Genomic DNA, 576,716 nt, shown 5'->3' on the forward strand with positions numbered 1-576,716 from the left:
CTGTGGCTTATCTTTAAATACAGTGAAGACAGAATATATAGTGGCATGGCTTAGGGCCACTATGAATTGAAGAGTGGAAGCAGAGTTTTAGAATAAAATCTATTACAGAACATTAACACCTATAAAAAATTCTCTTTCAATGAGACAGTAACCCGTAGAAAGAGGACATGCCATAGAATGTATAAATGTACAGAGACCCAAATAAGCTCCTTTTGGAAATGTGGACACCAATATAGTCAGTTCACCTTAAAATGTAAGTAGATAGTTATCAACTTAAAGAACTTGTATTACAAGAAAATTATATTTAAATTACATAACTAACAACCTCTCAGATTACTATAGCCTCTTACTATGTAAATTAGTTTTACTACTAATCTTTATTTTTGTTATGACTTACACAAAGTCCCTGACACTATTAGTTATGGCAGACTGACTTTTATGCTGAGTCCTTAATACTTCAGTTAATACAAAGCAATCAGTATTTTGCTAGGAAACAGTTACAGTCAAACATTTTTATTTACTCTAAAGCAACTGCTTTCACAGATTTTTTTTTAAAGTTAATCTTTTTCCAAACAGAAATTACTCTTCCAGGCTATCATTCTGAAAGTTCATTTTTTCACAGCTCGAATTTGGGGCCGTATCTCTGGTGGTATTATACTTTGTGACTGAAAGTGCTACTTTGTGACTATTTTCTTCCACAAAGTGTCTCCACAAAGGAGGGAGCTACTACAAAACCTCCAGAGGAACCCGCCGGGGAGGCTCCAACCCCACTGCACAAGCGGCCAGTGGGTTCCCACAGTGGATTTCACATTCGAGGTGGAAAAAGAAGCCTTAATAAAACAAAATAAAAATAAATAAATTTAAAAAAAAAAATTAAAAAAAGGCAAACCCTCCAACTTTTCTCCTCATCAAGTGGACCTTTCTCTCACCGAAGTTTTTCTGACAGCTACGAACAATCGGCCGTGTTTGAAAGCTTTGCCACTAAGGCTTTTGTTCAAGTTTGCGGACCAAGGCTTCCAGCTGGAGCGCCAAGGTCTGGGAGCAGCCAGATCATCTCCGAGAAAAAAAAAAGAAAACAAAACCAAAAATTCGCCTTTGGGGCTTAGAACAGGGCTGAAGTTCGCCCCCAGGGGAGCCAGCTCCCGAGTCAATCCTCAAGTGGCTGCGGAGCTCGGGCCGGACCCTGAGGGCGGGAAGGGGCCGGGCCCGGGGCCGGTCGGGGCGCGGAGGGAGCGGGCGGGGCCGGGCGTGTGTCAGCATCTTCCCCGCCGCCCCGGGGGCGGGAGGGAAAGAGAGAGAGAGAGAGAGAGAGGAGAAGGGAGAGACAGAGAGAGGAGAAGGGAGGGAGGGCAGGAAGGCGCGGCGGTCGGGGGCGGTGGGCGGTGCGGCCTGCCCCGCCTGCCCTCGCTGCTGGCGGCCCCGGGGGCAGCGGCCGACGCGGCGGCGGAGCCGAGCGGAGCGGAACGGAGCGGGCAGCGGGAGCGCCGGGCCGGCGGGGCCGGGCGGCCGCGGTGCGCACCCGCAGGTACCGGGGCACTCTCAGGGCCGGCCGTGCACAGCGGGAGGGAAGGAGGGAGGGAGGGAATGCGGAGGGAAGGAGGGAGCCGCGGGGCGGGGAGCGCGGCCGCTCCCGCCCTCTCCGCGCCGGGTCTGGCGGCCGGCGAGGAGGAGATGCTGCTCCGCGCTCCCTGCGCGGCCGCTCGGGGCGAAGCTCCGCGCTGCTCGCCTCCATCGCGGCTCTAGAGCGGCGGTAGGTGCGCGGCTCCCAGCGGAGCAGCGATGCCGCGGCGGCCTCCGCCGAGCGGGGCTCTCCCGGAGGGATGGGGACTCTCCCGCAGGGATGGCCGCCGGTGGGCGTGTGAGCGCCCGGCTTCGCTTCTCGGCCAGTGTGGGAGAGGTGAAGAAAGGCCGGGGGATGTTGGAGCTCCCCCCGGGACTTGCAGCCCGGGTCCCGCGGGGTCGGGCTGGGCGCTCGGCAGCAGCGGGACACGCTCTGCCGGCCGAGGAGGGCTTGGGTTTGCCTGCGCTAGCCAAACAAAGCAGCCCCCGCAGCCCTCGGACTTGTTAACAGAGAGGAAACTTTTTCCTCATTAACGTTTTTGGAGGAGCAGGAACGAAGGATAAATCTGTTGGCCGGTGATGAGAAATAGCGTAGGTTTCATTGGCTTTTTATCTCCTAGCAATCGACACCTCCGCAGACCGCAGGATAATCTCTCTCATATTCTAGATTGTGTCATTCTCTTTAAATTGCATGTTTAAAACAACAAAGGCAGTGACTTCATAGGGAACCGCCAGGAGCTGTTCTGTACCCCTCCTGTTTACTGGGGAAACATTTGGGAACCGGTTTGGTTTTGTAGGTAGGATCAGAAGTAAATGTAGGACATGGAAACTGTAAGGTTGGTTGCAGGTAATCTGTGTCTAGCCATCTTATTAAGGTGTGAGTTTTGGAGAAGGGAATATGAAAGTCTTTGCATGTGGAACTAGCTGGGGCAGTAACCTTGATCAGTTCCTGAAACCTTTTCAGGGAAGAGGACGTGTTCTGTGAAACTGCAGCGAAACTGGGTCAGAACACACAGGTATTTTCCTGAGGGTTGAACCTCATGTGAGAAAGCTGTCATTGAATATATATATATATATATTCCGAGGTGTCATGACTCCCAGGTCGTTTGTTTGGGCTCAGGTTGGTGAAGTGACGACATTTAGTGCCCATTCCGGAGCAGGACTGCTGTTGGTATTCACATCAGGCCTCTGACTGAGCGTCACCATTGCAAGTCTGTCTTTGGATGGCCAGAAATAGGTTCTAAAGAGATTTCTGCAAGAGTTAGAATCAGCCACGATAGAGGTACAAATGAGAAAACAAACAGTTTGGGTCTTGTGCAAGAAATACTGATGAGGAAAGAGTAAATCTAGTCAGAGGATCTTTCAGTAGTGCAGTTACAACAGAGTTTGCTACCACTCCTAGTGGTATCAATCAGACATATCTGTTCAGCTTTCACATACAGCAGATGTGTTTCACTTGGAATGTCTTTTTTTTAAATCTGCCAACAAGCATGTCTTTCCATGAACAGTTCTAGAATTAAAGCAGTAATTTAAAGAAAGAAGGACAGCAAGAGAGAGAAAAATATACAATTTAACTTTTAAAGGTACTTTATTCCTCATTTTTAACCGAGCAACCCTGTTTGGTGCATGGAAAGGCACATAATGTATTCTATCCATAATGGGACTTCTTTTTCTTTTCTTTTGCTGTGCATGATGAAAAAATGAACCTTATTTAGATTAGGGTTTTCGTTTTGTTTTTTTCCTAATCAGAGTGTTTGTGTTTTTTTAAATTGACGGTGCAGTAAAAATAAATATAAAGCTTGAATATACCAGATGTGAAAGGAGACAGGCTGTATCACAAGGTGTTGTTCTAACAGCTTAATTAAAAAAAAAAATCTCTTAATACCAAGACTGTTGTTGAGTGGAATTTAGGGCTGTGAGAGCCATAGTCTCAAAGACATTTGAGTGGATGGAAGAGCAAGAAAGTATCTGTGTGAAAAGGCTGGACAGAATGTTAAAGCATAAGTGAGTACAGTGCGTGTATTTTCACCAGGATAACAGAGCCTGGTGAAAGGATGTGACCCAATAGTCTATTTACAGCTTCATAGGCCTTTGAAAATAAAAATGGACAGTGTGAATGAGTGGTAAATAACCACTGTGACTGGTCATCGTGAGCCTGTGATAACTTGTGCATAGCATTGTAACTTGTGCATAGCACTGTCGTTTTCAATGCCTTGAAGGGAGGTAGTGAAGAAGCCTAGGAAAGGGAGGAGATTATATTCCTGAGAGTAGGAAGCTACCAGAGTGCAAATGTTACCTGTTCTGGTGGCAGGAAATTGTAGTGTCTTGGCTTTTTTTTTTTCTTTCATGGTGGGATTTTTTCAGCCACATGTCTCATACAGACTGACTATCACAGAGAAGGCCTGAAACTAAAAATGCAGTCTTTTAGCTGTTCACTTTTTAAAGAGCACAGCAGGGCAAATATTTTTATATTTACATGTGGAACAGAAATTATTTGGCACATAGCTATTTTTCTCCCAACCAAATGGAGGTATGAACAATAATAATTAGTGGTTGTATGGTACAATAAACCTTCAAAGTGCCTTCAAATCTTAATCAGCAAACCTTAATAGCATGCTATTCCTGCAAGGGAGGTAAGTAATTAGATAAAATGAGACTGGGCAGACTCTTAAATGGAGTTTATTGTTGAAGTGCCTGTCAGTTTCACAAAGCTCTTCTTTATCACTGAGGTCTCTGAATGCTGCTGTACTTAAATGGCTTCAAATATGTATATGTTGAAATACACAACATCACGGCCCAGAGGGCCTTGTTAATATTGACATTGTCTTGTTCAAAGTTCTTCACAGTGAAGGAAACCTTGCACTCAAGAGCCTCTGTAGTGGTTGTTCCAGAGCACCTGTGAAGACTTATTAACCTGAACAAGAGTAAGGTCAGCTCTCTAAGGGGAATGATTTCTTTGGGAAGAGCTTTCCAGTTTGCTTGTGTGACAAGCCTAGAACCTTTAGTCCACCGATGGTAAAACTCAAAGTGATTTTGCTAGTAGTTCATTAAACTTAAGAACATTAAGTATTGCTGCATTTTTGGAAGGTGTATTGGTTGTCAGCTCAACAGTCTGTCACTTTTTTTTCCTCTGCTTACAGAAAAAATTGACTGGAATTTTACTGTTTCAAAGTGAGCTAGTCAGTGAGACTAAAAGATTGAAAAGCAGGTCTTGTTGTAGGGTGTCATGGTGCAGAAAATATTTGTAAGCAGTTGCCCCCAGCTGTTGCTTACCGTGGGACAAGCATGGATGGAAGGAAAGCTGTGAATACCAGGGTAAGTTAATGTTGTATGTCGCCAGTTAACTATTAATGAAATCTGTGCATCTGTAAAGAAGGGTGGAACTTCTGAAAGAAGTGTTTCCCAGCCCCACCTCCTCCTGAAGTACAGAGAAGGAAGCTGGGATTTACAGATGGGAAGGGCACAAGGCGACTCTTTGGTGCCGTTTTTATTTCATCTGGGCTTCTCCTTCTCCTGTGCCACTTAAGTACCTGGTGAGGAACCAGGCATGTTCTTTGTGCATCATTATCTATTAAAATGCTTTCATAAAAGGCAATTAATTGAGTAGGTTGCCTTGGGACAATGATATGCCCTGTGAATTTGAAATCCAATTGGTTAGGATAGAGATCTGCTCCAGTTGTGACACTCTGTAGAAAGAATAACAGACATGGGAAGGCTTTGTTCTCAGGGTTTCAGCTCTCCTTTATCTTTTATGTGTAAATTTAATATGCCACAGAAATGCCTGCAAATAATATGTCAAGAATTAAAGGAGACCTAGTATTAAAACTGCTGATTTTTGATTGCTGGTATTTGTAGGGAATACTGTAGTTTGCAGGATGTTGAGTATTATTAAGGATTTGCAGGTGGTGGGGTAATTAATGTCAGATTTAGGACTAGGTGGTGTGTTAGCTCCTGGTTCCTGCTTCAAACAACAGGTCATTAAATTAAGTGAGATGGGGCACTTGCAAAAGAGGAAAGCTTTATCTCCTGTTTTGCAGCTGAAATTAAAGCTCAGGGAGAAGAACTTACTGACCTAAAAATGAAGAAAATGCAAGTGTACAAGTTTGGAACAGAACACAAACCTCGGCATGAACTAATCTGATGCTGTCAAAAACATCACATTTTTTTAGTAGACTTTGAGACTTAATTTCTGTATATTTCTACCTTGTCAGAGGAATGCCATGGTTTTCTGGGGTTTCATGGTTTCTTTATCCAGCTCTGGCTAAAATATTTTCGTATGTGTGTTTCTTGGACGCTGTCTTCCTAAAGAGCTTTTGTCTGTATCTGTGGGAGAAATATGGGCAGGAACATTGTATAGAGCTGGCTGAAATTTTTGAAAGTGAATCTGAAAATGGCTTTCATGTGGTGTTGACATCTTCTCTGAGTATTTGTGTGTAGTGTGGGCTTCAGGCATGTGCAGGGAGGTACATTGGAAATGGTGTATCTGGTTCATTTAGAAAAGTCGATCTGGAAGTGTTTATGGGTGACTTTTTTTGAGCAATGCTGTTGCAGATGACTTATATTTGTGCTGTAAGCTTGAAATTGATGCTGAGTTTGTTAGGAAACACTCCTATTTATTTCTCAAGTAAAAGAACTTAGGAAGAGTCTTTTTCCTATCAGACTTTTCCTTGAAAGCCAGTTTTGTTTGTTGAGGGGAGAAGGCTGTTAGAGCATACAAATTCCTAAATTTTTGATGTGCTTTTCATCATAATGACAGCTGGATAAACCAATGGGAATACCAGGTTCTCATGTGTTTCGTATCCAGTTTCACAACAGCTGTTAAAGCTTTTTTGGCTGCATCTGTATGTGTATATAGGTGCAGCTGATGTTCTCTAGCAGGCAGATGTCAGTAATCTTCCAGGCACACTCCAGGATATCCTTGTGTGTTGGAATCTTAGCACCATGCTCTGTGCTGTACGAAACTGACAATAAATACTAGTTCATTGCAGTAGCGTAGTTATGCCAATGTTGTTGAAATTGTTGCATTTTTTGTTGACTAAAGTGCTATTTCAGAATTGGCAGTGAAAGGCATAGAGATTTGTTAGTATAAATCATTTTTGTGGTAAAATTGCATGCTTGGAGATGGAAGCTTCTCTGAGTCTCATGTTCCTTGTACAGTCTGTCTTTGCTTTTATTCATGTAACAGCCAGTGTTCTGCTCATGTACTGGGCAGGCCCTCAAAACCTGTTACAGAAAAAACCCAAGAAACTGAGTGCAAATGTTTTCTAAGTTATTGCTGAGTACAGATAGAACATGTTTTATCTCATAATCTCTGGGGGTATGAACACTCTCATTTGCAGTTCCTTGTTTGCACAGGGGAATTAGTTCCCAGTGATTAATTTTATGTTTCAGATGAGGATATTTCTCTTTTTTAATATTAATTTCTTCAGCATCTCAATAGCATGTGCATATTGCTCTGTGTTTTTTCCAGTTTTCAGATAGATATGAATGGCTACATGGAGGGCATAAAACCCCACCCCAATAAACCTGTTATGCACGTGGTTCCAGGGCTTTCTTAGGGTCGCCAGGGAAGGGTAATGGGACTTGACTCATAAAAATGTGCCTGTTTTACCCTGTAGAGCATTGCTGTTGAAACATTAACTACAGGATTTCAAGCTTGTAAGTAACCTTATTTGATGTTGAATGTGTTTCATCTTTCTTGATGGGACTGTTGACTTTTCTTGCTAACCACTCTGTATATTGTTATTTTAAAAGATGAAATGGACTAAAAAGAGAGCTGAATTAAAGTCTGAAACTTGAGCTGTTGGAAATAGTTGTGCTTCATGGCAAAGCCATGCCTGGTTTAAATGATGATAGATCTGGACTTAGGTATTGCCTTAAGCAATAGGGGGGTGAAAAAATGAAGCATGTGGCTATTTAACCATGTCATACATAGATAGTCTAACTTTTCTACCTAGTTTACTCATCAGGGTGTCAATGCTGTAAAATATTTTGCTGATTTTTTTCTCTAACCACAATTCATCAAGGGTCGGCATTAAGTTATTACTGATTTTACCCATTTCTCTTGTCACAGAATGTAGTGTTTCAACAGAGAAAAGTTAGAGAAGGAAAATGGAGCAGAAGTTTTGCCTTTTAGTGCCTTTACTATAAAATCAGTAGGTGGAAAATCCCCTCCTAGTGCTTAGGATTATAACCAGTGGAATAATACCTCTCTTTTCTCAAGTCAATGCAAAAGCTGTATTTGCTTTTAATGAACTAACTTGGAAGTTTGAATCCTAGGCAAGCAAATGGTCGATATGATGATCCAAGTGCTGCTTTTATGCTTTAAATGTCAGTGAAGAACTGCACACATGCTGCTTGTAGTATGTGTCACTGACTGGACAATTGTGTGGTTAGGTTTATGTGGAGCTATCCTTCCAGCAGCCTAATTAAAGACTCTGTGTAACTTCCTTAAATGAGGTGCTTCAACAGGTGATAAGTACTGGTTTCTCCTTCAGAGGATTTGTTATGGATGTCTTTCAAGTGCCTTAGTGTGTTTTAACTATTTTTGAGTGATTGAGGTGCATTTTCTGTTTGTTCTTCTGAAGCCAGTTTGCTTTCAACATCTGTAAGTCTCAAAATTGAACTTCTTCACATTAATTTGACATACAGGAAATAAGAGATGCCTGCATGCATTATGTAGAGATTTGTTTGTTAATAATTTCCCTATGCACTTTTTGCTAAAGGATTTATCTTGGATAGGTTTCTAGGAGGAAAGAGATTCTGTCCAGCCTTCATAGACTCTGTATTTTTAGCATTTTCATGTATCTTCAATCATCTTTTCTGTTCTTAGACCAGTGCCTTGAACCTGAAGGACTTTCCACTTAACCATTAGAGACAGAGCTTCAGAAACACTTGCACAAACATTCAAAGTATTAATTAGTGTTAGAAAACTGTACAGAAAGTGGGAGCAAAAAAAAAAGTAGCACATCTAATGAATCCACTGAAATAATATTTTTTTAAATTGCTGTGTAGGGAAAACTTAAATTTTGATGATATTTTATATTTATTTATAAAAATAACTTTGACCTTTATGGCTGGCATGTGAATTGATACATCCTGAAGAACAATGAGGCTCTCCCTACTAACTTCACTGGAAATTTGAGTGGGCTAAAAGTGGAATGCAAATGCTATTGACATCCTTATTGATACATAGCATTGCAGTAGACAATGCAGTGTGTGTCTGTATGTCTGTAAATTAAGTGTTATGTGCAAGAATAGCAGTTGTGGCCTGTTAAATGTCTTGAATCTGAAAACGGAAGAAATAATTTTACAAGATAGCAAAAATACTTATATAGCACCTGGAAAATTTTGCATTAGAATGTCTAGCTTGTGAAAACTGTTAGAAAACCAGTATTTTTCAGAGGAGCACACAGTCTGGAACAAAAGAAAGGTGGGGTAAAGAAGTGAGGGGAGAAAGAAAGAGTTGAGCTCATTCAAGATGTGCTGGGATGCTTTCAGTTCCCTCTAGTTCAGTTTATGGGCTTTGCAAGAATGTCCTTATCTCGTGTGCTGCTGGTGGAGGCTTCTGTGAGCTGAGGTTTCTTCCTCATAAAGATTGGGATGCGTTTTCAGACCTTCACAGCTGCAAGCACTTTTGGTGTTCCCAGCTTAGTGGTTATGTTTAAGGTCTTCAAGGGTTAATAATTATCTGTTTTCTGTCTTGTGGCTTTTTATTTGTTTTCTTGGTTTTTTGGTAGGTTTTTTAGAACTATTTGTCTTCTTACCCCTTTTTATTTGTAAGGTTGTTCAGACTCTGAAAATCAGAAGTTTGTCTGGGAAGTCTCGTTATAGTGATCTATAATAAGATTTGCAATAAATAGTCACTATAAGTTTTTGAGGAACACCAGAACTTTAGACTTAGATTTCCTGAAAGAGGTTTATTCTGATGCTATAATCTGACAATGCTTAGCAAAACAAGCTAATAGTCAAGAACTTTAAATTTTGAACAGCTTTTTTTTCAGGATACCCTGTCATTGAATCCCTTGAATGCCTTAATAAAGAATTTAAAGATTATCTGATTATAAAAGATTTGCTAGCTGGCAGTACTGAAAGTTTATTTCATCAGAAATATAGACTCATTTATCGAGTGGCTTTGCAGTTAGGTTATCACATGTGTGGAACAGCCAAATCAGCCTGGAGCTTTAAGCACATGGGCTAACACGTACAACTGAATTACTGAAATAGCTGTGTAAAGCTCCTTTATGTCAATTTAAAATGTGCCTGCTCACCATGATTGGCACAAGACTTGGGTGTGTCAGAAGTGTGATACATTATCGAAATTGTCTTTTTGTAAAATTAATCTTGTTTTTAGAGGTTTTCTGATACCATTGTATCACATTAGTTTGCTTAAATCTTTTGGCAAACAGCTTTGATGAGTAATTTTTCTGTTTTTCCTTGATCTCTGATCCAGTTCTATCCTCTCTGTATTTGAGGTGTGTAAAAGAAGAAAACGGTAAGCCGAGTTTTTGTCATTTGTCACAAAATAACACGGAAAATCCTGAAAATGGTTTTATAATAATTTTAGATGTTATATCCATGCATTGCCTTAAACAGAGAAGATATTTAGTATGCTGGAAAATTGCTTTTGTTGGAAGAAACAATTTTCTGTTATTTTCGGTAGCTGCAAACATTTAGTGGTGTTTAGTAAAAGTCAGGCAACTTTGAGGCGTGACTGGGTCCTTCAAGACCTTTAGCATGTTCTTTTCGAGTGAAATTTGAGAAGTTAAGTTGCTGTCTTACAGCAAATAGAAGAAAATGCTCTTTGGGAACTGCTTAATTGCAGCTGTGTTACTGGAACAAAATGTCATGTGGAGTGAAAGTGTAAATGTACTCAGAAGGGGATTAGAGAAGTTAACAGAACAGAGACCATTAGTGACTATTAGATTTGAGCTCAGGAACTCAATAAACCGGTGATTGCCAGGAAAGGGGATGGGGGAGCTGGCCTGATCCAGTTTAGTACTTCTTGTATTAAACATTGCTTAAGTTTCTGAACCCATAGAAATGGGAAGCTCTTCCAAACTGACAGCTTCTTTAAAACCTTTAATAGAAAAACAAACCCAAAAGCTTAATAAGAATTCTTTTGTGATCTGCTTCTGAAGCTCATGTGTGTTCACATGGGCTTGACTTGATGTTCAGAGAAGAACAGCTGCAATTCCTTCCTGGTTTTTTTTCATCCTTTGTGCCCTAGAATCTGTATTCCCTTTTGTTCAGATTGCTTATGGAGTGATTAAATGATGAAGGGTCAAGTTATCAGGGGAATTAATTTTTATGCATATGAGTCTAGAGTAAAAATAGCTGCTCAGGAAGAGAGGAGAAAAAGACAGGAACACTTTGGTGATACCACAGTTTAGGTTGTAGTTTTAGTTGTTGAATAGGAAAGTAAAAATATACTACTAGGTAAAATGGTAAAATATGTAAGTAAACTGTCATTTTCAATGGCGTCACCTGAAAAGTACAACAAAAACCAACTTATGGAGACATAAATAATTGGATTCCTTTTACAGATGAGAAACATATTAAGAAAGGAAAGACATTCTGTATATTAAGAGGCATTCTTTTTGTTCTTGCTTCCCTCAACACCAGATTCTTGTGCTCGGTTGATACTACCATGTGTGCTGTGTGTGCTCTTTGGCCTTGCACAGAATAGTTGAAAAGAGCATTTTTCAATACAAGCCCTTAGTTTTATAATATTGTCAGACGCTGAAGGAATTTGTCTTCAACTACTCAGTATTAGTGAGCAGAATAGAATCAGCAAATTGAATTTAATGTGGTATGTGGAAATTTCCCTGGTGCTTGCACAGTGTAGAATGTAACTTGCCATGTTATAGAAAATATTTTTGTGCTTGACATTGACTGAACCCTTTGATATACACATTAATTATTGCCGATTCTGTCCCACCCATTGCCTTTGCTTTGAGAATATTAAAGAGCTAAAGATCACAGAATTTAACTTTTCACCCTAATATGAACTGCTGGCTGGGAAGTCTGCTGCTGATGCAAAATCTGTTTGTTCTGCTTCCCTCTTCAGTGGTTTTGCAGAAATGGAAGAGAAACTATTGCCTGTCTAGACTTTAATAGGTTTTATATATATATATTTACTTTTTATGTAGACAACATTTATTTCAAGGCTTATGATGTATTTTCAGTGATAGGCTATAAATGCCAGTTAAAAAACACTAGCAACAAACAACACAAAGTTTGTGCCAAGAAGTAATATGCATCTAAAAAGAATGATTGCTTTTTACAATAGTTTTGGAACCTCAAAGGATAAAGTCTTCCAACTCTTTTCAAAGAATTTGTGGAATTCAGATTTTGCTGTGTGAAAAAAGCTCTACTTAGTCACCAGCTGGCGCCTGGGTATATAGAGCAAATGTAAATTGTCTGACTTCTGAGTCAGGAAAATTTGGGGTTCCTTCACCTTCCTTTTTTCCCCACTCCCATCTGCCAGTGAGAAACTGGGGGAGAAAATGGGGGTTTTTATTACCTGTTTGTAGACTGATGATGTAAAATCAAGGGTGAAGTCTTACAGCAACTTCTATACAAGTAATTATTGTAAAAGATCCCTAGAAAATGGGAGAAGTCACTCATCAGCATGGTAGGAAGCAAAATCTAGGTTAATTAATCTAGGTCATCTTCAGTTACATTTTTTGCCAAAGTTCAAAATGTTAATCTATACCTTTTAAAGTGCAGGCTGTGAATGGTTCTATACCTTTATTCCCCCCAGAATAACTGGGTTAACGTTCAGCATCTAGGTACATGGATGAAAATGGGTCAGTAGTGTAAAACCAAGTGGCAAAACAATTTTTTGAGGAAAAATTACTTTTCTTCTGGAATTCACTGGTGATAGTCCACTGAATCCCTTAATTTTACCAGCAAGGCTTGGTATCTATAATGATTTTTAAATTTATTTTTCTTGTGTGAAAATTTCTAATGTTCCTGAGTGCTGCTTTGTCTGTAAGCTGGGTATTTCTTCCTTGGCTAAAACAGCCCGTGTGTGTCTCAGTGCAGGCAACACTCTCTGTGCTTCTGTCTCAACTCTCTGATGAAGTTTTGGTTCCAGCTTTTGTGCACAGTGAGGAATCTATGCATAACTTCCCACTGTGGACTAAAAAGATAATACATTTTCCTGTCTCTGAGATTTCCATCTCAATGTAAAATTTTGTTCCTTCCTTCCTTTTTTTTTTCCCCTCCTTGCCTCTTTACATTAATACCAGATTGGGTATTTCTGTAGGTGGTGAACACTTGATGCTTCTCACTGATTGCTGCTGCTACTTTTTCTCAGGTTAAGTGTGTATGCAACTTGAGGTAAACCAGTACAACTGGTCCAGTTTGATAAACTCTCATTCAAATTCAGTATTTTGTAAGCAAAGTTTATGGGAGGATGTTTTAAAACTGCTGGCAAAACATTTGAAAGTTTTGAAATCTGTTTCAGACTACTCTCCAAGTGGTGTTTTTTAAGTGTTACATTTATGAATTTTCTCTGTGCTGTATCAATGAATAAACTCCAAAGTGTTTAGTTAGCAATGAAAGATAAAAATGGGAGCTGAAGAGGCTCAGCCCATGTTTTTTTTTCACACATTTGTGAAAATTTTTTCATAAAAGCTGAATTTTCTCCTAGGAGTTAATGCCATTTGTATACTGAAAATGTAAATAATACTTTTTAAATAACATGCCCGTTTTCTTAAGTTTGCAAGGACAAAAATGAAATACTAAATTCAGGACTGGAAGACAATTTGGATTGCTATCCAAGTTCTAGACATATGTGGAAAGGTTAAAAGTTGGTGTATTGTATGCAGACTAGATTATATAACACTTGAGCTCTCATGTTTTGAAGGAGTGGGGTTTTTTTTTTTTTTTTTTTTTTTTTTTTTTTTTTTTGTTTTTTGTTTTTTGTTTTTTTTGTTTGTTTGTTTGTTTTTGTTTTTGTTTTTTTTTTCAGTATCAGGTGTTTCTCTTTATTTTAGGCAGTTTTAGTTACTGTTTTCTTGGGTCTCCATGCAGTAGCAGTTACAGAGTTAAGGTTTTTTTTATACAGTATCATCAAATTGATTGTGAAGGCAACAAAATTTGATGCATTTTTTAACTGGTCTAACTCCCATTTGGTCCAGCTGTATGAAAAAAGGTTCGAGTGCTGTTATATTATCCTTTTATTCTCCTTTCACTTAATCCCTCACTGGGCAGTGGCTTCAGAGATTAATGGGACCTTCTGCTTGGTTCTGTTCCAATAGAGCAAATATAATTTGTACATGGGCAGTACCTGTGTATGTCTTCAGACTAGCTTTCCATTACTGTCCGTAGGAATGTCCTTCAAAGAAAAGGAAAGAAGGATGATGTTGTGAATCACTTCCCTCTCAGTTTCCAGGCCTGTAGAGGAAAAGTTTCTGGTAGTTTGCCTTTGTTATGCAGCCCAAGGGTGTAATATGGCTTTTTGTCCTTATAATATGAATTTATCATCCAGACAAAGCAAAGCTTCCCAGAACTCTAGGGTTTTTTTGGTGATAGGAGGCTCGGTATTATATCATGGGAGGAGGTGCTGCTGTCTTGTTTTTCCTGTTTTTTTGGCAATGCCATCTTCTGCAGCTTGTTCTGTCCTGTAACCTCTCCAAGTACCAAAACGTTATGGAGTGCAGATTGTGATCAGATGGAGTTCTTTGTCCATTCTGGTGTGTGAAGCTAAATCAAATCTGTTACATCACTGACTACCTATTTGTCTTTGCTGTAGATCAGGCAGTCTGTTTTGTGTGGAACGTCTGCTGAGGAGTTGTAGAAATCACTCTTGCAGTGTTTTCATGCTGCTGTCAAGTGATACTGAAGCTTCTATTCTTTGTGGTGAGGGTCTTTCTTTACACTCCAAATCCTATTCACTTTCTTGGCTCAGAAACCGTAAGCTTGATAAGCATTTGAAGCTGGGCAGAAATAACAAGTAGATCAATCTCTTGTGAAAGAAAAATGCCAAATTTTCCCACCTAACAGGAAAAGGACTGATAATCTCACCACTTTTGAGGGCAGTTAAGCTATGAAGAATATCGTGGCTGTAGGACTGAATAAATCATGCATAACCGCTGAATTTAAGATGAATCATAAATTGGGTGTGTGTTAGAAATTTGTTCAAGGGGCAATATAGTCAATTTAACAATTGTTGAGTTGTAAACACATACTGAATCATGCAGTATATAATTATATATTTTTCTGAAGTGTGGGGAGCAGAGTGGCAGGCTGAGGGACTCAACTGGTCAGGTTCTGATTAACTGGTGTGATTCTGGCACAAAGCCGTATGTGCTGTGTCAACTCATGTTTTGAAGGAAGATCATGATTTCCTAACCATAGGCATTCCAAGTGGCTATGTCTACTAATTAATCTGGAGCTAAAACCTCCTAATTGCAGGATTTAAACTAGACAGTATAAGCTGCCCGGGAAGGTTTTGGCCTCCATAAAGAGGTCGTTTGAAAAGCAAGCTTCCATGACCAAAAATCTTCATGTTTAATGTGGAATTTTTGAATTGATGGCTGTCTCTAGACATGCTGCTAAATAGCTGTCACACAGACCATACTGTTCTCAATGCTTTGTGTATGCCACATCTAAAGAGTTGAGTGGGCAAAAAATAGGTAAATTTTGATGTACGCTATTAGTTGCAGGAAATGGATCACCTATAGATGGTTGGATAAAGAAAATCTGCCTTTAAAATCCATTGTTTTTCAGTATTTGCAACATGGTGGTGGGTAATGTGCTTAAAGACCCTGCTAATAATAGATTTATCAGAGAAGTTGAAGAACTTGGGAAATACTGAAATATGAAAACACTTGCAGCAGATAATTCAGAATTCAAGGAAATCCTATAATGAGCCCATGGGTTGTAATGTCCTTCATATAAAGCTTGTCTTCCATTTTCTGGGCAGTGGGTCTGTTTCCCAGCATGGAAGAGTACACAGCATATCTTCTGCTCGCTCTCAGATTTCTTAGTGCCCTGCAAATTGGTTACTGGTTGGGAGTATATATGCAGAGAATAAGCACAGCTTTAGTCTTAAATTCATTTCTGTATGCTTGAGTATGGAAGGAAGTGGAGAAAGAAGGGATCAGCAGTATGAGAGGACAGATGATCACCTTGTGATGTGGAAACAGTTTCTGTTTCCACAAGCAGGTGTTAGGCAGAAGAAATCTCCACATTTACACTGTGTGCATTTAATTCAGAGGTCTGGTATCTTCTATATCATGCTTTAACCAAATGCTGTTTCATATAGGGCGTGTTGGACCTTATTGGTAGGTCACCTAAATTACATAACATAGACAGATTCTCAGTTACTGGGGGGAAAACTGAGATGTATCCTGTTCAAGGACAATTGGAAAATATCTTTCCTATCACTTGGACAGCAATTAAGTGCTTCCAAGAAATAGCAGTTGAATATGTTATTTTTTCTCTGGAAAATTAATTGCTTATGGAGAAAAAGAAGTGCTGTGAAGTCTCTTATGAGGACAGGGTTTTTTTAACATGGTGGATACTTTTGAAGTTCTTTGTAGGAAATGGTTCTATCCTGTAAGACTTACTGATGCTGCACTTCCATACCCTGTGTGTATAGAGTGAAGAGCTGGTTTCTGGACAGATGGAGGTCTCTTATTAGAGTTGCAGCCCATCTGCTGGCATCAAATCTGTTTTTCCAAATGCTTACAGAATCTTATTTAAATCTGCCTTGGCCAAAACCTTTAATAGGCTTTAGGGACCCTCTAACAAGGCTTTCAGGTAGTTCATGTTGACTTCTCAAAATAGAGCAGAGTTCCTGCCCATTTGTAACGCTCTTTGTCATTCAGGGTTTTTCTCTTGTCCTTCAGCAGAAAACCTAAACCAAAAGTGAAATATTTGGTCTATATGGAGTATATGCATGCACCCACACATTTTATATAGTTAGTGGGTAACACATGCAGATGTGGGGACATGCACACTCTTTCTCAACATGAGTGGGCACTGTAAAAAGCACATCCTTCCTGAAGGCTGACAGACATAAAGTGCAGAGAGACAGGTATGTAATGGCACTTGCCAGTGCTCCTCATTTCCTTAGGATCAGCTTGCCTTCATTTGAGGCAGCATGGACAAGTCGAATCCAGCCAGCTGCCTGTTCACTTCTCTGCCGTTCCCTTGGAGTGTTTCATGTTTCCTGATGAGGCATCAGGGTATTGTCAGTTATGCTTCTCAATTGGAAGTGTAAGAAGTTGCTTTATAAGATTAGTCACTGATTCCCCCTGCTTAAGTCTTTGTAAAGGTTTTCACACCTAATAGGAGGATAATATATCACTGACATTTTAAATTGTGGTTTTGTGCATATAAAAAAATATTAATCTCATGCCTTGTACTACCATGTCTGAATAGAGAGGCTCTCTGTCTTAGAGTAAAATTACATTTTTTCTTCTGTTACAGAAGAGTGAAGAAAATGCAGTACTCTGAATAGAACTTGATATTCGTTATTGTGCTTGAATTAGCATTTATTTCAACTTACAGGAAAACAGAGCAAGAATCTCTCAGCTTATGCTTTGGTCCTAGAAACACAGATTTTCTTGTGTGTACAGTTCTCAACAGCTGAAATATAGGCCTCTGTTCCATCTTGTCTGTTTTTCAGACTAGAAATTCAGACTTTCACAATAATTAGTCATCACTTGTGTGAATAATAGCTTTACTCCCAGACAGGTGAGTTCACAGATAAGATATCCATGGTGTCATCTATTTGCAGACCTTGTAATGTTCTGTTCTTTATGCCATATCTCTCTTCTTTTTTTCTTTTTTTTTTTCCAAGAAATGAACCTAAGAAATCATAACTGTCTGAGAAGGCAACACTTTTTTTTTTTCTGCTACAACTCCTGGGTGTCTGCAGTATTGCCTGTGTTGTAGAGCATATGTAATTGCTTAAGGAAATCTAAATTTTCCAGGAGTTGGGAATATTACTTTTCTGAGCATCAAAGACTGAAGACTTTGTGCATAATAGACCCTCCAGATGATCTTTGTCCATCAGTAATTATTTGGACTCATCAACTATTTTCACCAAATCACTGACAGAAAAAATTGTGTGAGGATGTAGTTCAGCTTAGGGCACTGGGTAAGAAAGCCATTGGAGTATTTGTAAGAACTGAGTAGCTGCAGAGGATGCTGGCTGGGTAGTAACTTTTAAATTGGTTGGATTATTTTTTATTTTTTTTTAATTTTCAAAGCAAAACCCACACAAACATGCAAGTGCAGTTTAGTAGAAATATGGTAACTGGGGTGATCCGTGTGGGGGTTTGTTAGCTCTCAAATTAAATGTGTGCTTAAACAAAAAAATCCTGATGGTGTAGCAGTGTAGCTTCTTTACCCGTTTACATCTGTGGTAAAGCACTGCTGGAGGAATCAGATGCAGGTACATGTCATTCAAACTTGATTCTGTTATTCAGCCAGTTTTATCTCCATTATTGAATATCATTTCCTTTCCAGGCAGGACAAGAGATAGCTGTTAGTATAAACTGTCCTCTGAATAGCAGGATTTTTTTCTGGTTGAGTACACAAGTCAGCAGCTCTTTCGTCTCGTGAGTGTGTAAGGATGCTGCTTTCAAATGAAAAACACAAACCTTATTTCTGAATCCAGTGCATTTTTCACAGGTACCATATATGAGGTAATTTTTAACTATGGAAAAACTGCTTTGGTATGCCATTGTGGCATATCTTTTATGCTAATTTCTTTTTCCAAGATGTCTGATAGTCAAATATATGAGGCTGACAAAGATTGTTTTGCTCAGATCCACCTTTTTCCCACGAAAGGAAGAAATCTCAAAACGCAACTGAACCATGCAGTTTGGTCACCTTAACAGCCTGAAAAACCATTTGTGGAAGGATTGGATGTAAATATATAGGATTAAGGTCAGGCTTTGAAATAACATATGGTAGGGTCAGTCTTTATGCTTCTAAACAATATGTTGATTTCTACGTTATTTACAAATATACTGCAAACCTAGCAATTTTCTTTATGACTAATGTTGGTGGGTGCTAATGATTCCCTTCTCCCCCCCCCCCCCCCCCAGTGTTGTAGCACATTAACTTATTTTTTTTGTACTATCTGAAGGACTTTTGAGTGCCACATCCAAGAAAATAGAGAACTCTTAGTCACTTGGCTTAATTTTTTGCTGATCCAGTTGTACTGCCTTAGTGTCACTGATTATTGCATTACTGCAAGGGGACTGCCTTACCAAGAAGAGGCATTTTTAAAGGAAGATACCATTCTCTGTTACCGAGACTGAAAGGGTTCTGACAGAATGCGGGCCCTTTGCCACTGAGAATTTGTCCGATGTAGTAAAAGTTATCACTTCATTACCATGGAGAGGCTTTGAGCTAAGCTTTTAAAAATCTACTCTAATGTAAGTTGATCCATTAGTGAGACTTACTAGAGTCAACGAATTTCTAGTCTGTGGCACTTTATATCTTGGTGTTAAATATTTGAGCATTACTCAAACATTGGGAACTGATTATGAATAATAATATAATTATAAAATAAGGTACTGAAGGAAAAAGCAGTTACTGTACTAAGTAATTATCATTGCTTCCTTCACTTGCTCACCAGAGCCCCAGTTTTGTATTTGTAGATAGCTTTAGAATGTCACAGATGGTGGGAAGCAGTACTTACTGACTTAGAATAATGCTTTCTAGTGGCTCCATGACATTTAAATCAGGTGCCTGCTACTATTTCTGCTCCCCTGACAAAAGCTTTCATTCCCTCTTTAGCTGTGCTGAGAGCTGTGAGTGAGTAAGGACAGACTTCAGTCATGACCTCTTCACAGTATGTGAGGAATGCGTGGCTCTGGCATGCAACAATGGAATAACTGCTGGACTAAAGCTGGAGGTGCCGTTCTCAGTGCCTTTTGTCTGATAGACAGCACATCATCACTCCATCCCGTAGTAAGATGCCTTCTTGCTTCTGGTTATTTCAGGTCATTAGAAAGGTTTAATTTGTTATGTGTGAATGAGGGTGTTCCTGGCTCATGTGCTGTTTAAAAAGTGTCACTATTGCCAAGCTACTTTGTAGTCCTGAAATTTCTTTTTTTTTTCTGAAGCTTGCCTTAGTCACAGGTCTTCTGCTACTACTTAGCAATTAAAATGAAAGTTGCAAGTATGAGAAATGCATCAGGAGACGTGCCCTCTCCGAGGTGGAGCAGATCAACAGCAAAATAAGGGAGTTGCCCAAGAATCTTACACTGACAATTAAACAAAAAGAGGGATTCATGCTACGATTTATGTGGATTAAGCTTACTTTGTAGTGATAATTATATACTCTTCTGAATAAAATTTTAATATCAAATGTGAAACATCAGCTACCCTCATGTATAAAAAAGCATTCTGCAGTTGCCTAGAAAACATGACTTTCATGATCATTATATACAATTTGGACTGGCTTTACTAGTTTGCCTAATACAAAGCTTCAGATAAACAAGTTTATCTGGTTCTGGTGATGGAGACAGAAGAGCAAAGGAGGGAGTCAACACTAACCCTTGCTTGTCTTCCATTGTGTGTTCAGGCCAATGCCAAAAGTTGTTTTCTTTCCACCTTCCAGGAAAGAAAGCAAGAACTTTTTGAGTAAAATAAACGCTGCTTGTCCTGGAGGCATGAGCCAAGATTATCAGTATGTCACATTCTTCTGTCTTCCAGATATGGGAATATAATACTGATTTAAGGCTTGGGGAGGAGAAATGCCAGCATCTCATCTGTTCATCTGTGTATGTTCAAATAAAAGGCCAAGATTTATACTTCTGGGAGTGTTTTCATGTTGTGTTTTCCCACAAATTTGAGCTAGTTTTTGTTCCTTACTTAGGAGGTCTGAGCTCAAGCAGCAAGTTATCAGTTTGAAGAGGAAATGCAGTTTCAAAGAAATTTTCTTGGTATAGGTTGAGGATTTGCCGAGGAGCATGAGATTTTTGTTTTGCTGGCATTTCATCCTGTCTGCCTGTGGGGGAGAAAGAAAACATGCGAGTGGAAGAAGCTAATCTATTATTCCATAGCGGGAGGAGGGGAGAAATACTTGGGTGGTAATACTAATCTCTGCTGACCTCTCGAAAATGAAAGAGAAGAAATAGTGCTAAGGTAATATTATTATCAGGTCACCGGTTGAATGAAAAATGCTGTGAGAGTGTGGGTTTTTTTCACAAATATTTTGGTTTACCTGCTTTCCAGCAGCTCTTTAAATACTTTAAAAAGGAGGGGGGAAATGGTAATTGGATCTTGTGGGACTGTGTCCCTCCTCTGTAGGAGAAATGAAAACAGCGGATGTGACACAAGGGTTTGTTTCCTTGTCCTTCAAGACAATAATTGAGAATAATGTTCAGTAATTAACTTGAGAGCAGGACTCTAAAAGAAAGAGATTCTTTAAGCACAGTTGACTTGATTAGCTTGTGTACTTGACTTGATTGCATGCTTGGCTTGGCTATTTGCAAATAATGCCTTATTTTCTGGATACTCTATGCAAATTGGACCTGCAGCTATAGGAAAACGACATTTTATGTGTGGATTTGAAAATAAGGTTTCAAAAACTACTGAAGTGCAAGCTTTATAACTCGGTTCCAGGGTTCTGCACTTCAGCCTAGTTTCAGCAACAGTACTACTGGGGACAAATTAATTGGTATGTGCAGTCCAGATCTTGTTCGGGGGTGTCAGATGTGGGCCAATGTAAATAAATAGGATAGATGCCAGGATTCTGAAATTACAGGGCATGGTAATGGCTTAAGGTGCTCGGGTTCTGAAATGGGAGAGACCAGACTTTGAAACTGTCCAGGTCTAGCCCCAGTTCAGTGTCACTGAGACTTGTGCCTGTCGAGTGCTTTTAGAAAGCTCTTCATGCTCAGTGAGTGCTGAATGAAGGTGTCAGTGTTTTATTCTCAGGCAGCTAATCATGGCATAAGAAGGGTGAATTTTAAGTGGTTCTCTTGGATAGAATTGCCTTGTTAAATGTACTTCTGCCTCCAGGCATTTGTATCTCCAGAGGAAGGGCCAAGAAGGGGCTCTTGGCTCATCTGCTGAGAGAAAAGTCTCCTCAGAATCTGCCACCTTTTGCCTAAGTGTCCCTGTGGAGCAAGGGGGCAATACTGCTCATATTCAGGGCAGTTAAGGTCAGCTAACAGTGTTTTATACAGGACAAATAAGGTGGGATTTTTCTCCACCGAAAGTATTTTGTATGTATATAGAGCCTTCTTGCTCTCTCTTCTTTGTTTTAAAATTTGTCAAAGATTAAAAATTAATATCAGAGTATTTTAGGTGACTATTGAGAAATTCTAACAGTGTTTGGTATTCTAGATATTTTTGCTGTTTCTTGCACATTCAAAAACACTTGCAGAGTGTATGCCTAGAGCAGCTGCTTTTCGTGTTTCTTGGCATCATATTCCTGTGAAATATCAAGTGTGAGGTAGTGCAGGCATTTCAGTTAGCTGATGTTAAAGCACAACTTTTGACTAAAAGTTTTTGTTGTGAAGTTAAAACATTGGGGAAAATTGTTGATGCAGAAGGTAAGGAAAAAAGCAAGGGATATGTTACAAAAACCAAAACACCAAGTTGTCAAGCATCAGTTAAGTTGAAGAAATTTAGCCTTTTGACTTTTAGTCTGTTTTTAGGAACTTTTGGACAAAAATTACTGTATTACAGTCTTTAATAATCTCAGTTATGGCAATAGCTTATTTTGAACAGAGTTGAATAACAAATTATTTTGGCAAAAGGTCAATAAAATTTGGAAAGAATAGGCCTTTAAAATTTTATGAATTCTTCATTGCTGTTGGCGACCTTCAATTTCAAATTTAAAATTTAAAACGTGTGAGGGAAAACGGTTGGGGAAAATGAGAATTCTGAGCATTTAACTTCTACATACATAAGCGATTAAAAAATGAGGTGGTGTGAAGAGTTTGTAAGTGGTAGGGAAAAAAAGTATATACCTAGCAAACAGTTGTGTTGACAGAATTACTTGGTGTGAAGGGCTGCTCCTGTTGTGCTTTCCATCTTACTTGGGACAGAGCAAGTGCAAGGCTGCCTCGTGGGGTTGGCATTGTCTGGATGTTCCATAGGTGGTGTGCTTTTAGCATGCATTGCTGGCACTTTAAAATGAGACTTTTTAAAGCCAGGAGGTCAGTGAGCTTGTTTTCAGGCAAGAGGCAGAGCCCCATCCCACTCATTGGGGAGTGTGTGAGCTGTCTGTCTAGAGGGAGGAGCTGGCAGCTGGTCCTCATGAGGTAGACAGGCTCTTTTCAAAATGTGCCTGAAATATAGGAGAGGCTTCTGGCTTAGGCAACATTTTCCCCCGTGACTGTGCTGCCTGCATGGCTTAGGGCTGAATGGTGCCGAGAAATTGCACTCAGAGCCTGTTAATACAAATGATTTACACCTGAATTTGCTCTCTTGTCCTGGAGCATAAAAGTTGCCTCCATACATGCAACTCCCTTCCTGTGGAAATAGTATTCCTGTGTGGTCTGGGAGTAAATTCTGCCCCAGAACAAGCAGCCTGTCAGGTTCATGTCTATGCACCTCCAGTACTAACTACTTTAATTTGTCCTGCCTTCCTGCATTGTGTTGTGCTCTCTGCTGTGCAAATCTCCCTGTTTGGATGTGCTGTGGCTGTGATCTCCTGTGAATTTTGGGTGTATGGGTAATCCATGCCATAGCAGTTCTTGTGGAGTTCATACCACCTAACACTGCGAATTGCCTACCCTAATCCCATCTCTGTGTGGCCTCATATTAAGATGTCATCATAACTCTGTCCCAAGGAAAGGGGACGTGAACTAGTCCTTGGAAGGTGCACCTTTCAGTATTCTTTAATCTGTCCATCCTTATTACAAGGAGTGAAAAGAGCAGGGCACAGGATTCCAGATCTTGCTTTCCTGAGATAAAGAGGAAGCAGGGAGAGGATTTGTTGCAAGAAAAATGGCTTGATATGGACTGACTAAAAGTCCATGGGGAACTTCACAAGTGCATCTAGATTTCTTTGTTGGTCAGCCTGGAACACTGAAAACATGGGGAGTGCCAGGAACATGGTTTTGATATGGTATTCCAGAAAAACTTTACATGTTTTTCTCTTAGAAAAATTACTCAATATAGTCCTTATGTTGCAATTTATTATAATGTTCGGGTATTGCATAGAACCAAAAGCTTTTGTATGTATCGAGCATTTGAGTTTTGTATTCACAAAGGACCACACATTATTGAGGGTTCCCAGAATCTAAGGAGACAGAATTTGGGGGAATTGTGCATTGTAAACATCAGCATTCCTTCAAATATCTTCTTGTGAGAAACACCTGGGACAAACTAACTGGTGGGGGAGAAATATGTATTGAGGCTGGCACTTCCACTGCCGTCTCCAAATTGGTGCCTGGCTGATGACAGGTGGGTTGTACAGGTGGAGAAACCTGGCCCTGCATTTTCCTGCCAACAACTCCACCTCAGTTTCCCTCAGTCAGTCCCTTGGTGCTAGAAAACCATTTTCTGGAAGGTTCTTTAATCCTCATAACCAGTGTGTTGGTCTGCCCATTGCTGAGACAGACAAGCACTGCAGCTTAAAGATAATTTTGAGGAAGAAAAGTTGCAGAGAAAGTTACCAAAAAGTTACTGAAACAGATCTGCTTCAATGAGAATCCCACTCAAATCCCAGTTTTTGGCATTTTGCATGTGGCTGTGCTTGTAATGACTGGTTTTGTGATAGATTTTGCTTGGGCTTTCAAAATCAGTTTGAAAGAGTTTGGTTTTGTTGTGTGTTTGATTTTTATTTGTCAAGGTTCTGCTCTCTGTAAAATGCAAGCAGATCTTGTTGCTTGCACTGCTACAGCTGAGAGCTGGGTGTGTGTATTCATACTGCTGCTTACTGTGATCAAGAAATTGTTTGCTGTAGGATTCTTTTACTGTGGATGTAATGTGTTTGGGAATTTCAGCAGACCCACTCGTGGTCTCTGTTGTGTTGTTAAATAGGGAATTGGCTTATATCTGCTACAGATCAGTCCACACTATTTAATCCCAGCTGAAAGGATGCAGCATTTTGCAGAATTGAGGTGGGAGAGAGTGGATTGTTGTCCTTATGCTTGGCATTCTCCTTTAAAATATTTATCGCAGAAAGTTTTCATTTGCAGTTCCTGCATTTTTAGTCCCTTGGAGAAGATGAGATCTTTTAATATGAATAATCCAGACAGCTTGATTCTAGATTTACCTACTGAAATTTGAGACAGTGGTATGAAATCACAGAATTTCCTGGAACAGTGAGACCAGACATTCACTCTTTGCCTGGTGTATGTGAATCTCATGCTGATTGGAAGCACAATTTTCTCTGGTTTTCCATCCATTTGATGCAAGTCTGCATTGGTTCCTACCTTTCCATTTTTCATGGTTTATTTATTTTTCTCTTTGGTAATTCAGATTTCATCGTTCTTTTAAATGTGATCTGTGTCTGCTTTCCCTTCCATTGTCTTTTGATTATGACTTTTGAACATTAATTGTTGAAAACATATCTGGCTTAGTAAATATGCATAGTAATTGAATACTACAAACTGGCAAGTTGTGAAATAGGGAAAAATAAGCTGTGATGAAAAGCAGCCAGCAATATGTAACTTTTCAGTAAGAGTATGGAATTCTAGGTTAAAAGGGTAGTATTTTAGCAAATATTGTCAAAACCCATGTGTTCAGTTAGAAACTGCAGGATCTTCAAAGCCTGTATCAGGCTTTATGTTGCCATTATAGGCATATAAGCCTGGTTATCTGTAATTAAAAAAACATGGAAGGCATGAAGCTGCCTAGATAGTTGGGAAACTAAATATAGTCTTTAAGCCTGTCTCTCTTTTTACATTTGCTAGGTTAGTATCCATATACCTGAACCAAGATTGTATGGTTTGATGGGGAGGCTCTGGGGAGGTGATTTAAAGGAAGGGGGAGATGCTTCCAGCAGTGCCACTGGATCATCTAAAACTCTTGATATTGGTCTCCAGACCATGAGTATTCCTTGTGGAACTGTAATTTCCATTTCCAGCAGCAGCTTTGGAGCCTTGGAGACATAAAAATCTTACTAGTGATGACTGACAGTACACCTTAGCCTCTTATTACAGCTCACTGCTCAAGATTTTATTCTCTGGGCTTTGGAGAGAAGCACAGGGAGAAGCCACTGCAGCTGCAGTCAGAAATATAAATTGGCATGAGTGCTCAATCTGAGAACATTCCATAGAAAGTTTAATTACATGGAGTAATTAAACAGACACATGGTTTATTTGCTCCTGAGCTTATTGAACGGCTTTGCTTTCCCAAAATATTTAGAAATGAATTCTTCAGTTTTCTGATGGTTTTGGACAACAGAATATTATGTTGTAGTGTGGTAAAAATAGTTTAGCTCTTTCAAAAAATACTGAAACATAACCTTGTTTATCTGGAGAAAGAAATCTTTATTTGTTTTTTGGGGATGTGTTAATAGCTGATTTATTTTAATAAACCTGGAACTACTGATTGATCTGTCATCTTTATAAACAGAGCAAGCTCTTGCCCATAGCATATGAATAAATGCCAGCTTGTTAATTTATGGATGTAGAGCCTACAATATTAATATGAATCATTATTTTCTTTACCCGAGTTTTTCTGGAGTAGGTGCTCAGAATTATTTATCGCCATAGGGAACATCCTGTATTATTTATATTTGATGGGTTCTGTTAAAGCTGGGGAATTTTTGTGACCAGGGGTTGAACACGGGTTATTACCACTCGAATACTGCATGCAGTGAGGAGAAAAGGTGTTATTTAGTCTTACATCAGTCTTTTTATTTCCCAGGTAACATGCATGTGTCACTAGCAGAGGCTCTGGAGGTTCGGGGGGGACCATTGCAAGAAGAAGAAATATGGGCTATTTTGAATCAAAGTGCAGAGAGCCTTCAAGAACTATTCAGAAAAGGTAAGCATTTTTTTAAGACATAAATACAGAACTGGAAACATCTTGGTTGTATTAACATGCTGTATAAGTAAACTGTCATTCCTAGGCTTTAAACCCAAACAATACCTTGCTCCTAGGTTGTCTTTGGGTAGGTGCCTCTCTGCACCCCAGCCCAAAGGTTGCTTTCAATCATCACTTTATGTTCTTCCAGAACCTGTGGCACATCCCATTTCTTGTGATAACTTCAATTATTTTAGGCCCATTGATGTGAGATGGAAGCATAGGAAAAAAGTGCTAAAAACGTCTGAGACCATTGGAACACTTTGGTACTGAAGGGGACATAGAAATGGGTACAGTACTGTGCAGTCAGGACCAGTGTGCTCTGAAGAGATTTTTGTCTCAAAGGTGAAAAACTGAAAACTTCACCAGAGGGCTAGATATGATTCCCCAAAATGCAAGTGGCAACACCTACATATAGCTACAGAGAGGAATGTGGTGTTGTCTTATACTTCAAAAGTGTAGAAGTATTTCTTCTCCCTCCCCACTCCTACCTCAGTAAGCTCCAAGCTCAGCATCTGCAATACTGCTGATAATACACATTTTAGCACTGGGTCTGAATATGGAACTTTACCCCTTCCTTATGTTTTCCTTTCTTTTCTTTAAAATCTGCAAATCCTTAGAGCCCTTCCCTCCCCTTTTTTGCTTTTTTTAATAGCAGTTAATGCTTAACCCACATATTGAACTTCAGAACTTTAATTTATTTTCAGATAAAGTATATGTTCCCATGATGCATCCAGCACCTTTATGGGGAGTCATCCCCTTATATCTAAGCATGCATATGGAAGCTTACTCAGTTTTATTAATGAAAAATTAAAGGCTCACACTTTGAAAATAGTTACTGTTTTTCGCCATTACTATGCAAGGGGCACATCTTCGTTATTTAGGGCAAAACATTTTGTATTTTTTGCAAATATTTGATTTAGAATTTTATCAAGATTCCACATTTAGATTGTTTTGGGCTGGTTTTTTTAAGATTTGGTTTAGGCAATCTGAATCAGACTGGCTCTGTCTTATGCATTGCACAGCCTCTGACAGTGGTCTCTGTTGGATACTTCACAGGCTCCAGAGAAGGCAGATGTGGGCAGAAACTGCTGTATGGTGGCTGATTTATCATCACACTTGACTTAGATTTACAAATAGGAATTTTATCAACTTCTCCAACATATTTTTTGCCAGGTGAATTATAGATAGTTTTGACATCCCATTCAAATTTACCTTCTTCCCTTTACCAGTGCTCTCACAGTCCATGTATGCTTCCCCTATTAGGAATGCCTGTGTTTATTGTTGCAATTTGACAACTGACCTGTCTTGCTGCTTCTCATATTGCAAGAAAAGGAAAGGTGGCATCTGCTTTCCTCTCTTTTACTCTTTGTTGTCTCTTGGAGACGTTCAGGAGATTGTTAAGACCTTGACTTAAGAGGGATCTTGAATGATCAGAGGTTTACTCTTGTAAACTTTGCAGAGATTGACACATGGAGCTCCATCCTTTAATCCACCTGCAACATCACAATTGTATGAGCACAAAGTAGTGAAACCACTTAAAACTTTATCCTGGGTCTAAATTTTTTCCCAAAGGGAGTGTCCACTGAAAATAAGAGTTCACCCTTTCTTGTCCTGAGAGTAGGGCAGAAAAGTTATCATAATCTCTCTATGAAGACTGCATGCAAGCATCACCAACGAGAACACAGTCAGCCTTCTTTCAGAAGTACTGAAAGATGAGAGCACAAAACAGAAATCTGCCCCAGGACTTGTGATATGTGTTTTTAAGGCAGGGGAATATTTACCAGCCAAGACTGGCTAAGGTGGCAGAAGCTTCTGATCTTACTTCCTATCCATGAAGACCAAAACACAAATTGAGATAAAATCAGTGCCAGAAGAATCTGTCTCTTTTTTGGAGATGAAGTTGTTTTATTGAGTTGTTTTTCTGCTAGTTCAGCAAACTATTTTCAGTTGCATGCTATTAATTAACGTGGGATATAGCCCTTGGTAAAACACACTTCAAGAGACACTCAAATGAAAGAGCTTTTCTGTGTAGCTAAGGTTGATAAAGGTAATCAAATTCCTCCCAGCAAGTTGGATAACCAGACAGTCTTTAATGAAGGTTGTCTTCACTAAGGAAGCAATCTAGAAACCTTTTTTGTCATCTGGAATATCAGTTTCTGTGCTGGCTTAGGAAGGTGGTGTTGACGTGCAGGAACAGAAAATGTGGAGGTTCCTGTAGGCTTGTCTGACTCAATTTTGTTCTTTATTTCTGGAGGACTTGTAGCAAGCAGGGGATCCTAAAGAAATCTTGTTTTCCTTGGTCAAATTTCAGGCCCATTTCTTCCATGCATATGGTGTGGAAGAGCTATTTTATGGCAGAGGGTGAGTTTCCAAAATTTTTCAGAACTGACTGATCGCTCCTGGGCAGAGGGAGATAGGACAAGCTTTTAGCTTCTGAAAAAGCATGTTCAGCTTTGACCAGTTCTCAAAAGTGCTCTTCCTGCCTGTACAGAGTCCTGGAGTCCCTGAACATGCTGTTCTGTAACAAAATATAAGCTTTGCCGAGTGTTTTGTACATTGTTTCTTCAAAAAAATTAAATTAGGCATATTGTTCAACAGTCTGTGCTCCAGCTGTTTTGAAATGGCCTTGGAAATAGCCAGCTCTTAAATTACCAGCTGTTGGCAGCTTCCCCACACCAGCCCAGGAACCACAGACACTTAAAGGAATTGCCATTCCCAAGTAATTGTTTATGTGATCCTGGTAGAGTTTTGGTAGTTTGTTTCAAGTTGGGAATCTTGCTATCACTCTGTCAACTGAGATCCTGTTCTTCAATTAATTTCTTACTTAAGCTAATTTCTGGAAATGAGAAAAAATGTCCAAAACAAGTTTTTTGTTACAGATTTGACGATTTCTTGATATATAAAAGTTGTGCATGTCTTTTAGTGAGTCTGTCTTCTTATTCATCAAAGCACTGAATAAAAGAATCACTGGATGAAAATCCATTGCCTTTATGGTTAATTGCATATCACATCACACCTGATTCTGCAACAGATACAAAAAAGTGCATTTTTTTATCCCTCTTTGTGTTTACGGTTCTAACATATGTTTAACTCCTTAAAAATGCTTCCCAAATTTATTTCTATCGTTACAAAAAATGAAAGCTTAGATTGAAATGCCCAGTTGGTAATCACCAATTTAGAAGATCAGGCTCTGGTAGCTGTCTTGTCAGCACATTATAAGCTGTTAAATGAAGGAGAAAGACAATCTAGGACTCAGTTGCAGATCTGACATCAGTTGCACTGGTGATGTTGAGATTAATGTGGAGATTTGAAAAGGCCGATACCAGACCTGCCCTTCTCTTACATCTGTTTAATTATCTGCAATAACTATTTTGTTGTTGAAAGGGTGTATCAGCTGTTTCAGACGTGCTGTATCTTGCACTCAGAACTCCATGAGGTCAAAGGAACAAGTCTTTGAAGTAATCTCAAATGTGAGTGTATAAGCATAAGGAGAATGCTGTGCTCGCTGCTGCTGAGAATTATAAAACAGGCGTCCCTCTAATTTGCTAGGTTTAACTGGAAAAGATTTATCTAAACTCGAAAGTGGGAAAGCCTTCATATGTCACTTAGGCCACTCCTGTTCTAAAATGTGCATTGAGGATTCTGAAAATAATTGAACCTTAAGTTTGGAGACATGTATCTAAAGGAAGGCGGAAGAGAAGGGGGAAAGTGAATCCGATATTAAAAAGACAGGTTGAGCAAATAAAGGGAGTCTTTGCAAGTTGAATGGCTTGCAAATTTGCATATGGGAAATGATTTATGTAAAGAGAAGTTATATCATCTGAAAGTGGATGTGAAGAAGGAAGATTATGGTTTTCAGGGACTTGTAAATCTTGTTGACATTCGAACTACTGTAGCTGCTTTGCTTGAGTAAGAGTAATGAAAAGAAGGAAGGCAAAGTGTGAAATGTGTTGATGGGGACTAGTGGTGAGTCCAAAGTAGTCATAGACCTAGTTGGGATGAAGCAGGAAATGGTTTGGCTTGGTTGACAAGAGGAAAAATGCAATAGGAAGGGGTAAAAATCCAAATCCTCATTTATTAGCTTGCCCTTGTTGGCAGGTGATAAATGATTGCTTTTTCCCTTTTCCAGTAACTGTTGGGGAATGATTTTAATTTTTTCATCATCTGGTGACATTTGATCTTTTGGTTGCTGAGAAGGAGAGAGATTGGGCTTTTGTAATTTTATTGGGGTTTCTAAGTTTTTTCAGTTTCTATTCTTCATCCTTTCCTCCACCTCCACCCACCCTACTCACACCAAAGTGGCTCAGTGACTGCTTGCACTCTTTGCAGAGCTCTGCTGGATGTAGTCAGCACGACAGTGTAGTGTGGTGTTTGATTGTGGGGCAGCTCAGGAACAGAAACTGATCTCAGAAACTGATTTGTTCACCCTGTTCCTTGCTCCAGTATCCTCAGGAAAGAGTACATTTCAGTTTTCCAAGGGGCTCAGTATCCCATCAGAGCTCTCCTATCCCTTTGTGCCAAAGGGAGAGGGAGCAGAGACGCTGCAGTGCTGCTTGCCCTGCACACCGGGCGTGCAGAGACATGCTGCACACCAGCCCAAGGAGGAGAGGATTTACAGCAGAAGTGGTCCCATGTGCTGGCATAATCCTGGCCAGGCTGCAGGTGAGTCAGTGGCCTGCCTGCCTCTAGCCTGGCCTGAGCACACAAATCTTCAGGTTCCTTTGCTCTAGGAGAAATCTTATTTATCTCAGTGAGGGCTATGGAGGGAAGCAAAGACGTGTGTTGAAAACCTTGTATAGAATTTTGGGTTGTTCTGTGCTTTTTAGAGATTTGTGTATGTGTGTGTGTGTGTGTATGTGTTCTGTGCTAGTGGCTATGGCCTAAGAGAGAAATGGAGGGGAAAAGATCCTGAAGGACTGACTTGAATTGTGACTGTAGCTTGGGAATTCAAAATTACCTGCCATCAATATTGTAAAGTAGCTCCATTTCAAATATTTGTCTTCATGTCTCTTAGAATGTGGTGGGTCTTTTTATCTTAGGCTATTTGTATGCTGTTAAAGCACATAAAGGATTTTTTTTCCTCTCTCATTTGTTTGGCAGATGCTCTGTAGCTGAAGATTATTTCTGTTTTTATTGTGTTTAAAGCCAGTTCACTCTCTCACTTTAAGTAAGGCCATGCTATTTATCTCTGTCTTGGCACTGCTTGAAATGCTGTGCTCTCACAAGTGTTTTGTTACTGAGTTGCATAGTTCTGGAGTTAACTCAGAAGGCTGGCAGCTCTAGCACAGTTTAAAGCCCATTGGATAGAAAATTGACCAGCAGCCATATCCTGAATTCCAGTGCCTTTAGAAAAAGGGGTTTTAAACTCTTTTTTGGTTCGTTTTTTTTTTTGGTCATTTTCCTCAGTATTTTCAGGAGTATGTTACCCTTACTGCTCTTGTAAATTATTCCGAAAGCCTAAACAGAAGATGAAAATACTGGAAAATAGTTTCTTTTGTTTTCCTATAGTTGCTGGCTATTTGATGCATTGCATCTTCTCTACTTTTTTATGCATGGTGCAAACACATTAAACTAGTGTTACTAAAAAGTGTTTCCTTTGGTATATCTACCTGGTTGGAGCTTTGAGATAATTCTTTTGGTTTATGATGCATGGAAGGAAGGAACTGGAGAATTAATTGTGTTATCCCCATCCTTCATAACAATAGATTAGATTCCCTGGAGTAGTGATGTAGGCACTATCATCTGCTCTATTAGTTATGAGCTGCTGAAAGAGGAAGTTGAGAAAATGTCAGTAAAAGGAGCCTGGCAAAATCAGTCCTTTTTCTAAATTTACTATTTATCACATTATTTTACATTGCTTCAGGTCATGAAGATTCTGGAATGCGGGTGGATCAGTAAATTCAGACTCTACATCTGTAAGGGACAAATGCTCTAAAGTTTGTTGAAATTAATATTGGGAAGACTTCAGACTATTTGGGGGAGCTTAATTTTTTTTTAAAACTAAGTCAATTTTTTGTCTTAGTATGTTTCAGAATATGAGGAGTTTTTATGTATTTTAAGTATTTGTTATACAAAATGTTAAATTAAGATTAAAGCCTCTACATTTATTAAGGTTCCTGAGTTGGGACTCATAAGGTGAAATCTTGAAATATTATAAGATGTTGCTTGTTTAGGGTTTTTATATCAGTGGTGAATACACACAGAAGTGGTGCAGAATCCAGTAGTTAACCACAGGATAATTTTTGAAAGTCAAAGGCCAACTAAGGTAATCTTCCTTAAAAATGTTTTTGGAAGCTTTGCTGTATAATGTAGTATTTTCTTGTTACATATAATAGGAATGGCCTGTCCATCTTTGTTTCTTTTTTTAACATCTGAATTTGCTGCCACAACACTGAACAGCACTTGTTCTGTTTGTTTCAGAGGAAGTGGGGTTAGAAAATTGAAGGACTTACTTGGGAGATCCTTTTACACCTGATACCTGCAAGCAGTAATTTAATACATTTCTTAGGAGATTAGAAATATTCTAGATTACAAGATAGTTCAGCAGTCTAGGAACCAGCACTGTAGGAATACCCTGAGCTGGAGAGTAGAAAATGTTAGTGGTGATGCTAATGGAGGAAACTATTCTTCTGCTGTTTTTGTTCACTATGTCAAGGGAAAAGGATATATCATTCAAATGTGTGTTTCCTCACGTCTTTGATATATTGTGTAGCAGAAGACAGAGTTATTGCCTTTTTGCCTATGAAAAAATAAAAGTTACCTTTTATTTTTACTTAGTAAAACCTCATGCCTCCTTCAGTGAAACAGAGTTGATTCATGTTTGAAGTGTAGAAAAAAATATTTTGACTTAAGGAAACTATCTTTTTTTAAAAGATTAAAAGATAATATTTTTAAAATATTATCTTTTTTTTTTTGACAGCAGTATTATCAGACATCAAAAACCTAGCTGGCAAATTGCATATCTTTTGATTCTGCAATTTCAGTGCTTGTTTTGAAATTTTCAGGTATTTGTAATATTTTTTTTTTTCACCTTAGACTTAAAAGGACTTCTGGGCCCAAAACTGTTCTGTTTTGTCCCCTTCCATTAGCCACTCTAATGAGTATTTTCCTTCTCCACTAATTTTGTCCATCTTCCAAATATTGCTGCTTCAGTAGTGCTATGTTAGGACAGGAGCAAACTCCATTCCTATTGTTGGAATTAGCCTTAATGACATGTGCACTGCAGAAAGGGAACATTTTATATGCCAACTGTAACATAAATGAAATAACTTCAGGACAGGAGATGGAGTATTTTAGCAGGCTCTTTCTGAGCTTGCTGGTATGAATAATAGCAAAGAATAGTCATAAAAGATAGGTGTTACTCCCCAGTGTGGTGAAAATTGAGGTTGTTGTTGTGGTTATGAAACACCACAGGTGGAAAAGGAAGCATGAATCTATTCCACTAATAGTATGTAGGCTGATAATAAACTAACATCCAGCAAGGGCATCAAACAACATTGCTTCATTCTCAGGGTGGTTTTTGTTTTGTTTTTTTTTTCCCTTTTCAATTACAGCTGATCCTACCGCTCTGGGATTCATCGTTTCTCCATGGTCTCTCCTGTTGCTTCCATCTGGCAGTGTGTCATTTACTGATGAAAATGTGTCCCAACAAGACCTACGAGCCTTCACAGCACCAGAGGTTCTGCAGAACCACTCACTGTCATCCCTGTCAGATGTTGAAAAGGTACAGTGCCTCTTCCCTGGCAGACAGCTCTGGTGTTTTGCTTTTGTTACCTTCAAAAAATGGCTTTAAACTGTCCTTTTTGTCTCCCTATGGTTTGTGATTAATGTAATTTCTTTTGAGGGGGAGGGTGGGAAGGGATCCTCCTACTTTGTTTTTGCTGCTTAAGGTGGAATAGTGATTGTAGTTGTATGTAGCTGTGAGGAAGAGTCTCTACAAGCCCTGGCCATGTACCTACATAGTGGAATTTTTTTTACACTTCTCTTTTTTAACTCTTTCACAAAGGTAAATGCTCAGACAGGTAAGGTTTGTATATGTGATCTCCTCCAGGTGCAGTCAAAATGATTCTTTTCTCAGCTGTATTCTTGACAGGAATTTGTTGCAAATGGTAACACTTTCCTCAGAAAACCATTCCCTTAGCTAAGTCAAAGATATTTAGCAGTGGGAGTGAACAGGAAGCTGAGCTATTTCTATCTCCTTGGCTTCCCTGGATCGATAATCCTTGGAGGGAAGCTAGCCACAGCCAGTGCTGTGATCTGGGAATAATTATGATATTTGGCAGTGTTCCTCCAGGAAGAACAGCTCTTACTCTAGAGGAAAGTGGTATTGGCATCGATTGCTGTTGTGTGCACAAGGACTATTAAAACATGTTTCCGGGTTGGATATTTTGTTTTAGCAACTTTTTGTTATATAGTCAGTTTTCTTCAGAGCTGTATCACCAAATACCTACTGAAAATCCATAGTTACTCCCAAGCCCTTTAGACATCATTCTTGTCCTACATATTTTCAAAATTAATGGTATAATAAAATGTTTACAGTTTTGTCTATGGCAAAACTATAAACAGTTAGAAACCTAGGCTGAAAGTTTAAATAGAGATGTAAAAATTACATCAATGAAGGTTCAGATATGTAGGATGCAGCTGCCAAGTCCTGTAGTCATACTGTTGGAATTGTTTATTTTCTTTCAAGAGGGACAATGCTTTTGAAGACAGTAACATTACCTCTAGTGCCAACTCTGAAGTTAATGTACAAAACCAGCCTTTAAAAATGGCATAAAAAATAGTTCTGAAGTGACAAATTCGTGACCTTTGTCAGAGCTAATTGCACTCTTTGTTCTGTGCCAATATTCAATATGCTACTTTTTTTGTTTTTGAAATAAATGGAGGACTGTTACTATGAGAAGCTGTGCTGTGATGTTTCTTAATCTTTAGGAAGGAAACACTCAGAGAGACCTCTGTGGCCTGTAAATGCCAACACAGAACATATCAATAGGGGATGACCCAATGCTGGCACTCTGCACATGTACAGCACTGATTAATCCTCCAGCACTGATTAGGGCTGTGTGAATTTCTTTCCTGGTGTCAGCACAACCTTGCTTGCTGCATGGAAGGTGATCCATTTAGTTGCTTGTGTGGAAGAAGGAAGCTTCCTGAAACATAGCTTAGTACAAAAACTGGTGTCCTTTTATGACATTATTAGTTGAATTTATTAGGGCTGATAAATAGCTTGTATGTACATCCCTCTTTTTTTGACTGCTTCCCTTTGCATTCCTGTTAAACTTGGTATCAGGTGGTACACTGGTTCTTTGTAAGGAATATGTTGACTTTGTGTTTCTTAGATCACAGAAGCAGGTCTTGCTTTGCTGATTGTGGTAACTTTTGACACATTCAAACTTTTTTTTTCTTCCGTCACGACTGGCTGTAGTTCACTGAATTCATTTACTGAAATTTTTTGGTGTTTTCCTATTTGATTGTTCTACTAAAAGCTGCTGAAGGCAGAAATGCACCTTGTATTTAAGGCCTTGTATTAGACAGTGACAGGGTTGCCTTTGTCATTTCAGTTATGATTGTACTTGCTAATACAAATTAACAGTGTATTCAAGGAGAAATACTAAAAAAATTTACTGTCAATAAATGAATGCCCCTGTGATTCCAAGACACACAGTCAATTTGCAGCCAAAGTATGTCTGAGGTAACTGCAGGCTTACTGGAAATAGAGTAACCAAACCATTTAAAATTAGAATGGAGATTGATTTGGGAAATTAACTTCATGTTGATTTATATATTGTGGAACATATTTTAAGAATCATATTACAAAAATTAATTAGAAGTTTTGAAGAAATGCTTTTATTTTGAAAGCTGTTTTCAGATAGATTAGTAGAGTAGCAAGTTTTAGTTAGAGATCTGATTGCACATCTCGTTTTTGGAAATATCTTTGGGCATGTTGAAGCTCAGAATCACAGAATGATGGAATACCCTGAATTGAAAGGGATCCTCAAGGATCATCAAGTCCAACTCCAGATTCCAAAGAGGGCAACCCAGAAATGTATGTGACCATTGTCCAAATTTTTCTTGAACACTGATAGACTTAGGACAATGACAATGTCTCTAATTAGAATTAACTAGTTTTATAATAGTCTTTATAATTGCTGTTCTTGCATTATTGGGGGACTGAAAGAGTTGGGGAACTTCTGTTTTTGTTTGGTTGGGACTTTTTCTTGCTTTTGTGTCTTTTTTCTTTTGTTGGCTCTTTCTGATAAGTTTTTTTTTTTTGCATTTGTTATTGCTGTGAAAGCATATTCACCTTTTTCTGTGTAGCTGTGGTATATCTTAATATGTAAGGAAGACTTTGTAGCTTTTTGGTTGAAAGGAAAATGGATAATAAACCAGGGAGCGATTTGTCTCAAGTATTTGAAAAACGATGTTTCTGATTGGATCAAGCAGTGGTATTTATTAACTTAAAACCTTTGCATTTTTCTGACTATTGCCCTAATCTGTTCAGATTTTTGTAAATTTATATATCTAGAATTTAAGTAAGATCTTTTTCTTTTAGTTGAAGAAGCTGACTTATGTGAGCTTTTAATTTATTGCTGTGCTTGTAATTGTTCATTGCCTTCAGAATTATTCAATAAATTTATTGGTTTAAGTACCATAAATATTACTAATAACATGGTATAAAGAGCCTGGTGTATATTACTTATATAGTCCAGAAAAACTGTGCTTTTTTTATTTACTTACCTATTTTGTTTTGAGAGTCACCTAGACAGCCAGCATGTGCTTGTGCTCTTAATTCTGCAGTGTTTAAAGGTTTTATTCCCTGTACTGATGGGTGTATTATATTGAAGATACATTAATCGTTAATTATATGTTTAATGGTTAATGTATTTGTACCTCAAAATATCAGTTATAGATTAAGGTACTGGTTTAAATGTTTATATTCTTTTGTTCATTCCTTCTTTTTCCTTTGATCCCAATCTTTGTGATCTCATTAGGATAGACCTCTGCTTAAGTTGTGCTAAGGTCTGCCTTGCCTTCACACATAAGTTTTAAGGATCCTTGGACACAACCATGCAGTCTTTACTCCACACTAGGTTGATTGTATGGATTACATGAGTTTCTGGCTTTGGTGTGAGCTGAAAGCTTAAAATTGAGCAGAGAAGATGAGGGCACTGGTTAGATGTAATATGTTTTGTAGCACTTAGGATTTGCTTCTCTGAACCTCGTGTAAAGGAGAGGCAGGATTAGAAAGACAGCTGAGTTTAAATACCAGAAATGTGTTTCTAAACAAAATGATGTTAAGGTAGTTGCTCTCCTTTAAAAGTCTGCTTTGCATTTCCAGTCTTGTTCAATGGGTTGACAAATGTCTTGTGTCTTATGGCAGGTCCATATTTATTCTCTTGGTATGGCACTCTTTTGGGGAGCTGACCATGAAGTTCCTCAAAGTCAGGTAAGTTTAGATTTGGTTTTGTTTAATATTGCAACTTCAGATGTGATATCATTTGACTGACTTTGCATTTGAGTTTTCATGGCAGGGTGTCATACAGAGACACTGAGGAATAGGATGCCTTTCCCAGAATTTTACAGAATGGTTCAGGTTGGAAAGGACCACAGTGGGTCCAACCTCCCAGCCCAAGCAGGGTCATCCCAGAGCACCTGGCAAAGGATTTAATCCAGGTGGTTCAGTGAGGGAGACTCCACAGCTTCTGCTCCAGTCACTGCACAGTAGTTTTCTTTCCCATACTTAGAGCTTTTTCTTGTGAAGTGTGGTGTTGTCTTGCAGGAAGAAGGTGCTGATAGCACATTTCTGTTAGTTTCCATGAAGATACATCTGGGCTAGTCTATCCTGTGATGCCACAGGCTGAAAGACAGCAGTTTAAGCTGCTGACAAAGGAGAAAATAATTTGTTTTGATTAAGGGTTATATAAAAATAAATATTGAAGTAACATGGTTGTTTTACACATAATAAAGCAACTTGTTCTCCATGCTGCCATAGCTTCTGTGAGTCTGGATTTGGCACATATAGATACTTACCTTTCACAATGGCCAAGAAAGGGTATGAATTGTTTGGAGCAGGGAGTAGACTCTTGCTATTGACTTGTCAGTCAATGCAGACACAGTTGCAGACTACTTAGAGTTGAGTGTTATTGCTCAATGTGGTTATTTTACACACCCAGCAGAGCTCTTAAACTGTCCTGCCAAAACTGACTGAAGATAAATGTGATTCATTATCTTCTTCTGTGCTTCTTCCCTGCCCCCAATTAAACTTTTAGAAGTAAATATCTAAAAAAGTGAAAATAATATTAAATGCTTCTGAAAAAGCATTTAATAATGGACTTGCAGCTGTGGGAGAAGCAATTTGTGGTTCAGATTTAGGTTTGTTCCTACTAGTCGACCTTATGTATAAGACTAAGGAAGAAAATTTTGAAAGACTTCAGCATTTTAGGTGCTCAGTTCCTAGTTCAAGTTCCTTGAACAAAGTGGTAGTTGGGATCTCAGTTGTACTTATTTGGAAGTAGCTGCCTGAATGCAGTTAAGTGAGGTAAAAAATTTCAGAGCTCTGACTATTTAGGGGTACCTGTTCATAATGCCTACTGTGCCTATCCCAAAATCCCTAAAGTTTTCTTAGATGCTAGGGCTTTTCTTTTTCTTTGCTCTCCTGTCTTGTAGGACATGAAAGGACCAGTATTCAACAGTAGTAGGAGAGTGACTTTAAGTAGGTAGGTGTTGTGAGGAATGTAGGCATGAATTTTAGTCCCCATTTTCTTTGTTTCTTACTTTGGTGTTAAGAGTGTAGCAACAGTTTCTCAATAATGTAGTGGGAAGGTATGCTCTACCTGCTAATAAAACACTATTTCCCCAAAGACAACTTGATGAGGTATGCCTGGAAGGAATTTACCTTTGGGACTTTGTCATGTGGATCCTCTTTCCTGCGGAGTTAGTGTTGGCAGAAGGACAGTCTTGTGTATGGCATTACTTCTGTGCATTAATTTGCATGTGCAGATTTTCCCTTTTTTAAAATATATTTTCTGTATTTGTCTGCCTCTGTTCGTTAATGAGCTGCTTCTCTGCTGGGAGTATGGCTGAACATGAGATTCATATCTTATTCACATACATGATTTTTATGATCAGTTAGAAGTGATAAACAGATAGATGGGGAAAGCCTATGTTAATTAAATCGGGGTGGTCCAGAGTGCCTTTTTTATGGCTCACCTTAAGAGTGCTCACACAGGGAAGATTGAAAGATTGCAATTGTTTGAAGCACTCTGTGATGCAAAAAGCTTGACAGTGTTTGTACTTTGTGGGTAACCACCCACTTTGGGAGAGCTGCAGATCAGAAACTCAGGTCCCAAGTGCCTGCGGCCCCTGAGAACAAGTGTTGTCACTGACTGCTACATACCCTGGGGAGGAATATTCCAGCACAGTGTGCTGCATTCACTGAATGGGGAGAGCAGAAAGACATCTAGATTTTATTTTTTTAGATTGTATGGGTGTTGTCCTGCATTTATGAAGCTCTGCTCTGTTAACCAGTGGCTTGGTTCTTTTGTTCTTTACTTTTTTGTTGACACTGTTGATAGTTTGGTGATATCACTGGAATTTGGAAATGCTAACACATCTGATGCAAAATATTGGCTGCAAAAAATTATTGTGATGAGGTTTGAATTTTATACTTGTGAGTGGCAGAATGTTCAAATTAAGGATTAAAACTTCCTCTCAACCTTTTCCTTTTTATTTTTTCACTTATTCAATAAATGTTTGAGAAAGCCATTGGTATCCTGATCTTGCAGACCAGACAGCTTGTTTAGGCCAGGTTGTTGTATAGTAGGAGTTGAATCCAGAGGCTGAATGCCTCTCTCCTCTTCTACAGCCAGTGTTTTTTCAGCTCCTAGATGGTGACTTCAAACTGGCCCTCAGACAATGTAGGCAATGGCTCTCATGAGTGCATTGTTGAGTGTCTTGTTTCAGAGTGCTCTTCAAGTCACTGTTAAAACTGATTCTCCTGTCTCCCCTGTTCTTGTTTGTCACTAGCCTATCAAGCTTGGAGACCATCTCAACAGCATACTGCTGGGCATGTGTGAAGATGTCATTTATGCCCGCGTGTCTGTACGCACTGTGCTGGACGCCTGCAGTGCCCACATCAGGAACAGCAACTGTGCCCCTTCTTTCTCATATGTGAAGCAGTTGGTCAGACTGGTTCTGGGAAGCCTGTCTGGGGTAAGTCTGTGTCAGCGTTTGAGGAAATAATAGAGGTGAGCAGGAAGGGAGCAGAAGTGCTAATTCAGAGTCACTCTGCAGTCATTCTTCCTCTTGTTTTGGTATGTTGCAATTTTGACAAGGGTGAGTGTTGAAAGGAGGGAACAGCTTCTCTCCCCATGTAGCAGTTTGTGCACTTGACAGTTCCTCCTGAAACATGCGTTCATGAGTTTCTGAGGAAGTCATTTCATGAACTGTCTTCATTGAAAAAAAAAGGTAGGGAGAAACAGGAGAGTAAGGTGATGAACTGTAGGGCAAGGCTTAGACTTGTTGCAACTTGAAATGCTTTAGAAATGATTGCTGTGAGTTTACTTTAACTTGAAGTTATGCTTGACTTTTGGAGAGTTGCTTATTAACAGAAAGGACTGTTTAGGCAGTGTGCCAATTCTCTTGCACTTCTGCTCAGCTCCTGAGTATGAGAATTGTGGAGGATTTTATTGTCTAATCATGACCAAACTGTTTTTAGAAGTGAAAGAAATTACATTAACTCATCTTGCAAAGTTACTCTTCCTGATGGGCAACTTCTCTCTCCACCATTGCAGCATAACTTCAGAATAGTTAAATAATTTTAAGTAAATAAAGGAAGACCATAAATTGTCATAGAATTGTAGAACGGTTTGGGTTAAAAGGGACCTTAAAGCTCAGATCCAACCTCCCTGCTGTGGTCAGGGATACCTTTTGCAGATTGCTCAGAGCTCCATCCAGCCTGGCCTTGAACACTTCCAGGGAAAGGGCATCCCCAACTTCTCTGGGCAACCTGTGCCAGTGCCTCACCACCCTCACTGTAAAGAACTTCTTCCTAATAGCTAATCTAAATCTACTCTCAGTTTGAAGCCATTTTCCTTTGTCCTGTCACTACATGCTCTTGTAAATAGTTCCTTTCCATCTTTCTTGTAGGCTCCATTCAGGTACTGGAAGGCCACAATTAGGTCACCCCAAGCCTTTTCTTCCCCAGCCTGAACAACCCAATTCTCTCATCCTTTCCTCATGGGAGAGGTGCTCCACTCCTCTCATCAGCCTGGTGTCCTTTCTCTGGACTTGCTCCAGCAAGTCCATGTAAAAATTGGTGTCTAGAGCAACAGCACTACAGAAATTGCATGAAAAATGTTTAAAAAGATTTAATTTGCTGACGCTCCCTTTTTTTTTTTTTTTTTTTTTTTTAATAAAAAGGTATGATCTAATTGTTAGATAGTTTCTTCATATATCTGGTTGGAAATGCTTGCAGAAAGCAAAAGGTCCCTGCATTTGTCTAATATTTGACAGCAGCTGATTATGCCAGGCCTCCAGAAACAGTGCTGAGCCTGAGCTCCACAAAGCATTGTCTAGTCTGTGAGGTATGTCTGTCAGTCCAGTGCTCCTCACTGTAATGTCTGAGCTCTTGTGTAGTTGCCAAGTGGAGCTAGTCTGTGGTTTAGTGAAATAAAAGGCTACAGGGCCTTCATCAGTGGTGCTAATAAAATAAAGATCAAAATTTTAAATCAGGCCACAAGCTATAGAAAAAGCCACTGGGGAAAGTGAGTCATTATTCTCCAAGTTGTTGACGGCCATTTCAGTTTAGGAAGTTTTCTGCTCTCCCTCCCCTTGTTCTTGTCAGCAGGCCTTCAGGGAGTCTGGGTTTACTGTGGCAGACTGATCTAGACCTGATCTAGCCTGCCAAAGACAGTAACACTGCTCCCAAATGCTTGGTCTGAAATCCACTGGAGAGCTGAACCCAGCAAGTGTGGATTCCAGGGTGAGATCTCCCAATCTCCTGTCCATGTTGTTAATGAAGGAGTGGGGCTAGCAGTTATCCAGTGATGAAGCTTTGCTCATTTCCCCTACCAGTAACCTTTCTGATTCTGAACGTGTCACTTTGCATGAAGACAAGAAAAAAACCCAGCGGAATAGAACCAAGAATTAACAGAGTAATGGCAGCATAGCTGTGCTGCCAGGTTTTTGTGCACCTTAGCCAGCCAGCCCTGCTGGTTTTAAATGTTCAGTGCTGTGTATGTGTGCTGGAATTTTTTAAGTTAACAAGAAAAGGGAATAAATTTTGTTTTTTCTGAGGCAGAGTACAACTTACTATTCCAAAGTTGGCATGCCTCCAATCTTAATGGGCCTTATCAGAGGTCTTATCTCTGTGAGTGGTCATTTGGTGGTGTCTGAAGCACAGCTGAGAGGTCCCATTTGAATGTTTTCATTTGCCATGTTAATGTGCTTTGTCAAGGGCAATATAGCCCCAGGCTGATTCAGTCTGTTTAATGTCAACTGAGTTGTATTGTAACTGTGAAGTCGCTTGATTTCTCCTTCCCTCCTGCTGTCCAGGTTACACTCCCACTATATGAAAAGATCTCACTTAGAATGTTTTGTTGTAGCAAATAAACTTGTCTTTGAGTGATTGTACATGTGAAAGTTTTTCCTAGGAAAGTAGTGATTAAAAAAAAAAAAAAAAGGTTAAGTGAAAAGTTAGTGGGAGTAGTTAAGCCTGACACATGAAAGGAATGTGCCTGAGGGGCTGAAGAGACTCCTCACAAATGGATATATGTGAATTGACATGTGCAATAAGTCCTGTGGGGGTACAAGACAGTTCTTCCTGTTATGCAGAAATCTCTTGGGTAGAGCTAGGCAAGTTCTAGCCACGCTGTAATCATGGAAGGTGATTGTTGAGGGTTGATATCCCTTCAGTTTGCTCTAGGGGTGGAATGTGTTTGTTACATCCTTGTGAGCGTAATTTATCCTTAGTGGAAAAAAGGCAGACCAAATGTGTAGTTAAATAATGCACACACTATTCAAATATGGATAATTCTTGGGGATATTCTCACTCATGAATCAGTTTTTCGTTAAAAAATTTGAACTTCCATTCTGCACTTCACTGTTTGACACTAATATTGTGCATTTACATAAAAACAATGTTTGTTTCATACTAATATGAGCTCTTCCAACATTTTGACTTGATGTTACTGCCTCTTTTTGCAGATGGATCAGCTGTCTTGTAATGGAGATAGAAAATTGCAGCCAGACAGGAGCCAGGCTATTCGGGAGAGGCTGAGGGGAAAAGGGCTTCCCACAGGTAAGTGCTTCATTGCAGCCCTGGGGAAGACCAAGTTTGAGTAGATTTTGCAAGCAAAGAGATCAAGTAGAGGAGGACTTGCTTATAATCACAGAACTCTGATGGTTCAGTGTCTAGCAAAATGTTAGTGATGGTTTCAAGAAAATATTTGTCTTTTTTCAGTTCAGTCCTTATGGTAGGAACAGGTTTTAAAGGTTCTTGGCCAAATGTTTTGTTTCTGGAGAAAGGAGATTTTCAGCTAGAGGAACAGGAAGCAGCTTTTCCTTGTTCCCTCTTTCCTGTGGACTCTGCTCTCTCATCATAGCTCTAATTGCACAAAGCATCTTTTCCTGTGTCCTGGGGAGCCCTGGACTCTTTTCCCTGCACTCAAAGCTCTTTTGCTGCCTTTTTTTTTTTTTCCTGAAGAGGAGTGATGTGTGTTCCATTACAGTTCTGCTATGCTTTGACAGTGTGAGGTAGATATGGAGGACAGGTAAGGTTGTAATTTACTTCAGGGAAGTAAGGAAAGAGGAAACTGGGAGAGACCAGGGAGGAGAGAGATGGTTGCTGTTGTCACTGTGGAGGAAAAAGGATAAAGTGATGTAGGTTGAATGCTGATGTTTGCCATGATTTTTTGTTGTTTAGGATCATAGATGTTGTTGTTTGTTGGCAGCATCAGCTTTGTGCTAGGCTTTTCAGACAAGAGGATGCACTCTTCCTAAAGGCTGGTCTCTTATTTTTCTGGAAGAATTGTGGAGCTGAGCAGGATATTTTATAAGGCATCAGCTTGGACCAGTCTAAGTCATTGCAATAAAGATATGTTGCTGATGTGCTCGAGTTGCTCCTCTGTTCTTTGGTTTTGTGTCAAGCAACAATGCAGTGCAAAGCAGGAACTGAAATAACCCATGGAGTTGTCAGTGACAATATGAACTGTAGAAGTTAGACATAAGTCTGGCAAGGGATTGGTGGTCTTCCTTTATTAATTTTATTTTATAAGATGAGGCTAGATTAGGCTACTGTTTGATATAAAGCACTTACGGCAGTGGTTGTCAGCCCTTCCACTATAGCACTATGTGTTCAGGAACAGTTTCTGGCATAAGCTGTTTCTTCATTCTCTGGCACAAATTCACTGTTCTGGCTACTTTCTCAGGGGCTTTGTTTTCTTACTGGTCCTTTTCTTTTCTTTCAGAATATTTCAGTAGCAATAGGGAGATCTTTCAGAAATACAGGGTTTGGGACTGGATCAATCTAGTTGACTGGATTCATAAACCGTGTAATGTCTTTCTTTTATGAATTTTTTAAGAACTTCTTATAATAAATTCTTTCCCTGCTTCCTGCTAATTTTAAGGTTTGAACCAGAACCTTATTTTTCTGGTTGCTAATTTGTTTATTCTTAAACCCCATGCTTCCCAGTCTCTAGTGTTGTCCAATAAACAGTTTCTTTACATGCCTTCAGGTTTTTTTGCCAGTACTACTCTATTCCATATTTTTTTCAAGAACTTTATTTAAGCACAGTGACTAGCTACCTCCAGTCTTTCATTTCTGTGCCCTCTTTCTGTCACCTATTCTGCTTTTTATTCCATAACTATAATTAACTGTGTTTTGGTAATGATCGAAATACTTGTAAAGTTTTGGAGACATAGCAGAGCTGTCTTTAAAGTCTGTTCTCACTGCATTAGCAAATTCTGATTATTCTTTTCTTTGTTGCTTCTAGTTTTCTGTTCTCTAATACAACTAACTAGTCTTCTGGTGTTTTGTCATTCATTTTCTTAGAAAATCTTTAACTTATTTTAAATGTTTGTGGTTTGAGGGGTTTTGTTTCTCTGTCGGTTGGTTTTCCTACCCACAGCTTCGTTTAAACTTTTTACCAGATTTTTCTTTCTCCTGAAATAATGCTTGTCCTCGGTGTCATCATTATATCTTAACAAAAAGCCTTTTGTTTTAGGTTCTACTAAATTTTGGAGATTGCTGTGGTAGCTCCAGCCAATATCTTCATGGCTTTCTGGGTCAGCACTAGGGTGAATAACATGTAATGTCTGAAACTTTCTCTAAGGACTCTGTCTTTAACTCAGAGGAAGTAGACTAGATGATCCAATTGCTGTTTTTACTGTATTCTCTAACTTGAAAAAAATGTCATGGGTAGAATGTTTTTTCCTCTTATTCCTGGAGACTGAGTCCACTTGGCTCAGCTGCTATCAACCAGTAAGTTTAATAGAGAGTTTTAAGCAACCTTGGTCAAAATTACTTTCTGAAAGTAAAGTTCTCTTTTTAGGGGACTTCGAACTATCTAAAGAGTTCTAATTTAATAGAATCTTTACTCAAATAATATTTGTGAGACAACCTGATAACCCCCAGACTACAAAGTTGGCTGAATAGTCCTCATCCCTTAACACCTATTCCTGTGAAGATCATTGAAAATGTGTACACTCATGCAGAGTGTTATAGATAATGTGTGGCAGCCCAGGGAATAAATGTTTGTGCTTCACTCTTCCAATGTAAACATTATGTTGTCTGCATAATCCCAAGCCTGGTCTGAAAGGTACAAGTTATTAATGAAATGCTCTTCAATACTTGATTTTTTTCTGTTCTTTTCAAGATGAGCTGTCAATGAGCAAAACTGCTTTTCAGTTACCTTTGTAGGGTTTATGATATTTTGGTATTATGGTTCTGTCTTCCCCCCATCCCTAGAAGCAGAAAATATTTTTTATGTTTTCTAGTATTTGAGTCTTTACTCTCCTAATTAAAAAAATCAAAGATAAATTGAAATCACTCGTTCCTTTGTTTTACGTGTTGCTTTACGCCTGCTTCCACTCTTTTCTCTGTATCACATTATTTACTTGTGGAACTCATTTTTCTCCTTATAAGCTTTACAACCTTCTTAGCTTCTCCAAAACCTTTCCCAATTCTGTTATCAGCCACTTTTCTTAGTATGCCTTAATAGCACTGTCTTCTCTTTATGTTGATCTTAGATAAAATCCTTGATCTCTGTTTTGCTGAGACCTCAGAGGATTGTAAAATACAAAACAGAACCCCTCAAATAACCAAACCAGTTCTAGCTGTTTTCAGTTCTGTTTTTGCACTGATGCTGAGTACACTGAGTCGTGTATTTGGAAGTTAGTGAGGACCCAGTGAAATGGGTGTCTGATATTAATGGGTGACAGCTTGCATTTGACTCGGGGCAATTCAGTGCTTGTTATTTCTTTTTCTGCAGTGGTGTGCTGGTTTGGCCATGCAAATTCAGTCAATAACAGCACAGATCAGCTGCCCTGGGGGCACAGCTGTAAATTTCAGGGGAAACTATAGAATGTAGTGCTGATTATATTGGTTGATAATCTCACAGTTTGAGGAGCCACAAGTAGAAGGCCAGATGAAGGTTTAAGAAAGATGTTACGGTTTAAAAAAAAAAGCCAACGAAATCAAAACAACTCAGAAAGGCACAAAGTCCTTTTCCCCTGATTTGTCACTGTGCTATTCTGCTGCTGTGTGTAGCTGAAATAAATGCCTCTTAGTCCAGTTGCAAATTGGCAAACATTTAGAAGGTCGGTAAGCTGCTAAGAGAGGATTATGACTTTGAGTGTATCTTTCTAATGAGTTCGAAGTTCTGAGTCATCTTTTACCCTTTTCTTGGGTTTAACTGCCTCTGAGAACATGTTTTGGGTCAGGTTAACATTGGGATGATTGTAGGGAGTGAGGTGGGTGCATATAAGGATGTATATAACTTGACTAGTCACTTCCCTGGTGTATTACAAGTAAAGTAAATACAGTGAGCAGAAGCCTTTGCTGGAAAGGACAGAAGACTTGTCTGATGTGCACTCAGGTGAAGTACTCTTGTTGTGAAAGTCTTAGAATTCATAATGAATAGAGTAGGTGTCATTTGGAGGAAAAAAGCAGCATAAGGGGATGGCATTTTTTGTGAACTTTAGAGTATCAGAAAGTTACTTGGAGCATGTAACTTACAATAAATCGTGCTAAGTTCATGAATGTAGGAGATGGTTCAGTAAGAGAGATGTGTTTCTGATTGGAGAGTAGCCAACTAATACCTTAGATATTTGCAGTCTTTGAAAAATGCTGTGACTTTTTCTTTATTTGAATTTCATTATTATTAAGATCAGTTTTTCATACCATGTTAATCCCCAACTATAATTGCCAGGGCTTTATTGTTGACTTAGGATAAATGTTTTGAAATTTTTCCACCTCACATGTTTAAATCAAATATTTTGCTCTCCTCATGCAACCAGCTTTGATATTTTCAGTTATTAATTTCCATCTTTATGTCGTGAAGATAATTATTAAATTAATAAACACCTTTGTGTTAATATTCTCCCCAGTTAAATTTATTTTTTGTCTCTTTCGTGACTCTTTCTGTGGCTATCTTGGTGAATGAGTTTTACAGCAGGGCTGGCTGCAGAAGTAATTTATTGTAAATTAATATTACAGAATGTTTGCTTTTAGTCAAGTCATATTCAGAACAGAGTGTTTAGGAACTGACTTAGCCAGCAGAAGTAAAAGCAATAAGACCTGTCATGAGTCATCTGAACCAATGAGTTACTTAATTTTTGTACCTAAGAACACTTTAGACCTTAAAAGAGTTCTTACATCAATAATTATATGTGAAAGTTACTTAATTGGCTTCATAAAGTTCTTTTAGTGTGACAAAAGATTAAGTAACTGTCAAATTCTTCTAAATATAAAGCAAAAATTTACTCACTGTGTTACTCTTTGCTACAAATTATCCTTGAAAAAGATGTGTAGGCTATTTAATGCTCAATTGAAATCTCCCTAACTTGTACTTGCCTGGAAACCTGCTTCCCAGCCATCTAATACCTGAAATCCTGCACCTTGTGTGTTTATTTGCCAAGTTCAAGTTTAAGTTCATGATCTATGAACACCAAGGACAGACCTTTGCCTGAGATGTTTGATCTTCTAAAGAGGTGCAGCTAACAGATATCTTGGCTTTCCTGCCATAAAGATCCCTGATTTTAACTTGACTTTTACAATGTGGTAGACTGTCACAAGTCCAACTCATATATTATCATATTACAGTTGTATTCTGACTTTTTCTCTGCCAAAAATATGTGCCATCTGAATGAAGGCTTGAAATGAATTTTAAAGATCATTTAGATTCACCTTAACTGCACACAATAAGAAATATTTGGAAATAGTGGTCAAAATTGTGGATATTGATCAATCCCCTGTTTAATTAGATTGTATGCACTATCATATAACAAAAATGATAGGTGTTGTAAACTGAATGAAAAATGCTAAGTGAAGCTGCTTTTAATTTTAACAATATTCTATATTTCAACAAAAAAAACTCTCTCAAATAAGTGAAAACACACTCTTTTTGCTTTTGATCCAGGGAAGTTGACTGTGGTTTGTCTTTGTTCCTGATCTGGGTGAAAACACAATTTTTAGTCTATAAAGAAGTGATTTATAGTGATGACCTCCATATGTGAACTGAAGTAGCTTAAACATTATCTTGATAAATCCGAACACAGAGACTTAAATTATCAAAAACTGCAGCAAAACGTATTTCCATTTACTTGAAAATTTGTCATCTGTAAATATACTTTTTAATTTTTATTTTATTTTTTTATTTCCTCTGGCTCCTCAGTTCCAGAAACAAAAGAACTGAGTAGGTGGAGAATAACTTCCAGAGTTCAACAAAACCAAATGAAAGCCAGATGAAGATTTCTTTTTGAAAGAAAAAAAAAAATTCATCCTTTTTCACTTCAAAAGCCATGCCTGTTTCCTTCCAAAAAGTGTTTCTGTTTGCATCTAGCAGTACTGGTGGTTGGCATTGGTAGAGATCTTTTAAATTTAGGTATAGTTTCTCCAGGTATAGGGAGCTTCCAGCGTGGCACTATTGGAAATGCTGGCAGAGTAGTGCTGAGGACAAAGTCAGAACTCCGGAGATAAAACAAGAGCAGACACAAAAATCAGTAAGGAAACCAATCCAGAGATGCTGAATGCTGTCTCTGGGCACAAAAGCAGCTGTATCACTGAGCTTCTCCTGGGATACACAAAAATCCAGGAAGGGAGTAGCTAGGTGGATCTTTTGCCTACTTGGTTGAAGAATGTACCAAAAAAACTCTGATCCATAAAGCTGAGTGGAAAAGAGCAATAGTTGCCTTTTCTTGCAGAGGTGCTGAGGAAGGGAAAAGGTAAAGTGTTGCATTTATGAAAGATGAAGTGTTGCCTGGCAAGGCTCCCTACCACTGCTCTGAACAAAATGCCTGGGTTTTGGAGCAGTTTGGTGTTTTTTTGATAGAAGAGCTGTCAGTCCAAAGCAGAATGCAGATGGTCATAGAGGATCTATACCTTGGCCATTGCATATAGTGCTCTCAGCAGTCCTTGTGTCCAGTTCAAATCTTCCTGCACAGAGAATGTATTGTTTAGGAGTACTTCCGTCTGAAACTTGGATTTTTCTCAACCATTTAGAAAGGAAAAGAGGGGGTGCCATTCCTAGCAGTCAACCCACAGGCCACATCTGGCTCTGTTGTCTTCTGTTTGGCTTTTAGCCTGCCCCAAAGGGATTGCAAACCCAACTCCTCCATCAGCTACCCACTCATATTTTAGAGACTAACTGCATTGTCTGGGGAGAAAGAAGTTTTTTTTTTCTGTTGCTTTGTTTTCTGCACAAAGATGGTGTGGGAGATGTTTTTTAAACTCCTGTATAATAATTTCCTCTCCTGAGACCTTCCAATCTGACAGTGATGGTGTGTTCCCATGTACATGTGGGCAGTCTTTCCCTGCTCCCCCCAGCCCCTCTCTTTTCCTAAGCACCCCCTACTCCCATGTATGCATCTACATACATCTACAAATCAAAATCCATAACTGAGTTGAAAAAGGTGTTCTTTTTTGTGCAAACAAAAGGAAGGGACAGGCAGAAAGACTTTAAAGAAAATTGAGTTGAGTTTAGACAGCAAAAACAGATACAGTATGTGATGGTACCAATTGTGTTTGCACTTACTTAATATTGGATTAATTGGCTGTATGGTCAAGCTGGCTGGTACACAAGTGATCACAGACAGACTGGATTTAGTTAGATAACAACTCTTTCTCAGAGGAATATCAACCAGATTACTGTCCATGTGAGTGAAAGATGGTCTGTGAATGATACTGGTGGACAAGAGGGTGTAGTTGCATTCATAGCTGAAAATACCAAAGGAAGAAGGAAGCAGATCTATGGTTATTTAGCAGATGTAACAACTGGTAGTTGAAGGTGTGTGTGGAAAACTAGAGTTTCATTTTAGCACCACAAGGGAATTTAATCATGAACTCCTGGTGATTAATTGCTATTTTTATTGTATATATTCCTTCACTATACAGTATACACTGGAATCATACAGTTACTGTAATTGCATTTGAATTATTTACAGTAATTATAAATAATTGCACTAATGTAACATCAAGTAGAGGATAAACACCCAAGGGCGATATGAGGAATCAAGAGCCCATAGACTCTTCAGATGAGCAAGGAGGAGAGTTCAGTGCAACAGAGAAGTAAGAGGGGAAGGGGAAAGTATTCCTTTTGAAGTTGCTGACATGCTGCAGCATCTTAATTGCTAATGGTTTGTTCTATCACCCTCACTGACAAACAGGGAGGCACTTCTCTGTCCTGTTACACACCTGGGTAACTGAAGCCTGGAGTAGCTCTGTGTGGTCTCAGGTGATATAATTAATGTCTTTATTTGAGCCAAGATACTTGGGATAGGTCTCCAGAGTTTCCATTACAAACACAAACCCTTTTTTTTTTTAAAGGAAGGTCATAACATGAGTCTTGCATTATAAAGATGTTCCAGCTCCCTTATGCAGGTTCCTTTTTATCATTGGTTAGATATTTATTCCTTATATATAGGTTTTTGCTGGTGGTTCTTTCCTTCATTTTTCCACACATTTCATTATAAAAGCTTGAGGGGGGAAAGCTGAAGAGTAAACCACATATTGACTTAATGAAATTGAACTTGAGTGTGCCATTCAACTGAAAATCCATGTGTTAAAGAAGGAATATTATCCCAGTCTGCTCTGTTTTGGAGGTGTACTGTTTACTGGAAGCTGGATACATGAGCCTTGTGCTGAAAGAGACTTCCTGCAGTCATTTAAGACTCTTGATCCAAGTAATACTGAGATAGTGGAGGAAGTCCAGGATTAAAAAAGTGAAAATAGCTTAGCAGTTGAAGATGTGACTTACAAAGTCTGTAATAGGACTTCAAAAAAGGAGGAAGGGATAAGGTCAGATTTATGTTATTAAAAACAGAAATATTGGCTTAGACTGATTACCTGATCCAATTTTACTACTGGTATCTGTACTTGAGTTACTTCTGTATTGAGAAGTCTTGCCCTTGATCCTTGGCCGCTGTGCTCTGGTGCTAAAAGCAGTATGCAATTTTGGCTGGGATAAAGTACAGGTCTGAAAGTTCTCTGTTGTTGCTTTTTTTCAGTTTGCCCTCTCAGCATACCCAGGCTGTACACTCCTTGCCCCAAAGTCTCTTCTTTACCTTTCTCTGAGGATGATTTTTAAACAGCTCATGTTGGCACTGTCAGTCAGTTTGGACAGAGCTTGTTGAAATAATGTGATGTACAGAGGGATGGGTTCTGCAGAGGTGGGAAGAATTGACAAGGTTGATGACAAGCAGGAGTGGGAATGGGGAGTGTAATAAAGGGCAGATGAAAGACTTCCCAGAAAATTTTGTAGTCTCCAGCCTGAATACTGAGGCCAGCTGCAGACTCTTTTTGGTACTATGTAAAAATCTCATGCTTACTGCTTAAGTCAACGTGGATCTGAGTGAGACCTGTAGAGTGGAAGAGCAGCCTGGAAGTGGAACACCTCCTGCACTGCTTCCTGACAGGACAGCTCACCTCCTATCCCGTGGTGCAGTTGGCTGGTTGAATGGCAAAGCTGTAGCCATGAGTCCTTATCTAGTCACTGCCCATGAGATAGAGCTCATGGCCCTCACTTTTTCTCGTGAGGGGCTGACATGGGAAATAGAGAGCATTTCTTGTGTGCTCAGGCTAAGGAGCTTGGGTCTTCAGTGCCTCTGTGCAAACTGGAAATAGCTTCTGGTATATCCAAGTCCACAGGAACCAGAGCTTTGGAGAGGAGGATGCTCCTTCCCCCAACACTCCTTCACTGACAGGTGGGCTCTTTGTCTGCAGTTCTCCCCAGCACACAGAGAGACAGGGCTGTGTCTCTGGGGTGCTGGGGTGAGGATACCCACAGGTGCTAAAAGTACCTTGTGACTCTTTCCATTGCATGTTATCTTGCAACAAGATCATGCTTCAGTGTGCAGAGACCTAAATGATCTTTTGAACCAGGAATGTTTTTCTGAGTCATGACCAATGGTGTACCAAGTAATCCTGTGTGCATAGCTGTGGTCGTGTATTGGAGCTGCAGCTGTCTGCTTCTCTTGGGTATTTTTCTGCTTTGTTTTCTTCAGTAAGATCCCTGCATATAAATACTTTCGGTGTTAAAGAAGTGGGTGTTTGGGGTTTTTTTATAGTGTATAGAGGAGGTTGTTTTGGTTTTTTTACAGCCTAAAATTATCTTGGAACTCTCATTACTGGGGAGGATTCTCAGAGCTCCTTTTGATTTGCATTTCTGCTGGCCATCTTAAAAAGCAAACTGCAATGTTTAGTTTTTTATCTCACAAATGACTGAGTTAAAATCTTCTTCAGGAATGTTTGTCCTTGGTGCATGTACATGAATGTGAAGTATGTGTTTGTGGAGTGGATATCATCTCGTTGCTTTAGATGGATAGTGGGAATTTCACAATGAACTCTTATTTTTAAAAGGCTTTTTTGTGTGTGAATTTTATATGTAGTTTACCAGTCTTAAGATGATGTACAGTCTGAGAATAAAGTAATAATGTAATATTTACTTGACCACAGAGATAATTATGTTTAGTTTAATATAAAGCTATCTTTGTAAAATATGAAATGAGGCATCAGATAATTTTAGAAGATTAGTTTGTTCTCATTGGCAAAAGTGTTTTTTTATTTTCTTGGCTAGAGCATGTGGGAATTGTGTGTGATTTCTTACAAGACACCTTTTAGACATTCCAAACCCTAACATTTTACCATCATGTATTTGCATAGTGGTGGGAAGCAAGGGGCTACTTGGTAGAATTTGGCTTGAGTCTTGCTGGTTTTGATTGTTAGTTAAATATCACAGAAATAAAAACTACAAACTAAAAGCACAGCTCCTCTTGAAGAAGAATATCAGAGTTGAAAGGTGTTTACACCTTTAAAAGCCATAAGCTTTTAAAGCATTAGTGACTACTTTTCCAAACATCCCTAAAGCATTCTGTGAAAATCTGTTTGGAAGGATAGCACTCTAGATAAAGATCACCAGGAGCCTGCTGTGAAAGTGGGGCAGTTAATTTCAATCGATGCAGGCAGGGCTATGCAGCATTCTCTAAGAGTAGTAGATACAGCACAGCGATTACTTTGAACTCATGACTGCTTGCTTTTGCAGTGAAATCTTCAAGGCTGCTCCTTCTTAAAGAATTTACATGGGAATATCACCATAAAGAGGGAGCTAGCTCCAAGGAAGGCATCAATCACGTGCCATGCTGACTCCACCTGGGTCAAAACTTCTTGGTCACCATGTGATATTCTTCAGAGACCACATATTTCATTGATATGGTTCCACCTCTGGCAGCTTCTTTTATTCTGGAAGTAATTTCATGAGAAGGGAGAGGGAGAAGAGAGACTTCCTAAATATTGGCAGATCCCTGTATTAGTGAAACTCAGAGGGTGCAGACTCATTTTTACCTTGGAAGTTTTGTTGGTTTCGTTTCAGAGTATTCTTTATCAAGAGAGACTGTAGTCACAAAAATTAGTCATTAGAGGAAGAGCCAGGATTTTTATAATTCCTAACTACACAGTCATTCTTTTCTTACTGCTGACTCTATTGCAGGGCATCTGTAAATCTGTAGAACAAACCTGGACTTGTTATTAAAACCTGTAGGCGGTGTATTTGGGTGTGAGTGGAATGGCTGATTTCAGATTGATTATTAAGCAGTATTTTTGGTGATAGTCCAGGCTATTTTGAAAATGAGACTAATGAGAAAACAACTTGCAACAATTGTGTGATACTTTGCAGGTTTTTAATGTTAGTACTGAATTACAGTAGGCCTTTTTTTTTTTCTTGAGCATTTTAGAAATAAAAGAAATGAAATGGTCATCATATATGAAGTAGTTGGATTTCTGTCTTTGTTGACTGAGGGAACCCTCGGAGTAGCCTTCTCAATGCTTTGGGTGGTAAAACCAATGCCCAAGTGTGTGTTCATCATACACTTTAACTAATTTGTGTTGCACTCCTGTGTATTAGGTAGAAAATTACATGTATGAAATGTCTCCTTATTCCAGGAAAAACATTGGCGGTTGATGCACCTGATGGACACAGAGCTCACTTCTCTCAACAGACCACCCTTAACAAAGGACTTAGCAAGTCTATGGGATTCCTGTCCATTAGAGGAACACGAGATGAGGAAGAGTTTTTCCAGGGCATTTCTGCAGATTACAGTTTGGGTCAGGAAGATATTTTCTGTCCTCATAGGTGTAAAACCAGTGAGCTTGAGAAAAAAGGTCACCTTCACACAGATGTCCCTCCCAAACGGAAAATATGGGCTTCTTCCACAGATTTGCTTTGCACTACTGACAAGGCAGCTGAGAGGGACCATGCTGGAGGCTCTCACAGGCACGGCCATCAGTGTGAAACATTCACAGTACGGACTTCTACTGCTGCCAGGAACAAGGAAGCAAGATACTCTGATGGGAGCATAGCACTGGACGTCTTCGGACCACAAAAACTGGACCAAACGCGCCACGTGCCTGAGACATCAACTTCTGCAGCAATATCGAGTGCCTTTGACAGGATAAGAGAGAGACAGAAGAAGTTGCAGCTTCTGAGGGAAGCTATGAATGTAGAAGGTTAGTGAAGCTTTTTGGTTTTCTGAGTATTCCAGTCGTCAAACAAAGATTTCTCGTTATGATAAATCTGAGTTATTTTGTAGCAGCACTTGAAACAGCTGAGGTCTTTCCTTCATCTTTTTTACATAAAGTGAAGTCATTAGAACATCTGTTGCCAATGAAGATAAATGTGGTTGTCCAGATTGCTTGCTCAGAATAGTTGATCTCTAACCAGTATCAAGCTCATCAATTACAATTATAAAAAAAACCAAGCTGGTAACAGCCAATTGTCAACTAATTTTCCTCGAAGGAAGATTCTCATCTCCAGCTATTAAGAGGTGGATTTATGCCCTCAAGGAAAGGCAGAATTTCATCTCCAGATCTCTGGTTTTGTGCTGCATAACTCTGGACCTAAGCCCTTAAATATGAAATTTTTTGGCCTCATGTTCAGAACTTCATTTCAGTGGAAATACTTCACACAAATTCAATCAGTTAATTAAAAAAATGCATGGGGGAAAAACAAGTCTTCATAATTGTTGTGGGGAAAATTATAAAATGACCTTGATGCAGAACCCTGTAAGTGGAACAGCACGTTTTATTTGTTTGGTTTGAGGGGTGATTTTCAGGGGCTGTAAGTTTGAGACAGTTGGATAGAAACTGAGAGCAGAGCTGGATCCTGCTTGTGCTGGGCCAGAAAACATAACTTGGTGTATGGTACAAGAGCTGTATGTACAGAGCTAGCTCAGGCATTTACTCAGGTGCTCAAAGACTCATGAGCTAGCCTGCCTGTTGTGTGACAGAAATAACTGAAAACACAGCCTACCTTGGCCTACTTCCTCTGCCTGGGGTGTAAACACCTGCATATTGAGCAGAGATGATAAAGCCTTTTGTCAAAGTTGAATTTCTGAAAATGCCTACTCATGCCCTTTGTGGCCATCTTGGGAAGTGCTTGTGTTGCAATTGGCAGAGGAAGCCAATCCTTTCCTGTGCATGTGTGCCTTCTGTTCCAGAAAGGAGTGTTACTGAAATGGCATAGGCAGGTTAAAAAGCTGCTGTGATTTCTGTCCAGCTGGAGTTCTCTTGTGCTATCAAATCAGCATCTTCCAATGAGGGTTATGTTATCATGTGAAGAAATGAACACAGATGAAAGCAGCACCGTGGAGATACCATTGTTTATCTCTATAACAGTTTACTATCTGCTGTTATCTACCAGGATGTCTGATGATGTACAGGGAAGCTTGGTTGGCTTTTGGTTTAAGAGTCTGAAATCAACAGGGTCCATCTCGGGTATATGAGTCAACTTGGATCCTTGGAGATAGGCAGCTGACAGAGTTTAGGAGGAGGCCACTCCCCACATTGGGAAAGCTCAATAGCCTTGTTGTTCAGGAGTGCAGCTTTGTGCAGGTTTGTGTTGCACAAGAGCAAAACCAAAAGCATGGCCAAACCCATTGATGAGCAATGGGTTTATCATTCTCATTCAAGCAGATTGGGAGATGGCAGAAAACAAAACATGCCAGTGCCTTGCAAACTGAGATAGGTCAGATGTGTGAAACTACTCAATTCATCAGGGGAATGGGTGAAAGTGCAGGTAAAGTAAACTGGGAGCTGGGCCTTAATAGTCACAGAGGCTGAGTGACAAACATGTACAGGGAAGATTGAGGCAATAGCCAATGACTCATTGCGCATCCTTCTGAATTACTTGCTAGGAAAAATGTAAAGACACTTTCTCACCAAGTACCTGGGTTTCAGAGTTTTCTATTTTCAAGGAAGGCATGTTTTCCTCTTGAAGGTGGGAGTGTGTGCTTTACTGTTATATTTTAGGCTCTCAATTGTTTAATTTCTTCACTCGGTTAACTACTTGAAGAAAATCTTTTGGGCCAGAAACTAGTTGTGAATTTGAGTTTTTAATGAGCCAGTTTAAAGGAGTATTCTAAAAAGATGGATGATTAATGCTTTTTCACATAGGAGTTAGTTGCTCTTATGTCTTAGAGGGCTTGAGAAGCCTGACTGGAAGTATCTATTCTGCCTTAGTGAGCAGATTCACAAAAATCTTAATAAATAAAGTCTGCTAGTCTGTTAAGACTTCCTTCCCTTTTCCTTTTTTTGTTCCATATGTTGTTTTACTGTTCCTCATCTTACATTTTTTTACACCAGACATGTCCCTTGAGATCTTTCATAAAAAGTCAGTTGCCAGTTTCATCTGTCAAAGAAATGAAAAATACAGCCTTGAGTTTTTTGTGCATTACTGTTGTATGTAATTTTGAAGTACTTAGTGGGTAGACAGATATTTCCACATCCAACGCTATCAAGTGTCAAGTGTGTGCGGAATTACTCTTCTGACCAGCTTAGCTGAGAGGTATGAGTGAAAAATAGAGAAGGAGAATAGCTCACTTCAAAAGTTCATGCAGTTTGGAATGAGAGTTCAGTTCAGTTTGGAGGGGGAGGAATGGGCAAGGAGTCACAGGAAGCAGGGCTGTGGTTGGGGAGCAGAGGAGACACAATCTGCCTTCTCTTTGGTAGGTCTGGGGGTATTTCCAGTTCAGTTGAGACCAAGTCTAGGTTACAGCTAAGTCTGTGTAAATTGCATTAAGCCTCTTTTGGCTGTATACATTGCTTTTCTATTTTTGAATTGTGAGGTGACATTGGACTCTGAGTTGAACTTGGTGAGATAAAACTTGCCTCCTTAAACTACAAAGCAATTTAAGTGACGTGTGGCTTATTTTTCTTTAACTTTCTTTGGGTTAAGCTGGAAAACTTTTCTGTTATTCATAAAACCTTAAAGAGCTGACTGCCTTGGAAAAAGAAAATGTTCTTATGCACAGGCTCTGGTTTGCCAAGTTTTCACTCAGAACAGATTTTTACAATCTAAATTATAAACTCATGAAAAACAGAGTTTATAGTGGAAAGAATGACAGAGCTTTAATTACTGTTGTGCTGTAATACTTTGTAGTGAGCTGCTGACCATCTAAAGTGCCCTATAATACACTGTTGGATCTCAGATTTAGCCACACAAGGCTTCCAAGGACCATGTCCTTGCAACTGCCTTGCTCTTGAACTTGCTGGCTTATGTTCATCTGCTGTACAGTTTCAGGGTTGAGGTTGTTTATCTCTTCTATACTGAAGGTGATTGTTTATGATTAGGTGCCATTTAGCCAGATGGGGGCAAGGGCAAGAGTCTGCTATAAGGTGTAGTAAATTCTGATCACTAATAAGAGACTCGAAAACTATGTATTAATTTTGCCAAGAGAGTAAGTTCTTCATCTTTGCCCTTTTGTTCATTCTTGTTTTGTTATGAATGTTTTGTGACCATAGAATTGATTAGAGTTATGAAGTTGTTCGGTGTTAAACCCAAACATTTTACTTGTACCCAGAGAGCAGATTTTGGTTTTGTTGTTCTTTTGAAACTTGGAAATTGTTGCCTGGCACCTGCTGATAGTGTCCCATTTCTTTCAGAGAGAAAATAATATTCTCTTATATTTTGCAAGCTTGCATTACAGCTCAAGAGTGTAAAGGTGTCATCTGTTCTCCCATGCTCCAGGTTCTTTTGCCTTCTCTCCCATCAAACTGATTGTATCTCCTGACACTTGTTAAGTGTACACACACACTCAAATTTTCTTTCCTAGACCTGCCTTCAAACAGCTCAGTAGCAAGGCACAAGGCTGTGGGATGGTAATGGTAGCCTTGTGTGAACCTCCCCTTTTGCTTAGGCAGCTCCTTCCCTCCCTCTTTGTTTTGAGGTATGTATAAATCAAGTGAAAGGGTTTATTACTTGAGTGAATGATTATCCGTTTAAATTTTTTTAAAAATGCAGTGTTGTTTATGAAGATGTTGTGAGATGCATGAGGGAGTATAAAGCTTGCTCATGTCCTTGTGGAATACAAGAGGACAAAACCAGTTAGGAGAGTAGTAATATAGCTGGCCATGGGTTGAAATAGCAGACAGGGCAAAAAAAGATGAGGGAATACTGAAAAAGTTAATTTTGCTGAAGCTCTGGAATTCTGAATCGAGGGGTGGGGAAATGGGAGTGGTTTGGGAATATTCTCAAGCCTTTCTTAAATGTTTTTGCAGTTGGGAGCCATGTGATTTCCAGACCCCCAAGTTGTGTTTATTCCTCTCTCTTTTTACCTTTATTTTTTTTGCAACAGAAAACCCAGATTATTAAATCCTCAGTTTTTTGTCTAATTATTGCTCTTTCTTCATAGAATCAGCAGGAAGAGGCAATAATATTCTGTATATCTTGAGAAGAGTCTTTCCCTCCTGAGTCATCTTCCATGTGTTTCATCTCATGAAACTGTTCTCATTAGCTACCTTGAAGATTCATTTATAAAAGTTCCATGTTGTGACAGCCTGTATGGGAAGGTTGCAGTTAGGAAAACCATAAATACCTGGATTTTAAACCCTCTCTTAGTGTGAAGTTGTATTTTTGAGTAAGGGAAAATTTCTGCAGGTAATCTGGCAGCTGTTGGTAACAAATTTATCCCAGCAGATTAAGCCCCAGAGGTGTGAATTTTAGAACTTCTGTAGAAGTGGGTTAAATGGGAGATTGGATTTAGGGGATAAAAAAAAATACTTGCTTTACAAACTTAGCACTGTGTATTCATTGAAGTGCACATACTTCCTTTTTCTCTTGAATTGTATGTTTTGAGTCTGAGTTCACCGTGGGCCATTTGAGTCATGGGCAATGGCACATCTGTTTGCATGTGAAAGCAAAGGAAAGGGCAGTTTCTCGTGGTGCTGCAGTGTGATTTTAATTCTCTGGTGCCAAAATAGATTCTCACGTGGTTGGTCTGTCCAGTAGAACAATATTCAGAAATAATTTTAATGAATCTGAGAGGTAGGATAATCGACTGATACTCTTCCTGTTAGAGAACTCCAGCTGTTGATTTTACGGAAACAAGAGATACTGGCTTTTCAAGGAAGAAGATATTTGTGGGATATCTGTAAAATACAAGTACTGTGGCATCAACAGGTATTTGTGCTGAGTTACACAGCTTAACTAGTGAACCAGCTCTTACAACTGCATAATTGCACAGCAGAGTGGCATCTGCTTCATCTCATCTATCGAGCTTTCAGCAGCTCACACAATCTGAGATTGTCAATTTTTGGTCAATACTTTACATTCTCAGTTGGATAAAACCTTTGAATTAAAACAGGCAAAGAACTTTGTCAGACAAACTCACAGTCTGGGCCTATGTTAGTTTACGTAGCTTATCCCAGATGACATGATCCAGATCCAGAAAACAAGGGTGTCTTTCTAAATACAGGACTTTTGATTTCTTACCCGACCCTGGTGCTGTGATTGTTAATCTCTCTGTTTTCCTTTCCAGCCTAGCACTAGAAATGTGTGTTCTCTGCAGTTTTCCAAGGCTACATTTTTCTCTGTAGATTAGATCCTGCCAGGCCCTCTGCATCAGATTGGGCTCCCTTGGGGGTTGCCTGGATGCCTGGTGACTTGGACTGTATGTGCAATACAACTTTTTCATGTAGAGTGTGAGTGGTGGGAATCTTGCATGTTAGAATGAGCCTGCTCCCCTGGAAGTCAGAATGGGTTAGTTTCCTCTGTCAGCTGTTGGATGTGAACCTTACCAGGAATTTGAATTAGATCTCAGTGTCCCTCCTGTTAAACCTATACTGGCTTGCATAAGAAAGTTCAAGTTTTCTTAGATGAAGAGAGGAAAAGGAAAAGCAAATATGACTCTAATCTATTGATTTAACCCATGGGAAAGAAGCAAGTCCCAGCTTCTCCCGAAGGACAGTAAATGTGTTTTAAGTGCTATTATTGTACCACTCTCCTGTAATAGACACCCACCAGTAAACTTCAAAGGGCAAACAAGAGCTCTCTGCCTGTCATGAAACTGTCGGTTTAATTCTGCCGCCTTCTCTGTGCCGCCAGAAATAATTCTGTAATGATGTGTATTTGAAAGCCTGTGTATCTGATGTGACTCGTGTTCAAAATAATGAAATTCCAAGCTGGATGTGGTTCTCTGATTTCTGTTGAAGTTGGCTGAGGTGAGGCTCTCTGTCAGTGACTTGTCTGGGCTTGCAGGTCTCGCCTTGTGTAAATAGCGTGTTTTGTTATTCTGTGCTGCGTGAGGTGCCGGGGAGGTTGTGCTCTGCTGGTTTTGATAGGGAACTTGAAAAAGCACCACTGCAGCACAACGACAGACTCTTCTACTTGGAATGCATCACATACCTTTGCATCATGGAACTACCACATGCTTATTTCACTTATTAGTACGAGTTTTATATATTCATTTTAGTTACAAACTCTTAAAACATGCTTAAACTCTTGGAGTTTTTCTCTATTGAGGTGTAAAATAGTTCCAAGTGTTCTGGTAAAAGACTGTAATCTAAACACTGAAATGCTGAGGAGGGTGACTGATATAATCATTTTTGCTACAATGTGCTTGGTGTTTGTAGAAGTTTAATCAGTTCTGAAGGCTCTCTTCAGTCACCAAATTTTTTTTTTTAAAAAACAAACAAAAAAAACCCCAAGAAACTAAGATGACAAACCAAGGTCATTTGGAATTCCCAGGGAAAATTGTAAATATAGACGATAAGTTGTTTTATTGACGTCTTCAGCTTTTGTTGTCATTTTTCAGCTCCTTCCCAGCCAGTTAGACTAGAAGTTTGTGCTTACTTTTCAAACTTCTGTGTGAAAACCTAAACTTTAATTTGATCCCAGAACTGGGACTTTGTGACCTTTGGAAGCCAATTCTTAATTAGAAGCTTAAGTTGGACATGATCCAAGTGCCTTCTTTGAAGTTCAATCCTAATATTGAGGAGAATTGAGGAGAACTTGCTGGAGGAGAGGAGAGAGCATAAATTATTTGGATGACTATGCGAGCATTATAGATAGAATATTCTCAGTATTTACATTTTAATTGAGTATTTGCAGATCTGCAGTGCATATTCAGTCTGTGCCCCAGGGAGGAAGGCACTTGGTGAAGAGGAGATGCAGTGCTGGGGGGATGTTCAGGGGATATACACAGACATTTGTGTAGGCCAGCAGAGAACTGGAAGGAAGATGACCCAGCAGCAAACACATCTGAATGTGTTTTCTCTAAACTGAGCAAAATGGATATAAATCTAGAGGATTTACATGGAATTTCAGGATGTAGCTTCTTAATTGCCTTCAAACTTTGCCTGATAGTCTTCAGTGCAGCCCAGCATGGAAATGTTGAATGCTTCCAGCAGATGAGAGGAATAGCTTTGCTTGTGGTCTTGATTAAGGAGAAGGATGTGGCAAGACAGGAGTGTGGTCCTGTCTCCAGCTCTACTTGTGAATAGGTTTGAGCCTTGTTGGGCCTTATGTGAGGGTCTGTGACAACACTGAGATAACCAGTGTGTGGAAATCTTGCTTTTTGTTTCTTGGCTCGTGGACTTCTTGGCCTACAGCGTGGCACCAGCTCCCACTAACAGGATGAGTCAGGAGAGGTCAAACACCCTGCAGAGTCCCATATCACACCACCACCTACAAACACTTGTCTCGTGGTTTAACTGCATACTTCTGTTTTACCATGGGTTTGGTTTTTTCAAAATTTAATGTCTCAAAGAACCAGAATGGAGCCATAATTTGTGTGCAATTTGAGAAGCCCCGGCTGCTGACTAAGTGGAAAAAAATAAGTCTGTTTAAAATCTCACGTCATATTTTATTGTTCCCTCTCCATCATCTTGCTTCAAAGTCAGTTCAGCAGACTCAAAAAACCTACAGCTAATAAAACTACTGGGAAACAAGAGGTCTGGTTTTAGTTAAACGTTTCAGTACTGTAACTCCAGTGTCGTGTTTGGATTGATGCCTCACTTAAGGGCTGAGAGCATTTTAAAAACACATCTCCAAAAGCTACCCACTGAATTTGGTTTTTATTTCCCATGGTAGGCAAGTAATTGCTAGACTGGGGGCAGATTTCTTTGTTGTAAAATCCACAGTGTTGAAAGTAGCCATTGTGAAAGATTGAAGCAACCTCACTGCTCCCACACAGCCCCAGTGGATTCTTTTCATCTTGCTGTAGGTCCATGTTGCTAGTGTAAAATGTTCTTTGGATTAATTGGGTTTTATCCTGCTAAACTGCAACTGGAATGGGCTGGTGAGACCTGTTGGTTTCATGAGTTGGTTTGCAGCTTTGCTTACCTTTCCCACTTTTCTTTCTATGCAGCCCAAGTGAGCTGGGTAGAAAAGGGGACAATACTGGCCTTTAAAGAGGAAAATTTTGGAAATAGGTAGTCCAAAGTGAACATGAACTAGTCTTTAGTTCTCGGAGTACTGCATTATCTTACTTCTTTTCATGCTTTTTTCCTGTTTGGAATTTTTCCTACTTCTGTAGGAAGTCTATATGAGTAATGTTGTTGACTAACCTGTCATCTGACCTGATAGAAGTTATGCAGCAGGTTTATTGTTCCCTCAGAATTTTTCACCAGATGTTTCGTTTTCTGGACGTGGAAAGTTGGAACTTCTGATTTCCTTCTTGCAGCCTCCAGAAATATCTGCTTATGTGTTCCCCATTTTGTATCCCTGCATTGTATATTCCTTGCTGTAGTGACTGGCACTTGTTTTCACAGCAGTTACATGTGGGTTTTTTCTGTATCACTGCTTTTGTTTTCAAAAACATTAACTATAGTCAGACCAGAAACAGCCTTCTGCAAATAAGGTCACCTGAGCTTTTTTGTCTCACTTTGACAGTGAAGTATTGGTATTCCCAAGACGTAGAGACTTTTTTTTTTGTGCGTGTGTTCTGCTTTAATGCAAATTCTGTGGGTGTTTGTTGGCTTGTGCTTAGGGAGGATCTGGGAGATGGTTGCAAATGTCAAGCACATGCCCCCTTCTGTGGAGTCCTTTGCTGCAGTATGTTGTTTATGTAATCCCCTGAGAGTAGGAACTGAGACTGCTGTATTGATTTATCATCACATCAATTTAGCTGTTCTGGTTAATTAAATATCCTCTAGGGGCTTACTAATTGATTGTTAATCATATTTTGTGGATGTCAAAGATGAGCTGAATTATAATTTTCCAGTGCTTCCTTTATCTCTGTGGATATTTTTCTTTTTACATCATAAAGGAGCCAGGGACTGAGTTCTGCTGATTGCTTTTTACATGCAGGAGGTGCACACCAAATGCTTCCACCTCTTTTGTTTGCAGGAGGGATCTGGTTTTGTCTTGAGTCTCAATGGGATTTTTTTAATACTAGTTTTAACTTGGAAGTGATGTTGAGGGAAGTTCAGAGGGGGTGGCTGTATTGGGATTGCCAAGAGGGATCAGGCTGATGACAATACCCTCAGGCCATGGAAGCAGAATGGGACAGCACAGCATCCCCTGGGTGTTTGCTTTTAGACTCCATAGCCACAGATAGGCATTTTAAAATTGTTTGAAACATTTTTTTGAACTTCAAATGTTTGATTTTTACATTATGACTGTTGCTTCCTCCTTCTGATACCTTGATTTAAACTTTCAGAGCCTTTGAGAAGGTACAAATCTTATCACAGCGATGTTTATAGTACTTCGAGTGAAAGTCCATCTGTTATTTCTTCAGAGCCAGATTTCAGGCAAGGTAAGACCTGTGTTTAAAAACCAACCAACCAAAAACCCAAAGAAACAAAAAATCTAAAGAAAAAAGTTCAAGATGTAATCCAGACCCCAAAAGCCTCTAGTAGGAGTCTTGATAATTGTCCTAATACAAAGTTCTATGATGAAATTACGTCATGTACAGATCAGCATAATGTGTAGTCTGTTCAGAAATCAGTTTGACATTTAGCACTCTGGGAGGGAATTTGGTAAGAAAAGCTGGAAATAGTTAACTTTTTACAAGAAGTGTTCTTTTTTAAATAACATGCTGCAAAAATGATGGAGTTGTTGTTAGTGCACAGTAACAGTGAATTACAAAAGCTTTGTATGGGACCTCCATGGTATAATTATATTGGTGGGTTTTACCATGAGGGTTAAGTGCTTTATAAATTATGCCAAGGATTTCAGTGTAATGCAAAAGTACTGCATAGTACAGGCTGTTTGTAAGATAAATTTAAGTAGTTTCTATTAAATCAATCGCTTGAAAAAGCAGGAGATGATACAAAGGATTGATTGCAGATGAATGGCAGGAAGAATTGTCTTTGCAGAATCATTATAGAAAATTGAGACAAATCAAGTGAAAATTAGAAAACAATAGTTAGGAAGCTGGAGCATAGCTGCTGTATGCACAGAATTCCAGCCCAGCCTCCATGTACTCACTTCTCTCTCAATCTTCTTTGTCATTGTCATTTGTGCTTACTGAGCCAGAAGCCTGGAGTAGTAATATTGAGGCTCCTATAATTTATTTTTGCTTGCTTGCAATTTGGAACAAACTGTTTATGTGTTCCAGTCCAAAGTCAACAACTCCAAAGTCTGTACAGGCAAGATAGAACTGTCTTCTGCCTTCTAGTAGTAGTACATCTGGGCTCAGTGAAATGAATGTCAAAAAGAACTATTTCTAAACCAGTGTGCCTTTAGTGTGTTCTGCAAGAGCTCTCCTGCCAGCTCTGTTTGCTGAGGGTACAGTAAGAGGGGGAAGTGAGGTACTGTGCAAAATCAAGCTTGAAGTGTAGCATCTCAGGTGCTGCTACAGGAAGATCTCCCACCAAAAGCTGTAATTTTACAAAGAGAATCACAGGTTAATATATTGCCAAAAGAAAAAAAAAAAAACTATAAACTATAATGAGGAGTCAGATTCCAGGGACAATGATTAGAAGTTCAGATACTGCTTTCTTAACTCCTTTTTTTGTCTACTGGATGCATAGTTAACTAGCTGCTCTCTTTCTGGTCTGAAGTAGTTTTGTATGATGTCTCTGCCATGTTTTTGTTTCAGTTCATGGCTGACAAAAATGATGTGTTACCTTGGGAAGGTGTCTGTGCAATTGTGTGGGGTTTTGTTGTGATTTCTTTTAGGCCTTCCTTAGTATTCTTCTTCAAAGGACTGTCAGCTATTTTTGTGGGGTAAAACTGTAAGGTAGCTCTGAAAACTGAAATCAACTTCATAATGTTAATTTGTTTGATACTGTAGTGCCATTGTGCAGAACACATAAATTCAATTCCTTCTGAGTAATCTCATATGACTGATAAATCCTGGAGTTTTAGATGGGATTACTGTGTGCTTCGTTGCCCAGCCACATATTAACTTGTCTTTTGATTTGCTAGTGAGAAGAAATGAAGGTTTCAAGAGAGATGATGCCAGTGGTGTGTTATCAGGTGCTGATGATATCTCCACATCAAGTCAAGCTAATTCTCAGAGAACAAGGTAAATACAATATCTTGGAGTGCTTTTTCTTTATTAAAGAATGTATTCTAAATCTGCAGGTGAAGTTTTTCACTCCCATCCCTGCTTCTGGTTAAGATTTTTTTTTTAAAAGGCATGTAATACTTGTATGAAAATAGCATTTCAGAATTATATATTGCATTCTGAAGTAAAAGTCTCACGATGTACTGTAATGTGGAGGTTAGTTAGGCATCCACATTCAGTTCCCATGTTTCATGGAGACAGGGTTGAACTCTATCAGGTTGTTATAACTGTCAGAAGGTCAGGGGCTAGGTTCTGCTTGGAAATATTTTATTATCTTTTATTTGTACATTTCCAAAATAAAGTTTTTGAAATTACTGATCTTAATACAGATTTATTTGTGGGTTTTTTCATTTAATAAGGAAATGGGTGCATGCTTATTTCCTTGAAATAAGCCAAAAGCCATACATTTAGTTTGGTTATTTTGGCAATTCTTGGTTCATGTTTTAGTGTTTGGATTGATTTTTTTAATGCCTCAGCACTTATTAAGCAGGCCAATTCAGTAACAGTTTATGCTTTTTGAAAATTACTTGGCTGTGCAGTATTCAAATATTGCACCTGTGTGAGTTTCATTTTTTCAAGTGCCATTCATCAACACAGCTTTAAAAGGTAGGTTCTGCTTTGAACATCACCTTAATACAGCAGAAGCATATCCTGCCATACCTGTTACATTTTGAGACTGATTCCATTCTAAAGGTATGAACATTTTTAATGACATTGACCTTTTGGATTTAAAAGTTTCTTCTGGTATCTGCCAGACGCCTAATCACCTCGGAATATTTTATCAAAATGATGCAGATAATTTTTGTAGCAAAGGGTAAAAAATAAAGGCATATCTCTTTCTTCCTCTCTCCCCTCATCACATCACAGCAACAAAGCCTTCTCTTGGCAGCTTTTTGCTTTGTATGCTGCAGATCAGGAGAAATATTGCTGCTGTGCTCAATATCCTAGGGTATTTATATGGTTTGGGCATATTTTGGAAAGGGAATCCTGCTCTATCCTATTAAAGAAACATGGGAATGTGCAGAGATTGGGCCTGTATTGGGTGATGTGACACTGCTGGTGTACGTGTCCTCCATGCTCGCTTAAAGCAAGGGGTGATGTCAGTAAATAGGGCTTAGAGCCACGCTCTGAACATGGAGATGAAAATAAGTGAGTGTCTGCTCCTCTGGCTAAGGCAGGTCTGAAATGAACTGCATCTCAGTGCAGGTGAGCACGACAAGAGTTCCTTGGAGGTCGTACAGGTTTTGATTATTGGTTTGGGGGATTGGTTTCCTTACTACCTGCACTTTGCCTGAGAAATACAGAGTCATCTAAAAACCTCTATGTTGGCATTTCTGGCAGGGAAGAAGTATTTAGGTGCAGCTTAACTGAGTCCACAGAGTTTTGTTGTCAGGAATATGATATCTGTGTAATGCTGTATGTGTTAGTGGTGTCCACACAGTTGTGGGAATCCAGACTGTCTTCACATCATATATGTACTTTTGTGGCAGGCTTCTAAGGGTTACTGGTTTATTTTCTATGTAACCCTGTCCAAGAACTGTACATTTTTACTTTGTGCTTCGTGCTGTCTTAGCACCACACCAAAATGGCAAATCAGATTATTGCCATCGTATGTACAGAAACAGCATGTAGCTTTCTTAACTTATTTGCCTTTTTTTTTCTTTTTTTATTTTGGTGAAAACTGCTAAGTCAACCTTCATTCTGCTTTGCCTTGAACCCAGGAAATTGCCCATTCAGCACTGTAGTTATGCTTCCAAATACACCGGCAGTAATTTGCGGATGCTGATAGAGAACTTTTGTTTCTATTTACAAAGTATGTCAGAAACAGAAAGTAGTATGTGGTATGTAAATGAGTCACATTGTAAATGAGTCATTGTTGTAAATGAATCGGGCCTATTATGCAAGTGAAAATGCTGAGGTAAAGCACTACATAGTTTCTCATGGTTTGTTTCACATTATTTTATATTACTCTGTTAGGACTGGTACCTTAATAGTTGTCATTTGTATACGTGTGAAATCTAGGAGGAAAATATGTTTTGCAAGCACAGCATAGACTTACCTGTTGTACTTAGCAAAGGAATGAATTTTATGTGTATGTAACTATACAGTATTTTTTAGCATTTTATTTAATCTCCTGTTTCCTTGACCTCCACTCTGATACCACTGCACTTGCATAAAAGTGTCGTGGTAGGGTCATAATTGTTCACCCATTTTTATAGGTGAACGAGTTTGGTTTGTTTTATTGATCTAACTACCAGACAGTAATATATCCAAGATGAAAAAATAAGGCTGCCAGCTAGTTTTAGTAGCTTTTTTGCAGACCTGCTGAGAAGGGCAGCAGCCACAAGCAGAATTCAGTCCTGTAGTAATACTTAGATTATTCCTCCATTAATAATATGAGGTGAATAGTCTGTCTTACTACAGCAGCTCCTAAAATATTCCCATCCTAATAAGCGCAAAAGGAATTCCATCCAAGATGGTAGTTGGTTAAATGGGGAATTTCTAAGAAAATAATTTAATATTTTTATACAGGACATTGAATGTTGCTGCTTTAAAGCGTCCTGTGTTGTAGTACACCATGGCTTGTATAACTTCAGAAACCTCAGGTCTCAAAGTAAAACTGATGGTAACAAGTAGTTCCAAGGAGCAGGATCTCAGAGTTCACATGCTTTGGCTGACCATTTGGTTCCAGGGTTTGGGGAACTGTATGCAACTTTATCCATTACTTAAATTCCATCAGCACTTGGGAGAATGTTTCAGTGTCTCTCTTGTATTCAAGAGATACCATCTGTACTTCAGTACATCTTAATTTTGCTGCTTCTGTGACATATTCTTAGACCCACTCTGTTTAATTATCTATAGAATTATCCTGATAAAATTGAGTTGTAAATCAAGTAGGAGGATTTGGATTTGAGGGAGGTTTCTTTCAAAAGAAACAGCAAAGCTGTTCAGAGTTATCAGAAAGGGCAGCTTGTGCTGTTTGGGTGGCTGGCCTGCTATTAAATTATAGAAGCCATAGACATCCAGTATTACCCCTCTCGTGGTCTGTGACTGTTTTTATCCTTTATGCTTCTTGGAATGCATTCCTTGTGGCAATGGCTTATGTCTTGTTTCCTCTCTGCTTCTTGTATTCCTTGGGCTTTTTCCATTTTTTCTTTTGTTTTCTTTTTCTTCCTTTACTATTTCTTCCTTTTTCTCTCTAGGAGCAGCAGCTGACATGGATCTCTTCCTTCTGTTGCCTTTTCCTTCCAGTAGATTTCATTTTCATATCCTTCCTACCTTACCAAAAGGCATCCATCTTTCTCAGTCTATTCCTGACCTTCCCACTGCACTAATCATTAGGGAATGCCTACCTGCTTCCCTTCTTCCAACTTCCTTCTCTGATCCAATACCTGCTAATTTCTTGGTAAGTACACCAGGTGAAGAGAGAATTCACTTCCCTATTTTTTTTTTCAAGAGTCAGCCTTCCAGGTTCGTGCTCTCCTACCATCTGCAGGTTAATAAGCAGCTGTGGGATTCTGGTTTGCAGTCAGACAGATGAAAATACAGAGTAGCAGCCAAGTACTTGTCTGATGAAGCACCACACAAAACACACTTCTGTGATGCTATCTGTTAGGAATGTAATTTAGATTTTTTTTTTTTCTTTCCCAGTAATAACACTTGCATATTCAGAGCTTCACAAATGAGCTCTCCTGTATATTTCAACATATTTCTTTTTCTGTAGGAGAGATGCATTCCTTGTCTGGGAACCTAAAGACTGAATCATGTTACTTCCCATAAAGACTGGCAGTCTGACCAAGCCAGAGTTAATTTTACTGACCCGGGGTGCTGAAACCTGCAGATTTATGTTTGGTGATAGCGCTTATGTAGTAAGACAGGAAAAATTTTAAACCTTTAGGATTTTGAGCTTCCTCCATGGACACCCCACACCTATGCTAATTTTCATAGAAATTAATACATGTCACCAGAGATAATAATTAGGTTGATAAAACCAACCTAATAATAAAAACTTCTCATTGCTCCTGTTGTACAGGGATGCATGTTTTTAAAAAGCCAAGACATTTTTCTGCAGTAGATGTTTTCAATAGCAGGTTTTTAGATAGAGCCAGCTACAACATGTCTTTTTCAAATGTCTTTGATAATTCATAGATATTTATGTTCAGAAAGTGTTTGTTTTTGTTTTATTTCAGAGCCCATCCTTTAGACCTTGATCTGAAGGGTGCTTGTGGGTGTATTTAACTTAGGGTTTTGTCAATATTCCCATATATGTCGATCCTGACAAGTTTCCTCCTGGTGAAAAGCTAAGCATGTGCACATGTGTTGGCAGGTCTGAAGCCTTTTCTCATTTCTTTGTCCTTTTAGGTGCAGGTTTTTCAGTCTTTTGTAGAAAAAAAACCAGAAGGGAGAAGGAGAAAAATTATGTGGAAGCCCTGCACAGGGGAAAGGATAATGGGCTTACATTAATACATTTGTTCCATAACTACTCTGAATCTTCCCTGAAATTCCCTTTGAGAAACTTCAATATTGTTCTCTTCTGATATTTAACTCTTCTTATTTTAAGGCTCGTTTGGTATGCTAACCAATGACAGTTGGGTATTAAAAGTATTGGTATTCATTAGTAATGCTGTTAAAAGATGAAAATAAAATTTGAAATCACATCCACCAGTTTAGCATAGACCAGTGTACTGTCTCGGACAGGTGCATTTTTCTCTTAGTTTATTAGCAGATTTGTCACTCATCGAACCTATCTTTAGGTTCTCCTAACAAAGTAGGTATATAAATTTAATGTATTCTTTAAAAGTCTGTATGTTACCTTACTGCAAAGGGCTCTGTGTCAATCAGTGCAGGATTACTTCATATTTATGTATATTTCTAAACCTGACTGCAATGGTACACAGGCTTCTAAACATTTTCTTTGGTTTTTCACGTTTTTTATTATTCAGTTTGGGTGGTATGCTTAACACTCAGTTTAGAATTGCCAAAAAATGGGCTTTTTTTCATGAAAGCCAACTTAGTTTTCCTGTTCCGTTTTTAAGAATTTCCTCTGCATAGTAATGTTAACAAGGGGAGAACATTGCTTTTTCTTGGTTTAGGATTTCTCCAGAAGGCTCAATTGGTTTTTGTTTAGTTCAGGGTTTGAAGGTGTTTTTCTGTAAGCATGGGAAGGGGATTGGAGGTTGGTTTGATTTTTTTTCTTGGATTTCTCAGTTGCTCATATTTCCTAACCAGTTACTTTATTTTTGAAATAAAAAATGGCTTTTGTTTACCCAAACAGGACGTGAATTTCTGTCTTTATGTAAAGAATAAGACTGATAGGATCAATACTTGTAGAAAAAAAATTGCAGATTTTTTGTTTATTTTTCTCCTTTTTTTCCTTCAGATTATAAATTCAGACTCTAATTTAGTCATTAGAGTGACTGTATATCAGCCAAGCCATTCTTGGGAATTAAAAAAAAAAAAAAAAGGAATCATTTTCAGCAAAATAAGATTATGGAAACATTTATGTATGATATTTAAAATACTTTAGTATACAGGATGTTATTGCACGAACATTTTTATGTAAATATTTCAAGCTGTACTACTTCTCAGGAGAAATCAGGGAATAAATATCAGGCCCATGCAAACAGACAGTGTTGAAGCAATATTTGCTTAGAGAAAGTACACTGTTATTTCAGTTTTTTCTTTAATGACATGTTTATGAGCATGCCTTTTTCAAAGCCCCCATATGAACACAAAAATTAAGATATTTGCAAAGCATTAATACTTTTCTTCCTGTGCATCTACTCATTTTGCACTGATTCACTGGGTTTGTAGCGTTGAGTATTTTTTCAGAGTGCAGCTGAGCCTTTATTTTCGTATGAAAAACATGAAGCAGTTCTGCAGGCAGCTGCAGAAACCTGGTTTGTTTGCCTTTTTTCTACCAAGTGATGGATTGCTGTGCAGAGGTAACCTCCTGGCTGCTGAATAAATTCAATGTAGTATTTGATGACGGCTGTTTGTGCTCAGTGTTTCCACTTGGGGATGTGCTTTACAGCAGCAGAATGTCTTAGGCACACCTGCTAATCTGTCCTCCCCTCTGACTGTCCTGCAGGCAGCACGAAGCACCATTTGAAGGCAAACTAATAAGCCAAGAAGTGATGCTGAAGCGCCAGGAAGAAGAAATGATGCAACTGCAAGCTAGGATGGCTCTGAGGCAGTCCCGGCCTAACCTCTACCCAGGGGATGCAATTAGATCCTCAATGCTTGACATCACCAGAGACCCACTGAGGGAAATAGCCCTGGAAACAGCCATGACACAAAGAAAACTGAGGGTAATGCCCTGAGCTCAGGTGAACTCTTGTTTTCATTGAAACAGAGCTGTGTCTTGACTGAAACTCTTGTATGTGGGATTCATAAACCACGTCCTGTAATAAATAGTCATCAGCAGATGAAATACCAGGTGTGTGCTGTTGGCCTACTTTCACAGGGTAAAACTTCTGAGATTTTGTGGCATTAGTGGCTACAGAGCCTAAAGTAGCATCAAGAGATGCTAAAACAGACAGCAAGGCTCGACAATTGCATCAATTAAAGACTGTAGCATCCTAACAAAGGCAAGGCATAGGTTTTCTCCTCTATTCTGTGGTATTTTCAGCCACTTCATTTGCATTTCTCTTCATGGAATGTGAATGTGCCCTGGCATCAGAGGTTATTAAATGAACAAGTTGGGAAGGTAAAGAGAGAGAGGATTCATTTGGCTCATAAGTTCATCCAAATGCCTGTGCAAGTCCCCTTTGCTTTCCCAGCTGTCTTTGGTATGTGGATGAAACATAGAATTATACACCAAGAGAGAGATGGGTATATAGGTAAACAGAGAGTCTGATGTGTAGAATAGATGATGGTTTGATGCCCTCTGCTGCTACTAACCATGAACTGGATATTTTTTTTTGTTTTTTAAAGTAAGGATGAGAAAACTTGAAACAAGACTCAGGAACTTGCTGCCCTAATACAGGGTAATACTTCCTGTATCTGTCTCCAGTCCATCACATTGAGTTAGTTCATGTAGGCTTTAACTAACCAGGTTGGTTCTCCTCTCTCCCTTAAGAGGTTTTTATGCAGATGTTCTGCATACAGTACAGAGTAGGTAGCAGGCAATTGCCAAATTTTAGCCTTTGGGCCCTCTTTTGCATTTGCAAGGCAGGAATTAACTGTGCCCCAGCCTGTTGCTCCAGCAACACAGTGTTCATTCATACTCTTTTGTGATTTGCAGAATTTCTTTGGCCCGGAGTTTGTAAAAATGACGATTGAGCCATTTATCTCCTTGGATCTACCAAAGTCTATCTTGGTAAGAAAGGGGCTGTTCAGCCATCTGTGGCAGGGGAAGTATGTTAAACCAACAAATGTGTTTTTATCACAAGTGTGAATGCTGAGAGATTTCATTTCACAAAATGCAGACTAAGAAAGGCAAGAGTGATGACACCAGGCGAAAAGTAAATGTGATGCTTCTGAGTGGGCAGAAGCTGGAGCTGACCTGTGATACCAAAACGATATGCAAAGATGTCTTTGATATGGTTGTTGCCCATATTGGCTTGGTGGAGCATCACTTCTTTGGATTGGCTACTTTAAGAGGTAAGAATAACTGCTAAATTATTTCTTCTGCCCTTTTTCAGTATTCCCTCTAAGAGATATTGTGCTTATTAAGTCACTGTTAGTCAGTGGAAAACTTTGCTGTTCAATGCCCGGTTTCAGAGTTACAAATCTGGTCTTTATCCTCCATCTGGTGCAAATATTTGGTTTTCATGCTTTTACCCTTGTGCTTCTGTTTAATGTTTGTGGCAGACAATGAGTTCTTCTTTGTGGATCCTGACATAAAGCTAAGTAAAGTAGCTCCAGAAGGATGGAAAGAAGAACCAAAAAAGAAGAACAAGCCTCCTGTCAACTTCACTCTGTTTTTTCGCATAAAATTTTTTGTGGATGATGTCAGTCTCATACAGTGAGTGTATGAAATTTTTTATAGCCCCTTGAACCCTAAATTTATGGACAGAAATTGAATATTAATCAGTACTGGAGTACTAAAGGTGGTGTATGGGTTTTTTTCATGGTTTTGTTTTATATTCCTGTTCTAGGCACACGCTGACATGTCACCAGTACTATCTGCAGTTGAGGAAGGACATCCTAGAAGACAGGATGCACTGTGATGATGAGACAGCCTTATTATTAGCATCCCTAGCTCTCCAAGCTGAGTATGGAGATTACCAGGCAGAGGTACATCATCAATTTCACCTTTGATCTTGTTGAACTGTGATCTTGGTGCTTCATTAAAGACTGGACTGTGATCTGCCACACGTGCTCTGCAGCTCTGCCCCAGACTGGAAGATCACCTGATGTGCAGCAGATGTTCCCAATGTCTAACACAGTTAGCTGCAGAATTCAGTGCAAGATCTGGGTGTTAAAACAATTTTTTTTTTCAGTGGAAGTAGAGTCAGGCTTGAATATGGAGAAACTGATATGAAATTAAGGTGTGGGTCAAGATGGAGATTGTCCTTCCCTCTCGTTACTCAGAATCTTATGATCCTCTGATTTGTAATGTACAGTTGTTTGTATAAATGAATGTGTGTGCTTCAGTTGTGCTCACAGGGCAATATACGGAGGTGGCATCACAAAAATCTTTTGTGTTGCAGGTGCACGGCTTGTCTTATTTCAGACTAGAACACTATGTCCCAGCAAGAGTGATGGAGAAACTGGATGTGTCCTACATCAAGGAGGAGCTGCCAAAACTGCACAGCACTTACGTGGGTGCCTCTGAAAAAGAGACAGAGTTAGAATTTCTGAAGGTAAGTGGGCAGCAGTTGGCTTCCTTCATCTGTGGCTTAAGAATTCCCTTGTTGGAATATGGATGCATGGACTTAAGTGAAAGCACAGTAAAACAACTCGGGCTCTGAATAGCACTGAAAGGAAGAAAACTGAAAAGATTTTGTCCAAAAGACACATTGTAACAAGCCAAAAGAAATCGTAACAGATGGGAAGTTCTCTCACTTTTTTCCAATCAGCAGTCTCAGCTCAAGCTGACTTAAAAGCAACTACGAATGTGTGTTTGCTCTAAAGAAAGCTGTGTTTATGAGGCAGCACACCCTGTGTTCCCCATGTCTTTTGTGCTTTCTGTAGAGAGGAAAAAGCCCATAAATTACAAAAGAAATTGTTACACCTAATGTTGTGTGTGGTGCTTGGTATGAAGCAGGCCAAAAGCACTGCCAATAATTTTTTGTGCAGGTTCTATGTAACATGATAGGAAAGCCATTATCCACAGATATATTTGGATTATTCTGAAAGGACCTATTGTGAAATGTAATTATGGTGTTTGCTTGTGGGATAATAATCAGGTTCTCCCTTGATCAAAATGAGTTCAGGGAGGGAAGGATTGCTGTTGAAACACCAAAAAGCTATTACACTGTAATTCCACAGCCATGCTACAGTTCCATCATCTCTGAGTACATGATGGAAGAGGCACTTAGCTGACTTTGTCCATTCCAAGTCTGTTGCTTGTTTTACAGAAGTGTTCTTGTAACTTAGCCACAGAGAACAAAGTAGGGGACATGATCCCAGCTAAAACGTAGCCTGGCTGGGGGTGTGGGGGGGAGAGCAGTTAGATTCCCTTGTTTGATTCATTCCATCAGTCCCTTACACCAGTACTGGAGAGACAACAGGGGTGAATAACTGCGAGTGCAAAGTGAGTGAAACTGCATGTGATACCTTAATATGATCACAGAATTGCAGTGTTAATTTAATTCTGCTTTTAGGAAATGGATGAAGAACAAGCACATTTGTCTGGTTACAATTCCTTGCTAACAACTGCTTTGTGCAAGTTTGATTTACTCACATGTGTTCTCTGTGTTTTCCCTGTTTGATTTTAATAAACATTGAGTTCATCTGCTGTAGTCTGGCAAGTCTTAAAACCCTCAGCTGATGTGTGTCTGTGATAACAGCTGTAAACTATAACTAAGTGGAATCACCAGGCAGTGAGGAGTATTTTTGCTAAAATCCATGTGTTTATATTCACATGTGAAAATATTTTTAGAGAAATATATAATATTCATATAACGGTATGAAAACTTGTGATGACCTTAAATTCACACTCATAGAAGTTTCATTGCATTGATCTGTGCAGTTGTGTCAGAGGCTCACAGAATATGGGGTTCACCTCCATCACGTGCTGCCTGAGAAGAAATCCCAAACAGGAATCCTTCTGGGAGTGTGCTGCAAAGGAGTTGTCATTTTTGAAGTTCACAATGGTGCCCGTACACCTGTACTGCGCTTCCCATGGAGAGAGACAAAGAAAATATCCTTTAGTGTAAGTTGGGCTCTTTTTCCTCTCTGTGTACACATCTATATTTGTATCTCCAGTTACTGTGAGTTTTTTGTTGGCTCCTTTTTGCAAATTAAGCTGCTGTTTTACAGCACAGTCTGACTGTGTTTTGTTTGGCTGTCGTATTATGAGATTGAAATAGGAGTTTTTTCCTTAGCTTTCATGGACAAGCATAGTGAAGGAACACCAGACTGAGAATCCTGCATTAGAGGACTGCCAGTACTCAATATAATTAAGAGGTGCACTTATGTTACTCTTAAGTTATATTTCCAAGAGTAGTTAAGTTAAATGATAAAAGATAACAGGCTGACACTTGATCTGGACAACACCAGCCAACTTGAGTGGGTACACCATAATCTGGTGATCATGTGTCAGTTTTTAATGAGACATTGAGCTTCAAATGCTTACCTTTATATAGGTATTGGAAACAGCACTTCTAACTCTTTCTGATACCTTATTGAAAAGCAACAGCCTATTTAATCTGTGAGATGGTTTTAACTAGAATAGATAAATTCAAATTTTAAAATTACTCAAAAGATAAATTCAAGAACTGGAACATTAACTGAGAGATTTGGCAATTAGATCAGCATTTAGTTATTTTTCTCTTAAATGGCAGCATCCCTTGTGACTTCCTCAGGGGCCTTTGAAAACCATATCCTGCAGAGTGTAATAGTTCTGGTTGTCATTACTCAGCACTAACAGTAACAGACATGGATTAAATAATAATAAAGCACCTTCTCATCTAGCCCAGGAGTAGCTTTAAAGATAAAGCTACTTTATAAATCTCACATAACCTGTGATTCCTATTTTAATAGAAGTCTCTCCTATCAGTGCATTTTGCTTCAGGAAAGTTTGAATGCTGTAACTGTGCACAAGCAAATACAGAATTCTTTGTAGGCTGAAAGAAATAATTTGTCTTTGACTTTTTTTCTTTCTCCATTGTGTAGAAGAAGAAAATAACTTTGCAGAACACATCCGATGGCATCAAGCATGCCTTTCAGACTGACAATAGTAAGACTTGCCAGTACCTTTTGCATCTCTGCTCTTCCCAGCATAAGTTCCAGCTACAGATGAGAACCAGGCAGAGCAACCAAGACACTCAGGACATTGGTAAGGACTGTGATGCTCTGTTAGTTTTTATTAGCAATCTATATGTATTTTTGTAAGGAGAAAAACTGAACTAGAGCTTCAGTAATTCTGCTGAGTGCTGTGTATGTGTAGAACTACATTTGGAGGGTTTATACTATGAAGAGACTACTAGCTAAACTTGTTTAGATTTTGTTTAAGGGATGGGAAAGGAGTTAGGAGTACACAGAAAAGCTGACACACAGCAGCTCCTCTAACCTAAAAGGAATCTAAAAACAGGTCACTAATAATACTTCCCTCTTGAATTGAAGTCCTTTGCCTTTTCTTTCAGAAATCTTGAAGGTATTTCAATAACAAGACTTTTAACTTTTGCTTAATGTGAAAGGGATTGTTTTGATAATGTGAAATTAATGGTGTCATCACCGGAGTACAATTAAAATAGGGAGCATTCCAAGATGCTCCATCTCTAAGCTGTGGGTACAGCTGTCTTTATTCCACTTAATGTTGGTTGGACCTGGTAAGGAATAACACAGGTACTAATCTGTTTCCTTCATAATTCGCATTTCCTTCATAATTTGTGTGCATAATAGAAAATGTAAGGGCATTCTTTTTAGATAGAAAGTATTAATTGGACAATGTAATAATTGAAAAAGCCCTCTGTACTAATTTCATCACTGTTTGGAGCAGACATCACTTGGCTGGCTGGCCTTCAGGGTGGTCTGGAAGTGCTGTTTCGGTCAGTCTGCCTGCTCACGCTTTCTTTGTTCCCTGTTATCTGTCTGCATTCCAATTGCTGTTAATCCAGACTTCCACTAGTTTAGCTGGGATGAAGTTTGACCCCATTGCTGTGGATTCTGTGATGCCTAATTTTAAAAAAAGAAAAGAGGAGGGGTGGGAGTGGGATAGTTGTGTGTGGCAACTATCTAACCTTTTTTCTCTTCTGTTGGGCTCAGCCAGCTTCAGGCAAAGAAATAAGACCAAGTGACTTAAAGGCTTTATGCCATTCTCTGATGTAGAGTTTGCTTATCCTGAATTGCAGAGAAAAGCAATACAGGGAAGGCTTTCTTGTCTAGGAAAACTTGGTTGCTCTTAACAGATGGAGTATGTGTTCTGCTGTGGGAATCTGGAAAACAATAATTTGCTTCTGTGCAGTGCAGATAACTTGGAAATCAGAGGTCCCAGGTTCTGCTAATCACTTGTAATCAGAAGCAAACAAATCAGCAGTTAACTCCAGCATACTGATTATTAAAAGTAAAAACAAAATAAAAAAATTTGCTGTTGTCATAACTTTACTATATCTAAATCAAACCCTTAATATGTCAGTAAAAGCTGGGAGTTGGAAGCACTCAGCAAAACAGTAAAGAAAAGAGCACACGACAGTAAAGAAAAGGGCATTCTGGATTCCAGAAGAGGCATATGGAAAAACAAAAAAAAAAAATCAAATGAAGGTTAAGTCGACCTTACAGATGATGAGTTTTGAGCACATGAGAATTTTCAGTTACAGGATTGGCAGAAGGATTGAAAAGCCTAATGTCTATATAATGTAGTTAATGATGTGAAAGTATTCATTTGAAATCCATAGAAATTCTGTTTGGTGTTCTCAGAGGGTAAATATAATGTCAAGAGAAGAGATCTCAGCATGTTTTATTAGGGTACCCTTCCCCATGATGGGAACACAGCAAGTGCAGGTGTCATTGATGCCTTCGGTCAGTCAGGAAATTGATTTTGTCCAATCAGACCAGAAATCCACAAATCCCATTCTTCTATAGCTTATACAGTCTGGTGGCTGTGGCTAGAAGAGGTGTTGGGTGTGGATAAGGAAGTGGTAGTTGTATACTAGTTCACCTGATGAAAGGACAGAAAAACATACCTTCCACAACTAATTCTTCACCATCTCTATGACTGTCACAGAGGAAGCTTGAGTTACTGTGGCAATTAATTCCTGCCTGAGGTATTGGAGGCAGTAAAGTATTTTGGAATGGCAGGACTGAGGCTGCATTTGCCAAATACACTCTTTGCTAAATGCCACAGTATTTACCATTAAACTTAACTTGATGTGTACCAAAAAGTAGAATTTTCCCTTTGAGTTACAGCAGCTTCCTAAAGAAGCTTATTTCCTGCATGCATGTAGGGTTAACAAAACCCACTGGTTAACCTTAAATCAGAAATATATATGCATTGAGGATTGCTTTTCCTGAGACTTCCCTGTGAGCTAACTCCAAGATACCAGTGAAGTTTATGAAGGGTTCAGGTGGCCTGATTTCCTTTAAAGTCTCTAACCAGCCAACCAGTTGCCACAGCTTATCAAGTTCCTGTGTGAGAGGCAAGCCCCAGGAACTTAACTGCTAGCCTTAGGAGGCAGTTAGGGTAATAGAAAGGAGCCCTGCTCAGCTTTGCTCTGAATTAAGAGGGGTTTAGGCTAAGATGTATTATCATGAGTTTGCTTTGAGCTAAGAACATCCACCCAGACAGTTCCCACGACTCAGCTGACAGTAATTTAATTACAGTCCAAGACCTGTTTCTCGCTGCTGATTAAGGGAATCCTTGCTAATGAGTCAAAAATCTGGCAAACCCCAGTCAACACTTTCTGTTTCGTGCTAGGGTGTTTGTGGCAGGGGAAGTCCTTAATGCACCTGAGCCGACTGGTGCTCTGTAACTGGGCAGAGATGCTGCCAAGCCCCCATGGCCTTGCTGCTGTACTGTAAATATGGAGGGGCTCATGCCAAGAAAACAAAGCAATGGGGGGATGAAAGTTTGGTAGCATCTGATAGTGGGGAGATGGGGGAGCCCTATTTGTTCAAATCCTGGGAAAGGCTTTTATGAGCAGATTAAAGGAAGTGTAGTCTTCCAGGTCACTTGGCTTGAGGATATTATTTGTTTTGCAGAAGGAGATGATGTGCCTGTGTATAAGGCACAGCAGCCTGACAGGGAATATGAGTCTTCATGCTAATAAGAGGATAAATATTCTGTGGGTTTGGACTTTGGGTTACTGTAGTGTCATGAACTCCAAACTTTGCTTCCTGAGCAAACTCTATGGTGGGTGTTTCTATATATTTCTCTGATGATGGTATATACTGCTAAGCATCTCGAGAAAATACATTTTATGTTAGTTGGTTGTTTAAAAAGCATGCTTTACACAAGGTGGTCACACTAGCTCTACTGAATAACTTCAGTTGTTTGTTTTTTGTTGGTTTGTTTTTGATTTCCACAGAAAGGGCTTCATTTAGGAGCCTGAACCTTCACGCAGACTCTGTCAAAGGCTTCAACATGGGCCGAGCCATCAGCACTGGCAGCCTGGCCAGCAGCACTCTGAACAGACTCGCTGTTCGACCCCTGTCTGTCCAAGCAGAGATCCTTAAGAGACTCTCCTGCTCTGAGCTCTCGCTCTTCCAGCCACTTCCTGGCTCTGCAAGGGACAAGAACGAGAAGAGTCCGTGGGAGGAAAGACCCAGAGTTATGAGCAAGTCCTTTCACGATCTGAGTCAGAGTCACATCTCTGTTTACCCCCCGAGGAAAAATGTTATTACTGCTTTGGATTCTTCCCCCAAAAAAATAGAAGATATAATGGGAAGGGTCTTTCAGCAAATGCCAAAATTTGATGCTGGATCTGCAAAGGGAGCATTAAAACTGAGCAAGTAAGAGTCTCTCTGACCACCCCGCAGTATCTTTGTGTACAGTCAATGTACATTTTGCATCAGTTTTGATTTATTATTCATGCCATTATTTTATTACATTGATCCTTCCCTCTCCCAACTTCCTCTTCCCTCTGTCTGGTTCCCCTTCTCTCCTTCTCCCCTTTAAGTTCAAAATCTCATGCAGGTTTAAGTAGAAGCCCTGAAAGAAAGAAAAATGAATCAGACTCATCATCCATTGAAGATACCGGTCAAGCCTATGTTGTAGGTCAGCATGCAAAAAGTAATATTACTGTGTTTACTAACTAACCTCTAAAATTGCTTTGGGTGTAATGTTTTGATATAGTTATTAACTGATGATAATACTGTTATTTGCAAGTGGGAGCAGAGTATCACATATTAAAGCAATCAAGGCTATTATTGCAGTGAATCTAAAAAAATCCTCCTTTGGTCAGTAGTCAGTCTGTGCACAGGGGTGTAAAGTAAAAGCTGTAGCAGAAAACAGCTTCCAGGTTGTCACTTCAGGATGCCATTTGGTTGTATGGACCTTTTAATAATTTGCTAGTCTTCACAATCTGTTTGTGAAGGCTGAACTTTTTAGTGTTTTCTGTGGAAAGGGTGTAGGGAGTGGTTTTTTGGAAGTGACTGTTCAGATCAGCTGGGTATTGGCCAGAACCTCTAAGTAGTAACTCCACATTTTGGGTTGCTGGTTGGTTTTTTTTGTTGTTCAGATATAATAAAATTTAGTTAAATTGTTTCTTGCAATACACTGGGTGTTTCACAAAAGCACTTTTGTAGTGAAGTAAGCCAGATGCACTTAGTCCATTTTCTTGGTAAGGATTGGAGTGCACACAAGTAGTCTTACTATTAACTGAAAGAGAGAATTCACATTAAAAACAAAAACATTCTGAGCAGCTAAACAGACTTAAACTAACACTGGGTTATTAAACATGAATTTTTAATATCTGCTTGTTACCAGTTTCTGGTTCTAGATGATTCCCTGTTGTAACAATAGAAACTACAATGACTGAAATATTTGCAGCCTTAGCTGCTGGTTGGCTTTACAGTAGTTACAGGACATCAGAAGAAGTGGAAGATGGTTAAGTTTCTGGGGATGGGGGTCATTATAAACAAACTAAAAAAAGGCAAAAAAAGCAGAGTGTGATATCCCATATCTGCCCCCCACAGTGCACTTGAAACCAGGACTGACTTGGGAATATGATGCATTTTCAGTGCTGAGAGAATAAATACTGAAGAGTTAGATAAGGCATATAGGTTCTTTAGTGACTGGTTGCAGCCATTTACCCTGTGCCTTTAGTTTTATGATTAATATGATCATGTGCTTACCCATGATCTTCTGGGCAGCAGTTCTGGTGAGGGTTTTAGGTACATGTCAGAAAGTGCTGCTGAATCACACTGCCTGTGCTGAGGGACATAGGTTCTTTGCATGGTGAAATACATCAGATGAAACTTCGGGGTTTTTAGGTTTGGAGAAGACCAGGGTTGCTTTTCTAAGAAGCTTGAATTATCTTCCCTCATTTACTTTCATATATTGGTACATTTATTATTTTATCCTCTTTAAAGTAGGGCCATATTTGTTTGGCTGTGATAATTTCAAAGAAAATATTATTCTACATGCAAATGATTTTTAATAGAAGTAGTTCAAATTGCTTGTTACTGCAACAGCTTATTTGGTCCTTTACAAAACCTTACAGGAGTCCTGTTGTGTTGGTTTATTAGGTTCAGCATATTCAATATCCAATAGTGTTAGAAAATTTAGTCTTTTACTTCATTGCTTAAGATCCATTACTTTTATCTGAAGTTAACCATGGTCATAAAGGCCAAACCTCTGTCCTTCCTATAATTCATTGCCTTTGCATGAGCTACCATCTATCTGAACCTTAAAACTACTAGGGTACATGAGTAATTTGGATTTGCTAATATAAAGCTAGTTTTATGTTTATTAATTTTTAAAAGAAGTAGTTTGATATTGTGAACGAGCTCATATGAGCTGTGTAAAGTATGAAATACTTTACTACTTTTGGTAGCTTCTGTATTTAAAAAAAATTATAATAGTGTCTAATACTTCCATGCATGTCACAGGTGTTAGCATGAATACTTCAGAAAATCTTCTGTCATCAGCAGCATTAAAAGAGAGTGGTAAGTTAATTAGTAATTAATTCAGTCAGTTTGTCACTTGCAAATGCTTCACTGTTCCACCTGTCCTGTGTCTTTGGTATTCTTAAGAGCCTCTGCCAGTTGGCTATATAGCACCTTTCCCTAAATGCAACTCATAGTATTTATTTTTGATTGCTTCTTGGGGGAGGTTTAGACAACTGTGTGTAATATTTTTTAAATAGTGTCTGTTTAGTTTGGGACTTGAAGGCTGCTCGTACTTACCAGATCATGCTCTTGAAAGCTTATTTCCCTCAGTTAGGAGGTTACTGGTTCTGTATTTTGTTTTCAGTTCTTTCACTCTTTAGGCTTGATGTGGTTTTGTGGTAGAAAAAAATCCTTATCTGGGTGATATGCAGTCTGCTGCACTCCCCTGCATCACTTGTTCTCTCCTTGTAGCAGTGTGTGGAGCTCATTAGGTTTCTGCAGCTGTGGATTGCCTCTTCCACTTAGGGCAAAAGTATCCCAGGCACTCCTGGACCAAATGAATGTCTTCTCTAGGAAGCAAGTCCATGAGTTCAGACTTGCAAGCATGTTAGTGTTTCCTAAAGTTTCAGGAGATTGGGCTTGTTTGTATTTTGTTTTGCTTGCTTGTGGGTTTGATTTTCTTGTTGGTGCTTGTTTGTGCTGCTTTTTTTTTCTTCACCAAATTATTCTTCTTGGATCTCTTAAATGCCTGGGTCTACTTCAGCCTGATAGGAAGCCTCAGGTGTCAGAGTTCTCTTGTGAGGATGTTAAAATTTTAGAAGAGGTGGAATCAATATCTTGTGGAGTTGCAAATGAGGAAGTAAATTCAAGCAAGAGAAGTTTTAGTAGATGTTTCTGATTTTGGTTAGTTTTTAATGAAGAGATACCATTAAGAGAACTCATTGAGTAACCTTTCAGTAATTTCATATAATGACCCTCAGTTTCAATTTCACCAATGTGTTTGCTCCTCTCTATGAGCAGAGTACATAAACAGATTTAAATATTTTCCTGAACTGAGACTAATGAAGTTGAAGATTCTAGGACTCAATTATATTGTCCTTCCACAAGACTGTGCTAGCTGCTTTTCTTAGCTGGAGTAAAAGATTTTTAACTGCTGAAGATGGAAGTGGGTTAGAAGGTTCGTGGAGGTTTTTTTTCTGTCTTTGGCCATGGCTTAGAAGATGCAAGTTTGACCACTAGATCAAAACAGCTTTTCAAGTTATCAGAAAAGTAATATTTGTTAATGGAAAAGAACTTTAAAGTAAACCTGAAGTGTCTGATCATGAAATGTTGGCTTTCCAGTTGACTCTCTTCAAACAACACAGAACAGAGTTGCCACACCAGAGAGAGAGATCACTCTGGTGAACTTGAAAAAGGATGAAAAGTTTGGCTTAGGTAAGTGGCTTTAAAATTGCTGTTGACATGTATTTCTAGAAGCCAAAAACAAAATAAAGTTTTCTGGTCTGTATTTAAGCAGTTATTGTAGAACTGAGTAAAGCAACGCAGGCAGTAGCTGGATTTTGGAGGCATTTAAAATGCACTTTCTGTGATGTTAAGCAAGTCTGTTTTTCAGTTTTTCAATATTGTAAATGTAGGATAATATTTATATTGTGAACTAGTCATCCTAGAAGTTGGCATTTAAAGTTTATTTCTGTGCTCAGTATAGAATTTTGTCTCTGTGGAACCTCACAGCTTTGAGCTGCGACAAATGCTTTAATTGAATGCTCTTTTTTAAAAAAAAGACACAGTAAAAGTATTATGTGCTAATTGTGGAGTGTTTTCCTTACTCCTGCAATATCAGGTGGAACACTGATTGGATGTTTAAGGAGCCTGGGAGATGACATCTTTGCATTGCATTCCTTCCTCTCCACTGAGTTTTTTGCATAAACCCGCATAATTTTTCCCTGTATGAGCAATGAAAAATTGGGTGTCAGTGTTGTGCTTTAGGAAGACTCTCTTAAGTGCCCTTAAGGACATTGTTCTGTCATTCAAGTCTCTAGTATAAATTTGAGAGGGAAAAAAAGCCTACAAGACAGTAATACTTAGTGTTTACACTGCACAGTAATGTACAAAAAATTCAAAGAAATGTACTATTTCTCCTCTTTCTTCCCCATGCAATTTATGGTACCTGGCTGTTTTAGCTAAAATAGAGAAGACCTGATATCTTCTACTTCCCCCCCCCGGAACATTTGTCCCAGGTTTATGTGGTAGAAAAACAGAAGTAGATTAGAAGCCTCAAAATAAAACAGGGAGATTGAAAACTCAGATCTTAAGACCAGGGTCAAACTTCTGTGTGAAACATCGAACAATGGAGAAGACCAGAAATTTTTATGTGATAGAAAACAATTTTTATCTGCTCAGCAAATGTACATTTTATGTCACATGTTTGTGTGTTACTCCTGCCAGAGTTGTTTTCTGTAGCCTTTGCTGGAGTGTCCTGAACAGACAGACTGACAAAGTCTAAATCAATTGCTTAAAACAAGAGTATACACTAAGCTTAATCAAAAAGCTTTGCTGTTTGTTTCCATGTAGATTTAAATTTGAGGTGTCTGGGGTTTTTTACTTTACATTTATTAGAATGACTAAGTTTTTGTTTGTTCTAAAATATGGACTTGTGTTAAGTTACGTGGTGATCACTGACATTTTTGCCTGCTTTGGGCCTTTTTTTGTAGGCTTTCAAATAGTTGGTGGAGAGAAGACAGGGAAACTTGATCTGGGAATTTTTATTCATTCAGTTATTCCTGGAGGGCCAGCTGATTTGGAAGGAACTCTAAAACCAGGTGAATAGTGTAAAATTCTATCTATGGCTCTGTGTATCACAGTTCCTTAGAGCAGTGACCTTAAGTTACCTTTCAGATAATTTCTGAAAACTAGTGATACTTCTTTGTTAAACTGTACAAAAACAACAATCACACCAACCAATGTAAAAATGATAAAGCTTGAAGTAGCAGAAAATTGAGGTTACATATAAAGACTTTTTTTCCATTGTCTGTCTTGCTGATGCATTTTAGTTTAAAGTTTTTAAAACCAGTATCCCTACTTTAATTTTTGAAAAAAGTGAAATGGAACCATACATTATAACTGTAACTGTAGTGGGGGTGGAGGAGAAAAATATATTTAGCGTCCTTCTCATTTTAGTCCCTGTCTTGAACTGAACTGCATGTTGTTGGTCATTTAAGTTCTGATTTCTGCTTTTTTTTTTTTTTTTCTTTTTAACAGTAAAAGAGAAGGTAGAAATCATAATATGTAAAGATTTAGCAGGTTAAAAAGAGAATATAAAACCAGTTTTTGTGGTCTGGTTTGGGGTTTGGCTTTTTTTGTTTTTAATGATTAAAGTTCCCTACTCCAGCTTTACTTGTAGTTTAGTAATTTTTAATCCATGCATTGTGTTGTCACTGGTGGGTAAAAATGTGTTAGACTGTATCTGAACAGCCCCCTGTGTGTGCAGGGCACCGCCTCATATCCATAAACAGCACGAGTTTGGAAGGCGTCAGCCACCAGGCAGCGCTGGAAATCCTGGAGAATGCTCCTGAGGACGTGACCCTTGTCATCTCCCAGCCCAAGGAGAGGCTGTGCAAAGGTAGGGATGGCAGTGTCTGCTGTGCCAGCCCCAGCTGGCTCGGCCTGGAGTTGTGTTCAGAGGCAGAATGGAGAGGCGTTGGGGTAATGGTGGCCGCAGTGTGAGCACAGAGCTTTCTGCAGGATATCCAGCGGGTGAAACCTTCCTGGGCTGTAAGCTGATAAAAGTGCTGAGATAAGGTGCTGATGGCTGTCTTGTGTCCTGCTTTTCAGCATCGTCGAGCACTGCTCATGTCAGCAATGGAGCCAGGGCTTACTTGAGGAGGCCCTCTTCAGTGCAGGACACCGAGGCAGAGTCCTCCTGCGAGGAGCTCAGCCGGTGCCGTGGGCAGCAGGGGCCCGTTTCGGGGAGCCTCTCCGGACTGTCGGGAGGCAGGCGGGATGGAAGCCTGAGCTCCCAGGATTCCAGGACCGAGAGCGCCAGCCTGTCCCAGAGCCAGCCAGGCGCGTTCTTCGGCAAGCGTACGAGTGGGAGAGCCCAGCAGGACGCCCAGCACTACAGCGAGGGCCAGGCTGGGGGCTCCAGAGCGGGCGAGAAGAGAAGATCCTCATCAGACAGTACTCGAGCTAAAAATAAAAGGCCTGGGGTAGTGGAACCTGTGGAATATTCTGACCGAGGGGATTCTGACATGGATGAAGCAACTTACTCCGGCAGTCAGGAGCAGCAGCCGGCTAAAAAGGCATAGTGGATTTCATATGAATATTTCCCATAGTGGTGTTGAAATAGCTGCCTCTGGGTGTCAGGATGTGAGGGAAGAGCAGCCTGCATCTAATGCTAGTTGCTGATTTCTGTTAGCATGGTGATTTTGTTCAAAATAAATGGAGAAAATCACTTCTGTAACTTGAAACAGCTTTCCAGCTTTCCAATGTCACAAGATGTGTCTTACTAGAGGCAGATTGTGCTTTGGAATGAACCTATAGTGCACTTGCTGAGGTTGTGGGAAACCTCGTTTCAATTCTGTGTGTTTGTCCAATATGTTCATAATCTAGTCACCACCCCCAGAGGTAAGTTTATTCACTTGGCAGAAAAATGAACTTTTTTCCTAGGGGAAGGTAGGAGTGATACATCTGGAGTGGGTAGCAGCAGAACTCATTGTCTTCTGGGATTGTTCTAATCCTTGAAAAACTGCTCTTGTGCATTAAAATTCAGCAGTGAGTCATGCTCTTGAGCAGACACAGCTTGCTGCTTCACCTTTCCAAAAGGACACAGTCATCACAAGTTCTACAAATTTATTTCCAGCTTGCAGTGATTCCTCTGTTCAGCTGACAGAGGTTATTCAATTAAATTGTGGCAGCTCCTGCTAATTAATCCAACAGACTCTTGGCTGCTGTAATGCTGAAGTACTGCTGTTTCAGTGTTCTCTAACCAGCTCACTTGGGTAGTAAAGACTTGCTGCTAAAGGCCAAGCATATTTCTGTGCTAAACCTGTTCAATGGCAGGAATGGAAGAGTTGAAGCAGTGAGCCTTGAGTCTTATTAATTTGGACTTTGCCAGGTGGACTCCTTCTGGCTGTGTCTGACTCAAAACTCAAAACCCCAGCCTTTAGGGTCTTAGCTGTAAACATCTGTTCTAAAGGCAAATCATTGTTTCTTTTTGTTTTGTTTGTTTCTTTTTCTTTCTCTCTCTTTTTTTTTGGTAACTAAAGGATTCTTCCTCATCGAATACAGCAAACAAAGTGAATTCTAAAAAGGTTTCTGCAACGCTTCTTAAACCTGGAGATATCTTTGAGGTTGAACTAGCAAAAAAAGATAACGGCTTGGGAATAAGTGTCACGGTACTGTTTGACAAGGTTTTTAGATGTTTTCTCTTTTTCTCTACTCCCAGCAACCCATTAAATTGCTAAATTAAAAGGAAGCAAAACATTTTCTGCAATCACTTTAATTATATAAATTTATTGATGTGAGATTAATCTTACCAAAGCTGAAAAGTAATACTATTCATTTATATTAATGTTCTTGTCATCTGCCATTTAAGTAATTCTTGTTTTTTGTTTTATGGTGGAGCCCCAAAGTCCTAATAGACTCTTATCACAGATGCTGCTTTGTGAGTACAAAAGGCAAGATGGTCTTTGTCCCTTGCTACCTAATCCTGTGGCAAATTTGCAAGGAAGGAAGTGAAACCCTCCCAGACTGGCACAGCAGGCAGTGGAAGTGGTGGTGTTATTTAAGAGTATTTGTGCACGCTCAATCACATTCACTGTGTTCAGTGTTCTCCCTCTGCTGGAGAAAAGCAGAAAGCAAGAAACTACTTAAACCCAAATGAGACCTCGCTGACACTGCTTTCTTGCAATATGAGGCAAAAATATATTTTTAAAGACTGATTTCTCTTCAGGCTATAAGATTTTGAAGGTAGTTTTATCTTTAGGGCCTGTCATACTGGAGAGTGGCACTTCAGAGAAGAAGAGAATAATTTACAACTGATATGCACACATTTTCCACTGCATCTGTTCTTGTATTAAAATATACATTTTCATGTATTTTAATATTCATCTATTTTTGGTGGAGAACGATTTGTAGACCTAGCACTGTTTCTGTATATATGGCTAGAATTGTAAGAGGAGCAGAAGGAAATTCTGCTATTTTGGCATCCCAGTCTATTCAAAGTCATGTCCCATTGCTTGAGACAGTTGGAGGAACAAAGGTAGAGCAGGAGTTGGTTACTGAATAGCACCAGACCTGCTGTATGCATGCACTGGCTTTGTTGAGATGTTAGAAGATGCCAGCCAGTGCAGAGATTTCCCTGAAGGGGTGACCAGGTGGTGTCTCCACTGCCCTTTGCTTTTCCAGCCTCCATTCTGCCCCTGCATTGTTTTGCTGTACAGTGGTGATGAGGAGAGCTGTGCAGTTACCTGTGGGTTAAGTTTTCACTTGAAATACTGGGTGCTTTGGGAGTGAACATTAACACAGTGTTGGTCTTCCTCTTGCCTCCAAGTCTGTGGAGCACAGTGAGCCAGAATCACGCAATGGTTTAGGATGGAAGGGACATTTAAAGATCATCTAGTCCTACCCCTGCTGCAATCAGCAGAAAGGCCAAGGCCCTCCAAAATCAGTTCAGCTTGAGCAGCTTAGACCTTCAAACTTGTCTGAGCTGAGAGAAAGCAGCACTCCTTAATTTCCTGTTACATCAGAGAAGTTGTGTTGGAGTAGGACACTGCATGGTTGTGCATCTCCTGCTTTGGCATGCTGTGCTCTTGCACATGTCTGAGTTTTGGTGTGCATGCAAGCATGTAAAGTCCAACAAAATGCAGACATGTGTCTGCTGAAGCACATTTATTTGTGTTTTGTGCATTTGCATTGTGATTGCGTTTTTACAACTTTCCCACCCCAACTTCATTTGTAGCAAATTGCATGACTGCACTGAACATGCTTGATGTAACATTTTGGTTTTGATAGTTTCTCTGTTTTTTTAACATGCCAGTAGCCCAAACGCTTCCTAAGAAGTTTTCCTTGTGTGACACTGTGTTTAATTACTAAGTATTCTAACTGCAAAAAGACTAACAATCCTATTTTTGTTTTCTGTTTAGGGTGGTATAAATACTAGCATAAGGCATGGTGGTATTTATGTGAAAGCAATTATTCCCAAGGGAGCAGCTGAAGCAGATGGCAGAATAGAAAAAGGTAGGATTTCCATTCTTTCATTGAGGACTCCTGTGTGAAAAAAAGGGCAGAGGACTGTCTGTGGGGGACTTGACAATATCTTGTGGTCTGGAAACCAGCACTCTGTTTGCCTCCTGTCCTATTTCACTGGGAAGAAGAGCTGTTTTTCCAAGCTGTTGCAGTTGTCATTTTAAACATTGCCTTGATAGCTAATTCTGCAGGTGAAGATTAAAAAACTAATGTAGAACAACTGCAGAAGCAGCAATGCTGAGGCTGCGGAGGGGAAAAATAGGAGATAGCCTGTGGGATTTTTGTTCTCTAAAGCAGCCCATGTTAATGGAGAATGCTTCTCTGTTCCAGGCACAGAGAGAGAGGGCTTTGTCTTATTTGTGGCCTTCTTGCTTGGCACGCCTGGCAACTCAATACAGAAAATGCTGTAATTGTTATGGCTCCTCTTGTTAGTAAGCCAGGCCACATTCTTCACTAAAGTGAGCATTCCCACTGTGGACTAAGATTTGTTTTAAATAAAGAGTCTGAGCTTTCTGGCAGGCTGTTGCTGTGGTGATTTGACACTGGTTTTGACATGGGATTGTCTCGCAGAATCATTAGATTGGAAAAGAACTTTGATTTGAACCATACAGTTTATTTGCAAAGTACTCTTCTTGACTCAAAACATGGAGGGGAGGGAGAATTTCCTTATATAACTGTCCTTGTTAGCTTAGACTTAAAGGTTTCTGTGCATCGTAGATGTTTTATAGGTGATGCTCTGCCTTCTTTTTCTTAAATTATTAATGCAGGTGACCGCGTGCTCTCTGTCAATGGGATTAGTTTGGAAGGAGCTACCCATAAGCAAGCTGTTGAAACGCTGAGAAACACGGGCCAGGTGAGTGGCTGCTGGTTCTACTCCTGTCTGTGGTAAACCAGTTCTCTATGAGTGAAAAGAGGTAAAGGAACCTCGAGGTAAAGGAATTCTCCCCAGTGTTGACGTGGTTATATTAGGTTTGCTTTCTTAGACTCCTTGGCTTCCTGGCACATCTGAAAACAGCCAGTGAGTGTACACATTCAGAACTGCTGAGGACTACTATTTGTGCTCACTTTAGAAAATGATTTAAACTTAATTCTCTGTACAAATGTGCAAGTGACACTGTCTTTGACACCTTTTAACACCCTCGCAACTTTTTAGGAAGAAAACTTTCTTACTCTATTGGCAAGTATCTTGCAAGTCCATTAGTGTATTTTGGAGGTTGTCATTTAACAGCCCTTGAAAAATAAGGAATAATGGAGGGATATATATGGGGAGGGGAGTGTCTATAACGCTGCTGTAAAAGTTTGGGCCCTGGGAAGTTAGAAGGAAACACATACTCTAGACTGTGCTATCTCTGTGACTGTTGCCAGTTAACTGGAGAATGTTTCCTCTCTTTAGGTGGTGCACCTGCTGTTGGAAAAAGGTCAGCTTTCAGGGGCCAAGGCTCATGCTCCAGTGACACCACAGTGTACGCTCCCAAATCAGGTGGGGCAGTGTGAGCCACTGGAGAAGCCAGCAACAGAATCTTCAAATGCCAAAGATTACAGCTTTGTCACTGCAGGTCAGGTCACACACAACAATTGTCTTAACTGTCAAAGCATCCTGTAGTTGCATAGTATTTTCTTCACTTCTTAGGATGGGAATGGAATGGGTAAGAATCTATACCAAGCCCTCGCATATAATGCAGTCTCTTTCTTTTTGTGCTGTTGTGTTTCTTTTTAAGATTTCCTTTCACATCGTGGTTACTTTGTTTAATTGCTATTAATGGTTTGCTCTTTCACTGTTTCATGTTGTTTCCCAGTTTCACCAGCCTTAGGTGCCAAGGCTGGAGTAAAGGCTGCTATATCTGGTGCTGCTAAGGGGTGCCAGGGGGAATTTAGATATTTATATATAAATGACTTCTGTGGGTCCTGCAGCTCCTTTCTTAGAAGAGAGAAGACATCAAGAGCTAGATGAGGAGAGAAAGATTTGTGCCCCTGACTAGAGGGTGACATAATTCAGCCTCTCTAGCTGGTGACTTGTGCAAGTGAAGGGAAGCCTACCCAGACAGCAGAACCCCTGTAGATACCTTTGGGTCTTCTTGCATGGGATCTGTCCTGTCTGCCAGGAGCTCCAGTTGCTGCTCTCACTAATGCCTGATTAGTGGCTGGAAAGGTTGTGTCACTGTGCTTTAGAAGGTTCCTTAATAGACTTCCTAGGGAATAATCCTTTGGAGACACTCTGCCTTTCTGCATATTGATGTTGTCAGGCTAAGGAAGCAGACTGAAAATTCATGATCAGCTTTTTGTCCTCCTTAACTTGGAAGGAACTTCCGGGTAACACTTCTGTTCAACTCGGTGAAAGAACCATGTGAGGGGGAGATGGAACATGGTCATGTCTGGAATTAAAACACCATATACTCTTTCCACGGGCATATGCTATAGAAAATAAGTTAATGTTTTTTTTTTTACAGAGAACACATTTGAGGTGAAACTCTTGAAGAACAGCTCAGGCCTTGGGTTCAGTTTCTGCCGTGAAGATAACCTGACCCCAGAGCAGCTGGGATCGACTATTGTGAGGGTGAAGAAGCTCTTCCCTGGGCAGCCAGCTGCAGAGAGCGGGCAAATCGAGATCGGGGACGTCATTTTGAAAGTGAATGGGGCATCCCTGAAGGGTTTGTCCCAGCAGGTTTGTACCTAGAGTAGTGAAACTCATACTGGGGTAGTCCTGCAGGGCTGCATCTGACAGTGAATCCCTCTGTGGCCACAGGAAGTCATCTCTGCTCTGAGGGGAACGTCTCCAGAGGTCTCTCTTCTCCTTTGCCGGCCGCCGTCTGGAATACTACCGGACATCGATCCTTCATTGCTGGTGAGGTGTCTGGCATGGGATTTGTTTAAACATTACTTGCCTTATTTAAGGTTCATTTATTCAACCTGGTGGGTGAGTGGGTGAGTTGGTTAAATGCAAGATGGAAATGGAATAATAGGGAGAGTGCTCACAGAAATGTGGTTTTTGGAATGAATCCCTTAGGAGTGCACTGTTTTGTGTGAATGTTAAAGGAATGTATGGCTTCAAAAGCTTTTTTTCCCCCACTTTGTGACCTAAGACATGAGAAATAGATTTAATACAGTGTTTCTGGGACAGAGATTTCTTTGCAGTCCAATGTTTTCAAGTTGATTTCAGATAGAAATTGGATATTTCTGTGAAGGATATTCTGCAAAACACCAATTTGATGTTGATGTGTGTAAAAACAGAGAAAAAGTTGTCATATTTACCTCCTGGAAATTAGAGGTGTCCCGAAGAGTATTTTTAGTAAATAAATAGAAAGAACAGAAGGCCATTTTAGGATACTTGAAGAAGTGGAAATTACATGCGTTTCAGCAAGAGAGTGTAGAGGACAAGTTGCCTGAAAATTAGGCTTTTCATAATACAGGACAGTGTAAAACTGATGAAGACAGGTCTTAAATTTAAGTTCCCTAGGGAATTCATCACAGCACTAAGCCTGCCAGAGTTCAAGAAGCGTTTGGAGAAGGCTCTCAGGCACAAGGTGTGATTCCTGAGGCTGTCCTGTGCAGAGCAAGGAATTGGACTTCGATGATCCTTGTGGTTCTCTTCCATCTCAGGATACTCTGATTCTGTGAATCTGAGTTACTTTAGCATTGTTTTCAAACAATGAAATCATTCAAGTCTGATAGAGAAGTTTAAATGTATAAATACAAATTTAAGTGAAGTTAGGGTTGGAGTGAGAGATAAGCAACAGAACAAATTAATAATACAAATACCTACTCCTGCAATAGACCTCTTTGTAATGTGGAATAACAGGAACTTTAACAGGAACTTTAATAAAACAGTGCATTTATTAAAAGAAGTGCAAAATAAAAATTTTTCTTTACACTATCACAGATTTATGTGTTCATGTACACAGGAATCTGGCCATGAAAGCATAACTGAAGCTTTTAAACCCTTTCTGTCTGCTGGATGACATAATTCTTGGGAATATGTGACAATTGGCAAAATAGTTATTCATTCTCATGGGAGTTAATGACTTGGTTAACAGTCAACATTTGGCATAAATTGTCTTAGTTTTTGTGGTCTGCTATTGTTGCTGTTTGGTTGACAGCTTCTCTGTTTCCCTCCTCTGTGAGATTGGTTTGACTTCAGTAGCTCAGCTTCTGGTTGGAAGGGATTTCTTGGTAGTTGCATAGAAGACTGCTGGGCATAGTTTAAAAGCATCTGTTGGTAGGCTTTCTGAAGCTAAAATATTTTTGTTTTCTGTAGATGAATTTAAAGGTTTTTAGCAGCATAAGTTTCAAAGTTTTGCACACTTTGTCTTGGCCAAGTTGCATTGAACTTTTTGAAACTGTGCTATGATACGTTTCCACAGTTCAGTCAGTAGTGACTGACCCCTTGTTTTTGGTAATTTTATGCAGTCTTTGAAACTTTCTTTTGTCATCAGAACTGGATTATGATGAATTAAATGCCTTTGCTCTTGTAGACCCCCATCCATTCACCCCAACAAGTTTTTCCAGAGGTCAGCAGAGAAGTTTCTGGTCCATCAAATGGAGAACAAGGTGACAGCTCAGATGAAAATGAAACTACTGATCTGAGCAAGAAAAGGCTAAAATCTCCCTCCAGAAGAGACAGCTACAGTGACAGCAGCAGAAGTGGTGATGAGGAGGTGATGGAGTCAGCTGCACAGGTGGGCCTTGGCTGGACTTCTGGGCTGTACCACAGCTCAGGTGAAGCTGAGGCACGGGCACAGAGTCAGTATGAGGCACACCCGTGTCAGGTGGACGCTGTTCGCACCATCCTGTATCCTGAGCAAGAGGCTCCTGGCAAGGCAGAGCTCGAGGGCAGGTATGCTGCTGATAATGATCCTCATCATCCTGCAGAAATGTTTATAAGAGAAGTTTATTGGACTTATTCATAGAAATACTTCTTTTGGTTTGCTTTTTCGATCTGCATGAAGTCAGCTTTGGTCTATATATTGATTTATGGATGACAGCCATATTGTACTTATTCCCGTTTTTCTTTTTTTTTTCTGCTTTGTCTGTAGTGATGTGCCTTTGGATTTGCCAGTGATCCCAACCTGTAGAACTGTACCTGATGTTACCACGTCCATGTTGATAAATGACTGCTATGCTTCTCCTGTCTCTGAGCTGACTTCACACCTGGGAGAAATAGATTCATTACTCACCCAGCTGGAAAAAAATGCTGAAGAATATGAGCCAGTAATACACTATTTCTGTCTTTCAGGAGCATAAATGTCCTGCTGTGGTTGTTTTAGCCATGATTTTGAGAGTGGATAGAAATTAGGCACATTAATTTACAAGTGAGATAGTTGTAGGTTATACTTGCACTAATTTGGGTTGTGTGCCTTATAAATGGCACATACATTTCCATTTGTAATCCATTTTTGGCAGCTGCTCATACCAATGTCTGCAGGTATTTTCTGTGTGAGCTCTTGAAGAGCTGATACTTTTCCCTCTGTGTATGTGGAGGCATCCATGTGTACACAGGTGGGTGTGTATATGTCCATTTCATGGATCATTTAATCCTGGAAACCTTGGCATTAAATATTTACCTACCTCTCAACCATGTACCCAGAGGAAACTTAAATGGCAGATATCTTGCTTCTGCTCTTTTAGTTTTAAGGGGTTGTTCAGAGGTCAGAGGATAAATTGAGGCATCAAGGGCATCAGGAGACCCTGTTCTCTGGTGCATTTGTAACTATGAATCCCAAAAACTTACTGCTCTGCTGCAAGATGGAGTCTATTTTTGGCTCTCCTCTGAGAAAGCTTCTTGACACCACAGGAATGTCTTGTGTATTAGAAGGGACTTCCATATCCTCATATAATCTGTTCAAAGATTGAAAATAATTGAAATTGAATCTTGATACGTCCCAGTTGTGAGGGTCTTCAAGGTTATAAAGCTGTTCTAGCCAATACTCCATTTTGACAAGAAACTGTATTTTTATTATCCCTTTTTCAGAAGTTTTTCTCCATCCTTCTTGGTCTACTGTAGTGGGGTTTTTTTTAATGCAAATGAGTCAGATCCATATCTTTCAAATCAAAATTAATGCAAATTAAAATGGGCAAAACACGTGCATGCGTTCAGTTTCAAGATAAGCTCTATGGTATTGTGTCTCACTATAGGAAAATATGTTCACTTATCTTGTTCTGAATAATTATGGATGTGTTAAGATATTTAAAAATGCGGAGCCTTTCTCATATGTGGCAGCTAGATAAGGGTAAAACAAGGTGTGAGTTTTGACGTGTGCCTTCAAAATTTTGTTTAATTCATAGACTTTTGGCCCCATGATATTTCTTGACGTGTGCCTTCAAAATTTTGTTTAATTCATAGACTTTTGGCCCCATGATATTTCCATGCAATACATTATTTGGTTCTGTCTGAACTCATTAGAGGTGCTTATTTGAAGCAGCTAAACTGAGCCTGATAAGAAATATGTCTTGTTCCAGGTTTGTGTCCCAGTTAAATCAGTAGGTACATCAGTTGTCTGCTTCCAGCTGTCTTAAATTCAGTAACAAGTTCGTATTTCTTCTGATTGCCTGTGTTGTAAAGTGCTGTTTTGTCCCCCTAGGAAGTGGAGCTCCAAGTGACTCTGACAAAGTCAGAAAAGGGCAGTCTGGGTTTTACAGTGACCAAAGGTAATGACAGCGTTGGCTGCTACATCCATGACATTGTTCAGGATCCTGCCAAAAGCGACGGGAGACTGCGGCCTGGAGACCGGCTCATAAAAGTGAGAGAATTAACGTTTTCATGCATAGGGACAGCATGGAAAGGACAACTTTGAGTCCAAAAAAAAAGTGAACTGTGTTGTAAGCCAAGTCTTAAAGGACAAAGGCACTCACCTTCTGAGAGGCATGATTCAATAGCTGTTGAGAACAGCAACAAATGCTTCCTCAGTAATGCTGTAATTACTTGGGCATACTCTGTTTCCCTCCTCTGTGAGATTGGTTTGACTTCAGTAGCTCTGTGAGCCTCAGCTTCTGGTTGGAAGGGATTTCCAACCGGAAAACCCCTTGTTGCTTTTGTTTTTTGTAGGTTAATGACATTGATGTCACCAACATGAGCCATACTGATGCAGTCAGCTTTCTCCGAGCTGCCCCCAGGACTGTCAGATTGGTGCTAGGGCGTGTTCTGGAGTTACCAAAGATGCCAGTATTGCCTCATTTGCTGCCTGACATTACACTAATGTGCCATAAGGAGGAGCTAGGTAACGCGGAATTAATCTGCTTTTTGCCCTAAAGAAAATTCTTCCCCTTCAGTTACAAAGAAACCTTGATTTTTATTGTTTTCCCCTTCTTTCCCTGCCAAGGTTTGTCATTATCAGGAGGCCATGACAGCCTTTATCAGGTTGTGTATATTAGTGACATTCTCCCCAAATCAGTTGCTGCCAGAGAGGAGAGTCTCCATGTACTAGATATTATCCATTACATTAATGGAGTAAGCACACAAGGAATGACTCTGAAAGAAGCCAAAAGAATGCTGGAAACATGCCTTCCAACAGTGGTGCTCAAAGCAACCAGGTGTGTTCTGGAAGCAAATGCTTCCCTGTACTTTTTGTTTTTCTTGCAAGCTTGTATGAGTGTATGTTTGAGTATGAGTAAAACCTGTTCCTGGTATGACAGGAAATTCACCACGTGTTACTGACTCCACAGAAAGGGTCTGTAAATTCACAGCTTTTGTGCTGCAGTGGAGCACAAGGGTGTGTGGTGCTTGCTATGCTTTGTGCTTCTTGGGGTGGGATTTATCCAAGGATATGGAAGGAGCTGGCAGGAGAGCTCACCAAGCCACTCTCCATCATCTGTCATCAGTAGTCCTGGTCCACTGGGGAGGTTCCAGGTGACTGCAGGTTGACCAGTGTGACACCTGTCTGCAAGAAGGGCTGGAAGGAGGATCCAGGGAGCTACAGGCCTGTCAGCCTGACCTCAGTGCTAGGGAAGGTTATGGAACAGATCACCTCAAGTGTGATCACACAGCATGTACAGGACGAGGGGATCAGGCCCAGCCAGCAGGGGCTCAGGAAAGGCAGGTCCTGCCCTGCCCACCTGATCTACTTTTGTGACGGGGTTCCCCATCTGGTGGATAAGGGAAAGGCTATGGATATGTCTGCTGGACTTAGTGAAGTCTTTGAGACTGTCTCCCACAGCATTCTCCTGGAGAAGCTGGCAGCCCATGGCGTGGAGAGATGCTCTTCATTGGGTTAAAAACTGGCTGGATTGAGAGAGTGATGGTGAATGGTGCTAGTGGGGTTTCCCCAAGGCTCACTGCTGGGGCCAGCCCAGTTTCATATCTTTAGTGATGATTTGAAAGAGGGGATTGGATGTGTTACTCAATTTGCAAATGACACCAAGTTGGTTGGGAATGATTAGCAGTTTTACCAGTGGTACCGTTAACTTCAATATCTGATGATTGCCATAATTTTTTTTTTTAATAAATATTCCTGTAAATATTTATTTTCACAGAGATGGTCATGCAGTGTTCCCAAAATCCAAAAGCTCTGAGAACTCAAGTCCATGGCCAATGAAAGCTAATGGTAAGATTTGTGTGCTTACTCATAGCAAGTGAAATGCACCTGTTTATAAAAATAAAGGAACTGATATACTATCCTAGCCCAACTTATTGTGATCAGCTCCAACAGGAGTTTGCTTGATTTTTTCCTCTAAAAGCTTCATGAAAAGAGATTCAGCAATAGTGTCTTTATGGTGTAATTTCTTGTGTAGTTTAGAAATTCTCTCTAATATAGAGCAGAAGGGTTCCTTTGAAACAGGACCTCTATGTCAGATATTTAAAAAAAAATTTAAAGTAATCAATGACAGGTGTTTGTGGGGTTGTATCTTGTACATTTTGAGGAAAAGGGAAGCAATGCTGTTCTCAAAGGTGCATGTTTCCACTATAAGTTGTTAAACCGTTTATCAACATTTCTCTTTGCTTTGGGTTGGTTACTTGTATTAGTATTCATGCTTTCTGATCTCATTAAATAGAACATTCAAAAAGCCATTATATGAAGTGTACTCATTCAGATAGAAGTTTGGCAATGCACAGAAACCAGGCAGAAGTGCTACTCATGTCATAACATAGAATTAAATACCGTGATTTTTTTATAAAAATAATTGATGGGAGATAATTTAATTTCAGAGAAAAAATTGGTTTTTCCTCATTTTTATTTAGGTTGTTCCTGTGGTGATCCCTGTGATAAAACAGAAAAATCAACTGATGCTTATGGGCCCAAGGTAAATGCTCCTCTCTTGTACCTGTTACCATTAATCAGAGAAAAGAATCTACTTCAAACACTTTTAAAACTAAATAAATGAATGAAACAAGCTATTGATCAAAGTATACAAACCCACTATTATCAATTGACACGAATAAGAAATGAAAGGGTTTTTTTAATTGATCTGTTCTTTCTTTGGCACTGCTTTGTTGAAAGACAAATTGTCTTATGAGAAAGATGCAAGGCTATCATCCAGAACACTCCATTCCACCCACAGTTTCTGCAATGTAGCAATGGGGAACAAAGAGACACCGATCCCCTTTAAGCATCTGAAGGAAATCTCTTTATTGTAAAAATCACTCCCCTTTTATACTTTTAACTTCCACCAGACATAACCAAAACTTAACAAAAAGAGGGCACCCATTGGCTGCTCAGCTGTAGCTGTTGTCCATGCATCCCAATCAGCTTCCCATTCATCTGCTGTTCCATGCATTCACTCATAACTGCCCCCAGCCTGCTTCCAAACATCCAACCTGCACCTGGGCCTTCCTACAGGGCTTTCTGGTAAACATAGGTTTTAACAATTAATAAAAATAAAAAATAATTTAACAATTATAACCCCACATCCCACACTTTCACGTTACATTTGCTAGGTGGTTTTGTTTCTTTTTTTTTCCACTTAATTTTTCCTTAGGAATGCTGTGTTGTGGGACCAAAAGTACTGAAGCTTGCTTACATTTTATAGGGGTTATAATAATGTTAAATACTACTATGTGTTCTCTTGTAAAAACTGCTGCTTCATCAGCATGTGGTTTTTTTTCTTAGTTGCTTTCTTTTTTTTTTTATTTGTTCTTGTCATGTGAAACTTCCCACCCATCACCCAGGTATCTCAGATGATATGAATAGAGGTTATTTGTTGCTGAGGAGAGATGAGAACTTTTTAGTGGTTGTTTGCTGTTTCACCATGCTGCCTGGCTCTTTAAGAGTTAATTTGTACTGTTCTTTGCTTTCTCAGGTCAATGGCAATGGCATCCTAGGGCCTTCTCAGGGAAATACAGAAAACAATATCCATCACACAAAAGCACTAATGAACCTCTCGGGAGCAGAAGATGCACCTTCCCTTGGGTTTACCAATCAAATGTCAGATTTTCCTAAACACATTAACAAATCAGGTAAGAGGTGGTGAGATAGGGACTGTATTATTCTGTCTTTATTGTACAAGAGAATCATGACATGGTTGAATATGCTGAAATAAGTAAATGGCAGTCACTTTTAGGAGATCATTTCCAAGTCTTGTGCTTTGCTTTATAGGAGTTAGTTAATGTTGAAAGTAGATTAATAGAAATTGGATTTTGTGTTGGAGAGAAATAAAGGAAAAAGTGGTAAAGCTAGAAATAGTTCCATGTATCTGCCCCTTTAAATTAATTCTCCCAAACCATTCTATACTGGGAAAACTTGTCATTTTGCACTATTTGTCTTCAGGAACAGAAGTTCCAGATGATGAGTATTATGATGAGGATGACCACAATGAAGTTGTCCAGTATCTGTTGGATGTTGTAGATGAGGAAGCCCAGAATCTCTTAAATCAGAATAATGCCACTTCAGAGGCTCAGAGTCTTCTACATCTCAAGAAAGCTGCATCAGAAAATCACCTGCCAGGTAATGTGAGCCATTAAAAAAATAACATCACGGACAGCAAAACACTTTGAAACAAGATGTCAAGTAAGCAGTTGATTTGTCAACAGAGAGGGTTGATTGACATTGATTTGATGTCTGAACTGGAAGTTTCCCAAGCTAAACACAGACAAATAGTTGCTGATTGCCATGAATTTGAGATGCAGTGTAATAAGAGAGGTTCTGGTTTGAAAAATCTGAATTTTATTTTAAGTAATCTGAGAAAATTATCCCTATTCTAGAGTTGTCTCTTGAGTGAAATTCCTATTGTTTAGGTACCTGGTCCTGCAGCTGCAGTCATGTTGGCATGCTGAAGCATTTCAGCATTTCATTGATTTCAGATTGCACAGCTTTGAAATGTGTTGAGATCTCTCAAAACCAAACAATTTACCAACCTGCTTTGTCTCTTTTAGAAAGACTGGCTTTTTTTCAGTACCTCCTTCTGACTGTACACCTTTCTTTTCCTTCATTCCACCACCTCAGTTTTACTTGTTATTAACTTAAATGTAGTGAGGAATAGGATTTGTAGTTCCTTTGTGGTATCACACTATATATGCATGCTCCAAAAGTTCAAGCAAGATGCTTGCTACTTCTGTGGAGATTCCTTCTAAAACTCAAGATACTCCTTCTAAAATTATAATTATTTCAGGTCATGACTTCAAGGTCATTGGGTTATTGCCATTGGTCACTGCATTAGAAGTCAGGGATCAGTGAGGTTCTGGCTGTGCCAGGATCTCAGCTGAGGAATATCATTGGAGCTCCAGTACTTCCAGTTTCTTGTAGGCTGTCCTTTGTGACTGAAGATGAATTGAATCCATGGGATATGGCAGCAGGATGCCTCCGTAGCAGACAGATACAAGTCAGATTTTATCTGGCATGTCCTAATTATATTTTGTTGATACAAAAGAGTGAGTAGCATCCTGGTTTGGAGCTTCTGCTGGTCTAAATCTAACTGAATTGCAGAAAAACCACTGGCATGGGGAATGTGATAACTTCGTAGCTGCAGCCCGTCCACCGGTTATGCTGTGACACAGATACTCTGCAAACTTTGCAGATATTTTGCAGATACTCTGCAAACAGCCTCACATACCATGGCAGCTATTCCAGTTATAAAATAAAGAAACCTGAAGTCTGGTTATCCTATGCAGTAAGAGCTCTTTTCCAACATGCTGGAAGCAAAGAGCCTTAAAAAGTGTTTATTGGTTACTCTGGCACCTGTCCAGTGCCAGAGAGGTGGAACAGGATTCATGTCTGTGAGGGGGTGGCTCCTGGGCATTTCCTGGTGTGTTTATGCTGTATCCTCTGATTTTCCTGTTCAGTAGAGATGAATGGAAGGGTGACAGAAGATAAGTCTGAGGACACAGACTGCGATGGGTCATCTTTACCTGAAGATTTTTCAGAGGTAGGATGGCAAGAAGCTGGAAGATGCTCTTTTAATTTCTTTCCTTATTGGATAGAAATGGTGGAAATAACATTACATGTCCTTTAAATAAGAACATCACTGTAGGTAATAGCTTTAAATGGTATATAAACATGTATTTTTAAATAGCATATGATTATCATAAATTACCTATATAAGAGAACAAAGCATATAGTTATTTTGAACATCATATGAAATCCATCAGCTTTTTTTTTCATAAAGAGTGGTAATAAACTACCTTGTTAATGCTACTTCAGCTTTTTAATCCAAAAGATTTGAGTGATTCCTGCTCGAAGAAGGGAAGCAGTCACAGTTGAAATGAATGCTGTGTAGACTTTACTATCTGAAATGTGGATTTGAAATTTCTTCTGCTGTTTTTTGCTAGGATAAGTTCATTAGCTTGAATAACTTCTATATGTGGTTTACTCTATGTTATTGTGTCCTGTTTTACATCAGTCACTGGATGCCTGGGTTTTGTCTCTTGTTTCAAATCAGCAGAGCTCTGTCTCTCCAGCACATCCTGGCTCTTGCAGCTTTCTGTCCAGTTAGTAGAGCTGAAAATCAAATCAGGAATCTGGCTCTGTGTCAATGTGCTCTAGGGACAGCCAGAAGTAAAATTGTCCCAGTATGGCAGTGGAAAAGCAAGTCGACCCAAAAAGTATAAATGATTTTGTAGCATTTTTCTTGAAAGAAGGATGGAAATGCCTTCCTCTGTGCTGAGTCCCCCTGGTCAGCTGAGGAAAGTGTGAATAGGAGTGTGTGTCATTTAGAGGTAGTGCCTTGTCATGTGACATATCCACAGTATAGGAACTGTGGCTTGACAGATCTGAGACAAGTTTTCACTACCAAGCTTACCTCATAGAGGGTTTCTAAGTATTAAAAACAAAAAAAAGCCAACTGGGGAAAACTTAGGTGACTCTACTGCTGCTGTGAGTCAGGAGTGATTTTAATATAGATTTTTGGCCTTGTTACAGTGGAGTATCTTTCCAAGTGCTCAGTGTTCTCGTCCTCTGTTATTTTGGGTTAATGAGATGTCTAAAAGAGGAAAGTCTTCCATTATGTGCTGCATTCAACTTAGCACCCTTCAGAAATAGTCCTTGTAATTGTTAATTGTTTAAAATTTGCAGTATGTGAATGTTGCAACTATATCTTTTAATGTGTTTTGAAATACTGCTTTTTCTAGCCAACACATGTAAATGGTTGTGAAGACTATTGTGAAGTAAAAGCTGTGCCAGAAAGGTAAGATTTCTTTTCTAGTGTTGCTTGAAAGCAAACCTGTGAAGTCTGGGAGTCTGAAGTATAATATGTTGGAATGAGAGAAAAACAACAAAAGACCAAGAAAACACCCCCAAAACCAAATAAATTATCTGTGTAGTGTCTTGTTGAATTGTTCTCTTGGTCTATTCCTTACTTTAAAAGTTGGAATTTGCTTGAATACTAATCAGCTTTATGTGGTTTACTATGCCCTACTTTTATTTGTTCCTTTGATACGTGGTTTTTGCAAGTAACTGGACTGTGATCAGATGTCTCCAAGTAAAATAATTTGCATTGTGCTAACAACTTGGTACTTGGATGTGAAAAAAACATTCAAATAATGCTGTCTTCAGTTTAAATCTATACAAACTTTCTTAGTGTTACATCTTCTGGATTTCAACCACTGCAACTCAAGTGTAGAATTCCTCTGCTCCATCAGCTCTCATTTGGATGCCTGGGGCTTACTATTTTTTCCATGGATCATAAAGCATATGCCTGACCAAGTTGCTAGCTAGCTGTCCCTTTGAGCCACTTTGAGCTTTAGATATTCCCAAGGTTTTTTTTCTTAGTAAAATAATTTTAGCCTAAGTGAAATTTCAGTGAAAATGTATATGGTTTTATGTTGTTAAGGTCGTGGGAAGTTTGGGATTGAGATCTGGCACAAGCAGTGACATTGTGAACTAAACTACTTCATACATTCATCAGTATCTTCAACAAAGCTAGAAAACTTGCAATTGAAAATAGATACTCAAGTGTAGTAAATTGTATGAGTGGTACAAATCTGCTGTTGGATGCTATTTAATTGCTTAGCTTTTGAAAAATAATTGCAGTGCTAGTTATTACTAAATTAGTATATTCCTGGCTCTTTTTCCATTGTTACCCTTTGGGGATGTGAAAAAGGAAAAAAAAAAAAGGAGAGGGGGACAAAAAAAAAGTTAGGTTTTTTGAGATCATTGGTGGGGGTCCAGTCCGGAAATAATTGTAGCTATAAATTACTTTCTGGTGGGTCCTTTTTTAAAAAAAAAAACCCTAGATTGCAAATGTGTTGGTTCTAGGTGTTCTTTCTGACTTCTGAACATTGTCTTCTTACAGATCCCCTCCACAGCCTTCCTTGAGCCAGGCAGATGAGGAGGAAATCACGTGGGGAAGTGATGAACTGCCAATTGAATCGGTCAGCCAGGAACGTGTAAATAAAGGCAAGGACATTTAACACCGTCAGTGGAAAACTTCAGGGTCACACTGAATAGACAGAAGTGAATTTTGAGATTCCTGGATATGTTTTGAGGGTGTCATGGCCTGTATAAGGGGGATTCTAACAGCTCAGCAATGCCCTGGGAAGGATCTCTACATCTTTGTGTGATAAGTGTATGAGTTAATAGAAACAAGTATTGGCAACGTTGTATCTGTAGTTGTAGAAGAGCTGGGACCAGCTGAGATGCTTCCTTCCTCAGTATCTGTCTCACAAAAGCTGTAACAATAAATGTATGTTTGACTGTGATTAGATTGATATATCATGTGCTTCACATACCAGCTACCCCATGCTCAGATTAGTCACTGCTTTTATCTTGGCTGTCATTCTTCCAGTGCTGCTCAATGTGGCAGAGTGCAACTCTGTGCAGTTTGATGTGTTTGGCAGAATTTAGTCTTCACTTTTTTTGAGCTAGCATTAGAAATGTTCCTGAAGTTTGCGTACAGGAGTCCTTTGCATTCATTAAAAGATAAAAGGATAATCTATTTGATACTTCAGAATAAGTCAGTAGATTTAGGGCACTTCTAATTGCAATATCAGAGAGGTTCTTGGTTTATGAATTTTGTTGTGCTTCAGAAAAGCACTGACGGCCTGATGGGAGGCAAGCTGTATTGGAAAAAAATGTCCTTCCGAGTGAAAATTGTAAAATGTGCTATATACATGTTGAGTATTAGGGCTAAAAACAAGTCACAGGCTGTACAAAGGAGAGCTCTGAATTCATCCCTGTGTGTGTCCATCCATTTTTGTAGGTTATAGTGTGAAGAACTTACATTTTAATTGTACTTGATGTTTGTTTCAATGTATTTATTGGAAGTTCAGGACAATACTCCCTTTAGTTACTGCATTCATCAGAGCTGATTTTGTGTCTTACTAGTTTTGCTGGTTAATTTGGTTTTGCCTGTCAAACTGAGAGGAGAGCTGTGTGTTCTCTCTGGTTTATAGGGGCAAGAGAAAACAGGTAGTGCAGTGGTGGACAGCAACATGCAACTCCAACTGTGAACTACAGTTTATGTTTCCCTGGTTTTAGTTATTTATTTATGTTTATATCTTCTTGCTAGATTTCCCCCTAGTGACAGATGAAGAGATCTCTGCACTCCCTGCTGTGAATGTACTCCCTGGAGGCAAATATTCAGGAGCCAAATTGAAGTCAGTGATTAGGATGTTGCGTGGATTGCTGGAACAGGGAGTCCCTTCTAAAGAAATTGAAGTGAGTAACTATTTGTCCTTTAAAGTCCTTTTTCCCAGAATTAAACAAAAATAGAATGGCTGGATCATCACTGCCTTGAATACCACAGCTCTTTAATTGGAAGCTCAAAATAAATGAAAAGACTTAACACCAAAGACTTTGCTCCCTTCTCCCACAAGCTGCTGAGAGATGAGATCAGTTTGAATTCAGCTCATAAGTGCTTTTACATAATTCTTGCTTCTAGTAAATTACCAAGTGAATATGATGTAAACAGGCATAGACAAAGGCTGTGAAATCCAGCTGCTGAATGTGAAACCAGTCTTTTCAAAGTCTTAAGTCAGCCACATTACATGATCTCTTTTTTTGAGAGAATGAAATGAAATATTTACTGATAGTATGTAGGGTTTGGTTTGGGTTTTTTTGTTGTTGTTGTTGTTCATTTCATTTTCTTGGCTGTGTAAAAGATTCCTTCCTGTGACTGCATTATTTTGCAAATTGACATTAGGATTTGATTTTTAATTATTCTGTTCGTTAATGACTTGATAACATAACCACTCTTATTACCAATCAGTGCTTTCCTAATGTACAAATAATTGCTTCTTTTCAGAACCTTCAGGAGTTAAAACCTCTGGATCAGTGTTTGATTGGACAAGCAAAGGAGAACAGGAGAAAGAACAGATATAAAAACATACTTCCTTGTAAGTCCTAACTCATTTGAAATTCACAGTTGATATTCTGTCACCATCTCTATGGTCAGATGGATCAGATCAGAGTTGGGATGGTTTGATTCCCAATCCTAGTAAGGATGAAAATAAAGCAAGCATTTATAAAGCAGTTTAAGATCAGTGAACAATATACTACTGTGCTGTGGTAGTTAGGGATGGATGTTCACAGACTTTTCAGTTGTTTCAGCAGATCCTGTCTCTTAAATGATGTATGCATGTGGAACCAGACTAGGTTTTTTTAGTTTTACCCATGCAGAATTGGAAAAACAGACATGTGTACTATTATCAGTAAATTTCCTGCCATAAAATTCTGCTTCTTGGGTGTTGAGAGGTAAGAACTGACAGAGATTAGTTCTATGTGAGAAAAACTCAACCTCTGTTTTTCAGTCACTGCAGTTCAAATCACTTATTCCACCTATCTGTGGATTTCTATTTCTCCTGCAGACATACTTTCCTTTATTGAAAGTACTGATTAGTGCCCTAAATTAAGTATTTAAGTGATTTACTGCTTTTAAAGTAAGCTGTGGAAGCATCTGTGGAGATAAGTGCTGTGTGAGTGTGTAAAGTTCAACACCTGTATTTCGTGAATGTCACACCTATTGCTGATGATGTGCACACCTAACCTGAGGTCTCTCTGTTGTGTGGGGATGACAGATGACACCACCAGAGTCCCTCTCGGGGCTGAAGGTGGATACATCAATGCCAGCTTCATTCACATGCCCGTGGGGAATGAGGAGTTCGTTTACATTGCATGCCAAGGACCTCTTCCTACTACTGTAGCAGATTTCTGGCAAATGGTTTGGGAACAAAACTGTACTGTGATTGCCATGATGACTCAGGAGGTCGAGGGAGAAAAGATAAAGTGTCAGCGTTACTGGCCAGATGTGCTCAATAAAACCACCATGATCAATGACAGACTACGCCTCGCTCTTGTGAGACTTCAGCAGCTGAAGGGCTTCATCCTCAGAGTGCTGGAGCTCCAAGAGATTCAGGTGAGTGAATCTAATTCTGCACGCTTAGAGTTTTTTCTGAGTGTTGCCATATTTATCCTTACACTTCTGGCTTGCCTGCTTTCACTTGCATTGTCTCTATCAAGAGGAAACCCAGGGCTTCTCCTCTTTTCCCAGTGATCATTACAGGGCAGCTGTTCCTCATTGCAGCTTGTGCTGCTCTGTGACCTTTATAGGAGAGAGCATTTAGGCCAGGCTATGATTTCATTACACTAATGAGACTCTAAATTTTGGCTCCCATTGGCCACAGAAACACATGTAGGGATATGAAATTCACTAATAATTCAGCCTGGCTGGTTGACTCCTCTGTGTGATCAGCTCAGTCTGCACAGTGAACCTTACTCTTTTAAATTACTTACTAATTATTTCCAGTTTATCTCTTGTTGTATTGAGTTACAGTGCAACTTCACTGGGCATATCCCTCTATTCTGAGACTTTTCTCTGGGAACTCAATTTCTTTCTTTTCATTCTTGCTGCATGCCAAACGGTGGTGCTGTTTTTGAACCTCAGACAGGTGAAGTGAGGCACATTTCCCACCTGAACTTCATTGCCTGGCCTGACCACGACACCCCGTCCCAGCCAGATGATCTGCTCACCTTCATCTCTTACATGAGGCACGTCCACCAGTCGGGACCCATCGTCACCCACTGCAGTGCAGGCATTGGCAGGTCGGGCACCCTCATCTGTATAGATGTGGTCCTGGGGCTGATCAGCAGAGACCTCGATGTGAGTATCCCAGGGGATGTGCTTCTGACCTGCTGGAAATGTGTTCCACTGAATCCATGCAATCTTTTAAAGAGCATGCCGTGCTGTTAGCAATATCATGTTTCTTTGCTGGTGATCCCAGGTGGGGAGAGCTCTTAATATCCAGTGGCTCTTGGGTTAGCTCAGAGAACCTCAGCAGCCAGGTGCCACTTGGAGTATGTTTCAAGGACATGTTCTACCATAGTGGACTTCTGGCACATGGCATGGGAAAAATGGTGTTGCCGTGATGGCTTAAGCAATTGGTGGAAGGGGTGTGTAAATTAACTTTTCCAGCACAGCCAGGGATATGATTCCTAGGGTGATCCACAGGAGGGTGCTAGCTGCCTTATGTTTATGTCCTTCTGGGGTAGCAAACCTTCGAGGGTGAGCTGCATCATGCTTAGCTCAGTGGAGCTACTAAGCACCCTCTGAATATCTAGGACTTTATAGACCTGAGGAAATACAAGGTGTTTTGTCAGAATGGACCAAGGGGCTCATTTCTGCTTGCTTAGTTCCCAGGAAGAGTAAGCAAGAGAGTCTGTGTACAGAAAGAAAACAAGAGAAGGAGGGAGTGATGTCTGATGCAGAGCCACATCCAGATTGCCCAGGGACAGCACATGCTGGTTACCTACCAGACAAACATAGGCTATAGTGAATTATTTGTTTCACTACTAATGTACCTAATTCTATTCCCTGGTTTGATGCTGGACATGTTCCTTTGTTCTGCATGTCTGTCTCTTTTGAAGGTTTAATTTGCTGTTTTGTTTTGGTAGTTTGACATCTCGGACCTGGTGCGCAAGATGCGTCTGCAGAGACACGGAATGGTTCAGACAGAGGTGAGTCTGGATTCCCCAGGCATTCACTGAACCATCTGAAGTGCCAGAGAACTTCATGATGCACAACACTAGTTGTCTTTGTGCACTGTAATGTGACATTTGTGTCACAAAAAGTAAATCAGATGAGCAGCAGGATGCATTTAACATCTATAATCACAACTCGTTTTTAACATACTGTATTGTTTTGATCTGTATTTAAAAAAAAAATTAGTTTTCATCTTCAAAAGCAAGTGTTTATAGAGGAGGTCAGCTAAGCTTTTTTGGTTTGAAGTTGCATTATAAACTGAAGAGAAGGCCTAACTGTAGCTGCTGTGAAACACTGATACGATCAGAGACATCTTGAGATCTCCTTTGGGAAGATATTCAGCCAGAGGTTCAATCCTTTAGGAATAATCTGGATCTAGAGCCAATTAACTTTAGAGATGGTCATCACAAGGTCTTGTTAAAATCTGCATTTTTTTTCTTTGAATGAGGAGGAATTGTAAAGTCATAGTTAAAAAAAACTGAAATCAAACCAGTAAACTATCAGCCCCATGCCCACCTCACACCCCAAAACATGTATCAGCCCCCACACCTTTATCACTGAGATTAAGGTAAGAAGTTCCACTGTCCTCTGAGTTCTGTATTAGTTGGCATTGATGCAAGTCCTTGAAATTCACTTGCTGTCTTCATTTCTACTTACATAAAGTGCCTAGTCTCCTTTAGGTGGTTTTGGTGTGAAAGAAGGATAAATGTCCCGTATGAAATACAACTTTAGTGACAGAGGAGTGTCTGCATTTGCTTTAAGTTGAGGTTGCATATTCTTCCACTGTGGCCTTTTTGTTTGTTTGGGGTCTTTTGTTTTCTTTGGGATTTGGTGGTGGTTTTATTATTTAACAATATAATTAGTATTGAAAGTGCTGTGCAACTGTGAAGTGCCAGTGAGAGCACTTAGGTGGTGCAGGCATTTTTCACACGTTCTGTAATTTCCTTTTCCTTACAGGATCAGTACATTTTCTGCTATCAAGTTGTCCTTTATGTCCTGAATCGTCTCCAGCAAGAAGAACAACAGAGAGACAAATAAAATACTGAAGCAGAAGTGCATTTAAAATAAGGAAGCAAGGAGGTTGAGATGCTCTGGAGCATTTTATTTGTCCTGCCAATAGTTTTCTAATCCCTTTCTTCAGTTGCTGTCCAATGTCTTTTCTATAAAGTCTCTCCATCATTCCAAAAAGGTATATAGTTCTAAGGGAAAGGGATAGCTCATACAATACCACTATTGTCTTCAGCCCCATGGATGCACATGTGAGATTTTTGTATAACAATATTTAATAAAGCTGCATTTTTTTGCAGCTTCCTTTGTATGTCATAAAATACAGAAATAAAAATATTTTAATTTAAAAGGAAAGTAAAGAAGAAAAAAGTAATCCTATACTACTTCCTGGAATTCTGCAACTGTTTTGGGGTATTTGTTTCTTACAGGGTGGGGAATGAGGCAGTATTTTTATCCTGGCAAACTTTATTACAAAGACATTTTACTAGTCTCTTTTGAAAACTTGTTCATGACACAGAATTTTTGCCCTTCTAGTACAATTTCAGCTATTTTATAGAGGGTATCTCGAAATCAGCATTTAAGCTTTGAGAGATGCCTGTTAGCATAAGGATAGTAGTGAATGTTAACTGTATCACAGTTAATAATGTTTACTTCATAGAATTTCATGTATATATTTATATACTTTTACACACACACAAAAAGCTGAATTATTTGGTGTCTAACCTTATAATTGATTAGGCATCTCTGTAAATAAAAATATACCTAATGTACACTGATCACAGTGGGTCTGGGTATTTTTGTGTCCTTGTGACTGATTTTTCTTGGCCTGCCATGGCATAATTCCTTGTGGTTGCTGCCCTTACAACATAAGGGCTGTGCACATTTTCAGTCTTCAGCGTCCTTCTGTTTTTCAGTATCTGTTTGAAAAATCTGGCAGAACTGTGGGCTCATTTCTGAAGGGTTTATTTCTCCCCTCACCTTGTTTTTCAGTACACCTGGGCATTGGGACCATATCACTTTTTTGGGGGGTGTGTTTGCTCTGCCCAGCAGTGTTCTGACAACAACGTAACCTACTTTGCTCTCAGCTTTGGGCAGCCAGGCTTGAGGTTGTAGGGAGGATATCAGATTCTAAGTAGCTCAGTGGTTTAGTGATACCCTGAACTGTCACAACCGTTCTGATAGAAAATTTTAATTTTGAGCTCTATGGGAGCCTTGGATGGTGAATCAATGCCATCAGCCAACACATAGGCCTCGAGTGGTCATTCAAGGGCTTGGGCAATATTCCTGCCCCAGCAATCCTTGCCAGAACTGAAGCTTGTGTGCTGTCAGGAAGGGTGCAAGAGTGCTAATTTAACAGCATTCTGCACTGAAGTGATGGAAATAAGTTCAAAGGCTGGTTATTATTCAAGGTTTTGACTCTAAAATAGTAGCCCACAGTGTTCCAGTGTCCCAAAACTGAGGCAATCACTGCCTTGCAATAGCATGACTTAGGAGAGCCTTTTTCACTTGTCAGTAATACTGTGTATTTTATTCCCTCCAGCATAACAGCAAAATCGTGCTTTTTTCAGAGCAGCATAATTTGAGGAAGGAAAATTAATTATGTGTAGATAGAAGCAGAGGCAAATTGCTTAGCCATGTTGGCAGTATACCTATATGGAGGAGCTATAAATTGAAGACAGAAGATTTTCAGGACAACAGTTGTATACAGGCAAAGTAAGTAAACACAGCCAGTTAATACACTGCTGCTGTTTAACATGAATAGTGAGTTCAGAGGGTTTGGGCATGTCTGGGTTTTGGAAACAAACAAAAAGTGTTATGATAACCAGACAGTACAGTTAAGGCAGTTAAATTCTTCTTTTAAATGTTTTCAGGTACATGCCAAACAATGTAGAAACAGGAACAGATTTTGTATAATTTGCTGCATGGAGCCAAGTACAGCACAGTTTGCATCAGATTACAGTTTATGGGAAGCACAAATCAGTAAAAGATTCCAGATTTTGCTGCTTGTCCTCACAGATATGATGATGATCTGTGGTATGATGTGTTATACCACATTTCCTTTTAATGTTGGACACACAAAAAAGCAGAGGATAACTAACTTGACCTAACCTCCCCTTCCTCAGAAAAAGGACAAATACACACACAAACAAAAAAAGCACAGATATGTGCAAAAAAAAGCAACACGTGCACACACAAAGCATTCAGGTGTTTCTGAGAAATCATGCATGTATGGTGAAAGTTGGCATTGACTTCTTTTGAGAAGTGCTCTGAATTTCTTTGGGGTTTTTTCTCAACATTGAGGAATAGAATCTTGAATAAAAATTGAATGCTCTCTAGTCTGACACTTGCTGAGGACACTGGAAGGCTGTCTGTTCTGGTATGCAGGTGGAACTCCCTCTCTGTGACATCTGATATGTGGTCAGCTTGGTTCAAACAGACCCCACAGCTCAAAACTCATTACAAAAAATGGATGTGCTTATGCAGTGGGGTGGCTTAAACTTGTTTTCTGTGGAAAATCTGGTTGGAAATATGTACCAATGCTCATCTTTTTCTTCAAAGAATTAGATTACCTAAAATCCTTATGCCCTCTTTGAAGAAATGAGAAGTAAAATTATTAAGAAGCCTAGTTCCTTCAAAGGAAAATTGCTATGTGCTTTCTTACTATGCTGACTGTATGATTTGCAGCCTATATTTGAGAGGCTTCTTTTTTTTTTAGAATTTGGATGCCTTGCTGAGTAACTATCCAGGACATGCTTCAGCTGAAAGGGATTTTCCTTTATATAGGCATCTGATTTTTAGCAGGAAGTTTACCAGACTAGGGAAAAAAACTGATATATAATCCTTTATCGTTCTAATTAAAGAACTGACCCTATGTGTTAACCCAAGAGAGAAAGGATCTTTTAGTTTTTCCAGCCAGAATTAGCTGACAGAAGCGCAAACGCTTTGCCACATAAGCAGCCCTGTGCCATTAGTAGTCTATTGTATCTTTATTTTTCTTGCCTGCAAGAGAGGGGCCACAAACGAGAGATTCCAGTTGCTCCTTGGAAACTGTTTTGAGGGTTCATTACTGTTGTCACTTGAATTCTTCTGAGCAGCCTCTTTCCTTGAAACTCAAGTCCTTCTAAAACTACCTGTGTGGGGGAAAAAAAGAACCATCACCTGGGTAGAAGTCTGAATTTGTGACATCCACTGATAGACAAGTCAGGACATTACTTGGGGCAAACATCAAGTGGCTTGTGGATATTGGCACAGCTGAAGTGGAGGATCTGTCCTGTGCTGCCTTCTCAGTGCAGTTGATCCCGGGGTAAATTCAGGGAAATGTTACTCAGCATTTAAGCAGCTTTGAGAGGGCAGTGTAGCAAGGGCTCTGAATATTAAGAGCGTTCATTCCCCAAATACTCATTCAGAGAATGACATTCTCCTGGCAGGGCAAAGTGGCAAATAAATGAATGAATGAGCCAGCAGAGAAGAAAAGGCCAACTCAACACTGGGAAAGAAAATGCTGACCAAAAGTGGCTGATACAAATAAATGCTTTATTGGAGATAGTGAAAAGACAATGAAGAACAGACTTACACATACATGATGAGTTAACAAGCTCCCATGGTACATGGCTGTGAGTAGTGTTTGCTACAAACTGGAGCACAGCCACTGGGCTGGAATTGGAGATAAACTAAACTTCTGGATTCTGTCTTTTGGAAAATTCCTTCTGGAGGAAAGTCCCATTCAATTTCAAGTGACCTGTCCAATGAGTGGAGTTGACTGATGAAGGTATTATATTTGACAATGGTGAATCTATCACATCTTCTGGGCATTGTAGAATTTGTGGAGTGGGATGTTTCACACCAGCCTCTCCCATGAGAGAGTAAGGATGAAAATTTGTCTAAAATTTGTGTCTAAAATTTTGACCTATACAGATCTCTTGCAGATACATATCTTGGTCCATCCAGTTCATGTCAGCTTCTGATAAAATTGATAATAGCCATCATGGAAAGTCTTGTATTGCTGTGGACATGATGACAGAATTTCCACTGCTGCTTTGGGTAAACAAACAAACAAAAAAGGCAGAATACCACATCCTGTGGCTGACATTCAGACCTCAATTTGAACATCACTTCTTGGGCTTAATTCTTAGTGTTTTGTGTTGGCCAGCACAGTGGGTTCTGCAGGGAATTTTGCTTCTTAATAAGAAGTTAGGAAAAGAGCTACTGGTTTTGTTTTAATGAGCTGGAAAGATCTTGCTGGCTATGAGAACGTGACTTGAAGGATAAGTCATTGGACAGGGAGCAGATTTAATTGCTAATTTCCTCAAGTGGGTTCTAGGAAATGAATTTCATCTTCCTTGGTGTACTGCAATGACCTCCATAATCAAAATTTTTTTCAGGTAGGATTCTGACTGTAACTTCAGTACAATAGCCAGATTCTCAAACAAATTACTATCTCTAAACAAGTTAACTTGGTCACAGATGTAGCCTGGTGTTCAGTAACAAGGAGTTTTGTATGGCCTATTTTGCCTCCTCAACTCTCTTTAAAGCCAGATTGGATATTTCTGCACTGTCCTCAAGAACAGATACGCTGGGATACCCCATTAAAACCCCCTCAAGTGACTGTTTTCCTTGAACAGTTCCACCTTGTCAGAGGTGGAACTCAAAGCTTCAGTAAAGGAACTTGATTTTGGTTCCACCTCTAACATTGTTGAGCTTTCAGGCCAAGCCCACTGGAATTGGAGTGTGCTGAGCATTTCGTGTGTAACAACTCTTTGTCTCCTTGAGGTGAGTAAGCCAAATTTGATGTGCTGAGCAAGCCTGCAGTAGCCTTTTGGAAGCTGGACAGGGTTAGAGGATAAAGCAAGAGAGTTCTTGGCTATGCACTGTAGAATGGGGTCACTTTCTCCACAGCTCCTTTGGCACTTGTCAAGGAAATAAATTTTCCCTTGTCAAACATTTGTGGGTTTAAAAATACCCTGGCTTTGAGTGGTGGAGAGTGCAGCAGAAGTTTCCTTGCATTTCCTTGTATCTCCTGTGTGTAGCCTACTGCTGGATAAAGGGCATAGGCCATAGTCCCCACAGTTGTGGGTTTCTTGTGTTCAAATCTGTCTTTAGGTTCTGCAGTATTCAGTACAGTCCTAGTATGTGACAAGGCTTTTTAAAAGTTAGTTCTTCTAACAAGGAATAATAATGTCTCAAAGAACAGTGACCTCTGACCTGGTAATTAAAATAACTTGTCTGGGTCATCTTGATGCATCCAGGAGAAAAATGTTCATTTACACTAAATGAAATTATAAAGGAAGGTCAAGTCTATTTATCCCCTCAATGTCTTTAACGGGTGCTGAATGCTCTGAAGCAGAGGTGACACTGCCTGGTTCCTCCTAAAGTTAGCTTTTGGTATAATGATACAAAGGCAGTGTTCCCAGTTCTGCTATGAAAAGATTATCATGCTGATGCTACAGATAGCAGGAGAGTGAGTGGTTATCAGGAGGCATTTCCTCAATGGTAGTGTTCCTAGAGCACTGCCAGTCTTTCCATCAGCACAATCTGCTCATGTTACCCAGTCCCATAATGGAAATCATTCTCTGAAGCACAGCTACCTGCTTTGCTTTTCTCAGGGAATCAAAAGCACTAGCAAACAAGGTTAAATTTAGGCAGGAATTATGTGAGTCCTGCAAGGTTGTCCATTCATATGATAATTATTCTGCATTCATCCCCTTTCTGTAACCTGCTTTTTCATGCACAGTTGCATTTTTTTTCCCAGCAGAGCTTAAATTTTGTTTTGTTTGTTTCCAATCCCTGTATCGCTATAGGCATTCAGAAATTCTGTTTGCTGTGATAAGTCCTTACCATGGCTGCTTTGTGCTCCCAGCAGCTCAGGCTACTTGTCTTGGGCCTTTTGGTCTCGGGACTTTGGACATAAACTCCTTGTCTAGTGATGTGTAGCCCTGGCAGGTTGATGGTTGCTTTAGAAATCAGCATTTTCTCAGCACAGGATTCAACAGAAATATTTGCCTAAGTGGGATTTGTGTGTCCAGCCACATGGGTGTACTACTAGGGAGGGTTGCCTTATTTACCTCCTTATTTACCTTTTTCACCCCCAAATCACTTTATCTTTTTTCTTTCTCTTTTTATTACTGTCTTGTGAGAGAGGCATTATTTACGTGTCTCTTGGGTGACCAGTGACTTGATGGTTTAGAGCAGATAGGGAAAATACAGTTTTCAGAACTTGTTTTCTGAATTTGGACATGGTATCAGAGGTTCCTAGCAATACAATAACCTTCTTTTTCACTCCAAGGTTATAGAACTGGGCAGAAAACAAGTGCAAACACGTAGGTACCTTATCATTCAAGACCTCCTGGCTTCCCTTGCACTATTTATTGTGCAGTCTGACTGTGTCATGTTGTCCAGTTGTCTCATTCACTTAATTTGTTGAGATTTGCCAGTGTTTTTGGCCCTGGGTAAGAACACAAATCAGTACTTGACGTGAGAAATTTTTCCTATTATGTATGCAGAGAGGTAGGTGATGTTACATTCCAGTTAGTTTTTGTAAAAATTCTCCTTCAAGCCCCAAGGATCTTAGCATAGATGAAAGAGGTGAATGGAAAGAGGTGAGTTCCACAAAGGGCATTTCAAAATGTTCCCCTTTCTCTGGAACATAAAGTTGCCTCACTCACTGTGTATGAATCAGCTCGTCCAGGAGAGGAATCCAAAAGGGAATTGTGCCGAGCAATCATAATTCTAACAAAGTCCTTACAAAGGGTCTAGTCAAAGTGAAATGTTTATTTAAAAACATCCTCTGTCTAGCTCTTACCTTGGTCTTTCAAGCAGCTTCTGTGACCTTACACTTGTCCTTGTTGAACTTCGTAGGGTTCATGTTAGCTCAAATAACCCATAATACTCACTCTTCCAGCCTGTCCAGGTCTTCCTGCAGGGTGAGTCTCCCTTCTGAAGTGCCTGTTTCCCCACTTGGCAAACCTCATCAGGGTGCACTTGGTCCTATCACACAGATCACTTGTGAGGATATTAAACAGTGCTGGGCTCAATATTGATCCCTGTTGGACCTCACTTGTGACAGGTCACCAGCCTGGTGCTCCCCACCCACTGCAAGGACCACTTGTCTAATCCATAATGTGTCTGTTTGTCCAGGAGGAGGCTGTGGGAAGCAATATGGAAATCCCTGCAGAAATCCAGGTAAGCAATGTGCACCGCCCGCCCCACTTGGGCCAAGCAGTTCCTTTGCCATAGAAGGTGGTCAGTTCTGTCAAGAACGATTTGCCCTTGGTGAATCCATCCTGGATTTTCCCAACACCTGCTTAATTTTTCTGGTGATAGCCCCCAGGAGGATTTCTTCAGTAACTCTCCTAGGAACTGAAACATAAGTTGGTTGCAAAAGCATTTGGAACTTGGGGAAATGTGTCAGGTTAATAATGCCCACGCAACTGCAAATCTGTGGGGCATCAGTGTGATTGAAAACCTGACTCTGTCAAAGGCATTTGCCAAACTTGTAGATTGTTTAGTGAAATCTAGATTTTACTGCTGGCAGCTCACATGCTTTGTAGCTGTGTTAAGATGAGCTGGCAGCAGAGCAAATTTCCCCCACACCCTGTTCAGTCACATGTGCGTGTGCATCTCCATCTGCTTGTGTTATTACAATGTGAAGTCTGCCTGGGCTGAGGAAACCCCTCCTTCTGCGGCTTGCAGAATTGTTGTCTGATGGTCCCTCACCTGGTGTTAAAGCCATGACCTAGAGCTCAGCTACTTCATCAAAGCACCTGTTTCATATCAGTTGCCCTAAGTGGGTTGGTTCACAAGGCTTCACATAAAGCTCCTACAGTCTGGACCCCTACCAGAAGTCATTTTGCTCCCTCAGGAACGTGACGTGCTGCAAATCAATGTCACAAATTGAAATGTAAACATTTTCTGTCCTATTTCTTCTTGTTGGAGACTTTGCTTCTGCTGAGGTGATCTTGTGCTTAATTAATCAGAGCTTCTGTAACATGCTTCCAGGCAGGATTAGCTTCTTCCAAAGTCTTTGAAGAACACAGCTGCACAGCACACCCATGGGCCAGGCCGGACCTCATGACAATGATTTTGATGCCCTCAGTCTTCTCTTCTGTGAACCAAGGAAAAGTTTAGGGCAGACAGGATGGTGAGAAATAGGTGGTGGATGTTATGAGTGAACAGCATTGTAGGAGTGAGTTCACCCCCTTTGCATGGACCAAAGCAAGGGGAATTATTTTTATATTTGCTGTGATGAGCCAAAATGATGCCAATTGTGTAGTGGCTGAAACTTAGCTGTATCTGAGGGCCCTTCCAGGTGGAACTGCCCTTACAGTGACATGAGGAGCTTAATTGCTACAAGATCCTTCTCTTTCTTTCTTGCTTCCTGAACACTGCTGCTTTGAATTTTTAGCCAGCTAACTTTTAATCTGTAGCTGTCTTTTTAATGTTTGTTTTTTCTCTTCTCCCCTTTCCAAGAATGTTGACGTTCATCAGAGGCCTCTTTGGTTGTCTAAAGGGAGGGACCTAACAGTACATTTATTTTTAAAGTTGAACAAAACATCCTGGAGCCAGTAGCAGTAACCTCGTTTGTCATGCTCTTGGCCAAGCCTGAAGTTCTCTTTAAGAGCTGACCTGAAATGCAGCATCACTGCTGGGAGAAGGGGAAAATGAATCTCTTGGTTCTCCCTTTCTTAGCTACATATGATCCACATGTTTGGCTTGTATGTTTAGGAACACTGTCAGTGACTGCCAGTTGGCCATTCCAGGCTCTCTGCTTGGCATACCCCTGAAGATCTCGAGCCAGTGTCCCTTATCCAGTTGCAGTTGAGTTCCCTGTGAGGAATGCTGAAGAGCTCAGCAGAGATGCTGGCTTTGGCAGCTGCTCATCCTTTAGAAAACCTGCCATGAGAGCCAACATCACATGGCAGCTTCCACTGCCTTGCAGCTCCAGACAGGCAATTACTAAATCTATTTTGTTGTTTCTTGACAGTTAAGGCAAAATTCTGCAAACATTCATTATGATCTACTAATGAGTGTGTGTGGCTCTAAGAGGTCTCTCTGAAACCAAAAGAAGTGTTTACAGATTTCCCAGAATTTATAAGCTTTTCCTGAGCTCAGCTTCTTGAACTGTGTGTTTGATGCAGAGATTGTGCCTCAGCCTATCAGTATTGGGAATTGTGTGTGGAAAAACCTGTCAACCTAGTACACATCAAAAATTCAGATTGTTTGCTGCCTCAGGTAAGCAATCTGTTCTGTAGGTTCCACCTAAAATTCCCGTTGTGTAGTATTTCACTGAACATAACCATAACTGAATGATGATTTGGACTGCTAGGGAGAATCTAGGGATTCACACAAATCTGAAAATCTGCGTAGGAGTGTTGGGGGCGAGTATTCTATATTTTAATTTTGCAGTACAAAATTGTTTTGGAGAGTTAATTTAAAATGAAGATTTCAGATGTAACACACACAAACTAAATGCAGAGTGTGCACCCACAGACACACATTGAAGGAGGAAATTAATGTTTAGATTTCATTTTTTGTTCACTGTAGCAATTACTGGAATGACTTGCTGCTTTGAAAACTGAAGATTTTTCATGTCTGCTTGCTTGACTTTCTCTTTTTCCCACTGTTGACTCCAAGGAAGTATGTTTTGGGTTGACCTTTTTGATTGTTGAAGCAAAGCTTGGGTGGCATCTATCGTGTACAATGTGCTGCTCTTTTGTAAAAGAGACATTGAATATCTGCTTTTTCTCTTCTAGAGAAGCTGACCCAAATTGAGCCTTCATAATGAAATTTACAGACATGCAGAACAGTGGCAATAACTAGGAATTAATTTGTTGAAATCTTGGCTTCCCAGGTGCTGTGACAAATGTCGAGGTGGTTTAAACAAAATAATCCCCCCCTCAGTGCAAGAATCCTAACTACTGAGTGGGAGGAGCTTTAAATCTAACGTGCTGTCTTTTACCAAACAATTGATGCCTTTTGTAACTTGAATCTGTTGAGAAATGATCAGTGCTGGACACTGGGTCTCAGTGAGACCCTCACACAGATTTGCTTAGGGTACAGTGCTTGCAGGAACAATTCTTTGGAAGTTTGGACAATGAGGGCTTCAGACACATATAACTTGGAAAATTTATTATTCTGTCCCTTCCCAATCCCACCAAGGATAATTTTTATGCAGTTTCCATTTGTTTCTCATTTAGATCTTTACAGCTGCCAGTGTGTTCTACCCTCATACCACTTGCTATCACTCTCTAAAGTATATCTAACTTCTTTTTTTTGGCAATACATCTGCAAGGAATGAACCTTAACTTGTGAAAGTTCATAGGCATTATGGAACATTTTAAGGCATTCTGAGTGATAAGTGAGTATTGCCAAGTAAGATGATGGAAATTGCTCCAGTTGGCTGCCAAAAGCTAGTAGGGTGTAGCCTCTAGTACAGTCTGGTGCATGCAAGAAGGTGGTTTCTTTTTAAAATCTGTTTTCTTCAATTTAGATGTTGAAATATGAAGGGTTGTTTTCCTCTCTTCTCTGAAAAGTTTGATTCCTAACATCTGCAATTACTTGCATAACAGACTGTACCCAAGTCAGTCTTCTTTGTTAAAGTCATCATATCCTTTTGGTTGTATTCTTCCCTACCCCGTTTTGCAGTGTTGTACTCAGCTGTTTCTTTCCTTTGCCCTGCAGCTCCTTTAACCTCGCTGTAGCTACACTGTGTGGGTTAGACCCACTGAAATTCAAGTGCTTTCCAGGATTTGCCCAGTGAGGATGTGCTCCTGGCAGTCAGCTTTGCTTCTGGAAAGTGCTAAGGTTAAGGAGGTGCAATAAAACAAGTCTACAGGGAAGTGCTTTGCTGAATCAGGGTTAACAGAGATTTTTGCTGCCTCAGCCTTCTTCAGACTCATCATTTCTCACAGCTTCATTTACCTTGTTGAACTGGTTTTAGTGTGTTCTTGCCTGGATGGGTTTCTGAGTTTTGCTCAGTTTCCAACTCAACTTTGGAGGAGTTTGAGGATGAGATTAACCAACTCTCCCCAATATGTAGAACTCCTGAAACTCTGTGCATTATGGTTGTAGCCCTTGCTTTACAGCGTTTGTAGTGTGGCTGGCTCCTTGCCTACCGGTGGGGAAAGACACAATCAAGCCTTTGGCAGGTTCGTGTAGTTTGGGATTGCCAGAACACAAGCAGCTCTGCAGATGTGCAGCCTCTGGCTCTCTGTAGAGTAGCAGGGAGATGCAAGGCAGAAGGGCGCTGACAGCCACAGGGGCTCAGGGGTCAGGGATTGTTCTGCCGGGCTGCGGCAGCAGAGCCTTTATGGAGCACGGTCCTCGCCTCCTGACCTGGTGCAGAAGTGCCCTTTGCAAATGAAAAGGCCACCCACGGCTCCCTCAGGCTGGGAAACACAATATCCATTGGACCCTTTTCACCTCCAAATGTGAAGGACTCATCAGTGGCAATAAATGGCAGCGGTAAGATGGATTTCTTGTCAACAGAGCAGAGAGAACATGTTAATTAAAGGCCAGCGGAGACTCTTGAAGAGTGAAGGTAAGGGGGTGTGTCTGTTTAAAAACCTGATGCCGCGCAGTGCAATGAGATGTTTTGAACAGCGTGGTAAGGGCATGAATCTGACCTATTTCTGTGTATAAACAAATACGTTTTATTTTACAGCAACTGTATTTCAGGGAAGCTTACTGACTGTGTTTTTATTCTAATGATTTTACTATTGCTTGGTATGTGTTCCTTCTTCATTGGTACTCTCCTGATTAATTGTTTCACAATGCCACAAGCTTCCGGCATTTGTCCCACAAACTTAAGGAATTGTTATCCCTTTATTAATATAATGTCATGTTCTACTTTTTTCTGGAGTTAAGGGATGCTGCATTCCCCTTCCTGAGCCAACACTGGGGTATGGCCAGCACTGTTAGTGGTGAACAGAGAGATACCCATCTCCCTTCTACAGGCCTTGCTGTAGATGCTGTAGGTAATTTTTATGCCAATGTATCACTGTCTTCACCTGATCTGGAAATAATGTTGCTTCATGCTTGAAACTTCTGGGTCCTTTTTTTGTTGTTGTTGTTGTTGAAGTATCCTTCTGGTCCAGATACAGGTAGGTCTATAGGCAGGTGAGAGGGGACTTCAAAGAAATGTAATATACCCATAGCCTGTGCTTTACCACTGATGCCTGAGGTTGGCAGTCTGGCCTTTTCAGGAGTTCAGAATTAAGTAACAATGGCATCCAGGCTTCCTGCACATCTTTCTTTGTTTTTTTGGTTGGATTTGCTTTTCTGTGAGGTGTTTAAATCACAAGCTTCATCTCTGGAGAACTCCATTCTCATCCAATGCTCACGTAGATATGAATGGATCTTAAATCTTATATACAGCTTAAATACCATTTGGAATGATGGTCACCTGTAGGAAGCTTTTCCTGTTAGGTTTCTAAGACAGTAGTGCATTTCTGAGCTCATGATGAGCTGAAGAGTGCAAAGGGCTTTTTTTTATTGATTTGTTTTGTTTGCATTTTACTTAAAGGGGACGTTTTCCTCCATTTTCCAATATATCTTACAAAAAGGAGGAAGAGGAGAAACTTGTATCCCTGATCAGGGAATAGAAACAGGTGAGAAAAGCTACAGTCTGCTGATTTTGGAAACACCCATGAGGGAGGAGTAGACATGTGACAGGACATATTCTGACAGAAAGTTTTCTTTGGAGAAACACTGATTTTTCAGATGCACTTAATCAAGTGCTTTTGAAGGGGAGCAGGTGGAAAAGTGCTAGAAACTTTAGGTGAGAGCAAACAAATTTTCTTTCCAGGAGAAAGCTCAGCTGATGTGGAAAATCTAGAGAATATATTTTTTTCCATTATCTTTTGTTCTACCTAAAAGAACTGATATGAATTTTATTTAATCTTTGTGAAGACAGCTCAGACTCAAGATTCTCATAAAGGTTATCTGGAATAGAAAACAATCAAGTACAAACCCGGGTATCTGCCAAGTACATTGACACAAGCTGTGCTTTAAACCAGAAAAGTAGGAGGAACATAATATTGTTGCAGTGTTGGTAGAAACCTTAGCCATACACAGTTGCGGAGAAAAGTTGAAGGCATGTTGGATACATGTCTTTTGTCTGCTGAACGCTTGGTAAATTCCTAGTTGAAAGCAGTAGCAGGAATAGTTTGTTTCTATAATTGCTGCAAGAAACCCCCAGAGCAAAGGACAGGTATTGCTGCTTTCCGAGTGCGTCTGCAGACTGCGGCCAGGACCAGAGCCCAGCAGAAATTGCATAACCAGCTTCATCTGCACTCAACAACCCTTTTCCCAAAGGTTTCTTAGCCTGCAATTCCGACTCTGGCTTTAGCAGCGCGCTCAGGATTTCCTTTGCCGCATCTGTGCGGACACCTGGGATGCGCGCCTGCAGCTGGGCTGTGTGCTCGTTTCGAGGATTTGGAAACTTCCGAAATTTTGAAAAACGTGCGCCGTTTTATCCTGTTTTTCTAAAAACAAAAGCCTCCCATGCAAATAATAATAATTTAAAAAAAAAAAAAAAAGGAAAAAACCCACAAAACCAAAACGGCAAATAACTCGAGCAAAATAACTCAAGCAGCCCCCGCGGGAGCACCCTCGGGGCAGTGGCGGAGGGCAGGGGCCGGCTGGCGGAGCAGCCCCGCTCGGCCCGGCCCGGCCCGGCCCGGCCCGTGTCCTTTGGGCCCGGGGGCCGCCGGCAGCGCCTGAGGAGCGGAGCGGGGCAGGCACGGCCCTCCCGCCGGGCACGGGCACAGGCCGGGCCGTACCACGAGCGCTCGGCCGGGCAGGGGGAGGCGGCTGCGGGGCGGGCGCGGAGCCCGCACTGCCGCAAGTCCCGCTGCTCCGGGCACCGCGGGGACAGCGAGCGGAGCCGCGGCGCCGGAGCACGGCAGCACCCGGCACCGCTTGCTACAGGCCGGAGCGGGGCCGTCCCTCGGAGCCGGGCGGGCCCCCCTCCCCGCCGGCGGGCGGGGGAGGGCCGGGCGCCCGGATGTCGATCAAAATGAGCGAGCCCCAGCCCTGCGCCGGCCGCCCGGGCGGGGGGAGCCGCGGCGCGGCGGCACCGGGAGGCGGCCGGCACATGGGACGGCGCTCTGTGGCAGCGGGGTAGAGCCTGGACAGCTGCGGACGGAGCTCATGGATAGAGGACGCTTGGCAGGATAACCCCGCGATGGCTGCCCAGTCGAGGTACGGCACTAAATAACTTTGGTCGCGCCCGGTGCATCTCGCTGAGGGCTGGGTTTGTGATGCCCTGGCTCCTGCTTAGGCTCAGTAGGCTTGGGGTTTTACCCCTAGCCCCGAGAAGGTTTTTGTTCACCGAAGTGTCCCTCTCCCTCTTCCTAGCGTAAACTTTCTTCTAGCAGGAAAAACAAAGTCCTAATTGCTCCCCGTCAAATCTCTCCCAGTCCAACAAGTTAAAAGCTCCTTGAAACTGATTTCCTTCTCCCCCGTGGACTTGTCTGTTTAAAAGCTCTTTGAAACTGATTCTCTCCTCCCGTCCAGGCTTGTCTGGCGCTTGTTTGTTTCTGCTCGCCGTACGCAGCCCGGCGTGGGCAGGTTTGTGTCATTGCTCACAGCCGTGTTTAAAAGGTGGGGAATGCTTTCTGTTCGGCCGGCTGCGCGCAGGGGAAGCGGCTTGTGTCTGCTGGATAGCTGCGAGGATAGAAAATGGTTACAACAGAGGAGCGAGCACGGAAATGAGCCTGAGTTGCTGTCAGGGAGCAAAATTCAAGCGAAAGCACCGGTCTTGGTTAAATGCTTTTTAGCTGTGGTTTTAAAGAAGCAGCATTTTGTCTGCTCTCGGGAGGAGTGGGGGAGTGTCCTGCCTAAAGTAAATTTCACACTCAGCATGGGGGAGGCAGCTTTTCTTAAGCGGTAGTACTTGATGGAGCAGTGCTATTTAAGGTGCCTGTTAAATGCCTTTTAGCGTTTACGATGCCTTAATGGGCATTTCAGAAATGCCAAAGAGAGAAATTCCTTTTTGCTCTTCAGTCCCACACCAAACTGAGCCATCCTGCTCCCTTTTCCTGCAGATAGGAAAAAAAAACATTAAAACGGTGGTATATCCAACACATAAGTTTGGTACTCACGCTGCATTTTCACAGTGGTGCTTTTCTCCAGATTTGAAGCCAAGAGCTGGCTTCCAGTTACAGACTGGAGAAGGACAGAGCCCTGGGGTTTGGGGAAGAAGCAGGGGAAGATTGATTGCTTGGTTAACAGCTGAGCTCTTCTCCAGCTTCCATGGCCTACTCTCCCAAAGCTGGGAGTATTTTATATAAAGAGTACTTAACAAAAAGGCAGAGATTGAGTTCCTAGCATCTTTTTTTCTTCCTTTGTTAATCCCTTTGCATGATATACTGGCCTGCATTATCAGCGTTGCTGTAATAGGACCGCATGCTGGATGCAGCATAAATCCTGGGGATGCTGTCTGGCCCTGGAGCTTGGCTTGGCTCCAAGGCTAGGGACATGCCTGATGTCTCAGAGGTCGCACAAGCATTCTGCTGGGTGGCAGGAAGCCACATGGGAGCCAGGTCCCAGCAGTAGCCCCCAGCTTCAACCAGCTGGCCAAGAGAGGGCAGAGCTGGCGCTGGGGCCGGTGAGTCACATCCCCGACCCATAAGGTGAATGGCGCAGGGAATCAAGTGTCACACACTGAGTGGTGGAAAATGGTCCAAGGGCTGGGACCGTGGGGCTGAATTCTGCAGGGCAGGTGGAAGGACCGTGCCCAACACCTGCCATTTGAGACAGACACGGGGACAAGACATGTACCTCCCATTCTGTACCGTCCTTCCTTCTCCATCCTGTGTGCTGGCTTTTGATTTGTCAGGATGCTGTGAGGTGCTCAAGCTGTAAAAGTGCATCAGAGCATTTCAGCACAGCAAGTACAGAGGTTACTCTGTATGCCTGAAGATTAGTGCTAAGATCTCTGATTATTGCTTGTTCTAAGACATTTAAAGAGAGTAGGAGTGCACATAAGCAGCAGAAATAAGTCTGTAGGAGAGAAGGTTGCATTTGCCAGATAGCCTGTGGTATTTCTATTTCAGTGGCATAGATCTGCAGGGGTATCCATTCCATTTAAAAAAAAAAAAGTGCTTTGTGGATGTGTAGAAGCTTTTATTCAACAGTAAAGGATGAATTAATATTCACAATAAATAATTAGAACTCTACCGCATGGGACTGAGAAGCCACATGTTTCCAGAATTCATTTTGCCAACACATGTCAGAGGGTTTATTCTGCAAGGTAGCTGACAAAAGAAACGAGTGAGCTTTCTGTGTTTATTTGTGCTTTGCAAAAAATACAGGCAATTTTTGCAAGCTCAGTAAATTACTGATGAGGTGGTGTGATATGGAGTGCAGTGGTGGTTTTTTGTGTATCACTCTGTACAAGGCCTCCAGGCACTCCATCTGCTCACGTTTTCTATTTCTCACATGCTGTTTGCTTTAGCTAGTGAGAGTGATGTGGCACTGGGGAGGATGCTTGTTTGGAAACAAGAAAATCCAGCATCCTTTCTTCAGCTTCAGTGCTGTGATCCTCAGCAGCTCACCTAGCATTTGGGTTTCACAGTTTTGAAGGGTGGAAGGATAAGGAAAACAAGGTGATGAAACCTGCCTGTTGCATTTTAAAAACTGTAGTAGTGATAACTGAGGAACTGGTGTGCTAATGGATGCCACAGCAGTCTTTAAAACGATCTTAAGAAATGGTTACAGGGCGAGTTGGGCATGGTTTGTTTTCAGCTGTTTGAGAATGATCATCATATCCTATTAGCTGCTGAAAGTAGCTTACATCTGGAGCTATTAGGTAGAGAAACCATCCTCCAGTTAGCATTGTTTTGTGTATAATGTAGGCTTGTGGGGGTTTTTTAAGTTGCTCGCTGAGCCGTAGGTTTGCAGCTGTAGCTTTCTATGCACTTGCTTCTGGAGTGCACGGGTGATCTGATGCCTGTGGTGTCCCCAGGCAACAGGGCTTGTGTCAGGTTTTTATGGCATATTCAGGAACTTGTGAGCAGAAGCAGAACTGATCTGAATAAGGACAAATTTAGTTTCTTGTCAAGTGTGGTGTGATGTTCATCATGTGCTGCTCAGCTGCTCTGGGAATATGGCAGGACCCTTGGGAGGAGTGTGGGACAGACTGACAGAGCCCGTCTCATTTCTGCTTCTTTCTCCGTTAAAATATCTGCTCTACTGCAGCAATTGCAAGCTGAGAATCTTCAGATGAATATCTGCCTCTGCTTTTTAATATGTAGGCTGCTTTTCTCAGGCTGCTTGCGGTCATTTTAAATTGTCTGTAGACGCTGTCGATTACATTTATTTACATAGGAGGATAAACAAAATACTTTGTTGTTTTGGATGCTAAGAATTTCGGATTGTCTTATATGTAACTTGCCTTTCAGTGTGGTCATGATTAGCATCATTTTTGGTGTGCAGAACGAATACAATTTCCTAATCTTTGTAGATAGGTGGATACAGTACACAGTCAGAGCAACATGAAACCTGAGCTTTGTGCTGTCATCCCTGCTGGGCTCATCTTGCTCTTTCTCCTAAGTCAGCCCTGCAGGGAAGGGTAATGATGGACAGCAGCCTGGGGAACCCTCTGTTTCTACCCCTTAAAGCCAAGTTGTACCAGCTAAACCCAGGAGAGTCTTGAGAGGAGGCAGTACTGCCCGTTGTAGTAGAAAAACGTGATGCTCTGCAAAAATAAACTGTGGCCTTATCTATACTTAAAATACAGTAAATTCTGAAGGGAGTCACACTGAAGCCTTTCCCTGAGGAGATGCAGCATTGAATGGTGCAGCTTTAGTTCATTCCATGTCATTTCACAGCTTTCGGGCCAGATGTAAAGGCACTTTTCATAACTTGTTTCATGGGTCCTGTTGATACAGGCAAATGCCAGTATTAGTGATGCTGGGTTCCAGTCAGCTGATGGAGGTCAAGAAGGGCTGAAACAGTATCTTGTGGGAGTTTAATTGTCTATTGAAAGCTAAAACATCCCATGAAACCCTGTTGGTTTTGCTTGCTACTAGCCCTGCCTAGAAATATAAATCTGTTTTCTCCAGAGCCAGATGTCTGGATGATCTATGCATGTTTTGTGGGGATTTTTAGTTTGCAATTCCTTATTGCCTGGACTTTCTGAGCATGGAGTTGCTCTGAGGCAGACCTGCAGCTGAAACTCTCCCACGCAGAAGAAAGAGATGTGCACAGGGAAGTGGATTTTTCAGGTTGGTTTGGGTTTGTTTTTTTTAGCAGTGGATATTCAAATTTGCAATAGGCCATTGAGAACTTTGAGCTGGTGTACAAGGGAATGTTTCCTTAGGTCATGTAATTTTCCTGTGTCTGAATCTGTATTATAAAGAGAGGCCTCTTCTCACAGCTTTTTATGAGAAAATCATTTGCTAGTACAACTGCAAGATGCAGCATGAAGAGCAGGAAACAAGATTTTAATGAGGTGCATAAATTCTCCTCAACACTTTTCTTCTGAGAGGAGCCATAGTGAACGAGGCATGAAGCTTTTACATGCCTTTAAAATATAATAGAAAAGGTGTCTCCTTAAAGTTACGTGGGAATGCTGCAATGACATTGTTTTCCATGAGGTGCAGGGCAGTGAAGTGAGGAAGAGTTCTCCAGAGAGTGCAGGGTATCATCCTAGGGCCTGGGTTTGGTGCTGGGTGGTTGGGGATGCAGAGGCTGATTTGTTTGCCTGGCATGACAAGAGTTACTGTAGAGATGCAGGAGCCTCAAAAAAGAAAGTAGTTTTCCTGTTCAGTCTTGAACACAGCCTAGTGATTTTTTTTTTTCCCTGTGGTATGTTATAGTGGAGAAACTGGCTGTTTTATGTTTTGCAATTTTGGCTGCTGCAGTTTATCTGTGTCCATGATAAAAAAGAGAAGAGCGTGAGGCTGGCTGGGGCAATTATCACTCCCAAACGAGGTGTTACCATAGTAGATTAAGATAGAGCTGTCTCTCCAGCAGAATGCATTTGTGGGGAATAGACAAGAGCTGCTGCATGTGCTAGGAGAAGATTTTCCACAGTTGGCTATTTATAGACAATTCAGGGAAGAGAAGTTGAATTCTAGATCAGTACAGCTGATGGGAACTTCCAACTGTGGAAAGTGGTGAGAGGTAGAATTCTTGCAGCCCATCTTCCCTCTCAGCTGCTGTGATGGCTGCTGTGTGCAGAGCCAGCCCCCAGCTCTTTTGCTGCTGACGTGCAGAAGTTGTTGATCACCTTATTGAACTGCATGGCTTTTTAAAAAGTGCATTTCTTTTGCTGCCTTGTTCTTGTACGAGAAGGGGGAGGTGGCAAACGGGGAGAAAGAGCAGGTGTGTGGGCACAAAACTGCATTTGAGAAGTTGCTCTGCTCCTGTTAATGCTTTAGGCAACCTTCATCACAAATGCTTCATGAAGATGTTTGTCTTCTGGATTAGTTTAGACATAGATATTGTTTGTAGAATTGTAATTTTCAGTTGTTCTGAGTGTTTATTGTACTAGCAACCTAAAGTTTCCCTTTACTGTTGTTTTTGCAATTTTACCATCAGGTTAAGAGAAAATAATGTCCCTGCTGTAATCTTTAGAGAAAGTTCAGCAAGCAAATTGTTAATGTTTAACTTCAGAGACAACAGTAAAACTCATTTTCAGAACTGCAAGAACTGTGGGCTTCTTTTCTGTACTTGTAAACAAAAAAAAAAAGAGCAACCAAAACCAACCACAAAAACCCATCAAAGAATAACAAACAACAAAAACACCTCTATCACCAGTTCAACCAAAACATGAGTAAGAAGTAGCCCTTTTTAAAAGAAACAAAAAAAGAAACTCTCAAGCATATGGTAGCATTTTTTATTCCATACATCTCTGTTTCTCAGAATGCCATGTAGTGTATAAGCTGCGAGCAGCAATGATGTATTCAGCAGTGTATGATCGTCTCCTTCATGGCACAGTGGTGTTCAGCAGGTGCTGTGTGCCTGTCAGGTGTGTGACAGCTCCAGTGCACGTGTCTCCTCCCTGAGCTGAGCTGTGGGCACTGCATTTTGAAACACAGATGTCTGCTGGCATCTGAAATGGAAAGGAATTATTAAAATGTGGAGCAGTAAAGAGATATTTTATTTCTCTGGGAGAATTGGAGATGTGAAAAGAAATTTCTTTTGGGCTTTTTGTTCTTCTGCAATTTGTAAGGTTTTGCTTAAAAAGATATTACTGAGATATTCCGTCTTTTCAAGCACAGCTCAGAAACTCTCCCTTGTAACTGGTATGCAGCTATTTCTCAATAATCCTCTCCTCCCTTGAAGGCTATTTTGGAAAAATCATCCTAATCTGAAGGCTGGGAAAATACTGGCAGTTTAGAAGTGCTTTGGTGACATGCTTCTCTTTTCCCTGTCCCCACAGCACTCAGCAGAACAAGCTGTTCTAGGAAAAGTTGTTTTCCTGATGTCAGTAAGCCTGTGGCTTTGCTGAGAACAGGCTGTCAGTCTAGAGACCTATTTCTTCATAGCTTTACTGAAGTAGCATGTGCTAACAGAAACAGAGCTTGGTCTGTCTCTCCGTGCTACAGAGCAGGGAGCTTTGCTTGGATTTTCAGAAGACTCCCTTAGAATTGCCACTACCTGGAAGCTGCCATGTCTGTCTGTCTGTCAGTCGCTGCAGGCATAGCTAAAAGGCAACAAATACACTGCAGAGGTGAGATAACTGTGTTGGCCCAAGTGTGAACTCCACGATAGTGGTGAAGAAGCTGCTTTTTCTGGCATACAGCTTCTGGGAGGGTGGCTGTAAGCTGTGTTGGTCAAAGAACTCTTTTGGACCACTGTATCTGCCTTCTTTGATGAGACCCTGCAGCTCCCTTGTAGCAGAGTGCAGAGCTTTATCCAGCAGTTAACTTTTAATTGGTAATTCGTTTGATTTAACGCATGATTTTCTGTAACTTTCATTCTGGAAACAAGATGAACAAGTGCCTTAATATTTAAAGGGAATATGATCACTTTGCCGAGGTTTTGGAACACTGTGGGTGATCTTTATCTGTTTGCAAACCCCTATCTATTTTACATGGACTGGCTTCAGCAAACTAGTAATAGGATTTCTCTGCTTAGCTGGGTTTGTGGCCCTCCATAGAGGGAATGTCTGGTTTTGTGCAATGCACTACAGGGGTAAAAAATATACTGGTCTAGAGCATAAGAAAATTTTCTGTAACCACTCATATTGGGGAGAAAGAAAAATAGATAAAATCGTGTGCTGTTCTTTGAGAAGGTCTAATCTGCTTTTAGAAACACTGTGATAAAGAGACCTGTTATTCAGAGATGTGGGGTGGTTTTCCTGCAGGAAAAGAAGTTGACTTGTATGAAAATCGAGAACGATAGACCAAAATAACTTCCTAAATTGGCTGACTTAGAAAAATTCAGTAACTCAGTGTTTTACATATGAAAAAAGGTGTGGTCATTTAGTGAATTAAGTGGCACAAAGTTTCTCCCTTGCAGTTCTCTATTTATTTTGTAATAAAAATGAAGAGTTTAGCCTAGGATGGGAGAAGAAAAAACAGTAGCAGCTTCAGTCTAGAATTTTGCTCTGAAGATGCCTTTAACTTTTTGCTATTGTTCCCTCCTCCATCCAAACCAGTTCCAAACTCTTAGTGGGCAGATGTGACGAGTTCAGCCTTGGTTTTGGGTCCAAGTGAGCCAGCCCCAAAGTGGAGTTTCTGTAGCTACCTGAGCATGTCACTGATAAGTAGTGCTGTTGTTTGGTGGCATGGTGCACTGACAGTGCAGCTCTGCACAAGTAAGACCACAGTGGAGTGAAACAGATGGATGAAATTGTCAGTCTGCAGAAATTGATAACATTAAAACTTGGCTCCCAGGCTGGTTCTTCCATTACTTAAACATGTGAATCAGTCTGGTTCTTAATGATTTGGAAATGGTGTTTTCTTTCCAAGTCAGTTAAGTAAACTGGATGAACTGCAATACAGTAAATAGGTTTCTCTCATTACACATCCCTGTTTCCCGCATGTTTGGAGGGACAGACTGAATTTATGTGCAGGGAACCTATTGCTGTTTCTTCCCCTTGCAATATAGGCAGCTGATGTTGTGTAGCACTGTGTTTCACAGCCAGAACCTCCTTTCTGTAGTTCTTGAATAAATGAAAGCAGTTTGTAATTATTGCATTATTGTGGTAATTGCAACCAAAACCTTCTTGGGATCTGGTTTGGCAACTCTATTGGTGTGTGTTGATGTTGTTTTGCTATTTGAACAACTTGTGAGAGAATTTACTGTGAAAACTGAGAAGCTGAGTGTATTAAACAAACCCCACCAAAACACCCCAAATCATAGAAAAAGCAAACCATACACACACACTACCCTCCGTCCTGTAATCCTTATAAATGCTTATTAATCCAGATGCAGTCTGGATTAATTTTTAAATCTAATGAACGTGTGGTTGACATTCCGTCCTTTAGGCTGAACATTGGCTAAATACAGTGGTTTCAGTTCTTACCTAGAACTGACTTTGGTATCTGTGCTGTACTTAGTTATGAAGAGACATGTATGCAGCTCATGGTGTCCCAGCCAAGGGTCCTGTGTTCAGTACTGTTTCCACTCAGCTCCCTTAACAGTGCTTATTCCTGTAACTTTCTGATTTGGCAGTCGTTTGTGCTAGCCAAACGACTATATGTGCTATGCCATATAAAAGAAGGTATTGTGAAGAAAACTCTCTTCTTTCTGGGTCCTGACCCCATCTTCTGGGTAATTTCTTCTTCACTTCCCTTTTCCTTTGTGCGTCGATTAAAAATCAAGTTAATGGTTTCCTTTTGTAAAAATTGCTTCCTTGAAAATGGGCCATCCTCCTCCCTCGAAGCCTAATGACAGAAAAGTACAGATGATATTGATATAAGCTGTGTTTACTTGAATGTAACAACTTGAAAAGCTGTTTGTGTACAGTAATCTGCCAAGTGAATAATGATTCGGTTTTGCTTGTTCAATAGTTCTTTCTTTCCCCTAGAGAGGAGGAGGTCTGAACAACGAGTAGCAGTTGCTGAGGTTAATAAGATGCATTTAAAAGGTCTTTAATTAAGCCCTGCAGTTTTCTTAGAAAGCCCTTGAACTGTTCTTTCACCCTTTCCTCTTCTGTTTTGCGTGGGTGAGTGCAAATAAGATGGGAGTGCAAGGGAGGTACAGGCACTGACTAGATACAGATCTAGGATCCTGCTTACACACAGCAAAGTCTCAATGGAAAGTAGGAAACCAGAGGACGATTGCAATGGTTTGTGTGAGTTCAGCTGGCCGAGGGTGTGCTGAAAGCTGAGGCAGTGGTGAGAACTGACGTGCCAGAGCTCAGCAGGGTGAACATGGAAGGTGTTGTTACAGCTGCTGCTCCGAATTTTATTGGTTCCTCTGGGTTTTTCTACGTTGTCCTCATTTGGGGCCAAACTGTAGCCTTCAGCTTGTACATTGGGTTCCAGCTGGTCTATCCCTTCCATATCTTTTGAGAGACTTAAGCTGTGTATTATAAAGCAATGTTGTACTTTAGTGTGTACTTTAGTGAAAAGAGGAATTTATGCCAGTATCTAATTTTCTCATTTCCTTTGGTTTTTAAGTTTTCAAGTCCACTTCAAAAGGTTGTTCCTGGTAAAGAGTATTGCTTGAGCTCGTGCTCGAAAAGAATTCTTGACCTGGAGCTTTTACAGAGAATGGGTTTTGCATGTGTATAAGCAAGTGCTCAAAATGGATTCCTGATTCACAGCTTGAAACTGAGGAATGACAGAAAAAGAGATGTAGAAAAGTGAGGGATATTAACCTTACAATTTCCTGTGTTCTTTCTCTGTTGTATGCATTACTACAAGCACCACATTTCTAAGCAAGGCTATTAAGTGATAAAGTGGGGAGTTAAGGCACAATTTGCTAGTTAGGAAAGATTCCAAGAGCTGTTCTGAGGATTATTAAAAGTTTCAAGAGAAACAGAAAAATGCATAGTGAGACTCTTTCCTTACTCCCTTTTTTCAAGTGGCTTCCAGAAATACTTATGGCAGGTTTCCTTACTCTTTTGCAGCCAGTGTTTAGTCATGGTGGCAACCAAGCAATTTGGCAAGACAGAAAAGTTACCAAATGTGTTAAAAAGTGTGCACGGAGAACGTTAACCCGTGGCTCCAAATTACTATGATCAACTTGCTTTTTTCTTGAAAATACCTAGCTTTCTACAGATGACTTGGCTGGATGTTACCTGGGTTATGAGAGGTGTTAGCTGCTGTTGGGGGTGTTACTCATTCTGTTTGTGGATGTTTCATTAATGAATTTTGGGGCCAGCGAGAGAGTAGAGAGAGATGAAGCAATCCTGAGTCAGCGCATCCCTGTGATGATGCAGGAAGCTGCCTGCTTGGATGGAGGTTGTTCAAGGGGCTTTTTGTGCTTGGCACTGGATGTAGCTCTGGGCAAACAGTCAGAGGGTGAGGAAAAGTCCAGCAGCCTGCGTGTAAGAATGTAAAACCTTCTCCAGGAGCTCGGTGCAGTGGTTACTGTGGGGCATCTGCTCTGTCCCTCGGTGGGCAGAGCACAGACCTCCTTCCTCATCCTGAGGGCAGGGAGGGAGCATTGTTTGGAACATTCGTGGGAGGGCAGGGATGAGGAACCCCAGGGAGAGGCAGTGCTGATTCATTCTCCTTCCAAGTCTGTTGCCACCATGGTGTTGAGGACAGGCCATTTCATTGGCTGCTGCCATGAAAATACTTGTAAGGGCAGAGGCTTGGAAGGGCGTTATCAGAGAAGGTGATTTATTCCCTGGAAGGTGCCCTGAGTCATCACCGAGTAGACAGAATGCTGGATTTGCCTGGTGAAACTCCTGCTGTGTATTTCTGCACCTCTTTGGTGTGATTTTCCAGCCTTGGTCACAAGCTTGGTGTGCAATCACCACAGTCATTGCCTGGGAAGATATGACTTCCTTTGGATGTCAGGTCTTGCTTCTTGAAGAGGTGGTCAGTTTTTATGGAATTAGAACTTCCTTGACATTTTTTGCTCTGCTCTTAGAGGCACAAGAAATGACGCTGTGCTCATAGAGGAACGCACCCACTCACAGGTGTCTGGCCAGTGACTCTTCCCCGGTTTCACCCAATCTCTTGGCAGCAGTCACTCCCCCGATTGCTTATGCCACACTGGCCCATCTGCAGTCATGTGTCCTGTCCTCTCCCTGGTTTTGGGATCCTGTCTAAGAGGAGGGTCTCTGTGGACCCATGAGCAACTCCTGCCCATCCTGGGCTGCCTCACCAGAGCTCTGCCTGACAGGCATCAGCTCATGAGGCTCCTGCTGTTGAATTAAGTTGTTTGCTCAATTGTTTAACAAAGTGCTTTTAATGGAAACATAAAACCGGATAGAAATACAAAGCCTAATGGAATAATCTCTTAATTGCAGTGCTGTAAATGACTATTCAGCACATGATTACTGTACTTCCAGGGGGAACAGGAGGAAAGAATATTGAATGAAAGACACTAAACACCTCAGCTGCTAAGAATGATGATTTATTGCCGATCTGAGCATCGGGCTAAGCAGGGCAAATAAACTGACAATAGTAAGTGCTTTTGGAGGTAGAAATTGCCTCATTCAGGGTATTCACTGTGTGCAACACGTAAATTCTACCAGGATAAAAGCACAAAGAGTGATTAATTAATAGTGGCGAGATACTCATGCATGCAGTGTCCTTAGGCAACCCAGAAAAAGTATTAATCAGCACATTGCCCAATTATTGGCAGATAACTCCTAGTATGTAGTAGTTTGCTATTTCAGCTAGAAAATGCATTGTCCCTCTGCCTGCCTGTAAAAATCATGGGGTTTGCTGTGTTATGTGGTTCACAAAAAATACCTCATGTTTTTAAGCAGCCAAGATGTGCTCAGAGGCACATTGACACTATCATTTTGTGGTATTGCTACAAGCCTTTCAAGATACATTAGTCCTTAGAGAAACTGTGTCCATCCTTCAGATACCTCACCTGGGTTAGGCAGCAGCAGGTGAAACAGCTGTTAGCTGGGTGTTGAGCTGCCTGTTGATTCGGTGTACAGCTGTGTGCTCTCCAGGACAGGGCATGGTTAGCAGGGAACATGTTCTCCAGGAGCACGTGCTGCTCAGGGAGGCAAGGGAAGTGCTTTGGAATCGGCCTTGCTGGTTCCCACCAGCTCTGCCCTTTTCCAGGATTTAGTGTCTGGATTCCTGGTGCTGCCTGACTTCACCGGCGTGCAGAAGCCCCTGTGCTGCCCAAGCCTTTCTTGGCACATCTGGGCCATGGCTCTGCCTGGTGCACACAGATGCAGACCCAGCAGCAGGCAGCTCCGAGATTTCCAGTGTTTGCAGTGGCCTTGGCGCTGCCAAAGCCGTGCTGCTGTCCCGTGGGAACGGGAGCTGGCTGTTGCTTTTGGGCCGAGCCAGAGGGTGATGTTCCCACTGCCTGCACACAAGTGTGGCTAATGATGCTGGAGCTGAGCACTTGCCCGTTTCTCAGCCTGCTTCCAGTACCAAGGGAAGATAGGTGCTTTTTCAACAGAGCTGCTGATGATATAGTGAAAATATGTTTCGTTTTGGTTTGGGGTTTTTGTTGTTGTTGGTTTGGTTTTTAATTGTAAAATCAGAATGATGTTGAATAATCGTGCACAGAATTGAAGAGGAAAAGTATTTGTATCAATTTTATTATTATTATTCTTTAAGGGGATAGCTTTTTGTAGCTGCTAAATGTAACAGCTTATGTAAATATTCTTAAAAAGCAGGGAAAAGGAAAGATAAGATACTTCAGAGTGTATTTTGGAGTGGTATATGCTTTGCAGTGTGCATTAGGCATGCATCAGTACCTGCCTAATGCACCCTGTCATGGATTATTGCTCTTGCTTAGATTGAACACTTGCCAAGTTCTTTCAGAATGACAATGAGATGCTTTGTTCAGGCTGACGATTCGATTGCAGTTTGAAACTCCAGCACAGAGAGGTAGTCGGCTACAGAGCATGTGCACCTCTTAATAAAATTGAAAAGCAGATAAAAACCGTAGGAAAGTTAGCAGGCCCTTCTGTGTATAGGTGAAAAAAAAAAATTAGAAAATACTTCTGGAATAACTAGAGTCTGGCAGAGAATGCAGGAAAGGTTTTTAAATAGGCTTTTCGGCGTATAAACAGATCTTTTCAACAAACATTGCTAATCTTGTTATGCTTCTACGTAGTCCTTGCTATGCAGATAAGACTTGTCCAACCTGTTACTTGGTACATGCTGTTATGTAAGTGAAAAACTCAAAAGGATAGCAAACTTCCTTTCATGCGTGATGTGTTTGCTGCTAATTCCTATGAAAGTATGAAAGAATTCATCTCTTTCATATTTTTTAATTTTTTAAATCTCAATTTAGTTACAGTACTATCCTGTTCTTAGCGTGTTAGATTTGATTTGCTCCGTTGTTTGGGAAGGATTTACAGTGAGAATGTTTCACAAGAAGTGTTATAAAGTTGCTCTTGTGTTTAATAGGTTGCAGGGAATTAAAGGCTCGGGAGGCAGAGTTGCACATATCCGTGTTTCTGAGACAGTTTAAAATGCTCCTATTTGCAGGTTTTGCTTTTGATATGCCTCGTAGCAAATTAAACCACTGATAGCATTTGATGTGGAGTTAATTCTTTGAACAGCTTCAGGTTTGCAGTGGGGAAAGGAGCAAATTCTCAGGCTGATGTTACATTTTACACTCTGGGCTTTGAGCTGTCAGCTCCAGGAGCCCGTGCTGGCCCTCAGCTGGGATGGTCACAGAGGGAAGAAAGGAGGACCCTTCGGACTGTGCAGGAAATGTGAGGTGAAAGGCTCTTGGGCTCTGCAGGGGTCTCAGTGCCAGCCCTTGCAAGCTGTCTGGCAGCATTTACAACAAGCTGGATAAAGTCAGGGTCGTTAAAAAACGGGGGCTTGGGGATGGCTGAAAGGAACCAAGCTAAGCTGAGCTGGTGAAGTGAGAATGTGGCATTATGTGTATGTTGTGGCACCTGGGAACGCACGGCAGAGTGACTGGTGGAACAGGAGCTGCTTGGCAGAGCATGGACAGGGTCAGCTGCTAGCAGGCTCCTGGGGAAAGACCAGTGATATATTCATATATTCACTTGGCCAGATGTGCAGGGATGGTAGCTGTGTGAGGAGAAGTGTTGTGCGAGAAGGCATTTAAAGTGCACACCCATGAAGAAGCTGCTCACTAAATATTTCGGGTTTTCTTCTACTAGCTGGGTATCTTGTTGAAATTCTTTTTTTACTGTAGTGGAGAGTAATAATATTGGGGTTTTTTAAGCGGCATTTAGGAAATTCTATAAAATCAATGAACAAAAGGCATGTTCACTTGAATAATTTTAATGTAGTCCTAAAATAGAAAATTTACTGCATTCGACTTCCTGCATATGCAGTAAGCATTTCAGTATCCTCTCAAAGAATGAAGGTAGTAAAATAGATTGTAAGACTTGAATCTTTGATTTATCTTGCAAAATTATTTCACATGGAAAATTAAACATTAGTTTTCTGAAATTTAACAGGTGATATCACCTGGATTGTTATTTTTCTTTTTTTACATTGCTGTAACTTGCTTTTTATCTTAAGGCCTTTTAACTGAGAGTTCTTTCAAAGGCTTATCATTTTTATGAGGATGCTAGAGAAACTGTAACTGAGTTGGAGGAGACCACTGGGCTTTGCTTGACTGAGTACTTCTGTGCTACATCAGGAATGAAATGTTTGGGTGTTGGGTGGGAAGCTACAGTAGGTTTAATTTCCTATAACCACTAAGGTGGAAATGTGTGTGAATCAAAATGTTGCAATTGTGTGAAAAAATGAATTAAAATAGGTCTGGGAAATTAATATTAAAGGTAAAAATGCTTTTTCTTGATCCCCTAATTATTTTGCTCCCTTTCAAATAGTACTAGTTTGCAACAGCCTTTTTACCTCATCTCTCGTGATTTGCCAGTAAAGGACCTTGTTTTAGAGCATACTTTAAAAAAATAGAAACCTGATTTCATTTTTACATTCTGCTTTTTGTGCATTACTACTGCAAATGAACAGTTCTCTTGCTGCCTTTAAACCTATTGATTTTACTGAACAACAAGAACAGCACAAAAGGTATTTCAAGGCAAAAGCAAATTAACAGGTAGGATAGGTTTTATGTAAGGTAGAATGTAGGCTGTACCCTATGCGTTTTCCCAGGCAAGCCTACAACAGTTCATCCCAGGTGCTGGATTTCTGCCACTGAGATGAGGAATTCAGAGGCAGATGGGTACAGTGGGAGATTTCATGCAGCACTTCAGTGAAGAAAGCCTTCAGACTGCTCGGGCAGCAGCTGATAACCACTTCTGACTATTCAAGTATGCCTTGTCAGTGTTAGAGACAGTGATATTTTGCTAGTGGTGGGTGAATTAATAAAATATCTCCATCCTGCTTCTGTGTGTCCGCTGGGGAACACCTTCTCCCCGTGCTGGGCAGTTGTGCACACGTGTACGTGCTCTGAAAGGGTTGTTGCTCACCACGTGCTGGTTACCTGTGCTCATGCAGCTGATTTAAAGAGCCCTGCCAGAAAGATTTGGCTTGGAGATAACAGCTGAAGCCAGGCAATGAAGTGCAGAGTGCTGGAGGATCTGGCCAGGCTTAACAAAACTTGAGATTTGGCACTCTTCCACTGATTTTACTTCAGTCACATAGCTTTCCTGAACTGGGGTTTGTAAGACAATGAGTTAAATTTGTTTATGTCTCAGGCTGACTTAAACAATCGCATGATGTTTTTTATTGTAAGTGACATGTAGATATCAAGAGGAAGAAACACTGTGGGAGAGAGTAATGCTGCAGGGCAGTCCATTCCCAAGTAGTGAGAGGTTAATCCTGGTGGAGAGCAGAACATGTCAAGCTGAGTCTCTAATGGGTCTCTTCACCTTAATTTTTCTTGCTGCCTGCCCACTACCTGAACACTGACTTAATCCAAATTGCCACTGTGCTGCTCTGACACGGCCACGTGTGAGTTCAAGTCTGAATGCTCAGTTCACAGCAATTGCCAAGTGCTTTACCTCTGTTTTCATTAAGGGGAAAAATCCAGCTTGCAGCAAGCTCCAGGTGCTGCAGAGGCAGGGAAGGTGCTGCTGGAACAGTTGCTGCAACAGTGGCTGGGGCACAGAGCTGGTGACCCTGCTGTGCCAGCATCCCTGTGCTTGCCCTGTGGCAAATGGGGAATAATGCCAGGTTGCATTTTGTGGATCAGAGACTTCGTGACTGCAGCTGACTTTTAAATCCATAAAAATGGGAAAAGGTCACTTCTGAGACAGTCGTGGGTGAGTCAGAGTCCCCTCTCTGTTGGAGCAGGATCTGCTCAGTAGGGAATGCGGCTTCTCCATAGAAGCGGATTCTCAGACAAAGCCAGGATGTCGCACGCTGTCAGAGGGATCTGGGTGTACCAGCTGAGCCTGGCCAGATTGTCCCTGGGTCTGAGAGCTCTCCCTAGGAGGAGGCACTTGGGGCTGCTTGAAAATGTTTGCTCAGCTGTGCAACAGACCAGTGTAGATGAGTTAGAGGTAAACTGAAGCCTCCCATTTTGATTCAGAGTGAAGTTTAGAATAACGTATTTTTCACTGTCACCTCTGCAAAGTAAGCCCATTTGGGCAACTGTCTTATCTGTATCCTGACAAAGCTAACTTTTTGATCCTTGCTGATGAGTGAGAAGAGACATGGATGGGCTCCTCTTGCCTGCAAAAGCTGCTCACATGGAAGCTCAGTCTTGTCACGGTTGGGTCACCGCAATCAAGGCTGCCTGGTATTGCAGTTATGAGAGGGCTCTTAAAATCTGGGCAACTCGTCCTGGACTCGGGTCCCGTCCGAGGCTGCGCTTCTTGAGCTGCTCCATCAGCTGCAGCCAAGGCGCCAGCAGCTTTGATTGACTCGTTCTTGCATACCCGGTCACTGAAATAGCACTTTGAGTTGCAGATCTTTACTCATCTACCCACAAAGACACGCATGCCTTCAGGGCTGAATGGCAGTCAGAGCACTCACGTGGCTGGGGAAAATCCTGGGATGTGTGCCTAAGACTGCGGTGTACAGAACGCCTTGCAGAGGAGAAGTGGTCAGGGTTTTTCATTGCACATACCCGGTGATTTAAATTTTTCACATTTCCTGCTTTGCCTGCCACATCCAGAACAAACAAAGCCTTAAATTCATCAACTCCTTGTCTGCTTTCCTTGTAATTACACTTCACACAATCACACCTTCTTAAAAGCCGTCCTAGTATATTTGCATTTAGATGGCGAATGACAGCTTTCGTGTTCCCCGTCTAACTTATAATTAACACCTTTTCTGTTCTATTAACGTCACCTTCGTGGGGAGAGGCTGAAAGCCTGGGTTGCTTTAGAACCTTCATTTCTGCAGCATCACAAGTGCAGATGCTGCCTCTTGGTTTGTTCAGGTCTTCGGCTATGGCGCTATAGTTATGTGCTCTATAATTGTCATGTTTTTCCAGATTTCCTAAGCTGCTGTTGTCTGTGGCAGTTTATAACTAAGGAATAGTTAGATTTTAAACATTTCAGGGTGCGAGGGAAAGTCCAAGTCATAAACTTTTCACTTGTTTGTCTTTCTTGAGTAGGCACAAGAGGTTGTTACTGTCAGCTATTTGCATCTTTTGACAAGTCTGCTTTTTCCTCTTGAGACTTCAGTGGTTCGTGGACCACAGGCTGAGAAATCTTGGGAGTGTGTTTTTAAGTGCGTAGCCATTTGCACTGGGGTTTAGGCTCAGTCTATGAAGGATCTGTCATGTTTGAAGAACATCTTAGAGTTCCCAGTTCCTGCTAAAGTCGCTGGGCGCTGCAGGGGCTCAGTTCTTTAGGAAAAGATCAGGCTTACTCCTGGGAACTGCTTGATGATCAAAGGCCTATTGATGCTGAAAGGAAGCAAAAGCCTTTTAATGGCTGAGTAATGAATATAATTTTAAACTTGGCAACAGTGGGAGGAAACAAATAAGTAAGAATTTGAACCCAAAGATTACCATAGGGAGAGGCTGAGTGAGAAGATGATTAATGTTACAAAAGTAGAACTGCTTCTTTTTTCTTGCAAAAGCCAACTTGGCTTCTACTTAAGCAAAGTGGCAGTTCCCTTCTGCCACAACAGAAGGATGTTACAACATTCCACCCTTCTCTGCTCCAATTTTTTTTGTATAACTTAGAGGGGTTCTGTGTTTGAAACATTAAAAGAGGTGTATTCAGAATCATTTTTCCATATGCTTTGAAGGAAAGGTTGCAGCAGTGCTGAATTTTCTTGGAACAGTTTTCTTGTTCAGAAATATTTGAGAGGAGGTTTTTCTTACAGTCATTGTAGATAAACAGGTGGGCTGTGAGGCTTTGATCTCTTGCTCAATGGGTCTGATGCCCCTGTCGTACAGTCAATAAACAAGGCTGGATGGACGTGATGAGTTGAAGGAGCTAGAGGAAGCAAAATCTTGAAAAGCTAATTCCAATTCCTGTCACTTGAGTGTGAAGATATGTATTTTTGGGAAGCGTGTACCAAAGCTGATTGATGATGATGAAGAAAATTATTGACTAACTGTACCATCTGTTGTACTTCTGCCCTATGTTTTTCTCTTATCACTTGTGTATGTTCAAACTGTGTATTCTCTGAGAAATAGTGTTTGATATAAAACAGAACTTAAAAATATTCAGCAAGTCACAACTTGTCAATGTTTCCATAAAGGAAAGAAAGCAAAGGCTGGGACGAGGAGTTTTTGATGCTGTTTGGTATTAACTGTAGTGTTGTCCTTTCATCTGCTCGTGTTGCAGTCACTGTCAAGCTGTGTAGATGATACCACTGTGAGAGCTGAGCTCAGCTGTGACGCTCAGGAACTTTCTGTGCCATGCCTTTATCCACGTTTCTTTTCAAGCTGATGGACTGATGAATGAAACTGCATATTTAATCTTTGCAGATGTGATCTTGGCTCTATAAATTGGTGGCAGTTCTTCTGTGGAGACTTTAATAGGAACAGAGCCAGCGTGCTGCAGCAAGGCTGTTGTGAAGCTTCCTTGTGATCTCTGTTTAATTGTTTTTGGGGATGATGTGTCTTGCCTTAAGCAAAAATACGTCTCTCAGTCATGAGAGCAGTTTCTCACCTTAGAAAAGAACTCAATTTTAATGACAAAAGAGCTTCAATACATTTGTGCTTTCCTGCAGTTGTACTAAAATGAAATGTTGTGTCTCAGGGTTTCAGAGGAAGAGGTTCTGCATGTTGAGAGGGAAGTGAATGTTTTCTGTATATTTCCTTTTTCGACTTTCTTCACCTCCCTTCCTCACTCTGGGATAATTCCTTCTGGGAGCCAGCAGTAGATCTTACTATAACTAAAGCAGATTTTTATTTTAATTTCATTTTCATTTGGAGAACACACGGGACAGAAGAGGCAGAATTTCTTCCTGCACTAGTCTATTTTTTGAAAATGTTGTCATGGTCTGGATTGTCACATACCAGCATTTGAACCTATGTAGTAAGGGTTGGCATGTCACTGAGAGCAGCTTCAGAGCACGTCGGTATTTTATGGCTTCTGTTACAGACCCAAGTCTGGATGATGTTGTGGGTCAGGGTACGTGCTCTGCTGAATTTCCTGAACCAAATCCCTTATTATGGGAGCCAGTGCAGTGCCTTCACCTTGGGCTGCTTTGAGCCTAGCAGAATTCTGCTATTTCAGTCTATATCAAGGCACAATTTGGTTTGTTTTTTTTTTTTTTGGTAGGGGTGATTTGTGCATGTACCCCCAACTCCCAGGCTCCCAAGTGCTTGGTGTGTTGGTGCCAAGCCTCAAGGTCCAGTTTCCCAAAGCATTTCTGCAAACCAGTAAGGAAGAGCTTGGGGGTAGTTTTGAGGTTTTTCTTGAGTTCTCATTCTAGGAAAACCTGAATGTCAAAGCTGTGTGTCTGAGGAGGTTCCTGAAGAGCAGGAGTTGGGGTTCTCCCTGCAGCGTTGGCAGTAGCAGGGCAGGAGCAGTGTGTGCACGGGGGACGCCGTGCCGGAGCCTGGCAGGCGGCGTCTCCGCACGGGTTTCCTCGCTGGCGCCTGGCAGGACATGGAGACCTCCTCTCCTCTTGGCACGGGGCCACACAGGGCCCGAGCTGACCGTGGTTCTCAGCGACTTTCTGCCTGGCTTCCTGACACTTGACCTTAGGGTAGCTGCCGTGTGAGTTACAGCATAGCCCTGGTTTTCAAAAGATTTTCATGACACCTATATGATAAAATAGAATTGGAAGAGGTTTTAGCGTAGTTTAAGGTCTTGTCTGCAACTTAGAGAAGGGAAGGCTGCTGGTCTCAATGGCGTTATTAAATTAGTAGCTACTTAGTGGGTTTTTTTCCCCTTATCCTTCTGCTTTTGAAATGGTAGCTCCTTCTGTTCAATGAAGTTGGAGGAAAATTCGGAATGAAAATCGCATTGACCCGATTCAGACAGGGAGGCAGAGGGTGGCTGGCGATCCTGAGCAGCAAAGGCGAGGGGAATGACCCCTGGCCTGGCGGCAGGGGCACTGGGCTGTGCATGGCCAGCAGCCCGGGCCACTGAGGCGTGGGAGGGTGTGAAGATTGACCTCACCGAGCACTGCCCCGTACGTGTGCGAGCACCCGTGTCCGCTGGGATGTTCCCGAGCAGGCACCTTTGTCTCCTCTTAAACCCTCAGGAACTGGCACTGTGGCAAATAGGCGGTGTCCCTGCCCTTCCCCTCTGCCCTGCCTCCACAGTCTTTAGAAAGAATTTATTGCTGGGAAGAGAGCTTGGGGTCAAGGAAGGTTCAGGGAAAGAAAAGGCCTTTAGAAGTATTACAGCTGCTGTCTTTGCAGCAAGCAGCACGTAAGTTGTTTTACACTCAGTGTCAGGGTACATATAGGAAACATACCTACTTTTCAGCATAAATATTATTGTTGTGAGAGACTCAAGTGGTTTAGGGTTTTCCTTTTATTTGAACGTGATCAGAACCTCTCAGCAAAACAACTTGATTACTCTGAATTTGGGTGCTTGCCAGCCTAGAAATAGAAGGACATCCGTAATCCACAAGGATGTAAGCACAGTGTTTTAGTAAAAAGCAATTTTCAGGGTCATAATATGTGGCCTGCCTTTTTATGAAACACATTCACTTAAAAAAAAAAATCATTTACCAGCATACAATTTCAGATAGTAGATATAGCCAAGATTGCTTCCAGTCTGCCTTATAATTTTTCCTAAGTTTTTGTGTTTTGCATTTGGTATTTCCTACACCTGACTGCACAAAGCTTTTCTGACGCATACAGTGCAACTGCCCAACGAATTGCTTATAGATAGGAAATTGATGACATGCAAAATGACATCAGATGCACAGGGGAAATGGTTCTATTATACAGTTTATTACAGAAGACTTGTATGTATTTACTGAGGCAGTGGTCTATGATTCCTGGTTTCTTCTTTTTTATTTTATGAACATTTAAAATTGTTTGCAGAAGTAGGGTGTATATATATTACTGGACACTTCTGTTTTGCTATATTTGGAAAGAGTTTGGCACTACCAAAGTTGGAAACTATGCTAAATGTGCGCAGTCTAACCCCTGCATGTGTTTTTCTGCCTTAGTGGCACAAGTACATCCTTACCGCAGTTCCATATAAAGAAATTTGCCATCTGTCAGCATCATTTTCTAGAGCTCCCATTGAGTCAGGAAACCCCCTCTGCAGCAGTCAGACCTCTTGGTTAACTGCTACAGCAAAGCCAGTCCTCTTCCTCTCCTCTAGGGATGATTAAACTTTCAGTAGGTGGTTATTGATGTAGCATTTGGGAAGATGTCACTGGTGGGGATGACAAGGCTTTTCCCTTGCAAAGTGGACACCTGAGAATTTGTGAGTATGAAGAAGAATATAATAATTGTATGTATACAGTAGACTGTGCAGTAGAGTAGAAATAGGACAGGAGAGAGATGTCTGCATGCTTTTCCTTCCCCAATGTCTATAAAGATTAGAGCAAGAGATTCCCTTGTTTTGCAGTAAAATTTCACAGGCAAGGTGTAGTTTAAAGGATCTGGCTTTCCATGAAGTCTTTCTGCTGTGCATGTGACACAGGTTTATTGGTGCTTTGGTGTGGAGTTGAGTGCATGCAGATGTGGTTGAGGAGGAACAGGGGAATTTGATCTGGTGTTTTCTGAGTTTCTGAGACCTTTCTAAATACGTTTGTGTGATTGCTTTAAATGCAACTGCATGGATTTCCTGGTGAGCAGCTTTCAAGCCTGTTTATTGCCAAGTAGCGTTGCCTTGTTTTTTTGCCGAGTAGGCAAAGTTCATTCTTTGAAAGCAGCAACACCTTCAAAATAATGGATTTTCTTTTACCCCTGGGCGAAGTGCTGGGGTGGAAGTCTGAAGAACTAGAATGGTAGCTTTTCACACTTATTGTTGCAAATGGATTTGCCAGCTGGTGTGCTCGTCACCCCCACTGACTGCTCCTCAATTTGTTTCACAATGAAATGGATGGATAGCTTTTTCCTTCCCACTGTTCTTGAAGGATGGTATCAGGAGTAGAAATCACTGAGAAGTATGCATGTACCTTGTGTGCCACATTACTGTGTTGTGCAGCAAGTTCTTGATGTAACTGATTTGTCAGCTGTAACCATTCCGTGGATTTCAAAATTACTTTCATTCTGGATGTATGCCATTGTCTGAAACCAGGGTTTCTATACAAAGTAAATACTTGTTGATAACAGTGATGTACAATGTTAATCATCCTTCCCTTCTCTCCTTCCTAAAGCTTGTGCAATGAGGACAGAAACTTGCTGCGGATTCGAGAGAAAGAGAGACGGAGTCAGGAGGCTCTGGAAGACAAAAAGCAGTTTTCTGAGAAGACTCCCCTCTTTGCAGAACCCTACAAGGTAATGGTACGGGGTGTGGGGGGAGGGGAAGAGAGGAGGAAAGAGGGTTGGGGTGGAAGAGGAGAGCTGTGGCTCTGCATAGAGTGTAGCAGACTTGAGCACGATAAATACAAACACAGCATCTTGCCATCTGCTTAATTTAAATTCCTCAGAGTATGTGTTTGAATCTCTGTTTGTTGTGCAAGGGCAGTATGGACTTTGGGCTGGCCTCCTGTAGTTTGAGGGAGAGTGCTCAGGAGCAGCTTGGCTGCCTGTCTGCCTGCAGCTGTGGGTATTACAAATGAATCTGATGTTAGCATTCCTGGAGGCTGCAGATGCACCAAGCTTGGCTTGGAATAGCTGATAGTGGCTCAAGCAGTCCTGTCTTCTTTGGAGAGATTTGCAGGCTCAAGATGAGTTTGCCTAACTTCACTCACGGTGATGTGTGGTGATTAAGTTAAAATCTTGAAGAATGTCTCTTCCTGAGCTGGATCTCTTGGGGGGCTTTTGAAATATCCACCTCTTTGTTCTTCTGTTGCAGACTAATAAAGAAGATGAGTTGTCAAGCCGAATTCAGAACATGCTGGGCAATTATGAGGAGGTCAAGGAGTTCATGAGCAACAAATCTTGTCAAAACCTTATAGGGATTCCAAAGAGCGTTGCCCCTCTGTTTCCCCCCGGACAGCCTGATCGCCCGTACTTCCCTGAGAAGGCCATCCGTACATTGCCATCTTCATTCCAGCACCTGCCCCGCGGTCCTCCCACGGGACCCATGGTTGTACCTCCTCGTCCTCCAAGCCACTCCAGTCACTACCAAAAGGCACAGCCAGGAACAGAACCAGCTTCAGGTTTGCACAGCAAGAGCCGCAGCTTGCCCAGCGCTCGGAGCCACGGTCAGGAACACGGCCGGGCTGGCCGGGACACTCAGGCAGGTTTTCCCCACAGCCACAGTGACAAGCCTGGCAGCGGGGAAGGTCATGCTCATGGCCTGCAGGCCTCCCCTCTGGCACTCTCCCCGTTCCTGCCATGTTTGTTGTCTTCTCCTGTGGCACCCCTGTCACCTCTACATTCCAGCCAGAATATCAATTCCAGGTCGCAGAACAGCAGCAAACGTCACGGGTCAACCTACAGTCAAACCAAATCATTACAGGACTTAGTGACAGGATCACAGGAGAAGGAAAGTCGGGACAGCCCAGCCGTTACCTTGACCAGCACCACTCAGCCTTCCTCTCAGACTTTTCCCCCTTCTTTGACATCAAAAGTCAGTGCAATGCAGCAGAAACCAACTGCCTATGTCAGACCCATGGATGGCCAAGATCAGGCACCATTTGAATCCCTGGAGCTCAAACCTCTCCTGGAGGAATACCATGAAGGACCCAATGAAGATGTCTCGGATTTGAAGGCAAAAGTTAAAGCTGAACTATCCAAGTTGGAAATGCCTTCTGAGCCCAAGAAGGAGGCTGATGACGATCTCTCAGATTTGAAGGCCAAAGCCAAAGCAGAACTATCCAAATTTGAAACCCCTTCTGAGCCCATAGAGGTGAGTGCAATTTTTGGGGATGTCTGTTGGAGCAGAGTAAGTTTGGCTGTGGGAGAACAGGTCATCAAACTGCAGTGGTTGCTAGAAGCAGTGATGACTCTGTGTGTGTTACCCTGTTTGGAAGGTGCATTTTGAGGCTGACCTGGGTGTGAGATAACTGTTTAAATGGTGAAAATCAGACATTTCCTTTGATTTTTCTGTTGTTTTCTCAGTGAGGCTGCAGCAGGTTTTATGATTCGAGCCTGCCTCAGTGCCCATAATTTTTGTTTTCCTCTAAGGCTTGTTGAAAAGAAGGGGAAAATATGATGAGAAGATCAAGTGTTGATGCAGTGTCAGGACTCTGAATGGTGGTGGGTGGAGACCCCAAATCCTCACTGAATAGTGGGACAGTAGCAATGCATTAGATTCTGTGGTCACCTGGGCTTTGTGATAAGGGACTATGAACACCACAGGATTCTCATCTGTAAGTTTGTAAAATCTCACTGTAGACCCACAGGAAAGTATGACTTGATACTGCAAGTTTCCTTGTTGTACTCCACATGTTTTTGCTGACCCAGGGCCACGTCTCTGATTTGTCCTGTGGGATGGAGGCAGAAGCCCTGACTGGTAAAACAGTGGGAGAGGGGGAGCAGCAAACATGCTGTTCAGCAAATGCAGCTCCTTTTCCTTTGCCCTTTGAAGCCCAGTTTCAGCTGTGCCAGGGGGCCAGAACACTGACTCTGCCTGCCTTGTGACTTGGCCTCCTGTGAGCTCAAAGGTACTTGGTCCCCCTGATACATTTTGGATATTGACCGTGCCCACCCTTCAGCCCTGAGGTTATTGCTATGTGCTATGGGATGTAGGATCCCATGGTCCTAAGGCACCTGGGCAAGAGATTGTTTCAAATTGTCTTTTGCCACCTTTGTAATGAAAAGGAAGAGTGTGGGTGCAGTCTATTTTTCATGGAAAAGGGTGTGGATCAGCCGCAAATGGCTGTAGGCAGTATCTTGTGGGAAATGAGAGGAAACTGTCAAAATGACATTGTTGCGAAGTTGTGAAAGTACTCTCGTGCTGAGAGACTTTATTTGCTACCAAGTAGGTTTGGCATTGCACATCACACCTCAAAACAGGAAGTTCACTGACGTCCACATTACCTTATTTGCTTAACCAGATTTTACTCCTGGGACAGAAATAAAGCAATGGAGGGCATCACCGACATTATCTTGTTGTCTCATCTGCATTATTGTCTTATCTCTTTTCCCATCCCCATTCTTCTTCTGTCATCTCATGTAACTCTAGTTTAATACGAATTTTGATAAGGCAGCATTAGCTATGATGCTGTGTGGTGAATGAAACCTTTTTTTCGCTTTCTGTTCAGCACGTGAGTCTGAGTCCAAATGCCCATGAAATTCCTACAGTTGCCAGTGCAGGAGTAGCATTGCTCCTGCTCTTTCTGTTTTGTCTGTGGCAAAGTAAGAACACAATGAAAAGGAAATTGAAGATTTTTAAAATGGTTTTTGCACAAGCCAGGACCCTGGTTTTTATTATATGCTTAGTCCATTTTGAAGCTGATTGAGGAACCTTTTTTTGTGAATATGCTGAATGATCCTGCTGTGCAGTAGGGATCTTTAGACTGTGGCCCTGATTGTTTTCTGTGCATAGCCAGGGAGGAATACAGCCATTTTGGGTAATGGCTCTGTAAGCTCTAGTGAAAAATGCATTACTTTTTCTGCTTTCTTCAGTCTTGTCATTGTCACATTTGTTTACTTCTGTTTGGTCTCTGTGATGAACATCTATTTGATGATAGAGCCCTCCAGGGCTGAAGCCTGGAGGGAGAAGAGGAAGAAACAGTGAGGTGGCACTCCTGGATATATGGCCTGGATGTGCTGTACAAGAGAGGCTGGCTGGGGCTCTGTTGGCTGAAAGATCGTTCCTCTCTTTAGTTCGTGGTGAAACAGGAGCTGCAGGGGGGCTCCTGCCCTGCAATGACCCTGACAGTGAATAGGTCTAGACTAGCAGAAGCTGCTGTTCTTCCCTCTTCTTCCCTGAACTTTTAGGCCCCAGTTTACTGAACAGCCACATGCCAAATATAGTTTTTCCTGTGATCTCCCTTGACATGACTTAGGAAAGCCATTTCCTCAACGTGTGTTCTGGTTAATTGAATTTTTAAGGCGTGTTTCACCTGCAGCTGTGAATTCATTATTGACAGCTTCTGCTCATGGGAACATTGAAAAGTTCAGCCTTCCAGGCCAACTAGATGCACAGTTTCACTGCAGAGTGTATGAATCCACAGTGGATAACAGTGCAGTGACTCACTTTGCATTCACAGAGACACAGAACAGCTCTGTCCCCTCTTCTCCAAATCAAAGCCTTCACTTTCAAATGTCATCACTACCCCTTTAACGCATCTTTCCAAATTTGTTGTGAGAAGGCTTAAAAATATAGTGCACATGAAGAAGCTTGGATGTATCCCTTCTCTTTATGTGCCAGGTTTTACCTCTTCCTTAGCACCTAAACAAAGATGCTTTAAGTTCTCTCTCTCCATGTCTTTAGGAGAGCTGCAGCACCAACAAAGCCCCTTGTATTGCCTCCATTGACACAGACTGTGATGTGTGAAAGGGAATCAGCTTGACAGCGGGGGAAGAAGCAGTCAGGCTGTTTTGAGGGAGAGTGTTTATAAATCCTCAAGCATTTTTAAGGGCATAGTGTATGCAGGAATGTATGGCCCTTGATGCTCATTGAAGATTTGGCTTTGTTTTCTCAAAAAATTTTGGGTGGGTTAGAACATAGCTCCTTTTACCTCAAGTAATGAGGCCCAAAGAGGAAAGCAGCCAATTTAGAACTCTTGAACAACAACAAGCAACAATGAAACAGCCGTGTTTTCCTCAGTAAACAGTTAACAGTGTTCTCCAGTTAAAACATGGTTGTTATATAGTAAGTAGTAATTACTAAATACCTGCAAAGATGTTTAGATGGCAAATATAAAAAGTCTTTTCTGGGCAGATAATTTTTCACTGCACTTCTCTTCATGGCACCTGTTTTTCTACTGGCAGGAGTTGTCAGACAGATGAACCCTGTAAAGTAGAAATAAATATATTGTTTTAATCCTGCATCCTTTCAAAATGAAAAGCTTCGAAGACATATGTAGCACTGTTTGCCTTGTGTCATGAACACACAGTAGTTAGCATTAAGCTATTGTCATCTTTCTACCAATCTTTTATGTATTTACTCATTTACTGAATAGAAGGGAGATTATGTTTTGTTTGGGGCTTTTTTCCCTCTCCTCTTGTATTCCTTTTTTTGACTATTTTATTTTCCGTGTTTTGTACCAAGACAGGTTATAAGATGTTACTTCTGTGTCTCCTCTGCTACTTGTTTACAATCAGAAGTGTTTTAGGTGATTGGAGAAGGGTTTCCATGCTTCCCCACATGCATTGTGTCAATTTTGACTTGTGTCTTGTTGATGGTGTGGGACTGCTGAAGAAGCAGATCAAACGTGAATGAGAATTGCTACTTTTTCTGACTGTTTTGGGTAAGAAAAATTTTAAAGGCAAAAAAGCAAACCTCAGCCTCACCCTAAAAGCTGAAACTGAGCTATCTAATTTTTGGTAAGCATCCCTGACAACTTGCATGTTAATATCCAAAGCTGTGCCATCCAAGGCCTTTCTCACAACCCTTGGGCATTGTGGTGTGAGCAGAAATGAATTGCAGCCAGAGGAAGGTTTACTGTAGGATTCTCTGCTGCTTATTGTAATACCAAGTGCCCAAAGACAAATCCCTTCACTTGGGCCTTCTCCATATTCCCTTTTGGCTCTCAGAAGTGAAACAGTTGGTAGTTTTTATGCTCCTACATTATTTTAATTTCTTGTTGCCCTCATTTTCTGGGTTGTGGGTAGATCCAGAGGCAATGACCTTGATCACTGTCCCTTGGGATGGTTGCATGGCCCACAGGCAATTTGGGGGTTTGACTAGCAGTTATGAGGTCAGGATTGCACACAGCTTTTTCATTTTTAAATCCATAAACACATCTTGGCTTCTCTTGTTTTATCTCACTTGGTGAGCATGCAATACCTTAGAAGTCACAGTCAATCCCAGTTGACAGGAAAGAATTGTATGTCAGTGCTGTGTTTTGTTTGGGTTTTTTCAGCTAAGCCAATCCAGAGCATGTGGGTGTAGTTATGTAAACAGAAAAAGCTACTTGTATTTGATTTAGTAGGTGAGTCCCACCGGATGCAAAAGAGGATTTTCCCTTGTGTGCATCTCCTTTGGAAGAAGCCACACTTTCTATCCAGGCTAGAAATAAACCAGCAATAAAATGCCAAAGCATCTTGATAGCTCACGTGAATCATCTTCCACCAACCTCTCTGTAGATTTCTGAAACTCTCCGTACCGTTTCTTGCACAAGTGGAAAGTGCCAAAAGGACAGATGTTGCCAATTTGAACTGTACAGGGGGAAGGCAAATATTGCTAAGCAACCGAGTGCTTGAGAGAATTTTTCGGAGAGGAGCCAAGGGAGTTATGCCTGGGAGCGCCTGCAGCTTCTCATGGCTCGGTGTGAGGGAAGAGATTAAAAGTTCTTTCCTGTCACGGCTGACGCCGCCAGCACAAAAGACACCATAACCTATTGACACTGATTAGGGCTGACAAGGCAATGTATGAAAACAGGAAATCTGCCCTGCCATGTGGGAAGGCAGTAAGACATGTTCAGAGAGGTAAGTGCAGCACACAGCCGGTGCCAGGGTGGGGTCAGCAGTTGGATTCAGCGGGTCGAGGTGAAACCCAGGCAGGCACCCAGCCCCGTGAAGTCCAGTGGAGGAGGCTGTGCCTGGTCTGCCTTTCACATCTGACTGGGAGCAGGTCGCTGAAGGACGGGCTGGCAAGGAGAGGGGGGGTGTTTTCAGTGAGTCTTGTAATAATTGCAGGCTGCCTCATGTAAATGGAGTTAACTTCTCTAGTTACTGAAGGATGAAAAAGTTCATAAATGAGGCAAGTCTAAAAAAACTGTGTGTGGTTGTGCTTCTCCCTGGCCAAGCAGTACTTCATGGGTAAGTGCTAGCCTGGAGGTCTTTGCTGGTCTCAAATGCCACTGGAGATGTTTCCTCAGAGAGTGAGTCTGCCTGTTTCAAGCCTCTAAATTATTTTGGCCGTAGACTCCTGGTGTCTTGTTCAAGAGATGTGTTTTCAGGAATAAAACACAAGATTTATCTTCCTACGTTGGTCATCACATTAACAATCTCCTAATGCTACTTTGAGCTCCTCCTGGACTTTGATCTGATTCTTTGCTTTGTTTGAGTGTAGGAAAATGTTTAGCATGTGCTTTGTGTTGTATTTCTTACTTCGTGGGTGTTTTTTTTTTTACTGGCTACCAGTAAGCCTCATTGGAAGTGGCATTTTGCAGCTTAAGGATGCTCCATAGGAGTATGGATCACCACAATTATGTGGGTTATGACAAGTCTGGTGGTACTGCTTTTGCTTTTTGGGCACTGATGACAGTGCTCTTGCCCCATGTGGGTGCTGCAGCAGGAAGGTGCCTCACTGAGGTATTGGTCAGCTCTCTGGTTTTCAGTGAGCACCAGCATCAAGGGGAGAAGAGTTCCCCTGCTGTTTGTATGAGCTGGTACAGTCCTGCATGGAGAAGGGCTTCCCAATGGTCCTGGGTAGGGCAGGAGACTGCCAGAGCTCACCAAAGCTTGACTGCAGCTATATGGTAATTTTTGAAATGAAGTCAGCAAGTGGTGGTGTTCCTGCCCCGGCACAGTACTCAGTGTAGTCTGTTTTTATATGAGTTATGCCACTCTTATTTGTTTCCTTGTGTTGTTATTCTGTGCTTTGAAGTTTCAGGTCTCATTTTTCATTTTCTCTGATGTCTAACAATGTTGCTGTCTGAAATATGTTTAACATCCTTTTCCCTCCCAAGCTTTAGATGCCAGCTTTTATCTTCACAATGATGAGCATTTATTATTTGGACAATAAAATAGTGCTTTATTGTTCCAAGCCGGCAGAATATTTCAATTCCCTGTTGGAAAAAGTGATACTCCTAACTTGCTGATCTCCCGCTTTTTGACACAACAATTTCTCTTCCAAACTGCTTTAACAGTGTTACATCTTCTTGCCAATTTGTTGCATTGGTCAAATGGTTCATAAATGTCATTAGCTATTGAGATGCTCTATTTGCATACAGTTAGGGGTAGCAGACAGTGGGAGATGTGATCTTGGCAGTCCCTTGTGCTCCAAGCAAAAAGTCCGGGTGCATTCCCAGAGAGGCTCTGCCATCAGCCCAGCTTCCTTTGCACGTACCCAAGCACAGGGAGACAAACTGCAGCTGACATCACTTTGTGCTTGTTTCAGACCCACCAAGGGCTGGATGCTGGAAAGGGTCCTCTGTCCCCTCCCTTCCCCACAGCTGCCTTAATGTAATAAAAGACATTATGGCCTTCTGTGAGTCCCTCTTTTCCAGGATACTGAATTCAACCACTTTGGCCTTTCTGCCTGTTCTTCAGATAGAGCTTTTCTGGAATCAAAGGAGGAAGGAACAAGGGTGATGTTTGCTTTGGCTGCTAAGGAAATAGAGCTCAATAGTACTTGGCTTGTGGACTAATTTTTAACCAGTTATGAAACTTGACCCAAACTCCCATTACTTACAGAAACTGGTTTGGGTGACTTGTTCAAATGTGCACTTTCCTTTGAAGACAATAGTAACTTTTGCTATTCAAGAGATTACCAGGTATCTTAGGTTATGCCACAGTCAGAAATGTTATCTTGTCTGGTTTACTAAGCTTCACTAAGTCACAAGAAAAAATTGACCATTAAAAAAACCTCCAAAAATCCTGATTAAAGTTTTCAGATCTTTTTTACTGCTTGAAGTTAGAAAGAATAGTAACAACATAGCAATATTTATTTTTTTCCTTTTCTTGGGAGATGAGAGAATTTAGTTTCTGTATTAGCATAGTTTTAAGAGAATTTGTCTTGAATTAGAGCCTAAATTCAGGTATTTGTTTTAATACACTGTTGAATTGAAAGCACCCCCAAGGGGAGGAGTGAGCATTTCCCCATGATTTTTAAGGTTAACTGCTGTATGTGTTTGCAAGTATGTTTGTGTGTCTGTAGAATGAGCACACAGGCAGATTGACTGGGCATTTTACAAGTTCGTTGAAAAATAATGTGTGGAATGATTCCTTATTTAACACTGTAGTGACATTTCTTCGAAAGCTTATATTTTTTAACTTGGTGTAATAACATTAGTTTCCTTAAATGTGAGTTATGCATGTTGTGTTTTGAATAGCAGTGACTTACAAAGAATGATAAAGGTTTGGGAAGATGTAGGGTGAATTCATATAACAGGAGACAAAGTTAATGGTAGATTCAGATCCTACCAACCTACTCCTCCTCATACTAGGAATACTTTGGTTTCTTTCATCAGCCTGTCAGCTCACTGCTGTTCAGACCAAGTTGTAATTCAGACTTGGCTGGACACCATCTGTTCTCTAGAGGTGAAAGGTGTGGTATATTCAGCCTGAATGTTTTCATTTGAAGCAGGCATTTTGCTGAAGGTGTTCTTGGGCTGTCACATTGCTTGTCTCTTTGCAGTTTTGCTTTGTTATTCCTTGGCTGAGTGTGCTGAAGGCATGCCATCTGTGCTTTACCAGTGCAGAGGACATCCCTTGCCTCCTTGGTGCAGGTCAGCTCCATTCCTGCCCCTCTTTGTCAATACAGTATTGATGTTGCCACAATAATATTGCACACTTTTCCATAATGAAAGCAAGAGGAGAAGCAGTGTGGTATTTATTTTTCTGTTTGCTATGGTAGCAGTAACCCCTTGGGTATGTCCTACCCTTCCCTTAGACATTTCCTTAGACATTTCCTCAGAGCCTTCTGTGCTGCACATGTAGGGAAATGCTTGTCAGCTGGACAAGGATTGCATGTGAACCTATTACAATGTAGAGACGCTGCCTGAGAGGATATAAAAAAGTCACAGTACACAAAGGTATTGAGCCCATGGCTACAAATTATGAACCTGCCTGCTCACATCCCTGAGGTACTTTAAATGATTTTAGTATTTTGCCATGGGTTCTTGGGAACTTTTAACACAAACACTGGCATCATTTGAGCTATTATGTATGAAGGAAATGATGGGAAGTGAAACAGTGATACAGACAATCTGGAAATGTCTGTAGTCATCTCCAGTTTGCTGTCCCTAGGATGCATCAGGAAAAGATGGAGTAAGTTTTTCCTTGGGCAGAGGTTGGTTGGTTGATGTTTTGGTACTTCTTGTAATCATCTCTCCTTGTTTGGATTTTAGTTACAAGCCAATCAGACAGCATGCTAAATAAGCAAAAAAAGCCATTTCTTCCCTCCAGATTATACAGACAAGGAAAGAAAAAGTGAACTGACCCTCTCCCATCCTCTCAGCCCTGCTTTGTTTTCTGATAGCTTTTTGAGCCTGGGAGGCTCCTGGCCTGTAGCCTTCCTATTACATCTGACTGACAAGGATCACTTCTCAAATGCCAGGTACATTAGCTCAGCACCTCCTGGTTCACTTGGCTGCAGATAAAAATTGTGTGTGAGAGCTCTGCAGTGTGTAAGCCTGGCCATAAAGAATTTCTGGGAGTTGGGGAACACTGTCTGCAGTCTTTAATGCAGAGTTTAGGGGATGATAAAAATGTCTTTTAAGGAACCTTACATTTTGAGTTGTGACAAAGGCAAGTGTCTTCTATATACAGATTTTAAATATTGTGGACTGGTTGTTCTAGGCACAGCATAAGCAAAGAAGGTTCTAGAAGGCTCTGTCCAGCCCTGACCTCTTTTCCCACCTGGCAAACAAGTTCAGGGTGCTGAGAGCTTTTTGCAGAGTGCACAAAGCTGTTTGCTGAGGAGAGGATGAAAGTGTCTGCATGTGCTCAGCTGAGTAATAGCAAACCTCTCCTGGGAGCAGACCATGTCAACCTCGGACACTGCTTTTACAGCTGAAAGTATAAGTTAAGCTGTTTTCATGTTAGGCTACTTTCAGTTATGTGGTCACTCTATTTAGCATACAAAATTGAAGAGTGACCAGGTAAAACTGGTGGACAGGACTTGTTTGGTTTCCCATTGTCTTTAGAAAGATAGGGAGCTTCCAGGAGACTTGTCCAATATTTGTCTTGAGGGGGATAACTTTCATCTGTGTAGACATGATAATGGTGATAATAAGAAGGCACCTTGCTGTTCCAACCTCAAAACATAAAATCTAGAAATAGGGTTTTTTGCATTTAGTTCAGTCATAAAACAATAGTGATAGTTGCCTTTGCAAGCAAAAGGATATCCTGCTATTTTTTTCCCTGCAGGTTAAGTTCCCTGGTTTGGAAGCATTTAAAGATATTTCTTCCATTTCCATTAAGGTTTAAAAATAGCATGTAGGCTCTTTCTGAGTTAAGAACTTCATTTTCTTAGGGAGAGAGATACAACACCCATCCTTTCAACACATGTGTTTTCTTCTCTTTTTTCCTTTGGCAATACTATCCTTAGATGTACTAACAAGCATCCCATGTCCCTCCCTCTTGCCTTCTCCTTTGATGCTCTGCTCCTCATGACTGATGCCTTTTAGCTCCCCTCCAGGCTGTGTGGTCTGTCCCAGGCAGCAGCAGCAGCACAGAGCTGTGTTGGGTGCTGATGTGGAACTGGTGATGTTGCTCCAGGCTGCAGCCTGCCTCTTCAATTTGTTTAATTTCCCAAACTTTTATTGGCAGCGTTGGTAACGCAGGGAGGTACCGAGGGTGCTTTCAAACAGCTGGGAGAGCCTGCATTTCCAAGTCTTGTTTACTTAGAGTCATTAAGGGGAGGTGCACCAAGTACCATCACTGCCATCATAAATCTAATGTGGCTTGTTTTCCAAGGGGAAAATTGTCTTCAGACAGGGAAAGCATTTCTGAGAGAGAGAAGCAATTAATTATCTGAGGTGATCCCCAGAACCACAGGATGCCTCTCACTGCCAAAAGCCCCAATTTCCTTGATGTTCTTAACAAACATACTTATTATTTTCTTATCTTTTGTTATTTCAGCTGCAGTTACCAGCTTTTTTCTGGAGTAGGCTAGAGCCAGGCTACTCAAAATACTGTAAAAATATATCTGAGCATAAATTGCAATGAGGTGATACTGGAAATGAGAAGATACCTGAGACAGAGGCTTGCTGTTCTCACTCAAATGCTTACATTGAAAGACAATCATGTATTCGTTCTGCAGGGACTAAGGGGATGTAGCCTCAGTCTTTTATGGATACAGTACTTACAGATTCACATTAAGCAGTATTAAAATGTATTTAGTGGAGAGACACTAAGGGGACAGTAGGTAGGCAAGTTTTATGGAGTCAAGGGGTCAGAACTAGGTTTTTTAGAGCTACTGTACAGATAGTCATTGCAGTGGAGAGATGCTCTTGTGTGGAGGTTCTATATCAGAGCAATTTACTAGAGAGATAATCAGCCTTGGCTAGAGGCCTGGTCTGCATGGCAATGTACAGGTGATGCTGCACTTAATTTCCATGCTTACTTCGTTTGGATTTCAGTTATATTATTATTAGATGGAGGCTAACAAGAGATGCTCAAGTTTTTGCCAGCAGCTCAGGATTTGTAAGGAATCCTTCATTAAAACATATCAACAGTCTGCTCCCCCAGGACACAACCCCCTTGGCTACTTCAGTCAAAGAAAGACAAAACAGCAATTTGTTTTTCTTATGCCGTTTGAACACAAGGAGGCTCGTGTATTTATTTTTAGATTGAGCAAAATAATCCATCTCAGGTTTAGAAAAGCGTGTAAAATCTTTAAAGAATGTTTTATTTCCTGCAGGCACCCACGCAGGAACAGGACAGTACAACCATTGTTTGCTGAGTATTTTGATGTAAAATGCTTAAATTACCAGGATCATTCAGTGTCAGCTGAAGAAAGCTCATGGGAATGGTTTGATTTGTTTTCAAACCTGTAACGAGGCTGGAGCTGCTGTCTTCACTTGGAGCTGGGCTGCTGAGTTGAGGTGTGGGCAGAAGCAGAAGAGAAGGTGGTGTGGCATTTTTTTAGTAGAATAACTTTGGTGTTTCCTTGGAAAAGAGAGGAGTGGGCTCAAATGAGTTAAGTGTGCTTGTGGAACTGTCCACAGGGAACTTGGCTACAGGTGAGCTGCTTGTGAAGCCCTGGTGCCCACAGAGGACCTGAAATAGCACCTAGAGAAATTATTTTAGAAGGCTCCTGTGGACTCTGAGACTGGTAGATTGGATTTGTAGTCTACAATGAAGTCTTGCGACTTCAAGCAAGCAGCATAAACACAAATGAGAAAACAACTGCATTTGTAGTGTAATTTTGAAGACTTTGACTGGATGAGACTGTACATTTCTGTAGTGCCTCAGCGTTGTTTTAGTGTGCATACAGAAAAAAAGCATAAGTAGGTTTTGTTTTTCATGAGCTACAGAAGTGAAACTTAACACTGGAAGCAACATCAAGTAGATTTACTTTAGCTTTGCTTTGATTTGCTGGAATTATTTCAGTCCCACTCCATTAGGTTGAAGAACTAGGTTGGTGAGAGGGGGGACCCAGGATATGTTGCTTATTTTTCTGCTCGTTCCCCATTGCTTAACCCACCCATCTGCCTACCTGAAGCTGGCACAGAATTCAAACAAGTACATCCCCAAAACATGTATTTCTTACAGCTGCTGCAGTGTGTGCTACCTTGTTACTGCTTTCCACAAGGAGAATCTGATATAAGGTTTTTATAAAACTTCAGCTGTTTCAGTTTCTTTGTGTTTAATTTTCTCTTTTTGTCCTTTTGTATTCTACCTTATGTTTGGGGGGCGTTTTTGTTGTGGTTGTCATGTTTCTGCTTAAATTGAGTGAGCTTTCTTCTTCTGTGCCAAAAATGATGTGTCTTGTGTTATTTTCTCCTGTGAAAATTAATCCTAGTCTTGGTCAACCTGCTGGGAAAATTGCCTTCCCTTCTCACAGATTTGTCGTTCTGTGACAGCAGCTTCCTGAATTTCCTGAAACAGCTCAAGCTGCTATTAGAGGGACTCTGCTGCCAAATAGTACCTTTGTTATTTTACAGTAGTAAAGAAACCTCAGATAATATTCCCTGAAATAAAATGGCCTTTAAAATCTGTAGCCGTAGTTCATGAAGTCAGTCATTAAGGACTACTGAGCTCCCTATGATTTGAGATTTTAAATAAATGATATTTATAAAGGTTTCATGACAGTAATGAAAGTCCCTTTTTGTTGTATATTTCTGAAATGTTTTTGAGCTTAATAGGAAAATAGCACCAAGGAAAACCTATATATATACAAGTATTCCCACACTTGCATATGAGGGAAGTGTGAAGTCAAGGAAGGGATGGTCTCATCCTTAAAATAGAGTTTGCTTTGAAGTGTTTGCACACACTTTAGCCTGATTTGTTATTGACTTAATCCAAAGCTCACAGGCAGCAGTGCAAAGACTTACACTTGTAAGCGTTAGCTCAAGCTCCACCTTTTTCCTTTTAAAAACACTAATACCTTTTGCATTAACTTTAAAAAGGAAACAAACAAAACCCCAAATTCCTGCAATTTCTTAACATGAAAGAAATCAAAAGAAAATCTTGTATTGACTACTTGCCTGCATCTTTGTTGCTTGACACAATTTTGATGGTTTTGTTTGCTTTTCATGTCTGTTTCCCTTGTGTTATCACTTCTCCATTGGTTTGCAGGGCTCTTTTTTATTACAGCAGCTGCAACAGCGATGTTTTCTCTGGTTCACCCAAGTGGCTGTTGATGCCAGAGCTGAGAAGAGTTGTGTTTTGTTAGAAGAGTTGGGTGCTGATGGAACCTTTGGGTTGGAAATGAAAGTGTGGTTTTATGCCCCAGGGAGCTGTTGTGGTTACTAAGTTTCACCAGGATGTGCTTCAAAACCAAGTCGTTTTCTATTGTTTCCAATCCATTTAGCTACAAGCAGTTAAAATATCCCTGATCCATAGTTCAGGGATACTGGGCCCTGGACTAGGCTAGTGCACAGCATTGTACATGGATTCTGTGTGCTTTCTAGGGTAAAGAAAATTTGCTGGTAGCAAAGCATACACTGATTGCATGGCAGTTTTTCTTTGTGTTTTTCTCATAATCTAAAATACTCATTCATAAAGGTATTTAAATTATTATTTTCAAGTTACGCAAATATTTGGTACAATATAAGAGGTGCTACAGATTTGTAAAATGAAAATAATTGTAGGACTTATGTTCTGTGATTTGGAACATTTAAATAGCCTTGGCAGAGAATCTGCTTGGTGTCTGGTGTTCCTCAAGATAGTGTGTGAAAGCCTTTATGAATTTTCATGTTTATGTGTTGGTGTCGATCAACAGTACGGTTTGAGCTTCAAGCTTTGGCAGCCTCTTTCAATACATGGCAGATCATTACTGCATCCATCATCAGGGTTAGTAGAGGCTTGATTAAAATATGCCTTGTCTCTTGTTGGCTGGGTCATTTTGGAAACATGCCCTGTGCGTGTCCATCTCACACGTGTCTATAGCACAGAGAGGATGGATTTTTAACTGCACAGAAATGCAGGTGGGAAGTTGCTTTGGAGAGTAAATTGGCTTAATATTGCTGGCGTGACTTGTGTGCGAGGAGGAGAGGGCATCTAATATGCAAGATTTCCTCCTGCTCTGGCTGGCTGAGCACAGATAGATGAAGTGAGGACAGAAAGGTAGATTTCAGCCTGATTTTTGTCCTGCCTGTTGTTTTCAAACTGAGCCTTCACACAGTGAAGTATGCAGTTTTGTGATCTTCATTACATTCAAGTGGCAATGACTGTACATTTGACATGAAGAAATAAATTTAAAACTAGCTATTCCTATTCAAGTATAATAAAGCATAGTATTAAATGGGAAGCAACTGAAAATGTGATTCTTCTGTTTGTTTGTTTGGGTTTTTTTAGCATGAGAACAGGTGACCTTCTCTGCTGATAGATGCAGGGGCAGAAGCTCTCATTAGGAAACAAAGAAAACCTGACAGCAGAATGAAGGGTATGGAACTCATAATTGGCTTTTCTCATTGTTGCTGCACCACTTGCTTGGGTTTTGTTGGTGCTAATAACTCAGTCTGAGATCAGGCAAAGAGCAATGGCTGGCATACTTGAACTGCACACACACGTTTCAGTTTTAATTAGGAGGAGATACCAGGCAATGCACTCGTGATGTAGCTGCTCCTCTCCTACACTGCCTGGCTACCTGCAGCACCAGCTTCACTTAAGGTGGAGATGGAGAAAGAAGGGGTTTGTTTGTGCACAGGATGTCAGGGAGCAGCTCCAAATGGACTGTGACAGCAGAGGCTTGCAAATAGCAGGGATAAGCAGTTGGGTGGAAATTACTGAGATGAAGGAGCAGAAAGGTCTGTGACACCTCAATGCTTGCCTGAGAGGCAGCCTGTATCCATTCCAGTTAATGTCTGCTTCCAGCCCTCCTTGTCTTTGCACACTCTGTGTGCTCTGACTGCCCCTGGCCTTGTTTAGCCCATACATCTCATTGGTGTCACACGGTGGCTTCTGAAATAATGCATGGCCAACTCCCTCTGGGAGGTGATTTTTTTGACATCTTACTTGAAACTACTCTGCCACAGCCTCCTGAAGAGGCAAGCTATTTAAAGACCAGGGAGAAAGCTTCAGCCCCCTGCTTCCATACAAGAGAGTCATACGGTCCTTCAGCTCCACTTGGCACATGTGACAGAGTGGGATGAAAATGTGTGCTGCAATTTTTAATGGAATATCTTTTAAAAAAGAAATAACCTTAGAAGCTCTCTAACCTCATCTTCCTTATGAAAAAACACCCTCAAAACATCCACTGCTTATTCTTTGTAGTGTCTATGGCCCACATATTATCACGGCCAGTGGGACATCTCTTTTCTGTGCCTGTTTGAGCTTGGTTTTTAGTTTATTATCCTGATTTCCTAATTCGTTCCCTAACAGAGCAGTGTAAGGCTCAGGGCATGAGCAGAGCTACGTGTTCATGAAAGTGCGTGGATTTTGGAATTGCTTGTGAGGAGAGGACATGAAAGTATTTCTGAGAGTTTCGTCACACACTTGCTATGCAGTGCAAATTGAGTGCCTGTGCAGATTTTAAATTGTTTTCTAAATTAAGAGCTCCCTCTCTTCCTTTGTGGGTATGTGCACCTGTGCATTTCTGCATGCCCGTTGTAGTAAAGACAGACTAATTCCTCAAGTAGCTTCTAGGGGTTCTTATATTTGTGTAGATGCTTGAAATTATTTTGGCCTCAAGTCCTTTTCAGTTCATGATCAAAGTAGTAATGAATCCTTCAGTGACTGTTTTCCTTTTTTTACTTTTAAATCAGTATTCTTATTAATATTATTAGTAATTAAATTAGTACTATTGCTGCAGGAACTAGCTGTTATTGAAGCATAGCATCAGTTTGGATGGGAACACTGGCTCCAAAAAGCCAGACCAAACCCAGCAAACCAAAAATTCTGGATGTCCCACGATTGTGCTTGACCTTGACTATCAAAACATTCTGTAAGTGACATTTGGAGGTGCCTGTGTCATTCCCAAATTGAAAGAGTGTGGATGTGGCATAAGGAAATCCAAGCTGGGGATTGTACAGATGTCAGTGTCAGACAGTAAATATGCACCAGGCTTAACTGGAGTTGTCTGCAGGCAGCACATTACAGTGTTCCCAGGAAAGGCTGAAGAAGTGCTAGCAGGGATAGACAGCAATGTGGAATATTTGATCTCCCACAGCCTCAGTCCTCAGTGGAGCTGAGCTCCTTTCAGGGATTTCTTTGGCCTTATGGCATTGTAACTCTTCCTGCAGCAGCATCGTATTTCTCTTTTCCCCTAAAATTCTTCTCTTAAAGCTGGCAAGGACATCCCTTGCTGCTTGAGTGGTTATTGTGGTTTAATGGTGGTTTAGTGGTTTAACAAGCTGAAACACAGCCAAGATGTGACTTGAAGAAAAAAAAAAAAAAAAAAAGCAAAAGGGGAGAAAAACACTCAGGATGCAGAAAAGCCCAGCTCCTTCAGGCACTGGATTCATAGCTTTGTTAAAGATGAAATGTCCTTGGTCACTGGAGCTGGGATGGAGGGAAAGGAGGTGTGCCCCCCACCTCCTTGGGGCACAGGGACAGTCACAGTCCTACCTGAAAGCAGAGCCCCTGTGCAGTCAGCTGACTCTGCCCAGTTTTGGTGTGGTTTTGACCCTGTGCATGTCCCAAACAATCTGTGATTGTGATTGATAATGGTGTCCTAAAAAACCCAGCAAAGACAGAGGTCCTTATGCTGCCACTGCAGACTTGTGTGGTGCTTGTTCAGTGTTGTGTGTTTGTTTTCCTTTAAATTTTGTGCCATGAGGAAGAAAGTGGTTTCTGCTGAGCCCCTGGACCTGTGGAGAACCAGTCACTGAACCCTTGGGGGTTACAATAAATCCTCCTGACTATTGAACTATAAATACTCTGTGTATGTAAACCTGTATCAATGTCGAAGTCCTTTCAGGCTCATCAGAAAGAACTCCAGGAAGGGGGCCGTGGGTTGTTTGGCAAGGGTAAGAGAGGTCCAGACTGGCTGTTACAGATATTCTCTTATTCTCAGGTTAATTGCATTCCACTTTTGTCATCACTTATCACCTCATAAAACTTAAGTTTCTGAAATGGGTGAAATAAACTGATTTTGATTTGTTGCAATCAATCCATTATAGAGAGAGTTTTGAAATACTTCATCCAGGCAGGATCTTAACTTGCCATGAAACTGGTAAGAAATTTTCTTCTGTGGTGCTGTCATGGGATATCACAGGAGTTTCTGAAGCATTTTAGCATTTTGCCCAGGAAGATGCAAGTGAATGTGTCTGCTATTCACCACTTACTGAATTAAGAAGTAAATTAGTCTGAGCTATCAGGATAAGCCTGCTGAGAAGAAAAGGAGGAAAAGGGGTGTCTTTTTTGTCACTATGAGTTATAAAACATTCCAGTCTCTTGCCATGTGGTAGTTCCTTGCTGGTTGCCCTCCCTGTCCCCTCCTCCTGTCTGCTGTGGGACACATCTGCAGGCCTTGCTTTCATTCATGTGACTAATCTGCCTCAGCTTTGTTTGGGTGAGTAAGGGCAGAAGCAGCTCTCCATATGTGATTTTCTGAAGAAATTCAAGGCTTTGTCAAATGACCAGTGCTTCAATGAGAGTTTTATGTAGACTCAGACAAATGAAGTTGCAAGGAAAAGGCATTCCTCATCTCCTTCTTCCAATGTAAATAGTGCAGCATGTGGGAAACAGATGAGTGGACTTCCTGTAAAAGGCCAAGGATGACAACTTTGGACTTTATTAAGTGTTTGCTTGCATTGCTCTTTAATTTTTTGTCCGGGGAAGATCCTTCTGCTTGGGCACTGCGGCTCACTGTCAGCTTTCTTGAATATGAATAAAGTCTTCCTGGTCTTTCCCTTTCAGCAACTACTCTGATCATGACTGGGCACTTCCATAGAATTTCTTATTTATAGACAAGAAACTGATCTGGCATGCATTTTGCTCATTATAACTACTCAGTTCTTTGGTTGTTTTCTGTTTTAGCCTCCTTTACTGATATCAGTAAGGAAAGAGCATGTAAATGACAGATACGTTCAAAACACAAGCCTTGTTAGTAGATGAGAAGCTGATCTGTGGAAGGGGTGTTCCCCATGACTGGGACATATCAGTGTGTGGAAGCACACATACACACCGAGAAGGGATATGTTAGAAGATCCTGCTGTTAAAATTCAGAACTGGGCTTTTATAGTATCAAGTGTTTGACTGTCAGATCCCTTCAGGCCAGCTGTGTCAGCTTAGCAGCTTTAGATAAGTTATTGGTTGTATCAGTAGAATGTTTGTTCCTTTATCAGGTACTTTACCGAGTCTACCACATCTGCATCTCACTATCAGGATGTTTAACTTTGGGATTGATGAGTCAGACTGGTTTCAGATTTATTCAACACCAAAAGCTCTGTGATGCTCCCTTTTCCATTGACCCACCAGTAGCTTTGCAAATACCATTTGCTGCTGGTGGCATTGTTTGAGTCCTTTTACCCCATTCCAGGCAGAGCGTCCTGGCGGAATCTCCAGTCACCTCTGCCAAGGACTTGGAAACAAGAGGCATTTTAGAAGTGCATTACTAACTGCCCTTCTGATGGGGATTTTAATCCTTACTTGCATTTTATTACTAATGGACTTCCATGAAATTTATTGAGCTGTTGGTAAGCAAATGTTCACTGAGTGTGTGCCTTTCTCATGTCAGTTGGTAAAAAACACGAACTCATACTGCTTCCCTCTTTCTTGTTACAGCAAACCAACCCCATTGATGTGCAGTCTATTGAAGAAATTTTGAGGGTAGGTACTGTTAAATAATAGATCTCTGTGTTTGCTTAGATTTTGCATGCCTTAAGGTAATGTTTGGGGAAAAAATACCTCTCTGCTTCTGTTCACTCAGCAGATGTAGCTGTCACTAGTTTTAGGGTGTGTTGAGGAGAAGTAAAGATAAGAGTCAGCCTTGAATACAGCTGGAGTTGTAAGATCAGTCTTTCTATCAGTACATAAGTGTAATATAGTCTGGTACAGTTCAAGACTGACAAGTCATCTAAGATAGCCAGAGCTACTGCTACATCAAGTCAGGGGTTTGCCACTCCCAAGTGCCCTTCATCCAAAGGCTCTGGACAAGCTGCCTCATGTCTGTGTTGCCAGCCCCAGCAGCATGGCCCTGAGCAGAGGGTGTCCTTCCCACCTGCCTGTGCATGGCACTGCTGCTGCTCCCTCACTGTAATTCCAGCCCACTGATGCAGAGCAAAGCCATGTCTGATGCTGTAACCTTGTGTCAGAACTGACTGTGAGCAGTGCACAGGCTCCAAGTGGCTGTGGCTGAGTCCATGTTATCCCTTCCCTGTGCACAGTGTGAAAATGCCCTGGGATTCCCAAGCCAGTGGTGCTGATCTTGAGGAGATGGTTCCTTGATGTCAAATGCTATTCTGAGATGCTGAAATACTGGTGGAACAGTTTGGTTTCTGCAATTCACTTCCCTTGCTGTTGCTTGAGGTTGCAAAATCCTGATGCCTTGGTTGCTCTCCAGAAGCTGCTGTTGGGGCAGTGTTTTAGCTAGAGGTAAACTGTGCACTGGTGCCCACTGGCTGCCCTGTGCTGACTGGGGTTGCAGCACAAGGACTTCTGGAAATCTGGCATCTTTTTGTGTTTCACCAGACATATCCTATATTCTAGCCTGTTAGTAATGCATATCACTGTTTTTGTAGCAACCGTGAGCAAACATATCCAAATGCATGAGGAGGTAAATCCAAATGAATCTCTGAAGTATGAAACTTGATCTGTGCCTATCAGCAAAAATCCTGATGGCTGCTCCTCTCAATCTCTTGCCAGGAAATGACCCGGTCTTGGCCACCTCCCCTGACTGCTCTTAATACACCTACTAAAGCAGAGCCTTCCAAATTTCCATTCCCAGCAAAGGTAAGACACTCTTTCTGCCAGGACTGCTGATAAAGTAGTAGAGAGCTTTCTGACTATTGTATGTGTTTCCATCTGATTTTTTGCCCCCTTCTATAAATAGGGCCTGTTAGGAGGTAGTACCTTCAGAAAGAGTCAGATAAATTAAAGCACAATGGGGATGAATAAAAAAACTTAGACGTTTGTTGTAATTGTGGCCTTCAAGTACAACTACTTGTCTGAGACATTTTATCTCTGCTGAAACATAAAGTACATTTTATCTTTTGGTCAACAGAAATATTTGCTGGCTGTGTTAAACAGAAGTGTTTGGCAGCCCTTATAAAGTTTTTAAAGTATTTCTTCAAGAATGCACGTACTCGTAATGTAACCACAACCTGTTTTTGGTGACAGTAGCACATTATAATTTCTGTCCATGCTAAGCTTTGTCAGGCTAGCTTAGACTATGGGACACTTTGACAAGCTAGTTGAAATGTTTATTACAGTAAAGTAACACGTGAAAAACAAATCATCAATATGCTAGTCTTATGAGAGAGCTCATTTATTTTATTCTCAATTTGCACTCTGTCCTGTTTTTCTAGGAATTGCAACCTGAAGGATCTGTAGCAAAGGATCAGAGTAAGTTGATACCCAAAGGAAACACACAGTATGTGTGTATTGACAGGTAGCTTTGTGTGTTGTGTGTTATACATGACATGTCAAATGTTTGCATTGATTAAGAGGCATGGTTTGCTCTGCTTTGTTGAACAGTGATGAATTTAGAAATGGCTTAACAGATTGTGTACTTTCATTACCTAGACATTAAGGCAGCTGTTTATCAGAGGACAAATGGTATTTCATTAGGAAACCCTATTTGGAATAATGAATAATCTGAATGACAATTATGTCCTAGAAGAAAGTAGTGAATCTGGTGCTCATAGACCATAGGGTGCAAAAATGCTATAAAGGAGGCAAATAAACCCAACGTATTTATTTTTGATTTCCAGAGCAATATGGAACACCTTCAGAAATGTTGCCAGGTTCTCAGCCAAGAACATCGTAAGTAACCAGACCCTGTTCACATCTCTACTATGCAGTTAATTAAAAGAATCTGGAAAAAAACATATTTTGGGTTACTTGATGTTTCTGAAGATTAAGGTTTTATCAGTCTGATTTTTCTTAGACAAATTCTAATGCAGGGAATTTTCACCAACAGAAACATCATTGTTTCATGATGGAATCATAGAATCATTTAGGTTGGAAAAGACCTGTAAGATCATCCAGTCCAATTCTTAACCTGACAGTGCCAAGTCCACTAAACCTTGTCATGATTACAATGACTGTGTTAAAACAAAACTGAAGACAAAACCCAACTATTAATACATCAGATTAAAGTTATTTTGTTCTTTTAATCTGTGGCTATTTAACATCACAGTTTTGTGCTCTTCAACCTACAATAATGCATCCAACTGACATAAGTTACAAAGGATCCAAACTGAATCTGATTGATGCTGGATATTGTTTTGAAGCCTGGGAGGGCTAGTAAAGCTACATCTACTAGAACTGTAAAAAACAGGGCTGAAATTTCAAAGCAAAAAAAAAAAAGGTAGATAAAATAACTTGGTGCTGTCCTTGTAGGTGAAAGTGGTTATCTGTTAATTAGGTTAATTACAGAAGTTGCTTGCTTGAAAGCAGTTTTGTGTGGGCTGACAATAATCTTTCAGGATTAACTTGGCCAAATGCATCATTGCTAGGTTCTGAGCCCTGAGTAACAAACAGAAATCTTTCCATGTCTGGAAGGCTCAGGGGGGGTCCCTGTGCAAGGCGCTTGCTGAACCATTAAATTCTAATGTCTGTCGGTTCATATAATACATAAAGATCTTGTTACTCCATGATATGTTCTTCCATAGAAGGCTGCAAACTACAGACTACAAAGCTTACTCCACTTGTTTGCCTTTTCCTTATCACAAATCATTTAATTAAAAAGCCAGCAAAACTGGGTTACTTACAAGTAAGTCGTCACAAGTAAGAGCAAAAGCATATCTCCATCTTGCTTGAGATTCTAGAATTTTTCACTCAAGCTCTGTAGGGTCTCTTAAACACCCCTTTAGCTACTGTTCCAGCATTATGCAGAGGAGCCCTCACTCACTGGGGGCATGGGATAGTGACTTGCTGAGCAGTCAGCTACTGCCTTAATCTCTTCCTTATTTTGCTTCACTTTCATCCACCCCAGTTTACTCCTCCTCAATGATGTCTGGAAATTTTCACTGCACTACTAAAACTAGTAGTTCCAACTGCTCCAGGCTCTGCCTTCCTCCCCAGCTACCCTATGACCATCATCATTATTTCAGTTGTCAACTGCTTGTAAAAATCCCGTTAGCCCTTTAGTCCGTTTTCCAGGCAGCAGAGAGAGAAGAGACTTTTCCTGCAGATAAGAATTGGAAAAGACTCCTTCCTTAGCCCACAGGGCCAGAATTGTAAATTTGGCATGGTATGGAGCTGTGTCCTTAGCCATGATCCCTCTCTGCTCAGCATCCTTGCTGGGCACTTCAGAGCCAGAGCTCATCTGGAAGGGATGTGTGAGCCCACGGTAGGCAAAGGCAGTGGAAGCAGGAGGAACAGAGTGGCCTGGGTTTGTGTCCAAGTGAAATTTGCCCCAGGACTACTTCTACATCTTTCCCTTGAAGTGATGCATCCCTTCTTTTTTGTGTTTGTTTTCTCTGGCACAACAGGCTTGGCTTTCTGTGCTGTTCAAAGCACACGTGACTGTCTGAAAATTCAGCTGCCTGCAGTAGCTTGTGTTGCAAAGTATAGCTGGCTGAAAACAAACAGTGATTGTGCTGGTTAATTAGAAGATGAAATCCCAGGGCATCTGTGTGCCCAAATTAAGCATTCAGCTTTTCAGAGCGTGCAGGGATTTCCCAGATGGATTTCATTCTTGAATGCAGCCCTGAAGTTTGCACCTGGCAGTGCTGGAATGGAATCAGCCCTTCTTTTAAAAGGGGAGCTGCCAGCTCATTCTTGGTGATGCATCTTTAACCTGGCTAGCAGAGAGGGACCAGCCTGTGCTTTCAGCGAGGTTGTTTGGCAAGTGATAATAATTTTAGTGCTGCTTCTTTCATTGAAAGAACTCTTTTTAAATAGCTTTAGGGAGATTAATGGTGTGTATATAATGCAGATGAACAGGTCCTGCAAATGAAACTTTGGCATCTCTTTAATTCCTGAGCTAACTGGAGCATTAAAATTATTAAGGCAGATTTATTTTCTTTAACTAGACTATTTAACAATTTGTCAAAACCTTGTTTTGGGGGAAGTGGCTTTGTTGTCTGCCTTTGTAGAAGTATGACTTGAAATTTTAGTGCTCTTCCTTGATCCCAAATGGAGCATAAGTAGTTGCAGTGTTCTTTTATGCATTTTGTTTACCAGGAGCTCAGGTGGGAAAGGTAGTCCTTTTTATTACAAACAGTTTAATCAGATTTAAAGAGATCTAGGTAGTGTCTTTGCATGACCCTGTCCACAGCAGGGGTTTCCAACTAAATGATCTCAAAGGTCTCTTCCAACCCAAACCATTCTATGATTCTGTGATTACCCTCTCACTTCTAAAGGAAATAAGCCCACAATTCTTAAAGCACAAGAAACAAACAAGAAAAAAAAGAAACAAGACAAAAACAAACAAGAAAAAAACAAACCCCAAAACCAAACTTAAAACCTTTGAGCATCCTGTTTTAGCATCCCTGAAAATTTCTTCACTACCACTCTTTCCCCTTAGGAGTTGTAAAAGAAAATAAAAAGGATTCATTGAGATACCAGTAGATGCTTAGCCAAACTGCCCACAAGTGTGGAGAGTGCCTGTACTGTTGCTGTTCTTTTTTCATTTCTGTGCCTCATCTGTCTGGCAGTGAGCTTGGGCTCTGGCCCACAAGCAGAGCTGGCTCGTGCAGGATTGCTGCAGACTGCAGGCGGTTGGCCTTCTGTAGGAAATTTGGGGCTCTCCCTTTCCAAGGTGGTGTCTCATAGTGCTTCCCTTCAGTGTTTACTCTAAATGAAGAGGCAAGAGGTGATTTCCAGCGAGAAGGTGTGTGAGGAAATGAGGCAGTGGAGGGTAGAGCACAGGGGAATGACAGTCAAAATGCCTGAAAAAAGAAAGCACCGACTTTTTCCAACTTTCTCTCCATTTTTCCAGGGTGATGTGGTTCACTGGAGATCTTTTATAGTTGTTTTCTTGCTATAAAATATGTTGTCATGAAGGGTCAGAGTCCTGTTTTTCTTTTTTGGCCATAAGAAAAATTTCTCACAGAAAGCCCTTGGTTTGAAATGAGGTTGAAATAAGCAGAGTTTTGACCTGATTGATTAAAATCCCTGTCTCGGCTCCCAAGCTTTTGATTCCATTTTTGGAAGGACACTTGAATAATCCTCTGGATTGAGGAATAAATTGCAAGCTAGCTTCAAGATTTGAATAACTATACTTTTGAATAGCCAAGTTTTACCTGCCTATTTTTTAACTTCTTTTGGGATGCCTGCACAATTGCCAGAGATGGGGGATAACAACCTGGGAGAGCTTTGGGTCCCTCTCCTTCCCTTCCAGCCTTTTAAGAACCTTGGTAATATATTGAAATTGCAAACAGTAGTTACCACCTGCAGGCACAGGACTAAATTATGCTTTTGGAAATGTTTGTGGGCAGCCTGTTCTCTTCTCTAGAAGTAGTGAAACAGAGCTTGTGCCTCCCCACTTGTAAACTGCTCTGAGTACCTGAACTGCTTGACAGTACTGCTGAGATGTGCAGGAAAATGGAGTTCATTGAGTAGAGAAGAGATGGGAGAGAGGCTTGACCTTGGCGTTGATTTACACGTGTGATTGGAGACTTGAGCAGCTGAATGAGGACCCCTGGGACAGAAGAAACATTCACAGCCCCTGAGAGCAGAGTGTGTGAACAAGCACAGCTCCTGGTGCCCCGACACTTTGTCCCTTGGGGAGCCAGTACAGGCTGATAGCATCAGAGTCTCTTACTGTACCCATAAAAAAATTAAAACATTTTAACCATTCATTTCAGGTAATGACAGGGTTTAGTAGATTGAGCATGGCAGATGTTCAGAAAGGATGGGGGTGGTCGGTTTGTTTTGGCAAGTACAAACCAAATCTTTATCAGTGCCTGCTGCTTCAAAATGTGTCTGCCTTGGCTGATATTTATCTTCTGGTTGTCTTTCAGAATGCTCCAGGACGACCTGCAGCTCAGTGATAGTGAAGAGAGTGGTGACGACCAAGTCGGTTTTAGCTGTTTTATACACTAGGCACACAGACTTCCCTTTAAACATCACCACTTGTTGCATTGTTCTGAGTTCTGAGCTAACCTTTCCTCCCCCTCTCCTCTTTGTCTTTGTGAACAAAACAGGTTGTTGAAAAGTCACCTTCTTCACTTGCTCCTCCAAGGTACAGGTTTGTTCCCAAACTACTAGCTAGATCACATAAGGAGAAAAACAAAACTGCTGTTTATATGTGGGGTAGAAGGGTAAGGGTTCCTGGTTTCTCTTGTAGCTACAGATTTTGGTTTCTGGCTGCTCTTGAAAGTCAGCTTTAGTTGTGTGGGGTTTTCTGGGAAGCTCCAATTAGAAATGAATAATCCAGGCATGCTGGATTTTGCCTATGAACCAGAACTGTATTTCCTGAACTGCTCCTTTTTCTTCTCCTCCTCCCCTCCACCAGTGTCTGTAGATCACTCTGCAGCTTGATGGGATTTTCAGCTGTAGGGGCAATGGGTGAGATGTGAATCCAGTTTTAGCTCAGAAGGAAGCCCAAAACAGCCAAGTGGGTAAAGAACAGGAAAGGGTTAGGAAGACTCACTGAGGCTGTTTCAGCTCCTCTTGATAAGGAAGCTGATTGTAAGCAGTTCCTGCCATGTATTGTTAGTCAGAAGCAGTATTCAAGGTAGACTGAACAGCCACATGCCAGCATTTGAGGAAGAAGGATGGAAAAGCTCAAAATTTTTCCTATAGGAGAGCACTGAAGTAGATTTTTTTGGCTTGATATGCATATTCTTCAAGCGCAAGAGTGATCTACAAAGTCAGACTTGCAGAGGAGCACACCGATACTTGGCATGATGTGTGACTCTGCAAACTCTTAAAATAGGAGTGATCTCATGATATCAGTCTTGGATCAGCAAGGAGCTTGCCTCCAACTCATACAAATGTGTTGACACTGATAAATTAAAATATCTACATTTTAATTTTGTAAGCCCATTTCAAAAGAAAAACACTGTGGATAAAAGGGACAGCTCTTCCTTGATTCCATCCACTCCATTGTCAGTGTGGAGAAAAACACTTTTCGTTAGAGTAGGGTGTTGCAAGAAGTGCTGCTATTGTGGTTATTAATAAAGTGGATACAACAACGTGACCAAGTAACACAGCTGAAGGGAAAACTTAAAGGGAAAAACAGAAAAACCAGAAACCATCCTGAAATATATGTTCCTTCCTCGTTCACTTTTATTGGAAGTTTTTGATTTTGAGAGTTGAGATTTTCAGAAAAGCACTGGGCAGTTTTAGTGCTTTTTAAACTTTGGTTGGCAAAATGCAGCTCCACGTTGTAGCAGTGGCATCCTGCCTGCATATTTGACTGGGTTGGAGTTGAAGGTTTTATTGTTTCCAGCAATTTTTTATTCTGGTGCTTTATTTTTTGAGTATGCCAATGTATTTCTCTGGCCTTCTCCCCTCTCAGCTAAGTGCCATAACATGGGGTTTCAGTTATTTTTGAATACTGCCCTGTCAATATAATAAGTGAGTAACCTTCAGCCATGCTGCTTTCTAATTTTATCTCACGTGGCCTTGCAGTTCCTTACAGTCCCAGCCCAAGAGTGTGGCATCAGCACATTCCAGCAGCTCGGAGTCAGGGAGCACCAGTGACTCAGACAGCTCCTCAGACTCGGAGACAGAGAGCCACTCGAGTGACAGTGAAGCAAACGACCCTCCAAGAGCACCAGCACCTGAGGTGAATGCAAATGAAAGGCAGAGGCTGCTCACACAGCCCCTTGCCTCACACTCTGCTGTCTCAATGCAGTCAGGGCAGGAGACTTTAAATGCTGTCATTGTTCAGGTGTCCCCTTGACATCTTTGTTGCATCACTCGACTTTTCTTGCCCTTTGCTTCCATTCTTGAGTTTGTCAACCTTAGTTACCCTTAGTACTAACATGATTAGACTTTCAGATGCCCAACCTGGAAGTGTTCCCCCATGTCCTTTGGCTCAGTTGTCTAGCCCTCCTGGAGGAATCAGTGCCTTCACTTGGGAGACAAGAGAAGGCACAAATGGGAAGCACAGCTGGACTGTGTGGGGTCCACCTTTGCCTGTGCAGGATTTCTGGGTGCCTTTATGGGAAGTGTCAGGGTGAGAGCAGTTTCCTGATAATTTAAGAGGAGCTGCTGCCTCCCTACAGCTTCTGTGCATGAGTGACAGGTTCAGCTTCTCTCAGGTTGCAGCTGAAGGGATCAGACCTGCAGGAAGGGCTGGAATATGCTTAGTCTTGCTGCTGTTGAATTTGGCTTGGATACTGCTGCACTGGCATTTCTGAGGCTTTTATTGGGGAAAGCAGACAAACAGAACTTGGTGCCTTAAACTTTCATAATTGTGAGACCATGCATTTTAAAAAAAATCTGCTGCAGAAGTGCTTGTGTCCCATGCTCTCAAACAGTTCTTCCAGCTTGCAAAACATTCTCAGGCCACTGGGAAGTACATGGCTGTGTCTGCAGACCACAGCTGATGCAAAACAATCTACTGGCAGTTTTGAGGTACTCTTACAAAACCCCTTGTAATTTAATATTCCTCCCCTGCCTCAGCTCTAGCTCTCTCTCTTTTCACCTTAGAAGTGCACAAACAGAGAGAAGCCAAAACCAAGCTCTGAGACAGCCTGTCTTTCCATCTCACTCTAATACTCTTTGCCCTCCAGCAGTTCAGTTACAGACTTTGCCTACTGCAATATGGTGTCTTTGAAGGAAGATGATGTACTTCTCTTTTATTAAATTCTGCCTGGTTTGTCTTGAAAATACTAATGAAGTCCTAGTTATTGCCATTGACCTTTTCGTCCTTTTTTATTCAGCCAACTGTTCATCCATGATGCTCTAGAGCAAGTTAGGGCACATGGCCTGTTTGTTTATAGTCAGTTCTTCACATGCAAAAGCAAACACTTTGAGATCTCTAGGCAGCAGTCCCTGGGCTCTGGTAAGCTCTGCTAGGATGGAAACAGCCCATAAAAACATCAGTTTTGAATCTTCCCTTTCTCTTTTTGTCTGCAGCCCGAGCCACCAACTCCTAATAAGTGGCAGCTTGACAACTGGCTGACCAAGGTGAACCCACCAGCAGTGCCAACAGAGAGCCTCAGTGACATTGCCCGTGGGGATGGACGTGAGGAGGCCAAGAAGCAGGAGCAGGACATCAGCAGCAATTCCTCCCAGCAGCACACTGAGCTGAGGGAGCCTCCTCACAAGAGCCAAGTGGCCAGGGCTCCTCAGGAGGCTCCTCTTCCGACCAAACGCAGCTGCCAGAAGGCTCCGGCACATGAGCCCTCGCCCAGGCAGACCGTGGGGATCAAAGGGCCCAGCAAGACCCTGCTGCACCAGGAGCCCAAGAGAGGCCTGAAGGTGGAGAGTGAGCCTGGGCCTTTGGAGGTCACTGACCAGTCTTTCAGGGACAAGCCAAAAGTCAAAAAAACAGTGAAGACAAAATCCAGTGACAGAAAAGATCTGAAACCAGGACTTCAAGAGCCTTCTGAGAAAAAAAAGGACAAGGGCTCCCACCAGGCCAATGCCAAACCCTTCTTGGACCCCAGGCTCATGGGAGATGCCCAAGCACGCGATGGTCTCAGTCCCCTTCCTCAGGGCCAGGGCACAACCTCCATCAGGACCAGCAGCCACAGGCTTCAGGATTTGCCCAAGGAGAAACTGCCCTTGCCTCTCAGGGAGAAGTTGCTCTCACCAGTGAGGGATCCCCCAACCCGTGAGCACCTCGTGGTGAAAATAGATCTCTGTCACCTGGAAAAAGTCCCTCAGCCCCCCAGGAAAAATGAGCACCAAAGGAAAGCAGAGACCAAGGACCTTCCTGGTGCAAGGAAACAGGACTTGAAGAGGAAAGCCATGGACAGTCCTGAGGAGTCCCTTAGAAAAAAGAAGGTGAGAGGTGGATTGGGAGGTGGGTTTGTACAAGGACCAATGTGTTATCTGAAAAACCTGTGTGGACTTCCCCCTTCATAGGTTGGGAGTAGAGCCATTATCCTTCTATAAAGCTATTATCAAGGGGAATGTGAATCAAAACTGTCTGCAGATGTTTCTTGTTGGTCACAAATCCCTCCTGAGCAAATGAAAAGCTCTGTAAGCTATCTAACATGCTTGGGTATTTTGGAATATATTTTTGCTCTGTTTTCTTGAAATCCTGGTTTTCTCAGACAATAAAACTAGTTGTAACAGTCACTTTCCATTGAATTATAAGACAGCCCTTTATTTAACTTAGGTGATCGTTGCTCACAAGTGTTCTTTGAGAAGCTGACTCCCAAAGGGGACTATGAATATACCTCCAGCCAGCTGGGTCAGCTGCACAAAGAGTTGGCTGCAGACCTTGTGGGGATTGGGTATTCCCTCTGGATATTTCAGTCCCTGACTCCTTTTTTGGTCCTCCTCAGAGAGTTGGTGGCTCAGCCCTTGGTTTGGGTTTCATTTAGTTTTGCCATTTTATGAATTTCCTGTACTTGCGAGGTAGAATTGAGAAGAGCAGAGAAATGGTGAAGAAACTAGAGATTTCTGTTCTGAAGAACAGAAATTCCTGCTCTTGCAGAGCAGTGGGAGAAAGGGCAACAGGCAGTGAATCTGTCACATGTTTTCCTTTTGTATAAGAGACACAGGAGAGGAGCTATTTGATATTAGACATGTCTTGCCTTGCAATCCCAGTGCCTGACTGCAGGGAAGCCCCTCTCAGTGCCTCACTGTCAGTTCTGTCAGTGCATCAGTACCCTTGGGGCCTCAGGGCAGCCAGCTGGGTCAGGTACAGCTGTCAGACATCTTTTGTGCCTGTGTGGAACCTGAAAAACAGTGTAAGGATGTGATCTCAGTGCTGGAGCCCTGTCCTGAGCACCCTGCCAGAGGCAGACTGTGTCACAGCACACCCTTGTGAGTGACACAAAGCTGGCTGTGTCCCAGACATGAGTACAGGCTGGGAGAAGAACTCACTGAGAGCATGCCGGGGAGAAGGACCTGGAGATTCTGCTGGATGAGAGACTGGGCATGACCCAGCAGTGCGTGCTTGCAGCCCAGAAAGCCAAATGTGTCCTGGGCTGCATCCAAACATGTGTGGTCAGGAGGCTGAGGGAGGGGATTCTGCCCCTCTGCTCCTCTCTGGTAAGACCCCACCTGCTGTGCTGCATCCAGCTCTGGGATCCCCAGATTACTGGTGCTTTTAAATTTCACCTATATCAGCATTTTGGTGATAAAAATGAACCCCCCTGCATATCTGTAGTATCTGTGTGATCTAACTCACATGCAAATGCCTTGTTTTTGATTACTGGTAGCAGCAACAGGTTTAGCAGTTTCATCCCTGCCACTACAAAGCAATTAATCTAGCCAAGCAAAATTAGATAAAATGTCATTTTAGATTACCTGTCAGTGAGCTTGCCATCTGTATCTTCTGTGCTGTGGGTTTGCAATTAGTTGGTTCCAATAAGATATATTTCTTCTTTTTTTTAACCAGACTCAATCAAACTTAGCTGTGTTGATCTGTATTTTATGTGAATTTTGAAAGCCTAAGTGATTTTATTTTTTCTTTTTTTTTTCCTTCCTATTAGAGGGGAGAGAAGGAGGAAACTGATAGGAAGAAAATGAAATCAGAAAAAGAAACAAAATCATTGCAGTCTTCATCTAACAAAGACTCCAGTAAATTGAAGTGAGTATACAGTGAAGGATGTATAAATCCAAGTCTTTCCTAAACAGCTTAGATGAAGGAAGTGTATCTCCTGTCCTTATACTCATGAGTTTGCTTCTAACATAATGTTCCTTCTGAAACCTAATCTACAGCAGATTTGCCTTTACATCCTGGAAGCAACCAAAATCAAAAACCAGTTCTGTAGGTGTGGGTGGGTGAGGGCAGTGAGCATTTTCCTTTTCCACTAAAGTCATCCTATTGTCCTTTGTCTTGTTTTCCTACGTGACCCAATGGACACAAAACCAATGTGCTTTTGAGTCCTGACTGTCTGGAATTTCAGGTGGCCTTTGTGACCAGGAATTCCTCCTTTTTCCCTGTGCAGCATTTCAGTGCTGCTGGTAGCTCTGCTGGAGCCTTCCCTGTAATTGGCATACCAGAGCACTGGCAGCATTCTGGCCAGGCCTTTGCTCTAGTGAGTGCTTCCAAGAGCCTGTTTCTAACTGGGCAGTGTTCCCGAGAGGGGAGACTCATGCCTCAGTCATGGGCTACTGCATTTGATTCCTGCTTGCTTGTGGCTTGAATTTGAGGTGTTGGCTTGGGTTGGTATGTAGTGTTGAGGTTTGTGTCCTGACAATAGGAGTAAACTGCTTTTCTGAAGAGAAAACACTGACACAGTCTGGAAGCGCTGAGGAATTGGGATTAACATTTAGTTGGGTGAAAGGGTGTTTGGATTGTTATAGTATTGCAAGATCTTTAATTCTGGGGTTTATTTCTCCCTTCTTCTCAGTGAAAATGAGCACCTGTTTTAGTCATGTTCTGGCTTTTGGAGTGGGAAGGATAGGATGCATTTCTGGGGAGATAGTGCACTTGAGCAGGTCAGATGATGGTTCTGTGCTCTGTGGAGCATCAGCTGTGCCAAGGTGGAGAAGCTTGGGAGCATGTGTATGATGTGAGTAGGGACCAAACCATGGGAAAAGTGCATGGTGAAAGAAGGGAGAGGATTGTCCCATGCACAACAGAATGAGGCAGGATGTGCACCCTCACACCTCAATCTCCTCACTGGCTTAAACTTCATTTCCTCCTCTTCTGATGTTGCAGTCCACAAGCTGGGGTTCCCTGCTCAGTGTTTTCTTAGAATCTTTGGGAAACTGAATAAAAATGTATAAATGAGCAGTGGTTCTAAACAAAGTTTAGAACTATTTGGTGCTACTTAGAGCTGTCAGGGTTCCCTGCTCATCCTAACTTCAGATGATCCGAAATCTAATGTTATTAAATGTGATAATCTCTGCCATTTAAAAGCGTAGCATTTTAAGTCTCTCAAATTTGTGAATGTTGTCTAGTTAATCTGGCAAGTCTTAAAGGAGGAACTCAGTTTAATTCTGTCAAAGCACATACAGGATCAAGTGTCAGGGTGAGTACCTCTGACCACAGGAAATATGATCTACCGAAAGGGGATAAGGCAGGCAGTGCTGCAGTTGATTTTCCTTGTTGGGTGATTTGTCCCAGGGATTTTAGTCACTGTAATCACCTCCCTCACTGAGTGAAAAGAGGCTGTATTGGAAGCATGCTTTTTTTGCCATGTCCTGATGTTCTGGTTACAAGTGTTTGGTCCAAGGATAAGTTCTGAGGTTTATTCCTACTTGAAAGGCAACTTGCTTGTATGTTGATGGTAGGTGAAGGTTTGCTGTCTAAAGCACAATGAAGCCCCTAAAGTTTCATTTTGCTTTTGTTGAATTCTTTGTATTAACAAGCCATCTCACGCTTCCAGAGGAGTTTAAATGGAATTGGCACATGATGTAACTAAGTTTGTAAAAAATCCCTACATTGTATGTACACCATATTCATGAATTTGCTTCCCATCTCTAGAGCATCAAAAACTTCGTCTGAAACTCAGAAGAAAGATGTGCTCCCACCACTGCCAGCCATGTCTGCTGCACAGCCTGCACCAAAGTCAGCCAAGATGACCCAAAAGAGACCCAGAAATGAGACGACTGAACTGCCTGCCATGGATAACCCTGCCAGGAACAAGAGTAACCACAAGGATCCTTTGGTTGCCAAGCACAGAAAAGTGGAGGGAAATCATATGGAGCTGTCGAAGGGCATCAAAGTAAGTATCCAGGATAACTGGTGAGATGTTTCCTCCAACGTGGGTGCTATGTGGTTCTCTCAGAAACATACTCTGGAAACACCAAAGGCATGATAATCACGTTTATGCTAATCACAATTTCAGATTTTAGGCAACTGCAAATGTAATACTGATGTATTGGTGTAAAAATAAGTGTGCTTATAAAAAGAAATAAGGGATTGATTAAAAAGAAGAAAATAAGCAACCTGTGGCATTGACTACAGCCCAGGTATAAGCTTTTATAGCTTGTTTACAAAATGGTTCATGATCCTTGCAGCTGGTTCTTTGCATTTCTGGGTTACAAAATTTGATTACATGGCTGCTTACTGGAGGCTCAGGATGTGTGGTCTGGGATGTTGCTGTGTGTGTGTTAAGCCAGACTGTGGACACTGTATTAGCTGGCTCTAACTGCTTGCTTTTTCCTTTTCCTTGTAGTTAGTAATGGGGAATCAGCAATTGTTGTGTGGTTAAGGTGGAAATAAGTGTGAATAGATCTTGCCATTCTGCCTTGGCTAGAGGCCATGAAAACTGTGCTGCTTGCAGCCTCACTGCTCTCTTAGTCATTGTGCAAGGAAACCTGCTGCTGAATTTCTCTGAGCTTGGGAGAAGTTTGAATGGTGTTGGGCATACAAGCTGTCAGGTGAGAAGCAAGCAGGGGTTGCTGGTGAAGAGAGCCTGGAGAATACACTGTGCTTGGGACAGATAAACATTTTCACTTGAAATTTAGGAAAGCCAGGCTTTGGAACTGGTTTAGGTATATCTCTCTAACCAGCTTTATCTCTGTCTTTTTTCAGGGATCTGCAGGTGATGTCACAAAGCCTTTCCCAGTGCCTTCTTTGCCAAATGGTACCTCTAAGCCAGGGAGACCTCTGCTCAAGTTTGAAAAGTAAGTTTTTGTTTGATACCCCTCATCTTTTCTTTCTGAAGACGTGAGGCAAGGCTGGCCATGAGGCCACCCTGGCTTCTGCTTTTTCCTGAGCACTTCTTTGAGAGGAAAGAGAGGGGGAGAGATGTGTGAGACCTGCCTTGTACTGCCTTCTCATGCCTATCCACCACAAAGTAAAAGTTTGCAACAGTTTTGGTTTGAGGTAAGGTACTCTGGAAATTACGTCTCTCTTGTAAGCAGGTAACTTGAATGCAAGTTTTGGTCTCAGATAAGTGTGTGGTTGCTGCTAAATTTACTTTGTTTCAATTAAAATGTATTTATGGGTCTGTACTTGAGGAATGATAGATGATGTAACTGCTGTCTTTCCATGGGAATGAGGAAATTAATTTGTTCCCATAGAAGCCCAACCTCTGTTGTTTTTTTATTTCTAAATGTAAATTTTTATATTAGTTCAACATATGTTTTTAAAGAAATCAATCAACCCATAGCACCCTTTGGATAAGAAAGCAAAGCTGATGATTATCCTACCCTTTTTCATCTGTTTTTCCTCTCTGTCCCCAATTCAGGCAACATTCAAAGGAATACTACATCGAACAGGCCCAGAGGCTGAAGCACAAAGCTGATGCAATGGTAAGTCTTGATCTTGTACTGGGAATGTTGACCAGCTCCTGCAGTCAGTCCTGGTACCTGAGTGTGTGGGAATGAGGTTCACCGGCTACCATGACACATGGAGTGGGAGTCATGTGTTGGGAGTCTGTCTTTATTTGCCAGATGTTCAGATGTTTCTCTTTTATGAAAATACACTTAGAGAATGAGATTCAGAACTGGTATTGTCGGGGGTTAGCTTTGCAGAGCTATAAAAACATCCTTGGAAAACAGATGGAACAGTTAATTTTAAGACAGTTGAAAAAGTCAGAAAAGTCAGGATCCTGGCATTTATTGAGCTGCTGGTGACCAAGACTTGGAAGTGGCCTTGGCAGATCTGATTTTCCCTACTCTGTGCAGCTTAACAGTGTGCACAAGTGAATACATTGCTTTGCTAATTATGGCAAATAATTATCTCAGTCAGATAATGTCCATTTGCTGCTTTCTGTTTACCTGTGAAAATGAAATGAGGGCATACTGCAGTGGGAAATCCCCCTGTGCCTAGCAGAAGGCAAGCCTCCAACAGCAGACAACAGTATATAAAAAATAGTGAAGATAATAAATTACTCAAGGAAACCATTGAGCAAAGAGAGACAAATGTAGCACACAAAGTTGATGACTGGGATCACATGAAGGGTTCTGCTGAGACCTCTTTAATTTTCACCCAGAGGCCAGACTGAAATATTTTTCTTTCTTCAAGTCCTGCCTAACTAGGAAGAAAAAAGAATTCAAGTATGCTTGAGAGAAGTGTGTTTGGTCTTAGTTAAAAAATGAGAATTTTCTTCCCAATAGACTGACAAGACTGGAAAGGCCTTTGAGTACCTGGAGGCTGCTCTTTTATTCATTGAATATGGGATTGCCTTGGAATCAGATGTGCTGGAACCAAAATCAGCTTACAGCATATTCAGTGACACCATAGTTCTCATCAAGTAAGTGGCTTTCAGAGGGTGACAGTTCGGAATGTTTGGAGGGGAGGGCATTTTGACATGCAGTCAGTCCTCTGATATTACCAAAATATTACCAAGTTCCTTGTACCAGGACTAAGAACTCAGGGCAGGTTTCCTGACTTCCCTACTGTTTTTAAGATAATGGCATGCACTGTTTTTTCATAAGCTGTGAGGCTTCAGAGTGCTCTAGTGGCTGAGAAGGTTCTGTTTGTTTTGTTTCCCTAGATTCATTATGACTTTGAAACCTTTTGCAGACTCCTCAGTCTCTTCACACGGAAAAATCTTTGCTGTGTTACGGTGAGTAACTGTTCTTCTATTCCTTTGTGCACTGCTTTGAAACTTGATAGAGGGAAAGATCCATTGGTTCCAGGGGTGAAGGAATGAGTTAAATGGGAGTTAGAGTCATGCAAGGAAAAAAACTAACAATATAAAGGAACAGAAAAAAACCACAATATAAAAAACAGAATGAATTGAAACATCTCTAAAGTAAGCTGGGACTACAAGGGACTACATGTAGAAAGCACAGGCTTTAAAATTTGATCTGCTGGTAACTTGAGAGCACATAAGGGCTTTCACCTAAGGTGAAAGAATGTGATTTGCCTGCCCATGTTTGAGCTGTGTAACTGAAGCTGTAGCTGAACATGGATGAGGCACTTCTGGATGGGGGCTTACTCAGCCTTTGGCACCTCTGAGAGCCTGGGCACCTGTTTGTAAGAAAGACCACAGGAGGCCCTTCCTTGTTGCTTTCTTTCCTTTGTATTTTTTTTTCACAAAGCCTTTTTTTATCATAATTATGATCAGAAGGAGGAGAAATTTTGAGCTTAATTGACCTTCAGTAGAGCTGAGCTGTGCCTGCCTCCATCCCAAAAGGCTGATGAGGGCTGGGCACAAACACTGACATTCGGGTGTGTTTCTGTCCACAGCATGCGCTGCCAGTCCATTCTGCACATGGCAATGTTTGGTTACAAAAAAGACACTGCTATGAGGTATTCCAGACTCCTGAATGACCACTTCAAGGTAGGGCACACAGGTATCATTAAGCTGCCAGCTAGGTGGCTATGGTAGTTACTGATGCCAGCTGAACAATACAAAACTAACTAGGCTTTTATTCCTTGCTGCAGAGTAATTTCAGAGTAATACAAGCACCTTCTCCTGGTGTTGCAAGGTAAGATTTAAAAATTTATTTTCATGTGTCTGTGTTTCAATGACAATGAGTAAGAACTTTTCTGTATTCTGTGGTCACTTCATGTGGCAGACAGCTACCAAGCTGCCTTTCAAAATCTGTGGCCGAGAGAAGGTTGTTTGGACCTTGACAGTGGTGCCGATTCCAGTTACATTTTTTGGCCACCTTGCAGAGGATAATTCATTGAGAAGTAAATGGTCTCTTGAGAGCAGTGGTGGAAGCCCTGTCATACCAGGGACTAAAATTAGGTTGGTTGAAGTGGTGGGAGTGTGATGAGCCAGGCTATGTCTGGAAGGCGGCCGGCTGACCACACTTAGCTGCCCTGGGTCTATAAATATGTGTGTGTAGGCTGACCTGGCTGCTCTGAGGAGATGCCAGAAGTTCAAGCCTCCACAGGAGGAGAGCTTCAGTGTGCCTGCTTTGAAAGGCATTAGGGAAAACACTTGGATAATCTGGTGAAGACTTTCACAAGTAGGTGTAGATTTTGGAAGATGGATGGATGGCCCTTTTCAGTGTCTGGTCCCACATTTTCTCTTGTTGAGAAGAGTCCTTCTAAATCACTTCCAAAAACTTGGCCTTGCCCTCAAAGTACAATTGCTTGTGCTGTAGCTGAACACATCTCACTTTTCAGCAGTCCACTCCATGCTGCAGGCCTGGGTGACACCAGATAGCTCTTGGCATGAGGCAGCCTTGCAGAAAGATGTTTAGCTCTGAAGTTGAATGTTCATGATGGTGTTTCTTTTCTGCTGCAGAAGCACAGGCTTGCCTTCTCCTCTTTCTCCAATACCCTCTCCTGCTGGATCTGGGAGTTCTCAGCCAGGATCAAATGATAGCAACGGCATTGGCCACAGCAGCATTGGCAACAGCACTGGCTCAACTGTCACTGTCTCCTGTCATATCTCCAGTGTCACCTCTTCCTATGTCAACATCACCTCCTATATCCTCCATGCTTATGAAATTTGGGAAAAGGCTGATGCACTGGCCAGAAAGAATAAAGGTAAGTTTTGGCCCTTGTCTTTTCTGTCCAGTGTGTCATGGTTGTGTGTGTATTTGCTTTGATCCTTACACTCAGTGCAGCAAGCACCATACCTAAAGATTAACATATTTCATGCTTTAAATATCTCTGCCAGGGCATATTGGCAGAGATACTTGATGGTGATATATTGATGAGTGTTCCCATTTAAAGGTTTTCTTGGCATCCTCAAATGTCCAACAGCTAAGGGATGAGAGTGTTGAGTGCAGGAAACCAGCCAACCTGCTTCGTGGTAACTCAAGAAGTGTAAGGGATTTGGTTTTTTTCTGTCTTTCCCCTTGGGGCACTGAGCTCTTCTGAGTTGGTTCACTTTGTTTAAAAATATCATTTTGGCTGGTAGCCTTGTGTTTTAGTTTTTGTTAACTTTCCATGTCATTTTGTCTTGAAAATGGTGAAGCTGGCTTCTCTGCCTAGCAGAGAAACTGAGCAGCACTTGAATTTGAGTCCTTGCTGGGCACATGCCCAGTATTTGCCAGCAGCAATTCCTAGAATTGCTGCAACTTTTATTTTACGGTTTTGTTGCTAGAAATGTTGTATTGTCCTTTGGTGCAAGCAGTGGTGAATACACAAAAGCCACGGGGTGGGTGCAGTCCAGCCATCCCACGTGGCCTCAGCAGTGTCATTTTCCATACAACACAAAGTTTTGTGAGCCAGTGTGGCTGAAGAGATGCATTGCCACGACCTGTTGGCAAACTTGCAAAAGAAAATAAGCTCAATGTGCCTGGCTGGATTGATGTAAGGCTGTAAAAATCCTCACACTGAGGCAGTTGTTGAAAATAAAAAAGCTTTCCAAGTCACCTTTGAATAAAAAACTGGCTGTTGGCTGTCCTCTGAGCAAATCTGTGCTTGCAGCAGCAGTTCATGTGTGGCATTTTTGATTATGTCCTCAAAAGGCTGATAAAAGACTGTCACATAGAAGCAGCGCATGCTACTAATAAGCCAGAAGAGTGAGTCATGGAGGAAAAGGTGTGGGAGGGAAGCCTGAGCACAGCCTTGCATCAGTCAAGACTAAATCCAAAACATGCTCTGTGTGGCTGGTCCTGATGTAGGGGGATGATGATGGCCTACTAAATACTCCACAGGGAGTGGATCTGTGCAAGAGACCAGTAAATACTCATGTAGTACTCATGCAGGTGGTGTCACTGTTCAGGGCAGTTGGAAGCATTTCAGAACTGGAATTTACTGATAATCAGCATAATATACAAAGAGGTACAGAGAGTGAAAATGCAAAATGAATAAAAAAGGCCGCATCCTTGATTTTATGCAATACACAGGGCATAAGAAGAGGAAGAAAGAGCAGCAGCCTTTAGCTATCAAGATCTTATAAGCAGGGCAGTCCTAAGCAATTGGAAAGCAGTGGGCTGTAACTGCTGTCCAAGTCACTGGTGCAGAGCTGAAGTGTCTTCTGGAGGGTCCACTGACAGGTCCCAGCTCTTCACTGTAATTCAGAGCAGCACTTGGATCATGAGGATGTAACACGTTGTCTTCAGCCTCTGATCTCCCCCTGCAAAGAAAAGCTGAGGCTTCAGGCATGGATGTGAAGTCCTCCTTTCACATGATTCTGTGCTGACAGATCAGGTTATCTTCTGTTTGTTCAGACAGGGGCTTTGAATTCCTTCTATTCCCCATGGAGGGCATGGATTCTGTAAACAAAAGCAGGAAAATCAGAGGGAATGTGTTCTCTGCTTCTGCATTAGCAAGTACTAGAAAGGAAGTGTTGTGCTCTCTGCTTCTGAAGAGCTCCTTGCACAGCCAAGCAGAATTTTTCTACTTCTAGCTTCAATCTTTGGATGTCAAAAAGGAGAGCTGAGAATGACCAGTTTCTGAAAAGGTATTTAGCAACAAGGTTGAGCTGAGGAATGAGGCACTGGGCCCGTGTCAGTGGGAGGCAGGTCATGCAGGAATGTCTTGGAAAGGTGACTGCTAAGGAATAGGTGTGAATATTTCCCACAGCTCATGGTCGCTTGCACAGAGGGTTGCCAGCACAGAGCAGGGCTTGCAGCCTTGCTCACAGCAGGGTCGGGTGTGCTGCAAGAGCCACCTCCTGCGTGGGAGGAGGAGCAAGATGCCTGGAGTTGGTGGTGGGATGGGAGGAATGTGAGATCTGCCTGACACGCTTGGCTATAAGCAATTCAAACCAGCCTGGCAAGCTACACAAACAGAGAAATTCTGATGTCCCCAAGGTTTGAGGATGGGTGAAGGAAAGGGACCACAGCTGTGTGTGCTTCTGGGTGAAGCACACCTTCTGCTCAGGAAGACACTCAAATTTGGCCTGTTTGGAATTTGGGGGAAGCTTGAAGCTGGGACTGTGTGAACACCCAAGCTTTTGCCCCCCTATCATGGAGTCTCTGTGTCCTTTAAAGTCAGGACATGAGGAGGTGGCTCAGTGTGTGTAGATGTGTTTTGCTGTTGCCTGCATTGCCTGCTGTGCTTGTCACCCTTCCCAGCCCTGTGACACTGCTGAGCTGTCTGCACTAGCACTGTTTTACAGGACTGGCCAGCTGACTGTGTGCTGCTGTCACTCCTCACCTGTCAGCTGTGCCTGGTGTATGAAACCAACCAAATGTTTTCTCTCTCTCTCCCTTTTTTCCCCAGAGTTTTTTGCTGAACTCAGCAGAGCGACAAGTGCTCTGGCACTGACCAGTAGCCTGACAGACCTGGTACACTACATCAGACAGGGATTACAGTGGCTGAGACTGGAAGCAAATATGCCTTAACTGGTTCTCCAGGTGGTTAAATACCTTGAAGTTTTTTTGCACTTTTGAAGCCTCAGAAACAGTTTAATTTTTTTTAATTGTTCAGTACAAAGCACCTGCAAGGGAAAATATTTTAAATAAAGTTGGAAGTTATCTGGTTACACTGGAAAACCCTTGAACTGTGTTTTTCTAGGGTAGCACTTTGCTACCTTGAAAAAGAAGAGATGGAGGATGGCACCTTCCTTTAAAACGATGAAGTGCAATGATTTGTCTGAATGGCCCGATGTATTGATGGTCTATAAACATTTCTTTTGCAAATAACCAGCAGGACAATAATTGCACATGATGCTGACAAGAAGGAAATCTGCCTCCAGAGGTGGTTATGCAACATCCCACAGTCTGCAGCAGTTGAGTGCCCAGACAACATGCCAGAGGAGTTGCTTTTGCAAGCACAGATGCAATCTTTGGTGTCTTTGTTCCTCAGAGAGCAAGTAGCAACCTCATCAAGCACCGAACAGCATTATGTTACAGGAAAAGCAGCAAAAGGATCTACTCTGCCTGCTTTCCAACCTCACTCTCCTGCTTTTGTCAGCCAGCTGACATAACTGAGGAAGCCACTGCCTTCAGTGCTGCAAGTTTTCTTTTCCAAGTCGTCGCTGGTTTGGTCCTCCTTGCTGTGCTGTCATGCACATCCATGCCCCAGGCACTCCAGCTGTGTTACTGAGGGGCTGGCTCAGCTTTAGCCTTGCAAGCCAAACACAGTTGGGGTGGCAAAACGACGTGGTATGTTTGGAACAGCTCTGCCTCTCTGCTGAGAGATGTCACCATAGGATTCTTTGTTGGGCTGATTTTTTTTTTTCATTTCAGTGGGTGGGGGTGGAAAGCTGCACTGGTTCACTGTGGTTGCTTGGACATCGTTCTAGGAGCTTCCATGGGAAGGAATTGCTTCTGGTTAAGGAGGGATTAAGTGGCTGCATGTGGAACATAAGATAAATTTTGCATTTGGATATTTGCCTGCAACCATTGAGGGTCTTGGTGAATATTTAAGAGCAGGATTTGTACCAAAGTAGGGTCTTCTTCTTGTGGGAGACAGCTTGTGCTCTGTCAGCCATGCATGCTATAGGATGGGCCCAGTGACTTAGAAACCTGTCAAGGGAACAAGAATAGGAATAATGAGCTGTTTCCAAGCATTATTTTCCTTGTCACAGTATCAGCGAAGGCAGCACCCATGGCATTTGTGTATTCAGTGAGTTGACACCCTTCTCTACCCAAAGATTCCTTGTGGTGTGACAGCAGCATCCTGCCGTCCTCATACGTAATAGTGTGCCTTAGCCCGCTGGTCCCCTCTCACAGCCCTCGCCCTCTCTCTGACAGACCCGTGGGACTGGTGAAGAGAAGGATGATATCCCAAAATAATTGTGTTTACAAGAAAGAATTATCTCCCTTTTCCACATAATTTCATGATTAGGGAGGAACAGGTCTGCAGATCTGCAGAAGTACCCCCTTTGTAAAATACCTGTTCATGGGTTTGAGGCTCATGAAAATGGACAGTAAATAAATATCAGCAAAAAGTTTGCATTTCCAAAAGTAGTTTCTGTAGAAATGGCCCCTGCCACGGGGAAGCCTGGGCTCTTCTTGGTTCTGGGAAGAGATGATAGGAGTGTACTGGTCCTGAGCACAGGGGAGCTCTCCTGTCACCTTCCCTGGCAGTGCAGGACCACTGGGATCATGGCTGGGCCTTTCTGCATCTTGAAGGGATTGGCCTTTTATGTTCACTTTGTTAAAAACCTCAGAGCATTTCAGGGATGAGCTGTCCTAACAAGTGGAAGGAAGATCTATGCCCCCCCTCCCCATTTTACCTATCAAGCTTTGCTTGCACTCCTCCCCCCTGGAGCAGCAACTGCTCAGAGTAAGCAGGGTCAGAGAAGGGCTCAGCATTAACTGTTTTGTTCTCAGGAAGCGTGGGGATGGGCAGCCAGCCTGGAGGCTGATGTGCACTTTGGAACTTGATCCCAGACTGGCAGATCGATGCCACCTTTGGACTTTGTCTTTAGACAAAGCTATTTCTAGGATCACCAGCTAAGGAGGAGGAAAGATGAAAGCTTTATTGAACCTGGAAGCCACAGTGGGAGTCTGCAGGAACTGTAGCAGTGTTAGGGGAAAGCATAAGGGGCAGCAGGGACAGGGGTGTCCTGGTACTTTCCTTCTGTGTGCCTCCATGTCCCTCCCTGCTGCCAGGAGAGGTGCTTGCTGCTGTGCACAAGTGGTTGTGTGAGGGCTGCTCCCATTCCCAGGACAAACTCCCCTGGGCTTTGCAGAAAAGAACATCACAGACAGTTTGTGTCATGGGCATGTGGGAGCTCTTTGGGGGCTCTCAGTTTGAAAGCAATCTTGGAAGTATCACTCCCGACTTCCACAGCAGAAAGCCAGGTTTTGTTTTAGGACACAGAGAAAGACTGTTCAAATAATAGGAAATTTTAAGAAAAGCCATCATATTTCAACCTTGAGCCAGGTCAGAGGCCTGCAGAGGGTTAGGAAGGAAGCTCATCATTTTCACCTGGGCCTATTCAGGCCTTTAAAACAAACAAAAAATAAATAAAAACAGAAATCAAAACGTAGCAGTGGAGGAAATAGCGTTTGCCATTAAGAAGCTAATCATAAATCCAAGGAAAACCAGGGGTGATTGTTTAATCCCAGAGAGAAAGGAGGCAGCTATGGTGGCAAAGCAGCATCATTTCCATGCAATATTTATTTAAAAAAAATAATAATACCTGTGATGAAATTGTCAAATGTTCTATTTTTAAGATGCCATTTATTTAATAGTTGAAAACCCCACTTACATGGAGATAGAGATCTCTTCTGTAACTGAAAGTCAAAGTCTGACTGCAATGTCCTTGTTTTTGGTTTTGTCCTCGCCCCTCCCTCTTGGTTTCCATGATAAATCTGTACATCTTATTTTGGGGATGTATGTCCCTCTTGTATATAACCTTTTTCTGCCCTGCGTGTGATGGAATTTCTGAGATGGTTGATTCATATGGGGGAAATAAACAATAAATGAATGTTTGTTATGAGGTGTTTCAAGAGTCCTTGTGTTCTCAGCTTCTCACAGAGAAATTCTAGCATAGCTTTTCTCTAAATGGCCTTAGTGTTTCCCTTCTGAATGAGGTTTAGGTATGAATTTCTGTACAAGAAGTCTCTTTGCTGCCCTGATTGTCGCCCCTTGCCCTTACTGTAATGGCCATAAGTGGTGCAAATGTAGATGCTCAGAGTGGCAGGAGTGTCACAACTTGGGGCATGTTCATCCTACCCTCCCAATCCCATGCAGGGAAGGCTGTGCTGGGCCAGCTGCTGAAGCCAGCAGAGCTTGGCTCTGAGCACTCCCTGACAGGAACAGCCACAGGTTGGTTTCAGGCAACCCAACAAGGCCAATTGGCAAACCAGGAGATGAGGCATAGAAGTGGTGACTGAAGGGTCCTGCTCTGTGTTTGCCACAAAGCTGTTGTAGGGCTTGGTTTGTGGGTTGGTTTCTGAAGGGCTGCGAGGAGGATTTCCCTCAGGGAATCCCACAGGATTTCCTGCCCTGTGGTAGCAGAGTCTCACTGGTTGTGCAAGGGAATCTCTGCCACAGCCTTGTACTTCTCATTGGAGGCTTTTCCCACTTTTTGTTTTCCAAGTTGTTCCTTGGAAGAATGGTTTTGGCATCTCTTGGGATATAATTTCTGTGTTTCAGGTCTGTTCTGCAGCAGGTGTTGCCCCCAGGATGTTTGCAAATAATGGATGTGGTTTTCTCATGCACTGTGTAAATTGTACAGGATACTGACACCTGGTTGAATACTCACAGGAAATGCTGCTGTTACAGGTGCTGTGCATAGAAATGCACTCATGAATTGTGATCAGTGCAGGGCTGGGGCAAAGCGGGGAGGGTTAATTTTGGGGGTGTGATGGAATGGAAATGGGGTTGAACATGCCAGCAGGGAGGGCATCCAAAAGCCAGGCAGGATGTGGGGCTGTAGCAAGTGTTGGCTGCCCTGCTTGGCATTCTGCCTAGGGCAGTGGCCCCCCTGGGCTAACACAGCCAAAAATATTTTTCCAACAATAATTTGTTGTAGTTTCTTTAATTATTGAGTCTTTATTGCCCAAACCTAATTTTGCAACCCTCTTTAATTTATTTTGAGATTTGTTATTGATTATAGATGAGCTTGCATTCTGTCTTTGGCTTGGCTTGTTCCTTTTCAAAGATAAATGTCATTTTTGGCAAAACAGCTGAGTTAAAGTCGATTGCACTTTCTCAGCCTTGTGCTGCTCTCCAAACACTAAAATAGCCCCTTGGCAGCTTGTGCTTTCCTTACATTAATTGCAGTTTCAGCAACCCCTGTCACAAAAAAACAACATTGTTCTTGGGCTATCATCAAGCTTTTTGAATGTGTTTCCATAACTTTTGTGTTCCTGAAACTTGTGTGTGTTACAAGAGCAGTGTGCACTCACTGCTCCTTTGTGATGTGTTTTGTCAAGGTGTGGGGTTCCCAGATTTCCTGCTGGGTTTTCCTCTTCTCCTGCTCAGTATTGCTGAGATTAAGGGTTTTTTTGGGGACTAGCCCTTCATGTTGCAGCGTTAAGGCCATGTTTTACACTGCCAGAGGCATTTGCAAAACTTGTAGATTGTTTAGTGAAATTTTGATTCTACTCCTAGCCAGTTGCATATGAAGAAGTACTTGTAAATGGAAAAAATAGTTCAGATTTTTTTCGCCCCCAGTTTCCAAGTAATAAAATACAGCTGTTTTTCACTTGCTCCATGTGGAGTTTTTCCCCAGATGCCTGCTGTACCTTTTCACTTGGAAACTATAGCTGTGGTAATTTCAAGTCTTTGTTGAAATTTTCATTTGAAAGAATCAGAAAATCCTGTCAGTTTAACAACTGTAAAGGAGTAATTACTTAGACAATGTAGTGCCTTGGGAATAGTTGGAATCTTTTGGACCAGGGAGGTTGTGGGCAAAATGACATGAAATAACTGTGCAGGCAGATCAGAACTTGGGGGGGCATTAGGGGTGTAAATCTTGCAGCCAATGCACAAAATCTTCTCTAAGATTTTTCTCCCACACAGCTGGGAGAAATGAGCCTCTGATTATATCCAGTGCTAAGTAGAATAGTAAACTTAGTGCAGGTAGTAGGTTAGACTAAACAGTCTGGCTGAGGTAAAAGGGGAAGAGAAATCTGCAGATCACGGGCACAGCATTTATTTCAGCACACTAAACTTGCCTTGTGACAGCCAGTGGGTTTTCTGTGATGATTATTAAACAAGAGGCAAACAGTTTGTTGTATTTCTGTAGCCAGTGGGGGAGAAGAATCGCTCCAGACAGAGGCATTACTTCCCCCTGCTGTTATTTTGTGTAAGGGCAAGATTTGCCCTGGAAAACAGAAAATCCTACACTGCAATTTGGTAGCTGACACAGCACAGCTCAGACATGGTCCTGCTGAATCCCAATCCCTCACTAGTGATTTCTTGGCACTGTGTGAGTGGGACAGAACATGCACCACAACTGTGCGATGACTGGAAAATGGCAAACTTCTTTGCAAGAATGTTGGTAAAGAAATAAATGTAGAGTTTTTTAAAAATACCTTTTTTTTTAAGTGCTCCAAGGGCAAATTAATTCTCCTAATAAATCCAGCAGTAAGCATGGGAAAATGGGATACAAGAGCTTATATCCTTTAAAATGTATGTTTAAAGCTGAGGAAGTAGAAAATGCTATGACCAAACTTTAAAAAAAGTGAAATGAAATTAAACTTCTGATTTTATTTCCAATGACTGTAGAAGTTCAGGCTTGGGAAACTGGGTTAGTGGAAGGAGACTGGGCAAGTAGCTCTTGTGTCTTGGATGAGGGCAGGCAGCAAAACATGCTGTTGCTGTTGTGCTTGAAAACTATCCTAAATAGGAATTTGATAAGGCATTCCCTCTTTTCACAGAAAATTTCAGGACATAGACTTGCAGTGTAGCAAGCAAATGTGAAAGAAGATTGCTGCAGCTCTGTTGCTCTGACTACATGTCAGCTGCACAATCTGCTCTCATCATAAAAATCATCTGGTAATTATTTTTCAACACTGAGGTGAACAAATCATCTCCTTGATTTGTTCATCAAATTAGGAGTTTTTGGAATTGATGATTTGTGTCTTATCAAAGATGTGTTGATTTTTTTTTTTTTTAATTAATTGTGTCTCTGAGATGATTTAATACCACATTTATTCTTATGCACCATCTGATGGGCAGAAGTCTTTTCTTACATGAATTCTTTCAGGAATCAGCTGTACTTTGGAGGAAACGTAAAGAATCTGTGATTCAGAGATGATGTTGGGCTGCTGTGGTGTTTTGCTGGCTACAGCACTCCAATGTCAGTTTGTTTTTCCCACCCCATTAATTAATAATTTACATGTGAAATTCTTGTTGCAGAGGCCCTGCTCCAGGAGTTCTCCTGTCTGGACTGGTAAAGAGCCTCCCTGAGTTTCCATCACTGCTCAAAATGCGCAAGTCACAGAATTTAATTTCTTGCCACCTTTTTTTTATTGAATGTCTGCAGCCTTTAGACAAAGCAGCTGCACAGTCTGGCCCTGGTACCTGAGGGTTCCCTGAATGGCTCCTTCTCAACTGCAGGGCAGGGAATGGGGGTTTGGTGATATTCCTTGTCAGAAAGCCTGTCTGTGCAAGATAATTCTGCCTGTCTGAAAGGGAGGGAAAGGGCAGGCACTGATGTCTCCTCTCCCTTCCATCCTCGTAGATAACAGCAACAGCTTCAAATCCCAATTCTTCCTACTGCCTCTGCAAGCTGAGAGTAAGAAGTCATCTCTCCAGGGAAATTGCAGGTAAGGCTGGAGCTGCTGGGAGAGGCTGAGCCAAGCAAAGCCTTGTTTGCACAGGGGTGCAAGGTGAGAGCTGCTGGGACAGGGAGCTTACCCTGACTCCAGACTCAGCTGGTCCTACAGCTGAGCTCTTGCAGCCAATGACACCAGGGGAAGATGGTAAAGCCTCCATGAAAGAACCCAGATTGCAGAAGTGAAGTAAAAGCCATTGATTTATTATTATTATTTTCAGTTTTAATAATCCACTGTCTCCTATGACTGTACATTGTGGCATCTCTTCAAATAATTTAATGTATGCAAAGACATCAAATTCTGTCCATAATAATTTCATGTCAATGTTAGTGACAGCAGCATTGAAAGGAAGGGAAGCTCATAAAGGAGGGTACCTAAGGTTTAACTTTTCCAAGCAGTTTCCATGTTCCACTGGAGCAGTTGTTTGCCTGGGGCTTGATGAAGAAAGGCAGGAAGAAGAGGAATCAAATAAGTCCAGCAAAGGAATACAGAAATCAGTTTGGATAAATACAGAACTGTAAAAAAACCAGGGTAGAGTCTTTGGAAGAGAAGCTGCTGGAGTTTCTTCTCCATGTCTGTTTTTCTGAGGTCTGCACCTGAGGGGTCAGAATTTCAGTAAATACAACCCTCAGCCCCATGGATTAGGAGACATTGTTGGCTCACTTAGGGTTAGGAGCAGGTGTACTGCCACGTGCCACTTCCTCAGCTTTAGGGAATCTCTGGATTAGTCTGTGCCCAAATGTGTGAAACAGAGCTTGGCTCACCAGGGTACAGTGCAGGTGGATTATCAGCAGCAGGGATACACTGTCTCTCCCAGGAAGGTTGACTTTGTTTCGGCCTCCAGGTGCCATCAGGGGTTTATTTATGGTATTTCTGCAAATGCTCTGCTGTGCAGTGCTAATCTTTGCTCTTTCTTTTTTGAGATGCAGTACCGAGCATTTCAACAGGACCTGACTGTGTGATCATTACTTGTTTTAAAATCTTAGGAACTACAGAAATTGTCATCTGCCATCTCATTAAGCAGACAAACCACTTCAGGCCAGGTCCAACAAGTGCCAGCTCTTACAGATAAGAAGCAGTATGGTAGGGCCAAGGGTGCTGCTTGGCTTAACAGGGAGAAGAAGGTTTTAATCTAAATCAGCCTCACTAATGGTCTCAGGCTACAGCATAGAGGTTCTTCAGTTCTGCATTGTGCTTTGCTAAAATATCACAAAATTCTAGAAGGAAATGAAATGTTCTCCCTGGAGATGCCAGGATGTTTTTTACAGGTTCTCAGCCACATTGCACTTGGAGAGACAAGCCCCAGAGCAGTGATACCAAGCTGTTTTCTTCTCACATCAGCTCACTTCTCCCTGCAAATGTCATGATCTTACTTAAAAAGCTAGAGGGCTTTTTGAAAGAAATATTTTCTATTGGCTTTGAGCTCAGGTTGGTTTGCATAAGAAATTACTTCAAGGCCCTGACTGAACCTAAGGGGTTCCTGTTCTTCAAAAGGGAGTTACATAAATCAAGAGTCTCTCTGCTCCCATGATGATTTTCTTCCTCCTCTTCTTGCCTCTGCAAAACATGTGTTCTCCAGTTTACCTAAAGGAGAAAAATTTCATTTTCATTCAGTTGTACAAGTGGCAAGGCAGTGCTCTGCATCTTCCCCTGACCACCAGGCAAGAAGAAAGATTTCTGGCACCCCATTAGGAACACCCAGAGTCGTGATGTTCCCAATGGTTCATCCAGCAGTGTACAGGGCAGGGTTTCAGTTCTTGCTTTTCTGGCACATACACATTCTCTGTTGGCTGGCTCAGCAGTATTTAGCAATTGTTCCTTGCTTACGTGGAAATAGTTCTTGGATCAGAATTCAGTCTCTCTATGCAGTTAATTTGTTGAACTATGTGGTAAAAGAAATGTTATTTTGCCCCAATCGTTGTTAACAGAAACATAACCGTGACCAAACTCTCTTGGATATACATGCAATTTTCAATATAATGTACAACAAAAGGCATTGTATTAAAAATTTCTATTGAGTGTCAATGGTTTTAGTTACAACCTATAAAATTACACTTAATGAATCCCATAATGTTTCACTTACCAGTGTCTCTGTCTATTACAAATGCTGAACTGTGAGCTGCCAAAGGAGTACTGCACTGACTCTTATAATAATAATAATAATAATGAAAGGGTTCATTGCAATCCTTCCACATAATCCTCCATAACTCGCTGTTTCCAAGTTTGTGATCCTTTGATGCTTATTTGGCTACAAAATGAAAGCCTTTTCTCCAGATAATGAAGGAAAGGAGGGTTGTCCTGGACCATTTGAAGTCTGAGAATATTTGATTCTTTCATTGTTTACAACTAGACTTGAAAAGGATCAAAAAGATTTTTGCAGGACTAGCTTAGTGTAAAGGCTTCTTTCTGACTTGTAGCACAGGCAGTGACCATAAAGAAGGTATTATCTTTAGGAATCAATTACCCAGTAATTAAAGCAAACTACAGATTGTTTCATACTACAGGGACAAGAGGCGGAGAACTTTTTCAATATGGAAACAACTTCTGTGTGTACAAGCCAGAAAGCTTGATTTCATCTGAAAACAAAGTTCTCTCTTTACTGAAAACTTCAGTTTATTCTTACTCTTTTACACCTGTTCTGGAAATCACCAGACACCCAGATTGCCATTAATGACTGCACCTGATTTCCATCAGGAAGCTGTACCTAATTATCTAAATGAAGCACTAAGACACAACACATTAAAAACTTTCTCAGCTTTGTTCTCCATGTGAATTAACTCCATTAGAATGAAATTTCCCTGCTCTTTATATCTGAAGTGAATATTTTAGTGTCTAGAAATGGAGAATAATTCCTCTCTTCTAAAATCCTTACTATATTTTTGTTCTTTTCAAAGGCACATCAGCACAAAGCAGCAGGATATACAGGCAGCTAAGCTCAGAATGTCCACTGGGCATTTGGAAAAGGGCATTTGGATCTCACATGGAAGAACGCAAGAGACAGTGGCAGACTAGGAATGGTGAGTCCTGTTTCTGATGGATATCTACTCAGATGAACTAATGCCAAGACTGAAACAAGGACAAGGCTAAGGCACTTGATAGATACTTAACCTGTTTTAAAGGAATTCAGGCCTATTTTGGGAGTAATTTAGTGAGACAAGTTTATATTTCCTGATCAGAGCCCAGGATCAGGAGTGTGTTATACCTGAGTCAGTGACCTCGGGAATGAGATAAGCAAGATGTCAGCAGAGTTGGGGTTACAGCAGCTCCAAGAGAATCTGTCCCTTCTGCCCCAGAGAAGGGGACAGAGCTCGTGCTGAGCTAAGGGTGAGCTTGGTAAGGAGATTGACATGTGGGGTCCTGTTGTGAGCACAAGTTTCTTTTGGTAAAGAAAGTCATCTTCATGCACAATTCAAGGAGGGCTTTCCAATGGCAAAAGAATTTGAAGAATTAGGATCAGAGAGGAGAGAAATCAGAGATCCAGTCCAAGGCTAGGACCAGGTCTGTGTGAAGGTAATATAAAGGATTTCCAAATGAGCATAAGCAGCCACCTGAAATGCAGTTTAATACATGGAGGACAGAGAGCACATCTTCTAAGTTTAGGAAAGAGAGACTCTCCATCTAAATCAGTGATTAACCTACCAGTGTACTCTGTCCATTCCTGATGGACACAGATCTTTAAGGTCTTACACTACAATGCCCACCAAAAGCAACAGGAGAATGGAAACATGAAAGGTAATCTCTTGAGCTCTGTTATATATTAAAAAAGCTATTAAATAAACCTCTTATCATGATAACTGCTACCAAAAATCCTTTGTATTAACAGAATATGAAGTGCTACCTAGCAAACCTTCACTGTATTTTTCCATTGCTCATTTGATAGGTCTTGAAATACTCTGACTCAGAAAACAGTAGAAAAGTCACGATCTCACAAACAGTTTCTAAAAAAACCCAGAAAACCCCGATTTATGACAAATTCTGCTTGATTCTATTTACAGAGAATCCTGCTGCTAAGGGAAATTGATATTGGCACTGACACCTTCAAAAAATGCTACCAAGGGTGAAAATTATCCATCAACATTACAGCTTTGGGAAGGTGTAAGTAGTACTGGCTGCCAGGTTGATATGTAAATGTGTGTATTCCTGTATCACAGCCACTCACAGCAATGCAAAATGTTTGAAGGAAAAATTGTTATTGCTACTGAGAATATCCTTCTCAACCTCTTTTCACGAGTAATAAAAATACTGCAAAAGCTACACTGGCCCATTTCCTGGAAATGACAATTTCTGTTTGTTGGTAGAGATAGGCAAGAGCGCTTCTGACAAATATCTAAGCACAACATGTTCAGCAGAGACTTTCACCTGCCTCTGACTTGCAGGCTGAGAAGTACAAATCATGTGTGACATGTCTAGGGAGGAGGAAATCAACCATCAGTCATCAGCTGATAAAGCCACAGAACAAGATATTTACTCCCATTTTAGTTTCTTTGGTTACTGGTTTATTTTTGTTAGTATCAGAGTTACTAGTTTTGTAACAATAATGTTTGCTTAATAAACAATTTTTCTTCTTAGCTGCACATTTTTCTCTAATAAAGTCATTTATGTTCTTGAATTCTTATTTCCTCTTCTAAACACTAACATTCCCCTTTAAACATGAGATTATATACCAAGATATTTACCTTAATAGGTAAATAAGATATTTACCTTCAGCTGTTTTGCAGACATTTGGTGTTTAGCAGAACAGCTTGTTTCAGTTAGAACAAATAAGGGTTATCCATTTTACATGGGGTTGTGTTGTTATAATCTGTGTTTTTCTTCACATGTATCAAAATGCTCCTCTAAATATAGCTGGAAGCTGTTTATTCCATACATCAGTTGTGGTAAATCTTGGTTGAAGTCCATGACTGAAGCTACAAGATAGTGGCATCATTCAGAATGACACATTTCACAAAAATCTTTCAGGTGCTGCTATGGATGAAGACAATACTCACACCAAAGTTCTTCCTGAAAGGGAAAAAAATAATTTTTACATATGCTGTGTCTAAGCATGTGAGGCAGATGCCTGTAGATTTAACTTTCCATAACACAAAAGTCCCTAATGGGACACTCAACCCAGCCTTTCCCAAACCCAGGCTGCACAAAACCTTCTGGATTAACAGGAATTGCAGTAATTCTGGCAGTCAATACTGCCCTCCAGTGTGGGTTGTGTTAACTTCCTTCTGCAATGGCATCCTTCAGGGTTAATAAATTAATTCAGTGTGCATTGCTGAATGTGTCATTGCATGACTTCATTTTTCTTAAGATACATCTTTTATTTTGAGAAACTAATTTACAATATATTATCAGCTGTTGCTCTCCTTTCTATGAACTACTGCAAAAATATAAAGGAGTGTGTAAACACATTATTATTTGATTTATAATTTATATTTTCTTTATGCTGCATTTAGTATTTTTCCAAAGTTCTACAGACCCACTGGATCACCTTCACCGATGATGTGTTGTAACATGTTGTGGATTTGCTTTCTGCAGTTATATTTCTATATATGAGAGACATAAAGGAAGTCAATATTATTTCACTACTCTCCCTGCAGATTTCTGATAATCCATATTTTAAATCAAAAGTTGCCTCCAACACCCTCGAAGCATAAGGAACTGTTAAACTCTGCAACTCATCTCACAGTCGACATGCTGCTTGTATAGACACAAACACCTCAATCTCATTTGGAAACAACTGGTGTTGCAGGCAGAGCTGATTTTAATTTATCCCTGAATTCTATTTTTGTATCATTCATATGAATTTCAGTCCCAAATCGCATTAAAATAGAGGATTAATGCTAACACAGAGTAAGGATGCTCAATATTCCCAGCCACCAAGTTGCAGAGAGGTTTATTTAACCCCATATTCTCTGTATGTTTATTAACATAATGAAGAGCCACTGGTGTTTGCATTTCATAGGAAGAGGTGGGAGGCTGGGGGATGTGTCTGTGTGTCTGTCTGTGTTTTGCACTGTAGAGAATAATCTCCAGTCCAAAATGTGTGTGTACAATTCCTGCTTAAAAGTGCCCACCTTAGGGACTGCTTTTTGCAGAATTTGGGCAAACACTTCACTACCCTGCTCTGTGACCACTGTGTCACATGGGACGTTCTTTTAATATAAAAAAAGCAAATTAAGACACTTTCCTGAATTATGCAAAGACATGTTTAGGTCAGGGTGATATAATTCTTTATCAAAACATCCTAGAGAAAGTGGCTGGTCTGTCATTCACCTACATTCCAAGCAAGAGGAAAAGCAGGCAGGTTGAGATTGCACCTTCAATGTCCTGAGAACAATGAATGATCCCCTGGTTCCAAGTATGACAACAAGCAGGTTTGTGATGCTGTACTTGCCCCCACAAACAGCCTCCTGTGCTGCATGGAGTGGTGCAAACCCTCAGTTCCAGTGCCCACTGCCACACTGAGCTCCCTGGTTTGTATCTCATCTGCTGTGAGTAAATAAATTCCAATGGAAATGCAGCTTGGCTTGGCTTTTCCCCAAAGCCCTGCTGGCACCAACAGTTGTTCCCAGTCTCTCTTGCTGCAATAGGGGAGGTTTTGTGCCAGGCAACTGCGACTGCCAGTGTCAAGGGTCAGCTCCACAGCCTCTTGTCTCTGTCACCAGCTCCCACAGCTGGCTGGCATCCATTTATTCTATTCTCTCAGTTTACAATCAGCTTGAGACTCTCTGATGCACGAATGTTGCTTCCCCCTGTGACCCCAGCAACCTTTACTTGAAATGATCTGTGCTGTTAAATCCTGAGCTAGTTTGGCTGTGCCCTGGGCATCGATTCAGTTTCTGTGCCCTTGCACCACCCTTGTGTAGGGACACAGATGCCATCAAGGGGCAGGACACATTTCGTATTTTCAATTCTGCACCGACTCAGCCCCAGAACTGACCCCTGGGGTACCCCCTTGGCTTCCAGCTGGACCCAGAGCTGCTGATCCCAACCTCCCAAGGCTGGTGCCTCAGCTGGTTCTCAACCCATTTTCTCAGTGTGTATTTCATCAGCTCTTCCATGAGGATGTTGTGGGAGAGACTTAAGCCTTGCTACGGTTGAGGTAAGCAACATCCACTGCTCTGCTGTCCCCCAGCAAGCCAGACATTGCATTGAAGAGGGCTGATGGGTTGGTGAAGGCTGATAACATAAATCCTTGCTGGCTACCAGTCCTCAGGAATCTACCCCATCACCATGACCACTCAGAGATCACTGAGCACTGTCCCCTAGCCACCCTTCACACAATATTAGGAGCATTCCTCTTCTGGATTTATTAGCTGTGGGCTCCTCATTCCTCATTTTTAAGGAGGCTATAATAGCAGTGTAGAAAGCAATCCCCATTTTTAATTTTTCACCAATAATCCTTTTCACTGGAGCACCAACAGAATAAATTCTAATTAACAGATTACTAGTCCCAAGGTGGTAGTGACAAGCCAGGAAAGAGCATAAGGCAATCACATTTATATCACTCCATCTGGGAGAGGCAAAAGCTGAGTGTCTGCTTCAACAAAGACCATGACACACAAACATGTTGCCATTGTTTTCCACTCACCCTAAGAAAAAGACCTGAAGGAAAAAATGCTGGTCTTGTTCTTGACCATTCTCCAGAGACATTTTCTGACTTGAAATCTGAGACCAGTTTTCTGATCAGTATCTTCCAATGTCATCTCACTGCTCCAAGTCATTCCAGCGGACAGCTAGAAACTTCTGAAAAAATGAACATTCAGGGACGTTCAGGAGTGAGGATAAAAGTACCTCACAGGACAATGTTGTAAGAATTTTAGTGAAATGGGACTTTATATAGTTTTGTATCTCTTGCACAAATGAGTAAAAAAAAAAAAAGTTAAATCATAAGACTTATGCCTCTCTGTTTTTCCTCAGGAAATTCTAAATCTCCAAGTTGATAAATCACTTCTCCCTTCTGTTCTTTTAAATAAAAGTCCTATTACACTTTATGTGGCCTCAGGCTACATTAAAAAAAAGCCTGGGAGAGCAACAAGCCTGCCGTGAGCCTCAGGGGAGGCAGTTTATGGCAAAAGTAGGAGAAACATTGTACTACATTGATCCAGTTGGAGAGCCCTGAAGTGGGCTGCTCTTCTCTTTGAAATATTTTTTTTCTTTCCTCCCACTCCCACTTTAGTCCATCTTTGCATAATCTCTTTTATTTTGTTCAAAATCTCTTTTATTTTGTTCAAGTGAAGCAGCAGCAAGAAATTCCCCCTGCTCTCTTTTTTTTTTTTTTTTTAATTGAGAAGAACTGCTGGTACTCAGCCTCTGGTGGGAAAAAGCACAGGCCGAGGCAGAGTCCTGGCTCTCTTCTCCCACATTATTCACTCTGGTGCAGTTAGGAGCCAATGCACACTAATTGCTGTGATCCCCCCATTTGGCTTTTAACTTAAATAGCCATCTGTAGGAGAATCTCAGCTGCTTTCAGCAGCCAGAAGCACTTGAAAACAGCAGCCCCTAACATTGTTTAATTTTTACTTTGAGGTCATGAAAAAGACCACTAACTGTTTCAATGAAACTCCATAGGATGGGCTTTGGCTGGATGATTTGTTTCTGCTTTAGGATTTAATTTGAACAATATGGACTTTTCCCCATTAGCATAAAATAAATCTGCACTTTGCACTAGTTTCCCACGCATCACTTTCCACAGGCTGCCAGCATTAGGGATCATGTGGACAGATGACAAGCACTCAAACTACTTACATCTATTACAGTCCACTGGTCACATCAGCTCCTGGTTTTGATCATTCTTTACCTTGTATATCACTGCTACTTGCTTCCCACAGTCACCAGGTTTAATATACACATGCCTTGTAATTCAGCCACACAGCATATTTAGACAGTCATAAATTCAAAAGAGGTAGCAAGGGTTTGAATAATAGAAGACATTTTTTCTCAGAAAGGCAGTTAATTGAAATATACCACAGCTATACTTGCAGGATTTCAAGATCAAGTATCAGAACTCATATTTTCCTTCCCCAGCTTTCCATATTTGTGTTAGCACATAAAATGCTGCTTTATATAGAAGTGATTTTGTTCCACGAGTATAACTGGGATAGGTTTGAGATTTACTGCACTAGAGTCCAGGTATGGCACTTCATCTTCAAAAATCACATGGGATGAAACAAATTATCCAAGTTAATGAAGGGAAGCCATTGAGCTAGCTGGAAAGAAAGGGTATTTTTCCATGAAAGATTTGCAGGCTTCTCCTTCCCCAGTGCATCACTCCTGCTCTGTGTCACAGGAGGCATCATCACACTGCTCCAAAGCTGCCCCATCGCTTTTCCTGGCGGCCCTCCAGGCTCCATGGTGCCCTCATCCCTTCTCCACAGCCATGCCCTGCTGTGAGCTTTCCGTGTTTGCCCACCCAGCACCCCCCTCACCCTCAGCAGGAGCAGCAGCCTCCAGTTCTGCACCAAAAGAGACAGGAAAGGGATTCCCGCTGATGTGGCAGTGATGGACCCAATAACATCCCTGCAGTCAGTGCCACACTGCCTGGCACATTTCCTCCCGTGCTAAGCAAAGCACTTGGGTGTTAGTTGTGCAGCCATGAGTTCTGAGTACCAAGAAACTACTTAAAAGTGACCCCATTTTCTGGATTTTTTTTTTTTTTTTTGCGAGGCAGGTACGTCCTAAACTATCGATGAGTTAAGACACAGGATACAAAGGTTTGGGGAGATTGACAATAAAATTAAAAAGGAAGTTAAAACTAATCAGAAACTAGGGCACAGGCAGGAAAAGCATAGGATTCCTGGCTCTGGGTCCAGCAGACGGGGTTGGTGATCTGGGTGTGTCTGTTGTGGAGAGTTTCTACAAACAGTTTTGCAAAATACAGCAGAAGTCCCAAATATTTATAAAACATGTAGAGACATTCAGCTTTTTACACCAAATGAAAATATGTATCCTCCCCATGGTCAGGGGTTTTACCTACACATTTCTATGATCATCTCTTCAGATCCAGCTATCTCCAGTCCAAATTCATCTGTAGTGCTTCTAGTCCAGACCAGTCTATTGTAAACTTAGAAGCCAGTTTTAACTGTGAAAGGAAAATTGGACTTGCTGAGGAAAGAAGTCGAATATGTATCTAAATACCACAACAAAACAAACTGCAGATGCTGCTCTGAAAACCGTGTCAGACTAGAGATGCACATTTTTTGCTAAACACTTCGTGTTTCAATTGGCAGCTCTAAGCTAAATTGCTCTGCCTAACCCCTAAGCAACACATATACAGAAGCATCAAAATTTCATGCAGAAACCTTTTTTGAAAATGAGGGGATTTTTTTCTTAAGACTCCACATGAATAGACTAAACATTTCTAGATTTTTAAAAATATACGAAAGTCAGATGTTGTCCACCTGTTAATCACTGAGGTCAGATTGAAAAAAAAAAACGAATTGCTCCACGTTCACATCTGAATTTTTGTTGTATGTATAAAAACTTCATTTTGTACAACTGTTAGAGCAGTTAATATTGAACCAAACACTGAACTAATGAAGTGGCTTCATATTTTGTGTTAACAAAAGATCATTTTCCCTGTTTTGCTGGACAATTCCAGCACAGCTGCAAGCAGCCTCCTTGGATGCAAAATCTTCCTTCCTTGCATTCACCTCAGATTCCAGTGCTGCAGAAGCTCAAAGATGGGTTTTTAACTTTGGTAGGAGTTCAATAAGCATGTGCATTTGTTTGTATTTGCAGAGTAGATTACAGCTGGAAAAAAAAAAAGGGGTAATATTTGGTTTTATGGGAGGAAATGAAAAAGACCAGTGCCATAGACAAGGATTTCATTAGGATGAAGAAATTCCATTTCTCCAAAGGGAAAAAATTAAGCTTTGCTTGAAGGTCTTTCATGAAACGATTTGTGTGGTCTTTATCATTTCAACCTCTTAAAATGAGATAGCTGCAGAATTGCATGATTTTCTGAACGTGTCTTGGAATTTGAGCTGGAGGTTTTTTTAGCCTGGTAAAGCCCTGAAATCCATTCCAACCAAATAAAGACAATTTTTGATCAAAAGGCTTTTGCACCAGTCTGTAATCTTCCAATGAAATTTATCAAAACTCTAACAATAGGCCTAAAAGGAGACACTAAAACTTGACAACCAAAAAAATGAGCTGCAATTATGTGTCATTGTCTCATCTTCACTCATCTTCTAAAGCAGACATCCTCCAGAGCACATATAGAGCATGGTTTTGCATGTCAGCAAGTATTTCCATTACTCTAATGTATGACCAAAAAGTCTCACAGTGATGTTAAAATGCTGGAAACAGCAGAAGAGGGCAAAACATTTTTCACATCAGAAAGTTAAATTACTTGAATTAATAAAATATAATTAAGAATTGGTAAAGATGGACCAAACCCAACTTATTCAGATATTATTTTCCATGATTTTAAAATTTATTTTTATGTAGTTAGTTTGCTCTTATTATTCACTATCCTTTTCCAGACCAGAAGTGGAAATGATCTTTAATAACGAAATCTTGTCTAACATTGTCAAAGTCTATGGAGTGGTGTAGAAGGAGATGCTGTCTCGGGGGACATAAAGTGGGTTATTTTTGAGGGAAAGATTCTTATAATAAAAACTAGATAATACTGGGTTTATTTAAGGTTTTTCACTTGTATGTCAAAGCATCCCTAAAGAGAGTCATGGTCCTTAGCAGGCCTACAGTTCTTTTGGTAATAAGAGAAACTTCATCTGCAGGGATAGTATTAGTGGGCAAACACTGAAATGGAGGGCAATTACGAATAAACTGCTTTACTCCTCACATCTCCTCCTAAAACCAAGAGGGGAATAACTAGAAACAATTCCAATAGCTGACTGGAACAATGGTGTAAACACTGAAACAACTTCTTTCATTTTGCTGAAGCAGAAACTGGTATCTGACTACACATCTAGGAAGAAGATCCCTCACAAAAGTCCTATTTTCACCCCGTTAGACATCACAGGTGAGATAGAGCAGACACTAAAGTTATATTCTAGAGTTACTGGAGGGTAGGGACAAGAGGAAGACTATTTCCCCTGAAAAAAACAAGAAATAATTTTGATATTTATTTATTTTTAGGCGGGTAGTTTCTGTATCCCATTGCAAGAAAAAAAGTATTCTTAATCACTCAAAGCCTCTGAAAATTTTCAGAGAAGTCCACACCAGGCTGATTGGAAGAATTACTAAAAACAAAGAAACAGTGTTTTGCCCAAACATCTAGTCAGATTTTTCTGAATTCTTCCTCAGCAGCCTGTCACCCTGATGTCATTCAAGGTGTCATTCACCACTGCCATCACACACACCTTATAAATAACTATATTTCATACACTGGAGTACAAAATTAGATTTCCCTGAAATTTGCAGTTGTCCATTGGTTTCACTGTGGTTTTCTGAAGTGTGATGCTCATTTTCCTGACTGTCATCTGAAGAGACCACGGTGCTTTAATTGCTGATGAAAGTGCACTGTCATAGTATTCAAGCCCATTTTTCTTTGGGTGCTTCTGTTGTGGAATTCTCAGCAGGTGAAATACAAATCTCTATTAAAAGATAATATTCCAATTTTTAGATAATATATCGGTCCTTTGAAGCCTCATGCATTTTGGAATTGTTTCGGACACTGCTTCCCAAAATTTGAGCCCATTCAAGAGTTCAACTTTTTTCATTGGGAGGGATTTTTGTTAGGTTACCATAAAAATGAGCGATGAAGCAGAAGCTGGCTCCTGGTGAATAAAACCCACAAAAAACCAACAGCAACCAAAACCTCCCCCATATACAAAGTCTTAGCAAGAATTCTCCTGAAGAGGAGAAACAGAAGATAATTTCTAACTTTTCCCTTAGGGCTATATTGTGCATCATTAACTTGCATTGCATTTGGTTATTGAAAACCATATATGTATTCACACAACCAGACAGCAGGGCTGTTGTGTAGGAATTAATTAGGAAGGGCTTTTATCACTAGGAGAAAAATAACTCCTATCTAGAACCATCCAGTCCTTCAGACAAAACCCTTCTTTCCTTATTTACACATTTTGTAACATTCAGAGACTGCAAGATGTTCTATTCTATCTTGTGGAGGAACACCTGAAAGGACACAGTTTTACTGAGCTGATTTCTGTCTGAACTGGAATACCAGTTCATTTGGATTTCTCCATTAACTGAAAGGTCTTCAAGTAAAAAAAAAATAATTGGTAGGCATCTTCTAACCATCAGCTGGTACCAATACACTGACTTAAATATAATTAAAGCCTGTACCCAACAGCTGCTGCTGAAGGTATAAAATATTTTTTCTTTTTTTAAAGAAGAATGCTTACATCATCAATGTTTGGGCCAAAACACTCTGAGTTCGGGATTACTTCAAGCTACAGGGTTTTTTACCCATTATTAGGACAGTCCTTGGTTACAGTACTCAAGTCACACATAAGCTCTTACTCTGAGACATGCTGGCCCTTCCTAACATTTTGACACTTCAAATCAATAGTTGTGAGTTTGGTTTGTAGTCACCTTTACTTTTACGACGTTAAACACTGAATTTCTTGATTTCACTCTCTAAATCTCAGCATTTCCTTTCTACTTCCTTTTATCCAATGCCTTCAGCCTTCCAAGACACCACCTCCAATTGTCTTCCCTCACTTCAGAGACTTCATCATTGTTGGTTGCCTTATCTTGGCTGCTTTCAGTCCTTAAATCTCAATTCTCCATCTGCTCTTCCAGTCATTGCTCTTTCAATACTCTTTTTGCTATTTTAGCTTTTATAATCTTCTGGACTTCTTAGACCTATTACTTCAATTTATAGAAACTATTTCTATCCCTCATCTCTGTCCTTGCTTCATTCTTGTCCCCCGGGCATCTGACATTGTCAGTAAAGCCTTATACTCTTGCCTAATCTCTCCATTTCATTTATTCTTCACATGCTCCCAGCTCTCATTCCAAATTGAAAACACAGCTTTTTGCCATAGCACTTCAGAACTGCACTTCTTTATTTCTTACATCTTCGACAAGGCGGCATCTGTATCTGTATTATTTATATGCAGCAGACATTTTGGTCATGCACGTTGTGTGACTACATAAAAATCACATTGTTCTGTGCCTCTGCACCGCCTCTGAGGGTTCCAGGATTCTGTGCAGTGAAAAAGCACAAGGGAATTTCTCTAGAAGATTGTATTTTCCACTGACAGTTCATTCTGAGCTGATGTGAGTGTGCACAACAGTGACATTTTTAACTGTGAATCCAAATGAATATTATTTTGTAGTAGAAGCCAACCTAACCCTAGTATTCAAAGGGCTGCTGCTATATCCACTTTCTTTGGTTAATACTCGGCCCAGCCACATCTACCTCTAACCTGCCATGCAGCTCCAGACTTGTGGTTTCTTTGAATTTGGCATAACCTACATGGCTGCAAAATGCTGAGCACCAGCCTCCACTAGTCTGGAGTTGTCATTAAAACCTACCTAATATATCCTACAGACAGGAAGCTGAAGGATTCTGTGAAAAGCAGATATGTTCTCAGAGAGACAGATCCTGCCACCAGACAGTGCCTTAGGAGGAGCCTGGACTGCTTCCTAATGTTCTCCTCCTGTTTGCACCAGTGGGCAGAGAATGAAGTGCCTGATAGGGGAAGATATAAAGTGATGAATAAGGATGAACTCCCTCATGTGAGTTTTCTTTTTCTTCATTGACTGGTTTTGCCCAGAATGGAGCAATAAACAGAACTCATTAACTGTAACATTAATCCATGAAGGATCAGATATTATCTGTTCAGTTATCAGAATCCCTGAATCCAATGCAAGTATTTTGAACAGAGACAGGGATTACAAAATTGTCCTTGAGCTCATGACTTCCTTCCAAGACCTTCCTGCCAGGCTCCACTCATGCTTCCAATCTCACCTCCTGCACTCTCAGTGAGTGCCCTTTCTTTGCCCACAGAATGAGAGGTGCACCACAAGGCAGGATTTTTGTGCATTTCACAGCCCTGCTCACAAGAGAAGAGCAGACTGCTCAGCATGGCCCACAAGCTGCAGGTTTGCCATGAATTCATCAGAGAGAAACCAGTGACCTTAGCTGGCATTGGTATGGAAACAAACTGAGAAGCTGAACCAGTAGGCCAAAAAAAAGGGGTCAAACCATCTATTGGTGTTCTGGATAACTTTCACCTGAAGTTAAATTTTCAGCTATTTTCCCCACTAACACACAACCCAGTTTTGGTGCCAATCGTATTTGTAATGAGCACATGCAAACCTGTTTCATTTTCTCAGCTGGCTTCCTAGCAAATACCTGCACAGTGGGGAAAAAAATGGCCTTTATTGGCACTATCCAAAATGCTTGTTAGTAAAATGTATGAAATAACATCCAGTTTTCCAAAGACTCCTGACAGCATTTCTAGAATCAGTTTAATTTTCCTGATAAATAAGTAGCCTGTGAGCAAGGAGTCACATTTCTCTTTTGCTTGGTTAGCATAAAATGTGTAGAACAAAGTCTCTTCACCTCAGTTCCACCAGCACAAGCTGGAGCTTACTGCAAAGAAAGAATCCATTTAGGATTTCTAGGGGAAACTATCCTTCTGTGATGGCTCACATAAAATAGAGCAGATACAAATACTCTACAGAGTCCTGGTTTACTGCAGCTGGTGGCCACCTTCTCTTTTATGTCATGGCAACCCATCCCTCAGTCTTTCTTTTTCCTAATTTGTTACTTTTCGTCCATACTGAGTGCTCCTGAAAATACATGTCTGAAAGCAAACCCTTAAAAATTTCAGTCACTACAAATCCCAGAAACTGACTCACCTTCTTAAACAAAAGTATTACAAGTATGTTTGAAACAGAAATTTGAGGAGTTTAATAAAATCTAAAAGTAACAGGTGTTTTACCTTGTACAAGGTGGCTTCCTCTGCCCTCCCCCCAGCTCTAGACCTTTCCTGATTGTGTAACAAATGCAAATCCTGAATGGAATAGATCTTTAATCTTCTTCAAAAACCTTAAACATGCTATGCCCTAATTTTAATTGTGTATGTTCCCTGTTTCCTTTTCAGTCCTCTTCCTAAATTAAAGCTGGACATTGGGCTATCAGATCAGACAGATATCAGGAAAAGGTTTTCCACCCAGAGGGTGGCTGGACACTGGAATAGGTTCCCCAGGGAAGCCCCAAGGCTGACAGAGATCAAGAAGCTTTTGGACAATGTTCTCAGGCACATGGTGTGACCCTTGGGGATGGTGCTGTGCAGGGCCAGGAGTTGGACTCAGTAATCCTATTGAGTCCTTTCCAACTCAGCACATTCCTTGATTCTGTAACCTCCTCCCTCCAATACCGAATCTATGCACTTCCAAGAAGTTGGTACTTCCTTTTTTTGCTTTTAAAGAAATTTTTGTGACATCATTATTTTAATGAGAATCTTCCTGATGAATACAGATTATATTTCTGTTACAGATTATTTTTCTATCATCACTGGTTTTTGAATGCAATATACACCTAACAAAGAATTCCAGTCTCCTGACTCCCTAGAATGTCTCAAGGTGCTAAGATTCGAAATGCAAAGGTGATAAATAAATTCTTCTAATTGCAGTAAGAACAGAATTTGGGATTTCTTAATCAAAACTTGTTAATCATCCTCACCATAATGCAATGTAAAAATGCACTTATTTAATGCTAGGATTATACATCTTGATCAAGACTTGTTCTGGGGTGACAATGGGGTGCCTGTGAGAGGGCACAGACAGGCTGCCTAGGTGTAATGAGGCTGAGGGAGGAACAACAATGTCCCTATTCATATACCCAGACCCTGCAGCATCTGAGCCATCTGCTGCTAAAACTGCAGATCTGGACTGAAGAATGCCAGATTATTTCCCTCTTCTGTTATTCAGACAGCACTTCTCTCCTGACATACACTAGCTCTATGCTCATTTGTCCTGTTAGGAATCCCAGAGCAACTTTTTACTGTCAGAAGGCGCTTAGCAAGCTCAGAATAACATGCACTGGTGGAATTATAGCCCTTAAAAGAATATGCCTAACTGGATGAAACTGCAAAAGGAATTCCTTTGTTAACACAAAAGGGATCTAAATCTAGAGTTTTAGTTATAAAGAATATTTAGTTAGTAGAAGAGAAGAGCAGCACAATACCTGTAGCACAGAGCAAGTGAAATGAAGCTCAGTATATTGCTCCTGTGAGTGGTTTCAATGACTTTAGTCAATTACTGGTGTGAGAAAATTTTGCAGTTTGGCTCACAGTTACAATGAAAACTAATTTGGTTTAGAAGTGATCAGCAACACTTCTGAAACCTCCTGAATGGTCTGAGCTTGAGCCCCAAGGAGCACAAAGCATCATGGCCAACTTCTCAAAATGTCACAAAGTTGCTTAACAACTATGTGGTCATTACTATTGCAGAACATTACAAAACCTGTGCTAGATGAAGAAGGGCTCCTTGTGCAAAGATCAGACTTTTACCAACTATTAAAGCTGATGGAATAAACAACGTAAAAATGTTTGGTTTTTTCCCCTAGAAAACAACAGCCTCCTTAGTAGTAACTGATAGCCTGTTACAGTCACTCACTGACTAAACAGGTTTGATTCCTCTGAATATTTTTACTCTCTGCTTAAGGCAGCAATTCTTCTGCATTCTGTGGAGAAGAGAGGGAGCTGGACTTTGCATTGTTTCACAGAGTTGATTTTGCTGTCTTTAATAATGAAAAACCAAAATGTTTCCACAAGGTGGGACTGAACTGTGGACAGCCCATTTGTCCCTACCCATAGCAAGGGGTTTGAAATAGATGAACTGAAGGTTCCTTCCACCAGTCTATGATTCTACATGCTATGATACTAGAACTATGTTAACCAGAGTATGTGAAACACAATTTTTTCTACATTACTTATATGTCTTTATGTTTACCTGTACAGTCTGTACTGTTAAATTTTCAGAATTTTTGCTGGAGGTTGCCACAAAATAGAAAAGTTAGTCTGATAAAAAAAATTAGGTAAGTAGTCCTCCAGAATTTTGTCTTTCATTTTTGTTTAAGTAGAGGCAGGTATACCTGAAATAAGCACAAAGTAGTTCCACTAAAATCAGCCCAGGCATTCCAGTTATTAAGGCTACACTACAGCTACACACAATGATCTCTCTCAATGATCACGAACTGCAGGAAAAAGTTCTCCTTGTCTGGTGTACTTTTGATGGCACAAACATGGGAAAATAAATTCTGCTGCTTGTGGTTCAAAACACCCTTTTTTATGCAAAAAAAAACCAAAACAACAAAAAAAACCAAGAAACCCCAAACAAACGAAGTTATGTCCGGCATGAAGTGAAAAGAGGGTGTTGCCAGGGAGGGGCACAGGAGAACCTATCTCTGCAGGGGCATTTCACACAAGCCTTATCATTGGCACACATTAGAATACACCCCATTCCCGCTCTTTTATGTGGCCTGGAGTCCCCAGATCAGACAGCACAGATGTCCTACTCTGTCACATGTCCATACTGTGCTTGGGCACACACAGGAGGGAACAGAAAGCCATGGTCAATTATCTGAATACTATTTAAACATGATTCCAAAGTGGTGTCTGACGGCAAAACTGGCAGGAAACTCCCTGCTAATGGATTGATGTCTTTCCATCAAAAGTGCTATCAACAAAAAAGCATCCAGTTTGTCTCCAGCACCATTGCTTCCAGCCATCCAGGCAGGCTCACTGGCAGGAAGGTTTGTGAGACTGAAAGGTATTGCATGTGTTTGTGTGTGTGCCTGTTGGATGCTTTGCTTTTTGGCAAGGACTGCTGAAGAACAGAGCAGTCCTACAGAGTTTTGACAATTCACTGCAGGGTGCCTGCACATTCTTGTTTGAGGTGGTGTGAAATGGCCTGGCAGAAGTGGCTGCATCTATTCTCTGTCCAAATAAAGACACATATTGTTAATAACACCCTGGGCCCTGCAGTCCTTTCTCACCCCATATCATATTTACCCTTTACAATATTCTATCTGGTTGCATTTGTAAGTTAAAATTTTATAGATAGGAAAACATCTGGCTGCTGCTGGGTTTGTATCTAGCATTTACAGAGGAGGAATGAAAAGGAATTGGATACAGATAAAATTTTAAAGGCCTGAAGGAAGTCTTTGCATAAGAAAGGTTTTAAGGGTTAAAGATGTCTTGGTTTTTACAACCCAGCTTTCAATTTTAACCATATTGAAAACTTTTTCTCCTGTTTCTTCTTCTGTTTATGAGACAGATTAATGCAACTTGTGGTGGAACCTTTCAGTTTGTGTTCATCCTTATGGTAAGCAAGAGTAAACCTTTTGCTTTGACCAAGATGGCTAATGTGTATAAATCCAGGGATGTACACAACTAATACAAGTGACTGTGTAAAATACTGTTCATGTTTCTTTAGCCAAACACATCCTTTTTGCTTCAAATTTGTGTTTCACACCATAAGTGCAGACACCAACTTTTAAAAATTTTGTAGAAACAGTAAAAATTGCCATTATTACCCCAGAAAGTACAGTAAGCTTTCCATTTTTAGCCTCCAGTTATTAAAAGCATATGTGCTTTCACATTTTTAAAGAGCTAAACTTTAAATCAATGCAGGATAAGTCATACTGTTAGTTTGGAAGACAAAGCAGTTGTGCTAGAGGTTCTGTTATATGGATGGCAGGGGAAAGGGAAAGAGAACTGTCCACTGGTTTTGCTCATAGCAAAAAAATGAAGAAGACAATGAACTAGAATGAATTAGATTTTTTAAAGGGAGGGAGATGAGATCTTGAGCTATGGAACTCATGTCTTCAGCATGTTGTAGTGATCAAGTCTGCACTGCTGGGAAGGCAGTAAATTTGAAAAGGTTTGAATGCAAAGTGAGAAAGACCACCCACATCTGCCCCATGCTTATTTTTTTGCCAAGGCACCTGCTCCTAGTGCTGCTGGCTGCAGTGTAGAGGGCTTTTCAACTTTTTGCAAGTGATCCACAAATGAAACAAGCTGCTGTACAAACACCATTATCTAGCTGTGGTAGTTGTTGGAAACTGAAAATTCAGGGCTTGAAGGGACCTGCAGAGACTATTCAATGCAACCTTCTTCATACTGTGCTGGTAATAAGGGTAATTTGGGTAATCTGTTTTTAAAAGTAATCCCCAGTTAGCAAGGTTCCAACACCACTTTGGGTAATTTGCTTTTCTCTTGTACTCAAAAAGACTCAGCTCTAAATTATATAAAATTAATTTCCTTCAAATTGAGGTAATTCCTGCTCACTTTCCTAGGGGAAAGAAACATGAATGAACTAACTAAAAACGTGCTTACCTTCCAAATTAGTGTGAGGGCCATCAAATCACAGGCAGGATGTGCTGCTGCTCTGACTTCCACATCCACACCTTTTGCTCATCAGGGCTTTCCTGATTTCTACAGAGTTCTCCCTTTCCATTTAATTCCTGTCTCATTTCCAAATCAGAACCACAGAACATGTGTCTCTCAAGTTTTGCAATACCATCTCCCCTTTCCCAGAAACCTGGGACTGCCCTCCCCCCCACTGCTCCATCATTTCCATGAGCTGCTCCCTGCTTGGCAGGGCTGTGGGCCAAAAAAAACAGATTTGTGAGCACCTGTGTCAGCCCAGCTGCTTCAGTGACTCAAGTAATTTCAAGCCCACAGGTAGTTCATGTGCTAAGCACTCAGCATCCACTCCTCTGGGACTGGCCACCCAAGGTAGAGCAAAACATTTGCAGCAATCACAAACGTCTTCAACAGTGCAATAACCAACGTGAACACCAAATAACAAATATTATTTCTAGCACACAAGTTCTGTAAAAGCTCAGAAATAAAATACAACCACTCTGAATGCATTTTCAAAAGCAACGTTATTCACAAAGAGGCTTACAAACATCAATTAAAAAGCACTGTAAACATAGTTTATATGAATTGTTCCTCACAAATATTTGTTATTCTTATTTCCTCTGCATTCAACTAATGCTCTTTGTTGCCAGGGCACTCTTGATCTAATATCTAAAAAAGCATTTAAGCACTTACAAAATTTCTATTAAATGAAAGAAAAACAGGAGATGCACATTAAAAAAAACCATATAGGAAACAGATTTAGCCAAACTCTCCAACCCTAAATAATATGCTACACATAAAATACATACAATTACCTCATTCTTAAATCTTCAGTCAGGGGAAGAAACAGTGCAAGAGTGACTCTTGATTTTTATTAAATTTATTCTAAATTTAATACTCAGTTAAGCCCGGAAACCTGAATTTTATTGGATGATACTGTCATTCTTCCACTCCTTCTTCCCCTGAGCAACACAATGAGCAAGCAAAGGTTTGCAGTGGTCATCTTTGAGCAATCCCTGACCATGAGTGGCTGGGTGTATCAACTGTGTAATTTAAAATAAACTGTAAATGATAACAATATTTAGACTAGCAAATGAAACAATTCCTAGGAAATTCCCAGGCACTAGAATAGCAATGTTCATGCTGGTAAACTAGTTGTGGCCCAAGCCAGAATTTGGTAGCTAAAACCCTCCAGGAGCCATTTCCATTAGGAAATTCACAGGTATACAAGCACAAACAGTGGCCATTCCAGCTAATCTCAACAGCGGTGGTGTCCCCGTGCAGGTTTAATTTATTAGAAAATAGTCTAAAAGTGTGGCATTTTCCCTAATGAGGGCATTTATAACTTCAAGAATGTAACTTTTTTTTTTTGTAGATACAGCTCTTTTGAGAGTGCTGTTTAACTATCTATAACCAAGAGGGCTTTTCTGTCCTGCCAGAGGGTGGTGCAGCACTCTCCTGCTGTCACTGCCCTGCTCTCTGAAAAGGCCACTCCTGCTGGCTCTCAGGCCCCGGCACGTTCCGTAAGGACACTCCAGCCTCACCGTAGGGGATGGGATTGAGTTCAATGGAACCTTCCTGGGAAAGAAACACAAAGGTGTTATCATCACTGCAGCGTGCACCTGAGCTACACGACTGGAACACCAATAATGTCTGTATAATATTAGTTCTCATGGTTTTCCTTATTATAAATGGTTTCAGTAATAGAATATTTTTGCATGTGTTTCTATAGTCTTACTGCATTTATTCTTATTAAAAGTTAATTAGTATTCTAATCAATATTAACTCGTCACAGATAACACTATTTCTAATAAGTTATAGCATAAATGATAAGTAATTATAGGATCTAAAATAATTCAGATAGATAAAACTCTCTTGAACACTTCAATTATCATTGCTGATGCAGGACATTCTGTGAAAAAGACCTGCAAACCAGAAACCATTCCTACAAAAATGTAAGCAGGTCCTGCCCAGGAAGGGAGGTTAGCTGAGGTAAATTAAATTTTGATTATAAGCTGCCTAATTTTAAGAATGCCATCCAGTGGTGACAAAAAACCCCTCCCAGTGGAAAAGCAACTACAGTGCAAACGAACACCAGAAATCTGAGTGACAAATGGAAAGCTGAAATTTCATGTTCTATAATATATACATATTTTACACACAGTAACAAATACCCAAAGAAAATATTTGACTTACCTGTGATTTTTTCCATGCATACCAAAAAATAGCAACGATAAGAATACAAAGCAATGCAAGGGCAATGCTGACTCCTGCCACTAGAAGAGCAAAAAGAAAGGTAACCATGACTCTAAACCATTAAGACAAGGAAAAAATTAATACCTACATTTGTGGTGGGTAATTATGCAGCATAAAATAGTTATATGTGACACTAAAATATAGGTCTTGATTTTTCCTACAAACAAAAATCTCATTCGGGTCTGGGTTTGTACAGAAATAAGCCAATCATGTCACAGATCATTACAGTACTTTTTATTTTTGGCAGTGCAAATATGTGCTATAATTAATCTCTTTTTTTTTTTTTGTGAGTAACAGTTACTGCTGATCACAAAATTGATATTTATGTCACAGATTTTATTAAAAGAAAAAGGCCCAAAGTAATAGTGATAAGAAAGAAAATTACTATGGTTTAGTCTAGCTGAGTGATACTCTACTCAAATCACCAGAGAAATACCATGACTTGCAATTAAGAGTATCTTAAATACTATTATATGAAAACACAGCTTTTCAGGCTAATGACAAGTCCATACATAGCTTTTGTATTCTATAACAAATTGCAGTAAAAGAAGTTAAAAATTAAAAACTTAGGGAAAGAAAAAATTATCTCAGCAAAAGTACAATACGTTGAAGTTGTCAACTTACCTACTCGAGTCGGCAGACCTCTTGCTGCCAGAAGGGAAATAATAAAAATTAGAAACTTGAGAAAACTGCACAGCCACATGTAACATGTAAAGCTGCCTTTCCTACCTCAGTATAAGAAGCAGAGAGACTACAGGAGGAGGAAATAGGGAGGGCAGGTGAAATCCCTGGCACTTCAGCTACTAACACCACCCCAGCAGCTGCTGTGGAGACCACCACCACCATCACCACCATCATCACCACCTTCACCACCACCACCATCACCATCACCACCACCATCACCACCATCACCACCATCACCACCACCATCACCACCACCACCATCACCACCACCATCACCATCACCACCACCACCAGCAGCACCCAAAGCCCCACAAAAGCAGGATTTGAGAAAGCATTCGTGTTGTGAGCCTGCACCGAGGAAGTTTCCCGCAGCCCATAGCCGTGGTGTTAGGAGCAGAGGTGGGCTTGAGGGAGCAGTCACTCCAGAAAAGCCCAGGGATTTGGGACACGCCCAGAGGCAGGGTGCTGCACAGAGAGGTGTCACAGAAACAGTCGAGACATTTCACAGGTCTGGGGGACCTTTTCTGCTGCTGTCTTCCTCGTTAGGGTCCTTTTCTTGGCACCGAATACGAAGCTAGCCACTAATCATGGAAAATGGCTGACAATTTATATTAAATGATACATTTCCTGCCCCTTGACAGATAATTATTCAGGCTTTGTTATTTGAGATGTCTGAAATATTCTTTGTGCTTCAGCTTCCACCTCTGTAGAAAAAGGTGGAAACCTGTTTAAATCAATCACATTGATTATTATAATCAATTAAATAATCACATTGATGATTATTATTGGTTATATTACTGCTAAATTGGTTTGTGTTTGCAATTCTTCTAAGGACAGTCATTGGGTGGAAAACAGCAGTGGAAAAATGGAACAATGTGTTCACAAGACTCAGATGTGCACACCTGAGGGAAAAACCGACTCAGGATTTGAAGGAAGCAACAACTTGAAAAACAGACCTGGAACAGGATCATGCCCCTGTATTTCCATTTCAGGACTTGCTGAAGTACTGTCGATAGATGTACCAAGTACCTTACTAGGTAAATTGTCTGTTATTGGTAGTGGTGTCTCTTCAGTCTGAGCATTGCAAAGATACCCTAAAATTAAAAACATTTCAATAAATTATTGCTGGAGTAGGCCATACCATGTGTTATTAAGGTTGTTTCATAATTTCAGTTATAAGATTCAAATGCTCACAACTTGGACAATCTTGCCTGCTGTTTTACAATTTGGAATATTTCCCTCCATCCTTTCTTTTTTGTGTGTGTGAACGTTTCTGTTGAAATTGTTAAGATATTTCTCAGAAAAAGTTTGGAAAAACTCCCCTCACTGCCATTTACTCAGCTTAAAAAAAAAAAAATCACAGATATTATTTTCAGCTATTATTTCCTTGCTCTGGAATAAGAAAATTAAATCCATAAGGGAACAGTAGCAGAGCCTTTACTAGATTTGGGCACTCTGTGAAAATTAGTAAATCCATTTTCATTTGCTTTGATGAGGTTAATAGGATAAGGCAGCTCAGTTCACCTGGGATGTTTATTGATATATTCATCCTCATTGTCACTTTTCCTCTTTCCCTATATACTTCTCAAATGGGAAGCAACCACATTGATGGAGATGATGACACTCATTTGCTTGCTTTAATTAACAAATATAATTAACACCCCTTCTTTCACATTACTTCTCTTCTTCAATAGCAAATTAATGAAGAAGAATTCGGGAGGGGTGAAAGATACTTTTCCTGAACTTTTTGTAATGACAGGAAGAGAGGAAAACTACCCTTTTTAAGTTATTGGAGCATTAAGGAGATGCTTTGCACAGCCACAGTATTGACATAAGAAACAAACCAAAACAAAACCTCTTCTATTGAAGCAGAAGTTCCAGGAGATTCCACATGGGCTCTGCAACAACATAGGGGAACAAAGCTCTGCCCTGCGAGATTCTTGGACACACAAGCTAAAATAAAATCACCATCATCAAACGTCTTATTTAATTCTGATCTCCCCTGAGATTTGCTATCTACAAAGTTCTTCCTAGACTTACAGCATCCCCTCGAGACAAAACATCCATCCACATTTCTCTGGAAGAGAGCAAACGTGTGCACCCAACAGTATTTATGGGCAGACTCTGCCTCTCTCTGAGAACGTGCAGCACTTGTTAGCAATGCATTAAAGTTACTCCAGGCTTAGGAGGGAAACTTGCCCTGTCACTTTGAAGCTTTCCTAGGACTCTGCCAAGCAGAGCACAGCACAGCTCAGCAGGCAGGGTGACATGTATTTCCATGGACTCCTTAGAAGAGGGACAGCAGAAACTCTCAGCCAGGCTTGTTGGGGAACACGTGTGCCTTCATGATAAGAAGGGCCATTAGCCAGCCCCTCCACCTCTTTGCACCTTCTTAAATTCTCCCTCTATTGCTGCCTTTAGAAGGGCAAAGAAGAAAGTGCTTCATGTCTTCGCACCAGACTAAGCCTATTCTTTTTCTTTTTCACAAGGAAACAGCGTTCTGCTGGAAATGGATGAAACTGATACAATTAGTTACAAATTCTAATGGACAAACATAAACGCCTTCCATTACAATCGAATATTATACTCAAATTCTGTAAGGTGTCTCTAATACAACATTCAGTCACGAATTCTGAGTATCAAACATAAACGTTTTCACTAGACAGAACTGAGGCAAGGGGTCCTGACAGTCCTAATCGTGCAAATGGTGCAGTTGTGAAGTTCATGAAACTGGCAGAGAGAGATCCCAGACATTCTCACTTCCACTCAGTAAATTTTCAAAGTCTTTGTGGGGCAGGCGGGAAAGCCTGATGCTATATTGTTAAAAGGCCTGAAATAATTAAAATTTTTGCTTTCCTTGCAGCATCACTGAGATACTGCCACTGTAGCTGTACCCAGCAGTGCAGACAAATAAAAAGAGATCAGCTGTAGGTGTTGTCATTTCTCTAGTTTTATTGTTTACTGTTAGAATATTGATCATAACTGATACTAACATTTATTTTTGTCATTCATTAATGAGACTAAGATGACTAATGTACCTTTTATACTGGCACATGTGTCTTTTTGTACCTGCAGAGGATTTCTTTAAAATACAACCTAAATTGAATTCTTGAAGTTTTATTATTAGGAGTGTCACAGATATTTATTTGGCAAAAATAACTGTGTGCTTTTTAAGCATTAGTTTACTGATTAAGCTTAATTTACTGATAGAGATGTGACTAAAATAATCATTCATGTGGTACAATATAATAATGCACAGAAAAAACGCTTTCAATGATTGTACTTATAGATCAAGCCATATGAATTAACATTTAGAATATACTTAGGAATATTTTCAAAAACTAATTGAAAGTATTAAAGAGGAAGTATTAGATGAGGAAAACATATTAAAAAATATTCACTCACCTGTAAACAACAGAATGAACACAGGTATTGTCTTAAACATCTTCATTTTTTCTTTTTGTGTCTGAAACAGGGCAAAAGCTCCAGGGAAAAGTCCCCGGGTCAGTGTCCCTACAGCAAAGAAGTGCCACCAAAAGGCACCGACCTCAAAAGCCTGCCCCTGCTGCACTTATCATTCTGCTGTGCTGCTTATTGGCTGAATCAGACTGGCTCCTGAAACACCTGCTGCAGGGGCTGGGATGCCACATGGGCTCTGTGACTCCAGCAGCTCTGGATCTGCTGAAAAGAATTGTCACACTTCACCAAGTGTGCAGCGAGCACAGAAATTATGAGACCAAGAGGTGAATGGCAAGTCCTGTTCATATGTGAGACAGGCTCCGGACTGCTCATTTCCTGAAACACCCCAGTTTGGATGAGGATGTTCTTGTATGTCACACCTGCAGAGAGACTGTGTAGATCTCAAAGCTCTTGGTAAGTACAGAAAATGCATCCAGATGGAAAAGCCTGGCCACATGGAAGTGAAATGCCTGTTGGTCACAAAAGCCAGGCATTTTCTTTGGCACTGATCACAGATCATGATATATTCACAAATATTTAGTGCACCATTAAAATAAATATTCAAAAACAGTGCCAGCTTGTAAAGTGTAATGACTATTCCCATACCTAGATATTTAGGACCATTTAAATAAACAGTATTATGGCTTTCTAGCTGCTTCCCAAGTCCATCTCAAAATTGATAGTGCCCCAGATGGGTTGACAGAGGTATGAACTTCATCAGAGGGTATACCACAGAATATGCTGAGTTGACTACAGATAATTGGAATTTAAAAGAAATAAATTAGTCAAGAAAAAGAAATTTGCTTGGCAAACTATCATCCTACTGTCAAAAATGTCACCCTCTTTCTCTGCTGAGACAATTTTTTTTTGAGGTATGCAGCAGTACAACAGGGAATATTTGTGTCCCCCTGGACCCACGGAAAAGATAGCAGCTAGACTTTCAGGAGTGACAAGCAGGCATGAATAACAAGTATTTGGACAAATATCTCCATTCCACAGGACAGCATAATGCTTGCAGCAATGTGTCATTAACAGTTTTTTTTCAGTGCACACCCTGATCTTTTATTCGGAACATTTATCAGGCTACAGCAGACTTTTGCAGTGAGAAACGCAGGTACAATGTTTTCTGCCTTCCAAGTGCATTGCTAACCAGCATAAGAAACCACTTTAATTAAACATCCTTTTTTTTCAAAGGCTTCCTCCCAAAGAGTGCTTGTGTAAGAGACATTTTCATCTCAGACTTTGTTTGAAGACCATCTCCAGTAACAACTATGTTTTCTCTGCCTTCTTACGAACATTTTCACTGGAGGAAGAAATTAATATGTTCATGCATATCTTGTGGACACAGAAAAAAGGATTCATGCAAGAGACAAGTTCGAAGAGCCCAAACTCTCAATGCAATACTCTGGAATTCCCTGCCCTGGTTGCCATATTCTGCATTTCTGAAATGTGCTGTCATTGCCATTGCTAGCAAGAATGCCACAGTGAATCCAGTCTTCTAATTTTACAAAGTGTCACAGTAGCAATAGGTGCACTGTATGACAAACAACAGTGATTTATAAAAAAAAAGGAGGTGGGAGAGAAAACTTAGAAAGACACCTATAAACAGGTTTGCTGAAACGGCAAAATTCAGAAGAATTTTGTCAGCCCAGTTCTCCCCAGGAAGTTGTCAAAATATCTGGAACCCTTTTACAATCTCTCTCAACTCTATATTCTCATTTGCAGACCTATTCTTGTCCTCACACATCCAAATAGAGGCACCTCAGGGTTCCTGAAGTGACAGCAAATGTACTGTATAATTTACAACTAACACTTGATAAGCTTTTTCAGACCCTCTGAAATGTGTTGTTCCTTTTCTGCCACCAGCATCTAGGGATGTTGGGTGCTCTCTTCCTTTTAGGAGTGGGACATGACACTAATTTTCATGTCTACACTATTGTATGTGGTTGGGAGCTGTGGTATGAACAGAACTAAGACTAAAATAATCATTACATTAAAACTCTATTATGTTTCATGACCTCCTTGCAAGGCAGATTCTATTTACTTATGAAATAGTAAGTGGCATATCTCCTAAACCAAAAGGTTTTTGTAACAAATATTGACTCAAAGGTGACTCAAAATCATTGCTCCTGCAGATTCAGTCATACACACTGTAGCCTACCATTTGTTTTTTGATCCTCATACATATATAAATGTACATCCGCATTTACAGTTCTTTTCCTAGGCAAGGAGGTGCTCCAGGAATATCCCTGCTGAATTTTCCTTGGAAAAGCAGGGGCTTATCCCTCTGAGGAGTGAGCTGCCAGGATCCCTCTCTGGCAGCTTTTCCCAGCCCCAGTTGCCTTTTGTGCACTGCTCTCGTTACACAAAGCCATCACCCACAACTGAGATAACTGAGCAGGGCAGATTTCTTGAATCTCTGTGGTCAATGAGCAACGTGGCTGTAACATGTGGAAGAAATTTTGTCTAGTCTGATCTGCAGCCACTCACTGGTAGGTTCTCTCAGAAATTTATGCAGTGCCTAGCAGATATAGGAAGGGAAGGTAAGTAGTTCATTCCTCTTCCTGCTTACCTTGGCAGAACTACTGACACCACACAAGAAGTTTCAGTATTGTGGACAGCAAGCAATCACTGCTGTCTTCCACTGCACATTTGGAGAATTTAAAAATTAATCTTATTATCTTTGCCTTTTGAATTACAAGTAACACGTTGGCCTTTTATGTTAACTCATTGTCACAGCAGTCTGTAAGGGATGTAGTTTAATTTGAAGAAACTTTCCTCTTTGTACTGGGAGCTGCAGACATGTGTAACACAAAACTCCTGTCTCAAAGCAGCTTCAATTTCATTCAGGTCTCTCCTACTTTTCCTACTTGCCAAAACTGTGGATTACCCCTAATGCCTACAGGAACAAAGGAGATTGAGCTGCACGTTGAATTGAATTATCTCAAAGTTACTGCACAAAATGATCCCATTTATTGAGGAAGGACCTTTCACAGGCCTGGGTGAAAATCTTACCCCAAACCAGGTGCAGGTTTGCCCTCTGTAGCAACAGCTCTCTTTAGTTACAGTGGCAAAGTCCTTCCTCCACAGACTGCAGGTAGTAGTTTGCCTTCAGCACCACATACAAGTTGCTGAAGTGAGAGACTGTCAGCTATTTATTTTTTCACATATGAGCATTTCACTCAAGAACTATAAAATGCTTCATCTTCTCTACATTTTGTAACAGAGAATAACATGGTGCCCCCTGTGTTTTAGCTCCCTTGATCTATTGACCACACATTTTAAGGACAGGCTGACAGCTAGCATGTCAGTTATTTTCAGATATCTGTCTCTGTCAAATTCAGAAATCCCAAGAAAATAAACGAAGTGCAGGATTATAAATACATGTGAAATCACAGCTGTCATCACTCTCAAGGATTTTTCCATTGTGCCTGCTGCACTGTTTTTAAGCTAAGGTTTCCCAGATGTTTAGTAGGAATGCTTAGAGAGTAAAGCATTTCATTTTTCTGATGGGTGCAACATTCTTAAATTTAACCTAATCACAATTGGAGGTTTGTGCTTTATTTTTTTTTTCCTAATTGTATCAGTGGAATAGAATAATAAAACCAAAGTTTAGCAAGTCTACATAGTTCCTGATGGCCTGAAAGTTGTTGTTTCAAATTATTGGGTACCCTTATTATTCAGATGAATAAAACATAACAGAGACACCCTGAAAGAATGCTGCTCATGTGTGCTCACTCCAGTGCTCAGAGGCCAGCACAATGCCTGTATTGCTCTGAGCCATAGAAGAGGAGAGCAGGAACTATACCCTGATTTAAACTACAAATTTTAATTATGATTAAAAATTTAAAGAAGGAAGTTTTATCGGAAATATTTTTCTTACCTTGCTAATTGATACAACTGAATACCTCCAACTTTCTGGTCAAGCAGGAGGGTTGTTACAAATTAAGTAAATACATTTCGAACATACTTAGAAACAGTTTTTATACTAGCTGAAAATGTTGACTGACCCATTTTTTGTACCACCTAAAGTTTTCTTTCTTACTTGCTTTTTTCTTTTGTCAAACTGCACTTGAAAGAAAATTGGATTCCAGCTGAAAACATGCAAAAGTTTTAGAACTAGTAGATCTTATATTCTTACACTCATAATGAGTCATCTTATGATTTTTACTCTCTGGCTCAGACGACAGGGTGATTCAACCACAAAAGCAATCTCAAAGGCAGGAAATACCCCCTCTGAATCCTTTGAAGAGGCTGCTGTTGTCAGAAAGGTGCTCAGAGCCTCCAGGTGCTTGAGCAGTGATGCCTCCAGCAGAGCTGTGCTTTGGCTTTGTTTTAAACACCAGTAGTACAGTTTTACTACCTAAGCACTAATGCAGCTTGCATTCCTCAGGCAGTGTGTGCAGCACTTTGGATCACTGTCTCACATTCTGGCCAAAGGACAGCCAATGTGATAACAGGATAAAAATATTTATCTTAAGAGTATTCTGCTCATGTTTGCATTAAGATGTCAGCTGTTTCTCATGCCTTTATTAAAATACAAAAATCTCCCTGTTCTGAAGCTTTGCCGTACTTTGTATGCAGTCAGCTACTGCAATTTACTGTCCTGTTAAGTTCTTATATAAGCTGCAGAAAGCTTAAAAGCTAGGTGGCTTGTGTTCACTGCCCACAGCCATCAATTGACATCAGGAATGAAGTCATGAAGCCTTTGCCACCCAACACACAGATTTGAAGTTTGCACTTACATCTCTCTATGTGTAAATGGATTTGTCATGGTTTATATTCCAGGGAAGACCAGCTTCTGTACACACCTCCTCTCCTTCCCATTCCCACACTCTCTTCTGTCTCTTACACATCCATACACGTGCTTTTACTCAAGAGATGTTCAATGATTACAAGGCTGAATTCTTTGACCCTAGACCATTAGCCCTCTCAGGACAGACCCAATAAACAACTGAAACAGCAAAGAGCTTTAGGCATCTGGTCTCTGGAAGAAATATCAGAACTCTGCAGAAGATGTCTGTGCAGTAATGAGTGAAATGAAGGCAGGTCAGGGTGGCAACCTACGGAGCCTGCAGGCTGAGCTGTGTGCCACCACATCACAGCAAAGGTTTGTTCTGCAACAGCAATGGCACTACAGCTCTGAGCTCCCTGTGACACAGACTCCTGGACCAGATCTGCAGGATAATGCCTTCCTTCATCCAGGACTTCCAGTTTAGAATCCACTGCAGCATCCCTCTGTTTTGCAACATAATCAGAGAAGAGAGCAAGTGCCCATCTCTCCTGTAAGAGATTACATTTCAGAGCACTGGGAGATACAATTCCTTCATCAATGATGTTGAAGAATAGAATAGCCCAGGGATTCCTTTGTTTGGGGTCCCTCCTCGGAGGTGCCAGCTTGAGCTGTTGCACCACAATTAAATTGTTTTAAGGATCCAGATGTCTGAGACTCTGCTATGGGAATCCTGGGGTTTGTGAGGGAACCTGTCTCTGTGAGTGTGGGGAGTGCAGCTGCAAAGAGGCCTTGGTCCAAGCTAAGGCTGTGAAAGTGTGACTGCCAGAGTGGCTCAAGTTCACATTCCCAGTGTCCTTTACCAATAACTAGGAGACTACTGGGAGTCTTTTAAAATTCAATTACAGTAAAGCAAAATGCTTAGAAGTGGTGGCAGGATGCAAGAGGGAAACTTGTTCAGGGGAAATTTAAGTTGGACTTTAGAAAAAGGTTATTTCCCTGGAGAGTGGTTGGGCACTGGAACAGGCTCCCCAGGGCAGTGGTCACAGCACCAAGCCTGACAGGGTTCAAGAAGCATCTGGGAAATGCTCTCAGGCACATGGTGTGAATCTTGGGGGCTTCTGTTCAGGGCCAGGAGTTGGACTTGGGGGTCCCTTCTAACTCAGCATAGTCTGTGGTTTTGTGATTCTTGCTGTTGGTTAGGGTACAATCTTGGAAAGAGAGATCTGAGATTTCAGCCTTGCTGTAAGCATGATTCCTGTACTTTATCTTGTTTCTATAAAAATATGTATCTGCAAACTATTAATGTATCCATTCAGTTATTATCTCCTTCGTATACAATTTTCTAGCACTTCTCTCTAGCATGCTTCTCTCAGAGCACAGTTTAATCTACTCCTGCTAGCACTGTTAAACATGAGCTATCTGGTATTTGCACATCACTGAGTTAACATTAGCAAAAGAAAATTTCTCATTACCTAAAGTCTGAGTCACAGGCAGAGATGGACTTCATGGAAGCCAGATCTACTAAAGCACTTTCCCAGGAAACACAGAATGCCTGGACCTTTGTCACTGCCTGTCACTTCCATAGCTGACAGGATGGCAGTGAAGTTCTCAACTGGTTTCCAATTCAATCTCCAATCAACAATATTGTTGTGAAGGAAATACCTAAGATTTATTTTCCTAAATTTATGCCTTCTCACAGAAAACAGCCTGGTCTCATGTTAGAATGTGCTACATTAAAAGAAATATCATAATAATTAAAAATCAAGCTCTGAACCATTGTGGTCTTTGAGTGGGTACTTAGGCATCCCATTTTCTCAGCTAAATTCCAATTAATTTATAACAGTGTTACCTATTTAGGCCTCATGCTTGAAGGTCATCTGCTCAGTAGTATGTGCTGGCTGAAGCACAACATTTATAATGTAGGTTTGGTTCCTTTTCACAGACTGAGGAAAAGACAAATGCCTGAAACAGATGGTCCAACCGTGAATAATCTTGCACAGTATTCATTTTTACAAACAAGCTTTCTAGTCTTAGAATAAACATTTTGCTTCTCCTATTACAGTAAGTTTCTATATTATTATTTTGAACTTAAAATACTGTGAATTGAAAACCCAGGTCAGAATTTTTAACACTGAAAAAAGGGTCACTATTTTATTGCCCGTTCTCTCAAAGCACTGCTCTGGAGAAGCTTTGAATACCTGTTCTTGTCCTTGGGCACTAGAGGTCACCAGTGGAACAGACACGAGGAAAAGGATTGGTTTTTATAGTCCCCGGTGGTACTGAGGCCTCAATCCCTCTCCTGTGACTTTCATTTAAGTTGTTACTGGAAGTCCTTTGGCAACTCGAATTTTGGAAGAGTGAGATTAAACTATTTCTTTCAAGCAAGTTATGTCTCAGATGTATAGCTGTGTATCTATTTGAAAGGGATGGGTGTTACTTGAAAACATGATTTATTCATCCCTCTGATACTTGAGAGTTCCTTGGCTGATACCTGCTGTATTTGAGCTCTGAGTAATGTTGTTGAGACAGAACCACAGAACACCCAGCAGAAACACATGTTGTTTCAAACGAAATAGCATGGCCCATTTCAGGGAAGAAACAGTGCTCCTTTACTGGTTCCATGTGTGGTGTGTGAGGGGTTCACTGAAGCAGAACGTTCAAGAACATCAGTTGCATTTTTTGACCAAGAGACCACACCATCTTTTAATACATTCAGGGCTTTCCATTTCTATGAGTGACACTTACGACAAAAAAAAAAACAAAAAACACAACCCAAATATTCTTGTAAGTGAAGAGAGTCAGAAATGCTTAGAAATCTGTACTTGAGCACAACCATCCCCTTAGAGAAAATATATCCAGATTTTAACTTCTAAAAGATGAAGATTTACTTAAAATGTTTGTACCAGACCAGTAGTTAAATTTAACAACCATCAAGTTTATATACTCTATCAGTTATTTATGTAATGCATAATACTAATATAATCTTAAATAAGAAGCAGGGGTTTTCAGCAATGATTCATTTTAAAAAGTATTGGATTGTACAGTGTAATAAACATATAATGTGTAATAAACATACTGCTGCAGTTATGGAGACTGATTATAACCAAACAATTCTACCAACAGAAAGACTTCTTGGTTCATTGAAAGTTATTACCGTGTCAAGTATCAACTCAAGGATTGTTTTGTCAAAAGATTTCGTAAGATTTTGGATATTAAACCTATCACAGATTGAAATTTTGGTGAAATTGAAACTATTGAAACTCTATAAATCCTAAAACTTACGGTAAGTAGCACTAACACATAGGCTTTTTGCACACTTGCTTTCTTCACTTAAGTTGCATTTGACTTGGAACTCCCTTTATTTTGAGGTGCAGCACATAAAGAAGTCTTGAACCATGCAAAGTTAAAAATTATGCAGGCAGGAGGAATCTTAGCATCGAAAGAAATAAAAACAACAAGACACTATATGCTACATATTTTCATTACTTTGTTTAAAACAGCATATTGATGTACTTAAAACACTTCAGATCTGCGTGTTATTTATGATGCTGTAAGCATGCAGAAAAGCATGAAAGTCACATTTTCCACTGCATCCAAGGAGAGAAATTTAAAATTACAGCTATTGGGAATCTGGTTTATGAGCTGTGTGAAGGGTGCAGTTAAATGCAGTGTTATAAACTTTGGCCTACAATACCCTACATGTAGCAACTCCTAGATAGTGTTAAAGAAAAGAAAAATCAAACGAGATGGAGACTTCTGGCTACATTCTGATTTTTCTACATCCTTCTGGAAGGAATATGAGAGCACATGTGAATCTAGCCCACGTCTTATAGATTCTTGTATGAGCAAGACACAAACCCAGAAAACTGAAATATATGAGTTAATGCACTACTTATGATCAAAGGTAAGCAGGGAAGACAGCTCAGCTCAGCAGGACGGAATATCAAGGGGTTTTGTGAAGCTTTGTGAGTCAGGCATCAGATCTGGGACACAGAACTTTGCGGAGGGTCTTTTTCTTGTGAGCTCCTGCAGCTTCTGCTCATGGGCTTTTTTTCCCTTCTCTCCTCCTCCTCCTTCTCTCAGGAGCCCACAGCAAACGTGAGCTGAGTGCCAGCAGAGCATAACGTGGCACACCTACACTACTGCCATGCCCAAGGTATCCCTTACACAAGGGCCAAAACACGCTGGAAGAACAAAACACCAGCAATAGCTGAGAACTGGGCTTGCATGGGGAATTCAACATGGGGAATTGCCTTCAGCTTCTTTTGGGCAACCCATCCCTGCAGCACAGCATCAAAACATGGCAGATATGGTCTTTACTGCCCACAGGATTTATACAGTAACTCTGAACTGGACGTACCTAAACAAAAGGTGTTTGTTTTTTTTTTTTACTTAGTGTACTCATGAAAAGGCTGATACCAGTGAAGAAATTTAGATCCTGGATTATGAGATACAGCTCTGCAGAGATGTGGCTTTCACCTGGCTCAGTTCTCTGTTGCCTGTACCCTGTATTTGGGGAAGTGTGTGTTCTACAGACACAAATGCTGGTGCTGGCACAAGACAGCAAACACAGGAAGGGACAGGTGGGACCAACCCTTTTGGCAAAAGTCTGAACTAGCTTGACTGAAAAGTCAATCACTGAACTGCAGCATGTATTTTATGAATATGCACATAAGAGACAGAAGTTGGCATGAGAGTGGGCCTTCAATTTCCCCTTTAATGTAAAACATCCAGGGGTGTTGATATTCAGGGTATGCTGCTAAGCCCATCTCGTGCCTTTGTGGATGTGCTCAAGGGTAGCAGCACATGAGACTGGCTGTGTAGCCGGGTTTGAAGAACCAAGGAGTTTTTCTTGCTGATCTCAGGAAAGCTTCTGACATTTTTACTGTAATAATTTACTACAGTTTTCATATTTGGTGGATATATGTAGGCCCTGGAAAAGCTCTTCTATATTTACATAAATCTACTATAAACAAGTCTCATTTACCTTCATCCATCCATCATAGAGTTCTATAACTAGAGGAAATAAATATTGCAACTGGCAAATATAATATTTTATCCCTCTGGTCCCTTCCCATTTTCTTAACTTTCATCATCTTCCAGAATTATATTTCTGTTTCAATTATTCGGTTGTTTTGTTGTTTTGCACTTTGTTTTTCCCCCCTAAAAATGTCTTCTTGGTGAGAAAGCTGTGCTCAGCTGGAAAGCAGCTTTCTGCCCAGTAGAACATACATTCAGGTTGGTGAACCCAACAGATGGGCCAAGCGCATCAGTTTTCTGATCCTTTTCTCTAAGCAGCTGAAACCCTCACTGTTTGACAGGATCGAAGTGTTTCTCAAGTCCTTACAGCCTTGCTCTACCTGCTTTGGGGTGACCTTGCAGGACAAGGAAGGTCACTTGGGCATGGGGGGTCTCTCTGTAGCTGCAAGTGGCTCCCCTCACCCGGGCCGGGGTCTGTGCTCCAGGAGAAGAGGCTGCAGCCATTGCTGTGCTGGCTCGGAGGAACCGGGCTGCTCGTGTTTCTCAAGAGCTCTGCCTTGCTGCATAACTGAGGCGAAATCCTGGCACGAATAAATTGCTTAATCTCGAGATCTGAGCACACAGCGGTGTCAGCGAGGTGGCAGAGGCAGTTCAGAACTCCCTGTGTGCTTTGTTCCTGACCCTCAGCGTGCAATTCCAAAGCTGTCAGGGCTTTGCACCAGGCCTGTGCCATTCCAGGAGTGAAGTTAACCATCACGGTTACCTTTGCTGTCAGAGCCCCTGCAGTCCAGGCAGGAATGCAAGCACAGGCTGGTAGCCAGCTACCCTGAGACTGTGGAGCTGCTGGACTTCAACAGAAATCAACTTGTAACACACGGACTATGTTGGTGGGGGAAGGGACAGCACTCTACCCATGGCCACCCACTGCCTAGGAAAAGTCTGGCAACAGGGGTGTTATTCTTGTTCCATTGGCAATCGTGGGACTTTTGCTAGACTTGATCCTAAATGAATGCATTTTTCTGACCCAGAGTCCTTTTATGTGGTTCGGTATGGAATAGTGCCATGGTATTTGTCACAAAAAGTCCTCGCTGGCTAATCTGTTTTTAGGATTGTTGATGGTTTATAAATTAGAATTATTAGTCAAACATTGCTCTGTGTGTGCAAACTCCTACAGACTGGGCTATAGGGCCAGCATGGAACCACCTTTGTAACTACGGCAAGTTGTTTTGACAGAAGGGAGAGCAGTCAGAGTAAAACCAGAAGGGTATGTAAGCAATTTACCCCTGACACGTACTCTAACATATCTTAGTCATTGTGTTGTCCACAGAACATTTACAAATCTCCAATGAAAGTGAACTTCTTGCATCTCAAGGATTTGGCAAGTTCCATTTAAACCGTGCCATATCTCTGCGGCAAACACCTTGTGCTTTCTCTCTGCGTTAAACAAAATAGGGACACAATGGCAATTTAAAGGCATCAAAAGAGGTAAAATTAGGTGAGCATGCTGGTTCTCTTTAATCAAAGCACAATTCCTTCAGTAGTGCTTCAGCCTGCCCTTCCAGGCATTCAGGATGCCCACCCTAGAGGTGAGCTGAAAGCAGCATTTGGAGGTGAGGAGCCCTTCACGGGGGCATGGCCATAAATCCCGAGTCAGGAAAGTTCTGTTACTGACAATAGACTGAAATTATCGGAAAATGAAAGCTGGCAGGCACTTATGCACATCCATGTGCCAGATTCCTTCACTCCCTTTGTATTCCAAACTCCTTGTTCATCCAATTAGCATGAGCAAAATGACATAAATATATATATATAGTGCTAAATTCTATGACAGATGTAGATCTGAGGCTTGAATGGCAGAACATTCAAAACAGCAAAAATGACTCAAATAATATCAACCCTGTATTTTTTTGTCATTCCACACCTGGCTGAGTTTCAGAGCTCCTTTGTCCAGTCTCTGAATGCACCTTCTTACATCAGAATATTTCTGGGGAAATGGAGAATGGATGAATAATGTAAGCCCAATATTGATTAATTTTTTTAAAAAAATTGGGAATTTTTAGCCAGTGTTCCTTTCTACCTCTAAAATTCAAAGTTTGAAACTCAGAATGGGCAATGTCATCAAATGTGAAAGAAAAAGACCATGTTAGCTGCTCCTGATGCCCTGAAATTAGACTGCTTTCAGTTGAATGATGTTTCAACTGCAACATGTACCTTTTGTACTAGTGCCATGTGAAAATCTGTCCCTGCAGTTTTGGTAACTATTTTTTGCATTAAACTGGTTCTGATAAATTTCCTTTTATTTTTTTTTCCTTATCCACATAAAAAGAAATTCACAGCTTTGAGAGAATTACTTCCTTGGCCCATAGTTTTTATAGTGATAGAATCCAAATTCTGTACTTTCTGCTCTTTTCCTTGGAATGCTAATTACAAAATTGATACAGTGTGCAAAACAACGGACAAATCAAAAGATCAAATGGGGGGAGAAACCAAAACCAAATTCCTGTTTACACTAACACTGAGTGTAACACCACAGAGAATTATATTTGCCATCCCCCAAACTAAATTTCATTTAAAAACCAACTAAATATATTTGCTTTGATATGTCTTTCAGCCAAAGGACTTTGCTCTCTTTTCTTTTACATGGCAACCTGAACTATGTTGTTTGTTTAGTGTTTGGCAAAAGATATTAGAAAGATTAGAAATATTTATGTTATTCACAGTCACATTAGAATGAGAGTGTGTGACAGCTGCTAACTGCCTGGAATTTATGCAAAAGTTCTCTATTTAGCTTTCTATATACATATGTACGTGTGTGTGTGTGTGCTTGTGTATAAAAAAAAAATTAAAAAGAAAATATATAAGCACAAATACAGCATATATAAGTATACAACCTGGTCAGCTTCCAGACAATTCTTCTGGAGCATTTGCTACAGCATCTGATAGAAACAAGGCTAAAGGGCAACTTGAACAAGTGGTAAATCTATAGTGGCAACTCTTCCTTGCCAAAATTTGTTGGGCAACTTCTCACTTAGAGGAGGGTGCTAAAGCAATGACTTGAACAGCCTGAACCTTCTCCTTGGTATGTAACCAGAACCCCACATCACTTTTAATTCTTTTCACCTCTCAGGGGAGAAAGGATGGTCAGAACTGTGTTACCTCTCTAAAAGATGCACATATGTCTAAGTGGAGATCTGCCTTCCCTAGATTTCTGAGCAATGGCAGTGTGAAAAGATGGAAACACAGTCTTTCCCCACTCAAACTTGATGTTTTTTCATCTAGCACTATCAAGAGTCAAGTTATGACACACAACTAAGAGAATTAATTTCGTATGATGGCAGACAGTTGAGATGTGCTCAGCTTCTCAAACATATCCCCCCAAAAGTATGATCTGCAACAGAGACAATATCTTCTAATTAACATTCTTGTTCCCTTGCATCAAACATTCTAAAGGACACATCTGTGCAGACTAGAATAAAACCTATCAACAAAGGACAAAAATGTGTGAAGTTGAGCCTGTGCTCTACATGTGCAGAGTAAGACAATATGCAGAATACCAACCTACCACACATTCTACCATGTAAGCGAACATGTTTTAGCCTTGCCTTCAGCTACAACTTAACTGAGGCTAAGCAGCCACTCATTTGCATCTTTCAGAGGCACATGTTGTCAACAGCGTGTGATTTTCAAAGTGTTAACAATGTGCAAACTAAAGACATTTGCAGTCACAAAGCATTATTTTGAATTTTTCTAAAAAAAAGTGATTATAAAAAAAAGAAAAATCTAAATTGCTGAAAAATGTAAACTCATGGACTTCAGAGTTTGGACCATAAGACAGACTGGTGAAAACTTAGAGCCTACAAAGTGATCAGGGCTGAACTTGAGATGTTCATTTGGTTGAAATATTTCCCTGCTTTGTTTGGGTGTGTTTTGTTGTTGTTGTTATTTCCACAGTTTTGTCCAGCTCAGTCAGTCAGCCCAAGTTAAGACTGTGTTTTTCTGCAGTATGGATACAGCTCAAGTGTTAAAGGTATTGGTGATTAATGCATCCACATTTTTCCAAGTCTGGCAAAGTCTGTATGGTCCTTATTTTCTTTCTTTGTGTCAACCTCTCTCCTCTCTTCACTTAGAACATGCTCTAACCCACAAGTTAGATACTGAAAAAGGGAATTCCATGACTGGACAGAGGCACACAGGGTCTAAAAATTCCTAAATTTGACATTAGCTGCAGTTGCTTACAAGCCACTGCCTCACTCCTGGTTTAATCCTGTTTACAAGAAAAGGAAAGGAATGGTCAGCATATGTTATGGAAAGAATGAATGACCCTGGTGGAATGGGTACCAGAGATCCTGTACGTTGCTCACTGGCAAGACATCTGTTTGCAACTATGGGGCTTTTGTTTGAGAACTGATGAATAAAGGCTCCTGATATCCAGGTACCATCTCTAACTCTGGTGACAGAATTTCTCTGCATGTCACCTCTATCACCCTGCACTCGTGATGTTGCCCAAGCCAGCCTGTTTGCAAACTACACTGTGCATTCAGGACATGCAAATATTGACTTCTAACTTGCAGTTGCTACTACCACATTTTAGTCATCAGGCCAGGCTAGGCCATCATTTAAACACTGAAGTTAGAGTGTGGCATACAAGTAGTATTACATCTCTGAAAGAAATTTGTCTCTAGAAATTTCTTCTCCAATTTACTAAAAACTTTCCTTCAGAAATACTTAACCTGCATATTGCCACTGAACTGGAAACATCATCATCACAACACAGAAAAGTCAGTTAAATACCCACGGAAAGGACATTCAGATTGGATGTAATGCAGGCAAAATGCAAATAAGCTCCAGGAGCCAGATTTTAAAAATGATAATTCACTGTTATTGGGAGGGAGGAGATGTTTACAGTCGTCTTATCCCAAAGGCCACCACATACAATATTCCCACTGACTTTAATAGTTATAGGAGGTGCAGATTTATGGTTGGGTATAAGGATGTTTCAGTCTTCACCTCTTCACCTCTTATTAGCACTTGTCTTCTGCTTCCTTGCCACAGTTTAAGCAGTCCCAGATGCTGTGCAGTTCCAAAGCTCCCCTCTAGCTCCCATAAAACTAGAAAAATAGGATCTCGTGGAGTACATTGTGAGTGGCAGAGATGGGGCAGGAGGGCAAAGGGGAAGGATTCTCTGTAGAATATTGATGAGCAAAGGATGGTTTCAACTCACTGCTAGTTAGAGTTAAACCAAATGTTGCCCTGAATATTACACATATTTTCAAGCTTAATGTTTTTCCTAGTATAAGTACCTTCAGCAAATCTCAATCCATTTAATTTGATTTCTTATTAAGAAAACTTAGCAGTGAGGGGTTAATGCATGTTAATCAGAAATGCGAAAAAACAAACCTATATAAATGTAAAGCAAGTATACATTTTTCACTGCCTTCATGAATGAATCTGCTTAGGCATTTCAAAATTACAGTAATTTTGCCAGTTATAATTTCAGTGATTAGGATAAATGAAACCATGAAATCTCTATTTGGAATAAAAGAATTGAGGCTAGTGCTGTTTTATTTGAATAAGAATGCATGGAACTGACTTTATCCTAACGCTGTTATTTAAAAATATCACTTACATTTCTCTAAATCTGGAAGAGGTTCCTACAAAATGTCTTGGGCTGTAATGTGGAGAAATGGATATAATTATCTCTGGAGAGGAATATATTCTTCCCAGAGTATTACAAGTCCTGCAGTTTATGAATGATACTTTCTACAGTGCTGTGGCAAACAGGAATTTTCACTTACCCTATTCTAGCTGTAATTAAGAAAGATGGTTTAGTCACTTTGTCTCTTCCTACCTCTGCCAGAAGGTCAAGATTCATATAAAGATACACAACTGCCTCTCCAGTATTCTTTTACTTAGTAGCCAAATGCCTCTCCCTTTTCTGGCAACCACACTCAGACCTCGTTATTGTGTAGTCAGAGATTGTGCCTGTAATATTGCCTTTAAAGTGGCACGCAGGGGGCAATTTAGCAATGATACACACATGCATCAAATGTCACCAGCATCCAGTTTTGAAACTGCCTCAGTTTTTTTTTTTCCTAAGCCGTTCTCTACATCAATAAATAAAACCCACAACAACAAAAAGAAATACCTTCTCCTTATTAGACTGCCAGAGATCCCAAAATCTAGTTGATATCTGGTTCCAATTTGTCTTTCTGGAAGGGAAGCCAAAGCCTTGCTTTTCCTCCTCCCTGCAGAATGCAGCCAAAATGTATCCTAACCTGGGTGCACCCACCCACACTCACCCGTGTGCGCATTCTGGTCATGGCTCGAGTTAATAAATTTGATTAGCTCGTACAGTATTCCAAGCCAGCAGCCCACAAGGCAGGTTCAACCAATACCTTTGCTCCACTGGCTGCTCTCAGCAGACCACCAAGGCTCTAGTTTGTATTTTTAAACCTGGGTTAAATTGTGGCATAACCACAAACCATTGTATGCGATTAACAGTGGGGTTCCAATGACTGACTGACAAACAAAATCTTAGCACACTGAGCCTGCTTCTCCCAGTAGTAAACACATGTTATTAATGAAATGATTCTAACAGGCTACACAATTGGAAGTTTTTTGCTTGATTGACAGACTGTGCTTTTCTCAACAGGCAAAATGAAGAGGGCACGAAGAGTACACTTGTATTTTTCATTTTGGGAAGTAAAGACATAAAACTATTGCAATAGTCTCTCCATTCAGTCATAGCCCAATGGGATGTTTCTCTGGCCAGCCACGGAATGATGCATTACCTTGATACATAAGGTCTGTTTCTATGAAAAGAAGAGACTGAAATTTTAAAAAGTGTTGCCCTCCAACTCTTATTGCTCCCTTTCCATCGTGGACCTACACCTCTGTCATCACTGACATAGCTTAACAGGAGAACAGATGACTGGGGGGGAAAAAGGAACATGTCAACATGCATGTGGCATGAGATCATGGCACCATCCCTCAAAACCTCAGACTGGTACAGGTTAATTGCCAGCTGCTGGAAACAAGGCTCACTAAGCTAGACTGGGCATTGGGCAGCAGGGTGGAACAGATGGGCTTGCTCATTCCTAGGCACTGAAGGTCACACTCTCCAGAAAAAACAGCAATGGCCAAAAACCAGGATGGGAAGCATTACACAATTTCACCACGCCTTTTTTGTTTCCACAAGAAGCGGATGAAACACATATCCAACACATCTTTAATGAAACAATTCATACCAAGATTGTCATCACAACTGTCAGGGCCCCTAAATTGGACCTGCAATATTCAGGCATGGGATTTAGTTACACATTCAGTAGCAGTGTTCTTCAGGCTACGAAGCAGCCCTCCCTACTTCAGCCTCTCCCTGGACAGTTCATATATGCTACTATGGTGTCACTTGCCAGGCTGGAGGGCAGAAAGAGGAAGCAGGGGTTCTGTCAGTGCTGCTGCCAAAACAGAAAATTTCAAATTTCACTCTGATGAAATGGCCCCAAATTATGGGCAGTTCACTCACCTGGATTATCATTACACCTAACAATGCCATTATACCAGTAAACAGTAACACACACGTTACTCTCGTGGTTAAATTTGCTCCTGTGCTCAAAAAGGTTTGGAATTCTTGTCTTACACAGCCCATCATGGCAGTCTGCTCAGCAAAACTGCCATCATTCCATCACATGCTTGGCCTGGAGTGCTGCAAAGAGAGATGAGATGAAATACTTGACTTTCAGGGGAGGTTCTTACTGGGGAACAGAAAAGCAGTATTTTATACTGAGCACATTCAGAATCCACTATCATCACTTTCTCATGCCTTTTTTAATATCAAACACACTAAAAGGAAAGATCAATATTAATATTGCTATTTTGAGGTTATTCCAAGCAATTGTTGCATCACTTACATGTGAATGGCAATTTTGTGGGAATAAATAGTCAGTGTCCATGGAATTCACTGCTTCATTTCAAAGAAACAAGCTGTGAATGCTGAAAGGAGATTTCTTCCATGCAAAAGGTCAGAGTTCATGTTAGAGCAATCTGTCACAGTTGAGTCACTGATATTTCCATGCTGCCCTGTTTTCCCTGTATGTGGTATACAGCATGCTGAACTGGGTTTGCTTGGTCACTTTTTATAATTTATTATTGACCTCCCTCTGGGAGACAGATCTCACATCCCAAAACTTTGCAGCTTTCTTGGGCAGAAGAGCAAATTTATGGGTGGGAGGGAACAAAAGCTAGAAGAGGAAGGACTGGAGGGAATGAAACAGCACTGGTGCAGTCAGGCAGGATTATGTGTCAGGCTGTGATGATGCCTTCTAAAGGCCCATGAGGGATGGTGTGGACTTCCTCCAAACAACTAATGCAGATTTTCCTGGATATTTCCTGCAGTCTGATATCTACTGCATGTCTGTGCACCCACTCTTGCCCTTACCCTTTTCTGTTCATGGTGGACTAAAATGCTGCTTCCTCTGCAGAAGCGACCCAAACTAGAAATCCAGTAGTTACTGCTCCTTTTTGTGGCTAGGTTAGCAGCTACAGGCTTAAACTAGACATTCTCTTTAGAGAATTCTGCTCCTGAGGATTATTGTTCCCAAGAAGAGAAAAATTTTTCTTCAAATAAAACTTCAAGGAAAGAGCTAAACTGCTTTTGCCTGAGTAGCTAGACTTGCATTATCTTCTGGTTCCTTCATTAATAATAGAGTGGCAAACAAGATTCCTCCACCTTCCACAGAGAAGAGAAGAAATGGCAAAAACAATAGAAAATAATCCAGCTATAAATTGCTTTAAACACTAGACTTAAGCAAAGACTTCATTTAAGGCACTTTTGAATCACTCACAGCATGGAATATTTCAAAATAAGGTGACACCCTCTCATTAAACCTTAGAAAATAATAAGTAACCTTAAACTTATTGAAAATAGTTTCAATGGGATCAGTGACTTAAATGAACACGTATAAATGCTGACACTAATTTGCATTATTATACAGTAAGAATCATGCTAAAGGTAACCTGACATATTGCTAACCAGGGATTTCTGCCTCTCAAGAACCAAGGAGTGAGAGAGTATGAAGTCTGGGTTTTATTGCCCCAGCTTGGCTGGCTGTGATGAGGGCTTGGTTCTCCTATCATAAAGCACAGGCACATCCTGTTGTCAATTAGACTCACCGGTATTCCGGGGCAGCAGCATTGGGCCCCTGGGATGTTGTATAGTTTGCTTTGCTATGTAAACACCATGAAGTAATCCAGGCAGTGAAGGACACAGATGAGCAGGCCATTTGCAGCATACTAAGCAAAAGAATAAAAGGTCTGTGAGCAAGAGTCAGAGAATAAATAGTAACAACGTCCCTGGGATATAATATCCACTGGTCTGGAGTCATTAAAAATATATACAAGAAAACGTTAAGGGACTAATTAATATAAAATACATCTGTGTTTTGCTTCTGTGGATAAACTGAGAGAAGGACATACTGTAGGGGAAAAATTTTGTTTTAGTTATTACTTTCATTTTAGCACATATCAAATACAGCTTCAAGGTGGAATTTTTTCATATAGCATCTATGCAGGGACCTTGTGGGTTTGAATCAAGTTATAAAACCAAACATTCATTCTGTACCTGTTTATTTATCTCTTTTGGGAAAGTAAAATGTTAAAAAATGTCCTTAGACACATTTTAATTGGAGCAACTTTGGCCCCCTTTGTTTGAAAAGGCAGTTCCACATTGTCTTTGAAAAATCTGTCTATTTGATACCAGCATAAACTTGTACAAAAATGGGACTGAAACAGATTTAAGCATGTGCTCCCAAGTCTTTCTTCCTCTCCTTTTGGACACAGAAATGAGATATTCAGGATGTTTAAAACATATCAGACTTCACTGATCAAAGAAAATACATAAATCCATGTTTATTAACAATGTTTGTGTTTAAATAAAGCTAACCACAGCACACCAACATACAAATATTTTCCTTAGTCCCTTGGTGCTCTTTGTTTATGGCATTCAGCATAGAGAACTCCTTCCCATCCTCCCATTTATAAATAGAGCTTCGCTGATGGTAGTCTTCTATTATCAGTTTTACAACAGCATGTCATTCTGTCTTTGAAATTTCTAGATAACACTGTGGAAAAATTGCATGGTTTACTGTTTTGAACACGGGCTGGAGAACCAGCATTCCTGGTTTCTATTCCTCTCTCTGTCAGCACTTTGAAGCCAAGTTACTCATCTTTTCTCCTCTTTGTTCTGCTACATCTGCCATCTTCCAGAGCCTTCATCCATCCTCATTTTGAATAGGTGCAAGCGGTTTTCTGGAGTTTTGTCTTGCAACTTACAACAGAATAGAAACTACTGAAGGGCAAGGGATAGAAAAGACAATCTCTGTCCCAAAGGATTTTGTTTGTATGAAAAGGCCAGAGATTTCACAGAAAATAAAACCCAGGCAGCAATGTGACCAGCCCTATGCACTGTTCAGTACACCCAGGAAGGACCAGCTGAGCACTCATGGGAAAAAAACAAACTGTGGGAAGAGGGGATGTGGAGATGCCTGGCAAAGGTATAAATTTAGGAAAAAAAAATAGAGAGGAAAATGTTAAAACCAAAAAAAGTACAGTAGAAGCTTCTGTTCAACAGCTCAAGCACATCTTCCACGCCAGCCCGTGTCGACTGACCAGCCACAACTGGATAATCCTGGGCAGCTGGTTATTGACTTCCCTGGCTATGGCAGGAAGCATCACAGCAGGAGCCAGCAGGGCCAGCCTGGACATCCCTCTCACAGACAGCGTTACAATTGCTTGTTAGGAATTATCATCAGTGTTTAAGTTTTCTCTCTCTCCACCTCGTTTCCTCCTACCAACATGAAAATGTCAGCTCCTCATTTGAGAGGACCAAGGCAAAACCAGTTGGCACAGAGCAGGCACCTTCCAAGGGCATTTTGTAGCCTTTTAGTAGGGAAACTTCTGAGGCCTCAATAAACAATAACTTTGGGAAAGAACTAAAATCTCCTCTTTTCCTAGAAACATCCCACATTTTATATATAAATATAGAGTATAGCCTGCTACAAAAGACTGAAAGGCAGGTCACTATTCTAGAGACAGTGAGTTAATGGGGAGGCAGAGCACACACAGATTCAAACTTAACTTTTTTTTAAGCTCACACAATGACAGAATAAAAATAGATTGGTTTATGACAGTGTGAGCAATGGATCTGCCAAGCTGAATTTAAACTCAGCTCCACAACAGAATTATATCCCATCAAGTGGCATGACATGCAATATTTCATTTGCTGGCTCACTACTACACTGTCTGTGAGAAAACATAAAGCCAGTATCATTGCAGCCTCTATTATTCATATTTTCTGAAACTGTGTGGTATTAATTAATCAGAAAGGAAGGCAGAATTCTTATATGAAATATTTTTTCCATTTCGATCCTAATTAAAACAAGCTGAGCACAAAAATTGTAGGAACCGATCATGATCACTAACTGTAAACAACGAAATGGGAAATATACTTACCCAAAATATTTCCATTGATTCACTTTTAATATTACTTCTTTTTTTTTTCCCTGAATGAATTATGCAAAGCTGACTTTTTCCCCCAAATAATTAATCTTCTATTCATAAAATTGAAAAATTCAGATTTTTTTATCATCTCCATTAACTATTGCACTGGAAAATAAGTTTCAGAACATGACAGTTAGTTTATAGTTAGAAAAATTACTGCATTACTTTAAAGCTAGCCAGAATCCTACCTTCCTGTGCTGGCACTACACAGCCCTTGGGATTTCCAGAAGAGAAGTCATGACAGCAAAGATGTCATGAATTCCATATTTTTCAGAAATGTATGCATACATTTATATTCCTCAGCTGGTGAGTTCTGATAAAGTAATTGTTCTTATTGTTCAACTCTTTAAATAGGGGATTTAAAGCACACAATCACAGAATCACAGAAAGGCTTGGGTTTGAAGGAAACTTAAAGACCTTCCAATTCCAACCTCCCTGCCATGGACAGGGACACCTTTCACTAGACCAGGTTTGCTCAGAGCCCCATCCAACCTGGCCTTGAGCACTCCCAGTGATGTGGCACCCACAGTTTCTCTCAAAGAACCATCCTGATCCATAAGGCATATTGGAATGACATGACATTCTCAGTTCTGAAGATGGCCAGTGTCAGGTCTGAAGTGATTATGTCGTTTACTGTACTACATCAACATCCAAAATTGAAAGTTTTCATCAAGAAACATATTCCTAAGGTAAAAAATTGCAAACCTCATTTGCTGAGCAAGACCTATGTTTGTGAAACTTGAGCCAAGTAAAAGCATAGAAGCAGAGCAACACACCACTTGAGAAATTTTTTTCATTAGTTTTTTATTTTCTATTACACAGGAAATCTAAGCTGATGAAAATCTATCAGCCATCTCATTTTAGATCTCCAGTAAACAACAGTGGTCATAAGCAGGGGAGGATGGATTTCTTTGGAAAGATTTTACCTATTTTAATTTCTATTAAATTTGGCTTTGGGCACAAAATTCTTGACAAACCAGAGACTTGTGTGGTGGTAGAGACAGAGGAGAGCTGTTTATCCCAGCTTCGTGCTGCTGCTCTCCTACACCCCTTCACATCTCTAACTCTTACTAAATAAGCACCCCAGCTCCCTGCTAAGGACATTTCACAACAGGCTCCCCATTAAATAACATCCCCGCCCTCTTTTAAGCCCTTTCTCAGACGACCCTGCGATTAGGACAGAGAGGATAGCAAAGGAGAAACAATCCAGGAATACCTGGGGGAGGACACGGGAACAGAGAGAGAAAAAATGTCAGTCATTGCATTCCCAGTGCCATCTGGCAAAACTCCTCTGGGGGAGTCCCTAGCTGGGACTCAGTGATGACCTATTTGCAGATGAGTTCCGGGAAATAACAGCTTTTCCTTCATTTCCTTTCAGTGTTGAGTTTCTTCATTCCCTCCTAGGCTGGATTTTAGCCCACCAGACAAAACAGTTCTGCCAGAGCTCCCCGTGTCTGTGTCTCTGTGCTGCTCTCGGGCTCAGGGGATGAGCTGCAGGCTGTCTGTCTATCATTTATGACTTACTCCAGAGGAATCCAACTGTACAGAGAGATGCTTGGTTAGCTTTGCCTTCTCCAGAGCATTTCTCCAAGAACTAAAGCCTTAGGGGACTTATGTTCATTTCCACAGGAAAATAATGTTTCTAGATTTTCATTGCTGCCTTCCTCCTTCATTTATATGATAATATCATCCTTGGACATTAATATATATTTGATTTGCTGTGCATATGGCATCAAGAACTCCTCAAAATACAACGATACACTAGATGAGGCATTTGTTTCAGAAAAAATTTGCAGCAATTAAGACTTAAAGAGTGACAGTAAAGCCACTGAACTTAGGACAATGACCACAGAGGAAGATAAAACCAAAGGTGTTGAAAGACTATTATTTCCCTTCTGAATCTATCAAAATAGTAAGCAGGTTTCTACTAAAAAAGAACACATAAAGCTCAAGGATGCTAATATTAATTAGTTGTTTGAAGCCTTAAAGACAAAATAAAAACCACTTGGCCAAATTTTTTTTTCTCTCTGAAAAACCTTGCAAAAAACATTTCCATTTCATTTGCCACTTCAAGACTATTCTAAAGAGGTTTCGAGTTGTCACAGATACTGTACTGTTCTTTGACCAAAATAAAGACAGAAAAAACAAGATACGTCTCCTGTAGAAATGTGCCCAAAACCTGAAAATAATTGTGGATCCTTAGTGGCCACCCACAGACTCAAAAGTAGAACAAGTAAAAATATTTCTTCCTAAACTACAGCAACTTTTGCACATCTTTGATGAAATAAAGATCAGTGCAGCATCCTGCTAATGTAATACAGTCTGTTCACTACAATCAAATTCCCTGAGGAGTTCACTGGACCTGGGGTGATTCTGTTGGTGGATGCCCTAATGGTCATCTATGAACTTAGAAAACTATCCCATTTTGTGCCTCATATGAAGAGTTTCCAAAAAAACCTTCCTGCCTTTTCAGAGTATTTAGTGACCTACACATCAAAATGTATTCTTCTTTCCATGTATTTCATGGTACATATATTTTATACCACAAAATCTAGAATTCGGTAGATTTTTGTACACTAATAAAAATCTGCATTTCTTTATCTGCCAATATTCAAACCAAACTATTATTACACAAACATTTCTGTTGTTCCACTGCCATTTTCTGTAGGATTAGAATCACAAGAAGTACATGTGAATCAGATCACTGAATAAAATGCCAGTATTTCCTATAAATTCAATGGGTTCCTAGTATCTCTCAGGGATAAAAGTTTCTTTCTTAAAATTTATTTTGGACACCAATGCTTTAAAAATACTCACTGGAAGCACATTAAACTCAAACGTAGTTATTATAACAAGTAAAGGATTTAAGGAATGTCTTTTTACCCTACAGATTTTTAAAAAAGAAAGTCTCTTCCTATGCAAACATCAAGAATCAGAATTTGATGAAGTTTAGCCGAGCTATGGCCATTTTGTTGTTTGGAATTTGTGTTCCATAACAAGGGATATACACTTGTAGAATTGAGGATCAAGACAATGAATTGACACTAGTAAAACTTCAGCTCTTCATGCAGTTGAAATTGCATCAAGTATCTCTTCCTTTTGTTGCTCACTTTCAAATACTGAGGAGTGTTTTTTGGCACTTCTTCTGAAGGGAAGAGGTTGTTCTAGTCTCCAAATTTTTTCTTCACTAGTGCCTTGCCAGTTGTGCTCATTGTGCTACACGGTGTAATAGAGAAAACAGAGTCAGTCCAGCCTGCTAAAGTCATTTTCACTTTTCAGTGAAATAAGTTTAAACCAAAATTTTAAAAGGTGAAAAGCCAGTCCATTAACACAGTAATACAGACTGAGAGGTTTGAAGTCTAGAAGTTAAAGCCTTCCATTGTAAACCCAAGTAATATATTACATGCCATACAGATTAAGATCCTCCATAAGACACATTTGTTCCAGAGACTGTTACCCTCCATGGAATGTAATTCTCAAATCTCTGTGGGGAAAGGTTTTTTTGCAGAGGAAGAAAATATTTCCTAATGAGAGAATTTACTGGAAATACTGTAAATTCATGCCACATAAAGATGACTGGTAACTCCTTCAGCATCTTCAGGAAGGACAAAACCCAAAGCCAAAGGGGAGTCAAATTACTTCAAGGCTTTCCTTTGCCTGACCTGCATGAGAACCTGAAGCTTTATCACAAAGGGAGAAAACTGGAAAATGAACTGACTGGCTTGCAGTTGTTGAGAAAAAGCATCAACATCTGTTTCTGGTCTTTTGCTGAAGAATCGCTTCAGCTGATCATTTGGATTGGTTTGTTTCCACAGGCCCATTTCTTCCAAGTTCAGATAAAACAAACCTCTCCTGTGGGCCTGATGGTTTGTGTTCTGAATTCTTGGTTCATGTGGCAGAGATTCCCTGTATTATATTGCTAACATATTATCCCTCTTGAAGAACACGAAGCCGCCTATGCCTTGGCATGTTTCTGTATGTTTCCTTGTCTAGTTTTAAAAGATCTAGTGAAAGCATGGAAATGGGATCCTGATAAATTCCCCATGGTCAAGGAAAGTTATGTGTGTGGGCATGTATTTCTGTATCTGTAGAATGACATTTGTCACAAATGTCAGTTACAGCATTCTAGAAGGAAATCTTTAGTAGCTCTTTACTAGCAAATTCTGCTCCTAGATATAACAAATAAAGCAGAGTTGACTTTACAGCTCTGCCTTAAGCATGATTTCAAGGTTTGGCTTTGATTCTTATGTGCCTATGTCTAGCTAGGATTATGTTCAAGTCCCATCTTCAATGAACAGGAATTAAAAGTCACTTGTACTTTTAAGTCTTATCTCCTTTACACAGGTTTTCTGAAACTTTCCTGAAAGCCTGAACAGGGGAACAGAGGAGTTCTGGGACCCTTTCTTCAAGAAAAACATTGAGGTGCTGGAGTGGGTCCACAGAAAGCAATGGAACTGGTGAGGGGTCTAGAGAGTAAGTCATTTTAGGAGCAGCTGAGGGAAATAGGGGTGTTTAGTGTGGAAAAAAGGTGGCTCAAGGGAGCCATTATCATTCCCTAAAACTACTTGAAAGCAGGAAGTAGCCAGGTGGAGGTCAATCTCTTCTTTCAGCAACAGGACAAGTGGAAATGGCCTCAAGCTGAGCCAAGGGAGGTTCAGGTTGGACATCAGAAAGAATTTTTTCACTGAAATGATGGTTAAGCACTGGACCAGGCTGCCCAGGGAGGTGGTGGAGTCACCATCCCTGGAGGTGTTCAAGAAATGACTGGACATGGCACATCCTGCTATGGTTTAGCTGCCGTGGTGGTGTTTGGTTGGAGGTTGGACTCCGTGATCTTGGAGGTCTTTTCCAACCTCAACGACTCCATGATTCTGTGAAAATGACAGTTTAAAAAGTTTGTCCTCAAGGATGGCTTCAATTGCTTGCCCAAAAGTAAAATGAAAATATAAAACATTAATCTTAGGGTGAGATTCACATTCTGCTGATTCTCCCCATGGGACAAAGTACTTTCTTAAAAGCAGAACAATGTAAAGTCACAAGAAGTTTATTTGGGGAGACAAAATTACAAATATACAGACATTCTAAAGCTGTGATTTGTTGCAAAACATTTTACTTGAGCACTGTAATATATGAAAAATAAGTTTTCAATTTCTTTACATCTCAGAGGAAATAACAATATAAGAAGAAACAGGAAATTACCAAGTCTAACTTAAAAAAAATAATACTATGGTTACCATAACTCATAAACAGGAGAAACTTATCAAAGATGCTCTCCCTGACCACCCATATAATTTTTCATGACACTAATTATATGGGGCAACAACACGCAGGAAGCCAGTCAGGGAAAAAGCAGTATTTTATCATAGTTAAACATGTTAATATGGGATAAATGAAACCACTACTTCTTTCTCATTTTTATCTCCATACTGAGGATATTTACATATTTATGGTGGGATTTGCATTGTTTCATCGTCTTATTTCCCATGAAAGAAGAGCAAGAGTTAGAAAAGGCTGCCATGGACCACCAAGCTCCCACCTGGTCTTGCATGTTTTGGAGAAGGAGATTCACTGTAGCACTGTTTTTAAACAGATATTAAAAGCCCTGGTTTTCCAGTATCCATAGCATTAGGGAATGCAACCAAATTCTGAGTGCTGTGAGCAAGAGAGGTACAATAAAACACAAACATATAATAAAAATACTTTCATTTTCTTATTTAATTTCAGCTATACAAAGTCTTTCAAGTGCCAGTTGAAGAAGACTCAAAGCTTTAGTCTGATTTCCAGTCAAGTTACAAATACAGACTTCTCTGTATATTATTTTCACCGTTTTATTTTTGTTGAGTAAAACAGTTTTGTCTGGAATCTAATCTTAATTTCATTGCACCAAATATAAAAAACAGTTACAACTTACTGAGGGGTGGTCCCTTCCTTTGCCAGGGAGCAGAAGAAGAAAAAGGACTTCATTTGATTAGTTTAAAAAATGCTTACAGACATTCCCAAAGACTCAGTGAATTCTGCTCTGAGAAAGTTTTCTGATATGCAGAAAAATCTCTAAGAGTGGCATGTTCTTGTAAAAATGGTTATTTACAGTGGGAGACAAAACATGGGCAACCTGAGAGATGACACAGTTACCCAAAGTTCTGCATTTGCAAGTCAAAAAGAAAGTGTCAACAGACATTTACAAACAGTCAAAATAACTACCCAGGTTAAAATCAGCACTGTTTGAGGGCAGGGGAGGGGAAAAGTCTCACAGAAGACTTCAGATTTTCTGAGCAACCTGTTCTCCACAAATTAAAAATACTAAAAACTGGTAATTGGTAAAATACTAAAAACTGAAACATACCCTTCAAAAAGCTTTTTGTAAGACTCTTCATATTTCAATGGAAATCCAATTTTTACTTTAGAAAATAATAACTCTCAAAAAATTCATTTATTCTTAAATATTATAAGAATTCTGAGGCCATTTCTGTCACTTAAGAAACCTTAGCACCTAGCTAAACTACCTGCCTTACAGATACTACATATGGAGAGCTAAACGAAATTAATGTATTGTGCAGTTTTTAACAAAACCTGCTTTAAAATGTTTTGATAAAAGATGAGTTCTTTCTTTTAATGATTGTAAATAACTTTGTCATCCAAATTTCTACACATAGTCCACGATCTTCCTTCAAGAAAATTTCATTTTCCTGTCAATTTTCATTTTATGAGTGTACTTTTTTTATAAGACACAACCTACCTTTCAGCATGAGCTTTTGAAACACGAAAATTATCTGAAAATGAGTAAAGTGAAAATATGCTACAAATATGTTAGATCACACAAGTTCTACAGTTAGAAATCTTCATTCTTAACTCCATATAGCTCTCTAACAAATTATGATTCTTTGGCTGCTGGAAGGTGAGGAATCAAAATTTCCATTGAGTTTTCTATTATACCTAAGACTGGTGTTTTCTTTAGGGTTTCCAGAATTCCTCATGAAAGTAACTGAAATTTCCAGATGTTTCTTCAGTGGAGATTGCTAGTTCTGCTCTCCCATATCAAATCTTCCCTAAATACCACCACTTTCTTTTCACATATATTATCAAACATCACAGCTGTCAATATTCTAGTTTCACATTTCACACTTATTATTATTGAATTAGTTTAGCAAAACCCATGAAGTAATTCAGACATGGCAAATTCTGCTTGGATTGTGTGTTCTGGGTAATTTTGCCATTCCTGATCTAATGACAGCTTCTTTCAGCACTGCTCGTGAAACAACCAAGAACATCTCTTTGGTTTTGTCATCTGACTTATATCACAACATTATTGGGGAATTGAATCTTGCTTCAAAGTACTTCGAAGCTTTGATCATTAAGAATCCCCCAACTTGCATCACCATTCCAGTAAATTTTGGAGTCTTTGCTGGCTTGCTTTTGAGCACATTGCCTCCAAAAAGAATCTGTGCAAATCCTACTACCAAAAATGCCTTCAAGTAAATCAGGCAAAAATCTTAATCTATTTAACTAGTACAGCATATCAATATCTGATATAAGGAATATTTGAATATACAGAACAATATATTTATTTATATATCTGTCAAAACCACAATTTCACAATGCTAGGCAATTAATTTCTTACATGGAATGACATAGGGCATGGAATAGTGTGGAAAAGAATAAACATTTAAAATGTCACTAAATATTTATTAGAACATTAGGAAAATGAATTATTCCAGCGGTAATGTTAAAATTCAAATTGCTTGACTCTTACAGATCATCACCACAATAACAGTAATGATTTCAAGGCAAAATTGAGAGAAACTCAACCATTGGGCTGCTGAATCTGAGAGTACTGAAAGACAGAGAGCAGATGAGTGGGACTGCCACATGTGAGACAGCTCAAGAATCCCTCTTAAGCCTAGGGAGAAAAATCAGTACTATTAAGGCATGAGGCATCTCATTCCAAGGCTACACAGGCTCGATGAATCAGGGTTATGAAATGCCCCATTTTTTCTTTTTTTACTGATTTTAAGAAGTTTAATGACTAGTTCTTATAGTGGTCCTGTACTGCTGATGTCCAGTTAACCAAGGTGAATCCTGCACAGGATACCTGAGCTGGAGCTACAGGGGGACAGAAAGGAGCACGATGATTTATCCTCTTAGCACTCAGCAAAGAAGTAGGAACAGAGCCTCGACCTGAGAAGTTTTGTGAACATGCTTAAATTTCTTAGTGCTTAAACGAACCAAACCACAGAAATCCGAGGCTTGCCCTTCGTGAGCTGGCAGATTACTATTTTTGGCACTCGGTTTTTGGGATGATGTCAGAATGATTATTTTATTGTAATCAAAATTTGAATGTATATGACATTTTGTTTATGCCAGTCCTCTTTTTGTTCTCCATGTGTATAAACAGATATACCAGCACTAAACAACTACAATTTTGTGTCCCAGACACAGATGTGGAGCAATATGGAGGCTTTCAAAAAGTTCAGGGTTGCCAAAAATAATGTTCCACCTATCATCTCACACACCAGTGTTTCAGAAGACTTGTGTACCACATACACAGCAACTTTCTACTTGAGCAGTAAAGGAAAAACGGGATTTTGCAGGATTTGATTGTTCAAGAAAGATGGCACACCTACAAGTTCTACAGTGAGTATGTACCTAATAGTATTTTAAGAGTTTCAGACCAATTTTAAACATCTGCATTTTATCAGAATTTCACGGACACCACTTGGACAAAGTCAGAGTGGTCCATACTGTAGGACCCAACTGCATCTGAATGTGTTTAGCACTGCTACAGTACCTGCTCTTTGCAACAAAGCAAAGTTATTGGCCGTGGTTTCCCACAAGCACACAGGCTATTTAAAGCTACTTATTTCATAAACAGCTTTTAAAAAACCCAAACAAACAACCTAACGCTCACAGCCTAAAAAGAAAGCTCTCAGTGAAAATCCCTCCATCGACTGCACGGCAGCTTCCCTCTCCATGGGTTCTTTGGGATGTCTTTAAGGAGAACTGAGCCCACGGTGCCTCCAGGCACTGCTGAGCTGGAGGCCCCCACCTTGTGAGCAGCACCGTGAATGCAGCAGCCAGGATTCCAGCACAGGGATCCTCTGGAACCCCGTGGGGCCGTGGGTATGACTCTTTCTGCCGCAGGCACACTTCTGGTTGCTCTGCAGACATAAGTCACCCCGCTTGATTTTGTGTATCTGCGGCTGAGTCAAACTTTCCTCGTGCTACCAAGCCCTCCACTGGCAAGCTTTCCTTCTGTGTACAGTGAGTCAATATACTCTGACTCTGTTTTCAAGATTCTAGAAAGACAAGGCTGGAAAAGCAGTATAAATCATTCCATGTTGGAAATAATTACTTACATTTGAATTCTGTAATCCTTATTTGAACAAAACTCACATAGACCTTAGTGGGAGTTCAGCTCAGTTAATGACTGAAGTACTTGGCCCTTAATTCCTTTTTCTGCCCTGCTATCAGATGTATTATTATTATGAGAAACATCTGTAATAATACTTTACACTTCCATAGCCCCTGACATCTGGAGGCTCCAACAAACTCTCTCTGAAATTACTATTAGCTATTCTTATGTTACTAAGGATGTCAAGTAATTTGCCCAAGTCAGAGATATTATGTTTATGCTTTATGCAGCTCTTAAAAAATTAAATGAGGTTGCACTGATAAATACCATCCATTATACAGCCCATGTATTTATTAACTAAGTGGAGAGAAAGACAGCTAAAAAACGACTGATGCTGAAGATTAAAAGAACCATAGACGCCTAATATCAAATAATGTCAAATTCAACTCTCCGTACTTGAAAATTTTTGTTTTGCTTTTCAGGCTCTAGAGATCACTTGACAAACATGAGGCCAGAAGTCTAAGTGGGACAATAATGTGGTTTCTGTTGATGCTTGCTAGCTTGTCTGTCTATGTTTATCTGAGGGCTGCAGCTAACTGATCACATACCATATCTGTTCCACTGTGGTAAACCAGCACTATTTGCTTTGTTTTCCTACCTCAAGGTACTTAAAAAAACTATTCCAAATATCAAGCCGCCAGTTATTTTAAGGGATCTCAGACCAGATCACGTTCTATCACACAAAATGTGGCACAAGGTAAGCAAACAGTCAAAAATGCACCCGGAAATGAGGTGTGTGATGTGCATGTTGTCCTTTTAAAAGGAAACGCGAGAAATCTATATACCATAAAGAACAAAATTACAGACTCATGTCGTTAGATGAGAGGGAAAAAAAAAACCCAGAAGAGATGTAATGTCACAAAGAAAGTGTCTGCCAAGCTGATCATAAACAGCAACATGTTCATGACAATGAAAGGGAAGGGTCTACTTTCAGTTCACAGCTAGTTACAATTCATCCCTCATTGTAAGGCACTCAGTTATCAAGACCCAAGAATAATAGTTCATTGTTCTGTTAGCTCTTTCAGACACTCAGAGCCACAGGATTGCACTTCTCCTCTGAGTATCCCTGTCACTGTAAAAATATAGAATGCTTTACAGCTATGTATGTCAGCTGTTATATCGCCTTGTACCTTCTTTATGTGGGCTCTTAAGGGTGATAAGGCAGTACAGTACCTCACTTTCTGGACACTTCAAGCTGTCATTTGTCCTTTATCTGATGAAGAAATACTGAATAGAGGCTGAGATAGTTGCTATGCTGAAACATGAATGGGCACAGAGTGAAAACGAGTACTTCCGCTTTAAAATATAATGTATGATTTATCTCTATTAACTTCATCACATAACAATCTACAGAGAGAGAAAGAGATGCTGTTTCAGTCCTGAAAATCTGCTGGGATATCGTGCCCTGCTGAAGCATTTGAATGGCTTAGAGGTGTAAAATGCATAGTTCACAACCCTAAGTCTTCACATGCATGCTCTTTTAAGGGTAGAGGGCTGACTGAAAGCATTGCCTTAGAGGAGAGGGAGTGAAAGAAAGTGAGACCAAGTGTTCTGCCTAGCTGCCTACAACTTTTGGCAGCGGATCAGACAAACAAGTTCAGCAGAAAGTCGATGTAATTTTATTGGACCACACTGTCTCAAGCAATTAGAAAAATATTTGTAAAACATCAGATGAGAAGGGGAAATGTGGAGCCCAATAATGCAAAACAATGTTTATAAGACAGAAATTGTGAAACTGAAAGAATAAACATAATTACTCTATCAGCACCTCCAGTTCTGAAGATTACTTAGCTTAAAAGCAAAATGTTTTCTTGTTTCATTTAAAAGAATTCATAGTTTAATAAGCTTTATAAATGCACATGTATATTACAAAAAAGTTATCTATGGATTTTTACTGTAGAGTCGTCACTGCTCATCATCATCAACAGAAAATTACATGCTACATGAATGCACTTTAGGTTCTGACATTCACATGCATATTTGGGCAAGGAATTCAAATCCATGGTTGAGCAAGAAGATCATTTTTAGAACCACAATTTTTTTTTTTACAAGAACAACAGATCATCCAATGTATGTGTAAGCTGCTGAGATAAATTAATACTGTGTGAGGCAAAATCTTTCTTTGTCATTATTATTTCCCCCCTTTAAAAACTATGCTGAGAAAAACAGTTTTGACAATTTGCACAACACAAGCTTAGACACACACAACAGTAAAGATGACCATATGCATTCCTTTTTAAGTTGCTGGCAAGTTCAGAAATTTGTCTGCATCTTTAGTTGGGATATTTGCTCCTTTCTACCAAGTAGAAATATTTCATTTTCTGCCCCAATTAACATCATAAGACTTGTCACATTAACTGTTCTGTTAAAACTCCAGCTACTTAGGCATTAGCGCATGGAGAAGATTTATCTGTTAATTCTAGGATAACACAGTACTCTCTGACTGTAGGCAGCTATCTGAGTAATAGGATTGGACAAAATTCAAGTATTATTATGTCCATTAGAGGTTCTATCAAGATTAATGATGGTTGTTAATGAATCGGAAGAAGATTCTGAGCTCCCTGGAATTCAGGTGTATTTGGCATATTAATCCAAAACTATCTTCAGCCTGCTGTCTGTGTTTACCCTTTGTGCAAAAAGTCAAAGAATTCAAGCTGTTGAAAGGATTGATTTTACCTGAGCCTCAACGAAAAAACACAGTGTAACAAACAAGAGAGAAATTTAGGTCAGAGAAGGACGTTCTGAGCAAAGATTCGTGATGCTGAGTGACAGAGGCAGGACCTCCACAAATCCAGGTGGCTTCAAGCTAAGAGCATGGCAGCCCAGGCTCTGGAAGAATGCTGCTATTCCTACACTGTGAAGAACTTTCAGGGTAGCAAACACAGGGTTCCAGGAGTTGGAACTGCTAAAAGTTTCAATAGTTTATAGATTACTACAGTTACTCATTTGCAACCTCAGCAAAAGCAGGAACAGGCCTTTATAACACCAACCATCAAGTTTACCTTCCAGGCTCCATTCCAGTGCCAACATATTCAAATAAAATCCAGAGAGAACAGCCTGTGTTGCCCAAACAGCCTTCTTGTACCAAGCTGTACAGCAGTGATTTCTGGGCAGCCGTGCAAATTATCTACAGTATAACAGACTTTTCCCACAAGCACACTCACAATGAAAACAAGCTGCGAATTTCAGGATAAACCTAAGTCTAAAGAAAGCAGCTCTGTTTGAAGTTGTGTTTACAGTGAAACTTTGGCAGTCCCAAAAAACAGCTAAGCTCCGATTTCCGTACATCTATATACTCTGCAATATATCTTGTGTGGACTAGAAATGAATCCTTTGCATTCCAGACGCATCAAAGGACGACTGCTGAAGAAGACTAAAACTTCTGTGAGTGATTGCTGGCCGTGTGTGAGTGTGTCTGTGTGTGTGACAGAGCTGTAGCCAGACAGGCCATTAAATGTCCCAGCAGAGCTGTTGCTTACACACATCCTTTAGCATACTGTCAACATTGGAAAAGAATCTGTGCTGGAAAATACTGGGAAAATACGTTTTTCGATGCGTGTTACGTAGTCAGCTGAGCTAAGGCACAGCAGCAGCACATGAATTAGCTGATATCCTGTGTTCAACCAGCAGCATGGAAAAAACCATGAAGACAAAAATGGACAGAGAAAAGGAACTAGGCAGGTAAATAAGAGCAAGAAAGATAGCAGAGAAGTTGTATGAATAAATTACATGTGAGGTTTGCATGATTTTAAGAAAAAAGAGTTTAAAGAAGCACGTCATATAAGCAATTTTCATTCTGAGAGAAGTACTTCAGCAGATCAATTTTCTACTGAATGTCTTCATTGACCACACAAGATTTTTTTTTTTCAAGGATTAATGCTGAGCAAATACAGGGTAAAGAAACCCTTTGCAAGAAGTATTTACAAACAGCCATTTGAATAAAACCACAAAGTGCTTTAGGTGGTATTTGGTTTACCTCACCATTCACACTCTAAATAATGAAAATTACTTGCATTTGCAGAGAGAAGAACATTTCTCCATGAATATTTTTGAGACTATTATACAGAATTAAACACACAATAATACCTTTAAAGTTTGTGACTGGAAGTTACAGTTATACAATGGGTAAGATGCAATGACTATGTTTATAAAGCACTTCAGGAAAGACTGCAAGTTTGTGAATGTTGATGACTTCCTCACCTTCCACACTTGCAGGCTTACTACCTGTTGGGAGAGCAATGTAGCCTCATTGGAGCATTCAAAGAACAATAATGGGTACCTAGTGCTTTATTGTCTTGGCAATGTTTGTCTCATTCCCAAAATCAAGGTCAAAGGCTATTGAAACACATCTGACAAGACATCCTGTGGCTATGGGACCCTGAACTTTACTGGCCTTATTCCTTGAACTGTGTGGTCCATAAATATACCTTTTCTATGCAGACATATTTTAAAATTAAGTATTCACAGATTTGGAATTTTTAGCATTTCCTTCACTGACTGTCCCATCCCAAGTTTAAAGAAAAAGAGCTTGCTGGAGTATTTCAAGATGTCCTCCTCCTTAAAAAGCAACATTGTTTAATTAGAAATAACTACATTCTCAAGGAACTCAAAAAAGTGAAAGATTAGACAAGTCCGTGGATCATGAATATATCAAAAGTTATATTAAATCTTTCTTTTTTTTTTTTAAGAACAGTATAAACTCATGTACTTCATGAAATATGCTAACACATAAATATTTGAGGGTAGAAAGTTGCTTCTCAAACACATTAGATCTACTCATGTTCAATTCTTTTCTGTGTCCTGAATCAAATACTTGCCACATATACTTTACCAATGCTTGAAACTCTATTTGCATGGAAAACTCCAGTAGAGGTGCAAAGCTGGGAGCCCTATGAGTCAGATGACTGAGCAGTAAGTATTAGAACCTCATCCCAAGCCGAATTCAAGGAACTCACCTCTCTGAAACATGTAGGTTAAGCTCAGAAAATGTGTTTTTCAACATGGCAATGAACTGCAAGACAATATGGAAATAGTCCAAAATACCAGTATCCTTTTCCCACCACCAGTTATTCTGTTTTCTTCTCTTGGTAAAGATGTGAGAAGTAACAGAAATAGTACTTTGATTGGGATATTCTCTAAATTATTCAAAAAATAGGGGCTTCCAAATGGAGTTCTAACATTGTCTTTGATTCAGTTGTTTCAGTTGTCTTCAAACACAATTCAGCACTTTTCAGCAGTTTTTCCTCTATCTCAAGAGATAGATACCATGTAACTTACCCCAAGGCAGAGCATAAAAGGGGATGATATGGGGTGATTTTCCTCCTGATGTGGTCACTTAATGTGGCAGAATATGCACCATGACATGACCACAAACATCCTGAACTACAAGTTACTCAAGTACGAGATGAAAATACCATTTCTGAAAACATTTTCAAACAAACCCAGGACACGTTTGTGAGAAAATCTGCACTCTTTTCCCCCTTTCCCATCTTAATTGCCTTTGCAAAAGCATCAGCTACAATTGGCAATAGATGAAAAGCAGGAATCTACAATACAGTCAAAAAACTGAACTAAGAAAACGCTGTTTCAAAGGAAACTAGTCCAAATTACTGAAAAGGCTTGTAGTTAACTTCACCTAGAATAAGTTACTAACCCTGAATGCCAGTTCATTCTAGCTGTTTAGGTATGAGGCAGTGAAACAACCCATGAACAAGAAAAATATACACAGTGGTTCTGCAGTGTGCACTACATAATCTGAAGCAGTAGGCAGCAATAGCAGCTTTATCTTGCAAGTTCCCACAGTCATTCCTTAAAGACAGTAGGATAGAAAAGAAAATGTACAGATTATACTTTCACATTGAGAAAAGTAAATGGAGGAGGTTTTCAGTTGGCCACGTACAGACACATTAGCTTAAACTTCTCACAGAAAAAACGAAAACTGAACAAAGCCATCTTTGTCTTGCTTCCTTGCATCAGTTGACAATCATGGTCCATCACAATCAGCTTACACTCAGGTATAATAAACAGTACTGAGGAGGTTATATTTTAATGTGAGAGATGTAATTTGCTGCTGGTGACAGGTTCAAACCATGCCTGTAAACCCATCATATAACACATCCTCTTTTAGTCCTACTTAGATTTAAAATAATAATACTGAAGGATAGGTTTTGGCTTTGGTACTCACTGCAGGCACTTCAAAAGGACATACAGGGAAATGGGATGAATTTGATTGACTCATCTAGAGGGCTTTGTGGGTGCATCCTAAAAACCAACTTAAGTAAAGCATGCCCATGCTGCCATCACATAATGGTCCTCCATTACATTAGTGCATGTGTGGACATTCATGGCTGTGTAGGAGACAGGGAAAAAGACACAGGAGGAGGAAACTTCTCACCCCATTAGGCACTGAGTGCTTCCAGAAGCTCTGCAAACCATAACAGCAATTTCCCTCCCTGCCCTGCCCCCAGGGTTCATCTAGTCCTTGCACCATCGTAAAAGCAGGAAAGCTGTACAATCACACAACCCTTAGCATCTTCTTGTTGACATCTTGGGTTAAACAGACCTCTGGAATGCTCCAGTACAAGGATTGCTACATTTTGATTTTATGTTCTTCTCTTTTGCTTTCTGGAGGAAAAAAACCTGCCGCATCAAGAAAAGAAATTCCCACTTTGATGTATTCTCTTACAGTAAAGGACATAGCATTAGGAATTAACTGTCCTAAAACAATAAACTTAACAGATTTAGTGACTCTGAATAATAATTTATCTCATGTAAGTCTGGGGAAACCAGTTTGATTCCAAATATTTGCCCCAAAACAAGCAAAGTATTTGTAAAAATTTAGTTAGTTTATTCCATAATTATTTTCCATTTTCTTAACACTAGCAATAACCAGACCAGATCTGGCCAGAATTTTATGCAAGATTGCCTTCTCAGGTGGTCTAGTCCCCCTTAGATTCTGAATGTCAGGGCAGTTTGGATAAATGTTCCTGATTTTAGGCACCTATCCAAGACCATTGCTTGTGTTATTGGGATGTAAGAAGTTAATTGGAAGGACACACTTTCCTTAGTGGTAGAAGCAACTGATTGATTACATTATGTGCAATCTCCTATTCATGGAAACAGCAGAACACAGCATTCTACAGGCTGAGATAAAGAGTGTTTGTGTGTGTGTGGCTGAGGGGAAGGGGCACAGCAGGGGAGTAAAATACTAAGAATATCGGTGCACCAGATGAGATGTCAGTGGAATAGAAAGTCATCACAGGATAATGGTCTCCTGCTGCTAAATGAAGGCCAAGGCAAAACAGATGTTGACTCAGAGCAAAGAAGTTTATTTTTAAAGCACAAGACACTGATCCTGTTCTAGCAGTTACTCATCTAAACTGCCGGTAAAGTATCACTCATTTCACTTGACAGACGTATTGAAGGAAAGCATTACTTATTCCATGATATTATTGACTTGTTATATTTTTTACTTTCAAAAACAACCCCAAACTCCCCCTTTACCCTAGACTTACTGTTGTGTTCCACCAAGCAGAAAATAAACTACTAGTGAAAAATAACCTTACTGGAAAGTTGCACTGATCCTTCATGATTCTGCAACTTTCTGACTGAGGCTCGTGTACCAAGCAGCTTCAGGCTATTAAAAACTGAATTACCTATCAGTGCAACTGGCTGGCTGCAGCTACCTCTTCTGTAAAAATCAATTAGTTGTCCTAATGTGCAGGAAGGAAAGGAGAATGTTTGAGTAAGGAACCCCATTTTTCGTTAAAGCAGACACTTCTATTTTTAAAGCTGGGACAAGACTAACAGTTCTAGATAGAAATCTTGGTTCCACTTAAATCAGTGGCAATATACCCATTGATCCACAAGGACTAATGATTTCATCATGTGCTAGTCTGAAAAATGGATGTAGATGAAAAATGTCCGGTGTTAGAAATTCCTCTGCCAGCTGCCCAGTGATGTACTTAAACTTTGCTGTTGGAAAAATCACCTCTGTGAGGGATAGAATACCTTCCCTCACTTGTTTATGGCCTTTGGAAAATCCTTTAATCCTCAATTTCTCCTTTGTACATTATATGATCCCTTTTTTTTTTGTTACAGGATTTTCAGGGTAGGGACTGCTCTGAAGAGAAAATACATGGGGAGAGGGCAAAATTCTCAGGCACCTTTCTCAGCTCTTGTCACTGAAACTGCTGTGCTTGAAAATAATAAAAACATTTCTGAAACCTCACCCAGTATGCTTCTCTGTACACTGGCTTTCTGTTGAACATAGACAAATGAAAGGCCCTGACAGTCACATCCAAAATACTTCACAGCTTTGGATATGGCTATTTGAAGAGTTATTTCAACTCGAGTTAAGACTTTTCATCAAAACTATGTTTGGAAGAAGACAACTCCTTAACCAAGAGGACAAGAAACTTTCCCACCAAGTTGTGAACAGCTGTGTGTCAGAAGAATTCTAATCTGGAAAAAAAACATCACAACTGCAACTTAGTGTCTTCTTCTGGGAGCCATTAGTAAATCCTTCTTCAGAGTCTCTATTTTAAAAAAATCACAGGCATTTATGACCAGAGGACTCCTTAAAAACCAACAGAAACCAGGCTCCCAAGTTTTTCTGTTGCACTAAAGAACCAAGGTTACACATGATTTATTTTTTTAAAGTCATTAGGTGCTTCAGAATTTAACTGTTCATCTCTCAATTACCTCTCGAGTACAATAGACAGCATTCCTAAATAATAAGTGTATCTGTTAAACTCCTCTAACCAGCACAACAAAAATATCAGGTAAATCCATTTAATTTGGTTTTCTTGATGTATATTATATATTGACCTCTTTACTAAATTGAACATACTGTACTAAATTGAGCATCTGTGCTATAATTTTCATACTTTTTCTAGCATATTCTACTTGGTGAAATGACTGTAGTTCAAATTTAGACACAGAATATATGCTCTTAGAAAAATCAGTATTACATATAATTAACAATACAGATAAATATGCTAGCACTTGTTGAAAACACCCATACTGCAATGACAGTAAATTGCAGCTCTAAGAAAAATAGAAGTCACCACTTCTCATAAAATAGTAACTACATCAAAGACCACAGCCTGTTTTTAAATATTAATCTCTTTGTACATTCTGGTCTTCAAAAGATGACTAAAACCAGATTTTATTAAAATGTGCTAACTAATGAACCTGCTAAACTCACCCCAGTTTCTCATTCTCGACAGAGCTCTCACACGTTTGAATTCAGGTTTTCCCAGCTGCAAAATGCGGATAATTATATTTTCTCTGCTCTTTGTAGCTTGTCTGTATAGACTGATAACTCTGCTGGGCAGAAATAATCTCACTGGGCAGTTTATTCCACACAGCAGGAATGAAAAAGTACTTTAAAATGCAATTGATTTTTTCAAAGACAGTTAACACAAATGAAGAATTTTAAAGGAGTGTTGTTACTGGTAGTAGACTTCAGATGATATTTAAAACATACCACTTAAATGCTACTTAATTGGGTTTCTAATTAAACAGCATTATCTAATGTAGTCAACTCTCAGAGCATAGGCAAAAGGTGGAACATCCTTTTTAGAAGTGGTTCCGAATCCCCTTTGCTCTCTTGACTTCTGTCATATTTCCCTGCCCTTATGGATTTTTGGGGCTGTGCCAAAGGAGGCCAAATCCATAATTCACTATTGCTGTACTCTCCGGTTATTCTGCATGTCATTGTGCAGGTAACCACCGCAGATGTTTAAGAATTAATGACTGGAAAAAGCAGGATGAACAAAGTGATGTTGGGGTTAAAAATGACTCCTAGAATTAGATGTCACTGTCTGAGCTACTGAGTCTTAGCTCTGTTAGCAACAGAGCTAACTGGTTAGGCCATAATTCATCACGTGCATAATATTACAGGTAAAACATGAGACAAGATGACAGTCAACGAGTTCACTTCTTGGGTATGGCTGATTGCAAGCAAGACCTTCTTTGAACAGGCACAGAAGGGAAGGGGGGGATGTGTGCAGGAGCAGGAAAGCGACAGTGAGCACACACAGAGCCTCATTCAGGTGAATCTGAGTGCTTGGTAGAAAGCCTGGTGCACGTGGATTTCACCATCTGGAAATGAAGCTGCTATGTGTTTACTAGAGTTCTCACAAAGAAGATTGATCATTTCCAGATTTCCCATTTTTTTGGGGATGGACTAACATCTGGAGAAAAGAAATGCTGTGTTTGCTGTTGCAGAAATTTCTACTACTTGTAGGCATTCATTGAAGCCTGCAAAGTCCTGGGATATCAGAGATTCCAACTGCTGACCAAATCTTTACACTTCCTAGATACTGGAATTAGGCTCAGAAGATTTTGCCTGTTCTTGGTAAAATAGTTACTGCTGCTCTATAGAAAGACAGGATGTAGCTCACTTGGAGAAGTTGCTGTAAGACTTGACTGTCTCCCTTATAAAATTTTCCACCCTTGCTTTCACAAAAACAGGTCTCTGAAAATAGCACTGATCTTACAAGACTCTTTATCAGGCAAGAATCCTACTGCCATCAGTCTGCCAGGTATTGCTGTTATCTCTTCTGAGTAATTGTCCGGAGTTCATGACAACTATTCATGAAATACAAATATTTAAAGAATTGAGTACATACTGGATATCATTGATACCATGGATCAATGATTCATGTTTCAAAGTCTTTTTGAGCAGAAGAGCAGGAGCTGATAAAAATTACAGATTTGCATTTTTATTTAACCATTGATCAGATTACTTACTTTGTAGAATATCTTACTTAAATGCCAATTTCTCTGAGTATGAATCACAAGAAGGCACTTTTCTGACAATCTCCCTTTGAAAAATTTTTTTTTTAGTATAAGCTGAAATACTTTCTTGCACACAAATGAGAATCTGTGATGGTTTTGGACAAGCTTTATGACTCACTCTATTGCTTTTCAAATAGTTATGAATTATTTTTAATAGATGGAAGACATTTCCTGTGAGAAAACATGGGCATTAAAGTTAATATATTGATCAAAATAAACTAAAGCTATTTTGAAAAGAAAATGGAACATTATTTCTAAAAAAGAGAGAGCTTTATATCTTCAGTCTGATTAGAAATTGCTCTGTAGAACTCGGGGGGAAAGAAATAGCTTTTATAAGCTCTACATTACAGTTTGTTTGTACTCAGAAAAGTGATTTAGTACAGGTTTAACTTTAGGCACATGGTTAAATTCCATTGATTCCTATGGAAGTAAAGCAGATGTGCTTGGAGCTGGTCACATGCTTAAATAGTGTTGAATTAGGGCCTTTATACTTCACAAGTTCAATATACCAAATGGTAATTAATCCTCACTGCACTTCTCAAGAAATATCTCATTATTAAATGCAACTAGTGGGACTGGAGATTGCCTAATAACTCACGTACTTAATTTGTGCTACAAATGTAGGTGCAGACGTCCTAAGCTCTCTCATTTTTCTAGCACAGCAGAATTGCAGATAGGAAAGAGGTGCTAAAGGTTAAAAAAAAGAAAAAAGTTTCCTGTCAGTAGAAGAACTTTGGTGAATGCTTCCATGTTTTTGTGTGCAGTCCATATTTCAGTCATTGCTGGTGATATACTGAGAAAGAGAAAATAAATACATGCAATATGTAGGCAGAATGATAGTGAAGAGAAGCAAATTCGATAACATATTATAAAAACTAAAGCCTCATCACTGTGGAAATGTCTAAAACAACTGGAGCCTGGAAAGGAAAACCTTTCAAATATTTTAAAACATGTAATTATGAATAACAGCTTGTGAAGCATGTAAATGAATCTTGCCATTACTCCACAATATAGGAGAGTAGGAGGGCACTTCCATCATGTCACCCTGCCAAACAGTCCATATTTTTTAACATCAGAAAAGGCCTGAGTAAAAAGGAGGCTCTTTATATTTTAGGTAGCTTGTGGTAAGCATGGTTAAAAGGTCCAAACCAAAGACAACCAGGCTTTCACCAATCCCACAACAAGTTTTCAGGGTTGACTTCAATAACAAATATACATATGCCTCCAACTAGATATTTCAGTTAGTTGACTTAATCAAGAACAGATTAAGCTTTATAATTCTAGCACAAGACGTATCCAGAGTTAAACTAATTCCATAAGAACATTTTATACAACACTTTAACAACATACCATTTCACTACTATCCCTACATAATTTACCTCCATCTAATCCCTCCTTCACATCAGAATTTTGTCAGTCATCAATATTGCATCAATAGGTAACAGCCTCTCATTGTTCATCAATACCAGAGGGGACATATATTCTTCATAAAGCAAAGAATCTGCCTGAGATTGTTAGGACATCTGACTTTCCTCCCTCTCCCCAATTATTTTGAGAATGGATTTGAAAAAAATTAATGGAGAATATTATAAAATTAATAATTAATTTTGATTAAAAGTTTTGTTCTCATTCCCTCCCCCACAAACAGAATTAACAAACATGAGGTTTCTGAAGAAAATTCCAGCCTTATTTACTTTGAAAAGCAAGAATCTGATGTGGAACAAAGCATTCATTAGAAACAGGACATCATGGGGAGCTGGACTGTTTTCACCTCACACTCTAAAGTTTCTTTAAAGATGTGCTGCCTAAATTATTTTTTTGCACTCTGTCACTGTCCTACATCCTTCTGACAAAACACCCTCCATGGTATTTGCCTTTAACAGGTAGCACATGGGGGGAGAAAGAATATTTTAAAAAAAGCCTTCCCTAGGAATCTCCAGTGCCAGTATTGGAAAATGTGACTAATAGACAAGAAATGTGTTGTCTTATTTTTATGTCGTGGTGTAAACTGGGGTAAAAGATTTCCCAGTGCCAACAGGCTGGCTCATTGGAATAAACAGAGTGGTCAGTGGCTTGAACCTCCTGTGGCCAAGTGTGTCATTAAAACCTGGTGGTCCCTGTGTAAGGTGAAACCACGGCCATATAAACACACACGCCATTTCCCACACATCCCAAGGAATGCTAGAACCTCCTACTTCCCCATGGAGTGATGCTGTTTTGTGGGCAGTGGAACCTGGGAAGCAAATGTAACAGGCTGTCTTTTGCTCCCCTTGGTTTAAAATACTTCTGTAGTAGTGCAAATAACCAAATAAAGCATCAAAGATCACCTCCCCAACAAAAAAGACTGATCAAACTGAATAAAAAATTTCTCTCCAAAGAGTCTTTCTGACAAACATTTTTCCGTCAAAGAAACAGAACATTCAATATGATACTCGTAGCAGTAACTCACAAAAACTTTTTGTGCTCCTAGCGTTAATTGTTACTTGGAATCAAGGCCAGAACAATCACATTGTCATAGGATCAAGGCCAGGTTTAATCTAAGGGTAGTGCACATCCTCATAAAACACTTTCCAAAACACAGAAACAGCAGTGTACTATGCAACAAAACAGAAAGCTGACGCAGCCCTAAGCAATCATTTCCAAAGGAAATCTAAGCAGAATTTTTTAACTGGCTAGATGCTTGGTTATCACTGCCTTCAACTCTAAGATGTCACTCAACAGACATTATCAAATCAAGTATCATAGTCAAGAGCCTTTATGTGGATAGGGGCATGTGAAGTCTAGAAGAAGGAGTTCAGTCTTGCCAGGAATGGACAGAATACTAAAAGAGACAAGAAGTAATCAAGGAAAGGAAATCAAACCTGGAGAAACTACAAAGAAAAAGAGTAGCATGGAAATAAAGATCAAGTAAAATATAGAGCTACATCAGCAGAGCTGTAGGAAGAGAGTTGAGCACACACTTTATCATATCATGGTACACACAGACCTGGTCTCAACACATTCAGAGAAATCCATTTTCGGATTTAGAGTGAAAAAATATTGGGCAACATCCCCAGTGGCAACTTTTGGGTGATTTTCCTAGTGCTTATGAGGGCTTCTCTGGCTGGGAACCAGTTTTGCTCAGAAGAGCCTTTAATTCCACTCTGAATTCTGCCACACAGTACCTCCAACCTGCTCTGATATGCTGCCTGCAAGATTATAGAGCTTATTTAGGATAATCATTTTGTATGTGGTTCATTTAGAGGCATTAATTGCAGCAAAAGTGTGTCTTCCTTTGACTCGCCAATGACAGAGTTATCTGAGATGTATTTATGTGCCGATATATTTTAAGAATACTTATTATTTATTTTAGAATAGCTCTTTGTTCTAATTTTCCTAATTTGGAATGGTCTTTTTTTAATGCTTTAAAGCCAAATGCTGTCATAAGGCCCAAAATAATGTCAATTATGTATTTTAGAAGCTGTGGTGAGTGCAAAGTCCATACTTAGGTTCTGATTAGCTCCAGTCCATGCTATATGTCAGAACAAAAACTCTTGCAGACATTGGCCTTATTGTATTGTAGGACCTATGCATAATTATTTCAAAACACACAGAAAGTGGCACACAGCAAAGCAACTGAATAAAATATGAAGGAAAAAAAAAAATCAAGAGAAGTTTTAGATACTAGAAACAAAGCACTTTCTGTAGGACTAGCTTCTTTAAATCCAACGTATTTATAAGGGTACCCTGCTTAAAAAAAAAAAAGAAAAAAAAAAGAAAAAAAAGAAGCTGTATATAAACTAGATAGCATACATAGCTGCTCTGTTTAGAAAACAGCAAAGTACCATGTAAAAAAGTCTCTGTTTAGTCAGCCCACCCACTATGAAAGAGAAAAAAAAAAGAAAAAAGCTGACATTTAGAAAACAGGATATACTGAACAGTTTTCACAATTGTGCCCAGCAAATCTCATAGAGCTTTTTGTGTAAATTCTACAGCACGGACCCTATCCTGCAAGTCACCAAGTATTGGGAAATGAAAGCTATCAAGGAGAAAAGTTAAAATAGACTTAGAAGCCCAACCTTCCTTTACAGCATGGCATTTAAAAAAACCACTAGTATGCAGGGAAATAGGAAATCAAAGAGTGAGGCAAATATCTAAACGGCCCCACCTTTTGGAAAAGTGATCTTTTCAGTCCAGCTATAGATATGACAAAATATTGTTCCTGACAGACCAAATGAGAGCTGAAAAGCCCCCTGCAAGCCCCCCCTAAAGTATATACAATCTTGAGAAGAAAACCCAAATATTGTCAGATAAAACTTTGAGAGCACGAATTTGCCTATGTGTTTGAAAAAATGCTAAATACAGCGAAATCCAGATGCTCATTGGAGCCAGCAAGCTTAATGCAAAGCAAATAATGCACAGAATTATCATGCAGGTCACTTTGGACCCCCCTCTCACTGCCTGGTGCAGGGGCAGCCCCCGTGTGACACTGTTTGAGGCAGTCTGGGTGTGCTCTGGGTGTGATGTCAGCTGTCAAATACTGCAGTGAATTATGTGTGTTTTGGTGTGGTGGTGTGAAATCTCCCGAGTGCAGGTACAGGTGGGTGACATTCAACCTCTGAAACCACATCAATGCAGTTTCACTCCTTCAGGTTTCAGACTTTCAGCAGTCACGAAGCCTATATTTACACACACACAGGCAGGAGTGTGTATATATGTATATATATATAAAATTTCTGGTTGAAATTCCTGCAGTAGGGGGCACATTTATTGTGGGAAATGTCATTCTTTACTGTGTTATTTGCTCTTGAGGACCAAGCCTACCTTTAGCTCTGCTTCTGGCTTGCCTGCCTCCCTCCCTGAAACCCAGCAGGTCTTTTCCATCTCCCTCAGACCTGCAAATGATAAAGAGCATAGAAGAGATAAGGAACAGCTTTAAACACTGAAACATAAACAGAACTTTAACTGCAAGCTGAGTGATTTTTTTTAAAAAGAGCACACAGCCCGACAGAGCCATCCTATATTAAAAATTCCAACACAGAATTCCTGCAAAAGGCAAAATCCATTGCCAAGGAGTCTCCCCTTGAGTATTCACTGAACCTTACTAAGTAGCCAGCGGTTGAAGGGGATTCCACTGGGGCACTCATAAAATCAGCCCTTGTACAGATTTGTGTCAGCGCTGCATCTCAGGAACAGAGCAGTCTCAGAAACAGCAGCACACTGTCAGCCTGATGGCAGGGCAAGCAATTCAGCTCCTGACAGGTTAAAAAAGTGCTCATTGTCTGAGCAGCAAGTCAATGCAAGCCAGGAAAAACTTTCAGAGATTAGACCAGTGGCTAAACTTCAAGGAACAGAGGAAGTTATGCTGAGGAATCCACTGCTTTTTTTCTTCTTTTCTCCTTCCTGCCAGGGAAAAGAAGGTTGGAGCTGCAATGCAGGCTGGCAAGGAAAGCAAGAAAATGAAGGAAGCTTTCCTTTAGCTCCTTCTTATTCAATATTATAGTATGTTCTCTCACCCAGTTTCCTTGAATACTGCTGAAAGATAAGGAATTACTCTAAAAGCAAATGTTTTCTCAGAAGTAAAGGGTTTAACTCTTTCAAAACCACTAACTGCAGGATCATCCCTAGGAATAAGTCGTGAGGGGTACTTTCAGTAACAGTGTGTTTGCTAAGCTTTAGATCACCCTCTTTTGGGAAATCCTAATTTCAAAATATAGTCTTGATAAAGATTAAAGCACTACATCCAGAATTTTCATTAGTGTCTCTCCAAACTAAAAAAACATTTCATGATTCTCTTCAGAGGATGGCCACTTAGTTCCTGTATGTCCCACCCAATCAGACAGTGAGATGCATTACAAGTGACTGAGTTCTATGAAAGGCCTTCAACTGTAAAATGTTGCTAAATTATATAAACATTTGAGATGCATAGACTATTGATTACACAACAAAATACCACAGAACTTTTTAGAACCATTAAAAACTGGAATTCATTAATGTAGGGTTCAAACAAGTTTGACCATCACTTTTTGCAACCACTTGACCTAGAAAAAGCAATGGTTCTATTAAAAACTGCTATTGAAAATCTTCAGAACTTTCACTACTCAATTTAAGTTTCTTCAGCTGAATTTTTAACATACTTGAGGACACATTTGGAGTTGGTCTAAATGTGGTAGAACTGATTGCAAACAAAACTAATCCAAGTGCCATTGAATAATGATCTAGAGGAAGAGAAGATATGCAGATAAATGCATCCTGGTTTTTTTCCTGGAGTCCCAAAGACTGCGCACTTGAGGAAAGCTTCGGCTGCTTTTAGCTTTTGGACAACCCCAGTTATGGCAAAGTGCTAACTTCATGTCCCTGTCCACATCATTCACATGTTTTTTAGGCTCATGAAGAGTTCCTTGGAAATACCAGAAAGGAGAGATAAGTTCTGTTCTTTGCCTACACCATATTTTGGACCACTATAGAAAGTGCTTAAAGAATTACATGTTTCTCTTGCCTATTCTTCCAAATTTTATGGCTATTCACTGCCTCTCTCTAAGCTCCACTGGGGCACTGCTATCTGCTGCCATATGTGTGCCAAACTGAAAGGAATATGCAACTGTACTTGTACAAATTGAATTAAATGGTGCAGTAGTTGGAGTCTGGCAATTGGACTGATTGGGGATATATGTCAGAAACCCTACTTTAACCTAAAACAGTGCCTCCAAAATGCTTTGCACAAAACCAGGTAAAGGTGCAATACCATTATCAATGAAAAGTGAAGGAGAATCTGTGTGCTCTGAAACCTGATAAAGTCTCAGTAAATGTAAGGACTATCATTCTGTATCTTTGTTAAATGTAGTCTTAAAAATATTTACTAAATGGCTAACCACGAGACTAAACAAAAGCATTACCACCATTGTAAATCAAGATCAAGGCAGTTTCATGCCAGGCAGGGAGGCAGCTGATAATTTAAGAAGAGTGCTACAGATATTATGAGAGGTGAGAGATGATGACCCATTGCTGCTTTTTCTTGAGATGCTGAAAATGTATTTAATAGGGTAGGATCAAATGCTGCTATCTACAATATGCCTCTTGCAAGTTTTGTTTTGGATTAAAACTCAGAAACCTAATTAAAACAATTTACTTTCACCCATTAGCCTTAATCCTTATGAATGGCTTACTGTCTTCTCTGGTTATTTTACCAAGAGGCACTTGAAAATGATGTCCTCCCTCTCCTGTCCTACTTTGCACTTGACCTTGAACCTTTGGCCATCTCCTGCATTTTTATTCTGAAAAAGTATTTGGCATCCAGAAACCACATGTGTGTGTAGGTGACATTCCAGACAGTAATCAAATGGCATTTTCAAAGAAAAACAAAAAATTTTCAGTGCCCTGGTGTACCAGAGGCATAATATCTAAAATATCTGATATCTAAAATTTTGTCTGTTGTGTAATTCCCATCGAGATCAACTAGTGTTATGAACTTTGCTTGTTTAGGGAAAAAGCAGTAGATACCCAACATTTTAAAAACATGGATTAGTTGGCTAAGTAAGAATCAGGCCTATTATAATTTAATAGTTCAAAGAAACAAGGCTCTGCCAAATGCAGAATGAAGTTCTTAATTCTAAGCATTTACCTTTTAACCTTTGACAATTTTTCCAAAGTGTAAAATACTTACAAGTAAATTTGGAGCTCAAACAAAAGAGAAAAATACAATGAATGATAAAAGCATAGAATAAAAGGTTTCAAAATGTAGAACATCTGAACTGCAGCCTTTTAAAAAGACTTAGTATTAGGAAGCTTATATAGAGACTGAGTTCCTCTCCACTGGCAAGCAACACAGAGTCCATCCAGTTGCTCTAAAGAAACAAGATATACTGAGAGGAGAAGAAATTCATAGCCCTGGCAGGTATATGAGGTGTTCTTTCTTTAACTGACTTACCCAACTTCCTACTCTACCATGGAAGAAAACACCCATCTTTAAAGGAGCTTCCATCTAAATCCCTGATAGCACAGTTACAGACATGAAAAGATGAAAGAGGAGTCAGGTTGTCCAATATAACTCAATCTCACACGACCCACAGCTTCCTTAAGGGAAGCTGTCTTCTTCCAATGCAAATTCTACTCCTCCTAAAGAATAAAAATTTAAAGCCTTGTCATGCCAACACAATGCTATTTCAAAATACAATCTTCTACCCATCACAAATCTCACCATATAGTAGTGGAAGGGTTTTCCTGACAACATAATTTCACCTGCTTGCAGCAGAAAATGTCATTTAGATTATGAAAAAGCAACTTTCCAATGCTGCTTTTTGGGGGTTTTTTTAGCAGCAACATTCAGGTTGTTTTTTGTCAAAGCTCCTGGCCAGCTTTCAAAGTCTACAAAGTGAGTATCCACTAAATCTCACCTAGGAACAAGCAAAAGATACAGCTGACTGGGCTTTATGACTCACTCGACAGATCTGTGTGTGTCAGCTGTGAGCAGCTTTGGAAAGATCAGTAATCCATGTACAGTAAGTAGCATTTTCAGCTTTTCAGAAAAACAAGACTCACTCTTTGGTAAAACCGAGAAAACCAGATGTTGTTGAAAGAAGTGTCCTTGAAAAATCTAAAAACACAGAGAAAGCTAAATAAAAAAACTAACCAAAAATATTACTGCCTCATACTTTCTTCATTATGAAGAGCTTTTATACCTTTCCACCATTCTGGAAAGACCAGCTTTGCCAGATGTGCTTTTGCCCTTCCAAGTTCTCACTGCTCCTCAGCACATCAACCATAAGCTCGATAGGATGCATATTGTTCACTTGTATTTCTTTCTGCCATTTCTCAGTTTTTAAACTTCTTTATAAAACCCTCCCTCCCTTGACTTATTTTTCTCTCTGTGCTAGAAAAAACACCTAGCTAAAAAAAAAAAAAGAATATAAGTACGTCTCCAGTTAAAAGCCACAGAATTCCTGAGGTTGGAAGGGATCTCCGGAGGACTTCCTGCTCAAGCAGGATCACCTAGAGCAGGTTGCCCAGAACCATGTCTAGTTGGGTTTTTAAGTATATCCAAGGGCAGAGACTCCATAACCTCACTGGGCAATCTGTGCCAGTGTTTGAGCATACCACAGTAAAAAAAAAAAACAACAAAAACAAGCACAAAAACATCCAAACCTCCCAACCCTGAACAATTAAATCCCTCAAACCGAAAAAAAACCCAACAAAAAACCACACCACTATTTCAAAAGCAGATGATATAATATTTCTTCCACTCAAAAAGGAAAAGAAAAAAAAATTACCAACTCTGAGTGACTAAGCTTATGTAAATATGAGTACCTAGGTGCCTGCATATATGCTAGTTTCTCCTATGTTTATTTAAGTATTTTAATAGGAAATGGTCCATTCAGATAGAGTAATTTATCCCCAGTGCTGTCCTAAGGCAGAACAAAAACAAGACAAGAATATGTATCAGTACACATTTCAACATAGAAAGCAGATTAAAAAACAGCTGCACACCGTATTTTCTTGAGAACAGAAACTGAATTCTGCCCAGTTGAAATATATTTAGTTTAATAACTTATTCCATCTGATATATGAATCTATATTACCATACACATTAATTTTCAAATATTTTTATTAGGATTGGGAACAGAGATTATTTGATAACACATCAAGTTCAATGCATACAATATGGTATGTAGAAACTGAATTGATACATTGCATTTTGAACAAAAGGATGAGCAGAACAGTTTATGCTTGACACATCTTCCTGAAGCATAGGAAGAGAAAAAAGAAAAATAGGTGAAATCCTGCTTTTAAAAAACATGCCATTTTTCCTTGGTTTTTAGACAGAGCAAGAAAAAATGCCATTTTAAAGTCTCAGCTGACAGTTTGCCATCAATGCTGTAAACCCAAGGTTCATATTTATTGAGTACAACATTAATTTCTCTCGTCCTTAAAATCTTTACTTCTTTGGTAGTTGTTCTCCTCCACCTTCCTGAAGGCCCTGAAATACATAACTTTCCTGTGCTTTGAACAGGTTTGCATTTACAAGATCAGAGGAAGATCACATTTCCTCAGTAGTGTCATTTCGGGGAGCTTGGCTAGAGGCTTTTCAAAAGAGAAAAGAAGGCACCCAATTCCCACTGATTTTCTGTGACTCATATTATTAGGAAAACCTCACTTCTTCCCTGTACTTTCTTGCAATGACAATTTTATATACTCTGATTCTCTTCTTTACCTATTGCTGCAGATAGTCCCCATTATTTGAACACCCACACTGATCTGTGACTATTTGTGTCCAAAGGTTATAATAAATTTCACCTGTTCAAATCCAGTTCTCTGACATTTGTTGTTGCCAAAAAGTTTAAATCTCTTTTCAGCCAGTAATAATATTGGTGTCAGCTGCCAGGTCCTTTCCTTTGTGGACTTTTGCCCATTTAAACTAATGGTGTCTTATTTGTTTTATTATTGTTTTTTTTCTAGTAGCTGTCCTTCTGTGAAGCCTTCTCTTGGCTATGTAAGTAATACACCAATCTGGAGGACACCTGCTTTTTAGTACTTGCTGCCAGACCTATTTGAAAAGTCAAATCTCCACTAAGCACATCAAACACTCCGGTCTCACTAGATCAGAAACACTGTGAGTTGTTTAAGAATGTGGCTTGACATTATACATAATCTGGTCTAGCTGCAGGTGGCTGCCAAAAGGGGAAATCCTGCTCCCCCCACCCCCAACCCGTGAGCTGAATGCTCTCTCCCTCTCTCCAGTTCCATTAGGAAGCAAAGATCCCGAGGCCCCCGGCTGAATCAGTTCAGTGAGCTGCTCCAATGGCAAAATCCTGTGTTCCCCCACCAAGAAATGAGTGATGCTGGATGAGCTGACACCCTGACAGCAGCACAGGCTGCTAGACCTGATGTAAGGGAGAATAAACTCCTGGACAGGACTGAAAGAGACAGGAGCACATTCTGGCAAAGAAAAAGGGTATTGGTTAGTTTTAGACTTATGTATTGCAGAATAGTCTCAAAAGGATAGATAGGGGAAATGAAGTGATCAACCTGTTCTGAGACTGTAGAATACATTTGGAAAATTGCCATAGGGGAGATAAATGTCTACATGCAAAAACGAAGATAAAGGCAATGAACAGAAAATATATTAAAAAGGCAAAGCAAAAAAAGAAGCAGTAAGTTATGTGAGGAAATTACAGTATCAGGGTCTGCACCTAGCATTTCCCAATGAAAACAACTGATTCTAGATTTGGAAGAACTAATTCTAAACTAGGTGAAAAATCCATAGAACAGCTTTCATAGTAACTTTCATCTAAAGATCTGAAATTGTTTAAGGAAGTGAGAAGTAATTAGGCTGCACAGATCACTTGTCTGCTTAGGGAATATTCATACACACATTCCAATGAGAAGAAATTGGACACCAACCAGAATGCGACACTCTCAAGAATATTCTATGAGAACCAAAAATCAGACCCAAATCACTTGTCTCCTGAAGACCTACATAAATCCAAGCAATTATAGCATAGACAGTAACATCCATGTGACTAAATATGTCAGCATATTTGGTGAAGACCAAAACTCCCAGTTGTTTAGAGGGCATTCTCCAGAACAATGACATCACTGACTTATGTTATATTAGTTCTAGTTTGGTCCAAGAAGATGCATATAATAATCTGTGCTACAGCAAACTTGTTCACCAAACTACTGTATGATATTAATACAGCAGCTCCATGGAGAAGGAAAGCAAGCCTCAATGATGAAGAAACAGGATAGAGCCCTGGCTGTTATTATAATAACTTAACCATAATAGCCACTCTAAAACTGTATCAGAAATTCCAGCAAGCAAAGACATCTTAGCTTAGCTTTCAGTGACATGGAAGTCAATGTTCCCATAAACTAAACGATCAAAATCATTCAGATCTTATGACCAGCTAACAGAGAATCATGAGAAAAGTCTGCCCTTTGACTCAAGAGCAAAACCAAGCTCTATGGGAAATGATGCTGATAGAATGGGAACCAAAGGGGAACAAACTGAGGAAACACATCATGATTTTCTCTACTCTAAGGGATGGTTCAAACGCAGCCTTACAAAACTGAAAAAGAGTTGATAAGATTTAAGTATAATGCATATCCCAAATGAGGAGGGATGCAACCTCTATATGGCATCTGGTAGTAATACTGTACTGTAGCAAATACAATAACAGAAATAATAATTTGCATTGCTACATACTCCCCTTCAAGGCATCTGAAACTAGCTACTGTCAGAGAACAGATGTAGGACTAAATGGCACGTGTCCAATATAGATGAAAAACCTGATTGCTGACTGCTACATTTACATGAGAGGAAACAAAAACAACAACAAAACAACAGCAACAACAACAACAAACCAAACCAACCAAAAATATCTTCAAAATTATGAGAAATGTCTTTGTAATATTTGAGTGCAGGCAGACCCCAGTAATTTATACTAGGGCCTCATTATCAAAAGCCTGAATTGCACAGAAAAGTAAAGTTAAGCTTGCAGATCCCTACAACTTCTCTGAGTTGGTCTTTAGCTTGACTTAGGTGAGAATATCCCAAGAGCTACTCTAACTTTTACCAGCTGTCAATCACTTCAGAAATCACTGTCAAGAATTTCAGAATTCAAATAACTTCTCCATGCCCTTCACGCTTCAGTCACAGAAGGCCGGTGAGGTCATGATAATCTGGAAAATATTTTCCTCAGATAAAATGCTCCCAAGGAAGGGTCTAAAGCTACTGAATGTGTAACCACTTTATGTCACTGAAGCAGTTCTTAGTGACATAAGTCACTACATGACCTTCCAGGGAAAAAGAAACCTACTGAAAAGAAAATTGTTACTTTCGGTCAAAAAAGCCCAGTCAAGTTTACAACTTGCTATTTAGAACTCCTGGAGTATCAACACAATCCTCATAAGTCAATAAAAAAAAAAAAAAAAAAAAAAAAAAAAAAAGAAGGAGAAGAAGCTGTCTTCATAGGAGAGAGAAAAACATCCCAAGTCTGTACCATTTGATTTATACTTGAAAAAGAAAGTTGAGCCAGTTCTATGTGTAAACAGGGGTTGAGCTGATGTGTTGCTTTTTCTCCTCTTCCATTCTGGGAAATGACTGTGGGTGATCCCTCTTCTTTCTTTACCTCCCACTGTCTCTTCCTCCTCCACCAGAAAAAGAAATTGAAGAAAAAAAAATTAAAAAGGAGAAAAAAAATCTGTTTGCCAGTAGCCAGTGTGAATACCAGCTGAAACACCTGCACGCCAGACACGTCCAGCTGTCCCTCTCCCCTGCGTCTTGCTGACAAGGCATCTGTGCTGCACACCACACACACCAGTTTGCTTGCTGTAGGTAAGGAGACTTTTAGGATTATTACTCCCACTGCTCTTGTACAGTTCTCCTTACCATCCCCCACAGCCTGCAGAGGGGAACTTCTCCACAAGGTACAGCAGTCCTGCAAATATGCTGGTATAACCCAAAGCAACAGCTTGTCAAATTCTCTCATGGTACAATCACCACATCATTCTAGTCTTGGGTTACAGGGCAGCATGAAGTCAGAGCCCTCCTCTAGGCAGGAAATACAAACGTTTATAAGGTTAAAACCAGGCCTAATCCTCTACTGCAGAACCCCTTCACTCCATTTTCACAAATTGCTGTGCTTAGATAACAGCATCACTGCTCATTTCTTCACATTTTTTCTTCCTGGTTGTGCAAGAATCAGGAATAAACTAAGCACAGCAGGAAGTCTTCCACCTTGAGAATTTGACCCTTATTTCAGACATCCCAGAAAACTGGACTGGAAGGATAAACTTCAAACCAGAGTCAAGCAAAAATTTCAAACCTCTCTGCCTTAAGATTATGAAACAGAACTTTATGAATAACTTCTTTCAGTTCTTGTCTAAAGGGAAAAAATATTTTTTTTCAAAAGTGTTTCAGTTTAACAAGTGATTTCTAGGGGTTCCATCTGACAAGATAAAAATGATTTTTTTGAATTCATTAAAACAAAAGAACTGCTGTACAGGAAAGATTATTTCAAAATGTAAAACCAAAATATATTCTTTTAAAACGCAAAATTAATATTCCTAGCCTTTTTCACCTAAGTATTATTCACCAAAGAATTCACCATATTTTCCTATGTATATAATCTTTCAAGTGATGTTCATACTTTACTTTCTCCAAAAAGAAATGTTGCATGACATTTTTTCCCCAATATTATTTAAAAGTCAAAATGGCTTGAATTTTAAAACTGCAAAACACTTGCAGTACTCTTTCACTTAAGTGACTTCTGTTTTGTGGGTTCTCAGCATTTATAGAAATTTATAGAAATTTCTGCCTGTGTGCAGAAATACCATTTAGGATCTTAACATTTGTCATCTAGATTTTAAAATTTTGGCTACAAGTAAAAAAATCTACAAGACAGCAAGACAAAATGCAAATACATACACGCACATGAAGTATTTTTATTTACATAAAATCTGCTTAATTTATATTTTTCCCATTTTCCAAAACTTAGTGACAAAAATTGTCCACTTTACCCTGTCAGATATTCGATACTAAAAGAATATAATACATTTTATACTTAATTTTATATTTTCTTTCTCTACATGTTTCAATAACTTCATTAAATAGTGGCAACAAATCTTGCTTTTCATTATGCTGAAGTTATTGCTGCTGGAGCTGACTAAGATCAAACTGTGGAAGAACAGAATGAATCTGGAATATCAGTTCTTAGCTCTGTATTTTTTCCCTTCTTTCTCTTCAATATTTAGTTGTTAAGAGGTGTGCTCACCATTTTCAGATAACAAAGAATATTTTTCAGAAAACAAACAAACAAACCACTAGCAAAGTGTTCGTGATTAATTTTTAATGCTCCACTGGGTTTCACACATGGCTCTTAGTGCTGGGAAAGCAGAATTTCTAAATGCTTTTTAAAGACTACAAAGCACAATTTTTTCTCTCAATACGGGTAGTGGTGGTGGGTTTGTTTTTTAATACATCCATGTGAAGACAGTTAGCTGTCAGTAGGAAAATAGATAAAGAGCATTTTAACCTGCCCTTAAAAGTCAACAAAATCAAGTAGACCTAGTGGCAGTGTTGCCATAATAAAATAAGATTTCAATTTCTTCCCAATGAAGAATTTGTGGTTCTGCAGCTCTCATGAGCAAAGACAAGGGCACATTCCTAATTTAGCCCACAGTTTCATCCTTTTAATCAGAGATAGTACTATAACTGGTCTCAAGCAATGATGCTCAAATGTTGTCCAAACCTGTTTTCCTCTACAGTTCTAAGCAATACATGAAGAAAAATATTGTTAGAAAGTCATGTTAACATGAACAAAAGTAGAAGATGGGAAAATATAAACAATAAGCCCCGTAAAACTCCCGAACAAACCGGTACATTTTGAATTGCTCTTTGGTAACTGATGAAAAAAAGTGTTATGAGGCAAATCCTTCACTGGGTCACTCACTGGGGAGACTGGTAAAAATAAATTGCACAGCTCTAATTTTCCTAGCAGCTTCCATGCTATTCTTTGAAACTGAGTAAGAAACCCTTGGCCTAATCCCAAGAGCCAATCTATAGTAAATAGTGCACACTTAATGCCTAAGTTCCTTTTTAGCACCATTCAGACAGTGACTTCAGCCACACAGCTTAGTCATAGCAGACATTTTTGTGGTGAAAGCATTAAACCCACATGCAGCTCTCTTTCTGTGGCCACTGGGGGTCATGCTCCTTTCCCATTAGCTGAATAAATCATAAAGTCTGCACAGACCACACAAGAAGCAAGGCTAGCAAGCCACAGGCAGTGCCTACAGCCTGCTATTTCTTTTCAGAATTAAAAAAAAAAAAAGGGGGGAAGAAAAGAAAAACAGGAGAGAAACACAGCAAAACAGCTTAGCTTTAAGAAATTATGTGCCTTTTTTTAAAAAAAATCTGATCTCTTTGAAGTCCACAGAGATTTGTTTGTTTGTTTGTCTTTTAATCCAAGTAGCTATAGCAAAGAAGAAAAGCAGACAAAAATAAAAAGAGCGGCATGCAATTCCTTTGTCCTATGTTGCAACAGCAGAAGGTAAAAAATCCTGCTGGTCTGTTAAATAATAGAGGCTGTCATACCATATAGAACCTCATCAGATACTCAGAGAAATTGAAATGGATGTTGATAAATGATATATAATATAGAATTGAACAAGGAATCAGAATAGTGCACAATACTTTTCACATCAAATGATTTATTCTGCAAATGAATACAACAGTAACTGAGCAAGGTCTGGAAGTCTAGAGGTTGGTTCAAGTTCCCATCAATCAGAAAACAAGATAAGAAGGAATTTTAAACATAGCCATTAGCATGCAACTAATGAACATGGAGAAGATATGCACAGCTCATTATGCTAAGGAGTGTTTCTTTAAAATGTACCAAACCCCGAAATACTTTAAAAAGTGCACTGAACTTTAGCGGGACTTTACATAAGAGCTTGATTGGCAACTCGAACATGCCCTGCTTCTCAAAGCCCCCCGGTGGGCGGGCAGGGGGAGCGGCTGGGAGAGCAGCTTTTCAAACCAGGTTCTGTTCCACGATCCCGTCTAGATCATTTGGACATGCAGCGTTTAGAAAATAACATTTACATGCTTCACTGTCTACATGCTGAAAAACTGTGCTGAGCAGGGAGGACAGCTGAATCAGGGATTGCTGGGTCTATTTACACACTGTCAGCTGAACCTTTGTTCCCTACCCTATTTTGGGTTGGCATTTTTGGTGCAATCTAGGGTATTTTTAAGCACAATAAAAAAAAAAAAAAACCAAACACCAGTAAAGAAAAATGTAAAAAACAAATCTAAAAAGCTGAAGGACAACAGGACCGAAAAAAAAGAAAAAAAGAAAAAAAAGAAAAGAAAGAAAAGAAAAGAGGAAATAAAAGAAACTAAGCTAGGGTCACATAGGTTTAGACCAGAGTTTAGAAAGCTCTTTCAATCGACTCTACCAGTAATCCTATATCCTTACCTGCAATATAACTTTCTCTTTAGCTGTTATAGTCCTCCTGAGCAAAGACAGATAATCATGTTGAATTGTGACAAATTATACGGTGGTTTTGAGATGTGAGCAAGCACTCACAGGGGAGTAGGGCAAGACCACTTAAATCCATTTCATTTGTGACTTAATATTGTGGGTTAAAACTTATGTGACCTTTGCCAAAGACATCTCATATATGTGCAGGAGAAAAATCAAATCCCAAGTCTCAAAAGATTCCTAGCAATAAGATATACAGTTTCTGACAGGTCACTCAAGGCACAGCCTGAATTTTATCATGGAATTCTTACTGATGGATTAAGTACCACTTTAACCAGAATAACAATAAATAAAAATCCCTCAGTGGAAAAATGTAGAACTGTGTAAAATTTAAGATTTTACTAATTCCAGGGGAACAGCCGGCTTTTAACATCTTTATACATGTGTTTTCCTCACCAGCAAAAGACATTCTTAGAGCTCATACAGCGTGTTCTCCCTGAAACTGGAGCACTCAAAAGATCTCTAATACTTGAGATTTCCAACTGATGCAGTTACCAAGAGAAGCTGCATGAAGCACAGCTCCTTTTTGGCTTCTATTAGCCAATTTTTTAACCTTTTCCTTAGGGACAATTCGTGTTGATCTCACTGGGAGATTTGCTCAAGTGAGGACAGCAATACTAGACTTCACTAGCAGCAAGAACCAAGGATACCACTTCAATGATTTTAAAATTAAAACCATATAAAAATATACTTGCTTTGTCCAAATGTGTATGAACATCAGCAACATAGAGCATTTCATAGGCCTGCTTCATACAAGGACAGCTACAGATTCAAATGTGGCCACTTTCAAAGCACTCTCACTCGTAATGAACAAACACAATGCAAACATTGTGAGGCCAAATATTCTCTCCAGAATCTGGCATGAGTACATGCTCTCCAAAATCTGGCATGAGCCCAGGGTAGGGTAATGCAATATGTGTAAGGGAAGGAAAGAAAGGCTTTCTCAAGGTAAGGAGAAGGGAGCCTTAAAGGTTCAGGTGAGGGAAAAAGGGCCAATCTTCCCCTCTCATTTTCCCCCTCTGCCTGCTGTCCTAATCAAAGTTCAGAGCTTTCAATTGAGTTTAACTCTGCCACTCCCAGAATACAGAAATTTTAATGTATTTTGTTTGTCCTTCTGAAGAAAAAAAGGATATGGTTTAATCCTTAAATAACATGTGCTACCAGCAACATAGCACCAGGCCTCTTGCGCAGATGTATGGACGAGAAAATGATACAAGGTTACAATACACAACAATCAGAAGAAGCACATTGATTTCCATTGCATACCTTTGCAAATGAACATAAGATTCAGGATGTTTAAATGAAAGAATAGTATCTGACAACCTATACTATACTGGTGTCTTTTTGTAACAATGAGTACCAGCAACAGCAAAACCCAAATCACAGAAATCGGAAGTGTCAGAAGCTTTCCTGAGCAAATACAGAGGTCTTCTACCTCCACTGAGCAAGTTCCAGGAACAGCACAGGAGCATAAGTCACATCTTTACGTGATGCAAATCAACACACATAATACAATTCATAAAAAATGCAAGCACCTCCCATGCCAGTAAAGGCTTAGAGAGAGCTGGGGCTGCACTGCTTGGAGAAGAGAAGGCTCAGAGTATGTGGGGTGTGTTTTATCAATGTATATATAAATACCTGGTGGGAGGGCACACAGAAGATGAATCAAGGCTCTCTATATTGGTGCCCAGTGAAAGGACAGTGCAAGAAGCTCCCTCTGAACATCGGGTTTAAAAGTGAGCACCAGCACAAGGGTCCTGCCTAACTGGCTCCAGGTGCCCCTGCTTGAGCCCTGCCTTGGAACAGGTGCCCTCCAGAGGCCCTTTCCAGCCTCAGCCATTCTGTGATTATGTTGACTTAAAAACCTCTGAAACCGCCACATTTCAAGGTTGAATCTGTGGCACTTTCAGGCCACAAATTCTAGACAAAACTGTAGTATTACTAATTGTATTGAAGAGTACGAAAGAGTGCACTTGTTGCAGGACTGAGATAAGTCAGTCATTAAAGGTTCATGTTTTCTGTATTTCTAAATAAAAGATTAAGAGAGTGTATTATTACAACAGACTGTGAAAACCAGTTTACACTGCAATAACACTTCAATATAAGAAAGATGTTGCTCACTCTGTAACTCTGTATTAAGTGTGACTAGGTGTACACTAAATTTCAACTACTCTGGACTACTACCTCATCACTGTTTCCAACATGCACAAGCACATACATTAAATATAGACCCTCTTTCCATAAAAGTTCTTCCAAAAACCCAAGGGTAAAGCTAAGGGTGTGGTTATGATGAGATAGTACCAGCCACTCCTGTTTTAAAGATACCTTGTGATATCCAAGGAATGCATCTTGCTAACCAGCTTCTCTATTGTGCCTGATTGAGTAATTACTCTTTTGCCACCTTCCTCTGCATCTTCACTGCTCCTTAGAATTATAACAATAAGAATTTTTTTCATCTTATTTTTGCTGATTTCAAGATTTTACTAACAGGTGAGTTGATAAATTTAGGAAACCCGTTAGGAGTATGCTACTCACAATACTGCAGGTATGTTCACAAGTTAAAGGTGTACTCTCGTTATTGTGTAACTATTTAGAACTGATGGGCAATATCCACACATCATGTGCACAGTGCTTCCACTGATTTAACAAGAAATCACTGAGGACCTAATGAGCACTTAAAACTGTGAGGTGGCATTTCCCTACATCCCATCAGTTAAGATTGAACCTTAAAATTTATTATCACAACAAGTGATTACCTTATAGTCTTAAATCCAAAACACTACTCTGGCTATACAAAGAGCCTCATACTTTGGTATGCAACAGTAGATTAAGACTTGTTAAAAGAAATTTGGCTATGTTAGATAGTTTTCAAAAGAAAGTATTAAGTTCTTTAAAAATGTTCCTTCAAAAATGCATTACAATGGATTCAGTCTGTTTCTAAGAACACTGCTGTAGACCAGATTCAGAGACTCTTGTTCAAAAGTAAAAGGTATTTATGAAAATAGTCATAATTTGGAAAATGCTTACATTAGAACTGCTTATTGAAAGAACAATAGATTGTTCTTTTTAAATGCCAAAGTTAAAATAGTGTATCAATTAGTCAAATATTTTGCTAGGGAAAGAATACATTAAATATTAATATTAAATATTAATATTAATATTAATATATTAATCACCCTGACATTATTATAAGAATTTCTATTGGTGTAAAACACATTTACCTAACTCTTTATTTATCAGTGGAGGTAATTTCACAAACTTAAGAGAAAGTTTCTGTTCTGTCTTACTGTGAATTGTTGCTGCTGCAATCCCTCTCCCATTTAAAATCACTTTACTTTGAATGATGTACATTTTGAGCATAGGAATATATTTGTAAAACTGGTAGTTGTGGTAACAAGATGAGGTTTACATGTCTGTCCACATCAGCACCATGTACTCAAGATGGATTTCAGCTGCCAAAAAGGTCAATCCAAACTGCTTGCACAAACCTGTCTTTATGCTCCTGTTTATTATGCTCCCATGTAGTCGATGTCTCGTGCACTAAAACAGTGCAGCCATATGTCAACATCTCTCTGGTGGTTCCCAATGTTCTAAACAAGAGCAAGGGTGCACTGAACCTCCCATGTAAACTTTATACAACAGATTCAGCAGAACTGTAATTATTTACAAAATGATGGCATGAGAAATCTCTGGATTTATATCTCACTTTAAAGTAACAGGGATTGTGTCCACATAATTCTTGAGTTCATGGTAGGTTTCTAATTTACTTTCTCATTTTTGGTATGATAAAACACAACTCAGCATTCTTTAAAAATCAATGTCATGAATTTTTAAAGTTATTAATATCTTTGTAAAAAGCACTTCTCTCTCTCTCTCTGGTTTTCCTCTATTTTTTTTTTCTTTTAATAAAGGCACTACATTTCATTGCAGATGAACCTGTATATTTGATTATTGGCACTATACAACACTTCTGTCTTGGATTCCAGTTATTCCCTGGATAGAAAGGAGTCAGTAAACAAGGAAAGCACAGAATTCCCTCAGCTGCAGAGGAAAACTGCAAAGTATAATCTGTAGGTAAATTTCACTGAACTCCACGTTTGAGCTTGTGTCAAAGCCTGACATATTTGTCCCTAGGTCAGGCCCTCAGCTGACAACAGTCTGTGTTTTTTTCCATTGTTCTTTGCAGACAAATGGAGCAGGACAGCAGAGAGAGTCAGGCCTACCTGAGACTCAGGGATTATGACCCCAGCTGATAGCAGCTCTACAGAATGATCCCTCACCAGTCCTCCCTTAAATTTGTGTCCCTCTCTCAGTCTTCTTCCCGCTTACTTTTACAGTCTTCTTTTAAACACTTTTCCTCTCCCCTCAAACAGTACATGTACAATGAATCAAGCTGCTTCTCTAAGATCAGACTAAGTGACTAAATAAATACAACACCTTGGTTTTTAACTTAGTAGCCACAATGTTTATGAACATTTGCATCAACTGCTTTTCAGTGGCTTTGACATTTCCATACGCAATTAATACACACTAAGGTGTAGGAACCAAAGTTCCTACACAGTGCACATTGAATTACCTTTGCTCCACGTAGAAAAGCATTCCATTGTTTTTGTTGCAAAGCTAATATATAATGAAATAATAATGATTATTTGTAGTACAGTGTTGCTTGTCTTAGGATCTCCAATGATTGAATATAATGAAGTATTTATTATTTCTAGTTCAGGACAAGCAAACAATGTTAAATGGCTTCTCCAGAATCCAGGGCTTTTGGTCCTCTGCTCCAGCCACTCTTACTACAGTTTGTTATTTCTCTATGCTGGTGGGCCTCTTGCCTGAGTTTAAGACAGTTAAATAATGTAATTAAACAATTAAGATGATTGTCCTTAAATGATCAATTAAGACAGCATTCTAAACATGCTTCCTCATTTGGAATTTAGCCTACTTTCTATCTCCCTCTGTGTATCAGAGACAAGGCAGCTAGGCTAAATTCAGAAATCACTGCACTTCTTATGTTATGTGGTTTATCCTAAGCTTACATGAGTGCCATGTGGTGAGTGCTCCTTTTTTAGGGAAAACTTTCATCTACACAGCCAATCAATGTAGCCAGCAGCTTCATGGATTTAACATGAAGAAAAGACAATTTTTACTTCGTGCTGTACCACATATATATGTTACTTTCTTCAATATCTGGCAGATATGACAACTGAGTTCTAGAGCTGCAATGAATGTCCATGTTAAACATCAGAAGTTTGCTGAAGTAACCTTCACATGCTTACTTAGAACAGTTTTTGTTAATTATACTAGAACTGGAGCAATAAAAACCAAAGCCACTGATAGCACACTTACCACACGTCTGTCTAAATAATTACCAGGCAGAACTGAGCTGATAGAAATAGAGAGGCTACAGGGATTTTGTCATACGTAAATAAAACTGGCATGCCTAAAACATGCTTCATCTCTAACTGTAGATATTGTAATTTAATTTAAAAGGAATAATATTTAAATAAAAGATTACCCACTTAAACAAGTTTTCTCTCCAAGCCTCCCTCTCAGTTTTAAGTCACTCTGTTTAGATCCTTTGCAGAACTGGTGTCTTTCTTCACTACTTTCAATCTGTATCATAAACATTCAGTGTTATTACAGACATCATGGTATCAAACTCCAGATAGTCTGGTGTTTTAGGGGAAAAAATTAGACTATTTAAAGTGATTATAACTTTCCACTTGATAGTTTAACATTCAACAATCATTACTGAGTCTGCAGGCACTGTTAACCTGTTCTGGTGAGACAAACATGTCTTTTCTAATGTTTACTGAGATATTGTAAATTACTTAACGTACAGCAGAGTACGTTTTTCTCAGTTAATCTAGATCTGATCCCTGAGGGGCTATTTATTACATATGTATACAACCTGTCTGTAGAAGTGAAGTTAATGTAATATGACACAAGTAGCACACATTGTTTAAATGTGTTCCAGAAAGTTAGCAAATTTAGTTAAAAGAATACTTACATGCTCTTCTGCCTGGAAAACAATGAGGAAAAGGGTTCTAAATATTAAACACTGCTGTTCACTGTAGGTGGCCAATTAATACACTGTATCCAAGCTGGAACAAATCCTTCAAATATATACATAAAGCATATAATCTCTTATCTGCTTAGGCATGATCAAATTTTTAACAAATCCTAGTAACTTCAAACACTGCTTTAATGGGATGTAGTACTAAAACATGCAAAGTAAAGAACAGAGTTTTTAAGAACATAATCTGTTTTAGAATGTTTCAAGAGAACTGCTTTGAAATGCAATTATAATCTTAACCCATGAGTAAATGTGTGCCATCCTGCAGAATTAAGTTACATGAATTAATATATATAGAAAGAGATACCCTCCTGTTCCTAACATCTACCACAAATTGAAAATGAGGGCTTACATCTCAAGACACAGAAGTATCTTGAGATGGTTCTAAAGGGTAGCTATGTTTAACACAGGAGCACATTTATGGCTACAAGCTTCATCCCTGTAAAAGTTTTATTTGATGATGAGAGAGAGGGTTTACTTGAGAAGGAATCCTAGCAGGATTTTACAACTATTTTATGCCCTGATAAATAGTTGGAATATATTTTAAGAGCATCTATGTGACTTTTGCATCTTTATCTTACCAACCTAAAATTAACACAATACATCTTTTTCTCAGGGTGCAAAAAGCTCAGAGTGGGAGTTGCTGGTCCCCAGACAGTCCCAGCTTTCCCTTACACATACAGTGAAGACACTTATTCCAAAGGCTGTGCTTCCAGTTTCCTTGTATGCAGAAAATTAGTTTTTCACATTGGTTTGATCAGTTTTTGTTCTGGTTTACAGTTCACTTGTCTACATGACTGAAAAATGAGACATATTTTGAAAACAGCAATATGAATTTAGAATTGGTTCAATTACCTTGAAGACAAAGTGCAAACTGTTTCAGGTCATAGAATCTAGAATAATTTAAGTTGGAAAAGACCTTCAAGATGGTCAGCATGTCCTGTACAGAGAGGAACAACTCAGCCTAACTGCTTCTCGTTCTGAGACAAAAAATTAGCACCTGATAATTTAAATTTCCCTTCTTTCCCAAAATATGTTGAGATTCCTGATTAAGAAAGGAAATACACTCTATGCTCGTGATGCAAGCCATGTACCTAACACAGTAAGCAAACCTTTAGACTATTTACAGACCATCCTGTTAAAGAACATCAGTGAACTCTGTGAAGATGCTCTTTTCAGTGCTTTGATGTTCAATTGAAAACCAAAAGCAGTGGATTTTTGACATATATAGTAGCTGTGCAAGGTGTGATTTTTGATCTTTATTCAGTGAACAGTCACAGTCAGACTTTAAAAAAAGATACAGAAATATAATTAAAAATTCAGGTAGAATTTAGCCAATCATGAAATGGCTCTTCAGCTCCCACCAAATATAATCAAACTCTAAAAGCACCTCAGTTTTCATTTTTAAGAGCCTTGAGTGCCTGTCTCTAAACACATCAGTTACCACAGAGCACAGCAGCTCATCAGACCTTAATTCCTGCCTAACCATGAGATCCTGAGGATCTCTGTCCAGTTTGTAGGCATTTGAGATCAGCTTCAAAAACCAATGCAATAGTAACGACAGCTTCTGTTTTTTGAAGATATGGCAAAGGGTTAGATTACCACTACTTTTTATTTCTAGTCTAGTACTTGCAGAATCCACTATCCTCTGCCTAAAAAGATTCAAATCTTTTGTAAAGCAAGTTATCACTGCAGGCTGGAAAAAAAATGGACGTGTATGTATGAAGAGCAGCTAGAATAATTGTTCTGAAGCTGTTTTGGGAAAATCAACGTTTGAAGATTTGTTCTATGTCTAGAAAAAAACAGGAAAATGTGTGGAACTGGAGTTTTGTCTCATGCTTCATGAACAGTATTAATAGTTTGTAGGGAAAAAATTAGTCAGTCCATAACAGATTATTCTAGCACTGGTAAGCTCCTGGGTCTCTTGCTGCTAGAGGGAAGGTTTCATTGCCAAGTCTGATAACACTGTCCATACTTGCTCCAAGGAATTAATCTGTAGTGGTCAAGACTCAAGGGAAGAGTTAGTGTCCCTTTATCCCTCTGAGACAATTATGGCCTCTACTAATCACAGCAGAGGAAAAGTTAGAGTCCTCTATAATGGAAGAAGGACTATGTACTTTGCATGCCCAATGTGTGAGCACTAGTAATAGATATCTTGTTTTGGAGGTTGTCATGGCCACTGGAAGACTTAAAAAAAAACAATAACAAAAGAATCCCCAACAAAACCAACAAAACCACAACAAACCAAACATCAAAGAAACCTACTGAAACTCATGTTATTCTTGAAGTTATGCTGGGAGAGGGACTTGTGCTGCTCTAACAGAACCAAGTACTCATGTCTCAAACATCTTATGGCAGTAATTCAACATGCATCTCTGCCTTCACCCCTCTCCACTGAATAACTAGAGGCTCAGTGGCTCTGGTGCCTTCCCAGACCTTTCTCTTTCTATAAATAATATTGGTGTTTCAAGTTTACTGTGCCACAAGCACGACATGAGAATGGCAGGATGGGGAAGTGAGCCCCAGCCCTCAGCGTGGAATGACATTGCTTGTACCTTCGTATCTGTGTGTTTTCAGAAACATAGAATATCATGTTTAGATTTGCAAGTGCCAAACTAGCATTTACTATACATTCCCCAATTTTAACACTACTTGAAGGTCTTTCCTAATGAATAGCATCCTGAGTAGGAGTGGAATAAGAACTTAAATTGAAGCTAGTTGTTTCCTCTTCAAATTAATAAATAAGCTGTTTTCATTTTTTAATTAAGTTTGCTAGAAAGATTATACTATTTCTTCCACTTTTACTATACAGCATGCAGATTTGAACTATATTTATTACAAACCTGATTTATGTAGCTTTCTACATCTAGAATAGCTCTTGTTCTAAAGGAAGTAGTGGGGATGTCAAGTACCCAAACAGAAGTAATTCCTTTTGTAGTCAGTATAAAGCAGGGAAAACAAAGAACTCTGCTGTAATCTGTACTAGTTTGGAAATACCTCTAAAATGCATACAAGACTAAAGATTCCAAAACAGGATCTTGATCCAAATCCCAGTGAGTTTATCTGAAAGACTCTCCACACCAAACAGGGCAAATTCCATCAGTTTTGAACCAAGTCCTAATATCTTTACAGTGATTTGAATGCTCATTTCAATGTTAACAGGAGATGACAAATATATTCAGGTACAACATTATATTTATTTAAACATTTATTCCTGGTCCCAGTAAAGTCACTGCAAATTCTACTAACCAAAAGAATGTATTTATGTAAAAACCTTTCTCCATAGCTTCAGCACTATAATCATTGAAGTTTATGAGTTAACATTTTCTTAGCTCTGTTTGACTAATGACTAAATCTTTGTATCAATGACATATACAAGAGAGGTCATTTTATCATAATATTCCTAAATTATATGCCTGGTTCCCTTTGAAGAATTAAAAATAAAATATAAGTATTTATATGGGGTTTTTTTAGACATGGAGATACTACTGAAGAATAGGGAAAAAGCAATTTTCTCAGTATTGCACAACAACCTAGGAGCAGGTTAATAGGGCAGAACAAACCATTGCAATCATCCTGTCTGATCTCATGAATAGCATCGGTCAAGGACTCTCTGGAGTTTAAATAAATAAATCTGGTTTAAAATAGAGCATATCTTCTAGAAATAAATGGATGAAAGTAAGAAATAAAGTGTAATTCAAAGATGTTCAGTGACTGTCCTGCTCTTGTACTGCTCCAAAGGTTACTTACCTTCTCTCCTCGAAATAACATTTAGTTGAAGTCAACATTTTTCTAGCTAAGCTATCAGTTGTGCTGACTTCCAACCTTGCCTGCTAGAATGAAGAACTCTTTATTAGAAGATTTCTATTCCACATCTTCATACTTATATGGATGAAAATGCAAGAATTGGATTTCAGTTTTCTGCCTAATTGGCAGTAAGCCAGTAGTCCCCCAGATTACAGTCCCCCAGGACACTCTCCCACAACTACTGCTAAGTATAGTTTTACATTCACTTTTGAAAATAATGCATAATTCATATTATATTGATATAAAATTAATGACATACAGAAAGCACAACATATCTTTATAACAAATTAATTTAAATTGCATTGTAATTGCAAGGGAATTTTTTAAAAAAGGCATCTTGCCTCAAATTCTTTGTGGACCTTTATCTTCATCAATTTGTCTTCCTCATATTTAGCCAAATTCTTAGGATTCATCTATATGGAGATTTTTATTTGTAAATTAACTATTTGTTTTTGAACTGTATGGACCACATACATCTGCCTTTTAAGAAAACAAGAAAAAAAATTTCAGAATTCAGTTGTACTATAGCATATCCCCACAAAACCCCTAAAAATTGTGTACAAATCTCAGGCTTATACTGGTTAGTGTATGACTAACTAAGTTACATCACTAGAACTTCTATTCCAGCCTCTCTCTTCCTATTAGACACGGCTAGAGGTAGACCATTAAGTCTGGTAAATTTCTATTTGAAGAACAGCCATCTTTTTTGGTTTTGTTTTTTTTTTTTTTAATTTTCTGAAGCACTCTCCAGCTCAGGAAAAAAAAACAGAGGAAACAAACATCTAAGAACTTAACTTACAATTTTCTTCAAGAAATCCAATACAAACATTTTTTGAATAATAATTTTTTGTGTAATGTCACATTTACAGCTACTTTTGCTTATAAAGTTATAGATGGTCTACTACTTCCAAAACTAGGAAAAGAAGGGTATAAATATAACAGGAGTAGTGCCTAGGTCTGATTGGTGGTCTGCCAGCACTTACTCTAGATTCTTAACACAATAGAGACTATTTAAAGATACTTATTTAAAGTACACCTTACTTAAATCACATTACAATTAGACATAAGTTGCCTTCCATACTGAGAAAAAGATAAATAAAGGTGAAAAAAAGATAATGTTCCTCTAGTTTGCCTCTGTAGGCCTAGATGATACCAAGATGCTTTGGAGAGAACCAAGCACTCCAGCTAAATAACTGGTAAGGTATTAATTTAATCAAAATCTGCATACACTAAATGATTTGAAACTTCACCCTTCAGAACAAATACCTAGGTCCTTACTGGTTTGTTTTTCTTAATTTTCATTTTCTAAGAGTAATAAAGATCTTGGGGTAGGGCATTTCCTTTGGATTAATGACTGGCTGGGGTTAATGGCCAGGATGTTCCTTGGGCCATCAGCTCCCCTCAGACGGTCATTAATCCCCAGGAAATGCTCTGTGCCTCAATCATTATTGCTTAATTTCGGTGCAAACAAACTACTGTGGCAGACAGCGTGCTGTATGCTACCCCTTAAACACAAGCAACACAGATTCACTTCATTTTATCAATTGTTTACTGAATGGGCTCTTTTCTGTAGCAGGAGGAAATCACAGATCTTTTGACTGTTCTATGAAATCTGTTGGTTGCCCTCATGATCATTTGATAGACTGGACTATTTCTGCATGAGTTATTCTGTTTGTCACTTATGTTGTCATTGTTACTAACTATCAGCTGGAAGGCCATTGCTCACTTTATTTCCTGGCAAAATTCAAATAAATGCCCTAAATATTACTTGCAAAACATATTTTCCAATGACATTGTTACCTACCCATGCATGCACATCATCTTAAGTATGAGATTAAATTTTACAGGATACCTCATTTGACACATCTTGACATTTACTGTACAATTTCAGGAGTGCCACAGAGTTATTAAATTATCAACAGTAAAATATAACATGGACTTTCTCCAGGCTTGTGCTATACAAATATTTACTAGAGCACAGAACTTTGTTATATTTCTCTAGTCTACTTGATAATCCCCTGATTAGACATCCACATGCTTGGTGGAGCCAAAGAAAAACTGTAAATGGTCAAAGGCGATGCAGCATATTTGTTTTTAAAGGCTAACTTTACAATAGTTTGACTTCAGAAAACTATTTAATCAAACTGGCCAACTTCATTGATTTCTCAGCTTTGGGACTAAAACAAAAGGATTCAAAGAAGCTATTAGTGGTAACTGAAAGCCACTTTTACTAAAGCTTTAAGAGCTGAAAACTTTAGGAATTTGGATATTGCTAACTAATTGGGGCACTTATCCTCTGCCTTTTATGTGAAAAACTTCAAAATACAGACAATGGGTAAGTGCTTATGGTCAAAAGCATTTATTCTTTTCCAAACTTTTAATTCAAATTCCAGTATAAGGACAATATAATGCTAAAATAAGTGGAATGACAAAAGTAGAATAAATGGAATTTAAATTACCGTTTTCAAGGACCTGGTGTATTCTTCACAGTTAAATGCATTTACCATGCATTAAATTTCTCTGTGGTATGAAAAGGGTCCACTACATCTTTCCTGTAGTTGTTCACAGCCTTATATTGTTCTGCTACAAACCTCAGTGATTTGTTCTCTTAATCCAAGAAAGGATTTAGCTGTGAAGACAGAGAATGTGGTTGGGTTATAAAAATTATTATTATTTATTTAAAATCATCACTATCTTGACTGGGAAGAGCTTGTACTACAAAACCAGAACAGATATCTAGGCTGCATTTCCAAACACGTTCACTCACCTCACGTAAGCAAGCTGAGTTCCAAGAAAAGAGGCAGGAAGCTGAATTAGAACATTCTATCACTACTGCTCTGATAAAAAAGTTCAAGCCCTAGTTCAAACCCTAATGTTTTGCAGCATGTCCATGAAAATCCTGGGCTGAAGTGCTGCTAAGAAACTTGAGTTGGAGGCAGTGAGGCAGGGAGGCCTCTTGCAGAATCTGTTTTGACAATGCCCTGACCATTTCCCCTGACAAGGTTGGGTTTTATATGGGCCTGTGGTTTAGGAGGTTGTTTCAGGCAATTCTGTTATTCTACATGTTAATACACATAGGAGAAAAATCCTCACAAAGGGATTGTTGCCTTGTTTGTTTAGACTACAATGTAGTAACAGGAACCTATATTTCTAAATAAAAGTAGTTTGATATGTACTATATTGAAGAAGGTCACCAGCCAAAAAGGTACAATACAGCTTAAAGCAATGAGGTTTGGTAAGTACACACACACACACAAAAAAAAAAAAAAAAAAAAAAAAAAGTACACAACAGGCTGGGGAAAAAAAAAAAGAAAAAGCACCAACTTTATTTCAGATCTAAATGTGGCATTTTAATCTAAAAAATATGAACAATTGGTTGAGTGAAGTCACCCAGGTCATTCTAAGCATACAGATGTCAGGTATTGAAAAACATTATTGCACTTTGATTCTCTGAACAAGAATTTCCAGTCTTTTCCTGCATGGTTTTGCTTTCAAGTATAAGCAGACCATGTTCATTAAAACCAGATGCTACTGTCTCTTTGCTCCATTTCAGTTATCAATATCATGTTTGAAAGATTCAAAACATTTTAATAAAAATTTAACTGTGTTTGTGATCACATCAGGCAAGGCTGGGTTAAGATGCCAAATTCCATAGGCCTTCTTGCAAAGAGAAAAGAAAAAAAGTAAATAATTCAAACTGTACTCCCCCCTCTTCCTTAAAACGGTTTTAAAATTACTTGTGCATTCCAGAACAAAAAACCAAGCAAATAGAAATATCATCAAGCCCAAACTAAAGCTAAAAACCCTAGGTAATAAGAAAACATATGTCGTCTGATGGCACGCCCTACAGACTTTCTGTCAGCTGGATGGGGAACCAGCCATGCTTTTCCCTTGTTTTCTTCTATTGAGGGAGGCTTTAGAGGAGGAAAATGCAGAATACATCTACTTTGACTATGCTTTTGCTTCAGTGGTAAATGTTATTCTAAAGGGATCTATTCTCTGCTTCCTGCATGTTACTCCAATAGCTGAAATGGAGGTGGTCCAGAAAAATCACATCTTCAAAGTATGAATGCTCAGCTTGCTGCTCAAGCTCTTTTTCATAATGTGAGATCTACTGGGCTCCAGGGCTTACACCAGAGGTCACAAAGCATTGCTCTAATTTGGGTTATTATCATTATGGGAGCTTTTAATGGATTAGTGTTGTACATTTCCCTTGTTTGGGCAGATAGAGTATGGTGCTTGGCTCTGCTCTGAGCTGCTTCATTTCCATCTTTGCATTTCTCAGATTTCTTACCATTTAGCAGGTAACAGCTACAATATTACTCTCAAGGACTCCAATGCTGGCAGTTGTTAGATATGGCTCCATAGCCTGTGCAGATCCCATTACCTTTTGATTTATTGATTTTTCTTCTCTTTGTTGCTGTTTCTCTACGAAGCACATTTTCTTCCTTCTAATTATATTACAAATTCCTATAACAAGAATGTCTCCTTCATTTTTTTTTTCACATATAGTGTTTCTTTTCATTATGAAATATCTGTATTTGCTAGAAGCTGCTGTCATGAATCACTGGATCTGTCCTACTTCATAAAGAACACTCGTTTCCATCACAGAACAGCTCCAGAGGAAGACAGTCTTGGTACAAGTGATAACACCTGACACCAGTGAATTAAGCAGTAAAAATACTTATTTAACCTAGGACAGAATTTAATTCCAGAACTGGAATAAAAAAAATAGGGGGAGGATGGCCTCAAGGCATATTTATGTGGGGAAACTTGCAAATATGTCCTAAAAGTTCTGCTTTTTCCCACGGAATGTGTATTTCACTTCCCACACCTAAAATAATACACGATGGATCTTCCAGTGAGATTATGAGTAGCCATATATTCCAGTAACAGGTAACATGTTGTTCTTTTTATTTTCTTTGCCTATTTTTAAAACAAAGCAATTTCACTGAGACAAGGATAAATAGGTAGTGATGTGAGTAACTTTACTGATCTTTTCTATGAGAAAGGTGTAATTGCCCTTAAATTACCCCACTTTGAAAAAGTACATTATTTTGAAAGCATAAGATAGGAAATCTCTCTTGGAGAGGTCCAAAGATACTTTATATATTCATGTGTTTCGTATTTCAAGATATTGAAATGTATATATATCAAAATGAAAGGGAATAAATACAATGCATCTCTTAAACAAGTAATACGCTCTACAGGCCCCATTTTAGACAATTCATTTTGAAATCAAGTGTCTCCACATTCTCAAAAAAGAACCGTGAAAAATATAACCCTGACAGATTCCAAAACTTGGCTCATGAGCACTGTTAACTCAGAGATTTCTATTTCACAAGTCACAATTCTGCTTAGTTAATGCAGTTCTACCCCCTGATCATTTCTATCTACGAAACCATAGCTAAATGCTATATATATATATATATAACTATATATATATATATAGTTAAATGCTGTAAAACCAGCAGCATTCTGTCTGCAAAGCTGAAAACTGCAGGGTCCCACTGTGGTTGTGAATCAGATGAAGCACACCTGGTGTGACTGCAAACACGTAAAGAAGTACTGTGTAGTACCCCCTCTATGTTTTGTTCTGATCCACACTAAAGCATGACTGGGAACCTTGAGTAGGAGAACTCTGAGATACTGTTCTCCCAGCCATGACATCCTTCTTCCAGCTGGAAGTTTTGCCTGGGCAGACAAAGTGGACTCTGATGATTTGTCAGAGATTTACAGAAGAGAAAGGAAGCCTCATCTGTAGACTTGGTCTGCATCTGTACAAACTCTCTGGTATCTACACATGCAGCTGATCCAATACCAATGGGCTTCACTGGGCTCTCCACTACTCACTACCTGTGCAAAGATTTCCCTTCAGAAAGAGTCAGACAGATGTTTTCATAATCTTGGAATCTTGTTTAGTAAAACCCCAATGATTTGAGAGAGAAGTGATCCCTGAGTGGGAATTTTAATCTTAGTTAACTATACCGTTCCTTTTTTTTTCTATGAGAGGTTTCCATTCTCTCACAGGGTAAAGATAAATAAATACTATTAAACTTGCCTCATTCAAATGGAGCAAATAAGAAATAGGCATAGATGCTACCCTTTGGATAAAGGCCTTCCATAGCTAATGGCTGCTAGTGAAATCTATTTGTCCATCCTGAACACCAAGGACCACTGGACACTTCATAACCACAAAATGGAGATCAGTATTTTCTAGCGTCAAGATGACATAATAAATTCTCATTTCTCCAGGGGGTCCTGATGGCTAGGCATGACTTTTTGAGGGATTTTCTTCAGATGAAAAGAAGAATTCCTAAAATAGAAAGCATTCTGTCTCACACGTCATGCCTTCAGGGTGTGGCTGCTCTTACTTGGAAATCTTCACGTCTTAGATTAACTGAGATGATTTATGCAGCACTGAAGACAGTTGTCTAAATAAGAGAGAAGAAGGAAAATCACGTTGTAGGGCCACCATGATGGTTAAAAGAGTGTCTAAATTCAAACAAACTATCGTACAAATTTTTCTGTTTATCAAGTAAAACCTGAGGTAGTCACATAATGTCTGCCCAGAGAACCTCTTTTTAAGGGTTTGCTTTCTGCTAGGGTTTTTGGTGGGTTTAGAACTTTATCTACAATGTCCTCAGGCAATCTGTACTGCTGTTTGTATCTCCTCTGATCATGTGTTATACGTATCTGAAACACAAGGAATGACAAAAGATTCCTGCAAAGGAACATTTTTCTGTAACAAGTACCCCAGGTACAACTCTCTGTATCCTTCTATTTATCCTTGTATTCCATGATGCTTTCTTTGAGGAAGGGTCTTGAAACTGTGCATACGTCACATCTGACACTTGTGGATCTCAAGCTACAATGGAAGCTGACGGTTTTGCTGGCCCTTGAAATCCTTGTGCATTTAAAAAAATAAATGGTCTATACTGACAATTAATGAGTCAAATGGAATTTTAAAAGCTTAAGGAATTTACATTTCTGGGTGTACTTCTTGTCTAAGAGCCAGCTCACTATATGTAGTAGGATGAATTACTAAAAGAAGAAGTAAAATATGCAATGTCCCTGGCAATACTTCTTTAATTTCCTCCTACTGTCATCACTGGCACATATAAGTAAAAGCTCAACTATCAATAAAATGGCTAAAATTGCTAGACAGCAACAGATTAGTAAAAAATTAAGTGACGAGGCTGGGACTTCTTGACACTCCATTTAAAGCCTTTCCTTGTCACATGTCATGAAGCATCTGCTACACTGCGTGGTGCTAAGTGGAGGCTAATGACCCTTTAGGTCCCCCGGCAAGTTCTCCTTGACAACAAAGTGTAAATGGCTCTTTAATACAGCCAACCCCTATTGAAATGAACCTTCCAAAGCCAACAAGGAGTACTGGGGCCTTCTTTAGCATGGCATCTCATGTCTTTGAGGCTGCAGTGAAGGACCTAAGTAAGTAGAAAAATGGTTTACATAGGATTTACAGGTGAGCAGTTACTTACAGTTCCCTGAGTTCTGTGCTTTGCTGTAAGACTGCTTGTGGGGGCAGCACATCTTGAATAATGTACACAGGAAGGTGAAGCAGAAGAACACTTTTCCAAATTAAAAAGCAGAGAAGGTATACCTAAAAAAAATCTGAATGCTATGAAAAAAAGTATAAGCTAGCCTCTTTTCATTTGTATTAAGAGAAATCAAATGCCAAAAGAAACCTAGAAAATAACAGACATACAAAACCTAGAATTTACATAGATGCTTTCAAATTTCATTAAATATAAATATTAGGACACTGAGACTATTTTTCAGGGACCAAAAAAATAAATAACTAACTTTACTTAGTCATTGAAAGGAAAAATTACCAGCAGGGCATCGGACTTAATTTCAGATCTCACATTATCCGGATTAGCAATCTTTATATGGTTATTTATTTTGGTTTAGTTATTTCTTAAATGAGAATATAAAAATTAAATTATAGAGGACATTTTACAGCACCTCTTTTGTATAATAATTTAAAGATGAAGCCCCCTAATTTAAAGGCTATTAGTGCAGAAGGTAATTTCTTTTATTGAACAGTTTATAGAGGTATCACATTGTCCATGGCCCCCAGTAAAAGCAAGACTGACAAACTGGAGTGAGTCCAGATGAGGACCACTAAACTGGTCAGGAGCACATGACACGAGAGAAGAGGCTGAGAATTGAATCTGTAAGGTCAAGTCTTAGGGTTTCTCTTGTTCACCTATCTAAAAGCTAGTCAGAGTATTTGCAGAAATGTAGAGTAAAAGAAAATAAAGAAATCCTAGTCACATACAAGTCAAAAAACATTAAAAATATGACAACTATGCAGGGAACGAGTTGATTAGAGAGGCTGTGAATTGTCCATCCTTGGAAGCACTTGAAGTTTTACTAGGCAAGGCATGGAGCAAGCTGACACAACATGGAAGCTGGCCCTCCTTAGAGCAGGGGCCTGGACCAGACAACATTCAGGCCTAAAGTATGATTATATATACATGTACGTTGGTATTAAATTTTGATGCATGTTTCAACAAAATTTTATTGGCCAGAAAACCTGTCAAACCACGAAACAAACCTCATTTTAAATGTTTCAGCATAATATACATCACTGTTATGATCAGTGATGAAACTCTTTCATTGTCATTAACCACCATGGAAGACAAACCAGAAATTATTATCATGTCCTCTTTCCTAAGCCCTTAAAGTGTACTTTAATGTATTACAGTTATTACCATATATGGTTAAATTATAAGCAGACATGGCCTTAAATTAGAACTTCAGAGACCCTTCTGAACTTGTGAAAATGCAGGATCCAGAGTGAAACTTTGAAACCCTAAGCTTTCAAGACTCTGAATTTAGGAGGCACTTATACTGTCAATGTCCTAAAAGAAATGGTTTGCCCAGCCCTCCAGGAAGCACAGGAGAATGAGATCTTGGCTCTGCTGAAATGACAGGAATTTTGTTGCAGTGAAATTACAAAATCCTCAATTTGTATATTTCTTAGTCTCAAAGTTTGTTCACTTCATTCCATTAACTTTTTGATGCAAATAAGCAAGGCACACAGAAGTTGAAGCTATTTTTGAAAAATGTCCCATGGTCTCTTTAAGAACTTTCAAAAAAGATTCCGCCTTAAATCTCTGGGTACGTTTATAAAATAGGTTTATAAAAATATGTATGTAATCACAAATATTTTAGTCTTGACAAAAGCATATGAATTTAAAGAACATGAGTCATAAAGACAAAACTTCAATCAGATAGAAGAATCCAATTTAGGAATCCCATTAGCTTGCATGTCACTGTATTTGACTTTCTTGAGCAGTACATTCCAAAGAAGTATTTCCAGCAGAAAAATAGTAAACATTAATAGAAAAATGTTCTCTTCTCCATGTTAAAAGAACATAATCTTCAGTGGAATGCTGAGGATTCCTTAAAGTAGAAAGAATTGTATCTCACTGGTCAACCAAACTGCAGTGCATAGTCATCATTTCTGGAAGGTGTTTATATCAAGTAGATATAGGATAATAAATACAAAGAAAAAGTTGGGGCATCTGCTGATAAATTTCTATTTCTTCAACAAAAAACTGATGCAAAGCAGGATATTGCATAGAACTATCAATTAAACATCAGATCAATGGTTTATTGTAATGGTTCATTCTCTAAAATGAAAAATAAAATGAAAGTAAGAGTATCTCTCTCCTGAGTAAATTTATATTATCTTTGTGGCATTCATACAACTACTGAAAAACATAACTCTGCATGTGTTTGGTGTCACTGTCACCACATACATCTACAGATACAGATTGTTTTGCTCAAATTTAATGTGGAATATTACAGTATTCACTATCATATTCAGTGTACAAGGCAGTGCTAGTTTTTTTTATATTTGAAAGAAACCCCTTCACTTTTAAAAACTGATATTAACACTACTTGGGGTTTTTTCTGAGTAAGATGGAAAGAGAGGTAGACCCTAATCTCTTTTAAAAAGTAGTATAAATATTGTGGATTTATTGCTTTATTACAGCCTACAACCTGATTTCGTCAGTTTCTACATCCTTGATTAGAACATAATTGAAAATGTCTTGAAAGTGGCAGGTTTCTGCACCTGTTCCTAAAATTGGTTTCAATGAGTTCATACTTTTGAATCTGCCAACAACAGACAGGATTGAAAAAGATCCAATTCTCTGTTCCTAAAAGATGAGACATAAGGGAATAGTTCTAGATTTGTTACTATATCACTATAAATTACACTCATGATTTATATAGAAAATACTCTCTCTGAAATTAAAGAGCTGCAAAAATACCAGAAAAAATGGATAAGAAGATCATTAACCCACTATCAAAAAGATGGAACACGTATTGAATGTTTGTGCTGTCTCACTGGTTTGAACTAAATAACTACATGCCAACATTCCCTTTGATTCCCAGCTGACACACCAAAAACAGCCAGTCTCTTCAAAATGGCTGGTGGAGATTCAGCCTAGGAGGTGACAAACCCCTCCAAATTAGAATCAGCAGTCAGCCTTGCTGATGACTCTCTGGTATTACATGCTACCTTTCCCCAGTGCCAGTCAGGGGTAGTACCTTGCTCATATTCCTGGGGCCAGAATCTTACTGCTGTTTTGCACAGCAACAACTGAACAGACCCTGAAGTCTAAAAAGAGGCACTCTTTGTGACAGTGGAAAGTCCCACTGTCTTCAGCATTGTTTGAATTAACCAGGAAGAACAAAACACAGATGTAGAGACAAATACATGTAGAGATGCAGTGAATGATACCTACTGTGATATATGGTATGGCAGGGGTGACTCCTGCTGCTGTGAATCTTTTTCCTTTCCTGTGAATGCTATTGAATCAATATTAGCTCATCAGATAAAAAACATCCACATACCTGCATTGAGGGGGTGTGCATGTGTAGTTATTTGCTAACTATAGGAATTATCAATATATTCCCTTTTAACTGAACAACTCCACACACAGGAATGTGCAATCTGGCATTACACAATCTTTTAAAAACAATGGCAAAAAGAGAAATGTCCTATTTCTTTAAATCCATAGGATCTCTCATACCTTATCTGCAACTTCCCAAGTGTATTTTACATAGTTACCTTGGACTGCTCCCTTTGGAAGTGAGAGGAACTAAGGTGCTCACATCAAAAGGAATTCAGCACTACTGTGGCCTTTCCAGAGTATTTTTTATTGTGTGGTTTAACAAAAGCTTCAACCCCTTTTATATCTGGTTACTATGCTCAGGACACAACATAAGAAGATGGACCACACTCCTAAAGGCAAAGTAAAGATACTTAGTGATGAGATTGATGTAACAGATATGTGTGGTTTGCTAAGAAACTACATCCCTTTGCTTTCTAATGCTTCAGTATTTTTTTAAGCTTTCATTGCTCAAAATTTTATAATTGGGATATTTTCTTGAGCTCTTTGGTATCTTTTATTTGAGACAAGGAGAAAAACTAAGCCAGCTCACTCACTAACAGCAGCAAAAGGTACATAGACCCAAAGTTTATCTCTATGTTGCACAACACAAATTATAACCTGTCTTCAACATAGCATAAGACTAAAGAAAGGCAAGTTAGCCAAGTTTTCAGCTGCTGGTTCTCTGTGGTCTTTCTTGGAATATTGTGTGGAAAACACCTACAGCATTTTTAACTTGCCATGGTATCAGCAATTTTCATGGGTTTTAACACTAAAGACTTCAATGGAGACCTTTATGGTGGCTTTGAAGAGTAATAAATCCTGATGAAATATCTGCCACGCCTGTAGACTACCTTAATCTCTTTCAAGCATGTAGTGAATAACCTCCAGGCAGATCAGCACTCTGCTGGGATACTGGGAAAAGGAGGGAAAACCTGTGGAAGACAGTCTAGTGGAGAGATAAAACTCACCAACTTTCTTTGAAAATAACCTTAGTATACAAATCAAATGAAAATATTTTAAAGACTGGCTTGTCCTATGCAAATCAAATGTTCACTTTATGCACCAAAGAATGAAAAGGTTGCAACCAAGAATTACCCCACATTTGAATGGGATGCTCCATCTGAAGAAGGAAATCACAATTTCTTTTAATGAGGGGGAAAAGGGGAAAAGCTTCTTTCAGCAGGAAATAAAAGAATCATACAGCTTTTCATTACCTTAGTACTACTAAATAACTACTATTCTTTGAATACTTTTAAATTATTTCTTCCCACAAAAGCCTCAACTCTTTTTTTAAAATTAGTACAGTAGCAAAGCTAACTCACTTCTTGTTGGGAGCTACTTCTCTAGCAGAAACCTCAAACTGAAAATTTAGATACAGAAGGCATTAAATTAGAAACTTATTTCTTGTATACAGTGGAGAGATCCTGTAGTAATTTATAAAATCTGCAGTGCCAGCAACTAGACTGAAATGGCTCTTCACTGCCTACTGTTCATCTTGTCCCTTTTGCCTCTCATGAATAAATACCTCAATAAATTAGAAGATAGGATGATGAAGCTCAACTTTAAAAAAAAAAAGCTTTCTAGCAATGAAGTTGTCAATCATCCCAAAACTCTCACTGTGATATGTAGTTCATAAGTTCTCTATGGAATGCTTACAGGTGAAGTAACCTGGACTTTATCAATCCAAGACAGAGATTCCATGCTGGCAATTAATGGCTGAATTGTAAAAACATCTTTCAAATTGCCCACTTACAGAAATTCCACAAACCATTTACAAATATAGAAGCCATCAGGTGTATTTGGCTGCTGTTTAGTATATAATGTAAGTCTATTGCAGCTCTCCATTACTGGAGACTAACAAGTTTGTTTGGATAAAAGAAAAATGCTAAAACCCTAGCATTACCTGGACTGGCACTCAAAATATGTGTAATGCTAATTATTCTTTCACCTCAAAGCTGAGTGAAAACCAGGTTTTATTTCCAAACTTTCAAAGAGTTTGGTTAGCTGAAACCAACAAGCAAAAAATCACACTTCTCCACACTTTCTGATCTCAGTTGGAAGTGGAAGTATCAAATATCTGCAAAAGAGACTATCTCAGTGATATTTCTGACATGTCTGAAGGCAGAATACTCATGAAACACTCTGATGCAAGAATTACAGAGCAAAAGGTCAGGAGATCAAATAAGCAAACTTTATTTTGCCTTCCAACTTTGGAATTACTAGAACAGCCAAAACTATTCTGTTATTCTGTGAGTATTTTTCTCTGTACTTAAGAGTAGTATAGCAATCAATAATAAAAAAAGGAGTTAAAAGTGACACATGGATGCAATGGGTGTAACTTATTGGCTGCAAATCCCAGATGTTCTATAGCAAATATAAATATAATATCAATAATTGACAGCTATTTGATATATAAGGAGCGTTCTGGTTAGCAACTTAGCTTCGTTAAATCCATTTGGGAAATATGCAATTTAACCACAGTTAGTGCCTACAACTTGTAATGTATTGCTGCAAGTTTCCCATCATTGGCTACTACCATTTACATTTATAAATAAAAGACTGTGGTGAATGTTGTATTGGGTCAGAGCTATGGTCCATCTTAGCCTGGGATCCTGAAAAATAGCAACAGGACATGCTGACTGGGGAGAACACACAAGCCTGATCTTTATCCAGAGTCATCCCTGTTCTCCAACAATCAAAATTTCCAGATTAGGGATGTTAAAGAGTATCTCCCTCTCTATTTTGTTTTGTGTCTGTTTATGGACAGGATGTTCATGAATTCTTTTAAACTCTTTTGAACACATTAATACTGTCTCCACAGTCTTCTGTCAAAGTGCACACAAAAATTAGCTATCTTCCTTATAGAAATGAATTAACTATTTTAAATGGATCTCCTGTTAGTTTCAACAACTGACTTCCAATTGTAAAAGTACCACGTTAGGAGCTAATTAACATTTTGCATTCATTTTATCTACCACCTTCATGTCTTTGCAAACTTTGATCATAATTCTTTCCAACTATCTCTGTTTCTAACGTTGTATTTCAGTTGCTCTTCATAAGGCAGATATGTTTCATCTTCATTACCTTTTAAGTTGCCCTTCTCTGAACCTTTTTCAACTCCACTATCTCCTCTTGAACACAGAAGTCAGAAGCACACACAGCACTCAGCACATGGGCACATCAGGGTTTTTACACAGTTAGGCTCTGTCCTTTTCTCAGTATCCTTCCTGATAATGCCAGCAATTTATTGGCTGTTTTTGGCTGCTACTGCACACTGTGAGGGTGATTTCAGGGAACTCTCAGTTATGACGATGGATTCTCTTCCTTTAGATGCAATTACCAGTTCTGATGAAGCTTCGTGGAAGTGTTACTGAATGACCTTTAACTTACCATATTGCATTTTAAATGAAAGTTTCTCAGGACTCAGAACTCAGCTCTGACTGAGATCCATGAACACACACTTATCTAAGAAATCCTATGCCAACCTTCTTAGTGTGTTGCATATTTCAAGAATGATCTCTGTAGGGACTTGCAAAGAACAGTGCTGCAAGGCAAACTTTTTTAGAACAATCCTCAACATCTGGCCCGGGTTTGAACTTCATGCTGCAGCAGATGTGGTCCTTCTGTGCCCCCTTTCCGAGACAGGTAGGCCATAGCCAGCTGCTTCTGTTTGCTCTCATTTTCATGGGCTACTTGAGACAGAGATAGGAGCGGAGCCCAGCACAGAGCATAAATGTTTTGTGCCAAATGGAGTGTTTTGCACCGAAGGGAAATGTGGGATCAGGAGTATAACAAGTCCAAAAGGGTAAGCAAAGAGTTTGTGGCTGAAAGCAGGGCGATGTGTCAGCGAGAGAGAACAGCAGCCTTGCTGGCACTGCTGCTGGCCAGAGCCTTAATCTGTAAATCACTGCGCAGCCAACACGTCAAAAAAGTTTGGCCACCCTGGTGTACAGGCATCAGGCAAAAAAACAACCTACTGTGCAAACCTCCAGCAACAACTCAGGCCAGTGTGCAAAACACTGGCAGTCCTAGGAGGAGGAAAAGCAAAATGGCCAAAGTCCAATTGCTTTTAATCAAGAGGCCACAAGTGAAAAGATCCTGTCCTACAATCTTAAAAGAGAAAAAAAGCCTCAAGAATATAGTCTGAGAATTTCCTCATCTCCATTTGGGAAAGCACTCCAGAATTCTTGGCACTAAGATGAGAAGTCAGTAGCAATTTAACTAAAATGTCAAAAGTTACTGCCAAGTGTTGGTAGCTATTTCAAGGTATAAATCCAGGTTGCCCTGAAAACCTAAACTGCTACCTTCTTCCCCACTATCATCACTAGTATTTTATGGGAATCATTTAATCATGCCAGAGAGGTTCATATTTTTTTTAAAAGCTAGAGATTACAAATTTTAAAGCTCTTTCTTCCACTCCCGTGTTTGTAGTCAGGCCAAGTTATGTTCTGTGACTCATCACACCTGGAAGCAGCACACAAGGTGGGGTGCAATCTCCTAAGAGGACTAGTGAGTTGCCATGGGGAAGAACTCAGCATGCCTCACTAGGGCAAATGCCCTAAAGAATCACACAATGAGATAAACATTACATAGTCAAGATTTCTTTTTTCCTCCTCTCTTTTCTCCTCTAATTACATAAATTTTGGTTTTCTAATAGAGAATGCTCATGCATTTAAACAACAATTTCGCATGGAAACATACTGAGCTTTCACCAGGAAGTTAAATCCTGGCTAGGCAGAATTTTCCAGCCAAATCTAAGGTCAGAAACTTCAAATTTGCACTAAGACAGGATAGAGGACACAGATTCAAACTGCTGATTAAATTTGAAGCAAGAACATACAACTTTCTCCTGAGGGGAAGAGGAGTGGCAGGCACTGATCTCTTCTCTGTGGTGACCAGTGACAGGACCTGAAAGAATGGTCTGGAGTTGTGTCAGGGGAGGTTGAGGCTGGATAGTAGAAAAGGGTGGTTGGCACTGGAACAGGCTCCCCAGGGAAGTGGTCACAGCAGCAAGCCTGACAGAGTTCAAGAAGTGTTTGGAAAATGCTCTCAGGCACAGCAGGTGACTCCTGGGGTGTCCTGTGCAGGGCTGGGAGTTGGACTGGATGATCCTTGTGGGTCCCTTCCATCTCAGAATATTCTGTGATTCTTGATAACTTAGACTTCCCAGAAGAACATGCTAACGACTCAGACACCAAATCAGTCCTTCCCAACAAAATTATTATATTTTGGGGGAAAACTCCATCTTATTAGGACGCAGGAAAAAAACCAAACAAATGATGGTCTATTGTCTTTAGTGGAAAGTACACTAAAGTTATACTCATGTTTTCATTGAGAAAATGACTCAAACTTCATGCCAGAGGCCTACTCAAGAACTAGTTTGGTATGGATCACTGTCCTGTTTTCATTTAAAAGTACACCCTGAAAGTTTCTGTTTATATTATTTACTATGGAAAGCATAAATATTTGAAATCACTAATAACAATATTTTTGGATAATTTTAATATTGGGTTGCTGAATCTGTTTACCAGCAGAAATAGATCCTATGCCTACTAAAGAAAACAATTTTTACTGCAAGTTTGCAATAAAGGAAACAGAAAAAAACAGTAGGGAAATACTGACACAAAACACCAACCAATTGCAAACTTGTTTCTCATGGGTGATGTTTCTGGAAATTGAATTTGGCTCTGACAGTCTCTTCTCTCATATATACTTGCTAATCTTTATTAATGTACCTCCAGCAACCTCTAGAGACAATGACTTTGAACAAGCTAGAAAGATGGCTTTGTATTACCTGATTTGCAAACAAAAAATTTACATCTCCTACTGTGACTTAGGCACAGTTGTATTTTTTGTTGCCAGGCATGTATCGGTTTAATTTGAGCCATTTAAAGGAGTCAATGCAAACCTTCAAGAATCAGGCTAAAAAGATGAAACCTTTATTACTGAGGTTACAGTAGTGCTAACTTGATTATTATTCTTAAAATAACATTTTACTGCTTATGAAATTATTTATAAAATTATAGCACTTCTTTGAGAGACTGTTTTCTGAGTATTTACAAGTAAATCCCTTAATTGGCTGCTGAAGTAAAAGTTCTAAAATTTCACCTTTTAAGAAACAAAGTAATCCTAGAGCTTGAGATTGAATAATAGGAAGAAACCTGCATTAATGGCTCCATTTTACAAAGCTTCAGCGTAAATGCAAATGTGTGGTTAAAAGAATTATCTTTCAGCACCACCAGCCTCCAAATTTGTCCTTGTTACAGGTTTTCATTATGTTCCATCTCATGGCTGGACTCTGTTTTCTCTTTTAACAGATGACTGCCCAGGGAAATGGCAAGGACAAATCCAGCTCCACTTTTCACAGCAGATAAGGAAAAGGTAAACACCATTACACCACCCTAACGGGCAGCCAGAGCTAATTTGTAAATGAGATGAGAACCTAAGACAAACACTAAAAGCCAGATGGTCAAGTTGCAATATTTTAATAGTCCAATTTCAGGCTTTCTAAAATGTATGTGTCATCAAGGTCAGAGCAAGCACACATCTGCCTCACAGTGCCAGCATCCCAATAAATACTTTTGGAACTTGGTTCAAAAAATCCCGAGGAGTTCTGTTATTCAAAGCTAGCATGCATTAATAATACTGAGTGAATGTAATTGTTAATACAGACTTTTTCCATGCCAGCTGACCAAGATTTATTAAGGTAGGTTCATGCTGGCATAAAAAATACCCTAAAAATATAAAATAAATAATATTCTTTGAAAAATTTGTAACACCCCAACATTTTGGCTAACGTGCAAGGGCACATAAATGAGTCAGACCCCGCTTTCTCCCTTAGGAGATATTACTTTAATTTAATTGAAAACCATAGCAGAAATGCCATGAGGTTATGTCATTTTTCTCAATTTCAATATTAAGAAAGTGGTATTTTAAATTAAGAAGCTGAGTTTTCAAATAATTTATCACATAGTGTTTTTATAAACACTGAAATTTGGAAAAGGTCTTCTCACTGAGAACTCTAATCCATTGTAGTAAAGCACAGAACTGAAAATGTATAACTGGTGCTACATTATTTCCATCAAATTTGGAAAAAAGATGTTGAAAAATTCAGGTTTTCTCTGGTATAACCTCTTCTTTCTTGGTCACCTCTAGATTAATCTCAAATTAAAATGCTGCCAGGCACAAATTACCACTGTAAATTATTTATCAGGGCATGGTTTGAACCATAAGTTTTAAGCAAGACAGATACCAACATAAGGTACCAATTCTGCGAAAGTTCTATTTGAATAATATTAAAGAGAACTATGAATTTTAAAAAATAGGAAATGTTTCGTGCTTCTGAAGTCCACTCCTGAGTCTAAATGGAGTCATTAGCAGGTCTTTTTAGCTACAGTTTTATTTATTTTAGAAGTTGCATCAGAATTTAGCCTCACTGTTACTAGGCTTTATTTGTCCATACTATCTGCTGCATCCACCTGGAGCAGAGCTCCATTTGGATTTACCACCTGTTTCTAACACCTTTGTGCCTGTGTATGTCTACTATTTCCCAAAGGAATTTAATGATCTTAATGATATGAATGAAAGGGACTCCACTACATCATAATAAAGGCTTTAGTGGACCTCTGGGGCCTCATGCAGGCTGCACAATGGGGCATATAAAAATTACCTTGTAGTGAGAATTTGGGCCTCTTCATCCTTAGCCAGAATACTACACACAGCACTATTAATGGGCAGCAACTTGCACATTTGGACCCAATATGCACATCCCCCCTTTGGAAACTGTCACACTTCCCTGGCTGAAGAACAGGAACTGTCACAGGCTCTTCCTACAAAGCAGCATACGGCTTTTGGATTGTTACATGAAAAATGGAAAGCAGTTTATGTTTCTCCAAAACATAGAATAAGAATAAACCAAAACCTCTTTCTGCCTGCTTCCAGTCATTTCCTTCTCTCTCTCCCTCAGTCATTCACCTTTTACATTCTTTCCTTCTCTTCCAACTGCCATAAGCAGTTGTCTTTTTTTCCTTTCGTTTCCACTGAAAAAGACTGTTGCTTTCACCAAAACTGAAGAATGCAACTGCCAGACCACCTTCTTTCTTCAGAGCTGTAAATCTAGTTTAATAATCTTTGGAAAATAAGGCAAGGCAGTGAATGATGAAAATCAGGTGTCGGTTATTTCCACTCTGCTGCTAAGACCAGAGTTTGGGCTACTACCCCATCAGTTTTTAAATTTCTCCCCATTTAAAATGAGTCAGAGCATGATCCAGTGTGAAATCATTGTGCATGTTTGCAGTTCAGACTAAATGACAGACATCATTTCTTAATGGTGATCTTCTCCCATACTTAACACTTCTCTTCCCTCCACAGAGACTACTGCAAAATGAATCATTCAGCCTCCTTATCCACAAACTTAATATTCACATGCCTTCCACCATTTCTTGTGGTTTGATGTGTTGTAGGGTTTCTTTCTGAACTTTCAGGTTAAAAATTTCTCTTGAATACTTACTGCCTGCAAAGGCAAAAATCATATGGTATCTTACAGAAGGGTTAGTGACTGTGCTATGAATATTATAAGTGTACCTTAAAACAAGTGTGAGAACAGACAGAACTTTAAAAATGGCAGTAGAGGACCCATTGCATAATTTAGACATAACTCCAAATATAGTACCATGGTCAAGTTTGTAAAATGTTCCATTCTGAAGAGTCATGTGAACTTTCATAGAGTAAGAAGCTGTTCTTAGCACATAATTATTATAAAATACACAATCTTTGAAAATAAAGTTTTGATCAAAATTAATGTCTTGCTGGCTCTCAAGTCAGCTAGCTGCCTGAAGAATGGTATCTTTGGGGGCTACATTAGTTGTACGGAAGCTTAGCTAAGAGACTGCAACTAATTTCTATCCTGCTTTAATAAAGGTTTAACAAAAGAAGTGCTTAGTTCCCACACTGTTTCTACAATGAATATAGTCCAAACATTTCCCTCCCTGGGCCTTGTCTTTTTTAGCAAACACACAGCAGTGGCTATAAAGCATAAATCAAAGTGTAAGTTCTCTTTTGAGTTTCACTGCTTGATGTGTTCATTGCTAGACCAGCCACTTTTATCCTTCCTCCCCTCATTTAGGGTTTCCCCTACCTACCTGGACAAGATATTAACACAGAAGTTCTTTTACCCTTTCTGTTAAAACAGTAGTCCTCCTTGGTCTAGTGGAGCTTGCAAAACCACTTTCATCTCTGCATAGGCTCCTAAGAACACTTAGTATTCCTCAAATAATAATCTCTTTGTATTATTAAGCCTGTTTGATTGATTGCCCAGTGTTGATACTCAGTATTTTATGGTATATTGTGTGGCCTGTCACAAAATCTGTTACTTGTCAACAAGTAGGCCACCAGCAGCAGCATGCCAAATGTTGTGGAATGACAAACATAATTACACATGGTGCTCTGAAATGCATCTCACAGCTCCAATGTGGAGCAGGATTACCCTTTTATTCAGTACTCTGAGAAAAGCACAGACAGTGACAGAAATGCAGGGAAGGAATCTGGGAATATCTTCAACTCAGAATGTCAAAGGGAAGCCCATTACAGTTTGTAATACTTATAATCACACTAAGATAAGCCAAGAACCAGCTGGCACCCATGTGGTAAAGCATTTAATATTAAAGCACTGCACAGCTACCCATTACCACACAAAAATGCTGAGATTCTGTAGAAGGAACAGCAGAGAGCAAGGGGAAAGGAGAAAGGTATATGAATAGTGGATGGAAAGCACATTGCTTTCAGCTAGTAGAAAGATGAAGCACATTAAAGAAACAAATTGTGTGGGCAGACCAAGACATGATGAAGGAGAAGGAACATCAAAAGCACAAAAGGAGGAGCAATAAGAGGTCATAAAACCAAGTGAGTCAGATGCAGAGGTTCAGGCTATTGGGGAAACCCAGAGGAGTGACTGGAATGTGCTTAATATATTCCATGTGAATATATGTCTGCCAGCTCCCTTTCGCCATCCTCTGTTTCCCACAGCCCACCACACTTCTCTTGTGGAAGAACCTGCTTTGAAAGGCCTCAGATGGAGGACTTCCCACACACCCTATGTGGCTCTTCCAACATACCCTATGCATAATTCACTTCACATAGCTAGGGCCTCTTTACAGAATCTGGGATGAAGAAACAAAAATATTAAAAAAGAGGGAAAGTTGAACATATGTTTCAGTGAAGTCCAATAACTCCTGTAAACAAGTACTGTGTGTACTATTTCAAAACTATTGTCCTATGAAAACCCTTAAATTAGAAATATCTGGAACACAACAGTAATGGGATCTGTTCCCTCTGGCCCGTATAATCCTTCCTAGCTTACACCACCCACTCAATTTAATGTTGCTCTGTCATAAAATTGGCAAAAGTATATGCAGAGGTCAAGATAATATATTGCTAGAAGATTGTTTGAATCACATTTCTTATTCAAGACTCTAATTTCCTAATAAAATATCCTAGTGATCTGTGGTTTTGACTCTTGCATGTGGTTCTATGAATACTAAAAAGAAATTGTCAAGTGCACAGTGAAGACTGGGCGGGCAATAATGAGTGATAATAGATCTAATGGCAATCAGGAACTAGCTGGAACACTCTCTTCATTCCTGGGTTTTCCTCATATTTGAGGTTTTAGAAGTGTAGATATTTTCAGTATGTACATTGCTCTGGGTTCTTGGTAGGGGTCCATTAAAAGGTTTTTGGTTTTTTTCTGATGACCACCAAACACTGTTGTTCTCGGTGTTTTGCTGGCTGAGAGATGTGGTCCCAAAAGGGGAAGTGCACAGTGCTCAAATCCAGTACCTGAATTCAAATCCCTCTAGGTATCTTTAACCTTTTTTACTTTTAGTAAAACTTTTACTACTTTTACTTTTATTTTTTATTTTTAGTTGTTAGACAGCACAGAATCAATATTTCATATTGGTACTATTAGAGAGGAAAAGGAAGAGATCACCATAGTGTCATCTGAAAGTCAAAAAACCCAATCAATCTCTTGACAATGGATAATTTAACCCCTTGCTTCCAACTAAACTTATGAAGGATTACTGTGGTCAATCTGATTATTTTTTTTCCTATAGAGAAACAGTACAATATATGACACATTATTTCTGGTAAACAGAGCCTTATTGGCATGTTATTTTAATTCCATTGCCCTTTTAATCACAGCTAGCATACCTTCCTTCTTAAATCCTGTTTTTGACCAGATTCTCCATTCAAAATTATGTAGAAAAAAAGTCAGAGTTCTTGTCCAAAGCAGTCAGTACTTCAGATTGAGTGCTAAAGATTGCATTCAGTGATGGCATGAAATAATTGTTTTATATTGCTGAGGCACAGATCCAGACATCTCCTTTTTTCCCCAGTAGTTTGATACAGAGCTGAAAACTGCAAAATACTTTCATCAAAACTCAATAAACACAAAAACTCAGTTATGCAAGCAGACTTAAAGCAGAAGATTGGAGGAAATCAGCATGTTCCTAAGAAAAAGCAAGGAAGACTGTAATGTGAATATTTTTCGTGTTATGTCACAGGTCTTGCCTCACAACCCCACTGAAATTAGTTGCAATGAACTGCACAAACGTCTAAAGAAAGGCAGGGCCTGGTCTATTTAATGACAGCCACTTCTGGAAACTGATGGGCTGTACAAATGTAACCATAAACTGAAAATTACTGAGTCTGACATGCTCCCTGCAATTGCTGCAACCAAGGACAGCAGTCTGTGCAAGGACAGATGCAGTACTTTGAAGAGAGCATCCTGGCAGGCTTCCAGCCACAGCTGCCTTTCTCTCTCTACTGAAAATCTCACCACCGCATGGTATCTCTTGGTTTTGTGCTTTTTTGGCAACCTAGACCCACATATTTCTTGTAAAACTGCTGTCACATTACTGATTTTAAATTGCTGTGTCAGCTCTGGGTTTTTTGCTTCACAGCAAATAATCTCACAAAATAAGTACAAGGGAGATGTGAGATATGTTGTCCCAGATACTGAAGAATTGTAAGCACATGGCAAATAAAAATAGACTTCGTCACGTCAGTATTTTTCTTTGCAAAATTATTTACATTACGCTGCAGTTCTGCAGAGACAGCAGTGACAGTGGCTCCGTTTCAGTTATCCCTACAGCTGGGATATAAGGGTAAGCTGTGTGTACAAGCTGTAGTGCACTTTAAACAGTTGTATTGAAACAGGCTGGTTTGGAGTACAAATATCTCAAAACCAGACTACATCTAAACTGCCCAAATTCCAAATCCAAGTACATCAGCAATGCCTTAGAAGCATTTTCTCTTAAGCAATTAAATATAGGCTTGACTTTAGTGACAGCAGTGGAGCTACACCTAAGCTGGTGCCTCACTAAATGGCCTTGGCCAGTGCTGAAGGGAGAACCTTGGGTAGTTCTACAGGAAATATTAAAGCAGGAGTAAGGAGTAGTTTTAATTCTGAACTTTGATCCCTTTGGTTGAAATCCACAGTTGAAACCCATGTAGTCCAGTGCTTGATGCATTAAATTCTAGAAATAAAAGTATTATGGGATTTGCAAGTCATGTGTTTCTTTCCTGCTTCATTCACCAATACATGCATCCCTGTTTTATATTTGATTGGAAATATCTCAGGTAAAGAATATGTCTAGCAGTTTGAAAAAAATAGCATCCTACACATGGAAGCAGAAGTCTGTGCTATTATTCTTTTAAATGATAATTTGAAATTTTATTACTTTTCTAAGTGTTCAGTGATACAAAATTCACAGTTCTTAGTGTGAATTTTGCTAAACTCGGGAATTTAAAAAATATACAAACTGAGAAGTATTTCAACATTTAGTTAAAGATAAATCATTATTGATGAAATAGTAAAGTCTAAATTCTATTTTAAAAGTGCTAAACTTCCATTATATTCAGTAGTGGTGTAAAGATCAAATGATCAGGCTTTACTTATAACTTAAAAACTAATATTTAAAGAATTTTTCCTAGAGAAATCCTATAGGGTAGTCTAGCAATCCAGAAACTTTTGATTTCTGAGAGTATTTTTGCTTTATCTCTCAATTGGCCTCGATATAGAATTGCATCAATGATAACACGTCTGGTCTGTAAACATTTTAGAGCCTTTTTTTCAAACTGTTTCATAGCAACAGAGTATTACCTTAGAGCTGACAATTAGTAAAGTCCATTAGAGTGTCTCACACTATGCCTATCATATCCTACTGTCCTTTTTTCCCCCAAAATAATTACTTTTCATATGCTCAGTGTATCTTTAAATGGCTTTTTGGAGCATGGCCCAAAAATTAATAAACCTAAACTCCATCTGGGCAAACTGCAGAACCAGAGCCCTTCAAGCTGCTACCTGCTTATCCTTCATGAGAGGCTAGGTGCTGCTCTTTTTTCTGCTCAGATTGGTTTAATAAATAAAAAATGGGCATTGAAACACTTCTGTCTCACGTGCTCCTGTTATTTGGAGCAGTAAACATGGCCTTTGCAAATTAAGCCCATTATATTATTTTCTTATTTGACCTTCAGTAGTGTATTGCTTGCTTTTTTCTTTAATTCAATAGATGTATGGGCATTCATTTGAATGAAAGTATTCCTCAGTACAAGATAAATTTGCATAATCCAGAGACATGACATAATCTACATGATAGCTATAGAATGGCATTCTGCTTTTGTCTTTTATACTTAAATTCAGTGGTAGGACCACAGGCAGGAAAAAAAGGCAATCACTGTATTCATTAGCCACGATTTTGAAAGGACTAAATAATAATATAATAGTATAATTTTGTTCTGTATCTCTCTTCTGAGATGGAAAAACAGGCATAAAATGAGAAACAGACTGAACACTAGTATGGTGTCCATGACTTCCTACAGGATGAAAAGATAGTGCAAAGGCTAGGAATGGTACATGGCCAATGGGCAAAGACTGCAGATCCAAGAACATGAAGATGAAAATTTGAAAAAAAAAGAGAACCCTTATTTTCCTAAAAAAATAGAAACAAATATTGTTTGGACAAACATTCATTCTCCAACTAAGTCAGGTGGTGAAAAACTAAATTTTAAACTTGATTCAGCAAAATTGTTAACTTTGAATGCATGTACAAATTATTCATCAATATTTACTAAATATGTGATTAACTGAATGTATGACTAGAATTAAACCTCACACATATTAATGAGGGATGCTACAACTCTCAGCAATAAATAGGCAACATACCAATATGCAGAAATAAAACCAAAAATCCCATTACTGATTATGTCACAGATGGAAAACTTTTCTCAGCAATGACACCTTAATTAGTACCACTGTCAGCTGAAAAAGGTCATCTATTTTCAACTGCAATAGCAGCATTGTACAAATTATGGTTGGCAGACTGGTATCTCCTTAATCAAAATAAAACATAAAGTGATCCTTAGTGGACCAACTGCAGCTGTCCAATCATAATAAACAAAATTCCTTAGTTGATTTCTTTTTCTCGATCTATGTTTTCTTCACCTTTTCAAGAAATTAAATGGATATAACAGAGATGAAGGAAAAGACATTTTAGGCTGATTTGTGTATGTGTTGGATTATCTCAGATACACAGTTAAATCTGGGTGTTAGCCTGAAAACTGTGCAGTGTCAATTTCAAAATAAATAACGGTAATGGTATTTTCAGGATCAGCTTTTTTTTCTTTCATGTTCATTGCCAAAGCATTTAGACGACCCTGTTGTACTTGTAAGGTAGTGAAAAGATTTACCTCTACACATCTTTGTTTTTAGAGAACCTATTGCAGGTTGCTTGAGAGCACTGAATGCAAAAATTAACATAATTAACCTTAACGCTGCTAGGATGTGAAAAAACACATTAAGCAAGGCTCTTAAAATAATGGCATTACTAATTAAATACTGAGTTTGATATGTTTACAGCAATTTGCCCTAGGAAATGCTGTAGAAAGAGCAAATAAAGCATGTAATTTTTCCAAACCAAATTTGCTTGCACTAAAACCCGAAGGCGTTAGTAACACAGGAGCAGTTTGCTGAGATATCAGACTCAGACAGTATTTACTAAATACCACATGTACATTCAGTGCCAAGCATACAACAAAACACAAAAAATCCCGCCTCTAAAGTGTGAGATCTGGTCTACTGTCATCCAATAAGTGATAATAACAGGCCTTTTATAGTCATTACAAATGTGTTATTACATTATGAATGGCATTCATCTCACCTAACTCTAATAACTGTATCTGGTGCAAGTGTACAAGCAAAGCTCCATTTCTAGTAGATTCAGAGAGATGGGCACTTCCACACTATGATTCATCCTACCCTAGTTTGAGATCCTAGATAAGACTATGATTAAACTTAAAACACAGGCAAAATTTTGATTCAGCTTGACCCCCAACTTAAACAGAATTAAATCAGTGTAATTGAGAATAGAAAGAATGCCTATGGAATATTTGCTGGATTTAAGAGCCTTGAAGTTCTTTCAAGACACAGTCTCCAGCCACACTTTGTCACTGTAGAGTTATTTCATAAACTTTTGGTTATTATTTACAGCTAAGAAGTAATGACTAAATTAATGTCATAGCAGATCTCCTTTTAAAACTCTCAGGCAGAGAAAAGTTTTATTGCAGGTCTCAGTTTAATCCTCCTTCTCAGAAGCTGCTGGGTTTTAAGCACTTTGATCTTTTCCTCAGCTTCACCTTCCCACTAGTCCTGTGTCTAGCTTCCTTAATGGGTGAGTCTCAAATATTCTTTAAGTCCTTTCTTGCAGCCTCAGCAAAATGTCCCTGTGAGTAGCAACTCTGTGCAGCCATTCCTCAACCAAATATTGTCAGTCTGACAAATATTCATTCCACAGCGATTCCCAGCAAGGTCTTTATGGAATTTTTTAAAGATAAATACCAACGACAAGCTTAATTTTCCACAATCCTATCTAAAAATGTAACTAACTCACCATTTTACCTAACAGTTTTCTCACCTTGCTTTCTAATGTATTTTGGTTCAATTACTGATACTCTGCAATGTATTGGCCCAGGAGTTGCATGTCAGTAACACGGTTTGATAAAGATTAGCCAGAACTCAGGAAAAAAAGGATGATAGAGTAAAAAGAACATAAAATCACAATGCGGCAGTCTTAAATTCCAATCCTGCTTTATACCTGATTTGCTAGATGGTCCTTGTTTCTTGGCTCCCTCTTTTACAACTTGTTTAGAGTTCTGCACCATGTTTTAAACAAAGAATATCAGTTTAACTGGCTTTGCAGCTTTTCTTCTGTGCCCAAGACTGCATCCCAAGTCACATAGTGTAAACAGGCCACAAAAGTGTGTGGCACAAGCTACAAAGTGAGGCAGCAGTCCCCGCAAGAGATTGGTACTGTCACAATTGATCTATTGCCTGAAGGCAAGGAAATTTCTCAAAGGGAAGCTGCTAGAGGAAGAACCATCAAGGTGAGGTAATTCCATAGGACTGATTAAGCCAGTGGAAAGAGTGCTGCACTCAACGTATTTCTCCATATATTCATCAAATTCCACAAACACAGACTTTGCGGGGTTAGGTAATGTCTGTTCAAGCCAATGGTTCTCAGTCATTTCAGATGTGCAACATTCTTCAAATAAGCTTAAAATGCTAGGGCATCGTTATGCTAATTTAAAAGTCTTCTATCAAAAAGAATCTTATGTAAAAGAAAATTAGTCTTCCCTAGTTTTCATAAAGACTACAAAAAAAGCTAAAAAACCACACATGAAGTTAATGGCTTTATGTCTGATGATCTTCTCCATCTGAAAGACTCTTTTCATAGTAGTGACTCAAAAAGTGTACCCAAAAAATCTGCAATATCTTCTGCATGAAATCTCCCAGAAACTTATTCTATTTGTTTTGCAGTCTTTTAGTAACTTATATTATTGATTATTTTTTTCCAATTAAAATCTATATTGACACTAGAAGTGTGAAGATGAACATTTTAACCTGCTTTTATAGACAACACATTTCATTATTATTTTTCTCTTAAATGCACTCCTAAAAAACCAGATTAAACAAAGCTTGGATATAAATAATGATCTGTTGATGAAAGTATATGAAGAAAGATAAATAACTTTATATTTCAATTGCTGTTGTCCTCAAGAAAGAGAAAACATTAGTGATACAATCCCTTAGGTGATTTCAGAAAGGCTGAACTTAGGAGGCGTTTTACAGTATTGTTTAATTCCACAGTGATAAAATAAGCAATTTCAAAAATATGAGAGAGGTCTTGGGGAGAAAAAAAGATAAATTTGACAATTACCTCTACATCCTACTCCTGTAAATATTTATAATTTTAATATATTTCAATCTACAAAAATTATATTTATACCAACCACAATAAGAGTTTTTGTGAAAGGACTTCATTGGCCTCACACAAGCTGAAGTCAGGGTGGAGGTGATGCTAGATGTTTGGGAGGGAAAAACAAGATTCCATTGCACTTGAGCATGACCTAGTGGCTGGTTCATTGAGTGGCATTTATGATAGAAACAGAAAAGACTACTTGTCTGCTCAGGGCAATTAATGTGTGTGAAGCAGCTCATTGAGGACTGGATAAAGGGAAAAAAGAGTGGCCAGGAATGAGGTATGTAGATGAAAGATCCACACTGCCACACAAATTGGCCAGTTGGGACTCATGTGCCTGGTACTTGGACCAACCAAATGCACTCTATTTTGTAACTAAACAAAATTCTCAAGCAGATTTGCACAGAGGATCAAAATCTGTAAACTTTCTCATTCTTTCCAAAGTATTTAGCATAAAGACTATTTAAACTATATAAAGGCTTAATGGGCTAAAAGGTAGACTTAGTAGCTCACAGTTAGTATCACCATTAAACCAGAGGTTGATATTTTTATTATTCTGTATTTAAATTGGGATTTGGGTTAGACAGCAAGTGAAAACTTTGTTAGTAAAATAAATGGTAGAAGAGTATATAATCTATATTGTTTACATGTTCAAATCATATCTATATTTTGTCCAGGAAGACTGTACTTTAGACTTATGAAATAGTTTCCTCAAAGTCAGCCAAGTCGTTATTTAACTTTAGTATCCTGGCTAAACTATCTGGTAAATGAAGCAAGTGACATCTGTGCCTTTCAAGAGTTATTGATGCTACTTACATTATAAAAATTTATTGTGATTGCCTTCAATTTGAAAAACATTAGTTTGCCTTAACCATGAAATATCCCACCATAATATACTCTACATATTCAAGGCAATAAAATACAAAGCTGTTTGACCTGTACCAGTCAAACTAAAATGGTGAATGGAAATTTGTTATATGTTTTCATTACCAATTTTTAGCTAAATCCCTTGAAATGTAAAACAAACTCATGTTACTGAAGCTGAAACAACTTTAATACTGCTGTGTCAACAGAATCTGAATGCTTGTTGATGATGACTGACAGGTAAAGATAAATATATATAAAATGTTGTAACCCCTCATCCTCTTTATCCACATCCTATGTCATCAAACAGGCTTTTGCACCTCTCCATGTTAGTGGTCAAAACACTTAAGGCTTCCAATCATAAAAAAAATTACTTACATGTGCATTACGTCAAGCTACTTAATCACTCTTGCTACTCCGTGACAGTCATTCAACCACACAAAACATTCACCTTGCTATCCAGATCTGATCCACACTAAAGATGAAAGTCCTGACTCTGTTCTACACTTTCATTCATTCTGCTGTCTTCTCCCTTAATAAATCAAGACGATTCAAAAAAAAGGTATAAATTTAAGTTCAGTCACACTTGTCTATGTTTCAGCAAGATACAGCTTGCCCTCATGATGACCCTTAGTTGAAAACTCAAAGCAAAGGGAGTAGGTATGTAATTTAGCTTGTAAATCATTAAAGCCAGGACCTATTACTTAGACTGTGAGATCAGATTTTAGTTTCAAAATCTTCTTTCAGGCTGCCAAAAACCACTTCACATAGAAGCAGAAAATATACAATTTTAGTGATTGGTATATTCCTTTCTGAGTAAACACGTGTCACTTTAAGAAGAACAGAACACATTGGGAGTGAGTAAATATATTCCAAAAAGAACTAAAATAACATTGTCTTTGGTCCTGATTCCTGAATGGGACATTTTGAAAAGTCCAGGGGAAAAAAATCAGGGACTATGTCATCTCCTGTTTAACTAATGAAAAATTATTCTTAGTTGAGATAATTCTTTGTAATGCCACCCTACAGAGTTCATAAGTCAAATTTATATGCAGCCTTTTTGGATGAGCAAACTGCACAAGGCTACTTACTGTACACAGGCTGCAAATAACGTCAACCAAGGGAAAGGCAAGCCTACTGCACAAAGCCACATAGGAAAGAGGAGAAACCTCCACAACAGGAAGTTGTGGAGCTGCCTGTGGGGTGGAAAGCACATGGAACTAAGCTCCCTGCCACCCACACACTCACAATTTACTGGAACCAGGTACAGTATCTTGTATGATTTCCTTCTGTGTCAGTGCTCCAGTAACTTTCCTGCACAGGCCTGCATGCATAAAGAACCTACTCTGTTAATTTGCTTAGAGGAGAAAGAGAGGAACATTTTGTGGTAAGGAATAATGCCTTCCTTTCCCCTACCTCCCTCCCTCCTCCCCCAGCGATCATTTTGTTTTAGTTGGATTTGTTATAATGAAATGGCCAATATTCTCCTGCACAGAACATCCACAGCTATGTAATTGTCAGGCGTCTTCAGGTTTCATATGGACAGAATTAGGTAGAACCAGTAAATCCATCTCAGAAAAGCAACCCCTGGATAGCTGTAGTGACAGACTAATATTTTCATAATCCAAATGATATCTAGTCATTACATGACAGTTTCTAAGAGGGAGACCCCTACACCTTTGTAACCTCCATATTTTTGCCCAGCACCTCCAGATTTTAAAGCACACATTCACTTGGTCTTCAATCCCACACCTAATTTGCAGCTGGTGGCAGGAATTAAAGCCCACACTGTGCTTTTGCTTGTGCTGGACCGCCCACATCTGCAGCAAGACCCAGCCTTTCAACACCTTTTCCACACTTCTTACCAGAAGACAGACAAGTTCTTCTGCAGCAGAACTAAATAACTGCAAAAGAACCCCAGCATGGCCACACAAAATCAAAGAGTTGTGTGGACTACACAAATAAGAAGAGCACATCAGTTCTAGCTGACTTGTTCTGTAGAACCCTCACCACTGATACCTGAGCAAGTGCTTAGCTAGGCAACTGTGGATGGCTTTTTGCTGTAAAAGGACAGTAAGTAAGGAAAGAGGATGAGAAGAAAGCAACCACAAATGAGCAAAGAGCTCTGATTCATGAATGAGAAAACACTGATCTTGGCAGCATTACAAAAGTAATATTTTCACTAGAATGAACTGTTCTCAAACAATTTCTCCAATATGTTAGATACAAACAAATTCTACTTCAGTATTAGGCATGCCTGTCTTCTCTTTCCACCTCTTTTTTTTAGTCCCAAACCCAAATTTATTGTGGCCAAAAGTACTCAAAAAAAAAAAAAAAAAAAAAAAAAAAGAAAAAAAAAAAAAAAAAAAAAAAAAGAAAAAAATCTCCTTGTCTCTGCATTTTAGTTGTGTTCCTCTGTCATGGTATGTATACCACAGCAGTGATGCAGTATGAGATCTAATTCCAGAACAATATTTCCCTTTCTTGATCCTTCTCTTGTAATAGTCCCCTGCCATAGAGAAACTACCAGCATTTAGGGAGTTTCTATGGCAGTAGCACTTGGTTTTGGAAATGAATGAGATTTCAATACTAATACTTTGACAAACTCATAGTAACCAATAACATGTTATGGATTAGTTAAACCACAAGTGAAACATAACTGCCTGTGGGAGGAAATGTGGCAATTGTTAAACAGTGGCTGGCTTCAAAAACACTTAAAAGTTTAGACAAGCAGCAATGTAAAGAACCAAACTTAAAAGAAACTTGAAAGGAGATGCAGACAGGCAAATCAAACCTGGAGCTTGGTCACTATTAACCCCTCTGATTTTGTAGGTACAGGATAGTAACTGCATATGATGAACATCATCAGTTTGCAGATCTGATGAAATCCAAATCAGCAGTTTTCTAAAGGAATGCAGTTCCACACATTTTCATGGGGAAACTGAATTCGGCCTTCTAAGTCCAAAAGCACTGTATTAGGGGACTTTAGTATTGATTCAGATGAAACACCTGAAATTAGAACTTCTGTGTGTGAGGGCAGCCTGGAGAGATAGATTTTGTATTTGAAAATTATGTACTATTTCCTTATTGCCTTGGGAAGACAGTGGCATTAGCAGCAAAGAGCTTCATGTTCGATATCTGAGTGTGGATTCTCATTACGTCTTGGGGAAGGGCCAGGACTTCCCCATCTGCTTTGGCTACATCTAGAAACTGAACTGGAGTTCACTGAGTCTGGAACTGTAAACAGAGTTCAAATCCTCACTGTGGGAGAGCTTATTACAAAGTTTAAAAAAGAGTTTAAATCCTGTCCCTGAAAAGATTCTAAATATCAGCATTACAACATTGAAAACTTCCACTCTTCTGAGATCAAACAGAATCATCTGAGTTAGCTTCCTGATTTAGAAATTCTGAGCTTCTTAGACATTCCCCAAAGAATTTTTTCAGAAAATGAATTTGATAATGCCCTAAAAAGTATGACAATAAATTGACTACCATTATATTAAACTGACTACCAGAAGCCTCTTTTCAATGGATATAATTCCTATTTATTACTTGAAAAAAGTAGAAACTAGAGAAAAGTCTTAAAATGTCCATTGAAAGATGACAATATTTCCAGAAATATTTTAGCATGGTGTTGCGAACCCTTGGTTTCCATTGTAACTTCAGGTCTCCCCCTATCTTTCTCTATATTAAATTTAACATGACAAAAAACATTGGTGTATGATATTTATGCAAGAAAAGGACATGTTTCAGATGTGGAAAGTTCATAGATTTAACCTCCAATCAGGTAAATTATTTGGATCAAGAAAATTTACTCCAAAATACTCTGTGAACTCTCAGTGAGACTTTGTACAATAGTCTGTCACATCATTGGTGTAAAGTAAATTTTTGATGTTTTAAGAGATTTGAAGAAAAAAAAAGAAAACAAATGGCGATTAGAAAATCAGATGAAAATGGGACTAATGAGGCTACCACAACTATACAGTTTGAGAGGGTTTGTTTGGCTTTTTACAGGTGTCTTTTAAATGTATTTATCTGAATACTGTCAGGAAGTAAAACCTGGCAGAGGGAAGTTTTTGTGGCAGGGAAGTCAGGATTGTGAGATTAACTGCAAGGAGTAAAATATCAGAGAAGGAAAGAAGTACAAAGTATGAAAATAGGATTTTAGATAGAGATGCCTGTTTGTCCATCAGAGAATTTCCAATGTTCCTATCACCACATGATTCCCAGTTGTGGAAATCTCAGAGTTAAAAACTGACAAAGTAAATCTTGCCTCTGAGACAGTGCTACACCCCCTACAGAACTAACTACCAGTTGAGATGATGAGCTCTTTACATGGACTAATGAGGAAATGACTGAATGTCCTAAGGAAAATCACTATTATCAGATCCACAAAGTATGGATTCTGAGAATTTTGGCTGGAGTTTCCCAATGTTGTACAACAGCAATTTACCACAGAGTTTCCGGGCTAGATAACAGCAAAACACGTGGTAATAATTCACATGATAGCAATGTAGCATTTTGCATTGCTGTACAATAAACATGGGATGGAAAGTATGTCCTAAGTTCAGAAAGGAGATTTGTTGTCTAGCTTCCATAGTAGCTTTAAAACAGCAAACTCACAGGAAGTTTCTGAGGAGTTATAGAGTCAGCATCACTGTGAGCAAGAAGAGCATGTGAAGAGTGTGAATAAATTTAATTAAGTGGAAAAATTCACACAAAAAGCTGAAGATTCAAAAAGATAAGATTTGTCATGCAAAGCTAATTCATCACTTTCTGACATTTCATATGCAAAATCTCTGATATTGCAAGTCCACTCAAGTAGCATCGCAAATTGCAATTACATTTGTCTATGTATGAAGTAAAATACACTGCACAGTGTATTTGTAGCAACAAAAATAGAGCTGATAACACCATAAGGAAATAAATGTCTCACTGGGTGAGGGAAAAGTCCATCCAGCCCACTGTTCTGTATTCAACAGTGACAGTAACTGATGGGATTTGGGGAGAGTAGCTGTAGCTACCTATTTTTAAGGCCTTGTTTTAATGACACTGCCAATATTGCATGCTGTTGCTGGCCTTGCTAATTTATTAGCTATCACAAGGCTTGTAAGAAACCATACACCATTATAAAAAACAGACTTTTTTTGCAATACAAAGCAATAGGAATTCTTTAGGATTTCCATTGAAAATTAGTGTGAGCAAAAATTAGCCTTATAAAAAACGCTCCCAAAATTGATCTGATAACACATATTTGAAAAGCACATATGTTAAAATGCCACAAATAGTTTGATAAATTCTGAGTCACAGATATATATTTAATTTATGAATGAATAAATCAAAATGTTGATTTAGATCAGTATTTGAACACTGTTCATCTGCATTTTAGATGCTGCTTCCATTTTACAAGTGCTGCTAAAATACAATGGAATTTCAGATGCTCTCCACATTGACTTAACTCATCTGTTACAGAAATCAATTGGGAATTCTTCTGAATGTCCCATTTGTGAGAGAACAATTTCACCAGCCCATGCTTGTCTCCAAAAGCCAGAGTTCGAGTGCAGTAGCTTGCTGTTGTGATTTAAATGTTTCCATAAAACCAAATGTAATATTTTCCTGACAGTGGAATATGCAGTGAAAATTGAAAATATGTTATAAACAGACTGAATTACTGTATAATTAGGATTTCCAAGAAGGCAGATTGCAGGCTAGTTAGCATTTTAAAGATGCAGAAATAATAAATAGTGGGATTGTTCATGTAATTGCTTCCCAATAAATACAAAGCCGCTATCACAGACCCAACTGACATGGATCCAACATTTAATGGTTTTTCTAAATCAATATTTCTTAGTCTGTGATTTCATCCACTTTATAAAAAAGCAGTGGAAAATTAAAATAGTCTATCCAGGTGAAGTTATAAAATAGAATGAAATGAACAGAAGCTGTGAAGCTTCCAGCACTCAGTCACAAGTGCAGGTGGCTAAGCATGGAAGTATAGAACATTTTTCATCTAATTCTCTTTACATATCAGTATAAACCCTCTGCTTTTACATTCTACCTCAGTAAAATACAGTTGCATTCTTCTTGGTCTGATCATACAAGTCCAAACTCAGGGAGCCCAGTTGAATTAGAAGCCTGGAGCAGAAGCAGACTATATGCTACAAGGTGCAATGCACAGAAATGCTTCAGGCTTCCTCACCATTTCTTGAGGTGCACTCTTCCCCTGAGAATATTTGTCTACATCAATGGCAGATTTTACTCATCTGAACTGTAGCTAGATGATATTATAACATTTGCCTGATCTGACTAATCTCAATGCCTTGCTTTTGGCAATGAAGTAGGATCATCCTTAAGAAGGTGACAGCAAAAGGATTCATAGAATCATGGAATCATTTAGGCTGGAAAACTCCTCTAAGATCCTTGAGTCCAAATGTTAAATCCATTGAATTAAGTTTTATTTCCAAGTCTATATTTTAATACATTAAAGTTCTAGTGGAACTGTAGGAATAGCAAGTAAACTGACTTCCAGGTTTAAGTTGGCTAAGGAGCAGAGCTCATCCTCATACCTTTGCTGGGTTTATCTGGACAAGAGCTATGAGTCAGTGAAGTGCAAATAGACAGAAACTTAACTTATTGCTGACATAAACTACCAAATAATGTTTTGTCACCAGAATAAAAAGTGACATATGCAGGGTACTCCAGGGATAAACTGACAGCAAATTCTAAAAACTAATGACTTGCCTGAAAATGCTCCTGTAATTTCAGTGAAAATAAACATTGTAATAATTTTTAAATCACACCAGTATAATTATAACTCTTTTTTTCCCCGAACATAAGTTTATACATAAGAATAAATAATTACCAGTTCTCATGCTCTTACATATTAAAAATAGACAGGAGTTATGGTGTTATTTCATTTTAAGTGATGGGACTGATGCTGTTCTTATACGTAATTTGAACATATCACTATGTATATCACTTTGCTTTTGAAGTGCAGAAAGAAATCAAAAGCATGGTTAAGAGCTTAAATCCTGCCATTTTATTAAGGCCATGAAATATCACAAAAGTTGTGACCACAAGCTGTTGTAACAGTAGGCTGTAAAATGCCTGTTATCTCAGCATACTCTTTACCACACATCTCAGGAGACGTGTTATCCTCACAATCACCTCTCCCTAGCAGTACAACCTCCTACATTACACCCTCCAGAGCAATGGCTGATCGAGTGCAGTTGTGATTTCTTTCTGTGAGGTGACTTGGAATTAGATAGTCCTATACTTTAATGGGAAGTCACTGGAGTAAACAGGAGAGTTTGCTTCAAAATGTTCCTGTCCTGAAAGTATTAATCAGAGAATTCAATGGCATTTTATAATTCAGACTCCTAAAGCAGGTGTAGGGACACATATTGAGAAAGTAAAAAAAATTACAGCCTGAAAAATATTCCAGGCTGGAGCTTCTCAGCTCTGTTCCCAGCCAATAAGCTGGTCCAGCTCAAGGCTAGGGAGAATTTCTCCCAGAGTGATAATTTGGTCAAAATAAAAAGGAATTAATAACAAAGATAGAACACCTGTTGTGATATGTAACCACGCCCTGGGAATGGAGTGTCTTCTCTCTGAACCAATCACCTTTTCTCTACTCTTGGAATTGCGAGTCATACTGTAAAACCAAGTGTGTTTCTGAATAAACTCGTCTCTTTCTTTCCTATCATGAAAGACAACCATGTAGCTGTGCATTTTATTTCCACCGCATTTAAAGGGTTAAAACCCCTTTCCCCGGCTAAAACCAGGCCACGTCTGTTTCTTAGGGATGTTGTAAAGCTGGCCACCACTGTCTATCTGTCTCTGATAAGTAGGCAGCTACTTGTCACTTTGTAGGCCTAGAACCTTCACAGTTATCACTCTTCACACCCAGGACCATTACCACACTGACCAGGACCATTCTTACCTTGTCTAGCACTTCAAGAGGTATTTAATCCAAAAAAGATATATAATGCAGTTATTTCAGATGTGTATGTAACAACATGTAAATACAACTATCTTTGTTTCTTCCAACTGTATCTCTTCTTGAACTACTAAACCCTTTTAATAGGAGTAATCATGTACATAATCTGTTTTTATCTTGGTGACCATGTGGGAGACAAATCAAAAATGTAAGCAAAACTTGAACTTTGCAAGCAAGCAAATGTGCAGGTGCACATTGCCATTAAAAATAGCACCATGCAAAATATGACAAAGCACATAGAGGAAAAACACAGAATCCAGCCAGAGCCAAAAAACACTGAAAGTACTCTGAAATACCTACCTTAAGTACTTCTACCTGGAACATCCATTTAAATATTTCACATGTGTTCTTGAAAAGGTCTTGGTGGGCAATCAAAGGAAAATCATTCTAACTGTGAACTGCCAAATAACAGATAAGAATGTTCATCCACTGTGATACACTTTTGAAAGATGAGCAAGGAAAGGAAGAAGAAACAACAGTAAGTCCACATTGTAAGTGAAAGCAGCTTGGATGCAATATGTCCTCTTGCTACTGAGCAACAAAGAACTAGAATTTCTGCATCTTCTGGACAATTCTGAGGATCAAAACAAGATCCAATCACCTGAACTGAGTGCTTTTCCTCATTTTCATTCATTTTTTCTAGTTTCCTGCTACATTAATGCTTTGTGAGCAGTAAAGACAGGGGGAAAACTTGTTTCATCCCCTTAGCAGACAAAAAATACAAAATGCACATATGATCAGTAAAAGATATTCAGCTCTACCAAATTGTTCTGACACAAGGCAAAAAAAGTTAAAGTTTCATTTAAAAATACTTTTCTATTAACATGTAATGCTTTCACAATTTGCTTCTTTCTTATGGAATAACAGTATGTAGCAGCAACAAAGAACCCTTTTTTCATAGTGACAAACTGATACAAAAATTGGAACAGTTTATAACCAAAGTCTCCATGATGTTTAGTCAGAGTGATGTCATACTTTTAACAATATTTTCCCAAACTCCAATTATTGGTTACAAAGACATCCAACAGAGATTAACAACACACTCTGTATCAAGTGATAATCTAAAGACTGCAGTGATAGGCAGTGAGAGTGATTGGCTCAGATTTCAAAACCCATCTGAATAGAGGACAGTAAACATACTGAGATAATTTTTTCCCTAAAAGATAATTATTCATAAAGGCTCTCCTTTATCAGCACAAGGAAACAAATGAAGAAAGTCATGCTTGTTGGTAAATATTAATGGGTTTAAGATACTAACGGTATTTGTCTCTCCAGAAGTGTCTCATTATGAAAAAAACTACTAAAGTTTGATGTTTAGAAACCCTGCACCTTCTAGTACCATGTTCCCTGGCAATTTTTCAGAACTACTTTTAATTTTCTGTCCCCTCAAAGAATCAGTTGTCAATGGTGAATTAATTCAATACCTCAAATTAAATGTTTGTTTTAATATAAAATTCATTTCATCTCTAATTTACATATTTTGTTATGTCTTTTTAGCTGCCAAATTTACAACAAAGTGATAAATAGAGCCTCCTAAGGGATTTATTTCAGTTAAGCTTGGCTTCAGGGTGGTCCTTATTTCAGTCAAAACTAGAAAACTGATGCATGATTTCCAAAGCAAAAGCCACACCAAGTTGCAAAAAAATAATTCATTCTAACATTTTACAGTTTCACTGATGTTCATGGTATGTTCCATATTTGATTAATTGTTTATTTTCGTTCTGTATTTCCAACAGCCTATAAAAAATCCTTAACTGGGATGGTAAGAAATGGTACAGCTGACATACCCTTTCATTATTTTTCTGAAATAGATTCTTTCACTGGTATTTCTTATAAGCAAATACTATGTTTTTTAAAACCCTAATTCTTACAGAATACTATAGAACATTGAAACCATTAATGCATTAAATACAATGATAATAAACCACCAAAACCTTTTCCAGTTAAGTATCACCAGACAAAGAATAAGGAATCAAATTAGAAAATTTAAGAATACAGAAAATATGGTTTAATGCTTAAATGCAAATGAAAATTACAAGACTTTTCCTTCTTGTCTTACAATGAAGTATTACATTTCATTAAAATGTTTTTGAGCAAACATGATGGATTTCACATGAGTTGCCATGTTTCTAAACACCTTATTTACTTCATATTTGTCACATAGGCAAATATCAAAAGTTACTCTCTCCCTATCTCCTTCCATTACAATATTGACACATTTGTTCAATGTTTTCCTCTCACATTATGATAAAAATTACATTTGATTGGCCTCTCCTTTCACAACTACATTACAAATGGATTGGTAACAGTCGAGACATACTAATACTTCTTCTTTACTAACACTTGTTATGTCAAGTAAATATATTTAACAATCTGAGCTACTACATTTGCAAATGAGAGTCACTTGTGACCTGAAAATAATTGGTGAAGTAAATCCATCTTAAAATATAAATTTGCCCTTTCTTAGGGACTAGTCAAGTAACTTTTCCAAAATGAAGAAGAGTAACTGGCTACTGGATTCCTTCCACATTTTGGTACATATAGCATGTGTTGCTGAAGTCTACCCTTCATCTACTCGGGTAGGTCTCCGTACATATTTTATTTCAATATTTGAAGTGTGTAAACTTCTATTTGAGCTCAGAGGCTGTACATGCTTTTGGGCCAACTTGTCTAATGTGAATTAAAGTTATTGAGCACCTTCAGAAAACCATTCCTACCTCCCTCAAAGACAGCTGCAAAATATCAGTAGTTATGAAGAGGATAAGAAAATGCCATACAAAGTTAGAATTCACACAAAGAGCCATCCTTGTGACTATATATCATTGGTTAACAGAATATCACAGAAGAGACTCAGCAGAGTTGCAAAATTTTGTTCAAAGACATACACAAGCGTATCTTGTGTATGCACACACATATTTTGGATATAAAATACATTTTCTTTTTGGCAGTAGTGTCTCTGGCTATAATTTATATTTAAATCTTTGTCTTTAATATTCTGCTTTGTTTGGACAATTGTATTATATTTGGACTGCACTGTAGAAGGCTTGACAATGTAATCAAAGTTAAGGTGACTAAAATCTCTCTTTTTTCTTTTTTCAGTGCTTTTAGATTAAACCTGTTGAAGTTAGCATCATGTTGCACACTGGAAACACCTGGATACCAAGGCTCCTATTCGGACTAAAGACTAAAACTATATGAAACTATACACTATAAAACTATAAAACTATATACTACTGTGTATCACAGTTGGATAATTATGGTGCTGAATGTTCTCATTCACAGAAACAAAATATTTTAATTCCAACCTGTCATCCACAAAAGTATATGCTGTATTTCAAAGAAATAATTTGCTTTGTATTTAAATGCCAGCATTTCAGAAACCCAAGTTTTCAGGTACATGACTAAAACAGAATTACAGCATTTACTAATGTCAAAAACATGGTACTGTCAGTTTATGTCTTGCCACAGTTTGTAGAGCAATAACCCATTTGTTTATAATGAGCCAAAGAAACATTTATCTTAATTTTGTCCATAGAAATAGTGTCTCAAACTATATTAAATAGTTTGGTTTGTCACAATACTCTTTCTGAAAGCAAGTATTAAAAGTTTTAGCATTCACACTAAAACAGAATACCTAGTGAAATGAAGGAAACAGAAATTTTAAGGCACTTTCTTTTACTGCAATTTACTTAAAAAACATAACGTGAAGATTCAGAGTAAATGACTAAAAAGTCCTGGATATTGCAGTGCTATTGCCTTAGCAAGTGTCCTACTGACAATAATCAAGCCTAGTCATGAATAGAGAAATAGACTTCAAGAAGTATTACTTACTTAAACTGTGCTATTACTATTTGATATGACTATACCTCAAGCTCCTGAAAATTGCAGACACAGTCCCATCATCTACATCAGTCATTAGTAATTGCATGACTTTATAAGCAATAATTTCCATCAGTTCAATTTCAGTCAAAAGAAACAAGAATTACTTTTCCAGACAAAAATTAAAACAGTACCATTGTATCCTATGATATAAACAGAGAAGCTCCAGGCAAATGCCAAAGAATGGAAGACATTAAATTCATGTCTCAATACTAATTCTGAAAAAAGTAAACCCTTTACAGTTCTTAGCTCCCATCTTGGAGCTTAGCTTAAAGGGACTGAAATCAATTTTCCTAGTTGAACTGGGAGAACTGTCATTCCTAAAATACAACTTCAAATATTTTTCACACCTTACATCCAAATAAACCAAATGGGAAGTTCAATACATCAGGCAGCAAAAAACCCAAATGTACTACAAATAGCTGCAATGGAGGAGAGCAACATTCTTTTTGGCACTTTCAGTGAGCATGCCACAAATATTGGTCAAGCATGGTACCTTCACTCTACAAGTGCTTCTGTTCCAACTTTTAGCAGGGATGAGCCAGCCACGAATAGTTGTAGTGAGCTTTCTTCTTACTTCATTTCCTACCAGTATTGCTGCACTGCGTGTGCTATTACAGCTGGCAGAGTTATGTCACCTCATCCAGCCCTTGTCCATTCAGAAGTGCTTTGTGCATTTCACTTATCCTCTATCATTAGTAATTGAAGCAATAGGATTTCTCCTCATTAGTAAGGAAATTTATGCTATAGGCTCCTTGACAGCATTTTATTTTTCCCTTGATATGTTAATCTTTCATGTATTCTACTTGTGAGCAGAGCTGTGAACATGCTCTCTTCTCCCTAGCCTTCCTTTACATCTGTACAATGTACAGTTCCTGTGTGCATCCCTGTCATCCTTTCATTCCTGTTGTTCATTCCCTGTAGGAATTCTGTATGAACTGAGTGGATTAGATAGTGAGCTCTGAGAGGAAACAACCAGATCTCTGGTGTACATGGCGTCATTCTCCTAAGAGGTTTCTTAATAAACTCCTATGAACATCCTCCACACAAAGCACATTTAAGATGACCAAAATTAAGGTCTATAAAGGAGTCTGTTGAATAACAATGACAGCAAACCAAGGTTAGCCACTTCATAGCCAAATAAACCACTTTCTGATTATTCCAGGTCACAAATATCATGTGGGAGAGCCAAATATTTAGGGCCAGATGGTCCAGTTAATTCCACACTTCATGGCAATCATTAGAAAGGCTAAGGACTTCAAAGGGTGTCGCAGGAACTTACACTACTTGGCCAGATGCCACAGGACACAACACTCTGGAAAGGAATAAATATCAGAGCCTGATTGGAATGAGGTAACTGCCTTTCAACCAGAACTTTTCACCACTGTGATGACCAGACTTCAGAAATTAAGATTTCTCATCCCACAGAACTGAAGCCCACCTAAGAAAATGATTGAGGACATAGTTCTGAGTGTTTCCCATGCTTTATATGCCTTTTCTCAGGTAAAAACTGAAATATCTGTAAGACAAGATACATGTAGGTAACCACAAAGTTTGGCCCATGTGGAGTTATCCAAAGACATTTTAGTTAAATCACGACAGTTTCTTCAGCATGACCATTGCCTCTTCCCATTCTTCTCCAGAAAGCTGGTGTTTAGCAGCCCACCGTAAGTCATAGGATGACAGAATGGTTTAGGTTGGAAGGGACATAGTCACAGAATCAATCATGTTGGAAAAGATCTCTGAGAACATCAAGTGCTGTGAACAATAGTACTTGGTGGATGATATTTTCAGGGTCTGATGAGGATAAGCCACAGAAGTTGTTGTCTAGTAAAATGGGCTTAAGAAATAATCCTACTATGCATAACATACTTATGCTACCTGAGAGCAGATAAATGGAGTAGCAGAATAGTCAGTAATGGCTGCTGCCTGGAGACCACTAAAAAAGATGTCAGTTATTAGAGAACTGTGATTGTCTCAAGCATATCTCAAGGCTGGGCTGGAACAGATTCTACACAGATACCAGAAATTTGACCCAGGTATGCAAAACAGAGGTTGGTATTACAGACGGTAATTATATTCATACCATATGTCCACTGTCATCTGGTGAAGGCACAGCTGGATTAATGGAGTTTTCTAATATTTATTCAAGTCTTGCTGCTTGTCGATACCATCCTTAAAAAGTTGCCTTTCCTCAAAATCCTTGTGTGGTCAGTTTTCAGTTTTTCAAATCCCCAAGGCACTTGATTTGTTCCTCTTATTATTCGCTAGCCTTTTAAATTCTCCAAGTATCCTACAGGCCATGAATTGGTCAATGGACTATTAGGCTAGGCAGTTAAAAAATCCAGTGGACCAAGGGCAACATTCATCAAAGGCTTGGATGGAGGTGGCCAAAGGCATCACAGAACTGAGGGTGGGCCTGTTCCACAACTAAGCCCTGCATAGCTTCAGTCTGCTCACTAATTCTTTTTAATTCATGCCTCCCCCATGGGGTAAGAAAGCTGGAGTAGGTGGCCTGCTGGTCCTCTGCCAAGCTTATTTCCCCAGCTCCTACAAATGCCCAGACTTAACTAAGGGAAAACATACTGGCCAACTTAGCAAGACCTCTTTCCCCTGCACGGGTCACCCACTGACCCTTCCTGTCCAATACCTCTAACATCAGTTTACTGCTCTTGTGTACAGTCTCACAGCCAGTCTCAGTAACCCACTCTCCCCTTGCATCGTCCCCCGTGTGTCCCTGACAAATCTGTTGCTGTTTCCAGTGCATCCCATCTCTCCTAATACATGCCTTCTGTGCCTCTGCTCCAACTGTCTGCTAACCCAAAGGCCTGGAAGAGCATGAGGGAATAATGGCTTTTATACTATAAAGTGGGCAAGCCTTGTTCCCAGTTTCAGAGCCATGGTTCTGATCTTCCTGGGTGGGCTAGTCATGACCCTGTCTTGACAAGAATTAAGGACTTTCCACATGGGTTGGGCAATATTTAGGCACACGGCATGAGGGAAATGAATCAAAACAGGGATGGGTGGAGGACAGAAGGCTAAGTTGGCAGGGGAGAGTCGAATGAATGTGAGAAAAGCAACTTAGAAGGCCACAGGACTTTGTAAATCTAATTCTGGAAGGCTATCTGAGTTAGATGAATACTGCATCCTTGGGAAGTGGGGTTAAAGTTAAGAGGAGGAAAAAAGGCAGATAACTTGGACAGCAACTAGTAACTACTAACCTTCACCTAACTAGCTAAAGAGAAAATCCTAATACTAATTTCAGTAATCTTTTCCAGGAAAACAAATTACTCATTCAGCTATACTGAAAATATACTGAAAGCTGTACTGAAATTACAATATTGGAAAAAAAATATACCTTATCTTTTAAAACACTGTGGTAACCTTGTCTCTTCACTGACCTCTCCAAGGTTCCTTGAAATGTGATGGTTAGAAGCAGGCTGCAATTTTCTAGGATGGATAAATAAATACCATAATCTCCTTACATCCATGAAGCTATATTCAATGAAGAAATTAACTATCTGTGACAGCATCTATATTGCATTCATCTCAACAAGTACTTCTACTATACCCAAGGAATTAATTTTAAAACAAGTATCAATGGAAAACAAAATTAAGCATTTGCATCAGAAATTTGAATTTAAGAGAATTAGAGCATATATTTGATCAGGACCTAGTAGTAATACTGTATAACATTTGTGATCATTAGTAACCAAATATAATAAACTTTAGAATATTTTCTTCAAACACCAAGCCATACTACATTCCAGATTCATGAAATAGTTTGTTAATACATTAAGTTTCAAATAACTATATTTAATCATTTCACTGGTTTATGGATATTCAGTGAAGATTTTTTTCCTTGGTAAATATATGTCACTACTATTTTTCTTTCAGCCACTCAATTTGACTCATGTTCAAAGAGAAAATTGACCCATCTTTATTCAAAACATGATCATTTTTCTGTGGACTCATAAGAGAACTGGAGTAGGCCCACAGAGAAGAAATACCCCCTCCTTATTCCATGATACAGTGCATTAACTTCAAAACAGAGTTTTCAGTTTCCTACAACACTTCCACTGATTATGCTGTACCCATTTACAACTTGTTAGTTCATTTTTTATTTCTCCATCCTCTGTAGACGATGCTGTTGATCACAATTCAGGCACAGTTTCACAGCTAGTTTCTTTCACAATCCATGCCCACGTTGCCACCAAAAGGGAAAGTTCTCCCTATTTCATTAAGCCCTTGGTCCCTCTTTTGTGCCAACACTGGATCAGATGGATTGACTCTATTCAGCTGAAAACTATAAAAATTAATAATTAGTTTTCAGGCAGATCAGCTTTTTGATCTAACCAATTACACAGCTGCATGAATGTTGGTGCCAGCAGAAGAAAGGCATTATAACCCATTGCCTGGAGTGGAAAAGTGATGGAACAGTAGCAGAATAGATTTAAACTGGTTTACACCAACTGTGAAACTGCAGCCCTAAAATCCCATGGTACTTTGCTGAACATACAGATCACCATCTTTAGCATCACAGCTCTTTGACTACTAAATGTATTAATTTATGTATTAAATGTATTAATAGTTAGTAAATAGTTGTTGATGTGACATAGTTAATACATACAAACAAGAAATTAACATATCACACTAGCAAGCACTGAATCCTCTGTTTATTAAAATGTATACTATTCTGCATTTTCCTTAGGATCTTACTGAAAAAGGGAACTTTTAGGTAAATTTTTGCCCCTCATCTATTTTTTTCTGCTTCACAAACATTAGCATTTATAACCTAACCTGACAAAAATACCTGTATTGCCATTTCATCGCACAATGAAAATGTTAAATAACTTTTATCCTCATTTTATGTCAGATTCCTTAAAAATTATTGTTACTGTTACTATACACATACTAGTCATATATTTTTTTAAAAATCAAAAAAATACATTATTTTGATCAGTCCAGCAATAATTAATATATTCATATACAAGTTTCATCTACTTCCTCACAGTTCATATGCTTTGTTTTATTTGTTCCTGTAATTTTTAGCCCCATTGAAGGTCCTAACTGGTAAAACTAAATGGGTGTTGCATATGTGAAACAATAACGACATATAAAAGGTAATAGGACACATAGAAGTAATTTTCTAGAAATTTTCTATTCCTATCAGTTGAAATTGTTTTATTTCTAAAATAAAAAAGTAAGTACAAACTCCTTTCTTTACTCCTTTCTTCTTAACTATATGATGCTCAACATGGATTCCACCAATCTGAGCCAGTCAATAATTTTATGTAAGCCTTGCAAAATGCTGTTGCAGAGCTCTGCTGAAAAATAAGTGCAAGTTTTTTCAAGGAATCATAAAGACTATTGTCAGATATAATATACTTCTAGGGAGAAGTTTCTCCCAATACACTGACAAGAATTAGAAATTGCCATCTTGCTTCCCTCAAATATCATATTCCTAACCATTCCAGCAAGAACTTCATCTTGCTTATATCTCCCATGGACTCTCTAGACTACGCTACCTAAAAATAATTAAATCACAGAACTTTAGTATAACTGATATCCTTGTACTCTACATAATTTCTGAACAGACCCCTAGAACCTGCACTGTTATCAATATATTGCAATCAGGAATTTTTTTAAATTCCAAGCAAAAAAAACCTCCAATAAACAACCATAAAAGAGCCAGAAATGTCAGGTTTCTGGCTGTAGTTTTTCCATTTCACCTTTAAATGCCAGGAGTCATTTGTCACTTCCATTGGATTACCTCATAGATGTACAAAGTCCGCCAAGTGCTTTTCACTATTATTTCCATCAACCTTTCAGTGTGATGACTAATCTGCTGCAGAACTATGTGATGTAACACAATGGATAAAAATAGTAAGGAATAGCTTTGCTTTCTTATACTGCCAGTCATTTCCGGAGTTCTTCATGCCCTCATATAACTTTCTGTCCTTATAAAATGAAAATTAAAGCAGCTTTCTATCCTTCAGTAACACTTATACATCAGTCTGTTTGCTCACACTATATCATATATATATACATATATATATGCATATGTGTAATTATACACAACAAAAATGTATATATTAAGACTACGACTTGAAGCCCTGAAAATTCAGAAAACACTGGGATTAGTGTTGTTGGTACAACACCACTTAAAAAACTAAGAGTCACAGAAGCCTTACAAAAACTCTCAGAAAAAAATGAATCATTTTACCTTTGAACAAGTATTTGGAATGTCTGTAACAAGTAGGGCTTGGAGCCATGCATGATAAGGGCTAAGCAATGTATTTAATAGCTGCTCATTAAGTGCATCCTGCGTGAGGTAGGAATTCTGTGGAAAAATAGTGTAATCTCATAATTAAATGTAAACACATGAGGGACCAAGTTTACTCCATCAACACCTCCCAGGCTTCTTCTCATTCCTTATCCCTTATTGAAGCTCTGTTATGCCCACTGTCCATGCCTCTCTTGTTCTTGTCCCAATTCCTTCCATTTATTTATATATGTTTGCCTTTTCCCAGCCTACATTCCACCAAGGCAACTCCTCCTCTGTGTTTCCTTGGGGGTTCAAAACAGCAAAAAGAAAAAGAGCCTGACTTATTTGTTCCAATAAATGGACCTAGACCCAATCCTGTTTCAAACAGTGCAGGAATACATGTGAACAAAGGAGGAGTTCAGTTCAAGGTTAGTATATCTAAAGAACACAGCTGAAAACTTGATTTTGTGACAGGTGGAACTTTGGAACTCCAGTAATATGCAATCCCATGAGCCTGCCCACAGCAGCAAAGTCATACCTTAGGCTGTGTTTGTCTGCCCTAAGCACTGTTGAAGAAAACGTTGGAGGTCATGTAATTAAACATGGTGCATACACAAAAACTCAAATCAAGCTGCACAGTTCATGCTAATACATTAAGTCCTATGATTTGACTTCTGGATTTGAGAACTCTAACACTGTTCTCTTAATACAGGTTGTGCACATATGTGCCTGTGTTTGTACGCAATGTATTTCACAAAAAACCCGAATTTGATCAATGCTCTTGATCTAGAGGAGGTGTGATTCACTTCCCACACTGCTTTACACTACTTTGATTTCAGTGTAGTTATTTCTGATGCATATTAATCCACCAGTAAATTATTGGCTCTTTTCATACACGAGTATGCTCCACACATAAATCAAGTTTTATACATGCAGTCATATAGGTACAGATACCTGCACACTCAAACATTAAAACAGAGAGTGTACAAAGCACTGTGTCTATTACATTTATGTCTATTACATTTTGTGTATGGCCATGTCTGACTGCATTTGTTCTACTGTGTTTTCAGGAAGATTATCTTGCTAAGATCCTATTCAAGCTTGCTGCCAGAAAAATGTAGTTTAGCAGTAAACTGAAAGCTAAACTAAGGCAATAAACTAAACTTACCCCTTACTCCCAGAGGGGGTCCAACAAAAAAAGAACATAAAAGCTGCTTGTTCAGCTGTGGCACTCCTCCTTTAAAGCTATTGTATGACTGTCTCTATTTCAATGACACATGCAGCCTGTCAGAAGGTGATAGTGTGTCATATTTATTAAAAAGCATTTTGGAAGTAAGCAGTATTAAGTAACTAACTAAAGATTATGATATAAATCATAGGCATTATAAGACACGTAGGCATTATAGGACACAAAAAATTGGTTCTCAAAGTAGTTAGCAATGAGTGACCCCACTATATAATATTTTTAACAATAGAAAATGATCAGAAAAATATTGTTTTACAGGGCAGAAGCTTCAAAACTTTTGAACTTTCGTAACTTTTGAATGTCAAAAGACATCACACTCAGCACTTGAATTTGATTTTGCCTCTCTGAAAAGGTATAGAATCCTGCAAGCTAGAAGCTTCCTGATAACTATGCCTTTTCAGGGGCTCATGAGAATAGTTTCATCCAACAGTTTCTGCATCTCATTAACTCTGTTTTTTAAAGCGTTCCATTGTTGATCAAAATACACAATAAATTATACTTTGTTTTAGCAGTACTTATTTACCATACTTTTTCTAAACGTCATCTTCTAATGCATCATTTTTTACATAGCAATACCATAACATTTAAGGGTGGGGTGCCACTGATAATTTACATTACATAAAGGACTGTAAAAAAGCTCGAAGTGCAGAGATGTCCAAGCTCACTTTAAGCCACCTACAACAAGACATACTGCTGCATGGCCATGGACAAACATATCAGCTTATTTAGTCTGGAAAACATGCATGTTTCCCCAGCAAGATTTCTGCCAGCGGTTAAACTTGCTTATTTATACAGGTATTTGTGTACTTTTACATTGTGCTAGATGTGCAGGTTTCATTTACACATCTCTGGTCCTGCCTCAATTTAACAAGACTTCTTGACTTGGCAGCACTTGCCATGTTGCTACTACTATAAACGTGAAAAGTGTATTTATTTTTGCCTTGGAGACAGCTAGTATAAAAACCTGATATCACCCTAGCACGTAATCCTGATCACATACACAATTAAGGTTTATAAAGAGACTAAGCATTACTTTTCCCTTACTATACCTAAAACCAGTGCATTGTTGGGTTATTTAATTAAAATTGGGGCAGGTGTCACAATACTTTTCCTTTGGACAGTAATATACAAGGAAATACAAAATTTCCAGGAATAAAATACAATTCAGCTATTTTATGAAGCTAAATATTAAATGTGATTGGGTGTTTAAGAAAGTGAACAATTACTTTGTAAAGAAAGGAAAAGTTTGGTTTGGCTGCATAAGAAAACAGCAGGAGAATAAGAGACCCTGCAGAAGTTACTGCAGGCCTTGACATTAATATAAACCAGAATCAAATGGCTGCGAGGAGCAGTGCTGCTTATTTCTCTCTGCAAAGAGATAAACAGGCGTGTTCAACACATATTCAGGTGCAGAGATATCCGGCCTTCAAATTACACAGAAAGAAAATAGATGGGTCTAAGGAAAAAAAGATATGAAAGCCTAATGTACTGGCTGCACTACCTAAAAGTTTTCATGCTAAATTCCATTTCTTATTCCTAAAAACTACATTACCATTGAACTAAACAGCTCAATTTCTTTAAAGGAATGAGAAGGACCATCTTATCAATAACCTATTTTGTGGGTAAGAACTTGAAGTTTCTAACCTGAACAAGAAATTACTTTGAATGATTGATGCTGACAATTGTTTTGCTTCATGCTATTTCTTGACACTGTATCTGGGTGGTAAACAGTTCTTTTCCTCTGAAATTTTGAAATCTCTAAAATATTTCTTCCCCACATTAGAGTTAACCCCAGAAGTTTCAAAGTTTCCCCACATAAAAGCAGTGAAGACAGAGTCCAGAACAGCCAAAGGGCATCAGTTGTCAGTGTCCTTATTTTAATGTCAGAGCAGGAACTTGAAACTCAGCTTTCTGCAACCCAATCCCAGTGCTCCCTTTATTTTTAATATTTTTCATTCATTTTTTTCTTTCTTCTTCATTCCTAGTAAAAGTGATCACGAAGTAGCATTTTCAGGGGAAAAAAAAATATTATCCCTCCCTAACAGCTTTTGTAGAAACAGAGAAGAAAAATAGCCAGGCATTTTGCTAATTCTTAGTACAACAAGCAAAACCAGGTATGTGAAGGAATATAATAATTTGCTTGATGAAAATATACTTGTTTATATCAAGCTGAGACTATTAATCTAGTCAGTTCTAAGGTGTAAGTGTAAGGATGCTAATCATTCTGTTGCATAAGATATTAAAATAAATCAACATACTATTAACAACTATTCCAAATATTCCAGATTAAATTGGAAGTGAAGAGATCAGGCTAACATTATTAGCCAAAGAATTTTCACCACTCATATGAATTTAAATTATTTAAGCCAGTTTCAACATTTGAAGAACTTTCCTGCTCTCAAGGGAAATATTAAACATATACGTCAGTAATTCACAGATTGCTGCTGCTGTTAGTCACCAGAATCTGGCTTTAATTCCACACAGCTAAAATCTCTCTTCAAATTAAGAGAGTTTAATTCACTAAAAACATCTCAAAATCAAACAGAAACTAAATCAACTTACTAATGATAGGCAATTTAAAATGATACCTTTTCTTTAGGACCTGAGAAAGGGAGGTGCCTGATTATATAAATTATCTGGAGAGTGAGCTGTGATCAATTTACATGGTAGTAAAGAGCACATAGCTTTCTAATTACTTCCTGAGACATTGGCACACTGAGCTGACAGAACCTGGAGTCCAGAGACCAAAGAATATGACACTACAGGGAAACGGACAGTCCGAGCCAAAAGAGGTTACAATAAACATTTGGATGCAATTTGCATGGGTGTGAGGAAAAAACCTGGGTCATGATGTGGCAAGAGTTCAGTAGTTTTCGCTTCCCACCCTTCATACATTTTAGGGCTACTGTAGTGCAGCACTGTTCCCAGAAGGAACAGAGGATGAGGTAGTGGTCCTGGCAATTCAGCCTGCCTTAGGGAGGGCTCTTGTTTGTTGTCTCTTTTGAATGACAGTGTGGTTTCAGTACGGCCAGCAGAGGATGTTAGGTTGTTAATTTGTCCTTTCATTCTCCCCAGCCATTAATCACATAGGCAGGGGCTTGCTCTTCTGTTCCCTCTGAAATTCTCCTGTACCATTCCTCAGTAAACCTGGCTATCAAAGGTAGCTTTCAGAGTAGTCACCAGCCATGGAAGGGATTAACAAATCATTTAAGTGCTACCTGACTACTTGAGGAAAGAGGGGCTTTATACTCAAGATCTAACACATTCTCTGCAGATACTGAAGCTGACCACACTATGAATTGCCAAAGAGGTTTCAAGGAATGCAAAGTGGTCCCATTGCTATGCAAGAATTCATTTACAGTAGTATTTATTGAACAGCAGGGTAAGTCATTCCTTTTTGATTTCTTTCCTGAAATGAGACCAAGTGTCAGTTAGGCTTTAGCTTGTCTGACAACCTTTATTTCATGCAGACTGTCAGATACATGTGTTAAAAACTCCCGGTGACAACTCTGGTTCCCCCAAAAAGGTTGGGTTTTTTTTTCTGGGAAGTCCTGTTCTACAGATGAATCTGAAACTTTCTGTGATGTCAGGCAAATAATGCTGCCTCTAAGAGTCCTCTAAATCTGTATGTGCTTACACACTTCAATTTAATGGACTTAAGCCTGTTTCTTGAAAAGAACCAATAAGTAGCTTCATTATACATTTCTGCCTGTGTTAAAAAATTCTTACAGCTGTTTCACTGAGAGGGTCTTCAATCTTCCTTCTTTGAAGAAAGGACTTAAAATTTGGCAGGATCCTTTTCACTGTCACTATGCAGTCTCACCCTGTGCAGACATGCTCTAAACTTCTGAGAAAAATCAGGAGTTTGCACGTGCTCGATGAAAGCTTGCTAGAGGGTATCAAGCAACATTCTTTACAGAGCCTGTTTTCACATTTTGTCTTCCAGACTGAACAGAGCTTTTTCTTGCAACAGCTCCTCATGGCTGCCAGAAACAATTATGGCACTGGGCACTGGAACAGAAAAGAGGCAAACAGTCTTCCTGTGTTCTCAATGTTCTTCTTGTTATACACACAGCTCAGAAAAAGAATCACTTGGGTTGGAAGATGCAGTGCTCAAAAAAAAAGTGAGTGAAAGGTGTATGGGGAGACAAGAGAAAAGCAGAAGGGGAAAACTGCTGGGAAAAGTGCGAAAAATATTAATTAGTACTACTAATTCCAGCTTAGTACTACTAAGTACAACTACTTTCCACAAGAATCTGGAATAGGAGACACAGTTCTCAAATTTTAAGATTCCTCTGCTGTAGGTATCCTGTTGGGAAAGTCACTGCTGAACTGCATGAGTCTTCTCCACAGTGTGGTCAACCCACAAAGGAGATGACAGTGTAGGGCTGTTGCCAAATACTTCATTTGAAGACACGCAAAAGCCTCTGCTACAGGTCAGTAAAATCTCTATTTAATACCAAGATAGCAGCCTGTGTACTGCCACCTAAGAAGTCTTACTCAAAATTTAAAACAGGTCAGCATTATCTTCATCTGTACAATTTAAACTTTTTTTTTTTAACATGAATGTATTTGGGATCCTTGCTTCGTTCAATAGTCAGTGTTTAGGGAACAATTAAGGCCCAGGCTTTGAACAAGGACATTTTCACTAGACCTCTGCCTCATTTCCTCCAAAAGGCAGACAGTACCCTGAAATGAAGCAAAATCACATCTGAATGTGAATTTAAAAGTCCCTATTGAGCTGAATAAGAGGAGATCCAGAGGGAAGGAACAGCACTCTAGCCCTTGAGGGAGCAGCCTATGTCAGGAGAAAGGTGAGGGAAGAGAAATCAAGGTCTCACTCATGCAATGGAAGACTGCTCTGTTGGAACTGTTCTGTCTCTGAAGTCTGCCAGAAGACCTGAATTCTTATAACAGTGACATAAGTCAAGAAGATCTCTGCTTTTCACACTTCAATCTCTACAAGCACCTCAAAACCATATGAGCAATCAGGCCTAAAGTCTCCTGCATTCTGAGGAATAGGCATTCATGGCAAAACAGGATTTGCTCTGTCTTTCAAGTACACAGCTATTTCTGTGGGGGAACAGAAAGGAGCTCATTTCACAAAATAAATTATTTCTTGCTTGCAGAAAACTCATTTAATATAGCAGCAATTGCATAGAAAATCCCACATGGAAATTAGTTACTCAAAGCAGGGTTTGGCTAGAGGTCACAAATAAAGCAAAAGGAGAAAACATTGATTATGTAACCACAAAGCTATGCTGTGTTGTCAGCTCATCTGAGGTATATTTAACTGGAGCAACACAGCTCCATATACGGATAGACAGGCTTGCCTGAAAGACAGACACTGTGACCTCTGGGACAAAACACCCAACTGCCCAACAGGGCTAGTAAGATAAAGGATTCCTGAATTAATTAAAATAAAGTTATTGTGCAGAATTTGCTGATATTCCTGTAAACAACAGGTACGTGCTAAGAACTAGGATGTAGGGCTTCAGGAACCCAAAAGGACTGAAATACCCTTAGCTTTCGTGTCAGTTCAGAAGACCCCAGGAGAAGAATCTCTGCTTTTCTGCACATTTAGTTGGGAAGCAGATGAACCCTTAAGTCTTTGCCCTCCACTAAAATCTGTTGCACCAGAACATAAAACTAAAACATGCTTTACTTACATCTTGAATAACTTTGTAGATACAGAACGGATTTCAACTCCGTCTCTTTTGGACAGCTGCAATTACATGTCATTTCCTCACAGAATTTAACTTGAAAAGCACATCCAGCAACTGATTTAGTAACCTATGTGACTCAGACAGGAAAAAATATTGCAAAGAGTCCTGAATTCCCTGAATGTTAAACTCATGAAGGACTGTCTTCTTGTCTGAGGATCATATTCTTAAGGTCCAGTCTGCGTAAATGTTGCTTACATGGTTCTTGGCTCAACAGAAGGACCACAAACGTTGTATACTATGGAGCCACTCAACATAATCTGAAAAGAACATTTCCTTCGGTGTAGCTGCAAAATACCATAAATAGGCATTCCCTCTGCTTCCTTACAAAGAATGAAATCTCAGACTGGCTCAGTAAGAAATCTGCTTCACTTGGGGGAGAGAATCCCCTTCATTTCTTTCCTGCAACTATGACTATGTAATAGAATCAATACTCTAAACAAAAAGGATGAGTCTACATTGTGCTCATTTTCTCTGACTTGATCATTTGCAAATAAAGATTACAACACTATGCAGAAGTAAATTTCACTCCCTATATGCCCTCAAGGAAAAGTTAATTCACAGCAAGTAAGGGGACAGAATAACATGGAAATCAAAGGGCTGTTATCACCACTCTCAGTCCCACTTGCCCCAAACACTTCACGGCTCAGGAGCTAAGGAAAGTTTTTTTTCTTTTCTATTAAGTGGCTGTTGACTTGAACAGATTAAACTATCATGCAAATTGTTTGGGTATATGCATTATAGTAATAAGGGATATACATACATGGTTCACACTGATACTGAGACAACTGATGCCTACCACAATTGGTAAGACTGGAGATTGAGTGCCCATAGCTATTCAAAGTACGGTGTTCCCTCTTCTTTCTCCTTTATTGTCTCTAAATTGCTATAAAAATTAATAATTCACATATCAAAATAACACTCCTGTTAATGAACCTGTAACATGCAATCTAGTCCCAGATAAAATGTTCCTTTGGTTTTGAATAAAGAAAACATTTTCATCTATTTTATTTTTCTCTTCCTTCAGACAACAGTTGAAAACAATTAGGAAAAAAAACATTTCTTGCTCCTCGGTCTTTATATGCAAACACCATGGACACAGTGAAGATAATAAACAGTATTGGTGCCAGTAGAGACCCTTGAGAGACACCACTCTTTGCTGGTTTCCATTTGGACACTGAGCCATTGATTGACTCTTATCTGACTAATAGTCCTTCTGTCAAATTAATGTCTTTCACAATTTAAAGGCAAGAATGTTGCAGAAGTCCAGAGAGATGACATCAATAGCTCTTCCCTTGTTCACTGATGCAGTTAATCCACCCTTGAAGGCTGCAGGATCAGTTGTGCACAATTGGCCCTTGGTCAATATTTGCCCTTGGTAAAGCCATGCTGGCCACCCCTAATCTAACTTCTGTAAAATGTTGCACACCTTGTTGCTGTTTTAGTTAAGGATATACCTCTGTCATTTTAATTTAACAAAATTCATGGTACTCAGATGTGTGATAACATTTTTTAACATAAGACTTCCAGGAAATGTGGCTTTCAAGCAGAAAAATGTTCCAGCAATAAAGGTTATGCTCTCTGATTGTTCACTGTGAATAATGTGAGATACTATAGAGGATTCATTGGTTTTTAGCAAGCAGCAGACTGTTACAATAAATACCACAAAATCATAATCTTTGAGAGCCAATGAGGGATGACCAGGATTTTGGAATTGCTGACAAAGCTACTAAAATGATCTTTTATTTTGGAAATTGAGTCCTTGCACATATTGCAATTGAAGGGTTTGTGATTCTTTTACAGGACTGTTACTTCAGCAATGCCAGTGACTGACTATATTCTGCCTGTGGTCGTGATTTCATTAAATCAGGATAATAACTCTGAGAATAAAATTTTGTTAGAAAACATGAATACAAATAGAAAAGTCTAGACCCAACCTTTGTATCGCAGTAAGATGCAAAAATTTTGACAAACCACTGTTCAATGGGTAACTATGACCTAAATTCCTCTAGCTGAATACTTTCTGCAAGCCAAACAAGGAAGAATTTACCAGTATGAAATATACCCCTTTTCAAACCCATTGGCTTCCTAGGACTTCATTGTCTTATCCATAAAGCTTTGCACCCTCTTGAAATTGCTTTAATTAATAGTGTGTGTCTGGTACCCAGTAAACTGGTCCTGCTGCCATTTCCACTGCTCCTGTTTTTTTCCATCATGGGCAACAGAATTATCACTGCTTGTTCTCAGTTCTGTGATACTTTTTCTGGTTTTCAACCAGCTCCAAAGACTTTTTGCAAGTCTTTATTGCTTCTCATTCACCATATTTTCATACATCGTGTGTAGTTTCCTCATCTGATTTATGGTTTTTTTCCTTTCACCAGCCTCTTTTATCCTCCAGTGCCTTATCCTCCATTTTTCTCTCCATGAAGACCTCTAAAGACATGAACCCTGCAACTATTCACTAGATATACTTAACAATTATAACTATGTTTTGCCTCAATTAAAGTTTATTTCCTTTTAAGTATGCCATCACATAGTCTTTCTACAATATAGCTGACTGTAATCATCAAGTAAAATTCTGTTTCACTAATGAAGTTACCCATAAGAAATCACTGGGTTTGTTGCTGTTCCTGTTAGATGCTTCAATTCAGTTATTTATTCCTGAACAAAACTTTTCTCTGGAAGTTGGCATACGTTTCAATTACTTCAGCTGTTGTCTTTCACTTTTCTGTTACCATCAGTCATCTCTCAAATACAAGACAACATTAAGGAAGGCAAAGGAAAATCAAAAGGGGTGTAGGACAGTGCAGTAAAGTGAACAGAGCAGAAAGAGAAGGGAACCATCAGACTGAAGAATATGGGAAGAAAACTGAGGAGGGGGTGAACACCAAAGGAAGAAGGGGTGCAAAAGAGAGCTGAGCATGAAAGGAGAAAAGAAGGCAAAGGAAAGAAAGACTTGGGGAAAACATTGTACCCATAGATAGCATAAAGGTTAGACAATAAGAAAGAACAGGCAAAGAGGAGACAGAAAACAAAGAAGATTAATCAAGACCAAAAAAAAAATACACTCTGGGGAGATGATCTGTATCAGAAATAAGGGGTGTTTTAACCAAAATTGGAGATGCCTGGTATAATGGGGAACACTACAGAGCAGAGTAGGACAATAAACAGAAGAAATATTTTAAAATAAATGAGCACAGAGTGACTAGAGCAGTTGTGCTGCTGTACACTCTAAACCAGAAAGAGGTAAGTTATGAACATTAATCTGGTGTTTCTCTACAATTGAAAAGGAAAGCAGGATGGTAAAAGGAATAAGTATAAAACAGGTTGAATATTAGGGAGGGTTTTTTTGCTATATGCTCTTGATACCTCTATGTGCTACAGTATATTGAATAAGGATTATAAAACCACAGAGCTCTGCTGTCACCACACAATAATACATGGTAACAGTAAATGCACATTTGACATTGGGGTATGTTGCTTCTGATTGCTTATTTCAGCCTTTTGCCAAGCTGCAGTCTGCCCCATTCTTGCTCAACATTATAAATATTTTTATGGAAATGGAATACACATCAAAAGATGTGATATAATTGTTTTATGAGGCACTGGTTAGACCTCATGCTTAGTTGAGCTCATTTTGCTACAAAAAGGCAATTATTGTACAACATAATGGAGTACATGGGACCAGTTCAGCTTTTGAGAAAACTTCTTATGAGAAATTGCATGTTGGCAGATACACTGATTTCAAGTGAGGCACCCATCTGCATCTGAAGGCACAGGATTCTCCAACAAAAAGAAACCCACGAAGTAACCAAATGAAACCCTTTGAAATTATATTGTCAATTTGACAAAATATACTTGGTTCTTAGGGTGCTTTCAATGCACAGTGCTTGGTTATTACCATCATGCTCATCTTGCCTAAGAAAAACAGACAGGGTGACTTGACAGAGGGCACTCGTCAGATGCAAAGCCCGAAATAAACCCATGAATTGCTAACATCATGTTTGTTGAAATTGATATTAAAATTCTAACTAGCTCCTGCTGCCCTGGGCCTTAAGCACAGTTTTCCTGTCAGTTTGTCTATTAATTTATCAATCTAACCAGAAAAAATTACAGTGGCCTAGTTCTTTTAGGGACAGGTGGCAGCTCCCACTTGTAGCATCCTCTTAGAAGATTGTTGAAAGAACAACTAGCCCCCTAGACAAGTGGCTGTGCTGGGGGAAAGGAATGTCTAGTGCCAATCTCCTTTTCTGGGTGGACATGGCACAACAGTTGGGCTTCAAGCACAGTTACGTATCTGAGCAATAGATAACATGTGCTTGTGAGGGCAGTGCATGCCCTTACAGGCATTTTTCTAGCTCCTCCTTGGCAAATGCAGCAGGCCAGATGGAACTGTTCCTTGGGCTGCCAGTTGGACCACCCTGGTTTGTACCAAACAGGATTTTTAAAAACCCAAGGGAATGGAAAAAGTCTGAAAATTAGCAACTAAAAATAAACAGGAAATGAAGGCAGAACTGTTTCACATGAAGTGCCATAAGTAAATGAAACAGAATTGTCCAGTTGGAATTATCAAAATTATGAATTTAAGTAAAAACACTGTGAATGGTGAAAATAATGCCAGGGCAGAAGGGAAAGGAAGAGCTATATTTAAACAAAAAAGCTAAACAAACACAGATACAACAATGCTATCACTAGAACCACACCTGGATATCTTCAACGTGAGGTAAAGAATGTGGACAGAAAAGTATGGCTTTTTGAAGGTATGAAACATGTTAACTGCAGCAAGTTTCCTGTAACCTCCTTTGGAATTCCTTATTTGTCATAGCATAGTTTGTTGCTTGAATTTTTTGTTCCTTTATGTAATAGCTCTGAAAATTTAAGGCTCAGGCCAAGTACATAATGGAAGCTTGTATTCTATAATTTGTAAGGATGAGCAATTAGATAGGAGAAAGTCACTGCAAAATAACAAGAATACTTCACTAGTTACCCAGGATCAGTTAAGATTTAATGCAGATTTTTTTCCAGATGAATGTTAGAACACTCTTGGTCTGTGAGGACACACCATTTTCAAGAGACATTATTTAATGGAAATGTCATGCCAAAGAGAAATAGCATCACCTACAATTTGATAATACTGTTTAAAGCTCAACAAATCAGAAGAATCTCTCAAAAATACAAATATCTCTGTTGCCGAGATAAAAACTAGATGATCTACACATGACCTTTTCCTTCTATAGGTTCTGATACTGCAAGGAGCTGTGAAATTGCTTTCTGAATATTCTATGTAACAGTCACACCAACAAAACGTAACATAGAAAGCAAAGCATAAACAGATATTATTTACACAATGTATCATCTATGCCAATATTGAGATACTGAGTGAAAAACTTCAATATGCAAATCCTTTTGGTATTTCAATCATCTGAGACCTTGAGACATTAAAGGCTGTGGTTTATAATTTTGGAGTTTTACACAAATGCAGGCACTGGAGCACTTTCATCATCTAAACAGTTCCCCAAGAAATTCAAACACAGTGAAGCACAATCAAGCCTTATCAGATATCTTATTAAGTAGGACTTGCTGGGATACTTGACCTGTTAGCCAAAACAACACAAGCAGCCTGTGTTTGTGCAGCAGTCCAGGAGCCTTGAAAAGTCTTGCTCTTCTGCAAGGTGAATTCCACTGAGTAACACTTGGTTCTGTGGGGTAGGTGGGGAGCTGGGGAGGGAAACAACATAAAAGAGACACTCCTTTCCTGCTGGACATAGGGAATGCAAAGCATCCAGGACAGCAAACTGAAGAAGAATCAGAGTTCTTTGGATTTGGTGAACTCTCCCTACAGTTAAGGCCAGCAACAGAGTCAGAAAATCAGGTGTTTCCACATCATCTCTGTCACCACTGTTCAAGGTGGCTGTCTCTGAAGTGTCACCAAAGGAAGGACCTTTCAGTGGTCATGCTTACCTACCAAATGTCTTAAGTTAACAGGTGAAATAGCACAAGGTTTCTTTGTTTTTCATTTTGGTTTTTTTAAAGTCCCATGCCTACAAGTGTAATAGTTCACTCTGCCTTATGAGCATCACAGTATTTCTATATTTGGAATTTAAAGTAATGTGTAGAAGAGAATTTCAATACAACAGAGGCTGGCTAACAAAGAAGACATGGTAAAACCCTTTAAGAGGGTGGAAGGAAATTGCATCCTGCTTTAGTTGGCAGGCCACCTTCCTTTCTTTTGCTAGCAAAGTGCCACTACACTTCAATATCCTAAAGTGATAATGCACAAGATGGACCACAAAGCATTTTGTTGCTGTTTTCAGGGTATGGTTTTTTGCCTCTCAAAAAAAAAAAAAAAATAACACAGGGGTCTTTGCAGAAAGACCCTGGGACAAATTCGTAATTAGAAATTATTCAAACTGAAATCAACAGAGACTTGACAGCTTCAAACAGCTGATGGGCCTCCTCTTCTCTTTTACAACTGGGACTTGAATGTGGCCATAAAAAGATCATAGGAAGTCCCAGCACAGAATTTCTGTGCCTCAGACATCAAGGACCAAACTATGACTCTGCTGCAGGTTTTGGTGAATCTTTTTCTTCTTTAATTCTTAAATCATGGACACTTCAAAAGCTAAGAATTTTGCAAATTTTCAGTAATTTAGGAATTTTTAATCTCATAGAGAGTATGTTTTCCTTTCACAAAGTTAAAATTTTCATTAAGTCCAACATTAAGAACAAGTAATAAGTAAATGAATCAAACTATTAATTTAACATTTTCTTTTAAAAAAATAAATCTTTACTAATTTATTTAGAACTATTCAAAAGACCAAACCAGGAAATCACTATTTAGAATATTATCTATAGCTCAGAGTTCACATCAGAGTTCAACAAGTCTCAATTACTGCCCAGAGATGTTTAATTTAATAACAGAAGGAAGCATGCATTTTCTCCATATAAAACATTACCCTAATAAATGTTTCTTCTACAATCTCCATATTTCCTTGGTTTACTTCAAATTTACTCTAATGTTATTCTATAGACTACTGTAATATGAATTAAATGACAAAATCAAATGCAGATTGCCACTGTGCGAGGCAACATGCAAATACATTTAAAATACAAATGGAAAATTAATTTCCAACAGGCTTAAAACAAAAGACTACTGTTACATTGAACTAACTTACAAAATGAAGATTTTTAAAATAATTGTATTCAGCTTTCTCTTTCATCATGTTTTATTCCAGTACCATGACTGTAGTAAGTAAATTTCCAAAAGCAGGTGATTCAGACACTGTTTTACTCATGACATCATGTGAAAATAAAATTAGTTTTTATGTACATTGTACCAAAATGTCAATACAGGTCCTGCAAATAGTGTTCTGTAGCAACACTCATATGTTTTATTGTCAGCTAAAGTGTTTAATGAAAACTAATTACCCATTCTCAGTATGAAGCATCGATGGAGTTGGCGGTGGAATCACACTTGGGTTGCAGCACTCCTCACCATCTCAGCCAAGATCCACACAGCCAAGGGTGTTGGCTACCTGTAAAGCAGTGATTTCATCATTTCCAATTGTCTCCTTTCTACAGATATGTAAACAAATCAGAGCATCAACCAATACGGCTCTTTGGAAAGCTGTGTTTCCACAAACAAAGCAAACTCAAGAAATTGCATCTCCACAGTATTTTACATTTCATTTTGAAAATGTAAAACTGTAACTATGAAAAAGAAAGAATCTTTATCACTCATTTGAACGGGAATATTTGAGTATTCATGTGCTTCTGACATATACTGTCAGATACAACAGATCTTCAGTTCTTTTCTATCAGGACAGCAATAAATATTCCACAATGTTTATAAATTGTGACTCACAAAGCACCAAACCTGTATGACAAAGCACAAAATCTCTCAATTTTTGTTGCTTTATGTCGAAGCTTCTCAGAGCCCTTGACACCAATGAAAAAATGCATGTTTATTACATGTAGTAATTTAATAACACAACTACAGTGTTCCCGTCTATTTTGTGGGTTGCCATACACAAACACCGTATCTTAGATGCCAAATGAAGCAATGAACATTATTCTCATTTAAACACTACAGAAAGTTACAGCACAGCCTGGCTAAATAATTTTCTGGGAAGAGCTTAGGTTTGGGAGTGGAAGAAAAATTTTCTATTCTAAACAGTACTTAGCACTTAAGAAGTGCTTTGCATTTCCATAAGACTCCTCAAACAAATATGTAAGGACTGTAAGCAAGAAATAAAGTATCAGCTGAAGTTCAGGTCCAGAAGTGAAGGATCTCCACAGTGAAGGGAGGATCAGGAGAGAACAAGGGGTAATGACTTTGACAGAGGACAGGTTTAGGTTGGATATTAGGAAGAAATTCTCCATTGTGAGAGTGGTGAGGCACTGGAACAGGTTGCCCAGAGCTGTGGTTGCCCCATCCCGGGCAGTGTTCAAAGCCAGCCTGAATGGGGCTCTGAGCAACCTGGTCTGGTGAAAGGTATCCCTGCCCATGGCAGGGGGTTAGAACTGGATGATCTTCAAGGACCCTCCCAACCCAAACCATTCCATCATTCTATGATATGAAATTCAGGGGAGCTTGTTGAATGGGCTCTGGCTCAAGCCACAGTGGAGAGGATAATGCATATGTGAAGGAACCTTAATTTCATTACTCCCTTTTCCTTCTCTATTTTATCACTAATTGTTGTTCTTTTCCTTTTTTTCTTCAGTATTTTTTCAGTTACAGTCTCATTTTATTTTTATTCATAAATCTTAACATTCTTCAAATAAAATATATTTACCTAGTTCTACCCATCAGTGTGGAATCCTATTCCAGAAATCTCTAAGTTAAGGATCAGTAAGAAGGAAGCACAGGACTCTATTCTCATCAAGTTATTTTTCTAGAGGTGTCCGATTTATGTCCTACATGACTGTAGGAAAGCAGAAAGATAAATAACTCATAACTACTATGTTATCTGCATGAAATTACATTTTTAACATCTTGTTCAAATCAGTATTAAAACTTTAAAACTCTGTCTCATATCCAAAAATACTGGAAAATTTAGAATTATTACCTGCCCACTCAGCTCTGTCAAAACAATTTGATTATGCAGACTTCTAGACTAGTTCACTGATTTCTTGGTACAACAGCACTCTCAGGGAACATGCAGCTGTCACTTAGAAGTGTTTCCCAAAGTTTTGTCTATACAGATTACCTCCTCCTGAGACATGCAAGTGCCCCTGGTGTTAAAGTTCAAACCCTTTGGAAAGCCACGCTTGGTGGAGCGATACACAAGCCTCCCAGAAGAAATGAATGTTTGGTGTGAGGTTCTACTAAAGAAAACACAGGTCCAGAGAGAACAACCCACACAGTCCCTCTGCTCCTTCAAGCTGCCAGAGGCACAGGATTCGAATGTCCTCAGAGCCTTCCTTCCTTACAAATATTCAGATAAGTTTATCGGAAACAGTTCCACAGAAGTACATCTCAGACTCTGTATTCGAAAAAAAAATTAGTGCTGGAACAAAGAATTCCCTTGTGAACATCCAGCTGACCCCTGAGTTTCCAAAAAATGTTGAGTGGCAATAGAAACTCATCTGACTCCCACTGATACTTGACTGATTTGCTAGCAAGATTCAACAACTCGTCCATGACATAGACATTGTCCTGCAAACAACATATTTCCATATTAAAAACCATTAAGTATCATTGTTTCACTGGATGTGTCTCAAAAGATTGATTCCTCGTGAAAGTCAATACTATATCTGAGTGGTGGCCTATACCTACTGATCTTGTCCCAAACACAGAAAGTAGCCTGTAACTTTGTATCATCCAATGCCATTATTCTGTTTTATAGTTTAGGCCCTATTATAAAAAATAATATGTGGAGTAGGAAAAGCTAAAAAGCTGGAATAGTGATGACTTTAAGTCATGTTTTTGCCCAAATTAAAATCTCTGCCGTAAGGGTTAAGTGCAATCTGTTTACCTCATTCAGACAATATCTAGTCTGCAGTGACCATTCCTTGGGAAATTAGGGATTCCCTCACATCTGTAACAAATTACATGGAGCGGTACAGCTCATCCTTAAAGTTCATTTGATAGTGATTGTAATACATGCCTTAAGGTTAGGACGGAGTGCTTAACTCAATCACTTGATTATATACAGAATTTCAAATGCTGCAGAAGCCAGGCTGCATATGGAAGTTCTGGGATTGAGGACAACTCACCTGGAAATCAAGGCTTTTATTGTTCATATCCTACCACAGGCAGACCACATTCACAGGGAGAACACTACTATCTAATGGAGAAAGAAACATGCAATAGACTAGGAGTTTTCTATTAGAGCTGTCCAGGAACAGATGGTTCCAGCATCTGCTATTGTGTCTCCTTATCCTGGGTAATTTATTTATTTTTTAAAATGTGGTTCGGCCTTAAGTTCAGTCAAAGTTCATCTGGCATCCACATCAGTTTACATCTTTATCCAAGGATCTTCTTTGTTCATGCATCTTACAGTCAAATGAAAGAAATTACTCACACATTGCCACCTGTGTGTGAACCCACCACCTACTTAGATTTATTTCTCACCAAAATTAATGGACTCTTTACCTCAAGGTTTGAAGAATTGAGACAGTCCAATACGTCTTTGAAGACCACATTCCTGGCAGAATAGTATCAGGCTGCAAAACCAGGGAGTCCCAAAACCTGATGATTTGACAGTACTCTGTGCAGATGAAGCAGCTTTTGGCCACATCCTAAACTACTGGCCAAAAAAGTGTTGGCATTCCATTTTAATCACCAGGAACCTGAGCATGCTTTTTTGTTCAAAGATGCACTATTGTACATAATCTAAGATCCATATGCTTGAAATTTGCTGTGCATCACAGGAGTAGCGGGGGGGCAAGCAGGCCAAACTAAGTGACTTCAGTGATGGATTCCCAAAAAACATCATTTGTAAGAATTAGCTTTTTACAAAATCACCTGCTTCCACCAGCTTTTGCATTACATGACTGGGACTCAGGCTACAGCTTTAATCCTCTCCAGACTGATCTCATCCAGCCAGGATTCAGGTTGGTAACACAATGTTCCCAACAGGGAAACAAGATGGTAAAATTATAGAAAAGAGAGGGTAAAATCTGCAACCACAGGTGAATAGAGGCTGGACAGGCACTTGGAAATGATGGCCTGATGTATGTATGTACTGCACAGAAGTGCACACTAGCCTGCAGAGCTCATGTGTGATGCCAGAAACATAAGGCAGCGTTCAGCACTGCTCAGAATCACTTAACATGGCAGAATGACTGATTTGGGGCAGGCTGTTAGCAGGAAGAGTGTCAGGTACAGTGTTTCCCAGTATGCAGGACCCTGGGTAGTTGTGAGAACAATGCACCAAAGAGCAATTGTAATAGATCTGAACTCCTTACTTTCCAAAAGATAAATTATGGTACTGAACTAGAGACATCTTTCTGATAGCTGCATCACACATATGAATTGGACACATGCTGTTCCAGAAAAATATGTTTCAATGGTTGCTGCATCCACTGTTATTTATTTTTCATCTCTGTGAAAAAAGATTTTTTAAATTGTTTGTAAAACAGCCCCAAGTTAATGTAGCATATATGCCCGATATGCAGCAATGCTGTACACAGTGTCTTAGCATGTGTTATACAAAAGCTACTACAAAGAACTTCCCCAAGCTTCCATATCAAATAGGAATTGACTCACACTGATCTATGGAACAAAAAGAAATGCATCTGCACTGCATTAACACAGGGAAAACCTGTGGAATCCTGTCTGACATCCCAGTCATTGGGCAGTTCACAGCAGATCCTCATGACCGTTTACTTTTAACACTGCCAGGGAAAAATTTCCAACCCCACACTCAGCAGGCTACAAAGAATATTAGGCACAAATATTTAAGTCCATTATTTTGTTCTGGCATGCACAATATCACTTATTCAGAAAGATCTGTATTACTTTGGTAAGTATTACAAGCATTTCAGAGTTCTCCTGTTGACATCTTATGCAAATTGTTCCTACAGCAAGTTATGGATACTTCAAACATTGGAGCAAGGCACAGCATACACGTGGCTTGTAAACTGCAGTACGGAGTGGGATTACCACAGTCTCTGGCAGGAAAGAAAGATTTTTCCCACAGCAGCTTCCTTTGTCTCTTTGTAACACACATAAATAGAGACCCGCTGTTGAGGTGAATTACAGCAGGTAGTGAAAGTATGCAGGCTATAGGCAAGAGGGCCTCTTGAGTCTTCATTCCCTCACAAAATGCTTTGCTTTATCTGCCTCCTAGTTAGACCAGCCCTCATTGCAGAACTGAACACACGTAATTGAAGGTTTGTGTTAGCAGCTGACATGATGTGCTAAAACAATCCGCAGGTCTTAATCCCTGATGAGCCAATCAAGTGGAGTTAGCATCAGTCCAATACTGCTTTTGTACACAGACTGGAATCAGGGTTTTTTGAAGTCTTGTGTAGAGAGGAGATGCATTTGTTTATGGACTCAAATGGTCCAGGTGGCTTCAGCTGGGTGAGAAGATTTCTAAGAGCCATGGGGAAATCCGTGGTAAAGGCATACCCTAAAAACCTTTCTGTGACTGTCTGGGCACCTATTTTCCCATAAAAAATATCCTAACAAGTCCTGTTCAATCATGCTATACCAGCTTTCATACCTTGTATTTGTGGTATGCAAAGACAAGCAACATGTTATTCTCAACTCCATGAAATGATGTGGGCTATAGTATAGGGTGGGGAGAACCAACCAGAAATGTTTTGACCAACTGAAAAAATTCTGTTACATCACAAACAAAAATATAAGCAAAAATATAATGGTTTTATAAACTTCTGACTAACCACAAGATATTTTAATGAAACCATTCCAGCAGTTTTCCTTCGTCATTACCAGAGGAGTTGCTACAGCGAGTGGACTTGTGGAGTTCACAGCTGTGGGAACTCCTGCCATTAAGACTGTCCCAGAGTCAGAGTTTCCTGATATTTCAGTTCTCTGCCTGGAAGCCACAGGAACCCCAGCCCCAGTGATGCAGCCCAGAGCCAGAAAAAACTCTCAACTTCACTTCTAATGGGACTCTCAGGACAGTTGGGCTTTCACTCAAAAAAGCCAGAAGCACAGGAGCCCAGACTGCCAAACCTTGAAACTCCTGCCCAGGTCCTCATTCCAAATTTCCAGATTCCTGTGTCTCTGTCCATCTAGCTGACAGAAAACAGGGAGATGGGAACTTGAAGTTTCAGGAGCTGCAGCTGAGGCCTCAAAGCTTGGGCTCTCAAGCTTGGTGTTGTTTCAAAGTAATTTAAACAAACTGTGTGACCTTTAGAAAGATTTTTCTGCTTTCGCCTCTAAATGAAACATACAACATTTCAAATTAAAGGCTTTTTTTTTTTTTTTAAATAATTGAATCTGGAAATGGAACTCTAGTTTTGAGCATCTACAGCACAGAATCCATGACCAAGTGTTTCTTACTGGTCTGTGATACAGAGTAATCCAAATAAAACCATAGAATTTTAGAATGTTTTAAGTTGGAAGGCATCCATAAAGATCATCAAACCCAACTCCCTGTTCTTCATAGAACTACCTAGACTGAAAAGGAATAATTGGCTTCACAACAGTTTATACAAGGACTCAGTGAAAAGAGTAATGGTAATGAGATATGGAGAGATTTCACCCTCAAGTAAGTGGATCTGAAAAGAAAGAAAAAAGCTTTTTCTCCTTACAAAATAAATGTGTTTCAGAAGTTCAAGTCAAATTCCAGCTAAAACAAGAGCAGAGTCACTCTCCCAAGGACTGAAGTCCACCTGCTTTATCTAGTTGTGCTCTTGATACACAGGGGTGATGCTCCCCTCCTAGTGTCTGAAATAACATAATTCCTCAAAATATTATAATTTCATAATCTCGTCATTTCTAAGCCTGCTCCAACATTGCAATATTCATCCTCATGGCATGCCAGGTATTTGCCACCAGTGTGAAAAGCTGGAATTTAGCCCTAATGAATATACATCTTACACTACATAGGCTTAGCTTTTCACAAGTGACGTGACCACATGGAAAGTTTCCCTGTGAATCACAAGAATATGTAAATCTGTGCCATCAAACAACATCTGTTGGTAGTTTAGGGATAATTTGATGCTACTGTTTGCTTCTATCAAACCTGGTGCCATGAAAACACTTTGCCCAGCTCCTATCTGCAAACTCCCGTGATAAACGTATTTCCCAAAACTGACTCTAGCTCCTGCATGTAACTACGTATTTCCTCTTTTGTTCAAACTGCTGGGGAGTTCATGGACCTAGAATCATAGAATCACTAAGGTTGGAAAAGGCCTCCAAGATCACCGAGTCCAACCTTTGACTGGGCACCACCATGCCAACTAAACCACAGCACTAAATGCCACGTCCAGTTGTTTCTTGAACACTCTACAGAGATTTCACCCCTCCCTGGACAGTCTGTTCCAATGCTTTAAGCATCCTTTCACTGAAAAAAAAATTCTTCCTGATGCCCAACAGGTCTTCAAACCTGAAAGCAGCTGAATTAAATAAAATTAATAAAATTAATAAAGTTAATAAAATAATTTGAGAACCAGTAAGTTCAAGTGCATGCCACAATCAGCCCTACATTCTGACACATGCAATCCACATGATACGGGTACCCAAGGAGGTATCATTAGATACATAATAATACTAATGAATTAAAGTTATGGTTACTAAGCACAGTCTGCTTATCTTCCAGGCAAAACTAGAAGAAAGTCTAGCTACATTCAAATAGTATGGCAGAAACAACTTCCCTTTTTGAAATTTTCTAACCCTTTCACACATAATTGCACTGCAACACAAAGATTCTTACTCATATCCTACAAAGATTCTCATCTACATCTGAAGAAATAGCAGAATTTATTCAGCTCACTTATGGCATCACCATGTTTAATTATTTCTAGTAATGAGCTTCATGTGACAGAACCCAGGCTGCTGTAAAAAACTGACATGTTTAGTATCCATATTTCCTATGTATATGTTTTCTACTTCGTAAGCATTCCCTTATCTCTGTTTATCAGAGGCTGGAAGTCACCTGAAATTAACACTCTGAACTGGCATATACTAACACTGATCTTAACTTTGCATTATTAAAATTAAATTAAAATTCTGTATCAACCAAGAAAAATACTTCATTAGAAAAGAAGCCAACTTGTACTTTTAAAGAGTGGAAAGGAACATTAGATTAATCAGGTCATCTTGCACAAACCCCTGAGAATCAGCAATTTCTATTCAGAGGTTTTAAAGAACATTCAACCTTCTTCAAGTCATGCTTATACATCACCCCATTACTATAGAGCTTGAAGTTTTGAGCACTTTATATTATACAAGGTCAACAGTACATTCCCAAGAATCTCTGGGAAATATCTCCATCATAGATCCATGTACAATTGCTGTGCAGAAACAGCTCCTCACAAACTGTCAGTTCTTTCTTAGTTTGGCAGCTTGATCTAAAGCCCATTTTGGGAAATCTTTATCTAATTAATACACCTCAAACTCACCTCCTCCAAGAACTGGTACAGATATTTATGCCTACACAGAGAAAGAGACACACAGACCTCCTGCTCTGTCCTTAGGCCACTACAGTTATGCCCGTGTAACCCCCTGTGAGGGATCTGCTTGGGAATAAAAGTGAGTTTATTATGATGTTGTTATTCTGCTGTATACCAGAATTACTTTCATTTCAGAATAATCTAGACAGTACCCCAGAGTAATGGAAAGGGTACAGCTGCTGTCATAGAACTGCACTGCTAGAATTTTGCCATGTCAGGTTGCTCATAGAGCAAGTTCTAGCAAAGCAGAATTCTCCTCTAAAACTACAAAGCAAGGATACAATATCTCAGGAATACACTCTCATTTCACTCATCAACATGAGTAATGAAGCCCAAGTTGCACCACAGGCCTTCTCTACTCATATGGATATGGCCCAAGCCTTGGTCGGGAAAACTTTTGGTCAAGTGAGAGTCAGTGGCAAGACACGGGGTAGTCGTGAGTTGCCTTCAAAAATGCACTTGAAGGGAGAGGAGAGTCTTTGTGTCTACTCAGTAATTTATGTGATGTGCTATTTATCCATGCCAAACTCTTATTTAGTTCAGTGCGGCTGTTTAAGAGCTCAAGTGTAAATATGAAGAGACTCGCTTTGTTTGGTGAAAAACAGGAGCAGGGCCTAGTCAGTTTGGAACACCAGTGCACGTGAGGAACTTAATGCAGTATTTCTTTCCCTTTCTCCCTCCTAAGGGGGCTCTTTGGGTACAAGCCAATTTTTCCTCAATTTCTGGGATGAGCAGCCAGTCGCTGGTAAACACACCTCTGACTTTGGTCATGCAGCTGCCCTTCACCTCCAAGTCAGCGGCACCTCAGCCACCTCTGAGGGGTGGGGCTCTCTGGGCTTCCATCTTTTTGCTCCATTTCACGCCTGTTGGCCTTCCCATTTTGGATGGCTCCTGGCCTCACAGGTGCTTTCTTGCCATCAGGTGCGGGGATCTTCCTGCTCTTCCCGCACACAGGTCTCCCGTTCTGGGCACAGAACGCTCACCCCTCCACACGCCACTCCCTCACACCTTTGTGTGATGGCCCCCGTGCCGCCATCGCCAACGAATTGTACCTCGGTCATTGCGCCCATACACACCAAGGCTCTGCCAGCTCACGGCATGGTCAGAGCAGCCACGGTTCCGAAGCCCCGCTGGAAAAAGCCACCGGGAGCTGAGGGCAGCTCCCGCCGTCGACGCCCGCCCCACGCGTGGCCCCCGGCCTCTGGAACCTTCCGTGGCGTTGGGGACGAGCTGTGGGGCAATGGGCGGGCGCGGGAGCCCAGCCTCGGGCGCCTCGGCCGTCGGGGGCGCAGGAGCCACCTACGGCGCTCGCCTTCCGCCGGGCACCGCCGCGATCCCACCGGCTCCTGCCGAGAGAGGGGAGCGGGAAGCCGCCCGCCCCCTCCCTCACTCCCTCCCTCTCCCTCTCCGCCGGCCCTCCGGGAGGCCCGGCTCCCGCTCCCCGGGGGGGAAGGGGGCAGCCGGACCCCCCGGCTGGGGGATCTCCTCGGGGCGGGGCCCGCCGCCGCTCCCTCCCGCCGGGCGCGGCCCCCGCGCCGCTCCCGCTTCCCGGCGGGCCCCCACGGGCGGCACGCGCGGCCGGTGGATGCCGCCGGGTGACGTGCAGGGCGCGCGGTGGCAGCACCTCCCCGCGCGCCGCTTAAAAAGAAGAAGAAAAGAGGGAGCGAAACATGAGAGCCCGGACGAGCCGCAGCCGCCGCCGGCAGCAGCAGCAGCAGCAGCAGCAGCAGCAGCAGCGGAGGGGGCATCGCCCGGCCCGGCCGCCGCCGCAGTCCCGCCGCGGGGACACCCTTCCTATGGGACGACAAGTGAAGGGCTGCTGCCGCCGCCCGCTGCCCGGCCCGCCCCGAGCCTCGGCGCTTCGGCGCGGCAGCGGCAGCTGCTAAAACCTGTGCCGCTCGCACAACTTCGCCGGCTTCGAGCATCCTCCCGCCGGGGCTCGGGGGCTCGGTTCCCCCCCGTTCCTGCCTCTTCGCGTCCGCCTTTTTGGAAGAAGCGGGGGTGGCCGAGGTGCTGTTCCTCCGTCGGCTCTTTAACCGCTGCTGTTATTATTCTCCTCCAGACTTTCCCCTTCTGGGGGAGGGAGGTGGTTTCCTGATCTGAAGTGCAAAGAAAAGTCAGTGGGATTCCCCTCCTTCCTTCTCCCCCCACCCACCCCCCCACCCCCGGTTTGGGTGCATTCACACGCTCCCTCAGGCATGATGCTCAAGATGCTGCCGTTTAAGCTGCTGCTGGTGGCCGTGGTTCTGTGCTTCTTCGAGGGGGATGCCAAGTTTGGGGAGAGCGGCGCCCGCAGGAGAAGGTGCCTCAACGGGACCCCGCCGCGGCGGCTGAAGAAGCGGGACCGGCGGGTGCTGTCCCCGGAGGCCCCGGGCGGCGGGGAGGCGATGTGCCGCGGCCTCTACCCCCGCCTGTCCTGCTGCTCCCGCTCCGAAGCGCAGGGGCTGCCGCACGCCGAGGCCAAGGTAGGCACCACCTGGGGCTGCGCCGGGCTTTGCGGGAGGTTTTTGGTGTCGTGGGTTTGTTTGGTTTTGTGTTGTTTTTAATTTTTATTTTTGCGCCGAGCCACGCACCGGCCGCGAACCTGCCGCGTTCCCACGCGGGTGGGGGCGATGCCGCGGCGGGGGGCGGCCGCTCCTGCCCGGGGGGCGAGGGCGCGGCGGGAGCGGGATCCGGGAGCGGCTCTGGCGCTGCCTCGGGAGGCGCGGGCAGCCGGCGCAGGTCCGCGCCCCGCGGGGGGAGCGCTGTGCCGGCTCCACTGCCGGCTCTCCCTCCGAGTTACTTTTTGTCCGCAGCGCCCGAGTTTCTGGCGGCGGCCCCGGCGCCGGTCCCGTCCCGGTGCAGCGAGGCCGGGCCGCCCGCAGGTACCGCCGCTGCCCAGGCGCGGCTGCGGGGAAGGGCGGAGGAGCCGGGCGGGCTCCCGGCAGCGGCAGCGGAGGGGCTGTGCGCTCGCCCGGCGGTGCCATCCGGGTTGGGCTTTTCCTGCCGTGAAAAATCGTGTCCAGTTTGCTCCGCGTGCTTACTTCGGGAGGGGGGGGTTTGAGAAGTGGCTTGATGCCGGTGTACCAACATTATTCCGTGATCTCCGGCCGCCTCGGGGCCCGTGTGCTACTCACGGTTCCGTCTATCAGCGCCGAAAGACCCCGGAGTGTCCGCTGTGCAGCCCCGGTCTCCTGGCTCTCGCCCGGGGCCGGTGTCTCACCAGGTGCCGTGAGATACTCTGCCTTTCCACATTACCTGGCAGCCTCTCTGCCCAATTTCAAGCTGCGGTCATGTGAAGGGAAGCACCTCCTCTGCTCACCGATTTCTTAAAATTGTCAAGTTCTCTGCATCCTTTAGCAAGTTAAATTCTGCTTATCAGCCTGTTGCTTGGATTTTCAAAGGCGTGGGTACCTAACCAGGCAGGACCGTGTTTGATAAGCTGTGCTGTGCTGGCCAGTGCTGCATCCGGGGGTACGCACAGGGAGGGAAGTTGCTGAATAATGTCATTAAGAATCACTGCACATGAAATAAACAATCAGGTGTCTTTTTTTTTTTAAATTATTATCACTTTTCCCTTTTTTTTTTTTTTTTTTTTTAATTTCATCCTCCTTTAGGTTTAATTAAGAATTCCTCAGTTACAACTCTCTAGTTGTCAAGGTCTGAGAGACTCTTGGAAAACTTGTGTTTCAGTCTTGCTGGCCCAAGCATAATAAAAAAAAATACCCAGCCTGAATCGAATTTTTATGCTCAGTTCACGGTAGATTTCACTCCATTCTCATGTAAACAGCTTCTACGAATCAACATATGTGTCTGGGTGGTATCTCTCACTTTGTTTTGTAACAAAAAGCCATATTGCATCATTTAATTTGCTCAAGTCATGCAAATAGGAAAAAATCAATAGGACAAAAAGGGGTCGACTTATCCTCCTCCCCACTAAACTGCTGCCCACACACAGAGTCCTGTTGCTTATGGCAAAAGAATAACAACAACACCATTGTGTTTGTTAGTTGGTTCACTAATGGGTGAAACTGGAGAACATCATTCTCCTTCAGTCCCCAGCTCTGTCCAAATGTTCATGCCTTTTGAGGGAGCATTTGTCCTACCCCCTCTATTCCCAGATGATTGAGAACTGTCTTACTGCAGGTTTTCAGCTGCAGATCTCTCTTTATTCATACCATATGCAGCAGCAGTTTGAGATTCAAGGCAGATATATTTCTTCATGTTGTCTAGAGGCTGTGTCATTAGGCTCCTGTGTGATGATTGAATTAAACTATAACCACACACAGATAACCTGGAATATCTAGCTGGGAAAAAAAAAAAGGAAAAAAAATAAGGACTGGAAAATATGTCCTTAATTCACCCTGTTTGCAATGTCTCGGTGGCATATATGCTACTGAGATTATTCAGTGCTTGGAGACCCTTGTGGTAATTGGTTGAATGCAATAAACTGGAAGTTCAATTTTGGTTAGTTTTCCATCCCCAGGCAGTTGAAGTGTTTATTCTCTTCTTACTATTACTTCAAAAGATCTTTTAATTCCTTTTCAATGTGTTTTTTTCTTACTGACAGTACTAAAAACCTGATGTAAATGTGAAGAAGTGACCATATATGCTACAGAACCTATTTTTGAGCTGTTGAACCCGTTTTGTATTTTTTTTAAATATAAATGACATTTTTAAGGAATGTTATTTTACAGGGTTGTAAAATCAGACTTTTTTTCACCAAAGATTAATTTTTATGAAACTCACAAATCTGCTTTATCATATCTGATGAACGTATATGTTAAAAAAAAAAAGTCAAAATATATGTCATTTATACTTTACAGAATGGGGTGGTCATTCTGTAAAAGACATGGCAAAGTATTGTGGTATACATTTGAATGTAACTTTTCTAAAAGCACATTTTTTAAAACTGTATTCTTCTACAGTTCTCAAACCAGCTTTTTAAAACTCCATCATCTACCTGCGTGATGGAGTGGCCATGCCCTTAACAGAAATCTGAGCACTGCCATCTTAAAAAAAAAAATTAATTGACCATGCTCAGTAGACATTCTAATAAGAGCTTCTTGGTTAAGATGCTGGGTCCGTGAGAATTTTTGACCAAATTATTGATCTGCGCTTATAAATGAAAACACCACCTGCAGTTTTGGGAACAATAATGGAGCTACCGTAAAGAGCAGATAATACGTTGCACTGGCTCGAGTAAAATATTTGTGTCCTGTTGTTGACATTTAACTCTTTCATTTTTCTGACAATATCCCCTTGTTTATGAAGGGCTACTACATCCCAGCCAAACATTGTAATATCAATTTTTCTAGAAGTTTGCTTGCAATCTGACAGGCAAAGAAGTCCTCTCTACCTTGGATGGTTTCACAGCCAAGGCTGTCAAGGAATGGGTGAAAAGTAATTGTTTTCAAGTGTGCCCTTTTACAATCATTTGTTTGCTCTGGCTCTTTCATGAACAAAGGCTATTGTTGAACACATCCAACTAAACAAATAACTCATCTTGGGGTCCCTTTAACAGCTGCCTTAGTACAATGATCTATTTAAATATTACCCTAAAATTGAAACTGAACTCTTTAATGACATAATCCAGCACTATAATACAGAAGAGGCATATGTTCAACTCAACAGCTGAACAATCTCGTCAGCACACGATTTTTAGACATAAATGCTTGTATATCAAATATGGCTTAATGCAATGACTTATTTCAGTGGTTTTTCCCTTCTGTTAGCATCAAAATTCTGCTGCCCTTCTCTAACTAGATATGACAGAGTACAAAAAACAGATGACAATATCAGTCATAAAGAATTTCTGTCTATTGTGTCATCTTCTGTTTTGTCTTCTTTGCACTCTTCCTTCTGTTGATAAACCAATTTAGTATGCTGTGCTTTCCTGTGCATTCCAGGATTTATCTTACCTTTAGTCTCCCCGTTTTACTTTCATGTGGCTAGAGATTAAAGGATGATCTTACAGATGTTGTAAATTAGTCAGCAGCAGGCATAATCATTATTAGGCATGTTGCAATAAATGTTTGGAAGTTTTACATATTTTCCAGAGCGCAGTTAGTTTAAACCACTGCAGTTTGATGGTTTCACATATGACTTTAAAAATTGAAGCAGAAAATTAGTTTACATTTCTTCAAAAGACCAAAGCCATTGTCAACTTTAAGGTCATTTTCAAAGTAGACATCCAACAGAAAAAGCTTCATTTAAATAAGTATTTCAGAATCTGCTTAGAACTGGTTTAGTATTCTCCAGGATAAATACATTATCAATTTACTGAAATTCAAAATAGAGACTTGTCCTATCTCCAAGCCAGTACAGTTACACATCAGACCTCACACAGAGCAAATGTTACCACCCTATTTTGCTTGAGCATTCTAAAAGTTAAGTAACATTGTACTTGATTTTCAGATAATTGATTGACTCTCATTCCTTAATCTTCCGATTAGCTATTATATGACCAAGATTCATTCCAGAAATGACATGAGGGGGTGAATTCCTGTGGTTAATTCCTGGATAGCAGCTGCTCAGGGGGATTAGGATCCTTTTGTCTTAACTTTGAGGACTGAAATGTTGGCAAGCCTGTATCACCAGGCAACGTCAATTACGTTTTCCACAAGAAACAGTAAATTAGCTTTGCCATCCTGTAATTTATTTTTCCCCTCCCTGTTCGCAATGTGTTCTGGAGTCTTCCAGTAGAAGTACAGTTTTCTATCTGCATCTCTGTGGAGTTAATTCAATAAACACACTGAATATTTACCTAGTAATACCTTGTGTTTACTTGTACTTCTAAACACATCATCACACTGTTACCACAAGAAAGCCTGAGATGAACTCCCTGATGAAAACTTCTGAGACTTCTGCAAACCAGGTGGTACTGCTGCATGTAGGCAAGTACTTTGAAGGGTCTCTTCTCACAGACCTTTGATGGAAGCACCAAAATGGGTCATTTCATCCTTGCTTCAAGAGACAAGTGACATGATGTTATTAAAAAAAGGCACTTATGGATAGTGGTTTTGTTCATCCCCTATTGGCTTCAGATTTTGTCCTGTTAGGCAGCCAATGACCTGATTGAATTATACAGGCCCCTTGCCTGTATCAGAATCACAGCATCCCTTAGGAAAGTCTAGCTAGTGCAGCATATTGCCTCAGGAGCATGGATTGCTGCAAGCATCTCAAGTCTCTACTACCTGGACTGCAATCCTAGGCAGTATTCAAGATCAAAGTTTTAGTTGTTATGTATTTTGGTTATAGTTTATAATAGTTATCATTATATTTTTAGTTCTTGTCTTCAAGATTTACCATATCTAGAACAACATCTGAAACTCAAGAAAGAAGACTAAGGTTAAGAATTCTACTGCTATGGCCTAAATGGGCAATCTAGCAAAAGGAATCTAAACTTTTTCAGGAAAGAAGAGCCTGTGGCCATGGAAAAAATTCCCAAAAGAATTCAGGACTAATGCAAACCTTTTGCCATACATGCAGCATGCAATTAATTGATTACTGTCTTAAAACTTTTAGAAAAAACAAAGACAAACCCTTTACGAGATATGTGAGACAATTATATTCTCAAATCACATTACTCACCTACAGGTGCTATGAAGCTGAGGATAGTTTGACAGCAGATAGTCTGAAGAACAGAAAATTTAATGCATTTAGTGAGCCTGGAAAACCTGGAGGATTCTTTTTGATGCCAATGGCAGCACATCCAGAATAAGGGTAGAAGCCAAATGGTGTTCTTCCAATCAGTGGTCTAACCTCCAACACTAAACTTTAGTGCACATTTCAGATGGTCTTTTGACAATACGTGTATGGTAAGACTAAATATTCCTGGATAGAGTTTGCCTTCTAAATTAAGGTTGTTTTAAATAGGATGTTGTTGAAATGTATGGGCCATGTATTGTGTAATATTTTGGATACATATCTGTTTTAAACAATTCAAAGTGCATTTCTCTCAAGCATTTGAGGTCTATGTAATTATGCCCCATAAATAAAAAGCTGAGTTCAGACCTGTATTATTAAAGTACAGCATCCTAGAAGAGAGCTGACCTATGAGACAGCAGACTCAAGCATATCCAGAGTGTTCCTGCACTAAATAACTCATTTATCAAAAGTAACTGAGATAATTCCTTTCAGTGTTACGTCAAGGGAATGACATTGGAAAGTCCTTCTCAGCTCAGAGATATGAACTGTAGAAAAACTAGCAATATTTTCAAATGTGTGATTTGCAAATATCTACAAATTTCATACAATACATGTATTTACCACATCAATATTTCTTAACATAAATGTCTTACAGTCTCTGTTTATAACTGCATTATATAAATAGCAGAAAGAACCTGAGCTTTGTTTTTGCACTGGATCAGATTCAGACCTCTCAACAGAGAGAACACATTTCCTTCTGCCCAGCATTGGGATGAATGATCAAAAAACAATCCATGTGGTTAACAATAGATTAACAAAGTGCACTGCATTCAAAAGCTAATAAAGACAACTACGCTGTTTTCCATTATTTTTCACGATTTGATGACATTGCACTCTTTAGGCTCCTGTGTTTACTTAAACACATCATCAGTTGTGGTTTCGTGCCTCTTTAAGTGCTATGCATACATAAAACATGCTTTTTTTCAGGACAAAGTTACAGTTTCCATACTGGCATAAACAAGACATTGCAAATTCTACTTTTGCACTTATAATAGAATAATATGTCTGAAAACATACAGGGTTTCCCATCTCCAAATAGCTTGCATTAGAGATAGCAAAAAACAGGAGCAGCATTTAAAGCATGAAAAATCCATGGCACCTGCTGAATTCCACAGCAGTCACTACAGCAGCCAGGCAGTGATGTAGTTCAAGATACACCTATTTTACAAATACCTAGACATGGTGTTCTTTATGTGTTCTGATGGGAGAATTTAAATTTTTGGTCTCTAAATACTTGAGTAGGCCACCTTACAAGTTAGGATTTTAGGTATTTCTTGTAAGAGAAGTGGGTAGGCCTGCTGTTTTAACTCCCTCATATAAATGATTCCTCTAGTTCAGAGATTGCCTATGTGATGGCAGGCACGGGTCATTAAAATAACTTGAGTACTGTTATTCTTATCTGAGAAGCAAGCTCAGATAGGAAATCTTATAGAAGATTCTGTAAGAATCCTCTATAAGAAATCAGAGAAAGTAAAGTCTCACTGTACCAATGGCATATTGCACATTTCACAGTCACCTCCAGAACGGTGACATGAACCTTGATGCATTGAGAGTAACTGTATTGGTTCCACTGGCATTATTTATGGCATTGAGCCAGGTAATCTTTCTTTGCGTGGAGATGGGGACACGGGTCACAGGTTTACTTGTCTCTGGTTTGTGGCTTGCAGGTCCTTTCTGTTACCAACAACACAGAATGTGCGAAGCTACTGGAGGAAATCAAGTGTGCACACTGCTCACCTCATGCTCAGAACCTATTCCACTCACCTGAGAAAGGGGAAACTCCTGAAAAAGAACTAATGCTTCCCTACCTGTGCAAAGACTATTGTAAAGAATTCTATTACACCTGCAGAGGTCACATACCAGGTAAAACTCATAACAAAATATGGGGCTAAAGGATGTCCTGATGTTGATACTGCCTGAGCAGTTACAGATCCAGCTTTTAACCAGGAAAAATCCCCACTGATATCCAGGGCAATTTGTCCAAGCAGGGGCAGAATGTCTTCACAGCAGATCTTGCATAGGGAGGAAAATACTTTGAGGGCTTTCTTGCCACCCTCCTGTTGAACACACATGGTTTGATTGTTGTCAAAGGCACCTGAAATTACCTTTGCTGAAATATTAGTGTGTTCATTCTAATCATGCAGACAAGCAGCTGGCCATCCAGAAGGCTATTCTAAATGACAGATTGCTTCGAAATAAAAGGTCCTGGCTGTTTGTAGCCTCTAAAAGCTGATGAGTAAAGTGTTTTTCCTGGTTTTGTTACCCTAGAAACTGGTGTTTTTTCCACAGGGTTTAAAGCCCATTGAAATCAAAGGGCCCTATTTGATAGACTTCTGTGATCTTTGAATCACTTCCAGTGTGCTGTTAACAACCAAATTCTTAACTTACCTAACACTTCCTCGCTGTAGTCAGTGGAGTTAGCTGGACATAACCAAAAGCAGAGTTTGCCCTGTGTTGTCTGAGGCAGTCACCAAATGTGTGCTATCACTTGTAACTATATCAACAAAATAACCGCAGAAGATGGCTCTTTTAGAAACAGTGTCTTAAGACACTATTATGTTAAATAACATCTTTGGTATTCCCAATAGTAAATTATTTATATGTTTAAGACTGTCATTTTTAAACTATGCTTTTTTCCCTGTCCAAACACTACTTATAAACAATGCCACACAGGAGAAAATAATTAAATTGGTTAAGATTTCTTCTTTTTTTTATTCCTTTAAACTAGCAACACAGACTGGAAAAAAGGACTTGATAATGAGATGAAAAATGAATTTGTGAATAGTCACTTTTAACATATGAACACAGCTTTGTAATATAATATAAACATATTTGAGTAAAGGGGATAGTTTAAGTGGATGGGATTTGGAGGACGGTTTTTTAATTGCATGTGTACAGTGTGTACTTGTTTTCTCTGAAACCCCAAGAGTGCAGGGATTTTTTTGCAGTGTTCTTTTATTGACTTGAGAAAACATTTTGAATTTACTTACTTTTTCCCTTTACTGTGGTTTAACATGTATCTCAACCCATTCAAATATGAAAATATTATTATTGTCTTTATAAACGAAGAGATGTTTCTAAGGCTTTCTTAAACCAGCTGTTTCTTGCTCTTTATCACATTCCCCAAAGCAAAGCAGAATAGATCATAGTTGCCAAGACTGCCTGCTGAACAGCGATAACAGATTAGATATTCTAAATGTTTGGCCCATATAAGAAGTCAGCACAAAGACATTTTTGACATGAGTTTGTAGCTAGCACAAATGATTTTCATATTCTGCAGAGTGAGACCCTCCGAGTTGTTTTGTGAAATTCTGTGTTTATGAGGAAACAATTTGTTTAATTGAAAAAAGTGAAAGAGGGAAAAGGGGGAAAGAAGGAGGTGGTGGAAGGGAGAGAGGGAGGGAGGGAGGGAGGGAGGGAGAATGAGAAAGGGCTGAGCAGCACAGGAGCTACAGCCACAGGAACCTCGCTCCTCAGATCAACATATGTGGTGACGAATGACAAATTTATTTTTCTACAAAGTTTGTGTATATGTAAAACTGCTGAAGTGCATCAAGATGTCAAGTGCTTTTTGTGACCACCCAGGTTGCCTTGAAAGATAACCAGATGAAAGCATAACATTAGCACTGGGCAGAGCACTGTGCTTTACAGGAAAAGAGCTTACATACTTTAGCATCAGTTAAAATAGGATTTTTCCTACATCAATCAGATGCTAATAATTGTTCTAAATACTTGTCCTGAAAGTAGGTTGTACTAACAAAAACTTGTTGCATGCTTACATCCACCAACAGGATTAATTTGGTGAGTTGACTGGTACTCATGGTCGTTGATATCTATTCTAGGATTTCCCAAAGGTATCCATTAAGATTCAGGTCCCTCTTTTTGAGAAGATGGCCTATAGGATTTTAATATAGTTTCATAGTCTTATTCATTCTGAAATATAAGTAATTAAAATAATTTATTTGGGGGTTCTGTTTTCCTTGTGAGACTTGTATATCTGTAATAATATTTACTGCAAAAGAAATTAAAAAAAAATAGAAAGTGTGGAAGTTATATTTTCAGCTTAGCCTGGAGGATTTTAAAAAGAGTTGAAAATTAACAGGCCCCCAAACCCAAGGTCTCTGGCAATGATTCACTGTGCATTTGTTAAAATGTCGAATAATTACTCTTCCTCCATTAGGGAGTGCTAATTGTTTCTGAACACCAATACAACAGAGTTTAAGGAAATTGCTGACTGCAAAAATAATTTTATCCCCTAAGTCTTGTGCAAATGAGAAATATTATTAACATTTTAAGACAGCAAGCATATTTTCTGGGATTGAAATGTTAGCAGTACATATTAACCAAGAAGGCCGAGAAATTATGTGTCAGTTTTTTTTCATGAGTTAGCTTCAAAAATTCATTTATTGTTCTGTCTCCTGCAAAGATGAAAACTCTAGCAGATCCTTGGTTAACTCTTTTGAAGCCAGTAGTTTGCCCACCAGTTATGACTGTATCAGAACTTCCACTGACTTCTTTAGGAATATTGAGAGAAAAGGTGGACCCTATTCTTTATTCAAGCAGAACAATATCAGAAGCTGTTAGGATTGTATGGATGAGCAGGAGGGTGTAATGTTTCACGAAGATTTTGAGATCAGAGCTTCTCTGATCTTCTGTTTCATTCCCGATAACTGTTCTGGTTATTTCTCATCTAATCTTTACTGCAAGCCTCAGTTTCAGGGATTATTGATGGATACACTGAAGTTAAGTGATTTAATGAAGTGTCTTCAGTCAATATGAATTTTAAGTTTTCCCTTTCCATAAGGGAAGATTCACTAATATTTATTACTAATATAACTAGTAAAGAAAGGCACAGCTGATTCTGCCTTTTGACATAAGCAGAAACTTGATCCATGCCATTGGAAGTGGAATATTCTAAGGAACAAACCTGTGCCACAGCCACGGTGCCATCCAAGGACGTGGGAGAGATTTTGAGCTATCTGGCCTCCATTATTTTCATTTGAAGAAATGGGTTCCAGATGATTGTGGGTGAATTCAGATCCAGGCCCAGATCTGAATCCAGACATTACTAGAACAGATGTCTGATAGGATTTTTCAAGCACTGAACAGGGTGTTCCAAAATGTCGGAATTCTAGCCCAAAAAATTAGAATTCTAAGAAATTCTACAGCTCACAGAACACTTCCAGAAGTTCTGACATGGCTGATTAATAGTCACAGTCAACATAGTCTACCTGCAGAAAAATAGTAGTGGCTGCTAAATTTGCCCTGGCTCTGCCTGTGTTCAGGAACCTACAGTGTCTGAGCAGAAGAGGGTCACCAGTCACTTGGAAACGAGTAGGAAATGATGTGAGCTACCAGTGGATTTAGTAAGTTTTGAAACAATTTATCTGAAATCATGTCTTTGGTTTGGTTTTCACTGGCAGTTGAGAAGAGAGGAGAATGTGGGGGTTTTGTGAACAAATTCACATCTAGCTGTCAAAGGTGCAGATCAGAAAAAAACCCCAAAAGGTGAAGGCTGCTTTGACACAGTGCTGAACTGTATCCTCAAGGTCACAGCAGAAATCAAGCAGGTGAGCCTGACTTCCAGATGCCCTCAAAGGCAGTGCAGGTTTACTCAGATGAGTGGATGATACTCAATCCTGTGTGCAATGCAAACAGGAGGGAGTGAATAGGAACTTGACTTGCTGCAAAGACTGAGACATGTGCTACCATGGCACTGGAGTTGTGTGTCAAAGAGAAAAGGGAATGGGTAATTGGGGAATCCAGCAAAGTGGAATTTGGTGAAGGTAGGATAGGAAGGGAGATACAGTGTGAGGAACAACTGGCTGCAAATACAAGTGGAGAGAGGAGGTGGGGATCAGCTGGGAGCAGTTTTCCTTTGAAAAGGCTTTTAATCTTGCAATTTATTCCCACAGTGTTTTATAAAGGCTAACACAGAAAGCCTTCACTGTAGCTGCCTTAACTGAAAAGCCTGTCGTTGGATTCTTGTTTGCAAGACAGAAAGTTTAGCATAGAAATGCAAGCCTGTGCAAAATCTGACACTTAAACATGATGTTTAATCATCCTTTGTGATTTCAATTTTCTTTGTTAACACAGGCACTGCTCTGTCAACACGTACACAGCTGGTAGGAAATTTGTAATAATATGTATGAGTCTTTTAAAATAAATCAGTAAGTACAGAAATTCACACAGGACCAAGGGTTGCAGTCCCTATTACTTTTTTTTTCCCTTTTCTCCAAACAATTCTAGTGCTTAGGGGCACTTGTCAGGGACCATTCTTCTGGACACTGTACAAACTCTGAACAAAATGGCAAACTGTACACTAAAGACCTTGCAATCTAAGCATGAGAAAGAAGATAATAAATGGCTACAAGCAGATAGGAGAGCAGAAGCAAATGTTTCTCTAAATGTTTCACTAACAGTGAAGCAGTTAGTATGTTAAATGGGGCATATATAGCACATGGAGATTTTTTTTCTCTAAATTACTATGTTTTTTATAGAACAAAATAGCAAAATTCCACCCTTAATGCACAGGTGAAACTGTATTTACAGAGGTTACATTCCTTCTAGCAATGCAACATTTTTCATAGTTTAATTCTAACTCCACTATTTTACAAGCATTTCTAATGAAAATGGTCCATAAGCCTTATCCTTTCTTGGAATCTGCTGATGGGTTTTCTAAACAGCAAAAGGCAACTGCAGTGCACCATGGACTTTAGTGCATGATAAAATATTTCATGAGGCAAAGGGATTAGTCTTACATATAAGAAAAGGCATTGCACTGGTCAAGTGAGTTTGCATCTGATTGTTATTTGAAATGGACATGTACCAAGTGAGCAATGTGATCACAACCTGCTCTGGTTTCCCTGACTAAAGATAATACTCCAGCTAAGAGAAGTTTATCTTTAGTAAAGAGTAAATGGTTTACTTGGAAAATTCTAGAAATTCTTAGTATACACCTCTAACTTGCTATAGCATTTTTTCGAATGATCCACTGTGCCTAGAGAAATAAATTATTAAAGACAAACCCCTGTATTCTTCAGTCAAATAATTCAACAGCAAGGTTTTAGATTACCTTTGATTTTGGCATTATATTTACAAGCCTTGGAATACTACTCTATGATTATATCAGAGTTCCTCTTCAGTTGTTCCACTTGAAATTACATCTCCCATTTTCTCCAAATAACTACTATAAATTAAAAGCAGTCCTCAGAGATGAAATTTACTGAAGCTCCAAATCACAGTAATTAAACTTTTACACCGTAACACACTACCACGTGTTTCCAGATATTATTTTAGAGAAATCAAAGGCAGGCTTTATAGTGTCATTTTTCCTATATTTTTAAAGGAAGATGTATATGAAAAGATGTATAGTTGGGTGGGAAAGGCTTTTCACTCCACAAGAATTCTGGGATCCAAAAAATTTTCCTATTCCACATAAGGAAGAAATTGAACTCTTTCGAAATTTTCCATGAAGAAAGCCACAGAGAGACCACCCCAGGATAGCTAATAAAGTCGTTGTTAGGACATTTACTTGGGAAATGGGAGACTTAGGGTCAAACTCTTGCCTGACAGATGAGGGGCATTGACCTGAATATTCCTCTTCCTAATGAAACACCCTAATTACAAGACATTGGAGTATAGTGGTACAAGGTTTGCTGTCTGGTTCTGTCTTTTTCATTTAGACCAGAAGTTTGAGCTTGGACCAGAAACATCATGCTAAGTAAAATTTTGTCAAAACTGATAATGTTTCTGAAAAAGCTTTGCTTATAAGAAATTGCCATTTTCCAATGAAACACAGCTGTCCCTGATCAGTTCTTATTGTACATTGTAAGCCAGAGACTTTATGGCCAAGATCTATGGATTACTGCATTATTCACAAGTGGTAAAGCCATGCATAAATTAGGCCTCTAATGCCAATTAAGTGCTAATTCCATGTATCCTATGAGTTATGTCCTGGACTGTAGTACATCCTAAGGCAGTTGCCAGTAATGCAAACAGGAACGAAGGTAACTTAAGACGTATTATCTTAACAATGTTCTGGTAAAATAGTACATGTATTAGTACAGATGTAATTAGTGCACATAATAGTACAGAGCCAGACTCTGTCTTCTTCGATTTAATACTCCTGATTAAAACATGGATAGAAATGACTAGAAACAGGTTTGTGAACAGAAATAGATTTTTTTAAAATGTCCTTAAACATAATGCAAGAAAGTAATAGCAATAGTGGCAGGTTTTTTCTTCAAAGGCTCTCATTTTATCAACTTTGTGTTTCTCTGAGTCTTTGAAGTCCTTCCCATTTTAGGTGGTCTAAGGACCACCTTTCATCCAGTGCAGCATAAAACATCCCCCTTTTCAGGGGATGGGGCTGAGGAAGTTGACTTCACCATGGGACACTGCTCAGCTACTTTAATGCTGGGAGTCAACCAGAGGCCAGCTGGATGTCAACACGGTGCAGCTTTCAGCACTACTTCCCACTTCTCACCTCTCCAACCAACGTCCTTTGCTGGCAGCATTCCACAAAATTTTTACTGCATGTCTTTTACCAGAGTCTTCACTGAGATTTTGACTAGAACTAATCACGTACTTAAAAAAAAAAGTTAAACAGAAGCTGCTCAGGCTATTTTACAACAGATACCACACTTGATTTATAGGGTTAAAATTGGGAGAAGTGTGTAACAGCCTCAACTCTGAACTTTGTCTCTTAATTTTTAGTGAGTGAACCGTTGTGTCATTTTGAATGAAACTTAAGCACACTGAAAATGAGGCTTAATACAAATACTAATGAATAAACTGTAAAAGGCAATGCTCAGTTTGTGTTTATACATTTGTGTTTACTCAGAGCAGACTCTTTTTTTGCAGATAGCCCTTTGTTTAAAATGACCTCTTTTTCCACTATAAGCTATTTAAAGATGAGTTTGATGACACAAAACTGCAGACATGACAACACACTAAATATTTGTATGCTCTTTTGCATTTTTAAGGTTTCCTCCAAACTACAGCTGATGACTTTTGCTATTACTATGCAAGAAAAGATGGTGGTGTGTGCTTTCCAGATTTTCCAAGAAAACAAGTGCGAGGGCCAGCTTCTAACTCTCTGGACCACATGGAAGAATACGACAAAGAGGAAGAGATCAGCAGGTTCATAAAGATAAATGCTGTTTAATCTGAAAAAAAAAAAAACAACCCTAGCAAAGCCTGTGGTTTTCACAGTGAAACAGCTCAGTGTGTGCTTATGCTGAGCAGCTGTGTTTTCCAGATGTGACTTTCTTTTGCTGCTGCTAGTGTACATCAAAAAAGAAAGTTACACGAGCTTCAGCACTTCAGTACCATTTGATATTTGCCTTGCTGAAAAGGTGTTAGAATCCTGCCCTGATCCACCCTGTGGATCTTGGTTATCGTCCAGCCCATGGATCATTCGTAGTTCTGGGAAGGAATCTGTACCTAAATTTAATATTACTAAACAACTATGATAAGTTTATTAGTAAAATATTTATGTTGTGATCTTCAATTTATTTCATTTGTGGGTTTTTTTGGTGAAAATAATTAAATTAGATTATTTCATCATAAGTCATTATTTTAAAATGGATTTTAGAAGCCAAATTTTATCCAAGTGATGAAATTTGCTGTGTTTATTTTATAGTAGAAATTATGTATTTCTAAATTATTCTCTTCTTTCACCAATTTTTTCCCTCCCAGTGCTCTACATTTTGGATCTAAGTTTATTTAATGTTCTCTTTTTTTGTATGCAGACCAAATTTCCCTGAAGTGAAGCTCAAGCTGATTTTCTGTATTATGTGCTGGCATATATTCAAGGAAGTAATTTATACACATTAGCATATAAAAAAAAGTTTTATTATAAACCTGTTTTTAATATCATTGCAGAGCAGTAATTTTACCTTTTAGGGACATTGTTGTGTCACGGTTATGAGAAAGAAGAAATATCTCACTATTTCTTTAAATTTCTTTAGAAAACACAAGCACAACTGCTTCTGTATTCAGGAGGTTGTGAGTGGACTGAGGCAGCCTGTTGGAGCAGTACATTGTGGGGATGGATCCCAACGCCTCTTCATTCTTGAGAAAGAAGGATACGTGAAGATTTTCACTCCCGAAGGAGATATACTCAAGGAACCTTTTTTGGATATACACAAGCTTGTTCAAAGTGGAATAAAGGTTGGATTTTATACTTACCTCTACCTTTTTATTTTAGCATGTATATTGGAGAAATTGAAATAATAGTTTTTAGATTTTAATTGAATTTAAATAACAAAAAAGAGTAATGACAAGAGACACCAATGTTCTTCCTGGCAAAGAAATGAAAACTCATAGTGGGAAGGGAAAACAGCATCTTGTAACTCTTAACACTTTTTTCTTTTCCTTCATTTTTTCCTCACTTTAAATTCAAATGAAACTATTCAGCACAGCATTCCACAGCAATATCTTTGTATTTTCATCCTTTGAGCTCATTCCCATCCCATTGAATTCAGATGAGTTTTGCTGTGGTGCCAGTGGGAGCAGGAGTGGCTTAGGGCCTGCCCTGCCCTCTGGGTGCTCAGTGATTCCCAGGGAGGGAGCTGGACACAGGAGGGGGCCTGGGAATCCTCAAGGATGCCCTGGAGAGGAGCAGGGGTGCTCATTCCCTCTTGGCTCGACCCCAAATGTAGCACAAGCTTCCCTGAGAGGCTGCTGTTAAACTGCATTTTTTGGAGTGGCACATAAAAGTGACTGACCTTCTAAATTCAGACATGGGCTGGAGGGATGAACAGCTTCCATCCTGTTCACTGGGAACACTTTCATGGTCAGGGCAGTGAGTGGAGAATGGGCACTGATGGGAATATGTTGGAAGGTGGAGGTGAGAAATTACATCTAGTTATGGGGTAAGTACCAATGGAAAACTTATAAGTCTGTTAGAAGATATTTTACTTCTGGAATGCTGTCAAGTGTTGTTCCATGTTGATTTCTTGTCACAATTCAGAGTGGTAGTGCAAGTGAAATCCAGCTATATAAAGAAGTTTTAAGTTAGAATACCCAGGATTATATATCAAAAAGCCTTAGTGAATGAAAGTTATATTGACATATTCTTGACAGAGGGATCTTTAATAATTGTGTCAAACTCAATCGATTTGAAATCACAGCACATGTTAAATGATAATTTTGTTCCAGCTATAAGGGCAAGAGGCCAATTAGGATAGACTTTTCTGAGAGAAAATCTCAGAGGTTTTTAGTGTGTGTTGAAAAAGAGAGCAATGAAACACACTGCACCTTTTTCAGAAAAAAAAAGCACTTTATATGATTTTGTATTTTGCTGAATGTTTTCCTTTCTACTCCTGCAGATAGCCATTATGTTCAAGATAGCCAAACAGAAGAGACTTATCAGGGGTGTTTTTGAACAGCCATCTAAGGCTGTTTTATATTTCTTAACCAAAAGTTCTGATCACTTGTACTTGTGGAAAACTGACAGTGAAATTTCCACAGAACTGTTATTGGTCCCAAAGAAACCTTTCTCGAGGAAACTTTTACAGATGCAACTTAAAGACAAGGCTAAATGGAAAACTGATTTTCCATGCTTCTGAACAGGCACTAACCTGCTTGATATGACTCAACAGGTACCCTCAGGATCAGATTCAACTTTTAGTTCTGTTTTAAATTCGTGACCTGATCTTTTCAATCTATACTATTCTAACCATCATATAATGCTCTGCACTGGATCTGTTTCAACTGTAACATTTTGTGTAAATAATTTGATGTTTCTAAGCTAGAAAGACTAATTCAATTCCCTGAGATAACAGTCCAGTGACTGAGGAAAGCTGTATGGCAGTGTTTAATGCAGGCTGCCAGGAATGGAGGTTATTTTGCAGGTAAGGAGAAAGGGACTGTGCCTAGCTGCAAGACTCCAGCTCTTAAATAGAAAGACTACAGAATTTTTGGAATGAGTACATTACATAAAATAATAAATAAATCAAAAACGTATACACCACATAACCAAAATGGTAGTTTTAAAACAAGTGTTCTTAAACATTTTTACATTTATCCTCTGCAGTCTCCCATAATCATTGTCCATGGTCCCTTACCCACAAGGAAGGGAGATCACTGTGGAAATGGCAGTATTTGGTTTTACTTAACTGTTACACACTTCAATACTAGAAATTAGTAATGGAGAAAAAATACTCTGTGGATTGATGATTTTCCAGCAGGCAGTGCAGAACAGTCAGCAGTTAAAAAGAAATTCAACAAACCACTATGTAAAACACTGCATCCACTTGCACAGTGCAGATATCATGGAATGTGTCCTCTGTGCTTACTCAGGAAACATGTACAGTGCCAGAATTTGGATGTACACACGTTGAAGAAAACAAAAAACCAATCACTTGTTTTCCAGCCTCAGAGCAATAATAACAAGAAAAGGCAAACAATTTTTTTCCCTCAAAAGAAGTGTAAAAATTTGTTGTCTTATACTCAAGTGTCTGAAAACAGCACCTTCTGCTATATTCTTTCTGTACCTGAAATACTAACAAATACTGAATTCCAGTGACAGTAAAACTAGCAAAAATACTTTTTCAGACTTTTAGAGACGTATCTTATACCTAGTGAGTAATTAGAATAATGATAACGACAATGCTAATGCTAATAATGCAGCTGTGGTTGAATCATAGGTAGTATAAATTGATGCCTCTGAGAAGAATTTTGGACAGCTATCCCAATAAGATATTTTTGATGCCAATAGATGGAATAATACAGTGATCATTGATTTTGTCTTCTTTTTTTAATGTCAAAAGGAAATTTAGCAGTGATAAATCATAATATTGTCATAAAGTAGCAAATCTGTTCCAGAGAATCAACTCAAAACTATCTTGAGGCTGATCTAACTAAGAAACTGAAGTGATGTATTTCCTTCATAAAAATAATCCTGGAGGTTAGTTCTGATCTCACTAACATATTTCACTCATTACAGCACTGGCAGTCAGATAAGGAGGAAAACAATATACAAAAACAGAGGAAGAGAGGTGATTGCATTGTATAACAAGAAGTCATGTTTTCCTCCTTAAAAGATGCCTTTTTGTTTCTCTAATGGATCTATTGGTCCCTGTGCTGATGAAATTCATTGGGAGCCCCTAACATTGCTGTGAGCAAGTTTGTAGGGCTTCTTCACTGGCCCTGCTGCCCTAAGCACATCAGTAGGATTGTCTGGACTTGCTTCTTGTCCATCACTCCTGGGAAGGTCTGTGGATATAAATAGAAAGTAAGTAAGAAGAGTGGTACAATTCTTTGCCTAAGTTTTATTGGTCCATTGGCTTTTAATGTTCATTGAAGTCACTGAAGTTCTCTGCTTGAAAATTGTTGCTGCAGTACATTTACTGACATTTACATGATTTAATTTTAAGGAATTCAAATTAAAAAGGAGCAGTGATAATTTTATCTGCTGCCACTATCTCAGAAGGAATTAGCACAAGTGTGGAGAAGTATTTCATAAGAGATGGATTCCATGAATGGATGATGTTGACTTATTCTTCTTGGTGGCCCTACTCAAGAGAAGATTAGATGCAGGATTCCTGAAGATTAAAACACATCTCCTAATTTCCAAAACTCTGTTACAGCACAGTTTGCAGGAATGCTTTTTTGATCTTCTATTTTTTACCTTAGTTGTTGGAAGCCATGACTGGATATTAATCAAGAATTTGCTAATTCAACATCTGTGGCCTTCTCCAATGCATTTTATGTCACCCTGGCCACATCAGTATTGTAGAGTGTGTGTACAGATTGGGCTCTTTGGCCAGCCCCCTCCTGTCATCTCCTCCCCAATGTCAGGAATGTGGTGACAAGAAAAAGCCATGTACCTTGGTCTTGCCTCAAAGCTGAGCAAGGACATGGACCTGTAACTCAAATCTGGGCCATGCACGTGGCTCAACTATTTAGGAATATCTAGCCCAGCATAGTGGAGAAAATACTGATTCCACCTCCTGTTATATTAATGTACTCATTCATATTGCAAACTATCCTGAGTTTATACAGAAGAATGAACTTTTTACCAAAAAAAGCCCCATAAAACACCCAAACTAAAAGTCTGCTTCCCTATTTTGGTGATTTACTGCTCCATTATGTTGTGGTGAAGAGAGCTGTTAGTTGCAGAGCAACATTTTGCAGTTCTTCCTTCAAAGTTATGTAGCAGCAAAGACAAATTTTTAATGAAAATATTAGAAACCATTTCTTCTTTCAGTCTGATTGTCACTACTGTTATTTTGTTTCTGTTTTTTCAACTATTGCCAAGTAGAAAAGAAGAAGAATGTTGAAATGAGAAGCTATTGAACTAATAATGGTAACACTTTAAGTGGCATTTAAGGAGACCTTAATCAATTATCTAGAAAATTTATACCTGATGTGTCTGAACCTATTGTCAAAATTTAGGCAAAATAATTAAAAGCTCCAAAAGTATCATGCAAATCTGATTTTATCCCATAATGCACTCAGCAGGGAAAAAAAAAAAGTGTCAAAACATTCCAAGCACTTGGATTTAATGATTTCCTGAGATGCAACAGTGCTGAATTAGCTGTTATTACAAGATCAGTCCAGTCACCTTGTACTCAAGATTGTATCTAACTTACAGAAAAATGATCAATGCTGTAGCAGTTTTCCAACTTTTCATACTCCTGTGACTGTATTTTATCTTATTAACTGTATTATTTCCTAAGATTTGGAAACCTTTAGGTTAGCAGCAGTCACCATAAAATGTAGCACAACCTATTACATCAATTTTCACTTACTTTCTTCTCTCCTGAGCCCAAAAACCTGTATTGGTCTAAAATATTTTGATTTAAAATATATTGTTCAGAAGGGAAGACATCAAGATATGGTTTGGCAACAACAAAAAAATTAGGAGCTTACCACTTCTCTGGGGAATTAAATGCTATAATCACCTTTCAGGATACTTTTTGAAAAGCTAAGTAGCTCTAGGGCTGCAACTGTTAGTCCTTAAATCATTTTTGTGGTCCTTCCCTATAATCATTCAACTTCCCCAAATCCTTTTAAAACGAAGGACCTCAGAACTGTACAGAGTAGCCAAGTTTACATCTTACTGCTGCCAATGGTAAAATCAAGTCCCTGTAGTTCGAAGGTCGTTTTCTACTTATAAATCCACTGACTGAATGAGCTCTTTAGGTACAGATTTGCAGCAGGGCTTTGTGTTCAGTTGCTTGTCATCTCTGATCCTTAGGTTATTTTCAATTTATTTCTCCTTTCTTTTTTTTTTTTCTTGTTTTTTTGTTTTGGTTTTGTTTTGTTTTGTTTTCTTTTTGATTGTGACTAAGCTCTGGTGCAGCTCTGGTGTGTATCTGCTGGCTACAGGGTCATAAATTGTGCAGCCAGCAAGGACGGCTGCACTCTGCTGCACTTTGCCTCACACAGTGCTGAGAGCAGAAACCCCTGCAAAATGGGTCTCCTTAAATTTGCCATTATGCAATTACCACTTGCACTTGTGTAGAGACTCAGTTATTTATATTTTTTTAGCTAATAATTTTTAGTAATAAAATATTCCTCGTGTATCTCATGGGAATACCATGATAAAGGGCAAAGTCTCTGAGGAAGGAAAGGGCAGGGCAGGGAAGGGAAGGGAAAAGGGACAGAAAATCTCAGTTAAGTGGTATCAGAGATCACTGTTGAGAACACGAGTTAAACTTGACCTCTGTCACCTTCTTCTTTGGTCTAAGACTATGGTTTTCTTTGTCAGAAACACTTAAACAGAAACTTCCCCTAAATATTAAGCCATAGTCACCTTCTTAGTTCATCTTGCTTTCAAATTAATATCAGTAAGACTACTTTATGTGAGTTTTTTAATTCCTAAAGTTTTTTATATGCTATATTCATATTTAATTCCTTACAAATATTTTAACAATCAGTTCTCTTTGCGGGGAAAGAAAGCTCCATAGAAATATCTGATAATTATTTTAAGTGTATGCTCAGCAAATTTCCAAGTAACAGCCTTTAGATGAGTGTAAAGTTAGATATATCTCCTGCTGTGTTTTGGTAGTTTTTATATCAGAGCCCAAGTGCTTTCAGTCCTGCAGAATCTTATTAATGAGTGATCCAGTGATTCAGGTAGGAATTTTCTGTGATGCCATGAAGACTGCTGTGGGGCACAGCAATTCATATGTTCAGTATAAGAGTATGGGAGTGGACTGTCAGGCATTAAATATGTTAACTGTGCTGCTCTGAGCCAATTATTCCAGAGTTTCTCAAGATCAAATGAGCATGTGGTCGCCACAGGCATCTTTTTGCTGGAGTGCATGATTAGTAGTGAAACATCTACTGTGCCTTCATGTTTGTATCAAGATACTGAAACAGACTGCCCAGGGAAGTGGTGGAATCCCCACCCCTGGAGGTGTTCAAAAGGCAGGTGGATGTGGCACCTGGGGATGTGGTTTAGTGGTGAACATGGTGGTGTTGGGTTAATGGTTGCAGTTAATGATCATAGAGGTCTTTGCCAAAGTTAATGATTCCATGGTTCTGTAACATTTAATCACCTGAATATGAATTATTCAGGTCATTCAACATATAATAAAATAATAAAAAAAAAAAAAAAAATTGCCTCCAGCACTGGAAAAGCCTGCTCCAAGAAGCTTGTAAGAGGTTGTGCTGTCTTTGCAGTGAGGAGTGGCCACAGAAAACTACAGGGATAGAATCTATTTAAAACTTAGTGTGGGAATCAGATTGTTTGTGTTATTTGCTGAATTGCTCAGTTCTGTCACTGATAAAACTTCTCACATATTCCTCTTGATTGGATGTGTGCATTTGTTCTTGCATCTTGTTGATGCACAGACAGATCTTAGTTAACACATACAATATCCATTGATATCCACAGGATTCATGTTACTGACAGAATACCCACAATTCACATAATTCATGCTAATCCTTCCATCCAAGTCCAGCAATTTCCATTTATTTTCTTCTGAACATTTACATGGATGAGGCTGAAATCAATGAATCTTTCTTGAACTTTCTGTCCTGACATCACAACAAGCTGTACTCTCCTCCACTAAGCACTAGCTTGTACTCTCCACAAAGGTTGTTTTCTCTCTGCTCCCTTGAAAGCCAAACTTACAGTGGCTACTAAATTCATGACCAATTGGTCCTGAAAGGGATTATTTTGATGAATGTAGAGAAAGGGGAGCAGTGAAAGGTTGTATTTTTCTCCAGGCTGCACTGGAAGCAGTGCAGAGAGATCCTATCTCAACTTCTTCCTTCTTCAACCCAATGGACCTGCAATTCTTCAGTTATTCAGAAACAAATTATGAAAACTCTGGAAAGTAAATCCTTATTGTTCTACCAGACCAAGCTCTCATCTCTATATGAAGAATAGGGATAGTTCTCTAAAATACCAGTGTTGAGGCACAGAACATAAGTATGACATATTCTGTGATGAACAAACCAAGAATTCATTTTAATTCCATTCTACACAATGAATTGCACCAGCGCTGAGTGCAAACTCTATTTGCTGTCCTGCTCCTGTATTTCTAAGAGTAATGAAGTGGTAAATCCATATAAGATATGTGCATAGGCCCAGGCAGGGGGGCAAGGTGAATAAAATTGACACATAACACAGTGATACATTTTGGGGCATTCTTGGGTGTCCTGGAACTCCTCTTTCAGTGTATGAAAAGGGGAACTCTAGCATGTCTTTGGTGAGAAACAGAAACACTACATTGCCTGTGTTGTTGCAAAAATGACAGACCTTGGATTTCTCCTGGAGGCTGCAGAGGGAAGTGTGAAGTCTATTTTTCAGCACAGGACTGGCAGGTGAAGTGATGTCAGGTCACAGGACATGGGGGTTTCTCTCTCATCCGAGAGGTCAGAAGAGCAGCTGTCAGACCTGTGGCACAAAAGACATAATTTTTGAGGCCACACTTCACCTGTGACCTGCCCACTAGGCACCACAATTAACTGCTTTTAAATGTCTTGACATAATTGGAGCAGAAAACTCAGAAAGAAATAATGGTTAAGGTGTGCAAATGGCCCAATGTGAAAAAATCAGGACATTTTTAAGATAAACCACGTAGTCGAATATCATTGGTTATGTTGTTAAACAGTAACAGAACAGACACAATGCACACAGCACAACAGTCTGCATGAGAACTCGGCCTTCTCCATGAACAGGAAGATTCTTTTTCTTAATCAGTGATAAGTTCTTTGTAATTTTTGAGAGGGCAATATTACTGTTGTGAGGATTTAATATACTTTAACTGTATTCAAAAACTGTAAAATACTGCATTTTAACCAAAGATTGTATAATGACAGTGAAATGTGCCTGGATTTCTCATTAACTATTAGCAGATTTTGGTTCTAATACTAATAGGGGCACATCAGGCCTTTGAAAGAGATTGTATCTTAGCACCATAGAGCTTTGTTGAAAATCAAGTTTCTTACCATTTAAAAAGCATGTGCCAAAAGCTCTAGAGACCTCTATTTTTGTGTGAGAGACTGCACTAGATAACCATACTCAAGCTAGCAATTGTGGAACAGTGCAGTGGCTCTCAGGTTGTAAGCTGACCAGATGAAGAATTGCCAGTTTATTCTGAGGAAATTTGAATCAACAAAACATAAATGTTTCTGTTGGTTTTGGGTAGCGTGTCTCAGATTTGAGGAGCTGAGAGGGGAAAGAAGATAATACTTTATCATTTTACATGCACATGTGTAGATTTTAATGTTCTGTGTTTCCTTGAGAGGAATCCCATGGTGCCAATTAACCTAACTTATTCCAAAACAATTCTCTGTTTGGAAAGAATAATTTTCATTGTGGGTGTTCCATGAAATTGTATGCCTCATACCCTGTTATTACTGAGATGTGTGCAGTGCAATTGAGAATGCCAGTTTCTTTTCCATGCTCTGTATAGATTATAGCTGTATCCCACACACAGTGCTAGATAATCCCTACTTTAATTTTGTTATGTGTACAAATCCTTTTTGAACATTTAGCGGTTTAAAAAATGTAAAAATCCATCATCTTCTGAAACTACATTTGTTAAAACCAAAAGCTGAATTTAGAAGTGATCAAAACCAATGAATAACATGGCAATTATCTAATTAAAAGGAAATTATTGCGTTTGCTGAAATATAACAGGCAGATCATGATAGCCAACACAAAATGGCAAAGAAGGAATAAAGTTACACAGAAAATTCCATGGTTTTTAGCCAACACAGTTTCAACCACATGTTTTTCTTTAATGGGAGGAGGTTTAACAGTCCACTAAGGCTCCAGGATTCATCATCCCTTTAAGCTCTTGGACACCCCAAAAACTGTAATGAGGTCCTAAGGATCCTTCAGGGAATCCATGACGTACTGGAGCTCTCAAAACCAGTCCTGTGTCCTTGGGACTTCTTCTCTGCTTTCCTGTCTATCAGAGCTATGATTTCCTTTTGTTACATCCCTTGTACTGTGCCACAAGGAAAAAAGGTTCTGTGTTTGTCTTGAAAGAGGTGAAAAATTGAGTAACACATTTACTTTCATAGTTAATACAGCCCAACTGCTATTCCTATATATATTTCCCCCAGATGCCACAGAACAATTTTCCTTTATATCCTCTTACACACATTTTCTCACAGGCTCTTAAGTCTTATTCCTTAGACAGGATCAGCAAGTTGGGTTGAGGGAGGAACACTTCCTCCAAGGAGCACTGGTATATTATCATGTTTTCCACCCATTTTATCCCCTCTGCAGTAAAAGTTGGACAAATGATCTGCCCCTAATTAATGGTTTATATATAATTTTAGCTTTAAAAAGCAGTCAGAACTAATTTTTCCCATTACCAAAAACATAAAAAGCTCCAAAAGATGAAACCACTTAGTAGCTGACACTTATTTTTCTTTATTGTCAGTGTCTGCCTACATTCTCATATTGCTGGAATTTTTAAAGAAATTATTCCATAAATCTCAATAAAGTAATATTCTCTCTTAGATTTAATTTGGAAAATGGAATATACAATCTGTGGGAGAGACGTCTGCAAAATACTTTCAACCATTTGTTTTTAATTTACAGCAGATACTTTTTAAAACCTTGATCTATCTTCACTGGCTTTGGATTGCAATCCCTACAGCTGAATTGCAACAACTTCAATTTATGTAATAATCATTATTTTTATGCTAACTGAATGACTTGAAAAGAAATAAAAGAGGGAGTAAATCACCCAAAAACTTTTATATTTTTGGCATTCTTAAAAATTTGGTGAATCTCCATCAGCTGGATTCTCAATCACTGTAACAGCCCAGAGACAGCACACAAGTGGTAGTAGATGCCTGGATCTGAGTGATGCTGTAGTGTAAATGAGGTTTTTTTAATATCAAACCACATAAGAAAAGTACCTACTTGAGCTCTTCCTTAAAGAAAATACATAGCCCTCCATAACAAACTGGCTGCTTAATTGTTAGTAATGAATGTAAAATGATATTGTACACCTCATAGAGGCCTAGGTGAAGACGTGACCAACTGCTATTGACTCTCTTTATCAAGTAGCAAACCATGTCTAGGGCTGTTAAAACCTTGAGCACTTTAAAGATCTCATCAAATCAATAGAATCTGAGATCAGAAGAGAGGTGATGTGGAATGGTGGCAGCTTCCATTGCTGCTGTTTTCATTCCCTGTAATGGCCTTAGGAGATATGACAAGACAATATTATCAGGACAGGATTACTCCAGTGACTTTTTGAGGGAAAAAGCAAGAATTCACAGTGCTGTCATGTAGCAAGCAGGTGTGTGCCTGTGTAAATAAGCCAGAAGATCAAATAAAACTTAACGAGCCACCTACGAGATTACCCCAGTTTGCCCCTACAGTGACTTACACATCACAGCCCTGCCAAACCCAGGGCAGGTCCAACCATCATGCCCAAAGTCTGAAGCAGCAGACAAATCCAAAAGTAGGGAATATTAGGGAACTGCCCCACAGAAACCAGCCCCTGTGGGGTTTTACCCCTCTGATAGTTCTCCCTCATTGGGGAAAGTCAAAACTATTTCACAGATAGGATCCATGTTTCTCCAAAGGCCAGGGGGCTGGGAAGGCTGCAGGTAAAATTGGATCAAACCCTTTATTTGAAAATGTTTGGTAAAGAAATGTGTAGTGGATTACTTAATTTAAAAGTAATGTCATCCCTGAAGCAGAAACATTGAAAACTGTTTTTTCTGTAGTTTAGTGAGTCAGCGTTTTATAACTTGCAACATTTTACATTTCTTCTAGAGATATGTTCTCCGTGCAAATTATATGGTTCATTAAATTTTTTTCTTTTAAAATGCTATATTAGACTTATATGGTACAAATTAAAAAAACAAAAGAAACATAGTTCTATACAATCCACATAATCCCCTATTTTGTATAAAATGCATATGCATTCCATCAATGTATATAAATTTTATTTTTTTTTTACCATCTGCATATATTGTTCAACTTCCAGGACTAAGTATTCTAAGGAAAAAAGGTAGCAAATGTCTAAGCGAAATGAACTTTAATTTGCTCCTTACTAACCTAGTAACTTCTGAAATAATTTTATATCAATGGTCAAAACCAAAAAATCCAAACAAAATGCATGAAATAAAATTACTCTCAATCTGAGCAGAACTAAATTTATTATTAATAAGGCCTGAGAATCCCTTCATTCAATAAAACAAAATGTACCTGTGACAACCCATGAATAATTTAGGTGAATTGAAGCATAATGAATTAGAATCCTTGTTAGTGAATTTTATTTATTTGATTTCCTTAAGTGTTGTAGTTCATCAAAGTAGATATTACAATCAAAGTAGAAATTACATACGATACAATGAAAATGAAGAGAATGTCTTACGCGTGTGTTAGAAGTTCTAAATATGCAGTGAAGGTTTTGGGAAAAAACAAAACCAACCAACCAAACAAAACACCAAAACAAAACAAAAAACTCCCCAAAAACTGTTTCAAAACAAGCACTGGATTTTAAAACAATCTGCAATGTGCAGATTTGGTTAGCAAATGCGTTTGGGCAGTGAGCAGTAAGCAGTGATAAAGCAGAAAGTGCAAAGGGTATTGCTGTGTTATAGTATCACTCTGTCTGGAGTATTCAGAGAAGCTCCCAGGGCTGGACTGCACAAAACTTGCACTTCTTCCATTATGTTTCCTTGTTTTCTGTGTGAATTCTGCCCATTTACAAAAAGGTGGAATAGTGTTTTCTTAATGCTGTCCTCAAGCACACAATTCTTCATTTGATCAAAAACTAGTGGAATTAGGGTTTGTGTTCAACTGATTAAAGGTCTGGGTCCATGATACTTTGTTTCAGTTCTAGCTGTTTGAAACTTTATCGTCTTAATTTTGAGACTGAACATACACTGTGTTGTTCTAATTGCACTGGCTTTTTGCAAAGAACTTTGTACTGTATTCAGCCAAGTTACAGGGTTTCCAAGATCATGGTCTTGGCTCAGGATAAATGGAGCCAATGAGCTAAACAAATTCCTGCTTTCTTGGTTCTTATAGTACGAGAAAAATGGAAAGAGCAGGATACTTTTACTGCTTTGTACAAGTGAAACAATCCTGGAAACTGCAAAAATATAAGTTAGCTGTGTTTATGTCAGAAAGACACACTATTTTAAAAATTATTTTTAGCTTTCTTTTGAAATGCGACCCACAAATTATAACATTAATGAAGCAAACATTTCTTTCTTGGAAAGTTTAAGAAAAGTTCGATTTAAGATAATCAGTTTGGGATTTAAAATAATAAAGAAATGGAGTCTAGTACAGACCAAATATTGTGTTCTCATAACATGTAATAGTAATAGCTCTGTGTTGAACGAGGATACACATGTCTACATTTGTTTCAACTTCTGTTATTGAGAATGCTTTTCTAATGAGATAGATTTTAAAACTGAGGTTGAAATAAATGAGTAATGGAAAAAAAAAAAGAGAAGGGACTTCTAATCAGGAAAACAGTGTACATTCTTTCAAAGTCATGTTTATAAGTTCAGAGAAGCAGTGGATCTAGTTCAAAGACAAACCATATTTCAATCTGCTTTTCAGAACTACCATATAGTTCACTACTAATGTTTGTTTTCAGATAAATCTTAGCCCAACAACAACTGATTACTTGAGATACATTACTGAGCATCATCATGGGCTTTCAGTTGTAAGGTATCACAATCTCTATGGAACACTCAAAGGGCAAATCTAGTCTTGATGCAGATCTTGAGCAAAATATATGAGTTGATTCAGGAAGTTAACGTGGTTGAGCCACTAAATAAAAGCGACCATAATATAATTAAGCTCAACATCCTCCCGTGGGAACCTACCATAAGGTAATAATATTACAGTACTTTTCAAAAAAGGAAGATTTTTATATTGAGGAAGTTAGAAATAGCCTGAAGGGGAAAGTTAGGAAATTAAAATCCATAGAAGCAGCATGGAGGTTCTTTAAAAGTACCTTATTAGACTCGGGGAAAATATGTATATATTGGAACAATCAGGAATCAAGAAGGTGAGAAATATTACAAGGTACAAGGGAATGTTCAGGCCCCCAAAAAATAATAATCCTATAATAAAATGGAAATCCAACTCAAGTGGCACTAAGAGAGCAGAATATAAATTCAGAACACCAGAGTAAGGGTTATATCCTGCCATTGTTTCACTGACAGAGTAAGTAGGAGTTTCCCATAAATATTCATGGTAGAACAACATTCTGAGGTTTGAGAGGAAATTTAAAGGACAAATAGGGAAAAATACAGAGAATTTTTAAGGACATCGTGATAGAAGAACTTTGTCAAGCTAGGTGATGATCTTTGGCAGGGGCTGGTTAGGTGGACCAATGGAGTATAAATGCAAAAGATACAACTTGATTTCTTTCCATAAGAGAAACTGAGAAAAGCACATCCTACAGGTGGTGTTTAACATCTGCTGCTTCTCCACTTGTAGGATGAGAAGGGGGGGAAAAAAAAGAGGGAGAAGAGAAATCATGGAAAGCACTAGCATAAATTACCCTGAAAATAAATGCTTTAAAGCAACTGAACACTTGAGTAGTTAAGGTAATGAAGCTGTACTATTTGTTTTTACAATATTTCATCTTTGAGTCTGGCTTTAAAAGGGCTCTGAAGGTCATCCTGCAAATAACAGAGAAGGAAGAACAAAAAATCCTAAATGAAAAATTAGGAGAATTGTGAAATTAGGGCCAAAAAGGCATCATGTTTATATGTTCATTTATTGTCACAAACAGAATATTGTCAGAGAATCTGTAAGATAATGAAAAAAAAATTAATTTGTATTTCTAGAAGTTTTTATTTGGTGTTTCTGAAGAAAGTGGTATGAGGGATTGCTGCTCATGCAGTAGAAACACCCTGTTGTGGTTCTGACTGCACTCAGGCAAGAACTGCACTATATCAATGCTTCTGGACATATCTCCAGTACACTTCTAAATTAGGAGTGAAAAACAAATAGAAGAATAAATAATAGCTATCTTAAAAATAATTTTAAAATGTGTAATCTTGTATTGCTTCCAGAAAATCAGCTGTTACTTTGAAAAGTTCATAACTAAGTGTCAGAATTTGCTGGTGATACAAGATTGAGTGTGTTGGAAGGAAGTCTAGAGAGATTTTTTTAAATACAAGTAATGAAATGGCACAGTAATTCAATATAACATAAAGAATCTTTCAACATACAAAGAGTTCTCTCACCTTATTATGTTGTATCCTGGAAAAAATATAAGGAGTGTCAGTGACAACTCCAAAAATCTAACCAACTATAAAAAGCAGGTATTGAGCAGTATCTAAAAGAGATATTCGAGTAATGAACACTGTCTCTATTTAACTCAGCAGCATCCTCAGCAGTACAGCAAGATATAATTGACTAAAATAGTATTGAAAAGGGTTTTGATGGCACCTAAAAATATATTTATTTTGGAAAAAAACAAGATCTAGCAAAAATAGGTGAAGTAATACATTTCAGAGAAGGCAATACTGCCTCTCCATTCTGTTTTTTCTTTGATGAAAAAGTTTAACAAATTGAATTGTCACACTTGAAAAGAATGACATTTGAGCAACATAATCACTTGTCTGTTACATGCTGCTGCTTTGATGGTTTCGATTCAGCACCAATTAATGAAGTATTTGCCTCTAGCTTTTCTGCTACTATAATTTATTATCCAATTGTTTACAAAAAATACAGCAACCATGTAGCTTTCCTGATAGGGATTGGGCCATCTGTCAAAAATTGGGTGCAGGTAGGTCCTATGTCTACTGGTGTGGTAGCCTATAGAACAATCACCTTTAATCTTTGCTTCAGATTCCTTGTCCAGAAATAACATAGTGCTAGTGTTTGTAGTAGTGTGTGTGGGACAGAACCAAACATTTCAAAATTAGCTTTTATGTGAAACTTGAGGTATGCTGCAAAGCTTGGTGACTTGATAACTCATTTAGGCTACCACACACACATGTACAGGCTGGTTTGTATTAGAGCTGGATGCAATAGAAAGCATTTCCACCAGTAACTAGGAATTGTCAAGATATGCTTCTGGGAAAGCTTATAAAATTACAAAATATTGGACACAATATACAATAATACAATTAAATTCAGAGAGGCAGCTTCAAAGGCACATAAAAAGTCAATGGTCCTTGCTCACAGAGACCTGCTGTGCTACTGCATGAAATTAAATAATACTTGGTAAAAGGGACTCATTGCTCTATAGAGATCAAGGACATTATCCAGGGTATGTAAATTAAAGATTATAGTCCCTGTCATGGATCAAGTGCAGAATTCCTCTGCTGATCCTTAGGAAGGTTGTTTGGGAACCTTCTCAGGTCGAAACTAGAAATTCTAGTAAAAACAGAAAAAGAAAAGGAGAAAAAGTCCATAACAACAAGTAGCTTGATAGGTTAAATCTTTAGATTAGATGCCTGAACTGTTTTTTTTTTTTTTTTTACTGATTAGGGTTTTTCAGCAATACCTGACACAGAAATGTTTTGCCAAACAGCCTGACTAGCATAAGAGTCACAGACTCTCACAGAGGACAATTACATTGGGGATGTCATTCTTTACTTTCATTGCCCCACTGGACTACCCCACTTGCAGAAGAAGGTCCTGAAGCCTTCTGTTCCCTGGGCTGAACAAGCCTGTCCGCATAGGGCAAACGAGCCGCCCTTCCCTGGGCTCACTGTGGTGTGGTGACACCACTCCGAGGGGCTGCAGAGCTCAGAACCACAGGTGCAGGGTTCTCCTGCAGCCTCCTGAGTGCAGAGACAAGGGAGGATGATGAGTCTCTCTGCTGCCTGTGCTCTTGTTAAGCAGCCCAGTGTGTGGCTGGTTTTCTCTGCTGCCAGGGCACTCTGCTGGCTCACGTTCAATTTGCTGTCTGCAGAGACCCCACACTCCCTTTCAGCAGAGCTGTCCCCAGCCAGTCAGTTCCCTGCCTGCATTGTTGCAAATGTAATGGCATTTGGAAAAGAAAAAGTCTGCAGGAATCTCTATCTGTAGTTCTGGTTCATTCCTTCTGGCTGGGCTATCCAGTCAGAGGTAGTTCTTCCCCAACACAAAGAAGATCAAGGTTTCTGTTTAAAACCTAGAATCTAGAGATACCCACCCCCCCCACCAAGATATCTTATCCTTCAGTCCCTCTTCCCACCATAAAACCCATCAAGCTACTTTAAACATTGTAAGGTTTAGAACTTCTTATCAGACTGGCTCCTCTCTGTCTTAAGAATTGCTTTAATTCCTCAAACACCAGAATTCAAATGAAATTTGCCAAGTGCATGGATGTGCATCAGAGTTCAGAAATAACAGATGCTGTGACGCTGTTGGCTTAATGGCTGTGAACTGCAGATGTGCATAGAAGGGTGTGAAAGAAGCCTCAGCACTCACACTATTTCCACTGAAGATTGTCCTTTAAGGGGTTGATTTTCAGAACTCTTAATCACTGCTGTAACCAGATACTTAGACTTGAATATTTATTATATACGTAAGGCATTATATACTTATTGTGATTTATAGCTTGGGTTAGGATGTTATTTTTAAATAAGCCATGTAAAGTACCTTCAATCCTGTCCATTCACACACGCATGAGGCAGACTCCAAGATCATGAAATTGGCTTAAAAGCCACGTGCTTTAAAAGTCCACTTGAAAACGGGGAGTGGAAATTCACTGCCTCCTTACTTTTTAGTTTGATTTGTGTTCTCAGACTTCTTCCTGTAATCAAGAAGTCTGAAGGTTTCAAATTAAAAAGCTGAAAACCTACTTGCAGTGCTTTATTCTACTAATTTCAGCTTTCAATACACCTCTTATACTTCGCAAGGCTTGTAATTTAATTGGAAGCACTGGCTACACAACATACTAAGATGTGTGCACACAGCTGTGTAGCTGAAAATTCCACAACATAATGAAATATTAGTTGTAATTAACAAGAGACTGGATTGCTGAGGTTCTGTGGCATGCCTGCAAATGTCTGAGCCCACATTCCTTCCATACAGCCAGCTCTGACGGGGCTGTAAGTCCCTCATGCAGTGAGACTGTGGGAAGAGCCCATACGGACAGAGAGCAGGGGAACCTGCTGGTGTTCTGGAGAATATCTGCTTTGTTTCAATCTTCAGAGCAGAAAGGGCAATTTTCATATTACACTTATTACATTTCGTGTGTCCCTGGGAGATTTTCCTCTATCAGTTCCAAGAACAATTGCAAGGAAATATCTCTGAATTTATGAATTTGTAGAGGAAGTGAATTTACCACTTTTAAATATGTTTAAGCAGTTACATATTTTTTCCTCAGATATAGCAGACTGTATATAGCCTGTCATTTTTTCAGAAGTTACTGTTCTTTTTCTCCTAAGGGAATATAGTTTCTGTAGCTTTAGGGAGGCTCTACTAATTATTACATACCTCATATTTCTAAAGAAGAAATTATGTTTATGTTAGCTATTTTTCTTCCAGGAATTGTTCTATATTCAGTACTTAAGTATAGATTGCAAATGTGTGAATTTCCTATTCCTTTTTGAGGGGAAGAAGAGTAATAGAAAATGCTAGCATTTATCAAGGAATAATATATCAGTGTATTACAATATTCTGACAGCTCTAGTAATTTTTTCTATTTTGAATTTGAATAACTGTCACGTTTTAGCTAATGTCCATTCAAATGCAAAAGTGTAAATAATGACATCATTTAAAACAGATGCCCAAATCTTCCAATGACAACAACAAAATCAGGAATAATGAATAATATTTACTTAAATTTCAAGTTTATATTAAGTAATGCAATGGACTATTTGAAAAAGCTGTCAGGGGTCTTTGGATTAAATTGGTCCACATCATTTGTGTACTGCATATCTTTGAAAGATGACTTGAAAGATATCATCCCAGTCGATAATTCCATTACAAATTAACGTAACTGGTAGATATTAGTCTAGGACAAGGATGCTGATGAGCCAGTCATGCTGAAGCAACAAAAAATGAGTCCATGACTCCTCTAAAGCATTTTTAAGTTTGATTCCAAGAGGCCTTTGCAGACCAACTGTGATAAATGTGCATTTGTCACAGGGAAGGGAAAACTGTTTCCTACATAAAACAATTCTGATGACGCTTATTTCTTTTAGAACAGAGCAACACCAAAGAGGTGATTCCTTTCTTCATGTGAGCCCTCAGACTCGGGACTGAAACTTTGGTTCTTACAGACAATCACATTTTTGACAAATTGCTACTGCTGTACTCCTATCATTCCTGGACTGTTTGGGGTTTGGTTTTGTTTTGTTTTAAACAAGTTACAAAGATGGCTTAACTTCAGAGAGATTTTCTTAATGAAATCCATTCCACCCAGAAGGTGTTCTCTCTAACAAATGGGAAACATCACTAAATTTAACCCAAAGTCTGAGCATATGGAAAGCTACATAGATGATGTCAGACATTACAAATATTATTTGTACTTGCTAGTTTACTTCAAGGGAAATTATGAGAATGACATCATAATGATGACTGACTAATTTTTATTAGTGTTTTCTCTCTGAAACTCGAGACTTAGAGTTATAAAGAAAAACAGCTTTAAAAATGCCATATCTGTTATTCTTTTCTAACACTTTGTGATTTTCTTATTTATAAAAGATATTCATGTTTTAAAATACCATAGATACTATCGGCTCTTATTCTACTCCCTTGACATGTCATATTTTTTGTCAAAAAGAAAAAAAAAATATTTAATGCTCATAAAAGATAGGAAATGATCACATCTTCTTTTAAATTAATTGCTGCTTGGGTTGGCCTACGAACCTATAAACTCTGCTGAAAGAGTTGTAGCTAATTTCTTTACAACAGTTTCTTACTTTGGGAATTAATTATGCTGATGAAGGGGTGATGACCAGCTTAGGAATAGCGATATGTTCCTGCAGTCAGCAAAGAAAAATCACAGGGTGCCACAACTTTGGAAACATCCAAAATCCACAGAACCTGTAGTGCTCTATTTTACAGCAAGAAACCCGGTAATGCAGGGTTGCATAAGTACTTTTTGCAAAGGTCTGTTGGGTTATTTTGCTCTTACAGGACCAGCTCCAGCTCTGCAGGGCTGCTCAGGTGCTCTGTGTTATCTTCAGAGCCAGAGACACAGAGCAGCAGCCAAGGACACCAATAAAGCAGTGTCTTCCCAGGGCAAGGCAGAAACATTCTTCAAGCCCAGCAAAAGGGCATCCCTGCAGGAATACTGAGGGAATCATCCATGATCCGAGTCAGCAGGGACTCCACAACTAAAACCTGGTGGGTGGCACAGCAAGCCAGAGAATTGTGGAGAATTCCCTTCCCTATTTTTAGGAACTTAGTACGGACAGACTGCATTCCTGGGCTCTTTACTGAGGACAAGATTAGGCCACAACACCATAAATCTCCATGACCATATTAGTATCTTTCTCCAAATGCTCTTGCCCCATTCAGCACCGTGTTTATGGTTGACCTCAAAGGCAATGGTCTTACCAATGTGTTTATGGTTGAGCATGTTCATAGGTGTTATACATATTAGGACCTTTGTTTATCTATGAAGACTTGTTTTCATAAGAAATTAATATTTATGATGTCTCAGTGCTTACACACTTTAGGGTACTTTAAATGCTGTGCCCCAGTGGAGCCATCATATTCATGAATTAATTTAATATGCAAAATTTAAGGATGAATTTAGCATCAAAAATCCCTGCCAGATCTGCATATTTGTCATAAAGTGATGTACTGTCAGTCTCAACTCCCATGTAGATATATTTACATTAGGTGTGCAAAGGCAAGATTCACAATGCCACTCTCATGGCTGAGTTCAAGTCCCACTGGTCAAGCTTTTGAGAAATTGCCCCCTCTCAGTCTTTGTCACGCTCTTGGCTTAGCAATGCTGACTGAGCGTGTCTAACTGCTCTTATTTAATTCCAGTGCAAAACAAATAAAATTCAGCAAATAACTAAGGCTTGGTACCATCATATAGCGTTACAAATTTTTACTTTCAGAAAATCCAGCAACATCTTTCATAAATGATGTGTATGTGAGTTCAAAGATACCCCAAAACAAGAGGTCTAGGTTATATCAATGGCATCATTCAGCTCAGCACAAAAGGAGTTAGTTCTGAGACTGATTTGCAGAGCAATTCTAAAGAGAGCTACACCACCATGTAATGGGCCTATGCTCCAAGGAATGCTTCCCTAACCAACCCCATTTGCAAATGATTTTCAGGATAAAAATGAGCAAATGATCTGTAATAGATAATAAACAGCTAATCATTACATCACACATACCACATCAGTTAATATAGATACATTTATTAAACCTCTTTTATATGTGACTTATGTTAAAGCATTCTATTTTATCAAGGATTCAAAGGGATTAGAGTTTAATTTGTTATTTTAGTATACTATACCTTTAAATTGTTGACATATAAGTTGTATAAATAGAAACACCATAAATCTCTTAAAAAATGTACCATAAATTTTTTATGTATGACCTTTAAGTAACAGCAGTCTGTTGCATAACTCTGCAGGGGAAGTCACATGGTGGAAACCTCATATTTCCTTAAATTTATGGTTGTTTCTTGGTGGTCTAAAAGACTTCTTTCTTTTTTTTTTCTAAAGTTGTAATCTTAGTAAATTGTTTAATGTTTGGTCTAATGCAGGTCAGTGTAAGTTCTTATTTAGATTTATAATAGGAAATATATAATGTCAGATACCAATGAAGCCTGGCTAATAAACTCAAGGATACCAGTGTTATGTTTCATTATAATGATGTGAAGATAATGCCTTTAGCTGCATAACCACCACGTTAGCAACAGACCATAAAATAATCTTTATGAAATCTCAGGGTAAGATCAATTAAGAGAAAATGTTCCATTTTTTCCCAGTAATTTTTTTTTCTCCTCAATCAGAAGCATTTTTGATTGATAAATCCCCTCATCAACATTGTATCAGATCTCATATACTGACACCAGAAATCAAGTAAACTCTGAAGTGGAGAGAACTGGCTGCCTCATGTTATCCTGTTTTGCACTAGAAAATAAAAAGTCAGTGGAGTTTGGGTTTGTGCCTAAATACTTGCTGAATTAGGGCCTTATGAAAAAAAATTTATATTAAGGTAATGATCATTGCCATTACTTAGAGGAAATTTTCCTCTTTCCAACTCCAAAAGAGTTTGGTTTACACTCAGAGTAGTGTTATCAGCATCAATAGAAAAGGTCTGCCTCAAGTTAAAACATACAAGTGAATATAAGTTGCGTGAACAAGAAGAAATGATTAGTGGTTTTCCACCTCCCCTGAAATCCTCAGAATCCAAAACAGGAATTTACAACACTTGGCAGAATAAAAATTAAACCCCACTCAGAAATGTCAATATTTAAAATACGTAGTACAACCATAATTTAATGAGTTCTTTAAAAATACACAGGGCACATACGTGAAGTGCAGTTTTCAAATCCCTTTTTCCCCAACAGTGGAATTGAATGTTGCAGGCATAACAACATTAGCTCATTCTTTACTATAAAATAAATCCTTCTAGATAGTTCAAAGACCATTTATTTAAGCCTTAAGATATGCAAATCAAGCACGTGTGCACTGTTTATATCCACTCATGTTCCACTTTTGGGGCTACATAAACAATTACATTTGATGAGAATTTAACCTACAGCCCAAGGAAAACTGTGTTCACCTAAATGCTGGATGCAAGTGTATGTAGTGAATATGTGCATAACGCATAAGCATAAACAGCTTGGAAAATCCAAGCCCTGCAGAGTCATAAATCCTGTCCTGAGAGGCAGATGTGCAAGGCAGATGTGCACGTTCCACAGGAGATGCAAGTGAAAGCAGTGCTTTGTGTGTCCAGCCTAGCAAAAGATAAGGGCAGGTTTAGATTGGATATGAGGAAGCAATTCTTGACTGTGAGGGTCAAGAGACACTGGCACAGGTTGCCCAACAATCAAAGATACCCAGTGGTGTGCCTTCAGTGTCTTAACAACATTTGGTTAAGTAGATTTTGGTCATCCTGTCTAAAGGTCTCAGATGCTATGTGAGTTCAATGCCTACTGAAAAAGAATGGAAAATAAAAGAATGAAAATTCTTTTCTCTCTTTTTGGCATTCAGACTTCTGGATAAGCACTAAAAGAATTAATACGTGTTAAATAAATATCTCCAGGAGTGTTCAACAGTGAGAAATCAGATATGTGAAAAATCTGCTGAAAACCAAATTAAGACCAAGACACAGTAACAGCCATTTTACTGTCATCGTATGAGCATTGCTGAGTTAAGGAACAGGTAATTTGTAAAACGACTGAGCCTGGAACAGGGTTAATCCAGAATCTTGACACACATGAAAGACTAGAAAACCTTTTATTTTCTCAGTAATTTTCTTCAAAAAGAGCATTTAGAGCCTGAACTTAGAAGAAGGATAATAGTACTCAAGGCTAGTCTGGAGCAGAAGGCAAATGAGCACCAAAAAGAGAGTCTGGAACTTTTTCCTATCCATGCAAGGCATTCATTATCCTCACAAATAACAGAAAAATCAGCACTGCTGGGGCTTTCACAAGTAGATGAGGGTGTCAAGGGAGAGGCAAAAATCCATCCCGCAGGCAGCGAGTCTTAGGAACCTCAGAATGCTGGCAATGGCTTCGTTAGAAACCAGAGAGCCTTCCTATGCCAAGAACAGACACTAAAATCTCAGACAGTTAATGCAAGAACAGGATAGAGAGGAGTGAGAATATTCTGAGATTTTGAAAACATACTCTCACCAAGTGTGGACTGAAAGCTTCTCAGAAAGGGCCAAATGAAATATTTCATTTCAGTGTTGACATTCTTTTAACTAAAACTAATTTCTAAACTGAAGACAACTCACTGAAATAATCAAAATTCTGACTTTTACACGTACTAGAACTGGATGTTTCAAGAATTTCAGAAATATTTTACTTCTTGCCCCCAAAATACAATATGTGTGACAAGCAAACCTCCCTTTCCATCAGGGAAAGCGGGCGCTTGGACAAATCAGCATTTTCCAATACTGTCTTAATTCTGAGAGCTTCCAGCCATTTGTACTGAAGACATTTTTCATAGTAATTTAGTGGTTGTCTTAGGACAAATGAGTTCTGAAGTTCTGTGTCTGCATCAGCTATTGACACACACAAACATATTCCTCCAATTATTCCATATGCATGCAGTGCCTCACCCTATTTCATTTTTATAACTGTGCATGCTTAACACATTCCTTCTTTGCAATGTCCAAAACTATCTTTGCATTCTCAACAAGAAACATATTTCTCATTCACACATCTTGGGCCAAACCCAGATGGTATTAGTTTCCTACAAGGGTATTTCCTGTATGTCTGAATTGTCAACACGGCTGTGGATTGCCATCATTCTCCTCTTATATACAGATTCTAGTCATGGAGAGCAAACCGTATATCCTCCACCACCCTGGTTTTTCCACTTGGCACATTTCATAAAAATATTCACGTCTCTCTTCAAAATATTAATATTTTTCTCACTATTTTAGTTGAGAGGTAAAGACAAGACCTATATGAGGGATCCACAAAAAATGCTTGATTATTTTAGCTTCCTCTGGTGTTTGCAAAACGTCTGTGGAAAAAAATCTGGGTATCTCTGGATTTATTTACTCCTCGTTTTCAGGTAGCTGGCAAAATACATATATTTTTTAAGACTTACTGAAAGAACTAAAATAATTTGGTTGCTTAAGGCAGTATTTAAAGCCAAGCTTAACTGCAGCAGTGTAGGTAAGTTGTTCACTGGCCTTTCTGCCCTTGGGCTGCTCAGTTCCTGGGGCTCTGGGAGGTTGATGGGATTGGCAAAGAACCAGGGAGAAAAGTCCTTGGGTAGCATCAGAGAATTCAAACACATTTTTCTTCCCAGCTCCCATTTAGTACCTTTTCAGAATGTGGGGGTTCATTGCTTAAATGTATTTGTGACCTAGGTACAAACATGATGCACACACATGAGGCAGTCATAGCCTTTTTTGGATTATTTCTGGCTGCATTTGTACCAGGTCTCCAAAAAGCGCAGTCCTTATATTTCAAGGAGTTTTATTTTAGATAACAAATACATTTCCGATGCTCACACTCACATGTGGAAGCCTAAAACTCAGTAGCAGATGCTGGACATGTAAATGGGTTTTCTGTTTGCATGTGTGCCAATAAGACAACACCGTTTATTTTTTGGAACAGCTGAATGGGCAGAGTGTAGGTATAAGCAATTGCAATACTGGAGTAAGAAGACATACCAGAGTGACCTAGCCTTCATCCAGCAGTGCTGTTGTATGTCTACTGGAAAAACCTTGAAGAACACTTACAGAGCTTCTAAATACAAAGTCTGACTTTGCCTATTACGTTTGGCTTAATAATTACTGAGAAAATCAGCAACACATGCAACCAACATTTGCTTTGAAGATATGACACGTTATTATCAAAACTATGCTGAATGCTGATGCTAAATATAGGCTGAAATATGCCTCTCCATGCATCCAGATTTCAGAATCCAAAAGTTCTTTGGATATTAGAGAGCAGAATAGCATTTGCTTTATCACTAGGATTTGGACACACATTTTTTGGCAGCTGAAAAACGGTGACGTGTTCCCATCTTTCGGGGCCTGCAGGCAAAGCCTCATGTTCTAGATGGGGTCTCTGCCCTCAGGAGAGAACCTCAGATAAGATCATAGGTGGAATATAAGCATCGACTGCAGTAAACCTTTTTTAATCCTTCCTGTCTCTCTCTCCCCTTTGTTTTTATGCTACTTGAACTTCTATCCTTCAAATTCTCCCACTCCCCTACTAAAAATCATTCAGATAATGCAATTTTCCAGTTTCTTTTAATAAGGAGATTTGAAATATCTGACAGAAATCACTTTAAAGCCTTTCCTAAGTACCTTCAAAACTTTAGTGACTAAAACAAGAAATTTGCTTAAGAAATAACCTTCAATGAAGATTACTTTTACATCTACAACAAAGATGAGCATCATTTTGATAAGCCATGGAACTCACTCCTCTCAAAACAGTGACAGAGCTCATAAAGGCCACAGTTTAATCCAGGTTATGTTGCAAACATGAATGATTATCACGGCAATACTTGGCAAAGAATTACAAACTCTATGCCTTTATTAATCTCTGGCAAAAGGTATCCTGTCAAAGGGGTGCTTTTTAAAATTCTTTCAACCATTTCTTTTGCAAGATGCAGACTGCTAGCAACTTTTGGCACTTGCTGAGTAAGTTTTAATATCCATTAGCATGCAGACAACAGTAAGGACATGGAGATCAAGCTAAGTAGAAATCTAAAGCCTTTTTCCTTCAAGCTGGCTGTGGTTTTCTGTGTTCTCCCCCAGCCCCACAATATTTAAGTGCATAGCTCATGTGAATGTACCCTTCGTTTTGCAACCAGAGAAAGTAAATACCTGCTCTAATAGGTGACAGTTCAGCACTGAGAGCCAAAGGAGAAAGGCAGAATTGTTTGTAAGAGTAATGTCATTGTGGCACATTCCCATTTGCACCCCTCTTTTTTGAAACTAGTTATTTTTAATGCCTACAATTAGACAGATCAACATTTCTGGTTTTAATTTAATGCAGAGAGTATGATAATTACTGTTATTCTGTTCTGAATTATAGCCCTAAATTTCCATATAAAGTGGTCACGGTAAAACAGCATGAATTTGTTTTCGATTATCAGAGTATAGAATTTGTTGTAGGTTAGTTCATTTTACATAAGCACTGTCAAATTTGCTCTGTGTCACCATACATCCTTTTTTTTCCCCTCTCTCAGCAGAAAATAAACTAAGTCTTATAGCTCATTTAAAGTGCTGTAGACTTTTTTGTGGAAATTTATCAAAATTAGCAGCTCAAGATCTTTGCATGGTGGTAGGATTTTAATTTTTCCATAGCATATTTTTATCCATAGTAAGGACAAAAGTGACAGCAGTGATTGGCTGAAATGCCATGCCATTAAAAAAAGCAACTTATGTATTGAATGGTAATTCTTAGAGTCTTTTGGCAACTCTCAGCCATTAATCTGTATTTTAAACAAAATGAAAAATTGTATTGAACATGCTACTGAAAAATGAAGTTAAGTTTTATATACATAGTGAAGGAAGGACAGCACGAGAAAACCAGAACAGATGGCTGGAAGGAACATAGTCACATTAGAGCATTGGTAGAACAGCAACTGACTAATAAGATTGATTTGTACCGTTTATGTGTTTACAGAAAAATAGTCAGGTAGCATCAAAATAGGGTATAAGTTTAAAAAAGTCATTCTTGACTGGAAGAGGTAAAGCCACAGTTTTGGTGACTGGGAAAAAGGATTATTAGTGTCTTGTCATCATGTCATGTATTTGTGAATGTTAATGGAACGTAGTCTGTTCTCTGTGGGGCATCATCTAAGCCAATAGAATAGATTGCCCATGGAAAGAGAGTTGTAAAATTTGCCTTTATCACAGAAGTGGCGTGGAAAGGTGGGTAAAGCTTCAGAGCAACAGAAAGGAGGAGGAAAAAAATACAAAGGTCATCAAGCCTATTCTCCCCTATTAATGAAGGATTTTCATGGTCAGTAAATTTCTGAACACTTACTGCATTCTCACTCATTGGAAGGAAGCTTTCTCGCTTTCCTGGAAGGCTAATTCTGCAGCACAATAGACCTCAAACCAATGCAGCAGAAAACCTGTCAGGGAAAGACAGTCTGTAGAGGAAGAATGCTGAAGAGGAAAAGTGTAGGAGAGCAGATATGCCAAATAAATAAATAAAAGACCAGAAAGTGGAGGCGTGCCAGGGAATTGAGAAGGAGCATGCTTATTTTTTACCTTCCCATAGTGGCCTCCGCTGGTGAACCACTCACTGAGTTGCTGGTGGAATGTAAAGCTTCCTTGAAAATAAATCCAGCTGGGGACAGAGGTGGAATCACCACCTGTGTTCCCAGAGGATAAATGCTGCTTACAGCTCAAGAGGCCTCTGTGGTGCAGGAAAGTGTGTAATTCACACCTTCCTGAGCCAGCTTTACTGAATGCAATAATCATCTGGTCTTTATTTGAATCTCCCTCTTCCGGGACTGATTTCCACTGTCTTCTGTTATTCCAATTCTCCTAAAGCAGTGCAGTACATAAAGTTTCTCAGTCCAGATGCAGACCTCACATGGGCTCATGGCCACCTCCTTGCAAGCACACTCGCAGCCATATGTCACTCTGCCCAAAACCTCTCAATTATTGGCTGGCTCTGGGCAGTCTCAAAGCTTTCAGCTGCTCCCCACCAATAACTGGGAGAGTTGTGAAAGCAGCGTTCCTGTTGTACCAGAAGAGTGTGAAGGAGGCAAGCTGTGGGTTTGTGTTGGGTTGGCATCTGCACTTATAAGTTTCATGTACTTTCTTTAGGAGGACGGGAAGAAAGAATTGTATTATCAGGGGACGAGGATTGTCATTTGGATTAAACTAAAGACTTGCCCAGCAGAACAGCAAAATCTGGAGTTGAGGAATTAAAAAAATAAGTACAGAGGACTAGGACTAGAAGTGAAAGGTCCTGCATTTAGTGACTGGTATCTTCAAAGGACTGTGAAGGTAAGGAAAAGAAAAAAATGATCCCCCCCATGTCAAAATTTTGTCTTTGCTGCAAAAGAAGTAAGAAGAAAAAAATAATTAGGCTTTATGTTCTAGTGCTACCGAACAACAGAACAGAAAACTTCGTGATGGATTCACTTTGGCCAATTTCAGCTAAATCCTGCCCTGCACTTAACTGAATAAAAAGCATCTCTAGCAGGTTTTGTGCCTAAATTCCAAGTCAGAGTACAGCCCTTTAAGTATTTCTCATGTATAAATTTAATTGTAAAGCATTCCTAAATGCCTAAAGTTATTTTAAAGTCAAGAATTAAAATGGTGCATTTGTTGAAATCAGTAAAAAATGATGAAAATGTTTTAAAAAAAATCTTAGATAACTGCAAAGCCCTTTATAAACAAGGAAAAAAAGTGAAGCTCTGCAACACAAGAGGAAAAAGGAAATGCTTTGGAGATAGGGTCTAGTATGTAGACCATACTGAGCCATGACATCAGTGTAATTATTTTCCCCTAAGGTAAATGTCTTATGTTTCAAATCCTTCCCTTGCCAGAGGCCTCAGGCCCCACAGATAGCAAAGCACTGGAGTCCTCAACACCCAAGAGGTCTCAGAGGAGCTCTGCTCTTGCAGCCTGCCTGCAGCCCAGACAATTTCTGCTCCTTTCATTCTGTGTTTGCTCTCTTTCTCCAGTCAGGGGCAATTCCCTCTTGTGGAGCTCAGAATAGGTGGTGCAGCTCGAAGGGCAGGGTGTACCCCTGCAGCAGACCTTGGCAGGCTTCTGCTTCTGCTGGAGTCACGTTTCTGTCCTGTGCTGGGGCCAAATTTCCAAAACATGGCAATTAAGCAAACAGTTCCCACTGAGAAGAATACCTGACACTGATCTTCAGCCCTCCTGAATCTCGTTCTGAAGAGTTCAGATGGTGCTGCCTGATAAGAGGTTTTACCCTTCACCCATGTTTTTTACAAATAAAACTCCTTAAGATCAAACACTTGGTAAGGCATATTGGTTATGCTTTTTATTACAGAGGAAATAAACTAAATTAAAGGTGATTATATTACTTCAACAACTTACGCAGCATTTGCACTATAAGAATAGATGAAAAGAAAAGATATAAAGGTATTAGAGTTAAAATATTAAGTCAGTGTTGAATTTGCATATTTTAAGCACAACCCCTTTTAAGGAAGGTTGTTACTCCATTCCGGCATGAGAGTGAGTTTGTCCAGACAAAAAAGTCAAGTATAAATACCATTATATAACATATATATATATATATATATATATATATACACATCATAATAGTACTGTTAAGTATAAATACTCTTATTTTATAAGTATTATATAAAGAGTGCATTTCAAAATCAATTTTAAAGGAAAACTTGGAATATGCTACCTACATTGTTTACTATTAAGCCACACAGAGTAATGGAAATAAATGGTCATGTCTGGTTTTGCTTACTAGCATTAATTACTACTAGGGATACGTAATTAAGGGTCATACTTACAATATGATCTATTTTAAATTAAATAATTTAAAATACCAATTAAAAAATTCCTGTGTATATCTCTGTATTTACTGTATGTAATAACACATATATAGACATAATTAAATGGCAGTATGGCTTAAAAATAAGTGCAGCATATGTTTCTATATTATAGAAACAGTATAATATCTTAAAAATATAATAAAACGTCTGTCTATAATATCAGAGGTATACCAGAGTACATTTGAAAGCACGCAGATTGGAAGCAGAGCCCATTTCTAATGAGTGGTTCCATGAAAATAGCACCATTCTATAAAAATCCAGTATTCACATGCCTCACATCCAGTATTCACATGCAAGTTACTTCTCCTAATGTTAGGTCAAAACACAAAGTGGATCGTTTTGTGCACTTGTTTAACATTTTTACAAGTGTAAATAAATTATAGCAGAAATTACAACACAAAAAGAAGTATCAAAAATATCCTTCAGCTGAGAACACATACTGCAGCAATATACTTTCAAAACTGACATAACGTAGCTAACAGCCCTTTAAAAATGAAAAATACAGAAACACTTTGTTTTAATGTTTACTTGGCTTTGTACTGACTTTATGGAATTCTGATTAAATTATTCTCATGGCTGCGGTCTTAAACTAGACCAAGCTGGGGTTTAAAGGTCCAATGTTTCTGGCCCAAGGAGATGAGTTTTGAAGGAAAGGGCAGTATTGGTGCAGAAGGTGTCACAGCTGGAACAGGAGAGGGGAGCGTTCAAGCTACAGAGCGGCTCAGGCAGACATGGCAAGTGGGAGCTGCCAGATCCAGTTACGACACAAACTTCACATTGGCCCCAGTCCACAGTATGTTTAAGTAATTAATACTCATTTCAGCCAACCATCATTCTTTGTCTTCAACAGACATCCCAATGGAATACAAAGATTGTCTCATTCTTCTTGCCCTTCCTTATACAACTGACAAACATTAATGGTTATTCCATCAAATAGTGCAGTGCAGAATCTCATACAAGCTGCTTTGTCATCTACAGTTTGTTGGTGCTGGTTTCATCTAAAGGGAAACTTTCAAAGAAAAGAATGTCAATAACCTTTCAAGCTGCCGAGAAAAAGATACAGGTGTTTGACACATGGTATCCACAGGAAAGACTGTTAAGCCTGGGATGCTGCTTTCACATCAATATTGATAAAAAATACGAGTAAGGAATATTCTATAGAAAAAGTCTGAGATTTTGTACATCATTATTCAGTTTGAGATTACTAAAATTACTGTTTCTAAGGGATTTTGCTAGTAAATGGATCTCTCCATTTACCACACAGCATATGAGACAACACAACAGAACTAGTATATACTTTCTGGCACATAGAGGGCATCTCAAAAGCTATGGAAGTTATGGCAGGAATTTGATTGGGAAGAACAGATTGGCTAGTTAGTGGTAAAGTTGAAAATACACATGAAGAGTCAATTTCCAAAACCAGAAAAACTAAATATGGAAAAACTCATCTGGATTTCTACTTGAACATGAGCCAGCTAATGGTTTGATGCTGCACTGATTTCAGTGTCTTGGAGGGATATTTTATTAACTGTCTGAGTAAATAGACTTTTTAGAACAAAATGTGTCTATCTGACTTTGAAAAACATCCGTGTGACCTTCTGAGAAGCAATAGAAACAATCCCCAAAGTGATACACTGCTTTCTAACAATCATGCGAGACAGCAATGAGTAAAAGTCATGGCCTGATCCTACAAACACAACTTGCCATATTTACTACCTTGCAGGTCCCATGTTTCATTCATTTTTCAAATTCTTGCTTCATGTGTACTTCATTAAAAGCTCTTAATTTAATTTTCACCTGTTTACGCTTTCAACAACTTTGCTTTCACACTGAGACGGCTGCCATGGCATCCAGCACTAAATAAAATCTTCAGCTCAGTAACAAAAAGATCTTTTCTTACTAATACTTTCAATAACTCACCTTGCATGGCAGACCTAGTGTGACTCACTGACATTCTTGGGCCCTTAAATGAGTTGAACTCATCTCTCAGGAGAAGAAATAGGACTGTCTTTGTCTGGGCACAACAGATAGAATCATTCATCAGGAATCTTTGAAATATGCCTTCCTGTTCCCAAAGCAACTGATTTGCCTCCCTTTGCTTCAGACTTTATCAAAGCAACTTGGTCAAAACCCTTAGAAACTCAAACAATAATATCTACAATCAGTTCAGACTCAGCTGCAGAATTATTTTTGGCTCATAAGGGAGAAAGAGCTGGATTGGCAGTCCCTTCATCCATGATGACTGCAACTGATTTGGCAGCTCTAGCTAGACTTTCAAAACTAACCTCTCTGATAACCCCTTGAAACTAAATTTTTCTAGCAAACAAACTAGCAAATTTTGTCTGCCTCTAAATTAGCAGGATCCAGGTTTCATTGTACAAATCTGTTTGTATGGAAATCTCTTGACCTATTTACATCTCCATTTCTGACTCAGGTTTCTCTTTGGTGGTTGTGATTAAAAAGGAAGTACGGCAATCATGTTGAATTAAAATAAATTAAAGCTGTGCACTTTCCCAATTAGGCCCTTTGTGGGATGACTTTCAACAGGAAGACAGGCCCATCCATCACTCTGAAGTGCAAATACATTTTAAAGCTTCATTCTCTCTTATAATTTCAAATTTCATAATTAGCTATCTTGGGTGTGGTTACAGTTGCAAAACGTTGTCTCCTTATGGGTACAGAGCTCGAACACTTGAATCTACAACAGTCACTGGTTCTAGTTTTGAAGGGCTGGCAAGTCCTGAGTCAAACCCCAAAACATCTATCCCCTTGTGAATAATCACATGTATTAATTGAATTTGAATTGTTAACTATGTGCTGTTTATTTCCATGCCTCAGCTTCACTCCCTGTATTGCCTCAAGAGCAACAAATGAATCTAAGTTTTATTCTTTGTTTATACAAATACAGTTTTAGGCATAGTAATAGTATGTACATTTTTTAGAAGCTTTTTAGTAGCCAAAAAGAAAATAGCCTTCTATTTAAGTTCATAGGGTCTTTGCATTGTCACAGTACATTACATGGATTGGATGCTTAACTTAAAACTGTACTAATCTTCATGGCAAACATAATAACAAAAGAAAGTTCTTCTGAGATTTTTCTATTTTTATTTTAAATAAATAACAAAAAACCTTTCCAGTGAGGGACCACATGTAAAACTATGGTTTCTCTGCACACAGACCAAGGCTGCTTATTACCTACAGTACACCAGCTATGATGAACAGACCACCATAGTTGTGACAACTGATGTTGCTGCCTCCAGGGTAAAACAAAGGTTTACATATTACACAAGCAATTTAACTGTTTTCTAAACATATTGCCAAGACAGTGGGAGTTGGCAGCCAGCACTATGTTTTAGGTTTTGGATACTTGGATTAGAAGTGACTGCTGATTATAGACCTTTTTATTCATCTTCTACGAATTACAAGCAACCTAGTAACCCAGCAAAGAATCCTTCACAGCACTTAAACTTGTCTTCATGGCTTCCCAAAGATTACATACACAAATCACTCCACAAAAGTGGCGTAACAGACTTGTGCCTAGATAACTACATAAGGCAATTGTCTTGTTCTAACTCTTAAAGACTTCCCCAAAGTGAAATGTTTTATAATCCTTTTTGTGCAGTAGTCAGGAAAGAAATAAAAGAGTTTGGGCAAAGATTATCCACAAGAAAGAAACTTTTTTTTTTTTTGGGTTCCAGCTGAAACACAATAAAGAACATAATTAACTTCACAATTCTTTGTGTTTTTCATTTGACTGCAGGGAGGAGATGAAAGAGGACTGTTAAGCCTTGCATTCCACCCCAATTACAAGAAAAATGGAAAGCTGTATGTGTCTTATACCACCAACCAAGAACGGTGGGCTATTGGACCTCATGACCACATCCTTAGGGTCGTAGAGTACACAGTATCCAGGTATCAGTAGAAGTCTAAAATTAACAAGCTCTGTATTTCTCAGCAACCTCTGCACTTTAGTATTTCTGATTTCTAAAATGAATATGAAGTTTACAATGTGTAAATTTGGGCACCTGCAGAAAAACTATCGTGGATTTTATTTCAAATAGTAGTTTTGGAATGACAGTGAGTACACTGTTTTTTTCTTTTTAAGACTTTTTTCAGTTGTTCTGTCATTTTTAAATTTTAATTACTTCCTACTTATTATGTATAGGCATCAAATTAATTGTTTGTGAATGCTAGAAAATTGAAATTTCTCAGGAAAAAACTGTTAGGCATTTTTCCACCAAGCTACAACATCCACATCTCAAAGTGGATAATTTGAATGAGTCAAGTGTATTTTGAGAAAGAAGAACAGCAATAATGAACTGTGAAAACTGTGTTCATATCTTTAACTTGCAGGAAAAATCCACACCAAGTTGACATGAGGACAGCAAGAGTGTTTTTAGAAGTAGCAGAACTACATCGAAAACATCTAGGAGGACAGCTGCTGTTTGGTCCAGATGGTTTCCTATACATTTTTCTTGGAGATGGCATGATCACTCTAGATGACATGGAGGAGATGGATGGTTTAAGGTACATAAACTACCAGTGGATAGACTTCTATTATTGTGCTCAGCAGAATTGCAGGTGCTCCTGTGGTTTTTAAAGTATTTTTAAAGTATAAGGATATACTCAAAACCCAAACCAGAGGGCAATTGTAGTACTTGGTTTTAAATTAATGGAATGGAATTAATTTAAACATCACATGTAGTCATGTTTATGACTATGTTTTGGTGCTCTTCTTCTACTTCTCCTTTCCTCTATCATAATCACAAATGTAAGTTAAAACATTTTAGTTTCTCCTGTTTCATATAACAAGAAAGTTCTGAATCCTTACAAAAAAGTATCAACATCTCCATTCAAACAATACCATTTTTTTCTCACTTGCTTTCTATGTAATTAGTCTTTGGATTGTATTGTGACTAGAAATCGTTGAATTCAAGAGTAGGATCCAAAGTGTGAGCAAAAAGCACTTTATGATTACAATGTGATTATATCCATAGTTACTCTAAATGACACACAGTATAAAAGAGTTAGTAGCCTTATATTTGACGCCCTAAATAATTATGATGTTTGGAAAGCTGTTCTTATGATCAAGTTGCTTCTCAACAACATGGTCAAAGGCATTTTAGTCTGCACATAACAAGGCAGGATACTTGCCAAACTGAATCTTTGAAAGGCTCTGCTACTCTTCTTTGATTTGCATCCATCATGACATCAATATCTACGTGATTAATCAGTAAAGTGGGTCGTTTATTTTGCTGGTTCACTCTCGTATTATATGGATTAAATCTACCAGTAAAATACTTTAAAAAACCCAATTATTTTACCCTCCAACTCTCTCAGTGATTTCACAGGTTCTGTATTGCGCCTGGATGTCAATACTGACCTGTGCAATGTCCCTTATTCCATCCCACGGAGCAACCCACACTTCAACAGCACAAACCAACCTCCTGAGATTTTTGCACATGGACTCCACAATCCAGGCCGGTAAGTAAGTTTCAATTAAACTGAAATTACTCTGGAGCAGACACTGTTTTCAACCAGGCTTTTTTTTTTATCCAGTCAGGCAGCAATATTTCAATAATAAAAGTGATCTTGAACTTTTTGAGTTTTCCACTCCTCCACCTCCACATATATGTCACAGTTAGAAACAAATGTACATTGGCAAAGGGGAAAGAGAAGAGCATGCACAACTACTACAAGTCAAGAACAAAATGACAGAAACAAAGTATAGGATTTCTAGTTTTAATTAGTAATAAAATTACTACATTTGTGAAAGAAAAGAGCTTAAAGCAAAGAGTTGGTAAAGTACAGCTGAGATGGGAATCTTGACTGGGAAAAAAAGGCACGTGGAGAACAAATGAGAACATCTGGTGATATCTAAACAATAGCAAGGAGGAGAACAATGCTTTAACTAAACAACACATAATTCAGCAAATTAGGTGGGTGGTAGTTACTGAAGTGACATTTAAAGTCATGGTTTGAAAAAAATCAGAAAGTCAAGTTGTTCAGATAAGGACTTGATTCTTTGACTTTTTAACAGTCCAAAATTCCTACACCATATAAGTTCATTTAGCTTAAGGCACTATTCTTTTCAGGTGCTATAGTGCAGACGACATTATATCACTAGGGAAAAAGTTTTATTTCATACTACATAGGAATGGTGTAGGAATGAGAAAGTTGTATTATCTCCTGTATATAAATGTAACACATTTCTCAGGTATTTTGGCTCAGCATGAAACAGGTCCCTCAAATGAGTAGGCACCACAAAGCAACAATAACACTTTAAAATGCAATGCTTCATATTGATAATTATATGTTATGAACTCACCTTTCTCATGGATTTTCTCTTTTTTTCTTGTTATAAAGGTGTGCTGTGGACCGGCACCCTACAGATGTAAACATCAATTTAACTATACTTTGTTCAGATTCAAATGGAAAGAACAGATCTTCAGCAAGGATCTTACAAATAATAAAGGGCAAAGACTATGGTAAGTTCTATCCAGGGTAAAGCTGCTGGTTCTAAAACAGTCAGGTTCTATGTCCATGGAATAATAAACGGAAAGCAGAAGAGAATATGTAAAGGCCTGTATAGCCATGGTAGGAATCTTACAGCATAGGACAGACAACTTATCTGATATAGAAGTGAAAAGTTCTGTCTTTTCAAGAGAAAACTTCAACGCAGAAGCGGATAAAAGATGCAGGCCAAAACCAAATTGAAATGACTCAACTTTGTTCTTGTTGGTGTAGAATATCATGTAAATAAGATTTAACAAATTTGACAGTTGCTAGTCTGTCAAATATCTCACTGTTGCTGCATGTTTTGGCTCATAAAGAGAATATTTTGGAATATCAGGAAATGATGAAAATGTATTCTTAGTCTTTCACAAATAACCTTTTAAGACAGAGAATGGAAACCTCATGTAATGTGCCTCTTATAATGGAAAAAGTGAGATAGACAACAGACCACAACCAAACAGGGAAATGGCTGAGCTCTGTTTAAATGTTACTAAAAATAAAAAACTTAGAAAAAGGCACTATGCTACTACTTCATAATAAATGACTAGGTTAGATTAAATTACAAAAAGATAAATACACTCAATTAGGGTCTTCAAAATAATAAAGTGCTTCATGCTCTCTCTGAATCAGTATGATTGCCAGTCACAATTTCAGTTTGATGTTTCACTCTGATGCTCACCAAGATCCCGTGCTAGTTCGGGCAAGTTCTGACACTTCCTCTAAGCTATCATCTGCCTTGAGTGCCCATTTAGCAGCTTGTAAATTCCTGATGGTAACATGTGATAAATGCCAACGGTGTGTAAAGGCATTGAGAACTGGCCTGACTCTTGGAATGTAGCATTTGCCTTGCTAATTCACATCCCTTGGTTCTCCCACCTGTATTTCCCTTAAAAGCAAAGCAGCTGTGCTGGCTGGCACAACAGTACATAATAGCATAATGCAATTGTACTGCTTCAGTTATTGCATGGATTTTCTGTGTCCATTTTGTAAAAGCCAAACCAAAGAATAATATTTGGTTAACCACTGCTCCAATGGAATTTTGACTGCATCCTTATTGCAGAGTAAACTAAGCAATATTGTGTCTATCCAGAGCAGCTTGCCAATATTAATACTAGGCTGTGGGTCAACGGCTTCAATAAAAAGAGTCCATCATCCTTTTCTCCCCCATAAAATTTCAGCTCTAACTCATGTAGAACAATCTGGGAAATGCATTTATCAAAGGCTTCCAGATAGCCCTCTGACTAAAAAAAAATTCCTATTAAAAATTATCTACTGGCTGTGGCTTTTTTTAAAATTATGCAGCTAGCATGTCAAATGGAGCCTATTTGTACCCTAAGCAGTATTTGATTGCATGAATAGAAACACGTACACTAAAACTTCCTTGAAGAATTGTTTGATAGGACTAAACTCTGTGGTTTTGTGAAATAAAAAAAGGGAGAGAAAAATGTAGGAACTGCAACTACTACAGCAGCATAAAATAAATTACCATAAGATACAGCCAGTAATAGTAATGTGTTATGGGGTATAACACACATACCATCTTTAAAACTGTGATTTGGAAAGTTTCTCAAACCATTGAAAGGATTTCAAAACTAATTCTTCTGAAAATCAGTGGAATTTCTGCGCTGGACTCTACAGTGAATGGGGGTTATTTTGTTCCTGAAGTTCAGGAGATCCAGTCTGCAGACTGGATTGACATGCAGAAATTAATAGCAGTAATCACATTGATTTCAATGGAAGTCCAGCGTAATCTTTATGTAATTTTATTCTCCCAGCGTGTGCACATGGAAGAAAGCAATTATAGCCTCTCCTTTGAAATCTCTAATGGATTGTTTCACAGACAGACTTTGTTGTAATTTTCTGATTTTTTTTTAACATCTTTCTGGCAACGCATCTTGATTTTTGAGGAATCTTTCAATGGAATTAATCTCTTTTCTGGAAGCACTAACATTTTCCTAAATGTGCATCAATATGAAAATGCATATGATCTAATGCTATGGTAGTTCCTTTTCAGAGAGTGAGCCCTCACTTCTAGAATTCAAACCATTCAGCAGTGGGTCCCTGGTTGGTGGATTTGTGTACCGGGGCTGCCAGTCGGAGAGGCTCTATGGAAGTTACGTGTTTGGGGACCGCAATGGGTAGGTTTTGTACCACGCACTCTTAAACAAAAAATGCATGTGAAGTGTATTTAGTCACTCAGCTGCCTGTGTAAAGCCACACCAACAGTCTTGTATGTTGTGTCACCTTGCCAGTTTAGCAGTGTGTTAATGCAGATTAGAGTCTAGATCTGGGAATAAAATAGCACACAGCATTCTAATGAATGGTGACTTACAGAACATACCTAATCCTTGGGAAAAAGTACAGGAAACTGTAAGACAAGGAACTGCACAGATGTATCTGTGAAGCTATTTACAGCAAGTGTTACAAACTTATCTGGACAATGAAAACTTTGTTCAAAATGTAATAACTTTTTTTTCTTATGTGTTTTTGACTGTAGAAATTTTTTAACACTGCAACAGAGTCCTGCAACCAAACAGTGGCAAGAGAAACCCCTCTGTCTTGGCAACACTGGCTCATGTAGAGGTTTCTTTGCAGGCCCTGTCTTGGGATTTGGAGAAGATGAATTAGGTAAATACTAAAAGAATTGTTCTTAAATTATAAGGTTTATCAGTAATTGGTGCTGAAGTATTCATAATTATAAGGAATGTTTAAAAAGAAGGCTATCTGTCCTTTGCTGAAGCTGTCTACACTGCTCTCAGCTACACCTCAGCAGCCTTGCAGGAAGAACTGAGAAGAGAATGTGTTGCTGGAAGGGGCAAAAATCCTTAATGTAACTTACATGCTGTGAACCATGGCACTCCCTATGACACAATGTATAAAATACTCGCTTTTATTTCCAGCATTACAGAATTAAGGGGCAAAGATATTGCATGAGCAGACTGATCCCTCTTCTCCCTTCCTCACCAATTTAATTTTTTTAATCAATTCTATACTATATTAAAAAAACCTTTCATGATAGAATATTTTTCACATTTTAGCATCAATTTGGGAAAAGTGCTTATATAAATTTTCAAATAGCAAATGATTCTGTTGTATATTTCAGTGTTTCTTCTGAAGTTTTTTTAATCTCATTTGGCAAATACAACCAGATCACAAAAGTCATGTGTTTAACGTCTTAGGAAAGAGAAGTAATTTATTGCACTGTTTTCCCTAACAGGTGAGATATACATATTATCAAGCAGTAAAAGTATGACACAGCCTCACAGTGGAAAACTCTACAAGATCGTTGACCCAAAAAGGTGAGTTTTGCACTTTCTTTGGGATCAGCCTTTCCTTCAATAGATTAAAAACCAGAAGGTAACTGCAGTTCTCTTCATGTGGCTGAATAATGCAATACTGACGTTCAGTAAAAAGAAAAATTCTCAATAAAGGGGCTCCCTAAAAGCAAATGTTCCAGCAGCAGCAAGCAGAATAGATTCACTGTCTCATAGCAAGTGAATGTCAGAACAACAGAGGGGTGACTAGCACTAACTTCTGGGAATTTTTACACTTTTACATTGTGCTGAAAGCTGCGCACTTTCCCATCTAGATGCATATTTTTAGCATGTTTTCTTAGAGAAGTAGACCTACTTAATGATAAATGATGCTCCTGGTAGTTCTGAAGCCAAATGATTTGTAAGTACCACAAAAAATTATGTAGCATAGTGGAAGGCAGATGCTGGAATTCTCCCCAGTGCTGCTGTTTCCTCACCTGCTACTGTGGTGGGACAGTGCACAACAGGAGCTGGCTCCAAAGATCAGCACTGTGAGCCAATACCTGTTCTGTGTACTAAAAAGCAAGTACAGAAAATAACTTGGCAGTCGTAGCCAGTGTCAGTTTGGCCATAAGTAAGCTCTAAGTCTTTCCCAAACATCTCCTCTGTTGTACAGGAGATACCACTAATGGACAATAATAGAGAGGAGCCAGTTCTCAGTAGGTGTGAGTTGTCACTGCTTACTAATATTCAGCATCCTTCCATCCCTCTTCCATTACCTGTCTCTCCCTGGGGAGACTTGGAGCACCAAGGAGGGAAATCCTCTGTCCTTGGACTCTGTGCCAAAAATACACGAAATTCTTTAACCATTCTTAAAGAACTGCTTCCAAAGGGCCTATAAATCCCACTCAAGTGATTTATAAGACATGGAATTAATAGGATTGTTCTAATTATTTAGACTAATTTACCAGTTGTAAAATGAGGATAAATGAAAGTTATCAAACCAAAATTCCTCAAGGCATGATCTTTGCAGAGCAGCTGGAGGTATGAAAGTATTAAGGAATCTGGAAGGACTGCAAAAAGCCAGTTCCCAACATGACCCAGGGGCCCCAGCAGCAATAAGAGCTGATGACTAGCAGATAGATACTCACTTTAGCTGGGGGAATACCATGTTCTTCATGATGGATCTTGCTGCTCTATCAGACCAAGTTCTGACATGTAAAAGTAGCACATCCATCCTGCAAAAGTATCAGAAATCAACACAAAATGAGACAGCCAACAGAAATGAAGTTTATTTTATAATTCCTTTGACCCCCATCACACCCTACAACAGCAGCTGCCTATTTGTTCAGCATCTACTTCAGCATGTTCCTCCATTAGTATTAGATACAGTCAGACTTCCATTTTTGGTTTTGCTGTTAAGGGAGGAATTTATTTCCTTGTCAAACTTAAATTCTAAACATTGTTAGTGGTATAACATGGGAATACAACAAGACAGTCATGACATTGGATGCACACTGTACTGTAAGTTACAGTAGAGTTTCAGTGGTAGTGGAATTTGAGTGTTTTATAATTGTACTAAACTACAAGCAAATAATTTGGAAGCAGATGTTACTGCAGGTTGGTGCAGTCTGTCAGTCAAGGTTATTATGTATGTTTTATTTACACTTTCTGGTATTGAAAACATTTTTTTAGAACAAAACTTGCCATTCTTCCTGGGATTGTTTAGTCTGTTGGTGTATGGTTTTAAGTGAATTTTACACCCTAAATCCACTATTAGTATCTAATTACATGGGGCTGCCTTGTTTGACCTCAGCTTTTTGTTCTTGTTACCTCTTCCAGTAGGGTGGTCTTCAGCTGACATACCTGAAAGGCCAGACCTCCCATTGCTGCACTCACGGTTGGCTCTTTTCATGCATGGAAAAGGGTCAAGACTGTGTTTTGTTACTGGTGAAAGTAACCAGAAAACTATAAAATACTTTTTTAAATTGGCACACAGTTGAAATTAAACAGACTGTGGCAAAAGGATATAGTTTTTGGTAACACTTCTCAGAAACATAGGATAATTTTCAGTTAGGCAAAGTTTTGAGTTTTGTTGTTTTTCAGTCTCACACCATTGCAGATTTTAAGGGAAGGACAATGAGTGACTTCCACAATAGAGCATTGCAGATGTAGTTACCATTCCATGCTTAGTTCATACCACTCGTGTAAACAACTTAAAAATTCCATGGCTTTGGTAAAAGTTCATGTAATGTTACAGTAACAAAACACTGTGATTTACAAGATAATATTCTTTTCCATGTTAATATTTTGTTGCTTCTCCTTGTGGTGTGCACCATACCTATATAATGAATATTCACATAAACCCTACCACACTAAGCTTTGTAGAACACAAAGATGCTACAGGTGGACTATGAGAAGCAGGTAAAAATAAAATCATCAAACTATTGATTTGTCATGTCTTAGAAATTCATTACTCATTTAAAAACCCCTGTGAGAGGTGTCTCCTGTCAGACCTGTTAATTTGCAAAGAGAATCTTCCATGCCTAGGGCAGTGTAGAAGAATAAAATTATCATTCCTTGCAGTAGTGCCTTGCTGGAAATCAGTAATTCCATGCAAACCCGACCTTTTGCTAGTGGTCATCTGTAAGCTGCTGCAAGCTTGCAAAATTATTCTTTTATTTTAAAAGAATTTACATGAGGGTGCAGGATTGGATTTCTTTTGATCTTTTTAGGTTATAAAAACATTAAGGTCGGAAAAGACCTCCAAGATCAGCAAGTCCAGGCTTTGACAGATCACCACCTTGCCAACTAAACCAGAGCACTGAGTGCCATGTCCAGGTGTTTCTTGAACACCTCCAGGGATGGTGACTCCATTGACTCCATCACTTCCCTGGGCAGTCCATTCTAATGCTTAAAAACCCTTTCAGTGAAAAAATTCTTCCTGATGTCCAGTCTGAACCACCCCTGGCACAGCTTGAGGCCATGCCCTTTTGTCTTGTAGAAAACTACTGCATAATCAAAGTTGTTCCTGAACATAACTATGACTTCTATTTTTCTTGTCTCAAATGTAGCTTAGGACAGAAATCTCCTACTTGGATATAGAAAAAAAATTAAGTAGGCAGGTTAAAACATTTTAAGATCAGAAGATGAGGGTAATCCAGAGAACCCTTTGCATTAGTCTTCAATATGCAGCAATGGGAAAGTCCCATCCTAAAACTCTTCAAATGTAACAGAAATGAGGTATTAAACTGAGGTGATATATGACAAATTGATGAACATGATCAACACAGGAGTTCTGAATCCCACAATTATCAAAGCAGTTTGAAATACAGAATTCCAGATAGCACAGTAAAAACTTTTGTTCAGTTCTTCCAAGTACTTCATATCAATAACTAAATAGACTCCCACTGAAAGCACAGAGTGAAATAATCCTTCTTTTTGTAAAAAGGTTGTTATAATGATACATTAATGCCTGAGAGCTATAGACAATGAAGTGATTAAAAAAAAGCCCTAAGTATGTGAGGTGCTGCAAAATATAGATATACTACATACTGCCAAAAATCCCATACAGAAATGAGTATAGCCAATAGCATATTTAGCTTTGAGGATGGAGAAGATATGGGAAACATTAAAAATTACAAGCACATAAAACCAACACGGGGCACATTAGTTAAACTGGCAGTTAAGAGAAGTTCTTAAGTTAAAACCATCTCTGAAAAATATATCCATTGTTTGTCAAGATTATCAAAAAAACTCATTACCACTACTTTCCAGGGATTGGAACTAGTGAGAAAATATAGAGAGAAAGACTTATGTTCTTCTCAGCTAGAAGATAGAGTCAGTGGGATATCCTGAAGGTCAATGCAAATACTAGCATTTTATAAATTGTTTTTGTGGCCAAAACCCAAAACGTTTTTATTTTCTAGTTTTCTACTTTCTGTTTCATAACTTTTCTGTCATGTTTTCTGCTTCTATAAATACATACTAATACCAATCACAAAAGTATTGATGAGTTGAAAAGAAAAAACAACTAAGTAAACAGTGATGTAGAAAATGTAATGAGGTAAAAAAATTCCAGTTAGTCAATAACAGAGAAAATAGGAGACAAACCCATTAGAAAAGAAAAAATAATCATTTTTTCTAACATGATGAGAGGAGAAAATCAACTGTGAAAATTAATATTTAAATAAGTAAGATCTGTTGATAGGTCCATGCAGTCTATAATTTAAACATTATTACTAGACCAAGAAGTAAGAAAATAAACTTTGAAAGGTGGAAGAACAGCCATAAAGAGGCTTTGAAAGTCTTCTTTTAGAGTACTTGTAAAACGATCATTTTAAATTCTAAGGAAATTACAGATAAAAGGAAAGATATCCAGAGAAGAGTCTGGAAATGACAGACAATGCAAAGGCTTTCCTTTTAAAAGGTGTGCTGTGAAGTTTTAAGTGTGAAGCTTTAAGAGTTTGCCACCATCCATGCAGTGGTTCCAAACGGAGTGAGTAATTGTTTTGACCAGGATGGCTCAGTGAAACCAGCAGGTGATTTTTATGAAAGAGGGCAGAGCCTGAGTACGTGTTCCTGCACACAGAAGAAGATTTCCTCTTCCTCTCCTTGTAACACCTTCTAGATGTGGATTTCAATGTGTTTCATATCAACAGCCGGAATAGCTGCTTCCCGTTGGATTGAAACTTGAACTTGATTCAAACCATCTCACTCCTCTTTCATGCCCCTCCAGAGTATGTAATTCCACTTATCATCCTTTCCATCATCACCTTCCGGGATTTCCGCTGCGGGAGAGCATTTCCAAACAGACTGATTTCAGACATGAAGGGACAATACCTAGGTCATGCCTCATTTTGACACTGTTCAGGCTCTTTAGAAAACCATTAGTGATTTGATTTTTTAATATGAGTCAGGAGTGTTTGGTGGTACGAAAGAAGAAAAGCATTTATTAAAGTGAAGCTCTGTTTGAGACTTTAATTCCTGTGGAAATGGAAACACACAGTTTTAGAGTCATCTGCATCACGATACTCAGTTCTGATGGGTTATAGATAAACTCCAAAGCTCCTCCTGGACACTCTCTGTAGAAGGAGCCAATTTTGTTGGTGAATGCCCTCACCAACCCAGGTGGGCCATATGATTTCTTTCTCTTCAGAAAGTTACTATCCCTTAAGTCATTTGAGGGAATGGAAAGCCAGAATTAATGTCTAATTATGTTTAGTTTAGCTGGAGCATGCTAAATTCTTATCTCATTTACCTACCCACATGCAGTTACTATTCCCACAAGAGACACTAAAGAGAAATTAGAGCTTTTTGCGAGTACCAGTCTAGAGAGTTTCACTTTACAGAAGTACTTCACAAAAACTCCTTTGTAACCACGATGGAAAAACCTAAGGATTTTTTTCAATCACATCACAGCTCACTGACTGTAAAGTTTTTGTTTTGGTTTCATATTTTTTCCCCTTTTTTTAACGTCTTTCTAGCATTGGCTATGAAGGAGTTCTCACTTTTTATCGCTTTATAAGGAAAAAACAGCACCGTTTATCTTTTGCTTATTTTCTGGAGCCTGCAGGAAGCCTCTGCCATCCTAAAGAAAGTCACACATAATAGAGCAGCTTTAGCCTAGTAAGCCAGTCGTTCCCAATTCATCAGTCAAAGTGTTATGCAAGTGGCCCCCTAAATTGATAAATTCCCACAGTGCCTGTTGACCCAGCTGCCAAGTGCTCATGCAGCAGGTGTTGTTTTCATGACCACCCTGACAGTAATACAAACTGTTTAGCAGTTGCATTGACCTCTTAGCTATTAACATTGATACAGACTTCACTAGGGACTAGTTTTCAAACATGACAGAATTTCTTAAGACTAGAGGTCATGAACAAGTATACCATATAAGAATAAATTTGATATGCTGCTGAGTTTAAATCTTAAAAGCCATGAGTTTTTTCCACATTATTCCCATGTAGTAAATCTGGAGACAAGTAACGAGCTTTTGGCATCTCTCCCAGGACTAAAGGTATACTTTTTAATTTTAGAAGCTGTACCTGAAGAGATGCTATATTTATTCTATGACAAGTAGTAAATTTAGGTTATGACAAGGAGTGAAACAAAATTATTTTTTCTTGACATTTTCCCTTATAAAGGAAAAAACCTCAACAACTATTGCATAAATGTTGGTGATATACTTAAGTATCATTCTAATACCTAAATCTTATGTGCAGGTAATTGAAGCATAACGTTCCATATATTTTGTATCATGATTTCTACAGCAGTGTTTCTTGTTTGAATCTGAACATCCAGGAATTTTGTCTGGCTTTTTTTCCCCTCACTTTAGTAAGGAAGTAGTAATTTTTGATATTGTGTCAAAAGCCTGGTGGAGGAATTGTTTTCTGTTTAGTACCATTGTTTTACTGCTGAGTTGGGCCCTCCATTTGTATTGATTTATGCACATCTGAGTTATAGATAGCACATACAGTAATTAAATCCTTCTATGTGTTTAGTGGAGCTGCAAAGAGATGCACTAAAGAAAGCATGAAGCCCTGAGCCATGCCAGGATGAGTTTTAATCTATTAAAGCATGTTGGACTTTTGTATGCCTCTAAACAGTAGAGGCTGCTTTCTTCTACTAGGTATAGTAAGGCAGCAAAAATTATTTTACACATTGCACAGTCAAGAATTCCCAGCTCACTGCACACATCAGCGAAAGGATCCAGCAAGGCCCCAGCCCCCAGTACAACTTTTCCTCCATGTTCCATACATTTAGAGTTGTTATACAGTTTCATGAAAGCCTGTTTTAACAAGCAAGATATACTGTACTCTACTGTATATATGAACAGCTCTTTAAGATAACTAGAATTGTACAGACCATATAAATAGTCATTATCAGCTACATTTTTGGCTGACTTTCTGCGGACCAAATAGTGCTTACTGTAAGAGTAATCAAGCTGTACCCTTTAGAGTTTTATAGATTGAGGGATACAAGGAAAAAAATTCTCTCCAGCCCAGAGTGTGGCTCCATCTATTTCCCTCCATTTTCCACGTCAGGAGACACAGTGAAGCACTGGTTATATAAACAAAACCATGGTCCTGTCTCAGTGCGGGAGAGTCCCAACAGTCAGCTTCAGGACTTAGGTTATCTTTGTGAGATTCACTTCAACTTGTGCTGAGCCCGAACATTTCCACCCCTTCCAAGCCCTAGGAATGCAAAGTGAGCACTGTGGGGCAGAGGCTTTCTCTCCATACGTTGTTGGTCCCTGAGAAAGAAGTGTGGCTTTTCCCAGAGCACAGCTAAGGAAAACCAGCGATTCTCACATGCGACGATTCCGCTGCAGCTGCATTTGTATTCCTCTTCTCCTAAGGCACCCTGCCAACCAGAATTTTTTCCATCTTTGTTTCTACTCCGCCCCACCATTAATAAATATTATCCAAGGCTGATGAGTGCAAGTTCTTGATTGATGGTAGAATAAAAGGCAAGGTTATATTCACAAGTACCGAGAGCAGTAGAAAACTTTAAATCATAAAAAAGTGATCGGCCATGCTCAGCTGGAAACAAAAAAGTGTGACTTCTACCTTCCTAATTGCATACAAAAAGAACCATATATTATAGCACTATCATAGACAAATACTTCATGTCTATTAATAAAATAAATCATTATCTTCCCAAATAAAATACCTTTGTGACTTATAAGGTCATTCTTTGCTAAAGATACGCCACTGGAGCTCTTTTCCAAGAGATGCTCCAGGAGCCTGAGGTTATGCTTCCTGCTAAACACTGTACTGTACTTGTGTTTGAGCAAGGGAAAGAGAAACCTCCCATTTAAAGTAACTTGAAATAAATGAGCTTTAAATAGTGACAGATAAAGAATGTTGCATCCTATGTAGTTTGCTATACAGAAACAATTTCAAATGTAGATTTTTTTTCCAGATGTAGGAATTAGAAGACAGATCTTTTTACTTTAAATCTGAACAAGTCTCCACTGAAAATCATATTATTTTCGAGAACCATTTCCAAAACAGCATTGCATGTGAATATTGCTTATAATTTTTAAGCGTAGAAACTTTCTTAACCAGATCATATGTAATACAGAACTGGAATTCTTTACAGGTCAAAAAAATAATGCATTCTATTTAAAAGACAGCTGTGGAAATATGTAAACAGTAAAACTGAAAGGGTTTCAAATATGCTACACCAAAGGTGTCAAAACATGTTTCAAAGCCCTTAAATAATACAGGACCTTCAATCTGATTCTCAGATTGGAAATCAGGACTTTGGAAATCAGGACTTGGTGCTATGCTAAAGAAGCATCTACACATTCTTTCTGTCCTTAACATCTTGGGGAATCAGTTCTTGTGTGTGGATGTTTAAATAATCATGGTAGTAATTAAGACTGAGAAAGTGCTATGCTGAAACAAACCAGTGGGCCTGTACTGTATTACTGTTTTAAGGAAAAATGCAAGAAGCCCTGTAGTGGACCATTAACAAGATGCATGTCAAAATGGGAGGGGGAAAAGTAAGCCCAGACAGCTAGTGAGGGACTTAGGTATGAATGCTTATTTTTTAAAAAATTATTTTTTGCCCTATGTAATACTACTTTGAATGGCCCCATTGTGCACAGAAATACCTATTTAAAATCCTAGTAGAACATGAGCTTCAGATACCTTTGATATATTAGTAGCTACAAGTTCAGCTAGTTTATTGTATTTTCTTTAGCTTAATTTTTTCCCTTGATGTTTCTTCTGATGTTGAAAGGGAGATAAACAGGAATGCCAAATTTTTCTCTTCTTTTTCTTCTGTCACCATTTTCTGCATCTCCATCATACCCATTCTTTCTCAGACCCCAAAAACTATCCTTTCCTCTGTACAGGAGTATCAGTCTAGGAATTTAATATGGGACAGAGTAATCAGTGCACAAGCTGCTATTCCATTTATTTGCATAAAATTGGGGTGTTAATACTGATGTCAGTATAATGAACAATGTTATGTTCTATTCTATTCTATTCTATTCTATTCTATTCTATTCTATTCTATTCTATTCTATTCTATTCTACTCTATCTAATAGAATTTTGTTTTGGTTTGTTTGGATTCCAGCTGGACAAAGTTTCTTTAAGCTCTCCACAAAACTATTAAAATCTTTTTCCTGCTCATTTCAAGCTTAGTATGTATGGCAGTAGTTAAGACGATTTCCTTGGGAATGAGTAATTTTGTATTTGTCTCTAATTAACTTAATTTTCCATTATGCTCCTATTCAATTACTTGATTAGATCACTTGGGAGATCCTGACATTCTTTTCCAAACCTGTACCTGTGCAATCAAACCTACAGCAGAGATGAAACATGGTACCTCTACTGGGAACCTGTAGCCTTTGGATGATCCTATCATCCTAACCAAAACATCCAGGGTCAGAAATATTTTAAGTCATCTGAACTGGAATTTCCTTTGTGCATACATTGCACAGAATCACATGATGGTGAATGGCTGAGTTTGGAAGGCACCTCTGTAAGGCACCTGATCCAACCCCCCTGCTCAAACAGAGACTTCCACTGCCAATTTCCCAGGACCATGTCCAGACAACTTCCAAGGATCTCCAATGATGGAGACTCCACAACTCTCCGGGCAATCTGTGCTAGTGCTTGGTCACTCTCAGGGTGAAAAAGTATTTTCTGATGTTCAGATGCTTACATAAGCATCCAGAATGCACAATCCAAATATCATTCCATGGAAATATGGAAATTAAAAGCCAGCAGTTTAAAACAGAATTTGTAGACAGAGGAAATACTTCTGCAAAATGATTACATGTCATAATGCGTGATATAAAGCTTGTTCAGGTTATTCTTCTCCCTTTCTTAAGGGAAGTCTAGATCAGCTAGAAATGCAAAAAAACACCATCAGATGCTGCCTGCGATAAGCTGGCAGCTTTATGAAGATAAACCTTCAGCAAGCTGGTTTTGGCAAGTTCATGCTTCAAGAATTCTCAAGGACTATTGCTTAATCTTGTGGAAGATCTCTGAAGGCAGTTACATGAAATAATAGCAAATTGCCCTGTATCTTTCTGTACTGTAACATTTCATCTCTGATCTTACTGCTTCTTCCGAGGAAAAAGAAATCTTGTGATTTCTTCCACTGATAGTACTACAGCAGAGAATCAAGCCTTTAATAAAAAAAAAAAAAAACAGAACTTTTCTTCTTGATCCCAACTTTTAACTCTTTGCTTTGTGTGGTTTCATTCAGGCCTTTAGTCCCTGAAGAATGCAAAAGAACAGCTCAGCCTGCACAGATACTGACATCTGAATGCTCAAGGCATTGTCGGAACGGGCACTGCACTCCCACAGGAAAATGCTGCTGTAATCAAGGCTGGGAAGGAGAGTTCTGCAGAACAGGTTTGTATACAGATTCATAGCAACAAGTGAAAAAAGCAGTGACATGTCATAATTAGCTTTTAATTATTTGCTCGGAGAAATTTCCAGTATATGTTGACCAATATACTGGCCTTCAGTTCTAAGGCAACATTAGAAAATACTGATTCCATGAGCTGCAGGAAAACAGTAAGTCTTTAGATGAATGCAACTGCTAAAACATCTAATGCATTGTGATCCAGTGTAGAATGCAATTGATAGCATAAACATGACAACAGTATTCTTTCTTTTCCCACAAAGATTTTCAAATGGAAGGAGATGCAGTCTGTGTTTGGACATTCACCTTCCACTTGCAGTATTATCACAGTTAGTATCAAAGAGAGATGGTAAATCAGAACTGCAGGTCTCCATTGCATCTTTTGCACTTCACTAATTTAATGCAGATTTTTTAGTTCTGGTACATTCTTGCTTTTGATCCTACCAAATGAATTGGCTCCAGTTTGTTAAAGAGAATTCTATGTACAATATATCACAAAACAGCTAATAATCAATGTTATTGTGATCCATTATTACAAAGATTCCATCAAGTCCTATCTAGTTGCCTTAGCTTTTAAAAGTCACTTGGAGAAGGTCAAACTAAGACAAGGGGTGTGCCAGCCAAGGGGTGACATAAATGAGCCTGGAGTGCCAGAGCTGTGCCATCACTGTCTCAGAGGCTGTGGTTCTGTCTGAGCTGTGTCATTTTGGCCAGTGCAGATGTTCCAGAGCCAGCCTCGGTACCAGGAGATGATATTACAAAAGTTTTATTCCTCAGCATCAGCAGAGTCCTCTGACTGGGCATAATTTGGTCAGCAAGTTTGACCAGATGCCTACACAAAGAGATGTTAATATTGTGGCAGTAAAATTCAAAGAAATAGGAAGGACTAAGGGAAAACAAGGATCCCACGATGGATCATGGAAAATTCAGGTTGGAAGGGTACCTAGGAGGGCCCTGGTGAAGCAGGGTCAGCTATGAAGTCCTTTCTGGAGTGTAAATTTCAGCAATCTCCAGGTTTTTAGTGATGAGCGGAGTGACTTTGGAATGAAATGAAATTAATTAATCAGTAATAAAGTATCTTATTGGCAAAGATTCATGAGCTGGCCATCTTAAACCAGCAATAAAGGCAGGTTAGAGAAATGGATGAGGTAATCTGGCCAAATATCCCAACTTTAATTGTCCTTACTTGTCAGAGCCATCCTGCATTTAGAGAATGAGGCCCATTCTACAGCCTTTGTCCAAGTGCAACTTAAAAGTAAAAAATGCCTCCAGCATGAACATAAATGGGTCTTAAATAACCTATTTTGTTTTAAAAATCACAGCTTTATGATAGATGATTTGATGGACAAAATGAGCAAGAAAGCCACAGAAAATATGTAGACTAAGGATCTTCCTTCCCTGCATCCGACACAACAATTAATAGGGATGTTCTAAGTTGAACCTCAAGTTACTATTATAGTTTAAATAAGAAAATTTACCTTACGAGGTATGAGTTTCATTTTCATGTAGTTAAGAAACTCTTGGATAAAACCAAGAAAACCTGCATTTCTATAGTGTATTACAAATATCCATAAATCCATATTAAAGTTCATTGCAATAGATAACATTAAGCAGCATAACATCTGCAGAAAAAGAAAGATATATTATATACATTATTTATATCACAGTCCTGTGATTACCCCAGAAGAAAATACTTCCACAACTAAAGTTATTGATTATTAATTTTGCTAACATTGGCTGCAATTTAAAATCGGAGCTGTATTTGAAAAACTGAAGCAAGCTGATTAGCCTAGAACTCTATAGATAAATCATCAGGCATCTGCTAAAAAGAGGGGAAAACTTTGAAACTTACATAACTGATAAAAATAGTTGAAAAACTACCTTGGCTCTTTTTTCTCCAGTGGGAATTCAATTTTGGTCCTAGCATTAAGTGATTCAAGAGCCAAAGGAGTGCATTTGGTGCACTGCTTAGGTGTAGTCTGCTTTGCTAAGGCACATGTGCAGTGCAGAACTCTAAGCATACAAAGAGGTTTGCCTGAGATTCCTAAATGAAACCTGAATATGGGAATTGGACATTCCAAAAAAATCTGTTATTTATCAGTCTTTCCCTGTGACATCCTCACAGATATAAAAAATTACTTCCTCTCCCTAATATTCTAAAACTTTAAAAAATATGCTTTCAACACTCCTAATATTTCATCCTTTCTGTGTTGTTTTTAATTTATATGCTTTATCACGACAAGGTTAGAAAAGCTCTAAATCAACTGTACCTTTTTTTTCTCTTTGTGATGTTCTAAACAAATTAGAAAATCGCTTTTTTTTTTTTTTTTTCACCCACAGCAAAATGTGACCCAGCCTGTCGACATGGAGGTGTGTGTGTAAGGCCCAATAAATGCTTATGTAAAAAAGGCTATCTCGGCCTCCAGTGTGAACAAGTGGATAGAAACATCCGAAGAGTGACAAGGGCAGGTATTCTTGATCAGATCCTAGACATGACATCCTATTTGCTGGATCTAACCAGCTACATTGTATAGTTTCTGGGACTATTTGGAAACTCCACTTTCAACGGGCATTTGTTTTGAATCCTGTCATTTTTGAAAGACTGTTATCCTGCAACAAACACCGGTGATTTGATTTACTTTATTAATTTAAGTGTAATATCCACCAATGTAAAGAAAAATCCCTTGTATGTGTGTAAATATTCCTGCACGTCTCCACAGACGTCCCAATATCCAATATGTGCACACATACACACGCAGCCGCTATCACAGATACGGTTTTGCAGAGAGTGGAATCTTTTTTTAATATTTATTTCTTCATGAGAAATAGTTTACGAAGCAATTCCACTGTAAAACACATTTTCGTCAAAGGACTTTCCTGATGTCTTAATGGATTCTTTGACATCCCAGAAATCTCGTTCCTGTACCTATCTGATTCTAGCAGTGAGAAAGCAGTTTCCAAACATCGCTGTATAAACTGCTGGACTTAATAAAATCCAGTTGTAACAGTTTCTAAGGTAAACTGAACTCCATCATGAGACAATATTTCAGAACTGCTTAATGCATTCCTATCTAGGCAATTCATTGTAAGACTGTAACCTTCACTTTCATCAATGTAACTCTATTACAGAATGTTATTTCTTTATCTAGCATAGATGCAAAAATCTGGTTATCGCAGCTTAATATCAAGATTGTTTCAAGTGTTTAATAATTAAATTATATTCGCATATTTCAAAACCAGTCATCCTAGAAGGTCTGCTTTTTATCATATATTTTATTTAACGATGGGCACTGGGTTCATGTTACATATTTATATTATTTTATTTTTATAATATAGACATCACCTAGATGAGACAGCTTTACCATGTCCTGTAAAATACTAGAGTTACATTTTTCACCAGCTTAATTGGAAAGACTGGGAAAGAGAGAGCAAACACATACACACACATACTTCAATGTGTTGTGGATCTAATCTAGAAATGTACCCTTGTGTCAACTTGTGTTCATTTACACCAGGTGAGAACAAAAGCAAACGCCCACCAACCATAATAAAATTACAGCATGTGTTAAAAGTGTCCCTAACGTGGTTTTCACTGTAGCAGGACAGTGTAAGAGGTGGTGCAGGGGCAGACTCTGCCGATGCCACACTGGGCAGGGCATCCCGGGCTGAGAGCTCACTCAAGCGTGTGCTGCCTGTGTACGGTGCCACTTGTGCAAAACCTACAGCAGCTCTTGCCAAATGAATGCTAAATGTTCCTTGGAAAGCCAGCAGAAAACCAAGTCTTTGTAAATGTATCGACAAATGTGGTGGTGTATGTGCTACAGTCAGGTTTTCTAAGGTATTAATTAATTAGATGTACCTGCAGAACTGGTGCCCTCATCTCCAGCTCTACTGGCAGTTTCTTTGTTCACTATTTACCAACTATCAGGTTTCCTTTGCACTACCTGCAAACTACCTACTGCAGCTTCTGCAAAATCTTGCCTAAGAAAAGCAAGCAGAGCAGCCCCAGTGTGCACATCCTGTGGTCCTTAGAAGCAGCTGCTCATGCATCAAAGATTGACAACACTGCAGCCAAACAGATCTAAAAGACTTTCACCATGTTAACTCTCCAGTAGTACAATCGTCTCTCCAGGGCAGCAACATGCTGCAAATTTTCCCTGACAGAAATTTGTCAGCGTTCATGTAGTGAGTATCAAATGTGAAATTACAGCATAACCAATACTTGCATTTCTGTGTCTCACACATTCCAGCTCCAAGGAACAGACAATTACATTTGCCTTCCATATATGTTTGCCTGGGTTTCGAGTGACCTCATGCCAAATGGAAATGGGTTGAGAGATCTTGGTTAAGTGCTCAGAGAACAATGGTCTGCATTAAAAAGTGCATGCATAATTTTGCACAATGTAGATTCAACTGACAGTCCATTGAAAGACATCTTGGGATTAAATGAGCATGAAGACCAAATTGCCCTCTCACCCCAGAAAAGGGTGGTCCCTTATAGTCACACGAACACTTCATTGGCTAGGCAGTGTGACCAATCTTAAAATGAACCCTGTGGTAGCATCTGTAGGTTAATAGCAGCTCTTTGTCTCCGCTGCTTTCTGCCTTTAGTCTTTTCCCTGAATTCCATCACAAAAAGTTTTACAATTAAAAAATGTCCTGACAACCATTTTTGTAAATTGACCTTAGCATCTAATCTTTCCTTATTCAACGTGGGTGACAAAAATGTGAACTTCTCATGAATGAGCCAGCTGTCTAAATCTGTCACATAGCACGGTTTTATTACACTCCTCATAACCAGCAAGGCAAGAAAGTCACTGAAATATTTTAGCAACATTTAAATATCTGACAGAGATAACATCTTTAACACTTTCTTCAATGAAATATATTTAAAAATAAACCCAACTTTAACTCCACTCTGATACGTTATTTTCAACAACCAGCTGGGAACATGTTATAGTTCTTTTCTCACTGCTTAGTGCCTTAAAAAATACAACAAATGGCACCTAAATTGAAGATTCACAATCATATATATATATGCCACAGTCATGCATAGAAGAGAAAACAATGAAGTTTTGATCATAACAATAAAACAATTTAGTTTACTAGTGAAATCTGAAAATAAAACTCCAGTAAGAGCTAAGAATTAAATCCAGGCCTCATTCAAATCAACAGCAAAAACTCACATTGACTGTGCTGCACTCAGAAAATCACTTTCAAAATTAAGCAAAATTTAAGCAAAATTCTTCACTTTGTTTTATTAAAAAAAAAAAATCTGCTCTGAGTCATTCCATACAAACGTCAAAATTAAGAAATAATCTAAGTGAAGGTTAGAGGGAGAGGGGAGATAGTCTGTGAAATTGTTTTGATTCATTTTTATATCATCTTTTATATTGTGTGAAAGCAGGCATCTGCATTAAGCCCACATATTCATAGGAAGTCCCAGTGGAAAAGAAGTATTCTCATAAAAAAAAAAAAAAAAAAAGAAGAAAAAAAAAAAGACACAAAAAATCCTAGCTGCTTATTTATCAAAAGAAATTATACTATTAAAAAGAGTGAGCAAACCCCAGGCCTAGCCACCCAAGATGCTGATATAAAAAGGGCAACTGCAGTAATTGCCCTGAGAATTGGCATACAAAAAAAAAAAAAAGTGTCTGTAGAAAGCCTGTTGCCAGTTAGGTCATTCTGCAGCCATTCTCACACAACCTCCAAGAGTGTCCCAGAATAAAACTGAGCTTATAAATGAAACTAGATAAATGAGGCAATTAGATAAGGGCCTCCAGAAGGGATTTTATGTATGTGTTCAAGTTGTCTCTGCCTCTGTGTCTCTCTCTCCTAATCTTTTATTCCATTCATTTCTTCCTTTATTCGGAGATACTGCCTCTCTGTTCCCAACACATTGTACATTTCAAGCATTCTTTCAGCCTTTCTGCTGCTAGAACAGCAGGAGAACAAACATACCTGTTGCAAGAAACATGACTCTCCCTGATGCCTGCTAGTGTTAAACCCCTGCTTTATTATTTTGGGACAGAAAACTCATCTTTCTCTTTTTAAATTCTGCTGATCAGAAAGAAGGCATATAACTGGAATATAAGGAGAAACATCTTTACTCCATAGATAAGTAGGGAGACAAAAAGATGTTATGCAAAATCAGCTCCAAATCGTTTCACTCCATTTCAGAAAAACAGTAAACTCATTTTTCTACTGTGCCCAGTAAGAAATACTAACTCAAAGCCTCCCCCTCTGGGAATAAATTTCTTCTGTTAACAGACAGGGACACAGATCCAAACCCTTTTACCCTTTTTACCTTTAAATCCTCACACGTTAATCTATTTCATGCAAACAAAGTGTAAGTTGGCTATAAATAAGAATATAAATTCTGTATCACTGACATGACACCTCTGTGTACCTCCTTCTTTCACTCACTTGTCCACATTTGGTTTTGCAGCTCCTTCTTTTCTAGACCCACAGCAAATATCAACAATCCCTGGTTGCTGCAGGTGCTAATTATTTTTGAAAGTGCCTGACAGATGTGTGCCTGACAGATGTGTGCATCAAAATCTTCCCAGCAGCTGAGGCTTTTATCTGTTGGACATTCCACAGAATTTTATTATTTTACAGTGACTTCTAGTATTGTGTCTTAGCTGGGTATTTACAGTTCAGGAACACCAGCCTCACACAGCTCAGGCACAGACAGACTGAAGCTGGAGAAAAGCAGAAATCACTTCAGTCACTTAGTGCTTATCACAAAGTTACCCATTGCAATCCAGTGAACAGATGCCTTAGCTGAAAACCAGAATGACATCCCTAGCATGATGAAATGCAGCTTTTCAGTACACGTTTTCTCTAATTTGGGTTGAGAAACAAGGACCTTTTCCTGTAAAATTATGAAAAATATAGATGCTAATAATATGAACAAGTCATTCCACAGGTGTAAAGTTGCACTATGGCGAAAATGAGTATTCATACATGTAATTCTAATTGCATCCAGGAAATAGGCATTTATAAGATTAGTTCTAAGTGGAAAAAATGTCCAAGGACAGCCTGTTCTGCTAATTTCTCCTTAATCATGTAAATTCTTAAAAGACATTCATGCATTTTAATTTACTATCTTTTAGATTATTTGTGTATCATTTTAATTAGGAATTATACCATTTTAATCTTCTGTCCAACTTAAAAGGTGTCCTGATAAATAAATATTTCCCTAAGTAGTTTCAGGGCAAAATGTTTCAGACACATTGAAAAAAAAATGACTGTTTTGCTGTAAAGTTTGTTGTCAACAACAGAGTATTTCAGTGAAATAAGGCATGTAGTTTTTGGCATATAGGTGTGAAACAGCAGAAGCCACCTGAAAGCTTAGTACAGGATTACTTTAATCTTTGAGGGCTTGACTCCAAGCCCATTGATGTCAACTGATAATCTCCTATTGACTTCATTAGTTATAGGATTAAGTCCTTAAAAGATATCCACTTAGCTGGCAGAAGATCTTAACTTCAGACATCAGTGCACACATGACCTCTCCGTGTCTGCATCTGCAGCATTACACCAATGTCTTGTGGAATGAGTACAGACTCAGCCCTGCAGAAAGCCCTACAGAGCCTTCCAATCCTCTTGGGTTTCCTTATAGGTATTGCCAGAATTTACACAAAATCTGTCTTCTTCCTGATTTCTTGATACTTTTTAAATGTCCAGCAATCAGCTGATGTGAAAGCCGAGTGACTCACCTGCTTCCCTGAGCTCTCAGTACTGAAAAAGTATCGTCTAGTGATCATTCTATGTCTATACAGGCATTAACAAACATTTAATATTCTGGCTTATATGCAAATAATGTGTGTCTTTACCTATTGTCCACTGCACACAGGCTTCCAAAAACAAAATTGTCAGACATTCTTGCACAGACAGCAAGCTGCATTACTGGAGAAGAGATTTCTTTCTAAAAACAACTTTCCATCTGTTACGTATTATCAAGAGGGTCCAGTGTATCATATAGTAAAGGTTCTTCTATGGTCTATGAGATTTTCCTATTTATTTTTGTTTTGTGATGAAGTAAAAAAGGAAAAAATATTTTAAGTGAAAAACTGCTTACATTCCCAGGAAATTTCAGAAAAGCAGCATCAGCTAAACCATGTGAATATACACAATGGCTGTGCTCACAGTATTCTTGGAAAGAAGGCAGAGAGAGTTGGCTGGTTTGGAGACAGGTTTTTTGTACTTTTTTTATGTAGGATACATTTTACAGTAGGACAAAAGGGTGTTTTGCATCACAAGGCAGTAACAAACAACCCCATTTTCTGAATGTTCCTAGGAGGAGCTGTAAAAGAAAATGTTCTAGGCAGTCAGAACTGGTGTGCAGAATGAACTTAATTCATATCAAGACATACTGAGACCAGAAACCACCTGGTATTAGGTCACCAGATGTAGCTTGTAGCAGTCTCCATTAGTACCAGAAGCAGTAACCCTACCCTGTGAATTATCCAGAAATGCTATTAGCCATCCCCCACAAAATATACTGCAGAATTAAAACTTCAATTCCCCTTTGAGAACAATTAGATTGTAATGGGAGCCAAGCAGAAAAGGAAATAACAAACTTCTGTCACTTGAGAACATTACTGTAGTGGCAATCCCCTGTTCCACTAGTTTTATTGCATAGTAGCTGTCAGGTATTGTATGTACATTTGAAATGTGGGAAAATAGCTTAGAAAATATCACTCAAACTAGGTTTAAACATCTTCTGTAAACTGAATTATACTACTAAGCATATACAGGCACCGATCTAGCTGGGAGCACACAAGTAATTTTAAGCATATGAGCCTCACTGAAGTCATGTGCTTAACATTATTAATATAATTAAGTGCTTTCTTAGTTTGAGACAAGTCTCTGCAAGTCTATCTACACAGACTCCATATGCTATATGTGCATTTCCTTTTAGGGAGACAGCAGGACTGAAGTTCCCAACAACAGAATTCAGTTGCTGTCTGTCACAAATTCTATATAACCTGAAATAATTGCATCTTTGTGCCTCCACTTCCCATCCAAAAATTAGTGAAATCAATCCTTGTAAAGCGCTTTGAGCTGTTCAAATGAAAAGTGCTATAAAAACTACAAATTATTATTATATTATTGAACACCATGTATGTATACACACTATTATGTAATATATAATATATGTATAATGCATATAAATTCTAACAAATGTATTTGTGTAATATCTGAGAAATGGAACAGTTGTATCTGGAAGTGATAAATACATAGAGTTGGATTTATTGTTAATCTGTGGATTTAATGTTTTTTTAGACAAAAGGATGTTTAAGTGTATAATTGCTTTTTTTAATTTAATATATTTATGTAAATGCATGCCTGAAGTTCTGATTAGATAGTTATTCTGTGTCCCTTAAGCTAATAAAATATATTAAACTTTATCTTACTATATAAGGTACACCTGCTGCTTTAATTTTTTTTTGTTTTAATATTTTTTATGACTAAATGCATAATTTAAAGTTCATGAAATTTTAATTTTAATCGGCTCTTTGATCTTTGCAGCAAAAGAAAAACACCAGCATTTTATATATTCGTTGAAATGTACACTAGTTTTATTTATATAAATTCTAAGATGCTTTCATAAAATGTGACTGAACACTGCTATTATTTTTGGAATGGGAAGTTTGGAATGGCGTTTCCTGGGCAGAAAATGAAGGCATCCATATTGAAAAGATACCTGTCCCATGGCAGGCAGTATGTGAGTGGACTTGGGGCTGGAACAAGGGGATTTCATGCACAGGCTTTGGAAGTGCAGGTATCTTGGGGAATTAGTTCAGCAACAGTGGGAGAAACATTGGGGTCATTTATTTGTTGTTTATTTCATATCTTCAGAGGAGCACATCATCAAATCAATGCATGTTAAATTCAGAGGGACCATCTCCAGTGGTTTAAATGAGGGCCATAAAACATGGATGCAGTGTGGAATTCTTTCCTTTGCTCCCCATCCTAAGTAACAGGTTCTGTTCCATTGAACTCAGCACCTGAGCACACACATGGGAGCAAGGCCAGCTCCACAGATCAACCTCCTGTGTTTTATGATACAAGACAACAATTAATAATTACAACACTTAAATGCAAACTACACTTGCATCTGGGGCAGCAAAAACCAGTTGGGACAGGGAGCACTAAAGTGCCAACCAAGGGCTTCTTCACACACACTAAGCTTACTTTGGTGGTGTGAAATGCTGTTGAATTAGTCTTACACATTTAACTTACCTAAAGCCTTTAGCCTGTCCTGTGTTTATTTCTTAAACTAAAGAATGAAGCATTACCAACTCTACGACATTGATATTATCTCTACGTTTCAAATTGAAGCCAAAATAATCTTGAAATTTTCATGAAACTGTTTTTCCATTTTTCAGCTAGCTATACCATTAGTGATATGGGCTGGTGGCCAGCCAGAGAACTAGGATCCAAGGAAAATTTGAACTTCACCCAAATTTGAGGATATTTGGAAACTGTATTTTACTTCAGCTTTTCAATTAATAAATACAGCAGTTGCAGCAATGTTCTTTTAAACATATTTTCTTGAAAATTTTCTTCATTTGAAGAAGTGCTCAGAACAAGAAAACAGCTGAAAGATGGCAAATAAATAATGAAGAAATCCATGAGGATTGTTTTGATTTTTTTAGTGAGACCTATATGTTCATGTAGAAAGCAAAAAGAATTCTGTGAGTTTCGTACATAATTACAATAAATACAGTGCAGAGTGTAGTTCTGGTGACATCATGAGTCACTGAATTTGTTCTTGTAATTTATTAAGACGTTATGAAAACCCACTGACATATTTATAAGCCTTGGAATTAACAGCTACCTTTCATTCCTTTTACAACACATAAGACATGAATTTTACTTAGAGAATTATATACACTCAGCTGTGTACAGCAGGACTGTAATTCTGCCTAGAGCTTCTGATGGTATCCTAAACCTGAAGGGCCAAATTCTGAATCTGCTTTCAAATTTACCAAAGGAGGTATCCTTGGCCTCTTGAACAAGGCTTGTGTAGTTTGCCAAAAGCCATCAGAACTTTCAAAAGGAATCCAAAGCCTAAATGCACAATTCAGGAGCATGTCATGTTAGTAATACAGTTACTACTCATATATTTGATTAAGTATTTAATCACTACTCCCAAAATACATACTTTGAATAAACTTTTTTTTATTTCCACGTACAGCTCTGTTCCTTAAGTCTTTGGTTCTTTATTTGTTTTCTTATAGACATGCTGCTTCTCCCTTCTATTGCACTAAATTCACTACATATTTACAAGTGTTTCATGAGACTGATTACGGCACAAGTGCTTTTTTTCTGTTTTACTTTAATGAAAACACTAAGTAATGGATCAGCCCCTGGTTTAACTGTAAATTAAAAATGCACCACAAGTAAGTAGGATAGAATCTTTAGGATGCCAAAGAATCATTTCGGTCTGTGTGGTTGGATTTATTTATTTTGGGGGAAGGGTTGGTTTGAGTCATATTTGATGACATGTCTATGGATGACATACGTCTCTGGCAGAACTGGGCAAAGTGGGACATAGCTTTGGTTTGGAAAACCTCACTCAACAGTGGCTTCCTTGTTTGCTTGTTTTGGGGTGGTTTCTGGGTTTTTTTAAAGTTTTTTTTTGTTTGTTTATTTTTTTGTCTTCCAGAGCTAGGAGTACTCCTGGATTTTGCATGAATTCCAACATTTTGGTCTAAAATAGTTGAATGAATGGCTTTTACACCAGTTCAACATTCAATATTCAAACTTTCAGATACTGTCAATGTTTCAGTCATCTTCATCTGTTGCCCATCTTCCATTGGCACAAATTCACTAATATATCAGCATTGTCAGGAGGCAAATCGGGCTAAGCAGTGGCTTTTCCTTTTCACTCCTTTTATATCACTTCAAATACATTTGACTCAGAAGTGACTGTCACATTGTCCCACAATGAAACTGGTGTCATTATCCTAGCACAGTTTGCTCCAGTTGTACATGCTGGAGCAACTTCTGCATGTTTCACCTTTCGCTGTGCACATTTGATTACTCAGAGAGAGACTGAGGGAGGGAATGTAGGAGTTGTATGCCTGTCCTTCATTAGAACAAGAGGTATGTTCTCTCAGTAATAGAAAATTGGGATTCTGGGATATATATATACATGCAAGCTATTTCCACTTCAGGGAAAGGGAGCATGTATGCAAATCAAATGGCTGCCTTTGGTTCAGGAGATTCATAAAGAAGAGATCCAAACTGCACAAACTCTCTTGCAGTGGAATCCGTGCTTTCCTGGTTGGATGAATAGAACAGGTGCAGACACAGCTTTCAGGCCTTTAAACTACACCAGCCCAAATAAATTACAGCTACAGAGCATGTTTAGCAATTTCAAGCAAACATTAGAAATGCAATGCCCATGGTGCAGATAAAGTGCTTATGAAAAAGGTGGACGTAACATCTGTACTGGCACAGAACGCCTGTTCTAAAGTAATAGCTGCAAAATGCCTCCTATAAAGCATAAGACTGTTAGTACAGCTGCAGCTTTTAATAGCTATTGAATTTCTTGATCAGGGAGGCAGGTCCAGAGCAAGGGAAATGGACAAGTGAAACTATAAACTGCTATTTTACACCTATGAATGTAATATCAAATAAATGTAGCCGAACCCACTTTTATTTTTTTAAGAAATTCATCCCCAGAGAGCCTCGTGCTAGATCTTAGCTAGCAAGCCATCAGAAGGCACTTATGTCAGCCTAACCCTGAGCTTTCCAAGATGTATAGCCATGCAGTCTACATACATATATATATATATATATATACCTCTTGCTTATTATATCTGTAACACAAACCTGCAGCCACACACACATGCTAATACCTCATGCATCATTTCTGCACTTATTCAGAGCTATTTGGTTCTAGATCGATGCAAACAAGCAGGGAAAAGGTAAAACAATAGGTGGATTTTAAGATGGTCCTGCAAGAACAAATTATAGCAAAGTGACTGAGCTGCACAGACTTTCAGTATGGGCAACAGGATGCAACCAGTAAACTCATTACCATGTTAAGCTTATTAAAATTATTCCGGTGAATACAGCTGTCTGGCATTTTCTCAGGTTTCGTATTTAAATACCTTAGTAGTAAGATGAATTCACGTCTAAGAGGCCCTTGTAAATTACTGGAATAATTTTTACTCTGCATTTATAATTGCAGCTTTTTGTTTCTGATGGAACTTCTATGGAATTATCAGATTTTCAGTGTGCAGATAAACTGCATTTTAATATTTTTCAAGCTTATTGTCTTGCAAAATCTTCACGTCTTTTATTAGCCTGGAAATGAAGACCCTCACATAATACTCAGGCAGCAGTGGTTGCTGACACTGCAGATTCACCCAAAATTACCCCAGATGGAACACTCTGAATATTCACAGAATATTCTAAGTTGGACCCACAAGGATTATTGAGTCCAACTCTTCAGGAAAAGGCCTATATGGGGACTGATGATAATTGGTGCTGGTGTCTCTCATACACAGATCAGACAGGATTGGTTTGTTGTTTTCTTGTGTTGAGGACCACTTTTTCCTCTGAAAGACAGCAGTTTGCAAGCTACATGCTATTAATGTCTACCCAAAGTGTGTCCCAGGCCTGTAAACCCTTCTGAGTCCCAAAAGAACAACTCCATCTATCCAATTTCTTAAATATCCTGGCATCTGAACTCACTATGTTTCTTTTAATATGGCTAATTTTTTTTCTGGCTGGCATATATGCTCAGAAGTACCCGAACAATATGGAGATAGATAATTATCTCCTTCTAAAAGCAATGCAGGATAAGACATACAACTGCCAAAGCTTGCTTGAGACCTTGGAGAATCCTGAAATGTTAGTCATAGCCAGCACCTCAATTAACTTCATGGGTGGTGGTGCCAGTCTAATGATAAGAACACCACTACAATTCACAGAGAGGTGGATCTAACTGCTGGTTACTTCCCAAGAAACTGTTTTGACTGCAGTCTTTCTGGGTGAATCCAAGGTACAGTGAAGCCAGAAGCAAAAAAAAGCAGTGGATCAAAAGAAGAGAGGGAAGAGCAGAGTCAGAATCTTCTGGCCTAGAAAGCTTACTTGAAAGTGTAAATTAGCCCACTAAATTAGTCCTGCTAAGGAATTCAGATATACACCCTCGAGGAAGCAGGACCGAGTTCCCCAGTGCCTCCTTCCAGGTGAATCAAACTCCCTTTTCTGCCTCTATGCTCTGCATTTCCACGGGGTCTGTTTGCAACAGGCAGCACTGACCATGCTGCCTCTTCCACATTTCTTCACTTAACCCTCACTCAGAGAATTTATGATTACATCTCTGAAATCTCCAAGAGGTTTTGTAAAAAATTAAGAGACAAAATCCAAAGTGTTTTTTAATAGGGAATAGTCAGGGATTTAAAAAATTACTACTATTTGACAAATTATAAAAGCCCCTTTTCTTAGCACAGGCAGAGCATCTCCTCCACCCTGGTAAGAGCCCACCTGCAGTGCTGCATCCAGCTCTGGGGACCCCAGCACAGGAAAGACATGAACCTGTTGGAGCAGGTCCAAAGGAGGGACACAAACATGACTGGGGAGATGATTTTCCTATAAGGAAAGGATGAGAGAGATGGAGTTGCTCAGACTGGACAGGTTCTGGTGAGATCCTGCTGGAGTCTTTGAGGTCTTGAATGAGACTTGTAAGAAAGATGGGAACAAACTGTTGAGCAAGGACTGCTGTGACAGGACAAGGGGCACTGGTTTCAAACTGAGGGAGGGTCGATTCAGATGAGATATTAGGAAGAAGTTTTTTTACAAAGAGGGTGGTAAAACACTGGTACAAGTTGCCTGGAGAAGTTGTGAATTCCCTATCCCTGGAAATAGTCAAGGCTGGACAGGGCTCTGAGCAGCCTGATGCAGCTGAAGACAGCCCTGCTCATTGCAGAGTGGTTGGACTGGATGGCCTAAAGGTCTCTCCTAACCCAGATTATTCTGTTACTCTGTGATTTACAGAGCAGAGAAGACTAAACAGAAAAAGCACAAAGCCATTACACAAACTGCTAAGAAAACAGTGCCAACATAAAAATCAACACCTGAGAGCTACAAATTTTTGATTTTCAAAATCCACCTGCCAGAGGAAAGTCACAGAGTAGATCCAGATCTGTTGATGTCCACAGGACATCTGCCTGTCCTTTCAGAGGTGCCAGCACACCAACCCAAGAGATTAAAATCTCATGAAACTGAACAGAGACTTCAGGAAGACAAGTTCAGACAGCAATGGGCTGCAGTGGAGCACATGGCTATCACTGTGAGTTTTGAGCTTCAGTTCCCTGAAAATAAATACTCCAGTGAAAAGCTTAAACCAAAAGATTTGCCAGATTATGGCAGTGAGACATTAAAACCTCATAGGATTATATGAATCCTTTCCTGCATATTTTGAACGGGTAACAGGAAGCACTGAAGTGTTTTCTATAGTATGAAAGGAAATGAAATGAAGACAAGTCTTTGCTGAAGTTTTGAGTGACGATCGAGTTGAACAGAGACAGCTTTGAGTCAGCTGGAGTATGACCCATGTGGTGGCATCAGGAAATCTGGGACAGCAGAGACATCCCAGGTAAACCCGTGAAGCTCTGCAGGACTGCTCTAACTGCGACCTGTATCCTAAAGGGCTTACAGGCACCTCATTCACAAATGTATTCTGGCTGCTGCAGTCACTGTTAACTGCAGCACAGGCACAGCAGAAGGTTCATCTTCAGTATCATTACTCATTTAAGCAGAACCTTCCAGAGATCAGAAAATGATCACTCAAATTAATAGGGATGAATTAATAATTCATATTAACCTTTTTGTAATGAGTAAAAAGCAGCAAATGGGAGTCTGTCCTCTGACTGTTTTGAAAGCTGCCTGCTCAGAAAGAGCTTTCTTTCAATTATCTGAAATGGGATTATTAGCACATTGTCCTCAGTAAGTTTCTTCCCAGAAATAGATAATGCTGATAAACTTTCCACAAAAGAGACAAGCAATTTTAAACCAAATAATATTCTCTGCATTGCAAATATTTAGATTAACATAATCAGGGTAGTGATCAGCACTCCTATAAAATGACAATGCACTATAGGACAATGTTAGAAGTAAATAAACTGGATTTTGCCCATAGAAAATATTTTCACTGATTTCAATTAAATGTAAAATTCTCCTGCATCTTCTGCCTCTATTTCCTACTAATATAAAATAACTGCTACATTGCATTTCAACCACACAGATAGGTCAGCTATTATTACTTACCTCTTGTTTTTTATATGGTCACAAAACCATAAGATTTGGCCTTGTGTCTGTTGATTCTTGGTGACCAAATATTTCAAGTATTATTTTGGCTACAGCACAGTTTTGCACACACAGCATGTAAACTGCTTAGCACAAGAGAGAAAAGGGACGTGCAGGCCCAAATCTTGCCAACAAGTGAAAATAAACCAAGTTTAATCCCAAAAATCAACGATGAACTGTATCAGATGTGCACACATATGCACACTAGTGTATTTAACTCTTAAAATTCTACATGCATAAAAACTATACTTATTTGTAAATTAGAGAATCCTTAAGCATCAGCTATATATGTACAAAATACACATTTATTAAAATATATTAAAATGATGCCTCAGAAATGTAGATGGTTCAACATATTTAGCCTAAGAATACATCTGGAGGGGGTAGTCCCATCTATCAAAACCTAAATACATGTGAAAACATCTGGGAGCTGCTATTCAAACTGAAAAATTACAAGACACATTGCAGAAGATGCTACCTGCAATGTCCTATTCTCAACATTAATTGGCCATTACATCACAGATAAGAAATGAAAGAACATGGACCAGGAGGTTTCACACCATAAAAAAAAAAGATTTAGGCTCAAACTAATTTTTTCAGCTTGCTTCTATCAAGGAATGACCATAAGAATTTCCAAGCAATATAAAGGGGAATATTTGAATAACAGGAATGGAATAACAGGAATGGAATAAAAGGAATTAGATCCTGATTTTTAAAATCCTTTGCATAGAAAAATGATGTCTGAACAACCCTGAATGTCTGGCTCTTATTTCCTGATCCTGCAAATTACCCTACTTGCCAGCTTTACAAGTATAAGCCATTGGAATAAACACAGATCATCTGCTTATGGATTTTTAAATTTCACATATACAATATTTTCAGAATCATATCTTGACAATAAAAAGATTCTTTTCATTCCTGCCTTCCTATGATATGACATGACAACCTCTCCAATGTTCAGGATACAAGAGTATCCTGAGTTATTCAGCACAAATGTGTTTACATTTTTTAGGCATATCAGTCACTTGCGGTAGTTTTTTCTTTCTCTCTCTTGATTAGTACATATCCTAATGCCTCAGCAGCCCAAACATGAATGTGAATAGATAAGCTAAAACCTGAGAATTTCAAGAGCAGTGAAGTGCATGCTTTCACCTCTCCCTCTTTTAAAAGTGTCAAATGCTTCCTGACACGCTTGGGTCCATGGAAATGGAACATATTTTCTCATTACATTAATTAATGGGTCTGCTTGGGTGGTATAATTCAGTATAAATTTCCTTTAGTATTCTGTCATACCTAAAAAGGATCTTATTTTTGTGATGTCTTTAAATTTTTATGACTTCTACTCTGTTTAGTCTGTGTGTAATCCTTCTTTTGAAACCTAATGTCCTAGAAAATCTGCAGGTTTCTCTCAAAACTGGCACACTCTGTAGTTTACAGTAATTTCTTTTTCTTGCCTTCTTAGAACTCCCTGCAAGTCCTTAAGGTGTAGTTCACAGCTCAGGGAATTTATGATTACATCTTCAATGTGAACCCAAGCACTGCAATATATTAAACCTGACAAGATGCCGTTCATTAATCTCTGAAATAGTGCCAGGCGTGATGTAATGAAGAGCGGCTTCCAGCTCAGAGAAGCCCAACACAGCTCCCAGCTCAGCTTGATGGTGCCTTCCTTTACCTCATCTGGGAGAAGGACTGCCTGGGTGGGGACTCTCCTGGAAGCGTCATTCCAGAAAAATGTGGTTTGGGGAAAATGAGACAGGGTAATCTCTCGCCGTGCCAGTGCTTCTCAAACAGCTCAGCTTCTGCTTTCCTTTCATTTCCAGGTTAGAACACTAACTTGGTCATGCTGTCATGAACCACAACTTCCCAAGGAAATGGTTTGATGGGCTGGAGGTACGTTTTTATGTACAAAAAAACCCGGTGCATTTTAAATATTGGAGCCTCAGCTAGTGGAGAAAGCAACAGCAGGCTCAGAACACAGAGCAGCAAGAACTACAATTTACACACATATCTTAATCAAAACAAGGCTTTAATTTGGCTGTGACAATTTACTTTTTTTAAAAAATGAATAATTGCATCATTTCAACAGAAAAAAAGGGTAAAATCAAACCAGAGCAAATATAAGGAAAAGCTCAACATTCTCACATCATTAATTCAAACTTCAAAATAAATTGATAAATGTTATTACCAAGTTTTACTTCATTAACAGCACATGGGGAATATACATTGAGTAAAAGTAAGGCTTTGAAACTCATCCCTGCCATAGCAACAAAAGAGACTTTGTGAATGAAAATCATATTCCTGAGTTGAAAAACAAATAGATGTGGTTTTTACATATGGAAAGAAAATGTAAAAATAAGTTTTTCTACAATCCATGATTTAGCATTTTTCATCCATGAAACACTGAAGTCCACATGCTAAAACAAGTTAGGCCACTAAGTAGATTTGCTCTCTGCAAATCATAACCAAGGTGGTTATTGCAAATCTGCAAATCTGGTTGATTTTCACAAGTTACTTTAATTTGATTAATTTTTATGCAGCTACAAAGATAAATTTTGAGAGCAAAGATAATTCCTACTATATCTACTCTGGAAACAAAAGACAGATCTTCTCAGAAATATAAGAATTTGGGTGACTTTTGTACTACCTTTTGAAACTTCTAGCAAAGAATGCAGAGCAAGACTAGCCCTCCATTTTCTTCAGACCATGGAAAAGTTATATGAAGAAAGCTCCTCACTTTAATTTGTCTAATTATTTTTGTAATTGTTGTTATTATTACTGTATTAAATTCTCTCCTGTTTATTTCAGAAGACATTCTTCCTAGCTCTTCCTGTCCTCCTTATCCATGGACAAAGTGAAAAACACAGGATAGAAGAGTAAAAAAGATTGTGGAACTAACCGGACAGACAGACAGGATAGTCTGGATTTCTACCCTAACATGCGTGGCCCCAGTCTCTGAATACCATTTTTAGAAGAGGAATTACATCAGTAAATAGATAGGAATACTCTGGGATTAGTCTGCAGAAAAATATTACACTTAAAATTTTAAATGTCTAAAGGATTTACTGTATTTATGCTCAGGATATTCAACTATTTTTTGCAAACACTCTGGCAATTCATTTTCAGAACTGATTAGGTAGATTCTGATGGACATTCCCAGAAAGTGAATCATGTATTTAACTAGAAACCAGATTTTTGGAAAAGTATTCATCCATTGGATTGAAAATTTCTCTTTTGGCTATGTTATCAATCAAGCTAAGTTTGAATATGATATCATATAAGTACTGCTGATTACCTGGTTGGTTATCACAGAATCATAGAACAGCTTGTGTTGGAAGAGACCTTAAAGATCATCCAGTTCCAGCCCCAGTGCCATGAGCAGGGACACCTTCCATTATCCCAGGGTGCTCAAAGCCCCATCCACCCTGGTCTTGAATACCTCCAGGGATGGGGCATCCACAGCTGCTCTGGGCAACCTGTGCCAGTGCCTCACCACCCTCACAGTAAAGAATTTCTTCCTATTATCTAATCTAAACCTGTTCTCTCTCAGTTTGAAGCCATTCCCCCTCTCCCTGTCATTCCATGCCCTTGTGAAAAGTCCCTCTCCAGCTCTCTTGCAGCCCCCTTGAGGTGTTTGGAAGCTGCTCTCAGGTCTCTCCAGAGCCTTCTCTTCTCCAGGCTGAATAGCCCCAGCTCTTACCATTAATTTAACTATATATATCTTATTTAACTACATTAATTAAATTAAACATATAATAATATTACATTACTCACTCCAACCACTTGAGAATATCTTAAATCTTCAGAATTACTTTGAACTCGCTCACAAAGAGAAGAAAAGGTGATGCACATCAAATTAAATATCCCACAAGAAGAATTAATTTAGCAACGGTCAAGGTATGTTGCAACTTCCTCACTTAACATTGCAATCCTGCCCTGAGTTAACATTACATCAATTCTGGATCAATTCCTGCCTTGCAAGAATTTGACACAAGAGTTCTTGCTTTTGCTAGAGGTGTGCCATCAAGGCTTTATCCTGATCTGTCTCAGCTTTTCCAGGCTGTTCTCTATTGCAGGAAAGGCATTTGGCAAAGCAAGAAATGTTTTTTGTTAGATAAATATTTAAGAAAGCAATAATTGTGAAGAAAAGTACCCCAAAACTGACACAATATTCACCACATTTGGATGCACTTTTTTCCCACCAATAGCCAGATTTACCACATTTCAAGATTAAGAAAATTGAAATTCATTTCATGCCTGGCTAGCAATCTTCACTAAACTACTGAACCCTGTAGGCCTCTTTCTGTACTAATGCTACATTCATTAAAAAATTCATTAGACTCAAGCATGATTGTACATTGTGGTCAATCATTTCAGGTTAAGGTGGACCCAAACCCATCAGTGAATTAGTTACTTGATCCTAGGCTGTGTAAAAACTTGGATCCACCATGAAAACAACTTGTAGAACAAATCAAGAATACATATTCATACTTCGGGAAAACATTAAACAAAAAAATTCGTCCACAAGAATGACAATTGCAGAAACTGACTGCAGCCTTAGCCCTGCAAATCAGGAACCATTTATGGTTTCAAGCTAAAAGAGAGAGCAGGTTTAGATTAGATATTATGAAAACATTCTTGACTGTGAGGGTGGTGAGGCACTGGATCAGATTGCCCAGATAAGTTGTGGCTGCCCCATCCCTGGAAGTGCTCAAGGCCAAGTTGGATGGGGCTTTGAAAAACCTGCTCTAGTGGAAGGTGTCCCTGCCCATAGCAGGGGTTGGAACTGGATGATCTTCAAGGTCCCTTCCAATCCAAGCCATTCTATGACTGATTCTGTGATTACATTCCATTTCAAATGATACTGAAGGAATTTAAAGGCTTAGATGCCATTTAATGTTTTGAAAACATTAAGATTTATATGCTTTTTGAGACACCAAATTACTCACATAAGAAATAATGCAAGAGCTACTCTGAGCCAGGTTTTCCTCTCAAAAGTTCACTGATACATGGAGAATGAAATCTACAACTGGTATTTTGTATTTCCACACTCTTTATGCTTCCCCTGCAGCAACTGTGACATTTAACATCAGCTATCTTAAAATAAATAATTAGGCAATAACTCAGAATACAACAAATTATTGTAACAATTCAGGCTGCTAGTCAGGAAAGGGATTCACACTTGATGGTCTTGGACACTGTCAGAATATCCTTCATCACTTAAAAATGCAGCTGTTATTCCAGATTCCAGAAGCAAAAAGACAAAACCTCTGTGGATTCCAGGTCTCTTGCAAGAGCAAGAGACAAGAGTTCTCAAAATCCTTCCAATGCTACAGTTCCCAGTGTCATTGGCCAACAAACCTAAATCTAAGCTACAGAAGGAAATTAAGCTTCAATTAATTACCTTTCAATAGCTACTAGAGCTGTTGTACAGATGCTTTATTCAGATAAATTAATAGCAACACTGCCTTCTGCACATAAAATCAGCTGTTAATACCAGAAATAAACAATATTCCCTAAGAGTATTGACACCAAAACTATTCTGTCTCTTTTATTTTCTTTCTTGGTACTTGGCTAAAAGCTCTGGGCCAAATTTTATGTTCTAAAATTAACACTCAAAATTCATACCTTTATGTCACCTTCTACACAAAGTTTCAGATAAAATTGAAAAGGCCAACTAATTCTTTAAATACATAACAAATATTAGCTACATTTTACAGAAAAGGAAGCAAAAATACAGCTGGCACAATGAATCTAATTTTTAATGCAGACTAGTCTAAGGCCTGGAAATGGTTCATTACTGTTACTGGAAGACTTGAATATAGATTCTGAATAACAACCACTAGGTTTGAAAAATATACACTAAAATAGTGCTCAACAGCTGTGGAAAAAACATGACTGGTATTATCCAATAGCTACTTCTTTCTCTGCATTATCTCAGTCATTTCTCTATCCTCAGTTCTGTATGAGCATTCACCACTCACAGACATATTTTATGGAACAACCTCTCTACCTGAAAACAAACCCTGTTCTTTGCAGAAGCCTGTCCCACTCTGCTCTGCAGATTCCCCAGAGCACAAATGCATGACTTACAAAAAAAAGTTGGAGTTATTTATTCATTTGTGCTGGCACACCTGACCACACTTCTCAGAAAGTTTAATACAAAACTCCAGGTGAAGCAGAAGGCTTTTCTAAACATCTGTGGGAGTCTGTCATACCTATGCCCACAAACTATTTGCCCGGTGAGGGATCCAAAAGCTGTCACGGTCTTTAAAAAGTCAGCCTCTACTGAAACAGAATCCTTCTCTAAACAGAGTGGGAGGTTAACTGATTTCATTCTATCTGCTTCTATTCTTTGATTTTATCTTTTAATATTAATATCCTTGAGACCACCCATCAGCTAACCTGCTTAACAAAACTTACTGCCCAGTTATCTGATCAACAATTGCAGTGAGGCAGAACTCCCTAAAAAGATGCATAAGGTAATTATTTAATTACATTCTTATATAATGGATCATTCCATTTGATTTTTTTTTGTCTAAATATTCAAAACAATATAGTGGATATAGGTTGATATTTAAGATGGTGGGACACTTTAGCAGTGAGATTTGATTCAACAAAATATTTAAAGCCAAGTAGTTCTCCTCAGATTAGTTTGCATATAGTGAGCCACAAATTTACCTTTAGAACTTAGAAAAAACCAAAAATTCATCCTCTTTAAATTTTGAAAACTTGATGTGATATAAAAATAATTCCTATGCAATATACAAGATTTACTGAATGACCTAAAGTTAAAGGAGGATGAGAGGACTATTTGTGGTGGACTTGGTACTGTTAATGTTTGAACTTAATGATCTTAAGGGTCCTTTCCAATCTAAATGGTTCCATGGTTCTATTTTTAAAAACTCTGAGGGAAAAACCAATCAAGAGCTGTTGTTGTATCTCTTTATCCTATATTGCATATGCCATTTGTTTCAAACAGATTCTAAATGAAGGAAAGCTAAAATGGAGCATTGCTAAAGTTCTGTGAAGCCTCAGAAGATTGTAAAGCAAAGGAGGTTGCATTACATTACAGATATTAAAATAGCTGACTTTTCCATTTGGACAGCATAATACAGTCCAGAGCATAGGAACACATCCTGCATGCATGGCTGCTCTAGAAATGCACCTCTGTTGCAGGGAAGGAAATATGGGATCAATAACGTTCGCTCTGAAAGCAGAATTTATGACTTGTAAAAGCACAAAACACATGCTAGATATTGATTAAAGGAAAAAAGGTCCATCCAGTTTCCTTGATGTGTTGTCAACACCATGTCACCAAGTCCCCAAAAATGTGCCACCTAGTGGAGCCTGTGCCCACGTCCTGCAGTCCAGGAACAGCCAGATCTGCTCTGGTGCCTTTTGCTACCTTGCCTGGAAGAACTGCTCTGCATTTTCCATTCCTCTCACTGCAAACCACCCATCCTTCTCTGCCCTCCCTGCAAAACTTGCTATGCTTACAATTTAACCAGAAGATTTCTAGAATATCTACTACTCGTGGCTAAAAACACCTGAATAAACCCTGAACCAATACCAAAATTAGTTGAGCACAAAAAAATGTGCAAACAGGAAAAATCAAATGCAGCACTTTCACCGCTGTCTGCCTAAGAGTGGAACCTGCATGAGACATCATTCCAGTATAAGAACATTTTTCCAACACAAGATATTCCTGATTCTTTTCCCTTAACCAGAAGTAAAGAATTGAGATGATGAGAAAAGAGCTTTTCACTGCTGAACAGGAAGACAGACACACACATAACTCACATGCCTGAGGAAACAGCTGGGAAAATTAATCTGGACACTAAGGAAGGCAGATGACACCAAATAACATCCAATTCCAGCTACCTAGAAGAGAATAAATTCTTAGTCTAAATTCTACATTAATATACAATTTTCCACAGGATGACCTTATTTTCCAAAGTTGCCAAGCACTTCTGATGGCAATACTATAATTGCTCCTACAAAGTTATAGCTCAAACCCAATCACATCCACCTTTTACCAAAAACTAATTGATTTTTTTCTTGAATTTGAATACCAAAATATGTAGATTCTTTCAATCTTATGTTATAAATAAAGAGTGGATTTTTTTTTATTAAGTATAATTGTATTAGTTATAGGAATAATCCAGGACAGAAGCACTATGGGAGGAAACAAAAATTACATTACTTCAAAATTATGAAGGTTATGAGTTGTATGTGATATTCAGTATACAGTTATGAGTTGTATACAATATTTAGTTAAAAGTATGACGTTTCCAGTGTTGACTTTCTCTTAGAAGAATAAGGCAAGACATGTCCATAGATCCTAAAATACCCTGAAAGTTATGTGCACTTACCCGTTTTCTAATTGCAGGAAAATTTGAGGGTACTAAAATAACAAATAACTGACAGTTAGATGCATTTTCACTGTAAACTTTTCTTTTGCATGAAATTCTCTGAGTTTAAGGATTTTTGCTTCATGTAGTGAAAGGTACAGTAGGCAATAAACATAATAAATTTCAATAGAAGTAGAAAAAAACATCCAGAGAAATATGAATATATTTACCTACTGAGATTCTCTGACAGCTGCACCAATGTGCATTTCTAACAATATCAGACCCATATAGACCTTGGAAGAATCACCTGTAGACCTTTTTCCCTCTCTTCTTCAAAATTAGTTGTAAGTAAATATAACAGTGAAGAAGCAAAGGAACATAACCCACCCCCCAGACAGCACTGCATGGAACCATTGGGACTCCAGTCCAACCACTACAAGTACAATTATGTATTTTTGGAAGACGTGTTATTATAGGCATTGCTTTACCAGTCAGAGATTTATGGCAGTGCACAGGTTTCTAACACAGATCCAGCCAGTGCTCTGTTAAACTCTCTGTTTGTGCTCTGAGAAGGAGCAGTCTGTCCAGAGAAAACAGACTAGGTGTGGTGATAACAGGGGAATGTAGGCATTTCAGAAAACATCCATGTGTTGGGATATCTACAGGGAGGGATATTAAGCATCTGCTGAGGAAAATGAACATCAGCTAGAGTGTTGCCGTCTATACTATGGTAAGGCCCAATGCTCCACTTGAGTCACAGCTGCTTTATTTGAACCAAAAAAAGATAAGTTCTTGCCATGTATCCAGTCTAAAAGACTCAATTGGACAAAAAGCTAGAGAATGCTTTCACACTCTGAAATAAAAAGAAAACCCCTGGAAAAGAAGGCTGGTTTTCTTAGGTGATACACAAAGACTCACCTCCTCACCCCAAGATACAGCATGATCTTGGGGAACAAAAAGAGGCTATATTTGTCATTTCTTGTAAAAAATAAGTTCAGGTGGTTATTTTTTTTCTCCTTCTGTCCCCAAAGTCTATAGGTTTCTGCTGCCAGGACCCTAGCTGGTAGATTGGAAAGGTAAAATGCCTTCACCTTAGGCAAGTGCAAGGATTAGTAAGTTATTCTATAATATCATGGCAGCTGCAGATTACCTAACTAGTTTAGTGAAGATTAATTTCCTTTGCTCCCACATTGTTAAATGGTGGTTTCCTCTTCTTGTACGAATAGTTGATGTTCTGGTCAAAGTATAAGCAAAGTCATAGTATTTCAGACTTTTGTGCAACTCAATTTTCTCTCATGAGAAATGAGAGATTCCTCAAGTTTGTGTCAGCTGGGGAAAAAAACCCTAAAACCTAATCTAAAATGAAGAGCCAATTTTAACGAGAAAGAATAAGCAAATTAGTCATCACACCTCTAATGGTTCCCCCATATCCACAGGCAGCCTGTGCTGTCAGCCACACAGAGTTCCACTGCAGTGAGCCTGGACCAGAGCATCCATCAGGAATTAACAAGGGATGAGAAAAGCAACTGGTAACAGTTAAAGCAAGTGTTCACAGGCTGCTTTGAATGGGTTGCTCTGCATTCTTTTGCAATGAACAGGGAAAGCTGTGATTGGCTCCATATGACTGGCAAAGGTGATGATAGCATGACTTATGAGCAACCTGCCACGAAAAGTATTTATCTTGCGATATATGAGGTGTGCACGAGGAAAGATGCTCCTCTAGAGGCACATCACACAGTAGTTAAACACACAATTTAGTGAGGTGATTATAAAATCACCTCAATACTCATGTAAGCAAAGAACTTTTGCAGCCACAAGGCAATCACAGGTATCAGAACTGTGAAGAAAGTAGTGGATTTTACTCAATTCCCACTTTTAGAAACAAATATCTATTAAATAATCTCAGATTTTGAAACCAGCACAACATGCCAAACTAATGACACAGGTATCATGCTTAGAGAAAGTGACAGAACTTTCCAAGTCAAAAGGAACAATCATGTTTGCTTCCTGCTGTGTGACACATTACCACAAAGGTCTCCTCTTGGCTTCTTCTGTTCTTTTCCAATCTACTGCAGTCTGGATTCTCTCTTACTCATTGTAATTTTGGTTGTTTCCTCTTTTAAGTTAAGTTTCCAGATGTTGCTTACCCAATTTTCCCTGCCACACAGCATCCTTTGCCTGAACTTCTCCACCATTCCCTTCTGTGTTTCCCCCCCCCCACTATTCAACTCACAATCTAAGTCAAGATTTTGAAACCTGTTGTAAATTACATTAATTGGCAGTTCTTTCCTGCAGCTGTGTGCTTTTCTTAAGACCACATACTTACAGGGCTTGGGGGGGTGGTTCTTTTTTACCTTCTTTGGACAAATTTTATACTAAACCAAATTGCACCTGGTTCCAACACCATCTGAATAGTCATGTTGGTACATTTCGGGTGCTAGCAAGGACAGGTTTATACTTTTTTTTTTCAGTATTCAAATGGGAGAGAGTTGTATTGGAAACTTATGAGGAAAACTGGATTATGCAGAACACGCTTGAATACTTCATGTTATCTTAGGTAGCTCATCAATTTTTTTCCTATGTGCTAAACGCAAAAAATACATTAATGAATAAAGAGCCTTAAAAAATGTGAGTAGTGAAGTTGCCTGGTAAAAATGTGAGGCTGCATGAGCATGGGCAAAGAGTTTTATTAGCCCTGCTAATAAGGAAAGTTTCTATTTTTATTTAGAATCAATTAAACCCACATAGTTTAGAAAATAATTATTTAGAAAATAATTTAGGTTACCTTAAAATTACAGTATTAATTTCCACAGTTCATTTTATAATACGGTCTCATAAATTAAAAACATAAACCTGAAATTATTCAAAGAAAATATGAATAAAATCTACAAGTCAGACCACAGCACTGTAGTATGCCAAAATAAAACCCTGAATCTGTCCAATATCTTTGAGTGCTAACAAAAGTATTCATGAAAAGGTACTGTTTCTTTACACATGCACTACAAAATCAGTAAGAAAAAGGTAACTAGGAAAAGAAAATTAGAGGGAAACACTTTAGAGTTTAGATATTATTGTGACTTTTCCGTTTAAAACTAGGAATAAAAAACCCCTAGCTTTGTTGAAAAATGAAAAAGTGCCATCCAAATATTTCATTTATAGATATATCTTAATCAGAAAGCTCAAAACCACTGTGGCAGAATATCAGTAACCAGTAAGGTTGTCTGTAGAAGACACATTTATTCTGACCTCCAATACCTCCTCCCCAGAAGAGCTGAATCTAAAATCTCGATTGCAAATCCAAGACACATCTGGAGTGATGCAGGGAAACTAAAATTGCCTCCATCAGACATATCTGAGCCCCAGCAGTGATGGATCCTCCTGTTTTCAGTGATCAGTGATGCAAATGAAGCCCTGCTCATTGCCAGCTCTGTGTCCCTGTCCCTGCTGCCCTTTCCCAATGCTCTGTAGTACTCTGGCTCTCTCCTATCCCCTTTGCCCTCTTTCGTTCATCACTTTCTTCTCACCCAAATAATACAAATGACAATCGAGCTCAAACAAATGCTATTCCTTCGACGAGAGCACTAATGGTGGTCTCCATGCAGTTACCAATCTCCCCAAGGATTGGAGGAACAAGGTATCCCTCAAAAATCTCTCCTTCTGCCAAACAGCTTTTAAATCAGTCAGTGTTTAAAAAAAAATCATATGTTAAATTGTGAATAGAGTGAAAAATGTAGTAAGTAATGACTGTCTCCATACATAGAAAAATAAATTTCAAATACTTTCTGGCTGCATTTCAATTTCTGTTGGCTTTACTAGACATTGGAGGGTAAAGAGGTTGACAAATAGCTTTCTTTTCATGTCTAGTAGAAGAATGATGCCACCTAATCCAAATCATTCAGCTCTTTGAGCTGTGGGACTCTATTGGCAACTTTTGAGTGGCAGCATACTGATCAGTTTACAGAGGAATACTAAAACTCATGCAAAATAAAATAAGTTAATCTTATTTGTTTTCATCTGTTTTAACAACAGATTTTGTTCACATTTCCTCCAAGACTATACATTATTAAATTAGGCCTACAAATTTACTATAAAAACAAGTACACATTTTAAATTTAAATTTTCCTGCACACTTTTTCTGCATCTTGCTGCACTGCCAGGTTTCTAATACAAAGTTTCTGAAAACAAGGAGCTTGGACAAGGTTTAAATTGATGAATATTTGAATGCAGTGAAGCTTCCCAGCATTAGACCAGCAGGTCTGGTGATGCTGTGCACAAAATAATGTTCTTTATAAGTAACCCTGTCACAATTAAATTAACATGTAATAATACAGAAATTACATATATTTCTTAGGATTACATACAAGACCCTGACAAGCCAAACTTATCTGAGGTTTGTCAGTGCCCCAACATGGCTTTACAGTGATTCACCAGCCTGCTGGCCAATCTATAATGAATTAAGAGAGCTTCAGCTGCATCCAGGGTTCAAAACCACTTGGGTTCAATTATCATCCTATCAACTAATAAAAAATATAAATATTTTTATTTTTAAAAACAAACTTGCACTATCGATTGGACTGTGTGGTTTAAATCAGCTATGGAATTTGGACAAACAAATAAGAACCATTTTACATAGCCAGCTGCACATCAAAAGTAATTTTGCAACACAAAAATTTTCTGGCCAGACCTGCCTTTCAGACAGTTATAGATCCCAGTGGAGGCATGGGAAGACCAGAGTTCAAATTCAGTTTACTATGGCAGTTCTCCCAGCTCTGAATCTCAGCCATGTGACTGGCAATGCTTACTGTCACCACAGGGGAGTCTTAAAAGGGAAAAGTGGTAGCTCTGACATTCAAAGAAAAAGCAAATACTACCATACAAAACTCGTGTAAGAGTAGAATGTTTCTCAGTAGAATTTCAAGCTGTTTCTTAGCATTGTGCTGGTATCTCATTGTTGCTTGAGAATGACTGCAGACCTAGAATAAATACTATTAACCCGGAAAAGTGCATTTGTCACCTTATCTGCTTCAGGGAGCACACCCTGAATAAAGTAGATGCACCATGAGGAAAGAGACACAGTAACTACATCTACATTAGCAAGCAGTGTTACTGAAGTCACTCCCCTGTTGACAGAGCAGTTACTACACTGCCAGCCTCGAGAACTTGACATCCCTGTACAAATACACTTCTTGAGACTTTCTGTTTCAGAATTGCTCTAGTTTGGGGTTGTGGATAGAACACCAGTAGAGTCTGGAGCATGCACTCTTGGAGTACAAATTTCTCTTGAAAGGAGTCCAGTTTTTGTCCTGTGGGAATTCACTGTGATACAAACCAAAAATGAAGCAAGTGGAGACTACTGTGAGGTTTGTTTCAAAAGCACACCCATGATCTGTAATAAACATATACATGAGGTTTAAAAGCATGAAAAAGTGTTTCAGGGGAAACAAACCAGTTAAAACCTATTATGATCATCCTCAAGTCATAAATATTTATCATCACAGCAACATATCCAGGCAATGGATACTTCTGTGCCTATCTTCATGCCAATGCAATATTTTGAATGAATACATGGCATTTGAATGTTTTTTGCGAAATTTTCAAGTCCTTTTTTCCCCAAATCCAGCATTATACCTGTTCTACAAGTCACTATTCTTTCATATTTTTCACATTAATGGTAATTTAGGGAGACTTCTTTCACAAAATCACAGATTAGTTAGGGTTGGAAGGAACCTCTGGAGATCCTCCTGTCCAACCCCCCTGCCAAGGCAGGGGTACCTGGAGTGGGTGACACAGGAATGCATCCAAGTGGGTTTGGAATGGCTCCAGAGAGGGTCTCCACAACCTCCCTGGGAAACTGTTCCAGTGCTCTGCTACCCTCAGTGTAAAGAAATTCTTCCTCAGGTTTAAGTGGAACTTGTGTTTTAGTTTGTGGCCATTGCTCCTTGTCCTGTCACTGGGCAGCACTGAAAAACGTCTGGCACCATCCTCTTGGCACAAGAGATCTATCCTGCCTTTGGGATACTTATGTGCATTGCTGAGATCTCCTTCAGTCTTCTCCAGACTAAACATGCCAGCTTCCACAGTCTCTCCTCCTAAGAGATGCTCCAGCCCCCTCATCATCTTTGTGGTCCTTCACTGCACCCTCTCCAGGAGCCTTCCTTGTGCTGAGGAGCCCAGACACAGCACTCCAGATGTACCTCACTAGGGCCAAGGAGAGGGGCAGATCCCCCAGCCTGCTGGCCATGCTCTTCCTGATGCACCCCAGGATGCCATTGTCCCTCCTGGCTGCAAGGACACACTGCCAACTCATGGTCAACTTGTCTTCCATCAGGAGTCCCAGATCCTTTCCTGCAGAAATGCTCTCTTCTTTTCTTCTGCTGTTAGCTTCTTTCAGTGATTTATACTGAATTCAGCACCATGAACTTAAACATACAAAATACATGTTTATATCAATATAACTTGAGTATTGTTAATCAATCTGGAGTCAAATAAGAAAAGGGAGCCCAGGCATTGTAACTTACCCCTACAAAACATTACTTATATCCCTATACACCCAGAAGCAACTGTAACACAGAGGTTGAGAATTTTAAGAGACCAGACACAGATATAGCACCCCTTGATAAGAGAGAAGTAACACAGATGAGGAGCGACAGTAAATATAAATTCAGGATACTGACATGATTCAAACTGTGCTGGTTGTTTGTGACATCAGCTAGTCTATACTAAATAGAGTACTTAAATCTGGCCAATGCACAATAATATCTGAGTATAAATGTCATTATGTAGAAGCTTCTTGAGAAATCAAAATACAGCACAATAATGCAGTTTGTGAGGAAAACGTCACAATTCTGTAGTGGATTTATATTTCAATATTTGAGGGAGCTAAGCAGCCAGCTTTCTATGCCAAAAGCACATGAAATATGAGCAGATTGACAAGATACTTATTTTGGGGAGAAGTTTTGGGCAACAGTCACCAGGACTGACACAAGCTTTCTTTACAGGTCTTGGTTTTACTCATTTGTACAATTGGAAGTAATGACCTCTTCTCAGCTTTAGCATAATGGTGATTAAGCATTTAATCCAAACCTCTGGCAAGCTAATAAGCATTGCTAATCACAAATTGGAGGAACTGAGGAACAGGCTGACCCTGCAATGAGAAACATTGTATTTGACCTCTTCTGTCACTTCTGAAAATCTGTAAACTCATAAATGCAAAGTCATAAACTATAATAGAGGATTACCATTAGTGAACAAGAAAGATCCTTTCCATCCAACAAATTATTGAGATTTTGTGCAGGTCATTTCATTGCCAATTTTATCTGGATACTTTAAAAAACAAATGGAAATAATGTTGTCATGTAGCTGCCCATTTGTACAGCAGACACACAGATCTGAAAAACTTTCCCTGCAACCCTCCTCAGCTTTGTCATTTTTCCATAATTCAGCATCATTCTCTACCAACAATACAAATGTTATTGACGCATTTCTTTGCAAAACGTGTCTCCAACTCTGTATTACAGAGTCAGCAACAGCTATGACAATATGGCTTTGGCATTTAAAGGTGGTTTTGCTATCAAAAGTGCACAATGGAACAAAATGTTTCAAGAGTACAGTACAGGAATTTTTCATCTTCAGATTGTGTGTAACCTCCAGTCAGGTCATCCCTGGTGTGCCAGTGACTCCCATAGAACCAATCAACCATATCAACAGAATTACTGCTATAGTTGCCAGCATCTGTGAAAAAGCCAATCAAGAGTTCAAAAACTACATGGGCATTAAAAAACCTAGCAGGCATTGTATTTTTTTTCAAATTATTTTCATAATTTTTTAAAAATCTTCCCTGCTGACGGCACTACAGCTTAAGAATAAGAACATTTAAACTTGTTTCAACAAGCTAACTCCAGGATGAGAAACAATTCTGTTGAGGCATCAGCGAGCACGGTATTTGGCTAATTATCCTGCCCAAAAGCCGAGTGATTAGCTTAGCTAAGTGCCAAATGTAGAGAACATTGTACAAACACTGCTCATCTGTTGAGCCTGTGCTGTACAATCACCAGATTACAGGGCTGTCAGTCTGCTACGTGCAGGGCTGGACTGGGTTTGTGCGGCAAGGCTTTGGTACAGGGGTGGCTTCTGTAAGGAGCTGAGTGTGATGGAGCCAGGATGAACCAGCCCTGGCCAAGGCAGCCACAGTGCTAACGCCTCTGGGAGAATGTGCTGAAAAGGGGGAAAGAGCAAATGCGCAGAAGCAAATTGCAGCCAGAAAAGAGAGGAGTGAGAATGTGAGAGGAGCAGCCCTGCAGACACCCAGGCACACGAAGGAGGGGCAGGAGATGCTCCAGGTGCCAGAGCTGAGGTTTCCCTGCAGCCCGTGATGCAGCCCATGGTGGAGCAGCTGCAGCCCATGGGGGTCCAGGGCCATGGAGAGATCTACCTGCAGCCCGTGGAGAAACCCAGACTGGAGCAGGTGGATGCCTGAAGGAAGATGTGACTCCGGGGCAAGCCTACACTGGAGCAGGCTCCTGGCACGACCTGGGGAGAGAGGAGCCCACACTGGAGCAGCTTTGCTGGCAGGACTTGTGACCTCGGTGACCCTCACAGGAGCAGTTCTTGAAAACCTGCAGCTTGTGGGAAGGACTCAAGCTGGATAAGTACATGGAGAACTGTCCCCTGTGAAGCAGAAGAAGGCTGTGAGGAGTCCACTCCTGAGCAGGAAGGAGAGGCAGAGACAACGTGTGATGAAGAGCCTGCAATGCCCCTTCCCTGTCCCTCTGTGTCACTGGATGCAAAGGAAGTTGGGAAGAAGGAATAAAGTTAAGCCCAAGACAGAAAGAAGGTTGGGTCGAAGGCGTTTCTAAGGTTTTATTTTACTTATCCTACTCTCATTTGATTGGCAATAAATTGAATTAATTAACCCTTGTCTGTTTTGTCTGTGACAGCAGTGGGTGAGTGATCTCTCCCTGTCCTCATCACCATCCACCAACCTTTTGTCATGTTTTCTGTCCCCTGTCCTGCTGATGGAGTGGCTTTGGTGGGCATCTGCCATCCAGCCAGGGTCAACCCACCACAAGAGTCAAAATTCATATTCCAAATGGTGGAAAAGCTGGCCTACACAAGATGTGTGCACAGAACACAGCAATGAAATTTTGGCAGGACATAATTGCAATTGCTGAGTCAAACGTGTAGTCATACTTTTTAAAACCATATAGGAGACATATTTTTGATATATACTTTATAGATAAAATCATAATTAAGCTATTGCTCTCCCTGCACTATTGTCACTTATTGTTAAAATAGCTGCAAGATTTCTTTTCAAAGAGAAAAGCAGTGTGCCATTTTTACCCCTCAGATTGGGAAAGTGCTGAAAAATATTACAAACATATCAAGCGGTTTATTTTCATGTTTTTCATCTAAATGAAATTTTCAACAAAATTTCAACAAAAATTGCAGAAGTTAGAAGGCAGGAAGTTCACTTGAAGGCTTCTTCAAGTGCTTCTTAGCTCCAGCTACTTGGGTTCCATGCAGTACAAATTTTTATCTCTGACAAGACTATATTTCAATGATAAAGCCTAGAAACTGCACTAGAAAAAGCTATAAAGATAAGAATATATGTCACAAGATTGTAGCCCTCAGAAGGAATGGGACTATTATTCTACCACAAGTAGACAACTACCAATCTGATTGCAAAACAGTTATTTTGAACAAATCAAAAATGGCTTACTAAGGAAAATGCTACTGATTTTTTTATTATTATTTTCTTGTTAGGGTATTTTCTGTAAAGAAAAAATTATATATAGAGAAAAACCATTTTTCATTCACAAGATCAAAAAAGAGTATATCGTTCCCCACATTATTTTTAATTCTGTTTTTAGTGGGCAGAAGAATAACTTACATAGAGTGTAGTTAATATTCTTTCAGGTTATGAAAGTCCCTCCTTGGAATCGGGTCTTCCTAGTTCAATGGCAACAGTCAAACTGAGCCTCCATGGAAGTAAACAGGCTCACCAAGTTATTCATAAAGGCAGGAAAGACAAACTTATTAAAAGGTTAACAAAGTTATAAGGAGGAGAACATATTCTGATTCATTCCCCTGGCTGCACCACAGCCAAAGGCACTGCTGTCCTCATGGGGAGAGTCAAAGGACACCAGGCTTATAAAAGCCCAGAGGGCTAAAAGTGGATAACAACCAAAAGAAATGGCTCGAAGCCATCAGTACATTTCCTTCATTTGCAAAAAGAACTTCAATATGTGCTTGAAATGCTTTGTTTTAATTTGTTAGCTGTTCTGCAAAGATCTCTTGATAATACAGAATTTTTCCACAATAAACGTTGGCCAGAACAAGTTTACTCTAGAGTTTTACTCTATCATTGAGCATTTACAAAATAAAATAAATTTAAATAAGTCAAGTTGGCCAAATGCAAACCACAAATCAAAAAAACCACCAAGTAGGACCATCTTCCCTGCCAAAGCTTAATGTGACCTAATGGGAGAGCTGTAAGAGGTTAGAGTTGGTTTTTTATGTAGCTTCATGTAATATTTGGCAAACCAAACGGGCTGGGTCAGGACTCCTGATCCTTAAGCAAACATTTGATGTAATTTTTTTTCACTTTTTCACTATAATAATACTCTGCATTCTGCCCTCCTATGACCTCAGCCCCTTTTCCCCAGGGTGGGTCGGGTTTAGAACCTCCTTCTTCACTTACGAGTGCCATTTGAATCAGCCCCTTCCAGATGTGTTTCACCTCCACCCACAACGGGCCCTGCAGGTCCAGCAAAGTGCAGAGAGGGAAAGGAGCAGGGGAGAAGGAACCGTGCCCTGGCAGCACATCAGTTGGCTCCCAGCTTCTGCCTGAGTTTATTATTCATAGCACTGGTGGGAGGGCAGGGGGCAGGCTGACTCACACAACATCTTGTCTAAATTGAAAACCAATACCAACCCACACCCCTGCAGCCGAGCTGTGGTGGGTCACTGTGGTCAGCTCTGCTTCCAGGGGGTGTCTGGGCCCCAGGGATTCGCTGCTCCAGGCTGAGCAGGTCACTCAGTATCACTGAAATGGGAGAGAACAGCAAGTTTCTTTTTGCCTCCAACTCATTCAGAGAAGTGACTTCCACTGCCTGTTTTCTCTGAGAGAAGTTACTTTAATGCTTGTGACAAAAGTGAGAGTCAGTGTGAAGTTATTCGAAATATTTTATAATTTGCAGGAAATATATAGAGGACACTATAAACCCCCACCCCAGCACTCCAAATCAGTGCTACCCTAAAAATATATACAATTAAATAACCATCTTAACCAGTGTCCATCCAAGTAGAAAAATGGATGTTATTTAACCTGAACTCCACAATATTTCAAACGTAAATGGGTGAGAAAATTATGGTCCTAACTACAAATTGAAAGAGTAAGGTAGTATGGCAGAAGTAAAGAGGTATTTTCTTTCAGGTACTGCTGCTGAGAAAACAATACTTTAGCTGTATTGGATTCAATAGCAAAGTATTTGCCTAGCAAATTAAGAGTTAACATGTGTTCCAATAATATTTTAAACTAAAAATTCCAGTTTTTCTTCCACCATCAGAGAACTTACCCACCTTAGGATATGTGTGCATCTTCAACAGTGATTATATGACTTTTCTCACTTGCACTACCATCCAGGCTTTTACTGTTCAACAATTCTCTACAATCTCACCTTCTGATTGCCCCCTTGTGCTATTTTTGATGACCAGACACCTAATCCTGTTGTCAACACGCCCTGCCCCGAAGAGGACAAGGGCAAAGCAAAAAGCTACAAAACCCCAGCAGCTGGAACAGGTGCTGCCAATGAATAGGGACCTGGGATGGGGATCCATCAGCGCTAGCCCAGGGCTGTCAGGAAACCTGCTCAGCTGAGGAGTGATAAGAAGCTCCTGGGATGCTTTAGGTCGTTTCAGCCACCTGCAGCGAAGCAAATGCATTGAGGACAACAGGAAATGTCCTGCCTCTCTGCTGCTGCAACTTCTACCTCCCAAGAGCTCCTTCCTGCCTGGGATCCAACAGGGAGGAGATGCCCCATGTTTCCTGCTCAAGAGTGCCACAGTGGCCCCAAGTGGTAAGTAAGGAAAACTTCAAGCAAAAACCTGTAAGTCTTCCTGCGGCAGAGCCAAATCCAAAATTGAAGGAATGTGTGACAAAGCTGCCAAAAGTGTGACACTTGGCAGCTCTCCCAGCTGCCTTCTACTACTTCCCTTCTAGCCCCCAAAGTATCTGTGATGTGAGTAAGGGGCACTCTTAAGTAGCTGTTGGCCCTTTCCCACTGCAACTGCTTGGAAGGACTCTTGGCTTCTTCAGGCGTCACTGGGTTAAGGTGGAGAATGTGGCTCCTGGGCCCTCTGCCCATTCCTATTCAGATGGTGGAAAGCAGCACAGGAGATGGCTGGCTCCTCCTGAATTGAGGGAAGCCTCTAGCAAAATTAGGTTCCTTTCTTCGCAAAGCTACACAGAAGAAAATAAAGCAACAGCCAAAAATCTCTGCCCTCGCTTTCTCTGAACCCTGATGTCAATTGGAGTTAACTCCCACTGAACTATATTCCAGCTAAGGATGGAAATATCTCGCTCTGTTCACATCTGTTCCACAAACCAGCGTTCCCCTGAGGTACAGGCTGTGCCTTCACAATCTTTTTTCACTGCCTTCAATCCCAACACCTTGGAAGTGAGAAATGTTGGCTTTAGCTCTTTTCCTTGTAGGTAGGACACTTGCACTTCAGTGAAGTCACAAAAGCTCACTCTTACTTATAAACTCTTTTTATCTGGCTAAAATTAAATTTAATTTTTTTTTTCTCAGTTTAGATTGATATTTCTAATATTTCATTTCCGGAGGGGGTAAAAACCCATCAAATTACTAAAGGTTTCCATATTAGCTTATGCTCTCCATTGAACTGAATGTCTCCTATCCATGTAAGGATAATTGTGTTTCACGGGTTAATATTAAAAAGTATAATTATGTGTCATCTTTTACCCCAAAGCTTTGAGCTTTGTACAAATGTGCAGCTACAAACCAAAGGAAAAGAACTATTTGCTCACACAAGAAACAGCTCACAGAGGAGCAAAATAAAAATGGAAATATAGTATACCTAAGTTATCACAAGGATAATTTAATTATTCAAATTATAATTTCAGTTGGCACAGATATATACACACAATATTTATAAAGTGTTTGAAATGTGTAAGCAATGCTTTCGTATCTTACTGATAACTTGGAGGGCACAGGCATGCAATTAATTATGCAATTATCCAGAGGAAAAACCAGCACTGCATTGTTTCAAGCAAACTCTTGCAGTTCTTTGGAACATTCCATCCTGCTACCCATCTGACATACAAAGTAGACACCATAGCTGGCTATTTTGTAATTTTTTTACAGCCCAGAAGATACAGTCTGATGTAGGGATTTAGGTTCTTATCCCTCCTGAATCATTGGCTAATTGTGTGAAATCAGCAGCCTATTAATCCCTGTAGTAATCCCTGCTGGTAAAAAACTAGCTTTTGTGATCTCTGAGTGAAATGTTAGATATTGACATTGCTGAGGTAACATGAGAAATTTAAAAAGAAGTTTTAAAACTGACAGTCTATGTTAGGAAAACAACTTTTATATTTCCAAACTGTAGAGAGAGATTTATGTAGAAGATATAGATGAGACATCTTGAGGCCGAAATCCCTTCTCTGATTATCCTACCATTGCAAAGACTCCTCAGGAAGTTGTAGGCCAAAGTAAGACCATTTTTTTACATGAACAATGTCTTTGACAATTGGACACTTCAAATTCAAATGTGTTTCAATATGGAATTTTTAATTGCATCTTGTCAGTGTGCTTTGAATAGAAGTTGTCTTAACAGGGAACCACAAAGAATTTAGTTTAGTAAGTAAGATAGTAATTTCTGCTGGAAAGTCAATGGACTTGAAGATTAACAATGAAAAAACACACCTTTCCTTTTCTAGAATTCTGGGGTTCCATTTCGGCCTGAATGCAAATAACCAAATGTTCCTCTACTACCTGTCACCCCTAAAGAAGCCATCATCAAAAAAAATGGTACAGAATTTTTATATTCCTCAAATTTCTATAAATGCAGCCACTTTCTATCTTCCTAAATTGAAAGACTTCACACAAAAGTTAGGATCTTAAAAAAGAGCAGTCTTATCTCCATGTTTATCTCCCTCTCAGCAGTACAAGTTCCTTAGGAGCATAACTCCACTCAAACATTCAAGCTCTGTTTGCTCATCTGCTTCTGCATCTCAGGAGCCATTTCCTTCTGAGAGGAATTTTAAATTGGAAAATTGGTTTTCTCACTCAAGATCTGACCATTGAGCCCTTCATACAGTGTCCAGGGCCTGGCAGGAAGTTGCCTTGCTTGAACTGGAAATTGTAAACTGGAAAGAGGGAATAATTTTCCTTATGCATATATCTCTTCCCTTGGCTCTCTTTGAGTTACTTAACTTAAAATTACCATCTGTTTACACAGTAAGATTATTTTTAAGTGTAGGGTTGAGGCTTTTCCTTTCACAAATTTAATTTCCCCCATTTTAAGAAGAATTCGAATTTTTTTTGAAGGCATGGGCTGCTTGAGCACTGCCTTAATGTAAAGGGAAGACTCCACTGGCCTGTACTCAGATCTCTCATGAGTTAGCGTTTGATATTCAGTGGCCTCTAATATAAACTTTATTGTATGGGTGAAAATAAACATATCAGCACACAGCAGAGATGCTGCCCAATAATTTGTTTTAGAGCCCTGAAAAACACCACAGTGATTTTCAAAAAGTTGCTATTTTCACCACAAATCAAGGAGGCATGGTAACCCTAAAAGAGGATGGAAGCACTGGTCATTCCACAGCACGAGGGAGATAGGGACAGAGAAAAGTAATCTTTTACAAGTGTACAGAATGTTCAAATCTGCTTAAACACGGGGATTTTGTAGAACAGGATTAGTGAACTAAACCTGCTGCTCTACACATCCCAAACAAAAGTAGTTCAGCGACACAGTGGTACCATAATTGCATCAGGGGGCCTGTCAGAAAATTATTGAATAGCTGAAGCATTAGGTATTTTTAAATTTATTATATTTTGTGACCAAACTGGCAACTGCAGAGGGGTTGGGACTATATTACAGTGCAGTAAAAACCTCATAAAACATTTAAACAAACTCACACATCTGCAGAGAGATGGGAGGTATTATGTAATGCAAGTCATTGCTAAAGTCACCTCTCACCCTATGAGCTGCTGCAGGAGCAATGCTCAGTATAAAGTACCTCTGTGGTTTCTCACTCTGTCTTACTCACTCCAGCCTCCAAACACACTCAAACACTCTCCTGCATGGATGTTATTTACAAAAAGGACACCCTGGGTTTGAGTGTGGTTTGGTGCTTTTGTCAGAAATATTAAATTTAAAAATAAAAAAAGTTGAAAAATAAAAACTTTAAAAATCTGGAATTATTTTCCTTTCAAACAAACAAGTGTAGAGGCAAAGAAGATCCAAATCTCATTTCTTCTTAATCCCCATACTGAGGAGGTCTTGGATACAGGTCTTTCCTTTAACTCATATCTAACAACCTCCAGAGGATTTCACTGGATTTAATAAAGAATATTCCGTGGACAAATTCTTGACCTACATCCTAGGCTGGCATTCCTATTGTGTTTGTTCTTAGAAAATTTAACAAGAGCTCTACAGCATTCCTTTTGCAGATTGCCAGAGAGCTTATGTCTCAATTATATGCAAATGCAGATGATAATGTGTGAGGTAGGATCCACAATTTCACTCAGGGGACTACCTCAAAACCAGTCCAACAATCAACAATACTCTGTCCAAACCACAAAAGACAATGAGAGATGAGTGCTTGGAATGTTTTAAAAAATTATGGCTGCCAAATTGTTTGAAGGCAGTCAGGAATGTATACTGAGTTCTCATTAGAGTTCCTCCCTGGCTGCTCTCTTCACTGCAACATATTCAGATCAGCTCCCAGAAGACCCTTGATGAAATATTAAGTTACTGAGCTGGAAAAAACAAATATCTTCAAAGTTTCGTTTCTTTCATTCTTGATTTTGTACTGACCTACTCTGAGACATGACACAACATGGGATAAGAACACTCTGCAATGCAAAACAGCATAACCACCACCTTTCCTACTATTGAAAATAGCATTATTTTTGCCAGCTGGAATGTGAGCAGAAGCTTTGTAAAATGCTGAAATCCTTTGTAGCCTGGTGGTTTATGTGAACAGATATTATCTTAGAATACTGAAAACTTCCATCCACTTTGTTGTTAACTGGTTTCTTTTCAGCTTTTATTTTCTAACTTAAAAATCACATTTTCACGTATAAAGGTGAAGACCAACAGCATCTATAACTCAAACTGTAAGCAGTAAAACCACTCTAAGTAGCATTATATGCTTCATCTTCCTCTGATAGCAGCATGTCATTAGTAAGACTATTCCAGCACAAGATAAGGGGATGAATGAGTAGAAAAAAATTCTACCTATAATGCTGACTTCTAGGCTGCTAAATTGTTCCCAAAGAACAACTCAAACACAATCTCTTTCCAGTTTTAAAAACATTTTTCACAGCTATCATGAGATTAAGTATATTAAAAAAAAACCTGCTGAAGTAATCCAAACTCTAAATAACTTACCTAAGTCTATTCCATACATTATTTGAATAATATATTAAAGGGTAAATTTACAGTGTCTCTTGTTAAACAACGTACCATAAGCTCACGTTGTGATCACAGATTGGAGAAGTTTTGAACTTTTTAATATTTTGTAAGAGACCTTGAAAAGAGTTCCAGCTTTATCAGCTTTTCTAATGAAACCAGCTTAGCTCTCCTATGAGACTCTTCCTCTTAAATCCCATATAGTGCAATCCCATACAGTGTAATGGAAAGCTGTCCAGTGAAGCACAGAGCCCACTTGGCTTTGGGAAGAGCAGTCCATAGGGGATATTAGGGATATAATGTCTCCATGACACCACAGAGTGGTGGGTGCAACAGTGTTTAAGCAGGACAGGCATTCACCAGATCTACTTTTGGACTTCTGACTGAAGACTTTTCAATGTCCGTGATTGGTAAAGCTCAAAATCTCCTCCAGTGGTTTTGAAAGATCAACATGTGCCTCAAAATTACAGTGTAAGACCTCATAAAATAAGCTCCTGGTCTTACAGTTTTGGGAACTAGCCTAGCTGGACTCTGTAGGGAATGTGTTATCTCTGCTTAATCCTTTAGGCAGATCACTGCCAGCATAGCTCCCACAAGAATTTAAAATAGTTCAGGACTAGTCATAGTTTATAAGGGCATTCAAGGAACCACTGTGCTGGTTTGGGAGTACAAAAGCTCAGCACTACTGTTGCTATCTTTCCTAACCATCTCTTGGTATGGCTGCTAAGAGAGTGCTTTGTGTCAGTATTTTATGGCTGTCTCTCAGCAGTCCTGCAGTTCCAAATTAGGCTTCTGTCCAAAAGGAAGGCTATGGGTACAAAACAAAAGCTTTAAATTACCTTTGCTGACGTGAAAAGAACTGCAATTCCAGTGACGAATTAGATACATTCTAGGGTCTAGGGTTTTTGTACTGAAAACTTTAAATACATATATAGATGCACATTCTATAGCTCAGTACCTGTAAGCAGTCATGATGAATGTTTATGGGGAAAGAAAAATAAGAAACAGGCAAGCATAAGTGATACTTCCTGGACACATTGTCCCACATCTAGCCATGTGTGACTTAAGAGAGTTTCTGGGCTATTCATGCTATCCTTCATCCTCTGAATTCAGCAGAGATTATGAAGTTATGATGGTCCCAAAAAGGAAAGATATTCAAATTAAATAAAGTTTAAAAAAAAGGAGAAGAATAGTTCCAAACTTTCAACCCACAACAACTTAATTTAGAACTTGCTGTCAGCTGAGAAGTGTTTTAGCTTCAGTGTGAGACAGACCAAGCTCTAAAGGTTTGGGTAGCTGATGCACAATACAATTATTACAGCTTAATTAACTCTACAGTAATGTATGTTCAAGTTATCTCAAAGATTTGCTAACATTCCTAATAGAAAACAATCACGTTGTGTTTCCTGTCAATGGATAAACTCGTATTTCATTAAAATGATGTTAATTGCTCATTGACTGCCACTTTCTGCTGGAAAAGCGACTTTTTAAAACTTTCAGTGTGAGCTCAGTAAGTTCTTCATATCCCAAGTAAGTAAAATGGCATCTTTACTAAAGTTCCTCTGATGGAACTGCTTCTATATTTTTCTGATGTAGAATCGAACTATAACTTAACATTCTCCCAAGAGTGCAAAAGTACAAGTAATTTGATATTTGAGTACGTTCTAAAATATGATTAACAAATATTTATTAATAAAAATTGTCTTCATTTTTCTAGGACAGAATATCAAGGAGTTGCATCTTAGAGCAATGCACAATCCAAAGTTTCACAGTACCACAGTATTGAAAAATGTATAAATAGCATTTGTTAATCATGAAACATCGGTGGAGCTGCCAGAATGAAAAAAATCCTAACCCTGAGAAGTAAAGTGACATCACAAATAAAAACAAATACATAGATATTCAAAGAAAATGCACTTTTCTTTAAGGAGCAAAATCTCCATTAAGTGAGGGATTTTGCACCTCATTCAAACTGCAGAACTCCAAATACAGAGCACAGACTAGCTGTAGATTTCTTTCAAACTAAATAACACAAGCTACATATAGAAAATTGGTCAGCCATGGCTTTTATTGTGCACTCAAGAACAGAAAGAATCCAAGCACAAATAACAGTGTCTTACTGTTAAAAGCAAATGCCATTTACAAGACTGTATTTTACTAAGTGTAGAAATCACACAATGTAGTTTAAAGGCTATTTTACAGTATTCTTGGAGGAAATAAATCACTGTGCTCAGTAACCAGTCTTATTCCACTGAAGTGCAATAAATAAGCAGCCCAACACTGAAAGACTGCTGTACCTGATGTCCTTGGTTGCTGCAAATTATAGTAATTCTGGGTCAGTCAATGAAGCCTCTTTCATTGATATAACAGTGTAAATCTAGTATCAACTAGGAGAAGTTTAGTCTAGCTTAATATTCCTTCAGCAATGTATGAACTAATAACTAGATTAGTACCTATAAAATTAATATACTTCCATAGGTATATAGAAGAAGGAAGTGAGGCCTGGAGTTGATGACTTAAAAGTGTCTTCAATCCTGTACCTATATCATTACAAAAATACAAAAATATTTTTGAAATTATATGCAGTCTGATATTCCTGCACAGAGCATGGAAGGAAAGTAAGTATCCCATTGAATAACATAGTAGTCTTTTAAATTTTACACCTTGAAAAAACGCTTTAAAATATTAGATATTTCTATTAAAGTTGTTTGTTGGACTTTTAAAAAAAATCCCTTTCTTCCTTAGCTTTCCACAGAGTAGAAACATTAGAAATTCTAGACTTAATGACAGGATGTCAGAGGACATGCCCTCTTGAGAGAAAATGAGTTCTGGAGGCACCACCAGCTAAGTCTTACACTTTCAACAACTGCTCATTACCCCAGTTAATCCAGATCCTGAATTCTAACCTGCCAGAGAACAGCACGTCACACAACTGAGGGGGAGACAAAAATTCAGTTTTCAATACAAAGTATTCAGTCTCACCCCATGTCCCAGCAGTAACTGGAGCCGTTTCAGCAGCTGGTGGCTCTTGTGCCCATGCGCCCACAGCATCTCAGTTTCCACAAATCTTACTGGAATTCGTGCAGAGGTGAGGCAGGGGCCACTCGGGTACACACACAGGAGGAACTAACTTCTATCTGGATTTTCTGCCTGCATAAATATGCCCCAGTAGTGCCTGGCAGCTTATCAGCAGGCCTAGTGCCTGCTGAGTGTGTAAGGAAAGTAACACCTGGAAATTCTCCAGCTACTCATAATATTACTCCTCTATCAGAAGAGCCTGACTGAAGATTGGGAACAATTGCCTTGAAAGTGGACATGAGAAAAGTCTACAACTATAGAAGCTTATCCAAATAACAATTATGCTTCAAACTTCATTGATATTGGATACACTTTTAAATGAAGAAAATGTAAGTCCATTCTGACTTCTTAATTCCTGTCAATCAGACTAAGTAGTATCAACACACCAAATTCTGTGTGAGTGGTATGGCTAAATCCCCACTGACTCCAGCCACATAATCTCAGTCAGCCTGGTCTCCTGCAGCAAGAAAGTGGGATTTTTTAATTATTGAGAGACTTGTTTTATTTGTACAAAATAGATACAGGACAGATGATAAGTTGGTAAGTACAGGCTTAATTAGCCCATTTGGTCCAAGAAAAACCCATCTGCACAAAAAACTCTTCTAGCAAGGGACTTAAAAACTCTTAGTTGGGGATTAAATGGCTAACTGTATTCCCATTGCCCTTTAGAAGCATGAGAAATCCAGGAAAAGAGGGTGGAGTAAACTGAAGAGAAGTTAGTTACTCAAGAACAGTTTATGCCAATTCAAAAGAAAAAATCAGAATTCTTTCCAAAAAGAGGGAGTTTAAGTGAAAGTCACAATCTGTGTTTAGACCATTTGTGTGGGATTTCATGTTGAGGAATGTATTTGTTTACTTTTCAGGAGAAGCAGCCATACTTACTGTAATCCCAGAAATAGATGAACTCTATTAAAACACATTTCAGTAGCACAGCTCAGGAATTACCACTCCACAGTGCAATTTGTACAGAGCCACATTCTGATGGAGTTTTCCTTCTTCCCTTTGAACATTTCTTTCTCCTACAAGTAGGGCTGTGGGGACCATCCCCAAGACCCATCCTCGAGAAGGGTTTTCTGTGTTTAAGCTTCTGCTCATTTATAGATGACGTCTCACTTGTCACTTTAGTAACATCAGCACTCTAAACGAAGAAAGGGTCCAAAAATTCAAATTTGTTCTCCCTTTCCCAGAGCTTACAAGACAACAACATTGAGCCTGAGTCTCAATAAACATAAGGATGTTGCCACAGAGAATCAAAGCTTTATCACAGCAGGTATTCCCCGAAACAGCTCCCAAAGGTTCATTGTTTTGCCAGCCAGTGAAAGCCAGAGTTCCAGGCTGGCTATCTCAGTTCCCTTGGCAGTGTTTGGTGAGAGACTTCAGAAAGAGCCTTCAAAGGGAACAAGTTGAGCATGGAGCTGTGTAAGACTTGTCTAAGGCAAATGCCTTGAAGATGGATTTGCTTTACTCCTGAAACTAGAATATGCTAACACAACACAAATAGAATTCCAGCCAGTAAACCTACACCAGCAGAGTATGTGCTGTGGTTTCCAGCAGGGATATGTCAGGGCTGGGGTGCAGACACAGCCAGCCCAGAGTCCAAAATGATGGTGCAGATGTGCTCCTAAACACCTCCTCTGGACTATGGAGAAAAGTGGAATTCCTTCTCCCTCACCCACCCACTACCCATGTGCAGGGACCACAGCTCACCAACCTTTCTGATCCAGTGATTTCAACCCACATCTGTTGGGTCAGAAAGGATGCAAGAAAGAGGAAAGTAAAGGCAGGAAAAGAGTTTATTGATTTTTCATGTTAAGCTGACCCACTTGAAGGAAACGTTATCAGGCCAGCAGAGGGAAGAGAACACAGTTTCTCCTAATTCCTAGAGATGTGCCCAAACAACCAGACTAGAGTATTTTCCTCTGCTCCTTCATAAACACACACACCAGTGACTCATAACTGCTAATTAAAATCAGATGTGGGTGATTCCATAGATAGCCAGAGGAAATGAACCAGTGAAAATACAAGTCCTATGGTTTTCTGGTATAGATAACAGAGTGGGCATTTGGAGATTAAAAAACCATATTAAGAAATGAAGGATGGCGCTTATTTAGGCCTTTAAAAATTGACTTTGTGACCTAGGCTAGAGCTCACATAAATACAGGAATAAATGGAATTCGTGGGGCTTCTCAGGGCTCAGAGGAGCCCAGGGAAAGACCACTGCAGGTTTTCTGGTACAGGTAGCTCTTGGAATTTTGCACAGCTAAACTCCATTCCAAAAGATGGAGAAAATTATCCCTGTTCACCTACTTCATACAATATTTCTGCCAAGTTCTAAATTATCACAGGGGAAGAGAAAGCTTTAACTAAAGTGCCTGAAGGACCAAAAATCTAGCACAATAGAGCATTTTTCTGGCATTCTTAGGCTTACCTCCCATGCACAAGTACACCTAAAAAAGTATCTCTGATCAATTGAAGAAAATCGATGTGACATTAATAGAAACTCAGCTTTTTCCTCTCTTCTGGAGGAAAAAGAGCATTATTCCCTCTCTTCAAGGCAAACTGTCATAAACTAGACTGGCACTAGCCAGTATCTAGAGTATCTTACAGTAAATATGTCAATATTGCTTTTATCATTATTCATCTTTTTGTATTGCAGAAATTTTATTTTTCTCTTTGATTCTTATTTCCCACAAATAACTTTCTCTAAGTTATATATGGCTTCATATGTGCTGTGCACATTCAACTAACAGAACAATGGGTGACTCACTCCTTTTCTGTCATTAGATTAAAACAGAGTCTGCATTTCATGTCAGGAGAGGAGTTGATTTGATGCAATTTGCCAGCACCAATCTCTTGTCTTACTTGGAGTTTGCCATCATAGTCCCTGCCTCACCTTTGCATTGGGATCTAGGAGACAGCAGGTATAAGAGAAGGCATCATTTGTTAACTCCTCACAGGCAATCTTTTCCCCCCAAGAAAACTCCTACTCCTAAGTGCTCTTGGTACTGAAAGCCTCCTCAGCAGAATGAAAAACACAGTCCTTAGTTTTGGTACAGATTTGTTTCTTCAAGTTTTGACTCTACATCAGTTTTAGTTGTCCATATATGTCAAAACTAAGCACCTGTAACCTTCTGTACATTTTATACTCTCTGAACATTTTGACTTCAGAAAATCTGACACCATTTATGACGTGTAATAATTATTTCCAGAGCAATAAAAAGAATTTTCTACTCAATAGCCACCTCTGACGTATGGAATAAGCCTTGAGCAAAATTAGGTCTCTGATATGTCAATACAACATATTAAGTAGAGATTAATGAGCTTGATCTTAGTCTTTAAGTTAAAAAATTGATGCACTTGCAAAAGTCCTTCAAGACAGCTCTGACAAACATTGTGTGTATTATTTAATGTTAATTTTAGTTGCACACTGGCTTCTAGGAGATTGATTCTGCTAAACATGTATGAGTAAAAAAAACTGCAAACTGTCATTATTTAGATTAGTGTGCCAAAACTAAGCCATTTTAAGCATAAGCTGAAGCATTCAGTATCACAATGCTTTCTGCATGGTCCTGCAAAGTTCTTTGGAAGAATTAGACACAAAATAATCACACAAATCCCAAAATTGTAATTTGTGAAAAACGAGTCTGTTTGATTTTCCTTCCTATAGTAAGAGGAAATGGGAAGCGTGTGTTTAGGGAAGATTAAAAACTAAAAGTCTGCTGAGTTTCTTTGCCAGTCACAAAGGTATTTCACCAACTATTTCAACTTTCTATTATTTTATATTACATTATAAATAACCTAAAAAACCACTGTGTTTGGATTAATGAATAAACCACTGTAGAAAGCACTGCTCATCCTCAAATATAATTTTCACTACATACACCTCTTGTAACTTCCAGTGTATTAGCCAGCATATTCCTTCACTATTATTCACACAGATTTTTTTTGAGAATGATAGAGCACAATGGTATCATGCTGCCTCATCCACTCATTAATAAAATGTTAATGTTGTAGCAGCTTTTAAAAAAATCAGTTTTGGTCCTAACCCTTTGAGTGGAAGTGGCCTCAAACACACTGTCATTGACAAAACCCCCTGATTTTGAAAGTTATTTTTTTCTCGTTAGCAAAGTATAGCCTAACAGTGCCTTTACTGTAGTCTTGCAAGAAAATAATAATTTTTCTGTACTTTTCCTATGACAAATTTATTTTTCCTATATGCTTTTACTGGCTGGTGCAGTTGGCATGGCTTGACTGACAATGAGCCAGAAAGATGTTGAGTGTAGGGAAAACTCCCAGCTCTCTCAGCTGCTGGCACTGGGAAGGGGAAGAGCACAGCAGAAGTGATGCATTCAAGCACAGCCCTGTGAGTTTGCATTCCCTGCCTGCCAGCTTGGGAACACTGGTGCCAGTGCATGCAAATGCAGATTATTCACACCCCTGTAAACTAAGAGAAGGTGTTGGAAAGTAACTGAACAGAAAAACATAGCAAAATTTTGTAAGTATTCATCAATTGTACAAGCATGTGAGTGCTGCTATTTGAGCCCAGAATTTTAAGAGGTGAAGTCGATTTGCAAACTAAAATGTGTTATCATGCTTAAAACCTGCTAAGGATGTTACAGCACCTGTGATGTTTCACTGTGTTTTGTTACCAGAACAGAATTTTAGCCCTATTAGGACACCAATCTGATGTATTCTCATCATAAATGAGAACACCACTGGATCATATTGTAGTTCAGTCTTAGGGAAGGCACCTTAATAATTCTGTGTGGGTATAGAGCCCATCAGGTCATACAATACCAAAGAAAATGGTATAGTTGGTGGCACTGAACAATGAATTTTTATGACAACAATACATCTTAAATCTCCAGAGTCCCATTTCACTACCAGCTATGCATTAGTGATTTGAAGGTATAACTACCTATGATTTGAGTTTTAATATGACATTCAAAGAAATTTTGTGAATTTTCATCTGAACATATGAAGAAGAAACACCAAAATATCTCTAAACAGGTTCCTCTGATTTTTAAACAAATCCTAGTTATGCACATGCCTTCAGAAAAGTAAATTTTAAAAAGTTCAGGAAGTGAAAACACGCATTAAAGAATTATCATAATTCACAAAAAACAGAGGAAAATCCCATTGTCAGATGAGACAAAAAATAGTTCTGAATCAGTGAAGTTGAATAAGAATGAACACGTGGTTCTTCTGATCTAAGAGAGCCCAGCAGACCTAAGAAGGACAACATTATAGGTAATAGCACAAACATAAAAGCAAGATCAGCTAATTATCCAGTCCCACAAATTCTCATAAATTCTTTTTCTTCCTACTTCAGTGGAGCTCATGAAGCTACGAAATCAAGGAGAAAAAGTATACTCTAACGAGAAGCAGATACCAATTAAAAAATAATTTCTCACAATAAATGCTAAAGTAGACATGGACAGAAGAACACATACATTGAGAGCTAAAGCACTTTCTTTTTGGAATCTGTGATGACAGAAACCAAGATGAATACAACACTATCTGACTGGCCTAGGTTTAGTTGTAAGCAGTGTTGGCCAAAAAGTTCATTTAATAGAATATATCTAAGATCCAGTTCTGCATGTGTTTGAAAAGAAATGGCAGGGATGAATAGAAAGATCTTCTGCAAACACTATCAAGTAGATACCAAAGCTAGAAGTGGAAAAGCTTTAGAAACTCCATTACTTGTGATACTTTTGAGAAGCGGGAAACGTAAGTAAGTTCTGTGGCAAGGAGTTTATTTTAATGGAACAGCAGTAAAAGGAATGACACAGTGGAAGCATTTTGTGTGGTCCTGTTCATATTTTCACTGGATGGACAGAGTACTGATTCCACCATAAGCTTTTATTAACAGCCAAATCCGACAAGATGTGATTTTAAGCTAAAATATATACATATATAAATTGTTTATTATTTAAATTTCAAAACAAGCATAGCATTCAGACTAAAAACTAAGCTCTTGCCAGTTTTATAGAACATAACACCACAAAGGTTATGTATCAGTCTAAACATTTTCTCAGTGTTCTGTGATGAGAAAATAGTTAGGGTCTTTTCCCTTCCTCCTTTCTTAAACATACTCTTCAAAATTTTGCTTTTTGGCGTTACTGAAATACAATATTTAATTATCGAATCACAATGTTTCTACTGTCAGTTGACTTCACATTCTACACAAGTTTTGCCAACAGCAAAATGCTGAAGAACTTAATCACTGAAAAATGTACAAATGGCAGCAACAAATAAATCCATGAGGTCCATTTAGTTCAACAACCTGTCCCTGACAGGAGCCCAGGGAAGTATCCACTCAGTTCTTTGATAATTTCAAGCACTTTTGAGTGCTTTGGAGGGTGCTCTGAACAGCAGAGAAAAATCTTCACCTTTGAACCTAACATACACACACATTCCTTTTCCAACATTTGTTGTCCCCTGTAGTCATTTGGTTTCTCCAAATTCTTCATTCCCTTATCCTTTTCCAAGCAAAAGTTGTTTGGCCTTGTTAGGGCTTGACACCATCCTGCTCCTAGAAAGGTATAGACCAATGCCAGCAAGCAATTCTCTAAGGGAACAGTGTCAGAGAACCAGCATGTAATGGTATTTCATGCAGTACTCTAGAAATCTCCAACAATTTATGGCATTTCTTTTGGATTTCACAATCTTCAAAGAATTTTTCTTCCATTAATTTGTTCAGTCCTGTCTAGAAACTATGCAAAAGCTTAAAATGTCTCCAACCTGCTTCAGCCAGGTTTAAGCTACACATCTTAAATACAGCTTTAAGAACAATATACTATTATTTATTTTTGAACTTCTGCTGGCATAACCTGATATCCTCTCCCCTTTTTGTACTGATAAGACAAAGGGAGGGGGAATCAAATGAATCCCTACTCACTCCACAGTATTCATGATTTTAATCAATTCATTTGACAGTGTTCAGTTTTTAGCAGGCTGCTTTTGAACAGGTGCGTGGAACAAGGAATTACATTCTGAGAAGGGATTTGTCTTGAGGTAGCACTCCTTTCTATCCCAATTCACCCACCCCAATGGTAATAGGAGCTACCATGAATTAGGTGGGGAAAGACTTTCTATGCCTTAATTATCTACCAGGGTGAACAGACTGGCTTGGGTTCTTTTTTCCTTTGGCTGCTCTTATTTTGGGTTGAGTGCTTCAGGACCACCAGAGCACAAAAAGGCTCCATATGATCCAAATTGTCTTTGTCAAATACTTTCTTGTCTTCAGCAGAGCTTTTGCATTTAGGAGGCTGAGTTTAGGAGCTCCTGATAGCCCAGATGTGCAGACAGATATTCATATTTTGAGACAGTAAAGACGGTTGAAAGGTCTATCTAGCAAAGAGAACCATGCATGACAGAAAAAAAACCTGTCTTTTTAACACTTTTTAATAGATTGGGCATGTTACAGCCTTACACCTGGAATCAAGCACCATCAAATAGCCCAAAAAAAGGCCTGCAGTAAAGAAGGTATGCCCAGGTTGAAATCCAATGCAAAGCTAAGGGGAAGGGGGCAAGAAAGAAGAAAAGTTTAATAATGACAGAGCTTGAAAAACGAGAGTGTGAATAAGCCTGGCTCACATGAGCAGTTCAGGAGAACGGGGCAGAAGGAGTTACTCTGCTCCTTTTATTACCATACAGACTGCATGCTGGGCAAGCAGATTCACAGCAGGGCACTGCAGACAGTGCTAGGTTAAAACCCTCTCAGAGCTTACCCTAGGACTCTGCTATTCCAGCACAAATCCCCCTGGAAGCTATAAAAAAGCATAAAAGAACAGAGATATTTTCAGTACAAATACCCTTGGCAGGCTGTACCTATATAGAAAGATACTTCAACTAGACTGGGGAAGCAAATAAATTATTTTTAAAACCCTGAATCTATAAACCCCAAATTAAAATAGCTATTCTAATGTACTGAAGCTTAGCTAGTTTCTGTAGAGAATGAATTTTATACCAAATAGGAAGGTCCACACAAAGTGACAAAGCACATTGCCCATGAGATGCTATTTGGTGAAATGTGAAACATTACCCAGGGTTCATTCCCTTGCAAATCTCTTCCGAGTTTCTCAAAACTTAGCCAAATTGCAACTCTGTTAGCTGAAATTTCCCATACCAGCTGTCTGCCTCAGGCTGAATTTATTTTAGAAAACTCCAGCCAAAACTATTCAGCCATTTCAGAGAAATACTCTCACAATCTTTTATTTGGAAACTTTTAGTTCTCGAATGCTTTAGAGTTTCTGAAATTAGATGGGAATAGAGACAGAGTAGGAGATATACATAGAACCATTTATGAAAGTCTGCCCAGTTTTGGCCAAGCCTAAAAATGCACACCCCACAGAACAATCCTGAACATGATCTGGTGTGAAGCTACAAGAAAAAGTCAAACTTTTGCTACTTTCAAGTATCATATCCTTGGGCTGGGTTGAGTATTGTAAGCAAAAGCAGAAAAATCTCTTCCTTGTGCTCACAATAATCTCATCATCTGTGACTTCAGTGGGATGGGAAGAGAGCTGACAGGCAGAATATGTATTATGCAATGTAGGGAGGAAGCATGTGGTATTAGTTGGGACTAGCTGGGAAAGAAAGGAAAATCTTCAGCATTAGTGGAGGGAAAATGGAAAATCTATGCATTCCGGGGGGATATTGAGAAAATGACTAGTAAGTGAGAAAATGTATGACTAAATAGGATACAAAATGCTGCCACAGTGACTGGGAAAGGGATAGAGAGCTCTGGGGAAAGAAAATGGAGGTGAGGGGAAAAGTGCTCAGACTTGGAGATGACACCGGGGCCAGTTTGAAGACAGGGGAGAAAGCAAGCACTGCAAATGAGCAAAGCAGGGTCCAGACATGATGACTTCTAGAGAAAAAAAATTAGAGATGCCATCAGAAGCCAGAGAAATCGACTAACTGAATGCAAACTTTTGTCGCCAATAAGTGAATTGCATTGTTTTTAATGAAAATTTCTTTTTTCAGGTAATCTCTTGAGCTGGATATAATGAATGATACAAGCATGCCTCTGCCTTCAGCAACATCTGAGAATAGCAGGTACTTGCATTAATACTTTAGAAAATCTGAACCAGAGCTTTCAGAGTAAATCCTCCAAGAAACAGACTATGAATGATCACCTATGAAAATATTCAAATGACTTTACTAGAGTCATTGTGTGGGAAAATAAAGATGGAGTCCAACTTTCCAAACAGCAATCTGTCTTAATCAAAAAACCATGTCCTCCCTTTCTGCAAGACTTCACCTCACTCAATCCATACTTTTCAAATTTCCAGAAGAGCCAGAAGTAATAGACTACTTTCACTACGTTATTTTGATTCACTCCTAAAATAGGTGGGGAAAAAAGAACACACAATCATATACAAAGAGCAGCATAAATTATGGGAACATGAGGATTGTACAAACTATTTGGATAATCCTGATTTTTGACAGCATAGATAAGCCTGCAATTGCAAACTTCCCAAAGCATGTATATCAATCTTTTTCCATTTAATAGGCAAGAACAGACTCTCTCCTAGCTTTCACTGTTCCACTGGTTGAATGACATTGCCTTTGGTTTATGTTAACATGAAAACACAGTTAATTCTTTGGAAGAAATGAAAACTGCAGTATCTGGAGGAAAGCAGTCTAAACAGCCATTTATATATCCAAAAATATTTCTGGAGAGATCCAGGGATGACACAAACACTTTGTTGGTAAATATTATAGACAATTTCCTGGGTTTTTTAGGTACACCCAGATGAACTTATCTCCTTTTAGAAGTACAACTACTCAATAAAAAGCCTTCATTAAATATGAAAATTAAGGAAATAAACAAAAAAAAGCCATCACAAACAAGGAAGAATTAAAAGCAAATTGTTACCACAGATAGAAAAGTGAGGCTAGGAAACAATTAAAAAAAAAATTAAAACTATTTTTTTATTACCTACCTCACTGATTTATTGTAAGGTCTTAAAAAACTACATTGACTAATCAGAGAATGGAAATACAGTAGGATTGGGAATGTGGGATACAGCAACATCTGAGCACATATGCTCCTACTGAGATTTACATCTCTACCTACTAGGAAGGTTTAGAATAACTTAAGACAGTTGAGAAGTGACAGAATATAAAGACTCCTGGTTTTTCAATAAATTAATGATAGGAAATCAAACAGAATGAAGATATACATAACCTGTACTGAGGGATGAGCTGTCTCTGCTAGAAGATTAACAATAGCTGGAAGCTTTCAGTAAGATTTCAGTTTAAACCTCTCACTAGTATTCTCACTGACTTTCCAATGGAAAAATGCACCTTTAGAAAGTGCTGTAATTCTCCCCTGTCAACTGCCAAATAATGGGAAATAGTACCAGATAAAACAGATAAAGAATCATAACATCTGAAATATTTAAGACTAGCCTCAACTAAAAGTAGAATAAGCTTTAATACTGAATACAAGAGGTCACAAGATCCTGGCCTAGCAGGTCTTATATTAAAAAAATCACATTGCATTTAAAGATAAAAACATTGTAAAAGAATTTAAAAAAAAAAAAAAAATCACACCAAACAAAAGGTGAGGATGAAATTAAATACAATTGAAATCTTAGAGTGTATGGGTTTATTTGTTCCTAATAGAAATTATCTTCAGAGATGAGTGCCCCAGATTAAATATTCCACTCTGAAGCACCAGAATGAACACTTCTTTATTTGATATCAATTTTCAATGGCAACAGGACAGCAACCTGAAGCAGTTGTGTAGAAAACAGGTATAACCTTTGCAAAAGAGCAGTAAGCTCACTTTTGCTTGAAATTTCTAATCAGTTTAAGCAAAGAGAGAAACACATTTTTAAAGGAAATGCACAAATGCAGAGAACAAGACAATCCCCTTTGCTGAGGTGTTTTCTAATTAAAATGCCCAGACAGTACCTTGTCATAAATTATTTGCTTGTTATGGGAGTGTTTTTCTAGGGTGAATGAGACTCATTTATAGAAACTTTCCTCTTTGCTGCTTCACATTGCAGATTATATGCCAGTACAGAAATACAATAACTATTGAAATGAAACAGCCATTAGGAATTTTGTTTAGCTCATTCTGCAAGTTAGACATTGTCACCTACACAGTATCAGTCATATACTCAAGAATATTAAATATTCAAAAAGTGAAGTGCTGCAGAGCACTGATGCTTTCATCTCTATACACGGAATTTTTACTTTCTAATTGTAAAAGATTTCAACAAATTTCATGTTCATACTACATTGCATATGTATGGAATTTATTCCTAATTTTGTATATTGAAAGAAGCATTTGAGAAAGAAGCTTCCAAAACTACTCCAGGTTTGCCTCTTTTGATCTATATAACTGGGAAGTCACTGATCTATTTAATTTCCTTAGAGTATTAAATATTAGCTAAATGTTCCCCTACAGTTATTTATAATTATTATTATAATCATATAGTTATTTATAATTAACAGCAGTAATTCACTTCAGTGGGATCAGAGTTCAGGTATTTAATGCTTCCAGTGATCCCAAACTTACTTTCTCACTTCATATATAATTATGTCTGGATTATATCTTCTAGCAGCATCAAGTATTAGCATAATTTTCATTACCTAGGCTTTGGGGTTGGGACTTTTTTTTTTCCATTCTTCCGTTAAACTAAACCATGCTAATACTGTTGACTGCTGCAGGAGAGGTTTATTCTTTGGTGCAGATGGAGAAACTGTCACAGGCAATTGTTAGGCTGACGTAAAACAGCTCGTTGAAATGTCAACCTGGAGTTACAGCAAATGTCACGTGAAGGATGACTTTCAATTTGCTTCCATGAACAATGTTTAATGATGCCTTATACAGTTTTATAAAAGCACCTTAACACCTTTCTGATCTAAACCAGAACACTTAAGTATTCCAAACCAACAGCAGACCACCCAATACCTTTGCCTGGAAGCCTCAGCAACCCCATCTTTAGAGGGACATACTCTTAATACTATGAACATTTTAATTGCATTTAGATTATTATCTTGTGCTCCAGCAAAAAACTAGTGCATTTAATTAAAGAAGTAAAGTAATGTGGTAATTAAATATTAAATAAACAGTTATTTTTGTGTATACATGCAAAGGAACGCAAAGCATTCTTATAATGAATGCATCAATGCTAATTAACCATTAACACAGAATGACAAAATTTAGAAATAAGAGCACAGAGTTTACCAGGAATTAAACAAGTCAGGCTCTGAAAGCACAGCACTGCACTGCTTGTTATAACCATGGGCTCTTCAGAGCCTCAAACCTCTGCTTCCTCCATGCATGCAAGCACATGCTGAGGCCAGTCTGGGTCATCCAGTAATGCCAAAGAATTCAGATACATTCTCCTAAAGCTGCAGAGCTGGTAAATTCAAGAAAAATATAAACTAAAAGATATCTCCATAATTCACTTACACAGCAAAACATAGTAACACTATCATGACCATTTATTCTTTCATTTAGGCCTGGCAGAGCAATGAACTCTTCTTTTGTCTATTACTAAGCATCCTGAAAATACAAGTTATAGAAAAATCCACTCACCATGTTGAAGCAAAGACACATATTAATGCCTGACAAATGTCCAAAGAATTTGGGATTTCCTGAGAAGTTTACTAGAATAGCTTCTGACTCTCCTTTCTTTAGAGGGTGTAGTGCAATTCAGCTCTAATTACTAGGTCCAGTCTTATCACCCTGACTCACTTCAGGTGACATGAATTACCTGAGCACCTGTTTCACTTGCAGTTCCTGAGACCAATTACAATTACTGCTGGCTACTGCTGTGTGAAAGGTGGGGGTTTTTCAATGACCTACTGCCTAGAGCTGTGGCTTCCCCTATTAGCTGAGGCAACAATTGGCCTTCCCAACATCCGGTAGCTCTCCATGGTCCTTCAGTTTCTTCCACCACTTCATTCATTATGCCCAAGTTCATGAGTTTTTGCTAATCAGTACTGGCAATCTCAACATCTGGCTGTCTCTAACATATAAACAGATTTCAAGCCTAAATAATGTTTCAATTACTTCCCCTAAAGTGTTTTAACACAGATGAAGAAAAACAAGTACCAACAGTAAGACTCACTTCAGGGAGGTAAGAACAACTACCAAGCTTCATCTGAAGAGTTTCAATGGGGCATCTATAGTCAGAGTGCTGGCAAAAGCATCTCCCCTATAGACTAAACCAGAATAGCTAAACCCAAAATATAGTTTAAACTTTAAAATGGAATTACATACAGAAATTGCATTACTGAAAAATTTGTCTTTGAAACAGGATCATTATCTGAAAATCAGCTTCACAGTGAAAGAGAAGATAGACAGTGATGATATGGCTTCAACTTCCAGCTCTGCCAGAGATTCCCTATGTGAATTTAAACAAAATATAAATGTTTTGCTGTTCTCCATTTTAGAAACCAGGAGCAGCAAATACCTCTTTTCTCCCTCTCCTGACATCTGCCTTTTTTATTTACACTGTGGAGCTAAGAAGACACACAGACATGACTTAGTCAAAACACAGGTCCTGTCCTTCATTTCAACAAGAGTTCCTCAAGATCCTGGTCACTCAATTACCTCCCTCTTCTTAGTGTCTGCAAAAGAAATAAGCTAAAGTTTAATTAAAAGGAAGGTTTTTACACTTGTACTGGGAATCAAATTTCTGTTCTGTGAGGCAGAAAGGCCTAGTGACCTTCCAAGAAAAGGTTTTAAATCCCCTAAATTATTACTATTCGAAGTGATGAGTCAGATCACTGCCAAGTCATGATTTTTTCAGGACAAATACATCTTGCATTTTGTCTGTCATCTATTCCAATATTATTTGTACTACTCGATATTTATCAGGTGCTTCTTATAAAAGAGAAAAAGAGAAAGTGATAAGATTCCAGGCAACCGCCTGGAAAACAATGAGCAAGGAAAAGAAGCAGCAGCTGAACACAACATACATGTAAGCAACTTCCTGAATGACTTGGCAGCCCAGTTTGTTTATCCCAATTCAAATACTAAGTATTATATTCATACACAAAGGCAGCAACTTGCTTTATTTTCAGATACACTCATCTAGGATCTCATCACTTAAAAATCAGCAGCCTTATGTGACCAAGTGCCAAAATGTTAAAAACCAAATGTACTTCCACAGATGTTAAATACCAGTGCGATGCAAAGAATCTACAATTGTTACAAAATAACAGAGAAAAGATTTCATATGGATTTAGAATGGCCACTGCACTTGTTTTCAAGTAAGTACAGATTCCTTCCACAACAGTAAAGCTTGACATAACCCAGTTTACCATGGATATCATGGGTTCTTAAAACTACTTAAACACAATCTGTAATTTCAGAAGAGCAGGATAAGTAATCAAGCTACATTTCAGCTTATTCAACAACACTGTCAGAAATAACAATTCCCAATTTTTGACACAAATGCTGGCCCCTATCCTGTATGACCATCAATGTCCTGGAAAAAAAATCAATGAAAGCTAGAATCGCTCTCTAAAGATTGAAAAATGATGCCTATTGATGGCAGAACAGAAATAAGAACAAGACTGTGCTGACAGGCTTGTTCCAAGTTTACTGGATAATGTTTGGGACAGAGCAGTATTAGTCTAGATATCATTTGCAGAGTGACATGTATGAAAAGATAAATGTTACTGACCAAAGCATAAAATTACCACAGAATTATTTGTGGTAGATGCTTAAGTAGGAAACAGTGGCTTGACAATGCAAAGCTAGGATGGATAACTGCCATTTTCTGGGAGAAAATCAGGAAAATTCTATGCCTAATAATATCCTTTCTTAAAAACAATCCAAAACTTATCAAAAATAACTAGATAAATCCAAGAGAGGTTTATTGGTTTAACAGAATAACATAAAGTGGACATCAAAAGTCCATAATTTGCTTCAATTAAGTGAATAGGAATATACAACTCCCTGACACTATATAAGAAAATTCACAGAAGTGACAGACTTCTGCCGAATTTCTGCTGAAATTCAGGAATTCTGCATTTCATCCATACTCTACAGGGATAGGTAAAGCACCATTCAGGTCTTCCTGAAATGACTGAATCCACATTTAAATAGAAACCCCCCAACTAGTCATGCACTTCTCTACAAGGTTCTTTATCAGAAAATGTCCTTTTTAATGGCCCCCCTAAATACTGTGGAATTCAGCCACAGATGAAACTTTTCAGTCACCAACAGCTTCATCAAATATATAAAACAAATTTCAGCAGTTTAATCTTCCTCCTTCTTTGACAACATTTCCATTTTCCTCCACTTTACCTCCTTTCTCCTCTGCAGGATGATGTATCATTGTTTGATGTGCCTTCACTATTATTAGCCTTTCCTTGCTCATAATTAAGAAGAGTGACAAAAGTTTTCCGTGGCTGAGATTACTCTGGATTGACCACCATCTTTCATGGTGCTATGAGGAAGAATGGGTTCAATCAGTACCAAACATTTTAAAAGAAACCTTCAACAACCTCTCTAAAATCTACTCAATTTTTTAGAAGATGAAATAACTAGTGATTACATTATGAGACATTAGTAGAGGTGTCAAATATTCCTACTCACAGCAAGCAGATAGAGCACATATTTTCCTTGCAATGCCCTTTACTTTAAAACACACATTAAAAGAATTCTGTGCTCTGAACATGAGATTACTTGTGTTATACTCGAGTTCCCAGTACTTTAGAAGGTGCATTAGACCACCACATCCATTCCTACATTGCTGCAGGGTGCCAGAGCATTCCTAAATCACCTATTTCCAATAGCTATCATGTTCTACATGACCTACACTCAGTGTATCTTTACTAATGTATATACTATGCTGAATAATTTGCAAAGTTTTGGTTTTCTTCATGTCATTGTCATCTTCAGTGCATTATCAGTCACTAGGACAGGCTCTCCAGGAAAATGATTATGGCACCAAGTCTGTTACAGTTCAAGGAGCATCTGAACAACATTTAGTCACATGGATCAGTTTTAGGTAGTCCTTCAAGAAGAACCAAATTGGACTTGATGATCTTTCCATGTCCCTTCCAACTGGAGATATTCTGTAATTCTATGATTTACTTTGCAGTTACAAAGAAGGCTAAATCCATGCATACAGCCACTGAGCAGAAAAAATCCTCTAGAGAAAAGAGCACAACACATTAGCATAAGCAAAAATGGGAAAATACTACTGGTAATGTCTTTAGATCACATCTGTTCAAGAAGAGGAGCAACTTTTTAAAGAGTCATTTTTAGGTAGAGGAATGAATTATTTCCATGCATGATCATTAGGGGAAGAAGTCATCCCCCAAAATGCCTTATTATATCAAATCAATTATTGATTCCCAACCAGTCAAATACATTCTTTTAAGAGTGCCTAGATTGTTTTTCCCCTCTCAGAGAGTACAAGAACACTCAGACTCCTAGAAAAAGAAACAAAATTACACACTACAACATACTGTAACACAAAATTATCTTTATTTCAAAACTGTACAAAGTATAATCATAAAGATATAATTACACGGAAGTAAACCCTGTTCTTTAAGTATCTGAATACTTTAACAATGATATGGTCATGAAGAAATACCTCTATTATTCCTCATGAGGAAATTTTATCTGATGGAGCGATACATCATGAAATCAATTGTTGTACATCTGGGAAATTTTCCAATGGAGCTCTCCTCCACAGGGGTGTACACTTTGATTTGCCTCATGTGAGTGTCTCTTCCATTTTGGTGATTCGCTAGAACAGCAATCTGGATCATAAAGGTGCGAATGGGCTTCTTGTGAGTGTCTGTTAGAGGAACGTGGATCCAGCCACTGGGTTCCACTAATTCCAGTTGCTGCCAAAAATAAGACAGAAGAGCAAAACATTCAGAAACAGTTCACATACTTCATATAAATGATCACATATTAAATCCATTTAATAAAGCAGTCTTTTTTATCAGATTGTAGTTACTTTCTCAAATTATTTTGAAATAACAGAGTTGAATACTCATAGCTAATTTACTGCTTGTGTAAATGTATACAAATTTGGTTGTCTGCAGTTGTGTTTGCTTTTGCCTTTCAGAATCTACTCCTCATTTTGTGCCCTAATCTTAAAATAAAAATCAATATAAAAGAATACAGACTTTAGTATAAATTTTAGAAAGTAAAGGTGTAGTATTTGGACCTTCTTACTGAAGAACAATACTCAAAGATGACAAAATATGCATTTTAAATTGTTTTATCTAGGCACTCTGAAGGACAATATACTAGAGTGACTTATGCAGGAAACTAAATGCACATAAAGTTCTTGGTTTTCAGAAATTTCTTAGATTATTAGGGGGACTGAGGAAGGGGAAAAGGAAGGTGACAGGAAAAAAGAGAGGATACCTCAAACTTCATCTCATGTATCAAGACAGATGCCTGGACAATTAATAATTGCTGCACAGCCATTAAATCACATTCTAATCACATCTGACTTGCCTTTTATACAACATATCCAGCGTGATATGATGATTTTTTTCTTTTTCAATTTTAATCCTACACAAACCAATGTCAAGGCAAGCAAAGAACAGCATTTTGTTAACTCTAAACCACATCGCTGACACAACAGATTGCTGAAATTAAGCTGGATCCTATGCAGAGCTTTTGTTTAAAGCGAGATGCCCAACTTCAAAGCACAGCTCAAAACACACAGGGAAGAGCACACAAGTAAACAGAAGTCTTGGGGGGCAAAGAAAACAAAACACAAAACAATTGTCCACTAGCAAGTGGATTCACACAGCTAAGCAAATAAGAGTGCTGTTCCGAGCAGCTGAGTTCCCCTAAGGAAGATATATGTGTTTTGAGCCACTCAGAATTCCCATCTTTCTCCCAAAACTACTGCATGGCACATCTTGTCAAATGCCTTGTTTATGCTGAAGCTTTCAAAAGAGTCATCTGAGAGCTACTGGTTCAGAGGCAGCAGACACCCTGAGAAAACTACCCATGAAACAAGGAAAAAAGTTTGATAACTACTTCAGCTTAAAGTAGCAAATAGAAAAATCTTTTACACCTCCACCTTAAAAGAAAAAACAAGAAAAAAAAAAAAAGACAACAAAAAACCACAACCCAAAACACTCCACTGCTGCACTCTCCAACAAATTATTTCCAAAGCATTAAATCCACTAAACCTTAGCAGCAAATCATTTCATCATTTCACTCTGGGAGCTAGACATTTCCACAAACACACAGTCACTTATTTGTTGTAGCACTGTCCCTTTCAAAAAGCTTAAATTTTTTTTTTTTTTTTTTTTTTTTTTTTTTAGGAAACTTCAGGTAATGGCTGCCTTTATAAGGGGATAAAAAAAGATGTCTCGTTGAAGCAGCTTTACAAAGGGGAAATTTATCATAGTGAGGTGGCAGTAAACAGCTTAAACAAGGATGCTTTCCATCTTCATAGTAAACAGAGGAGGAGGATCCTCCCAACACTTTACTCTACTACTAAGGTCAAGTGACTGTGATTTTGAAGATAATTAAAAGGCTATTGCGAATTCAACTTGCATTTTAATATTATTCTCAGTGTTTGCAAATTTGGGCTGCTAATTCAAAGTGAAAAATTGGAATTCAAGAGTTAAGATACTGAGATTTTTATACTTTGGTCAGTACAAAATAGATCCATTCACACAGTAAAAAAAAGGCATGAAAGATAAAAGTATAGCATAGTTTTGAACACTTTGTTTCATCCCTGATCAAGGGAGGTGGTTATATGCTCTATTTACAGCATATTATTTTCCAGTCCTGCTACAAAGGAAACCAGTTTCTCCCTCAAGTCTTTCTACAGGGATGGACAAGTCAGTTCTTCACCTTTAAAACTGGCAACTGAGGCATTTGGTTAATTAGACTAAAAGGCTCCCTGGCTCCAGATGACAAACTTCACATACTCTGAGCCGGTTTTTACTGTCTTAAGTGAAATACAGGATTTTACAGGAGGTTTAGCTCCCACTGAGTCCACCTGCAGCTCTGCATTTCTGCAAATGGATACAAGTACTCAAGGCAGCCACAACACAGAGTCTGAGCAGCCGCCTAGGAACAGTCAGTCATCTGAGTGCCTCTTGTAGAAACACCACGACTGAGCACAGACAGCACACAATTCATCAAGCACCACTGAACTGTCTTAGTCATAAAGACTTTTTTTTATTTCCCCAAATCTCAGCTTCCCTCACTCCACATTTTTCAACTTCCCTAACAAATAATACATAACCTTTACTCCTACAAATCCTGGACTCATCTTCAGAATAGGCTCCTTTCCCCATTCCAGTCAAACAGTTGCCTCTTGGACAAAACACACAACACTTGTGATGGAAGTTGAAGGCTACAGTGTACTAAATGCAAATGTCAGAGTCAGACTTCAGTGTTTGAAAAAAGTGAACTCTTGATTTCTGCCCTCTAAGTAACATTCCTGTACTGACATTTGAGTCTAACCTTTTTTTTTTTTTCAAATTAATGCTCACATAGTTCATTTAAATCTTGATACTCAGTTACTGAGGTTTAAATGCAACAAAACCAAACTGAACATTCAGTAGAAAAGGAAGTGTTGTTTTGCCAGTATGATACACACATTTTCTGTGACCAAAGGAATGGTATAAACCAGATACACACACTCTCCCAAATTCCTCTCCTCCACATCTGTCATGCTCTTTCAGATGAATGAAACAGTTTCTTTTTCCAGAGGGCTCAGGTCCGTCACCAGGGAGAAGGAACGGGACATGGGAACAGGCAGGGGTGATAGAAGACACAATGCTGCCCACTCCTAGCTCAATGTCAGCACCCAGACCCAGCCAGCACAACTCCTAGCAGAAGTGGGATGAAATATGCAGCTCTACCCTGCCTGGAGCATTCCCAGTGTGAACAGAATCTAAAGGAAGCTTACTGTGAAGTTTTAAGAAATTCCTATTAAGCCCATGCAAATGGCAATCTTTCAAAGCCTTGTAAACTGGTCTGGAAATTTGGGTGGATTTTTACAGGGAGGCAAAAGGCACATCCTCAACACAAAGGCTGAACTCTTGCCAAATTTCAAATCCTTGCTTTAGAGCTTGGGGGCACTGGAGCATCAAAGGACAACACCAGAATATTCTCACACAAGCAAAACTGCATACTTTTCACTAGCCTTATTCTTGGAACAGAACTGCTTTGGCTGAAACTTTTAAAAAATTCAACCCAAAGCAGATATCTGGCATGGAAAATCTGTCTGTATTGAACTTTGGCAAAAGTCAAAGTAATCAAGAGTTAAGCCTTAAAATGGAAAGGGTCACACAACCTTAAGTACAGGGGACACTGGCAGCTCCACCCATAATAAATACTATACTTGAAATCCATTTCAGTTCCTTTGCTCAAAGTCAAGCTTCTTCTTTAAAAGCACAGACCACTGTATATACCTATAGACACACACAAATATATTTATATTTCACCTCAACTCTATAGCATCAGTCAACTATGAGCAAATACCAGATTAAGTTTGCTCCTGTATTTGTAATCTTATGTAGATCATTAAGATCATCACTCAATCATAATTAACTGTCTTCCAAGAAATCTTTTAAAATCAGCTTTATTACTAATCACCTGAGTGAAATTAAAAAATCAAAATTTCTTTCCATTATGTTTTTCTAGAAAAGTTTTTTTTTAAAAAAAGGAAAATGTAGGAATGAATCAGTGCAAGTTCAGTATTGGTAACTCAGGACAGTTCCTGCAGCTCTAGATTAATCTTACTGTACAATATACTAAAAGCCCAGAGTTTGTGGCTTTTTTATATTTGCTTCTAATACTATAAATTTTGTGACAATTGGAAAACAAGAAGACCATGAAAGTCAAAATAAAAGAACAAAGGGATAAAAATTGAAATGGAAAAATCACTCACTTGTCCTTGCTGCTGTTATATTCTAGCTCTTCTCCTGCTTTCTCTCCGTTGCTTTCTTACTTTTCCTGTCCTCAGCGTGCTACAGCTTTACCTATGGACGTATACTCCCAACTCCAGGAATCCACATTATTTGGAAAGCCAAAGGAAAATTAATGTTCTCAATGGAATTCTCCTCTCCAGCCTATTTAACAGCCCTTTTTCTTCACTTTATTGTACAGTCCAGATATTCTACAGAACTCCATACATATTTGGCAAGGATACTATTGCAACTAATGGGTGTCCTACCATAGAAGATGCAAACCACACAAGAAAAAAAAATTGAAAAAAAGACCAAGGTAACTTGAGGCCACACTTCAGAGAGATGACTGAACACAAGACCAGCACTTTTAGGAGAAAGCTTCTACAATCGCTAGCCTCCATATAGGCTATTGTATTGATCCTACCTAAATTGATTATTGAATTGAATATTGACCTCTTTTCCATACTCACTGATATTTTGTTTACATTCTGTGATGTCTTCAAATGGCATTTAACTCTAACTGCTACTTCTACTAGGGTTACAAATGCAACCTAAGTTTTTGGCTATATTTACAGTAGGCTAATATCCTTGAAATAAGACATGATTTTTCCTGCCCTTTAAAGGTGTCTTTTATGAAGTTATAGAGGGGGAAAAACTCACTATAAGTAGTTTCAGTGTAATTACAAACACATCCCAGATGTATGCTAGACAAGGCTCCCAGCTCAGGGGGATAAATATATATAGGAAGAAAAAGCAAGTTGTTTTTTTCCTCTGGGAAGCTCATGCAGAAGAGGATCTACGTACTGACAGAAAGCTGGGAATTCTTCCTGCCATCACAGCTTCAGCATGAAACATGATTCTGAGATGTTTGTACCTCATCGAATTTCCATTTCATCAACTTTACTACTAGATTCAAATGGCTGTGAAATTAAACAGCATTTGATTTTACTCCTCCTACTTTTCTCATAAAACTGTTAAAGCTGCTTTTAATTTTAGTGACTCAGCCAACTATGAAATTAAAAGTAGTGGCTAGACTCTTCTTCACACGTAATTTTGTCTATGTGCTTAGCTAGTTCTTACAATACAGTTATTATAAAAACCTAAGCTTTTCAAAGCAGGTGTTCTCAATAAATAATGTATTCTTCCAAGCAGCAGATTATAAAACTAAGTTTCAGAGAAGAGAAATACTATGTTCAGAAATTAAATATTTATCGATACATGAACTTCCCTGTGTAGGAAAAGGTTTTTTCCTGTTTAGTCATTGTTTTTTACAACTACCCAAATGTTTTCACAACAACTGGCAGGAGAAAGAAGGCTGGCTTAACTTCCAAAACTCTGTTTCCATAACTGCCATGTCCTACCATTTAGTTACCAAGACTGAGAATCTGTGTGCCTCTGCATAATTCCAAGTATTGGAACTGTCAACACACGAAGTAGCAGAGCTTGGGCTTCAGCCATCACTTCACTTAGGAAGGAAGAGAACCAGTTAATAGCAGTGATGCACCAGTTCCAGCAGAAAAAATGAAGCATGTCCAAAAGAAACTTGGCGAGTTCCAAGTGAGCCAAAGGAGGGACACCACATTAGCAGCTTAACAGAGAACACAGCAGCAGGCTCAAAGGACCCACTGTGAACAGCACACTTGTGTGCTCGGATGAAGCAACGACCACCTAAGGAGGTGCCTCTGTGGTCTTAATCAGCCACCTCCTTAAACGGTCAAGAAATCTCATTTCAGTCCATTAGGCAAGAGAAGTTTTCCATTCTTTTAAACAGCAGTTCCTGAAGAGTCTAAAGGAGCACAGTCCAACCCTCACGAAGAGTCAGCTGTGGATTTGGGGAGACAGGAGATTAGTTGCAGAATAAGCTATGAAACCTGCAAACACGAAAAGTTCTGATCTTTTAGTACCCTATAAGCTCTTTCTTAATATAAAGTGAAAGAAATAAGCTTTGGGAAGACTGGGAAGGTTGAAAAAAGGTCCAAAAGATCTTTGCAAGAAGTTTTATAGAACCTCCTTTGGACTACTCTGCTCCAGATTAGAACACTAAAACTTAATCAATGCCCAGGTGTTAGAAAGTTGGATCCAATTAAATTAAATACAACTAAACACTCAAGCCAAACTATTAAGAATATGCAGAAAAGGAACAAAAGTAAATCTAGAAAAACAAATCCTTAGTGGGTCAAGGATTAGTATTCACAATGCTCAAATACAGATTCTTATACTGCCTTTCCAAATTTCCTGTTTGGATTACTTGAGCAGCACGACACACGTTGGACAATGTCAGTGGGCTCTGTCCCATTGCCACTTTCTGAAGGGAGCAGATGATGTCAACTAAGCCATGTATGATGCAATTTAAATTTAATTTGGCAGAATGATTCACCAACCAACTCATGAAATGGTCTCAGTGACTGCCCATTTTGATATTCTTTAGAATTGGGTATCCTGATTATCATTTCCTCATACAGTTAAAAAGGAATCCTTTTATTTAATTCTGCTGAGAAACCAATGCAGTTTCTTCTAAGATGTACATAGTTGATTCAGACAGAATTTCAGTATTACAACAGAAATAAAGTTAGGTAGAGTTGAAATTAAATCCATGGAATGGTAAACAGGGAAAGTCAGCTTTATGAATTCCCTCATAGTCTGTCTTTGAAATCTGCTGAAGTTAGATGAAGAACACATAAGAGGACAACAATTAAGTCTTCGACATGATGGGGAGCTTCTGGTGAGGAAGCAAGCACACAAGCCTAATGTCAAATGAAGGAAAAGGGGTACAATGGCACACACTGTGGAATACCAAGAGCTTTAGGACATGGCTTCACAGGAAAAACAGCTCTTTCAAAAGCACCAAGTGATGAAGAACCCCACATAATGATGCCTGCAAAAGAGTCAAGGCTGTGCTGAAGTGCCCACATACAAAACTCCTGACAGATGAAGTCATGGATGGTCTGGACACGTGTGGAGGGGCCCCTGTCCGTGGTACTTAAATAACCACCACCCTTCCCATCACACTCCCACCTCTGCATCTGCTCACAGCACTTGCATAGTCAGATACATCCAGCCTGACAGACAAATAAATAACCTGCCAAATGCTCAACCTCTGTCAAATTGTCAGCCACAACTGTCTGACTCAATTACAATTTCAGAAAATATTGTCTGCTTAACTCTGGGTGGCAGGAAAAATAAGCAAAAGGAAAGGAAAAAAATTGACAACAGTCTTTGAATACTTCATTCTGTAGAATGTGGCTGGAAACAGCTCTTCATTCTAGAAAATTTACCTGCAGAAACCATCAGGAATTTGTCACAGACTGTTTACTAGGAAAGTCTCTCTGGAAGAAAGAAACACTGTTTTCCCATTTGCTGAAGTCAGATGAACCCATATGCAATTTTTTTTTAGTATGTTCTGTGAAGTACAATGGATAGGCAGGTCATACTCAAGAGGTATATATTGCTTCAGAGAAGGACAGAAATGTAGAACAGTCTTGAACAGTTTGCTTTTCAGTCCCACATTTTTGAAGTCCTATTGCTAAGTGAGGTCATTTGACCTTTCACATAACACTTTATGCTGGATACATCTGTAATTAAAACTCGTTAGAGAAAGATTGCTATGCTGTGTATGCTTTAAGTGGCAACCATCCTATCCACTGGAACGTCAGAAAAAAATAAAAAACCTGTCTCTTTGAAAAGCAGAATGCTCCAACCAGCAAATACAGAATGACAATGCAGTCTAGAATGGAGTTTCATATATGCAAGTACGGAATTAAGGCCTAAAACTCCAAAGCAAACCTTCTACCCACAGCAGGAAGCTATCTAAATTTAGTTTGGTATCAGCTAAAAGGGATTCCATCTTAACAAGAATCTGTTGCTCCAGAAGGAATACTGTCTCTACCTGAAATCAGCCATGACAGCTGTGAAATCCTGGATCTCTGATTTAAACAAAAATGTGTCTCATAACTCATTTAAGAAGCAGTCAAGAGTGGAGGAAGGGAAGGTAAATACACCCTAAGTGCAGTAGTATTCTCCTGCAGGGACCTAAGCTCACGCCAAGCTGTCACAGGAATCCACAGGAATGCCATGCAAGGGTATTGCAACTCTGAGAAGATTCCTGGTATCAGGGGAAATCCTTCACACCTACAGGGACTTGGCTCCAGTGTGAGCCTGTTACTTCCCCTGAGCTTGGCAGACAGCACACTGAAGATGAAAGAGCTACAAAAAAATTCTTGAGCTTATGCTCTGGAGTGGCGACTGGGCTGACAGTATCAAAAAACAGGTAATGCAGCCCAAAACAAGCTTTATGCCTCAGTTTGCCTATTTCTGATACCTAAGTTAGGTAAAGTTTTAGTTGCAGACACACTGGAACAGACTGCATCTGGACAGTCTGGCCTTAAAAATGAATTGAATTTTTTTTCAAGGTTTTTTTTTTCAAGTTTTTCAAAATTCCAGCATTCTGAAAGAAGAATGAGGGACTTTTAAAATATTTTTTTAACCAGGGTACTTTACAACTCAAATTATCAGGAGCTGAGAGTATTATAGATTCAGATGTGAGAAAAGAAACAGTACATTTAAAAAACCAAAAACCAATGAAAAAAATACTATAAAATATAAACACTGCACATTGCACATTTAGAAAGTACAAATCTCATTTAGTGAAAACAAATGCTTTAGATCTTTAGGGAAGCACTTCAAATCAAAGTTTATCTCACTGCAGTGTTTCTTCATTTTATGGACAAGTAAATAACTAAGGAGGAGGCCCCACGTGCACAAGGTAACCATGTAGGGACACTTCTAAGTAGGAATCTGGCAGATGATGACCAACCAATACAAGTAACTTTTGGAGTGCTTTTGAAAACCCTCAGTAACTTTTACCTGATCAGAAGCTTGGGAAAAAAAACAACTGCCAGACATAACTAAAGCCACTACCATTTCCCATGTTCACTCAAACAAACAGTACCATCTGCATTCAAAAGTTTTTAGTCATAACACAAAATAGTGACAAAAGTTAAGTATGTGGACTAAGGTTTTCATAGCAATGGAAAAAGGGCACACTTCTTAAAAATTACTTAAGACAATAGATTACTAGCACTTTTATTTATGTTTGTCAGTTAGCCATAAATTTGAATTCTCACCCCCAAGCACTGAAAAGCCCTAAGATTTCCCTGTACCGAGATACCAAAATCTTAGTGTCTCCCTTCAGAGCAGCAGCCACCCAAAGTAAAGACATCGTCTCCTACAACTTCCAGGTGAGTCAGGCTGCTCTCAGGGAAGAGAGGAGCACTTCAACCATCTACTGAAGAGAGGCAGGGGAAACCAGTAATGAAAGAGCAGGCAGCTACACAAAGAGAACAGAAACAGATTGAACTGGGGTAGTGGAACATTATACTGCAAAGAAGTCTGAACATGTATTTAAAAAACCATTCTGAAGCTCAGGTGAATTTGCATTACAAATGGAACTGCTGACTGAAGAATGGGACAAAGCAGCTGCCTTTTATGAAAGGTAACAGAACAGGCCAAACTTGATCTCAGAGGCTTTTTCCAACTTAAATAATTCTATGGTTAACACCACAGAATCTCCAAGAAAGGGAGTGTAGACAGAATTTTCTGTGAGCAACAAACAAGTGCTTTGAACAATGGCCTTATACAAGAGGACCTTAAGGCAAATAGAATGAACACATTAAAACCTAGAAGATAGCAAAGCATAAAGAGAGAAGTCCTATGAATTTTTTTTCAAACTAGAACTGCTGGGTAACAAGCAGGAACAATATAAATGTATTCTATGGGTGCACTGCACAAATTGATTGCAAATGGAAGTTAAGGCTTGAAAACATTTCTGGGAAAGAACTAATTTTGCAAAGGGGCAGAAGTTTGCAAATTTGATGAAAACTGTATTGCAGAAGTCTGCAGTTCCCATTTCTCCTGACATACATAATGGAATGATACTATGTTTGTGTGAAAGTGCAAAAAAACCCAGGTCATAATTTACCCTCAAAACTGTTTAGCCATATCCAGGAAATATGTCTAGACATAGCTACAGTTAAATTATACAAAGAAAGTATTTGAAAAAAAAAATTATGCAAGGAATATTAAAGATTTAAGTGTCTGAAAACTGGCCACACTGAGTTAATTCTCTATCAAACCATCTCAAATAACTTAGCAGCAATAACCTAGTGACCACATTTCATGCCATACACTTTGCATCCCAGAGAATGCTGAAAATTAACATGGGAAATGAACAAATGTAAAAAAATGGGAATATCAAGATATTTTAAAAATAGTCCATAGTAGTAGTAACAGCCAGCTGCTAGCTCTCAAGCACTCTTTATAGGTGAGGGGACAAAAGCACATCAAAACCAAAAATACCCTCATTCCCCTCACTGAGAAGAGCTATTACTACACATTGAAGAGAACTAGATTGCTAATCTACCAGAAGACAGGCCCACAAAACCGCATGGCTCTTTTTACCTGTTACACAAGACTCCTGTAGCCTCTGAGCAACTTTATTTGTCAGGAAAAGACTGGAACAAATTATATCTGAGTGCTACCAAATTAAAAAAAAACCCTACTCATTCTTTACCAGCGAGAGGACAAGTTGTTGCTTTAAGACACAAAAAACACCACGGTTAAGGGAAAGCATTTCTCCTGGTTTCACAGGAGTGGCTTGTTTCTGAGAATTACAGAGGGTTGCTTCTCCCAAAAATCAAAGAATTTAAAGACCCTAAACCTCTGTAAATAATCCCCAAATCTTGCAGAAGTACAGTATGCAAACACTTCTGTGTCTGGATAAGGAGTCCGTGGATCTCAGTAAAGGCGAGGGAGGCAAAAACTTGATAAACTTCAAGATTACTCAAGTGTGTTATAGCACGCAATAAGTAAATGCAGAGTAGCATTTCACAGGATCCCGAGGGTAATACTCAGCTCAAGGAATATTTACTCATTGGAAATAAATGCAAAAGACTGTAGTGAAAACTATTTGTGCAAATTTAAAATACAATGCAGAGTCACAGAAAGATTCCAAATTCATAAACATGTCTCACTGGAGATAAATTTTCATACGAATGAACTTTAAAAGAAAAGAAATATATCTGTCAGAGGTTCAGCTGGATAGTTTTATGTGAGCCAGAATACACTTCCATAAATTTGCAAAGCTGGAATCAGAACTGTTGCCCAATGGAAGCATTTAATTTTACATCTAAACAGAATTTCTTTAATGTACTGGAACAAATGCAGTAGAGTTTTCACCTTTTGCCTGTGTTTTCTTACAAATCAATAAGAAAGCGTGTCCAGAAAAAAAACGACAAGGCTTTTTTCTGTTGTTTTATGGGGAGGTCAGACTCTAGACTCTGCTTCTTTCAATCTAGATGAATTTTATTTCTTGATTTCTTTCTGGGAGTCAAAGGTCCCTCAAGTCACCATTCACTAAAAAAATGTACAGTTTAAAAAGGTATTCAGTAGTGCTATACACTGTTGGGCAAATGACTCCCTCAGTGCAACAGCATTTCTGCTACAAACAGCATCTGGAATAGCCTTAATGCTACATCCTACCAACCAAGAACATCAGCTCTTCACCATGAACAGTGTAAGAATCAAAATAAAATTACATCCCAAGTATGCTCCTGAAAAATGAGGGGGCAGTGGAAAACAAAGCATGAGACTGAGATAATTAAAAACTTGTTTACCAGCAGGCCTGCTATGTCCTAAGTCTAGAGCTACTGTGGGGTGTCATCTTACTGTTTAGCACAGTGCAGTCAACAACAAGCAGATGGAATTGGATTGCAAATCTATGTGACTTACTGTATATCTACAAGTTCTGTGGCTACATATGCTCCTCTGCTTAATTTATTTCTGTTATGCAAGTAAATCTTTAACTCCTCATGATAGAATAAAGAAATAGAAGAAAGTCCAGTAATTCCACAATAGAACTTCCCACCCTAGCAGTGCCGGATTTACCAAAAGCTGATTTTTGAAAACCTCTGTTACACATGGTGACCATCATAATCACAACAGAGACCTGGTCAAGGAGAGGGAAGCCTACATCAAAATTTTACTACATTCTCCTGATACTGAATTGCAACTCTTTCTGAAATAATGAAAATACAAAACATTATTTCATTTTTACCTTACTAATTATGCTCAGCAACATCATCTTACTAAGAAGTTACAAATTAATCTCAACTAAGAGAAACAAATTAGGGTTTTCTGCATTGGCTAGTAGAAATAATCCAAACAATTCTTCATACCCACAGTTGAATTTGATCTCTGAGAGATACAGATGGGAGGAAAAAAATAATAATTAAAAAAGAAGTATTAGGGGCTAGGCCACATGATTCACTCAAAAACTGTGACTGAGAACAGCATTCATAAAAAGCTTCAATAAAAACTGTGTTTGTTAACATTCCTTTAACATGAGACATAAAACACTCCAGAATTCATTCTGAAATAAAATAGGACTGTTAGATAAACCTACTTTAGGAATTGGATGAAGGCAGCTAGAGAGCACAGGCCCTCAAGCCAGACACATATGCTACATTATTATTCTCACTCCACCCTCTCCTGTGTGTTTGCACAGAAAATGGAAAAAGCCTGGGAAAGGTTTTTCCGACTCAAACACATGATCTTGGTTATCTTATGACAGATTAAGACAGAGAACAGCCCTCAGAAAGAAATAAATTTATACTTTGTATCTACAGAAACATTTCCATGCACTACTTGAGATAAGGAACAGGATAACACCACATTCAATCCCTTCCCACCCAATAAAACTTAGCAAAGAATTGAATTTAGACCCTGTGTAGCAGTTCTCATCAAAGCTACATGCAGACATGTGATCCCTGACCAAAATAATATTTCAGTAATCACGGGAGCATGACTTCCCTCTGGAAAGAACTGCTATGGTGGTAGCTCTGAAGCAACTGAGCTCGCTTCTTGCTCCAGAACCCTGGATTTGTTCTAGATCTCTACTATCTGCCAGGTAACATTTCCCTCTGAACGCTGAGGAGTGCTTTAATTTACCACATCAAGACAATTCCTGCCCAGAACTACTTTACTAGTGACACTGTGAATAATCTCAGCTTTCCACTAGAATGTTAGGCTTCAGAATAAAATAAAAAAAAAAAAAAAGCGGATTGTAATTGTAAAATCTCCCCCATACACCTACACGAAATACATGTGTTCCTTTATTTCTACCTGAATTTATGGAAATTTTTGGTTGGTTTTTTTTGGTGCTGACTTGACAAAGCATGGCACATCCATGGCATTTAATGGATTTGTTTGGGTTTTTTTTTTTAATCCTAATTAATAGCAACACCTGATAACTTTGCCACAAGGCAGTATATACTACAAATAGTCAAGTGCAACTACATTTGTACAGATGCAACTAAAGGTATTATAACATGGAAGCCACACATGCAGAGAATAATAAGTAGTAGGCAAATTGGCTCCTAATTCCTTCTAAATTGGGGCCACTTCCTCCCTCCACCCCGCTGCCAAACTGTTGGTTTGGCAAAGGTGGTGGACGGAGTCACAGGAGGTTTCCAGCTGCTGGTGCCTACAAGTTGGTCAAGTGAAACAGAAAACGAAGTGTGCTTTGCCAGCTGACCAGCAGCAGCTGAGATGACAGCATAAAACTCAGGTACCCAATGAAATTCCCATTCCTTTCATATCGTTTCTTATGCTTAAACCAAATTAAGTGTTGACTGCTGCCTTTACTCTTTGGTGGATTTTAATACTATGCTAGTAGCAGCAGCCAGAGGGATCAGAATCAGTCTTGGATTTGACCTTGCTGCATGTATTTAGCACTTCTTAATGTTTGAAAATATCTAGTGCTCCCACCAAGGATTACTCTCCACAGTTAAGTCTATGAAGGCAATCAGGTAAATCAAAGATGATTATCTATAATTCACTGACTTTATCCTTCCAATCCTATTTCACAGTGTAGAAAAAAGTAGCTTAAAGGCAAGAAGTTTCCCAATGGTGAGCAACCTCTCCAGAAAGAGGAAAGCAAGAGTGAGTGAGCAGCATCTTATTGTCAGCTTTGACACAACTGTTTTACATCCTTCAAGTAAAGATGGTGGTGTGACTCCCACAATGTTATCACATTTGGAATCCAAAACCAGAGGAGATAATTTTGGATTACTCAGGCCTAGGGAACTCACAGAATGGGAAAGAACATGACTATAGAATGTGGTAGGGTAGAAGAAGAAAAATGAGATAGAGAAATAGCTCTTTATTTAACAATTTCCATGTAGCATGCAGGGCCCTTTACTACAGAAAAATATAATTTCCCTTCCAAATACAGGTCTGCTGCACTTTTCCAAGATCTCCTTTCTAACATGCTGCCTTCTTGATATCAAAGAAGTGTCCCTGGTTCCAGACAGTTTCTTCAATGGTACCTACCTCCTTGCTCTGCTAAATAACTGCAAGGTCAGGTGTCTAGAGTCTGCTTCCTCAAAAGCCAATAAATGATACAGCCAGACAAAGACAAAGATTTTCATTTTCCCTAGTTCAAACCCTGAAGCCTTATGTGCCCAAGAACTCCTTCAAACACCCAAGTAAAAAGCTGCATTAAACAGTTTGCCTACCAGGGTCTCCATCCTTCTGTCCAAGTGCAGAGAGATCAAACACAAGAGATAAAGTAGATGCTGCTACATGCTCCAGTTTGCAAGCATGCAGTAGCACATGTTTTGTAAACCACAGTTCAAATGAATTCTGATCAACCGAGGGGGTTCACCTGACTGAGCACCATGCAGATGTTCTAGATGAGCATCACACTGACACCCACCATAAGCTCTAATGCTGGAGGCACTTGGATGTTTTAAAATGCCCACTAGACACCACACTTAAAAAAGGAGAGGGAAGGAAGGGAAGGGGTTAAATTTTGAAGTAGGGAAACTGAGAATGTGAGTATCTTCTGTCATGCTGTCACCTCCCCCTCCATCCACCCACCTTATTTCTCTCTCCCGTGTTCAGTCTTGGAGAGAATGCTTAAAGGAAGAGAAGAGCACCGAGATCTTTCTTGTCACTGTTTTTATGTTGCCAAATCCCTGCTTGCTTCTCTTACTTCTGAAACATTAATGATTATCTGCAAGAAGTATCTAGTGAGCTTACACTGGTAAACTGTAATTAGAAATCCCTACAAACTTTGAAAAACCATTGACCAACAAGTATCCCAGTGCACTCTCCAAACACAGAACCTTTATTCCAACAGGAACTTCCAGTAAAAAAAATGATGTGTGAACAGCAGACACTGATGTTCACACAAGCTTACTGCATACAACCCAGCAGGCGATTTTTCTGGTTTTTTTGGATTATGCCCCGGAGGTGCTGGCACAATGGAATTTCAATACCATAACTGCTTATTTCTCTGCGTGCCAGCCTCTGAAATAACAGGTAAAAAGAAAAAAAAATACACACAAAACAAACATTCTATTTTTTTAAAATTACAGGAATCCCAAAATGAAATGTTTTTAATTCTCTAGTTCAAACGATGTAATTTATAACCATGACACAAATAGAGAAGAAGCACAAAAGAAGGGAAAATACAGAAATAACATAACGTTCCCAAGGTTCAGTTTACAAGGACCTCACACAAAGTTTTTTTTTTTGCAACTCTTACTAGAAACAGTATTATTTGCTAAAAATGCAGTAGCTGCCAAAAGCTATGATCCATCTAAAGCAAACATGTTTAAGATGGAAATAGAGTGTTAATGCTGAAGAAAGACAGAATTGAGTATACAAGTTTTCTTTTTAAAGTGTGGAAGTAACTGTAGTACAGAGTTAGGTTTGTTTTTCATCTTTCTGAGCAAAAAATTGATTGCATTTGCAGATAAGCACCTAAATTAGAGAGAAGTGCATTAAGACAATAACAGAAGTAATCAAATTTCAAACTTTCTAATTAAACCTCTTTTTCCTGCAGAAGGTTATTGGGAATTCAACACTAGCCTTGGTTCACATGATAGAACAATGGGAAAATTTTCCGAATGGTTGAACGCTAACCCTGACAAGTGTGGAGAGCCAACTACAATACATTATATGGTAGCATAACCTGCCACCCACGTTGCTGAGAGAACAGCTTTCAAACACATGCACCGAGCTGTAAAACCACAAAATCCCTTATTACACATTGTCCCTTACTTAAGGTGAAATACACTATTCGCCCCCTTCCTTTTACAAATCTTGGGGTTTTTTTAAACCTTCATCTCTGAAGTTTATTTAGCAGCTAACTAGACCGTTTTTCAGACTTTATTTTCCAAATGCCATTTTTCCTGTTTTGTTTTATAACCAAAATAAAATCATGTTTTTATAATACACAGTGAAGCCTGTTGTGTCTTTCACTTTTGCTTTTTTTTTTTTAATACTACTTCCACCTGTGTGACATTATCCAAACTTTTAAAAGGAAATGTCTGATATATGACTAAGTCACTTGTGAAGACTTATTTCTGGAGTGAAATATTTTCCTTTTTTTAAGGGAAGATACATGACTCATCACTGGGTAAAGTAAAAAAATTGTTCCATCATGCTTTTGATTGGAAGACCAGATATTCTGATATTTACTGCGATTCTTTTCCCCTGTTATGCAATCCGAATATATTCAAAAAGATAAACTGCCACAGCCTGTGTGGTTATGGACACTGGCATTCATGGAAGTCAACCATTGCTGCAGAATGACAAACACACTCCACCCTCATTACAACATGATGTGGTTACCAGCCAAACACCTTTGCCTTTTCTAAAAAGGCTACATTATAATAAAAGCCGACCAGCAAAAAGAATCACGCAGGGGGACACAAGGGATGGTAAAAGTAGTAACAACTAGTAAAAAACATAACTCTGAATATGGAAAGTGAACTACTTAGTGACTTGAGGAATGAATACAGCCTCACACTGCAAAAGGAGCCCACTGAAAACTGCTGGTACGTACAACTTTCTTGGTTAATGATTCCCCCCTCCTGCCCCCTCCCACTGCACATGTCTGCTGCCTGAATCATTGCATTCCAAGATAGTTAGAGGATATACACAGTTTCTTCAGGGGTTTTCAGTTGCAACTTTGCTGGCAATGGGAATTTTATTTGCAAGTGTTTCTATTCTACTGACAAGGTCAATTAGTCCAACGAACTATTGGTTGTTCTGTCTGATAGCTCTGTGTATTTATTCAAGCAAGCACTTTTATAACCCACAATTGAATGCAGACAGTTACCCTTGTAAACACGACTGTCCACTGGGATTTTCACTACATTTTGAGCATGTAAAAGAAAAACATGCTTTCCTTCCCTCAGCCTGATAGCACATAAGTTTGATTACAACTTGGAAATTTCAGGCAGTGAAGGGCATGAGGGCTACTGTTTTAAATAGATATGATCTACTGTACATCAGTATACATATTTGGACCAATTCCTAGGAGCTAAAGAACACAGGAAATTTGACTGATCACTCTGAGAGCTCTAAAAATTTGGTAATGCCCTCAAAGGGAGACAGATCAGCATCTCTGCTCTATCCAGGCATTAAAAAAAAAAAAAAAAAAAGCTATGGTTTAAAAGAAACAAAGCTATATGTAGCACTAAGGGCTAAAGGCTACATAAAATGCTTCCACAAAAGCCAGAAGGACAATGTGTATGTGTGTGTGTGTGTGTGTGCGTTAATCAGCTGCAGAACTTGGTAGAGCTAAAAAAAAAGAATATTCCACAAGTCTAGCTAGAACTTTTGTACATGAGCAGCATGGCCACACCACTGGCAAAATGTGCAAAGAGGAAAAATGACAGACCCTACTCACAGAACTTTTATTAGCATATACAGGTGCCCCCTTCATAACAATATCTTCTTTTGAAGAAGAGATCCTTCCTTTATACTAAGTAGGAATGGTAAAGGTGCACTGATCTCCATTATTGAAGTCTTCCCTGAATAAATCTTTCAGGGATATAGAGAAGGTAAGAAACTACCAAGGAAAATCAGCAGTTTTTCCCCTAACTAATATGATAATCCTACATACTTCAAAAGAGTGCTAGAGAACATACTCACTGAAATTTGCAGTTGGTTTTCAACATAAAGTTCAAGCATCTGGCTCCTTCTCCTCACACACAGAGCACTATGTGCAATGTGCTCATGTCCACCAGAGAATTTGTTTGAAATATTGTAATTAGAATATAACAGTGAAAGCTTGCATTAAAGCCAATGGAAAATTCCCCCATCATGCTGGAGGACAGTTTACCTGCACTGATAACATATAATTTTAAAAATCTGAATTTTTAAGCCATTAGTACCAGAAAGATTTTAACAGAAGTAAAATATTTAACAAACAAAGATTTGGGGGAAATCTTTCCAAATCCTCCTACTAGAACTTCATGCACATAAAAAAGACAAAACAAGGTAATCAAACACTTGCTACAGGAAGAGAAGGTGGCGGTGTGACCTAATTGTGGCCTTCCAGTACCCAAGGGAGCCTACAAAAAAGAGGAACAGAGACATCTTAAAAGGGGATGTAATGATAGGACAAGGGAGAGTAGCCTTAAACTAAGGTTTAGATTAGATATTAGCAAAAAATTCTTTAATGTGAGGGTAGTGATTTTCCAATTTCTTTTCCATAGTGGAACTTAAATGAATAATCATGAAAAAGGTTGTAAGTGCAGGAGAGGCTTTCACACATATGTAACACTCAGTGCTTCGATGAGTTCCTAGGCTCTTTGTACTTGAGTTCCCTCGAGGAAAGCTCTGTACTTCATCAACTTCCTGCCTTCCACAGAGCTGTTGCCACATTGTTTCACATGGCTTTTCCTCTGCTTCAGAAAGTAAAGCCAGACTGACGGAATTAAAAATAGAGGGCCTCTTTAAGGTACCCTTACCTAATTAAGCCCTTCTGCGGCAAGAAAAGGTTCCTTCATAGATTTGTTTCTGAATGCTCAGATACAAAAGAATAAATATCTTTTACAGGCAACATGTACTACAGTATAAAAATTATGTTTAGTTTTCCTCTACAGAAGAGATGCTTATTTCTCTTAAAATACTATTTTATAGCAAGATAAGATTGCTTAACAATTTTATAGTGCGTGGGCCAAAACAATCTTCCACTGTTCTACTAGCTCTAATGTGGACCTGCCTATTTGTATACATACACCTCATATACATAAAAGGCTATTTCAATAACTGCATTTTTCATGACTGCACAGTAAGTTCTGCTCTGATGTCTTACCATTCTACAGTATCAAAGGGCAGGAAAACTGTAATTCTATTCATAATTTCCACAGTTTGAAGCATATATTAGTTATTTCCATAAGCACATGAATGATGAAAAGGTCATATCACCTACTGTGATGATGATATTGGCAGGGAACAGTGATGTTACATCATTTAATTTGCCTTCTTTTTGTAAAGATGAGTTCATGTGAACATCCCAGTTGGGGATTCACAAAATATCCTCTGCTGGAAGGTGGAAATTTGTACAGAGTACAAATGGAAATAACCCTGTTTCTGAAATTTGATTCCTACCCTTGGACATCAATCACAAGACTTAATAACTAACCAATACGAGTGGAGCATTCTACTCCCCTGCTTTGCAGATTTCCAGCACCAGTAAACTTTAGCATCCTGTGTGCATCTTGATGAAACAAATCCATACTCAGCCAGCATTAACAGCAAGACAACAATCAAAATTAACAACTGGTGTGATGATTATGTCTATGGAGCATCCTAGAGACAGACAGGAAAGACTATAGATTGAAATTCCATAAAACTGAAGTTTACTCAGTCTTCTCTTAGCATTAAGAGTAGATTGCAGAAAGCAGACTATTTTTAATTGACATTCTGAACCCAAAGAATAATTAGTGGTCAGAAATGCCTCTTTTCTTAAATGGAAGAAAGAACACAGAGGAATGGTTTCTAGCCAAAGTACCTGAAGCCTAGTCAGAAATCCAAAGAAGTAACAACTCAGTGCTCCACCTTCAGTGGAAAGCAGTTTAAAATGTACCTTTGAGATGTTTGATTAGAGAATCACAGGAATACATCTTCTTGACTGATTACCTTGCAACAGCCCTGTGACAAGCTACCAGGTCCTCACTCCTCAGGATCTAAGTTTGCTCCATGTACAGAAAACAGGTGAAGATTGCTTACCACTGGATTTCAGAAAATGTCTGGCTAAGTCCAACCTCTTCACGACAGTCACTGGACATCACAGGAGTAAAGGCATTACAGTAGGTAACTGCCTCTGAAAAACCTCCCAGCTTAGGCATTCCTTCAGTTGGTAATTCCCCTCTCTAGTGCAGAATCTCTTCAAACAGTGAAGAAGGAGCCCTGTCCGTGGTGCTCAGCCACAACCCCAGGCCACAAGGGAGGCTGCTGTGCTTGTACCTGGTTATGAAACACCAGGCAAGGCCAAAAGGGGTAGAAAACAAACTGAAAACAAACCAGACAGCAGTCCAAAGGAAAAGCAAAAAACTCCAAGAAAAACCTAAAACAAAGACCTCATATTGTTGCCATCAAAGCTGTATTAAGATTAGAGGGCTTTCACCTGAGTCTGTGTAAAGACCCCACATTATAGGCTGACAGCAGAAACCACTGTAACTACAACGTGTGTGTGTGTATATATATTATATATGGATAGAGAATATACCCTGAAATACTATGTGCACTTAACATCAAAACAGTCTTCTTACAACATGATGAACTGCTGAACATCTAAATGTCTCAGAGAGGTACAAATGCAATAAACAGGTAAGCATCACTTGAAGAAATCAGAGATCTCATAGACAGCATTTCACTCACATCCTTTGCAGTGGGCTATTTTCATATCATGAAGAAGTGTACTATTTAAATCATATCCTGAGGAGTCTGGATGCTGTTCCAAAAATGCCTCTACAGAGTATCTTGTCTATCCAGACAAGATACTTTCCATCATGTGGGGAGACTTCACTGGAAAGGAGAAAATATTTGCTCTCCAAGATTGACAGCTGCGATACAAAAGCTCTTAAGTCATAGGAGAAAGCTGAGTGCACACACCTTAACTGCAGTGGGCAAGGGAATAATCCTGCCAGATTGCAAAAGCTGTTTTCACTGTTATGATGGGGTACAAACCTGGGGGAAGAAAACTTTTATTCAGAAAATAAATTCATCTTAGGTTCCAAAAAAGATATGCCTACATACTGGAATACAAACTAAAGCTGATCTTATATTTGTGACAAAGTTTAGCCTAACAGCATATTGCATTGTGTTGAAAATTAGACCATTAGGAAAGGAAACACATTCATTAGACACTATGAGTTGGGCAAGCTTCCATGGAAAAATATAAAATGCTTTAGCCTGATTTTCCACCCAGTTAATCAGTACTGAAGCCAATGGAATCATTGTATAATTAAGCAGATTTCTGTAAGGAGCTCATAACAGTTCACACTGTTTTAATAACCTTCCCATGTGTCAGAGAAGCTGAAGAAAGTTTCAGGACTGAAGGAAAATTTAAGAAATGGTATCAAGCATTCTAAGAAATACGAAAATTGATAGCAACAGGTAACATCACAGTGATGACAGTCACAAGCACTTTACAGCATCACAGTACTGTATCTCATTAATAAGAAGCGTGACCATATTTTCTCCTCAGTTTGGAAGTAAAAAAAGCACATGAGCATGTGGTATGCATAAGAATTACTCTGTCATGCATCATATTATAGTCACATTCATATACCATAAAAAAAGCTAGTAACTTGTTTCATACAGAAGTATCATTTTTAACTACATACATTATGCATAGAATCCCGTGTTTGGCAATAAAAGAGCTAAAAAAATACTGCCTGAGACACCGGAGAAAACTAATACACTTGTTATACATTTTATTGCTTTCTAGATCTTTAATATGTTAATAACACAAATATCCTCAAGAGCAGGAGTTTACCACTGTATGAGAAACTTAAGTTAGGCAGCAAGATGTATAGTGCTGCACTAAGCATGACTACAAAAAGGGTAATAATGATTTAGTTATTGAAGGGCAGATAAAAGTGCAAAAAATCAAAGTGATAATTAAGGACAACAATGACATCTAGTGGATACTCGGGAAACTGACCCGGAGCCTAACAGGGGAAAGGATCCAGCTGCCGTTCTTCAGATACTGTGCAGCTCCCAAATTGCTACGACAGAATTAGGAAGATGGAAAGGCAGAATCTGCAGCTGATGAAAGTTAAAATAACGTGGTGATTCATTTCTTCCAAAAGAATATTTAATTAATTAAAGAAAAATAAAACCTGTCAAGAGCCTTCCATTCAAGATTTAGGATAAAATTATAGGTCAAAACTTGAGAGAACATCACAAATCAGTGAAAGGATGTAGACAAATACATAATGCTAACAGACATCTCTGATACACTTTTTTTTTACTCCCACAGAATCCACAACCTAGCACTTACAACTTGCTCTTGGGACTTTGAATCACTGGGACTGAAAACCAAAGTGAAAAAAATAAAAATCCCAGAAGTAAAAATTCAAGGCACTATTTAGCACCACCCTTTTCTCATTGTCCCAATCCTTCTGTTATTGCAATACCTGCCATATAAGGCTGGTAAGTTAAACCTTCTCAAAATACCAGTCAGTAAATGCTGAGCTCCAGAGAAGAGGAATTTGAAACATGAGGCTACCCCGACCCAGAATGAGCAAAGATACCTGCTTATGAGCAACCCAATTAGTTCCCAAGGTGGACGTCCACCAAGATCATGGATTATTTCAAATCTGTTTTTACTGTTTACCAAAAGGTAAGCAAAACCAAGCACTTAAAGCAACTTAAACCTTTATCACAGTTCTGATTAGAAGCATCACCATAAAAATACTGGATTTGATCATTTTATAAATAAAAACACTAACAAAACACTACAACTCTGTCTCATTCAAATCTGAAGCTGATCTGAAGAACTGAAAATTGGATTTTCCTTCATATTGTTAAAAAACTGCATCCCATCCAAAATCTTTACATCTCCGTGATTGTCCAGTATTAAAAAGAAAAAGATTAGAAACAATACTCAAAAGTAAAACTTAATTTATTAACATATTCAATTATAATGATATTTGGTAAAAGAGTCTGATTAAAAAAAAAAACAGAAACCAGTCTACTAAACTTACAAGATAAAAACTAAAAGCAAACATCAAAAAAAACCCAGCCATTTCTCCCCTTCAAGCACAATACCATATTTTACCTCCAAAAACCACTTTATTACATCTGATGTCCTAACAAGAAAGAACTGTTTTAAGACCGAATGCAAAACATCATTGACCTACCCGGATTTCCTGGAGATTATGAAAATTATTTCCTACTCTGACAGAGATTTTGCTTGGAGTGTAACTTTCATCAGATTTGTAGTCTGCATAAATACATAAGGTCTTCACTGTTGTTTTTCTTCTGCAAGAAGCAACACAAGCTATGTAAGCATCATAAAGAAAAATATTCAGGATGAGTTTGTTGCTAGCTTGCAATAACTAAGGATTTAAATGTTCTGAAAATGAATCTAAGTGTGCCTAGTAATTCATAAGAAACTTGTTGTTGAAGAACTAGGTGATTTCCCACATTACATTATGCACACAGTTGATTTTCACCTTTCCCTTTGCCTGCCCTCAGAAATGTCAGTATATCAAGAAACAGATGCCAAACAAGCACTTGTACATAATTAAGATTAAGTTAGGCTATTCAAATATGGGCTCTCTTATTAGACCAAGGCCTTCTCAAGAACATAAATAAAAAAGGGGGACAAACATCTCAAGTTTGATTAAAAAAAAAAATACTGAAAGCATCCTACACAGGATTGTATAAAAAGAGGTTTCTCAAACTCATCTGTTAGGTTACATAGGAGTCCTCTACCCTCCAAATGACACTCAAAAACACAAAATCAGGACATAAGTCACCTTATATGAGTAAATGTGATGCTGTCACAACTGACACCATTAAACATTCCTCTTCGTTGCTTATTTAGCATTTAGTGATCATAACATTTGAAAATCTCATTTTTAGAAATGTTGACTTCTTACCAGTTGGGTAACAGAACTAACCCAGGAGCTCTTGCACTTCCAGAATTCCTATCTTGTTGAATGGTAATCAATATGAAGTTACACAAAGCACCCTAACCCACAGGGAGTATATTTTAATACCTAAATTGGATGTTCACCAAATGAGGCTGTGATCCATCTGACTGCCAGTAAGTTTCTAGATTATCATCTCGTAACTGATCCACTCCAAACCCTAAGAAAAAGAAAGTGTGATAATCTTAAACATCCCATTTCTGTGATGCAAATGTAGCTCTTCTTCAACTGTTACAAATGAATGTCTCCCAAGTTATAACATATTAGGAAATATTTCTAGATATCCAAGGTGCACCTATGCTTTTCTGACATGAAAATGAAATAAGGGAATCTGCAGAAGTTCAATACTCCTGAGGTCTGTGGGGCACAAATCCATGTCAACATGTCCTGGAATTTCAAGTGGTTAAGTAGTAACTTATATTGGTTGCCAGAGAAATAATTAACAGTTAGACTTTTCCACCTTTTCTGTAACTTAACTGCTGAACTAAAGAAAAATCATTAGCAGAGACCATTCATTATAAAATTTTAGCCAAATGTAACATTTTCTTTTCAAGTCATGTCCTGATATATTTTTGCTTTTCCAAGTACTACACAATAGATGGCAAAAACAGTATCCCTAAAGGTTAATGTCATCACATTGGAAGAAGCAACTCCAGCTTTGTATTTTCTATTCCCTCATTTGTCCTTTTACTAATCACATCCTTTTATTGATTGTTCATACTAGTTGCAGTTCTAATATAGCAGTTGAAGTTTAATCTGCAATAAAAAATTTCCCTCAGCCTGTTTATGCAACAAAACCATGAGACATTTTTCTCCAATATTCCAGGATTTCAGACCAAAGTCATTCAGCCTGAACACAATATTGTGATATAAAGGGATCACTGACCCTAGGCTGCAGCAAGACAGCTGATCAATTCCCAACAGATATTCCTGAAATAGCAACTCAACCACCTCAAAGGGAAAGAATACAGATTTTCAGATATTTTGAGCAGGTATCACTAACTGCACCTCAGGACCACAGGTTCATTTTACTTGCAGAGTTTTAGGGCCACCCTGTAATGGCTAAGCCCATAGAAAGTTACAAAGTTTAGGCAGAACATTTAGGTCACCCAGCTGCATGGTCATCCTTAGTTAAAAACAGAAGACACCTAGACAATGCCAAAGCATAGAAACAATTTCACTGTGCTGTGATTCTGCTCACATGGTTTCGTTTGTTCACTATGTAAACAACAACAACAAAAAGTAAAATATGTAAGAGTTCTGTTTAGTTCATATGAGACAATTCCTCATAGCAGGATTTCTGATACAGTTATAAGTTTCATATTGTATCACATAGAAGACAAACATTATTTGTAGTAACAAAAGCCTACACTACAGCAGTTTTACTGCTGTGGATGTCTTCCTTCCAAAACATAAATGTACCTTGAGCTTTTTACATTATTGTTGTGATTTACCTGGCTTACAGGATGAGAGAGACCAAACTGCTTGTGAGCCTATTTCTCTAACAGTGCCAGTCCTCTCTAACTGCTTTGGATCAGCACCAGGTGGGGTCTTGTTTGGGGTAGTCATTTCTAGTGAGAGAAAACAAGTGAGTTAGTTGACATATTTTTAGCTTGATAGGAAAATTAAAGGATTTTGTTTGTTTGCATAGTCAGTTCAATTCTTTGGCCCCACACTTTTATAATAGCCCACAGAATATGTGTTTTATACATATATACACATGCATTTTTGCATGTATATTTTATTTATATGTATAAAGTAGTATGTATAAATATATAGACTATAAATGTGTAATATATCTAAGAGGTTCCACATATATGTACATTTTGTGTCCTTAAGAATTCAATACACACTTGGAACATTCATAAGACATATGTCTTTATTGTATCGTTCTAATTTATGCATACAGAGTTAGTCACGGTTTCAGAATTTGGTTTTTACAGTTCTGCTCCTTAAGGAACTAAAATTTAAAATGTTGATTGAAAGGCCAGCAGTACAACTTCATTCTCTCCCAGAGATACACTTAAAAGTTCTCTTGATCTACAAATTCAGAAACTAGAGCAAGAGATACTTCTCCCCTAAAATAGGAAATGGAAATTTTGTAGCATCTGGTTATAGTCATATTAATTCATGGAATATTTCCTTAACTTTACAACTTCATCATCTGCAATAATTAACTTGTGACTTGCATTCAAGTAATCACACTCAGTCTCAACACCCAGATTATGGCCATGTGTACAACAACTTAATTAAGTTGGATTTTGTACAGTACAAAGCACTTTACTGTTTCCTAGGAAGTTGCTTAAAACATTAAAAAAAAAAAATCAAGGATATGTAAGTTCCACGAAAAGAACTACATTAAAGCTTAAAATAAAACATAGGGCACTAAAGAGTCAGGGAATTAGAGGTGACCTCTCATCCTTTGTTTGCATGCATGACATCATGTCATGCTCTGCTAATCTCAGAAAAAGTCTTCCAGTGCCTCTCCCCGACAGAAAATAAGGGACTGAGTTAGGCTGGGACCCACAGGACCCAGGCCTTACCCACTACAGAACTGACTCCAGGCAGAGACAACATTTTCTGTGTACCAATGACTCTGCAGCTAAAAATTCTTTGTGGGACACAGGAAATCTGAATTCTGTAGTGCATCAAACATTTGCTATTGGCCCTTGAGCACTTTCTTTAATTTTGCAAGCATAAGACTTGAGACAGATATTTTACCTACTTTCTCATATACAAGACTACAGTCTTAACTACCATAAACAAAATCTGATGAAATAATTGCATGTGTAGAAAAATTTAAATACTGACAACAGCAAGTGGCACAAAAGGCTTCAGACAAAATCCTGGTTCAAATACCATTCTCTCAGAAGAGAAGTTGGACACTACACAGCTAATCCTACAGATGTCATATACATATTTACAGACATGTAAATCCTATAGCCATCTAAATAAAAAAACCTTGGAAAAAAATTACAAAGCATTTAGTTCACAGCTACCTGAAAAACAAACATTTTTCACAGAATCACTGAATGGTTTGGAGTGGTGGAAGGGACATTCAAAAATAATCTAGTCCAACCTCCATGCTACATCAAAATTCAAACTATTTTTATTAAGCATTGGGGAGACTATTATTCTGGACTTGTGAATTTTAAAGCTCAAATGACCTTCTAATCCAAACTGCAGGGTTTTTTTTGACTTTGTGACAGTGAACTAAGAAAGGTTGAGTTGCATTCATTTTAATTCTCAGATTTACACAGACACCAAAAATACTGTTCTTCTGACCTCAAAAAATATACATAGAAAATTCAACCTCGCAAAGTAAAGCTAAATTGTTCATTTGCAATTCAAGTGGTCACATCTCAAAAACATCATAGAAAACATCTTTTCAGTATTATCACCAGCCAGTCTTGACACACTTTTGACTTCAAGAAAAAATGAATGAAAAACCCCAAATCCCACCCTTAAGACACGAGGACTATGCAAACATCCCATCAAAACCCACCAAAATAAGGTAAATCACAGAAATTACATTGTTCACTCAGATTACAACACAAAGTTGATTACACATGCTTTTAGAAAAAAATTACTGGTATTTTCAAAGTATGCAGAACCCCTTAAGGTAACAATATTGAGATTTCTTATAAGCTTCAGTATACACTGCAAAGTTCTAAGTAACTTAATAATGTAAGACTTGTATTGCACTGATTCTGAAAAGTTGGAGGCATTACATTTTGGGGGTCTGAAATATACAAAAAGAAACACCATTCAAGTTTCCTACTGCTTTAAACGGAGCTTACTTCTTTCTATCTAACAGGAAAAACTTCTCAAACCCCAAAATTTCAACTCCACACCACTGCTGGCAAATAAATCAGCCACATATTGTGTACTAGTGATGACAAAGACTGAAAATTTTCAATGGTTGAACTAAATGAGCCAGATTTTCATGACAGAACTCCTGCTCAAGAATAATACATTCTGGATAGCTTTGCTGAAGCTCCTCAATACTCTAAGAACTTTAAAACCTGAAAGCTGATAGAAGTACTAAGGAAAAATAATGGCAGCAAGAGGCCAGCTCACTCAAGTAACACTTCTGTACATTTTACTAGCAGAAGTAAAGTACCTCATTTTAAATGAGACATCAATACTTAGCTCTAAAAGGAATTTAAATCACCTAATAAAAATTTTCTTTGCTTTTTCAGGCTGTGTAAAACAAGTAATTTTTAGAAGGCCTCCTCCTCGACATGTGCTGAAAAATGGAAAGACACACTGCATTTTTAGAAGCATTGGCTGGAAACATCTCTGATTTTCCAATTCAATTATTCCAAAAGATCATTAACAGGCTGCTGTTTCCTTATTAACAGCGTGAATATATGAATATCTTAATTACATGATCAAGGCTACACTTTCATTTTGCCATTGTCCACTCTGTGGTTTGCACATCCTTCGATCAAGGCAAAGTAGCAGCTTTTCCCCACTCCCTGAACTCTTTATTCCTCATCTTCCTCAGAGAAGTTCTCTCTTTTCCAAAAAACATCCCAGCCCTGTGAAGTAACAGCCAATTGAAGATGTTTTAGCAAGCACAGTTTATGAAAAGAGTGAAATGGATTTAAATGGCTGGACAGTTTGCCTTCTCCACTCAAACCAGTCAGGTTGTTCTCAGGGTACCAGCAGGAAACACCTTGAAAAGGTGCACATTTGGAAGCAAACCCTTGTGAAAGCACACAACACACCCAAGAGGAGATACTGAAGGGATACATCATGGCCCTTTCCTACTAAAGCTCCATAAAAATCCAGGCTCAAAGAAACCTGCAGATTCAAAAGCAATTTTTCCCTATAAAAACTTGTAATTCCACCACGTTCTGTATTCACAGAACTGTTTAAATACACACCTGTAAGGGCCCTTGAGAGACCTGACTGTGCCTGAGAGATGTCTGTCCAGACATTTACTTCTCCAGCAAGAAATTTGTGGACACCCAGCTTCAGATTTCATCAACCTAAAAGCTAAAAGTTTTTCTTTAGCATCCAAATCAAGTATCACCTTCTAAAAACAAGCATCTCTTGATCAACAGAGAACTGAAAGACTAGATAATCACTGGCCTTTACATAACAACCCTTCTATTGATGTGAGGGAACTCGTCAAACTTGCTCTTAGTTTCTTCTTTTCTAGAGTGTCTACGCCTTTCAAGCTCCCCTCATGAAGTTTAATAAACTTAATATTCTTGCAGAGTCTAGGTATTCAGCACCATTGTTTCAAAAAAAAAGACAATTTTAGCTAAGGCCCTTTTTCAGCAGAGTAATCACTTCCCTTGTCTTTATATTTACTCACACTTGTTAATGTGACAAAGCAACACCTGGCTAGTTGAAAGAACATAATTTTTAATTAATATTGGTTTTACTATGCACTACAGTACTCAAATGCAGTATAAATGCCCAGTATTTTTTAGGTTCACTGCTGTTCACTGACACTTTTTCCACTAACTAGGCCTTTGATTTTTATTCCTGTGTTCTCTTCCTCCCTCAGTTCCTGTTAACTGAGCTTAGTTACACTGATTTCCAGCCTGCTACCAAGCTTCTCAAGAAGGTTTTTAATTCCAACCTTAGCTGTACAGTGCTTGCAGTCCTTCCAATTTTGTCTTCCACATTACAGGAACAGTGAAAATACACCCAAAACCGAACCCTCCAGGAGCACGTTTCATGACACTCCTGTTTAAAAGTGAGGTATTTATAAGTCAGATTCAAAAGTTCTTAAAAAAAGTTCTTTAAAACATATTATTTTTAGAGCACACTTCAGTAGCTTGAACAACGGCAGAAATCCTGTAAAACTCAAGACAGACTCCTCATATTCCCTCCTTATTAAGTGCATTGGCTACTGTAAAAAAAAGTTTGATCCAGACTACTCTCAACAAATCACACTAGAATAGTTCCTGTGTGCACACTGATTTTGTAATTGTCCTCTACTTACTGACAAATTCCATTTCCAAACCACCTCCTCAGAATCCTTCAGGAGATCAGAGATCATCTGACTTTTCTCTCTTTTATTATTTTTTAAGAAGTATTACTCTGATTGCATTCCAGTAATATATTCAGTTTTAGCAAATATCTGACTACAGCCTTTCAAGGAAAACTGAACAAAGGCTGCACTGACTACTTCATCAGTTTTGCAACATCCATAAGACTGTTTTTCCTGTTCTTAACAGAAGAGAATTTCATACCTAAGATTCCCTGACTTTCTTAACTTCACTACTCATTTTACTCTTACTATTTACAAGCTCTTGTCCCTGCTCTCATTTTCTTTGGCTAGACCCTTACTTGTCTAAGGCCTTTAAAGATCTCAAGATATATCTGAAAACCAGTCTCTCACTATGCTTCCTATTTTTTTAGTCAGATGGAATATTAAACATTAAACATCCAAATTACTAATGCTTAATTAATATTTAATAATGATAGTGTTCAGCAGCACCCTATTTCAACTAACTCAACTGTACATTTCATCCCTCAGATTATTCTCTCAATACAACTTTAATAAACTTATTATTTTTATCCGGCCTCCAGTGCATTGCTTTAAGCCTATTAGTGAAAAATACTAGTCTTTCATAGTCAAAAATATATTTCATTAAAAATAAAGATAATGAAAATAATTATTTTATAAATATACTCCTAATCAATCTAAACAAATACTTTTCTTAAAATATATTTTTGCGAAAGCCCAGACTTTCCCAAGTTACCTGGTAAAGCTACAAACTGTTCCTTAAAGGAGGCAAGCACATCTTTACAAGGAGCGTTAAGTGCAAATATGAGGTGGAAGCTGTCGTGAAAATCAAGAGCAACCAGAGGATGAAGCTGCTTTGAAAAACCAACTGGTAGCCGTCCCCACACGACTTGTTCGTAGGGCTTTCAATCAATTCTAATTATATTAACTATAATCATAACAATTATAAATAAATACAATGAAAATTAGCCAGGTTCATAACACTATATTGCGGCCGTGTCCCCCAGGCCTACAAACCGCTTTAGTATCGGAAATAAAGCGCCAGCAGCAGCAGCAGCAGCACCTACTCACGGCACGGGCCCCGCCGGATCGATCCCCAGCCCGGGCTCCGCTCTCCGGCCGCGGGGGTGACGCGAGAGCCCCGCACTCACGGCGGGAGGCACCCGGCTGGGCAGCCCCCACACCCGGGGCGAACACGTCGCCTCAGCCAGCCGAACTTCTACCCGGGCCGAATCTTCCTCCTTTTCCTCCCCTCATGGCCCCGGTAGAGCCGCAGCTCCCACTTTTCCCACCTGATCCCGCCGGGAACAGCCGCCGCTGCCGCCGCGGAGGGGCCGCAGTGCGCGCGCGCCGCCCCGCCCGCTTCCCCTCAGGCGCCGGGGCCGCCCCTCACACGGCGCCATGGGCGGGGCCGGCGGGAACGTCCCGGCTCCTCCGGGATGGGAGCGGGAGCGGCGCCGGCAGGTGCTCGGGGCTGGGTATGGAACCCGGGCTCCCGAAGTGAGCTCCTGGAAGTGCTTCCTCGCGGGAAGGAAAGTACATAGTCCCAGTGTGTCAGATGCAGACGACACGCTGCCCAGGGCAGGTAAAGGCCAGCAAGACTTTGGTGTCGTGGCACCAATCCGTGGGCATAATCATTATTGAGGACGGTATCCTTAGTGAGGTGATGGGCTCCCGAAAGAGAATGACAATTGTTCCCGATGGGAATGAAAGCACGTAGCCCCAGTGTTCCAGGTGCAGAAGACACGCTGCCCAGGGCAGGTAAAGGCTAGCAAGACCGTTCTATCTTGGTACCTTTCGCGTTGTATCAATCCCCGGGCGTATCCGATATTGGAGCTCGGTTCCTCACACCGAAACCGCGGTCACGAAAGGGAATGGCAACACCTTTCCTTGGCAAGAGAAGCACCCGGTCTAGCTGTTGCTGCTGCCCGCCACCACCTACCCAGGGGAGGCAGAGGCCAGCGAGACCTTTCCGTCCTGAGGGGCTCCCCTCAGAGCGGGGCCACCGATCGCGGGGCGGGCTCGGCGAGCTCGGGCGCCCCGGCCCGCCCCGGGAGGCTGCGCTCCCTCTTCACCGCCGCGCTCTAGGTCTCCATGGTGAGGAGGGCCGCCCTTTCCTCTCTTGCTGTCCCTGGCGAGGGCCGCCCTTCCTTTCCTTCCCTCCTCTCCGTGGCGCTGGCTCAGGCCCCGCCCTCTGGGCCCGACGGCCATCTTGGCCGGGTGGCGGCGGCGGCGGCGCGAGCACGTTGCGCGCGCGGGATCACCGGACGCCGTTCCCCCGCCGCGGCGCGAGGGCGCCGCGCGCGCTCCCACCCCTGCTCCCCCCGGCCCCGCCGCACCCCTCCCCTCACAGCTCCCGGTAAGTAACGCCGAGGGGCGATTCCCACCTTCCCTCACGGGAATGGAGGCGGTAGGGAGCGGGCCCCCCTCCTTACACCGTGCTGCCGGCCCGGCCGCCGCCGCTGAGCTCGGCCTGGGCGGCGGCCTCGCCCGATCCACCGTGGGAGAGGGGTCGGCTCGACCGCGCCCCGCCGGGGCCTCAGGACCGGAGGCTCTCGGGGATCGGGGCTCGCTGCCGGCGTGGGCACGGCCCGGGCCGGCGCTGCCTGCACACGCGGTACGTCATCCCCGGCGCCTCGGGTTTTGCGCCAGCTCCCCGGGTCAAGGAGCGCCGTCCCTGCTGCTGCTCCCGGCCGCGGGAATGGCTTCCCTGTGGATGCAGCGCGGGAATCCTCGCCTGCTGGCGGTGGCATGGCTCTGGGAAGGGAACGCCGGCATTTTGCTCCTGAGAAAACGGGGAGCTTCCTCCTCGGGGTGGGGGAGAAGGCCGTATTTTCCCTTCTTTTTGGGGAAGCTGATATCCACGTGGGTGCTTGTGGGGCGGTGAGGAGGTCAAGCCTTCTTGCAGGTGCGATAAGATAGCGGGGTAAGGCCATGTTCTCCGAGGCATGTGTAAAAACAAAAGAAGTCGGCAGGGCTTTTCTCAAGGACCATGGTGGTGTTTCCTGCCTGGAATGCACTTGGATACTTTACCTGCAAGTTCCTGTGATAGTTTTCACGCCCTAATTTAAGTTTTCTGCTGTGGTTCCTTGCATAAACCACAGTCCTAAACCAGTGGTCGTGAAATACTTTCATTACTTGGATTAGATGGCTAATTTCTGGATTTGTTCTCACGCATTTCGCTTCATGTTAAGGGGAAATGTTAAAGATTGAGTGATAATTAATACTGCTCAGCACAAGCTAAACACACCCACTCGTTGTGCAGCGTCAGTATATTTGACCATACTCTTTCATGTTAACATATTTTCTTATTCATGTCGTGTCTTATGAGTAACATAATGATTTAACACAGTAGAGAAATCTGGGCCATGTCAAAACTTCTTTTTTTATATTGCCTCCGTTTCTAAAACTAATGTCAAAAGCCTTAAGCATAGCCTAATTCTTGTATCATTTACTATTGTTTCTGCTTGGATACTTAGAGATGTAGTGATCTCCTATATGCAGTTTGAAAATCTGTTTTATCTTTCATTGCAATTTTCTTTAGGTATTCTACTTCCTGTCTTTCTTGTTATGGTGTGACTGTATGCAGTCATCACTGCTGATGAGCAGTGGAATTGAGAGGCACTTATTGAGCTCGTTTTCAATGGCAGCTGGAAATGCTGCTCGTTCTCACTTCGTTCCACAGCATTTCTCTCCGAGGTTTGATGCAGTGTAATTTTACAAAATGTTCACTGGTTTTGTGCAAAGTGACTAAAGCATGGCACAATTCTAAACCCAGACCTTGCCTTCACGTCTGTCATTGAATAGTCCCTAGTTCTGTTTCAGTCTCCATTTACTTTTAATGTTTTAATTTTTCTCTGAATAATTCAGTGCAATTACAAATCTTTCTCTGTCATTTTTGCCTTGACTTAGTAAATTATAATTTAGCTCTAATGCCTGTGAAATAAATAAATATTATTAATGCAAGCACATTGCGTTCTACAGATTGTACATTGCTGTTGCCTTCTGTGACAGATAGCAAGGTCTGCATGTAGGCTGCTTTTTTTTTTTTTTTGGTAATCTGGTGTGTCAGGGTATGCAGCAGCTGTGTCAGACTGCCTAAAAATGCTGACTTAGAATGCTTGTGATAACATGTTTTGTGTCTTACTTTTATACATGTTTAATTTTTTATATTAAATGACATAATTGAACATAATGGGCAGGTTTTGGCTTCAATAAATGATACTGACAGAGTTTTTAGAACTTTTTTTTTCTCTCTAGCCAGCAATTTTTAGTCATTCTCTCCTTCCTTCAAATGTGTTGGCAGTCCATTCTGGGAAGATTTTCTGCTGCCACACCATCACCATTCACTAATTCAAAAAACCACTTTATCCTAGTAGTTAGTAGCAAATTAATATTTTCATACTGTATTTTTTATTCTGTTCTTGCTGTGGAAAGGAGAAGCAGTCATGAAGTCAAATGCTTCTAAGTACCGGTTTCTCCTGCCCCTGAAGTGCTGACTGCACTGCTCAGTTACCGGTGTAACATTGCTGGGCTGTGTTCAGTGTCCTGAGAGTTCTACATTTGTTCTTGGAATCAGACCATCCTATTCCATATGTTAATTTAAATGCCACTCAACTAACTGGATGTAAATATGTAATTTGAGTTCAGTCTGGTTTTGAACAGTTTGTTTGTGACTTTTAAGTAGTTACTTTATTTTGTATACAGTTGTCATTGTAAACATCAGCACAGTCCTTGAAGTATTGCAGAAGTTACGGGAGTCACAATTGGTTTTTTTCTGAAAATGGTTAAGGCCACTAGAGAGTTTTGGATAAACTGACACTTCTGTCACGTAGATGGGAGCAGAGTGGGAGGAGTGTGTGTCTTCATGTTGCTCCTATTCCCTCCACCATGTACTCTAATAAATGCTTAGTGTACATACTTAATTCTCTGACCCCTTCAAAACTATTCACCACAGATGGTAGTGAATGTTACATTCTCCCATGTAAGTTAGAATTAGAACAAAACCCAAACTTGTGTTGTTCATTGCTTACCAACCACAGTCTGATTCAGCAGTCAGTGTAAATTTCAGTCTGATTATCCCGCCAAGACTGTGGAAAGCTTGCTGAGGAGCTTGGCAAGAAGTGCTTGTTTCAAGTCATATTTGCCTTGGTGTTTGAGAGCCCCGTCCCACTCTCCTGCTTTAGAGCTTCAGGCTAAAACTCAGCTGGAAGGGTGGGAGGGGAGATGGCCGGGCTGCTCTCAGCACTGCTCAGCAGGAACTTCCAGCAGGGTTTGAGGGGCTGGGGAGGGCAGCCTGCTGAGCCACAGCAGGTTTGGCTTCTGGGGCTCGCCTGTGCAACCCACACAACTGGTTCACTGCTGCCTACAGCTCAGGTGGAAGATCCACAGTGGTCTGTCTGCTCAGGCCTTGGAGAAAGGGCTGGCCCACGTTAGGCACTTCCCTTGGAAAACAGAGAGGGAATGATTCACCCCCAAATAGTCTTTGCACTGTAAACCACAGGATTTTAGTGAAAAGCACTGAGATACATTCCTTGGGAAGACATCTTTATTTGAAGTGATGACAACATCCAGTATCTGCCCCCAAGAAAATTACCCTCACTCAAGCACCTTTATACTCTTCAAAAATAAGGCTTTCAGTTTGTTATTTTCTGATGTATTAAAGTGAGAACTGCAGACTCATTATTCCATGCCTGTTGGCCTGGTCTACATATGCAATTTCAATTGTCAGCCCTACTTTGTCAGTCTGGTCTGACAATACAAAACTGTTTAATCACTTTTAATTTTTATTCCTTTTTTAAAAATATTCAGTCACTTATTTGAAAACATCAGCTGTGTTAATAGGACTTTCTGGCTTAGGAAATTTAAAATAGTAAAGAAAAACAATGAAATATAAGTAGAAACTGCCACAATAAGGTTGGCAGTGTGACTAATAGTTGTATTCATTTATAGATGATGAAGAATATCTTTTGACATTAGTTTAAAAATACTTTGGAAACTGAATAAAGGAATAAGACTACTGCTTTTAAAAGGAACCACTTAAAACATTTGTACCTATGGTAGTAATACAGTTAAGGATTTCGTAACATCTGCTTTTCTGACCTTTGCTGTTGGATGTCCATCTTTGAGATATTGCAGTAGTGTCTGGAGAATTCCTTCCAACTGAAATTGGAAGGGTAGAGTTTAACATGGTAAATGTGCCATACACCCATTTTATCTTTGTTCCTTCAGGAGTTTGCAAGTCATAACCTTTCTTCATCCAATAGCCATATGTAGTAAATATAGTCTGTAAACCTCTGCAGGATGCTTTGGTTTGGTGAAGCAAAGGTGAGCTGGACATGCAGCAGAAAAAAATTCCTTTAATTAGAAATGTTGGAATCCTTCGGATGCAACTGCACCTTTGCACTGTGTGGAAACCTGAAGTATTTCCAGACTCCTTCCCAGTTATATCATTGAACTGTTATACTGCATTGAAATGATTTTGAGCATGCATCATATGTAGGGCTGCCATCCCTTTATTTAATGAGATGGAAATGCTTTGTACTTTATGGCCTTTATTTTTACCAAAACAAAAGTGTTTGTCGTGTAGTATCTTAAAATCTTCCAAGAGCCTCATAATTCAGTCATCTTTGTTGTTCTGGAGCTGGAGGGAGTTGTCTTCAGGTGTGCCTTGTTCATAGGAATATAAGAGTCATTATTATTGTTATTTTCAGTATTATGAGTGAATATAGAAAAGGACATATAAAACACATTCCACCTTTTTATCTATTAGACGTAAATTTAAAATTCTCTACCCTTCCCTCCATTTGCTGCAGCTGTACAAAGTCCCACTACAATCCAGTACTTGTCAATGTACATTACAAAGAGCTAGGCAGGAAAAAGAGGGGCTTGTAGAGAGGAATACAAGTCATAATTTCACTTCCTTGCATGCATTTATTTGTGATTTCAGGGGTATTTAATCATCTTGTACTTCACAGAATTACAGAGTTTTTTAGGTTGGAAAAGACCTTCAAGATTGAGTCCAATCATTAATGGGTCCCTAACCTGTGCCCCTGAGGGCCACATCTACATGTCTTTTAAATACCTCCAGGGATGGTGACTCCAGCACTTCCCTGAGCTGTCTGTTGCAATGCTTGTCCATCTTTGAGTGAAGATCGTTTTCCTAACATCCAATCTAAACTTCCTCTGGCGAAATCTGAAGCTGTTCCCTCTTGTCCTATCTCTTGTTATTTTGGACTAGAGCCTGATTCCCACCTTGCTCTACCCTCCATTCTGACAGTTATAAAGAGTGATTAAGGGCTCTCCTGAGCCTCCCTTTCTGGGCTAAACACCCCCAGCTCCCTCAGCTGTTCCTCAGACTTGTGCTCCAGACCCTTCCCCAGCTCCACTGCCCTTTCTCTGGGCTCTCTCCAGCTCCTCAGTGCCTTTCTTTAGTGAGGGGCCCAGAACAGGACACAGCACTCGAGTGCAGCCTCACCAGTGCCCAGTACAGAGGGACAATCCCTGCCCTGGTCCTGCTGGCCACACTGCTGCTGACCCAGGCCAGGATGCCATTGGCCTTCTTGGCCACCTGGGCACAGCTGGCTTGTGTTCAGTCACTGTCACCAGCACCCCCAGGTCTTTTTCAACCAGGCAATTTTCCTTACAGTCTGCCCCAGTCTGTGGCACTGCCTGGGGTGGTTGTGACCCAAGGGCAGGACCCAGCTCTTGCCTTAGCGATCCTCAGCCCGTGGATCCAGCTTGGCCAGATCCCTTTGCAGAGCCTTTCTGTGTTCTTTATAAAGAGTTTTACTTATTTGTATTGAAATCTATTATAGGCATTGATACCATATTAGGAAATACAGAATGTAACTGTAGTTACTCGAATATTAATGAAATTCAAGATTAAAGAATCAAACATCATCATGAGTGTCTGCTCACATTGCCTGGTTTACTTTTTATATGCAATTACACTTTGAAATATGAAATTTACACTTTGAAAACTGGTTTACATTTTACACTGTTTTAATCCTATAATACAGAATATTGGCATATAGTTTGTAAATGTATATTCTAAGAATATCCTTGGAGTAATATTTGTAGTCACAATTTGACAGTGTGAACAAGGGTGCTTTATGCAAGGCAACTTGTAAAAACTAAAATTTGGAGCTGTATAGATTCTTATGTTCTTACTACAAGGTGCTTTTTCTGGAAACAAATCCATTTTCAGATATAATCACGATTTTATTTTTACACTGGAAAAATAGTAATGGGATGGAAAGTTGATGTTAAAAATTTGTGCAGTTGTCTACACATCAGTACTCTTGTTATTTGTATCTCTGCCTTTGCTCTGTTTGCCACGTTGCTTAAAGGAGGAAGAAATAAAATAATTTTGCATTTTTCATCTCTGCACTCCACTAGCAATAACTTATGATATGTGTGTTCTCTGTGCTGTCTCTTATGTTTCCTTTTATCTTTTTTTCTTTAAGGTCTGGAAGACTCCCACTACTCCTTATAATTGGTGTATGTGCTTAACGCTAAATTGTGCATTATGGCAGACAAATTAACAAGAATTGCTATAGTCAACCATGACAAGTGTAAGCCAAAGAAGTGTCGTCAGGAATGCAAGAAGAGTTGTCCTGTGGTTCGAATGGGTAAGAGATACAATGTAACAAAGTACTGAAGCAATTGGAGCCGTTTGAAATCAGTTTTAGAAGGAAGGAGCTTTTTATAACTGACAGGTTTTTGTCTGTCATTCAAGTTTTTGTTTTCAGAAAGCCTTTAGAAATATCACTAAAAGCATGAACAGGTCTTAGTATTAATGACACTTTTCAAGCCTTTGGATAATCTGAAGCTTCAGTGAACATTGATCAGTTGCAGTGTTCCTCTGTGGAATTTAGTAAGTAGGAATTCTGATTTACCAGAAACTTTACTGACCTTATCTTAATTTCTTTCACCAGGAAAACTTTGCATAGAAGTCACATCACAGAGCAAAATAGCATGGATTTCAGAAACACTTTGTATTGGTTGTGGTATTTGCATCAAGGTAAAAATTACTCTGCTTTATTTAAAGTACTAAATTTGCCTTATTTTGCTATTGTATTTAGTAATGCATACTGTAACTTCAAAAACCAGTGTTATTTCCTGGACTAATCAGACCAAGTTAACTTACTGTTTATAGAAAGTGAAGAACTGTGTCACTTGACTGAACTGATTGGGTTGCAAGGTCTGGGTTTTATTTGTGACTTTGTTTTTGCTTGGCTTTGTTTGGGTTTTTTGTTTGTTTGTTTCTGTAGACACCTAGCGACAGAAAGATGTTTTCTGTGAAAGGTGGAGAGTATATGTGGTGTGCCTTATTTGTATTGTAGACTGACAGTCTAAATTGGAGACTATTAATTTGAAAAATATGGTGTAGACCTTCCTTGGCAGGTTGGCCATGTAGAGGAAATCTGGTACAAGTCCATTTAAAAATATAAATGCACAGCTGGGTGCAGTACAGAATGTAGGCTTTTGGTAATAAATTTTGTGCAGTAATAGTCTATAATTTATTTCAATTCCAGAAATGTCCTTTTGGAGCCTTGTCAATTGTTAACTTACCTAGCAACCTGGAAAAAGAAACAACGCATAGATACTGTGCCAATGCCTTCAAACTTCACAGGTATTTTACTTTTCAAATATCAGTGTAAAAGAGACAAAAAAATCCGGAGTTTTTGGTGGCATAAACGTAGTGCACATCTAGATAGAGGGTAGTTTTCCTAACATCCAATCTAAACCTTCTCCTGTTGAAATCTGAGGCTGTTTCCTCTTGTCTTCTCTGTTACTTTGGAACTAAGTGTTCTTAGTTCTTGCACCAGTAGCTTTCTTTTGGAATGTTAGTTAGCATTTTTCTTATCAAATAGTATTATTATGAAATAGAGAATATTTTACAGAACCACTATTTAAAAACAGACTTCCCTTAAATATTTCCATTTTTAAGGAATTTGGTATAATTTAGATTATATATTGGCAAATTACCAAAGGCTGTAATAATCAGAAAGCCTGAAAATGGGTTGTAACATTTACTTGACCACTAAATGTTGGTGTGTGATGGCATAAATATGACACAGACTTGTCAATGTTTTGTGCAGGTTGCCTATCCCTCGTCCAGGTGAAGTACTGGGATTGGTTGGAACCAATGGTATTGGAAAATCAACTGCCTTGAAAATTTTAGCAGGAAAACAGAAGCCAAATCTTGGAAAATACGATGTATGTATCAGCAATAAAATAGAGTTAGCATTTTAGATAGCTGTGTTTATATTTTGACTGAATGTTTGTATCTGTGAATATGATCGATTTGTGGGGATGTTGGCACTTTGTCTATTGACAGCCAGTGACCTGCTCCACACAGGACCAATAGTAGAAGGTTGTTGCTTACAAAGGCTTTCTTGCAAATTATGTATGTCTCTCTAGGAAGATAAGGGTACTAATTGTAATTGCAACTCACAAAATATAAAAATCAGAGGTAGGTTTCTGCCCTGAAGTCATTCTTAAGGGCTTGGGGTTTTTAATGCCAGTCTTTTAAGAATGTCAGGTTTTTGTCCCTGTATAATTTATGTATTTTCATTAGGGATTTCCATAGCCCAAGTATTGGAGTTTCTTCTAAGTTACCTTTGTTTTTATCTGAACAGCTCAAGTGTCTATGAGCACTTACCATGTATCCTTGGGATCTCTTAGGCATTTTTATCTCTGATTCTTTTGAGGAAGATTTCTCATAAAGTATATTGTTACTGTAAGTTGTGGTACACTTGAATACTGAACTCTGAAAAAACTTTAATGTCTTCATGTTGCTAGTTACTTCAAAATAAGTCCTTTTGAGAACCAGACTTAAAACAACTTGTAATCTGCTGGTATTCATGGAAATTCATGATCCATTTTCCTATGTGTTTACTCCAAGTCAAACTGCATCCAGTGAGCAAAATATTTTACAAGGGCTTCTTTATGTAGCACTACTCCAAAGAGTGAATACATCTGAGAAAGGGCGTAAATAATAGCTATTAGGACTCCTCTTAGCAGTATTTCAGATGCTACTTTATTACCTTCAAATTGCACGGGGACAGTTCAATTCTGGTGCATATTCTTGTCCTTCAAGAAGCACTTGTAAGAACAAGTGTGTTAAAACTTTCTTCAGCAGTTTCTTTACCTGGAAAAGTAATGTTTTAATAAACTGCTAATTTCATGGCTGCTACCTGAAGCTGCAAAGAAATAATAATTTCCCAGCTACATTTTACATTCTCTTTCAAGTTTGGTTTATATTATTTTGTGGACTTTTTGTTTCAGGTGGTAGTATTGCAGAAATAGCAAAACTTTTGACTTTCTGAATGTGTACTTAATTGAATTACCATGCTTCCAAAATCAGACTTTGCTGTGAAGGAGCCATATCAATATGACCACAGAAACACGTGGTATGAATTGAATCTTCCATGTTGCTTCTGTTCTAAAACTGATGAAGCATTTCCTCTGTGTATTTGCTTGGTTTGGAAATATTACTGTGTCAGTCTGATTCCATACTGTTAATCATCAAATTAATTAACTCAGCACCCCTCAGAGTAGTGCAGTGTGCAAAGGGGGACTTTTCCCTGGGTGATTGCTCTGAACGGTTACTTTTATTTTGAATTGTCATTTTTCCTTTGTTTTCTCCTTCTGTTTCCTTGGAAATGTTTGCTAGAAGCAGAGAAGATTACCAGATTTGTTGCATCTTCTGTGCAAGTTTGTGCTTTTATCATTCCAGTCCTTTTCCTTTGGATCAGACAGCTAATAAGTGTGGTTACACATGTGGTTACATGCTGTCACTTTCCCCATGAAGTTGTTTCAGTAGCTACTTAACTGTGCAAATTAATTTTTTTTTTGAAGGCTAGTGAAACCTGGAAAAAAAAAAGGTCTATAAACTTTGTTCTTAGAATGTTTTTGGGGATTTTTTTTGTGTGTTACCTTATAAGCATATTCTTTTGCCTTATTGGTTGAAATTTAAAATTAGTGTTTCTTACTATGTTTTTGAATGTTATAAGTAAACCCAGGCTTTAATTTTGTCACAGGATCCACCTGATTGGCAAGAAATTTTGACTTACTTCCGAGGATCTGAATTACAAAATTATTTTACCAAGATCCTGGAAGATGACCTTAAAGCTATCATTAAACCTCAGTACGTGGACCAGATTCCTAAAGCTGCAAAGGTGAGACATTTCATGAGTTAATAGAAAGCTGGGAGCTTCTTCTATACTACTTCAGATGTGTTTAAGGTTGTATTTAGCAACATAATTCAAAACTATCTCAGATTTTTAATGTTGGTTGGGTCTTTTTATTATTTGTCATGCAGGGAACAGTGGGATCAATTCTGGATAGGAAGGATGAAACTAAGACACAAACTGTTGTATGTCAGCAGCTTGGTAAGTAATTTTGTATCATCAAATTTTAAAGCATTTGATAAGTTCATATTTACTGAAACGATCAAGTTATCATAATGTGATAGAATTTGTAAATTATACCAACTCCGAAAAAAGAGAAAAAGTAAAAGTGCTTTAGTGTAAAGCCCAGGGCATGCTGTAATATAAATAACACAAATAATACTTTCTGAGGGGAGACTAGTTGATACATAGTAATTAACAGAATCTAATGCAATTTCTGTTTTGTAGTAGGAAGTGTTTATTTTTAAATCTGGAAAAATTCCACTTAACATCTGCTGCTCTTGCTTGCTCACAAATGTGGCAAAATCTGAGCATCCCCCTCGGAAGAACCACTGCATGTGAAAAATGTTATCCTGATATACCACACTCCTCCCTAAAGCTTGTATAATCTAATTTTAGTGGGAATAACACTGACTTCTGAGATTAATGCAATTAATAAGAACATCTGCATAGTCCAGCCCTAGTAATGTTTTGTAGGTGTTTTGTATTTAGTTGTTACTAAATTTAGTCGTTTGTTTGTAAATTCACAGTGGCATTCTCATTGGTGGAACTGGGTAGTGAAGGTGAGGCTGCCATTGTGCCACCAAGAACGTGGGCTTTGAGTCCCATTTAATTTATTAGTGACATAATCTATTCTTGAAATGTGTTTGTTAAACTGCTTAGAAAATACCTGCTTTACCCATCTGCTGTAAGGTTTGAGGGACTTGATTTTCCTGAAAATCTGAACTCTTCAGACAGGTCTGACAAGTAACACTTTCAGAACTGGTATAGTTTCCTTTTAGGGCCAGAAATCTTTTCCAAATGTGTGGTGGAAGAAGAAACAGAAATGTAATCCTTCTGCATTATAAGCAGCAGTCATGAAACTAATGCTGCAAAGAAGCCTTAGCTTGCTGTGACTTTGTATTAGCAGTATGATACTGATGCTGCATAAAGTGAATGCTTATTCTGTGTTTTCTTTTCCTCTCTGTAGAATGTTTGCTATGTTTATACGTGTTTCTGTAGGTAATAAAAATATGGATTCTTGTGTTGGTTTTAACATACCTAAAATTAACCACTTATTTGCAGACTTAACACACCTGAAAGAAAGAAATGTTGAGGACCTTTCAGGAGGAGAACTTCAGAGATTTGCTTGTGCAGTTGTTTGCATTCAGAAGGCTGATATGTATGTTTAATTTACTTCTGTTACACATTACTTCTAATAATCTGTCTCAGAATATGGTCCTCAAATTTACATTTACTCTTAACAATAATACTTCTGTTTGAAATATTTAAAAATATTTAATAATGAGTAAATAATGTTTAAAAATTATTTGAAAAAACAACTTCTGCCAACTCATCAGCTGAAAGCCATATTTACTTCATATGTAATCTCTGGATTCCATATACTTTTATTTATCTGAGTAGAAATACTTGATTTCAGAAGCCAGTATTAGATTGCAGCATCACAACCTCATAATCTCTCCCTAATCCCACCTAAATGTATCTTGTTGGACAGCACACCTCCCTTAGCCTCTCTGAATGAGAATGGTACAGCTGCTTCCCCACTTCTTGGAACTTGAGTCCCTCTTCTTTTGTCTTGCAAGCAGGAAATTACTGTCTAATCCTTGTTGTTTCCTGACTCCTTGGGACCAAGAAAGCAAGATCAGAATAATTACAGGGTTCTGGTTTTTTTGCTTTCATGAATTTTTGGTTGGTTGGTTTTGCTCTGCATGGGCTGCTGTTCTTGATTGGTTGGTGTGAATTTCAAGTGGGTTTCCTTATTCAGTCTTCTGGTTTTGGAAGATGGCCTTCTTCTAGTCTTCTAAAGTATTTTTGCACTTTTCAGTTCATGTTAAATTTAAGGTAGCTCAGAGTGAATCCTAACTGCTGATTCTTGTAAACTTTCGATAACTTTGTCAGAACTTTTGGCAGAGTAATACTTAACTCACTTTCACATGACAGTCTACAGAGAATGAAGGCAGGGGTGCACAGTTCTCATTTTTTTGCTTCCCTTTGTCGTATAAATAATGATAATTTTTTATTTCCATGCATTTAATGGTTGAAATATTAATATTATGTTTGAATAAGTAGAAAGCTTGCATTCACTAAGACTTCACTCTTCCTTTTGGGATTAGCTTCATGTTTGATGAACCTTCCAGCTACTTGGATGTCAAGCAGCGCTTGAAGGCTGCCATTACTATTCGGTCCCTAATAAACCCTGACAGGTAAATACAAGCCTCAGATGTTTTGCCAGACTGTAATAATGTATGAGTGCTTACAGAGGGAAGAAACAATCAGTCCATCCCCTCAGAAGTGCTCACTTCTCAGTATGGTGCACTAACAGATGTTTCAAATACTCCAAATCAATTGTCCTGTTTGAAAATTTTGTAACAAGGATGGGAAAATATTGATGGTTACTTTTCACCTGAATATTGCTGTTTCATCCCTTTTTCACAAAGATTTTTATTTTCTTAAAGTGTGCTAAGTATTTTTCACTCAAATCAATCAACATCCTTCCATTTACTGTACATAAAGAAGTTACCAGTTTACACTAAAGATGACTTTCAGTTTATAATTCATGAATTTATTTTAAAAATGCTTGTGAGAGATTTGAACTCTCTCCTCTTTTAGTATAAAGTGAAGAAACCATATTATCTAAAAATCACGTTGATAGCTCTTGTTCATGCAAGACTAGAGTAAGAAAATACGAAAGAAAAATGTTTTGCATTGAAGTAAGAAAGCATCTCTCTGGCTCTGTTTTGCAGGTACATTATTGTTGTAGAGCATGATCTAAGTGTGTTAGATTATCTCTCTGACTTTATCTGCTGCCTGTATGGTGTGCCAAGCGCTTATGGTGTTGTTACCATGCCTTTCAGCGTAAGAGAAGGTAATTCTTGCCATATTTCTCTTTTTAAACATACCCAGAGAAGACAGCAAAATGCCAGTTGTATGCTGTATAAACATGTCCTCTTCCTGTTACAGTTCAGGATGAAAAAACTGTTTAATTTTTTGCAGAATTTCTGTGTTACATGATACTAAATTTGTAATTCAACCCAAAAGCCTTAATTATGAAATGCTCTTTTTGTCTTGCTATGGACATCATTTTGATACTTGCAGGTGTTTTGTAAACAGTGGAGTTACACAAAAGACCCTATAAGTAGTAGAGAAAGGGCAGGAGAGAGGTTGCACAGTACAGAGGTACGTAGTGTTCAACTGAATTGACCTCACTTGTAGTAGAGACTCAGTAAAAACTGGCTTTGAGAGAGTGGGCCCAACAGCAGGAGTTCCTTTAAACTCCACACACATCACTAACAGTGGGTTTCAGGAAGAGCTGCTCCAGCCATTCTGTAGTTTAGTAAGGCTTTTCTTCATTCAATTTGCATAATGTGCATATCTTAAAAGAGGAGGTCTTGTTGCTTCTTTTAACATAGCATTTAAAATTCAGCATTCTCATTACCTGAATGGAATTTACAGTCAGGAGTTGAAATTCATCTTGTTTTACTTTGTTACAGACCTCTTCTAATGATCTTTTTTCCTCCCATCATAGGCATAAATATTTTCCTAGATGGCTATGTTCCAACTGAAAATCTAAGGTTTCGAGATGCATCTCTGGTATTTAAAGTAGCTGAGACAGCTAACGAAGAAGAGGTTAAAAAGATGTGTATGTACAAATATCCTGGAATGAAAAAAAAGATGGGAGAATTTGAACTATCCATAGTAGCTGGAGAATTCACCGATTCTGAAATTATGGTGATGTTAGGGGAAAATGGTACGTGCAATTTAAGTTGCAAACTGCTTCTCTAGCCCTGACTATGCTCCTAAAGCCCTTCTTCACATTGGGAGCCAAGCTTCAAAATTACGGGGTTTCAGTCTGGTTGAGCTGCTTGTTTCCTGGTGAAGATATCACAACATGAGCCCCCGACAAAGGAGAATGTGAAGTTAATAAGTGTTAACAGTGCCACCGTGTTTTTCTGTTACCCCATTTTAAAAACTTAGGTGGCAGTTTAAAGATGTCTCTTCCATCTGAAAAAGAAAGTTATAGCAAATGCTGGAAATTAATGTATGAATTCTCAAAGCAGCCTAATTTTAAAATTTATTCTTTATTAAATAGTCTTCCTTGTTGTATCAGTGACCTAATTGTTAGAGGTCTAAATTACTGAAAAGTGATTAATGTGTAACTTTTATTTTAGGAACTGGCAAAACAACATTTATCCGAATGCTTGCAGGAAGACTTACACCTGATGAAGGAGGTAATGAGTTATACCCAAGCTGAAACCTATTTGAAGGATACTGGAAATTCTCTTGTTTACTTTCTTAATTTTGTCTTTTTATAGGTGAGGTCCCAGTCCTAAATGTCAGCTACAAACCACAGAAAATCAGCCCTAAATCAACGGTACATTTCAGCCTTATTTATTAAGTATCATGTTTGCTACAAAATGCACAGATAGAAATTGTTTTATGCCTATTTTATATCTTTATCTATTTTAGATAGATTTTCTTTTATTCTGTTTCTGCTTGTTTTCTTGTGGTGCATAAAACTGAATAGCAGCATTTTCCTTTTGCTAGGGAAGTGTCCGTCAGCTGCTGCATGAGAAGATCAGAGATGCCTATACACACCCCCAGTTTGTAACTGATGTGATGAAACCTCTTCAGATAGAAAACATCATTGACCAGGAGGTATTAATTGCTTGAATCAACATCCTCATTGTCTTAACTCTCAAGCTGTTTCTGAACTAAGCATGGCCTTGTTTCCCCCACACCATCAGGTGCAGACGCTGTCTGGTGGTGAGTTGCAGCGTGTGGCGTTAGCTCTTTGTCTGGGTAAACCTGCAGATGTTTATCTGATTGATGAGCCCTCAGCATATCTGGACTCTGAACAGCGTCTGATGGCTGCCAGAGTCATTAAACGGTGAGTACACATGGTGGGCAAGGAACTGAAATTTGCAGTAGTATTACAATGAGTTCACATTACTCTCTCTCTTCTTTTCTTTTTTCCCCTCATTTCAGTTTCATTCTCCATGCTAAAAAAACAGCTTTTGTGGTAGAACATGATTTTATCATGGCTACATATCTTGCTGATCGTGTGATTGTTTTTGATGGCATTCCTTCCAAGAACACACTGGCAAACAGGTAAGAGATTCACTGGAGCTACTAAGCAAGATTGTCATCCCTGCCTATGGAAATTTAAGCTGCATCCAAGGCTGTCCTGAGGGTTCTGACTTTTGTTTTGAATCATGGAATAGAAAATGGGATTGAGCCTCACTTACAGGCTGCCTAAAGCAGAGCTGGGGCAGGGTTGGAGAACATAACCAAACCTTCAAGAACTAGACTAGCCTTAGCAATTGCATGATGACTAAATAACAATCAGAAGAGATCAAGGAATGAAAAAAGTACCAACTGTAAACTACCCTTCTGAAAATAACTTTCAGATGTATTAAAGTAAAGCAGTGTACTAATGGTACCTATATACAGATGTAGTGACGGACTGGTCTTGATGCCAACATGCAGTGTGAATTGTTTTACTTTTTCAGAGCTGTCCCTTTTAATTTCTACTTTTGTTCCTGTAAAAAATTTCATGTAGGTTACAGAGAATTTTTGATGAGGAGCCTTATCAGAAACGAGCCTTTTAGAACAGTGAGTACTTGGCACCAGCCAGATGACGTAAACACATTGGTCTGCCATGTGTCTGCTACCCTGGCTTTGGTGGTGTTCCTTCCAAGAACACACATCCTGGAATTCAAAAATCACAATCATTCACTGATACTGAGAACATTGTGTTATGATCTTTGATCTCTGTTAGATTTTGCTTATGATGCAAGTGTTGGGGGTTTTTTTTCCCCCTTGAATGTAAATAAGTGTGCCAGCACACACATGTAGATACAAAATAAAAAGGAAGTAAGGATCACAGCTGGAAGCCACAATGAGATAGTACTCTCATCTTTCAGCAGCATCTGAGACAGGGTTTGACTAAAAATGTAGCACATCATGGTATATTAAATACAACTCACATTTGCATTTCCAGACTTGAGTGAGCTCAGGATGGAGATCAAAGTTGCCTGTAATCCTATGAACTTCTGAAAATGTAGCTAAAATATTCTTCTCTCTCAACAGTCCACAGACTCTTTTGGCTGGAATGAATAAGTTTTTATCTCAGCTTGAAATCACTTTTAGAAGAGACCCCAACAATTACAGACCAAGAATAAACAAACTCAATTCCATCAAGGTAAGAGAAGAGCACCTTTTTTACGGTACAGGAGCCATAATTGTTTAATACAAAGCCAGATTTTAAAATATGGAACAAAATGAAGATTGACAAGGTAGTTATGCTGTGCTGGGAAAACAGCATGTGAAACTAGTTAAGAGTAATAAGGGAAGCAGAAAGGCATTTAGAGAAGTGTCTTTTATTTCACTTATGTTCAAGTCTGCCAAAGACTAGTTCAAGTAATCGTTACCTTTTTTCTCTTCCCAAGGATGTGGAACAAAAGAAGAGTGGAAACTACTTCTTCCTGGATGACTAAATATTGAATCCCAGCATCTTTTTAACTGGCATCTAGACATGCATATTGGAATCTAAACAGCTGTGATGAGATGGCTCAGATCAGGTTTTAGAACAATTAATCTTTTGGAGCTTAAAATCTCATGCTGCATTTAACATCTGAAATAGTAGCAGTAAACATCCTAGTCTGAGTAAAACTGCCACTTTCTATATTTTGGTGACACAGCCCTATTTTCAGTGTAATAATTTCAAAATAGACCACCTTGAAATTGTGCAAATGGGTCTCCTGATTTTTCAAAATTTTAAGGGAGGTTTTCAATTCAATATATACTACTCATGTACCAAGTACTGACTGAACTTCCTCATTTTAAAATAAATCTTTGAAGCTCTTTTCTGTATAAGAGGGAAGTTTACTAAGAATGTCAATGCTACAGGAGCAACTCCTCTTAAAAAGGTTGAATCTCTCTGGCCGAGGGTTTCAAAAATAAAATATCCACCTAACTTACAACTCTTGCACGACACTGCAGAATTTCTTCAATTACTAATTCAGAATTTTGTATATTTATATGTCACACACCCTTTTCTCACACTGTAGCACACACAGAAGATGCAGTACAAAGAATGTAAAAGGAGGTAGCTACACCTTTTTTTAATCATCTGTCCCTGTGCATGGTCTCAGACCTAGTGAGACAAAAATAATCAGTGAAATAGTCTTAAAGAGATTAAAACATCCTTTCCATATATCCAGCTCTTCTGTGAAGTTTTTATAAGGCAGAGATGCAGGAATTACTTTTACCTAAAGTAAAAGCTTTGATCCTTACTATGACAAAAAAAAGTAAATAAAAAAATACCTTGTTAAAAACTTACTTCCATATACATTAAGGTCCTTCAGGGAATCAGAAGAAAAAGTGAAAGGTTCCTGCTTACTTAAGCAGACATGTAAAAACAACTTCCAGCTATGTATCTTAAACATAAGAAAGGGTATTTTCCATTCAACAGTTCTCTGCCTTCATTGGCATGTGAAAAACAGCATGAGAAAACATGGCTTTGTTTCTTGTTTACATTTTTGCCTCAGAAGCTACAGAAAGGAGTGAGAGTTTTTTGGGAGGCTTTTTACCATTCTGTGTGTTAGTAACATGGTTATTTCATAATTTTGGCAGTACTGACCATTACGTACACACGACCTCCATCTTGTAACAGCAATGCACCTGTACCACACCAGTAGTGGGACTCCCTAAAGAAGTGCAGGTATTCAATACATCCTTACACAACCACCCTGGTCAGACAAAAACTTCCTAAGGCTTACTAAACTTGTTCTCCTCTGCACAGCTTAATTCCCTTTGGACTGGAGTTGTGCAATCTTCTCTTAATCAGCTGTAATAAGGACAAGGTAAAGATAGGGTTCAGCTGTGTGTCACAGCTCATTATATGCTGAATATTACATACATTAACAGGAGGATCCTGCAATACAAAACATCTTGCCCCAGGCCAGAGGTTGGGCCAATCACTCTACTACTCCTTCAGCAAGAGGAAACCAGACTTACTTGATCAGCACTGGAGAAAATACATCTACACCTTCCAGTCCTTCACTGTCCTAGAGAAGCAAGGCAACGTAGGCCCAACTGAAAGAAGCTGGGTTTTAAAAGGAAATTCTAAAAGCACATCCCTCCCAGTTACTGCCATGCCTCTCTTCCCCAGTGTTTCCCAACAAATTTCTGTAGGAACTGTTACTGCCTTCATTCTTGCAACAGAGCTTGTGATGAACTACCTGCTGTAAGACGGAATGATTAGTGCAGTGACTGCTGCACAAATTCGGGGTACAGCAGGAGTTTAGAGTTTAAAATTCACCAGTAAACTGAACAAGCAGCCCTCTTTATGTTTTTGAAGGGAGTTGAAATGAACAGAGAATCACAGTGGTAACAACAGTTAAATCCCTCAGTGCTTGCTTCGTTCTCAACCTGAAAAAGTGAAGACTGCCTCTTTTGGATCCTGAATATATTTCTGAATTAAAAAGTATTTAGACGAAAAAAAGAAAAACCAAAAAGCTTCCAGCATGACCCCTACCCCTACGAACAAAAACTCCAAATTCAGTTTATGGCTTCTTTGTCTTTGCTGCTTGCTACAGCCTGTTCACCATTCTGCTGCTTACTACAACTGGCTCTGTAAGAACAACACTTCACTTAATGCCATTGCAAGAGGTTTAAATACATAAATATCATTTAGAAAGCAAGTGAAAAGACAAAACATTTATTTTAATTAGAGTTTTATACATAGCATGCATTTGAAAACAAACTCTTTATCATGTAACTATCACTCTGGTTTCTGCACCAAGGGTGTACAATCTCAGACACAATGGGTACCATCACCTACACTACTGTATACAGAGATATAAAAATATACACAACAGTTCAATTTTACAGAGCAACAGAGCTGAGTGAATACTGTGCACACTGCACTCTCCGAGCCTGGACAGCTGAAGATCCAGACTGCAAAGGCAACAGGAACACTGCGGAGATCATAACTGGGCTCAGAAGAAACAGCATCAGAACTCTGACACAGTGTAAAAATATAAGGCAGAAGCCACTTTCTTCTGAATTGTAGGGAAGAGCAGAGCACACTGAGACTCTCCATTCTTGCTTTTAAAAGTAGTTCCAGCAAGGAGTTGTACATGCAAAACATCAACAGTGCAACAACAAAAGAATACTGAACAGTAGCTCAATCGTACAAACTTAAAAAAACGTAACACGTACTTTTATGCATCTCCTCACAAAATATCTAGGATTTGTCAGTGCATTAGTGTTAAAGTGGCATTAAAAAAACTTCTGCTATTATAACAGATGCAGAATTATTTTGGAAATGCATAGCATCTACATTTTTATTGTCTTTGTAATTATTCAGTTGGCATAGGCACCATTCTAGTCACACCAGCATTAAGAAGATTTCGTGGTGGAAACAGCCATTCTTATCAGTTCATACACAGGTATTCTTGACTGCTTGTCTTGATTTTGATTTCAACAAATAAATGCTTTTTAAAATTCAAAAATATACCCTATGATTATGAAAAGAACTATATACAACATACCTAAGACACAGGGTTAGCTGGCTGCCATACGTGTAACACACAAGAGAAACATTCAAGTTTGACAGATATTTTTTCTTTTTGAGATGAAAGGCCTTTGGGTTGGAAGCATATCAGAGACAACAGTGCAGTAGGCTGAGAATTCCTTTAGCTCAGTTCAGAACTAAGGCATTGGATGATAAAATATACATTTATATTTGGTGCAATGTTACTGTCAATTTTAGAATCTAGATCACATCAAATGCTGTCATTGTCACTCTAGTAAACGCACATACCCATCTTCTATCACAAACACAAATCTTTGTGGGGAAAAAAATTTTCAAACACTAAACCTATTTTTTTTTTTTCTAATTTGACATTGAAGAAAAACTGCTAAGCCAGACAAACTCTAGAGTCCCCCCAAAAACCCTATGGTAGGACTTGACATCCTCCTAGTCTTTACTTGCCAAAAATTAAACATATCATTGAGCTTCACTAAAAAGAACTTAAGATTTTAAACTGCTACTTCAAATTACTTTTTGCTTCTTAAATTTTCCAATTATCCACTCCATTTTATGCTTGCTGCCCTCTCTGATTATCTCCCAGTGTTGCCCTTCTCCTGTCATTCCTATATGGCTGCCCTCTAAAGTTTCTCTGATACTGGTAGCCATCATCTCTGCTTCTGCTGGGTGGTCCCTTCCAGGCCTCCTCGTTTCTTTGGAACTGGTATCCTCCTCTGCTGGAATAACCCCTGTCAGGTCTGGGCCTTCTGCCTCCTCCATAAGTCTGGTTATAGAACTGCTTGGATCTGCCACTCCTCAGCATGTCAGAAACCTCAGTGTCATCTTCAGAGCTCTCTTCCCTCGTTCTCTGGGCCCTGCTTTCCATCTGCACATTCCCAGCACCCTTGGACTCTCTCCCTTTAGCAGGCTTCTCCTTCCGGCCGGGAGTGCTGGGTTTCAGTTCATTTTTGGGAGGTTCTGCCAGCAGTGGCTGCATGCTGGGCCCTGCCGTCGGCCTCTCTGGGCCCTGTGTCTGTGGAGGGCGATGCTGCTGCCCAGCTGCTTTCGGCTTAGGAGTAGCCAGAGGACAGGTTTGCTCCAGTTGAGGTGCCCTGGCTGAAGTGTCTTTTGGGGTCCCTGCAGCAGCCACTGGGAATGGGACGGTGTTGGAGGCACTGCCACTGTTGGTCTTCTGAAGCTGCTCTGCACAGTTCACTCCAGGAACCGGAGGGCTGCATTCTTTACCCACGTACATGCTGGCAGAGGCGCCAGCTGCTGCCTCTTTGTCCTCAGGTGACAACACAACATTGGGTCTTGCTACTGAATTCTCAATGAAACCCTGAACTGGGTACCCATACCAGAAGTGAGGAAAGAAAGGAGGTGCTATTGGAACAGCTCCTAGAAAGTGATTGTGTCCAAAAGGCGGCTGTGGGAACATATTTTTCCCTCTCAGGGACTCCTCGTAGTTCGCGTGAAGAGCTTGCGCTGGATTCTCCTGTTCGACACAAACCTGTCCTTGACTTTCTGTCACCTGAGCTGAAGGTATGATCAGAGGCAGTGATGGAGACCTGTCAACCTGTGGAATCTGACCATTGGACCTGGCCTCGGTCTGGACAGCAAAGTGCCTGTTTGGTCGTGCAGTTTCGTTTTCATTCTGAGTGGGAGCAGCCTCCTGGAACCAGGGGTTGTGTGGATACACAGGAAGGGACACGTTTGGGTACATTCTACAAGCAGCTAAATAGGCCTGGTGCAGGGGGTACAGGTAAGAATGGGGTGCCCACATAGGACAACTGTATGCCTGCAAGACAGCAGGGGGGGAAAAAAATATCAGTTATTTGGTCTTTTGAATGTTCAGAGAGACATAAAAGCACACCAGTCATTTACCATCTTGAAACAGTTATAGGAGATAAAGGCTAATTTTCTTTACAGTGACTGCCCTCAAATCTAAATCCTACGACTCTAGGATGGTGTTCTTATTTTTTTGTTTTCCTTCCAAATGCAGTTGAAATGGGCAACAGATATGACCAGTAAGAAAACTGAGTAACAATTTCTATATAGTTAAAGACAAAGCTTCACTTAGTAAGTCAAGTTCTAGCTATGTGTTTGAAGAGAAACATTTCCAACTCATTTTCCAGAATCACACTTCTTAATTGACAATTTCTTCTACTAGACCTCACTTTGCCAAGGCCACAACACTGAAGTTGTCCATTTTAGGTGGTGACCCCTTCCCTTTTTTCTAGTTCCATTTGATGAACTGGGTTCTGTAGAAACAATCCCTGGAGCAAACCATCCTGAAGCCTATCTGCAGGAGCCCCTTCCCTCTCAATGTACAGTGGAAGGGTGTGGGCAGCGCAGGGTCTGGAGCAGAGCAGCAGACAGACAACGCAGAGGGTATTTCCCGGGCCCGGGCCCTGTGACACCAGCGGAGCAGCACAGCCACTAGAACGTGGGCTGGGACCAGCAGATGGTGCTGAAGTGCCAAAACTACAGGCAGATCCTAAATAATCCACAGTAGCAGTAAGGAGAGTCCCAAGCACGTCAGCTTAGGAAACCCACTCTGTTAAAATGCGTTGTGGTAACATTTGCTAATTAATGACTTAGGGATTTCCTATTAAGCCTAGAGACATACATTAGGTAGAGCTCAGCACCTTGACCCAAGTAATTTGCCTGACAGAAGGAGTAAGGTAAAAAAAGAACAGTTTTTATGTGCAGAAGGGAGAAATAAAGCAAACAATTAGTCCTTGTCAAGCAATAGAAAACATTGGGATTTGGTTGAGCATCCTCTCCAACCACACACACAGATGTGCACCACATTTACACATGCACACTACTGTAATTACTGAAAAACTGAAATACTGTTATCATAAACCTGAGCAGAAAGGACAGACATGCAGGTTACTTAGGGGAGTGTCTCCAGGGAAAGATTTTGGGATCTGTAGTGCACCGGCTTTGCCAGTACACAGCCAGGGCTGCAGTCTGAGGGCATTTTCTCATTCCCTATACATGTCATCCGAAATAAGCAACTTCACACTCAATTTATCTGAGACTTTGTAAAGCACAATTTGCTGGCTGTGCAGCCACAGATGGAAGCCAATAGTTCTCACTACTGACATGAATTTGATTTCTTCTGACTTGAACTGCACTGTGGACAACTGCTGGAATCCCAGTTAACAGAACACAAAATAAAAGAGTACTTCAAACTGAAAGATGGACTCGAAATGTACAGCTGCAGCAACAAACCTTCTGCACTCCAACTTCCAACATTATTTACAAGTGATTTTTATAACAAACATGAAAACATAAGTAAGTTTGAAGACTTACCTTCACACCAAGATTGAAGAAAAATCTAAGAATATTCTTATCTAAAAAAACCAAAAATATTTATGAAGACCTAAAATATTTAATCTGATACAAAAAACTGCATAAAGTTCCATTTCAATAGATGACATTGGTATTTAAGTTATTGCTTGCATGTCTTCACTTGATTAGTTGGGGGTGTTTCCTCACAGTAAGATATCTAGAACACAGCAGCAGTTTAAATTTCAGCTTTAACAGTCTGTGAACTTCCAGTTTTTAAAGAAACAGTTCACTAAACCAACACCACTGTGCAGTCACACATGAGATGTTCTTTATGGGCATACCTTGCATTCATAGTATGCCAAAACCTGTATTTTCCCAGATCACTAAAGAAATGCTCAACAGCTTCCAAGCTTTTAAATTACATGAGCAAACCTATTATTCTGACAGGAGCAGTTCTCCAAAGACAATTCTTTACATGCACAAAACCTCAAGTTATGGTGGGGCAAGAACCACAAAATGATCCTACCAGATTTCCAGGTGTGACCACTTGAAACAGTCACAATGTTGGCAATGCAAACTAAAGAGCTACAACTCTATTCAATATTCCCTCCCATATTAAATTACAGAATGACAACTATTGGATCTTTTTGACAAAGAACAACAACGGGACCAAAAAAAGTTGCTTTATCTACATTTTAAGAAAAGAAGAGCTATTAGGAAAAACGGTGTAAAATTCAGATTTCTCACCTTTAGGTAAGTCTTCCCCAGTACTGCACAGGGAGTAAGGAGGTGCAACGGCTCTTTCTCCCTTTTCATTAAAAGGGAATCCGGGGTATAGTGGATCCTGGTAGGGATTCAGAGTCTGAGGCAAAGGCATTAAAGGCTGGTTAACTGCTTGTAGCCACACAGGAACTCCAGCAACTGAAGCAGATGTTACCTGAGCCTGTGATACAATAGAGTCAGGTCCCGTTGCTGGTCCTGGCATCAGTGAAGAAGCAGGTATTTGGGTTGGAATACCTAGAGGGGGAAAAACCCAACATACATACATACATACATATAAAAAAACAGAACAGGTATCAATGCATATCTATACATATGTATATATAAATAATCACAAACCAAAAGACATCAGAAAAGCAAGACTGAAAATGCAGAGAACAGTTTTCAGAAAGAATGAACGAAGTAACCTAAGCTTTCCAGAAATAGCTGAACTGATCCCGTGTTTATTTTTAAAATTATGAATGCCAGAAGGAAATAGGAAGGAGAAACAAATGGGGGAACTGAAACTTTTATGTGAATCCCTGAAGTTCTCATTCTGACTAGTCATTTAAAGTCAACTCTGAATCTGAGCTTAGATCAACTCGGCTGCACATCTGTGACAGACACAGCCAAGTGAGACAGGATTGAGACTATCTCACGGGAACAAAGCAGGCTGATCTGAAAGCTGGTTCCTGTACAGAAACAGCAGTGTGAGAGAAAATGCAGCTCCTGATATAATGAGCACTACTGATTCTAAGCTAACTCCACAGACCACAAGGTTTGCACAGCACACAGAAATCCCATTACACTAGCTTTGCAGCTCGGGTCCAAATGGATCACATTAGTTCCAGGCATACAAGCCCCAAGCTGAGTCCTCAGTCAACCAAGGAGCCTATTACAACGTGGGACACAGAGCACAAACACTTACCAGGTTTCAACATGCTGACAATATGTTCTACCTTAAGCAGATCCTCAAAACTCAATGCTATCCCACTCAAGAGGAAAAATAGCCAATTAAATATACAACCCTCCTATACCTTCAGGTTGGGAGTCAAGCAAACTGTACACACAGGCAATCAAAAATCTGTTACAACTCTCACTAGTTTTCAGTAGTGAGAAACTATGTTCCTATGAACGCTCGCCTTTGGAATGTGAAATTATACGAGACCGTGTCTCCTGGGGTATCTTCAGCTCAGTAAGAGAGTTCAAGTATTTTCCAGGGTTAGTAATTTCTGATTAATGTTAATATTTCTGCAAACCTGCTGGTCCATATGTTGCTGGCTCACTTGGCCAAGCTGGCACAATGGCTGGTACAGAAGGCACTGCTGGAGGTAAATGCACCTCAGAGAAGACCGGAGAGGGTGTTGGAGTTACACTCGGCAAGCACTCGGTCAAGTTCTGTAAAAACAAACAAATCTAAATCCCATCATGGCTGGTGACCCCAGCAACTCAGTCTTACCCAGACTACCACCATCCCCACAGGGAAGTACTAATGAGGAACATACCCAGAGACCTGAGCTGCATCACTGTGTGGAGAGCTCTGCTCTGAGCTCTGTCCAGCCATGCCTGTACCAGAACTATCAGTGCTGGAACCACCTCCTCAAGCTTTACATCTAAGTATCTCCCACACAAAAGAAAAGCCACCCTTACAAGCAATTACCAATAACCTCAGAGAAACCTGAAAAGAAAAAGCTAAAGAATTCAAAGGGAAAAGCACAGTTACCTTGGTAGAAAGATATGAAATAACCCCTCTCTCAGAAGAGAAGAGATAAACTTTTACTTTTCTATCAAAGGTTGTCCTTTTACAATCTTTATGCTGGACATAACAGATTCTGAACTGTAAATATGAAATTTTAGCATTATCACCATAGAAATGACTGTGTAATTAAAAGCCAGTATTGTAATACATACGTGGCTGTGATGAAGCTCCCCTTTGTCTGAAGTCTCCTGACTGGAAAACTTTGAAATCAAACAAACATTTCTTACTTGCTCAGCAAGAATCGGAGAATCTGTTTTTACTTGTTCCAAAGGAGATGAAGCTTTTGGGTAACTCTCATCTTGACTATTCTTCTAAAGCAAAGTTAGAAACAACATACAAAGCTAGTCTAATAGTAATATTAACTTTACAAAGAGTTATTCACAAACAGTAAAACACACTCCATATAAAGTGGGCTAAGCACCCATCACATATTATACTAGTGTGACATTTGGCTCATTGAAAGGACAGCAAAGGTTAAAAGCCAACAAGAGGCCATGAATCTTCACTGAACTTCAGAGCTCATGGTCTGTTAACACAATAGCTATTAGCAAAAATCAAATCTTCTGTGGTCCCATTATACTGAAAGTACAGACTGTGCTAAGCAATTACAAATCCAGATTCATAAGTGCTCTCGATAGCCCAGGTTTGAGGACTCCGATTGCAGAGAAAGACTAAGTTACAGGGCTGAGGAAAGCTGACAGAAATACAAGCCTCCAACCTTAGGAATATTTCACTAAAAGCTGTAAAGCAGCAGCAGCAATCACAGCTCTAAAGGCAGCTATTGCTCTGCTAATCATGTATCAGAGAAGCAATAACATTAAAAAAAAATTTGGTCTTTTCTTTAAGATTACCTCAGATGAATTTGGCTCAAGCTTCTGACTTAAGTGGATCTGCCTGGAATTTGACTCTGCAACACCAAGACATAACCTAGTAAATGAACCATTACACCACTTATGGCTATCACAACTTAAGCCAGTTAGTTTGTCTTTCCAAAATTAAACTTTTAAAACCAAATCTATACCTTAGTATATATTACTTCAGAAAACTTAAATTTCTATTTTTACCAAAGATCAAAGCATCCTGAAACAAACAGTTGTTTGGGCAGTAACAAAGCAGCTACTTCAACCTGGGTTCTCCAAGCTCTACATGAGTTCTTTACTGCTGTTTGGAAACCATTTCAGTGATGCTTGGGGAAAGAAGGAATGATATGCAGCTGTCCCTTTAAATATATTCATCCTATATTGCTACTAATGAAACAGAAGTTTGTACTTTGCTTAAAGTGAAAGTGCTCTGATTGGCATTTTAATAATTCAAGCGTTAAGAACAGAAGCTCAAAGTCTTGTCTACTTTTGACTGAGTAAAAACAGTGTAGAATGTTAGAGTGGATTAAAAAATCTAAAAAAGTTTTCAGACTGCTGTACAAAGTTTCATTTCGCAAGCACCAGTGAGCACTTCGGTGGGCAAGACAGTGTAAAAAACAGTCATGACATAATAAGATCTGAACAAGTTCTTCACATTCTGGCTGGTTCAGACCTGGCTACACTGCTTGTCAATCAAACTCATGCCCAGATTATCAAGAGTAGATATAGACTTTTTAAAAGCTTGTTATATACTCTGTCACAACTAGACAGCAGTATAAATGGAAATAGTATTGACTTTGAGAATTACTGCCAAATCCCTGAGCAGCAAGAGGAATCCCTAAACACTCAGCAGGAAGTATACTTGATTCCCACAGGATTGTTAACCTACTTTCACAAGAGGCAACACAATCCAGAGCATCATAAAAAGCAGAGAAAGCTGGACATGCCATGCCCTTCAGCCAAATCCATCATGACACTCGAGTCTTTACTTTCTCTCCAGCCTTCTCTATATGAACATTCCTTAAAAAAATGTGAGCATTCCTTAAAAATTTCCTTTGCAATTAGTAGAGATTTACTAACTACCTCCTCCTGGCACTTACAGCTTTCATCTATTACTGCCATGTTCCACTTCCTCACAGAAGAAGAAAAGCTTTAAGTCCATGAAGAAAAGCTAAAGTGTTGTAACTGATTGGGCGGAAGGAGAAAACTCAAACAAAATTTGGACCATGTGACAGAGCTTTCTACTGTAAACAGGTTTGTTTTTCCAACCCTTCTGTATACCAACTTCTCCCCTTCCTGTACCATGGAACGCTAATTCTTAACAGTGAATACTTTTACCTGCTTTCCTCATAAATAACTCTTAAGGCTCCTCCCACTGGCACTTTCTGCCACACTGTAGAATTTCAAAAGGATCTAATTTAGGGTAGCTCTGGTAAGTCTTTTAGTTTCTCTCATTTCTCATCCCATTTACTACAAAAATCCCAGCCAGGAGTCTAGTCTCAGCCACATTTACAAAGCAGGAAAATGCACTTTCTTCACAAACCACACCCTTGCTACCTCCAGCCCAGTTCAGTTTGGTACTGCTACTTAGGATAGCTTTCCCCTCATTGCCTAAACAGATGCCCCAATCTTGAATAAATTCTGAAGCTGCTAACAAAATCAAGCAACCAAAAAAAAAAACCATTATCTAAACCCATTTAGCTTTACCTTTCTCCTTCTGCTCTTCTACCTCTGCTGTACACTTGCTGTTTCTTCTTTCACTATTTGAGAACTTTTTCTGGTTTACATTATCCACAGTCTGTGTAGCAGCCTGACAGACTGACTGGTTCTGAAGAAGTTGACAAAAGCAGAAATATCACTTTATGTAATCAGTCCAGTGACACTTTACCATTATCTGCTATGATACTATTATGTCCCCATGATAAAAAATATTTATGTCTATGATAGGCAGAAAGGGGAAGGGGGGACTCTGGATCTGTATTCTGCAGATTCATTCACTCTTTCTCATTCATTGCTATATTTTGTCAAGTGCCCTTTTAAGAGCATTCAAGTCACTAGCTGTTGTGACAAAATCTGTTTCCCTCAGACAATAAATCACATCCTCGTCCTGCAAGTGAGCAGATACAGCAAACTGTTACTGCTCAGGGGGAGAGAGCAACCTCTGTCCCTTAGGCTTCAGTCTTCTACAAGTCATTCTTCCCAGCCTTGTTCTTGTTTCTGTTTGCCTTAGGATTTAAACCCAAAAAGCCCCACACATCTCCAGAACAAAGCTATGTAGAGAGTAGGTCTTTACCCACAGTATCCACTCACTTCCCGGATATACTGAGACTCCCGCCCACTCTCATTAAAATTGCATCAATAGAATGATCTCTCCAAAATCCTACAGCTACAGATGCTCATGTGTCTCCCATATTTATGTACCTAAAGCACTGTGTGGTGGATGTTCAATTATTCCCAGGATAAACTACTATCTGTATTTTCTTATCTTTAACATATAAAGCATTGTAGATACCCGTATTTCTAATTACAAAGTGAGTGCAAAATGAATACCCCTAATTTCTAAATTTCAGTGTGATTCAAGGACAGCAAACCAACGCCTAATGAAAGGTTCATAGCCAAGTATGGAAAGTGCACTGTTAATTACAAGGAATACAGCATACATTGCAAAGAGCTGGAAAAGCTTGTTCATCCCGCTGCTGGATCTCATAAAGGGAACGAGACTCCTCTATGGCCTGCTTCTCCCTGCGCTCCTCTGGAGACAGCCCGAAGTAGTTACAGTCCCTGCTGCCATGGCTCAGCTCCTCACTTCGCTCACGCTCTGCTTTCCTGCACAGCAAAAAAAGGAAGCTGGGTCACTCGGACTAAAATTCCAGATCAAACCCAATACAAACTCATGGGTTAGGAGGAAGAAAAAAAAAAGATGCAATGATGGAAACAAATTCTGCTGCAGCAGCCCAAGGAATCAAAAAGTCACTACCAACAAATGCAGGCAAAATGCTCTTCTCATACTCCTTTCAAGTGATAAATCAGAACACAAAGCAGTCCCCTATGACAGGTTCAGCAGAAGCTGAGGGAAGATCTTAGCCACGCCCAAGAAGCACTTGCAACATTATTTCAGCCCCAAACAAAAACTACAATAAAATCCACACTAACATCCATTTCCAGAGAAAAAATTGTGGCTTTGTAGGCAGTTTCTGCCACAGAAGAAAAAAAAATTTTCCCATGCTTGTGCGTATTCTTAAGGACTTGGGACACTTCCTAAGAATTCCATGGCAATGAATTTCAAGAGTATGCTGGAAGCATCTGAAGCGGACACCCGGGCTTCCAGAAGCTCAGTGAAGAGTTCAAGCCAGGGAAGATGCTGTTTGCAGTTTTACCTTGAAGACTGGGAAGGACTCCTGCCCAGAGCTTTTTGCTCAGTTGAGGTCTGATGAGGTTGGGGCCCAGAACACAAGAACTGGTGCTGCCTGGTTCCCACAGTATGCTGAAGTCGAGGAGGTAGTGCTGACTGGGGTTTGATTGACTTGCTCTGATTCTTTGGCCCTCTGCACTCTGCATCTGTGATAACAACATGAAAACGGGCAAGATTTCTGTCTTAATCATTTTTTAAGCTCTTTTGGGACAAAATACATCTGACAAAGAAGATTCTGCCACACAAAGAAAGGTACAGTCCTACCAGGCTGAGCATTCTGCCCCCACGTTGGGTAAAACTTTTTTATCTTCTTCCCTGGCACAGTGTTCCAGCCCTCCATAGGAGAGGTCTGTGGAAGAGGTTTAAGGCTCTTCAGTGAGACAGCATGCCTACAAAACAAGGAATTATGGAGGGAATATCATCTTAAAATACAAGACTGGGGCTTGCACAAATTAATATATGTTCACTAATACTGACAGATCTTTCCATTTTCGAGAACACTGCATTCAAAGTCCTTTGCCTTTACGATAATACTCAAGCAATGTGTAGAACAGCAAACTTTTTTTTTCCTCTTTACATAAAACTGGTAAGTTGACACAAACTTATCCAGTAAAGAATGATTAACCATTCGTGTAGTAGTGCCTATTTTAATGTCTTCAAGGCAGACGAAAAAAAAGAGAATGATCCCAAAAAGCAATATACTTAGATAAAAGCAATACTTAGATAAATTTATTACCAAAGCTGCAATGAGTACCAAGATTGAAAAATGTTACATTGATGGTGTATATCCCAGAACAATTACTGCCTTTTTAACTGAGGATGCTGGAGGATGGTCCAAGCAACTGTTGATGTTATTTGAAAGGCAGACATTCAAACAGGTTAAATTCCAATTTAAAAAGGGTTAAAACTGCAAGATAATCTTCAAGATCTCATAAGTTTTTTTTTTAATGGCAATCAAGTGAGATAAATGGCCATCTTCCTCATTTACCTCGACTGAAAGTGTTTCCTCTTCCCAAACTACAGTCAGTGCGGGGTTTTTTTAACCAAGAAGTCTTAGAACTTACAGCAGAGCTTGGGACGTCTCAAACTGCTCTCTCCCCACCAAAACACCCCAACAAACAAAAAACCCTACCCCACACAACCAAAACCATCAAATTCACAACCCACAACAACAATTTTGAACACATTTTTTGTCCCGGGTAGGGCAAAGATGATGCTGATCTAAACAGCAACTTGACACTCCGTATGAAATCAGGCAGAGCTACTCAACCACCAGAGGAGCTCAGTGCTTTAATGGACCTTTCAATATGAAAAGCTTGTCACAAATCTAGCATCTAATTATTAAGTACAAGCAACACCTTATTAGTCAATCTGTTTAAGATTGAATCTTGTGCACAAAAAATAAAATTAAAATACTATTAATGTAGTTACTGTTCTAGTTTGCAAGTAATACCCAGACTATTTGGCACTAGTGGAAAGTATGACGTGAAAATCAATTTCTCCTTTTTTTCATAGTATGCTGTTTTCTTAACAAATTTATGGTAGTAGCACTCCAAGTAAAGAAACAGATACATTTCAGAGGCTGAAGTTAACTCGGAACCAAAGTAATGCTTTGTTTAGTTTGGGGCTCCCTTCCAAAAGAGATTAAGCACTCACTTTGCTCCAAGCTCTTCTACAAATACAACAACTGGCCCATTCTCTGAAAAAACTTCTTGAATATGGGCATTATAAAATTTCCCATTATGTTCTAAGCGCACCTGTAAAGAACAAGAGTAAGAAAAAAAGTGGATTAGCTCCAAAGATGATTGTGAGAGGCGGTAACTCTTTAAAATATCAACAATGTTAGAAACATAACTTTTCCTCTGGGCAACAGAAGACCTGAGAAATACACATCACAATTCAGTAAATGAATCAAAAGCCAATCTTCAATCTCTATTGCTTCTTCAAAAAGAAATAAAAATACAATTAAAACAAACACACACACAACACTAAACAAACAGCCCACAAACAAACAGCTTGCTAGGGAACACTACTTAATGAAATATGCATTTCAAAACCACATGAGAAAGTTAAAAGCAATCAGTGCAGCAAGGCTTTTCAACTTTACTGAAAACACTCTCTCTCACAACAAAACTCAAAGCTTTACCCTATTAAAATCCACTTCACTTCAGTGAAATGTAGCCTAATTACAAACATAATGAACACCAATTACTTCAGGAGTTATTCTTCAGGAGGTTTTTTTAAGAACAACTAAAAGAGTTCTTTAGACATGATCATAGTGTTACTTGTCTGACTGGCATTCTATGTTCTTAAAATTCTTCTGTTGAATAAAAAATAAATTTCTACATGTTTCACTACAGTCTTTGGCTTTACAGTTGCATTCATTTGGTCAATTCTAATTTTCACTATTCACTTCATGTTTTCTTCCCATGCTTTTATACTATGTGTTTACTTGCCTTGCCACATACGTACAAAATTTGACAGAGAGAATATGTTAAGTACTGGAGTGTTTTCTCCTAATAATATCTGTACCCTTCAATAAATGCTACACAAGACAGCCTTAGTGTCTTAAATGCAAATTTTAAGTCTGTACTATTAAGCAATAAATAATCAACTTGGCATTACGCTGGTTTGGAGGCTGGGAGGTTGAGGGCTTGTGGATTTGTGAGGTATTTTTTAGGGGTTTTTTTTGGTTTGGAGATGCGTCTTCCCTGCAGTTTAGTCAGTATGGTTGATTCCAATACACAAATAAAAAAGTACAAACTGAAAGAGCCCCTGTGCTGCACAATTACCCCAACTGAATATTTCATCATTAATATTAATAACTTTAATAGTCAGTCAAATGTCCTAGAAAGAAACATGTTTAGCCTGACACCACCAGTTTAATTAACACACTTAAGGAGACTAATCTACAAATTGAGAATTTAATGGCAAACCTTGCCTCTTCTTAAGCAGCAACACTTAATACAAATGTTAACAGAATTTGAAGACCAGTTGTGTAACACACTTGCAACACCCTCAGAGGAAGAATCACCCAAGACTTCAGGATCTGCAGTAACTAAAGCAAGCTGTACTTGATAGTACTGAGATTTCATCAAAGCCAATATACAAAGAGTAATCACTATTCTCCACCAATCTCCAGTGTCAAACAAACACGTGGATCTACAGCTCCATGCTTAACACTGAGGCTCCCAGTCATCTTATTACATGTACTCCTGGAGTTAACTTTGTGGATTTTTAATGGAGCAAAATTACACTGATCAGTTGTATGTATGCTGTAAGTCATGAACACTGCCAACAATTAAGAAGAAGTATATCCTAAGCTGAAGACACAAGCCAAAAGTATTTAGAAAGTAGCAATATCAAAATAGTTAGGAGGGAAAATGGACATCTTGAGCAAAATATTAATGTGTCTATAAACTATGATTCAATATTACTTACTTTACATTTATCTCCAATGGAGTATTGCATGCCAGCAGCAATAGAGAAATCTTGTTTTTGCTGATCTGTAAATACAGAAGGAGTAAGACACTGTTAGTTTAAATATACCAAAAGGATTACTTTCTCTATGCAGTAAAAATGCAAACCAGATGTTCCAGCCCTAAATCTGCCCACTGACCCATGTGAGGAAAATCAAACTAAAAACCCAAACTGCCACTCGCCATCAGCTCTTCAGGAGGGCTTCACGTCACACAGCTTGCAAAAGCTGCAACTTGGAAGTATTCTGTTACTCACCCCATTTGGATCGGAGCCAAACATCATATTCAACATTTCTGTAAACCAAGGGATCAAGCGATTTCAGAACCTTTTTAGGCAACACCAACGAGGTGGGATTCCCATTGCTCTCAAGGTGCTGCATGGAACAGAACAAAGTGCTGAATGGTCAGCTACACAGACATGTCCAGCTTTGCATTTTTCAATCACAGCGCTCAAGCCTTGTACTGAAACTTAAAAATGCTACAAATACATAAAGAGTTTTGGGAAAAAAAATTAAATTGTGTTTTTTTAATGCCAGGACAAATATAAGAACTAAGCAGCACTAAAAAGGATACTATCCACCTCTGAGCACATCAAAAATACACATTACTTTCCAAAGAAACACATAGATTTTAGGATATTACAGGTTAGGAAAGCTATTAACTCAAGAGCCTCTCATGAACCTTCGATACTAAAAAATATATAGCCAAGTACAAATTATGAGAAAGAAAATAAATCTCAATTGATAAATACCTTGTTGCCAGAAAGAGACTTCATTCCGTTCATATCACTAACTGTTGTAGCTTTACTTCTGTAATAGGAGAAGCATATTATGTTTTCATAATGAATCAGAGCACTACTAAAGCCTGAAAATCAGATAAGACACATCCAAAAGGGGATAAAAAATAGTGACACTACCATTCTCTACATGTTTTCCTCACAATAAGCATATCACAGAATATCTTCAACTCTTGAAGTGAAAAAGCTGTCCAAAACAAAAACTGTATTTTTAACTTTCTTTGATAAAGAAGTAAGATTTTGGGTTTAAGTACAAGTTTTATGAAGTCTATCTGATGTGTGCTTTGCTGTCACTTAGGAAAAAAAAGTCCTCTTCAAATTTTTGCAACTACATGAGGAAAACATGGCAAAACCAGACATAAAAAAAAACCCCTCAAAACCAAAACATACTCCATTAGTTAACTTGCATCAGGCACTCTAATTTACTCCTATTTTCTACACCTGACATCACTGGAAAAATACTTTCCACAGAGAAAGTTCCAAGTATTTTTCCTACAAGAGCTGTAGATAACTCTCAGCATTAACTTCTCCCCAAACTATTGCATTTAATAACAACGTAATTGAAAAGCTTATATTCATAAAATGAAAAGAATCTGCTGGAAAACTAGCTGATGAAACATGCTGAAGTCAACTCTAAGACAAGTAAAAGATTTAGGACTTCATAAACTCAGTAAAATGTCTGTAATTTGTGTTAACTGGGTCAAGAGTCACATACACACACGCCAGCCCCTGCATTATAGGACATATGGTTTAAATCAAAACCATTGAGTTCCACAGTCCCCAGTGAGTATATGACCTTATTTCCAAAGGTGCTAAGGAGGTTAGCAGGATATTTTCTTAGGAATCCCAAAGATACAGGGTAAGGCTACTGCATTTGAATCCTAGGAAAGCTCCAAGAACAGAAAGGAATAAAGAAGATTTCCACTAGCTGACATTTAGCTATAATAATTGTTTCCTGAGGCAGAAATACTTTGTATTTTAATTGGCAACATTCCCTAGTATCTTTTTTCCAAACACCAAAATAAGCTAATCCCTTTCCCAGAACTCTTTTTTCCTGTAATGATTTCCATCATCTTCCTTTCTGTCGTTCTGAACATGTAGGAGAAACCAGGTCCTAACAGCTCAAAGAGTATCTTCTGCCACATGCCATGCAGCAGAGCCCTAGGGAAGGGCTGAACAATCAGTGGGAAGAGAGGACATGATCCACTGATACACTATTTCCACAGTTTCAGGGGAATTTCACACAAGCCAGAGTCAAAAACCCTATTAACAAAAGAAAACTTGCCAATATATAAATGCAAAAATGGCACAGTGAATGACTGTGCAAAAGGAGTCAGGTCGAAATCTCAAAGCTTGCTAGAGCATCCATCAAAAAGAATACAAACCCACTTCTTAATAATCAAGATCAAAATGGAGCAAGCTATATCTGTATGTCTGCATTCACTCCACCTCAACAGGTATTCCAGCCCCCAGATGTGGAAGCCACACAAGTTGGATCAGATTCCTGTACCTCTACTCAGCTGCAGAGTAAGCCAAGTCATTCTCACAGAGTTTACCATGCCAGACTGGCACACTGACAGCTTTCCCAGGGAATTCTGCTACTCTAAACAGGAAGAGGCACATGTTGCAATGGCAGTAATCCATTATGTAAAGAGACTCAAAGCTAGACTGCAGGAGGAACAGAAGGCTTCTGTCCCTTAGGTAAGTGAAGATTACACATTGCATTCTTTCACATTTCTAACCCTACCTCTTCATGCTTCTTTTCTTAGTAATTTTTAAGTGTTTTCAACCCTGACTGTTGGAGTCTACTGCCCACCAGAAATTCAGAAAATTCATTCAACCTATGTTGACAGGTAACTTTTCAATTTCATTCACCTGTAGTTGTCATCTTCCGAATCCGAAGCGGACACTTCACTGCTCCCATTACTTTCCTCTGTCACACCAACAGCACTAAGGTCTGCCATGATCTTCTTTACATCCATATCAAACACCTTCTCATAGAGCAACTCGTACAGCAGAGCTGGAGAAGAGGAGGAGAAAGTGGAAGAGCAAAATCGATTACCAGCTAAATCAGTTTTTATGCCACCATTTCAGATGCTGGTCATATAGTTATTGACAACTCAAACTGAAAACCAAGCTAATGAAAATGACTATAATAAACTTGCACACAGAGCCTCTTCCTGAAACCTACACTGATAGCTTTAAGATTTTTGATAAAAATATGAGGTTTTAACTAACAGCTTAATACTTACACTGGCACAGAGCAGCCTTCTCTGCATACTCTATGGGATACACAATATCATAGTGGTTTCCATTGGAGAAGCACAGCAATACCTATTAAAAAAAAATCACACAGATATTTTAGGCTTTGCATCTCACTTGATTTCTCATAAGCACTACCTTTAAATTCAATTTAAGGCACCCATATGCTTTGTTATCTCTCAGGATCTCAATGTATCAATAAAACAATCAAAATGTTTGGTGGATGTCCTTTAAAGCAAACAGAATTTGAACAAAAGCCCCCAAAAAATTTAAGACAGAGGTTAATGCCTGAAAGTTGATTTTTATAGAATTTTATATTAGTAGGAAGATATGCCACACCCTAAATACATCCCATTTATTTAAAAAGACGTGTTACGGGTATTAACAGCACAGTTGCATTAAACATGTACAAAATAAACTGCTAAAATTGAATTCTCAGAACATTTCATTGAATTGAATAATATAAGTCACACTCAACTACTTGCTGTTTATAAAGTAGTATTACTTCAGCCTGTCACAGCAGCCACAGTTTTGGGGGGTTTTTTTTACCTTATCAGAAAAGCCATTTTCAGTTACACGTGAAGGAGAAGCATTTGGCTCCTGGTATATTATGAAATCTTTCCTGAAAAAAAAAAAAGTAGCAGTTATGAATTTATTTTGAAAGTAGTATCAATAAAACTTTGAGCACTGAAGTCAAATTCAAGGAAGATATATAACCACAGAAAACACCTGGTGTTTCCTCTGCTATAATCAATCTCTATCATGACTTTAAACAAGTATTTTCTCTCTCTCCCTTTCATCCATAATGTTCTCTTAGAGTTCTTTGCTAAATAACCTGTCACTTCCTTCAACTTCTTTCTCACATAGGCAAAAGTGTTATCAGTCTTGCAAAATAATTGAGTATATATACAGTTTCTGGATTAAAAAAAAATGAACTTTTTAAAACTACTCAGAAAAAGCAATTCTGAAAGGAAAAGAAGATCCACCCACTTCAGGGAGCAAAGAAAAATTTACTAGATAACCAACCTATATTTGTGAGAGGTCTGAGGAGTCAAAGTGAAATTAAACCTATTTGTACTGAATTTCTATCCTACGCCTGAAAAGTATGAAAGTCTTATTGGAACACAACAGGAAATTCTTACTTCCCTTTAGACTGCCAGCATACAGGAAAGAAAGCAAAATTTACCCTTACCTCTACCACTATTCCTACTTTCCCTGAGACTCTAAATTGCCTTTTCAGTAGAAGCCTGTCTTCCCAAAACAAGTATGGCAGCAATTAGTCTTGTGTCTTCACCTCTACAGTGAAATACCACACAAAAGTTGCACCTGTGCCACAAAACCCTCCTGATGCTTTCCACGGAAATTTTAAAAATCCACTTTTATCAACCAGGATTTGTCTCTATTCATTTATCAGCTGTGGCCCTGGATACCAGTGTGGCACAACTGCAAAATAAACTACTCCTATTTATGAGAATACATTTCTCATGGTCAGAAATACAACAGATTGTGGCCATCCAGTTTCTGATGTGATTAAGCATCCAATTCTGCTGACTTAAATTGAGTTATGTCCCTCTACAACCTGGCTCAGTATAACCATCAGACCTTCTCACTAAGCCTCTTGAGCCAAGCTCTGCTCTTACTTTCAGCTCAGTCCTCCCCCATCCATGCAGGACAAACAACTCTGAGCTGGCCCATTCACCTCACAAAATGCAGAGATAGAACTCCATGCAATTTCCCACACATAGTACTCAAAGTGCCCAAAGGTAATACTTAACTATTTTGATTCCTTCTTCTACCAGCTGTCTCATCAATAGACAAAGCCATTATTTTACAGTAAACATTTTGAAATTCTGAATTTTTAATGGGTTTATAAACAGCAGACAGTGAAGATGCTGTGGATTACTCACTCCCTTGCACAATAATTAGAATGCAGTTATAAATATTCAGCACATTGTTTCTCACTACAATGTGAAGAAAGATTTAGAATATAGGAAATGGGTACAGCTCATATATGAGCAATAGGGTTAGTACTAAAGCCTTGGTAAGAAACAGGAAGAAAAGCAATTTTAACAGAAAAAACTAGGATATTAAAATTAACAAAATACAAACTGTATGAGATTATCCACAACTGGCCGTGCAGGTGAGATACATGGCATTACTGCCAACCTTTATTCACATTCCAGATTAAAGGCCATTTTCTAAATTCACTTTTCTATTTTTATTTAATCCCTTGGACAGCTGCAGTTTTCAAATTCATTTAAAACTTTACAGAGGACTATGGTCCAGTACAACATAATTCTGTCCTTGCTGTTCCAGCTGATTTACTAACAAAGCAACAGAAATTATCTCAGTAAAGCATATTGAAAGATTTTCTTACTTGTACATAAGAGAAAGGGCACTTATTTCTACTTGTCCAACCCATTCCTGTATTGAAAACAAAAGAAAACTAAGTTTAAAAAACATACAATTATACCTCCTCATAAGCAGATCAAGAGATCATTGTTGAAAATAAATATATGAATACTGAATCTGGAGTTCAGCAAGACATAAAAACACAATTTCCCAAATCATTTTACAGTAGATAGTACATACATAAAACTATATATTCACATAATTCAAAGACCTAAGATCAATGAAACCACTTCAGAGGAAAAAAAAATCCAATTAACTACCAACTTCAACACAAGTACTTGTTTTCTATTATAAATCAGGTTTAACATACCTGTGGATTTTCCAGACTTTTTAAATAATCTTCAAATGGCCCCTCTATGAACTGTATTAAAAATAAAAAAACAACCAGCAGTAATTAGTCATTTATTTTTAACAGTGCAGCATATGGAATCCCCAACCTGTGACCCACTGTACGAATGGGAATGTACCACTGGAAATGGAAGTCTCCCCTGCCCTCAAAAAGCTTAGAACCTAAATTATAAAGGGATGTCAAGATGAAGGAATGAACAGTCAAACACATAGGTTTGCCTTGCAGAAAACAACCACACAAACAGCTTTCAAAATCATCACACAAGTCAAAATAAACCAAGCAAAACTGCCCCCCCCCAAAAAAAAAAAAAACTCAGCAGCCAAATGGGGCATCTGGAAGAAAGCAAAGATGATGTTATGTGGATGTTTATGGGCAATTCACCTCAGGCATGCAGAGCATCACTGAAGAGAGGAATTGTGGACTTGAATTCAAAGATCTTGTTAAATAAACAGCAATGGAAATCAGAAACAGGAGACACATTTGCACAGTATGGAAGCAGTAGTAAGATCTAGTACAGCCAACTCATATAGCACTTTTTCCTCTGTTCTGTATCACCTCAAACTGCTTTTACTTTCAGCAAAGGATGCAAACAATCAGGATACACTTCAAGTGCCAGCCCAAGAAAGTGATCTTTCAACTGCACTCTCTAACACACACCAGGAGGCCAAATTCACATTTGTCAAGAGCAGAGAAAGATGCTGCAGTAGTTGAGGCATCTTAACTTCAAAGTGTTTCAGCCACACTGGCCACAGAGAGGCCGCTTTTAAAAACTGCTCTTCAGTCACAATCTGTTTGATTTACTTGAAATAAAGATCTACAGAAGTGCAAACCAAGACGGAAATCTCTTTAAGAACTTAAGCTACAAGCCAGATGGCCTCTTTGCCCACAGTGATGAAGAAACGAGAATAAGGAGAACTGAGTGGAGTAGTGAGATTGAAAGTTCTGCTTTAGCCATTTGGAAGTGAGCAGAAGAAACAAGCCTCGCCCAAATTTTTAATTTAGATAAAACCAATCAGGTGTGAAGTTTAAGAAGGTGGATCAGCCACACATGATCACAGACAGCAGTTACTTTTTGTGCCAAAATTAAATGACCTGAAGATAAAGCAGAGAGGAAGAAAGGAAGGACACCAGGAAGTTCTCATAGGAAACTGAAGAGTTAAGAGAATGAATGCAACACAGCACTTCAAGAAAGGCTGAGGATGGAAATGAAGATGGTGGCTACACTCCTGAAATCTTGGTTACAACAGTATTAGTGGAGAAAAAGACAAATTCAAGCTGAAATTATTACAATAGACAGAGAGAAGAGGAACTTCAGGAAGCACCACCATGTCAATAGAGCAGGCACTACTGAGGAGGCAGCAAGGGAACAGCTGAACCAGGAGATATGGGAAAGAGGCATTTGTTGTTTATGCTGTTTGGGTTTTTTAAAGAGAGATAACAGTGGTGTATTCCAGACAGAAAACACAAAGCAGAGTGAGAGACAAAGTAAGCAAAGATCAGCAGAGCTGAAGCAAGGTACCCATGGGAGAACAACACTGGGAAATGAGAACAAATATGAAATACCTACTCTCACAAGAAACTTAAAAAGGAGACTTTTCAGAAGGACAGCAAAGATGGACAGAGGAGAGGTTATACCTTGGGATAATGTCTGAGGGGGAAAAAAAAGAACACTGAGGCCAGGAGTTTGGATGGAAGAGACCAAAACAATACTAAAACTATACTAAAACCAGCTAGGGCTAAAAAAGCAGGGATGGGAAACAACATACATACACTTAAGAGTTAAAAAGGGCATGGAATTTCAAAACACTATACAACAGAACAAGAGAACAGAAGTGGAGAGGCAGATACTAGAGTGAGCAGGTTAATTCTGGAAAGAAAGGGATTAAAAAGTCAGCAGAGAAAAAATGAAGTAAGAAGAGAGACATCCAAAAGTTATAAACAACTAGAAGGAGTCAAGTCAGAGCAGCATTGTCCCAGAGAGATCCGTTGTATTTTTTTATCATTAATTCCTGATAACTTCCACATTTATGTGATCACTCACATTAGAGCTGAGGGTACTATGTCAGAAATTACAGCACAAAGACACACCCTTATTCCTGCTTTCCTGCTCTTCCCTATGCCAGTGCATATCTGAAACAGTCTTTGTACTTTGAGTCTCAATAAATTTAGAACAGAAAAATAAAGTAATCTTCTAGTAGCAAATCCTTACACATACTCCCTTTTTGTCTGTCCTGGAAATCAGGTAACAGTATACACACTAGAACCCATAGAAACACAAACAGAAGCACCATTATTGATTAATGCTCCTTCAAAAGGAAGGAAAAACCGGAATTTATAACATAAACACTGACAGCATTGACCAAGTATAATGAATACCAAAATATTTTACATCCATGGTTGATGAAAAGCTCAGTTACAGATGTTTAAGGAAAAAATCCTAGTGCCAATGCATAATAAACTGCAGATCCCGAAAATATTTCACTTATCAGTCAAATCCCTTATATACTAGAAAAGCAATCTGTTAGCACAACAAGAACATTTTATAAATTTTATTAAAGTAGGCATTATACTAAACTAAAATCCAGATTATAGTAGCTTCACTATAAACTACTGAAGATTAAGTTTGCTTTTCTTTCTCCATGAGCATTAAAAACTTCTCCCACACATCACTCCAGTCCAATGAGTACACAAGTCTCTCCAGGCTTAGGAAAATGAGTTACAAGCACATATGTGCTAATTAATTTAAATAGCACCAACTGTTATTTAGCTATGATGAATATTACCATAAACATAGGGAGGTGCAGAATATAATGAAGTGGACAGAATAAAGTAACTTTTCTTAAATACTGACAAAGAAGACAAAAATACTTACTGCTTCAAATTTCTCCCTATTTTTCCGAAGATAGTCTACACAAGCCATTCTAACATCAATGTGCCGAGACTGGGAGTGCAACACCTACAAAGGGAGAAAGAGAACAAGGTGACACTCGATCTGAGGAGTTTTGATGACAAGCCACAAATAATTAATGACTGCTGCCTAAATACAGGCCTGGAAATACTCTCGTTTTATTTTTAAGAATATTTAATATGCATACTCATTCAGCAGCAACATCTTCAGGCAAGTCAAACCTCAGTTACTTAACAAAAAATTAAGTAACTGCAGAATTCACAGGTTTGCTAAATTCAGATCTTCAATTGCAGGAGGATTTACAAAGCAAATGCACAGCATTTATTGTTAATCTTTAACTGCCTCCTTTGTAAAGAACTTCAGTTAATTGAAGGAAGTTACAGCAGGAATGGATGAGGAAGCCACCTACCAACATGCATTCATTCAAATGAAATCCAACCAAGTCTAACAGTGCATGTTTACCTTCTCTTCAAGAGGCTTGTTGCCCAAACACTTTTTTGGAAGCCAGGAATTCAGCTCCCAATATGACACCTACATTCTACCTCTTGTTCAAATCTCTACTGGAAAACTATTACTTTTATCACAGACTCCAAGTTATCTCAGTACAATGTAGGGAAGTCCCAGACGATTTAAGTTGCAGCGTCTCTTGCAGTCCTTATACACCACCCTCAAAATAAATCGCTTCCAAATTCAGTTTTTCTGAATGACGAGTATACAAATTAGACCAAATTTGCAGATAAACACTTAATAACTCTGCATTAAAGACCTTACTTTCATAGAGATCATTTCCAAACTAAGTTATTCCATAATAAGAATGGGATGTTAAAAATGTAATAGCTGAAAAAAAGTTCTATCAACACTGGAGTGTGAGAGAAACTTTTTATGTATTAATTTAAAAGTCAGAATAGCAATATACATTTTATATATATGTGTGTCTATTCCCTTGAGATAAAAAAAAATACCCACTGCAAATCAATAATGTTTGCTTGCCTGAACTTATCAATTCAGCGGGGAAAGGAATATTTTTTTACAAAGTGATCGGTGTATAATTAGCACAGGAATCTGGGTTCCCACAATCAGAAGCACCAGAGCTCCCACTGCTGTTTGCTTGTACTTAAGACAAGATGACGCTGTCTTAACACTAACACTGAAATGGGGGAGGGGAATTCAACAGGAAGAACAGAAAATAAATTACTCACTTTCTCTAATTTTATAGTCAACTAATTAACAAAACTAAGAAGGTGGCTTTTCAGCTCTTTCCACTAAATTCCTTTTCCTAGACAATCTCATACCCAGCAGCTGTATTGCTATGTTGAGATCTTACACTGAAAAAAGCTGAGGAGGCGGTGGAAGGTCAAAACAGATAAGGATTTCTTGGTGGCAGGAGGCAGCTGTACACACGTAACTTCTCTCGCCTCGCAAGGCGGAAATTATTTTGATAAAGTCATGTTTTTCACTGGCACATGACCGCATAACCTTAACCTATACCTGTCTGCGTTTTAACGCTAATTAACACCCACTAATGAGATCCACTTCCCATGCTTTCGTGAGAAGGAGCTTTGTTTATGTAACCAGTTACCTGCTCGGCCACAGCCCTGAAAAGGCAGGACCCATCCTTGGCCACTTTCTTCCTGTACAAGCCCTGAGATCGCAGGTAGCGGTCCATGGACGTGTCCCCGGGGGCGTCCCCGCCGCTGCCGGGATGGCTCTGCTCCCCTCCGCCGGCCCTGCCCGCCGCATCCATGTTCACCGAGAGAACGCCGCACCCCTCCTAGTCCCACATGGCGAGGAGAAGCCGCGGCGCAGCTCCGGGGCCGGGCACAGGTGCAGCGGCCGGAGCGGGGGGCAGCGCTGGCCCGCCGGCAGCCGCAGGAGCAGGAACGGGAGCGGCAGGAAGAGCAGCAGCCGGCTTCACGTTGTCCACTCGCATGTGGGGAGCGCGGAGAGAAGCGGCAAAGTTTCCTGCGCAGCCCGGACTCGCGGCTCCGTCACTGCCGCGGCTTCCCGGCGGCTGCGGAGGGCCGGGGGCAGCTCCGGCGGGTCCCGGCGCCGGGGGGAGCGGGCGCGTCCCGGGAGTGCAGCCGGCCTGCGGGCGGAAAACAAAAGGGAAAGGAAGGACACGTGCGGCCCGCCGGGAGGGAGGGAGAGAGGGAGGGGAGGGCGCAAACAGGAGCGTAACCTGGCGCTTATTTTCACTTTCAGCCCGGGCGCTGCTGGGAGCCGTAGTCCCGGAGGAGGAGGAGGAGGAAGCGGGAGGAGGCGGACACAGCGCCCGGGCCGGGCTGTCAGCCTCGCTCCCGGCCAGGATCATTTCATTGCTTTTGAGTTTAGAGCCAACACGGCGGGGGCGGTTGGTGAAAAACTCAACATAACCCGGGAGTGTGCGCTCGCAGCCCGCAAAGCCAGATGTATCCTGGGCTGCATCCAAAGCAGCGTGGGCAGCGGGTCAAGGGAGGGATTCTCTCCCCCTCTAATCCCCTCCGCTGAGACTCCACCTGGAATACTGTGTCCAGCTCTGGTGGCCCCAGCACAAGGAGGACATGGAACTGTCAAAGCAAGTCCAGAGGAGGCCACGAAGCTGATAATGGGACTGGGGCACCACCCCTACAAAGACAGGCTGAGAAAGTTTGGGCTGTTCAGCCTGGAGAAGAGAAGGCTGCATGGAAATCTCACAACAAACTTCCAGAATCTGAAGGAGATCTAAAAGGAAGCAGAAGAGGGACTCGGAATTGTAGTGATGGGACAAGAAATAACAGGTTCAAACTTACAGGGTGAAAATTTAGGTTAGATATTAGGAAGAAATTCTCCACTGTGAGAGTGGTGAGACACAGGAGCAGGTTGTTCAGGGAGGTTGTGGATGCCCCATGCCTGGAAGTGTTCAAGGCCAAGTTGGATAAGGCCTTGGGCAACCCGGTCTAGTGGGAGGTGTCCCTGCACAGGGAAGTGAAGTTAGAATTAAATAATCTTTCAAGTCCATTCCAACCCCTTCACATTCTATGATTTTGTCTGAAACCTAAGCCATAGTATGTGGGGTTTATGTGTTCAGTTTGGCTTTCTTCGGTTTGGGGTTTTCCCCCGCAAGAGATGAGACTGTAAAATTATTTTTTAACTCCATCCACTTGCAAGAAAGAAGATGAAAATAAAACAGGAATAGTAAGAGAGGGCTTAATTAAAAATGGATTTTAAAAAGTCACAGCCATTCAATACTTTTAATGTATTACTTTTCTTGTATGCCACTCTTAGTCGTAAGAAGTCCAAACATTTGTATCATAATTGCATTATTAAATTTTGCTTGGCATTGTAAACAGAATTTAGAAGGTTTTGATGCACAAAATGTGACAAGGATGCTCTTCAAACTTGTAAGGCAACTTGAATGGAAATCCTGATTTCTACTTTCAGCTGACAGTGGTAAGCCTAGGGAGGGTGGTGACTTGAGATCCCCAGATAATAAATAACTTATTAATAAACACAAGTTATTTTAATTTCATAAACACAAGCCAACCCAAATCTAGTGCTCCACCAACTCCTTACAAGCATCACACCGTCTTTCTTAACAGAAGCTCGGGTTTGCCAGAAAGGAACAAGAAACAAATGCCACTTCCTGGGATCTCTGCAGGCAAGGAGAATAGAAAGTGAAAGAAGTGAAAGCAAAGCTCTATCCACAGGCAAACCTCCAAGACACAGCGAGCTAGTGAGGCAGCACAGGGATGTTTTAGACAAGGAAGGGGATAAAAATACCACCAAGGGGCTGGAGGGAAAGCTCCAACTTCTCCCCAGAAGATGGGAAAGGTCATCTAACAAGACTGAAGTATAAACAGTTGCTGCCACTGACTCAACAACCACATTCACTCAAGGAACTCAGGGTAGCAGAGTCCTGCATATGAGAACTGCTTCTTCTGTAGATAAAAGTGATTTGGAAAGATGCTTTTGAGACCTATCAAACTGGTGTCCAGTTACAGAGTTTCTTAGGAATATCCTGTTTTTCCTCACTCTATTTGTCACGTTCAGAAGCAGAACTATGCTCTAATATTTAACAAATCTGTCTTCTCATATATTTCAGCCTTTTGTCATTGTGATTCTAAAGGCTGGTGAAGGGAAGGGCAAATGCCTTTCATCACATCTGTTAGACTCAAGAATGCCTATACACACCAGGCCATTCAGTACGTGACAGGATGTAAATGTGGTTCTGATAAGTGAATATACAGAAAATTAGAGCATTAAAGTCGCCTAGCTGTCAGTGTTCTAAAATCCTGCTCTTCCTGCAATCAGTCCCTGAAGCTGATCAAGTGATGATGACCCAGAGTTTTTTCCAAAACTGCTGTGCAGTTTTGCTGCTATACAAGGATCAATCCATTTCTAAGGAGGTTTAGTTCTCAATAAAGAAGCCTACTCCATACGCATGTTTGCTAAGGCTCAAGGAGAAATGACCCACCCAAAGGCACCTGAAACACCTCAGCATTAAAATAAATGCTCCATCAAGATAAGAATGACCAAATTATAACTCACGAGTTACTACAGATGTTCTAATTAGAGTTCCTACAGACGCTCTAATTAGAGTTAATACAGATGTTCTAATTAGCCACTAGCTTTATTAACACTTTCAACCAGCACTTGTACCACGTGCGGCAGATACAGACACGAGTTTCTCCTCTCACTGCCCATACCCTGAATCGGCCCAGGAAGCTGACTCAATCCGAAAAAAATTTTTCAGGGAAAAAAAAAAATTAATCTAACTTTATCTTTAAAGCAAGATCGGTTTCGTGATCCAGGTCACGGCCTGCCTATCCCAACACCTGGGCCAGCAACCTTGGGGAGAGCAGCCCGGTGTTCCCCCGCCTGGCGCGCGCCCTTTCCCGGTTCGCCACGCGCCTTCTCCCACCCGCAGGTCGGGCACGGGCGGCTCGGCGGGGCAGGCCGGGGACAGGCACCCGGGCAGGGGCGGCCCTCCGGCCTCCCGGAACCGCGGCCGCTGCCCCGCCGTGCCCTGCCCGGCCGGCCGCCCCCCCGCCACCGCCGGGGCCGCACTCCCGCTGCCGCCGGCCCAAGGCACTTACCGGCCCCCTCCTCCTGCTCTCCTCCTCACGGGTGACGCTGGCAGCGGCGGCGGCGCCTCACGCTCCTCGCCCCGCCGCGGCCCCGGCACTTCAATCTCCCGCGGCGGCCGCTCCGCCCGCGTCGCTCCCGGTGATGCGCCCGCTGCCAGCCCCGTCCCGTCCCGCCCTCCCGCCGCGCCGATCCCCCCCCGCCCGCTGTTGGTTTGTCCCGCCGGCCACACCTGCGGCTCGCACCATTCGCGTCGCGGGGGGGCGCCCAGGGGAGGAAGAGGCGGGCGGGGAGCGCGCCCGGGCGCCGGAGCAGCGAGCGGGATGTAGCGCTGGGTTGCTGCGCTGGGATCCGGCCCTGGTCGGCTCGGAGGAGCCGGAAGGTGCCGAGGCGAGCGGCAGTCACCTCATGTCGTCCTCACCCGCAAGGCCCTCAGTGGTACAGCCGAGGAACCTCTCCTTCCCCTCACCCAGCAGGTCCCGGCGAGGGGCGGGAACTGCCATGTGCCAGCGCTTCCCTCAGCTGTGCAGCCCGCCCGGAACCCCCGCTCCACCTGCGGGGTGCAAACCGAAACGTTTCCAAGCGTTTTCCTGACGGGCCATTTTTTTCTTAGTGAGGTAACAGCCCGGGGAACAGGTGTGGGGTAGGACAGGGGACACCCCGCGTCACGCTGACTGCAAGGATCACGCCACGGCCGCATAGATTAGAGGGGAAATCCCACAGCCACACAGATTGTTGGGATCATTCCACAGCCACACAGGTCGGAGGGGACATCCCAGAGCCACACAGGTCAGGGGGTCATCCCACAGCCACACAGGTCAGGAGGGACATCCCACAGCCACACAGGTTGTGGGGATGATCCCACAGCCACACAGCTTGGATCCTACAGCCGGTTGCACTGCCAGAAGGAGAAGTTGCTGAACTGCGCCCTTAGTAATTGTGTGTATTTCTGAAACATAACCACATACAAAGTATGTATTCTCACATTCCATTGCTCTTCCTCGGAAATGCTCTAGCAGACATGAAGAAATAGGTGAAATGTTTGTAAAGCAGTAGTGGGAAGGTTGTGAGAAGAGTAAGCAAGTGTCTAACAAATTAAAATTAGATTTTTTTTTTTCCCCCTGATGAAAAGGCTTATTCAGGCTGGGAACTCAAAAGCAGCGTGGCCAGCAGGGCAAGGGAGGGAATCCTGCCCCTCTGTTCTGATGAGAACCCACCTGCAGTACTGCATCAGCTCTGGGATCCCCAACATTAAAAGGGTGTGGAAATGTTGGAGTGAGTCCAGAGGAGGGCCATGGACATGCTCAGTGGGTTGGAGCACTTCTCCTATGAAGACAGGCTGAGAGGATTGGATTTTTTCAGCCTGGAGAAGGTTCTGGGGGACCTTACTATAGCCATTCAGTACCTAAAAGCATCTACAAGAGAGCTGAAGAGGGATTTTTTACGAGGACCTAGCAATAGAACAAGGAGACATGGCTTTAAACTGAAAAAGGGTAGGGTTGTATTAGGCACTAGGAAGAAATTATTTACTCTGGGAGTGGTGAGGTACTGGCACAAGTTCCCCAGAGAAGTTGTGGATGCCCCATCCCTGGAATTGTTCAAGACCATGTTTGGTGGGACTCAGAACAGCCTGATCTAGTGGAAAGTGTCCCTGCCTGTGGCAGAGGTGTTTGAACTAGACCCCCTTCCAACCCAAACCATTCTGTGATTCTGTGAGTCAGCTGTCCTGGCCATGCTCCCTCCCAGCTTTTCGTGCACTTCCTCACTGGCAGAGCATGAGACACTGAAAAGTCCTTGACTAAGGGTAAGCACTACTTAGCAACAACCAAAACATCAGAGTATTTTTCTCATACTGTATCCAAAACAGAGCACTCTGCTCATGAAGACTAGACCTGGGTTTCATGTCCCTCATGCAGAATGGAGGTGCAGTTATAGCAGAATATAGTAATGGTTGCTTTATTCCTACATGCTATTTATAGCTGACTGCATCTTTGTGCTTTATGCATGAGCCAAAGATTGTACACTCCCAAGATCTGCACTCCTTTACTACAGCTCAGAGAACTTCAAAAATGCAATCTGCTTGAAATTTTTGAAATAATTATTCCTCAAACATTTAGTAATCATGTAACATTTTGCCTTCTGGAGGGCTTTGGTCAAGGCTAGAATTTATAAAGATTTAATGCCACATTGGACTCAAGATGCTCAGCATTCAGCACTCAAAAAATCATGGGCTGATGGCACAGGCAGCAGCTTAATATCTCAGCACAACAGAACAAGCAAAAGAAGGGCTGGTTTGAGTTTGTGGAATGAATTCCTGTGAGAGCAACTAATTAACGCTGTCCCACATAGAATGAAAAGGACAGGATAAAAGGGCTGCGTGTGACACGATGGTCACACTTCTTAGTTATATCAGAAGTGTATTTTATGCTGTTGTGAAAGATGTATCTTCAGATTCTGGGCAGAATATCCCATTGAAGTCTCTAATTCGGGGAAGAATATTTTCCTCGATTGGATTTTTTTAGACAAACAGTTACCATTCATTATAACACAAATGGCAAAAAGCATGTTGTGGTAAAAGCTGTTCTTTCTACCCTTGAGGAACACTTCATAAACTGTCTTGAAGATGTTAGTCTGAAGATTTGTAAAGTCAAGAACTGCTGAGAGTTGAGGCAAGACAGTATCTGAGGTAAATCGAGGCTTTTGAAAGCTTTCAGAACTCGTGAATGGTTGTACTCTAAGCACAGAAGGAAGATGGCAGAACCATATCCACTTAAAACAGCCTTTTTAGTGGTGTCAAGATAGAACATGAGTAATTGGCTGGGAATTGGGGTAGGTGATGTGAACGGGTAGATATATTGTAGTAAAAAAGTACTCTTTTCAGAGTTGCTTTATGCTACCAGAGCTTTGAAAAGGGTTTGTGGCAAGGTTTTGGCTGAGGAGGCCCACAGGGGTGGCTTCTGCAAGAGGCTGCCAGAAGCTTCCCACACGTCCAAGGGAACCAATGCCACACTCCTGTTTACAGGAGTAACTGTGTGACTGCAGCCAGGAGTCTGGCAGCAGTGTTTGCAGAAAAAATATTTCCTGTAGCTTGGAATGAGTAAACAGTCACACTTTGGAGGAGTGCTTTAAATCAGTCATGAAAATTAGTCTTAAGCCAGTGAACAGAAAAGTTTGATTTAAATGATTGTTTATATTAAATTACAGCTGTGTTGTGTCTTAAAGACTGATTTTTCACTGTTTGGTAACCATTAAAATGTGCTGATTATGGTCTTCATGCATAATTTACCATTTCTTTTTGCTAGCAAAGAGGACGTGGTTTAATGACATACATCTGAGATATTTCAGACTTTAACATAACATCTTAATTTGTACATACATTTCACTATTTGGGAAGATGAGGACTGTTTAATTTCTTTCTTTTTTTTTCCTAGGTAGTTATTACACTTTTACTTGTGGTTCATACCAACCTCCTAGTGGATAAATATGGGAATTGAAAGAAAACAATGGGGAAAAAAAAAAACCTCTTTATAGTTGCTTTTAGTTGAATAAGATTACTATAAATGTATTTGATCCTTCTTCTTAAGGAGATTATCTAAATATGTTTTGCACTGAAAAAGGTTTTATTTAAAAAATTGAAGTATACTTACAGGAAGAGAATGTGATTGGTTTGATCACTCAGTCATTCTAGTGTGTAGAACTAGTAGAGATCATCCTGTAATAGCCACCTCTTTTTTATTTATGGATGGGAATAATGAAAAAAAATCAGCAGAGGTAATCCATTTACATAGCTGGTTGAATGAACAATAGAAATGAAGGAAATACTGCCACCTTGCTTGCAGAAAAAGATGCTTATCAGAAACTGCTTCAACACTTAAGCAAACCGATTAATCCTTCAGCAGCTTGAACAGAAGGTGCATTCTGCTTAATAATGCTACTTCTGTAATTAGTATTATTATTTTGTTTTGCAAAGCAAACATGTTTAAAATTAAATTTCAAATCAACCAACCCGATTGATTTTATTTTTATTATTTTATTTTTGAGACCCAGAGAAGTAACCAGAGAAGAACCATTTTTTTGCCTTACATTTAAATCAGGCACAAAATCAGAATCTTCCAGAAACCAGGTACTTTTCTTCTTGTGTGAGGAGGTTGTATGTGACTGGAGGAGCCTGTCTTTTTACAAGGCAGGAAAAAATATCATTCAAAGATATAAATCTCTAATATTGCCGCAGAATATTTATTCTTTGAAGTGTTTTGGAAGGAGCAGCAATTTGTAGCACTATCAACTTTGTTTAAACTAAGTGCAAGCACATGAAATTATATTCATTAATAAAATCAGGGCAAGTCATGTTACTAATAGAGGTCTAGTGGTAAATAGAAAAAAATACAAAGAGATGAACTTTGTAGGAGCCAATCTTGCTGAGTAATAACTTTTTTTTTTTTTTTTTTTTTGGCATTCCAGCTCTAGCCTTCTGTTGCCTCTGCTGTTTTGAGCCGCAGAAAAAGTGAAAATCTATGGTTTTCCTCCGGCCGGTAAGGCTGGGGGCCTTAGTGGGTTGTAGTTCAGCTTTTGGTCGTTAGATGCCGGCAGCTCCCCGGGCATTTTGGGCTCTGGGTTTTCTGGCGTGTTCAAGTGTGAGGTGAGAGCACAGCAGGGACTTCGGACTGGTGTTTTGGTAGAGGAGCACAGGCAGTGCACCCCATGCGTGCTGTCCGGCTCCAAAAAAACCCCAAACACAATCTCCCTCCCCAAAAACCCTCAGCAAAGCAACCCAAAACCACACCACAACAGAAAAAGAGATGTTTGACTGAAAACGAAGGGAGCCCAGCTCGAGAACACAAAGCTAAATTTCTCTGAGCTCAGTCTGTCCCCAGCTATTGTCCTACAACAACTGTGAGGTGCAAATAAAGCAGCAGAGCATTGTCACGTTGTTCTCCCATTTGTTCTGCCTCTGCCAGCTGAGTACAGGCACAGGAGTGCACTGTTTTGTTGGCTTGATGCCACGAGAGGCTCTTTGTATGCATTAGTGGCTCCCTGTGCTGTGGCAAGGTCAAGTCCTACTGTTGATGTGTGCAGGGACAGAATTGCAGTATCTGCTTGTGATTAAGATTGTGCAAAGGAGTGCCACTGACAGCACGCTGCTTTGCTGAAAATACCACTGTGTTCCTAGGTTTTGTCAGTGATTGCAAGTAATGCTCTTTGAAACTATAGATTTCCCACATGCTGTTTTGCATTTCAGTGGGATACAGGCCTTCTGCACGTTTTCAAGTGCAACATTCATGTGCATTTTGTGTAAGAGTTAGTATTAATTCGGCTGATGATGACACTTTGAGGCATTTAAACTGTGTATGCCTCTACTGCAGAATGTTTTCAGTGATAAGCCAAATTAACTGAATAATGCATTAACTGAAAAGGAAAACAATTAAGTAAGGCTGCCATAGTTAACAATGTGCAGTTCCTCCTTAACTGCAGACCTTTTAAGCCTTTTCCATCTCAGTCTCCTAGCACAGAACCTCTTGAACAAAAGCTTCCCTATCCATTTTGTAGATGAGGAAACTGGAACAGCAACATTTGATGATATGTACATGATCATGCAGGAAGTGTCTGATACATCTGGAAATTAGGCCTGGGTGGATTCCTGATCTCTGTTCTTGTGCCTTTTCTGCCACATTAATTTTTCCATTTGCTGTACAGCTTTATATGGTAATAGTGGTGTTGCTGTTTTTCACAAGACAGTCTGAGCTGGTGTCCAGATTAGAACAATGGTCATGACAATTGTTTTCTCTTTGATAAAGTACCATAAAAATGCACAGTGCTTTCAAGCAAGCACATGTGTCAAAGAATGCAATGCCTGCTCCTTGACTTAAAAGTTTCTTTTGTGAGCATGGAGTACAGACTTCACAGGATGCTACTCCATGGACTTCCACTCTTTTTTCTGAAGTCAGTGAGGCTGCAGCTGTAAAAGTGAAGTCTGAGTTTTGCCTTCTAGTTTCAAAGTAAGCATTTAATAATCAAATAGACATCAGAGTGTATTTTGTGCTGGCTTTTAACTCAATGATATGCAGTGCTGCAGTTGAGAAGGCTTTCACTGCAGCTATGTCTCAGCTTGACTTGTAAGATTGCTAAAGGAATGTCTTGTTCTTGTGCCATATTTGTCTTGCTCTTTTTTTTTGTAATTTATTTTCTTTAGAGAACAGAACCAGACATAAGCATCTGTTTCTCAGTGAGGTTGGGTACATTTGGGGGGATGTGGGGTGTTTTCACCCAGTGCTACAGATGGTTTCACTAAAGAACATAACAGTTAACTGAGTAGCCCAAGGTGATTCAGTGAACTGATCAACCTCTCTGAAAAAGTTAAACTCTTCTGGCTCCTTGTCTTTTAAACTTGTCTAGCCACTAAATCGTATTGGCTCCCAAATGAAACGAAACTTTGGGAACTGGAAGTCACTTTTCATACTGTCTAATTGCCATTCTTATGTGGGAAAATTAGTATAAAAATCCTGCCTGGGAATGCTACCAAAATTGTTTTAATAATGTTAAACAAACTCTTTGCATCAAATAATTTATTATCTGTTGACAGTAATTCACACAGAGTATAACACAGGAAAAGTTGAGCATGTTTTACTGGACCAAAGCACAACTGTGTGATGTTGTGTTGATCTGCCCAGCAGAAAACAGGTGCTGTTTAAGAAAAAGACAACAGTTTCTGCCAGTATAAAAACAAAGGGGAAGAATTCTCTCAGAAAAGCATCTTTTCTTGTATAATGATTTTAAAAGACAAATATTTCCAGTTACTCAAAATTTTTTTTTCAACTGTTATTCAAAGGCTTTCTTCTATCTATGCTTTTCCCTTTCCCATTCTTTCTGTTCCAGTTTGGAAAGTGTTATGATGACCATGACAATTTGAGGCAGTAAGTGAGGAAAGGTTTGTGAGGACAATCTGTTATTAGACTGAT

General features: G+C 39.4%; 8 protein-coding genes and 2 long non-coding RNA genes across 32 annotated transcripts; 5 read left to right on the forward strand and 5 right to left on the reverse strand.

The window, feature by feature from the left end:
* Positions 1-1,506: 1,506 nt before the first annotated feature.
* PTPN13 (protein tyrosine phosphatase non-receptor type 13) lies at positions 1,507-112,556 on the forward strand. Of its 5 annotated transcripts, none has more exons than XM_088164060.1 (48): positions 1,507-1,525; positions 26,374-26,493; positions 34,089-34,258; positions 37,916-37,981; positions 40,561-40,746; positions 43,741-43,834; positions 55,187-55,750; positions 65,179-65,274; positions 66,891-66,990; positions 73,124-73,343; positions 74,279-74,353; positions 74,463-74,637; positions 74,848-75,001; positions 75,135-75,273; positions 75,690-75,842; positions 77,174-77,356; positions 78,319-78,481; positions 81,669-82,092; positions 82,260-82,357; positions 84,193-84,249; positions 85,534-85,626; positions 86,904-87,011; positions 87,680-87,811; positions 88,024-88,490; positions 89,457-89,600; positions 91,335-91,428; positions 92,205-92,290; positions 92,831-92,993; positions 93,885-94,099; positions 94,181-94,279; positions 95,907-96,268; positions 96,468-96,642; positions 98,013-98,171; positions 98,477-98,648; positions 98,751-98,961; positions 99,901-99,971; positions 100,607-100,668; positions 101,665-101,821; positions 102,132-102,308; positions 103,643-103,725; positions 104,927-104,982; positions 106,090-106,193; positions 107,305-107,453; positions 108,040-108,130; positions 108,812-109,149; positions 109,678-109,893; positions 110,685-110,747; positions 111,730-112,556. In XM_088164060.1, the coding sequence occupies exons 2-48, from the start codon at positions 26,379-26,381 to the stop codon at positions 111,808-111,810; spliced, it is 7,560 nt and encodes a 2,519-aa protein (XP_088020186.1). In that variant the 5' UTR covers positions 1,507-1,525; positions 26,374-26,378; the 3' UTR covers positions 111,811-112,556. The 5 variants fall into 5 exon arrangements, with proteins under 5 accessions (XP_088020186.1, XP_088020187.1, XP_088020188.1 ...); XM_088164061.1 differs by having other exon boundaries at positions 103,646-103,725; XM_088164062.1 differs by having other exon boundaries at positions 89,457-89,585.
* A 13,250-nt stretch (positions 112,557-125,806) lies between these two features.
* On the forward strand, positions 125,807-193,013 carry AFF1 (ALF transcription elongation factor 1). Of its 2 annotated transcripts, none has more exons than XM_014880565.2 (21): positions 125,807-125,979; positions 148,497-148,617; positions 149,138-150,136; positions 168,403-168,447; positions 169,483-169,569; positions 170,145-170,181; positions 170,550-170,601; positions 174,750-174,804; positions 174,933-174,976; positions 176,365-176,521; positions 177,820-178,692; positions 180,354-180,451; positions 182,297-182,537; positions 183,350-183,441; positions 184,008-184,071; positions 184,879-185,015; positions 185,259-185,330; positions 185,957-186,050; positions 186,155-186,198; positions 186,969-187,213; positions 189,845-193,013. In XM_014880565.2, exons 1-21 carry the CDS (start codon positions 125,963-125,965, stop codon positions 189,964-189,966), a joined length of 3,696 nt encoding a protein of 1,231 aa, XP_014736051.2. In that variant the 5' UTR covers positions 125,807-125,962; the 3' UTR covers positions 189,967-193,013. The 2 variants fall into 2 exon arrangements, with proteins under 2 accessions (XP_014736051.2, XP_014736052.2); XM_014880566.2 differs by having other exon boundaries at positions 125,808-125,979; positions 174,933-174,970.
* On the forward strand, positions 190,592-231,320 carry LOC106855699 (uncharacterized). 8 transcript variants are annotated; one of them, XR_015803340.1, is made up of 7 exons: positions 190,595-190,728; positions 196,713-196,797; positions 199,701-199,823; positions 200,802-200,901; positions 216,025-216,072; positions 220,888-222,982; positions 223,531-231,320. XR_015803340.1 is itself a non-coding variant. In XM_088164074.1 (5 exons), the coding sequence occupies exons 2-5, from the start codon at positions 193,790-193,792 to the stop codon at positions 200,825-200,827; spliced, it is 249 nt and encodes an 82-aa protein (XP_088020200.1). In that variant the 5' UTR covers positions 190,592-190,728; positions 193,676-193,789; the 3' UTR covers positions 200,828-201,415. The 8 variants fall into 8 exon arrangements, 2 of the variants coding, with proteins under 2 accessions (XP_088020200.1, XP_088020199.1); XR_015803341.1 differs by lacking the exon at positions 220,888-222,982; XR_015803344.1 differs by lacking the exon at positions 216,025-216,072.
* Positions 196,989-211,728, reverse strand: LOC106855698 (uncharacterized). Its single transcript, XR_001403423.2, has 4 exons — positions 206,774-211,728; positions 204,389-204,543; positions 201,508-201,807; positions 196,989-198,390 (listed from the first exon to the last, which is right to left on the reverse strand). It is a non-coding gene; the product is annotated as an uncharacterized LOC106855698 (long non-coding RNA).
* LOC106855680 (uncharacterized) lies at positions 217,621-223,594 on the reverse strand. Its single transcript, XM_088164072.1, has 5 exons — positions 223,461-223,594; positions 221,012-221,149; positions 219,996-220,019; positions 219,312-219,391; positions 217,621-218,693 (listed from the first exon to the last, which is right to left on the reverse strand). Exons 1-5 carry the CDS (start codon positions 223,504-223,506, stop codon positions 218,580-218,582), a joined length of 402 nt encoding a protein of 133 aa, XP_088020198.1. The 5' UTR covers positions 223,507-223,594; the 3' UTR covers positions 217,621-218,579.
* Positions 231,321-242,275: 10,955 nt separating the features above from the next.
* Positions 242,276-415,647, reverse strand: LOC148224036 (uncharacterized). Its single transcript, XR_015803346.1, has 6 exons — positions 415,290-415,647; positions 387,144-387,281; positions 353,564-353,670; positions 351,730-351,853; positions 269,804-269,874; positions 242,276-242,520 (listed from the first exon to the last, which is right to left on the reverse strand). It is a non-coding gene; the product is annotated as an uncharacterized LOC148224036 (long non-coding RNA).
* HHIP (hedgehog interacting protein) lies at positions 363,928-438,553 on the forward strand. The gene is made up of 13 exons (XM_014880580.2): positions 363,928-364,194; positions 371,086-371,281; positions 378,406-378,562; positions 379,393-379,594; positions 412,722-412,873; positions 413,315-413,488; positions 414,302-414,445; positions 415,328-415,449; positions 417,492-417,615; positions 417,975-418,105; positions 418,695-418,776; positions 428,960-429,108; positions 431,462-438,553. The coding sequence occupies exons 1-13, from the start codon at positions 363,928-363,930 to the stop codon at positions 431,653-431,655; spliced, it is 2,094 nt and encodes a 697-aa protein (XP_014736066.1). The 3' UTR covers positions 431,656-438,553.
* Positions 438,554-490,008: 51,455 nt separating this feature from the next.
* ANAPC10 (anaphase promoting complex subunit 10) lies at positions 490,009-522,401 on the reverse strand. 5 transcript variants are annotated; one of them, XM_014880561.2, is made up of 5 exons: positions 522,262-522,401; positions 515,930-516,046; positions 514,545-514,635; positions 513,681-513,801; positions 490,009-490,395 (listed from the first exon to the last, which is right to left on the reverse strand). In XM_014880561.2, exons 2-5 carry the CDS (start codon positions 516,042-516,044, stop codon positions 490,165-490,167), a joined length of 558 nt encoding a protein of 185 aa, XP_014736047.1. In that variant the 5' UTR covers positions 516,045-516,046; positions 522,262-522,401; the 3' UTR covers positions 490,009-490,164. The 5 variants fall into 5 exon arrangements, with proteins under 5 accessions (XP_014736047.1, XP_014736049.1, XP_088020195.1 ...); XM_014880563.2 differs by lacking the exon at positions 522,262-522,401 and adding an exon at positions 521,760-521,829; XM_088164069.1 differs by lacking the exon at positions 522,262-522,401 and adding an exon at positions 521,539-521,800.
* On the forward strand, positions 521,871-539,759 carry ABCE1 (ATP binding cassette subfamily E member 1). Of its 3 annotated transcripts, none has more exons than XM_088164066.1 (18): positions 521,871-522,228; positions 528,936-529,100; positions 529,407-529,492; positions 530,007-530,104; positions 530,574-530,691; positions 532,518-532,655; positions 532,799-532,868; positions 533,952-534,048; positions 535,001-535,090; positions 535,631-535,752; positions 536,413-536,634; positions 537,056-537,115; positions 537,200-537,258; positions 537,432-537,542; positions 537,632-537,774; positions 537,873-537,995; positions 538,977-539,088; positions 539,336-539,759. In XM_088164066.1, the coding sequence occupies exons 2-18, from the start codon at positions 528,998-529,000 to the stop codon at positions 539,381-539,383; spliced, it is 1,800 nt and encodes a 599-aa protein (XP_088020192.1). In that variant the 5' UTR covers positions 521,871-522,228; positions 528,936-528,997; the 3' UTR covers positions 539,384-539,759. The 3 variants fall into 3 exon arrangements, with proteins under 3 accessions (XP_088020192.1, XP_088020193.1, XP_014736045.1); XM_088164067.1 differs by having other exon boundaries at positions 521,886-522,052; XM_014880559.2 differs by lacking the exon at positions 521,871-522,228 and adding an exon at positions 522,616-522,826.
* Positions 539,760-541,592: 1,833 nt separating this feature from the next.
* On the reverse strand, positions 541,593-566,601 carry OTUD4 (OTU deubiquitinase 4). 5 transcript variants are annotated; one of them, XM_014880555.2, is made up of 22 exons: positions 566,297-566,601; positions 564,682-564,765; positions 561,771-561,821; positions 561,426-561,472; positions 559,598-559,670; positions 559,039-559,120; positions 558,662-558,806; positions 556,742-556,799; positions 556,247-556,364; positions 555,953-556,017; positions 554,168-554,268; positions 552,776-552,900; positions 552,477-552,657; positions 551,760-551,925; positions 550,807-550,927; positions 549,091-549,146; positions 548,392-548,550; positions 547,740-547,878; positions 546,659-546,738; positions 546,469-546,583; positions 545,743-545,783; positions 541,593-544,219 (listed from the first exon to the last, which is right to left on the reverse strand). In XM_014880555.2, the coding sequence occupies exons 1-22, from the start codon at positions 566,459-566,461 to the stop codon at positions 542,993-542,995; spliced, it is 3,399 nt and encodes a 1,132-aa protein (XP_014736041.2). In that variant the 5' UTR covers positions 566,462-566,601; the 3' UTR covers positions 541,593-542,992. The 5 variants fall into 5 exon arrangements, with proteins under 5 accessions (XP_014736041.2, XP_088020191.1, XP_014736040.2 ...); XM_088164065.1 differs by having other exon boundaries at positions 546,469-546,738; positions 548,467-548,547; XM_014880554.2 differs by having other exon boundaries at positions 546,469-546,738; positions 548,392-548,547.
* Positions 566,602-576,716: the final 10,115 nt, after the last annotated feature.

This window comes from Sturnus vulgaris, chromosome 4 (genome assembly GCF_052056855.1).
Source record: "Sturnus vulgaris isolate bStuVul1 chromosome 4, bStuVul1.hap1, whole genome shotgun sequence".
NCBI classification, from domain to species: Eukaryota; Metazoa; Chordata; class Aves; order Passeriformes; family Sturnidae; genus Sturnus; species Sturnus vulgaris.

Bases quoted from the DNA above. Each gene is read 5' to 3' on its own strand.
- PTPN13 (XM_088164060.1), top strand. From the start codon at position 26,379: ATGCATGTGTCACTAGCAGAGGCTCTGGAGGTTCGGGGGGGACCATTG. The intron at 34,259-37,915 runs GTACAGTGCCTC...GTCTTATGGCAG, and splicing joins CCCTGTCAGATGTTGAAAAG to GTCCATATTTATTCTCTTGG. The intron at 104,983-106,089 runs GTAAGATTTCTT...GTCTTCTTACAG, and splicing joins GTAAAAGCTGTGCCAGAAAG to ATCCCCTCCACAGCCTTCCT.
- AFF1 (XM_014880565.2), top strand. The intron at 170,182-170,549 runs GTAAGTTGATAC...TTTGATTTCCAG, and splicing joins ATCTGTAGCAAAGGATCAGA to AGCAATATGGAACACCTTCA. The intron at 180,452-182,296 runs GTGAGTATACAG...TCCCATCTCTAG, and splicing joins AAAGACTCCAGTAAATTGAA to AGCATCAAAAACTTCGTCTG.
- LOC106855699 (XM_088164073.1), top strand. From the start codon at position 190,630: ATGCACATCCATGCCCCAGGCACTCCAGCTGTGTTACTGAGGGGCTGG. The intron at 196,798-199,700 runs GTAAGGCTGGAG...TTCTTTTCAAAG, and splicing joins TCTCTCCAGGGAAATTGCAG to GCACATCAGCACAAAGCAGC. The intron at 199,824-200,801 runs GTGAGTCCTGTT...TTCTATTTACAG, and splicing joins ACAGTGGCAGACTAGGAATG to AGAATCCTGCTGCTAAGGGA.
- LOC106855680 (XM_088164072.1), bottom strand. From the start codon at position 223,506: ATGAAGATGTTTAAGACAATACCTGTGTTCATTCTGTTGTTTACAG. The intron at 220,020-221,011 runs GTCTGTTTTTCA...CCCTTCTGGCAG, and splicing joins GGGGCATGATCCTGTTCCAG to CAAGAGGTCTGCCGACTCGA. The intron at 218,694-219,311 runs GTAAGTCAAATA...TTTCTTTCCCAG, and splicing joins ATGCATGGAAAAAATCACAG to GAAGGTTCCATTGAACTCAA.
- HHIP (XM_014880580.2), top strand. From the start codon at position 363,928: ATGATGCTCAAGATGCTGCCGTTTAAGCTGCTGCTGGTGGCCGTGGTT. The intron at 378,563-379,392 runs GTTCATAAAGAT...AAATTTCTTTAG, and splicing joins AAAGAGGAAGAGATCAGCAG to AAAACACAAGCACAACTGCT. The intron at 429,109-431,461 runs GTTTGTATACAG...TTTCACCCACAG, and splicing joins AGGAGAGTTCTGCAGAACAG to CAAAATGTGACCCAGCCTGT.
- ANAPC10 (XM_014880561.2), bottom strand. From the start codon at position 516,044: ATGACTACCCCAAACAAGACCCCACCTGGTGCTGATCCAAAGCAGTTA. The intron at 514,636-515,929 runs GTAAATCACAAC...TCTTTTTCTTAG, and splicing joins TCTCTCATCCTGTAAGCCAG to GGTTTGGAGTGGATCAGTTA. The intron at 490,396-513,680 runs GTAGGTCAATGA...TATTTTTGGCAG, and splicing joins ATAATCTCCAGGAAATCCGG to CAACTGGAATTAGTGGAACC.
- ABCE1 (XM_088164066.1), top strand. From the start codon at position 528,998: ATGGCAGACAAATTAACAAGAATTGCTATAGTCAACCATGACAAGTGT. The intron at 529,493-530,006 runs GTAAAAATTACT...TTTCAATTCCAG, and splicing joins GTTGTGGTATTTGCATCAAG to AAATGTCCTTTTGGAGCCTT. The intron at 535,753-536,412 runs GTAATTCTTGCC...CTCCCATCATAG, and splicing joins GCCTTTCAGCGTAAGAGAAG to GCATAAATATTTTCCTAGAT.
- OTUD4 (XM_014880553.2), bottom strand. From the start codon at position 566,461: ATGGATGCGGCGGGCAGGGCCGGCGGAGGGGAGCAGAGCCATCCCGGC. The intron at 556,800-558,661 runs GTGAATGAAATT...CTCCTATTACAG, and splicing joins TCGGAAGATGACAACTACAG to AAGTAAAGCTACAACAGTTA. The intron at 552,901-554,167 runs GTGAGTGCTTAA...CTTGTTTTGTAG, and splicing joins GTAGAAGAGCTTGGAGCAAA to GCATGCTGTCTCACTGAAGA.